The sequence below is a fragment of the Bos javanicus genome, chromosome 20, assembly GCF_032452875.1.
Source record: "Bos javanicus breed banteng chromosome 20, ARS-OSU_banteng_1.0, whole genome shotgun sequence".
Classification (NCBI taxonomy): Eukaryota; Metazoa; Chordata; class Mammalia; order Artiodactyla; family Bovidae; genus Bos; species Bos javanicus.
Genome location: NC_083887.1, coordinates 14877508 through 15454223, shown reverse-complemented (window position 1 = coordinate 15454223; position 576716 = coordinate 14877508). Strand labels below are relative to the sequence as shown.

The following is a 576716-nucleotide window of genomic DNA, read 5'->3' as shown; positions in this document are numbered from 1 at the left end:
CAGGAATCAATAAGAAATGTAATAGAAAATATTCATAGTAATAATAAATATATAATGTACTCATGAATAACTTTAACAAATGAGATGAGAAAGCAAGTTCAGAGTAGTATTATGGAAGAACATAAAAATGACCTAAATGAATGAAGATACAGATATTTACATGATGTTAGATGGAAAAGTCAGGATATTAAAGATATCAGTATTATTGAAGTTTTGGTCAGAATGGCCATGATTAAAGTCTACAAATAACAAATCCTGGAGAGGATGTGGAGAAAAGGGAACTCTCCTACCCTGCCAGTAGGAATGTAAATTGGTACAGACACCATGGAAAACAGTATAAAGGTTCCTTAAAAATCTAAAAATAGAGTTGCCATATGATCCAGAAATTCTCTTTCCAGGCATACATCCAAAGAAAACTCTAATTTGAAAATGTGCATGAACTTGAGTGTTTCATAGCAGCACTATTTACAATATATATGGAAGCAACCTAAATGTCCATTGATGAATGGATAAAGACGATGTGGTACATACACAATGGAATCCTGCTGCTGCTGCTGCTAAGTCACTTCAGTCGCGTCTGACTCTGTGCGACCCCATAGACGGCAGCCCACCAGGCTCCACCCTCCCTGGGATTCTCCTACTCAGCCATAAAAAAGAATGAAACAATGTTATTTGTAACAACATGGATGGACCTAGAGATGATCATTCTAAGTGAAGTAAGTCTGAAAGACAAATACCATATTATATCACTTATTTGTGGAATCTAAAATGACCAAATGAACTTATTTACAAAACAAAAACAGACCTACAGAAGTAGAAAACAAACTTATAGATACCAAAAGGGAAAGAGGATAGGGGAAGGATGAATTAGGAGTTTGGGAGTAGCAGATACAGATGACTATATACAAAATAGTTAAATAACAAAGTCCTTAACTATATTCAACACCCAGTAATAAACCATAATGGCAAAGAATATGAAAAAATATGTATATATGTATGTACAACTGAATCACATTTCTGAATCACCAGAAATTAATGCAACATTGTAAATCAACTATATATCAATTAAAAAAACATTAAGTTATAAATTCAATGTAAAACAATTTTAAAATTTCAGCAAACTTTAACATAAACTATTGGAATTTGCATAAAATATGTGACAAGAGTAAAAACTTTTTAACCTAATGAAAGTAATATATTTGGTATGAGATATATATATATATATATGTTGTTCAGTTGTTCAGTCATGTCCAACTCTTTGTGACCACATGGACTACAACACAACAGGTTTCTCTGTCCTTTACTATCTCCCGGAGTTTGCTCATATTCATGACCGTTGAGTCAATAATGCCATCCAACCATCTCATCCTCTTTATCCTCCTTCTTCTCCTGCCCTCAAGCTTTCCCAGCGTCAGGAATTTTTAATATTCTAAATGTGAAAGAAATCCAGTAAGTCAATCATAAAAAAAAAACCCCTTAACCCCCTGGAAAATAGACAAAAAATATAAATAGGCAATGCACAGGTTAGGAAATCTAACTGATTAATATATGGAACATGTTCAACTTCTTAAATGATCAAGGAAAGGCAAAATTAAAACAGTAGTGAGACCATGTCACATCCATCAGATTGGCAAAATGTAAAGTTTGACAACGCCAAATATTGGCAGGTTTCTAAGGAAACGGGGACTCATAAATCACAGATAAGATATATTTACATAGCTACTTTGAAGAGCAACAATATTTAGCAAACATGCCAAGTCTGCTTTTAGGCATACACTGCAGATAGATAAACATGTATTCCCACAGGCATGTATAAAATTGCTAATTACAGCATTAATTATAATAAAAAATAAAATGGGGTACACTATAATAATTTATGGGCTTCCCTTGTGGCTCAGCTGGTAAAAAGTCCGCCTGCAATGCGGGAGCTGGGTTCAATCCCTGGGTTGGGGAGATCCCCTGGAAAACAGAACTGCTACTTACTCCAGTATGCTGGCCTAGAGAATTCCATGGACTGTAGTCCATGGGGTCACAAAGAGTCAGACATGACTGAGTGACTTTCATTTTCACTTTCATAATACTCTATAGCAGTTAAAATGAAATAACCAGATTTAAATATGGCTACTAAACAGATCTCTAAACAATATTACTGAAAAATATAACTAACATGACAAAATTTATAGAATTTTGAATACCCACATACCAAAAACATACATTATTGATGGATAAATGTATGTGATAAACATGAGCTTGAAGAATACATACTAAATTCAGGATAGTACTTGTGGGAGAAGAGTGAGAAATAGGACTACAAAGGAATAAATGCAATCAATTCTAATATTGTTTCTTTTATTAAGAATATATCTGAAGGAAAAATGGAAGTTTAATATTAATTGCTTTGAATGGTAGAATCATGAAAACCTGTTAATTTAGCTTCTGTACTTTTCTATATCTTTAAAGCTTTCCAAAAATGTTTAAAAAATGCTAAATATCAATATTTTAAAGTGACAGTAATTAGAGTTTTAAGAAAAAAAATAAAAGCCCATAAAATGTCTACATTTTTTTACATTCATTTTCCACCTCCACAGATAAATGAATGAAGTAACTGTTTAAACAGTTTGGACTTAATCTCACCTTGAATCTAGAGGCTTATAAGCATATTTGCACCTATCATATATGCCTTGATTATTTCCAAGATCAATGAAAAAGAAAGTATCCCTAACAAAGTAAGCAAGCTGCCTGAGAACCATTTCTTTACAAACTATTACTTCCAAGAGCTGTTACCTCTGCTTTTGTTCAATTTACCATTGAGGTTGAGTTTTATGATGCAGTAGAAATGTACTTGTTAATTTAAAAAACTCCAGGACATCTGAGTTTTTGGAGGGAAAGCTTGTATTTAGCATATGGAAATTAAAATATATCAGTCTCTCAGAAAACCCTTCAAAGCATCTATGTCCAAAGAAACCCTTGCCCTTTGAACTTTTACTCCCAATTTCACTTTATCCAAGATTCTTTCCAGGAAAGGCAAGTCACTTAGATGGAATTTGAAGGTGCATTTTCTCTCTAAGAATAACAGTACTTTAAACTCGGTGGTATTTGCAGCCGGTCACATCCCAATAACCAGGGCAGAGCAAGTCCTTAGGATTCCCCCAGAAAAAATAAAATTTATGACCCAGCAAAGCATGCAAAAGCATACTCAAATTTTTCTAGTGGATACAGATGCCTCACTTAATCTGTATCCCTCTGGTAAATTTTTTTTTTTGGTAATTTTTAAACTTTGAATAATTTCAGACTTATAGAAAGTTGTAACAATAGGATAAAGAACCCCTGGATATATTACCACACACAGGCACACACTATTACAATTTTTCAGGGCCATTTGACAGTAAGTTGCAGATATGTTGCTGTTTAACCGTAAATATATCAGTGTGCATTTCCTAAGAAAAAGGACATTCATTTACATAATCACACTGAAATATCAGTATTAGGAAATTAGTGATGTTATAATACTATTTGATTTGTTAATATTTTGCCAGTTACTACAATAATGACCTACATAGCTATATATATATATAGAAAGAGAGAGAGAGAGGAAGAAGATAGCAGAGTTCAATTCAGGATCACACATTCCATTTAGTAATCAGGTCTCCTTGTGGTGGTTTAGTCACTCAGTTGTATCCAACTCTTTGTGACTTCGTGGACTGTAGCCCAGTAGGCTCCTCTTTCCATGGCATTTCCCAGGGAAGAATACTGGAATGGGTGGCCATTTCTTTCTCAGGGGATCTTCCCAACCCGGGGATTCAGCCCAGATCTCCTGCGTTGCAGGTGGATCCTTTACCACCAGTGCCACCTGGAAGCCCACAGTCTACCTTAATCTGAACAGTTCCTGTCTGTCTGCACTTTTCATTCCCCTGACATTTTTTGAAAAGTTTGAAAAATAAAGGGCAATTATTTCATAAAAAATCTTTCTCGGTTTGAATTTAATGTTTCCTTGTGATTACATTGAAGTCATGCATCTCCAGCAGGATATCAGCATTTTAACCCCTGCTTTTTCAGTTTCTTTTTTCCTGTTTGTGCTCATCCCTTTATTTTCAGCCTTTCTGAATCACTTTGGGTTAGATGCACCTCTTTTATTTATTTTTTAAAAAATCTTTATTGAAGTATAGTTGATTTATAATATTGTGTTAGTTTCAAGTACATAGCAAAGTGAGTCAGTTATACATATACATAGATTCACTTTTTAGTTTCTTTTCCTATAAGGTCAGTACCCAATACTGAGTAGAGTTCCCTGTACTAGACAGCAGGTTCTTATTAGTTACCTAGTTTATACATAGCAGTGTGTATGTGTCAATTCCAATCTCCCAGTTTATCCCTCCCCTCCTGAGCCCCTCCTAACCATAGTTTGTTTTCTGCCTCCATGACTCTACTTCTGTTCTGAATAAGTTCATTTCTGCCCTTCTTTTGATTCCACATATAAGCGGTATCATATGATTTTAGTGTTTCTGTGTCTGACTTGCTTCACTCAGCGTGACAGTCACTAGGTCAGTCCATGCTGCTGCAAATGGCTTTGCTTTGTTCTTTTTATGGACAGTATTCCACTGTTTATACAGCACATCTTCTTTATCCATTCCTCTGTTGATAGGAATTTAGGTTTCTTCCCTGGGCTGGCTTTTGCAAATAGTGGTGCAATGAGCATGGGGTGCATGTGCCTTTTCCAATTATAATTTTCTTCAGATATATGCCCAGAAGTGAGATTGCTGTATCATATGGCGGCTCTATTTTCAGTTTTTTAAAGAATCTCCATACTTTTCTCCAAAGTGGCTTTACCAATTTAAATTCTCACCAACAATGTAGGAGGTTCCCTTTTCTCCATATCCTCCCCAGCATTTATTGTTTGTAGACTTTTTGAGGATGGCCATTCTGACTAGTTTAAGGTGATACTCACTGTGGTCTTGATTTGCATTTCTCTAGTAATTAGTGAGGCTGAGAATCTTTTTATGTACTTTCTGGCCATCTGTCTTCTTCAGGGAAATGTCTATTTAAATCTTTCATCCATATTTTGATTATTTTTATATTAAATTTCATGAGGTGTTTGTATGTTTTAGAGATTAATCTCTTGTCAGCTGTTTCATTTGCAAATATTTTCTCCCATTCTAAAGGTTGCTTTTTTTTTTGTTCCCATAGTTTGCTTTGCTGTGCAGAAGCTTTTAAGTTTAATGAGATTCCATTTGTTTATTTTTATTTTCATTACTCTAGGAGGTAAATCAAAAAAGATTTTGCTGTGATTTATGTCAAAGAATGTTCTGCCTACGTATTCCTCTAATAGTTTTATAGTGTCTGGACTTGCATTTAGGTCTTTAATCCATTTTGAGTTTATAAATGTTCATGTTTTATAAAGTATATATATGAACTTCCCTTTGTGAGTCAAATTGTAAATAATTTTTCCTCCAATAAATGCATTTAGCTTCATTCATATTTATTGATATGGCTGATATATTTGATCTCAATTCTGTCCTTTTAATTTCATGTCATAAATTCTACATATACAGTGTTTGCTGTGTATTTTCTCAGCATTTTCTCAGAACCTCTTGAGTTCTTACAGGTTTAAAATGGAATTTTTCAGTCTTGATATTTGAAGGACATCTTGGCAGAATATAAAATCTTTGGATCATAATTCACTTCTTGAGTTTTTTGAAAATGCTCCTTCATCATTGTTTTTCTCGAAGTTTCTTGCTCTTAGAACTCACTAGATCGTTTTGACTGAAAACACTGGAAAGTATTTGGACTTTAAACCTCCAGGAGTCTTCACTGTGTATCCCTTAGATTCGATCATGCTATGTCCGTTTTCTTAGGTACCTAGTGGACCCTTTCAATGCATGGACGCAGGTTTTCTTTTGTTTCTGGAAAACTGCTGTAGATTATTGTTCTAAATACTACTTCTGTTCCCTTGTTTTGCTTTTCTCCTTTGAGGACTTCGATTATTCATGTATTGGATATTCTCTTTCTGTTTTCCATTCTAATTACTTTCTTCCTGGCCTTTTTCTTTCTTTCATTATATAATTTGTATTCTCTTGATTATTGTTCTCTTCTTCATTGACACTTATTAATTTTATTTAGTTTATTCATCATGGAGCAACTTGTAGTTTAGAACCTTTTCTTTGTATTTCTTTCCTGAATGCAAGAAATATGTACTCATTTGTTTATCCTCTCCTTGTTTCTATTTCTTAGAAAAGTGATTCAAAATAATTTTTTCATATTGCCAAATATTCATTTGAGGATGTTTATTTTATAGAATTATATGGCAGTTTATTTGCATTTGTGGTTGACTTTTAGAGACAACTGTTATCAGGTGAAATGTTTGATTTTAATTCTCTGTTTTCTTCTCAGCATAAATGGAGACTGCTTACATCTCCATATTCAGTAACTAGGGATGAAAAACTAGGAGATTTACAAGATCCCTAGTTTTACCTCACCCTCTTCTGTCAGTGTAGCAAAGCAAATGGTCTTTTAGTGTGGGTGCAAAGTGGAGGAAAATGTCTTATGATATTTTTTACTTGTATTTATCTTACAAAATCCTAAATTTTCTGATCTTGCTGCTTTTTACTCTTATTATACAACTTCCACAAAAGTTCTTTTCCCTTGCCCTATTCCCTCTTCTGCAAAGTTTTCAATACTTTTCTCGCTGGAAATCTTGGGGTGAGGAGTTGGCAAATAGCTTCACTAGAAATTGGTTGTTGTTTGTTCATTTGTTTATTGACTGAAAGATTCTTTAAATTCTATAGTGCTTTACAATTTTCAAAAGTTTCACACACATGATTTAATATAATCCCATAACAATCCTTTTTAATCCTTGACGTCTATATTGTGCCCCCTACCCACTATTTTTTTCTCTATATCTGTGGGTCTGCTTCGTTCCTGTTTTGTTCACTAGTTTGTTGTATTGCTTAGATTCCACATATAAATGATATCATACAGTATTTTTTTTTCTGTTGACTTATTTCACTTAACATAATTCCTTCCAAGTCCATCCATGTTGCTGCAAATGACAAAGTTTCTTTGTCTGAGTAGTAATCCACTGTATATACCACATCCTCTTTACCATTCATCTATTGATGGAAATTTAGATTGCTTTTGTGTCTTGGCAATTGTAAATTATGTCGCTATGAACATTGGGGTGAATATATCTTTTTCGAATTAGTGTTTTTGCTTTTTTTGGATATATACCCAGGAGTAGAATCACTGGGTCATAGACAAAATATATGTGTGTGTGTGTATACATATATACATATATATATACTGGAGGATGTGAAGAGAAGGGAACCTTTGAACACTGTTGTGGGAATGTGAATTGGTACAGCCACCATGAGAAACAGTATGGAGGTTTCTCTGAAAACTGAAAATGGAACCTGGTTTTCATTTTTCTACTTGCAGGTAAATTGGGCAGTATAGTTTACTCGTACTTATAGTCATTCTGAGGGTCTTCCCAGTTGTCTGAGTGGTAAAGAATCTGCCTGCCAATGCAGGAGATGTGGGTTTGATCCCTGAGTCGGGAAGAGCCCATGGAGTAGGAAACGGCAACTCACTTCAGTATTCTTGCCTGGAAAATCCACAGACAGAGGAACCTGGTGGGCTACAGTCCATGAGGTCACAAAGAGTCGAACACAACTGAACCCACATGAATGAGCACGCATAGTCATTCTGAAGAATGGGATTTCTGTAGGTTGACATTTTACTTTTGTTGATTTGCACAGCTTGTACAGAATGTATTGGAACATTCAGATTTATGTAGCCACCATTTCTTGACCTCTCTCTCTCCTAATTCTTGATTCCTTCAAATTCCCATATTGATAGCAAAAATAATGTTTTGAGATATTAACCATCCCAACTTATTTCTTTAAATATTAATCTGTATTCAATTTTACAGGCATTTAACATTTTATTGTTAATCTTTATTCAGGTATATATGATCTGATGTTACTAAAATACTCAGTAATGTTCACTTGTCACTGTCACTCTCTGTAAATATCCCTCTCTCTGCTCCCAACCACACCCCTTATGACCTTTCCCTACCCAGATATAAGATGTCTCTTAAACAAGAAACTTTGCATAATATTCTTGCCAAAAGTTTGCTATGAATGTTTGGGGAACATCCTCAAAAACTTCCATAGGAAGCCCACAGAATCTCAATCTCTAAAATAAGCTAGTTCTGTTCACTGAACACCATTAAGCACAGAGAATGGGGTGGTGGAGGATGAGATGGTTAGATAGCATCACTGACTCAATGAACATGAATTTGAGCAAACTCCAGGAGATAGTGGAGGACAGAGGAGCCTGGCGTGCTGCAATCCATGGGGTCATGAAGAGTCAGACATGACTTAGAGACTGAACAGCAGCAACAACATAAGCTGAGAGAAATACCAGAAGATTCAAAATGCATTTTACTGATCCATTTTAGCTTATCTGCCTCACCCCCCATTCCCACTACTGTTCATTTCCCATTTATAGCAGATAATTTTCATATACCTCCATATTCCCTCAACATTCATCATTCCAACACATGCTAATGGTTCTTACTGCAATTATTCACAATCATTTTATTTATAGCTTTCTATGGCCATAGGAACCATAGTTTATCTCTTTCCTAGGGCAGATCCAAAATGTCTACCCAGGAGAAACTCTCAATCAATGATGTATGGGAGCTAGCAGAAATATTCTAGTTTCCTGGACGCATAACAACTCCAAGGAATATTCTACACAGCATCTCAGAGTCCTGCATCAGGCATTGAGCCCCCATCTACAGTGATAATATATCCTTTCTTGGCTCACATCTCCTAGCCCAGGTAGTGCTTCATGTCTTACAGAAATCATTTTCACGCAAATCCTTTTCTCAGGACCTGCTTATGGTAGAGCCACCACAGTTTAGAAACCAGCCAGTGAAAATTAAAGTATAGCCTTAAACTGTGGTGGCTCATACAGAACTAAACTACTCTCTGGGACTTCCTTAGTGGTCCAGTGGTTAAGACTCCACAGTCTCAACGCAGGAGGCATTGGTTCAATCCCTGATCAGGGAACTCGACCCTAGTCAAAATCCAATATGCCATGTGGTACAGCCAAAAAAAAAAAAAAAGAAGAAGAAGAAAGAAACAGAAACAGAACTTAAAAATCAAAAGCAAAACAGAACAAAAAACTAAAACACTCTCTCCATCATTAAGCAGTAATTTTAGGTATTCTTTCCACTGAGCTATCCAGAACCATTTTGGTATTCAGTAATTTCTGAAAACATGAAGAGATTGCATAGATAAGCTATCCATTTTGATTAGCCTAAATTCATGGGCCAAATCTTCTCTAGTTACATAACAGATGCTGCATGGAGGAATGAGCTTGTCAGTGATAATTAAACTTCCTTTCTGAACTGAGAAACTGGGCTTTGAAACCAGTTTCTCTTGAGTCGAAAATATTGATTCAAGGGAGAATCTAACATAGAATGAAGAGAAAAGAATCAAAGTATGCTAGTGGAAAGAAAAGGAGTTAAATGTGTAAATATGGCAGAGTGTGGGCACGCTAGATCTTGAGAAGAAATAGAGGCAAACAAGAATAGCAAAGGCAGGAGAGTGGAACAGTTTGCATTCTTTTAACCATAAGAGTGAAAATAGCTAACAGCATAGCAGAAAGCAGACCAAATAAGAGATCAAACAGCACCATACTCTCTCCACTCACATTTGAAACCTCACCTTATGTGATAGGTTAAAAAGAAGAAAATTACATGGAACATAGCCAAGAGCAATTCTTAGTGAGCTCCTCCTGGAGGAAAGTCTGGAGAAGTTTGGGGAGGAGTTTGTAATGTAGAACAAGGAGGGTGCAGTGAGCGGGTGGACTACAACATTTGAAATCTCTCATTCAAAAAGAGAAAGGGACCTTCTATGACTTCTGCTGATCAAACTGGTGTTAGGTAATAGCAGCATCTTTGCTATCTACACTGTCTTAACTTGGTCTACTCATCTACTTGCTTCTTGGAAAGAAATATCAGAAATCAGGAACTCTGGGTAAGAAAAGACAAATGGCATTCTCCACATGGAAAGGCTCAGGGCAATCTTGGTCTACTGCCAAGGTCATTTTCTAAACTTGGCTTCATCCCAGAGGCTAGGCCAGGTGAGTTAATACAGTGAGTGAACAATTGAAAAGAATAAGCTAAGAATAAAATTTATTCATCTTTAGACTCAATAGGATAAGAAGCAGGTCTAAAAGGCAAAAGGTGAATTGATCTTGGTCAGATTGGAGTAGCTCTCCCAGTTTTCTGCGGCAGCTCATAATTCTCAGGGCTACTTGGCTACAGAGAACCACTTGAGCAGTCATGACTGGCCTGAGTGATGTATTCAATCCACCGAAGGGGCCTGCTGGTTGATTTGGCTGGTTATATGCAGAGACACTGCCAGCATCTGCACAAACAGAAAAGGAAAAATAAAACTGATAAAGGAAATCAGGATCTAGGTTGAAATCAGCTTTCCAATTTACCAGAAAATTTGTTCCATTTCATTTTACTTGTGCATATAAAGCCTGGCAGATGCAATCTTTGAACAAGTTGATAGCTGATGAGAGTCATCTTGGTGCAGTAGCTAAAGCATAGATTTGAAAAATCAAACAGATCTGCATTTAAAATTGAGTTCAGTCACTTACTAGCTATGTGATCACTGACAAGTTATTGAATTTCTCTGAGCCTTGACTTCATTTCCATATATAATGAGTAAAATAATTTTTCCCTTGAAGGGCTTGATAAGGGGATGAGCTTAAAGCATCTAGTGTACGAGTTCATTAAATGGCCCCAGTGGTGGTAGCAGGAATGACACTTATGAATGGATGTATAATGTTGGTAATTATTGTTTTTAGTTCTACTCTTTTAAAGATGTCATTTTTACATTTTTGTAATGAATGTATTACCTCTTTCATGGATTTAAAGACAATTCTGATATTTTTATTGATTTTCTTCCTGCCTCAGTGGAGTGGGAAAGAAAAGGATGATACCAAAAATCCAACATTTCCAGGATTCTCAGTAAATAGTTACCTTGTTATCTTACTTCGGATGTGGACACTTAAGCATTTGAGGCTGCAAATTTCCCCAGCCAAGTTCACACTCCATGCTAGTAGAATGAGAGATGATGAGAGAATATAGTGGTCTTTTACTATGGGTCCTGAAACAATCAAACAAAAAATACAATATAGTTTTATTGTGCTCCAAATTATAATAACTGTTGAGTACTTACAGAATAAGTTAAAATTTCATTTAATGACAGTATTAGCTTACACAGTTAAGTAAAGCTGGTGCCTTACCTCAGCCTAACAGTGAAATGCAGGGTGAGAAGCAGGAGTAAACAGAATACTGGCCTCAAAGTGGCTGACAAATAGGAAACAATCCACAAAAGGATGATGATAATTTAAGTTTCATTCCAGGAGGATAGAAAATCAAATAAAGTGGCCCTAAATGAAAAGACTGGGTCATGGAGCCCTCTTTGGCAAGAACAATGGGAACATCACTTGAGAGTTGGATGATCCAAGGGAATTTGTCTGTAAATAAGGAAAGAATTGATATTGAGCCTGATCGTTGGTTTACAAGACTGAATGTAATAAAACTGACAAGGCCTCATTGTGCTGGAGAGAATACAGTGATGGGCTGAAAACTCAGAGCCGGCAATGGAATGTGTTACTCTGTACCAGCAAGGACCGTGGGGGTATTGCCCAGAGAGTTGTAAAACCATAGAGACTTGCAGTCTCAGGGCAGGAGCAGAAAAACATGATGCACTAAGATGCCCAGTCTCTGATTCCAAAAAACAAAAAAGATGGCATGATGCACAGCTAGCTGAACACTCAACACAAACAGTTGAGATATGGCTAGGCCAGGGCAGAGATCCACATTGAGCTAAACATGACTCATTTGTGCATTCAGGTGCATCTTATACTTTTTCATTTTGATTGATCTATAATGGTGAGAAGAAGGAAATGCTTACTCTTTAACGATATCTAGAATCTAGAACATTAGGCTGGATAGTTTGTGTTGACTTATGAGTCTGTTTGGTTGCTATTTGGATAGTCATGATGGAAAAGAACATTTCAAACCCACAGCATCAACTCAATGTCTTCCAAATACACTAAAAAGAAAAATCATCACAGCCTCACTGGGGCATGCCCTTACCAGTGTTGAGCAACTGGAAAGCTATTTAAGGGCTCAAAATGGAAAGGAAATTTTCCTTGCCTTTGTAAAAAGGTATCACTCCAACTTCACTGCCATTCCAGAGAAATATTAAAAGGAGATACTAATTGTAAAAACTGAACTTTAATAAACATCAGAATTTTTATATCTAAATGAATGTCTGCTTCTCCAAAGCAGTTATTTTGGGAAACTCTATGTTAATTTCAGAGGTGTCAGTCACTTCCTCCCATTTACAACTCTTCTCAGAGAACCTGTATCATGAACAATCTGGGAAGATGCAGCCTTATTCGCTCAGTAACTTCACTCAGTTCCCTGGTTCTAGGGGTCTGGCTGGAGTTGAGATGTGGCAAGACAAAGCCACTCCATCTCGGAATTTACTTACTAGGGAATCCAAACTATGATATAGGAATTTAGAACAAACCTTTTGGACCTGGAGCTCATATTACTTTGGTTTGCAAGTTTTTATATCATAGAATCCCAATGGCAAAGTATAGTTCTATTGTAAGCAAAACAATCTATAGTCTTTTTGTTTTCTTTTAAAAAAAATACTTGAATTTTGTACTGTATTAACATATATTCAGTTGCTGTAATATTGCATGATACTTTCAATAATATCACTATTAGCTTTCTCCCCAAAATCTTGAAGTAAAATCAAAAGCATTCCCACTCCCAGGAAAACTTGTCCTGAGGTTCCTCAAACATTTTCTCTACTGTGTATTTCCCAGAAAAATTACTTGAAGATTTTTGGCAATACTGAAGGAGGAGGAGCAAGGAAAATGTAGAAAATGAGAGGAAGGTAGTGAAAGAAAGAAAGAAGGTAGTGCAGAAAGAAATCACAAATTGACCTTGTAAGACTGAACCACATGGTCATCATTTTCTGATATGTTCTCAAGTTAAGCTGAAATTACTTCAACTCAAAGCACAAGGGGATAGCATGTTCTTGCCTTTTGTTTCTTCTGTAGTCTCTGTGTGCTGTAGGTGGAAGGAAGGGAACACGATCTACATTGTCAATTTCAGGAAATCTCACTCTAACAATCAAAAAGCTCAAACCTCTCTGTTGGTATCAAGCCAAATCAATCAGCGTTACCTTATTCTTCTATTCATTCTAGGAAGGCTACCCTGGAAATGAAAGAAACCAAGATAAAATCTTTAGTGCAAAAAAAAAAATTCTAAAGGGAGGGCCAAGTCAAGATAAAAAAAGCAAAAAGTGGTAATGCTTCTGCATTTTAAATAACCTTAACACTTTATATCAGAGGATGATGTAGAAAAAGTGACAGCTCCTAGCTCCTAGAACTGTTCTTGAAAGTGCTTCATTTTAGAAACAGTCAATCAACTAAGTCTTAATTAATAAAATATTTGAATAATAACTTCTCTTTGGCTTTCTATTGTCCAGTGTCAATCACATTTGCAATGATTTTGAATATTAAGCCCTGAAGCAATGTTAGGTTTTCCAGAGTGTCTTTTGTAGCCCTTAAAATAATCATGAAGAAAAATTTCCAATTATAATCTACAGTTATGAGAAGACTGGAACAATGATAATATTCTTTAAAAGACTAAAAAAGATACTTCAGAGTAGATAGAAACAGGGGTACTATAAGCAATTATTAACAATTCACTTTATAGTATACATTCAGTTCAGTTCAGTTCAGTTCAGTAACTCAGCCGTGTCTGATTCTTTGCAACCCCGTGAATCGCAGCACGCCTGTCCATCACCAGCTCCCGGAGTTCATCCAAACTCATGTGCATCGAGTCGATAATGCCATCCAGCCATCTCATCGACTGTTGTCCCCTTCTCCTCCTGCCCCCAATTCCTCCCAACATCAGGGTCTTTTCCAATGAGGCAACTCTTCATATGTGGTGGCCAAAGTATTGGAGTTTCAGCCTCAGCAGCAGTCCTTCCAATGAACGCTCAGTACTGATTTCCTTTAGGATGGACTGGTTGGATCTCCTTGCAGTTCAAGGGACTCGCAAGAGTCTTCTCCAACACCACAGTTCAAAAGCATCAATTCTTCAGCACTCAGCTTTCTTCACAGTCCAACTCTCACATTCATACATGACCACTGGAAAAACCATAGCCTTGACTAGATGGACCTTTGTTGGCAAAGTAATGTCTCTACTTTTTAATGTGCTATCTAAGTTGGTCATAACTTTCCTTCCAAGGAGTAAGCGTCTTTTAATTTCATGGCTGCAATCACCATCTGCAGTGATTTTGGAGCCCCCAAAAATAAAGTCTGACATTGTTTCCCTGTTTCCCCATCTATTTCCCATGCAGTGATGGGACCAGATGCCATGATCTTAGTTTTCTGAATGTTGAACTTTAAGCAAAATTTTTCACTCTCCTCTTTCACTTTCATCAAGAGGCTTTTTAGTTCCTCTTCACTTTCTGCCATAAGGGTGGTGCCATCTGTATTTCTGAGGTTATTGATATTTCTCCCAGCAATCCTGATTCCAGCTTGTGCTTCTTCCAGCCCAGTGTTTCTCATGATGTACTTTGCATATAAGTTAAATAAGCAGGGTGACAGTATACAGCCTTGATGTACTCCTTTTCCTATTTTGAACCAGTCTGTTGTTCCATGTCCCGTTCTAACTGTTGCTTCCTGACCTGCATATAGGTTTCTCAAGAGGCAGGTCAGGTGGTCTGGTATTCCCATCTCTTTCAGAGTTTTCCACAGTTTATTGTGATGCACACAGTCAAAGGCTTTAGCATAGTCAATAAAGCAGAAATAGATGTTTTTCTGGAACTCTTGCTTTTTCCATGATCCAGTGGATGTTGGCAATGTGATCTCTGGTTCCTCTGCCTTTTCTAAAACCAGCTTGAACATCTGGAAGTTCACGGTTCGCGTATTGCTGAAGCCTGACTTGGAGAATTTTGAGCATTACTTTACTAGCATGTGAAATAAGTGCAATTGTGCAGTAGTTCAAGCATTCTTTGGCATTACCTTTCTTTGGGATTAGAATGAAAACTGACCTTTTCCAGTCCTGTGGCCGCTGCTGAGTTTTCCAAATCTGCTGGCATATTGAGTGCAACACTTTCACAGCATCATCTTTCAGGATTTGGAATAGCTCAACTGGAATTCCATCACCTCCACTAACTTTGTTCGTAGTGATGCTTTCAAGGCCCACTTGACCAGATTTCATGATGTCTGGCTCTAGGTGAGTGATCGCACCATTGTGATTATCTGGGTCATGAACATCTTTTTTGTAAGGTTCTTCTGTGTATTCTTGTCACCTCTTCTTAATATCTTCTGCTCCTGTTAGGTCCATCCCATTTCTGTCCTTTATCAAGCCCATCTTTGCATGAAATGTTCCCTTGGTATCTCTAATTTTCTCTAAGAGATCTCTAGTTTTTCCCATTCTGTTGTTTTCCTCTATTTCTTTGCATTGATCACTGAGGAAGGCTATCTTTTTTTTTTTTAATTTAAATTTTATTTCATTTTTACACTTTACAATATTGTATTAGTTTTGCCAAACATCGAAATGAATCCGCCACAGGTATACCTGTGCTCCCCATCCTGAACCCTCCTCCCTCCTCCCTCCCTGTACCCTCCCTCTGGGTCATCCCAGTGCACCAGCCCCAAGCATCCAGTATCGTGCATCAAACCTGCACTGGCGACTTGTTTCATACATGATATTATACATGTTTCAATGCCATTCTCCCAAATCTCCCCACCCTCTCCCTCTCCCACAGAGTCCATAAGACTGATCTATACATCAGTGTCTCTTTTGCTGTCTCGTACACAGGGTTATTGTTACCATCTTTCTAAATTCCATATATATGTGTTAGTATACTGTATTGGTGTTTTTCTTTCTGGCTTACTTCACTCTGTATAATAGGTTCCAGTTTCATCCACCTCATTAGAACTGATTCAAATGTGTTCTTTTTAATGGCTGAGTAATACTCCATTGTGTATATGTACCACAGCTTTCTTATCCATTCATTTGCTGATGGGCATCTAGGTTGCTTCCATGTCCTGGCTATTATAAACAGTGCTGCGATGAACATTGGGGTACACGTGTCTCTTTCCTTTCTGGTTTCCTCAGTGTGTATGCCCAGCAGTGGGATTGCTGGATCATAAGGCAGTTCTATTTCCAGTTTTAGGCAAAGCACTCTCCGACATACATCACAGCAGGATCTTCTATGACCCACCTCCCAGAATATTGGAAATAAAAGCAAAAATAAACAAATGGGACCTAATTAAACTTAAAAGCTTCTGCACAACAAAGGAAACTATTAGCAAGGTGAAAAGGCAGCCTTCAAAATGGGAGAAAATAATAGCAAATGAAGCAACTGACAAACAACTAATCTCAAAAATATACAAGCAACTCCTACAGCTCAACTCCAAAAAAATAAATGACCCAATCAAAAAATGGGCCAAAGAACTAAATAGACATTTCTCCAAAGAAGACATACAGATGGCTAACAAACACATGAAAAGATGCTCAACATCACTCATTATCAGAGAAATGCAAATCAAAACCACTATGAGGTACCATTTCACGCCAGTCAGAATGACTGCGATCCTAAAGTCTACAAGCAATAAATGCTGGAGAGGGTGTGGAGAAAAGGGAACTCTCTTACACTGTTGGTGGGAATGCAAACTAGTACAGCCACTATGGAGAACAGTGTGGAGATTCCTTAAAAAAATGAGGAAGGCTATCTTATCTCTCCTTGCAATTCTTTGGAACTCTGTATTCAAATGGGAATATCTTTCCTTTTCTCCTTTGCTTTTCACTTCTTTCCTTTCACAGCTATTTGTAAGGCCTCCTCAGACAGCCACTTTGCTTTTTTGCATTTAAAAAATACATTTGCATTTATCATTTTATAATTACAACTTTGCTGATCATACTAATTGAGAAGGAAATGGCAACCCACTTCAGTATTCTTGCCTGGATAATTCCATGGACCAGGGAGCCTAGTATGTTCCTACTACCCCTAGTAGCCCATGGGGCCTCAGAGAGTCAGACACAACTGAACAACAATCACTCACTCCTCACTGATCATACTAATGAGTTGTGGTTCTGTTCATCGGTCAGGCCATCATATTTGACTGAAAAAACTAGTTTATCTTAGAGGCTTATTTGGCAATTGTATAACCTTCAGTCAGTCAGTTCAGTCACTCAGTTGTGTCTGACTCTTTGAGACCCCATGGATCGCAGCACACCAGGCCTCCCTGTCCATCACCAACTCCTGAAGTTTACTCAAACTCATGACCATAGAGTTGGTGAAGCCATCCAGCCATCTCATCCTCTGTCATCCCCTTCTCCTCCTTGGGTGGGTACTAAATCCTAAGCAATTCTTGTTCTTAGCAAAATATACAGCTCTTAAGAGAGGATCAGCCCCTCTGATGGCAGAAATCTACTTACCCTTTTCTAACCTGGCACAGCTTGAATGCCTCACAAGGACTTATTAATTCAAAAACCTTCTCTCCAAAGGATTCTTGGGCCTTGAAGTTCTCACAATAATCAAATCCATCTAGAAGCATTACTAATTTTAAGAAAATTTACTGCACACTATTCTTGTTATAAATTTATAGAATTTATAAAGCATAATTTTAAGGGCCACACTTTTGAGTAAGTAGAGTAGCTTTCTACCTCCCTGGCTTTTAACAGGAAGGGAAGAGAAAAGATGTTCAGAATCACCCTATAAGTTTTTAAATGTGTTCATGCCAAGACAACCAAAGGCAATGAGTGATATATAATTGCATCAGAGCATAAAACAAACAAACAGGAAATAAATATGAAGACTATTTTAGGGACAAATAAGAAATTTGAATATGGGATGCATATTAGAAAGTGATTTAACAATGTCAAGTTCCTTAAGTGTGATAATTGTATTCTAGTAATGTGGGATAACATTCTTGGGTGATACAGGTTTAATTACTTTGGAGGGGAAGGTAAACTGTCGTGATATCTACAATTTACATTTCAGTGATTTTTTCTTATAATTTCATCAAGACAGTAAATACTCCCAAAGGCTCAGGCATTTTGATTCTTTAAAAGAAACTGAAATCTGATACCAAGAGCAATGTAACAGCAGTGGAGAAATTTGAGTGAAATAGTGAAAATAAAATACAAAGAAAAGAGTCGTGGCACTAACATTTTGAATTCATGGTAGAGGAAAAATAATGCAGAGAGAGAAGTCAGTCCAGGGGAAGTGGCAATAGAGTCTGCTTATGAGATGCTTCAAATATACCCTTGAGCTTTGATCCTGAAGAATGTAAATGACTCTTGGAAAGATTGGGGAAGAAGGGACAAAAATCAGTGATCATTACATTTCTGTTGAAAGGGAAAAAGGAGATTTAAAGGAGTCTCTGAGACCCTTTAAACAAGGACCAAGAAAGTGAACTTTAAGATCACTTAAGAAACAGAAAATTGTAGCACTTTTTTGCCAACTGTAAAATTGTTGATGTCTCCCCAAACGACCTAGTTCTCTTTCTGTTTCAGTTAACTGGCTCCAAATACTTGTATTTCATTGCCTCATGTTATATAAGAAAAAAAAAGTGTGTACCTACCAAGCTTTATCAACATAGACCAGGAAGACAGTCACTTTCGCCTGCCTAACTGTATGCCATGTTCTGCCCCAGATCCCATTTTCTGCCTGTTTCTTTCATTCATTTTGAGTAATAATACTATATTTACTGCAATTCCATTCTCTCAGTCACAGTGCTAGACACTGTATATATATCTTATGAATAATTATCCTATGAAATATCATTACTATCCCACTTATTATGCTGAAGGAAACAAAATTAGAGATGAAGCAATGCGCCTAGTTCAGCCTTAGAAATGCTAGGGCTAGGATTCTAAACTCAGCTGACATCTCTGCTCTGACTGCTTCCTGTGTGAACAAAGTCCCGTATGTTCCTGCCTTTCTGGTCTGCCTGTCTGGTAGCAGACATCAATCCTGCCTGGAACCCCCTACTTGCCCTGTGTCATGGCTGCACAGCATCACTGACAGACCCTAGAGAAACTCCCCCTTCTTAGAGACAGTACTCGGGATATAGAACAGACTTGCTCCTGTCCCTGGAGGACACAAGAGGTTGTGAAAATCAATGTCTTATTACTGGCTGCCCTTCTCCTGATCTGCTTGCCCATGTCTGGTTCTATTAATCTTTTCTACATAATCATATCCAATATGCTTTTCTGCTTTTTTCAATAAAGGAGTCTTAATCAATGATAATTATAATTCTCTAATTAGTTTCTTAATAACATTTTTTGTAGAAGAGTACAGAATTCTGGAAACACTTTTCAGCAGTTAGAAATATTTTTTGCAAAAAAAAAGAAAAAAAGCTCAAAGCATCTTACTTGCCGTTTTATATTCCTACAGTATATTTTTAGTATTAATTGAGTTGGCAGATCAAGTTTATCCACACTTTCCACGCTCTTTAAGTTTCGTTAATATCTTACCATCCTTTAGCATATATTTCTCTGCAACCTCTTGCACCTGATTAGGTTCAATCAGTTGTCTCTGAATATTTAATACTAGTCTGTTACTTTGTAGTGCTTAGTTCGCTTTTTAAAATATTATTGACCTATGCGTGCATGGCCAGTGAATTGACAAATTTTTACCCAAATTTTTAGAGTTAATTGTGTTAGACATGCTTGGGGGAATATGCTGAGTGTCTGCCTTTTTCTCTGAAAGTTATCTTTGTTTCCTCTGCTGAAGTGATGAGCTTGGGAAGTCGTGAACTGCCACAGGAGCCCTTGCTTTGAGCATTCCTGATTGGATCAGGAGTCGGACACGTCTTCTGGTGGGAACCAATCCATAGGCCAATCTATGGTAGACAAAAGTGATGAAGGGCAACACTAACAGGCTTGTGGAGAAAGCTAGTCCAGAAAAAACAAAAATGTTGCAGACATGGAGTGAAGGGGAAATGATGAACTGTGTGGTCACCCTAAGAGAAAAATATTATCTCATCACTTTTCTGGTTCTATGAGGCTTAGCTCTACTTCTAGTAGGTGGATGCTTTGTGAGTTTCTTTTGTCCTGTTTTTAGCCCTCCTTCATTCTTTCTTTACTGATAATCAGAATGATTATCATCAGTACTAGGGATACAATACAGCATCCCTGGACTGCCGGGGACCAGCCCCGGCTGATTCAGGGTATTCGAAGGGGAGACGGCGTTGGCGACTATTTATTTATTTATCAAAGATATAAAGAGTAATAGAATGAGGATAGCTCAGTAGGAAAATTCAGTGGAGAAAAGAAGCTGAGTAGCTTGGTTTACGCGGGAGACCAATAAAACTTCAAGACAAGAAGTTTGCACCACTTACATAGGCCGCAGGCGCCCTCTCGAATAGCGGAAGATGCCTCACCCTAGACACCTTCTCGAGTGGGTCTTAGAAGCCCAGGCATAATTAGTAAGCATGGTGGGTTCCACGCTCCAGATGGAGACTCAGCTGGAAGTTAAAAGAAAGAATGACATGGGGAGACCAAGTGTTGGTGAGCAAGGCCCGTAGCTTTATTTTTAACAGGGGCTTTTATACCCTAAGTTACACATAGAGGATAATAGGGGATGCAAAGTCAGCAGTCTTTGATTCTTATCAAAAACCAGGGTTTCTTTCCTGCAAATTTATCGTATACAAATGGTTTAGGTGATTTACATCATCTTCTGGCCAGAAGGCCTACTAACATTTTATGACTCTTGACAAGGACTTATCAACAAAGACTTACTTTCTCTAAGAGTAATTATTTTAAGGTTTTGCGCCATCTTCCGAAGATAAAATTGCATTCCTATAGGGCGGATGTGTAATGGGTTTACAACAAAGGAAAGAATTTATTACCTTAAGGGTCTAAAGTTACTAACACCAAGGCCACTACTTATTTTTTCTACATACCCACTATTAATTAATACATATTCAAGGATACAATTCAGGGGATGTGAAAACTTGGCAACAAACATTGACTCATCAATGAAATCCTTTACTAGTTTATTCTGACAGTTTCTAACTCTCTGAGAGGCTCTAAGCTATTTGAATATCTTAAGCTTCCCATGCCTCTCGAGGCTGGGAGACTGTAAACAATCGTATGCATAGCTGCAGGAGTCCGGGTAAACTTGTCAGGCGAGTTAGAGAGCCATCAGAGGGGTTTGGATTTAAACACTCCTAATTGCCCAGGAACTTTATTACTTGGAGCTGTAAGTTAACTCTTTGACAGAGAGAGTGAGATGGTGGTAGGGGACAGCCCCCAGTAAAGTCAGAGGTGAGAGCACAAAGCAATAAAGTAGGCAGACTCTGGTTTTTTGGGGGAAAATGCTCGAGAATATCCGGGCGGACTCCTGAGGCTCGATCCCGCCTTTGCGTATGCCGAGCCTCCTTCCTCATGACCTTTGTCATGAGCAGAATGCCTCACAGGCTCCCCGCACTGGACAGTAAGTAGAAGAGAACAAAAGTGGTTTCAAGAATCTAGATGTGGCCACAGCCAGGAAATCAATCACTCTCGGCATAGGAAATATATGTTTTTAATTTAAGAATGGGAAGTGAAGCAGAGACTGGGGTTCAAGGCATCAGCATGAATATAAAGAAAGAGTGTATAGAGAAGGTACTAGCATGAAGCCATGCCATGAAATATTGATTAAAATAGGTTAAGCCTCAAGCCAGAAGCTTAAGCAACACAAAAACATGAGGAAATTCTAACTACATGGCAGGCAGAGAGCATTGCATGAAAAGGGTCGCTTAAATAAGTTATTAAGGAGGTAGATGTCCCAGGAAGCTGAAATAGCCGTCAGAATCATCTTAAAACCAAGGCCTGTAAGAGAATACCACTAGAATTATAAACTAAGGACAGAAGTCACAGGTAGGGGTGAGTATTCATGCTTCCATACATTAGAGTCTGGAATAGGGATTCAGGCAGATCCTAAGATTTGAGGAGATATTTTGACTTTTCTATAAATATGAACATATAGCACACCTTGAGTGACTCAGGCTCCAGATATAATAGGTCATTTGGTCACTGTCACTGGAATCTGAGCCTGGAAAATGCAACTCAAGACAGAATGAAAGCTCAGTCCTTATTCTGAAAGTCAGTATCTCTCTCATGAACAATCAGTTGGGCAGGTGAGATATGGCAGGAAAATCTGACAGTGTCTGTGGTCAGGGGCCAGATATGGAGTAGCTGGCTTCTGTTTTGTGTGGCAGATCTTAGTTATTGAGGGGAGACACCTGGTCAAACCAAGACAGGATTCTATAGTACCAGTCACCTGTCTGGACAGGTGCAGAAAGGAGCTCCATCCAAGAAGTTGAAGTAGCACAATCAACCAAAATTAGTGTTGAGGGGACAATTCAGCCGGTGTCATGAACATGAACCAGGCACGGGAAAGAGGACGAAGAAAGGGAGTGATGGATCTCAGAGGCAATGTGGGAACCAAGCTGACTCTTTCTGAAGGAACATATGTGTTCTATGCTTCCAAACAACTGGCTCCCAGCCTCCATCCCCTGTTTCTTTCAGAAAAAGACAGACAAATGCAGGCAGGTCTCCTACATTCCACACCAGAGTCGAAGTAAGGGATTGTTGCTGTTGTTTAGTTGCTCAGTCGAGTCTGACTCTTTTGCCGCTTCATGGACTGTAGCCTGCCAGGCTCCTCTGTCTACGGGATTTCCTAGGCAAGAATACTGGAGTGGGTTGGCATTTCCTTCTCCAGGGGATCTTTCCAAGCCAGGAATTGAACCCACATCTTCTGCATTGGCAGGTGGATTCTTTACCATTGAGCCAGGGAAGCTCAGGAGGAGTAAGAGTTAGGGGCTGAAAATTGGAGAGCTGGTGAGACTTTTCCTGATGTGTATACTGTGAACAAGCAAAAAGAAGTTCACTGTACTGATTTTCTCTGGGGTAAGTGGTAAGGAGACCTGTTTTCTTCAAGGATCTTCATGCTTAAGGATATTCTATTTCCCAAAGTACAGAACACGTTGTAAGTTTCAATACTGACATTCAATTTCCCAGAGGCAGTTTTGACCACCTCTTAGAGTTTTAAATGCAAATTAATTCAGCTGGATAACAGACATGCAGTTATTTATGGTGTATTCACACCTACACAAATTGCCCCTCTCCTAGCCAGTAAAGGGCGTCAGTCCCTTAGGCTTTTCATACTTTGTCACCTTCAATTAACATCAAGTTCCTCCATGAAATGATGCCTCTGATCTCTGGCTCAAATTCTTCACCATGTTACAGACTATATTTTATTCAGCCTTTTAGACTATGCTGTGTAAGCCACAAAGGGGAGACCTCCTTACTTAATGTCTTACATTCTGACAAAAATCAAGAATGTGACTACTTAAACTTCTTCTCTCCAAACACCCACCCACACACACAAAATCGTCACCATTTTAGAAACATCTAGTGGGCTTATCTTCCCTGGTCTTGCTAAGACTGTGCATTGCTACCATATATGCGATTGAATAATGACTAATCTTGAAGGAGGTATTTTCTGATTACAGTAGTCCCCCTTATTCACTGTTATACTTTCCTTATTTTCAGCTACCTGCAGTCAATCTTGGGCCAAGAGTATTAAATAGAAAATTCTAGAAATAAGCAATTCTTTTTTATCATATAAATATTTTTAATCAAAATATAGTTGATTTACAATATTTTGTTAGTTTCAGGTGTATGGCAAAGCCATTCAGTTTTATATATACATATTGATTATTTTCCATTATAGGTTATTATAAGATTTTAAAAAGAGCTCTATCTCTGTGCTGTATGGTAAATTCGTGTCGCTTATCTGTCTTACATAAGGCAGTTTGCATCTGTTAATCCTACACTGCTCAAACCTCCCTTCTGTTTCCCGTTTGGAAACCGTAAGTTTATTTTCTATGTCTATGAGTCTGTATCATGTTGTTGTCATTGTTCAAGTCACTAAGTTGTGTCTGACTCTTTGTGACCCCATGGACTGCAGCATGGACAGTTACCCATCTATCACACTCTCCTGAAGTTTACTCAAATTCATGTCCATTGGTGATGTTATGCCAATTGGATGGCATATCCAATTGTTATGCCATAACAATTGCCATTGTTATGGCAGTCTCATCTTCTGCTGCTCCCTTCTCCTTTTGCATTCAATCTTACCCAGCATCAGGGTCTTTTCCAATGTTTCAGCTCTTTGCAACAGGTGGCCAAATAGTGGAGCATCAGCTTCATCATCAGTTCTTCCAATGAATATTCAGGGTTGATTTCCTTCAGGATTGACTGGTTTGATCACCTTGCAGTCCAACGGACTCTCAGGAGTCTTCTCCAGGACTGTAATTCAGAAGCATCAGTTCTTCAGCATTCAGCCTTCTTTATGGTCCAACATTAAATGGCAACTCACTCCAGTATTTTTGCCTGGAGAATCCCATAGACAGAGGAGCCTGGCGAGCTACAGTCCATAGGGCTGCAAAGAGTCAGACACAACTGAAGCAACTTAGCATGCATGCATGTTCACATCCATACATGACTACTGGAAAAACCATAGCTTTGAGGATTCAGACCTTTGTCGGGAAAGTGATGTCTTTCTTTTTTTAATATGCTGTCTAGGTTTGTCAAAGCTTTCCTTCAAAGGAGCAAACATCTTTTAATTTTATGGCTACAGTCCACAGTGACTTCAGAGCCCAAGAAAATAAAATCTGACACTACTTCCACTTTTTCCCCTTCTCTTTGCCATAAAGTGGTGGGACTGGATTCCATGATCTTAGTTTTTTTTGAGTGTTGAGTTTCAAACCGGCTTTTTCACTCTCCTCTTTCACCCTCATTGGGGGCGGCTTTACTTTGTCTTCATCTTCTGCCATTAGAGTGGTGTCATCTGCGTATCTGAAGTTGCTGGTATTCCTCCTGGCAGTCTTGATTCTAGTTTGTGATTTATCCAGCCCAGCCTTTCACATCATGTACTCTGCATATAGGTTAAATAAGCAGGGTGACAATATACAGTCTTGTCATATTCCTTTCCCAATTTTGAACCAGTCCATTGTTCCATATCTGATTCTAACTGTTGATTCTTGAGCGGCATACGGGTTTCTCAGGAGACAAGTAAGGTGGTCTGATTTTCCCATCTCTCTTTCTAAAATTTTCCACAGTTTGTTGTGATCCACACAATCAAAGGCTTTAGCATAGTCAATGAAACTGAAGTAGATGTTTTCCTGGAATTCCCTTGGTTTTTCTATGATCCAACAAATGTTGACAATTTGATCTCTGGTTCTTCTGGTTTTTCTAAATCCAGCTTGTATATCTGAAAGTTCTTGGTTCACATACTGCTGAAGCCTAGCTTGAAGAATTTTGAGCATAACCTTACTAGCATGTGAAATGAGTGCAACTGTATGGTAGTTTGAACATTCTTTGGCATTACCCTTCTTTGGTATTGGAATGAAAATTGATCTTTTCCAGTCCTGTGGCCACTGCTAAGTCTTCCAGATTTACTGACATATCAATCCTTATTGAGCAATAGGAAAGATGTGAGGAATGGAAGACAAGGAAATCTGTGCTTCTTACTGCTTCTAGTGAAAACAAAAATAGAATTTTAAAGCTCTATAATGATATAAATTTATGATAAAATTATAAAGGAATAGAGAAAGAAAACAAGACAACCAACACAGGGAAAAAAGAAACTATGCCATGTGATTATTTTTTCCAAAGTACAAAAGATTATCTGTCTAAAAAGTTATTTTCTATAAAAATTCCCTGTCTATAAAATTATGCTAAAGTCATATCATCTCTAGCAATAGGGGGAAAAATAATCAGAGAAAAATCATAAGCAACTCATGAGACTTATAGCAAGGCAGTGTGTTGATCAACAGCAAGGACATTATTACCATCTACAGGAAGGCACCCTCTGGAGTCCTGTAACAAGGTGGCCTAGCAAGAGACCAAATAAAAGAAATAGAGTAGGCTTCTCTGTCAACAAGCTTTCTGAATGACAATATTAAAAAAAGATAATATTAAGAATTATATCTACCAGTAGCAGATAATGTGTACCATTAATTCTTTTTTTTTAAATTTTATTTTTAAACTTTACATAATTGTATTAGTTTTGCCAAATATCAAAATGAATCTATAAGCAGTAAGTTCTTTTATAATTGTGCGACTTCTCCAAGGTTTATTTTCAGTGACTGGAAAACATTACCCATGTTAGGAAAACAACTATAAATAGAGAAGAGTAAAAATTGTGTCCTACTCTTTGCGACCACATAGATTGCAGCCCGCCAGGCCCCCTCTGTCCATGGAATTCTCCAGGCAAGCATACTGGAGTGGGTAACCATTGCTTTCTCCATGAGATATTTCTGACCCAGGTCTCCTGCACTGCAAGCAGATTCTTTACTGTCTGAGCCACCAGGGAAGCCCATAAGTAGAGAGAATGTAAATAAATCTCACAAGTCACAGGGAGGGCTACTAACTCCAAAACCAGATCCACAATCACTCCCAAACATTCAGGGATTTGGACTAAACCAATGGTCAAACCCAATGGAGCCATCTGTTGGGGTTGTTTCATTTTAGGTGGGAGCTCTGTGGCACCTGAACTCCCTAGGCAGTTTCAACCACTTAGATAATACTTCTCAAGTCTTCAGCAGCGCTCTCAGTTTATGGGATAGAGGATGGCTGTTACATTTCACAAATCTCATGGTAACTAAATGATCAGCTTAATTCAAATTACTTTAGACGTGAGCAAGATCCTAAATACCAAAGATAGCCTGCAGCACTGGGGAAAAACTTCTGAAATGGAAATACACTGAGTTACAAAGAGGATTCTAATGTGTAAATACTCAAATTCTATTTAACAACTTCACTGGAGAACCATAAGCAAGAATAAAAATTAAGGTTATAGAAATGCAGAGGAGAAGGTACATTTGAAGTCACTAAATTACAAAAAAAAAGTATTATGAGAGAATTTCCAGAAAGGAAATCTCCAGAAACAAGAAATAAAATTAGATTTGAAAAGGTATGGTATAAACGTGAGTTTAAGAGAAAGTAAATTTTTGATACAAAAGTCTTGAAACAGGTGTGCCTGAACAGTCCTAGCAAGAGAATCACAGATTAATTTGCAACATGATCATGGTACCCACACCCAGTGTTGTCTGGGTTGCTGAAGAGGAAGTGACCTGTTCTGTCCAGGAGAAGAGCCAGTTAAGTCATGAGGCTGTGATACTTCTACTCTGTCTGTCTGCACTTGTGGCTCCCTCCTCTTCTACCATGGCTGACAGAGAGGGTCACGTAAGACCAAGACCAGCCCTTCCAGTCCTGAGAGGAGATCAATGGCAGCTGAAATTGTGAACTTGGGATGCATGCAAACACAAGCGGATTCATCTCTTGTGCTTTCCTTGAAGCTGCTTCTGTGAATATGTTGCTTTTGCTTCTTTGGCTTGCTCTGCTGCATCAGGACTGCAATTAAAAAATACTTGAGATATGGTACTTTAATCCAAAGTAAGGCAATTTCAGTGGTAGAATTTCAGATGCTATGACAGATCGATGGGAGTAATATACTTGGGTGAAGGAGACTGGCATGCCTAGAAACTTGCCCAGAAATAATTGTCTTCCTTGCTATGCAGAAGCCTGCTGCCTAGATGCTAGGACAGAATAGTAAGCAATTGTCAAGTTGGAAAAATAAAGCTTTGTTCTCTTTGTCTTTCTATGTTACTTGTTCTACTTGGTTAGAACCTGTACATCATTAGTCTTGACTATATACTTCCCATGCAAAATTCGGTGCCTAAAATAATCCTTTTCCATACCCCTTGCCAAACTGCCATTTGTATCTCAGCAAGATTAGAAAAGGAAACTGGGAGGGAACAAGGATGAGAGATGCAAGATTTTGGAGCCTGTGACCCTGTCCTCCAAAGGGATGTCACTGGGAAACTTTGTACCCTCAGTGGGTATCACAAAGACCAGGTCTCCCAAGGAAGCCCCAAGAAGGGGATAGTTCTACCAGAAAAAGGAGTGGAGAAGGTGCTATCGGAAAGGTTGACCTTCTCTACAGCTGTGTGTTGAAGGGAGTTCACACCCTTGAGATCTCAGGTTCCCCTAGCTTCCTAAGAGCCAATCTTATCTTCTAGTTATTTTCAGTCATAGAAAATATATACTTCAGGACTTACTAGTTTAATCCTTGTCAAGTTCTACATGCCCAGTCTGCCTACCTGAGTTGGTAACTTCAACTGATAAATACTTTCATTTATGAAATGCAGCTGTGTTCTTTTAACTCCAAATAATGTAATTATCGTTTACAAAACAATTTTCCTGCAAATCCACACACTCTTTAGGGCCATATAGTTCTTTGATTGCTTTTGATTCATTTCAGTTTTCAAGCTCCTCCCCTCCTCTTCAAGGGTCAATACTTCCAAGGCCATTGTGATGAAATGAAGGCAATCCTACAGCTCGCTGGTGTCATTTGTTGAGGGGAGGGCAGGGGCCAGCCTATGAAGTTGCCAGAATAGAGGTACTCACAGATTCTCTGTCTTAGACATGGAACACTCTGTTCCATCCCTTATTTAGTGTTCCATTTTCCAAATCATCTGATTCTTACTTTTCTCTGGGTTGGCTGTACCTATCTATCCAGCTTCACTATCATCCCAGACCTACATCCCTATGATTGCCTGCATCCCTATCTTCTTATTAAGTCTTTCAACAGCCCTCCCAGTGACACACACTTTAGTTGGTTGTAGCCCCAAGATTGCTCATATTACCCACATCACAGTGACTCAAACGGCCCTGCTAAAGCCAGATGTGCTCCCTGATAGTGAGATAGTTATGCCATCCATGTGGAAGGTGAAAGTGGGCTCTGCTGGCAGGACACAGTCCACATGTGTGCACACAAACAGGCACACACACACACACAGAGTCTAAATGTAGTACACGTTCAGCACAAAATATATACCATGTCCTGGCCTTACAGCTATTTACAGCATTATGTATAATATGCATAGGTGTATGTTTATATAAGCAGGGTTACCAGACTAGGGAGGAAAATCAACTGTTTGTACCCTCACTTTGACTCTTCTATGTACTTCCATTTTCCTTTCTGGATGACTACTGTAATGAGGGACTTAATTTGAGTACCACGTCTGCCACTGCTGCTGCTGCTAAGTCGCTTCGGTCGTGTCCGACTCTTTGTGACCCCATAGATGGCAGCCTACCAGGCTCCTCCATCCATGGGATTTTCCAGGCAAGAGTACTGGAGTGGGGTGCCATTGCCTTCTCCAGGTACTACATCTAGCCCTTCCTATTTAGCCTGATGCTGCATGGTACGTTGGGAGAACTGGAAATGTACAAAACGTAATACCTAGCTTTCAGAAGGTTATTTTCTATTAGGAAAATACAGAAAATAAAGACTTCCTTGGGCTTCTGATTTAGAAAAAACTTCTGGGGCAAGCAAATTTGGGGGTTCTTATTTCAAGGAGAGGGTTAGAGGTGTCGAATAAATGTAAAAAGATTGGTAACTTGCAGGCTGTTAGAGAAAGGTCATCTTAAGGCAGGAGAAGAACTGAAATTGTTGCCTCAAAGAATAATAAATAATGCAGTTAGACTGCAGGTGGGACCAGGCTCCCAGGTTTCATTTGTATTGTCAGTTTTCACAGAAAAATATAGTTCTTCAGGGTTTTAGCTTTTAATAGTTTAATGTCGTTTCAAAACACAAACAACAGATTATTGCTAGTAAGGTAGAGAAAAGACAGACAATAAAACAATTACAGGGAAAACAGACAACAGCAATTATCATTTAAAGCAGCCAAACAGCCTTGTGAAACTGTTCTTGTTGACTGGGGCAGTATGAACTCAAGCATGGAAAAAGAACAAAGGAAAATACACCTGTTTCTTCAGTGATAGCATTACACTTTATTTGGCAGTGGTACACACAATTTCTCATCAAGTAACAGTCCTGTCAGAGATATCTGTGGCCCAAATGACTATGAAGTCCCTAATTTCTGTCATTTAGGGCCTTTTATCCTCTTTGCGGCCTCACTGTTAACAAAGTACATGCTCACCACAGGTTTTTGCTCAGTGGAAAATGGGTAGAAAACGGGTCAATAGTACCATCTCAGGTTTCTGACTGAATTTAGCAGTCTCAGAATCCTGAGATCAGCTCAATTTTCACTACCAGGGAAGAAACACAGATTTTGTAACTGGTCCAGAACAGACTGATCTCACTGAGGTCATGGTGTCTTTTATGTGTACAAGTCAATGGCTCTGTCTAAGGTGTGATGTGAAGAAACCTAAAAGCTAATTCTGCCTCCCCAGTCAATCCTCCACAGTAACTCAAATTCCCACCACGAGAGGGACTTATTTCAGTAAATACTATGCTTCTCCAACATATGACCCAAGAGAGGTGATATATTATACACATATCACACTCTTGAAAGTGAAAGTGTTAGTTGCTCAGTTGTGTGTAATTCTTTGCCACTCCATGAACTGTAGCCTGCCAGGATCCTCTGTCCATGGGACTCTCCAGGCAAGAATATTGGAGTGGGTTGCCATTCCCTTTTCCAGATGATCTTCTGAATTCAGGGATCGAACCTGGGTCTCCTGCATTGCCAGGAGATTCTTTACCATCTGAGCCATGAGGGAAGCCTTATTATACTCTTAGGTGAGCATTATTGAGTTTATAGGATGGAGAGTCAGTCACCCAGAAGAACCCCAGTGGTTCTGGGGTTACAGCTCTAGGGATACAGCTCTCTCATCTAAACTAAATTATCTACCATATCTGTGACTCAGTTTCCTTATCTAGAAAGAAGGGATCCCTATGTTTATTTATTTATTTTAATTTTATTGGAGTATAGTTGATTTACAATGTCATGTTAGTTTCAGATGTACAGCAGTTATTCAGTTATACATATATTCATTTTCAGATTCTTTCCCCATGTGAGTTATCACAAAATATTGAATAGAGTTCCCTGTGCTATAGAGTAGGTCCTTGTTGGTTATCTTATGTATAGTAGTGTGTGTTGTTAATCCCAAGCTCCTGATTTATCCCTCCCCCACACATTTCCCCTCTGATAACATGTTTTCTCTGATAATGGTAAGTCTGTTCCTGTTTTATAAATAAGTACATTTGTGTCTTTTAAAATTAGATTCCATGTATGAATGATATATATGATATTTGTCTTTCTCTGTCTGACTTACCTCACTTAATGTGATAATCTCTAGGTCCATTCTAGGTTGCTACAAATGGCATTATTTCAACCTTTTTTATGGATAAATAATAGTCCATTGTATATATGTACCATATTTTTTTTTATCTATTTCTCTGTTGATGGACATGTAAGTTGCTTCTATGTCTTAACTATTGTAAATAGTGCTGCAATGAACATTAGGGTGCATGCATATTTTTGAATTATAATAATCTCCAAATATATGCCCAGGAGTGGGATTGCTGGATCATATGGTAGTTCTACTTTTAGTTTTTAAGAAACCTGCATACTGTTCTCCATAGTGTTTGTACCAATTTACATTCCCACCAAAAGTGTGGGAGGGCTCCCTTCTCCCCACACCCTCTCCAGCATTTATTATTTTTAGACTTTTTGATGATGCCCATTCTGACTGGTGTGAGGTGATACATCATTGTAGTTTTGATTTGCATTTCTCTAATAGTGATGTTGAGCATCTTTTCACATGCTTTTTGGCCATCTATATATCTTCTTTGGAGAAATGTCTATTTAGATCTTTTACCCATACTTTTTTATTGTGTTGCTTGTTTTTTTTATATAGAGCTGCATGAGTCTTTTGTGTATTTTGGATTAATCTCTTGTTGGTCACTTCATTTGCAAATATTTTCTCCCATTCAATGGGTTGTCTTTTTGGTCTTTTCTATTGTTTCTATTGCTATGCAGAAGCTTTAAAGTTTAATTAGGTCTAATTTGTTTATTTTTTCATATTATTTTCTTTGGGGGGCTGATCAAAGACGATCTTGCCATGATTTATGCCACAGTAGTCCCCCTATGTTTTTCTTTAAAAGTATTATACTGTGCAGACTTACATTTAGGTGTTTGATCCATTTTGAGTTTCATTTTTGTATATGGTGTTAGGAAATACTCTTAATTTCATTCTTTTACATGCAGCTATCCAGTTGTGGCTCAGAGAGTAAAGCGTCTGCCTGCAATGCAGGAGACATGGGTTCAATTCCTGAGTCAGGAGGATCTCCTGGAGAAGGAAATGGCAACCCACTCCAGTACTCTTGCCTAGAAAATTCCATGGATGGAGGAGCCTGGTGGGCTACATCCATGGGGTCACAAAGAGTCAGACATAACTGAGCGACTTCACTTATAACTTCACTTTATCCAGTTTTCCCAGAACCTCTTATTGATGATACTGTCTTGTCTCTATTGTATAGTTTTTCTATTGTATATTCTTGCTTCCTTTGTCATACATTAATTTACACTAGGTGCAGGGGCTTATTTCTGAACTTTCTATCCTGTTCTAATGATCTTTATTTCTGTTTCTGTGCCAGTACCATACTGCTTTAATTACTGTAGCTTTGTAGTATAGTCTGAAGTCAGGGAGTCTAATTCCTCCCACTCTATTTTTCATTCCTAGGATTGCTGTGGCTATTTGGGGTCTTTTGTGTCTCCATGAAAATTTTTAAATTTTTTGTTCTAGTTCTGTGAAAAATACCATTGGGAATTTGATAGAGATTGCATAGAATCTGTAGATTGCCTAGTGTAGTATATTTTCTTGGACAATATTGATTCTTCAAATCCAAGAAAGAAGGGATCCTTTTAAAATGACAACTTTGGCAACCTTTTAAAACTTTAAAATCTAATTCTATTAAAAACAAATAAACTGTTGCTATTTTTCTTCTGTACTTTGGTTTTATCTTCTAATCCCAATACTCTGTCAGGTTCTTAAACTTTTGAGTGCAACAGAATCACCTGGAGGATTGTTAATATTTCTGGACCCCAACTCCAGAATTACTGATTTGGTAGATATGAGGAGGATCTACATTTCTAATAAGCTTCCAGGAGAAACTGATGCTGCTGGTCCAGGGACTAGACTTTGAGAACAATTGCTCTAAATGTTAAGAATGGATTTCCTGTGTCATACTTCACAGTGAAGCACTGAAAAAAAAAAAAGTCATATTCCCAATTATCCCAGACACTTACATCATAATTCTTACAAAATTACTCCATAAACATTTATATATTTTTTTGCTTTTGCTCAAAAAGCATTATTGTTTCCATTTGGTCCAAGGCTTGAGAAAGAGCTCCAAGGTGTTAAAAAGCTGCCTAGTGCTTGCAGAGAGGGGCTTCAGGCAGCCCTGATGTCATGGGGTTCCTCAATGGCCACTGGTCTTCAGAGGCTCCTAGTTGTGCTTAAGGGTGAGCCTTTGGAAAGATATTTGTCCAACCCAGCCTGGGGACCAGCCAGCCTGCAGAGGTTGGTCAGGTAGTCACCCATCTTCTTGATGAGTTTTACCTCCTCATCTAGGAAGTGGTTCTCCAGGAAGTCACAAATGTGGGGGTCTGCATGGGTAGAACCCAGGTCATGCACCCAGAAGAACCTGGCTCAGGTTCTTCTCTATGAGAAGGGTGGCTTCCATAGCATCCTGGGTTTTACCCACTCATCTTGAGATGGCTTCTGCATATCCAGGAAGAGGGCACAGCCACCATTCTGGCTTTGCATTTTCAAGAGACTCTGCACTCTTGTGTTTCTCCTTGGCCAATTCCCAAAAAAAAGTGGCCCACATACTCCAGAGCCACATTGTCATGCTCAAAAGAAGCCCAGAGAGAGCTAGGTATAGGAGGCCCCAGAGGCATGTTAACCAGGTGGCTGACAATGGCCTCCATCTTGGTGGAATAACTCTGACGAATCTGGGAGCTCATGGTTGATGATAATAAGGAATTAAGCTCAAAAAATGGTGGCTGCTTCTGGTGATTGTGGACAGCTGAGTGGCTGATTTTGAAGGTTGTGACTGGAGAAAATGTTGGAGGGTGGTCAGAGGCTATAGCAAGGGGTCTCCCTGCGTCTGTTCAATCCAACCACTATTGAAGTAAAAGACCTATCCAAGGGACTGCCAAGCACACTTTCACTCCATAAACTTTTTACATATCAGCAAAGCCCAGGGTAATTTATCAGCAGGAATGGTGCCCAGTCATAAATCTATCCCAGAGAGCCTGGGCCACAGAGCTGACTAGAGGTTATATACGTACTGATTTTTCACAATGATTATTGTGAAAGAGGCCCAAAGATTAATTTATAATGCTGTGAAATCTGCCATAGCTCAGGCATAAGGATTATATAATAAAAAATGCCACAAATGGGTTCATTATTCACTCATGCATTCCTTCCTCAAAACCTTTTTGAACACCTACTTTATGCCAAGTATTAAGATAGATGCTAGGGGAAACTGAAAATCTTTCAATCTAATTTGAGAGGAAAGTCAAATAATTACAAAACAAAGTTGGTACAATAATAAACATTTGTTTAAATATTAAAGTATATAAAGCATTTTCATATTTTATCTCTTGTGATTCTCTGTGGATATCTGGGAGGTAAGTAATATTCCTGACTTTTGCAAAATTAGGAACTCAAGGCTCTGAAACAGTAAGTGGCTTTTTCATTGTCACTTGACTGCTAAGGGAGAGTCAGTGTGCAACCAAGACCTCAAGATCCCAAAGAACATGGTCTTTGCCTGGCATTGCACTGAAGTTCAGATCCTACAAGATGCATCACAAGGGTGCTAAAGAACTAAGGATGAGAAGGCCTTCCTCCCAGGAATCTGACCTGTGGGAGAAATCAAAGTCAGTGATTATGGGAATTGATAGAAGAAAACCTCCATGGCCAGAAAAAAAATGGCTGAAACACTCCCTTTTACAGTTCCTTGAGCCATGTTTCTTGATCAAATATTACATTAAGTTTTTTCTTGCAAATTCCCTATGTTTTAGCTCATAAAATTCATTCAACTGTGTCACCAACATTTTTTGCCAGTTATATTATTTTCAGCATAATAAGCAGAGAGAATCAGAGATTAAATCCACTGCGTCATGTTACAGAGTCCAAACTCACTTTGCTCACCACATGACAGGCCAATAAATCCTAGAGACAAGGTACTGAGGCGGGGAATAAGATTCTATTTGGAAAGCCAGCAGACTGGGGAGATGGCAGACTAATGTCTCAAATTAACCATCTTATCAGGGTCTGAATGCCACCAGGTTCTTTTTCTAATCAGAGATGGAGGAGGTGAAGAAACAAAGTAAAAAGGCCATCGATCCTGCAAATATCTCCTAGAATGGCAAGCTTCAGGCAGGGCATGTGCTAAATTCTTTCTTCCTGCCATCTTCAGGTAGACAGGGTCCTGAACAAAGGAACTTTAGTTTAATAGTCAGGAAGAGGGTCAGGATTCTCTGAGGCAGGCCATTATGTATGATTACAATAACAAAAGCAAGTCAAGGAAATGGTTCCAATATGGAGTCAGAATTGGCTTTTCCCTGCAACAATCAGAGGATTCTGTATAGGAGCTGTACCTTCCTGAACAAAATAAAGAGCATTTAATAGTACATGCCACCTCTTTTTCTGGCCTTCTAGTCTTTTTCCTATGGAAAAATAAAATTGCACCTGTTTTCCCCTTGGATGGCATTATCTCATTCCTTCAAAGAGAAAACAAATGTTGCCTTAAATGACCCCATACTACTCTGCCTTTCATGGAAAGGCCACAACTCTATGGACTTCCTAAAAATAATGAAGCTGATTCTCTCCTATGCATGAAGCTGAACAAAAACAAGCATTCTTCTGATTGCCAAGGAGCATTCTTAGGTTAGTAAGAAGCCTGAGGAAAAAGGCCATTTAGCTGACTTTGATGCTGCTAGGATAACTTTCTGCAACCACCAGGCAGGAAGCCAAGAGTTCTCAAAGGATTACAACTCTGGAACCCAGGTCTTTTCAAACCTGTCTAGTAGAGTAGCCATTCCTCATCACTTGAAATCCTTTATTTAAATCCAAAGATTATAATACTATCAGATCAGATCAGTCGCTCAGTTGTGTCCGACTCTTTGCGACCCCATGAATCACAACACGCCAGGCCTCCCTGTCCGACACCAACTCCCGGAGTTCACTCAGATTCATGTCCATCGAGTCAGTGATGCCATCCAGCCATCTCATCCTCTGTCGTCCCCTTTTCCTCTTGCCCCCAATCCCTCCCATAATCAGAGTCTTTTCCAATGAGTCAACTCTTCGCATGAGGTGGCCAAAGCACTGGAGTTTCAGCTTTAGCATCATTCCTTCCAAAGAAATCCCAGGGCTGATCTCTTTCAGAATGAACTGGTTGGGTCTCCTTGCAGTCCAAGGGACTCACAAGAGTCTTCCCCAACACCACAGTTCAAAAGCATCAATTCTTTGGCACTCAGCCTTCTTCACAGTCCAACTCTCACATCCATACATGACCACAGGAAAAACCATAGCCTTGACTAGATGGACCTTTGTTGGCAAAGTAATGTCTCTGCTTTTGAATATGCTATCTAGGTTGGTCATAACTTTCCTTCCAAGGAGTAAGCGTCTTTGAATTTCATGGCTGCAGTCACCATCTGCAGTGATTTTGGAGCCCCGAAAAATAAAGTCTGACACTGTTTCCACTGTTTCCCCATCTATTTCCCATGAAGTGATGGGACTGGATGCCATGATCTTCGTTTTCTGAATGTTGAGCTATAAGCCAACTTTTTCACTCTCCACTTTCACTTTCATCAAGAGGCTTTTGAGTTCCTTTTCACTTTCTGCCATAAGGGTGGTGTCATCTGCATATCTGAGATTATTGATATTTCTCCGGGCAATCTTGATTCCAGCTTGTGTTTCTTCCAGTCCAGCGTTTCTCATGATGTACTCTGCATAGACGTTAAATAAACAGGGTGACAATATACAGCCTTGACGAACTCCTTTTCCTATTTGGAACCAGTCTGTTGTTCTATGTCCAGTTCTAACTGTTGCTTTCTGACCTGCATACAAATTTCTCAAGAGGCAGATCAGGTGGTCTGGTATTCCCATCTCTTTCAGAATTTTCCACAGTTTCTTGTGATCCACACAGTCAAAGGCTTTGGCATAGTCAATAAAGCAGAAATAGATGCTTTTCTGGAACTCTCTTGCTTTTTCCATGATCCAGCGGATGTTGGCAATTTGATCTCTGGTTCCTCTGCCTTTTCTAAAACCAGCTTGAACATCAGGAAGTTCACAGTTCACATATTGCTGAAGCCTGGCTTGGAGAATTTTGAGCATTACTTTACTAGTGTGTGAGATGAGTGCAATTGTGCGGTAGTTTGAGCATTCTTTGGCATTGCCTTTCTTTGGGATTGGAATGAAAACTGACCTTTTCCAGTCCTGTGGCCACTGCTGAGTTTTCCAAATTTGCTGGCATATTGAGTGCAGCACTTTCACAGCATCATCTTTCAGGATTTGGGATAGCTCAACTGGAATTCCATCACCTCCACTAGCTTTGTTTGTAGTGATGCTTTCTAAGGCCCACTTGACTTCACATTCCAGAATGTCTGGCTCTAGGTCAGTGATCACACCATCATGATTATCTGGGTCGTGAAGATGTTTTTTGTACAGTTCTTCTGTGTATTCTTGCCATCTCTTCTTAATATCTTCTGCTTCTGTTAGGTCCATGCCATTTCTGTCCTTTATTGAGCCCATCTTTGCATGAAATGTTCCTTTGGTATCTCTGATTTTCTTGAAGAGATCCCTAGTCTTACCCATTCTGTTGTTTCCCTCTATTTCTTTGCATTGATCGCTGAAGAAGGCTTTCTTATCTCTTCTTGCTATTCTTTGGAACTCTGCATTCAGATGTTTATATCTTTCCTTTTCTCCTTTGCTTTTCACTTCTCTTCTTTTCACAGTTATTTGTAAGGCCTCCCCAGACAGCCATTTTGCTTTTTTGCATTTCTTTTCCATGGGAATGATCTTGATCCCTGTCTCTTGTACAATGTCATGAACCTCATTCCATAGTTCATCAGGCACTCTATCTATCAGATCTAGGCCCTTAAATCTATTTCTCAATTCCACTGTATAATCATAAGGGATTTGATTTAGGTCATACCTGAATGGTCTAGTGGTTTTCCCTACTTTCTTCCATTTAAGTCTGAATTTGGCAATAAGGAGTTCATGGTCTGAGCCACAGTCAGCTTCTGGTCTTGTTTTTGCTGACTGTATAGAGCTTCTCCATCTTTGGCCGCAAAGAATATAATCAATCTGATTTCAGTGTTGACCATCTGGTGATGTCCATGTATAGAGTCTTCTCTTGTGTTGTTGGAAGAGGGTGTTTGTTATGACCAGTGCATTTTCTTGGCAAAACTCTATTAGTCTTTGCCCTGCTTCATTCCATATTCCAAGGCCAAATTTGCCTGTTACTCCAGGTATTTCTTGACTTCCTACTTTTGCATTCCAGTCCCCTATAATGAAAAGGACATCTTTTTTGGGTGTTAGTTCTAAAAGGTCTTGTAGGTCTTCATAGAACTGTTCAACTTCAGCTTCTTCAGGATGTTGCAATATCAGAGAGTTGATACAGAGATAGTGAATTATGTATTGACCCAGTAACAAATGTGCTCGTACTTAGTAGTCGTGCTTAATTGTTGAGTCATATCCGACTCTTTGTGACCCCATGACTGCAGCCCACCAGGCTCCTCTGTTCACAGGGTTTCCCAGGCAGGAATGCTGGAATGGATTACTATTTCCTTCTCCAGGGATCTTCCTGACCCTGGGATGAATCTGAGTCTACTGCACTGCAGGCTGTTTCTTTACCACTGAGTCACCAGGGAAGCCCTAGTACAAACTAATTAAGCAAACAAACTGGCTAACATTGTTATCCTCGCTTTACAGCTGAACAAAAATATCTAGGGAGATTAAGGTGCATGTTAAAATGATTTATTGAGGAGTTAAATGCAGACTAGAGATGTTTCCATTAAGGAGGAAGAAGAGGAAGACAAGTTGAGTGGTGAAACAACAGAACAAGGACTCTTGCAAAGCTCATTGGTGTCATATATGTTTCCAATTTTTTTCAATGTATTACCATGCTTAAGTGTGAGAATGAATTTGAAACAGGTAAAATTGCTTTTTTTTCTTAACACCTCTAATAAATTCATTTGAATTAACTTTGCATTGTTTATGCACTAAAATGAAGTAAAATTTCTCTGATTCAGCTTTCATTGTTTCTCTCAGACCCTAAGCCAGTTCAACCTGGGATGGATCTGGAGTTGTTTGGCAGATGCAGGCTCCAGAGAGTCAGAAACTGGAGCAAATAAAGAGCAAATGCCAGTGGGCTTTAGTTTTCTTATGTCATGCTAAAGGAGGAATTTGGACATGTTATTATCCAATAAACTGAGATCTTTACAGCAGTCTTTTTAGAACTATCAAAGATGGTTTCTCATTAAAAGAACATATATATTAGAAGTGAAATATATATTAGAAGTGAAAACATCACTCAAACCAGAGATAAATTTGTGTATAATAAAGTAGAAATGGATGGGTTCATAAGTTTTATATTTTCTAAGGAATTTCTTGTATTAAACACTGTTGGTTTCTCAGCTTTATAAAGCAAGACTAGCAACTGAAAAGATTTTTGAACACATCTCTTCTGCTGTGCATTAGTTAACCACTGCTGCCTAACCAATCACCACAAAATTTAGATTTATAAAGCAATGATATTAATTTCTGTGAGTCAGGAATTTTGGATCAGTTTAACCAAGTGTTTTTGGCTTGGTAACTCTAATGAAGTTACTGTCAGATGGTGGCTTGGACTAGGGTCCTCCAAGACTTCTTCATTTGGGTATCTGGGGCCTCAGTTCAGAAGGACTGGGCAGGGCCTGGAAGAAATAGGACTTCTTAGGTATCTCTGTCTCTTTGTGGTCCTTCCTCATGTTTTTTCTAGTGACTTTGCAGTAGCCAGGACTCTTCCATAGCCTCTCAGGGATACAAAGGAGTGTGTGACCTGGGTCATATCACATTCTATAAAAAAATCTCAGAAGTCACACAGGAAACCTTCCTCCACATTCTATTGATCAAGGAGAAGAAGGGAACTGATTAACTTGTCAGAAAAGTTGTAATATCACATTGGAAGGATAACCTGTGAAATTTTCCATCTTTATAAAGTATACACTGCATAAGGACTCTGGTAGATGCATTTTTGATGCATTTGTGGGGGGAGGTGATCTTCATGTCGTCTTACTCTACCATCTTAATCCCCCAGTGCCTGTGTATCTTAGTGTGCTAAGTTGCTCTGCATTGCTCATTATATTTATGGTAGTCCCCAGCATCTGATACAGAGCTTTATTCAGAGTGCTTGCTTGATAAGTGTCTATGGGCCTGGCGTGATGTGTTCCAGGGGAGAAAGAACAGTCACAGATGGGTTCTAATTTTTATCCAACACAAGTTATTGTGTGAACAGATTTTATCTCTCTGTGCTTTTACTAATTTGTAACATGAAGATCATGTTAACTTCCCTTTCTATGTCATATATTTTATGAGAATAATCCATGTATTTGCAATCCACACAAATTTAAGAATAAAATAGGAAACCTAAAATGGTAGCTTGTTCCTTGAAAGATGCTTGTTCCTTGGAAGAAAAGCCAGTACAAACCTAGATAGCATATTAAAAAGCAGAGACATCATTTTGCTGACAAATGTCCATATAGTCAAAGCTATGGTTTATCCGGTAGTCATGTAGGGATGTGAGAGTTGGACCATAAAGAAGGCTGAGTGCCAAAGAATTGATGCTTTTGAATTGTGGTATTGGAGAAGACTCTTGAGAGTCCCTTTTATAGCAGGGAGATCAAACAATTCTATCCTAAAGGAAATCAACCCTGAATATTCATTGGAAGGACCAATGCTGAAGCTTAAGCACCAATACTTTGGCCACCTGATGTGAAGAGCCAGTTTATTGGGAAAGATCCTGATGCTGGGAAAGATTGAGGGCAGGAGAAGAAGGGAATGACAGAGGATGAGATGGTTGGATGGCATCACTGACTCAGTGGACATGAATTTGAACAGACTCCAGGAGATAGTGAAGAACAGAGAAGCCTGGCATGCTGCAGTCCATAGAGTTGCAAAGATCAACCGTAACTTAGCGACTGAACAGAATGGTAGCAGAACCATATTTTCATAGAATTCAGAAACTCCATCCCTATTCAAATTACTCCTAGTTTGGAAAGTTCCAGAGGGATGATTGGCATACACTGTACTGTTTTCTTCTCTACAGTTTCCAAATGTGAAATATTAGGATTTCATTCTTATGCTCCAGTGGGAACACCATTAGCCATTTCTGTCAGCGCAGCTTACTCATAAAGAATGTTTCCTTATGCTTCTTAGGATTCAGCTATGGGGCTGTGGCAAAAATAAATAGGGCCTAGCAAATGCCACCCTGCTTTCAAAACCACTTTTTCGCTTCAACAATTCTTGTCCTGCAATCAAGTTGCTGTATATTAACCCCTCTTACTTTTGGAAGAGCTCCTTTCCAATAAGCTCTTTACTCCTCCATATAAGTAGAAACCAGCTGACCTGCCTCATGGGCACTCCAAGCATGGCTAGACTCTCTACATCTCCAGATTAGTTTAGGCTTTGCTGATTTCACCTGCTGCCAATTCCAGCTGGTTAGGCATAGTGAAATGCAATAACCTAGAGGAGAATATATGGTCAGGAGAAACAGTGCCTTGAACAATTAATATCATATGCCAAAGGCACAAGAGGAAGGAAATAATAGCAAGAAGCCTCAGTGTCCCTAAAGCTATGCATGATCCAAGGGAAACTGTGTAGGATTCTTACACTGCTAATTCAGACAACCGGAGATAATAAGGTGAGAGAGTCACCAAGACAGTCTGCATGGTATCTAGGATCATGATCTGGGGATGAGAAGATCAAAATAGAAAATACTATGTTATCCATGAAAATAATAAAATTATTTTCAAATAAGTTATTTTTCCTGATTACAAATTTATATGCTTAATATAAAAAACTAGAGGAAAAATATTTCTAAAATTATAATTTCATACAACTCTCCCATCCCATCCATTGTCGATATTTACATGCACTCCTTTCCAGTCTTTTTCTATGCATATGCCTAAAGTGTGTGTGTTAAACTGAAGTCACAACCTAAGGCATTGTTAACATTTGAAATAGTCAGGAGTCCACTCTCAGGACTGGAGCTATGAAAGAGTCTTCAGATATCAATATCTGAATCTTCACTAGAAGGTTCATATATTATTACAAAGAACTTTGGAAGTAAATTTTCACTGGTGAAATAGTATTGTTCAACATATGTCTTGGCTAGGAAAATTTTACAGGCACCTCTGTCCTTGTGTGGATGAAGTCTAAAATTCTGCTGAGCCCAGTAGGCTACCACTTTCAAAGTAACCCCCATGGTCTCAGACTCTATTTCATCCTGTGTCCATCCATTTAATGCTGATTCTGTTTCCTAATCCAACTGGGCTAGCTAACGCTGCTGACAGAATATTGTATTTTCACAAAATGAATGATTCATGTAAGGTCCTTGTCAGAGTTCCTAAAAGGACAAGAAGCAGAGTTTTCAGAGTGTTTGTAGGAAAAAGGTGTTTTGTGCCTGCTGACTAAAGTAATATACTATTTTGCTGGATAAACTGATTTTCATTCCAACAGTTTATGTAATTGCGGCACTGTACAGAAGTCATATGGTTCCCAGATCTCTTTAACTGTCAGACATCCACTTTACCAGAGTAACCTGACGATTGTAAATAGTCAGTTGGCCAAATCAATCTACAAGTCAAGTACAGCACAAGACTACTGATTAATAAAATGCAATATGGAATTTATCAGTTTCTCTATAAAACTGTTTATCAAGTGACAAATTTGGCTAAATAGGAATCTCATTTATAGTATTTAGAGACACTTACCTGTTTTGGTGCATCTACTTTCAGACATCTGCAATCTCTCTCAGATATTCTAGAGATTTACAATTCTGAAGTACCAGTACTTCTAAGATTTTAATCATTGTAATTAAAAATGTACACCACCACAAGAATGTCTTTTTTCCCTCTGTGTTTGGTGTGTGATTATAATAAAAATGGGACACCTTCCTAAGCCTCAATTTTCTCATGGTTGAAATGAAGAATTAAACTAATTTCTATGTTTCATACCATTTCTTGTCATTTATAAATGTATTCATTACAGAACCATTTATTGAAGACCTATCCACTTGAGTTAATACACTAGGCAAGAGGTAAATCAGGGTGGGAGAAATATAAGAGTAAAGACAGAGAGATCCTGAGTCCAAGAAGTCTATGATGTAGCATATGAAAAGTCATGAAACAGATGAAACCAACATTTGGAAAACTAGGAGGTAGATTGTATTACTGTCAATTTCTCCCTTTACTATTTGCTTTATGTATTTAGGTGTTTTTGTATTGGGGGCATATAGATTAACTATAAGTGTGATATCCTCTCCTTGTATTGATTCCGTTATCAATATATAATGCCCTTCTTTGTCTTTCATTATAGCCTTTGTTTTAAAGTCTATTTTGTCTGATATGAGTATTGATATCCCTGCTTTCTTGTCATTTCTGTTTGCATGGAACATCTTTTTCTACATCCTCACTTTCAGTCTCTGTGTGTCTTTAGCCCTGAAGTGACTCTATTGTAGGCAGTATATTGAAGGGTCTTGCTTTGTTTTGTTTTTATCCAGTCAGCTACCCTATGCCTTTTGGTCAGGGGATTTAGTCCACTGACATTTAAAGTAATAACTTTAGGCATGTACTTACTTCCATTTTACTACTGGTTTTCTGGTTGTTTTGGTAGTTTTTCTTTTTGTTTTTTTCTTTCCTTGTTTTTTGTTTGTTTCTTCCCTTGTGGTTTGATGACTTTATTTATTAGTAAGCTTTTGTTCCTTTCTTTTATGTGTCTGTGTGTACGTATTGTAGGCTTTTGATTTGCAGTTACCATGGGATTCATGCGTTAATCCATAATTATATATACTTGCTTTAGTAGATCAATTTATTCTAAAGGAGGCTTTCAAAGATTTTGAAAGGAATGGACAATTAGATTGAAAAATCTTCAAGGAAATATAGAATTTTAATAGATGCAAATGGAAACAGGAAAAAAAATGCTTATTAAGCACATGCAGCCCATATGTGAGTGCATATAGCAAAGAAACATATCTCCTTCCCATTCATCCCCCGGCCTTTTCTTGAAAATTCATGTTACTATTTTTATTTGTGAATGTGGTTACAGATTTATTCATGGAACCTTTGTAAAATTTTAAAGTCAACTATGAAAATCTTACTATTAAGAAAAAGAAAGAGCAGAGGTAATCATGGCCTTAGACATCAATATATCAGTTTATTATTGTATTGATTTTCCCTCCTGAGACAGTTTCAGATGAGATCCAGGACTGTCAGTATTTCTCAGCAGATAGTGACTCAAGAAAAAGGGAGGAAAGGAGGGAAAATGTTGCTAGCATTTTATATAAGGAAAAGCATATGCTACTCAAAAATGAAAAATCTAAAAAAAATACTTTTCTTTTTCTACTTTACAAGAATGACCCAGAATTCACTACATTATATTATGTGTAGAAAATATAGAGTGTCATGGGCCATCTCTGCATGTGTGATAGTGAAACCAAGCAGATTCATTTTAAATATATTACTTTTCTTAACTTTATTTATTTTAAATAAATAAATTAGAGTGATCCCTACACACACACACACACACACACACAGAGCTATATGTATATGTCCTATTTTAAGTGTTTAAAATGTACTATGTTCATCCTCCTACAACTTTATAAGGTAGTGATTATTATCAGCCCCTTTTATTGATGAGGAAATTAAAGCACAGTAAGATTAAATAATTTTTCTATGGTTATTATTAAAAAACCGGAGACCAAGGTTTCAACCCCATGGCTGTCTGGTTCTAGAATATGCTCTCAATGCCCCTACACATGACTGCTTCTTAATATTTCCCTAATTAACAGAAACAGATGCCAAGTTCTATACCTGTTCTATCACACATATAAAGACAGCATCAAGCAAACAGAAGGGTGAGATGTACACATAATAGTTTCTTCTCCTGAGATTCAGTAGCTCTGGTGCAAATAATCAGAAAATGTATTTAACATTCCAAGAGATTTCAATAAAAAGATGAGTGGCAAGCTGCAGATATAAATCAGGTAAAACTTGATTCTTATAGGAGCCATATAAGTATTTCTGAACCTGAAAATGTTAATGCTAGCAAAGAGATTGAGACAAACAAGATGGTAATTTTAAACATACTGCAGAGAGACTAAATTAAGAAAAGTAAAAGCTGGCATCTAGAAAATACACATAGTGTTAATTTTAAAAGTCTGAGACTATTAAATAAAATTTTCAAAAACTAAATCTTTGTTGAAAAAAAGGAAATAACAGGATTTTGGCACACAGAAAGTCATAAAAATAACAAAAGTGCTTGGAAAGTGTTATGGTTGTGAAATCTTCCAAGAATTCAATAGTTGAAATAAAACTGATAAAGACTTAGTATATAAGAAACTGTCAGAATGAATAAATTCTCTGCCTAGTATTATAAAATCAGAAGAGTTGATGAGGGTGTTTACAGATTCTTTCAGGTCATACATAAAAAAATACTGAAAGATTAACAATTTGATACTAAAATACTTAAGAAAAAAGACTGAAATTTTGTGGAAATATTAGACAATAAAAACATGAATTGTAGTTCTATGACTTTCCATGTAAAAAAAATATTTCCTGTGATAAATAAAAAGCAACACTAATACAAACAACATTCTCAAAGTTATGCTATTTCTATCAACTATTAGAAGCATCCTCATAATAGTTGGGAAAAGATGATTTTAAAAGCAATAATTATGCATATAATTATAACACAATGCTCCAGAAAGAAGTTGTATCAAGACTTCTGGACAGACGATTGAGTATATAATTATCATTTAATCTTAAATTTAAAAAATAACCTATAGAAGCTATGAAGACTATCATTGAAAAATATATATTAAGGTAGGAAAAAAATCATCTATATTACACATTAAAAAGGAAAGACATTAGTGTCCCTAAATATAATGGACACTGAGCACACTTTTAAGATAGAGTGAGACTGATTTTTAAACACATAGCTGATGAGATTGATGTTTTGCATGCCTAAAGCAAACCTCTACTATGTGTCCAGCTAGTGACTTAAAACTCTAAACCTCATTTTAATTGTCTGTAAAAAAGGAAATAATACCATGCAGAAAAAAAATTAAAGGACAATATCAAGGGCTTCCCATAATACTGGGGACATAGTAGTGTTAAATAAATACTAGTTCTCTTCCTCCCATTCTGTTCAAAGTTATCTCCTCTGGAAAATAAAATTAATAAAATTTTAGCTTTCAAGGAACTTGCGATGTTGTTAGAATGATGATTCTTAAACTCAGGAATCAGTTCAAAAATAGAAGCAACATATGTATAAAAATGAGAAGTATAAACACGTTTCAAAAAGGAAAGAAATCAAAGAAAGCATAAATTATTGTCACCCGTAAGGCTTCAAGGAAGAAATAGGACCTAAAGAAGATTCTGAAACACAGGTGAAGGTGAAATCGCTCAGTCGTGTCTGACTCTTTGAGACCCCATGGACTATAGCCCACCAGGCTCCTCCGTCCATGGGATTCTCCAGGCAAGAGTACTGGAGTGGGGTGCCATTTCCTTCTCCAGGGGATCTTCCCAGCCCAGGGATCGAACCCAGGTCTCCCACATTCCAGGCAGACGCTTTAACCGCTGAGCCACCAGGGAAGCCCCAATACACAGGTAGGATTAGATAAATGGATGGGCAAGAGGGACCATTTACAAACCAGTTGGAGCAACAAGATCTGGAAATTGGCCCTGGGTCTTCATGGGATAGGGAAATGACTTATCCAGGCAACACAAAGCTTAACCTGAGGGAGCAGCAGTACCAGACACCATCTGCTTGCCAGTTACTCAACTAGCACATCAGTGGAAATCAGACATATGAATAGATCTGGACAGTAGAGTATATGTAAGAGCTGCATTCAACAACATGTGGTTATAGGAGCTGAAGAAAATCTTAGGCCAGAACCATCTGTGTATGTCATTAATTGATCCATGAGCATCCCCAAATACTGAAAATTTATTCAGAATTTTTCTGCAGAATGTGACCTATAGGGCTGAAATTACCAAGTTTTTCTTTCCAAGTGAAAAAGGGATGTATTCAATCTGTTCACTTTCTGAAACAGGATTATACATGGCAACAGACATCTCAAAATTATGGCTTCAGTCACACAAAGATTAGTCTTATGCACAATGTGGAAATGTCAGTTGATTCTGGATCAGAGATTCAACAACAGCCACACATAGTTATTAGACGAGGAATGTCAAAATGCTGATCGTGACAGGTAAGTGTTTATGAAATGAGAGGTCCCTCCCTTTGCATGCAATTGTACACAGCAAGCAAAGGTGAAGAGCGATGTTATATATAGCTCAGGTTCACTAATATGCATACCAAGTGTCATGTTTCAATCCTAAAATGAATGCAAATTGCTCTGAGTACTTTTTAGACTAAAAATAGATGTAAAAATATGGTAATGAATGTCATTTCTTTCATTTGTAAACATATTACTGCTGACCCAGCATTAGGAGGGCACACACTTGAGGTCAGTCCACACAGTGTTGGGTAGTGATGGATTTGCAGGCTGTCTGTGACCAAATAGCACACGTTTTTGATGTGACTGGACAAGGAAACAGAGCAGAGCAAATCAACCTGAGCAGAAACGGCGAGTATGCCTTTGGCCTCATCAGAGCTTGTATTGGTACTTCAAGGTTATGGTGAGACTCTACCAACTACTTCATAACCCTGACCTCACCTCCAGCCCATCAAAACCCCCAATGCTTGGAAATAAGGGAAATAACATTGCCTTCTGAGTGTTCAGCTCTAATACTAACATTTATTAATGACAGCCTTGAGTCAGGAGATACCAAGTTACTTTTGAGGTAGAATGGCCTCTGGGTCTGTAGGGTTTAAGTGCTAGATTTTTCTGACTTAGGGATGTTCTCAGTCTTCCAAACAAGAGATTTTTAGTTTTCTAGCTCACCTTCCCCATTGCTTCCCACATGTATTCACTTCCTATGGGAGCAGACCAGTCCTAGGCTTTTAGTATTACAGGAAAGGGAGAATGGTAAGAGAGAACCAACCTGGAAAGCCAGGGAAGGATTTTCACTTGCAGGGTGAATACCAAGGTTCCTAGGCTCCCTTTCTTATGGGGAAACTGACAATGGGTCCAAATATTGGAAAACATTTTTTTTTTCAAGAAATAAGTACAGATCTGAGAATAGGGCAAAAAGTCAGATGGAAGAAAGGAGGTTTCTTTCGTGAGCCTCTGGATGAGTTTGGAAGAAAAGAGAGATTTAGAAGTGTTATATAACTTTTGGATTGGGTCCCAGTTAATGCTGTGTGGTTTTCCCAGGTGGCGCTAGTGGTAAAGAACCCATCTGCCTATGCAGGATACATAAGAGACACGGGTTCAGTCCCTGGGTGAGGAAGATCCATCCCCTGGAGGAGGAAATGAAATGGCAAGCCACTCCAGTATTCTTGCCTGGAGAATCCTCATGAACAGAGGAGCCAGGTGGGCTACAGTCCATGGGGTCGCAAAGAATCAGACATGACTGAAGTGACTTAGCACAGCACACACTGTTGTGTGAGAAATGAATAAAAGAAGGGAATTCATTTTTAAATCATTTCTAGTAACTGAAGATTTCATTAAAGATAACTGTACGTGCAGAATAAGCCACTTGAGGCCAAAGGCTGTTTCATTCTGAGCACATTTGAGGCTGTGCACTCCACTGTACATGTTCAGTAGAAGAGAACATACTTCTGTTCTAGCATTCCTAGAAGAAACCCAAAGATACACCCTAAGAAGACTGCTTAAATAAGAAAGTCACACACACACACACACACACACATATATACACAGCCTATATTGTGGATATGTGTGTGTGTACTTGTTTATTTATTGTAAGGAATTTGCTCATGTAGTTATGGAGGCTGGAAGCTGAGAAGTCCCAAGATCTTTAGTCAGCAATCTGGAGGTCCAGGAGAGCTAACTAGTATAGTCCCCAGTCTGAGTTCAAAGTCCTAAGAGCCAATGATATGTTTCAGTTCAATACAAGTTCAAATACACAAGAAGATACTCTGTCAGCTTGAAAAGTCACACAGTGAATTCTCTCTTACTCTGCCTTTTGTCTTTTTCCTCCATTTAAGCTTTGAAGGTATCATCTGAGGCCTTTCCTCACTGGGGACAGCAACCTGCTCTACTCAGTCTGTAGATTCCACCATCACTTGCCTGCAAGCTCAATTGCTAAGTGGTGTCTGACTGCAATCCCATGGACTGCAGCCTGCCAGACTCCTCTGTCCATGGGATTTCTTTGGCAAGAATACTGGAATGGGTTGCCATTTCCTTCTCCAGGTGATCTTCTTGACCCAGAGATAGAACCCATGTCTCCTGGGTCTCCTGCAGTCACACTGGCAGGCAGATTCTTTACCATTGTGTCACCTGGGAAGCCCATATTCCACTGTTAATTTCATTAAAAAAAAAAAAAAACACCCTCACAGACACACCAATAATAATGTGTAACCATATACTTGAGCACCCCATGGCCCAGTTAAGTTGACACAAAGAATTAACCCTCATAGTTGCTATGTTAGCAATTAAAATTTTTCAATAGTTATGAACAATTATATTTCTGGTAGAATTTTAAAACACTGGTTTTCTGCTTTATAAATGTTGTTCAGCTGCTAAGTCATTTCTGACTCTTTGCGACCCATGGACTGCAGCATGCCAGGCTTCCCTGTCCTTCAATATCTCCCAGGGTTTGTTTAATCTCATGTCCACTGAGTTGGTGATGCCATTCAACCATCTTATCCACTGTCACCCCTTTCTCCTCTTCAGTTCAGTTCAGTCACTCAGTCATGTCTGACTCTTCGTGACCCCCATGGACACAGCACTCCAGGGCCCCCTATCCATCACCAACTCCCAGAGTCTACTCAAACTCATCTCCATGGAGTCAGTGATGTCCAACCATCTCATCCTCTGTCATCCCCTTCTCCTCCAGCCCTCAGTTTTTCCCAGCATCAGGATCTTTTCAAATGAGTCAGCTTTTTGCATAAGTTGGCCAAAGTACTGGAGTTTCAGCTTAACATTACTCCTTCCAATGAACACTCAGTACTAATTTCCTTTAGGATGGACTGGTTGGATCTCCTTGCAGTCCAAAGAACTCTCAAGAGTCTTCTCCAACACCACAGTTAAAAAGCATCAATTCTTCCACACTCAGCTTTCTTTATAGTCAAACTCTCACATCCATACATGACCACTGGAAAAACCATAGCCTTGACTAGATGGACCTTTGTTGGCAAAGTAATGTCTCTGCTTTTGAATATGCTGTCTAAGTTGGTCATAACTTTCCTTCCAAGGAGTAAGCGTCTTTTAATTTCATGGCTGCAGTCACCATCTGCAGTGATTTTGGAGTCCCAAAAAATAAAGTCTTCCACTGTTTCCACCGTTTCTCCATCTATTTGCCATGAAGTGATGGGACCAGATGCTATGATTTCAGTTTTCTGAATGTTGAGCTTTAAGCCAAATTTTTCACTTTCACTCCTTTTCACTTTCATCAAGAGGCTCTTTAGTTCTTCTTCTCTTTCTGCCATAAGGGTGGTGTCATCTGCATATCTGAGGTTATTGATATTTCTCCTGGCAATTTTGATTCCAGCTTGTGTTTCATCCAGCCCAGCGTTTCTTATGATGTACTCTGCATATAAATAAAATAAGCAGGGTGACAATATACAGCCTTGACGGACTCCTTTTCCTATTTGGAACTAGTCTGTTGTTCCATGGCCAGTTCTAACTGTTGCTTCCCACCTGCATACAGATTTCTCAAGAGGCAGGTCAGGTGGTCTGGTATTCCCATCTCTTTCAGAATTTTCCACAGTTTCTTGTGATCCACACAGTCAAAGGCTTTGGTATAGTCAATGAAGCAGAAATAGATATTTTTCTGGAAATCTCTTGCTTTTTTAATGATCCAGCAGGTGTTGGCAATTTGATCTCTGGTTCCTCTGCCTTTTCTAAAACCAGCTTGAGCATCTGGAAGTTCACAGTTCATGTATTGCTGAAGCCTGGCTTGGAGAATTTTGAGCATTACTTTACTAGTGTGTGAGATGAGTGCAATTGTGTGGTAGTTTGAGCATTCTTTGGCATTGCCTTTCTTTGGGATTGGAATGAAAACTGACCTTTTCCAGTCCTGTTGCCACAGCAGAGTTTTCCAAATTTCCTGGCATATTGAGTGCAACACTTTCATAGCATCATCTTTCAGGATTTGAAATAGCTCAACTGGAATTCCATCACCTCCACTCAATCTTTCCCAGCATCAAGGTCTTTTCCAGTGATTCAGTTCTTCCTGTCAGGGGGGCAAAGTGAAACCATTTACCACAGATTGGGACTTGAGCCCATGTGCTAGGATTCAAACCCAGCCAATACCTAGTTTGGAACTTGAACCCACAGGGCCAGGACTCCAACCCAGCCAAAACCCCACTTGGAACTCAAACCCATATGACTGGGATTGGAATCAGGCCAAAATCCTGCTTGGGACTTGAATCCATGACCTTTTCATTAGAATCACTTATCTGGTGTCTGGATTTACTGAGGCTCAGATTCTGTTTCATCACAGAAAGAATTCAGTGAAAGGCAAAGTGATAGGTAAGAAGCAGATTTATTTCCAAGAAAAACACATGCCACAAAGTGTGGCTGTTGCAGAGAGCAAGTGAAGCCTCAAAATATGGTGTGGTTAGCTTTTATGGTCTGGGTAATTTCATAGGCTAATGAGTGGGTGGATTATTCTAACTATCTTGGGGAAGAGGTGGGGATTTCCAGGGGTTGGGCCAAGCCACCCTTTTATGTTGATTGACCTTGGAACTATCATGGCATCTCTGGGTATGTTATTTAGCTTGCTGATGTGTTACAATGAGCTTATAGTGAGGAGCAAGTTCTGTTCGAGTTGACTTGTCTGTCATCTTGGACCCATTTTGTTCTAATCAGTTTCTATTGTGCCTTCAAGCTATGTCATTCTTTCAGAAGTTTTGCTCCATCCCTTTCCCTCCTGTTTCAAAAGGATTGGAACTTCAACTTCATCATCAGTCCTTCCAATGAATATTCAGAGTTGATTTCCTTTAGGATTGACTGGTTTGATCTCCTTGCTGCCCAAGGGACTCTCAAGAGTCTTCTCTAGCACCACAGTTTGAAAGTATCAATTCTTCAGTGCTCAGCCTGCTTCATGGTCCAACTCTCACATCCATACATGACTACTGGAAAAACCATTGACAAGACGGACCTTTGCCACAAAGTGATATCTCTGCTTTTTAATACTCTATCTTTGTCATAGCTCCAATATGCATGCATCTTTTAATTTCATGACTGCAGTCACCATCTACAATGATTTTGGAGCCCAAGAAGATAAAATCTATCAGTGTTTCTACTTTTTTCCCATCTATTTGCCATGAAGTGATGGGACCTCATGCCATGATCTTAGTTTTTTGAATGTTGAGTTTTAAGCCAGCTTTTTACACTCTCCCCAAAAGGTTCTTTAGTTCCACTTCACTTTTTAGAGTGGTATCATCTGCATATCTGAGGTTGTTGATATTTCTCCCAACAGTCTTGATTTCAGCTTGTTATTCATCCAGTCTGGTATTTTGCATGATGTGCTCTGCATATAAGTTAAATAAGCAGCATGACAATATACAGCCTTGATGTACTCCTTCCCCAATTTGGAACCAATTTGTTGTCTCATGTGTGGTTCTAACTGCTGCTTCTTGTCCTGCATACAGGTTTCTCAGAGGACAGGTAAGGTGGTCTGGTATTCCCGTCTCTTGAAGAACTTTACATTTTGTTGTGATCCACACAGTCCAAAGCTTTAGCATAGTCAATAAAGCAAAAGTAGATGCTTTTTTTTTTCTGGAATTCCCTTGTTTTCTCTATGATCCGCAGATGTTGGCAATTTGATCTCTTATGCTGTGCGCTTAGTTGCTCAGCTGTGTCTGACTCTGCATGTGAAATGAATGCGATTTGTGGTAGTTTGAGCATTCTTTGGCATTGCCTTTCTTTGGGATTGGAATGAAAACTGACCTTTTCCAGTCCTGTGGCCACTGTTGAGTTTTCCAAATTTGCTGACATATTGAGTGAAACACTTTAACAGCATCATATTTTAGGGTTTGAAATAGCTCAGCTGGAATTCCATCACCTCCACTATCTTTGTTTGTAGTGATGCTTCCTAAGGCCTACTTTACTTCACACTGCAGGATGTCTGGCTCTGGGTGAGTGACCACACCATTATGGTTATCCAGGTCATCAGGACCTTTTCCTGTAAATTTCTTCTCTGCATGCTTGCCACCTCTTATTAACCTCTTCTGGTTCCATTAGGTCTTTGCTGTTTCTGTCATTTATTGAGGCCCATCTTTACACGAAATATTCCCCTGGTATTTCAAATTTTCTTGAAGAGATCTCTAGTGTTTTCCATCCTATTGTTTTCCTCTATTTCTATTTTATCCACTGTTTTAATTTATTAATTGAGGTATTATTGCTTTACAGAATTTTGTTGTTTTCTGTCAAACCTCAACATGAATCAGCCATAGGTACACATATATCCCCTCCCTTTCGAACTTCCCTCCCATCTCCCTCCCCATCCCACCCCTCTAGGTTGATACAGAGCATCTGTTTGAGTTTCCTGAGCCATATAGCAAATTCCCATTGGCTATCTCTTTTACATATGGTAATATGTTTCCATGTTACTCTTTCCGTATATCTCACCTTCTCCTCTCGTCTCCCCGTGTCTGTAAGTCTATTCTCTATGTCTGTTTCTCCACTGCTGCCCTGTAAATAAATTCTTCAGTACCATATTTCTAGATTCCATATATATATGTTAGGAAACAATATTTATCTTTCTCTTTCTGACTTACTTCACTCTGTATAATAGGTTTGAGGTTCATCCACTTCATTAGAACTGACTCAAATGCATTCATTTTTATGGCTGAGTAATATTGCCTTGTGTATATGTACTACTACTTTATCCATTCATGAGTGAGATTGCTGGGTCATATGGTGGTTTTATTCCTAGTTTTTTAAGGAATCTCCATACCATCTTCCATAGTGGCTGTATCAATTTACATTCCCACCATCAGTGCAAGAGTGATCCCTTTTCTCCACACCCTCTCCAGCATTTATTGTGTGTAGGCTTTTTAATGATGGCCATCTGACTGGTGTGACCTCATTGTAGTTTTGATTTGCCTTTCTCTGATAATTAGCAATGCTGAGCATCTTTTCATGTGTTTGTTAGCCATCTGTATGTCTTCTTCGGAGAAATGTCTGTTTAGGTCTTTTCCCCACTTTTTAATGGGTGGTTTGTTTCTTGGTATTAGGTTGTATGAGCTGCTTGTATATTTTGGAAATTAATCCTTTGTCAGTTGTTTCATTTGCTATTATTTTCTCCCATTCTGAGGGTTGTCTTTTCCCCTTGCTTATAGTTTCCTTTGCTGTGCAAAAGCTTTTAAGTTTAACCAGGTCCCACTTGTTTACTTTTGTTTTTATTTCCATTACTCTAGGAGGTGGGTCATAGAGGATCTTGCTTTGATTTATGTCATCGAGTGTTCTGGCTATGTTTTCCTCTAAGAGTTTTATAGTTTCTGGTATATTTCTTTTTACTGTTCACTTAAGATGACTTTCTTGTCTCTTCTTGCTATTCTCTAGAATTCTTCATTCAGGGCATATCTTTCCCTTTCTCCTTTGTCTTCTGCTCCTCAGCTATTTGTAAAGGCCTCCCCAGACAATCACATTTGCTTTCTTGCATTTATATATGTGAATTGCTGTTAATGTGATTAATGTAAAACAGTACCTGAAAAGTAAATTTGTTTTCAGTGTGCTGATGATTATAGAACCTGAGTCTCTAAGACTTGTGTTTAGCTATGAATGCATTCATGAAGATAAAGAAAGTTGCCTAGAAGATAACCAGCTGGCCTTTCTCTGAGGAGTGTAACTTCCCTGCTGTACATTGTCTTTATTAATATGCAGACTAGCTTAAAAGACAAATTCAAAATGAAGCAATGGATTAAGCAACTATCCAGTAAAATTTGAAGGAAATAGTCACTCAATATTTTAAGTGCTATACCCAAAAAACAGTTAACTCTTAGTGTAGAAAAAAAAAAGGAAATTAAATGTAACAGAAAGAATGCCACAAATATTTTAGATCTTGTAAACCAAATGGTTCATTGATATTATCCTTAAAGAACAGTTGTTGTTGTTATCCTTTATTTGCTAAGTTGTGTCCAACTCTTCTGTGACCCCATGGACTATAGCCTGGCAGGCTCCTCTGTCCATGAAATTTCCCAGGCAAGAATACTGGAGTGATTTGCCATTTCCTTCTCCAGGGGATCTTCCTGAACTAGGAATCGAACCCATGTCTCCTGCTTAGCAGGTGGATACTTTGTCACTGAGCCACCTGAATAGCCTAAGAAAATAATGTTTTTGTTCAGTCGCTCAGTCATGTCTGACTTTTTTGTGACCCCATGGACCATAGCATGCCAGCTTTCCTGTCCTTCATATTCTCCCAGAGTTTGCTCAAACTCATGTCCAACAACACATCCTATTAAAATTATATCATACTTCTGTCAGAGGGGGAAAAGTAGATAAATTATGAATTATTCAGAACCTTGAATAAAATTTTAATATTCTTTGGTGTTGAGCTTTGACACATACTTTTTCATCTTTAAGACAAAAGATCTTAAAATTTAATGGTCAAATATAAATTATTACATCTTGGATTCAGAATAATTAGAAGAGATACTGAACTTCAGTTCTCTCAGGATAAAAATACATGCGTACGACAACTGGCTCTTCATCTCCCTTTAGTTCCAATACTTGGAGTTAGGAAACTTCCTTTTATTTATTATAGATTGATATACTCATCAACCTATGCTAGAAACAGAACCACAGTGACTCTGTAAATACCCTTTTCCCTCATAAACTTGCTCTTCACTTAACGATTTCCATCCTCTCCATGTTGTCCTGACTGGTCTGTGACTTCATCTTTATTCCTTTGAGTGGCCTTGTTTATCTATGCTGAACTGCAGAAGCCTAGATTTCTCAATGAAGGGCGTTATTATAAGAGCTTGAGGTGTCTCTGGAGCCTGGGATTGTGTATGAACATAAAGGTTGATACCAGTTTATCACTTAGAGAACACAATGGCATAGAGGTTGACCAGTTTGGCCTCTCAGTGGAAAAACAGAGAGAGCATTGGTATGAAATCTTGAACCGTGATTATTATTTGCTATAGCAATAATGTGTGGTAGATACACACCATGGGATATTACTCTGCCACAAAAAACGAAATAATGCCATTTGCAGCAACATGGATGGACTAGAGATTGTCGTACTGAGTGAAGTCAGATAGAGAAGGACAAATATTGTGTTATATTGCTTACATGTGGAATCCAAAAAATGGTACCAATAAGCTTATTTTAAAAACATAAATAGAGTTACAGATGTAGAAAACAGTCTTATGTTTATCAGAGGTTGAGGGGGAGAGGGAAAAATTGGGAGATCAGGTTGACACATATACACTAGTATATAGAAAACAGATAACTAATAAGGACTTACTATATAGCACAGGTAACTCTACTCAATACTATGTAATGATCTATATGGGAAAATAATCTAAAAAAGAATGAAGTGAAGTGTTAGTCACTCAGTCGTGTCCAACTCTTTATGACCCCATGGACTGTAGTCCACCAGGCTCCTCTCTCCATGGAATTTTCCAGGCAAGAAGACTGTAGTGAGTTGCCATTTCCTTCTCCAGGGGACCTTCCTGACCCAGGAATTGAACCCAGGTCTCCCGCATTGCAGTCAGACTCTTTACCAACTGAGCCACCAGGGCATATTTACAACCGATTCACTGTGCTATACAGAAGAAAGTAACACAACACTACAAATCGACTGTGTGCTTGCTGCATGCTAAGTCACTTTAGTCATATCCGACTGTTTGTGACCCTATGGACTGGAGCCTGCCAGGTTCATCTGTCCATGAGATTCTCCAGGCAAGAATACTGGAATGGGTTGCCTACACTCCCCTTTAAAAAAAAAAAAAAAGAATGTATGAGTTTTCTGTGGCCCAGTTAGAGGCTATACAGAGTAGGTAGGCTCACGTTATTTTGAAATGATTCTGCCCAAGAGGGCAGCTAACCAGGCAAGAGAGCTTTAGAGTGAGAGGTAATAGAATTCATAACAAAGGAGAATCAGAGAGGGTTTAGCTGTAAGAGTTCCAAACTGCTTGTATCGAGGAACTATATAGCATGAGCATTTTTCAGAACAGCCAAAGAATTCATGTTTCTATCCAATTAAAGAGTCAGACTTTGGATGCCTGCCACACAGACAGATTATAACCACACTGGGGACAGAGACAGTTACTCTTGTCCCTCTAACGCCCTTTCCCCCTGCCCCGCCCTAAGGGAGCCAGAAAAAGCAGAGAAGGAATATGAGGAAGTGTAAAAAAACAAACCACACTTCCTTGGTATGAACTTAAAGTTTCCATTTAGAATGCACAGGCCCTCTCAATGCCTGAAAATGCAATGTAATTATGGAGACCATGTTCATAACGGAAAACATCAAAAAAAGCTAAGGTGTTTTTCCAACATATCACAAAGGGAATAGAAGGGAGATTCAACAGAATACATTTGAAGGCAGTAGCTGTTTAAAAATAGTCATTTTCTGTTTGAACCCCATCAATTTCAGATTATTCCATTAAAAATGATTCTATATGCACATACACACATAGAACATGGGCTAGATTCTTTTTTCAGTTAATACTATGTAATGAATATTTCTCATGACATTAAATGCTCTTCTATATCCTTTTCCTGGCTTTATAATATTCCTTTTAATAAACATACTATAATATATTTAATTGATTCGCTATTATTAGACATTTAGATTATTTCCTTCATTTTGATATTATAACCAATGCAGTAATTAATAACTTTATATATTAAGCTTTTCCCATAACTGTGATTAATTTGGGGGAGAAATCTCTAGAAGTAGAATTACTAGACCCATAATTATACACATGTTTAAAGCTTTGGATATATATTGCCAAATTTCAAAATGGATAATCTATTAATGAATGCATCTTTAATTAATATTCATATAAATAACTCCTCAAAATCTTACAGTGTTTATATGAATTTTATTTACCAAAACTGAAAATTAAAAATTAAACATCCTAGGTACCAAAAATTATGTTGTATATCACTTAGGTAGTAAAAGATATTCAGTACTAAATTAAACCTCTAAATTTTTATTAAATTGATTTTATTAAAATCAACATTTCAATGAATGTTTAAACAATTCAAATCAAACTACAGTCTACCATCACCTTCATAATAAAAATCCATCACATATTCATTTAATTTCTGGGCTGTCAGGTAATATTTTTTTTAATAACTACACTTGATATCTATTTGAAATGTCCTCCCCAAAAAACCTATAGAAAAGGGTCTTTCTTCTATGACTAGGGGCTTTTGGGGTATTAGTTAGATTTCATGAATACTTGGGTTAAAAATCAGAGCTCGATCCAAATAACAAAAATTATAAGACTTCAGTACCCTCATCCTGTGCTTTCTGGGAAAAGATAAAAACAAAGTTAACTGACACTTAACATGATTAAACTGGCTAACTACCAAATACGTAAAGCGTCATCATATCTTCTGAACTTAGAAGAGTTCAGTGGTCATAATTATTGGCCTGTGAGTGATAATAACAAATCTATTTGACTTAATGTTTATAAGGAGTGTATAAAGCCTTTGCACATGTCCCGTCTCATTTGAATCTCTTAACACCCATGCAAGATAGATTTTCTTATTTCATATGTGAGGACACTACAGCTCAAAATATTAGTTGGCTTACTCATCGGCATACAGATCTAGTACAAACATAGGTAGGAGTCACAACTGTACCTTAATTTTAAATCCAAAATTTTTCTACCATGCCACCCTGCCTCTTGGTTTGTTTGTTTATCAATACTTTGAACATCAATACATACCAGGAACCATTCTAAATACAGTAATAAAACTGGTGGAGATTGGTAAAATTCTACCCTCTCATATCTTGGGAGAGTTGGGGTGGTGGAGTGTGACAGGAAGGCAATAATTAAAAATTAATTTGTGATATCTCAGGGAAAGGTTGGAGAAGGCGATGGCACCCCACTCCAGTACTCTTGCCTGGAAAATCCCATGGATGGAGGAGCCTGGTAGGCTGCAGTCCATGGGATCTCGAAGAGTCGGACACGACTGAGCGACTTCACTTTCACTTTCCACTTTCATGCATTGGAGAAGGAAATGGCAACCCACTCCAGTGTTCTTGCCTGGAGAATCCCAGGGATGGGGAGCCTGGTGGGCTGCCGTCTATGGGGTCGCACAGAGTCGGACACGACTGAAGCGACTTAGCAGCAGCAGCAGGGAAAGGTAAGTGTTGTCAAAATGATTTAGGGTTAGGGGAGAGAGAATGATGAAATATACTACTTAAGATTATGTTCTCAAGGAAAGTTGCTGGAAAAAGTTTCACTGTTAAGTAGTTTGCATGCATGATAAGTTGCTTCAGTCGTGTCTGACTCTTTATGACCTTATGAACTGTAGCCTGCCAGGCGTCTCGGTCCATGGGATTCTCCAGGCAAGAATACTGGAGTGGATTAGCCATGCCCTCCTCCAGGGGATCTTCCTGACCCAGGGATTGAACCTGCATCTCCTATGTCTCCTGCATTGGCAGGCAGGTTCTTTACCACTAGAGCCACCTGGAAAGGTCCCTTCACTATTGAGTAGAGACTTGAGTTAAATGAAGGGTCCAGCTTTACAGACAACAAGGGTAGGAGAATTCCAAGAAAAACTTGGGAACCTAGGCCGTAGTTGCTATCCTCACAGAATAACTCACGTCAGCTTTGCATTCTATTAACAAGGTAATTCCAGTTGCAGGGAAAATTCATTTTCCTTAAATAAATAAGACCCCTATGAAGAGAGGCAAAGACCAAATAGCATAATCACAGCACAGAAGCAAGAAAATGACAGCTGCTCAGATTTCTACCTCTAACTGACCTGGCTTTTCAATATTCATAGCTTTCTTCACAGGACAGCACTGGGGATATAGCCTTTTGTTTCATTCTTTGAAAATAAAATCTTGAAAATTCGTCATAGAATCAGATCACATAAACTGCATTCACAAATTCGCAAATACTTTTTGACAACATTTACTAAGAGAAGGGAGTTCAAAATTTTATACTTGTGTTAATTTTTATTGACATACTAGAAAAGGATTTTAACCATTTTCCACCAGCTGTCTTTAAATCTTTAGCACCAATCAAGGGGGTATAATATTGCCCACTTGCCTCTTTAGTATGAGATACTAGAGATTTTAATCATCTAATTATTTAGAGAAATCAAATATGTTAAGGAAAAATTCTAATAACTTAGGAAAGGCCTCATAGAAATTCTTGTTTCAGATACTAAGTGAAAGAATCATCAAGAGATGCCAAAGCCTTAATTTTATTATATGTATGACCTTATGACATAGAGTGTGTAATTGCTAAAATCTACCACCCTGATGATTACTATCATTTCTCAGTCTCTTTCTGTGTGGCAGAGCACGTTCTAGGCACTTCACATGCACTGTGGTAAAACCATCTGAAGCATTTTTCCAAAGAAGACATACAGATGGCTAACAAACACATGAAAAGATGTTCAACATCACTCATTATCAGAGAAATGCAAATCAAAACCATTATGAGGTGCCATCTCACACTGGTCAGAATGGCTGCTATCAAAAAGTCTTCAAACAATAAATGCTGGAGGGGGTGCAGAGAAAAGGGAACCCTCTTACGCTGTTGGTGGGAATGCAAATTAGTACAGCCACTATGGAGAACAGTGTGGAGATTCCTTAAAAAACTGGAACTAGAACTGCCATACGACCCAGCAATCCCACTGCTGGGCATACACACCGAGGAAACCAGTATTGAAAGAGACACGTGTACCCCAATGTTCATCGCAGCACTGTTTATAATAGCCAGGACATGGAAGCAACCTAGATGTCCATCAGCAGACAAATGGATAGGAAAGCTGTGGTACATATACACAATGGAATATTACTCAGTCATTAAAAAGAACACATTTGAATCAGTTCTAATGAGGTGGATGAAATTGGAGCCTATTATACAGAATGAAGTAAGTCAGAAAGAAAAACACCAATACAGTGTATTAATGCATTTATATGGAATTTAGAAAGATGGTAACAATGACCCTATATGCAAGACAGCAAAAGAGACACAGATGTAAAGAACAGACTTTTGGACTCTGAGGGAGAAAGTGAGGGTGGGATGATTTGAGAGAATAGCATTGAAACATGTATATTACCATATGTGAAATAGATCCCCAGTCCGGGTTCAATGCATGAGACAGGGTGCTCAGGGCTGGTGCACTGGGACAACTCTGAGGGATGAGATGAGGAGGGAGGTGGGAAGGGGGTTCAGGATGGGGGACACATGTACACCCATGGCTGATTCATGTCAATGTAATGCAAAAACCACTACAATATTGTAAAGTAATTAGCCTCCAATTAAAGTAAATTAATTAATTAAAAAGCAAACAAATGAAAATCCATCTGAAGATCTTATGAAAATCTTCACTGTAATAATTTTACTGTGTAATAACTGTGTAATAATCTTAAGATCTTTACTGTAATGATTTTACTGTATAATGACTGAACAATAACTACGGTAATAATTTTCATTGTACTGGTAAGGAGGGGTTAAAGAAGTCTACCCAAGGTCTTTTAACTGGTAAATAGCACAGACAGGATTTGAACTCACTGTAAGAGCCAAGGCTCTTAGACACTCGCTAAAGTGACATCCTGCCAGATTCTAGATAGTACACCTGGTCTCTCTGCTGAGTTCCAACAACTTTGGATGCTGATTAAACACAGCATGAGATTTAATAGCCATGCATAATCCAGTCCCTTCGATTCCAAATTTAAGGGTATCTCAAGCAGTTCAGTGCATGAGAATTGGAAAAAGAGATATAGGATCAGCTCCCTTTGGAAGTGAGTGAGATGTGCTGAGCTCCTCTGAAGTAGGAGCTGCAAACTAGAGCAGATTTATAAAAGGCACAGCCCCTGCCCTTCTACTTGATGCTAAGCTGTGTCACTCTGACTGTGTCCTTCACCAAGTGCAACGTGATGCCTGGGGTACTCAATAGCCAGCCCTCATCGGCTGACAAGGAAAGGAAGGGACAGAGGACAGAAGCTCCTGTGGAGAAGACAAAGCCTACACAGAGAATAAGACTTCAGTTCTCTTGTGCAGGATGCCATCACCCAGTGCAAACTGGCACAGGCTATCTTTGCATCCTCAGGAGCTGGCCCGAACTCAGAGGCAGTCATTAGCGCCAGCAGGTAATCTCTGACTGCTGAGAGTCAACCCAGAGCAGGTCCGTTCTGGCACAGCTTTTCTAGCTCCCTGCTTCCCTATCAGTACAGGGCCTGCCAGCATCTCCTCCAGGGTCTGGGGAAGTGTTCTGACATGTTTTTATTGTCTATTAATTATTGTCTTCTCCCTGAAGAGAAATATTTTTTTGACAAGTTAAAAACCTCTCTCTGCAATAAAAATGCCTTCAGGCTTTCTGAGCAATCTCTGCATTTGAAGAATATCTCTGGGAAAGATGCTACAGTGGAATCTTCCAGTCGTTTGTCAGACCAGTATCTGTCCATCAACCAGGAGCAGCAGTTTTTACTTAAGGCTCAAAGTGGGATATAAGCGTAACCCTTGGCAACCGTGAAAGAGTCTCAGTTGCTCCTGTCCTGGGTTCCTGGGCTGACAGTACACAATTCTAGGAGAGAAATTTCAGGAGAGAGAAGGGTCTCACATGTAAGTTTGTGTGCTTGTGTCTTGTTGGTGTGTCTTCACCCCAAATTTTTCCTTCTACCCCAGGTATCCTGAGGACAGTGGCAGCTATGTTATAAAGCTTGTGTAGCCATTTTACCAAGTATTAAAACAGGTCCAGAGAGGTGTGAGTAATGAATAGGGATGAAGACTCTAAAGGGGCAATAGTGTCTGCAGAAAAGAAAAGGGTAGGAGTGGAGGGGCATAACATGGTCTGTTTTCTGAAGACAATGAACTTCAAAGAGGGTTAGTAAAAAATAAACATCATGCGAAACAAACATGGTGAGAAATAAACCAAAGGGACACAACAACTGAATGCAATGAGTAAAACCTAAGCAGATCCTGAAATTTAAAAAAAAAAATTAATATATTTGGGAGATTATTGGTGAAATTTAAAATTTTGAGAGTATTCCACCATAGTGCTAAATCAAAGAAAAAATTTGATTCAAAAATCCAATATAATTGCTTAAATAGAAAAAAGTAAAAATGTTGGAATGTTTCAGCATTAAATACTATTCTACTCTTTGTAAATCACTTCTCAGAGTAGCGCTAAACCTGTATTGTCCATCCCACTCCATGTGAATCATAGCTCATCATTGGAACTCAGCCTATTGGGGTTGGGAAGGGAAGAGCAGAACGGAGGTCAGTCAAAGCAAGAGTGAGGCACAAAGGCTAGAGAGAGGAAGATCTAAATGACCAGGTAAAAGTCAGTCAAGACAAGCCCAGAAGGAACAAACCAACTTCTGTTCCCAGCAGTGCACTGCAAGGAGCCATGGTCCCCTGAACCAGCCATGGGATGCATTGTTAGAGCTAGCTGAATCTACAAGTAGTGATTATAACATCATAAGTTAAAAACAATAAATCCATTGTTCATGATGATAACAGAGAAATGGAAGGGGTGGTTGTTTTAAAGGAAAAAAATAGTAATGATCTAGATGATAGATCTACATCTAATAATGATCTCCCTACCCCACCCAGCCCTGATTCTGGCCAGCCTGGCCCTAGCTGGGATTGAGTCTGCAGGTGCGAAGGAAACTGGGGGCACATTTGTCAGAAGAAGAAGAAAGTGACGACAGGGAATCTAGTAAGAACTGAAACATTGAAGAAGCATAAACTTCCTTCTCTGTCCTTCATCCTCTGATATTTTTACTCAAGGAACTAAATGCCCAGGATGATTTGTGAGCCATGATGGCCCATTCCCAAGTCTGTGCCCACAGGATGTAGGAAGGAGAGTTCCTGGAAAACAAAACATTGAACATAAGTAGATAGAAACTCCAGCAGCTTATTAGGGAGATCCTGTTACCTGCAAACTAAAAAGCAAAACATATGACTTCTATATATAGCACTAATTATGATGGTAAATGTTGCACACATAAACAGCATTAATATCAGCAGGAGGGAGGTTTCCTCATGAGCTAGTGGGGAGAGGAAAGCAGCAAATATTTCATTTACCACTGAGGTTGGTATTATAGGCAGACTTGGTCTGTGCCAGGAGATTTCTACCAAGAGTAACGAAGTATATGATGCATATGTAAGACCAAGGCTAAGACTTTACAGACAGCAAAGGGCCCAGATGTCTCTGTGATATCATAAGGCACAGTCTTGTAGAGTCTGCTGCTACTGCTACTGCTAAGTTGCTTCAGTTATGTCTGACTCTGTGAGACCCCATAGACAGCAGCCCACCAGGCTCCCCCGTTCCTGGATTCTCCAGGCAAGAACACTGGAGTGGGTTGCCGTTTCCTTCTCCAATGCATGAAAGTGAAAAGTGAAAGTGAAGTGTGTCTGACCCTCAGCGACCCCATGGACTGCAGCCTACCAGGCTCCTCCATCCATGGGATTTTCCAGGCAAGAGTACTGAAGTGGGGTGCCATTGCCTTCTCCGTGTAGAGTCTACTCAGTGACTATTATTTGGGCACCTCTATTTACCAATGGAGAAGGCAATGGCACCCCACTCCAGTACTCTTGCCTGGAAAATCCCATGGATGGAGGAACCTAGTAGGCTGCAGTCCATGGGGTCGCTAAGAGTCAGACACGACTGAGCGACTTTACTTTCACTTTTCACTTTCATGCACTGGAGAAGGAAATGGCAACCCACTCCAGTGTTCTTGCCTGGAGAATCCCAGGGACGGGAGAGCCTGGTGGGCTGCCGTCTGTGGGGTCGCACAGAGTCGGACACGACTGAAGTGACTTAGCAGCAGCAGTAACTTCTCCCCTGGAGAAGGAAATGACAACCCACTCCAATATCCTTACCTGGAGAATCCCATGGACGGAGGAGCCTGATAGGCTATAGTCCACGGGGTCGCAAAGAGTTGGACACGACTGAGTGACTTTTTACTTTTACTTTACTTTACTATTTACCAAACCCTGTGCTCATTGCTAGGATGATACTTTTTCTTCAGAAATTCATGGAATTTGTCCAAGTTCCTTATCACAAAGTCTCTTTACCATACTGAGTGTCTCCTGGCAAGAAAATAATATGAGCAAATGAACAGTTTGGGGGAACATGCATTAAGATTCAGTGGTCTTCCATATACACACAAACACACACACACATGCAGACACATATACACATTTTCTTTAACCAGAGGCACTCTTTTGTCAAACAAAACATACATGTAACTCAAAAATAACAAGCCCCCGCAATATCTTTGCAAGTTTTAAGTTTGGTTTGAGCTCCTTAACTTCCTACTTGTGGCAGGGCAAAGCCCTTGTGCAGACACCTGCGACCTCCTGGGGGCTAGGTCATGCACAGTCTGCTTTGCTTGAAGACTCTTCTGTTAAACAAGCTGCTCCTATTCTCTGTGATGTTGATGTGAAAACATTCCCATCAAGATTTTCACCACTAAGCACATTCACACAGATCATTTGGGGTTATTTTCTAGTTACTGGTGAAACATAATGATGCATATTTTTCTTACTGAAATACAGTCGCTTTACAATTTTGTGTTAATTTCAAGTGTATAGCAATCAAGTGTATAGATAATTTCAAGTGTTATACATAGAGATGTGTCTATTATTTTTTAATTTCTTTTATAGGTTATTGCAAAATATTGAGAATAGTTCCCTGTGGTATATAGTAGGCCCTTATTGATTGTCAATTTTATATATAGTAATGTGTATATGTTAATACCAAGCTCCTAATTTATGCCTCTCCCCCACTTACCCTCTGGCAATCATGAGTTTATTTTCTATGTCTGTCAGTCTATTTCTATTTTCTGAAAAAGTTCATTTGTAGAATTATTTTTATATTCCTTATACCACTTTTAAAAGTGATATATCATAGTTGTCTTTCTTACTTCACTTCGTATGATAATCCATTCTTGTTGCTGCAGATGGTATTATTTCATTCTTTTTTATGGCTGAGTAATATTCCATGCTGTGTGTATGTGAGTGTGTGTGTGTGTGTGCGTGTGTATATACACATGTCTTCATTGATACCTCTGTTGATAGACATTGTTTGCATCCATGTTTCAGCCATTATAAATAGTGCTGCAATGAACATTGGGGTGCGTGTACTTTTTCAGATTATAGTTTTCTCCATATATATGCCCAAAAGTGCACTTGCTGGATCATATGGCACTTTTATTTTTAGTTTCTCCATAGTGGCTGTACCAACTTCCATTCCTATCAACAGATGTAGTAGAATTCCCTTTTCTCCACACCCTCTCCAGCATTTAATTTTTCTAGATGTTTATGATGTTGGCCATCCTGACTGGTAGGAGATGATACCTCATTGTAGTTTTTATTTGCATTTCTCTCATAATTAGCAATGTTGAGTCTTTTTTTTTTTTTTTGTATTGAGCTGTATGAGCTGTTTGTATATTTGGAAAATTAATCCCTTGTCGGTAACATTGTTTGCAAATATTTTCTCCCATTCTGTAGGTTGCCTTTTAGTTTTGTTCATGGTTTCCTTTGCTGTGCAAAAGCTTTTAAGTTTAACTAGGACATGTTTACATGCTAAGTGGCTTCAGTTGTGTCTGACTCTGTGAGACACTGTGGACTGTAGCCTGCCAGGCTCCTCTGTCTATGAGATTCTCCAAATAAGAATACTGGAGTGAGTTGCCATGCCCTCCTCCAGAGGATCTTCCCAACCCAGGGATCAAACCCGTACCTCTTAAATCTCACACTGACAGGTGGGTTCTTTACCACTAGGACAGCCTGGGAAGCCCTCTTAATTAGGACACATTTGTTTATTTTTGTCTTTATTTCCATTACTCTAGGAGGTGAATCCAAAAAGATATTGCTACTATTTATGTCAAAGAGTGTTTTGCCTACATTTTCCTCTAAGAGTTTCATAGTGTCTGCCTTGCAATCAGGTCTTTAAACCATTTTGAGTTTATTTTCGTGTTGTATACGGTGTTAGGTAGTGCTCTAATTTCATTCTTGTACATGTAGCTGTCCCGGCACCACTTATTAAAGAGGTTGTCTTTTCTTCACTGTATAGATATGTATGCCTCTTTTGTCATAGATTAGGTGACCCTATGTGCATGAGTTTATCTCTGGCTTTTTATCCTTTTTATCCTGATGTAACAGGTCTAAATTTTAGTGCCAGTACCATACTGTCTTGATTATCCTAACTTTTATATGGTCTGAAAGAGAGTCTGATTCTTTCAGCTCCATTTTTCTCTCTCAAGATTGCTTTGGCTATTCACAGTCTTTGGTGCTTCTACACAAATTTTAAACATTTTTGTACTAGTTCTATGAAAAATGCCATTGGTAATTTGATAGGGATTGCACTGCATCTGTGGATTGCTTTGAGTAATCTAGTCATCTTGACAATATTGATTCTTCCAATCTAGTAACAAGGTATATCTTTCTGTATCATCATCAATTTCTTTCATTAGTATCTCATAGTTTTTGGAGTATAGCTTTTTTAATTTGTTGGGTATGTTTATTCCTAGTTTGTTTTTTTTTTTATGTGATGGTAAGTGAGACTGTTTCCTTCATTTCTCTTTCTGATCTTTCATTGTTAGGGTATAGAAATGCAACAGATTTTGGTGTATTTTTACCCTGCAAGTTTGCCTAATTAATTGGTGAGCTCCAGTAGTTTTCTGATAGAATCTTTAGGATTTTCTATATATAGTATCATGTCATCTACAAACAGTGAAAGTTTTAATTCATCTTTTCTAATTTAGATTCCTTTATTTCTTTTTTTCCCTGTTTGTTGTGGCTGACTTCCAAAACTATGTGAAATAAAAGTGTTGAGAGTGGGAATCCTTGTCCTCTTCCTGATCTTAGAGGAAATGCTTTCAGCTTTTCACCTTAGCATGTGATGTTAGCTATGAGTTTGTCATAAATGGCCCTTATTATGTCAGTTGTGTTCCCTCTGTGCCCACTTTCTAGAAAGTTTTCTATTGTAAATAGGAGTTGATATTTAAATCAAAAGCTTTTTAGGCATCTATTGAGATGATCATATGGTTTTTATGCTTTAACTTGATGAAGTTTTTTAAGCTTTTTGTTGTTCATTCACTGTCATGTCCAACTCTTTGTGACCACATGAACTGCAGCATGCCAGGCTTCCCTGTCCTTCACTATCTCCTGAAGTTTGCTCAAATTCATGTAATTTTTAATTTTTAAGCTTATTGTGGTCTATATTAGATCATGCCACTTGTATGTGATAGTCAAAGCCTTTTATTGAAATATAGTTGATGTACAATATTGTGTTAGTTTCAGGGACACAGCAAAGTAATTCAGTGTTACATGTACATATACATATATATACACATATATATAGAATAGGCATATATAGCAAAGCATTTTGGACTATAATGCAAGATGTATCAATGTGCAGTAGAAAAAAACAGTTGGCGAAATATTTGTGTAGCATTTACACTTTTTGTACTCTTATGATCAAAAATAATAAGGATAAAAATAGAATAAAATAATATCTTGAAAGAGACCAAATGGCCCTAGCTTCATTAGAAGAATTTTGGACTTTTTGTTTGTTTTAGTTTTTGCATTTTTCTTCTAACATTTGTCATAACCAAAGATACCGTAAACGCTCTTCCCCAGAGTCTCATTTGAATCTAATCTATAGACTGTATTACTATACTCACATAGATTACTCAAATCTTGACTTAAACATCCGGAGGCAGCCTAAAATAGCAGAGACAACATAGTGTATGGTCTAAGAGCATGGATTCTGAAACTAGACAGCCTGGGTTTGATTTCCGTTTCTACCACTTACCAGCTGTGTGACCTTAGACAAGTTACTTAATTTCTCTGTGCTTTTGTTTTCTCATGTTTAAAGATACTACTGACCTGGAGAGATTATTCTGATAATTAAATGAGTTCATACTTGTAAAGTGTTGAGATCAGTATTTGGCAAACAGTAATTGGTCAGTCAGTCAGTTCATACACTCAGTCGTGTCCAGCTCTTTGCAATCCCATGGACTGCAGCACACCAGGCTTCCCTGTCCATCACCAACACCCAGAGCTTGCTCAAACTCATATCCATCAAGTTGGTGATGCCACCCAAATATCTCGTCTTCTGTCGTCCCCTTCTCCTTCTGCCTTTAATCTTTCCCAACACCAGGGTCTTTTCCAATGAGTCAGCTCTTTGTATCAGATGGCCAAAGTATTGGAGTTTCAGCTTCAGCATCAGTCCTTCCAATGAATATTCAGGACTGATTTCCTTTAGGATTAACTTGTTTGATCTCCTTGCAGACCAAGGGACTCTCAAGAATCTTATCAAACTCAATTCAAAAGCATCAGTTCTTCAGTGCTCAGCTTTCTTTATAGTCCAACTCACATCCATACATGACTACTGGAAAAACCATAGCTTTGACTAGATGGACCTTTGTCAGCAAAGTAATGTCTCTGCTTTTTAATATGCTGTCTAGGTTGGTCAGAACTTTGCTTCCAAGGAGCAAGTGTCTTTTAGTTTCATGGCTGCAGTCCCCATCTGCAGTGATTTTGGAGCCCAAGAAAGTAAAGTCTGTCCCTGTTTCCATTGTTTCCCCATCTATTTGCCATGGCAAATTTGGAAAACTCAGAGGTGGCCACAGGACTGGAAAAGGTTAGTTTTCATTCCAATCCCAAAGAAAGGCAATACTCAAAACAAAGAATGCTCAAACTACCGCACAATTGCACTCATCTCACACACTAATAAAGTAATGCTCAAAATTCTCCAAGCCAGGAGAATTCTTCAGCAATACGTCAACCGTGAACTTCCTGATGTTCAAGCTGGTTTTAGATAAGGCAGAGGAACCAGAGATCAAATTGTCAACATCTGCTGGATCATCGAAAAAGCAAGAGAGTTCCAGAAAAGCATCTATTTCTGCTTTATTGACTATGCCAAAGCCTTTGACTGTGTGGATCACAAAAAACTGGAAAATTCTTCAAGAGATGGGAATACCAGACCACCTGACCTGCCTCTTGAGAAACTTGCATGCAGGTCAGGAAGCAACAGTTAGAACTGGACATGGAACAACAGACTGGTTCCAAATAGAAAAAGGAGTACGTCAAGACTGTATATTGTCACCCTGCTTATTTAACTTATATGCAGAGTACATCATGAGAAATGCTTGACTGGAAGAAACACAAGCTGGAATCATGATTGCCGGGAGAAATATCAATAACCTCAGATATGCAGATGACACCACCCTTATGGCAGAAAGTGATGAGGAACTCAAAAGCCTATTGATGAAAGTGAAAGTGGAGAGTGAAAAAGTTGGCTTAAAGCTCAACATTCAGAAAACGAAGATCATGGCATCCAGCCCCATCACTTCATGGGAAATAGATGGGGAAACAGTGGAAACAGTGAGAGACTTTATTTTTCTGGGCTCCAAAATCACTACAGATGGTGACTGCAGCCATGAAATTAAAAGACGCTTACTCCTTGGAAGGAAAGTTATGACCAACCTAGATAGCATATTCAAAAGCAGAGACATTACTTTGCCAACAAAGGTCCGTCTAGTCAAGGCTATGGTTTTTCCTGTGGTCGTGTATGGATGTGAGAGTTGGACTGTGAAGAAGGCTGAGGGCCAAAGAATTGATGCTTTTGAACTGTGGTGTTGGAGAAGACTCTTGAGAGTCCCTTGGACTGCAAGGAGATCCAACCAGTCCATTCTGAAGGAGATCAGCCCTGGGATTTCTTTGGAAGGAATGATGCTAAAGCTGAAACTCCAGTACTTTGGCCACCTCATGTGAAGAGTTGACTCATTGGAAAAGACTCTGATGCTGGGAGGGATTGGGGGCAGGAGGAGAAGGGAACGACAGAGGATGAGATGGCTGGATGGCATCACTGACTCGATGGACGTGAGTCTGAGTGAACTCCGGGAGTTGGTGATGGACAGGGAGGCCTGGCGTGCTGCGATTCACGGGGTCGCAAAGAGTTGGACACAACTGAGCGACTGAACTGAACTGAACATTAGTGTTCATGTGCAGGGCATTATGTTTGCTGTTGAAAAATGGTAGCTTTTTTCATGGAGCTAACATTTTAATGGTGTTTAGCAGTCTACAAATAACTAACTATAGGAAGAGCTCAGTTTCCCAGGATAATTGGGACCAGGCAAGGCCTTTTAATGCAGGGAACAGAAATTCATAGTAACTACAGTTTTAAAAAATGTGGCCTGGATTTAGTCTTTAAAAAATGAAACTCAGAACTCAAAGTCATGTAAAAAAAATCCATTCTAGTTTATGTTTAATAAAATATAGGATATAATTGCAACAAAGAATAACTCATGTGTTAGGTTTTAGTGTGTGACTTTTTTCTGCAAAACGTTTGTTCTACAACCTTCACTTCCGATTTGAATTTTTATAACACTATCTTAAAGAGAATCTCCTTTGTAAAAATATTAACCAGCTTCATCAATTTTCCTGATGTTTGGGTGTGAAAATTATTCTCCTTTGATGATTTTGTTATCATCCTTGTCAATTTTCTCTGCTTTTCAATCCAGTCAATAGTTTTGTGAGTGATTTAAGCATTTACCAGGACTTCCTCATTTCCAGTATTTTTTGTAGTTCTTGAAATTTCACAGCAATGTATTCACATTACATCTGAATTGTATTATGAGATATTTACAACATTAAGGAACCAGAGAAAGTGTAAAGATATTATGGTAATGAATAGATATCACTTACAATAAATGAAGAGAAGAGTTGGGATTCATATTATAAATTGTCAGCTAATTAGAGGCTATTTCTATGTTTCAAATTTGCTTTTTCATATAGACTCAAAACTTTAGAGATTAAGTTAATTAATAATAATACTTTCTGTATTAATATAAGTCAGAAAAAATAACTATAACAACCATAGTATACACCAGGTTCAATAGGAATAAGCAAGAAAGAACAGTCAGGAAATGGCGTGAGCTACAGAAGAAAATAACTCTGGTTTCAGTGTGAAGATTGAACTAGAAAGATTAAATATTGGAGGCAAGAAGTCATATTAGGAAGCTATTTTAAATCGCCTTATCATATCTGAACCAGGCTTACCTTAGAATTCTATGTATTCTTTCTTTGTTCTTGGCTCTGCTTCTCTCTTCCCCCATCTCTATTCCTTTATTTCTTCCCCACATCCATGCTACCCCTTACTTCTGTAAATAATTCTGAGCCTTTTAGCCCTAAATATCCAGTAGGTAAATAAGGCCCAGAGAACGGTAAGAAAATGCGGGGAAAGGCCACTAACGACCTCTGAGCCAGCATTTTAAGGAAAAGGGAAGCAATGATTTCAAGGTGCTTACACATACCAAACTCTAAGCTGGCACTTGACACATCTTATTTCACTGAATCTTAAAAGTCTCTGAGTTAGGAACCCTTGATTTCACTGTTTTAGGTGAATAAACTTTAACATAGTTGGAAATCAAAAATTCACATCCAGTTCCACTTGACACCAATCTGTGCTGTTTCTAACATATCCGTCCTAAGTAGTGAAGGAGGAATGGGCAAAATGAGACTCTGATATGAAAATAACAGTTGGGAAGAGAGATCCAAGCATTAAAAGATACATTAATATTCTAAGTCACAAAGTCCTTACTAGTTTTGTTGTTGTCACTACAGTTGACCTTTGCTTTTATCTTTTTCCCAAGACACATGGTAGGATATTAGTCTGGGTCAGGTATCTGAGTCAAGTCCCTACTGGAACTTTTTCAAGAAACTGCCTCCAAAGTCCTATGTTGAAGGCATTACCTCTTGCCCATTCCTTATTTATCCCAGGCTTACACTGTTTTAAAAGTTACCTAATTTCCTCAAGGGCTTCCCAGGTGGTGCTAGTAGTAAAGAACCTACCTGCCAATGCAGGTAGACATAGGTGATGAGGGTTCGATCCCTGGGATGGGAAGATCCCTTGGAGGAGAGCACAGAAACCCTCTCCAGGATTCTTGCCTAGAGAATCCCATGGACACAGGAGCCTGGTAGACTGCAGTCCATAGGGTGGCACAGAGGTGGACACAACTGAAGTGACTTAGCACGCACACATAATTTCCTCAAGAAGCAGACATCCTGGATTAAGTTCCCGGAGTGAAAATTTTGGAAGAAAGTCAGAAAAATGCAGAGGGAATATATTATATTTAATTTTGTTAATTAATTTATTCAAGGAATATTTTGAGAGCCTAAAATAGATCAGGCATGACATTAAGCTCAGGGGATAGAATGATGATAAGACAGTTGGAATTCCTTTATTTGTGGCATTTATGTTTTAGTAGAGGAGCCAGTAGAAGAGTCACATCTCTAGGAAATAAAGTAGCTTCTTCCCACTACCATCCCATTGCAGCCGAGGAGCACCAGCTGGAGAGACTCTAAGAAATATTAGTGAGGACACAGGAAGAGCAGCTGTCCCTCTCAAAGAAAGAATGTTAGCAGGCAGACTCTTCTTCCCCTGTCTCCTGCTTTTCATTTCAAGCACATCCTCCTCAAGCATTCATATATTATAGGAACTTCCTTTAAAAGTCACCGTCTATTTGGTCTTCAAGTTAAATGAAGGATTTGGTCAAGGAAAATCAGGCCATCCATACTCACGACTGAATAAATTCCTTTCAATATCATTTAATTTGAAAGCTCACTGTGCAAGTGACTTCAAACATGGAAATAAGATTAAGTTAGTCAAAGCCATAATCCTTAAATCTCAGGGAGTTATTTGACATTTCAATAGTATGTCCAAAGAGGTAACACAATGTTGGAATAGTAACAGCTTCTTGTATAGTAATTCTAAGAAGGTAGCAGGAAAGGGTTTCTGCTTTGTGGACATGAAACAAATAGCAGAGAAGCAAGTAAATTATAAAAGCTCAGGAATTAATCTCTATCAGAAATTTTTGACACAGCACCAAGCAAACTTTGGCGTATCCTGTGGTCAAGAAACTGAAAGTGTTAGTCGTTCAGTTGCGTCCAACTCTTTGCAATCCGTTGGACTGTAGCCCACCAGGTACCTCTGTCTATGGAATTTTCCAGGCAAGAATACTGGAGTGGATAGCCATTCCCTTCTCCAGGGGATCTTCCCAACCCAGGGATCAAACTTGGGTCTCCCACATTGCAGGCCGATTCTTTACTGTCTGAGCTACAGGGAAGCCCCTGTAATCTAAGAAGAAGAATATTTCTTAACTCCAGATACCCAGGAAATGTTTCTAGCATTTTTGAAAGTAGAAATTGAATTCTTTATTTCCCCCCTAGATAGTGTTTTTCTTGAATAGAAGAAAAGAGTCTCAGCTTTCACCTCTAAGGCCCAACATAAGGTTCCCTCAATCAACTGCCATCATTGCTTCACACTCTACTCTTATTCTCCTTGTTTCCTAAGCTCCAGCCCCTGGCTCATCTTCACTGTTACTCAAATACACCCGTTTGTGCTCCTGCCTCAGGCTTTCTTTCCACTTGCTGTTCCCTTGACCAGGTGTAACTCCCCTCTAGTTATCCACAAGACTTTCTCACTTCTGTCCGGTCTTTGTGCAAGTCTCAGTGAGGCCTTCCTGCCCCCATTATAGACTGCAGTCCCTTTTCCAACACTTCCTCCCTAACATTTGATCAGGATTTAACATGCTATTCAATATTTGCTTTGTTTATTGACTGAAAAAAATAGGCTCCAAAAAGGCAGGGATTTTTGCCTGTTTTGTTCACTGCTGCATCCTCAGAAGCCAGAATTGAGTTGGGCACATAGCATGCACTCAGTAACTATTTGCTGAGTGAATGAATAAATACCATGGTAAGCCATGGCTGGAGAAGCCATGATGGAAGCACTTCCACCTTCTGGAAATTATGGCTTCAAGAACCCTGGACACCTCCTTGAAAAACAACCACTGGCCTCCTCACCATTCTTCAAACACAGCAGAAGGTAAAATATTTTTGAAACCAGCCTAGGATGTCAATACATTTATATTCAGTTTGCACCTCTAAACAGTCTTTATTAGGAAGAATACCTATGTGAGAACATGAGTATTTGCCAATCCAGTTCAAAATAAAACTGTACTACACAGCCATCAAATTTTGACTGGCATGAAACACAAATCACCTAGTGAGTTCATAAGAGTCCAATGAGCTCCAGACATCAGGGTGGGTATTCTTTATGAGCAATCTCAATAGCATGTTTACAGGGAAACATTAAATTAGCCATAAAGTACAACTATAAACAAAGATGGCTACGGCACCTCTTGGTGAACTAAAACTATACAGTTATCATGAATACAGCTTTTCAGTGAAAATGACAACCATTCTCATAAACATTTTATTTACACTGTTAAGAGCAAACACATCAATGGAAAACATATATGACTTTAGAATTGACTTATATATCAAATAAAAAGGTGACGTTCAATATTCAATGCCCGTTGAGGGCTCTGGGCTCCCCTATGGCTAGTTTAAAAATCACAGCATGAGGTTAAAAGGCCCTTACACTTAAGAAAGTACAAATGCAATGATATTTCCAGATGTAAGTTGTCTTGACTTTGAATTAGTATAAGTAGGGCAGAATATAGTCAATCCACTAGGTTGTCCCCAAAATAACTGCTCCATTTATTAGGTTTCTAAAACCCTTATTGGGTATAAATGCCATTTACAGAGGCAGATTTTTCTCACACAGTTATGTATAAAGTTTCTCAGCAAATATTTTGAGAAGGGTAACTGCTGCTAAGTCACTTCAGTTGTGTCCAACTCTGTGCGACCCCATAGACGGCAGCCCATCAGGTTCCACCATCCATTTCCTTCTCCAATGCATGAAAGTGAAAAGTGAAAGTGAAGTCGCTCAGTCGTGTCCGACTCTTAGCGACCCCATGGACTGCAGCCTACCAGGCTCCTCCGTCCATGGGATTTTCCAGGCAAGAGTACTGGAGTGGGATGCCATTGCCTTCTCCGAGAAGGGTAACATGTTAACTTAAATTCACTAAAGTGATGTCTGGTCTCAAACCTTTTCCTTAGAACCTGTTTTGATAGTAAAGAGAATACAAGGTGTTCTTTCTCTCTTCTTTCTTTTACTCTCTTTTAATGTCTTGTTTTTGGTGGTGGTATTGTTAGAGAAATAAGAATACAGTTTGTTCTGTTGCCAAGAGAAGCTGAAAAATAAAATCAACCACTGAGAACATATCAGATGTGTAATCCTGGCTACTGGTGGAAGAGAATTAATAAAAGATAAGAAATAGGAGAAAAATCACACAAAATAATGAATGTCAGAATATTTTATAAAGTATAAATACAAATTTAATGGAATGTTATTTAAGAAGAGACTTGGAAAAGTAAACTTCATTAATTTCACTTATTCTTAAAATATAATTGTTCCTTTGTCTGAGGGCCTTAAAACTTCTTAGTTCCTGTATGGTGAGTAGATTGTATCTGGAGTGATAAATTGGCTTTTCAGACATACTTTCGGTTCTTAAGGTTGTTTTTTTTCCCCCCTCTTGAAAAATGTATAAACAACCTGGCCACACAGATAAACTACTCTGTCTTCAAAACACCTTCCGCAGAGTAAAGGACTGAGTCATCTGAGATGCTTGCTAAAATGGAAAGGAGCTCACATTTCTTCTCATCTGTCCTTTTTTCTCCTCCTCTACTGTCTAAGACCATCAGCTGTGTCTGTTCCTAAATGATTTCACTGCTCCAATGTGGCTGTTTAGGAAGAATAGTATGTGAGTCTGGGTCCCAGCCTCACCCCTGTGTAATGGTGCCACCAAGGTTATTTGTCCTTCCCCAGTCTCAATGTCTCATCCAAAAGGTAGAAGTTTTCCTTCCTACCACCTATCAGAAAGAAAAATTACCAACTGCTCTATAGCCACTGCTTGTTTGTAATAGGAAACTTTCAGCTGTACAGGAATGGGTCTGGGATTTTAAGAAATCATTTTTCAAAAACTCGTCTCATTTTCAGTTTTCCTAAGGCAACTCTAAGAAGCAAACCAATACAAGAAACCTATACATGTAGAACTGAGCCTGTCCCCATTTACATGGTTTAAATGATCTATTCCGAGAAGGAGAATATAAACTTCTAAGGGTTATCACTTTATTATTCTTTAAAAGGACACTGTGACCCACATTAAGAAAGTGACTGAGATAAAATAATACCTGGCCAAAAAAAATGTTATTAACTTTAAATCAGTGCTAATAAAATTCATAGGACATTGAATGTTTTAACTGGGGGCTGAGGAATGAGAGTGTTTAACTATGAGGCATTCAGGGAAGAGGGAGTATTTGATGCACATCTGACTGTCTTCCTCAAAAGGAAGGTTTTATATAACACAAAGACCAGAATAATTTCCCATAATCTTTAGAGTAGCCATGGGAAATAGTGAGAGAGATGGGGCAGCAGAAGAGAAAAGTGGTGAGGGGAAAAAAAAAAGGATTTTGTGGTTCCTTTGGATCATTCAGCTGGTAGGTGGCTGTGAGTCCTGACAAATGGGAGCTGTGTGTCTTTCTATAGATGCTTGTGTATTGCTCTGAGACGCTAAGCCCAGTGGATCTGAAGTACACCTATCCTGGTGGGTACAAGTGTTCTCTGGCTCAGGGTATAGAGATACGCACCCCTACCTGGGTCATAGATTGGCTGAGACACCCTGCTTTGGTAGGGAAGGTTCTTTTTCCATTGGGATTCACACAGTCAAAAACAAAACCAAAGCTGAGATCAAAGCAGCACAAGCTTTATTCAATGAGCAGAGACTAGAATAGAGAAAACATAGTTCCCAAGTCAACTTCTGGGTCTCATCATGGGAAGGATTTACTTTTAAGGAGTAAGGACAATGCAGGGAGGAGTAAGACTGGTGGTGGAGACGCATATGCCTGAGTTTTCTGGCAAAGAGACAGAGATTTCCTGGAAGTGGGGTGCAACACCTTTCCTACCCTTTTTTGGCCTATGACTTCTGGGCTTGGGTAAATGTGTCATTTCCTACAATAATGTAGTAAAATCAACATAGAAAGAGACTCAAGATCTGTTAGAGGCCGGATTCATTGCCATCTTGGTTTCATCTGGTTCTATCGCAATTTTTTTTTTTTTCTTCTCGTAAATTCCTTTGTGTCCAGACCCTGTGACTTAAAGATATAGATTAGTTCCGATTTAAGGGCGGGATTGGCAGGTTTTGAGCAAGGGTCTGGTGGCAATTCTGGTAACAGAAAGGACTGAAAGTTGCTTTTTTCCCACATAAACTCCTCACTCAAACATCATTTTCCTGTCTCTAGAAACCCTGCCAGCCTAAGCTACTTTCAGATAGGTAACAAAAGTTAAAACTTACTGAAGAAAACAAAATTAAGTGGAGGAAATCTATCAATGATCTGAATGTTTGTGACCCCCTCCAAAATTCATGTGTTGGATATTAACTCCCAGAAGTGATGGTATGAAGTGGTGGGACCTTTGAGAGGTGTGCGGGGTGCTTAGGTCATGTGGGTGAAACTTTCGTGAATGGAACAAATGCTCTTATGAAAGGGATTCCAAAGCGATTCCTAGCCCCTTCTACCATGTGAGGATGCAGTGAGAAGACACTGGCTATGAACCCAGAAGAGGGCCCTCACCAGAATGAGACCAGGCTGCTGCCTTGATCTCAAATTTCCAGCTTCCAGAACTCTGAGAAGCTTCTGCTGTTTATAGCATACCAAGTCTGTGGTGTTTTGTTACAGCAGCCTAAACAGGCTAAAGCTAAGACCAAGTTAAATATCTAGAGGAGATGAATCTCTCTGAGAAAGAACTGTTAGGAAAGACACTTGAGAACTTTCATTAGAAACAAAAAATAAATAAGAGTGCTCAAAAGATTAATTTAGAACACAAGATGATTTTCTACAAATTAAAATTATGATTTTTAAACTTTAAAAGTAAATAGAACAGTATTTACTTTTAGAAAGTAAAGCAGAAGAACATCTATTGGTAAGAACCAAATTTGTATCCAGGAAAACAAAGTGGGGGGAAAAAAAACCTTCCAATATATAATAAACACAAAAGTATTTAAATTATGCAGGAAGATACATGACACTGGAAAGTCAGATGAAATAGTGATGGAAGATCCAGATGGCGAAAACAGAGGAGATGGGAAAGTGATAATTAAGCCAAAAGGCACATAAAGAGTCCAAAGCCTGAGAGGACTCTGACAGAGGCTAGGCATCCCCTTCCATCGTGATGAAGGACTTCAATGTGGAGGTGCTATACCATGCTAGGGTGGAGTAAGCAAACCACCCTCTCCTTCCCAATGAATACAAGTAGAAATCTTTTGCCTAGAAAATCCCATGGACGGAGGAGCCTGGTAGGCTGCAGTCCAAGGGGTCACTAGAGTCGGACACGACTGAGCGACTTCACTTTCACTTTTCACTTTCATGCATTGGAGAAGGAAATGGCAACCCACTCCAGTGTTCTTGCCTGGAGAATCCCAGGGACTGGGAAGCCTGGTGGGCTGCCGTCTATGGGGTCGCACAGAGTCGGACACGACTGAAGCGACTTAGCAGCAGCAGCAGCAGAAATCCTGAACAGCAGGCAAAAAGCAACTCTGTGAGGATTCTGAAAAGTAAATAAGAACAAGCAGATAAGGGAGAAAAATCAAAATACAAAGAATACCAATGTGTGTGTGTGTGTGTGTGTGTGTGTGCCTTTGTAGCACAGATTTCTCTCTGCCTTTTTTGAACCCTCCTATGCCTCCAGGCATAGACTCTAGAGCAGCTAGAATTCTAGAACTACAGAGGGTGTAAATAGAAAAATCTGGAGAAAAATTTTCTGGCCTGAGGAGCTCAGGGAAGTAGGTTGAGCAGAGGGGTTACTGCAAGGAGACTCCAGGCACACCCCTGGGTTGCCCCCTGCATTTTTATTATCCAATCTTTCCCACAGGCAAGTCTCAGTTAGGAAGGTACTTGTAGCAGCAGCTCTGCCACAGAAATACCTAAATATCTAAGAGAAAATTCTGAGAACAAAGAAAAGGAGTCACTGCTATTCAGAGTATGGGGAGTAGGAAATGCTCATTATTTTTCTCACCCCCTTTCCTCTAGCAGCATCATGTGAAGGCAGGGCCGGTCAAAGGAAACCCCTGACAATCCATGTGGCTAAAACCCCAGCTTTTTAGCCAGAGGACCAGAAAAAGGGGTTGTTGAGTGTTAGGGGGTATCAAAGTGTGAAGAGAAGTAGGCAAGGAAGGGACCTAACATAAAGTCCTAAGCTCACTCCAGAGCTAACATTTGAAATGAAGAATAAAGCAGACAGTAATGGTGGCAAAACAAAAGGCTTGTTTCCAGACAATAATGACAACAATATTTTTATTATTATCTCAACCGCACACTAAGTGGATTAATGACTTACTTGTGAAAAGAAAAACTAACAATTTTAAAAGATTATTACCTCAGAGTTAAAAACAACACAAAAAATTTTTTAAAAAAGAAAAAGAATACTACAATAGCCACATTTAAACTACAACTTCTACAAAGCAAAAACCACCACAAATAAATGAAAAGACAAGTTGCTAACCAGCAGAAGGTATTTGCATCATACACAGTCAACAATGGCTTTCCAGGTGGCTTCCCAAGTGGCTCAGTGGTAAATCAACTGCCTGCCAATGCAGGAGATGCGAGTTAGCTCGTGGGTCGGGAAGATCCCCTGGAGTAGGAAATGGCAACCTACTCCAATATTCTTGTCTGGAGAATTCCATAGACAGAGGAGCCTGTTGGGATACAGTCCACGGGGTCTCAGAGTTGGACAGGAGTGAGCATGCACACAAGCATGCACAAAATCAACCAAAACTATTATGCAGAATTTTAAAAATAACTTCAAATCAATAACAAAAAGAGAAGGAACACAATAGAAAAAGTAAATAGGAATGGAAAATGCACAGAAGAGGAAGTCTAAACACAACCTCCAGAGGAGTCAGGATAATGCAATTTAAAACAGCTATTGGATGTTCTTTTTGACTGATAAAAATTAAAGGAGCTGAAATATCAGATATGGAGCAACAGGAACCCTCATATACTGCTGTGCTACTGGTGGAAATATATATTCTTAAATCAATTTCTATAGCAATTGAGAAATTTCCTGTAAAGTAGATGAGATACACCCTACAGCCTAGCAATTCTACTTTCCATAATACACCCTACAACTAGGCTCAAACTTATGGAAAAAAAGAAAGAGCATGAGCAATAATGTACTTTACCACATTATTTGTAATGGTGAAAAATAGGACACCACATAAACATCCATCAGGAGCACATTAGAAACCCTAACAATGATGTCATCAACATGGCAGATGACCATCTTTCTCCAAACAAACACCAATTTTGACAATCACCAATCGATAAGAGGCTTGTGGAAGCTTCCTGATGGGCAGGACTGGCTGTAGGGGAATCTGGGTCTTGCTCCGATGGGCCGGGCCATGCTCAGGAAATCTTTAATCCAGTTTTCTGTTGATGGGAAGTGGGGAGGAGGGGGTGTTCCCTCCCTGTGGTTTGGCCTGAGGCCAAACTATGGTAGGGGTAATGGAGGTAATGGCAACCTCCTTCAAAAGGACTTATGCCCAGACTGTTGTATTCAGTGCAGCCAACAACACAGCAGGCCACTGTTGACCCAAGCCTCCACCACAGACTCCTTAGACACTCACAGGCAAGTCTGGCTCAGTCTCTTGTGGGATCACCGCTCCTTTCTCCTGGGTCCTGGTATGCACAAGGTTTTGTTTGTGCCCTCCAAGAGTCTGTTTCCCCAGTTCCGTAGAAGTTCCATAATCAAATCCCACTGGCCTTCAAAGTAAAATTCCCTGGGGGTTCTCAGTCCCTTTACCAGATCCCTAGATTGGGAAATCTATTGTGGGCCCTAGAACTTTCCTAACTGTGAGAATGTCTTTGATATAATTGTTCTCCAGTTTGTGGGTCATCTGCTCAGTGGCTCTATGGTGGGGCTAATGGTGATGTCCTCCAAGAGGACTTATGCCACATGCCTCACCTCCCAGGTCTGCTGCAGCCAGAGCCCCTGTCCCCCTGGAAGGCCACTGCTGACCTGTGCATCTGCAGAAGACACTCAGACACTCAAAGGCAGGTATGGCTCAGACTCTGTGGGGTCTCTGAGTCCTGGTGTGCACAAGGTTTTGTTTGAGCCCTCTAAGCATCTCTGGTGGGTATGGGGTTTTATTCTAAACACAATTTTGCCCCTCCTACCATCTTGCTGGGGCTTATCCTTTGCCCTTGGACAAAGGGTATCTTTTCTGGTGGGATCCAACATTCTCCTCTTGATGGCTGTTCAGCAGCAAGTTGCAATACTGGAGTTCTCACAGGAGAAGATGAGCACATGTCCTTCTACTAAGATCGTGGCATCTGATCCCATCACTACATGGCAAATAGATGGGAAAACAATGGAAACAGTGATAGACTTTATTTTCTTGGGCTCCAAAATCACTGCAGATTGTGACTGCAGCCATGAAATTAAAAGATGCTCCTTCGAAGAAAAGGTATGACCAACCTAGATAGAATATTAAAGCAGAGACATTACTTTGCTGACAAAGGTCTGTCTAGTCAAAGCTATGGTTTTTCCAGTAGTCATATATGGATGTGAGATTTGGACTATAAAGAAAGCTGAGCACTGAAGAATTACAGCACATCTCCCTTCCCAGTGGACAGCATAGCCTAATGTCAGGAGAGACCTCTGCCCACTATTTCTCCCATAAGGAAAGTGAGAAAGTGTAAGGGCTCCTGACTTGATGCTCCCTATGAGGCCCATTTCTCTTTAGCCCCATCCAGCATACTTGGCCATGAACTGCATGGCCAGGGGACAGTAAGTGACTGGTAGACCAGTAGTCCGAACTGAGAACCCTATGCATCAAGTGGACAAAAATCATACAAGCTGTTCCATCATGGATCACTGGGGCCACCAGCCTGAGAATCCCTCCCTCCTCACCCATAGGCACCCTCACTGCCCTATGTTATTCACCCACACCCCAGATCCCCAGGCTCACCCTTAAGAATAGTGAGAACGAGCCTTTACAGACAGCCAGTGAGAACTGCAGAAGCCAGACCAGCTCTGCAGGACTGAGAGAATATACAACCCTATGTGTATGTATAGCCTCACTCTCAGGAAAGCAAATGCAGGGTTGTCAGCACCTGGCCGGGCTTTGCAGACATATGATCTTGAGAATTTCCTCCCAAGGAGAAGTAAGAAATATGGAACAAGCATATCCATAGAAAGGAACTGAGAAAACCACACAATCCCCAAAAAGGCTAACAATGTACATTTTCTTATCTCTTTCAGATAGGCGTTACCAAATGACTAAGATCTGATCAGTAAAATGTGTTTGGAAACTGTTGAGTGGGACTTTTATAGATTTCTTTAAGTGAAAACAGATAGCTGAGGGTGATGATCCCTTTTCTCCATACTCCTTTCTTTTGGGTATGAACCATTAGGAAGTCATGGAGCTAAGTTATTAGCTTTGGAGTATCTACTCTGGAATTCTTTTAGGTGAAAGAGCAGATCTCTAAGGGGAAGAAGAAACTCCAATCAAAACTAGAGGTCGTGGAAATGAAAATTAAAGAAATTAGATATATTTTTTTACCCTCCCTCTCCCTAGGATTAGCCCAAATTAAAGCCTGCAAAATCACTTGATGTTGTTGAGGCAATAGAGACTCTCAAAATTTCTGGTGGAGGCGAAATGCTACATTTCTTCTTTTTGAAATACAATCTTGAAAATTCCATTAAAATTTACTGCATATAAACTATTTGATCAAGCTTGCCCACTTCTAGGAAATTATATTATTTAAAACATCAGTATAAGGATATGTTTTTGAAGATAATACATACCAATGCAGTGTTAGTCATAGTGGCAAAAACTAGAAATAATGTGAATTTTAATATAGAAATAGTTAAATAAATTTCAAGACCTGCATAGTATATAATACCATGCAACAGCTAAATAGTGTATTAGATTAGGGGAAAAAGTGGTCAAGCTTCATAGTAAGATTTAAAGAGTATTCTTAGTGTGTGTGTGTGTTTTAAAAAAAAAAAAAGGAAGAAAAATTCCAGCCTCTAGAACTGTGAGAAATAAATGTATACTTTGTGGTAGCTTGTTATTGGCAGTCCTAAGAAACTAATACAATGGCTGAAACTTTCTTTCTGATTCATGCAATTAGCAGCATCTTTAAATGCATATAGGATGCTTTTTTTTTTCTTGTTTATATTCAAGAAAAATAAGTTGTTTTGGTGGCTTGCTTTGAAAGTTCTTATAAGAAACTCTATATGAGATATTTCTTTGTAAGCCTTCGTTTCTATGTCTATATAAGAAAAAGAAGAGATCATCAAGAAAATAAGTTCCAAAAGATGGATTCTAATGTTCAGCATCATAGAAAGTTATAGAAAGTTAAAAATTACCTTTTTGTTGTTGTTCAGTAACTGTCATCTGACTGTTTTCAACCCCATGGACTGCAGCACACCAGGCTTCCCTTCACTGTCTCCCATAGTTTGCTAGAACACATGTCCATTGAGTCAAGGATGCCATCCAACCATCTCATCCTCTGTCACCCCTCTTCTCCTCAAAATTACCTTAAAGATTATTTTCTGATTTAGTTCAGTTGGATACAGCTATTGAATGTGTGCCCCCTCTATGCCAGGCATTGTGCTTGGGAGTGGGGATATAAGAAGACTCAGTCCCTGCTCTTAAGGAGCTTACAGTCCAGTGGAGAACACAGTCAGTGCTATGACAGGGATAAAAATACAGAAAATTTCCCTTATCCCTGGCTTCACTTTTCATGGCTTCAGTTACCTGATGTTAACTTCAGTCTGAAAAATATTAAATGGAAAATTCCAGGAAAAAAAAAAAAGTTTAAAAGTATATGCCATTCTGAGGGGCATAATGAAATCTCAAGACATACACTCCATCCAGCCCTGGACATGAAACATCTCATTGTGCAGCATTTCCCACTGGTTTAGTCACCTAGCAGCCATCTTGGTTATCAGATCTATTATTAAGTCAAGAAACCCTTATTTAACTGCATGGTGGCCCTGAAACATTAGAGCAGTGATGCTGGCAATTCGGATATGCTGAAGAGAAGCAATAAATTCCTTCTCTTATGTGAAAAAGTGAAAGTTCTTGGTTTAATAGGGAAAGAAAAAAATCATATGCTGACGTTGCAAAGATCTATGGTAAGAAAGAATCTTTTATTTGTGAAATTGTGAAGAAGTAAAAAAGAAGTGTGTGCTAGTTTTGGTGCCACTACCCACACCACAGAGGTAATGACCACAATGCATGACTGCATGATAAGCTCTTAGTTAAGATGGAAAAATAAACCTGTACAATAAGCTATTTTGAGAGAGATCATATTCATATAACTTTGATCATGAACTCCTTATTGCCAAATTCAGAATTAAATTGAAGAAAGTAGGGAAAACCACTAGACCATTCAGGTATGACCTAAATCAAATCCCTTATGATTATACAGTGGAAGTGAGAAATAGATTTAAGGGACTAGATCTGATAGATAGAGTGCCTGATGAACTATGGAATGAGGTTCATGACATTGTACAGGAGACAGGGATCAAGATCATCCCCATGGAAAAGAAATGCAAAAAAACAAAATGGCTGTCTGGGGAGGCCTTACAAATAGCTGTGAAAAGAAGAGAAGCAAAAAGCATAGGAGAAAAGGAAAGATATAAGCATCTGAATGCAGAGTTCCAAAGAATAGCAAGAAGAAATAAGAAAGCCTTCCTCAGTGATCAATACAAGGAAATAGAGGAAAACAATAGAATGGGAAAGACTACAGATCTCTTCAAGAAAATTAGAGATACCAAGGGAACATTTCATGTAAAGATGGGCTCAATAAAGGACAGAAGTGGGATGGACCTAACAGAAGCAGAAGATATTAAGAAGAGATGGCAAAAATACACAGAAGAACTGTACAAAAAAGATCTTCATGACCCAGATAATCATGATGGTGTGATCACTGACCTAGAGCCAGTAATCCTGGAATGTAAAGTCAAGTGGGCCTTAGAAAGCATCACTACAAACGAAGCTAGTGGAGGTGATGGAATTCCAGTTGAGCTATTCCAAATCCTGAAAGATGATGCTGTGAAAGTGCTGCACTCAATATGCCAGCAAATTTGGAAAACTCAGCAGTGGCCACAGGACTGGAAAAGGTCAGTTTTCATTCCAATCCCAAAGAAAGGCAATGCTCAAAACAAAGAATGCTCAAACTACCGCACAATTGCACTCATCTCACACGCTAGTAAAGTAATGCTCAAAATTCTCCAAGCCAGGCTTCAGCAATATGTGAACCGTGAAATTCCTGATGTTCAAGCTGGTTTTAGAAAAGGCAGAGGAACCAGAGATCAAATTGCCAACATCCGCTGGATCAGGGAAAAAGTAAGAGAGTTCCAGAAAAACATCTATTTCTGCTTTCTTGACTATGCCAAAGCCTTTGACTGTGTGGATCACAAAAAACTGGAAAATTCTGAAAGAGATGGGAATACCAGACCACCTGACCTGCCTCTTGAGAAATTTTTATGCAGGTCAGAAAGCAACTGGACATGGAACAACAGACTGGTTCCAAATAGGAAAGGGAGTATGTCAAGGCTGTATATTGTCACCCTGCTTATTTAACTTATATGCAGAGTACATCATGAGAAATGCTGGACTGGAAGAAGCACAAGCTAGAATCAAGATTGCCGGGAGAAATATCAATAACCTCAGATATGCAGATGACACCACCCTTATGGCACAAAGTGAAGAGGAACTCAAAAGCCTCTTGATGAAAGTGAAAGTGGAGAGTGCAAAAGTTGGCTTAAAGCTCAACATTCAGAAAACGAAGATCATGGCATCCGGTCCCATCACTTCATGGAGAATAGATGGGGAAACAGTGGAAACAGTGTCAGACTTTATTTTTCTGGGCTCCAAAATCACGGCTGATGGTGACTGCAGCCATGAAATTAAAAGACGCTTACTCCTTGGAAGGAAAATTATGACCAACCTAGGTAGCATATTCAAAAGCAGAGACATTACTTTGCCAAGAAAGATTCGTCTAATCAAGGCTATGGTTTTTCCTGTGGTCATGTATGGGTGTGAGAGTTGGACTGTGAAGAAGGCTGAGTGCCAAAGAATTGATGCTTTTGAACTGTGGTGTTGGAGAAGACTCTTGAGAGTCCCTTGGACTGCAAGGAGATCCAACCAGTCCATTCTGAAGGAGATCAGCCCTAGGATTTCTTTGGAAGGACTGATGCTAAAGCTGAAACTCCAGTACTTTGGCCACCTCATGCGAAGAGTTGACTCATTGGAAAAGACTCTTATGCTGGGAGGGGTTGGGGGCAGGAGGAGAAGGGGATAACAGAGGATGAGATGGCTGGATGGCATCACTGACTCGTTGGACGTGAGTCTGGGTGAACTCCGGGAGTTGGTGATGGACAGGGAGGCCTGATGTGCTGCGATTCATGGGGTCGCAAAGAGTTGGACACGACTGAGTGACTGAACTGAACTGAACTGATGCACTATTTGTATAATTGTCCTATTTTATTATCTATTACTGGTAATCTCTTGCTGTGCCTAATTTATAAATTAAATTTTTATCTTGTTATTTTTCAGTCACCAGTCATGTCTGACTCTTTGTGACCCCATGGACTGCAGCACGCCAAGCCTCGCTGTCTCTCACCATCTCCAAGAGTTTGCCCAAGTTCATGTTCATTGCATCAGTGATGGGATCCAGCTATCTCATATTCTGACACCCCCTTCTCCTTCTGCCCTCGATCTTTCCCAGCATCAGGGATTTTTCCAATGAGTCATTTGTTCACATCAGATAACCAAAATACTGGAGCTTCAGCACCAGTCCTTCCAGTGAATATTCAGGGTTGATCTCCCTTAAGATTGACTGGTTTGATCTCCTTGCTGTCAAGGGACTTTCAGGAGTCTTCTCCAGCACCACAGTTTGAAGGCACCAATTCTATGGAGTTCTGCCTTCTTTATGGTTCAGCTCTCATAACCATATGTGACCTCTGGTAAGACCATAGCCTTGACTATGTGGACCTTTGTCAGCAGAGAAATGTCTTTGCTTTTCAACACACTGTCTAGATTTGTCATTGCTTTCATGCCAAGAAGCAGTCGTCTTCTGATTTCATGGCTGCAGTCACCATCCGCAGTGGTTTTGGAGCCCAAGAAGAGGATAACCATCACTACTTATACCTTTTCCCCTTCTATTTGCTATGCAGTAATGGGATCAGATGCCATAATCTTAGTTTTTTTGAATATTTGGTCTTAAGCCAACTCTTTCACTCTCATCCTTCACCCTCATCAAGAGGCTCTTGAGTTCCTCGTAGCTTTCTGCCATTAGAGTGGTATCATCTGCATATCTGAGGTTGTTGATATTTCTCCCACATGTCTTGATTCCAGCCTGGCATAACTAATCCAACCTGGCATTTCTCATGATGCGATCAGCATATAGGATAAATAAACAGAGTGACAGCAGACAGCCCTGAGCTACTCCTTTCTCAATCTTAAACCTATCAATTGTTCCATACAGGGTTCTAACTGTTTTGACTAGAATACCAGTTTCTCAGGAGACAGATAAGATGGTCTAGTATTCCCATTTCTTTAAGAGCTTTCCACAGTTTGTTATGATCCACATAGTCAAAGGCTTTAGCATATTTGATGAAACAGAGGTAGATGTCTTTCTGGAATTCCCTAGTTTTCTCTACAATCCAGCGAATGTTGGCAATTTGATCTCTGGTTCCTCTTCCTTTTGTAAACCAGCTTGGACATCTGGAAGTTCTTGGTTCACATAATGCTGAAGCCTAGCAGGCAAGATTTTAAGCATGACCTTTACTAGCATGGAAGATGAGTGCAACTGTCCAATGGTTAGCACATTCTTCAGTACCTCCTGATCCACTGGAGAAGGGAATGGCAAACCACCCCAGTGTATTTGCCATGAAAACCTCATGAACTGCATAAATGGCCAAAAGGATATGAAACTTTATTATAAGTGTGTGTGTGTGTGTGTGTGTATATGTGTATATATATATAGTGGTTGGCAGACTTATTTTTTGGGGCTCCAAAATCACTGCAGATGATGACTTCAGCCATGAAATTAAAAGATGCTTGCTGCTTGGAAGAAAAATTATGACCAACCTAGATAGCATATTAAAAAGCAGGGACATTACTTTGCCAACAAAGGTCCATCTAGTCAAGGCTATGGTTTTTCCAGTAGTCATATATGGATGTGAGAGTTGGACTATAAAGAAAGCTGAGCGCGGAAGGATTGATGCTTTTGAACTTAGTGTTGGAGGAGACTCTTGAGAGTCCCTTGGACTGCAAGGAGATCCAACCAGTCCATCCTAAAGGAAATCAGTCCTGAATATTCATTGGAAGGACTGATGCTGATGCTGAAAGTCCAATACTTTGGCCACCTGATGTGAAGAATTGACTCCTTTGAAAAGACCCTGATGCTGGGAAAGATTGAAGGCAGGCAGAGAAGGGGATGACAGAGGATGAGATGGTTGGATGGCATCACTGACTCAATGGACATGAGTTCGAGTAAACTCCAGGAGTTGGTGATGGATGGGGGGCCTGGTGTGCTGCAGTCCATGGGGTCACAAAGAGTCAGACACAACTGAGAGACTGAACTGAACTGAACTGAACTGTGGTTTCAGCATCCACTGGCAGTCTGAGGTCATCTCCTGCAGGTAAGGCAAATGACTGTAGTAAGAGGTGGGAGAAGAGCCATGGCAGGGAGAGGAGCTGGGGTTTTTAGGGAAGGTCTCCCCTGAAGGAAGTAATGTCAAGTTTGACCCTCAAAAATAAAGAGTTGATGAGCAAGTGAATGGAGACACATTGAGGGCAAAGGTATTCTGGAGGCAGGGTTGGCATGTGCAATTCCTAGATATTCCAGAGCATAACCTTTTCACAGTACGGTAGGAACACAGGATGTGCTGGAAGAATTGATGAGTTAAAGCTAGAGAGTAAGCAGAAATTTGCAAACTATGTTAAGGATTTTAGACTTTATTCTAAGGCAGCATAAAGCTTTAAATGGATCTTAAATGTGGTGGTGACATAGTCATATTTTGCCTATAGAAAATAACCCTCAATGGTGTTGAGATGGATTAGAAGAAACAATTCGATAAACAGCAATCTGGACAAAAAGAGGATGAAGCTGGAAAGAGGAAGATGGAGTGAGGACAAGAAAGATGGGATGGACTGGAGACTGAAAACAGAATTGATTTGGTAATTGGCTGAATGGGAGAGCATGCAAAATAGGGTCAAGTTTCTGACTTGGGCATCCGCATGCAGAGTGAAATCATTCGCTGAGATGAGGCATGCAGAAGAAAGTTTAGAAAAGAAATAATCTGTTCCATTTTGGGTGTGGTGAATTTGATTTCCCTTTGAGACAGATAAGTGAAAATGTCTGATACAACAATGTCTGATTCAAGGAAAGGAAAATGTGTATAACTCTCAAAGAAAACTGGGCTACAGATTCAGTTTAGAAATCATCGGTATACAAAAGCCTGGTAGGAAATGATGTTTCCCAGGAAAAATGCATAAAGTGCTGGGGTTGATGGATGGGGTCAGAAGGTACAGGAAATGACCCTCAGGAACACCTGGCCAGGAAGAGATTGGGAAGACATGAAGAAAGGAGGCCAGGGAGGCCAGAGGAAAACCAGGAGAGTACTGCACTGTGAAGAGACAAGTGTTCTCAGGAAGGAGGAAATAGACCACAGTACAGACTGGTTCCAGGAGGTCACCTTAAATGAGAGTTGAATAGTACTTATTGGATTTAGCAAGAAGGCATGCAGGGTTTCCCAGGTGGCTCAGATGGTAAAGTACCTGCCTGCTAATGCAGGAGATCAGGAGATGCAGGTTTGATCCCTGGGTTGGGAAGATCCACTGGAGAAGGAAATGGCAACCCACTCCAGTATTCTTGCCGGGAGAATCCCCTGGACAGAGGAGCCTAATGGGCTACAGTCCATGGGATCACAGAGAGTGATCAGACACAGCTGAATGACTAAGACTTTCATTTTCATTGCCTCGATGCCCTGACAAGAGCAGGTTTAGAGAAGAGCTAGGGACAGAAAGCAGATTGCTGTGTAATGAGCAGTGAAAGAGGGGAAACCAAGAGGCAGCAGGTTCAGCATTAACAAGGGCGAAGGGCAGCTTGGTGCTGATTGTAGAGGCCAGAGAAGTTTGTAGTTTTGCTGGTAGATCCAGTTGGCAGCTGCATTTATACATGAGAAAGCCAAGTCACAGTGAAGTGATGGGGAATATTCAACTCAAAAGAGGCATGTTAAGTATTGCATTGCATTAAAATATTAATGTTCCCTTTGTGTTGCTTAAAATACCATTTTTTGAACCAGTGAGTCAGTCAAGATTGTTAAGCACAAGAAAAAGTACATATTTTCTTTCAAGGAGCTTCAATTCAAGGGAAAGAGAGAAGGCAAAATTTTGAGAATTCAAAGATGACAGAAACAGGTCTACAAACTTTTAGAGGGAAGATGATATTAAACTATGCAGAAAATAAGAATGAGGATGATCAGATTTCAATAATGGTTGGTGTGTGTTACCTGGAATCAAGTAGACACAGTCTGCAAACAATTTATATTAATAATTGTGAAAATACAACATGGTGCTTCAGAGATTCTCAGGGGACAATATCCCAAAGGGCCCGCAGGTGGAGATAATATGACAAAAGATGTCTGTCAGACTAGTGGCTTGTCATGATCACCAACATATGTGAGTGACATAATAAAATATTAGCTGTATGGGAGTGTACCAATAAGTGTGTTTCTGAAAAAAGGTGACACCCTCACTTTCCAGCAGGTTTCTTTTTCTTTTCTTTTTTGAAATAAATGATACACTTGTTGTTTTGAACTGAATAATTATGAATGTTTGCTTTTTTAATTTATCCCAAATTTTTGAAATGTGGCTACACTGTTTTTCTAATTAACAATAAGTGTATACATTTTAAAAGGTGGAAACGCAATGAGGCATGTCCCCAACACACTCTATTTCTAGGGATTAATTCAGGATTAAAATGTGGTATTAAGATATGTTTATATTGAAACTGTAAAATTTCTAGAAGAAAGCACAGCTGATAAACACCTTGCCATTGGTCTTAGTGGTAGTTTTGAATTTGACTCCAAAAGAAGGGCAAAAAGAAACAAGTGGGACTACACTGAACTAAAAAGCTTCTGCACAGCAGAGGAAATCGTCAACAAAATGAAAAGGCAACCTACTGAATGGGAGAGAATATTTACAAATCATATATCCTATAAGGAACTAAAAATATATAAAGAATTCATGCAACTTAATAACAAAAACATAAGCATTTTGATTAAATGACGGACAAAGGCTCTGAATAGACATTTTTCAAAAAGAAGACAGAGGTGGCCAACAAGCACGTGACAAGATGCTCAGCTTCACTAGTCACTAGGAAATCCACAGCAAATCAAAACCACAGTCAGGTATCACCTCACACCTGCCAGAATGGTTACTATCAAGAAGAGAAGAAGGGACAGGAATTAACAAAGATGTGGAGAAAAGGGGACCCTTGTGCACTGTTGGTGGGAATGTAAATTAATCCAGGACCTATGGAAAAACACAGCAGTTCCTTAGAAAACTAAAGATAGAACTACTTTATGGCTCAGAAATGCTACTGCTGGGCATTTATCTGAAGAAAACAAAAACACTAATTTGAAAAGATATGCAATCACTTGTTCATTTACAGCATTATTCCCAATAGTCCAGATACAGAATCAAACTAAGTGTCCATCTGTGGATGAACGGATAAAGAATATGTAGTATATACACATGATGGAAAACTGCTCAGCCATAAAAATAATAATAATAATGAAGTGCTGCCATTTGCAAAAAGTGGATGGGCCTAGAGGGTATTATGCTAAATGAAATGTCAGACAAAGACAGATACCATATGATTTCACTTACATATGCAATCTAGACAAGAAAACAAACAAAGCAAACTCATAATACAGAGAATAGAATGACGGCTGCCAGAGGGGAGGGGTGTTGGAGGGGTGAGCAAAATCGGTGAAGGGGACCAGGGTACAAGCTTTTAGTCATAAAATAAGCCATGGGATTGTAATGTATAGCATGGTGACTATAGTCAGTAATATTGTATTGTATATTTGTAACTTTGTATGGTGATAGAGGGAAACTAGACTTATTGTGATGATCATTTTGCAGTGCATACAAATACCAAATCATTATACCATACATCTGAAATTAATATGTCAATTCTACCTCAATTAAAAGAAATGATATACTATGTCAAAAAAGATTTTTTTTATAAATGTATGTGCTCAGTAGTTCAGTGGGGTCTGACTCTTCACGACCGCACAGACTGCAGCCCACCAGGTTCCTCTGTCCATGGGCTTCTCTAGGCAAGAATACTGGAGTCGGTAACCATTTCCTCCTTCAGGGGATCTTCACAACCCAAGAATCAAACTCATGTCTCCTGCATTGGCAGGTGGATTCTTTGCTACTTAGCCACCTGGGAAGCCCTTATAAATGTATGTATGGCCTTTATAAATTTGTTAGATACTTAAATTATATTTGCCAAGCAATGAAAAATTTCTCTATTACAATTACTGGAACACACATACTCAAAGCAGTTTTGTGTTGAATTTTGCATAAAATTTAGTGAACTTTTAAAAAACTTTTTTTCTTTGATTTTTGGAAAAAAACAATAGAAACAAACTTCTTTAGGAGTATGTGTCCTGTGTGTCTCTGCCAATGAATAGTTACACTATAGTGCTGTTACCAGCTAGTAATGCCTGGGACACTTACCTAGATCCAAACTACCTGTGGCAAGGCCCCATAGATATTGCCTGCTCTGGAGCCAGTGTTGTGGCTGGACCAGTCTTACTGGTTCTTATTATAATTGCAAGGTGGACTTCAACATAAACCACCAGGGAACTATGAGAGGCGGCTTATTACTCACAGGTACTAGAAGATACCCAGCACAACTCAAGGCCATACAGTGAGATCAAGGGGAGAGAGAGAGGGAAGTTTGTGGACCTGGGGCTCTGCTTTTATTGGAGTACAAGGGTGGGATGCCTAGGGTTTTCATGATTTCATTCTTTATTGGTTAATTTAAAACCTAAGGGTGAGAATTAGGGAATGGGAAGGGAAAAGTGGAATCAATTAAGTGGTCAGTTATCCAAGTTACCCAGGGTTTTCTAGAAAGGCAACTTCTTGGGTGGAGGCAGCCTGGTTCCTTGTCTAGTTGTTTTACTAGTAGCTGTGACATATAGCTGGCAATGTTTATTCCAGACAGATGTCTTTGAAATGGATGCCTTGATAATCAACAGCTTCATGTCAGGGATTTACACTATAGGGTATTTGTTCAACAGGATTTTTTTTTTTTTTGGTCTATTTAGTTTTGTTTTGTTACTTGTTTCTTTCTTTATCTAAATAGTTTTCATACAATTTAGTATTAGGTAGGTATAACTGTGAATGGCCTTAAAAATGCGTGAAAAGTTGATGAATGTAAATGTACTTTTATCGGTTTGTTGGTTGGTTGGATGGATGGGTGTTTGGGGGCCGGTATGTTGATTTTGCCTGAAATTGGTTTTTAGGTTTGCAGGAATATCTTAAATGAGCCACTTGTATCAACCATTTGAAGAATTTCAAGAGCTATCCTAATTTAATGCTAAAAAGAGTCAGACAAATTAATGCCTGAATGATGTTATGAGTGAAAAAGTAACTTATCAACAAAAGCACTCCAAAAAGAGATAACATTATTTTAGGATAAAATAACTTTTATGGATTAAACTTCCAGTATCCCCTTTGTTTGGAGGAGCAATACACATCTCTTGTTTAATATTTCTAAATGTGGACTTCTTGAGAATCTTCTCATTAGAAGTTTTCCCATGAAAAGTAGATCCAGGGCAAGTTCTGGGAAAAGAGACAAAAGATTTCACTCAAACATTGGAATCTATTCGGGAAAATATATTTCTTTAATTAAATCTCTTCATTAAGAGTAATTCCAAGGACTAAAAGTTACAATTATAAAAAGTCTTCCTAACCATGCTGTTGTTATTCAGTCGCTCAGTCATGTCTGACTCTTTGGGCTTTCCTCTCCTTCACTGTCTCCCTGAGTTTGCTCAAACTCATGTCCATTGAGTCAGTGATGACATCCAACCATCTCATCTTCTGTTGCCCCCTTCTCCTCCTGCCTTCAATATTTCCAACATCTGTGTCTTTCCCAATGAGTCAGTTTTTCACATCAGCTTCAGCATCAGTCCTTCCAATGACTATTCAGGACTCATTTCATTTAGGATGAACTAGTTTGATCTTCTTGCTGTCCAAGGTACTCTCAAGACTCTTTTCCCGCATCACAGTTTGAAAGCACCAGTTCTTCAGTGCTCAGCCTTCTTTATGGTCCAACTGTCACTTCCATACATGACTACTGGAAAAACCATAGTTTTGATTATCCAGATCTTTATCAGCAAAGTGATGTCTCTGCTTCTTAATACACTATCTAGGTTTTTCATAGCTTTTCTTCCAAGGAGCAAGCATCTTTTAATTTCATGATTGCAATCACTGTCCACAGTGATTTTGGAGCCCCCCAAAATAAAATCTGTCACTATTTCCACTTTTTCCCCATCTATTTGCCTTGAAGTGATGGCTTCAGATGCCTTGATCTTAGTTTTCAGAATGTTGATTTTTAAGCCAGCTTTTTCACTCTCCTCTTTCACCTTCATCAAGAGGCTGTTCAGTTCCTCTTCATATTCTGCCATAACAGTAGTGTCATCTGCCTATCTGAGGTTGTTAATCTGCCAATCTTGATTTCAGCTTGTAGCTCATCCAGAACGAAATTTCACATGATGTACTCTGCATGTAAATTAAATAAGCAGGGTGACAATATACAACTTTGATGTACTCCTTTCCAAATTTGGAAATAATCCATTGTTTCATATCTGGTTTCATTGTTGCCTTTGTAACCTGCATACAGGTTTCTCAGGGGACAGGTAAGATGGTCTTTTATTCCCATCTCTTTCAGAATTTTCCACAGTTTGCTGTGATCCACATAGTCAAGGACTTTAGCATAGTCAATGAAGCAAAAATAGATTTTTCTTTTGAGTTCCCTTGTTTTTTCTATGATCCAACAGATGTTGGCAATTTGATCTCTGGTTCCCCTGCCTTGTGTAAGTCCAGCTACAGAAAAGGTCTTAATGACCCAGATAACCACGATGGTGAGAGCCAGACATCCTGGAGTGTGAAGTGGGCCTTAGGAAGCATTACCACAAACAAAGCTGGTGGAGGTGATGGAATTCCAGCTGAGCTGTTTCAAATCCTAAAAGATGATGCTATTAGCTGTGCTCGGTATGCCAGCAATTGGAAAACTCAGCAGTGGCCACAAGACTGGAAAAGGTCAGTTTTCATTCCAATCCCAAAGAAGGGCAATGCCACAGAATGTTCAAATTATGGTACAATTGCTGACCTTACTTCTTGACAAAGTCTTCCATATCATGCATGCGTGCATGTGCATGAGGTTGTGTCTGACTATTTGCAACCCCATGGACTGTATCCCACCAGTCTCCTCTTTATGTGGGATTTTCCAGGCAAAAATACTGGAGTAGGTTGCCATTTCCTACTCAGTTGCATATCTAACGTGGTGTCTAACTTCAAAAGCTCTTTGACTACTATGAAAAGAAAATAAAAGTGGCATTAATATTGTTAAGAAAGCTTTCTAAAATGGATCCAGGAGGCCCTTGATGAAGTGTGGCTTACACACATCTCAGGCCAGACAAAATCTGAAATTTGACCACTTATTTTCTTAACACTGGCATTTAGAACCTCTGCCCAATGTCCCAGAAACTCAAGATACTTATTGGACCTTTACCCTAAAATAACTCATAATGGCCTACCCACTGATTGGATTTTACCTTAAATAACTAATGATAGCCTATACCCTAAGGAAAAATATTTCTTTCCTGCATCAGAGTCAATCAGAATCTTTGCCAGACACCTTTAACAACCTTATGGCTTTTGTCATTATAAGCCCCTGACTCCTCTTTCCCAGAATACTCTTCTAGTTTTACCCATATATATATGTGTGTGTCTTTAGAATTGCCCTTCTTAACATCCCAAATATGTCTCTTTGTTCTTTGCAGCCTCACAAGATTGCAGTAACGGATTACTATTCAACACTGTAAATATAGTATGAAATGCCATGTTCTATGCAGTGGAAGGGAAAAAAGAAAATGTGTACCTTGTAAACTTTTTTTAGCTAAAATGGGAGCACAGACTAATATCTGGATCAGCTGTTAGTTCAGCTCTGCTTGATCAAACACAGTAATTATGTGGAATTGGGGTAATGAAGCTGCTGCTGCTAAGTCGCTTCAGTCCTGCCCAACTCTTAGCACCCCCATGGACTGTAGCCCACCAGGCTCCTCCATCCATGGGATTCTCCAGGCAAGAACACTGGAGTGGGTTGCCATTTCCTTCTCAGGTAATGAAGCTACTGCCAGCCAGCTGGTGGACATTATGTTACACCTAGTTGCTAAGGAAAGTGGAATTATTATACCAAACCACATTCAAGTTAGAGTGTGGCTTTGTTTTTCCTAATTTAATGAATTACTTTAGTCCTTAGTTTCCTGTGGTCTTTTTTTGTTAAGTGTCCTGTGATCTTAATTCTGAGCTACTGTCTTCCCTGTAAGAATGTCCTGGGACAGAATATTGTCATCTTTGAAATCACTACAAAAACAGATAAGACCCAAGAAATCGTGTTCAACTGACTCCCACTGTCAATGACAGGTTAGAACAGTTATCTTCAACCCTCTAATTTTACCATTTACATTTCAGTTGTCAGCATCTGTCAGTGGATATTTTCTTCTCAAGCCAGAGGGGTAAAAACCAAAATTCTTTTTAAGAATAAACTACCCCAGTATTCAGTATCATCGCCACCGTTAATGTTTGGTTTCTATTTGTCGCTTGAAGAAGGTAACTCTCCGTTATTTTCATCCTACTATTTAGCTGAAATATTGGCACCTCTACACTGTGTAGATGAAGCAATTCCCAAAAACATTCAGGCAAAAGAGTATTTTTGTTTTATCTCATTGGATGAATGCTTTGGGCTATGGATTTTGAGGATATTAACACAAAACCTGTTTCTAAACCACCCCATGTTTTGTTTAAATGTACTTTAAATGTTATATTCTGTGGAAGCTTAAGATCTCTTGAGGGAAGGCAACAATCAAAGCAGTCTAATTCTATACCATTTGATCAAGGGATTAATTACTTGCATTAAAATTCTCGATAATTGAATGGCAAGGAAAACTTGCAGCCATGTAGAAGTCAGCTGGCAGGGAAGCACAGATGGGGAATTTGCAGTGTCACGAGGTTTCAGGAGTAGAAACAGCTGCAATGCCTTTTTAATAGTGGAGCTGAATAATACCCGAAGAGTCTCATTCTATGAAATGTGAGGTATAATTCCAAAATTCTGAAATATAATCCATGCTTTGAACATTTGTGCAGAACCACTAATAGGACATTAGATGAATGGCACATTAGAACTAACAACATGAATTATAATAATAATTTCTAATGTTTATTTAGTACTGACAATTTTTAGGTGCTATTGTAAGGTTGTCCTCACTCTCTCCCCTCTCTTTCTCTTTCTCTTCTTCTCTCTCCCTCCCTCTCCCCCTCTTCTCCTCTACCTCTATATTTCAGATCAGATCAGATCAGTCGCTCAGTCCTGTCCGACTCTTTGCGACCCCATGAATCGCAGCACGCCAGGCCTCCCTGTCCATCACCAACTCCCAGAGTTCACCGAGACTCACGTCCATCAAGTCAGTGATGCCATCCAGCCATCTCATCCTCTGTCGTCCCCTTCTCCTCCTGCCCCCAATCCCTCCCAGCAACAGAGTCTTTTCCAATGAGTCAACTCTTCACATGAGGTGGCCAAAGTACTGGAGTTTCAGCTTTAGCATCATTCCTTCCAAAGAAATCCCAGGGCTGATCTCCTTCAGAATGGACTGGTTGGATCTCCTTGCAGTCCAAGGGACTCTCAAGAGTCTTCTCCAACACCACAGTTCAAAAGCATCAATTCTTTGGCCCTCAGCCTTCTTCACAGTCCAACTCTCATATCCATACATGACCTCTATATATACGTACTCCATTTCCACAACACCCTTATAAAGCAGTTACTAGTATTACATCTGTTTCTTTTCTTTTTCCATTTAAAGTATAACATGCATAAAGAAAAATTAGTTTATGGGACCTCCCTGGCAGTCTAATGGTTAAGACTTCGCTTTCCAATGCAGTTGGTGAGTGTTTGATCCCTGCTGGGGGTGCTAAGATCCCACATGCCTTGTGGCCAAAAAACCAAATGGTAAAACAGAAGCAACACTGTAACAAATTCAGTGAAGACTTTTAAAAAGGTCACATAAAAAAAACTTTAAATAAAAGCAAAATGAGTTTAGACAGATGTGTGCAAGATACAAAAGAGTCCATCATCCCAAAACTTTCCCTGATGCCCTCTTTGAAAAAGTCCTCTTTTCCTGAACCATCTCCAGAATCAGCCACTCTTCTGACTTCTATCACCATTCTTTAGTTAACCCTGTTCTAGAACTACTTATAAATGGAGTGATATGATATGTGTTCTTTTGTGTCTGGCTTCTTTTGCTCAGAGTAATGGTTTTGAGATTCATCCATTTAGTAACATACATAAACAGTGAATTGTCATGTGAATATACCACGATTTGTTTTCCAATTTTCTTATTGATAGACATTTGTGATATTTCCAGTTGTGAGTTACTGTGAACAAAACTGCTGTCAATAATCTTGTACAGATCTTTTCATGAACATATGATTTCAGTTCTCTTGCAATGAAATTAGAATTGTTGGGCCATAGGTTAGGTGTTTGTTTTACTTTATAGGAACTACCAAATATTTTCCCAAAGTGATTGTATCATTTAACATTCCCACCAATATTGTATTTTGCAGTTGTCACATAGCCTCATCAATATTTGGTTTTGTTACCCTTTAAAATGTAACCATGCTTATAGGTATGCAGTGATACCACATTTTGCTTTCAATTTTTATTTCCCTGATAAATAGTGATATGGAACATATTTTCATTTGCTTACTAGTCATTTGTCTTCTTCCACTGTGAAGTGCCTGTTCTTTGTCTGTTTATAATTGAGGTTGTTTGTATTATTATTATTGAATGGTGGGAATTACTTCATATCATAAATACAAGCCCTTGGCCAGTGGGATGTGTGTCAATAATTTCTTCCTGTGTGTGTTTAGCTATTCACTATGTTAATGAAGGGTTTTAATGAGTAAAAGTTTTGTGTTTTGAGGAGGCCTAACTAGTCTTTTAGGAGAAGGCAATGGCAACCCACTCCACTGTTCTTGCCTGGAGAATCCCAGGGACGGGGGAGCCTGGTGGGCTGCCGTCTATGGGGTCGAACAGAGTCGGATACGACTGAAGTGACTTAGCAGCAGCAGCAGTAGCAACTTGTCTTTTATCTTTCAGGGTGAATGCTTGTGGTATTCTGTATAAGACTTTTCTTACACCAAGGTAAGGAAGATATTCTCCTATTTTATTCTAGAAAGTTTATAGATTTAACTTTTATGTTTTGGTTTATGATTCATCTTGACTTATTTTTTTTTCTTTTTTAAGTATGTTGCAAGGCAGGTGTCAAAGTTTATCTAATTTTTTTATATAGAGATTCAGTGATTCAATTGTCATTTAGCAAAAAAAAAAAAAAAAAAACCTTCCCTTGCCTCAATTGCTTTCATGTCTTATTCCAAAACTAACAACGGAAACAATTTAGCTGTGGTATGGGTTCTATTACAAGATTTCCTATTCTGTTCCATTAATCTATCTGTCTATCCATGTTGATGGTTTTCTTTTAGGACTTTAACAATGTAGATGCAATGTCTTCTGGCTTGCATTATTTCTGATAAAAAGTACAGATTATTCTCATTGTTCATATATATATGTACACAATCTTCACAATCTCTTGTTCTAGTTTTTTTAAAAAGATTTTCCCCTTTATCTGTGAATTTTACCAAATTGACTATAATGAGCCTAGATATGGTTTTCTTTGTGTTTAACCTTAAATTCTTGGGATTTGTTAAATGTCTTCGCTGCGGGTTGATAATATTTTTTATCAAATTTGGGGAACTTTAATCATTATTTTTTCAAATTCTTTTTTAAGGAAAATTTTCATTTCAGATGTTATATTTTTTCTTTCAAAAATGTCTATTTGTTTTTTTTAATAGCTTTCATTTCTCTGTTGAGATTCCCTATATTAATATTATGACTATTTTCTTTTAAATCCTCAGATATATTTGAACAGCAGTTTTAAAGTGCTCATATACTAATTTCAACACATATCTCACCTCTGGATCTCTATTAATTAGTTTTTCTCCTGGTTATAAATTACATGTCCTTGATTTTTCTATGTGCCAAACATTTTGAATGATACAGTTTGGGGAGCTTGAATTTGTCTTACTTTACACACTGTCGAGATTTATTCTGTCAAGCAGTTAATATATGGATGCAACAACAAGATGCTTTTGAAACTTTTTGTTTTAGTCTTTGTAAGAGCATCTAGACTCTCCCTTACTATAAGACTAGATAAGCCCTACTCCTAAGTGTTTTTTCTGTGATATCAATGGAATCTCCAGGGTTTTCAGTGAAGTGTCTATACTAACTCCAATCCCAGTGTCTCCCAGAACAGGGTAATATATTCAGCTCACATAAAATCATATTTGGCTCACAGTTCCCTGATAGCTGCTCTTTTCTAGGTCTTGCTCTAATCTTATACATCTGAATATTCAGTCAAATATTCAAGGAGATCCATATGCATATTTATATATCTTATTGTGTGCATAACCCCTTCTAATCTTCTTCCTTACAAATTTCACTCACCTCAGCACTCTCAAATCTTTCCTTGTTTCTTTGGCACAGCTAAATGTGTCGGTCTCTGTTGAATTCCTCTTATGAGAACCACAGTTTGGAAAGTTTCTACCCCAAACAGAAAGCTATGTTTTCCTCCACTCAAGGACCACAGCTTCTCTTGTCTATTGTCCAGTACCCCTAAACAGATGCTTCATACATGTTTACAGTATTATAGTTGTTTCTTGCAAGAGAATTTGCCTAATACCATTTTAGATCATATTGGAAAGCAAAAGTTTTTTTACTTCATCTTTTAAAGTTGAATAAGCTGAGACAAAAAGAAGTTAAATAATTTGTCACATCTCCCACAGGTTAGCAGAACTGGATCTGATTCATTCTGGCTCCAGACTGTGGTCTAATAGAGAGCGTGGCAATAATGTTTGGGGATTTTTTTTCATGACCACAGTTTCCTGAAGTTAAAAATGAAAGAAAAAATAGTGTAATGTGGTAGGACATGAATAAGTATATTGAATGCCTGGTGACTAAGAAATAGAACATGATGCTATATAACCATGATGACAGCAAGTAATAATTTGAGTCTTTTCCCCAGCCAAAAAATAAAAAAGCTACAGTAGAGTTTCTTTGCTTTCCTGACCTTTGGATTGCTCAGTCTATGTATCCTTCTATGCATATTGAATGTCAGTTACTTCCATGAAAAACCAGACATGCAAGTAACTGCATCAACTCGATCATTTGTATCGTTAATATCATTTATCTCATTTACTGGTCCAGAAATAAACCACAGTGAAAGCAACTTCAGACAACCTGATGTTGTCAGTTTTGTCAGTCTTTTATCCTGGACCAGTCCTTCATGATTTTGTTTAATACACTTAGCCTCTAACTTGTATTATCAATCTTTTTGTAAGAAATTTCTCTATAAACTTCAAATTAATTAGAATTCTAGAACTTAAGCAACCTAAGAGATACTTTCCACAATGCTACCAGGCTCACAAACATTTCTAGTTGCACTGCTGACAAGAACATTTATGTTCTTCTTAATGAAATACCACAGATAACACAAGCTTTCCCTGCAATGGGAAATTAAGATTTTTGCTTCGGCATTATGTTTTTAGATTCTGTGAACTCAGATTTTTATTGCTAAGTTAAAAGTCCTTTCCTTGATTTACTAGTTATAGATCAATATGTATTTGAAGGAAATATTATGTGTCCTAGAAATTACCATCAGAAAGCAGAAAAATACATCCACTTAGTCATCAAGATAGCCCAAGACGACAGGCATTACATCAGTTCTTCCTTGTGCATGCATGCTAAGTCACTTCAGACATGTCCAACTCTTTGTGACCCTACGGACTATAGCCCACCAGGCTCCCCTGTCCATGGCATTCTCTAGGTGAGAGCACTGGAGTGGGTTACCATGCCACCCACCAGGGGATCTTCCCAACCCAGGGATCAAACCTTCATCTTCTGTGACTCTTGCTTTGGCAGATGGGTTCTTTACCACTAGCACCACCTGGGAAGGCCCAGTCCTTCCTCAAGGACTGCCCCCTCACCCCCAAACCCCACCTCCCACTCCTGGCCTTGTTGTGCTCAGTCATGTCCAACTCTTTGCAATGACATGGACTGTGGCCTGCCAGACTCCTCTGTCCATGGAATTTCCCAAGCAAGAGTACTGGAATGGGTTGCCATGTCCTTTTCCAGGGGATCTTCCTGACCCAGGGATTGCACTGAAGTCTCCTATGGCTCCTGCATTGCAGGCAGATTCTTTACCCACTGAGCCATCTGGGAAACAGTCTTTCTTCAAGGGAAATCAAATAAACAACCTTGGTATAACCCCAGCTATGAACAGATATTATTCCTAGCTTTATGGAAGTAACTGTAGAAAAATTACGATTATAAACTCACAAAGGACAAAATTTTGTTCAGTTCAGTCGCTCAGTCGTGTCCGACGCTTTGTGACCCCATGAATTGCAGCACACTAGGCTTCCCTGCCCATCACCATCCCCCGGAGTTTGCTCAAACTCATGTCCATCGAGTCAGTGATGCCATCCAGCCATCTCATCCTCTGTCGTCCCCTTTTCCTCCTGCCCCCAATCCCTCCCAGCATCAGTCTTTTCCAATGAGTCAACTCTTTGCATGAGGTGGCCAAAGTACTGGAGTTTCAGCTTTAGCATCATTCCTTCCAAAGAACACCCAGGGCTGATCTTTAGAATGGACTGGTTGGATCTCCTTGCAGTCCAAGGGACTCTCAAGAGTCTTCTCCAACACCACACTTCAAAAGCATCAATTCTTTGGTGCTCAGCTTTCTTCACAGTCCAAATCTCACATCCATACGTGACCACTGGAAAAACCATAGCCTTGACTAGACAGACCTTTGTTGGCAAAGTAATGTCTCTGCTTTTCAATATGCTATCTAGGTTGGTCATAACTTTCCCTCCAAGGAGTAAGTGTCTTTTAATTTCATGGCTGCAGTCACCATCTGCAGTGATTTTGTTACTTTCAACAATATTTGTGAAAAGTCTTTTCAATATATGAGATTGTACTCACTGTATTCATTTACTCTCATGAAAGGAGGCAATATGTAACGCTTTGAAGCTAAATAGTGATAAACCTTGGTCAAGGGCACAAACCTAACTGGACTCATCCTTCAGGTAAAGGAACGGAAGTGCTAGGTATGATTAAATATAAGAGATGTGTAGAGGCGTCTGCCTCCCTGTTGCCTTCTTCTCTGAGAGCTACCTGGTTCTAGTTGCAGACCACCACAGCTGAGTTCGTACCCTGTGACCTCAACACCACAGCTCATTGAACTAGGAGTGTGCTTTAAGTATCAGACTTTAAGTATCCAATCCTCTAACCAGCTAGTAATCAAACATATTCTCTATACTTATTTTACACTAAGAAGTGGTATGGGGAAATACAGTGATATGTGCAACCTCAATAGACATAGAGGCTGTCCTGAGGCAGTCATTTTTAGCTCTATGCTTGCTGACAATTAAGCAGAGAAAGGAGATCTGTAGTAGTGAGAAGCAAAAAGGAATGAGTAAGCACTTAGACACAAGCAGAAGCAAAAACCAAACTCCGTAATAGGTAGATGAAAAAGCCATGATTTCTTTCCAATTCCTGGTTTTACAAGCCTACAAGCATTTCAGATTTTAGACCCTTGAGGTTGCCTGTGCAATCTGTAAAATTAATCTCTTCAGTGGAACTAACTTGAATAGCTTCCTTGCAGTGAATATTCCCTGACTACGATGCTCAACCATATAGATCTGATTGTCTTTTTAAAAAAACTCAGAACAAAGTGGCCTATATTTTAAAACCTTCTTTGGAAATAATTATCCTCAAAAGCAAAGAGGTGGCCCATCCACCTATCTAAACAAGCTCTGTGGTCCCTTCTAAAATAAATGAGGCAACATAATTAACCATGTATAAGAAATAAACAGCTATTTTGCATTACTTTGGCAATTAAGAAATCGAGGCCAAGAGACTGACAATACAAGCACCTATTGGTGCTTGAGAATCAGCACAATAAAATCAGACTCGATAAAGTAAATGGAGATGGGATCTGCTATTTGGATTTTAGGAATCACACATTTTAGGAATCACATATTAACTTTTCATTCTGTCAGGCCAAGAGCTATATTAAAATATATATATTAAAATCAGGTTTATAACAGGTTTATAACAGGCTTTCTACCTGTTATGGAGTTTGGTCTTTTGCTTCTGCTTGTGTTTAAGTGCTTACTCATATATTAAAATAGCAATAGTTCAGTTCTTCTGTCTTCTATTCCTGTTGTGACATGTATATAATCTTCACTAACAGAGCTTTCTATGTTTACTCAAGTGACCTCATTAGGTTTAGATATTGTCAAGTGTTGATGTACCAAAACAGAGTTTTAAATAATTTATTTCCTTTACTTTATTGCATTTTCAAGCATTAGGAACAATCAGTGTAATTGCCTATTTGCAAGAACAAGACATCTTCTGATAGTATCACTTCAACTGGTTCTAAATCTAATAATACCTATTGTTTGCCCAGCATTTTAAAGTTTTCCAAGCACTACCCCATGTGATGTCTCCTTTTGTTCTCTGTAGGAAAGGAAGATGGAATTATTCCTACTTTGCAAAAAAGGTGATAAAGGCCAGCAAAGTCCAGTGTACTTGTTGTCTCTGAGCTATGTAACAAAGTACCACAACTTCCGTGGTGTAAACAATATAAATTTATTTTTCTATATTTCTGGGGGTCACAAGTCCAACACAGTCCCACCAGAATAAAATCAAGGTATTACCAGAGCTGCATTCCCTTGTGGAGAGTCAAAAAGCAAGCAGCTCTGTTTTAATTTCTGGGGTTGTGCCTACAACTCTCCTACTAGGACTTTTCTAGTGGCCTCCTTTTCGACCACAGGTACTTCTAATACGCTCATGCCTATGACCCCAGTGTCAGGGCTGCTTGTATTTCAGCCCCAGTCTGCGGCGGGCTTTTCCTGTCTTTGACCCCACTCAAAATTAGCAGACATTCACTTCACGCATACAATGGTCATAGCAGTATTCTCAAGTGCTACCCCAAACACCAAAGAGGATTACCAAACATTTTGCTTCTCTCTTAATGGTAGGAGGCACGGGGTACAACATCCTGGACCTTTACTTCTGAGAGGATGTCTTAGGATACTTCAGCTTCCATGCCATGTGCTCAGTCTCTTCAGTCGTGTCCAACTCTTTGCAGTCTTTGAGTGTGGTGCTAAATCTCTATAATCTTCCCTGGAATGAGTTGGGTTTTATTGGCATTTCGTTTGCTTGGTGATTTTTTGTTTGTTTGTTTGTTTTTTTAAATTTTTATCAGAGTATGGTTGCTTTACAATGTTTTGTTAGTGGAATAAATGGTGATTTGACTCACTGTGTTGGTAAAGGTAGGTTGGGGACACTTTTAGGGCTTCTACTTGGCCTTTCCTGGTACAATAAGTTGGATTTAATGGGACAAAGAACACACTTTGAGGGCTCCATTATGAATATACACTTAGAAACCAGAGACATGGCCACCAGGTATGTCCGTGGACCTAACAGACCCTCCTTGAGATAGATGTGGGCTAGAGCGCCATTTATTTCTGGGCCCTGATAGGTCTCTATTCTAACAGGAAGTCAATGATGGCACTTTGAGTACCCTTCCGTATGTTAATTCAGTCCCTGTATCAAGACCCATCAAAAGGTGTGGGTATTCTCTTTTCTCTGGTTTATTTTTACCCTGTAAATAAATGGTTGCTAGTGTCATTTGGTGGAGAAGGCAATGGCACCCCACTCTAGTACTCTTGCCTGGAAAATCCCAGGGACGGGGGAGCCTGGTGGGCTGCCGTCTATGGGGTCATGCAGAGTTGGACACGACAGAAGTGACTTAGCAGCAGCAGCAGTGTAATTTGGCAGAGGATTGGGAGAATCAAATGACTACATCACTGCACACTCCTGCCATAGTATTGTAAGGTCCTTCCTCATGGGGATGGAGCCTCTTCTTTAGCTGATGGATTCTGGGTGCAGGTGGGTTCAGACACTGAAACTGTCTAAAAAGTCATGACTCTCCATTGCACAGCTGTCCTGAGCCTTTTAATCATCAAGTCTTGACTTCTTCAGCATATATGTGGTCTCAAACAGAATCTAGCCTTGGCCTGACCCATGTACCTCTGAAGGCTCTAGACCAGTGTGACCCAATAGGAATATAATATTGGCCACATGTGCAAAAAGAAACAAGTGAAACTATCTTTAATATATTTTATTTACCCCAAAATATATGAAGGGGAGATAGGTGTGAAACTTCCTAGATGTCTCCGGGAGAAGTGGCTCTCACTAGTCAAAGGCAATTCTCTGAAGAAGGTAACGGCCATAAGTCGTTATCCACAGCATGCGTGCATGCATGTATACATGCTATGTCGCTTCAGTCTTGTCTGACTCTGTGCAAGCCCATGGACTGTAGTCTCCCAGGCTGCTCTACCCATGGGATTCTCTAGGCAAGAAGACTGGAATGGGTTGCCATGTCTTTCTCTAGGGGACCTTCCCAAACCAGGGATGGAACCTGCATCTTTTACCTATCCTGCATTAGTGGGTGTGTTATTTACCTCTAGATTATCCACAGCATTTGCAGCTATTACAGAACAAGTTCATTGCCTGGAAGAGGGAATCTGGCTGGAAGCCCCATGGTATCCACTACACTAAGTTAACTAAAATCCTTTCTATTACTTGTATCCAAAATCTTAACTTGCAACAGAATACCTGAAGTGTGACTCTTTATCTCATGCTCTTATTTTTAAGAAGTCTTCTTAATGTGAGCTACTCCCCAAAGCTGCAAGTGCTGGGCAGTTTAAAATGAAAAAGGGAACAGGGCAAACCTAATATATCCAACTGGGAAAGTCTGCCAAGTAAAAACAGAGCCTGAAGTTAAAGCAGGGCCTTTCAGAATTTGCTCCGAGCATCACCTGGGAATTCATCAGAAATGCAAATTCAGAAGCTCTTGGGTGGTGGTTGGTGCGGGGGGAGGGGCAAGAATCCCTGCCCCGCCTCCAACCCTGGGATAAGCAGCCCTCCCAGTGATCCTGATGTACACTCTAGACTGAGAACCATGGAGTTAAATGCCTGCTTCCTTTAGGAAGGCAACCTCAGCCCTAGCACAGCAAAGGGAGACTCATCAAATACCCATGTTCCTGACCCCATTAAGGAAAGCAGACCAGCTGTGTAGATGAACAACCCTAATGCTGTGTGTAAGCTCTATGAGAGACCTGGGAAGAGAGAAAGGCCTTCATACCTGATGCATTCATAATTAAGATAGTACAACTTCCTGCTTCTGTATGGTAGAGCGCTCTATTTTCAGAGTTTATAGCACAGGAATTCTGAATTTCTACCTGATGTATTTCTGTGGGAAAGTGCAGCCCAGTATGACACCTACTGGTATAACAGACCTAACGCAATGTGACAGAGATCCAGAGATGAAACCAGGTAGCCAGGCCTAAACCCTCTGCCAAGACGCCCTAGATTTGCTAAAATTCAGAGCCAGGAAAATCTGGGGAGCTCACAAACCGCTAATCAGTTTTCTGTCTAGGGAAGCAAGCCTCCCAGTCAAGTTACAGAGAACAAACTAGTGGTCAGGAGATAAAATAAGTTCAATCAGAGGCCAGACACAGAAAAGTCCTCAAAATAGAGCCAAGGGACAAAATACATTGAAGATTGTCCCTAACTTCAAATAAAGAACTTTTTTATTTAGTTGGTAGTTTTAGTCACTTAAAGATTAATCATCAGACCTTCCTTATAAAAATAGGACAAAACCATGCTAGCGTTTCAGCACGTTTAATTAGTATAATGCACATTCCTGTTCTCACAGCTACCATCCATGCTATTTCGTTTCCATTCTAACCAATTGTGAAACTCTGCAAAAGTTGTTGCAAATATTTGTAAATATTTCTACTCTAAATATTTACTAAAGTATTAATTAAGCACCGATATTAAAATACACTTCTCCATGTATAATAGGTCTGTAATCCATCATGATAAGCCTTTCAGTACAGTGCTTCACTGAGCATTGATACATAGAGATTGTCCCACACACTGTGGCTTGTTAAACAATTTTAATAGATTACCCTACTAAAATGTGTAACATTTAAAAGCCGAACTGAATAAGGCAGATGTGTATGTACGCGTATGTGTGAGAGAGCATTTCAGGTACCAGTATTACTAGATTATGACCATGGCCATTTTCTGTGATTGTACTGTGTATGTGTCTTTGTGCCTATTAGCAGAGATTACATTGGGATAGATTGGAATTCTTTTACCTCCTTTTGCCAGTTGCATGGCTTTGGGCAAGCTATCTAACTTCTTTATGCCTCAGTTTTCTGCTGCATGAAATAGTGGTAATAATCATACCTACTCATATACAATAAAACAATTTGAACAGTATCTCAGATAGGATAAGTACTCTATGTCCATGGAATTCTCCAGGCAAAAATACCGGAGTGAGTAGCTGTCCCCTTCTTCAGGAGATCTTTCTGAGCCGAGAATTGAACTAGTCTCCCACACTGCAGGCAGATACTTTACTGTCTGAGCCACCAGGAAAGCCCCATATGAATTTAGGTACAATTATTAATAAAATGCTAGAACATACAGTTCACTCTATATTTTTTCTATAGAGATGTATAGGCAAACCTGAAACCAATTATTTTATCTTAAGATATTCTTTTGGATAAGATGGAAAAATAAGACTAGATGGCAGTTCAATTAAGTGAAATCACTAAAAAACTTAATCATAAGCATTTTTGTTTAGTGAACCGATATTGGTGATCTGGGAAATCTCTAGTGAAATTTTCAGAATTCTCCATCTGCCCTTGGTGTGTCCAATATATTATCGATGATCTGAATAAAATGGAAGAGTATACTTATCAAATTTGCAAGTAAAATTGAAAGAATCTATAATACAGTGTCTATAACAGAATCAATAATAACAATAATAGTAGCAGTTACTCATATGGGTAATTTACATGTATTATCTGTAACCCATAGGACAATCCTAAATTAGGGATTATAGTTCCCATAGCAGGACATTTGTGATTACCTACCTTTCCCTTCTTAATAACAAATCCCTAAGGGAAACTACCTGCCCTATATGGGCCCCAGCCTCAACTTCTATCCCAGGGCTAAGGTTTTCCTAAGCCAGTAAGTGGTTCCTTAACTGTGGTCTCAACCAACAACATCAGTGTCATCTGAGAATTTGTTAGAAAAGGAAATTGTGTGGCCTTACATCAGACCTGGGCTTCCCTGGATTCTCCACTTGCCAATGCAAGAGACATGGGTTTGATCCCCGGGTTGGGAAGATCCCCTGGAGAAGGAAATGGCAACCCACTCCAGTATTCTTGCCTAGGAAATCCCATAGACAGAGGAGCATGGCAGACTACAGTCCATGGCATCACAAAGAGTCAGACAAAACTTAGTGACTAAACAACAGCATCCGACCTACTGAATCAGAAACTGTAGGGTTAGAATCAATAAATCTGTGTTTTAACAAGTCCTACAAGTGATTCTGATACATAACTAGTTTGAGAGCACTGGTCTTAACCAATCTGATTACCCCTTGTCAGGGACTGACTTAAATAACATCATGATAGACTCCTGGAAAATGAAATGTGAGAGGAAATCTGAGGGCCTTCTAGAAAATGTTTACTTTTTTTTTTTTGAAAGAACCTTTTGAGAAGGAGTCCCTCTTTTGCCGGTGGACATTTTCATGTCTATCTGTGATGCCTGGAGCAGTGTCAGCCATCCTGAAGCCATGAAGATTGGAATTAGCCAGAGGAGAACACACTGCATGTAGCAAGATGGAAGGATAGAAGGAGCATGGATCTTGATGACAGCACTTAGCCACCAAATTTACCAAAACTAAAATTGTATTACCTTCAGACTTATTATTTTAATATATCCTCATTAATTAGCCATTTTGATTGGGAGTTTCTAATATCTATAATAAAAAGTGTCCTAAGCAATACCACAGTTTTGCAGTAAAGAACACCAAAGCTCTGAGAGAATGAGTTACTTTCTCAAGCTCAAAATTCAAAACTCTTTCATGATGACCTGGAGGGATGGGATGGGAGGGAGAGGAGGGAGGCTAGGGAGGGAGGGAATATAGACGTAATCAAGGCTGATTCACATTGTTGTATGGCTGAAACGATTACAACACTGTAAAAATTATAAATAAGCACATTGGGAATAAAAAGATTCTACTAGGATCCTCGGTTTGAGGCTCCCTATTGGAAAAAATTTCAAAACTTTCAATAGACCAGATAAGTCTGTGTGCTTAGGAAAGGACTAGAAGTAAAGGTAGAGAGGTGAAGAGGTGAGGCATAGCCTCATAAGTTCATTTTAGAAAGCCCTAAGAAATTCAGATGTTGCATAAACCAGTAGGATGGCAAAGTACAAAAAGGGAGGAAAGAGGTTTAAAGCAATGTAGGGTTCAGTCAGTGAAAATTGACCAGGGGAGAATAAACAAGGAAGGGAAAGGTTACACCACATTGCACACTAGTACATTGTAATCTCATCTGAAGTACTATGCTCAGTTCTAGGTACCTCAACTGTTTCCATGGAAACAGTTGAGAACAAATAGATCATAATATGACTAGGAGAGGAAAAGGTCAGAGAATCAAGCTGTAGATTTTTAGCTAAGAAAAGGTAAGACTTACAAAACTGTAACTGCATTATTTAAGTCTCTTTGGGAACAACTAAGGGAAACTCAACTCAGACTGACTTACATACAATCTTTTGGCTCGTGTATCTAAAACTTCAGGAAGTACAGCATAAGGTGTGGGCTGAGTCCACGTGCTCTGACAAGGTATGTGGTAGGGCTTTGTTTTATTTTCAAGGCACTGTTTTCTTGGGTTACCTTCATCCTCAGACAGGATCTCTCCCCATGTCCCAACCTCATATTCCAGTATTTTAGCAATTCTGTAAGATGGAGAGCTTCTCTTCTCCAGTATTTTTCATAGAAGTCCCAGTATAGCATCCTACTGAATCCATTTGGATGACTAGCCTGAAAGTGAAAGTCGCCCAGTTGTGTCCGACTCTTTGTGACTCCATGGACTATACAGTCCATGGAATTCTCCCAGGCCAGAATACTGGAGTGGATATCCTTTCCCTTCTCCAGGGGATCTTCCTAACCCAGGGATTGAACCTAGGTCTCCTGCATTGCAGGCAGATTCTTTACCAATGGAGCTATCAGGAACTAGGACTAGTTGATTAGCCTAGGACGGAAATAATCACTGTGGCCAGGGAAATTGAATATGCTAAATGAGAAGATCTCCATTATGTGCACATCCTAAAGGGTAGGGATAAGAAAGCGTTCATTCCTTGGTAAATTCCATCAGTGGAAAATAGGATGGAGATAAATTTACCATTGGAAAATTGATTATTCTGAGAAGAAAGGAAAATGGATCCTGGAAAGGCTAAAATAGAGATGACCACTTCAATAACACCTGTCTTTAAATATTTGAATGTCTGATAAATGAATAGATTCAGCTTATTTTATCAAGTTTTACTTGATATAATAAGAACTAATACATAGAAGTTACTGGGAAGCACATTTCTAATCTACACAGGAAAGAATGTTATCTTTACATCTCTCAACAGTGAACAGGCTGCACCAGAAACAAGGATGTCTATCATGAGAAGTTTGCCGGCCAAGGCCAGATGACCATCCTAGAATGATGTAAGTTCAGTTCAGTTCACTTCGGTTTAGTTGCTCAGTTGTGTCCAGCTCTTTGTGGCTCCATAGACTGCAGCATGCCAGGCTTCCCTGTCCTTCACCAAATCCCAGAGTTTGCCCAAACTCATGTCCATCGAGTTGGTGATGCCATCCAATTATCTCATCCTCTCTCATCTTCTTCTCCTCCTGCCTTCAATATTTCCCAACCTCAGGGTTCTTTCTAAGGAGTTGGCTCTTCCCATCAGGTCACCAAAGAATTGCAGTGTCAGCTTCAGCATCAATCCTTCCAATGAATATTCAGGACTGGTTTCCTTTAGGGTTGACTGGTTTGATTTCCTTGCAGTCCGAGGAACTCTCAAGAGTCTTCTCCAACACTACACTTCAAAAGCATCAATTCTTCAGTGCTCAAATTTCTTTATGTTTCAACACTCACATTCATACATGACTACTGGAAAAACCATAGCTTTGACTAGACAGACCTTTGTCAGCAAAGTAATGCCTCTGCTTTTTAATCCACTATCTAGGTTGTTCATAGCTTTTCTTCCGAAGAGCAAGCGTCCTAATTTCATGTTTGCAGTCACCATCTGCAGTGATTTTGGAGCCCAAGAAAATAAAGTCTGTCACTGTTTCCATTGTCTCCCCATCTATTTGCGATGAAGTGATGGGACCAGATGCCATGATCTTCGTTTTTTGAATGTTGAGCTTTAAGTTAGATTTCTCACTCTCCTCTTTCCCTTTCATCAAGAGGCTTTTTAGTTTCTCTTCACTTTCTGCTATAAGGGTGGTGTCATGTATTTCCTGAATTGTTATAAAGGAGGAGTAGATGAAATCTAAGGTCCTTTCCATTTCTAAGTCTATATAATATACTCACTCTATAAGCAATCTGGCTAAAGATCATCTATTGCTCTTGTTTTTCCCATAAATGACTCTTCTAAACTGTACTGGTATTTCTGGAATACCTCTGTCTGATACAAACAGACTGAATGATGAATTTTTGACCAACTCTTATATTGTTATGCTAACTAAAGAAAGGGGCATAGCAAAAAGGGCTGGCTGGTGATCCTAATCTTAAATAGTAATGGCTGCAAATGATGAGGGGACTCATAGTATGTAATAACAATACTAAAAAGTGTGGTCAGCTCATCACTTGAAGAGTAAGAATCAAGATGGGATATCTAATCACAATGATATATTGTGATTATATAGAATGACATATATAGAATGACAGAAATATCAAACATGCATGCTAACCTAAACATAAGAAAGAAAGATTAAAGAATAATGAATAGATCCTGGTGCAAGATGTGGTTCGGGGTCATAAAAGGGACTTGATTTGAATCAGTAACTTAATGATTCATAAATGGTATATATTTCCAACTAACTGAATTGGAATCAAGATTGCCAGGAGAAATATCAATAACTTCAGATATGCAGCTAACACCACCCTAAGCCTCTTGATGAAGATTAAAGAGGAGAGTGCAAAAGCTGGCTTTTTTTTTTTATTTTATTTTTAAACTTTACATAATTATATTAGTTTTGCCAAATATCAAAATGAATCCATCACAGGTAAACATGTGCTCCCCATCCTGAACCGTCCTCCCTCCTCCCTCCCCATACCATCCCTCTGGGTCGTCCCAGTGCACTAGCCCCAAGCATCCAGTATCGTGCATTGAACCTGGACTGGCATCTCGTTTCATACATGATATTTTACATGTTTCAATGCCATTCTTCCAAATCTTCCCACCCTCTCCCTCTCCCACAGAGTCCATAAGACTGTTCCATACGTCAGTGTCTCTTTTGCTGTCTCGTATACAGGGTTATTGTTATCATCTTTCTAAATTCCATATATATGCGTTAGTATACTGTATTGGTGTTTTTCCTTCTGGCTTACTTCACTCTGTATAATAGGCTCCAGTTTCATCCACCTCATTAGAAGTGGCTTAAAACTCAGCATTCGAAAAACTAAGATCATGGCATCCAGTTCCATCACTTCATGGCAAATATATGGGGGGGGGGAAATGAAAACAGTGACAGACTTTATTTTCTTGGGCTCCCAAATCACTGCAGACGGTGATTGCAGCCATGAAATTAAAAGACGCTTGCTCCTTGGAAGAAAAGCTATGACAAACCTAGACAGCATATTAAAAAGCAAAGATATTACTTGACTGATATAGGTGCATACACTCAAAGCTGTGGGTTTTCCAGTAGTCATATATGGATGTGAGAGTTGGATCATAAAGAAAGCTGAGCACTGAAGAATTGATGCTTTTGAAGTGTAATGGTGGAAAAGAGTCTTGAGAGTCCTTTGGACTGCAAGGAGATCAAACCAGTCAATCATAAAGGAAATCAATCCTGAATATTCATTGGAAGGATTGATGCTGAAGCTCCAATACTTTGGCCACCTGATGTGAAGAGCCAACTCATTAGAAAAGACCCTGATGCTGGGAAAGAGTGAAGGCAGGAGGAGAAGGGGATGACAGAGCACAAGATGGTTGGATGGCATCACCAACTCAATGGACATGAGTTTGAGCAAGCTCCAGGAGATGGTGAAGGACAGGGAACCCTGGTGTGCTGTAGTCCATGAGGTCACAAAGAGTCGGACGTGACTGAGTGACTGAGCAACAACAACAACTGAATATTTTAGTGAATTAAATGTAACATCAGGAATGATTTGAAACACAAGTGTGATGCTACTTGAACAGAGTTGAGCCCCTCCCACGTGTACAGTCTTGGGATTGAGCAGTGGGGAGGGTACTCAGTCTGCCTAAGTCAAACAAACATATTGACCAAGACAAAATACAGTGAGCTCTAATCAGTTGTCTAAACGGCTCAAAATTTATCTGGATGAGAGAAAAGATTAATTTTTAACTTCGTGAAAACTGAAATTAAACTCACTTTAGCATAATTGTTTATAAACTCTCCTTTGAATGAACCTTTTTCCACATGCTTAACTGTTTTCTGAACACAAAATAATTGCACTAGATTTGAAACTCTTTCATGACTGAGTAGAGGGATCTCTGAACTTTCTAAAATTGTATATGAAATTGATGTCTATTCACTTTGTTCAGAGATGTTCCATAGCTCCTATCAGATTTTTAAAGGAACCGTCACCCATCACAAACCCTAATTGAATCCCTCTGACACAAAATTAGCTTCAGAAATGTATTCCCTGAATTTTTTGAGAACTCCAATATTTCTGTAACACATATAAGAAAAGGGAAAAGTAATTAAAGCAAATTGCTACAGTGAGCTAAGGAGTAGTGCACGGATTATAACACGTTTTCACAGAGTTCCAGCTGGCATAGACAAATTAGAGCAGCCTTCCCTCTTAGACTTAGCACACAGAGAAGACTTGAATCGCTACTGGACCAACACTCAGCGTTAGGGGACACTCCAAGCGTCTTGAAGTTTGAAAACATATTTCTGAACTAACTCAAAAAGGCATAGAGCTAAGTAAAGGCATTTTCATTACACAAATTACTAAAAATAATGTAGGATATACCTCTGAGTTAGAAGTTTTCTGCAGATTTATTCAGCCTACAGGATTTCAGAAGAGTAGATAGATGCATTGTAATTAGAGGTAGGATTACATACAATAATGGAAATAAGAAGCCATTAAAAAATTATAGATTCTGAAATTTTAGGCTTCTTGCTAAGCTCTCTGAAGCTGCAGCTGTCTTTTTTAAAAATTACATCAATGCTTCTGTTTAGGAAAATGGCTGGGAATGAAAATAAATCTTTGTGTCACTAAGTAAGATATTAAAAAATCACAGAAAAAATGGTTGTTCCTGATGCATATAGTTACTGAGCACATGTGATTTGAAAATAAGATATTCATTTCTGCATGGCTCAGCAACACAAATGCGATTTCAAAAGAGTAACCTGTGAACAGAAATTTCTGGTATGTCATCTGACTGCCTTCACCAAAATATTTTCCAGTGAATTATAAAATGTAAATTACCCTTATGCCTTCAGCCGTGCATGAACTGAATCTTATTCTAGATGTGTGTCTATTGCTGAAATCCTAAGCTCTATTGCTCCATTAGTTCTATTGCTCCAAAACTTGTTTTCTTTTTCTCTGTGGCCATTTTTGTACTCCTCTTGCTCCCTAAGTCATAAAGTCCTGACATTCTGCAGCTGTCTGGAGCCTCTTGCTTCCCCACAATACACCAATGACTGCCATTGCTACCTTTAGTCCCAAAGCAGGTGCGCTTTCTCTCACTTTCCATTCTAAGACCATTATACCTCTTCCCAGGTCACTATACTTCTGTCTCCACTCCAGATGCCCTCTGTAGTGACTCCATCACTGTTTAACATTGCATTCTCTGGATGAACAGTTCCAACTACTTTCATTTTTACTATTCTTTCTTTCTACTTTTAGGACTTCCCTGATAGCTCAGTTGGTAAAGAATCCGTCTGCGATGCCAGAGACCCTGGTTCTATTCCTAGGTCAGAAAGATCTGTTGGAGAAGGGACAGGCTACCCACTGCAGTATTCTTGGGCTTCCCTTGTGGCTTAACTGGTAGAGAGTCCGCCTGCAATGCAGGAGGCCTGGGTTCGATCCCTGGGTGGGGAAGATCTCCCAGAGAAGGGAAGGGCTACCAACTCTAGTATCCTGGACTGGAGAATTCCATGAACTGTATCGTCCATGGGGTCACAAAGAGTCAGACACGACTGAGCAACTTTCACTTCACTTTCTACTTTTACCAAAATATCCATCTGCAAATGCTAACCATTAACATTTGCTCTGCCTGATCAGTAAAACCATTATGGTAAGGTGTGTTTTCAGGCTTCAGTGGTAGCTCAGCTGGTAAAGAATCCATCTGCAATGCAGGAGACCCCCGTTCGATTCCTGAGTCAGGAAGATACCCTGGAGCAGGGATAGGCTACCCACTCCAGTATTCTCAGGATTTCCTGGAGATTCAGATGACAAAGAATCCACAGGAGGCCTGGGTTCGATTCCTGGGTTGGGAAGATCCCCTGGAGGAAGGCATGGCAACCCATTCCAGTATTCTTGCCTGGAGAATCCCCAGGGACAGAGGAGCCTGGTCTACAGTCCATAAGGTCGCAAAGAGTTGGACACAACTGAGCGACTAAGCACACAGCACACACAAGGTGTGTTTTCAGGTCCTTCAATCTATACCATTGCTGATACACGTGGTTTCTAAATGAAACACTAAAATATTTAGAATCATCCAAGGCCGTTGGCCTTTTTACAATATTATTAGTCCCAACAATTAGTTTTCATCTTGTATCTAATTATTCCTTTTGTTTTGTTCTTAAATTTAAAATCTTGGTTTGTCCTTGAGGAATATTTTTTAAGTTAACCTTTTCATTTAGCTACAAACATTTTTTGGAGGATGGAGGAAAAGAAAATAATGCCTTTTTTGCCATGTATCCTCTCCTATCTCTATTTGCATCTCTATATTTTCTTCCTTTTTCTATTCCCATTTAATAGCAGTTGTTGATTTGAGTACAAGGATAGTGAAACTACTGGTATGAGAATATCATATAACTTTTTGAAATATTTTTCTATACTTGGCCATAGACCATTTTCAGTGGTGATTATAAGACCCTGCTGGTTTATTTGAACAAGACGAATTTTGTTTAGATGTAATGTTTGTTCACAGACTTCTGATATGAACTGGTCTCTATCTACTCCAGTGATGTTTCATACCTCTTCTCAGATTTACACTGGAGGGAAGGATGATGTGCACCCCTCCAGAGGAGCTCTCAGCTTCTTGCTTGCGGGCTTTCCCTTAGTTCACCTCTGCTTTCCTGAAGCAGCATCACTGCCTACCCTCACTGCCCCAGCTTGGGTTACTCTGAACATCAACCTCAAACTCAGCCTCTCCTGCCTCACCTGTCGCCCAAAGCATTTTACTTAGTAATACACTGCCCAAGGGCGATGCACCCCTACCAGTATTTAACCACTTCCCCTTCACATGAATTGGCCAGTCACTTTCGGCTGGAAATATTCTTGATAGGAATAGTAATTTGGTAGAAAGAAATGGTATTTGAAGGTGGCAGGTGGGACAAGGTGGCATGCAATTCAGTGTCTTTGGGTTAGGGAGACAGCTGATTGATTCAGATCCTGGGGCTCTGGGTTTGGGAAAACAAGAGCAATGGTTGGAAGTAAGAAGGGTCTTATTACTTTTTTTTCTTGGTGTACTGTAGTTTATGAGTCAGAGCCTTTATAGGCCATGAGAAGAACTCCTAATACTGTACCCCCTCATTGGTCTCAGTTCTTGGAGGTGATGGGAGTTTACCCATTTTCTTGTCTCTTTCTTTTAGTGGAAAGTTAGAAAAAAATGGAGAGTGGCTGTAACTGAAGTGCTAGATAAAACGCTGTATTAAATGAGGAGGCTTTCCTTAGGAGCTTATCTTCTCAAAGTGCCTTTGAATTTTAATCCTTTTTACTCAGGCACAAATAATTTTTTCGGAATTTGGCGTTATTCACGAACCTGATTACTATGCATAGCAGATCATATTTTCCAAAGATGGCCACAAAAATATCTTGGCATCTCCCAAGCTCTCTTGCAACATGACCTTGACATTCCCTCATCAAGAAGGAGAGTTGATTTCTCCACCCGCTTGAATCTGGGTAAGACTTGTCCTTCTTGATGGATAATAGCAGAATAACACTGTTAAGGTATAGCCTTTCCTGACCTGTCACTTTTCTCTTCTTGTTTTTTGAAAACTTTCTCTAGGAATGTTCACACTGAGCCTAGCTGCTACTCTATGAGAAACCCAAGCTACAAGGAAAAACTACATGTGGTTGTCCCAGAGCGCCAGGGAGCGAGTTAGGATCAGCTGTCACCATGAGAATGAGTCATCTGAAATATCCAGTCCAGTGGAACTTTCAGATCATGATGCCCTGGCAGCCATGTGATTTCAATTAATATGAGAGTCCCAAAGTAAGACCCACCCAACTGAGCTCAGTCAATTCACAGAACTATGAGAGAAAATAATTTTATTCTAAGCTGCTAAGGTTTGGCATGATTTCTTAAGCAGTAAGAAGTAACCAGAATACTATATTAAATGGAACCAGATCCTGTGAAGCATCATCTGTTACAGTCAGCTTAAACTTACCTACAGTTATTTCAATGGTAATTTTTGGGAAAACATCCTGCAGGTTCAACGTAACTTTAAGATTAAGGGAGATTGAACTAACAATATTAATACTACATGCATGTATACACGTGTGCTCAATTGTGACCGACTCCTTGTGACCCCATGGACTGCAGCCCGCCAGGCTCCTCTGTCTATGGGATTTTCCAGGCAAGAGTACTAGAATGGGTTGACATTTCCTCCTATAAAGGATCTTCTCGATCCAAATAGTGTTTAAAAGTGTATGTGGGCTGCCATAACAAATTCCCACAAACCTGGTGGCTTAAAACAACAGAAATATATCCTCTCATGGTTCTAGAGTTTGTAAGTCTGCAATCAAAGTGTGTCAACAGGAACATAATTCCTCTAAAGCTCCTAGGGGAGAACTCTTCCTTGCCTCTTCCAGCTTCTAATGGCTCCTGGCATTCCTTGGCCTCCTTGACTTAGGCTGTGTCACTGTAATCTCTGCGTCTGTCAGACTGCCTTCTCTGTGTGTGTGTCTTTCCTGTCTCTCTCTAATCAGATAATACAGGATTATCTCCTCATTTCAAGATTTTAACCTAAACATATCTGCAAAGACCCTTTTCCTCAAATAAGATAACATTCTTAGTTTCCAAGGATTTGATGTGGATATTTTAGGGGAGCCATTTTTTGGTCTATTGTGATTGGTATGGGAACAGGAGCAGTAGAAATAAGTCCCTATCACCCTAATGTTACAGGGTACGTAAATAAAGCTCATAATTCTCAAGCAAGTGAGTCAGTTCTTTGCACAGTTTCTAAAACAGATGGTAGTTTATGCTGTGGTGTGAATTCCTTCCATAAGATTAATGACCAAGCTCAGGTTACTCTCTGTATTTGTCTTCTGTTCAGTTATTGTGGTCACTAATTACATATATTAGTATGAAAGAAATGTAGCAAAAAATATTTGTAAATGTATTCAGATCAAGCTCAGTTAAGGATAATATGGATACTAAGAAGGTTAACTTTGTCTAACAATGAAGGATGACTTTTTGTTAAACTACTTTGGAATTTCCCTGGCAACCTGCTTACACTGACCACATAGTAGTTGGTGTTAGCCATTCCCCAACTTTTAATCATCTCCTTAATTACCACAAATATATTGCATATTTCCTTCAATTGAATTCTGATTTTTTCTTTCCTCTGCATCATTCCAGCAGTATCCTGGTACTAGAAATAATCTAAGCTTCTTACTCAGTTTATAGTCTCTAAAGGAGAATGTTTCATAGGAAAAACTCAGTTGATATTCTCACACTAGGTATAAGGACTAGTTAAGTGATATACCAACCAACCTGCCAATTGGCAGGTAGTATGATGTCTGCTGGAAAATAACACTGAAATACTCAGGTCAGTTAACATTGGCAGTTATGTTGCTGTCATGTTATAACTCTTAAATTTAATCACCATTAATTGAAATCATTCAATATCTGAGTTAAGAATAAAAATATAATTAACTCCATCTGTGGAGCCATCTATATAATCCATTAAATACTTTCACTGGTCAAAAAAGTTGATTTTAAAATATAGATATTCTAATACGTAAACTCTCTTCTCTCTCACACACACACACACACATGCGCACACACAGTGGAAGAGAGAGTAGGCTATTACGTATACCTCTTTGTATGTCTATGAGTGACAAACAGATGATCAGAGAGATAGATGTTAATAGCCATGATGTCTACTGGAAAATGCACTGAAACATCTGTTCATTTAGTATGAAAATCTCCAGGTCCATCCGTGTTGCTGCAAAGGGCATTACTCATTAGTCTTTATGGCTGAATACTATTCCACTGTATAGATGCATAGGTATACCACATCGTTATCCATTCCTCTTTAGATGGACATTTAGGTTCCTTCCATGTCTTGGCTATTATAAATAGTGCTACTATAACCATAGGGGTTCATGTATCTTGTCTAATTATACTTTTCTCCAGATATATGCCCAAGAGTAGAATTGCAGGATCATATGGCAACTCTATTTTTAGTTTTTTAAGAAATATCCCTACTGTTCTCCCATAGTGACTACACCAATTTACATTGCCCACCAACAGTGTGGGAAGGTGCCTTTTTCTCTACACCCTCTCCAGAATTTCTTTGCAAACATTTTTGAGATGGCCATTTTGACTGGTATGATAACTACAATAACTCATTGTAGTTCTGATTTGCATTTCTGTAGTAATCAGCAATATTAAGAATTTTTTCATGTGCTTTTTGTCCATCTCTTCTTCGGAGAAATGTCTGTTTAGATCTTCTGCCCATTTTTTTATTGGATTTTTTTTTTATATTGAGCTGTATAAGCTGTTTGTGTATTTTGAAAATTAATCTTTTGTCAGTTGCATGGTTTGCAAATATTTTCTTTCATTCTGTAGATTGTCTTTTCAGTTTACTTATGGTTTCCTTCACTGTACAAAAGTTTTTAAGTTTAATTAGGTCCTATAAGTTTATTTTTGTTTTTATTCTCATTTCTCTAGGAGATGGATCCAAAAAGATATTGCTGTAGTTTATGTCAAAGAGTGTTCTGCCTATGTTTTCCTCTAGGAGTTTTATAGTAGCTGATCTTACATTTTGGTCTTTAATCAACTTTGAGTTTATTTTTTTGTATGGTTAGAGAATGTCCTAATTTCATTCTTTCACACATAGCTGTTCAGCTTTCCCAGCACCACTTTTTAAAGAGATTGTATTTTCTCCATTGTATATTTTTGCCTCCTTTGTTGTAGATTAATTGGTCATATGTGCCTGAGCTTATTTCTGGGATTTATATCCTGTTCCATTGATGTATGAGTCTGTTTTTGTGCCAGTATCTTACTGTTTTGCTTATTACATCTTTGTGCTTAGCTACTCAGTCATGTCCGACTCTTTGCATCCCCATGGACTTCAGCCCACCAGGTTCCTCTGTCCATGGAATTCTCCAGGCAAGAGTACTGGAGTGGGTTGCCATGCCCTCCTCTAGTGGATCTTTCCAACCCAGGTATCAAACCCAGGTCTCCCACATCGCAGGTGGATTCTTTAATGACTGAGCCACCAGAGAAGCCTTTCCCTCAAATAGTTGAAATAATCCTTCCATTCATTAGCCTATGAAATTACCCAGCCCATAAACACTTACAACTGCGTATCCGGGGCTGCTCTTGAGATGGGAATCAGAGTTCTGGTCTGTGGAGGCAAAGAATGGAATCCATAAACACAGGTACTCACGGTAGAAAGTGAATAGGATTTATTAAAGAGGAGGAAAGTACAAAGCTCTCAGCATATACACTTGAGAGGGGGTAAAGAGTGCCATCATAGCTTTGTAGTATAGTCTGAAGTCAGGGAGCTGATTCCTCCAGCTCCAGTTTTCTTTCTCAAGACTGTTTTGGCTATTTGAGGTCTTTTGTTTTCCCACACAAATTAAAAGAATATTTTGTTCTATTGTGAAAAATTCCATTGGTAATTTGATAGGGGTTGCACAGACACACGGAGAAGGCAATGGCACACCACTCCAGTACTCTTGCCTGGAAAATCCCATAGACGGAGAAGCGTGGTAGGCTGCAGTCCATGGGGTCGCTAAGAGTCGGACACGACTGAGCGACTTCACTTTCACTTTTCACTTTCACGCATTGGAGAAGGAAATGGCAACCCACTCCAGTATTCTTGGTGGAGAATCCCAGGGACAGAGGAGCCTGATGGGCTGCCATCTATGGGGTCTCACAGAGTTGGACACGACTGAAGCAACTTAGCAGCAGCAGCAGCACAGACACAACTTGGTGGCTGAACAACAACAAGCATTGAATCTGTAGATTGCCTGGGGTAGTATAGTCATTTGGACCATATTGATTCTTCCAATCCAAGAACGGAAACATGGTTTGTATATCTTGAAAATTAATTCTTTGTCAGTTGCCTGGTTTGCAAATATTTTCTCCCATTCTGTAGATTGTCTTTTCAGTTTGTTTATGGTTTCCTTTGCTGTGCAAAACTTTTAAGTTGAGGAAAGCAGTTAAGGCCATAACACCCTCCTTTCCCTTATTTTTAGTGAGCAAAGAAGAAATTCCACATCAGCCCTCATCATTTGATAGGGTGGAGATGTTAGTCTCAGCTCCAGTTTGGTAGATTCATAGATGAAGCCTGGTAGCTCCTTTGCACTTAGCACCCTGACCTTGGAACCAAGACAGAACTAAACTGTACCCAAATGACCAAGAATTAAACAGGGGACCAGTGATCTCCCAACTGAAAATAGAAAATGGGTACTCAGGAATTAAAATAACACCTGCCAACTACATCTACATTTAAGAAACTACAGAGTAAGACATTAATACATAAACAGCTATTAATGTTATGTCTATCTGTCTCTCTCTCTGTCCCTCTGTTTCTCAGTATCTATCTATGGGTTGGCCAAAACTTTGAGATTTTCTGTAACACCTTTTAGAAAAACCCAAATGAACGTTTTGGCTAACCCAGTATCATTCTATCTATCTATGTACCTACGTACGTAGCAGCTTACAAATCTATCTATCTACAAATAGACACACAACACAAACACAAATAGTGGTGTGACGGTCAATGTTTAACTGGATCTATAGGGAAATTTTTAAAAGCTTTTATTTATAGTATTTTCCAATTTCAATAATGCAAGTGCTCCACCACAGCTGAAGTCTGACTACCAACATGATGTCACTGAGTGTGGAATTGGTGTGAGGTGCATGCTCACAGTCAGCTCTTATCAGCCAGTATGAACTGTCTCCAGCATACCACTGTTATAGTTAGAGAAAAACAGGGAGAAGTCACTTCCATTTGAGGTAATCAGAGGAGGCATAATGTAGAAGGTGGTATATGATCTGACCTTTATAAGATGAGTAGGAAAAACAAAAAGATGAGTAGGATATTTGCAAGTTTATTGAACATGTGACAGAATAAAAAAGTAAATAAAGGTTTACTTTGATCTTAAAGGGGCTTCCCTAGTGGCTTAGATGGTAAAGACTCTTCCTGCAATGCAGGAGACCTGGATTCAACCCCCAGGTCAAGAGGATCCCCTGGAGAAGGGAATGGCAACTCACTCCAGTTTTCTTGCCTGGAGAATCCCATGGACAGAGGAGCCTGGTGGGCTACAGTCATGGGCTGACAAAGTCAGACACAACTGAGCAACATTTCCTCTTCCTCCTCCTTGATCTCAAAGAATTAGAGTTGGAAAAGTGAGACATTTCAGGAAACTAACATGAGTGTGTTTTTAAATGTTTAGATTATATCAGCTCGAGCCTCATATCAAGGTAACCTTGACATATTTCACAAGGGAGGAGTGGTTGTAGTGGGGAAGAAGACTTCTTTATCCTCAGGGTCCCATCAGTAGAATTTAGAATTCATGCTAATGCTCTATCTTCTAAAGTCATCTTGTTTGAGTATTTCAACTCCTCTAATGTCAGACCTGATTTATGTACAAATGTGAACATAACTACAGTCACTTCAATTAAAAAACACATAGTCGTGTTGCCTAGAGAAATGTACTAGGAAAAATAACATGAAATTAAATAAATTTGCATAAAGAAGACTTTCAGTTTCAGCTCTGACATACAAAGAATTTGGAAATCATCACTCCCATCCTTACAACAAGAAACAGCTGAATAAATTGAAAATCAATGACTTTTCTTGGACCCTCCCTATCAGAAAACAGAGGTTACAGGGCAAACTAACACCCCACAATTTGGAGAGAAAAATGAGTCCAGAAAGCCGCAGTCACTATGTGATTACCTGGACAAATGCCACTAGATCCATAAGCTGGTCGAAACACTGTGATCATTTTGATGTCTTGTTGGAGGCTCAATATGGACAAGCATGAGTAAGAGAAACTTCTTGAGGTCACCATTGTGGAGATCACCCATACATACATGAGTTTACCTCCAGGAATTCCACTGTAAATTCTCACAGTAAAGATCTGAGAAAGATTAATCAATATGAGTTGGGTCCAAAGCATTCTCACAAGAAGAGCCTACTCAGTAAGGAAAAGACTTTACAGAGCTTGAACCCAGCTGAGAAGGATATTCCCCACCTTCTGCCTACTCTATTGTCTCATCTAAGGAGGAGGATAAAGGCTATACCATGGGAAAATAATTGTGAAGATCACAGACCTAAGACACAAGTCCTCTGATCATATTATATTAATAGAATGCTTCACCTCTCTTACATTTTACCACCATACTGAGAGAGTTCCAATGTAACTATTGTGGATTATAGCTCAAACAACTGAAAAACGCTGACTCTCTCTGAGGAGGATTGCTTTTTGCGGTGCTTAGTCATTCCGTCATGGTCCACTCTTCATGACCCCACGGACTGTAGCCAACCAGGCTCCTCTGTCTGTGGGGATTCTCCAGGCAAGAATACCGGAGTGGGTTGCCATGTCCTCCTCCAGAGAAACTTCCTGACCCAGGAATTGAACCTGGGTCTTCTGCACTACAGGCAAATTCTTTAACAGTTCAGCTACCCAGGAATACCGAGGAGGAATGCTGAGGGAAGCCTAACATCAAGAGAAGACAAAACAAGGACATTCGAGGAAATTCAGGACACTGCACCTGCAGCTGTAACAAACATTAAACATAGTTCAGTTCCTAGCCAGCTCATCATTAATCTTCACATTAAAGGCCTATTTACCTCATTTTCTATTTCCTATACAAATGACTCTGACCTTCAACAAAAAAGTTACATAGCATGACAAAATACAAGGAAAAAACTCAAACTGAAGAAACAGTGATCACAAAAATCCAACTCTAATATGACAAAGATGTTAAAATTATCAAAAAGAGAATTTAAAATAAGTATGATTAATATGCTAAGAACTCTAATGGAAAGAGTAGACAATATGCAAGAACAGAAGGGTAATATAAGCAGAGAGGTGGAAACCCTAAGACAAAATCAAAAGGGAATTCTAGAAGTTAAAAACACAAATGAATACTTCAGAACAAAAATGATGACTGCCTTTGCCTTTGATACAATCACTAGTAGACAACATGGCCAAAGAAAGAATTTGTGAACATGAAGATAGGTCAAGAAGTAATACACTCAGAGTGAGGTTTAAGCAATGGATAGTTCAACTTTTATTGAGAACTCAAGAAGACATCCCTTAAACCCAGTACTTTCAAGAACCAATTCTAATGAAAAGTGATAGTGGACTGGAATAAGCAGAGTTGAATTTGACTTTTTTCCTACCCCTACTGTACTCCACCAGGATCTTCAAACTCCCTCCCCTTCCAATCATTATTTAGCATGATCTCTGAGTCTTAAGGGCTTCCCTGATAGCTCAGTTGGTGAAGAATCTGCCTACAATGCAGGAGACCCCAGTTCGATTCCTAGGTCTGGAAGATCCACTGGAGAAGGGATAGGCTACCCACTCCAGTGTTCTTGGGTTTCCTTGGTGGCTCAGCTGGTACCGAATCTGCCTGCAATCCAAGAGACCTGGGTTCAATCCCTAGGTTGGGACGATCCCCTGAGAAGGGAAAGGCTACCCACTCCAGTATTCTGGCCTGGAGAATTCCATGGACTGATAGTCCATGGAGTCACAAAGAGTTGGACATGATTGAGTGACTTTCACTTCACTGAGTCTTATATTAGGTTTTTATAATTTTATGTGAATAAACTTAATTTATGTTCTTATCTCTCTTGAAATATATTTCAATAAAAATTTTATATAACTGTGCATCTAAGGCCTTGCCTCCTAAAAGAGCAGACTCCAGAGAGTAAATAGGCAATAGAGGAGCTTCTTGTAAACCCTGGAATCAAATTTCTGTCCCTACTCACAAGGGGGCCCTTGCTGGAGATTGTTATGTGCACTGCTCTCCAGACACAGGTGAGCATAGAGATCTGAGAGTAACAGGATTAGGAGGGTGAGCAGTGGGAAGCTGCAGGATAATGGGCAGGTGCAGCCTGGGGACTGAAGAGCCAGAGCTCCTATAGTATCAGGACAACCTCACTGATTTATTACATCCAAGGGCAGGAGGAGTCTGAAAACAACTTCAGAGAGATCATGGAGGTGAGAAAATCAAGCCCTATGTGAAAAGGTTACATAAACTTGGATTGATCAGCTGAGAAAAGAGACAGCAGTAAAGACTTTTAACACAATAAAAAAAGAAAATGATAATCAGCCTTTTTCAGAGACCAGAACTAAGAAGCAGGCTTTAGAGCATAGTGGGGTAGATTCAGAGCATATATTGTTACATGTTGAAATGGGCTACCTAAAGGATTATGGAAACAATCAATTCTTATAAACTGTGGAAGGTTTTGACCTTTTTTGAAGGCCAGAGGAGAGAAACCAGATTCCAGACATTGATTAGAAGATGTGTACTGGTGTACATTGTGCTAACAATCTACTTTCATTTCATCAAGAAATTTTGGCAACTAATTTTTTCATCTGTCAAATGCAAATAGAATGAAATCTCTTTCCAGAACCATTCATTACTGAGTAATTTTCCTAAAGAAGTCAGTCTGTCTTATACCCCATTCAAAGAGTGTTTACTTACTGTCTAGTCAATAGAATCACATTGTAAGAGATTCTTATCTATAAAGCAACCAATGGTACACAGGGCTTCCCAGGTGGCTCAATGGAAAAGAATCCACCTGCCAAGCAGGAGATGTGGGTTTGATCCCTGGGTCAGGAAAATCCCCTGGAGAAGGAAATGGCAATCCACTCCAGTATTCTTGACTGGGAAATTTCATGGACAGAAGAGCCTGACAGGCTACAGTCCATAGGGTCACAAAGAGATGGACACAACTTAGCAACTAAACAACAGCAACAATGGTACACAACTCAGGGATGATACTAGTGTTCTTCCACTGGAAACATCTTACTGTTGCAAATAGAATCACTACTAGGAAGTGCTGCCAAGATCTTCAAAAGGGAAAATGATTCTTACCAGATAACCAGACCCTATTTCACAGCTTTCATCTGTGAAAGCTTCAAACGTAATACCGCCTTAATGTATTCAGGGGACCTTCAAGCATTTATCCAGTAACCCTTGAGGATAATTCTGTTTCTTACATCATTTATTTAAAAAAAAGAATGTAATAGCTTTCTAGGTTTCAGTCAATGGCTTGGTTTCATGGGACATTGTTCATCTTGTTTCATCACCCTTCTAAAATTGTTGAAATTGGAAGACCCATTTTAGTCAACTATTTCATGCAGAAGCATGAAAGAACTTTTCAAACTTAAAGGTGTTTTTTTTTAATATTGTCCCCAAACAAAAATGTTATTTACCTCAAATCCAAATCTATTTCATAAATATGTATCTCTCAAGACTCCTAGCCAGATTTTTAATCAAAAATTCTGATGAAAAAAGAAAACGATAAGTTTTAGAAATCTTAGACTTGGTTCAAAAAAATCTCTTCAACCCTCACCTTCTGTCCTAATGAGAATAATATATCAAATGGACAGTATAGAAGAAAGAAGATCATTAAACCTTAACATGAAGCAAAAGGTATGAAGTATGAACTATTCTTAATCACAACAAAGAGCATTGACTGATGGGAACAAAAGATGAGTGATATCTGAAACAAATGTTGCAGAAATAATCCAAGATAATTAACTGAATGATGGCTACCCATTGCCATTGGTGGATGTTTTATTTATCATCTCCTTAAAGATAGGCTCAAAGAGATGCCAGAACATTCGCTGTCCATAATAGATTGGCCATGCTTTAAGAATACATAGGACAGAGATTTGTGTTATATTTGTTCAAAGTTTCTGAATAGGAGTTTTCTCTTATTTGATAGAAGAAATGTGGTAGATGTAACCAATATAAGCAATATTACCAGACACTAGATTAGGACTTAAAATCTACATCTACCTGGAATAAAAGAAAACAAGCATGTTTATTCAAAGTTGCCTTAAATTCTGTTTTGAAAATAGATGTAATATAAAAACAAATTAAAAACTAGCAAAACATAACAGAAAGTAATCACATAAACTAGTTCTTCCAAAGTCTGCACTGAGCAACATGAAGCAGTGGGGCGAGCGCAGTGGACAGGGCACATAGTGCTCGTCTCACAGTGCCGCTCTGGACCTTAGTTCATGCCCATTATCAGGAAGTTGTTCTAAAGCTCTGAACTTCTGCGACCGTGGACACTGCTATACTAAAGTACTACATTTGTGCAGAGTTTTATCATTTACTCTGACTCTTTACAACAACCCTGTGAGAAAAAAAGGTATCCTCTCTAATGTAAGTACTAATGAAGAAATGAAATTGAGTAAAATAACTTGAGGACGATGACCAGATATTCTTCAGAGCAGAGATGAAGAAACTTGAACTCAAGCCAACTAATGTCAAATCCCATGTTCTTCTCCACTGCATCATTCTGCATACCAGGCATCTCTTAATAACATAGGGTGCTACTTTGAAGCCCCAAAGTGATCCCTACATGCAAACAAACAGAAAGAGGGTTTCTAGGACCTTCAGAGTTAGCATATTTATTGAGCCTTCAGCTTTACTAAAAGAGTATAAAATTTTGAACATTTTGCTTACCAAACTTACAAATTTACCTTGGGTGATAATAGTAATAGAGGAGCTGTCTCAACCTTTTAAGTTCATTCCTACTGTAAAGCTTTGGGCTCCTTCACTTCTTGCTCTCTGGAGAAATTTACAATCGACTATCACTTCTCCTCTTTATATATTCATCCTCTCTTTCTCAACAGTCTTTCTCATCAGTTTTTAGACACAATAACATCCCTAATACATGTAAAACCCTAATTTGTCTACACTCCCCATTTCAGAAAGCCCCCTAACATTCTCTTTTCTTTCACATTCTCATTTTTCAAGATGTTTGACAAAACTTCCCAGTTCCACTTGCTCACTTTCCACTTGTTAGTCCATTACAATCTGGCTTCCATCTCCACTAATCCAATAAGACTTGTCTCATAAAAATCACCTTTGAGCAGATGATACAGATTTTTATATTCTTGCCTGACCTCTCTCTGACTGACTACTAACCTTGACATTGCCTCAACTTTCTGATCTCCATAACCTTTCTCCCCAAACCTGGTCTTCTTTCTATATACCCCAAATAAATGACTGAACACATTGCTTATGTTAACCAAAAGCCTTGGAGTCATCTTTGACCTCTCCTTCTTACCCCTCCTAATCAATAATCTCCAAATCCTAAAAATCTCCTCATGAACCTGTCCTTTTCTTTCCATTTCTACTGCCAACAACATGAGAAGTCCCAGCTAGGGTCTTCTCTTTCTTGCATCACTGCAATGGTTACCTGAGTGGTTACCTAACATCTGCTCTTGCAAGCCTCAGCCACTTGTTAAATTGAATCTATTAATATGCAAATCTTACTCTGTTTATTGTTTTCCCAAAATGTAACCATATTTTCCTAGGTCTTAGGATAAAGAAAAACCTCCCTATTGTTTCCCATAATGCTGCAGGTTTGGTCCCTACCTGTATCTCCAGCCTCACTTGGTACCGCTCTGCTCCCTCTCCTTCTCTCCACTCCAGCTACACTGGCCTTCTTCAGCCCCTCGTTTGTACCACATTCCCTCTCAGCACGGGACCTTTGCCTAAGTGGTTTTCTCACTGTTTCTCTTTTGTCCACCTTCAACTAGGTAATGCCTGTATGTTTCAATCTCTCAGTGATGCCATGTGTACACAATTACATGAAAACAATAAAGTAGACATAGACTCTATCCTGGAAAGGAGTCAAAGAAGCCTTCCTAAAAATCTCAGACCTCTAGTCTAGTTCATAAAGAAGCCAAGTCAGCTGAAGAGGGAAGAAAGAGCATTCCTTGTAGAGAAACAACAGAGGCAATGGAACAGAGATTGACACCAATGGAGGAAACACGGAGGAAGCAGTGGAAAGTAGTAGAAGTAGAGGGGATCTGTTTACACAGGTCTGGGAGGTTTAAACTGTGTTCTGCCGTCTATAGGGGAGCAGTAGAGAGTGTTAGGAAACAAAAAAGAATAATAGACTTGCTTTAAGTGAGCTGCCAATAGTAACAAGTTAGTTACAGAATCTTAACTAAGACCTCAGTTTCCTGACACTCAGACCAAATGTCATTCTACAAGCCTACCACATCAGAATAACCTGAAGGCTTATTGAAACACAGACTGCCAGACCCCACCAACAGAGTCTCACCAGATTTGGGGTGGGCTTGTGAATTAGCGATTCTATTAAGTTTCCAGGTGCTACTGATGCTGCTATCCAGCGACTACTCTTTGAGAATCACTGAACTATACCATATTTCTCAGTAAATTAAAAAGAGAACCATTCAAAAAGATTAAGCTCTAAAAAGTATAAGAAAGAAAACTGGAGGCACAAGAACACCAAAAAGATGGAATCATTTGTATTTAGTTTGGGAGCATTTTTTTCTCTTAGCAGCAAATATAATCTTGAGTCACAAATTAATTAATTTCCTTGTGTCTTATTTCCTCGCCTGTAAAATAAAGTCATTGAACCAGAATAACTCTAATGTGTCCTCCTGTTCTAAACTTTTACATCCTTACAATTTATCTTCTTAATTATATTTTGTTAAGGTTCTTGTTAAATTACTTTTTACTCCATAAATATACATTTGGATACAAATTAGGAGAGGAGAACAGTCTAAGAGATCCTTAGGAAATGGGTAAGAGTTAAGACAGAAGTCTTACTGATAGCCAACAAAAAGAGGTTGGACTATCACAGTGAACACACATACCTATAAAAGATGGTCATCAATAAAATCAAGAAAAAAGTGTATACTTTGTTAACATTTCTAAACTGAAATGTTTAATAACTCAAATGTTTGCGGCATCCTTCTAAATGTTTGTCTTTATTTGAAAGATAATTCAAATGTTATTGTTCTTTATCAAACATCCTGAACAAGATTTCGTTACCAGAAATGCTATCTTATTAGCTGATTCCCATGGTGAGACAAATTTTAAAGTATCACACAAATAATAAACAATGTCCAGAGCCTATGTAATATTTATGAATGGGTCATTTTCCTTCCAAAGCAACATCAAAATACTTTAATATGATTTTATATAATTTCAATTTTCTTACTTTCTTTTGCTTTAGACTATTTTTAAATTGCTTGTTTAAGATCACCAGATTATTTCTTTGTTATATTTTTATTTCTTATTGATTAGGTATTGAGAATTAAATAATATTCAATATTTTCACTGTGGGTATTGATTTTCTGTCACATTAATACCCTATACATAATCATGTGTTAATTCACATTAAATATTACAGCTGGATTTTAAACAGATGATATTAACTTTGTCACAGACCTAAAATTGTACATAATTAATAATGATCTGGGGGCAAGTTTGGAGGGTGGCAAAAGATGGATAGCAGTGACTCAGGAAATACAGCACATTCAGTTCAGTTCAGTCGCTCAGTCGTGTCCGACTCTTTGTGACCCCATGGACTGCAGCACACCAGGCCTCCCTGTCCATCACCAACTCCTGGAATTTACTCAAACTCATGTCCCTTGAGTCGGTGATGCCATCCAACCATCTCATCCTCTGTTGTCCCCTTCTCCTCCCGCTTTCAGTCTTTCCCAGCATCAGAGTCTTTTCAAATGAGTCAAATACAGCACATTATTGAGAATAAAACTCATAACTTCAGGAGGAATTTATTTTTCCATCAGTGAAATAGATTTATTGATTAATATCTTCTGTCTGTTATGTGTACCCATCTTAGACTCCTTTATAACAAGAATGAATTCTTTGTTCTTTTTAAATGCTTTTCCCCAGTGTACTCCCCTCCTTCCCCTTTGGCCCTGAATGACTTTCTTTTTCAAAATTACACCCTCTAAAGGGTCTCTGATGCTGAGGGTAAAATTCAAATATGTGGAGGTTATTACAGATGAAAAATGATAGAAGCCTAGTTTGAACCAAGTTATGCAAAATAATTTATTGAAAGGCTATCAGGATAACTTCCAGAAATGAAGGAAGAACTGTAGGACTAAGGAAACCCAGATTAATTTTTTGGCTAGACCAGAGTCCTAAGTAATACCACTTCTCTCTTCCCTCTCCTCTCTGGGTTCTTCTTTGCACAGTTTTGTAGCTCAGCTGGTAAAGAATCTGCCTGCAATGCAGGAGACCCCAGTTCGATTCCTGGGTTGGGAAGATCCCCTGGAGAAGGGTTAGGCTAACCACTCCAATATTCTTGGGCTTCCCTGGTGACTCAGTTGGTAAAGAATCCACCTGCAATGCAGGAGACCTGGGTTTGATCTCTGAGTTGGAAAGATCTCATGGAGGAGACTGTGACAACCCACTCGAGTATTCTTACCTGGAGAATCCCTATGGACAGAGGTACCTGGTGGGGCTACCAGGGCCTCCAGATGGCCACTCTGAGGAACCGCAGCTCCTGTTGATATTTCTGACTCTCTGCTCTCCAAGGACTGTTTCCCGTTCCCTCCACAGTTGTATAGCTCAGTTTTTTCTGTGAAAACTCCAGAGGGAGTTCACCATAGAACTGTGCTGTGCTGGCAGTAACAAAGCTCCATAATTCTTCCAAGGAACTTCCCTGAAGTGCCCAATAATTGCATTAGGAAAGACAGCCCTTGAAAGGCATTAACACCTGGTGCTGTAACTTCACTGTCTCCTTGGCAGCCTTTTACACCCCCTTCAGGGGAACACAGATTCAGGACCCTGGGCTCAGGGAGCAGCTTCATAATCCCTAAATGCACCCCAAAGGCTGGGGCATGGAAAGTTCTGCTGCAGCAGAAAGAATGTTTTCTGCATCCAAGTTTGTAGAAGACTCTTCAAGAGCCAAATTTAGGCTTCATTTGTCTCCACACAGGAAAGCAAATTATATTTTCCCAACCCCAGATTAGCATTTGATATATTTCTGAAAGAGTATGTTAGAAATTTATGCCATTCTAAAAATTCCAGAATAGTTTTAAACACACTATATTCCTCAATATGTAAACACTTTAATAAAGTGTAGCAACATAAGTGCAGATCTACTGCCTCAATTTATAGCCAAAGTTTTTTATTTTTAAGTCAAAACTGCAAAAGCTATTTGCTGCTGTTAATAAAAACAATAACAAAGAAAAACAAAGAGGAGAACATTGAGGGAATTGATGACTATGTTAGGAGGTGTTGACAGACTATGCTTAACCCAAGGACAGTGAAGGCCGCTGTACATTCATTTCTTTGACATGTTCAACAATGAGGTCAGATAGTCAATTATTAACAGTAGTACTGACACCAAAGGCTGTAAAATACCTTTATGGTTACTTTTATTTGGTGTTCTTCTCTCTCAAAGTGCTTTTGTGTTATTAGCTTGTGATCTCCCTATTCCTTCCCTATTACTCCCTATTACTATCCCTATTACCTATTACTCCCTATTGCTTCCCTTGTAGCTCACACAGTAAAGAATCTGCCTGCAATGCATGAGATCCAGGTTCAGTCCCTGGGTGAGGAAGATCCCCTGGAGAATGGAATGGTAATCCACTCCAGAATGCTTGCCTGGAGAATCCCATGGATGGAAGAGCCTGACAGGCTACAGTCCACAGCGTCGCAAAGAGTCAGACACGACTGATCGACTAACACTTTCACTTTTCCCTATTACTGTTCTGGGTATGCTAAACATCCACACATTTCCAAAGAATTATTTCTTGATCAACAGAATTACAGAAAATTTATTCAAGTGCCTCTGTAAACATAATTTTCTTTCTAGTTTATGTAATTGATATTAACAGATCACCCTATAAAAATATAAATCATTCCAATCTACCTTTTAATGATCCAAAATGAAGAACTGCCTGTTAGTCTGCTAAAGACTTGCTCTCATTTCCCCAGCATTTTGATAGCAATCAGATTATGTCATTAATACTCTATCATATTAAAACAGTTAAAATAGCCTATCTTAATCTTCATTCTTTAGCATGCATTTAGTATACTCCATACCTCAATAAAGTCTCAAGCAGTGATCTGATTTTTACACTTACTGTCATTTGGTGCTATTTCATTAGGACGGAACACAATATTGGAACAGTGGAAAGTACATTGGCCCTGGTAGCAAATGATTCTCTTTCAAGTCTTACCTTGCTCACATGCTATATGCCCTAAGAAAAAGCAGATTAGTGCCAAATCAGTGACTTCTAAACTTTGCTGTACATTACAATCACCTGGAGAGGTTTTTAAAATTCCAACCACTAGATCATGGCCATATCAATTCCGTCAGACTGTCTGGGAGTGGAGTCAGAGTGTACCAATGTTTGGGAAACTTGGGACCACCTTACTAGAATTCTGTGTCTCTACAGCTTATCATATGAGTCTGAATATTTAGTAAAAAGAAGATTTAACAAGGAGAAAGAAGGGAATTAATGCCTTCCTCACTAAGTTTAATCATTCTAGCTTTTGATTTAAAGTGAGAGACATGTGACTCTTGCTTTCTACGTGAATACTTAGTGGCTATTGTAAGGCTATTAATTGGCCTAATTTCAATATTGTTGTGTCTCAGGGTTTAGGGAGGCTCAAGCGGAGGAAGATATCAGGGAACAGCCAATAGGTGAAGCAGTCACAACACAACTTTCATCGACTAAATTCACTATCTTACATGGTTGCAGTTTGTGGCACCCAAAAATAATTACAATAGTAACATCAAATACCATTGATAATAGAACACCATAACAAATATAATCTTAGTGAAACTGTCTGAAACGTTGCAACTACCAAAATACAGCACAGAGACAGGAAGTGAGCAAATATCGTTAGAAACAAGGCACTGAGAAACTCGGTCAGTACAGGGTTACCATGAAACTTCAATTTGTAAAACATGCAGTATCTGTAAGATGCAATCAAGTAAGGCATAATAAAACAAGAGTATGCCTATATAGTTCCTTTTGTCCAAGTCTTCTAAAATTCCTCTCAGCAATGATATATAAAGTTCAGTGTACAGGTCATTGATATGTTTTATCAGAGTTGTATTTCACATATTTTGAAACTGTTATAAATGGTACCGATCTTTTAAACTTCATTGAACTAATTTACAACAGTGAAGTGTTAGTCCCTCAGTGGTGTCTGACTCTTTGTGACCCCAGGGACTGTAGCTCACCAAGCTCCTCTGTCCAGGGAATTTTCCAGGCAAGAATATTGGAATCGGTTGCCATTTCCTTCTCCAGGATCTTTCTGACCCAGGGACTGAACCTGGGTCTCCTGCATTGCAGGCAGATTCTTTACCACTGAGTAAACAGGAAAATCCACACAGTGTAGTTTTTATATCACAAAACTGTTGCCACCCCTTAGGCCTGAAGGGGCAAGGTAGTGGTCATTGTTACCAGACGTGGCAAGAGCTGGACCCACAGATGTGCTATCTGACGGGAGCTGTGGCTGTAGAGGAATATAGGACCATCCTGCTGGTTAAAGAGTGAGAGAGGGGATTAAACATCTAAACCTATTTTTCACCCTACCCTCTGATGGCCTGCCAATGCTTTCACAGACTGACCAGAAGCCATAAGATTGGGAGCACAGATAACAATCTGATAATGATATACTATGAAGCAAAGGGGTATATTTGTTTATTTCTTATTATCTATCTTCTATCTACTAGAAAGCGTGGGCTAAGACAGCAAGGAACTTTATTGTATTCACTACTGTGTCTCTACCATGCAAAATAATTCCTGGCATATGGGAAGCATTCAATAGGTATTTGTTTAAAGATTGTTTGCCTGGGTACAAGTTTGAATGGCTGCTGTTTTCCATATAAACTTCTTGTAATAAAGAGGCTTTAAAGCACGTTCCTAAATTTAAACAATTATTTAACAGCTGCATAGAGACTTGAAAAATAATGGGAACAGAACTCAAACTGGATTAAAACAAACACATAGAGGCCCCAAACTTCTGAGCCAGTGATTGTCTCGGAATACGTGTGGGGTGAAACAAGGAAAACAACAGCAATAATTCATGGTGAAAGATTTAGCCAACATCAGGGAACCACACAGTTAATCTCCCGAATGTATCCTTTTCCCAAACTAGTACAAGGAACCAGAAAGCCTCAACATGAATAAACTTCCAACAGTCCTTTGATGTGAGGCTTGCAAAAGAGCAGCAGTGAACGATGAAGTCTGACAGCTTTTCAGGCAAAATCTACTTTGGCCAACATAATTAATGTCAAACAAAATAAAAAGCCAGGCAACTACTCCCACAGCTCAGAGAGGAATAAAGAACTCTTTTTCCTCCTTTATTTAAAGACACCTACATATAAAATAGCTTTTAAAATGATATGATTTTTTTTTGGGGGGTGGGGAGCCATTCCATGAGGCTTGTGGAATCTTATTTCCCCAACCAGGGATTGAACTTGGGCCCTCAGCAGTGAAAGCACTAAGTCCCAAGTGCTGGACCACAAGGGAATTCCCTGAACATATAAGGTTGTAATTTATTCGATGTAAAAGTGACTGAAATAAAAGGCCCATCATTTTATTTCATGTAAATTATATTATTTACTCATTTAATATTTACTGAGCACTCACAATAACTGTCACCAAGCACACAGAGGTGAGTAAATACAGTCCCTGCCATGTAGGGCATGAAGATCATACGATAGAAAGAATATGAAAGCTGATGATCAGCTACATGACAAGGGCTATATGCGAGGTAAACAGGGGCATCATGAAAACACAGAAAAGGGAGTACTTGGCATTACCCAGAGACATCAAGAAGGGCTTTTAGGGAGGAGGGGAAACATAAACTGAATCTTAAAGGCTATATACAAATTTTCTAGCTGAATAGGAGGTGGTGGCTCAGAAGGTAAAGATTCTGCCTTCAGTGAAGAAGACCCAGATTTGATCCCTGGGTGGAGAAGATCCCCTGGAGAAGGAAATGGCTACCCACTCCAGTATCCTTGCCTGGCGAATTCCATGGACAGAGGAGCCTGGAGAGCTACCGTCCACTGGTTACAAAGAGTCAGACACGACTGAGCAACTAACAGCACACAGGGATGGGGAAGGCGTGGCAGGCACTCTGTAACACCTATTACTACTAGCAGATATGTACATCATGAGAAACGCCGGGCTGGAAGAAGCACAAACTGGAATCAAGATTGCCGGGAGAAATATCAATAACCTCAGATATGCAGATGACACCACCCTTATGGCAGAAAGTGAAGAGGAACTCAAAAGCCTCTTAATGAAAGTGAAAGAAGAGAGTGAAAAAGATGGCTTAAAGCTCAACATTCAGAAAATGAAGATCATGGCATCTGGTCCCATCACTTCATGGGAAATAGATGGGGAAACAGTGGAAACAGTGTCAGATTTTATTTTTTTAGGCTTCAAAATCACTGCAGATGGTGATTTCAGCCATGAAATTAAAAGACGCTTACTCCTTGGAAGGAAAGTTATGACCAACCTAGATAGCATATTCAAAAGCAGAGACATTTCTTTGCCAACAAAGGTTCGTCTAGTCAAGGCTATGGTTTTTGCAGTGGTCATGTATGGATGTGAGAGTTGAACTGTGAAGAAAGCTGAGCACCGAAGAATTGATGCTTTTGAACTGTGGTGTTGGAGAAGACTCTTGAGAGTCCCTTGGACTGCAAGGAGATCCAACCAGTCCATTCTAAAGGAGATCAGCTCTGGGTGTTCTTTGGAAGGAATGATGCTAAAGCTGAAACTCCAGTACTTTGGCCACCTCATGCGAAGAGTTGACTCATTGGAAAAGACTCTTATGCTGGGAGGGGTTGGGGGCAGGAGGAGAAGGGGACGACAGAGGATGAGATGGCTGGATGGCATCACCGACTCGATGGACATGAGTTTGAGTGAACTCCGGGAGTTGGTGATGGACAGGGAGGCCTGGCGTGCTGCGATTCATGGGGTGGCAGAGTTGGACCTGACTGAGCGACTGATCTGAAGGAGAAAAAGTCAAAAACGGAATGAACTGAAAAGGATACAGTCATGCCACTTGAAGACCAGATCATTACAGAGGGAGCTATATGAACGACACTTTCACAGTAGTTCAAATAGAGAAAGTATTAGGGATTCCCAGGGGGCTCAGTGGTAAAGAACGCACCTGCCAATACAGGAGATGAGAGAGTTTAATGCCTGGGTTGGGATGATCCCCTGCAGAAGGAAATGGGAACCCACTGCAGTATTGTTGCCTGGGAAATCCCATGGACAGAGGAGCCTGGAGACTAGAGTCCAGGGGGTCAGAAAAAAGTCAGACATGACTTAGAAACTAAACAACAACAAATAAGAGAATAAAGTAATCATATTTACATTACATGGCAAATGGGCACTTAAATATCAAAGCTGCAACAAAGTCAGAAGCTATAGAATATCACTATAAGTGATATTCAGTTTTAGCAACAACTGCTGCCACATTGAATTAATGTTCTTAATTTGATCTCATCTTGTGTTGTAGCTCTAAATATCACCTATAGAGTATATCTCTAAAGATTTTATCACTATCCTAGATTTCTCCTCTGATCTCCAGTTTGGTATATGCTCAGTAGGCATCTCAAATATTTCCAAATAACAACTCAATCTCCTCCCTACCTTTATTTTTCCAACCTGCTCTTCCCCCAGACTTCTCCATTTCAATAACTGCCCATCCTGTTTGTTCAGCCATCCAGTCACCCTAAAGCCCTCTGTTCTCATCCCTCGTTCAAACCATCGGCAAATTCTCTACTTTCAAAATATACCTAGAACCTGACCATATCTGACTACCTCTGTCTGCCATGCTGGTCCAAGTGGTTGTCACTCCTTGCTGCCTAACAAGTGTCCCCTCTTGTCTCTTGCAACACCTCCTGTCTATTCATCATATAATCTTCAGAGTGATCTATTTAAATATATCATCAGATTTCCCCTTTATTCAAAACTCTATTAGCTCCCAAGCTGTTTCAGATATGTGTGTGTGTGTGTGTGTGTATAATTGCCTACAGTTCAGTCGCTCAGTCGTATCTGACCCTTTGTGACCTCATGGACTGCAACACACCATGCTTTCCTGTCCATCACCAACTCCTGGAGCTTGCTCAAACTCAAGTCCATTGACTACAAGGCCTTGTGTAATCTGCTTCCACCTGCCCTTCCACACTTAGCTCTCTAACCTGCGCCATACTTCTCCCCCCATAGTCACTCTGCTCCAGTGCTTCAGCCACACTGGCCTCTTGATGTACTTCAAACATACCAGGCAACCTCTGGCTTCAGTGTTTATTGGTCTTTCTCTGTTCCACAAGGCCGCATATTTATGCCTGTTTCATTCACTGCTATATCTCCAGTGCCCAATGTCTCTAGAACACAGAAACTGCTCAATAAACAGTAGTTAATTGTTTGAAAATGATGCTTTTTTATTACACACTGCTTTTGACAAAAAATGCAATTATGTTTTCTGAATTCGTTAACAAGTAGTATTTTGTTCAAACCAGAAGGGGGCAGCAAAGCTTCACTAGCTCAGCAAATGGACAGCGATGCAGAGGGAACAGCTAACCAGATAAAAAGGATCAAGCTGGCCCCAGAAGCGTGAGCTGAAGAGGATGAGTCATTGAGCTGGTTAGGACCCTGTCCTCACCAAGAAGCAGGGAAAGAGGCAGGAAGAGAAGGAGACAAGGCTTGTCCAGAAGAATGTGCCCCACACTGGGGGCCCATGGAGTGAACACATGGGTTGTTAGGGAACCTAATCAAAGAATTAGGCAAATTATCCCCAAGTCAGGAAACCTCTTGATAGTACCACAGCAGGGGGGGGCACTTCTCTCAAATGACAAGGTTTTTAATCTTTGTAGCCAGAACTAGGAATCCAAATATACCTATCTCTAAGAAGACTGTCCTTTATTGTGCCCACCTTTGCATGAAAAGTTCCCTTGGTATCTCTAATTTTCTTGAAGAGATCTCTAGTCTTTCCCATTCTACTGTTTTCCTCTATTTCTTTGCATTGATCACTGAGGAAGGCTTTCTTACTTCCCCTTGTTATTCTTTGGAATTCTGTATTCAAATGGGTATATCTTTCCTTTTCTCCTTTACCTTTCACTTCTCTTCTTTTCATAGCTGTTTGTAAAGCCTCCTCAGACAACCATTTTGCCTTTTTGCATTTCTTTTTCTTGGGGATGGTCTTGATCACTGCCTCCTGTACAATGTCAAGGACCTCCATCCATAGTTCTTCAGGCACTCTGCCTATTAGATCTAATCCCTTTAATCTATTTGTCACTTCCACTATATAATCATAAGGGATTTGATTTAGGTCATACCCAAATGGTCTAGTGGTTTTCTGTACTTTCTACAATTTAAGTTTGAATTTGGCAATAAGGAGTTCATGATCTGAGCCACAGTCAGCTCTTGGTCCTGTTTTTGCCGACTGTATAGAGCTTCTCCATCTTTGGCTGCAAAGAATATAATCAATCTGATTTCAGTGTTGACCATCTGGTGATGTCCATGTGTAGAGTCTTCTCTTGTGTTGTTGGAAGAGGCTGTTTACTATGACCAGTGCATTCTCTTGACAAAACTCTGTTAGCCTTTGCCCTGCTTCATTCTGTACTCCAAGGCTAAATTTGCCTGTTACTCCAGGTATTTCTTGACTTCCTATTTTTGCATTGCAGTCCCCTATAATGAAAAGGACATCTTTTTTGGATGTTAGTTCTAGAAGGTCTTTTAGGTCTTCATAGAACTGTTCAACTTCAGCTTCTTCAGCTAATAACCTAGACAGGTTATTAAAAAGCAGAGACGTTACTTTGCCAACAAAGGTCCATCTAGTCAAAGCTATGGTTTTTCCAGTAGTCGTGTATGGATGTGAGAGTTGGACTATAAGGAAAGCTGAACACCAAAGAATTTATGCTTTTGAACTGTGGTGTTGGAGAAGACTCTTGAGAGTCCCTTGGACACAGGAGTCCCTTGTTGCAAGGAGCAACCAGTCCATCCTAAAGGAAATCAGTCCTGAATATTCATTGGAAGGACTGATACTGAAGCTGAAACTCCAGTACTTTGGCCACCTGATGCAAAGAGCTGACTCATTGGAAAAGACCCTGATGCTGGGAAAGATTGAAGGCAGGAGAAGAGGATGACAGATGAGATGGGTGGATGGCATTACCGACTCGATGGACATGAATTTGAGCAAGCTCCGGGAGTTGGAGATGGACAGGCAGGCCTGGCGTGCTGCAGTCCATGGGGCTGCAAAGAGTTGGGCACAACTGAGGGACTGAGCTGAACTGGCTACATGTGGTGTTTTAGCACTGAAATGTGATGAATGTAATTGACAAACTGATTTTACAAATTCATTCAGTTTTAATTAGTTTACATTTAAAAGCTCCTACTTCACTTTGGGGGAAAGTTTAAGTATGTCTAGAATAAAATTGAGTGCACAAATCTACTTTCTACTGTAAATTTTATAAAATACACATATGTGTGTATTTCTGATGAAAAGTTCAGTTCAGTCGCTCAGTTTGTGTCCAACTCTTTGCGACTCCATGAATCATAGCATCTGAATTAAGATATTCCTCAAGTATAAAATATACACTGGATTTTGAAGACAGTACAAAAATACGTAAAATATCTAATTTACAATTCTTATATAGATTGTACATTGAAGTGACAGCATTTTGGATATAATGGTCAGCTGAACTATATTATAAAATTAACTTTATTCATTTCTTACTTTAATGTGGCTGCTAGCTAGAAAAAATTTAAATCACACAATTGTCTTTATGTTTCTCTTGCACACTGTAGTCTAAAGGCTTGCTATTCAAATTTTAGTCTGTGCATCAACAGGCAGGATGTCACTTGGGAACTTCTTGGAAATACAGAATCAGAATCTGCATTTTGAAAAACCCCTGAGCAACTTGTTTGACCATTAAAGCTTGAGATGCGGTAATCTACACCGTGACCATCATCATCATCCACCCACTTTTTTCTCTGTATCTCTCATATACAGAAGTTGCTCAATCAACAGCATTTAATTTGAAAACGATTTTGCAGCTTATTACACATTTGCCATTCCCCTCAACTGGCTGCTGTGCTAGACCCTGGCCAAGCTATCTGCTGAACAGCACTGGTCTAGGGAGCTTGCTGTTCCCATCTTCCCTGGTCTTCCCTGCCCTTTAATTCCCCATAAACAAATCCTAGCTCTACATTTACATATTATAATCAAAGACTTATAGAATGCAGACAATGGTTATCACAGGATTCTTGTCCTGGACGCAGAGCCTGAGACAGGGTTTTCTATTCAAGTGAGTTTTCAGGGAGAGATCTCAGAAAAGATGAGTGAAGGAAGTAGAATGGGTATGGAGAAAGCACAAAGCAAGGACGGAATCCCCACTTTACCCTGATTCTGCAGAGATGGTCTGGAGCCCAAGTTGTGCTACAGTGTTGTTCTCGCCTTGAGGCAAGAGTGGTCCTTTTGGTACTTTCAGGCTAGTCAGTCAGTGGCTAACATCGGAGGATCAATGCATGACCTCCATGCTAAGCGGCTCCCTTTAAACTAAATTGTTATGGAAGTGGACAGTTGTCAGTTGTTACCAGCTAACTACTTCCCGGGTGGCTCAGACAGTTCCCTGCCAATGCAGGAAACTCAGGATTGATTCCTGGGTCAGAAAGATCCCAGGGAGAAGGAAATGGCAACACACTCCAATATTCTTGTCTGAGAAATCCCATGGACAGAGGAGCCTGGCAGGCTACAGTCCATGGGGTCTGAAAGAGTTGGACACAACTTAGACACACACACACACACACACACACCAGCTAACTCTCAGTGGCTGGGCAGAGGGTGCATCAGCCTTTAAAGGGAATTGGATTAAGCACTGATAATCAACTATAGTCAACTCCGATTGCACAGGTCCAATTCACTAGCTGTTCACATTAACTTTACTCCTTCTAAGCACAGCTTCTCCAGGATTCTGGCGGGACACAATTTCTGAGCAATCATACAAAAAGAGGATTCTAAAGTGAAATATAGTCCCAACTGTTATTGGGTCTTGAAGCCAAAACTCATACCTCCTTTCAAGACCATTCTAGAATCCCCTTCTGAGCTTCCCTGGTGACCCAGTGGTTAAGACTCCGTGCTTCTACTGCAAGGAGCATAGTTTCAATCCCTGGCTGGGGAACTAAGAGCCCACATACCGTGAGGCTAAAAATAAACAAAAATTAAAAAGTACTTAGAATCCTCTTCTTCTGCCCCAACGGACTTGCCTAGATGCTTGGCCCAGAGCCTCGCTGCTGAGGGGGCTGGGCTCCTGGTTTTCATGCAGTTGTCAGGCTGTGATTTCTGTGTTGCTTATGTATAAGTACAACTGGGCACAAGTATAGCAAAAGAAGCCCCATTAAGCCGCCAAAACACCAAATATTCTCCATCCTATTCCCATTAGGTAGCAGCATCTCTACCTCCTCAAGATGGTTGGGATCAATTACCCTTATGATGTAGGGAGTACTTTCTTCATTTCCTGTCTACTGTCAAGGGAATCCCAATGTGACAGAACCATAAATTTAGTTTGGTGGGATGTTTACTGTGAGCCCTATGAACTAGGACCACTAAAACCCCACAAGTCCAAAGTTAATACCCCAAGTGAGTGGCTTGGAGTGACTTCTACCTTAACACTTTGATTTCTGGATGCATACACTCTACCTGTTGGAGACGCCTTTGATGGAATATATAAACTGCCTTCTGAGGACTGTGCATCATCCTGCATGGCATCATTCCCAAGCTGGAACCTCAGCAGTGCCTTCAAGAAATCATTTCTTTGCTTTATCCTGAATCAGAAATGAGAGACCCTAAAAATGTCATGGTTCTGGGAGGCCCGAATCTCTGTATAGTTTATCTCCCACCCTCAGGAGCACATATATTAAGATACACGCTCTCCACTTGCCTCATGTTTACCAGGTCCAATGAACACATCAGCGTTGTGCACTAATTTGAAATTCAGCGGGATGATCAGAAGAATAAGATCCCTGCAACCTGTATTACGACAGAGAGCAGAAGGATTAACATAGCCTTGAGACAAGACCATGCATGTGCACTGTGGCCCATCCGCTGTGAACACAAACTGCTTCTGATCCTGTTTCTGACATGTGCCCTCCCAAAGGACATGGTCTGTTGTTGGCTTTTCCATCTTTAAAAAATATTAGAACCAGACAAGCATTCCCACGTCTGCAAGCCTTTTGTTTCCTTCCTCAACAATTTGCCACAGCAGGTCTGGCATCTCAGCATCACTTAATGTAGGCCGTCACCCTTTCCAAATGTCTGAGAGTCATTCCAGAAATGTTCTAGAATCACTCAGTACTATTGCCAGGGGTTTAAATTGTGTATCACAGGTGCTCCCTTATCATCAAGCTGTCCCATATCCAGCCCTCTGTTCCTCCCCTCTTGATTCAGCATCCTCGGGATTCTCAGTCAGACGCTCCTGGTTTCTACTGGTATGTGTGGGCCAGGAGCTACAGCAACTGTGGCACAAACCCCTCTCCTCTCTTTACCTTACTCAGCATCTCCCCAGTCAGGATTTGCTGAGATCTGATTTTCTGCCGGTCAGTATAAGAGCTAGGGAAGATTCAGAGGAGAGTGGAGGTTATTATGTTAGGCATCGACTTTATTTGAAACTTCTGCATAGGCTTTAAGCAAATAGACAGGGATCTCCCAACAAGGAGAGTAGGCCAATTCTGCAGGTGTTGAGCATTGAAGGGAATGCAGGAGTTCAAATTTCTCAAAGGGTCTCATGTGAGTTACCCACACGGCCCCCTCCCAAGTCTCAAGGTCCCACTCTTATCAGGGGACTGACTTTAAGACCCTTGCCAGGGTTGAAATTCATTCTTCTCTGAGATTCTGCTCTTCTTGCAATTAGGTCCTGAGCCTCACCTCCAGTGTATGTCCTCTGTCTGAAGAAAATACGGGTTTCTTTAAACGTTGCCAAAGAGTGCCTCACCCTCACTCTTCTCACTCTTTGCTTTCTATTGCTGATAGGTCATCTCTCAAACAGATTAATGGCACATAGCAAGAGCCACTCAGCATGAGCCCTTATAGTTATTTCCCTGCATTGCTCAATCCCACTGGACGTTACACCAGCTAGTAGATTCCTTCTCATCTATATCCCATCTCAGTTCTGTGAGTGACTGTTCGACTGCAGCATGCCAGGGACTATTAAATTCCACTTATCATCAGTGAGAGCATCCTCACTGTTAGCCACTTTCAGAATAATCCGGGATGAATGAACTAACCACAGTAAGACATCCTTAGAGTCTGCAGAAGATGAGAATTCAAAGATGCCTCTCTTAATCCATTTCCCTGGAAACAGAACCTGAGGCAAGAATTCCTGTTCAAGTGATTATAGGTGAGGGCTATGAGAAGAAGAGGGAAATGAGATAAACTTGGGAGCCGGGGAAGGGGAGAAAGGGAGCTATTAGAGATTCACTTCTGATCCCACAGGGAACTTCTAGAGCTCAGATTGCACCCCAAAATTGATTCCAGCTTGAGGTAAGGAGCTGGCTGGCCTTTGTACCACATGCCAATTAGTCATTGGTTGACCCTGTCTTGCATTGGGGATTTGGGTTGGTGATGTGCTTGGTCTCTCAGACATGGTGGCTATGATTTCCCTGAAGGATTTCATTTAGAGAAGAGGGCATCTGAGAGTTCTATTCATGAACACTGACAGCAGCTGAGAGATGAGTGAACTGACCAGTAAAGGGAATCTGACACAGTTAATCTAAGGCCTTAAAAATTAGCTAACCCAGTGATTTAATTTTTTTCCCCTTTTGTATCACACTTCTTTGAGAAGTCATTGAAACTCATGAATTTGCTCCACAAAAAAAATACACACACATAAAGATAAATGTTTATGCTAAGAAAAGGTTGACAGATGAGATTATGAAGCTTCAAATAATTTATATGACTTGCTCAAAGTTATGCTGTAAGTTAAAGCAGAATGAGATGGCTAAACAACCAGTTCTAAACACCAAAATATTTTGATGGAAAAAAATTTTATAATTTTATAATCACAACACACATACTTGAGGTATTGAACCAATGTGAGGTATTGAACCACTTGAGGTATTAAACCAACAACCAGTTCTAAACACCAAAATATTTTGATGGAAAAAAATTTTATAATTTTATAATCACAATACACATACTTGAAGTATTGAACCAACTAGGTATCTGAAACATTTCCCATCACATAAATTCACAGATATGTTAAAGTCATACATGTGATTGTCAAAATATTCTTTGTATTTAAATATTGCTGCTTGAAACTTTAAAGCAATCATTAATTTCTACTTAGAGAGGGTGTTTTATGCTACTGGGAGTAGAGGAAAGGATAAACAGTCAAATATAACCAGGGCCCAGAAATGTCTTGTTCTTAACAAAAGTGCAAACCTTGATGTTTTTTGCTTTAATTTTATTAAGAATGTCTAAAGAATGAACTAAAGTTTGCAAGTTCCAAATATTTTTAAGAATGTAAGTTTTAAATTATGTCTTCTCATTAGTGATATTCTCTATAATACAGGTACTGTTATAAGACAAGGAGGCTTTGGTTTTTAAAAATACTTTAAATAGATATTTATCTATGTTATATTTTTATAATGAATAATTATTGACTATTCCTTTTTAAATGGCATTTGAATGTTAACTTGCAACTTTGGAAGTCATGAGGGGAAAATAGAGAAAAATACAATTTTTTTTAAACAAATAACTAATTTCACTGACAATTTGAGCCCTTTGGGATCTTAACCATTTTTGTTTGACATTTGACCTCAAAGTAAAATAATTGTCTGTTTTTCATAGATAGTATGGATCTGTGAATGGAAGTGGGGGTTGTGGTTTCACAGTAATTTGAGACCCAGGAAAAATGGCTCTAGTTCCAGAATTTGAAATGATAAACTTTATCTAAAGATGATATGCATGCTTTCATGCATATCATGTATACAACACTCAACTCATTTTCCGTAGCCTTCTGTACCTCAGCACACCTAATGAAAAGTGCTTGTGTTTCACACATGTGGCAGGGTGAGTTTTCACACTGTTAGCTTCCCTGGTAAAGATTCTAGTACCCACTTCTGACGTGAGGATAGGCGGTTTTCCCACATGACTAGGCAATTATCAGATACCAACTGGCCATCTTACAATTCAACTCAATACTGGCGCTACCTACCCAGAGGTAGCATCAGATTCCATGGGTTAAGGACTCAGTCCCACTGTCCTCCGCTTCAGGTGCCAAGAGAAAGCTGAGTCTGTTACCTGTGCTTCTTACAAACAGGCTCTAGATTAAAGGTTCCCATGTGTCCTCCTTGGGTATAATTTGTCCAATTATAATTAGTATTAATTTGTACCACTAGCATCATCCACAGCTAAAATCTCCGTGGGAAACAGCTGCTCCATCTGGAGGGGCTCTGTGTTCGCTTACTTTCTTCTATATCCTTTTCTACATAAAAACACATGCATCCTCTAAATGTGCCCATTTTCTCTTTCCACCATTCATAGCACTATCCACTATGAAGACCTTGTGTGTGTAATAATCAAGTCATACTTCCTAAAAATTGAGTGGAGGAGTAAGGAGTTGAAAAATAAGGTATTATTTGTTAAAAGGGCCTAGCACATGGTGGGGAAGGCAATGGCACCCCACTCCAGTACTCTTGCCTGGAAAATCCCATGGACGGAGGAGCCTGGTGGGCTGCAGTCCATGGGGTCGCTAAGAGTCGGACACAACTGAGCAACTTCACTTTCACGCACTGGAGAAGGAAATGGCAACCCACTCCAGTGTTCTTGCCTGGAGAATCCCAGGGACGGGGGAGCCTGGTGGGCTGCCGTCTCTGGGGTCGCACAGAGTCGCACATGACAGAAGTGACTTAGCAACAGCAGCAGCAGCACATGGTAATACTTAATAAATATGTGTTATTTTACCTTCTATCAGAGAAAGCATTTTTTTTTTCATTCTTTTCCTATACTGGAAAACATTTGAAATCACTTGATTTACATTTTCAAAATTATGATTTTATTACACTTAGACCAAGAGAAGAACTTTGCACTAGGGATTAATTCATTTCAGCATTCTGACCTTGATCATGTCTTTTGTCTCCAGTTCCTATCATATTTGATTTCTTTGGGAAATATATTCTATTTCATCTCTTTTATTTCTACTTCTTTGTTCTTAACTCCTCCTTGGGCTCTTTCTCAATTGCAATAAAAATCCAGAAATACAAGACTACTGTCCTAGAAACACACACAGCATTTACAAGCAAATTTTTCTCCTTGTATCCCTTGCCTTAAGCTATAATACCTGTAAAAAATTAATGTGAAACCAAAAAACATATATTTTGCCATAAAAGGCTCAGTCCAAATTCTGATTTCATTTAAAATTAAAGCTCAATAGAATTATTTATAATTGCCTTATTTGTTAAAAAGCCTTCAAATGAGTGAATAGTATCAATAAGCAAATAATGTAATAAGAATTTTTATTGCTGAAAATTATTCTAGTTTAACATAAAACTACTGTTCACTAAATGTAATTATATGTTTTGAGAGTTGGTTTATAATTCTGGATTTAATAACTGACCACTGAAAGATGTTGATTATAAATATTGTAACCTAAATGTTGAGAACAGTCCTAAGGCAATTTGATCATTCCTAATTATTAGGTGGGGCTTCCCAGGACACTCACTGGTAAAGAATCTACCTGCTAATTAATGCAGGACATGTGGGTTCAATCTCTGAGTTGGGAAGATCCTCTGGAGAAGGAAATGGCAACCCACTCCAGTATTGTTGCCTGGGAAATCTCATGGACAGGGCAGCCTGGTGGGCTACAGTCCATGCAGTCACAAAAGACTTGGACATGACTTGGCAACTAAACAACAATTATTAGGTACTTTTGGTAAAATACAATAACCTGGTTCAAAAAGATACGTAAGGATACCAGGTGTCCTCCACCAAAGCCTTACAATGGACTATTACAGTGAAAGCAAGTCTCAGAGCAAAATTCGCCACAGCTACAAATACTGGAAAATGAGTAGACAAAAAAAGAAAACAAGACAGAGAGAGAGAAAGAGATAGAAACAAGTGACAAGACTATGCAGTCTTTAAAAGGAAGGAAATTCTGATACATGATTGAACTTGAAGGAAACTTGAGGACATTATGCTAACTGAAATAAGGCAGTCACAAAAAGACCAGTACTGTATGATTCCACTTACATGAGGTACTTAGAGTATATAAAATCCTAGAGACAGAAAATAGAATGTTGATGGTAAGCGGCTGAGAGGAGGGAATAACTATTGTTTAGGGGTAGAGAGTTTCAGTTTATAACACAAAAGAGTTCTGGAGATACGTGATGGTGGTGGTAGCACATTATGAATATATTTGGTATCACTGAACTATACATTGAAAAATGGTTTACATGGTAAATTTTATGTTATGTGTATTTTACCACAACACAAAAAAATAGGAAAGAAACAAAGGTAATTAACCTATTCTGTAAATTCAGTGCCATCCCGGACCTCTGTTCTTTCAAGCACTTTTCAAGAAAGATTCACTCACAGCAGATGCAATAATATTCTGCACTCAATATGCCAGAAAATTTGGAAAACTCAGCAGTGGCCACAGAGCTGGAAAAGGTCAGTTTTCATTCCAATCCCAAAGAAGGGCAATGTTAAAGAATGTTCAAACTACTGCACAATTGCATTCATTTCACATGCTAGCAAGGTAATGATCTAAATCCTTCAAGTTAGGCTTCAACAGTAGTGAACCAACAACTTCCAGAGGTACAAGTTGAATTTAGAAAAGGCAGAGGAACCAGAGATCGAATTGCCAGCATCAGTTGGATAATAGGAAAAGCAAGAGAATTCCAGAAAAACACCTACTTCTGCTTCATTGACTACACTGAAGCCTTTGACTATGTGTATCACAACAAACTGGAAAATTCTTAAAGAGATGGGAATACCAGATACCTCACCTGTCTCCTGAGAAACCTGTATGCAGGCCAAGAAGCAACAGTTAAAACCAGACATAGAAGAAGGAACGGGTTCAAAATTGGGAAAGGAGTATGTTAAGGCTATACATTTTCACTCTGCCTATTTAACTTATATGCAGAGTACCACATGGGAAAATGCTGGGCTAGATGAAGCTCAAGCTGGAAACAAGATTGCTGGGAAAAGTATCAATAACTTCATATATGCAGATGACATCACTGCAATGGCAGAAAGTGAAGAAGATCTAAAGAATCTCTTGATGAAGGTGAAAGAGGAGAGTAGAAAAGCTGGCTTAAAACTCAACCTTCAAAACCCTAAGAACATAGCATCCGATCCCATCACTTCATGGCAAATAGAGGGGGGGAAATGGAAACAGTGACAGACTTTATTTTCTTGGGCTCCAAAATCACTGTAGACAGTGGCTGCAGCCATAAAATTAAAAGACACTTGCTCCTTGGAAGTAAAGTTATGACAAACCTAGACAGTGTATTAAAAAGCAGACACATTACTTTGCCGACAAAGGTCCATCTAGTCAAAGCTATGGTTTTTCCAGTTGTCATGTATGGATGTGAGAGTTTGGCCATAAAGAAGGCTGAGTGCCAAAAATTGATGCTTTCAAATTGTAGTGCTAGAGAAGACTCTTGAGAGTCCCTTGGACTGCAAAGAGATCAAACCAGTCAATCCTAAAGGAAATCAACCCTGAATAATCGTTGCAAGGACTGATGCTGAAGCTCCAATACTTTTGCCACCTGATGCAAAGAACTGACTCATTGGAAAAGACCTTGATCCCTGATCCTGGGAGATTGAGGGCAGGAGAGGAAGGGGGCGACAGAGGATGAGATGGTTGGATGGCATCATCGACTCAACAGACATAAATCTGAGCAAACTCTGGGAGATAGTGAAGGACAGGGAAGTGCTGAAATCCATGAGATCACAAAGAGTCGGATATGACTGAGCACCTAAACAACAAAAAGGATTCTGCCAACCTCCTGGTAAGATCAGATGATGGATGCCTCCAAAAATGTCCAGACATTTGACTCAGTGAGTCTTTAGGCATGGAGTCAAGTTGTTCTCAACAGCACACCCTCTTGGCATTGCTAGAATCTTGTTTCCTATTCATGCAAATGTAGAGGTAACTGTGAAGTTCTTTTTGCCGATCTGTATACTTTGAATACTAATGACCACATGAATGAAGAATCATTTCTACCATCCATATACTAATTATCAAATCTTTTCGTGTGGATCAACAATAATGCTGGTCATTCTGGTTAGTCTTTCAAACACTACCTAAACACCTCTGGGATATGTATTCTTTATTATTTCAATTATTAACTCTGGAGTATCGACTAAAACTAATATGCATATCACACTATTTCTCTACCCACAGACCAATAGCCCTTATTAATTTCTGGATTGTTGTTGCTTAGTTGCTAAGTCATATCCTACTCTTTGCAACCCTGTGGACTGTAGCCCACCAGGCTCCTCTGTCCATGGGATTTTCCAGGCAAGAATACTGGAGTGCATTGCCATTTCCTTCTCTAGGGGATCTTCCCAACCCAGGAATCAAACCCATGTCTCCTGCACTGGGGGACAGATTCTTTACCACTGAGGCATGAGGGAAGCCCAGTTAGTTACTGGATTACCCTTCATTAACTGTTTTCAAATAACATATAGGTTATTATGTAAGCATTTTAGGGGCAGAAAATGTCTATCTTTGTTACAAACTCTCCAACTAATTCATCTCCTCCACTCCTCTTATTTTTTCAACTTTCTTCATTTCCCCCTTCAACCTGATCTTTCAGTATTTCAGGGATCATATACATATTAAGCCCAATTTTATACCATTCTCTTCTTTGCAGTGGCACTGAGACACTGAGAAAATAGGCTGATTTTCCATCTATGTGTAAGGAATAAGAGAATGTTGCAAATATTTTACAATAAAAATATTCATTATGGGGACTTCCCTTATGGTCTAGGGGTTAAGACTCCAGGCTTCCAATGCAAGGAGTTCAGCTTCAGTTCCTGGGGAACTAAGATCCCACATGCCCTGCTTCACAGTATGTATATATATACTCATTATGTATTTCATTTCAAATTCATCATAAATTTATAATCTCTCACTGCCCTACAAGAACAGTCGCTGATAACCTGGAGGATCCTTTGTTGGTGAGCTCTGTGAGGTATGAAAATTCAGCAATACAAATTAGAAAAAAGTAAGTTGCTCTGTAGAAGGAAAAGAGGGAGGGCAGAGGGAGGGAGATGGAGAGAGAGAGAGAGAGAGGAGATTGAAATACCTAAGGAAAGAAGGGCTAGGAGAACGGCAATCATGGGGAGGTGAGTTGAGACCTGTGAGTGGTAGGCGCAGAAAGAGGAATCCAGTGATTGTGAAGCTGGAGGCAAAGACTCAGGAAGGGACAGCCAAGTGAGATTTTAAAAGTGATATGCCGTGTGAGGTGCAACGTGATCCCTCTGGGATCCACAAAACTACAAAGACTGCAGTGTACTTGGTTTGGTTGAATTTCTTGTGGAAACAGAGATAAGAGCTGACTGAGAGGAAGAGGGACAGTTGAACTGTAGGTTATATAAAGATTAATAAGATGCCTTAGAACCCAGCTCTGAGTATGAGTGACTGTGTTTGGAACATTGTATAGGACAATGGAGGAGATGCAGCCACGTTCTGCATACACCAGGGATATAGCAGCTGACGGTTCTGGTGTCTTTATACTGGGTACCAGAGAAGACGTACTGTAAAGCAGTAACAGGACTTTCCTAGATTTACCAAAGAGCAATAATCATGTAGCATTGGCGCACAGCATTCTCTGCTTAGTGCTTTTGCAAGTAAACATTTAGAGCATTTGGTACCTTAAAAATCTGTTATTTCTTCACTTTTATCTACTTTTTCAGCTGCCCAATTCTATCTTCTAGGTCTATCCCACCAAAAGCACACAGCAGAAATAGTAAAGACACATATACCAAGAATAAAGAAAATAGGAAGGCATAATAAGGGCAACCAAAAATATAAAATATATGCTAAGAGTTCAGAGAACAGTCACAGCTTGGAACATGCTGTGCCAAATTACAATCAGTATCCATTTATTATTTGAGGTTTCCAAACTGAGCACCTGATTAGGATTTAGCACCATCTAGTTTAATGGTCACCAGTTTGCATGAATACACAGAAAGCACATCACCAAGTTTCAGAGAGCTCAGAAGTAAAAACAGTTACTGTAACTCCAAATGATAGCATCAGTGTTTTTGATACAGTGGTAGATTTGTATCATTAAACAAAACCAATATGATAGTTATCAGCCATATGGGTTGCCAGTTACATAGAGTTGTGTCTTTCTGAGCTGCAGGCTTATGTTTCCATCTACCTTGTTGACCTCTTTTCTTGGAATATCTTATGCAGATCTTAAGTTTTATATATTCAGAACCAAATTCTTGCTCTTCCTCTCTAACGTATGTTTCTCTTCCAATGTTGTCTATGTTATTTGAGTGTTACTTGCATCCAGTTAATGATGCAAATAAGAAATATAGTGCAGTCATCACAGATACCAACTTCCCTTTTCTGCCCATTTCACCTCAAGATCTCTCAACTATGAAGGTTACTCTAGTTCTACCTATAATTCCAACATTTCTCAGTAGCTTCCTAATTGGTCTTCTTGGGTTGATTCTTAACTTCTTCTAATTCATTCTCCACACCATGGCTAGATTGATATTTCCAAAACACAAATCTGACCAATTCACCCAGTTATTTGAGCTCTTCAATGGATTCTCACTGATTTGGGAACAAAGTATAAAATAGTTATCATATCCAGTGAATCTCTGTGTGATATAACGCTTTTTTATCTTGCTAGCCCAATTTTATATAACACCTTTGCTCTCTGTGTACTAGTCCCAACAGTTTCTTTCTGAACTGACAATTCACAGAGCTTTTCACAGACTTATTTGTGTGATTATTTAGTTGTCTCCTATATGAGGCTGAACCTTCCAGAAGGGTAGAAACCATTTTTGTTTGATTTACTATTAGACTCCCAGTAAGTAGCACAATATTTGACACATAGTAGATACCTATAACAGAGAAGGCAATGGCACCCCACTCCAGTACTCTAGCCTGGAAAATCCCATGGACGGAGGAGCCTGGTGGGCTGCAGTCCATGGGGTCGCTGAGGGTCGGACACGACTGAGCGACTTCAGTTTCACTTTTCACTTTCATGCATTGGAGAAGGAAATGGCAACCCACTCCAGTGTTCTTGCCTGGAGAATCCCAGGGACAGGATACCTATAAAGTATTTGTTTATGGCAAAAAAAAAAAAGATAAAAGTTAAAGGAAATACATGTTAAGTTTCTGTATTTTGCTGCAACATTAATGAGTTAGAAGAATTTGACTTTATGACAAGCTCAGTTTAAACAAAGTGTTACTGCCACTAGAAAGCTACTGCAATCTTTGACTACACTAATGGACATATGTATAATGTGGTGGTCAAGGAAGATCCCCTGGAGAAGGAAATGGCAACCCACTCCAGTATTCTTGCCTGGAGATTTCTATGGATAGAGGAGACTAACGGACTACAGTCCATGGGATTGCAAAGAGTTGGACACGACTGAGTGGCTAACAAAACAAGGGAGATGAAAGCTCCTCTGTGCTCTACACGACCAGACTGTGTCTACAGCAATATGTCTGCACTTGCTGCTCTTGCAATACTCATGTTTTCATGAGTATTACCCTTATCCTTATCCACATCATTTACCCTTATCTCTTTCAAATATCACTGCATTTCTCAGTGTTCCAACAGGAAACAGCATACTTTAAATAGAATAATGTCAAAGAAGACTCATGAACAAAGGGACTGTTTTCAAAAGTGTGGACATAAAGGAACGACAAAGGACAGTCCAATAACCTAGAGCCCACCATGCCTAGGCCTAAAGGGACAAGAAAGGGAGTGGTTACCGGAGACAGAAGAAGAGAGAATCTTGCAAAGCCAACATCCTTGAGAGGAATCAAACTTCCAGGAGAGGGACACAGTTAACCAGAAAGTCCTCGCTAAGTGATGGCCAAGGAATAAACATCTTGACCTCACTGTCCTCCTTCCCTCTGATATCTCACTAGGATTCACAACAGTGAGTCCAAACAGGGAGCCAAGAGGCAGGGAGACTGCTGATTGATTGCATATATCAGCCTCCTGAGATGGAGACTAGGTGGGATAAGAGAAGAGAGCAGAACTAGGGGGTCACCAGAAGATGAGGGGCAGTCACCTTCACAGTGACTCCCTGATCACTATTTTACATTGTAAACCCCCCAACCTCACCCTCAGAGTGTTCTATATCCCTTCACTGCTCTGCTTTTTTTTTTTTTTTCCTATAGCATGTATTACTTTCTAATATACTGTACATTTTACTTTTTTATTTGTTGTCTTTCCCAATAAGAATATAAGTTCCACAGGGCAAGGACTTATATCTGTTTTGTTCACTGCTATATCTTACGCTTAGAGACAGGTCATGTGTTCAATGAAAAACATCTTGAGTGAATGAAAATACTAAGTCCTGGGTTCTCATTTTAAAGTCTCCTACATCTTTAAGGGGAACATCAAGTATTAGAAAAGAACACTAGGATAGTGAGAGGTGTGGTCTGAATGTGCCATAAATGGTTGAAGAGCCTGATCACACTTGGCCTAGAAAAGACATGGCAAAGGGTTGACTTCAAATCTGTAGAGTGCTAGACTTCAAAGGTTGTGCTATTAATATGTTACATCAGAGAACAGAATTTAGGGCACTGGATGAAATTTTATTAGGCAAGAAGATTTCAGGTCAACATAATAAAACATATTTGGTTAATTAGAGCTTTTTACTAACAAGGACTTCCCTGGTGACTCAGATGGTAAAGAATCTGCCTGCAGTGCAGGAGACCTGAGTTCTGTCCCTGGGTTGGGAAGATACCCTGGAGAAGGGAATGGCTACCCATCCACTATTCTAGCCTGGAGAATTCCATGGACAGAGGAGCCTGGTGAGCTACAGTCCATGGGTTTGTATCACAGCTACTAAAGTGCTCATGTGGGCACTACAGGGCACGTTTGCGATACTAAATGCTGACCTGCATTTGAAGTTGTTTGAGAGGCAAGCTCTGTTTTGGCTGGTTTTGCCAATACTGGATACTACAGTTATATTATTAATCTTTCCTTCATTTCTAATAGTCAACAGCCAAAGTTATACCCTCTAACTTGCCCAACTTATTCCCTGTTAACTCTGAAAGATTCTATTATTGGAGATGAATGCAATTTCAATGATATACTTAAACACTAAAGCCTCATGCCCTGACTGAGCAAAACACTCTCATACAGACTTAATTTACTTGCCCTTACTTTTTTTTTCTTTCTTTCATGTTCTCATTCATTCACACAGTCACTTGAGAGAATTCTTTTCCTTAAACTGTGGATCTATTAACATATCAAAATAATATTTATTAACCGATTTTCAAAATAAACCGAGATGTCTCTATATTATCAGAAATGACACTCTAGTCAGTACTTGACATTTTGGGCCTCCAAAGACTGAGGCCAAAGTTAAAGATGGATTCTGCCTCAAGACTGATTGCATAAGACTGTGCTGAACTTTCAGGCATCTCTGATTTTTAGGGTGCCTTCCAGTCCTAAAATTCTATTATTCTGTTACTTTTCAGATAAGGAAACTGAAGTTAAGGCAGGTTAAGTCGTTTGACCAGAAATAGCACATAGCTAACGAGAGAGCCAGGCTTGGGTCTTTCATTAAAGTAACGTTTATTTGCACCATTATACATATTACAAAGAATAAAGCTATTAAATATATAGTTAAGATATCTAATATAACGGATGCAATGTGTCTAGAACTTTGTTGTATAACTGTCAAGGCAAGTCTTAAATCAAAAATTTTTTTTTTGAATTATAGATATGGGCTTCTTTACTTACAGAGTACTGACAGAAAAGTTAGCAAATGAAGCTAATGGACTGCAGATGGTGATCCTTTCAGTAAAAGACAGAAGTGACAGCCACTCTGATCATGACAAAATAGGCACAGAGAAATATATAAAATAATATTCACGAGTATGAATGATGTTATTTTGGTAAATTGGAGAATTCCATGCCCACAATGCCCAAGGCCATAAACTTAAATATTAAAGTGCACTGCAGGTTTGACCTTTTGCAGGCAAGTAATAAGCTGTCTGACAGATTGAGACCTTGCTGCTGCCAAAGAGTAAGCTGAAGTGAGAAGTGTCACAATATTAAAAGGTTCTATTTGCTTGGATTCCTTTGGGAAGACAGTACATATAAATCACAAATTTTTTCTCTCTTCTTTCTTTTTATTCAGTTTAGTTCAGTCACTCAGTCATGTCTGACTCTTTGTAACCCCATGGACTGCAGCATGCCAGGCCTCCCTATCACAAACTCCCAGAGTTTACTCAAACCCATGTCCATTGAGTCGGTGATGCCATCCAAGCATCTCATCCTCCATCGTCCCCTTCTCCTCTCTCAACCTTTGCTGGCATCAGGGTCTTTTCAAATAAATCAGTTCTTCGAATTAGGTGGTCAAAGTATTGGAGTTTCAGCTTCAGCATCACTCCTTCCAATGAATATTCAGGACTGATTTCCTTTAGGATTGACTGGTTGGATCTCCTTTCTGTCCAAGGGACTCTCAAGAGTCTCCTCCAACACCACAGTTCAAAAGCATCAGTTCTTTGGCATTCAGCGTTCTGTACAGTCCAATTCTCACATCCATACCTGACTATTGGAGAAACCATAGTTTTGACTAGATGGACATTTGTTGGCAAAGTAAAGTCTCTGGTTTTTAATATGCTGTCTAGGTTGGTTATAACTTTTCTTGCAATGAGCAAACGTCTTTTAATTTCATGGCTGCAATCACCATCTGTAGTGATTTTGGAGCCCAAAAAAATAAAGTCTGTCACTGTTTCCACTGTTTCCCCATCTATTTGCCATGAAGTGATGGGACTGGATGCCATGATCTTAGTTTTCTGAATGTTGAGTTTTAAGCCAACTTTTTCACTCTCCTCTTTCACTTTCATCAAGAGGCTCTTTAATTTTTCTTCGCTTTCTGCCATAAGGGTGGTGTCATCTGCATATCTGAGGTTACTGATTTTCTCCTGGTACACTTGATTCCAGTTTGTGCTTCATCCAGCCCAGTGTTTCTAATAATGTACTCTGTATATACGTTGAATAAGCAGAGTGACAATATACACCCTTGACGTACTCCTTTCCCTATTTGGAACCAATCTGTTGTTCCATGTCCAGTTCTAACTGTTTCTTCTTGACCTGCATACAGATTTCTCAAGAGGCAGGTCAGGAGGTCTGGTATTCCCCTCTCTTTCAGAATTTTCCACAGTTTGTTGTGATTCACATAATCAAAGGTTTTGGCATAGTCAATAAAGCAGAAATAAATGTTTTTCTGGAACTCTTTTGATTTTTTGAATATCCAACGGATGTTGGCAACTTGATCTCTGGTTCCTTTCCCTTTGCTAAAACCAGCTTGAACATCTGGAAGTCCATGGTTTACCTACGGTTGAAGCCTGGCTTGGAGAATTTTGAGCGTTACTTTCCTAGAGTGTGAGATGAGTGCAATTGTGTGGTAGTTTGAGAATTCTTTGGCATTGCCTTTCTTAGGGATTGGAATGAAAACTGACCTTTTCCAGTCCTGTGGCCACTGCTGAGTTTTCCAAATTTGCTGGCATATTGAGTGTAGCCCTTTCACAGCATTATCTTTTAGGATTGGAAATATCTCAACTGGAATTTCATCACCTCCACTAGCTTTGTTTGTAGTGATGCTTTCTAAGGCCCACTTGACTTCACATTCCAGGATGTCTGGCTCTAGGTGAGTGATCACACCATCATGGTTATCTGTGACATGAAGATTTTTTTTTGTATAGTTCTTCTGTGTATATTTGCCACCTATTCTTAATATCTTCTGCTTCTGTTAGGTCCATACCATTTCTGTTCTTCATTGTGCCCATCATTGCATGAAATGTTCCTTTGGTATCTCTAATATTCTTGAAGATATCTCTAGTCTTTCCCATTCTACTGTCTTCCTCTATTTCTTTGCATTGATCACTGAGGAAGGCTTTCTTATCTCTCCTTGTTATTCTTTGGAATTCTGCATTCAGATGGATATATCTTTCCTTTTCTGCTTTGCCTTTTGCTTCTCTTCTTTTCACAGCTACTTGTACTTCTTTTGATTACTCCCTGCTGCTGCTGCTAAGTCGCTTCAGTCATGTCTGACTCTGTGCAATCCCATAGATGGCAGCCCACCAGGCTCCTCCATCCATGGGATTTTCCAGGCAAGAGTACTAGAGTGGGCTGCCATTGCCTTCTCCTTATTACTCCCTAAAAAATAACAGTTGTCTTCACAGCCAATTTCATTGAAATGATTAATCCAAACAACTAACATTTGGAATGAGTCCCATAACAACATTTGTAAATGGAATGTGTATGTAACCTCTTTGACTAGTAATATTCTCAATGTTAGATTAATTAACTGATTGTACAAAATTTCTTTGAATCATTAACTTAGAAAAGATAACTCTAACGGAAGGGACAGCCAACTCAAATTCATTGGGAAATTACTTCAATAATCTGAAAGGAACTACTTAAATGAAGAGCTAGTGTTAAAATATGTGTGAGTGTGCTTAGTCACTTAGTCATATTCAACTCTTTGTGACTGCATGGACTGCACCCACCCGGTTCCTCTGTCCATGGAATTTTCCATGTAAGAATACTGGAGTGGGTAGCCATTTCCTTCTCCAGGAGATCTTCCTGACCCATGGATCAAACCTGTGCCTCCTGCATTGTGGGCAGCTTCTTTACCATCTTGAGTCACCAGAAAAGTTAAAATGTGTATTTTAGCTTCAGCATAAGAAGCATCAGAAGAAAAGAGAAAGACAAAAGAGAAAGGGAAATATATAGCCAACTGAATGCAGAGTTCCAGAGAACAACAAGGAGAGATAAGAAAGCCTTCTTAAGTGAACAATGCAAAGAAATAGAGGAAAACAATAGAATGGGAAAGATTAGAGATTTCTTCAAGAAAATTAGATACCAAGGGAACATTTCATACAAAAATGAGCACAATGAAGGATTGAAACAGCAAGGACCTAACAGAAGCAGAAGAAATTAAGAAGAGGTGGTGAGAATACACAGAAGAACTATCCAAAAAAAGCTCTTAATGACCAGCATGACCATGATGTTGTGGTCATTCATCTAGAGCCAGGCATTTGGCTTTAGAAACTATTACTACAAACAAAGCTAGTGGAAGTAATAGAATTCCAAGTGAGCTATTTAAAATACTAAAAGATGATGCTGTTTAAGTGTTGCATCAATATATCATCAAATTTGGAGAACTCGGCCATGGCCACTGGATTGGAAAAGGTCAGTTTTCATTGCAATCCCACAGAAAGACAGTGCCAAAGAATGTTCAAACTACTATACAAGTGTGCTCATCTTCACATGTTAGGAAGGTAACACTCAAAGTCCTTCAAACTGGGCTTCAGCAGTATGTGAACCAAGAACTTCCAGATTTTATTATTTCTCTTGATAATCATAACAACTGACTAAGACATATCATTTAAGATAAACCACTTGTGTAGTTGGTCACCACTTTTATGACTCTGCGTTAAAGTCATATCTTGCCCAAGATCATGCAGTTGAAAAATCATGAATCTCAAATCTTCTGTAATATTTTCATAACATCATGATTTTCTTTGAACAGTCTTTCCTCTTAGGTGTTTTATAAATTGGAAAATTATCATAACTGGTAGAATATATTCTGCCTTGATTTTTATTAATACTAACATTAATCATTTCATTAGGTATTTTATTATGACATATATTTATATAACTTATTATATAGCCATATTACATATACTTATAACTAATAATAATAATAAATCAGTAAACTCCTGAACTGGTGCAGTGAAAGTGCTGCACTCAATATGCCAGCAGATTTGGAAAACTCAGCAGTGGCCACAGGACTGGAAGAGGTCAGTTTTCATTCCAATCCCTAAGAAAGGCAATGCCAAAGAATGCTCAAACTACTACACAATTGCACTCATCTCACACGCTAGCAAAGTAATGTTCAAAATTCTCCAAGCCAGGCTACAACAATATGTGAACTGCGAACTTCCAGATGTTCAAGCTGGATTTAGAAAAGGCAGAGGAACCAGAGATCAAATTGCCAACATCCATTGGATATTCAAAAAAGCAAGAGAGTTCCAGAAAAACATCTATTTCTGCTTTACTGACTATGCCAAAGCCTTTGACTGTGTGGATCACAATAAACTGTGGAAAATTCTTCAAGAGATGGGAATACCAGACCTCCTGACCTGTCTCTTGAGAAATGCAGGTCAGGAAGCAACGGTTAGAACTGGCATGGAACAACAAACTGGTTCCAAATAGGAAAAGGAGTACATCAAGGCTGTATATTGTCACTCTGCTTATTTAACTTATATGCAGAGTACATCATGAGAAATGCTGGGCTGGATGAAGCACAAGCTGGAATCAAAATTGCTGGGAGAAATATTAATAACCTCAGATATGCAGATGATACCACCCTTATGGCAGAAAGTGAAGAGGAACTAAAAAGCCTCTTGATGAAAGTGAAAGAGGAGAGTGAAAAAGTTGGCTTAAAATCAACATTCAGAAAACGAAGATCATGGCATCCGGTCCCATCACTTCATGGCAAATAGATGGGGAAACAATGGAAACAGTGGCTGACTTTATTTTTGGGGCTCCAAAATCACTGCAGATGGTGACTGCAGCCATGAAATAAAAAGATGCTCACTCCTTGGAAGAAAAGTTATGGCCAACCTAGATAGCATATTAAAAAGCAGAGATATTACTTTACCAACAAAGGTCCATCTCATCAAGGCTATGGTTTTTTCCAATAGTCATGTATGGCTGTGAGAGTTGGACTGTGAAGAAAGCTGAGCACTGAAGAATTGATGCTTTTGAACTGTGGTGTTGGGGAAGACTCTTGAGAGTACCTTGGACTGCAAGGAGATAAAATCAGTCCCTCCTAAAGGAAATCAGTCCTGAATATTCATTGGAAGGAGTGACGATGAAGCTGAAACTCTAACACTTTGGCCACCTGATACGAAGAGCTGACTCATTTGAAAAGACCCTGATGCTGGGAAAGATTGAGGGCAGGAGAAGGGGATGACAGAAGATGAGATGGTTGGATGGCATCACCGACTCAATGGACATGAGTTTGCGTAAACTGGAGTTGGTGATGGACAGGGAGGCCTGGCATGCTGCAGTCCTTGAGGTCACAAAGAGTCAGACATGACTGAGTGACTGAACTGAACTGAATATTTGTATAATTTATTATATAGCCATATTACATATACTTATAACTAATAATAATAAACCAGTAAACTCCTGCACTTCACTGCTCTTACTTACTAATCTCTAGAAACACTGCCCTTCTCAATGACTCTAGCACTAATCTCATAACTTGACTAGTGCAGGAACATTCACAGACATACTTTACTTTTCTGGTCTTATTGCATCTCTGCCCAATCTGGCCCCAAGAATTGACATTTCTACCATTCTTTTATGATTCTTTCTTTCCTTTAATCCTTCTCCTTTAGTCATGTTCATTTTCCCAAACCAGAACCTCACATAAATTACATTATTGCACATCATTTGTTCTTCTTCCTGGGGTGCTAAACATCCCACAGAAACTACATACAGATTTCTACCATCATTCAAGGCTCAGCTGGGGTTTCTCTGAGGTTCAGTTATCTTTCACTCTGTGTTTGATTAACTACACTCATCACTTATAATGTACATCTTTTATTTTTGTCTGCCCAAATATCCATTTCTGTGTTCTGATAACAGCACATGACATTCCTTTGAGGAACTATGCCTTTCCCACTTTCAGTCTATGTGGTCTGAGTAAGAAAATTGATTCCCCCCAACAACACATCCCAACACACACACACAGAGTTTTATGGGTGAACAAATAGTAATCAATTGGCCAATCTGCTTGTTATCTCCTTCTAGCCACAGTAATTAATGGGGATGGGCATGCAATCCAGGTCTTTATGTGCTAAGTCACTTCAGTTGTGTCCGACTCTTTTTGACCCTATGGACTTTGGCCTGCTAGTCTCCTCTGTCTATAGGATTCTCCAGGCAAGAATACTGGAGTGGGTTGTCATGCCCTCCTCCAATCCAGGTCTATATACTAAGACTCAGTTCCAGAATCTTGCTGCAACTCTTGGGAAAGAAGTGTTCCTTTTCCACCATGTTTGCTAACTTTGTAACTGCTAACAGTTACAGTTGAATTTAATCCTAGCATCCCTGGTGGCCAATCTTGTTATGATATAGACTGTTCTTGCCTAAAAATAAAGCCAACACAGAACCAAAAATAGAGGCCAAAGATGGAGATATTCTGCCCATAGAATCATTTGATCAGTTAGATCCAAACGTGTGTGCTCAGTTGTTCATTCGTGTCTGACTCTTTGTGACCCCATATATGCAGTAGCCTGCAGGCTCCTCTGTCCATGGGATTCTCCAGGCAAGAATACTGGAATGGATTGCCATTTCCTCCTCCAGAGGATATTCTCCAACTAGGGATTGAATGTGAATCTCTTGCGTCTACTGCAGGCAAATTCTCTACCACTGAGCCCCATGGGAATCCCAGAGGTACATAAAACTATAATAGACTTATTCTTATGAAATAGTGAATATTTCCCCAGGGCCAACTAGAGTTGGATTTCTGTCATGTCACTGAAATGAGTCCTAACTAATTATTACTCTACAGAAACTATTTTCTTAAATGTTGTCAAATAATAATAACTGTTATTTATTATTAACTATGTGCCAGATATTTTAAGCACTTTAATGGGCAAAAGCAGAAAAATCTCCTACTTCTATAATCTTATTATCTTCTACTTAGAGATAAAGAAACTAAGACACAGAAAGAAAGAAAATTTTCCTAAGGTTTTATGATTATAAGCAATAGAGTTGGGAATCAAGCCAGGGCACTATGACTCCTGAGCCCCACATCTGAGCTATTATATTATGTTGCCTAATGGGTCAGCTAACCCAGTCAAACTCCTTAGACTCTGCTACATTTGGCACTATCTGTTTTCTTCACGCTCTCATGGAAAGCAAAGGCTTTTAGACTAGGTTAGGTCTACCAGGATAATCCAGGATAGCCTCCATATTTGCGGTCATAACTCTGTATCAGCAAAGTCTCTTTTACTGTGAAATGCAAGGCTTCAGGGATAGGATGTGGATTTTTTCTGGTGGCCATTCCAACCAAGTTGTCTTGGGTGTAACCTTCATCTGTCTCCTCTAACAGACCACTTACCTCACCTCTTTGTAGTGGAGGGGCAAGTTTTTCAATTGTTTTCTGAGAAAGAATGCATGAAAAGAATGCTTAAAACTTTGCATACTGAAAATGTCTTTTTTTTATAACCTTAATTAACTTCTGGATTGGAAATAACTTTCTCTCAGAATTTCTCTTTACTTATGCTTCTTCAAAAATTCCAATGCCATTCTGATTTCTGAATCTCTGTAAATGATCTCTTTTTTCCTCCCTCAGTTCAGTTCAGTTCAGTTCAGTCGCTCAGTCGTGTCTGACTGTTTGCGACCCCATGAATCGCAGCACGCCAGGCCTCCCTGTCCATCACCAACTCTTGGAGTTCACTCAGACTCACGTCCATCAAGTCAGTGATGCCATCCAGCCATTTCATCCTCTGTCATCCCCTTCTCCTCTTGCCCCCAATCCCCCCAGCATCAGAGTCTTTTCCAATGAGTCAACTCTTCGCATGAGGTGGCCAAAGTACTGGAGTTTCAGCTTTAGCATCATTCCTTCCAAAGAAATCCCAGGGCTGATCTCCTTCAGAATGGACTGGTTGGATCTCCTTGCAGTCCAAGGGACTCTCAAGAGTCTCCTCCAACACCACAGTTCAAAAGCATCGATTCTTCGGCACTCAGCCTTCTTCACAGTCCAACTCTCACATCCATACATGACCACTGGAAAAACCATAGCCTTGACTAGACAGGCCTTTGTTGGCAAAGTAACGTCTCTGCTTTTCAATGTGCTATCTAGGTTGGTCATAACTTTCCTTCCAAGGAGTAAGCGTCTTTTAATTTCATGGCTGCAGTCACCACCTGTAGTGATTTTGGAGCCCAGAAAAATAAAGTCTGACACTATTTCCACTGTTTCCCCATCTATTTCCCATGAAGTGGTGGGACTGGATGCCATGATCTTCGTTTTCTGAATGATGAGCCTTAAGCCAACTTTTTCACTTTCCTCTTTCACTTTCATCAAGAGGCTTTTTAGTTCCTCTTCACTTTCTGCCATAAGGGTGGTGTCATCTGCATATCTGAAGTTATTGATATTTCTCCCGGCAATCTTGATTCCAGCTTGTGTTTCTTCCAGTCCAGTGTTTCTCATGATGTACTCTGCATATAAGTTAAATAAGCAGGGTGACAATATACAGCCTTGACGTACTCCTTTTCCTATTTGGAACCAGTCTGTTGTTCCATGTCCAGTTCTAACTGTTGCTTCCTGACCTGCACACAGATTTCTCATGAGGCAGGTCAGATGGTCTGGTATTCCCATCTCTTTCAGAATTTTCCACAGTTTATTGTGATCCACACAGTCAAAGGCTTTGGCATAGTCAATAAAGCAGAAATAGATGTTTTTCTGGAACTCTCTTGCTTTTTCCATGATCCAGCGGATGTTGGCAATTTGATCTCTGGTTCCTCTGCCTTTTCTAAATCCAGCTTGAACATCAGGAAGTTCACGGTTCACATATTGCTGAAGCCTGGCTTGGAGAATTTTGAGCATTACTTTACTAGAATGTGAGATGAGTGCAATTGTGCAGTAGTTTGAGCATTCTTTGGCATTGCCTTTCTTTGGGATTGGAATGAAAACTGACCTTTTCCAGCCCTGTGGCACTGTGGAGTTTTCCAAATTTGCTGGCAGATTGAGTGCAGCACTTTCACAGCATCATCTTTCAGGATTTGAAGTAGCTCTACTGGATTTCCATCCCCTTCACTAGCTTTGTTCATAATGATGCTTTCTAAGGTCCACTTGACTTCACATTCCAGGATGTCTGGCTCTAGATGAGTGATCACACCACCATGATTATCTGGGTCGTGAAGATCTTTCTTGTACAGTTCTGTGTATTCTTGCCACCTCTTCTTAATATCTTCTGCTTCTGTTAGGTCCATACCATTTCTATCCTTTATCGAGCCCATCTTTGCATGAAATGTTCCCTTGGTATCTCTTTTCCTCCCTGGAACCTATTAAAATCTTTTCCCAGAACCATGTCCTTTGAAATTTCATAATAGTACACTTTGACATAGGTAATTTTTATTTATTAATCTGAGAACTTTTGTCCTATTGCCTCTCAGTGCTAAAAACTATTGTCCTGATTTTCTTCAAAAATTATTTCTTTTGTTTGCTTTATTTCTATAAGATATCTGACCTTTCCTTGCTTACTTGCTCTGCTCAGAACCTGTAGTACAATGTCCAATAAAAGTAGCAAGAGTGGATATATTTTTTCCTATCCTTGATCTTATGTGAAATTATTCATTCTTTTACCAGTGATTATGATGTTAGCTTCCTTTTTTTTTTTTTTTAATTTTAAAAATCAGATTGTGGATGTCCTTTATCAGATTGAGGATGTTCTCCTCCTACCTAGTTGAGTGTTTTTAGTCATGAAAAAGAGCTACGTTTTGTCAAGTGCTTTTTCTTCAACTATTGAGATGATCCTGTGGTTTTTGTCCCTTTTTTTTAAAAAAAGAAAGTGTATTACATCCATAATTCATTTTATGCTAAACCACCCTTGCACTTACTAGCCAAATCCCTCTTGTTCATGTTGTAAAATGCTTTTTCTACATTGCTGGATTTGGTTTGCTAGGTTTTTTGTTGTAGATTACTGTATTAATATTCAAAAGGTCTGTAGTTTACTTTTCCTATCATGTGTTTGTGTGGTTTTGTTGTTGATTATTGGAGAAGGCAAATGGCACCCCACTCCAGCACTCTTGCCTGGAAAATCCCATGGATGGAGGAACCTGATGCGCTGCAGTCCATGGGGTCGCTAAGGGTCATTTCATTTCATCAGAGTTTCACTTGGGAAATCACTGCATATTGTGTAAGTCAGTAGAGTGCTTGCCTACTAAGAAGTAGGAGATGCGGGTTCCATCCCTGAGTTGGGAAAATCCCCTGGAGAACAAAATGGCAACCCACCCACTCCAGTATTCTTGCCTGAAATTGTAGCCTGGCAGGCTACAGTCCAAGGGGTCGCAAAGAGATGAATGGGATTGAGCATGCACGAAATTCTTAGAACAAGACTCTAAAGAAACCACATGGGCAAATGGCGATTTCTGTATCTAGCAGAGAAAGCTGTGTAGTCTTTTGAGGTCCTCCCACTCAGCTTCCTTCCCCTCCCTGAAGCAACCTAATAAAACTTACTTTTTTTATATTCCAAACCTTACTCACAGTCTTTTGATCACCTATTTTCATTGCTCTGAATCCAGAGTTCACAACCTGCTGACAAGTCCACCTTTACCAAGCGAGTCCTCCAACTCCCTGACTAAGCACTTTTGATTTACCTCCTGTCATCAACTCACCTACCAGCTGTAATTCATCAAGAAAGGAATCAAAAACCCTTTGGTAGTTAATCCCAGGTGTACTCGGACGGAACCTTCGGCATAAGGTAAGCAACTAGGACAGTGACATCAGAAGGGAAAAGTAAACTCAGAGTGGCGGTGCCTTAGAGTCTAGGTGTGGAGAAGCATCTGGGGATATGAGTGGATCTCAGCTGGTAATGAGCCCAGCAGGTGGGCTCAGAGCTCCGAACTGTGGATGAGGCCGCGGCAGAAGCAGGCACGGCAACTTCTGATGCTCTGGTAAAGGGATGACCAGAAAGCCCAACTTTCCCACGGTGCCGCCGGACGGGCGCAGCTGGCGCTGCTCGCCAGGCTGCGCGGGGTCAGGACGGGGCGCCGCCCACGCGCCGCTCGGGCCGGAACCCGCCGAGGTGGGTGCGCCGAGCCGGAGGCAGCGGGGAGCGCTGGGGCGCCGATACCGAGGCCGCGGGCTCCGGGCCGCCGGCGCAGCTCGAGCGCTTTCCGCGGGGTTTGGCTCCTGTCGCTTCCCGTCTCGCCGAACCGGCATCGCCGCCGCGGGAGCCGCCGCCGAGAGTCCTCAGAACCGGGCTGCGGGCGGCCGGGCGCCCCGGGAAGCGGACGCAGGTGAGGGTCGGCGGTTGGGAGCCCGGCGGGGCGCGGCCGCCCGAGGGGCCGGCGTCGGCCCGACCGGGCGCGGCCCTGCCCTGCCTTGCCCGGCCGCGGCGGCTCGGGCCCCGGGCTCGCGCCGGGCGGACGCGCCGCGGGCTGGACTGCGCTGGCCCGGCCGCCTCCCGCCCCGGCCTCAGGTGATGCGGCGGCGGTTTAACTTTCGCACCTGAGGCTCCCGGGGCGGCGGCGGCGGCCTCGGGGCGCGGGCCGGCGGGAGGGCGGAATTACACGGGGTCTGGAAGCGCGAGGCGGGCGGCGCCGGGGGCGTGCGGGGAGGGCCGCGGGGCCGGCGCGGGCCGCCCTCCAGGTGGGAGTTGGGGAACCGCGTGCGGTTTCCTCTGAGCTCGTGGGGAGAGTCGCACACACCCCCCTTCCACGGCCCGTTCCCTTCGCCCAGATCCACTTTCTTTTGTCTGGTCCATTTCGGTATCGGCGTCTCAGCTGCTTTTGTTGCAGCCGCGGGTCCGGAGGGTTCAGACTTGTTGTCAGAGGTCGTGGGTAAGCTCTGAAATGCAGCGGGGCGCAGGTGGGGGGAGAGGGTCCCTAGGATGGAGAAGATTTGTCATTAGTGTCCTAATTAGCACTAACATGTCACCGCGTTCTTTTCGAGATAGGACGTACTCAGTATTTTTGTAGCATCGAATAGTTTTAAGTGTACACGGGAGAGCATTCATTAGTAATTTCAAAGGAGCATTGTGTGGGCAGGTTACTATTAAATTACCCATTTTATAGACCAGACAGCTGAGGCACCCACGAGGAAAAGAGATTACATCAAAAACAAGCCGTCAGCCCTTGTGGGAACTGGGGTTAGAACTTGTCTGAGAGTTGTTCTCAGTACACTCAACCTCAAACAAAATTTAGCGCTGAGAGTCCCTCTAATTCGCATATTTTTATTTATTCATTAATTACCAAAACCTTTCTTAAAAATAGACTTGAGTTCTTTCATATTTCTAAAGTAGTACCCCTAAAAGTGATACTTAAATGACCAGAGTCATTCCATTTTTTGAATAGGATCACTGGAATCGTAGTAAGGATGAATTTTTTTTTTTTTTTTGGTCTTTCCTCTGTCAAATTATTAATTTCCTATGTGAATCCACTGGGAGCTCAGTTGTACCTAGTGATTAACATAGCAGAGACTCGAAATGTTTATTTAATGGATAAGTGGAATGGTAGTATGCCTGAGCAGTAAGTTTTCTTTTCTCCTACAAAAGAATTAAACATTTAGAAGAATAATTATTTTAATAATTTCAATGAAAATTAACTTGTAATCAGGTGCATATTATGTTGTCCTTTCTCTCCAGTGCTGTCAACAATGCACCCCTTTCCCTGCTTTTAACTGATTTTGCCAACAGATCTTTTATTGCCCCATTTTTTTCCTCTGTTACATTTATATGTTTGGTTTTTCAAAGTGAAGATTTTTTTTCTTTTAAAATTCAAAGAAAGTAGTCTAAAAAAAAAAAAAAAAGCTTTTTTCTCTTTAATGAAATAGACTTAACTAGGCTTTTATGGGTATATCTGAGGATAGACACCTGCTTCTTTAATTAGTAATTCCTGTATGTCAAGCAGGAGTTCCTCTAGGCAAGTATCCAACGAATTAATAATAATATATCCCTGTAATATTTTATGAGGCATCTACCTCGTATAATGCCTTTTTATCAACAGAATAAAGCTAAACAAATTCAGTTAAATTTTGCTAACTACATAGCACATTTTAGGGCACAGTTCGCCCAGCCTTAATTAGTGACTCATGGAATAAACACTAACAATTCTCTTTCCCTTACACCATCTTCGCTCAGCAACTGGAAAGAAAAAGAACTGTAATCTATCTTTTCTCTCAGAAGGGATATTTAGAGAATTAATGAAGTAATGTCTGGAGAATATTGTAATCTCCTTGGAAGAAAGCTGCTTTGTGACTTCAGAGTGTGACTATAGGGTCATGAAACACTGCCACTGCCCCTCAAATGCTGTCATTTATGTTTTTAGAGTGGTCATTCCAGGTAGTTACTTTAGGAGGCTAGATGTTTATTTAAAAAGTGCTGCTGCTATTTAGTTATTTTAAATATTTGAAAAATTTAGTCAATTTTACAAGCAACATAAAAGTATGATTTTAGAATCTTTTATAAATACTTGTTTTTTGTTTGTATTTTTGTAATCCAAAACTATGTATCTCAGTGTGAACATCTTTTATTTGCTAAACTTGGCAGAATGATTTCTGCATGGTTGCAAAACAGCCCTGCCTTCAAGATTTTACTGCTCTTAAGGATATTTAAACAGTTATCATGAAGGCTATGAAGACAACTGTGAAAGGTGTCTTAAAAATCGTTTTAATTAATGGCAGCATTATTAGAAAGTGTTTGTAACCTTCTCAGAGTGACTACTCTGTAATGGACACTGCTTGCTTGTAGGCTTGTATACATTTGTAATGCGATGGTGGTGTAGCCACTAAGCCGCATCCCGGGGAGCGGACAAGGATATCTGTTTCATGTTTAACATGAATTTTTTTTTCTCACTTTGGAAGGTTCATATTTCATTTTTAAGGTCTCATCAAAATTCCCTGCATCAGAACAGCTCAAATAAGTAGGCAGTCCCCAGTAAAATGTTGACATAAAAATGCCCATATTAAAAACATCTTCTTTTGGCCCTAGTATGCAATAAGGTGTACAAAAATGTTATATTAACCAAATAATATTATATTAATCAAACTAAGTGTCTGGTACAGTAAACGTTAACCATGTAATTAACAAGGTGTTTTATTGTTTTCCTTGATTTAAGAAAATGAGGAAATTAAAGATGGTAAGTCTTTTAAAATACTTACCAATAGACTTACCAATCTTACCAGCTTAGAAAATTAGAGATATTGCATTTTTTTCTTAGTAAATTTCTCTGTAGCAAGCAGAAATATTAGAAATTATTCTGTTAATGATGGAACTACCTTTAAGTTCTGTAATCTCTTTCCCTGATTAGTTCACTGATAGTCTGACAGGTGGAAACCTTGGAAACAAGCAATAGGTCATTAGCCGAGATTTTAACAGCAACTTCAAAACATCGTTCATAAAATAGCTGAGATAAGAATGAGGCTTATTCTGATTGACAATTTCCTGGCCTATTCAGAAAACTGTTAAATTTTTTTTCCCCCTAAGGGGCCAGAGTTGAAATACAAACACCAATTTAGACAGCATGAAATGAATAGTATATATATAAGTGGGCTCTTCTGTGATCCCATGGACTGTAGCCCACCTAGCTCTGTCCATGGGATTTTCCAGGCAGGAATACTGGAGTGGGTTAGCATTTCCTTCTCCAGTGGATCTTCCCAACTCAGGGATCAAACCCGAATCTCCTGCATTGGCAGGCAGACTCTTTACCCTGAGTCACCTAGGAAGCCCATTAGTCTCCTGAAAGATATATAAATTATAGAATTAGTATTTTTGTGTAGCTTCACTTGTCTGACTTAGAACTAGCTAAGGCTGTAGAGTCCTAAATAAAGCTTGCTATATGCTCTAGTCTGGTATTACACTTTTTGCTCACCCAACAACCATAACGTTTCCCATTTAGTGTTTTGGTTTATATTATTTTCCTTACTCAAGATGCCCATTCCTCTCCACTCTACTTGCTAATGCTATCTAAATTCTCCCTGTGCTTTAGGACCCAGCTGGAATACTTTTTTTCCAGAAACCCTTCCCTGACTCCCTAGTTCTTATTTTTTAGTTCACCATGTCTGTTTGTTAATTACTCCTTGTTTTTTTGTTATTTCTTTTATTTTGGCCTTGAATTTGTTTTTCTTTAATTTTTATTATAGTTGCTTTACAATGTTGTGTTAGTTTCTGTTGTACAGCAAAGTGAATCAGTTCTACATATATCTCCTCTCTTTTAGATTCTTTCCATCACCAGGAAAGAATCTTTCCAGGTCATTACAGAGTATGGAGAGTTCCCAATACAGTAGGTTCCTATTATCTATTTTATGTACAGTAGAGTGTATATGTCAATCCCAGTCTTTCAATTTATCCCCCCCACCAGTTTTTCCCCTTGGTAACTAGAAGTTTGTTTTCCACATCTGTGACTCTTTTTCTGTTTCATAAATAAATTTGTTTGTACCTTTTTTTTTTTTTAAAGATTCCACATATAAGTGATAGCACATGATACTTGTCTTTGTCTTTGACTTCCCTCAGTATGACAATCTCTGGGTCCGTCCATGTCACTGCAAATGGCATTATTTCATTCTGGGTTTTTTTTTTTTTTTTTTTTTGAGTGTATCAAAGTTTTACTCATTGAAACCAAAAAAGGTTTTTTGTTCATTTTTATTGGAGTGTAGTTACTTTACAATGTTGTGTTAGCTTCTGCTGTGCAGCAAACTGAATCAGTTATACATATATCCCCTCTGTTTTTTAGGTTTCCTTCCCATTTAGGTCGCCACAGAGCATTGAGTAGAGTTCCCTGTGCTACATAGTAGGTTCTCATTAGTTTTCTGTTTTCTGCATTGTAGTGTGTATATGTCAGTCCCAATCTCCCAATTCATCCCACCCCCATTTCCTCCTTTGGTATTCATAATTTGTTCTCTGCATCTGTGTCTCTATTTCTGTTTTGCAGATAAGTGCATCTGTACCGTTTTGGTAGAGTCCACATATGTGTGTTAACATACTATGTTTGTTTTTCTCTTTCTGACTTCTCTCGTATGACAGTCTCTGCTGCTGCTGCTGCTGAGTCGCTTCAGTCGTGTCCGACTCTGTGCGACCCCATAGACGGCAGCCCACCAGGCTCCCCGTCCCTGGGATTCTCCAGGCAAGAACACTGGAGTGGGTTGCCATATCCTTCTCCAATGCATGAAAGTGAAAAGTGAAAGTGAAGTAGCTCAGTTGTGTCCGACTCTTCGCAACCCAGTGGACTGCAGCCTACCAGGCTCCTCCGTCCATGGGATTTGCCAGGCAAGAGTACTGGAGTGGGGTGCCATCGCCTTCTCCGCCATGTCTCTGTAAATGGCACTATTTTGTTCATTTTTATGTCTGAGTGGTATTCCATTGTATATAGGTACCACAGCTTCTTTATGCATTCACCCTTTGATGGACATCTAGGTTGCTTCCATGTCCTGGCTGTAGTAAATAGTGCTACAATGTATATTAGGGTACATGTATTTTTTCAGGTTATCGTTTTCTCCAGATATATGCCCAGGAGTGGGATTGAATTTGTTTTCCACCTAGGTTTTTTTTTTTTTTCCTTTCCCCTCAAAGGTACAAGTGTGTGTTAGTCGCTCAGTTGTGTCTGACTCTTCGCAATCCCATCGACTGTATGGCTTGCCAGGCTTCTCTGTCCATGGGATTCTCCAGGCAAGAATACTAAGAATACTGGAGTGGGTTGCCATTTCCTTCTCCAGGGGATCTTCCTGATCCAGGGATCGAACCCTGGTCTATCACACTGCAGGCAGATTCTTTACTATCTGAGCTACCAGGGAACAGATCATATATTCAGTGTATATTTTCCTCAATCATGTACAGCACCTGTAATGCTGTATACTAGCTGGAAATATTAAGCTTGTAAGGTTATATCTACAAAAAAGCATTCTGCTTAAAGACAGGGTAAAATATCTTCATGCTTTATAATTGTGTCAGTCAGTGTTCCGGTAGAAAATATGTAGCAAACTCAAAATGGAGTGATTTTAAAAGTGTGCCTGGGGTAAAATAAACCAACAATGGATGGTGAAGCATCTCAGGACTAACAGTAATGAGAACTATTATCATCCCTAGGCCTAAAGGAGTGAGAGAATAGGATCATGACTAAAACCCAGAGAGGGTAGCTATATGGGGGAGGCTGCCTGGCTAGACCTCTGGCCTTTCTGAGATTGAGAGGCGTGGAGGAGTAAATACCCCTCTTCACTCCTTTCTAGCCCTCTGATTTCCAGGTGATGCTTCCCACTGGCAAATTTAGCTGGAATGCAGAAGGTGGGAGGGGGAGAGGGAGTATTCTTGCAGGTCAAAAGTCGGCCTCCTGGGAATTAGAGCACAGTAGACTAGGTGAAAAATACCTCTGGAGTGTGGATGAGAGAGGACAAAGGATATCCAGAGCTGGAATCACATTATCTGGAGTGGGTGTTTTCATTACAGTTACATAAGCCTTTTTGTGCTTTCTCTATTTCATAAAAGACAAGCATGTTTGTTTCTAGCCTAATTCAGTTTTATGATTGATGTATGATTTATGACACTTTTATGATGGATGTATTTCATAAGAACTGCTGTCCCTCTTTTATGGTTTAGCTAATATATTGTTATGCATGTTTTCTCATGAGAGAAAATATTTCTCATCTGTGAGAAATGAAACAATGAAAATCCGTTTCATTTTTTCTTATTTTGTGTTTTGCTTGTAAGGTAGCCAGGTGGGAGACATAGAGCTGTCTACGTAGCCACTGGGAAAACTGCCCTTTCATGATGCTAATCACGTGATTGGTCTGAATTGGTGGTGGTTGCTCATTTTCTTTTGTGCCATTTTCGTAGATCAGTGGTTGTCAGTCTTGGTGTATGTGATTCTCACTGCAGATACTCTGATTCAAGCAGGTTTAAGATAAATCTTGAACATGTGTTCTTTTAAAAAGGCTTCATATATTTCAGATGCACAGATGTGAGAATCACTCGCACAGGTAGTCATTTTGGTCATAGATTCCCCCACACTTTAATGTATATGTAGCACTCTTTAGTATAATAATTAAGCCTCCAATAGAAAGCCATTTTTAGTTTATGTACTCTTCAAAACAAATGTTTTTGATTTTTTCACATTGAGAAGTTTTCATGATATAAGATGCAAAACGTGACTTCCATAGTATTAAAGCAAATAAGTTTAAATTTTTTAAAGATATAAAAACATTTAAATATTAACATACAGTATAGAAAATAGTATAATAAACACCCATGTTCCCACCATGTAACCTTATAAAGTGTTAACATTTTATTTTTTTCAGATTTTTTAAAGAAAAAAATACAGGTAAAATTTAAGCCCCCTTAGATACCTTTCTGGAGAAGGCGATGGCACCCCACTCCAGTATTCTTGCCTGGAAAATCCCATGGGCAGAGGAGCCTGGTAGGCTGCAGTCCATGGGGTCACACAGAGTCGGACACGACTGAAGTGCCTTAGCAGTAGCAGCAGCAGATACCTTTCTAGAGGTTGCTGCTGCTGCTGCTAAGTCGCTTCAGTCGTGTCCGACTCTGTGCGACCCCATAGACGGCAGCCCACCAGGCTCCCCGTCCCTGGGATTCTCCAGGCAAGAACACTGGAGTGGGTTGCCATTTCCTTCTCCAGTGCATGAAACTGAAAAGTGAAAGTGAAGTAGCTCAGTCCTGTCCAACTCTTTGCGACCCCATGGACTGCAGCCTACCAGGCTCCTCTGCCCATGGGATTTTCCAGGCAAGAGTACTGGAGTGGGGTGCCATTGCCTTCTTTACCATTATCCTAAACTTGGTATTTATCATTCCTTTACTGATACATGTGTATGTAGCTTTTATACTTTTGCTACATATTAATGTATCAGTAAAGAAACTATAACATGGTTGCACATGCTTTTTTGTTTTGTTTTGTAGCTGTTCCGAATATAGGATAAATAAGTGCATCAGATTTCTGGAAACATTTAAAGAAGGCAAGCTAAACCATGCATGCATACTTTAGGAGATTCTAAGGACATCACTGAATGGGAAGACAGAAGAAAACTAGTGTAGCATGGCTGTTTCAGGATTATAAACCAAATCTTCATCTTAGTACAGCATCTAAGTATCATTGAATTCTGGGGAGATCCATGCTGAAGGACAGCTTAGAACAGCTATCTGCAGATACATTTGCTGCCAGACAGTGGTAAATTTGTAGGACAAGAGAATAAATGATAGCAAATTGGGTACATTGGGTACATGATCTAGATCCCGTAATTACAAAAAGCAGGGAGTAAGCAAAGGCAAATCAAACGTAAAAGTAAAATACACTAAAATTCATGTGGTTGGATAGAAGTGTATGTAGTTTTTTGAGGACTCTGTTAATTTATTTGGCCCTGATTTATTTTTAGAATGACTCAAGAAGAGTATTTCTGATGTCACCCAAAAGCTGATCAAGACAATGTAGATCCTGAAACTTAGAGCTTCCATACCCTACCCCCTGCTTTTCTTAACTGTAGTCAGCTCAGATACTAGCAGATAGGTGAGGGCAGCCAATGATTTCATTGACTCCTCTGTTCTGGTAAATGACTTTCTAGAGAGCAGTTACCCCCATCCCGACTTTGAACTCTCTGTAAGGGCTTCAGTCTTCCTCATTCCTCTTGTCCTTCAAGATGTCAAGAGTCTAGAAAATAGGAACTTCCTCTTCATAAAATGATAGACATACTTTGGGAAGTTAGTTTACTCTCTAGGCCTTCGTTTCCTCATTTATGAAACAATTAACAATCCCTATATCATAGGAATGTCCTGATGGTTAAAGGAGCTAGCGCTATTTAATAATCACTGTATTCAAGAGTAGTAGTTAGTATTTAAAATAATTCCAACCCCTTGAATTTGTGTTTTATATGTAGAGATTTTAGTTTAAAAAATAGAGAGAGTATGCCACTTTCTGTCCCATTGCTGATTGAAAAGAGAAAAGTACTATTTTCTGATAGATACCTTCATAAAGAAAATTATGAATAATCTGAATATCTCCAATGAGATACAAGATATGTCATCAAACCACATAAGGTGTCATGAAGCTCAGATCGTATTCTAAAATGAAGCTTCTAAAAAGTCAACCTCTGTGACAGCTTTATGAGGCGGAGACCAGCTTCCTCCAATGGTGTTTGCTAAATTTACCCTGGTGATGCCAGTAAGTTGTGCCCTGACTTCAAGCAGAGTTAGGAAAGAATGACTTTTTTTTGTCTGCCTATCCTTGCTTACTTATTCACTCATTCATTCAACTGATCAGTGCTTAGCACTGTTATAAACTGCTAAGGATTTTGCATCTCAGCAAGGAAGACAAACATGGAATGAGTAGTTAAAAGCATGATGAATGTTCTAAAGGAGAATTAGAAAGCTTGTTGGGGGAAAATGGGGTCATGATGAGTTGGACACGACTTAGTAACTAACACTAACACACTGGGTGAAAATAATAGATCAAGGATGACCCACTCTCCTTTCTCCTCTAGAAAGTGGCATTTTAGCTGAGACTTGAAGGATATGGTTCTATTCCCTAGAGACTAGAGGCAAGCTTCCCAGAGATCCAGAGTTAGGAGCAGGAGGAGTGAACCAGTTAAGTGGAGGAGTGGAAGGAAACCTGGACTGCTGGGATGTAGAGTAGATGGGCTGAGCACTGGCAGCAGCCTGACGAGCCACTCATTTCAGTTCAGTTGCTCAGCCGTGTCTGACTCTTTATGACCCCATAGACTGCAGCATGCCAGGCTTCCCTGTCCTTCACCATCTCCTGGAGCTTGCTCAAACTCATGTCCATTGAGTCGGTGTTGTCATCCAACCATCTCGTCCTCTGTTGTCCCCTTCTCCTCCCACCTTCAATCTTCCCCAGCATCAGGGTCTTTTCAAATGAGCCAGTTCTTCACACCAGGTTGCCAAAGTACTGGAGTTTCAGCTTCAGCATCAGTCCTTCCAGTGAATATTCAGGACTGATTTCCTTTATGATTGACAGGTTTGATCTTGCAATCCAAGGGACTCTCAAGAGTCTTCTCCAATACCACAGTTCAAAACCATCAATTCTTGGGCTCTCAGCTTTCTTTATAATCCGACTTTTACATCCATACATGACTACTGGAAAAACCATAGCTTTGATGAGATGGACCTCTGTTGGCAATACCCCACTCCAGTACTCTTGCCTGGAAAATCCCATGGATGGAGGAGCCTGGTAGGCTGCAGTCCACGGGGTCTCGAAGAGTTGGACATGACTGAGCAACTTCCCTTTCACTTTTCCCTTTCATGCATTGGAGAAGGAAATGGCAACCCATTCCAGTGTTCTTGCCTGGAGAATCCCAGGGACAGGGGAGCCTGGTGGGCTGCCGTTTATGGGGTCACACAGAGTCGGACACAACTGAAGTGACTTAGCAGCAGCAGCAGCAGCTTTTTAATATGCTGTCTGTTCTATATTCTCCAATCACGCCACAAAACACTCTCTCATTCCACATGCTTTTTTTTTTTTTTTTCGATTAAAGGATAATTGCTTTACATAATTGGGGTTTCTGATAAACATCATGCCTGGAAAATCCCATGGATGGAGGAGCCTGGAAGGCTGCAGTCCATGGGGTCGCTGAGGGTCGAACACGACTGAGCAACTTCACTTTCACTTTGCACTTCATGCATTGGAGAAGGAAATGGCAACCCACTCCAGTGTTCTTGCCTGGAGAATCCCAGGGACAGGGGAGCCTGATGGGCTGCCGTCTACGGGGTCGCACAGAGTCGGACACAACTGAAGTGACTTAGCAGCAGCAGCAGCCAAACATCAACATGAATCAGCCATAGGTCCGCATGCTCATCTTACAGCATGATACAGATTCTTGTCCCATCTTGTTCTTTCCCTTGATTATGGGTAAAACTTTGGGACTGCTTCAACCAATAGAATATGGCAGAAGCAACTCTGTGTGACTTCTGAATCTAGATTATAAAAAAGCCATGCAATTCTGCCTCACTCATAGAGCATCCAGCTCTATGAACTCATCTGTCACTGTATAAGGAAGCACAAACTAGCTCATGTGACAAGACCACAGGGAAAGGTTATATGTAGGTGTCCTAGTCAACAGACAGGTCTGTGAATGAAGACCACACAGGGGAGTCTAGCTGTTGGCCATTGAGTCATTTCCACCCTTTGAGTCTTCCCAGCTGAAATCCCAGACATCATAGGATTGAGAAAGCATTTTCTTCTGGCCATTCTGAAATTCTGACCCAAAGAATCTGTAAACGTAATAAAATGGTTGTCTTATGCCCCCCCAAAAAATAATAATAATATGCTATCTGTTTTGGTCATAGCTTTTCTTCCAAGGAGTAAGTGTCTTTTAATTTCATGGCTGCAGTCACCATCTGCAGTGATTTAGGAGCCCAAAATAATAAAGTCTGTCACTGTTTCCATTGTTTCCCCATCTATTTGCCATGAAGTGATGGGAAGAAATGCCATGATCTTTGTTTTTTGAATATTGAGTTTTAAGCCAGCTTTTTCACTTTCATCAAGAGGCTCTTTAGTTCCTCTTCCCTTTCTGCCATAAGGGTGGTGGTCATCTGCATATCTGAGGTTATTGATACTTCTCCCAGCAATCTTGATTGCAGCTTGTGCTTCATCCAGTCTGGCGTTTGACATGATGTACTCTGCATATAAGTTAAATAAGCAGGGTGACAATATACAGCCTTGACGTACTCCTTTCCCAATTTGGAACCAGTTCATTTGTCCATGTCTGGTTATAACTGTTGCTTTTTGAACTGCATACTGATTTCTCAGGAGGCAGGTCAGGTGGTCTGGTATTCTCATCTCTTGAAGAATTTTCCACAGTTTATTGTGATCCACACAGTCAAAGGCTTTGGTGTAGTCAATAAAGCAGAAGTAGATGTTCTTCTGGAACTTTCTTGCTTTTTCTGTAATCCAGTGGATGTTGGCAATTTGATCTCTGGTTCCTCTGCCTTTTCTAAATCCAGTTTGAACACCTCAGAGTTTTTGGTTGAGGTACTGTTGCAGCCTGGCTTGGAGAATTTTGAACATTACTTTGCTAGCATGTTGTGTGGTAATTTGAGCATTCTTTGGCATTGCCTTTCATTGGGACTGGAGTGAAAACTGACCCTTTCCAGTCCTGTGGCCACTGCTGAGTTTTCCAAATTTGCTGGCATATCGAGTGCAGCACTTTCACAGCGTCATCTTTCAGGATTTGAAATAGCTCAACTGGAATTCCATCACTTCCACTAGCTTTGTTTGTAGTGATGCTTCCCAAGGCCCACTTGACTTCACACTCCAGGATATCTGATTCGAGGTGAGTGATCACACCATCATAGTTATCTGGGTCATTAAGATCTTTTTTGTATAGTTCTATATGTTCTTGCCACCTCGTTTTAGTATATTCTGCTTCTGTTAGGTCCATAGAAGAAGATTAATGATTTGTTTTGTTTTTTTTCTACAAGGATGCCTTTAAGGTGGAGAATAAAATGCTTCAGATTTTCAAAAAGTAAAACCTTGGTGACCAGAACCACAATTTTTGGCCTAGAATTTTTTAGGTGACACATTTGCTTATTGTTTATAGACTGTATGGGACAAAATATCTTCCTCTTCCTGTATCTCTTTCTTGGTCTCTTAGATTCTATCCCATTCCACCTTTTTGAAAGAGCTGGCAAAATATCTTTAGTCCTGGACCCATTTTAATCTTCCTTTCTCACTTTGCCCTTTCCCTTCTGGATTCTGATGTTTTCAGAACAAATCCTAAGGAACATGATTATTTTTGTTTTGTTGTTTGCTCAGTGATGTCCAACTCTTTGCAACCCCATGGACTGTAGCCCACAGGCTTCTCTGTCCATGGGATTTTCCATGCAAGAATACTAGAGTGGGTTGCTATTTCCTCCTCCAGGGGATCTTCCTGACCCAGGGATCACCCTTTCCACCTTTCTGAAAGACCTGGCAAGGATTCTTTTCTCCTCAAAACATTTTCATCCTTCTTTCTCCCTTTGTTCTTTTCCTTCAGGGTTCTGTATGTTTTCAGAACAAATCACAAGGAACATGACCAGAACTCTGAGTGACAATGCCAAATAACTAGAATTAGAAATTTTTCTTACAGTGCTTAACAGAGAGGAAGCACCTGGTTATGATAATCTGAAGAGCTATGCTGCAAATATTAGAACTTATCTAGAAATATTTGATTATGTACTACATAAATGCATAGATGAGCTTGTAACAAGGTATTTAAAAGAGAGCTGAGAGCTAAAAAGAAGAAAGGTGGAGAGAGCTTGGCAAGTAGAAACATGACATAAAATCTACCCTTAGTGTTAGAACGAGCTTGTGAGGCTTACTGATACAGTGGCTTGGGTTTTGATATTCATAGTTAAAGAGGAGACCAAGGCCTTGGGTACAGATGAAGCAGGGAGTTGGGAATTGAGACCCCTGAGTAAAGTCAGGACTTGGAAAGGGCAGCATTGTCAATAGAATAGTAGATTAATAATAATTTTTAAAAAATGGTCCAGTGATACAGATAATGAGGAAGTCTATATTGGCATAGCCTCTGAGTAGATGGTAGTGCATAGTCTCATCTGAAAATTCTATTTATTCAGTTTTTAAAAAAATATTTTTATGAAAAATTTCGAGCATACACAAAAGTAGAGGACTGGTATAATGAATCATTATGTATCCATCAGCCAGCTTTAATAGTTACTCTTCCATTTTTGTTTCATTTTTCTGCGTTACATATGATTTGTTTCTGCATTATATAATTTTTCTTGTAAATAGTCAAAATTAGAATATTTATCTCTAGCCTGCTGCTGCTGCTGCTGCTAAGTCACTTCAGTCATGTCTGACTCTGGTCTAAGGACCTTTAAAAAACAGAACAGTTTTCTATATTATGTCCAATGAAGTTAACAGTTCTTTAGTATCATCTAATACCTAATTCATGTATAATTTTCCCTGGTTGTCTCAAAAATATTTTTCTTAAGACTTGATTTATTTGAATTAAGAGTCAAACAAGGTCTATGCATTGCATTTGATGGATGTCTTAAATCTCTTAAGTTTCTCCTCTCTCTTTTAAAATTAATTTGCTGATAAAGCCAAGTTGTAGAATTAACCACATCCTGTACTGGACTAGTTTTAAAGCCTCATAATGTCATTTCAACTACTGCACAATTTCACTCATCTCACACGCTAGCAAAGTAATGCTCAAAATTCTCCAAGCCAGACTTCAACTGTAAGTTAACCGTGAACTTCCAGATGTTCAAGCTGGATTCAGAGGAACCAGAGATCAAATTGCCAACATCTGTTGGATCATTGAAAAACCAAGAGAGTTCCAGAAAAACATCTGCTTTATTGACTACACCAAAGCCTTTGACTGTGTGGATGTAGCAAACTAGAAAATTCTTCAAGAGATAGGAATACCAGACCACCTTACCTGCCTCCTGAGAAATCTGTATTCAGGTCAAGAAGCAACTGTTAGAACCGGACATGGAACTGGACTGGTTCCAAATTGGGAAAAGAGTATGTCAAGGCTGTATATTGACACCCTGCTTATTTACCTTATATGAAAAGTGCATCATGAGAAACGCTGGGCTGGATGAAGCACAAACTGAAATCAGGTCTGCTGGGAGAAATATCAATAACCTCAGATATGCAGATGACACCACCCTTATGGCAGAAAGCAAAGAAGAACTAAAGAGCCTCTTGATGAAAGTGAGAGAGGAGAGTGAAAAAGTTGGCTTAAAGCTTAGCATTCAGAAAACTATGATCATGTCATCCAGTCCCATCACTTCATGGCAAATAGATGGGGAAACAACAGAAACAGGGAGAGACTTCATTATTTTGGGCTCCAAAATCACTGCAGATGGTGACTGCAGCCGTAGAAAAGCTATGACCAACCTAGACAGCATATTAAAAAACAGAGACATTACTTTGCCAACAAAGGTCCATCTAGTCAATGCTGTGGTTTTTCCAGTAGTTATTTATGGATATAAGAGTTGGACTATAAAGAAAGCTGAGCACCAAAGAATTGATGCTTTTGAACTGTGGTGTTGAAGAAGACTCTTGAGAGTCCTTTGGACTGCAGTGAGATCCAACCAGTCAATCCTAAAGGAAATCAGTCCTGAATATTCATTGCAAGTGTTACAGGAAGGAGGACCCCTTCCAGGGCCCAAAACTGGACTCTTGTCTAACACTTAGAAATGAATTGTCCAAGGAGACACATGTGCTGACAGAGCAAGAGACTTTATTGGGAAAGGGCACCTGGGGGGAGAGCAGTAGGGTAAGGGAACCAAGGAGAATTGCTCTGCCGTGTGGCTCACAATGTCAGGTTTTATGGTGATGGAATTAATTTCCAGGCGGTCTTTGACCAATCATTCTAATTCAGAGTCTTTCCTTGTGGCGCATGCATCACTCAGCCAAGATAAATGCTAGGGAGAGGGATTCTGGGAAGTGGACGGACATGCAATGTCTCCTTTAGACCTTTCCCGAACTCTTCCGGTTGGTGGTGGCTTATTAGTTCCATATTCCTTATCAGGATCTCCTGTCATAAAACAACTCATGCAAATGGTTACTATAGTACCCGGCCAGGGTGGGCGGTTTCAATCAGTGTGCTTCCCCTAACAGAAGGACTGATGCTGAAACTCCAATTCTTTGTCTGCCTGTTACGAAGAACTGACTAATTGGAGAAGACCCTGAGTCTAGGCAAGATTGAAGGTGGGAGGAGAAGGGGACGACAGAGGATGAGATAGTTGGATGGCATCACCGACTCAATGGACAAGAGTTTGAGCAAGCTTCAGGAGTTGGTGATGGACAGGGAAGCCTGGTGTGCTGCAGTCCATGAGGTACAAAGACTCGGACATGACTGAGTGTCATTAAACACATTCATCTATTCATATAGTAAATAAAGTGGTTCTTAGATTTAATTGTTTGATTCAGTTCAGGCCATTATGGTTATTATTTTAAGAATACTTTAGAAATGGTGCTAAATACTTCCAATTACATTTTATCAGGAGGCACAAGATGTTTGGTGGTTGGTATAATGTGAATTGTATCCCCTCCAACTTCATATATTGAAGAGTTAATTCCCAGTAAGTCCCTCAGGGTGTGACTGTATTTGGATATAAGGCCTTTAAAGTGTGAATAAGTTGGAATGAGGCTGTTTGGCTAGACTCAATCCTATCTGACTGCTGTCCTTGTTTTGTTGTTCAGTCACTCAGTAGTGTCTGACTCGGACCCCATGGACTGCAGCACGCCAGTCATCCCTGTCCTTCACTATCTCCTGGAGTTTGCTCAGACTCATGTCCATTGAGTGTCCTCATAAGTAGAGGAAATTTGGGCTTGCAAAAAGACCCCAGGATACGTGCCTGCAGAAGAAAGGTCTTGGGGGGATGCATGAGAAGGCAGCCATCTAAAACCCAAAGACAGAGCCTTCAGAGAAACCAACCCTGATGGCCCCTTGATCTTAGACTTCTAGTTCCAGAACTGTGAAGGAAAAAAAAAAATCTGTTGTTAAAGACACCCAGTCGGCAGTATGTTGTTATGTTAACCCTAGCTAACCAGTATGCTAATGCTAAGTCACTTCAGTCGTGTCCGACTCTGTGCGACCCCGTAGACGGCAGCCCACTAGGCTCCTCTGTCCCTGGGACTCTCCAGGCAAGAATACTGGGGTGGGGTGCCATTTCCTTCTCCAATGCATGAAAGTGAAAAGTGAAAGGGAAGTCGCTCAGTCGTTCCTGACACTTAGCGACCCCATGGACTGCAGCCCACCAGGCCCCTCCATCCATGGGATTTTCCAGGCAAGAGTACCGGAGTGGGTTGCCATTGCCTTCTCCAGCTAACCAGTATAGTTGTTCTATTTTCAGTGATGTTAAGATTGATCTTTGAGTTCAGGTGGCAACAGCCCTGAGTCACTCAGTCATGTCTGACTCTTTGCAACCCCAAAGACTGTAGCCCGCCAGGCTCCTCTCTCCACCAGCTTCTCCGGGCAAGAATACTGGAGTGGGTTGCCATTCCCTACTGCAGGGATCTTCCTGCAGAAGATCTCAGGTCTCCTGCATAGCAGGCAGATTCTTTACCATCTGAGCCAACAGGGAAGCCCAGCCTTAAACATACATTATGAAATGCTCATCCCTTTTCCCTAATTTTTTTAGAAGTAGCCATTGATTTCTTCCCCTAAATCCATCATTTCATTAGGAGTTGAAAATGGTGATTATATTAATCATCCTACATTTATTAGCATGATCTGTAAAGGATTTTTCCTAGTTGATTATCCAGAAATGGTCTATAGATTCTTTTCCTGTATTTATTCATTTTTAATTCTGACATCCTTCAAATCACCTGAGAATCCTTAACTTCACATTTTAGTTCTTGGATTTATACTAATAGGGTGAGCCAAGGAGCTCCAAACTGAGAAACTTACCTAAAAAACTATTCCTGTTTTGGTGATGTCCCTTACGCACCTGGCAAATACAGTGTGAAACTGTTCTTTCTGGAGGGGCAAGTCCTCAACAAAGTCCCATGTTTGTCTCATGGTAAAGATAAATTCATATTCTAAGATTACAAAACTCAGGAGGAAGTAAATGAGACATGACTGAATGGAAATTTAGATCCCCAGAAAATTTATGTGAGCCCACGGCTAAGGATTCTATTCTCTTCTCTATCAGTACTTAGAACCTTATAGACCTCATCCTTTTTCATGACTTAGAGAACATCTGTGTTTAAAGCTCCTGCTCAGATACTCGTCAAAACTCCAGATTCTTGAATCCAACTTATACTCAACACATCTATGTGAAAGTTGAATAGAGGTCTCAATACATCCAAAACTCGTCATGTGCCCCTTCTGTTCTACCTGTGTCTGTCCCCATATCTGTTGATGGCAGTTCTGTCCTTACAGTTGCTTTCATTGGAACCATTCTTGATTTCTGTTTCTCTTAGAACCCATATTCAATCTGTTTGGAAGTCCTGTCTGTTCTGCCTTCAATATATATCCATAATTTGACCATTATTTACCATTACCACTGCTTTCACCCCAATTAGAGCTTTATGTTTTGACTGGATTACTGTAGGAACGTTTTTCCATTATAATGGAGTTTATTTAGTAGAAGAGTTAAATTGGTAGTTTTATAACAACAGTTCTGCCTTGTACTCAGAGAATCTTATTTAAAACTAAACCTAGTCATTTAAAAAGTACTACTTTAATCTATGTATAAAATAAATAAACAGCAAGGTTCAACAGTATACTACTGCTGCTGCTAAGTCACATCAGTCGTGTCTGACTCTGTGCGACTCCAGAGATGGCGGCCCACCAGGCTCCCCCGTCCCTGGGATTCTCCAGGCAAGAACACTGGAGTGGGTTGCCATTTCTTCTCCAGTGCATGAAACTGAAAAATGAAAGTGAAGTCTCTCAGTCATGTCCAACTCTTAGCGACCCCATGGACTGCAGCCCACCAGGCCCCTCTGTCCATGGGATTTTCCAGGCAAGAGTACTGGAGTGGGGTGCCATTGCCTTCTTCCAACAGTATACTACGGTGACTATATTCAGTATCCTGTAATAAACCATAAAGCAAATGAAAAAAAATAACGTAAGTATCTTTTTAAAAAGTACAACTTTATCCAATTTTTCTTTTCTAATCTTAAGTAACTATGAGTAAGAAAGAGCTTAGTAGGGTCGGGGCAGAATCTTTTGGAAGCATCTTGTATATTAGGACAAACTATGGACTCAACCAGAATAATATGAAAATGTTAATTATATTTTAGCCTCTGAATTGAACTGTTTCCCCATATAATGCAGTAATGTAATTAGTCATAGATTTGACTCATAGGCGAATTTAAATGAAATGAAGAATATGGTTTATAGATGATCTTTTAGAATTTCCTTTCTAACAGAAAGGAACAGTGCCCAAAGTGAGAAAATCCATTGCCTCTAATTCAAACCAACAATGTTCTATTCATGTAAAAATCATCGTAAACTATTATAAAGGTTTATATGGTTTATCCACTACTCACGTAGGGATGTGAGAGTTGACCCGTAAAGAAGGCTGAGTGCCGAAGAATTGATGCTTTCGAATTGTGGTGCTGGGGAGTCCTTTGGACTGCAAGGAGATTAAACTAGTCTATTCTTAAGGAAATCAACCCTGAATATTCATTGGAAGGGCTGATTCTGAAGCTCCAGTATGGTGGCCACCAGATGCAAAGAGCTGACTATTGGAAAAGACCCTGATGCTAGGGAACATTGAAGACAAGAGGAGAAGAGGGCAGCAGAGGAAGAGATGATTAGATAGCATCACCTACTCAATGAACATGAATTTGAGCACTTCAGGAGATAGTGAAGGACAGGGAAGCCTGGCATGCTACAGTTCATGGCGTCACAAAGAGTCGGACCTGACTTAGTGACTGAACAACAGCAATGTAATTTCAAACTTTTTCTGTATTGTCTCCATAAGAAAGTAGTGTGTGAAAAATAAGTGAATATATGGGTACTACATACTATTACTTCCATCCATCTTAAGAATGCATTCCTTCTTCTACCGGAGTCAGATCAGGTCAGTCGCTCAGTCGTGTCCGACTCTTTGAGACCCCATGAATCACAGCACACCAGGCCTCCCTGTCCATCAACAACTCCTGGAGTTCACTCAGACTCACGTCCATCGAGTCAGCGATGCCATCCAGCCATCTCATCCTCGGTCGTCCCCTTTTCCTCCTGCCCCCAATCCCTCCCCGCATCAGAGTCTTTTCCAATGAGTCAACTCTTCGCATGAGGTGGCCAAAGTACTGGAGTTTCAGCTTTAGCATCATTCCTTCCAAAGAAATCCCGGGGCTGATCTCCTTCAGAATGGACTGGTTGGATCTCCTTGCAGTCCAAGGGACTCTCAAGAGTCTTCTCCAACACCACAGTTCAAAAGCATCAATTCTTCGGCGCTCAGCCTTCTTCACAGTCCAACTCTCACATCCATACATGACCACAGGAAAACCCATAGCCTTGACTAGACGAACCTTTGTTGGCAAAGTAATGTCTCTGCTTTTCAATATGCTATCCAGGTTGGTCATAACTTTCCTTCCAAGGAGTAAGCATCTTTTAATTTCATGGCTGCAGTCACCATCTGCAGTGATTTTGGAGCCCAGAAAAATAAAGTCTGACACTGTTTCCACTGTTTCCCCATCTATTTCCCATGAAGTGGTGGGACCGGATGCCATGATATTCATTTTCTGAATGTTGAGCTTTAAGCCAACTTTTTCACTCTCCACTTTCACTTTCATCAAGAGGCTTTTGAGTTCCTCTTCACTTTCTGCCATAAGGGTGGTGTCATCTGCATATCTGAGGTTATTGATATTTCTCCCGGCAATCTTGATTCCAGTTTGTGTTTCTTTCAGTCCAGCGTTTCTCATGATGTACTCTGCATATAAGTTAAATAAACAGGGTGACAATATACAGCCTTGACGAACTCCTTTTCCTATTTGGAACCAGTCTGTTGTTCCATGTCCAGTTCTAACTGTTGCTTCCTGACCTGCATACAAATTTCTCAAGAGGCAGATCAGGTGGTCTGGTATTCCCATCTCTTTCAGAATTTTCCACAGTTTATTGTGATCCACACAGTCAAAGGCTTTGGCATAGTCAATAAAGCAGAAATAGATGTTTTTCTGGAACTCTCTTGCTTTTTCCATGATCCAACAGATGTTGGCAATTTGATCTCTGGTTCCTCTGCCTTTTCTAAAACCAGCTTGAACATCAGGAAGTTCACCATTCACATATTGCTGAAGTCTGGCTTGGAGAATTTTGAGCATTACTTTACTAGAATGTGAGATGAGTGCAATTGTGCACTCCGGAGTGGTGGCAGTTAAAATGGGCAAAATTAATCAAAATACATAAGTTATGAAGTATCTACATTTCTTCAATGATTTTTAAAAAATAATTCTTAAAGGAGTCACTTGGATTCAAAGACTGCAATGAGCATTCAAGACTGACTATCTGTGAAGAAAAGGAGACACTTCAAAGAATAGAAAGTTGGTATTCAAGTGAAGTGTGTGGTTTTAGAAGCTGTGTTGAGAGTGTAGAAGAACTTGGTAGCCACTCTAGCATCAATTTTAATTACCTTGTCTCTTTAAGGTGAGATATGCATTATGTTATGTCTAAGAATTCAGCAAGCCCAGGGGAGGTGGAAGAGAAGAACAGGGAGGGTGGGTGAGAGGTGACTAGCTGGCAATAAGATCATTTGAACTATTGAGTAATTTTTTTTATCAATGAAAGTTGGGTGCTTTTCATGAAAAATATTTCTGGATGTGAATACTAAAGTGTATACAGAATCATTAACAGTTAGAGTTGTTGGAAGTTGACTTTATCATGTTCAAACCCCAAAGTATGTAACACCGACAGTTACTGAAGAAAATTGAGATGCCTGCCTGTAATTCATGATTTAGACAGATGTAGAGTTAATAAATTGGAACCTTCAATTGTCATTTTAATCACTGAAGTTACCAAGGTTAGAATTACAGAAGTGACAGTTAGAAATCACAATGGAGTATTACTCAGCCATTAAAAAGAATACATTTGAATCAGTTCTAATGAGGTGGATGAAACTAGAGCCTATTATACAGAGTGAAGTAAGCCAGAAGGAAAAATACCAATACAGTATATTAACGCATATATATGGAATTTAGAAAGATGGTAACAATAACCCTGTGTACGAGACAGCAAAAGAGACATTGATGTATAGAACAGTCTTATGGACTCTGTTGGAGAGGGAGAGGGTGGGAAGATTTGGGAGAATGGCATTGAAACATGTAAAATATCATGTATGAAACGAGATGCCAGTCCAGGTTTGATGCACGATACTGGATGCTTGGGGCTAGTGCACTGGGACGACCCAGAGGGATGGTATGGGGAGGGAGGAGGGAGGAGGGTTCAGGATGGGGAACACATGTATACCTGTGGCGGATTCATTTTGATATTTGGCAAAACTAATACAATTATGTAAAGTTTAAAAATAAAAAAAATAAAAAAGAAATATATAAATAAAAGTTAAAAAAAAAAAAGAAATCACCTGATCCAGTCTCCTATTTGTACCTGTAAAGTATCTGATACCCTTGTCAAAGATTGAAAGCTAATATGAGAGGGATCCTGAATTATAAGCCAGCTTGCACTAAATAATATATGTTCTAAAAATAGCTATTGAACTACATAAGGCATATAAATTCTACAGGAATCTAATTATATTTATAAAACCCTGTTTTAATTTCTGCCTAATGTAAGATTAATTTTGGAGTCCTGATGTGTTTTTAACCAGTTTACAAACAAGTGTAGTGACTGCTGCTTCGAAAACTCAGTCATTTGTGTGTTTGTAATTTTTTACAGACCATTGACTGCAGTCTTAATGCTTCTTTTCTGTAGATTTCTTGGAGTTGAACACATTTTATTCCAGTTCCTCTGTGTTCACAACACACTTGAATTGAGAAGATTCAGCATCAGCAGGGGGAGGTGACATGGTACCAGTTTTACAAAATAATATCTGTGCAGCTTATTCCCAACAGAGTTAGTACATATGATATTTGTGAGCAGTCACTGGTTTCAAAGCCCACTTCTGCAAAATAGTTATGGATTACATCTGATGTTACTGTGTCCCACATAAAAATGAGATTTCTTTTACACTGAGAACATTTCTTTGTCTTACAAAAGAAATACTGCTTCTTATTTCATGGAGATATAATCTCACAAGCACTTCCAGTATACAGCCTTCAGGTAGACTGTGCCTCAGTCTAATGGCTACAAATGCAACAGGGTGCTTTTAAGCAGAGAAAAGTACATACTCATTTTTAATAATACAAGCCCCCTGGGGGGTGGGTGGGCAGCATTTCTTAATCAGTAATAGAATATTCTTTTTCTGTAGGTAATTTTCTCTCTGATTTTAGTAGTCGTACCCTCCAAAATTCTGCGACAGTACATTTTTATATATATAGGAAAGTATGTATATAAAAGAAATAGATTTCCTCAAACAGTTCTGACTTTTTACTACTGTCATCATTGCAACAGACTAAGGCTGACAGACTGTATTTTTCTCCATGGCATCATTCCTTTATAAGTGCTTGCGTCTATAGTTTGGTTGCACATTAAAGAGGAATCCCATCAGCAGTAAACGTGCTCTCATTGGCGTATGTATCCATAGACCTCCTATTTTCAAACCAACCTTGAGCAGACATTCAATACAGGTGCTTTATCATTTAGGTAGTGACTGCTGCTTATTGAGAGTCAAGGTTGACAGTAGCCTTTATCTGTAGTGCATTTTAGCTAGCTTTTCCTTAAAAAAAATAAATAAAAACAAAAGACCCCTAAATTAGAAATATTATTTGTCTTGAAATGGTCTGAATCAACATTCAGTTTACTGTTCTACTTTATTTCTAATTTGATATGCATTGCTCCTTCCACGCTTTTATCAGTTTGACCTCCATTGGCTTTTTGTCTTTACCTTGTTCCAGTTCTTAAGAAATATATGGATAGTGTGTTAGTTGCTCCGTCATGTCTGACTCTGTGGCTCTATGGAGTGTGTAGCCCACCAGGCTCCTCTGTGAAATTCTCCAGGCAAGAATACTGGAGTGAGTTGCCATTCCCTTTTCCAAGGGATCTTTCCAATCCAGGGATTGAACCCAGGTCTCCTGTATTGCAGGCAGATTCTCTACCATCTGAGCCACCAGGGAAGCCCCAATTGATAATTGATAAGAGAACTCCAAATTCTTTGGTCATTTCACCTTTGATTTTTCTTTCTTGTTCACTTGCATGACTTTTACATTTTGAGAAATTTTAAGCTCAGTATTTTTCTCTTTTAATCCAGGACTTTTTTTTGTTCTATGAATTCAGTAAAAGGAAATACATACAATAAAACATGGGCTTTCTCATATGTTAAAACTGAGAAGACTACCTTGTCTTTCATAGGTACTGTTATGGACTGAGTTAGCTGCAGATATGTTTTATCCTTAAGAAAGGGGAAAAATGACCCTGAAAGTAATTCAGAGATCAGCAGGACCGCCATTGCCTCCACAGGCACAGAGCACACAGCTCCAGAGGGTAAAGTTGTCCCCTCCTGAGATTCAGAGTGGAGTCACCTCCTCAGTTGCAGTGCACCTTGTCCCTGCACATGGCCTCAGGGACAAGGCTGCCTCCCATGGCCAAGGGTATGAGGCCACCCATGCCAGTGGGCAGAAGACAAAGCCGCCACCTTAGTGGGCCCCAGCAGGCAAAGCTCTGAACCAGAGAGAATCATTGTTGAACCCTAAGTGTAATGTATTAGGTTGCTGCAAATATAATTGTGGTTTCGGACCATAAATTTGAAATCACTATAACTTGGCTCAGACATATCTTTATTAATCAAAATAGGAGCCATTACAATCAACACATTTTTGCCAACAAGAAATAAGTTCGTTTTTCACTGTAGTGTTAAAAATCTGTGCTTCAGGATTCGATGAGCTCTTAGAAAGCATTTTCTGCCTCCTGCTGGGTGTGGAAGCATTTTCCCTGCAGAAAGTTGTCGAGATGCTTGAAGAAGTGGTAGTCGGTTGGCGAGAGATCAGGTGAATGTGGTGGATGGGGCAGAACTTCATAGCTCAACTCATTCAACTTTTGAAGCATTGGTTGTGTGACATGTGGTCAGACGTTGTGGAGTATTGGGCCCTTTGTTTTGACCAATGCCAGCTGTAGGTATTGCAGTTTTAGGTGCATCTCACTAATTTGCTGAGTAGATTCTGGAATGGGTTAAGACTTTGGAGATGGTTAGGATAGTTTGAATATATTTTTCAATTGAGGACATGCATTTTGGGAACCAGAAGGAGGAATGTTCTACAGTGAACTGTCCCTCCCAAATCCATATATTAAAGGCGTTAGCCCCAATATAACGGTATTTGGAGATAGGCTTGTAATGAGGTAATTAAGGTTAAATGAGCTCATAAGTTGTGCTTTAGTCACTAAGTTGTGTCTGTGTTTGTGATCTCAGGAACTGTAACCCACCAGGTTTCTCTGTCCATGGAAATTTCCCAGGCAAGAACACTGGAGTGGGTTGCATTTCCTTCTCCAGGGGATCTTCCCAACCTAGGGATTGAACTCACGTCTCCTGCATTGACAGGCAGGTTCTTTACTGCTAAGCCACCAGGGAAGCCTGAGCTCCTAAGGTGACCTAGTATAATTGGGGCCTTAATCTAATAGGACTGTTATCCTTGTAAGAAGAGAAAGCAACACCAGAACTGCACATGCTCAGAGGAAAGGCCACGATAAAATAAGTTTCTGTTGTTAAAGCCACCCAGTCTGTGGTATTCTGTTATGGCAGCCCAAGTAATCTAATAGAGGTATCATACTGAAAACAGAAATTTTCTTACATTTAGAAAACCAATGATGATGTCAAATTTCAAAGGAAAAACAATTTTTAATTATTTAAATAACCAAGACAAAAGTATTTTTTGTTAATGAATAACTTTGAGTAGATAATGCTATTATATGTCAAAATAATATTTTTTTAATTAACAGACTTTTTTAGAGCAGTTTTATCTTTACAAAAATATTGTACAGAAAGTATACAAAGCTCTCATATACTCTCTCTCTCTCTCTGTACAGTTTTTCCTATCGTTAACCACTTGTGTTAGTGTGATACTGCTGCTGATGCTGCTAAGTCACTTCAGTCGTGTCCGACTCTGTGCGACCCCATAGACGGTAGCCCACCAGGCTCCCCGTCCCTGGGATTCTCCAGGCAAGAATACTGGAGTGGGTTGCCATTTCCTTCTCCAATGCATGAAAGTGAAAAGTGAAAGTGAAGTTGCTCAGTCGTGTCCGACTCTTAGCGACCCCATGGACTGCAGCCTACCAGGCTCCTCCGTCCATGGGATTTTCCAGGCAAGAGTACTGGAGTGGGGTGCCATTGCCTTCTCCAACACTTGTGTTAGTGTGATACACTTTTTACAATTGATGATTCAATATTGATGTATAAGTCTATAGTTTACATTAGGATTCACTCTGGATAGTTCTATAGATTTAAAAAAATATATAATATCTGTACCCACCACTACATTATAAACTATAGTTCCACTCCCTTAAATTTCTACTATGTTTTATCTATTTATTCTCCCCTCTCTCTGCCCAAATAATTAGACATTAATAAACTGATCTTTGACATAAATCACTTTTATAATGAGAGTAGCAGGGACACATTCCTACATCTTCCCCATTCACCAGTTTTTCCTTGGTGGTAGATAAGTAATCCCCACTGTAGGCAGAGGTAGGAAAATACATCTGTGATTCCTTCTCTCAGTGAAATTCCTTGACTTCCATGTATCATAAAAACTGACAGTGTAACTAGGACCAGATGATGAAAGTTGTTACTGTAGACATTACTGCATATTCAGAATTCTTTACCCACTGTTCTCAAACAGAGGGAAGTGTGGAGTTGTATTGATGAAATAACATACATACAGAAGGATAAACAGATCACAAGTGTACAGCTTGATGAATTTTCACAAGTTTTCACAAGTGCCCAGACTGAGAAGCTGATAGTACTACTATAGAAATGAGCAATATAGTTCTAAGAAGATGGAAATGTCTGCAGCGCCTCCCCCTAAATGGTGTCACAGGCACTTAATTTCTTTTTTATTTATTAAATCTTCCAAATCCTTATACCTCTAATTTACTTTTCCTCTATTGTGTTCTAAAACTGAATAATATGCATAAATAGTGAGCATCAATGTCACTTTGTTTTCTTCATAACCTTCATGGAATGTTTATTAAAGTCAGGTGTTATAACTGCTAAACTGTGGAAAATTCTGAAAGAGATGGGAATACCAGACCACCTGACCTGCCTCTTGAGAAACCTATATCCAGGTCAGGAAGCAACAGTTAGACCTGGACATGGAACAATAGACTGGTTCCAAATAGGAAAAAGAGTACGTCAAGGCTGTATATTGTCACCCTGCTTATTTAACTTATATGCAGAGGACATCATGAGAAACACTGGGCTGGAAGAAGCACAAGCTGGAATTAAGATTGCTGGGAGAAATAACAATAACTTCAGATATGCAGATGACACCCTCCTTATGGCAGAAAGTGAAGAGGAACTCAAAAGCCTCTTGATGAAAGTGAAAGTGGAGAGTGAAAAAGTTGGCTTAAAGCTCAACATTCAGAAAACGAAGATCATGGCATCTGGTCCCAGCACTTCATGGGAAATAGTTGGGGAAACAGTGGAAACAGTGTCAGACTTTATTTTGGGGGGCTCCAAAGTCACTGCAGATGGTGATTGCAGCCATGAAATTAAAAGATGCTTACTCCTTGAAAGGAAAGTCATGACCAACCTAGATAGCACATTCAAAAGCAAAGATTACTTTGCCAACAAAGGTCCGTCTAGTCAAGGCTATGGTTTTTCCTGTGGTCATGTATGGATGTGAGAGTTGGACTGTGAAGAAAGCTTGAGTGCCATAGAATTGATGCTTTTGAACTGTGGTGTTGGAGAAGACTCTTGTGAATTCCTTGGACTGCAAGGAGATCCAACCAGTCCGTTCTAAAGGAGATCAGTCCTGGGTGTTCATTGGAAGGACTGATGCCAAAGCTGAAACTCCAATACTTTGGCCACCTCATGCGAAGAGTTGACTCATTGGAAAATACCCTGATGCTGGGAGGGATTGGAGGCAGGAGGAGAAGGGGATGACAGAGGATGAGATGGCTGGATGGCATCACCGACTCGATGGACATGAGTTTGAGTGAACTCTGGGAATTGGTGATGCACAGGGAGGCCTGGTGTGCTGTGATTCACAGGGTGGCAAAGAGTTGGACACGACTGAGTGACTGAACTGAACTGAACTGATAATTGCTAAGGTTTTCAGTAAGCCTCCTTTTTAGCTGGTTAATGAAATTTCCTTCTATTTATGGAGTGCTAAGTATTTGTGTCTTTTTATCGTATCTAAATGTTGAACTTTATTGAAGGTTTTATTTTCTGTCTTTCAAGATAATTATGTGTTTTTTCTTTTAATCTTACAGTTTGTAAAATATATTGAGTAGGTTTTGGTTTTTTTAAAAATTATCCTTGAATTCCTGAAAATAATCTCATTTGGCCAAAATGTATTGTTCTTTTAAATCATTAATGGATTCTATGACTAACAATTTGTTTAAGATTTTATTATATATTCATAGATTGATATTTAATTTTCTTATATTTTCTTTATCTAGTTTCATATCTCCTTGTCTAGTTAACATGTCAAAGTTATGTTTCATTTGCAGAGGTCAGCTTCCTTTTATGTTTTCTGGACCCCACAATTATATGTTACAAAGAGTATCCATTTCTTAAAGAGCTACTTTACAACTTGTTATTCCCTCAGTCATGTCCGATTCTTTGAGACCCCTGCCAGACTCCACTGTCCATGGAATTCTCCAGATAAGAATACAAAGTGGCTAGCCATTCCTTTCTCCGGGGAATCTTTCCAACCCAGAGATTGAACCTGGGTCTCCTCCACCCAGGTGGAGGAAAACTCTGCCCAGGTGGAGGAAAACTGAACCACCAACGAAGCCCAAAATTTTGTTGATTTATTCTTATTTTCTAATTTTAGATAAATTTTAATAATTTAGAGTTTTGTCCACTTCATCTCAATTTTAAATCCATGAATAAGGAGAAGAAGGTGAGCAAACTTTAGGGACCCAGAAGTGTAGAATTTGATCTGTGCCACTGGCTGATGTTTTACCATAAATAAGTGGTAATAGCCAGATGAAGGAATGAAATGCACTTGTGTAGGTTATAATTCCAGTAGTTGACTTTATAGAAAATTTCCACCAAATTTATTGTAAACATTTTTCTCCAGGGTGACTGAACTATCCTTCTTAGATATTTTAAAAGATATTGATGGAAAATAAGATTTACATTGGCAACATTTTGAGAACAGCTGTTTTGCATGAAGCACTAGTTCTCAAAATGTGGTCCGCACTCCCTGGTGGAGCACAGAGAGTCAGGCAAAGTATTCTTGGTAATACTAAGATGTTATTTACCTTTTTAAATTCTGTTAACATTTTCATTAATCATGAGAAAGCAACAATGAGTAAAACTTCTTCTCCTTTAGCAGAATCAAGGCAGTGGTGACAAACAGTATTAATAGCCACTTAATCTTCACTGCCATATACATGTAGTGTGGTTTTTTTTTAAACTGTTTATTGAAGCAATAACTAGTATTGACATTATTAAACCTTCATTTTTCAATATCGACTTCCCTGGTAGCTCAGCTGGTAAAGAATCCGCCTGCAATGTGGGAGATCCTGGTTCAATTCCTGGTCAGGAAGATCTGCTAGAAAAGGGATAGGCTACCCACTGCAGTTTTCCTGGGCTTCCCTGGTGGCTCAAATCGTAATGAATCTGCCTGTAATGTGGGAGACCTAGGTTTGATCCCTGGGATGGGAAGATCACCTGGAGAAGGGAAAGGCTACCCAATCCAGTATTCTGGGCTGGAGAATTCCATGGACTTTATAGTCCACGGGGTTGCAAAGAGTCAGACACGACTGAGTGACTTTCAAGGCAATGATGACAAACAGTATTAATAGCCATTTTATTCTTCACTGCCATACACGTGTAGTTAAAAATCTGCCTATTGAAGCAGTAACTAGTACTGATGTTATTAAATCTTTATTTTTCAATACATATATTTCTAATAGTTCATGTGAAAAAAGTGGGAAGAATGCATAAAGCACATCTGTAGTACACTGAATGCTGATGGTGGGCAGTGTTGAAGAAAAGCCAGTGTTCAGTAGTTTCATTTGAGAGCTGAACTCTCCACCGTTCCATGGCATACCATTTTTACTCATATGATTGACAAACTATGGTTTTTCAGACCTGGATATTTGGCAGTATTTGTTGCAAGTGATAAAATTTGACTTTTAACCAAAAATTAGCACTTTGAAAAATTTTTATCCACTGTGATGAGCTTAATTACTGTCCAGTAATTAAAGAACTTTGCTCATGTTGGCAGTGGTCATTGTGAGACATTCATATGTGTTCAGCAGTTAAGTTCATTTTCATGTTATGTTTCCCAAGGTCACTTCTCTGTTTGCTTTGATAGTTCTCTAGTTGCTGCCCCCAGGCCCTCAAAGTGTTAAAGCCATGTGATATATGCTGCTCAAAATTGCTTAGACCCCAACAGAAAATGGGGGCTTCCCAGGTGGCTCAGTGGTAATGAGTCCGCATGCCACTGCAGGAGATGTGGAAGACTCAGGTTTGATCCCTGGGTTGGAAAGATCCCTTGGAGGAGAAAATGGCAACCCACTCCAGTGTTCTTGCCTGGGAAACTCTATGGACAGAGGAGTCTGGAAGGCTGCTGTCCATAGCGTCGCAGAGAGTCAGGCACGACTGAGCACACGCACTCACAGACAGAAAACAGTTTTCAGTTCTTTACTTATACAGGTCCCTCTTTTCTAGAACACATACCAGTGTCTAGAGAGCTAGACAGGGATGGATTTGAGCTAGCAGTCAACAACCACGCTGTATTCAAATTAGCTCAAAGACTAGGATTTTGTTAATAGGTTCATTAACCATGTTTGACCTCTTCTTTCAGCATAAATTCTCTGAAAGAAATCACCTCAGCTGTCCTATAAATATATCACCATTGGGTAGCCTCCAGTTCTTCTTTCAAGTTTAGATCTATATAAACACAGCTTTATTTCTTCCCTTGGTCTCCTAACATCTCTTGCTAAAGGACTTCTGTTTGGGTTGCCATATTAGTTATCCATTCATACTTAATACTTGGTATTAAAAAAAGAATTTTTATAAGCTGATGGCGCTCATGCACTGTCGCAGCCGTGAAGAGAGACTCCACGTCCAAGGTAGGAGAAACCCAAGTAAGACAGTAGGCACTGAGAGAGGGGATCGGAGGGCAGACAGACTGAAACTACAATCACAGACAACTAGCCAATTGACACTAAGCCATGACATGTGGGGCCACCCAAGATTGCCAGGTCATGGTGGAGAGGTTTGACAGAATGTGGTCCACTGGAGAAGGGAATGGCAAACCACTTCAGTATTCTTGCTTTGAGAACCCCATGAACAGTATGAAAAGGCAAAAAGAAGGACACTGAAAGATGAACTCCCCATGTCGGTAGGTGCCCAATATGCTACTGGAGATCAGTGGAGAAATAACTCCAGAAAGAATGAAGGGATGGAGGCAAAGCAAAAACAACACCCAGTTGTGAATGGGACTAGTCATGGAAGAAGGGTTCGATGCTGTAAAGAGCAATATTGCATAGGAACCTGGAATGTTAGGTCCACGAATCAAGGCAAATTGGAAGTGGTCAAACAGGAGATGATAAGAGTGAACATCGACATTCTAGGAATCAGTGAACTAAGATGGACTGAAATGGGTGAATTTAACTCAGATGACCATTATATCTACTACTGTAGGCAAGAATCCCTTAGAAAAATGGAGTAGCCATCATAGTCAACAAAGGATTCTGAAATGCAGTACTTGGATGCAATCTCCAGAATGATCTCTGTTCATTTCCAAGGCAAACCATTCAACATCACAGTAATCCAAGTCTATGCCCCGACCGGTAACACTGAAGAAGCTGAAGTTGAACAGTTCTATAAAGACCTACAAGACCTTCTAGAACTAACACCCAAAAAAGATGTCCTTTTCATTAGAGGGGACTGGAATGCAAAAATAGGATGTCAAGAAACACCTGGAGTAACAGGCAAATTTGGCCTTGGAGTACAGAATGAAGCAGGGCAAAGGTTAATAGAGTTCTGCCAAGAGAACGCACTGGTCATAACAAACACCCTCTTCCAACAACACAAGAGAAGACTCTACACGTGGACATCACCAGATGGTCGACACCAAAATCAGATTGATTATATTCTTTGCAGCCAAAGATGGACGAGCTCTATACAGTCAGAAAAAACAAGACTGGGAGCTGACTGTGGCTCAGATCATGAACTCCTTATTGCCAAATTCAGACTGAAATTGAAGAAAGTGGAGAAAACCACTAGACCATTCAGGTATGACCTAAATCAGATCCCTTATGACTATACAGTGGAAGTGAGAAATAGATTTAAGGGACTAGATCTGATAGACAGAGTGCCTGATGAACTATGGGTGGAAGTTTGTGACATTGTATAGGAGACAGGAATCAAGACCATCCCAAAGAAAAAGAAATGCAATAAAGCAAAATGGCTGTCTGGGGAGGCCTTACAAATAGCTGTGAAAAGAAGGGACACAAAAGAGAAAAGGAAAGATATACCCATTTGAATGCAGAGTTCCAAAGAATAGCAAGGAGAGATAAGAAAGCCTTCCTCAGTGATCAATGCAAAGAAATAGAGGAAAACAATAGAATGGGAAAGACTATGGAGATCTCTTCAAGAAAATTAGAGATACCAAGGGAACATTTCTTGCAAAGATGGGCTCAATAAAGGACAGAAATGGTATGGACCTAACAGAAGCAGAAGATATTAAGAAGAGATGGCAAGAATACATAGAAGAACTGTACAAAAAAGATCTTCACAACCCAGATAATCACGATGGTGTGATCACTCACCTAGAGCCAGACATCCTGGAATGTGAAGTCAAGTGGGCCTTAGGAAGCATCACTGTGAACAAAGCTAGTGGAGGTAATGGAATACCAGTTGAGCTATTTCAAATCCTGAAAGATGATGCTGTGAAAGTGCTGCACTCAATATGCCAGCAAATTTGGAAAACTCAGCAGTGGCCACAGGACTGGAAAAGGTCAGTTTTCATTCCAATCCCAAAGAAAGGCAATGCCAAAGAGTGCTCACACTACTGTACAATTGTACTCATCTCACACGCTAGTAAAGTAATGCTCAAAATTCTCCAAGCCAGACTTCAGCAATACCTGAATCATGAACTTCCAGATGTTCCAGCTGGTTTTAGAAAAGGCAGAGGAACCAGAGATCAAATTGCCAACATTTGCTGGATCATTGAAAAAGCAAGAGAGTTCCAGAAGAACATCTACTTCTGCTTTATTGACTACCCCAAAGCATTTGACTGTGTGGATCACAATAAACTGTGGAAAATTCTGAAAGAGATGGGAATACCAGACCACCTGACCTGCCTCTTGAGAAACCTGTATGCAGGTCGGAAAGCAACAGTTAGAACTGGACATAGAACAACAAACTGGTTCCAAATAGGAAAAGGAGTACATCAAGGCTGTATATTGTCACCCTGTTTATTTAACTTATATTCAGAGTACATCATGAGAGACTCTGGGCTGGAGGAAGCACAGCTGGAATCAGGATTGCCGGGAGAAATATCAATAACCTCAGATATGCAGATGACACCACCCTTATGGCAGAAACCAAAGAAGAACTAAAGAGCCTGTTTTGAAAGTGAAAGAGGAGAGTGAAAAAGTTGGCTTAAAACTCAACATTCAGAAAACTAAGATCATGGCATCTGGTCCCGTCACTTCATGGGAAATAGATATGGAAACAGTGGCTGGCTTTATTTTTCTTGGCTCCAAAATCACTGCAGATGGTGACTGCAGCCATGAAATTAAAAGATGCTTACTCCTTGGAAGGAATGTTATGACCAACCTAGACAGCATATTCAGAAGCAGAGACCTTACTTTGCCAACAAAGGTCCATCTAGTCAAGGCTATGGTTTTTCCAGTGGTCACGTATGGATGTGAGAGTTGGACTATAAAGAAAGCTGAGCGCCAAAGAATTGATGTTTTTGAACTGTCGTGTTGGAGAAGACCCTTGAAAGTACCTTGGACTGCAAGGAGATCCAACCAGTCCATCCTAAAGGACATCAGTCCTGGGTGTTCATTGGAAGGACTGATGCTGAACCTGAAACTCCAATATTTTGGCCACCTGATACAAAGAGCTGACTCATTTGGAAAGACCCTGATGCTGGGAAATATTGAGGGCAGGAGGAGAAGGGGACGATAGAGAATGAGATGGTTGGATGGCATGACCGACTCAATGGACATGGGTTTGGGTGAACTCTGGGAGTTGGTGATGGACAGGGAGGCCTGGTGTGCTGTGATTCATGGGGTCTCAAAGAGTTGGACACTACTGAGTGACTGAACTGAGGTGCCAAGACTTGTTGATTTGATTTCAGTGAACACTTGTGACTGTGATTTTTGGTGCCAGGTACAGTATTTGATTGTAAAATGCAGGTTTGAATAGAATATGGTGCTTTTTAGGATATCACCATTAATTAATAAGACACATACACACATAAGTGTACTAGAACTTGACTAGTATTGCTGTTGAGGCACATGCAGCATTGCATGGAAACACAGAAGAGGGAAGAATTGTTTTCTGGGGAGTGTCTGTAAAAAAAGATTTTGAGCTCAGCCTTAAATGATAGAAAGTATTTCTTAAAGTCAGAGGAAAAAGAAGTGATTTACAAGAAGAGAGAATAGCAAATTTGGAAGTGGGAAAGCAGAAAAAGGTATTTTTAGAAACTGCACAAAAATCTGCATAGTGTTTATATGGAGTGTTCATGGAGGGGACACCAAGACTTGAGAGCTAGTTTGGAGTTGGGTTTTAAAGGATTTAAAGGGACTTTTTGTTTTTTAAAGAGGAAAGACTAAATGATCTTTTTATTCTTTTTAGAAAATATTGCAAAATTGTGGTATGAAGAGGCAATTAAAAATTATGCAGCTAAAAATATAGGGGAAAGATACAGAAGATTATACACATATGTCAGGACAGTTAAATTGGTAAAAAATGTAATGAGTTTTTAAAATTTTGAGGTTTTAATGTCCATGGTAAAAGTTTATTTTTAACTCTTTGAAATATGTGTAGGTTCAGTTGTGAATTATGAATTACAGATTCACAGAGAAATCCTGTATACCCTTCAAACAGTCTACTTTATTCAGATTTTAACAGTTGCACACACTTGTGTTTGTGTATATTTAGTTCTATGCAGTCTTTTCACATGTGTGGATTCATATGAGCAAACCACAATCAGATACATAACAGTTCTGTCACAGGAATCCTTTGTGCTACCTAATGAACCTTTTTTGACATCTTAAGAAGCTTAGACTGTTTGTTTTTAATTAAAGTGTAGTTGCTTTTGGCTGGTCAGGTGGCAGTAGTGGTAAAGAACCTTCCTGCCAGTGCAGGAGGCTAAGAGACGTGGGTTCCATCTCTTGTGTTGAGAAGATCCCCTAGAGGGAGGGCGTGGCAACCTACTCCAGTATTCTTGCCAAGAGAATCCCATGAACAGAGGAACCTGGCAGGCTACAGTCCACAGGGTCACAAAGAATTGGACTTAATGTTTGTTTCATGTGTACAACATAGCGATTCAGTATTTTTACAGATTATATTTATTTAAAGTTATAACCATATAATGGCTGTTTTTCTGTGCTGTACAATGTATCCTTGTTGCTTATATATGTTATGCATAGTGGTACCTCTTACTCCCATAGTCCTGTCTTTCCCCCTTTCCTTCTCCCCACTGGTAACTACTGAATTTGTTCTCTATATCTGTGAATATGGTTTTCTTTTGTTATATACATTGATTTGTTTTATTTTTTAGATTCTACAGGTAAGTGATAGCATAGGGTATTTGCCTTTCTCTGTCAAATACTTATTCCACTAAGGTTAATACTCTGAAGGTTTGTTCATGTTGTTGCAAATAGAGCTTAGACTGTATTGTGTCCCCCCGAGTGTGATCTTCAGATCACCTGTAATAGAATCACCTAGTATGCTTGTTAAATACACAGAGTCCTACCTTAGAAACATTGAATTAGATTTTCTGGAACTGTGACCTACATTTAAATAAACTCCCTAGGTGCTTCTAAAGTGCTTCTTAAACTGTACTTATGAGGATATGACTTTGAGGTGATATTCAAAAAGTAAAAAGAAACATGAAATATTTTTACAGTATATTTTTAACAGCATATTAAAATTTTGATTTCAACATGAAATAAATATGAACACTATTAAGATATTTAACATTCCTATTTTTCTATATGGTATTCAAAATCCCGTGTATGTTTTACACCTACTGTGCATGTCAGTTTAGATTAGCCACATTTCGAATGCTTAATAACACGTCTAACAAGTGGCTACCATACAGGGTAGACAGAGCAAACAGCCAGTACAAAGGCCCTAAGGAAGATTCATGTAGAGATAGCATTTGACATTCAGAAGTTGAAATTATTGGTCTAGAGCTTTGGGAAAAAAAATCAAACTAGATATATAGATTTAAAAATCATTGCCATAAAAGAGTTGTCACACAGTATAATTCTCAGATTTTCAGTGAAAACTTATTAGAATCACCAGTAGGGCTTTTTCTAATTGCATGATCCCACTGCAAGAGGGTGTGGAACCGCCTGGAGGAAGGGGAGAAATGGGGAGGTGTGGATGGATCTCAGGGAGAGGGAGAGCATAGGCAGGTATGGAGTTTCTCCTTTGTTGATTCTGATAGCCCCTCCCTACAAGCCCCACTCCTGGTTGGGAACTACTGGTGGTTTAAAGGGAGTTGAGTAGAGATGCCAATAAGACAATTGAGAGATGGATGGAGTGCGAGTGAAGCTAAGTAAAGGAGGAGGAGGAAGAGGTCAGGGTATTTGCAAATTCAGATGTTATTGATGATCATTGAGGACGGACTTTAAATGGAGTGTTCATCTGGGCCAAGATGGGTTCTGAAGATGCCAGTGAAGACTGAACTGCTGCCTAGCACTTGAAGGTCAGAGCTAGATTGGCTTCAAGAGTGGCATGCTGTGCCCTTCCAGGCAGAGTTCCTCAAATCCTTCCTTTAAATTTGGCTAAAGTCCATCTATATTCCCTCTCTTGTCCTTTCAGCTGTTATTAGTACATTTTAGTTAATTGTTTGTGTATTAACACAGCCTGTCCTCATCCTGGCCACATTAGAGGATCACCTGGGGAACTTTTTAATAAAATGTACCTGTTCCTAACTCCCTCTCCATCTCAGAAAAAGTCAAAATTGCTATGAGTGGAACTTGGCCTGGACATCATTATTTTTTAAAACTTAAGTGATTCTAATGAGCCAGGGTTGAAAGCTGTTGATGTAGAAAGCATAGTGAAGTCTGTGACAGAAAATAAGTTTTGCTCATCATTGTGCCTCCAGAGTTTGACTCATTGTGTGGCATATGGTTGGTTAGCTCTCAGTAAATGTTTGTTAAATAAATGAAATACTAAAGAGCTAGCAAATGAGGAACTGTGGCCAAGGAACTAGGCAGGCCCTAGTGTACAGCTTAATAAATTAACAGTTCCTTTTTTAATGATGATTAGTTACCAGGCAGATTCTTAAATACACTGCAATTTGGAATCCTTATTAGTGTGAAACTTTCCTCAAACTCATCTAAATCTCAGTACTAACATAAAATCTCAGGTATAAAAATAGGCTAAAAAATGTTAGGGTTATTATCTAAGTCTTTTTGTTTGATTGCACATACCACAAGATGTAATATTGTTCTACTGAATACAGTATACAAGAAAAATTATTGCATTTAGGATACAGGATTTTTCCCATTAATTTGAAGCAATTACTTCCAGTTTTCACAGAAATAACTATAACTCAGTAAATCCTATTATATTTAAAATTTAATAAACATCCTATTTATAAGAATAAAATTATTTGTTATGACCCTTTTAACCACAGTAACTTTAATTAACTCTTTGGCAGTTGCCTTTTACAACTTCTAGTGAAGACAGATGGAAAGAAATAAAATGTTTTGCAAAAGTAAGCTGGTAGTCACTAATATACTGCATGATTATCATGGGTATAGTTTATAGAGCACCCATAGCCTAATAGTAGTAGGTACCTCAATAAATGATAATTCTTTCTGGTACACATGTAGCTGATGCTGTTCAAAAGGTTTAGAAAATCAGGTTTAATCTGACATGGTTTAACATTCTAAAAATGCATTAATTTTTCCACAGATGAAGAGAAGCAAAGAATTGGTAACTAAAAATCATAATCAAGAAGACATAAGTATTCTTCGTTGTTGGAAATGTAGAAAATGTATAGCAAGTTCTGGTTGTTTCATGGAATATCTTGAGAATCAAGTGACTAAGGTGAGTACTGCTAACTGTACCATGTTCAAATGATTTCCTAGTATAGGAATGCTGGGGACACGTCTACACATGGACCCATATTCCTTCCATACCTGACGGCTTTTACCTTATTTTACCTTATCCACGGAAAACAATTCAGAGTGGATTTCAAAAGGCATCCAACCTTCCACAGTTACCATCATTTTACCTCCAGCTACTAACAATAATGTGACCTTAAAGTTTTTTTTCAATATAAATTTATTTATTTTAATTGGAGGTTAATTACTTTACAATATTGTATTGGTTTTGCCATACATCAACATGAATCCGCCACAGGTATACACGTGTTCCCCATCCCGATCTGCCCTCCCTCACCCTCCCTGTACCATCCCTTTGGGTCGTCCCAGTGCACCAGCCCCAAGCAACCAGTATCATGCATCGAACTTGGACTGGCTATTCGTTTCATATATGATGTTATACATGTTTCAATGCCATTCTCCCAAATCATTCCACCCTCTCCCTCTCCCACAGAGTCCAAAAGACTGTTCTATACATCTGTGTCTCTTTTGCTGTCTCGCATACAGGGTTATCATTACCATCTTTCTCAATTCCATATATATGAGTTAGTATACTGTATTGGTGTTTTTCTTTCTGGCTTACTTCATTCTGTATAATAGGCTCCAATTTCATCCACCTCATTAGAAGTGATTCAAATGTATTCTTTTTAATGGCTGAGTAATACTCCATTGTGTATATGTACCACAGCTTTCTTATCCATTCATCTGCTGATGGACATCTAGGTTGCTTCCATGTCCTGGCTATTATAAACAGTGCTGCAGTGAATATTGGGGTACACGTGTCTCTTTCCCTTCTGGTTTCCTCAGTGTGTATGCCCAGCAGTGGGATTGCTGGATCATAAGGCAGTTCTATTTCCAGTTTTTTAAGGAATCTCCACATTGTTCTCCATAGTGGCTGTACTAGTTTGCATTCCCACCAACAGTGTAAGAGGCTTCCCTTTTCTCCACACCCTCTCCAGCATTTATTGCTTGTAGACTTTGGATCTCAGCCATTCTGACTTGTGTGAAATGGTACCTCATTGTGGTTTTGATTTGCATTTCTCTGATAATGAGTGATGTTGAGCATCTTTTCATGTGTTTGTTAGCCACGTGTGTGTCTTCTTTGGAGAAATGTCTATTTAGTTCTTTGGCCCATTTTTTGATTGGGTCATTTATTTTTCTGGAATTGAGCTATAGGAGTTGCTTGTATATTTTTGAGATTAGTTGTTTGTCAGTTGCTTCATTTGCTAGTATTTTCTCCCATTCTGAAGGCTGTCTTTTCATCTTGCTTATAGTTTTCTTTGTTGTGCAGAAGCTTTTAAGTTTAATTGGGTCCCATTTGTTTATTTTTGCTTTTATTTCCAATATTCTGGGAGGTGGGTCATAGAGGATCCTGCTGTGATGTATGTCAGAGAGTGTTTTACCTATGTTCTCCTCTAGGAGTTTTATAGTTTCTGGTCTTACATTTAGATCTTTAATCCATTTTGAGTTTATTTTTGTGTATGATGTTATAAAGTGTTCTAGTTTCATTCTTTTACAAGTGGTTGACCAGATTTCCCAGCACCACTTGTTAAAGAGATTGTCTTTAATCCATTGTATATTCTTGCCTCCTTTGTCAAAGATAAGGTGTCCATAGGTGCATGGATTTATCTCTGGGCTTTCTATTTTGTTCCATTTATCAATATTTCTGTATTTGTGCCACTACCATACTGTCTTGATGACTGTGGCTTTGTAGTAGAGCCTGAAGTCAGGCAGATTGATTCCTCCAGTTCCATTCTTCTTTCTCAAGATTGCTTTGGCTATTCAAGGTTTTTTGTATTTCCATAGAAATTGTGAAGTTATTGGTTCTAGCTCTGTGAAAAATACCATTGGTAGCTTAATAGGGATTACATTGAATCTATAGATTGCTTTGGGTAGTATACTCATTTTCACTATATTGATTCTTCCAATCCATGAACATGGTATATTTCTCCATCTATTAGTGTCCTCTTTGATTTCTTTCACCAGTATTTTATAGTTTTCTATATATAGGTCTTTAGTTTCTTTAGGTAGATATATTCCGAAGTATTTTATTCTTTTCGTTGCAATGGTGAATGGGATTGTTTCCTTAATTTCTCTTTCTATTTTCTCATTATCAGTGTATAGGAATGCAAGGGATTTCTGTGTGTTGATTTTATATCTTGCAACTTTACTATATTCACTGATTAGTTCTAGTAATTTTCTGGTGAAATCTTTAGGGTTTTCTATGTAGAAGATCATGTCATCTGCAAACAGTGAGAGTTTTACTTCTTCTTTTCCAATTTGGATTCCTTTTATTTCTTTTTCTTCTCTGATTGCAGTGGCCAAAACTTCCAAAACTATGTTGAATAGTAGTGGTGAAAGTGGGCACCCTTGTCTTGTTCCTGACTTTAGGGGAAATGCTTTCAATTTTTCACCATTTAGGATAATGTTTGCTGTGGGTTTGTCATATATAGCTTTTATTATGTTGAGGTATGTTCCTGACCTTAAAGTTTTAAGTGCAGTATCACAGACCTAAGTTGAAGATAATAGTCCATGGTTTTTTTTTTTTTTTTTAATCCCTACTGTGAGTGAACCTTAGTCATCACCACACAATTAAATTTAAAAAAAAGTATAAAATGTTTTTATATGTATATTATATATATATATATATATATATATATTAAACATATATTGTTGTTGATTTTGTTGTTATTTAGTCACTCAGTCATGTCTGACTCTTTTGCATCCCCTTGGACTGTAGCCTGCCTGGCTCTTTTGTCCATGGGATTTCCCAGTCAAGAATACTGAAGTGGGTTACCATTTCCTTCTCCAGGGAATCTTTTCCACCCAGGGATGGAAGTTGTGTCTCTGTGTCTCCTGCTTTGGCAAGTGGATTCTTTACCACTGCGCCACCTGTGAAGCCCCAATATATATTAGACATATATTGTATGTACACCTGTATGTTTATATAGGTGTATATATTATACAGTCAAAGGAGAAGACTCTTGAGAGTCCCTTGGACTGCAAGGAGATCCAACCAGTCAATTGTAAAGGAAATCAGTCCTGAATATTCATTGGAAGGACTGATGCTGAAGCTGAAACTCTAATACTTTGGCCACCTGATGTGAAGAACTTACTCATCGGAAAAGATCCTGATGCTGGGCAAGATTGAAGGCAGGAAGAAACGGGGACAACAGAGGATGACATGATTGGATATCATCACCAACTAGATGGACATGAGTTTGAGCAAGCTCTGGGAGTTGGTGATGGACAGGAAAGCCTGGAGTGCTGCAGTCCATGGGGTTGCAAAGAGTCAGAGAGGACTGAGCAACTGAACTGAACTGATCACATGTGAATACATATGAATATACTGAGAGCAATATGCAAGAGGAAATATCAAAGAAGTCCATACTAGATAGTTATCCGTGGACTTTACAGGGAAGTCTCAGTTTAGCAGAGAGTGGTTATAATTACCTGTCATTGTTTTCCCCTTCTTTGAGTGACTGTTTTGTTTTCTTTTTTGCCTCATTTGATCATGATTATTTCCTATCCACTCTCACAGATTAGCCAACTTGAACTGGTAATAGTGAAAGACTTTGGTGGCATGCTTACTGCATGTCAGATACTTTTAAAAAACTGAAAACATTTTAATTGGAATAAAAGTTTTCATGGTGAGTATTTATTGGGTATAGTATAGCTTGATAAATTTTTTCAGCCCTGCTATTAATCAGATCAAGATGTATGATGTTTTCATCACCCCAGAAATCTATCTTGTCTGTTTTCAGGCAATGTTCACCCCCTCACATGGAAACCACTGTATTAATGTCTATCACTGCCGACTGCTTTTGCCTGTTCCTGACCTTCATTCAGAAGAAATCACATACTCTTTTGTACCTGACTTATTTTGCTCAGCATAATGTTTTAGAGGTTCATTTATGTTTTATATGTAGTGGTTTGCTTCCTTTTTCCTGAGTAGTATGCCATTAATGAATATACCACAGTTTATCAGTTTTTTATGCTGATAGATATAGTTTTCATTTTGGGGTTATGAATTAAACTGCTATCAGTATTCTTATAAAAAGACTCTGTGTTTGTGTTTTGTTACTTCTTTTTGATATATATATATATAGGAATGATGAGGGAATTATACAGTAGGTGTATTTTAAAGTTTTTAGAAACTGCTTGTAGTTTTCCAAAGAAAATGTTCATTTCCAACAGAAATGATGAGAATTCTAGTTGCTCAATATCTTTCTCTACATGTGGTATTTTCAGACTTTGTAATTTTGGACATTGTGGTAGATATAGTGGTATATCATTATGTGTTTAATTTGATTTTCCCTAGTGAAAATGATGTCCAATACATTTTTTGATGCTTATTGTTGGTTCAGTTCAGTTCAGTTGCTCAGTCATGTCCAACTCTTTACGACCCCATGGACTGCAGCATACCAGGTTTCCCTGTCCACCACCAACTCCCAGAGCTTCCTCAAACTCATGTCCATCTAGTTGGTGATACCATCCAACTATCTCATCTTCTGTGGTTCCCTTCTCCTCTTGCCTTCAATCTTTCCCAGCATCATGGTCTTTTCCAATGAGTCAGTTCTTCGCATCATGTGGCCAAGGTACTGGAGTTTCAGCTTCAGCATCAGTCCTTCCAGTGAATATTCAGGACTGATTTCCTTTACAATTGACTGGTTGGATCTCCTTGCACTCCAAGGGATTCTCAAGAGTCTTCTCCAACACCACAGTTCAAAACCATCAGTTATTTGGTGCTCAGCTTTCTTTATAGTCCAGCTGTCACATCCATACATGACTACTGGAAAACCCATAGCTTTGACTAGATGGACCTTTGTCAGCTAAGTAATGTCTCTGCTTTTTACTATGCTGTCTAGGTTGGTCATAGCTTTTCTTCTAAGGAGCAAATGTCTTTTAATTTCATGGCTGCAGTCATCATCTGCAGTGATTCTTGAGCCCAAAAAAATAAAGTCTCTCTCACTGTTTCCACTGTTTCTCTGTCTATTTGCCATGAAGTGATGGGACCAGATGCCATGATCTTAGTTTTCTGAATGTTGAGTTTTAAGCCAACTTTTTCACTCTCCTCTTTCACTTCATCGAGAGGCTCTTTAGTTCTTCTCCACTTTCTGCCATCAGTTCAGTTCAGTTCAGTTCAGTCGCTCAGTCGTGTCCGACTCTTTGTGACCCCATGAATCACAGCACGCCAGGCCTCCCTGTCCATCACCAACTCCCGGAGTTCACCCAGACTCACGTCCATAGAGTCAGTGATGCCATCCAGCCATCTCATCCTCTGTCGTCCCCTTCTCCTCCTGCCCCCAATCCCTCCCAGCATCAGAGTCTTTTCCAATGAGTCAACTCTTCACATGAGGTGGCCAAAGTACTGGAGTTTCAGCTTTAGCATCATTCCTTCCAAAGAAATCCCAGGACTGATCTTCCGAATGGACTGGTTGGATCTCCTTGCAGTCCAAGGGACTCTCAAGAGTCTTCTCCAACACCACAGTTCAAAAGCATCAATTCTTCGGCGCTCAGCCTTCTTCACAGTCCAACTCTCACATCCATACATGACCACAGGAGAAACCATAGCCTTGACTAGACGAACCTTTGTTGGCAAAGTAATGTCTCTGCTTTTGAATATGCTATCTAGGTTGGTCATAACTTTCCTTCCAAGGAGTAAGCGTCTTTTAATTTCATGGCTGCAGTCACCATCTGCAGTGATTTTGGAGCCCAGAAAAATAAAGTCTGACACTGTTTCCACTGTTTCCCCATCTATTTCCCATGAAGTGATGGGGCTGGATGCCATGATCTTCATTTTCTGAATGTTGAGCTTTAAGCCAACTTTTTCACTCTCCACTTTCACTTTCATCAAGAGGCTTTTTAGTTCCTCTTCACTTTCTGCCATAAGGGTGGTGTCATCTGCATATCTGAGATATGCAGTTATTGATATTTCTCCTGGCAAACTTGATTCCAGCTTGTGCTTCATCCAGCCTGGCATTTCACATGATGTACTCTGAATCATGTGAAATAAGCAGATGACAATATATAGCCTTGACGTACTCTTTTCCCAATTTGGAACCAGTCCATTTTTGCATGTCTGGTTCTAACTGTTGCTTCCTGACCTGCATGCAGATTTCTCAGAAGGCAGGTAAGATGGTCTGGTATTCGCATCTCTTGAATAAAAAATTTTTTCCACAGGTTGCTTTGATCCACGCAGTCAAAGGCTTTGATGTAGTCAATAAAGCAGAAGTAAATGTTTTTGTGGAACTCTCTTGCTTTTTTGATGATCCAATGGCTGTTGGCAATTTGATCTCTGATTCCTCTGCCTTTTCTAAATCCAGCTTGAACATCTGGAAATTCATGGTTCATGTTCTTTTGAAGCCTGGCTTGGAGAATTTTGAGCATTACTTTGCTAGTGTGTGAGATGAGTGCAATTGTGTGGTAGTTTGAACATTCTTTGGCATTGCCTTTCTTTGGGATTGGAATGAAAACTGACCCTTTCCATTCCTGTGGCCACTGCTGAGTTTTCCAAATGCTGGCATATTGAGTGCAGCACTTTCACAGCATCATCTTTTAGGATTTAAAATAGCTCAACTGGAATTCCATCACCTCCACTAGCTTTGTTTGTAGTGATGGTTCCTAAAACCCATTTGAATTTGCATTCCAGGATGTCTGGCTCTAGGTGAGTGATCACACCATTGTGGTTATCTGGGTCATGAGGATCTTTTTTGTATAGTTCTCCTGTGTATTCCTGCCACCTCTTCTTAATCTTCTGCTTATTGGTTAAACATTGTTTTAAGTGTTTTATATTATTCATTCCTGATAATATAAAGATAGAAAGATTGTCTTGAAGGAAATAAGCTATCGTCTCCTTTTTATAGATAAGGAAACTGAGCCACAGAAGATTAAATATATTGAATCTGATTGTACTGTTACTAAGCAGTGCAGTTAAAATTAAATCTGACTGTGAGAGTTCTGACCCCCACACTCTTTTTCGTGCCTTTGCTCCTCCCTCAGGGTATCATGAGCAAGAGAAATTCAAACACTGCACTAGGGTATAGAGGGATAGGTTGTGGAAGAGAGTGATACAGAATTGAAAAATCTTTCTGGTTCTCTAGGAGGTTTTATATTATATGCACATAAAACATACATATTTTAAACCTATTAAAAGGCTGTCTCAGGAATAATTCAATATCACTGTTAACTCCAGGGAGAAGGAGGAATGTGTAAATAGAGGGGGATCCTGAGAGGGTTTTTAAAGTAGTGGTAATGTACTCATTAAACTGGGTAGTGGGTGTATGTATTGGTGTTTGTGTCTCTTTAAAGATTTCTTTAAACTATACAAACATCTTTTGCATTAGGACACATATATTTGGTGTAAATATTAAAGAGGAACATAGAAGGATCTGTTTTAATTAAAGGAAACAATAAAATAAAATATTGGAGTCTAAAAGTAATTTATAAGATGCTGGGCTGAAAGAGGGGCTTCCCTGGTGGCTCACATGTTAAAGAATCTGCCAGTAGTGGGGGAGACCTGGGTTGGATCCCTGGGTCAGGAAGATCCCCTGGAGAAGGGAATGGCTACCCACGCCAGGATTCTTGCCTGGAGAATTCCATGGACAGTGGAGCCTGGCGGGCTATGGTCCATGGGATCACAAAGAGTCAGACATGACTGAGCACTCATATTTTTACTTCATGCTGAAGGAATGCTAAATTTATCACCTATCCAATTACCTTAATTTATTACCTATTAACAGTATAATTTAAAATATATCTATGTATAAAATAAGTGTTTTACTTGTTTCTGAAAGTGTTTTTTTTTTTTTTTTTTTTTTGGTCTACTTTCTGTAGATGAAATCACAATGTAGGTAGGCATTCTGCTGGAAATTGCTGCTTTTAGTAATATCAGCCTGTAGTATAGCTCATTTTTCCCTTCTATATAGTATTCTAGTGTATTAATATATCACAATTTGTAATGCGTTCTGCCACTGAGTTCTATCTAGCTGTTGTGCTCTGACAAGCTGTGCTGCTATGAGTCTTCTTGTCCGTATCTTGGTAAACATGGGCAGGGGTCTGCACTGGAAGTGGAGCATGCATCACAGGACATGTGCATCTTCACCTTTACTGGGCGATGCTAAGTTGTTTTCAAGTGTCAGTCTGTGAGTAGTGGTTAAACATTGCTGTGATTCCACATCTTTTCCAACATTTAACATCTTCTCATTGTTTAAGTCTCTATGTGTTTCCTGTGAAATGTCTTTTTTTTTTCCCCCTTTTCTGTTTTTCTGTTGTGCAGTTTTGATTTTGGGGAGCTCTTTACATATTCTGAATACTAATTTTTGTTATTGTACTGCAGACATCTTTTACTAGTTTATGTAACTTTTATTTCACTCTTTGTAGTATCTTTTGATGAACAGAATTTTTGATATAAGGTAGATGGATTTATTAGTCATCTCCTTTATGTTCTATATTTTTTTTCTTAAAAAATTCTTCAGTACCCCTGAGGGAAAGTTTTTCTTTTTTTCCCCTTTCCTCCTACTGAATAACAAAATTGAGACAGACAAGCTTTTTCTTTTGTTTTTCTGAACAACAGGTTTATTTCTCATTCACCCTTATGCTGATGTTATAACCCTGCTTTTTGTAGGAGTTCCCCCTTAGAGTCTCCCAACGCTGAGCAAAGCCTGGACTTTGTCTCCTTTCTTCATCATCCCACGCAGGTATGAAATGGCCCTCAGAAGGACATAGAGGATCAGGACACTGAGGAAATAGCATTCACTGAGGAACTGTTGGTTCTAGGACCACAGTTGTTTAGCCCTGACCAGTGCCAGAAAATGAAAGCCTCACACTTGGCTCTCAGTGCCCACAGAACTAGGAATGAACTGCAGACCAACCAAATACCTTCAGAGTTAACCTTGTTAAAAGAAATAGCAGAAATATTCTCATGACTTCTTTTTTCATAATATTGATCCATGTATCAGATTGGTGGAAGCTGGGTCATACGTGGAACTTGAACTGTAAGAGAATCTGGGACATTTGAGCTTTAGTTTTCCAGCCACTGGCATGTAATAAGGCATGTGACTGGGAATTTAGAATGGAATTCTGAGACAGTCTACAATGTTCACAGGTACAAAAATGAGCTTCTTCTCTACCTTCAGGCTTGAGATACCTGCAATGTGGGCAAGAACCAAAACAGAAAGCAAAATAACAATGAAAACCCTAAAAGCAGAACATAACAAAGTTGACCTCCGTTTGTGAAGTCTGATGGGGTGGGGTTTCCGGGTAGAGATGGTGTCCTCAGTTTTAATTTCTTAGCTTTGACACAGTTTTGGACAAGTTTCTGTGGCCTAAAAGACATTTAAATAGAGAGATCTAGGAGGCTGCTGGTTCTATGGATATGGGATTCAGAACAGACATCTGAACTAAAAATGTGGTTTTGGGAGTCATCAGCATTTAAATGGTGAGTGAAAGTAGATGAGATCACTATGCAGAGTGTGCATGGAAAGAGAAAGGAAGGAGCCTAGGAACATTTAAGGGATAGACAGAAAAAAAAAATTACAAAATAGGAAAAAAAGAATAGTGAGAAATACAGGAGTGAAAATCAAGATACAGTGTTAATGGAAGTCAAGCAATGAATGTCTTCCAGAAGGAAGTATTGGTTAGTAGTATTGAATGCTATAGGGAGATGTAGAAGACCAGATACTGCTTAATGTGCAAGTTGTATACTACATAATTCTAGAAGGTGCTAGTCTGTGAAAGGTGCCCCCAGATTTGTACAAAAATGTACAAACTGTATGGCCAAATGTAGAGATTCTGAATGAGAATTTAAAGCGTGCTTTGGTTTTAGCAAAGAGGAGATCATTGGTCAGTATTCTTTGTAGTTGTGAGTTCTAAACCCTAAAGTGACTGTATCTGGAGACGGGTCTTTAGGAGGTTATTAAGGTTACATGAGGTCATAAGGATGGGGCCTTAATCCAGTAAGACTGTGGCTTATAAGAGAAAGAGATTTCTCTCTTTCTCTTTCCATGTGATGACACAGAAAGAAGGCAGCTATCTACAAACTAAAAGGAGAGTTCCTACCAGTACCAAAGCATGCTGGAGCTTTGATCTTCAGCTTCTAGCCTCCAGGATTGTGAGGAATACATGTCTGTTGTCTAAGCCACCCAGTCTGTGGTATTTTGTTATGCCAGTTCAAACCAACTAAGACATGACGGGCCCTGTAACAGGCTCAGGAAATACAACAAAGAGCAGAAGAGAAATGTTCTTTCCTTTTGAAGCTTTCAGGATAGTGTTCAATCATAAATATTAAATTATTAGCTGCATAAGTGGGAAAAAAGGAATCATATACGGGGCCATGAAGGTAGGACGTGCACAGGGGATTGTTGTAAGGCAAAGGCTTTCCTGAGGAAGTGACTTTTGTGGAGATATGGTAGATGAGTAACCCAGGTAGTGCCAGACAGAGGACATTCCGAGCTTTGGGACCAGCATATTCAAAGGCCCTGTGGTAGAAAGAATGTGATATATCTCCATGAAACTAGAAGATTTCTATGATTGAAGTGCAGGGATCAAGAGGGAATTTGACCAGATTTGAGGCTAGAAAGATGGGTGTTGATTAGATCATTTCTGTTTTTTTAAGACAAATCAAGGACTGATCATTTTCCTGAAAAAGCTGGAAAGTCAATGAAAAGGAGTGACATGACCCTTGAATTCTTAAAAATCATTTTGGCAATTATGAAAGAGTGAAATTAGAAAGTTAGCAAGAATATATGTAGAGGATGGTCTGCCTTTAAGGCTTTTGATTTCTTCTTATTCATTCAGACCTTTTGAGTAAAAAAAATCACTCTTGAAGTACTTTCTCAAAGTGCAAATAGGAAAACCAGGCAGTCCAGCTTTTTATTATCTGACCTTTTTACTATAATGTTTATAGCTGCAGTATTTAAATAATATAGTTGGCTCACTTTTAATGTATTGGCTAGGGGAATGTTATTACTAATGTTGCAAATGTGTTAAAGTGTTAAACATCTTTCAAAATAGCATGTAATAATATTACATTAATTTAACTGCCAAGAAATTATTCATCAGCAATCAGAAACACAATGATAGAAGAGGATACAGACATACCCAAATCAGTCAAAAGGATTTCAAAAAATATTCAAATGTAAATTGATGATGCAGTATATTGTTAAAGTATGCTGAAAGATTTGTCTGCTCTGGGAGATACAGGAGATTCAGAGTCTGATTAATTCTTGATTTTGATAGAAAAATCGACATCAGTAGGATACTACTAAATGTGTAAATAAAAATATTTCTTTTCAAATTAGCATAATAACACTGCATATTAGTTCTCCCCTCTGCTTTGGCCCTAAAAAGTTTCAGAGCCAAAATTGTGTTATAGCTCTAGAAAGTATATGAGACCTTGAAACATGGTTTTTGTAAACTACCATCATTCCTGTTTCTATTTTACTTTTTCTGTCCTTTTTCCTTAATTTGGATCCAAATTAAAAAATTGAAACAAAATAGCATACAATAATAAATTATGCCAACTTTATACATTTAACCTGTTCTGCTCAATTAAAACTTTTAACAATCATTAAATGATAAGGTAATGCATACAATTTGTAATTTTAAAATTAAGTTCTTTGTACATAGCCACTGAAAACATATCTACACTTAAAGAAAAAATGAAATAACAATGCATTAGCTCCCCCTGCTGCTTGAACAAAAGATTTTATTTACAAAATATTTTGTCAACATTTTTTTCTGACAGCATTAAGTGAAATTTGCTGTTAGTTACTTCTCTTCCTTCACTTCCTCCTTTGTCCACATGATAAACTTGAGACATAAAAAAACTGTCTAGTGAGGTTTGTAAAATCCTAATTTTACCATGTTCCTAATTTTCAGGCTATATTTTCCCTAAGGAGATAACCTGACATGCAGCTATTTTAAGCCTTTAAATTCCTTAAATGAAATTGCTTCATGTTTAACAATTCATCCTGAAATACATTAATTAAAACTTGTTTTATCACATGTATTTGTGTTTTTTTTTCAAAATTAAGTGATTATAGATTTTATAAACTTAATAGATTGTCTTATTTTACCTGTAAAATTAAATTGAAAGTAAATATCATGAATATCATATATTTCTAAGACTGTGTAATTACAGTTGAAATAGTTGTCAGTCTCATTTATAATTGAGGCTTCTGTGTTAATCCTAGCTTTCTTTGTTTGCCATATCTAATTTTCAGAAAAGGAAACAATACTATATATTCTTTACCCAGCCTTTTATGCTCCTCCCACCGTTATCAACTGCTGTAACTGATCTTTGTCTTTTTTGTTGGTGCGAGTATATACTTTAACTTTTAAATATTTAAAGAAAAATATGTGCTTGCTTTATGTTGTGTGAGTGCATGCTAAGTCACCTCAGTCATGTCCGACTCTTTGCGAGGCTATGAACTGTAGCCCCCCAGACTCCTCTGTTGATGGGATTCTCCAGGCAAGAATATTAGAGTGGGTTGCCATCCCCTTCAGGGGATCTTGCTGATCCATCCAGGGATCGAACCCGAGTCTCCTGTGGCTCCTGTGTTGCAGGTAGATAGATTCTTTACCGCTGAGCCACCTGGGAAGCCTTGCTTTATGTTAATAGTTCTCAAATCTAAGAGATTGGTTTGGGGGGGTCACATATCAGAATCAACTGGAATTTTTTTCTAAACCTTGCTTTTTTCTACATGTTAGTGTATTATTTTTGTTTAATTTAAAAGTAAGTTATATTTCCAATTTTTTTTGTTTTGTTTTGCTTTTCTGGTAACCCTTTGGAAGACTAGTAATATTGTGCTTTAAACCATACTTAGGCTAACATGTAAGGGAGATGAAAGTGTGAAAGTATTAGTTGCTTAGTTGTGTCTGACTCTCTGTGACTCCATGGACTGTAGCCCGCCAGGCTCCTCTGTCTGTGGGATTCACCAGGCAAGAATACTGGAGTGGGTAGCCATTCCCATCTCCAGGGGATCTTCCCAAGCTAGGGTTCAAACCTGGTCATCTGCATTTCAGGCAGCTTCTTTACCCTCTGAGCCACCAAAGAAGCCAATTGTCCTATAAAAATAGTATTGATTTGGTATAGGAAGTAACGGTGGAAGCTCAGTGAGTTGAGTTCTGAAACCAGACTGCCTGGATGGAAATCCTTGCTTTGGTGCTTCCTATGTGACCTTGGACAGGTTACATAAAAGTTAGTTTCTCTTGTTTCAGTTTCCTTATTTGCAAAAAAAACAAAACCCTTGAAACAGTACCTGGGCATAATAAGCACAGTACAAATGCTTGTTACCTGGTAAAAATAAGATGTACATTGTAAAACTTCCTTCACCTACCTAGATCTATGACTCCAGTGTTTATTCTCAATAGGATTGCATGAAAAACATCTTTGGAATTTATAACAGACGGTTTCCTAGTATTGTAATCAAAATATGTGATTAAATATGATCATTTTATCTGATTAAATGAAATAACAGAATATGAACAATGAAATAGAAATATGAGATAATAAGTGTAAGGTAAAATGCAGTCCCTGCCATATAAATGAGTTTCTTTACTCCTTTTGTATTGTCAACATTGCGTCTAGTCATGACTTAATGATTACTCATAGGTTCATTGCCATTATTTTACTTTGATGTAATTTTCTATTCTTTATACCAATGTAGAAATTCCCTGGTGGCTCAGCAGTAAAGAATCCACCTACCAGTGTAGGAGATCTGGGTTTAATCCTTGGGTCAGGAAGATCCCCTGGAGAAGGAAATGGCAACCCACTCCAGCATTCTTGCCTGGGAAATCCCATGGACAGAGGAGCCTAGTGGACTGCAGTCCATGGGATTGCAGAGTCGTACACGACTGAGCAACCAAACAGTAACAACAACAAAAGAAATATTTACTTACCTCAGAGATAGAACCTTGAAAAGTCAGGAAAAGTTTCAGATCTAATAATGAAGTAAAGACAGCTATATTTGTCAATTTCAATTTGTGTTCACTATGGACATGAGTCTGAGTGAACTCCGGGAGTTGGTGATGGACAGGGAGGCCTGGTGTGCTGCGATTCATGGGGTCGCAAAGAGTCGGACATGACTGAGCGACTGATCTGATCTGATCTGATCTGATGAGAACCTTTTAAAGAATTCATTAGTTATGCTAATCTGTGTACCTGTCAGTGCCTCAGCTCTTAATGAAAGGGGTTAATGTATATAGGTATTGATGTTTACAAAATTAATTCTGTTCTTCAGAAGTTAAATTTAGGTAAAGTAGGAGAAGTTACACTGCTTATAATTTTATGAGTCACTTCCTGTCATTTTCCCAAGGTTCCTTAAAAAATAAGTTTATATGGTTCATTTAAATTTGTTATAATGGACCTTGGCTAATATGAGTCAATTGTTAAAAATTCAGTTTTTTAAATGAATTTTCTCTAAGAATATAGAGAGTAAGAATGAGCAGACTATTATCAGTGCACATTTTTGGCAGTCTTCAGGCGTTTGAAGGAAATACTTAAAAAATAACGGGCTAGAAATTGTAACTGATAATGAGTATATTGAAAAATCGATAAAATCTGACATAGAATAGGCATTCTTTCACTCAAAAAGGATTCATTAAGTCCCTGTTATATTTTAGGTATTGTGCTGTGATCTGAGCATACAAAGAGGACGAAGATAGTACATACTCAAGGAACTTAGCAACTAAAAATTTGAGGATTCCCACATTTTTAAAACATTTTTATTGGGGTATGATTTACAATGTTGTGTTAGTTTCAGGTGTACAGCAAAGTGAATCAGTTATATGTATACATATATCCGCCACTCGTAGTCATTCAAAAGAGTTTTGAGTAGAGTTCCTAGTGTCATACAGTAGGCCCTTACTAGTTATCTCTTCTATAATTGGTAGTGTTCAGGTGTCAGTCCCAGTCTTCCAATTCATGTCTCTCCCTTGCAGATGTTTCTTGATTGCTTTTCTTTAAGGATATTTTTCTTTACTATTTTTTAAAATCAGTTTTATTAGGATATAATTTGCATATAATGAAATGCAGATTTCAATGAACTTTGACAAATGTGTACGTACTCCTGTACCTGCCACCATTGTTAAGATGTACATTTGGTCTTTTCTAGAGGCTCCTATATAAGTTATCATATATATTCTTTTATATCTAGCTTTTTATGTTCAGCATAATGTTTTTGAGATTGATTCATATTGTTGCATATGTCAGTAGTTCATTCCTTTTTATTCCTGAGTATTACTTAATTGTACAGATTTCACAGTTGTTTATTGTCTGGATGCCCTAGTTGATGGAAATTTTAGGTCTTTGCAGTTTTGAGCTTTAATAAAGTTGCTATGAAAATTAGTACACAAATCATTATGTGAACATACATTTTTATTTCTCTTGGTTAATACTAGGGGTTGCTTTGGTTTTATGGTGAGTGTAGGGATAGCTGTTTTAAGAAACTGATGAACTGTTGTCACAAGTGGCAGGATTTCATTCTTTTTTATGGCTGAGAGACACTAGTGTGTGTGTACACCACATCTTCTTTCTTTATCTGTTGATGTTTTATTGTTTCTGTATTTTGACTGTTTTAAGTAATGCTGCTGTGAACTTTGGGATGCATGTATCTTTTTGAAGTATTGTTTTTATTTTCTTCATTTAAATGCCCAGAAGTGGAATTGCTGGATCCTTTGGGAGCACTCTCTTTTTCTTCTTCTTCTTCTTCTTTTTTTTTTTTTTTAGGAATCTGCATGCTGTTTTCAGTAGTGGCTGTACCAATTTACATTCCCACCAGCAGTGCATGAGGGGTTCCTTTTCTTCTAATCCTTATCAACACTTAACTATCCCATCTTTGTGATGATAGTCATGCTGACAAGTGTGAAGTGATACCTCATTATGGTTTTGATCTGCATTTCCCCAATGACTAGGGATGTTGAACATTTTTCATGTGCCTATTATCTGTCTCTATGTCTTTGGAAAAATGCCTGCTTAGGTCCTCTGCTCATTTTTTGAATTGCGTTGTTTGTTCTTTCTGATATTTAGTTGTATGAGTTCTTAATCTATTTTAGATATTAACCCTTTATGAGTTATATCATTTGCAGGTATCTTCTCCCATTCATTTGGTTGCCTTTCCATTTTGTTGATGGGTTCCTTCACTGTGCAAAAACTTTTACAGTTTGATTAGATCCAGTTTGTCTGTTTTCACATTTGTATTCCATGCCTGAGGAGACAAATCCAAAGAAAATATTGCTGAGGCCAGTGTCAAAGAGCATACTGCCTGTATTTTCTTCTACGAGTTATATGGTTTCAGGAATTTATATTTTGGTCTTTAGTACATTTTGAACCTATTTTTTTATATGGTGTGAAAAAAAGTTCTAACTTCCTTCTTTTACGTGTAGCTGTCGAACCTCCCAACATTGTTTATTGAAGACACTGTCTTTTTCCTATTGAATACTCTTGCTTCTTTTGTTGTAGGTTAAGTGGCTATATGGATATGCGTTCATGTCTGTTACACCGCTCTCTGTGTCCGTTTCTGTACCAGCACAGTACTTTGGTAACTGTAGCTTTGTAGTGTGGTCTAAAGTCAGGAGGCAGGATACTTTCACCTTTGTTTTTTCCTCAGAGTGCTTTGACTATTTGGGTTCTTTTGGGGTCTTTAGCTATTTGGGGTCCATACAGATTTTAGAATCGTTTGTTCTAATTTTGTGAAAAATGTGGTAGGTGTTTTGGTAGAGATTTCATTAAATCTGTATAATTCTTTGGGTAGTATGGGCATTTTAATCGTGGTAACTCTTCTACTCGTGAACACAGGATATCATTCCATTTATTTATATCATCTTTCTTTCTTTAGTGTCATATAGTTCTTAAACTACAAGTCATTCACCTCCTTGGTTAAATTTATTTCTAGGTCTTTGCTTCTTTTTGATATGATTGTTAATGAAATTTAACATTTTGATTTCTCTTTCTGATCATTTATTATTAGTCTCTAGAAATGCAACAGATTTCTATATATTTTTCTTACATCCTGCAACTTTATGAATTAATTTATCAGTGCTAATAGTTTTTTGGTAAAGTGTATAGGGTTTTCTGTATAGTGTCATATCATTTGAAAATAGTGACAATTTTACTTCTTTCCTTCCAATTTGGATTCTTTTTCTAGTCTTATTGCTATTGCTAGGACTTCCAGTACTGTGTTGAAAGAGTTTACATACTTGTTTCTTTTTTAAAAAATTATTGAAATATAGTTGATTTACATTGAAGTGCCTGTCCTGTTTCTAATCTCAGAGGAAAATCTTTGAACTTTTCACTGTTGAGTAGAATGCTTGCTGTATTTGTCATAAATGATGTTTAATATGTTGAAGTGCTCAGTTGCTCAGTTGTGTCCAACTCTTTGCAACCCCATGGACTGTAGCCCACCAAACTCTTCTGTCCATGGAATTTTCCAGGCAAGAATACTGGAGTGGGTTGCCATTTCCTTCTCCAGAGAATCTTCCAACCCAGGGGTCTAACCTGCGGCTCCTCAGCCTCCTGCATTGGCAGGTAGATTCTACCACTGAGGCACCCCGGAAGCCCCAGTATGTTGATGTATGTTCCCTCTATATCCACTTTGTCAAGGTTTTGGGTTTTTTTTTTTTTTTTTTTTATCATGGATGGATGTTGGATTTTGTCCAGTATTTTTTCTGCATCTATTGAGGTAATCTTGTAATTTTATTGTTTTGTTAAGGAGATGTGTTACACTGGTTTGTTGATGTTGAATCATCTTTGTGTTGCTGTTGTTCAGTTGCATACTCATGTCTGACTCTTTGTGACTCCATGGACTTCAGCACACCAGGCCTCCTTGTCCCTCGCTATCTCCCAAAGTTTGCCCAAATTCATGTCCAATGCATCAGTGATGCCTTCCAGCCATCTCATCTTCTGACGCCTTCTTCTCCTTGTGCCCTTGATTTTTCCCAGCATCAGGGACTTTTCCAGTAAGTTGACTGTTCATATCAAATGACCAAAATACTGGAGCTTCAGCTTCAGCATCAGCCCTTCCAACGAGTATTCAGGCTTGAGTTTCCTTAAGATTGACTGGTTTGATCTCCTTGTTGTCCAGGGGATTTTCAGGAGTCTTCTTTAGCACCACAGTTCAAAGGCATTAATTCTCTGGTGTTCTACCTTTTTTATGGCCCAGTACTTACAACTGGGAAGACCTTAGCCTTGACTTTATGGACCTTTGTCGGCAGAGTAATGTCTCTGCTTATCAATACACTGTCTAGCTTTGTCTTTGCTTTCCTGCCAAGAAACGTCTTCTGATTTCATGGCTGCAGTCATCATCCACAGTGATTTTAGAGCCCAAGAAGAAAAAATCCATCACTACTTCCACTTTTTCCCCTTCTGTTTGTCATGCAGTAATGGGACTGGATGCCATGATCTTAGCTTTTTAAATATTTAGTCTTAAGCCAGCTCTTTCACTCTCCTCCTTCACCCTTATCCAGACACTCTTTAGTTCCTCTTTACATTCTGCCATTAGACTGATATCATATGCATATCTGAAGTTGTTGATATTTCTCCCGCCTATCTTGATTCCAGCTTGTAACTCATCCAGCCTGGCATTTCTCATGATGTGCTCAACATATAGATTAAACAAACAGGGTGACAGCAGACAGCCCTGTCATACTCCTTTCTCAATCTTGAACCAGTCAGTTATTCCATACAGGGTTCTAACTGTTGCTTTTTGACCCACCTACAGGTTTCTTAGGAGACAGGTACGATGGTCTGGTATTCCCATTTCTTTAAGAGCTTTCCGCAGTTTGTTATGATCCACACAGTCAAAGGCTATGATCCAGCAGATGTTGGCAATTTGATCTCTAGTTCCTCTTTCTTTTCTAAACCCAGCTTGTACATCTGGAAGTTCTTGGTTCGCATAATGCTGAAGCCTAGCAGGCAAGATTTTAAGTATGATCTTACTAGCATGGGAGATGAGTGTAGGTGTCCGATGGTTAACACATTATTTAGTATTACCGTTCTTGGGAATTGGGATGAGGATTGACCTTTTCCAGTCCTGTGGCCACTGCTGAGTCTTCCAGATTTGCTGACATATTGAATGCAACACCTTAATGGCATCATCATTTTGGGTTTTGAATAGTTCTACTGGAATGCCATTGCACCCACTAGCTTTATTAATAGCAGTTCTTCCTAAGGCCCACTTAACTTAGATCTCCAGAATGTGTGGCTCTGGGTGACTGACCACACCATCGTTGTGATTGGGTTCATTATACATTATCACATACTACTTTTTTGTACAGTTCTTCCATGTATTCTGTACTTCTCCTCTTGATCTCTTCAGGCTCTACTATATCTCTACTGTTTCTGTTCTTTTAGTGCCCATTTTGGGCAAAATGTTTCCTTGATATCTCCAATTTTCCTGAAGAGATCTCTAGTCTTTTCCCTTCTGTTGTTTCCTTCTAGTTTTATGCACTCTTCATTGAAAAAGGCCTTCTTGTCTCTACGTGCTGCTCTTTGGAACTCTGCATTTAATTGGATATACCTTTCCCTTTCTCCCTTGCTTCTCACTTCTCTCTTCAGTTATTCGTAAAGCCACCTCAGATAACCACTTTGCCTTCTTGCTTTTCTTTTTGTTTGTGAAGGTTTTGTTCGCTGCCTCCTGTACAATATTACAGACCTCCATCCGTAGTTCTTCAGACACAATATTAACTAGATCTAACCCCTTGAATCTGTTCGTTACCTCCAGTACATATTCATAGGGGATTTGATGTAAGTCATACCTGTCTGGCCTAGTGGTTTTCTTTGCTTTCTTTAGTTTAAGCCTGGATTTTGCCATAAGAAGCTGATGATCTGAGCCACAGTCAGCTCCAGGTCTTGATTTTGCTGACTGTATACAGCTTCTCCATCTTCGGCTACAAAGAACATCTTCAGTTTGATTTTGGTATTGGCCATTTGCTGATGTCCATATGTAAAGTTGTCTCTTGTCTTGTTGAAAAAGGGTATTTGCTATGACCAGTGCATTCACTTGGCAGAACTCAGCCTTTGTCCGACTTCATTTTGTTCTCCAAGGCCAAACTTGCCTGTTACTCCAGGTATCTCTTGACTTCCTACTTTTGCATTCCAATCCCCAGTGATGAATAGAACATCTTTTTTTTGGTGTTAGTTCTAGGAGGTCTTCTAGGTCTTCCTAGAGCTAATCAACCTCAGCTTCTTTGGCATCAGTGATAGGGGCATAGACTTGAATCACTGTGATGTTTTGAATGGCTTGCCAGGGAAATGAACTGAGATCATTCTGTCATTTTTGAGGTTATGCCCAAGTACTGCATTTCAGACTCCTTTGTTGATTATGAGGGCTACTCCATTTCTTCTATGGGATTCTTGCCCACAGGAGTAGATATAATGGTCATCTGAATTAAATTTCACCCATTCCTATTCATTTAGTTCACTGATTCCTAAGATGTCACGTCCAATTTACCTTGATTCATGGACCTAACATTCGAGATTCCTATGCATTACTGTTCTTTGCTGCATCAGACTTTATTTTCATCACCAGACACAGTCACTACTGAGTGTTGTCATGGATAAACCGTCTCTGTATCCTTGGAATAAATCCCACTTGATCATGGTGTACCATTTTATATCTTGTTGAATTTGGTTTGCTGATATTTCCTTGATTATTTTTGCATCTGTGTTTGTCAGAGATCTTCAGGGATTTTTTTTTTTCTTTTTTTTTTTTTTTTTGGTGTCTTTGGTTTTGATATCAGGGTTATTCTGGCCTCATAGAGTGAATTTGAAAGTGTTCCCTCCTGTTCAGTATTTTGGAATAGTTTGAGAAGGATAGGTATTAAGTCTCCCTTAAACTTTTTGGTAGAATTCCCCTGTAAAGCTATTATGTCCTGGACTTTGGGTTTGGGGGAGTTTCTTGATTACTGATTCAATTTTAATATTTGTAATTCGTCTGTTATATCTTGTATTTCAATCTTAGTTGATCGTACATTTCTGAAAATTTATCCATTCTACATTGTCCAGTTTGTTAGAATATACTTGTTCATAGTATTATCTTATGATTGTATTTTTCTGATACTGGTTGTAATTTCCCCTTTTTAATCTCTAGTTTTGTGTGCTTAGGCCCCCTTTCTCTTTTTTTTTTCCCTGCTGAGTATGGCTAAACATTTGTCAATTTTATCTTTGAAAACCAGCCCTTAGTTTAATTAATCTTTTCTTTCTTGGCCTCTATTTTCTTTATTTTCACTCTAACATGTATTATTTTATTATGAGTTTGTCCATTTCCTTTTTAAGTTCTGTCTGAATGGCTTGCCTTGGAAATGAACTGAGATCATTCTGTCATTTTTGAGGTTGTGCCCAAGTACTGCATTCAGGTATTTTGAAGTTCTTCTATTAGGTATGTACGTATTTACATTTGTTATATCTTCCTGATGAACTGACTCCTTTCTAATTATGAAAAGTTTATTTTTTATCCTTGATAATTTCATTGTCCTGAAATCTACTTTGATACTAGTATATTAACTCTAGCTTTCCTTTGATTTACTTTTTCATGATAAAATTTTTTATCCTTTAAATTTCAAACCTATGTGTGCATTTGTGTTAAAATGAATTTCTTGTATATGATGTATTGTTTGGTCTCTGTTGGTCTTCCCTGGTGGCTCAGTCGGTAAAATTATGTCTGCATTGCGGGAGACCTGGGTTCATTTCCTGGGTCGGGAAGATCCCCTGGAGAAGGAAATGGCAACCCACTGCAGTATTCTTGCCTGGAGGATCCCATAGACAGAAGAGCCTGGTGTGCTACAGTCCATGGTGTCACAAAGAGTTGGACATGACTGTGACTAACATTTGGTCTTTGTCATCCAGTCTAATATCCTTTGATTTGTAATTGGAGTATTTAGACCAATAGATTTAATGTGAGTATTAATATGTTTGAGCTTAAATGTAATATGTTACTTATTCTTTGCCTCATGTTCTATCTTCTGTTATACTTTTACTGACTTTTTAGCTTAATTATTTACAGGATTTCTTTATGTCTTCTGTTGATTTTTGTGTGAAGCGTGAAAGTCGCTCAGTCATATCTGACTCTTTGTGACGCCATGGCCTGTCCATGGAATTCTCCAAGCCAGAATACTGGAGTGGGTAGCCTTTCCCTTCTCCACGGGATCTTCCCAACCCAGGGATTGAACCCAGGTCTCCTGCATTGCAGGCAGGTTCTTTACCAGCTGAGCCACCAGGGAAGCCCAAGAACAGTGGAGTAGGCAGCCTATCCCTTCTCCAGGGGATCTTCCCGAACCAGGAATCCAACCAGGCTCTCCCGCATTGCAGGCAAATTCTTTACCAACTGAGCTACTGTTTAGGGTACTTTTATTCCTTAGTGGTTGATCTTTTGGTTTACAACATATATCCTTAGTTTATCACCATCTTCCTTTAAATTGTATTATGCCACATTATATATAGAGTGAGAGTCTTGGTATACTTTCTTCCCTCATGTCCTAGTCTTTGTATTGTTTTCATACATTTAATTTTTGCATTTAAAACTCCACAGGATATTTTAATGATATGCTTTAAAAAGTAAGTTTTCTTTACGGAAAACTAAAAAAAACAAATTTACATTTGTCAACATATTTGCCATTTGAGGATCACTACTCAGTTGTGTTGATCCAGATTTTGTTTGATGAAATTTTTCTTGTACTTCAAGAACATGTTGTTTATCACAAGTTGGTGATAAATTTCTTTTTGGATTTGGGCTTCTCTAGTGGCTCAAATGGTAAAGAGTCTGCCTGCAATGTAGGAGACCCGGGTTTGATACCTGGGTCAAGAAGATCCCCTGGAGAAGGAAATGGCAACCTACTCCAGTATTCTTGCCTGGAAAATCCCATGGACAGAGGACACTGACGGGTTATAGTCCATGGGGTTGCAAAGAGTCGGACATGACTGAGCAACTAACATAACACTTCACTTCACTTGCCTTATGAAAAAGTCTTCATTTCACCTTCATTTAAAACATGTTATATACAGTAAAATTACTCTTTGGGATAGAGTTGCCAAGATTTTGACAAATGAATAGGGTTGAATATTCATAATTTCACTTAAGATACAGAGCAATTACATTATTCCCTAAATTCTCTCACACTCCCCCTTCATGTTGTTCATTCAGTCCCTCAGTCATGTCCAACTCTTTGTGACCTCATGGACTAAAACATGCCAGGCTTCCCTGTCCTTCACCATCTCCTGGAGTTTGTTCAAACCCACGTCCATCGAGTTGGTGATGCCATCCAACCATCTCATCCTCTATCATCCCCTTGTCCTCCTGCCTTCAATCTTTCCCAGCATCAGGGATTTTCTAATGAGTCAGCTCTTTGCATCAGGTGGCCAAAGTATTGGAGCTTCAGCATCAGTTCTTCCAAAGAATATTCAGGACTGATTTCCTTTAGGATACTGGTTTGATCTCCTTGCAGTCCAAAGAACTCTCAAGAGCCTTCTCCAACACCACAGTTCAAAACCATCAATTCTTCAGCACTCAGCCTTCTTAATGGTCAAACTCTCACATCCATAGATGCCTACTGGAAAAAACATAGCTTTTACTATGTGGACCTTTGTTGGCAAAGTAACGTCTCTGCTTTTTAATATGCTGTTTAGGTTGGTCATAGTTTTTCTTCTAAAGAACAAGCTTCTTTTAATTTCATGGCTGTAGTCACCATCTGCAGTGATTTTGGAGCCCAAGGAAATAAACTCTGTCACTATTTCCATTGTTTCCCCATCTATTTGCCATGAAGTGATAGGACTGGATGCCATGATCTTCATTTTTTGAATGTTGAGTTTTAAGCCAGCTTTTTCACTCTCCTCTTTCACTGCATCAAGAGGCTCTTCAGTTCCTCTTCACTTTCTGCCATAAGGGTGATGTCATCTGCATATCTGAGGTTATTGATGTTTCTCCCGGCAATCTTGATTCCAGCTTGTGCTTCATCCAGCCTGGCATTTCGCATGATGTACTCTGCATATGAATTAAATAAGCAGAGTGACAATATACAGCATTGATGTACTCCTTTCCCAATTTGGAACCAGTTCATTGTTCCATGTCCAGTTCTAACTGTTGCTTCTTGACCTCCTTACAGGTTTCTCAGGAGGCAGGTAAGGTGGTCTGGTATTCCCTTCTCTTGAAGAATTTTCCACAGTTTGTTGTGATCCACACAGTCAAAGGCTTTGGTGTAGTTAGGAAGCAGAAGTAGATGTTTTTGTGGAACTCTTGCATTTTCTGTGATCCAATGGATGTTGGGAATTTGACCTCTGGGTCCTCTGCCTTTTCTAAATTGAGCTTGAACATCTGAAAATTTTCATTTCACTTGCTGTTGAAGCCTGGCTTGGAAAATTTTGAGCATTACTTTGTGTGCAGTTGTGCAGTAGTTTGAACATTCTTTGGCATTGCCTTTCTTTGGGACTGGGATAAAAACTGACCTTTTCCAGTCCTGTGGCCACTGCTGAGTTTTCCAATTTGTTGGCATATTGAGTGCAGCACTTTCACAGCATCATCTTTTAGGATTTGAAATAGGTCAGCTGGAATTCCATCACCTCCACCAACTCTGTTCATAGTGGTGCTTTCTAAGGCCCATTTGACTTCTCACTCCAGGATATCTGGCTCTAGGTGAGTGATCATACCATTGTGGTTATCTGGGTCATTAAGATCTTTTTTGTATAGTTCTTCTATGTATTCTGGGGTCCAGCCCCGGTGGATCCAGGGAATTCGAAGTGGGGATGGCGTTGGCGAGATCAGAAAACAACTGCTTAATTAAACGTTTATTAAGGATATAAAGAGTGGTGAAATAAGGATAGCTCAGCGAAGAAATTCAGTGAAGACAAGAGGCTGAATAAAATTCCAAAGCAGGGAATTTACATCACCTACGAAGGCCGCAGGCATCCTCCCATTCTCCCGAAGGAGAGGAGACACTAAGGCCTCCCTGGTCAGATCTTAGAAGCCCAGGCAAAATTAGTAGGCTTGATGAGCTTCCCTGCCTCAGAGGAAAAGTTCAGCTAGAAGGTGAAAGAAAGAACGACATGGGGAGACCAAATTTCCGTGAACAAAAAGAACGTACTTTATTTTCCAAAGTAGTTTTATACCTTAAGTTGTGCATAGAGGATAATGGGGGAAGGGGTAGAGTCATGCAAGGACAGCAGTTCCTAATCCTTATCGAAGCCAGGCTTTCAAACTTATCATATACAAAAGTTTAGGTGATTTACATCATCTTCTGGCCAGGAGGCCTGTTAACATTTTAAGAAACTTATTTTTCTCTGAAGGTGATTATTCTAAAGTCAGGCACCAGCCTCCAAAAAGCATTGGATAAAGTTGCATTCCTATAGGGCAAAGGTGAGGTGGGCTCAATCAAGAAAAGAATTAACTCAAGGGTCCAAGGTTACAAACATTGAGGCTACTACTTACATTTCTATACACCCATTATATCAATCAATACACTGCCAAGGACACAGTAGGTAAGGGATATGGAGACTTAGCAGCAAACATTGGCCCAACAAGTGAAAAACCCTTCACCAATACAATTTCTAATCAATCTTTTAACTACTCAAAGGAATCTGTGTTTAGACAGTTTAGAACATCTCCTGCCTCTCACAGTTGGGAGGCTCTGAACAATCACATGTTGCCGGAAAAAACCTTTTCAGGCAGGCTAGAGGACTTCCAAAGGAGTTTGTAGGTTGAAACATTGTCACACCCAGGAATTATTAACTGGAGCTGTAAGCTAACTCTTTTTCAGAGAGAGGTAGTGGGGGACAGCCCCCATAAAGTCAGAGGTGTAGGTGAAAGCACAAAGCAGAAAGTAGGCAGACTCTGGTTTTGGGGGTAGATGCTCGAGAATTTCCAGGGAGACTCCTAAGGCTTGATCCCGCCTTTGCGTATGCCGAGCCTCCTTCCTCATGACCTTTGCCAGGGGCGGAGCTCGCTCCCCGCATCTGCCATCTCTTCTTCATATCTTCTGCTTCTGTTAGGTCCATACTGTTTCTGTCCTTTATTGTACACATCTTTGCATGAAATGTTAGTACCTTAGTATCTCTAATTTTCTTGAAGAGATCTCTAGTTTTTCCCATTCTATTGTTTTCATCTATTTCCTTGCATTGAGTATTTAGGAAGGCTTTCTTATCTCTCCTTGCTTTCTTTGGAACTCTGCTTTCAGAAGGATATATCTTTCCCTTTCTTCTTTGCCTTTTGCTTCTCTTTTTTTTTCAGCTATTTGTAAGGCCTCCTCTGACAACCATTTGCCTTTTTGCATTTCTTTTTCTTGCAGATGGTTTTGTTCACCGCCTCTTGTACAATGTTCGGAACTTCTGTGTGTAGTTCTTCGGGCACTCTATCAGATCTAATCCCTTGAATCTATTTGTCACTTCCACTGTATAATCATAAGCGATTTGATTTGGGTCACATGTGATTGTGGTTTCCCCCTTCATATTCAGTCTTTTCATCCCCACCCCAAACCTGACAATTGCTGATCTCTTCTCTATCCCCATAGTTTATTATGCTGGTTCACCTTGAAGAGGGAGAACAACTTCAATAAGCCTGTAACTTCTCTACCTTCCCCTGGATTCTCATTTGGCCTCCACCTCCTGGGTCAGATAAGTGTATTAACATATTTGTTTCTGTGGTGAAGGGTTCTAGTTTCTCTGTTATCTACCCAGACTCTCAAGATCAGAGACAAACTGATGTGTGTTTCAATTCATCCTTACCGGTACCATCTTTTCCTTGCTCTTCCCTAATTTACATCCACCTTGCTTGCCTGACAGCCTCTGTCTTAGCAGGCACTGTGTCCCTGGGTCATAGGGGTTTGCCCATCTAGGTGCTCCTGTCCCTTTCAGTTATAGTTCTGGGTCCAGCATTGTATTCCTGCCACTCTCTCAGGAGTAGAGGATTTTGTTTTTCATCAGTGCTCCAAAGGTCATAATGTGTATTGTCCTTTCCCTAGTAATTTAAGGCTTTTCTTTGGTTGGAGAGACAAGGAGAAGAGATCTGGATAGAGCTTTATGCCTGACACACACATAGTGGCTGCTATTCCTCTCCACCCAGGCCTGCACCATGTTGGATTTTTAATTGGATACCAAAGATTATAAATTTCATTTTGTAGAGTATTATATTTTGTTTTATTCTTTTAAAGGATTTTATGTTTCATTCTGCCTAATAGTTGTAGATAAGTTTGATAATTTAGAAACTTATTTTTAGGTTTTTTAGGGTGGGTTGAGAGTAGTCCTTATTCTAAGGCTTAATTTGCCCCACTTTTAGGGAATGACCCTTTGGGTCACTACTGAATGCCTCATTATTGAATGAGTCCTTTTCCATCAGACCGGTTGGAACATAATGATTCCTGGCCCTGTGTGAGCTCTTGAAAGTGTTTGGCTTATAGCCTCTGTAATTGTTCTTTCCCCTGTAGGTGTTCTTAGCACAGTCTCCTGGAGTTTTACTCTAAGCATGACCAGATTAGAATTTGATCAAAGACTCAAGGGGAAACCATATACAAGTTTCTGAGGTTTTTTTCTTCTTATTTCTCTTGGATACTGTGCCCTACAAATTTTAGTTTGCCTTTACCTCTAAAAAATCTGATTCCTGTTTCCTCAACTCAGAAAGCTGACCAGACTCTGTTGGGGTTCCTTCAATTGTCTCCAGAATAAAAGTCTATATGACTGTAAGCTCCGTTAATTTATTTCTCTCAGAAGTCACTATTTCGCTGTCTGTTGTCCCACTGACTGAGAATAGTTGTTTGTTACATTTTGTTCGGTTTCCTAGTTGTTTGTTGCAGGAAGCTAATTCTAAACTCCTATTCCTTTATGGTGCTAAGTGGAATTCCAAAAATCATTGTTTTCTTCTTTCTCCTGTTTGTAGGATACTTATTTTCTCTTGATGCTTACTTTTGTCACTGAATTTCAGCAATTTTATTAAGAGCCGTAGTTTCCCTTGTGTTTACGCTGTTTAAGAATCCTTGAGTTGCTTTGATCTATACTGCTACTGCTAAGTCACTTCAGTCGTGTCCGACTCTGTGCAATCCCATGTCCGGCAGCCCACCAGGTTCCCCTGTCCCTGGGATTCTCCAGGCAAGAACACTGGAGTGGGTTTCCATTTCCTTCTCCAATGCAGGAAAGTGAAAAGTGAAAGTGAAGTCGCTCAGTCGTGTGGCCTTTGGAAAATTTGGCCATGATTTATCCTACTGTCCTGTCTTTTCTCCGCTTACACATGTTGCTGTTGTTTGTCAGTTGCTAAGTTGAGCCTAACTCTTTGCAACTCTGTGGATCACAGCAGGCCAGGTTCCTCTGTTCTCCACTCAAATTCATGTCCATTGAGTCAGTGATGCTGTCTAAACATCTCATCCTCTGCCACCCTCTTCTCCTTTTGTCTTCAGTCTTTCCAAGCATCAGAGTCTTTTCCAGTGATTCAGCTTTTTGCATCAGGCGGCCAGAGTATTGAAGCTTCAGCTTCAGCATCAGTCCTTCCAATGAATAGTCAGGATTGACTTCCTTTAGGACTGACTGGTTTGACCTTGCAGTCCAGGGGACTCTCAAGAGTCTTTTCGAGCACCATAATTTGAAAGCCTAAGTTCTTTCTCACTCAGCCTTTTTGGTCCAAGTGTCACATCCGTACATAACTACCAGAAAAACCATAGCTTTGACTATATTATTTTTGTCAGCAAAGTGATGTCTCTGCCTTTTTTTTTTTTTTTAATGTCTCTGCTTTTTAATACACTGTTTAGGTTTGTCATAGCTTTCCTCCCAAGGGGCAAGTGTCTTTTTTTTTTCCGTTTGTTATTTTTTTTGCCAGGCCCAGGGCCCCTGACCTCTGGACAAAGTCCATGGTAGGCTGTGGTGGGGGGAGGTGGGGCAGTGGGGGAAGGGATGTACAGGTTGTCATCCTTACTTTTGTCTCAAACCACAGGCCAGCAGAAGTGTTTCAGGGTTCACACTTCAGTTCATTACAATGCTGACAAGTTTCTACTTTTATAATTGCTTGAGAAAAAAACTCTCCAAAGTGCTGACGTGTGCCTGGGTCCACCCCCGCATTCCTGGCCCCTCGCCACAGATGCTTACTTGCCAGGCACACAGCCGGCATGGGCACCCCAGGCCCCTGCCCCCACCAGGACAGGGCTGCTCTGCCACGGGACTTTGGAAAGCAGGGCAGTGGTGGGCGCAGGACAGGGGTCCACCCTGACCTCATGGCCAACCCCGGGCCTGTCTCCTCTTGTGAACAGTGGGCTGGCAACACTTAGGGCTGCCCTGAGGATCCCCAGGCTAGGCTGGGAGGCAGGGTGCTCCAGGGGTCCTGTCAGCCACCCTATCATCATGGTCAGGTCAGGAAGGGAGAGGAGCAACCATCTTTTAATTTCATGGCTGCAGTCACCGTCCACAGTTGATTTTAGAGCCCATGAAAATAAAATTTGTCTCTGCTTCCATTTGCCCCTTTCTATTTGCCATGAAGTGATGGGACCAGATGCCATGCTTTTAGTTTTTTTTAATGTTGAGTTTCAAGCCAGCTTTTTCAGTCTCTTTCACCTTCATCAAGAGGCTCTTTGGTTCCTCTTTGCTTTCTGCCATTAGAGTGATATCATCTGCATATCTGAGGTTTGATATTTCTCCCAGCAATCCCTCCACTCTTCCCCAGGAGCATATTGGACACCTTCTGACCTGGGGAGCTCATCTTGTAGCAGAGGTGTTTCAGGGTTCACACTTCAGTTCATCATGACGCTGACAAGTTTCTACTTTTATAATTGCTTGAGAAAAAAACTCTCCAAAGTGCTGACGTGTGCCTGGGTCCACCCCCGCATTCCTGGCCCCTCGCCACACATGCTTATTTGCCAGGCACACAGCCAGCATGGGCACCCCAGGCTCATCTTGCATCTTATCATATCTTTCTGCCTTTTTATACTGTTCATGGGGTTCTCGAGGCAAGAATACTGGACTGGGTGGACCATGTTTTGTCAGAACTCTTTGCTATGACCCATTAGCCTTGGGTGGCCCTGCACAGCATGGCTCATTGAGTTACTGAAGTCCCTTTGCCACAAGGCTGTGATCCATGAAGAGGCATTTACATTTATGTTACACTATTTGATGTTTCCCATAAATCACTTCAATTTTGCTCATTTTTTTCCTCTTTTTTCTTCCTATGCTAGATTTTTTCCCATCATTTTTACTTCTATATGTTCATGTTCGCTGATATTTTCTTCTACAGTATCAATTTGCTAATAAGTGAAACTTTTAATTTCAGAAGTTTTTTCTCTAGGTATACCATTCATTTAGTATTAAGGAATTTATCTTCTCATTATACTCATGAAAATATGTGTCATAGCTGATTTAAAGTCTGCCTGTTTATTCAATCTTCTCCACTTTGGGGGAGATTTTTTTTTTAATTTATTTTTTAATTGAAGGATAAATGCTTTAGAGAATTGTGTTGGTTTCTGCCAAACATCAGCATGATTTTTCTACCAAACGTCAACATGATGGAACGTGGGGGATATTTCCATTGAACAATTTTTCTCCTGGTTGTGGGTCACATTTTTTTTTTTTTTTGCTACATAATCTAGTAATTTCTCTTGTAGGTACAACATTTTGATTTAACATTACTGAGCGTCTGGATATTATTCTTCCTTTAAAGAATGTTTTAGCAGACATAGGGGTTATTTGTGATTGAATTTCATTCTTTGGAGGGTTATATTCAATTTTATTAGGGTTGCTTTTTAGTAGCCTTTACTCTTGGGCTAATTTAGCCCTACTTTTAAGACAGAACTCTTCTGGAATCGCTCCTAAATATTCCATATATTCCTTGAGATCCTTCTGCTCTGGCTGCTTGGAACTTGAACATCTTCCCAGCTTTACTGTGAGCCCTGTGTGAATAGTTATGCTTCATTGGAAGATGTCTTTTCCAGGGTAAATTTTCTTTATCAGATTGTCTGATATCTCACCCTACATACCTCCATAATAGTATTCAACCAAAAATTTAGAGGAATTACTATACAGATTTCTGGAACTTTTTTCTAATTACAGGCCTCTCCTTGCTGGTACAACAGTCCTGTAAATTCTAGCTGTTTAGCCTTTATAGCCTCTGATCTTAGTCTTAAATCAGCAAGGCTGCCATACACTAATTGAGTTCCTCCTCCCTACACCAAGCTTCTGAAAGTTCCCTGAAGCAGATATCCAGGGTTATTTTTAGGCTAACCTCATTTATTTGACTTCTCTGAGAGATCACAGCCCTGTGCTTTTTTTCTTCTTCTTTGGTCTAATGTCTTAAAACAATAGTATATTTTGCCTAGTTTTATCAGTTGTAATGGTGAGAGCATGTCTAATACCACTTACTTTAGTATTGTCAGGACCAGAAGCAATCAATGTATTTTATTTACATCAATTTTAAATAAAATTTTAATTATGTAAGTATAACTTATTTTCCCATTAAAACAATTTTCCATGAAAGTTAGTTTCCTTTTAGTAACTTTCCTAATCTTGAACTTCTTTCTTTCTTCAAACCATGTGATATCAATTTGGTACACAGCCTGTAAGGTACCTTTTCTATTTATATACATATATTTCCATAGGAAAGTTATAATATTGATTTTTTTAGGTTGTATATGCTTATAATATCATAATTCAGAGTATATTTACTTCTTTAGCACTTGCTTTAAAAAAACAGTGTGTATTAGAGATGTACCTTATTATTAAATTTATTTCACATTATGTGTTGAGGTAGTTAACATGTTAAATAATGTGATATTTTCATATGATAGTATTTTCAGCCAGAATATAGATTGGTCCTCAGTAGCTCATCTCCTGGACTTATTGCAAATGCTTTCCATTTTTTTCCAGGCCTTTCCAGCCATATTTAGAAATGTTGCCCTATTTCTCTCTGTCCCAAGTACTGCTCTTGCCTGGGGACAGACAGGCTTCAAATCCACCCCAAATAGTTCCCCAGGGCCCTTTTTGTTTCCGTTTGTCACAACTTTGGCATAGGTCATTCTTTGTGTTGTTCCCATCTGCTATGTACTTGCCCTGTTCTTGTCACTCAGCCCTTTCTGTCATCTCATAGAATGAAATTCTGTAGACCTGGAAGGGACCTGAGCCAGTTATCTAGTGGAATTTAACGGGAAAAGAAACAGAGACTCAAAGAAGTAAAGCAACTGTCCTAAGGTCACAGAGGACACAGAGGTACTAAAGACCCAACTGGGAAGTCATAGTGTCTCAACTATGCTGCTGCTACTGCTAAGTCGCTTCAGTCGTGTCCGACTTTGTGCGACCCCAGAGACGGCAGCCCACCCGTCCCTGTGACTCTCCAGGCAAGAACACTGGAGTGGGTTGCCATTTCCTTCTCCAATGCATGACAGTGAAAAGTGAACATGAAGTCACACAGTCGTGTCCGACTCTTAGCGACCCCATGGACTGCAGCCCACCAGGCTCCTCCGTCCATGGGATTTTCCAGGCAGGAGTACTGGAGTGAGGTGCCATTGCCTTCTCCAGTCTCAACTATAGATCACATTTATTTCTGCAAATCTACTTCAAAAGGCCAAAATTGTCCCTGAAATTTTTGCCATACTTACACAGCTGAAATTTAGGGCCTTTTTAGTTCCCTGCACAATTATTCCTCTCCCCCAATCCTCTAAAGCTTTTTTCTTCTCTTTTTTCTTTTGCTGTGCCACATCAGGATCTTAGTTCCCCAAACAGGTATCAAACCCAGGCCCTCAGCAGTGAAAGCGTGGAGTCCTAACCATTAGTGAAAGTGTGGAGTTCCCCTTTTAAACTTTTCTTGAGCATCTTGATGGCGAATATAGTAACTCCTTTATTCTGTTATTAGAATCCGAGATTGAAGGCTGGGGAAAGTTGTCATGAATAGTTTTTCTCACACACAGAATAAAATAGGGTGCCAGATTTGTCCATTCAGTGACTTTGTGCTCGTGTTTTAATTTGATGGTCTCAATGAAGTAGAGGGATTTTTTTGTTTGTTTTTTTGTTAATTTAAATGTGGCTATTCCGTGAAAAAAACAAAACAAAACTTTATAGATTTGTCTTGGCAATGGGAATAAGGAGAGAAGGACAGTATGTATTTCCTTCCTACCTAAAAGTGAATTTATATTTTTGTGTTTTACTTAAATATGAATTTTGTGAAATAAAATCTGAACTAGTCATGACTAATATCATACATTTTGATATAACAGAATACAAATGATTCAGCTGATGATGAAAATATTTGTCATGTGTGGCACATGAATATAGAAGCTCTTCCAGAATGGATACACTGCCTGATACAAAAAGTAAGTTCCTTAGTTTCTGAGTAAATTTAGGAATATACTACTTTCAGAATGTTTTTGTCCTCATATTAGAGCTATTTTTCTTGAATGCATTGTTCCAGGAAACATGAAAGGGTATGTAACCCTTGATTACACTTACTGCTTTCATTATTACTGGAGTGCTCTGAGTACTTCTATAACTCAGACTTTGCACTTTAAAATTCCCCTTCTTTGAATTCTCTTTCCACCACTACCTACTTGTTCCATCAATTTCTTAGGTCTTTATTCTTAATTGAGGCATCGCCTAGCCAATCTATCAACTGCCTCTCCCAACTATTATCACCAAACACTTCCTTTCTCCCTTCTCTGCTTTATATATCTATCTATGTTTTACACACACATTTTACAAGATATGTAGAACCTGTAAATATGCTTAAGTATGTATAACATACATAAATTATTATGCACATCCATACATATATGCACATACATATACATACACATCCACATACATGAATGACTTACTGATCATGTTAATCACCTCGATGCTCTACTAGGATATAAACTCCATGAAGTCAAAAGTTTTTGTTTTGTTCATTATGTATTATATCCCCCAGTACCTAGAACAGTCCCTGTGAAGTGAATGAAATATCCTGTGGGTATCACTCATGTATGCACACACATGTAAAATAAACTTGAAAATTAATGACTCTTACTGGCACAATCAGAATGAAAAAAACCACACTTTTAAGAATCCTTAATGAAATAGTATAAGAGCAGGAACTTGTTCAATGTGGCCTCATTATTTCTCCCAGTTCAAAACACCTAAGTACTAGAAAAGTATAGAAAATCATATCAAATATGATTTGGGGGAAATATAGTTGCTTTTCTCCACTGACTAGCTTACTTTTTTGGTTAAAAAATACCATTAGCTAGATATCTCTTGCATTCATTCTCACATTGTAGTGATTTCCTGGGAGAATGCCAGGGTACTGCTTATGTGTCCTGAACTTTGTAAAATGTATTAGCACATTTCAGATATTCCACTATTTCTGTTAAAAGATATTTTTAAGCTATTTCACTATTTATTTGTAATCTGAGTAGAGAAAATGAACTAACTGATACATGCAACCAATATCTTCCAGTTGTATGTAAAAAGGCAGGAAGAGCTTTATTCTGCTGTTTGGGTAAAGTTCCCTCCCACAGTGCTTGGTATGCAAGAAGTGTATCAAAACAGACACTTTTCTCTGAGATTTTACTTGCAAATTAAGCTCTGTAGACCGATTTGCTTCCTGGTTCCATAGTGTATTTTTCTTTTCATTAGTTCACACTGTATCCATATTCAGTCTATTGTCTAAAAGACTCTTTAGAATCTTGGGAGTATTGTGTAGACCGGTGTGATGTGCACTATGTTATCATTCTAGACCTTTGGAGCTTCTTATCTCTGTTTATTGGAAGGTTTGTTTCCATTTACCGTTCTGTCTACTAATCAGAAAACAGAAAGCTGGCCTTTTCTGTGGCATAGAAAACTTTCATGTGGTCGGCTTAAAAAAAAAACAACAAAAACTCACATTCTCTTTGGTTACTTTACAATGAAAGCATTGTTTTTATTTTCCTTTATTACCTGTAGGCCCAGTGGACAGTTGGAAAACTGAATTGCCCTTTCTGTGGGGCCCGTTTAGGGGGCTTTAATTTTGTCAGCACTCCAAAATGTTCCTGTGGCCAGCTTGCAGCTGTACATCTCTCCAAGAGCCGTACCGATTATCAGCCAACACGGTCAGGCCGACTAATGAGACCATCGCTGAAATACTTGTCACATCCTAGAGTTCAGTCAGGTTGTGACAAGGAAACTCTGCTGACAGGTGGCGCCTCCAGAAACAGAAATCACAGGTTTTTAAACATGGGCCCAAATAATAATGGTCCTGGAAGATTAACTGAAGCACTCTGCCTGGAGGTACGGTCAACATATTTCAAGATGAAGAACGAAAAACTGCTCTTCAAAGCGTCAGATCCAAAATACCAGCTTTTTGTTCCACAGCTAGTGACCACCAGATGCGCTCCGAGAGCTTTTCATAGAAAATCACATAGTTTGGATCTGAGCATCAGTGAGAAACTGACTTTATTACCCACTTTATATGAAATCCATAGTAAGACTACTGTGTATCCTGGGCTCAATGAGACACAGACTGTTGACCTTCCGAGCTTGCCTTTAGAATCGAATAAAAATAACTGTTCCTTTCAGATTTCATCCAGTTTTGATCCTAATATGCTGCTGCAAAGATTTTCAGTGGCTCCCCGTGAGACCCAGACACAAAGAGGAGGAGAATTTCAGCGTGGTCTAGAAGCTTCTGCCGTGTATTCTGGCCATGGTAGTCCTAACAGCCTGACTTTCCTGATGGACCTGCCCGCAGCTGGCAGGAGCACACTGGAGGCCGAGGACCAGGAAGAGCACCTCTCTCCTCTGAACTTCCTGCACTCGGGCAGTTTTTCACTGGGTGCAATTAATCAGAGGCTCAGTAAGAGAGAGAAGAGCAAGCTGAAGAATCTGAGACGGAAACAACGAAGGCATGAGAGGTGGCTGCAGAAGCAGGTAATTTTTAATAGAGTTTCCTAAAAACCCTATATTATAAATGTCAGATGTTGGGGAGAGGAGCAAACTTTGAATACCTTTATTATAAAAACTTAGGTCTGAGTGATTTCTGAAATGACATTTCACCAAGTGAACTTAATAATCATACAGCTCTGTTATAACTGGCAGGTATAATCATGTCTCTGTGCTTACACGTATTTAGAAAATGCCCTTTTGTGAGGTTTTCCCCAATTTTGCAAATACTTCAAAGGAACATTCCTTTCATGATATTGAGGCTAGGTTGTCATACACATTTGAAATATATTCAAGTTAGGATTGTTTTGCAGTATTGAATTTTCAGGTTAAATTGAAATAAAGTCTCCCTGAGTAAATGCAGTATAGTAAGAAATTCATTCATTTTCATTACATTTAGTTTAAATGGATATTTTCAATGAGCCTGGTTTAATTATGTGCCCAAATGAGCCAGATATGGTTAACTGGGCTAAACTGTGAAAATTATCTACAGGATAATTGACCATGTAATTTTATGGGAGAGGGTGCTTCTCTGTGGTTTGAACTCCTGTACCCATAATGACACATTCAGGGGTGGGGTGTGTGAAGGAAACCAATGTTAAGTCCTTCAATTAAAGACAGTGGATGAGGTGCTCATGAAAATTTGGAAGTTTGAGGACTGGCTTATTTCTATATAAACTGTTTTTGCAAATTGGCTTTATTATTTACTTGGTCATAGATTGCAGTCCTTATTAATTAGCATATTAAATATTAACAGTGTTCTCAGAGCTAAAATATAGAAAGCTACAACTTTATGTAAATAGTTCATTCTTAGTTAAGCAAACTCATTAGTGTTTATGAGCTTAGTTATGGGCCAAATAAAAGTACTGCATTAAGTGCTTCAATCAGGTTAAATGTTTTCACCTTTTGGTTAGATTGTTTACTATATTTTTGGCTGGTTTCTGACAAAAGCAGTTTAGTTTGGTTTCTTTGCAAGTAATATGTGATATCAAAGCATATATTGTAGTATATAAAAAGTGAATATATTTTATCACCATTATAATATACTTTATAGTTTAATTTATCAGAGCTGTAAAGTTCAAAATTTATTGAAACTTTGACTGAAACCTAGATAAATTAGAGATGATCACATTAGCTATGTTAACAGAAATAATACCTTAAAAACAGTGTGGAGAGCTCTAAAATAATTCTCTTAACAAACAGAAACTTCAAAGAAGTATGGGAATTATCCTTGTTCTGTATTGTAAATACATACAAATAGCATCTTTACAGTTTTCAATATGTGTTTAATTCTTAGGCTAGGTTCATCTAAAAACCTCAGTTACATTTTTAATCATTTTCTAGTGTAGGAACACACTTTTTTCACACAGTTTAAAGCAAAGACCAAAACTAATGGTCTTTTTGTTTTTTAATGAAGTTGCATTTATTCATTCACACACATGTGACTTAACCAATCTGCTTAGATGATTGAAATGAATGAGTCTTAGTCAGACCTGTGACAAGTCTGTACAGGAATGGTATAGTGGGACCCCATTTGGTTGCTTGCACAGGAGCTGCAGGCAAACAGATGCCCAGTGTGTCCTTAGCAAAGACAATCTGAAAGCGTGTGGCTGCATAGAAATGACACACACCCACAATGTGAGTACACACTGTGGTTTGAATCAGAAGGAAGAACAGTATTTAGTAATCAGTTTTACTAACTCAAGGAAAAGGATCAATCCTAGAAAGAGTTAATATTCAAGATGAATTAATGGCTCAAATATTCGGTTCATTTAGTGTTTAATGAAGATTAGTTGATTTTGTAAACATTCATCAAATATCTGTTTTGTGTATCATGCCTTAGGGTAATGACTCAAAAACAGATCCTGCTCCCTTTTTAATGAGAAAGATATGCATACAAGATATAAAGAAAAAGTTACCTATTATTAATGATAATCTTTAAAGGTTAAAATAATTGGTTGGAATAATAGATTTCTGACTTTCATTTGATATTTTAAATTATTTTTTTGTGTAAACTAGAAATCTTTCGGTGGCAGATACCATGATAGAAAATGTTAATGATGCTACAAAAAGTTATTTACATGTTTGAAGCTTAGGGATATAAATAAGATTAATGTTAAAGCAGAAACTGCAGCCAATTTTCAGTGTTTTTGTTCAGCAGATGTTAACTGAGCATCTACTTTGGGAAAATCCTTTTTTTTTTTTTATTCAATGTAATCTTTTGGGTGTATTTTTTAACACATGCAATAAACTTGATTTATTCTTGGCATACAACTCTATGATCTAAATATATCTATAAAATTCATTTAACAACCACCAAAATGAATGTTCAGAACAGTTCCATCTCCCCTCAAATTTCCCTTGTGCCTTTATAATTATACTATGATTAAATCTTGCAATCATACCCTTGTCCCATCCCTTACTCGCAAAAACCACTGATGTATTCTGCATTACTTCAGTTTGTCTTTTTGGTAATTTTATAAAATAATAATGTGATGTTCATAAAATTAGAATATATAGTATGTAATGTTTTGAGACTTCCCTGTGAGATCCATCCATGTTGTTGTATATGTCTATACACATCTATAGTTTGTTGTATACATATACATATCTATAGTTTGTTGTTTTTTTGCTTAATAGTATTCCATTGTATGAATGAACCACAGTTTATCCGTTTACTTGTGGAGGACAGGTAGGTTATTCCAGGTTTTGGCAGTTAGGAATAGAGCTGTTACGAACATTCACGTACAGGTTTTTGTGTGAACCTAAGCTTTCATTTCTCTAGGGTAAATGTCCGGGAGTGGGGTTGCCGGATTGTATGGTAAGTGTATATTTAAACTTTACAAATAACCGTCAAATTGTTTTTCTGAGTCCATTTTTCAGTCCAAGCAGCTGAGTCTAAGAGTTCCTTTTGCTGTGCGTTCTCATAAACACCTGATATACTCTATTTTTAAAATTTTGTCCTTAATAAATATGTGGTAGTATCACATTGTGATTTTAGTTTGCGTCTCCCGAACGACGTTGAACATTTTTCAGGTGCTTATTTTGCCATTTGTATATACTGTTCAGTGAAGTATCTTTTCAAATCTTTTAGTCATTTTCTTAATTGACTTGTGTTCTTCCTGCTGGATTTTGAAAATTCTTTATACACTTTGAATGTAAGTTCTTTGCTGATTTATGATTTGTAAAGATTTTCTCCCAGTCTGTAGCTTGTCCTTTTATTTTCTTAGAAAAAAACCTTTTATTTTTTTTCTGTAAAGGAAACTATATTTAATTTTGATGAAGTTACTATTTCTCAAATTTATTTTTAATGAATTATGCTTTTGGTGTCCTATCTAAGAACTCTGCCTAGCTCTAGTTTATGAAGATTTCCTATGACTTCTTCTGAAAGTTATATAATTTTAAATTTTATATTGAGGATTATGATGCATTTTGAGTTTTTTTTTTTTTTTAAATAAGGTGTGGGATTTAGGTTGAGGTCCCTTGTTTTTCATAGAGATACTTGAATGTTCCAGAACCATTTGTTGAAAACACTGTTCTTTCTCCATTGAAATGCTTCTGCAGCTTTGTCAGAAATCAGTTGGCTGCATATATGTGGGTCTATTTCTGGACTCTATTCTGTTCAGTTTATTTTTGTGTCTCTCCCATTGCCAATAGCCCTTTTTCTTGTTTCTTGTAGCTTTATACCAAGTCATTAGAATAGGGTACTGTAATCCCTTCAACTTTATTTTTCTTTTTCAGAATTGTTTGTTATTCTAGCTCCTTTACCTTTCCATATAATATTTAGAATCAACCATTTTTTTCTTTAGAAAAAATAGACCAAGTTGGGGAGAAAGGAAATCTTATTTTTTCCCGTCTATGAACACAATATGTCTCTCCTTTTACTTAGGTCTTTGATTTCTTTCATCAATTAATATTTTGCAATTTTCAGCATTCAGAACTTGCACATACTTTGTTAGATTTATACCTAACTATTTACTTTTTGTGTTATTGTTACTTTAAAAGATTGTTTTATTATTGCCTATCACTAGTTTGGCTTAGACGGTAAAGCGTCTGCCTACAACTCGGGAGACCCGGGTTCAATCCCTGGGTTGGGAAGTTCCCCTGGAGAAGGAAATGGCAACCCACTCCAGTGTTCTTGCCTAGAGTTTCCCACGGATGGAGGAGCCTGGTGGGCTACAGTCCATGGGGTAGCAAAGAGTTGGACACAACTGAGCAACTTCACTCACTCACTCATCACTAGTTTACAGAAACATAATTGACTTTTATTTTGACTTTATATCTTGTGATGTTAACAGTATATGTCTTTGACACCTCTTGTCAGATTTATCTCTAAGAATTCATATTTTTATATTGTTGTTAAATAGTATTACTTTATTAAACTTTAATTTCAATTGTTTCATTAATAATATATAGAAATAAAATTGAGTTTTGTATGTTAACCTTATATCTTGTTGCTCAGTTGTGTCTGACTCTTTGCAACCCCATGGACTGCAATACACCTCGCCTTCCTGTCCCTCACCATCTCCCCAAAGTTTGCCCAAGTTCTTGTCCATTGCATTGGTACAGTCTTACATCTTACAACCTTTCTAATCTCGCCTGTCAAGAATAGCAGAGTTTCTGTATATTTCTCTAAGTTTTCTACTTAGATCTTATCTGCAAAAAAAAAAGCATTTTTTCCTTTCCAATTTGGTTTTTTCTTTCTTGTGTTATTGAGTGAGCTAGAACATCGAGTACAGTGTTGAGTAGAAGTGAGGAGAGGAGATATCCTTGTCTTTTTCCTGATGTTAGGAGGAAAGCATTCAGTCTTTCATCAATAAGTATTATCTTAGATATGGGTTTTGGGGTAGATGCTGTTTATCAGGTTGAGGATGTATTTTTCTATCCCTAGCTTGCTGCAGGTTTTATCATGAATGGATGTTGAATTTTTTCAGATGCTTTTTCTGTATCAATTGATATGATTATGTGTTTTTAATGTGAATTTTAAGTGATTATCAAATATTGAGCCAGTTTTCATTCCCACAGTAAATACTTTGTTATGTTGTACTTTTCTTTCTGTATATTGCTGGATACTCTTTGCCAATATTTTTTGAGGGGGTCTTTCAGTTTGTTTATTTTCTTACTTCTGTACATGAAGAATATTATCCTGTAGTTTACTCTGTTTTTGTACAGTCTTTGTCTGTTTTTTTGATAGTTCTGGCTTTAGAAAATGAGTTTATAAATTATTCTTTTCTCTTTTGTAGAAGATACTGTGGAGAATTAATATTACTCTTTTGTAAATATTTGATAATGAAACTATCTGGGCCTAGATGTTTTGCAGGGTAAGGGAGGTGAATTTAACTATGAATTCAATTTCCTTAATCTCTGTAGGACAGTTCAGGTTATCTATTTCTTATTGGGTAATTTTGGTAGTTAGTTGTTTTCAATGAATTATCAGTATTATGAATTAATGAATTATTCAGTATTCTTGCCTTGAGAACCCCATGAACAGTATGAAAAGGCAAAAAAATAAGGCACTGAAAGATGAACTGCCCAGGTCAGTAGGTGCCCAATATGCTCCTGGAGATCAGTGGAGAAATAATTCCAGAAAGAGACAGAACCAAAGCAAAAACAACACCCAGTTGTGGATGTGACTTGTGATGGAGGCAAAGTCCTATGCTGTAAAGAGCAATATTGTATAGGAACCTGGATTGTTAGGTCCATGAATCAAGGAAAATTGGAAGTGGTCAAACAGGAGATGGCAAGAGTGAACATTGACATTTTAGGAATCAGCAAACTAAAATGGACTGGAATGGGTGAATTCAACTCAGATGACCTACTACTGTGGGCAAGATGATCTACTACTATGGGCAAGAATCCCTTAGAAGAAATGGAGTAGCCATCATAGTCAACAAAAGAGTCCGAAATGCAGTACTTGGATGCAATCTCAAAAACGACAGAATGATTTCTGTTCATTTCCAAGGCAAACCATTCAATATCATGGTAAACCAAGTCTATGCCCTGACCAGTAATGCTGAAGAAGCTGAAATTGAATGGTTCTATGGAGACCTACAAGACCTTTTAGAACTAACACCCAAAAAAGATGTCCTTTTCATCATAGAGGATTTGAATCCAAAATAGGAAGTCAAGAAATACCTGGAGTAACAGTCAAATTTGACCTTGGAGTACAAAATGAAGGAGGGCAAAGGCTAATAGAGTTTTGCCAAGAGAATGTACAGGTCATAGCAAACACCCTCTTCCAACAACACAAGAGAAGACTCTATACATGGACATCACCAGATGATCAACACTGAAATCAGATTGATTATATTCTTTGCAGCCAAAGATGGAGAAGCTGTATACTGTCCATAAAAACAAGACTGGGAGCTGACTGTGGCTCAGATCATGAACTCCTTATTGCCAAATTCAGACTGAAATTGAAGAAAGTAGGGAAAACGACTAGACCATTCAGGTATAACCTAAATCAAAACCCTTATGATTATACAGTAGAAGTGAGAAATAGATTTAAGGGACTAGATCTGATAGACAGAATGCCTGTAGAACTATGGACGGAGGTTTGTGACATTGTACAGGAAACAGGGATCAAGACCATCCCTAAGAAAGAGAAATGCAAAAAAGCAAAATGGCTGTCTGAGGAGGCCTTACAAATAGCTGTGAAAAGAAGAGAAGCAAAAAGCAAAGGAGAAAAGGACATATATACCCATTTCTATGCAGAGTTCCAAAGAATAGCAAGGAGAAATAAGAAAGCCTTCCCCAGTGATCAGTGCAGAGAAATAGAGGAAAACATTAGAATAGGAAAGAAAGACTAGAGATCTCTTCAAGAAAATTAGAGATACCAAGGGAACATTTCATGCAAAGATGGGCTCAATAAAGGACAGAAATGGTATATACCTAACAGAAGCGAAGATACTAAAAAGAGGTGGCAAAAATACACAGAAGAACTGTACAAAAAGATCTTCACGACCCAGATAATCAGGATGTTGTGATCACTCACCTAGAGCCAGACATCCTGGAATGTGAAGTGGGCTTTAGGAATGTGAAGTCAAGTGGGCCTTAGGAAGCATCAACAAACAAAGCTAGTAGAGTGATGGAATTCCAGTTGAGTTATTTCTAATCCTAAAAGTTGATGCTGTGAAAGTGGTGCACTCAATATGTCAACAAAGTTAGAAAATGCTGCAGTGGCTACAGGACTGGAAAAGATCAGTTTTCATACCAATCCCTAAGAAAGGCAATGCCAAAGAATGCTCAGACTGCTGAACTATTGCACTCATCTCACACACTAGTAAACTAATGCTCAAAATTCTCTAAGCCAGGCTTCAATAGAATGTGAACCGTGAACTTCTAGACGCTCAAGCTCATTTTACGAAAGGCAGAGGAAACAGAGATCAAATTGCCAACATCCACTGGATCATCAAAAAAGCAAGAGAGTTCCAGAAAAACATCTATTTCTGCTTTACTGACTGACTATGCCAAAGCCTTTGACTGTGTGGATCACAACAAACTGGAAAATTCTGAAAGAGATGGGAATTCCAGGCCACCTGATCTGCCTCTTGAGAAATCTGTATGTAGGTCAGGAAACAACAGTTAGAACCAAAATGGAACAACAGACTGGTTCCAAATAGGAAAAAAAGTATGTCAAGGCTATATATTGTCACCCTACTTATTTAACTTATATGCAGAGTACATCATGAGAAATGCTGGGCTGGATGAAGCACAAGCTGGAATCAAGATTGCCAGGAGAAATATCAATAACCTCAGATATGCAGATGATTCCACCTTTATGGCAGAAAGCGAAGAAGAACTAAAGAGCCTCTTGATGAAAGTGAAAGAGGAGAATGAAAATGTTGGTTTAAAGCTCAACATTCATACAGTATACTAACGCATATATATGGAATTTAGAAAGATGGTAACAATAACCCTGTATACGAGACAGCAAAAGAGACACTGATGTATAGAACAGCCTTATGGACTCTATGGGAGAGGGAGAGGGTGGGATGATTTGGGAGAATGACATTGAAACATGTATAATATCATGTATGAAACGAGTCGCCGTCCAGGTTCGATGCACGATACTCGATGCTTGGGGCTGGTGCACTGGGATGACCCAGAGGGATGGTATGGGGAGGGAGGAGGGAGGGGGGTTCAGGATGGGGAACGCGTGTATACCTGTGGTGGATTCATTTCAATATTTGGCAAAACCAATACAATATTGTAAAGTTTAAAAATAAAATAAAATTTAAAAAAAAAAAAAAAAGCTCAACATTCAGAAAACGAAGATCATGGCATCCGGTCCCATCACTTCATGGGAAATAGATGGGGAAATTGGAAACAGTGACAGACTATTTTTTTGGGCTCCAAAATCACTGCAGATGGTGACTGCAGTCATGAAATTAAAAGATGCTTATTCCTTGGAAGGAAAGTTATGACCAACCTAGACAGCATATCAAAAAGCAGAGACATTACTTTCCCAACAAAGATCCGTCTAGTCAAGGCTATGGTTTTTCCAGTGGTCATGTGTGAATGTGAGATTGGGACTATAAAGAAAGCTGAGTGCTGAAGAATTGATGCTTTTGAACTGTGGTGTTAGAGAAGACTCTTGAGAGTCACTTTGACTGCATGGAGATCCACCCAGTCCATCCTAAAGGAAATCAGTCCTGAATATTCATTGGAAGGACTTGTATTGAAGCTGAAGCTCCAGTACTTTGGCCACCTGGTGCGAAGAGCTGACTCACTGGAAAAGACCCTGATGCTGGAAAGATTGAAAGTGGGAGGAGAAGGAGAGGACAGAGGATGAGATAATTGGATGGCATCATTGACTTATTGGAGATATGTTTGAGTAAACTCCGGGAGTTGGTGATGAACCAGGAGGCCTGGCGTGCTACAGTACATGGGGTTGCAAAGAGTCGGACACAACTGAGTAACTGAACTGAATTAATTATATAAATTGTTGAAAATATATGCATAGCATGTTCATCAGATCAGATCAGATCAGTCGCTCAGTCATTTCCGCCTCCTTGCGACCCCATGAATCGCAGCACGCTAGGCCTCCCTGTCCATCACCAACTCCCAGAGTTCACTGAGACTCACGTCCATTGAGTCAGTGATGCCATCCAGCCATCTCATCCTCTGTCGTCCCCTTCTCCTCCTGCCCCCAATCCCTCCCCGCATCAGAGTCTTTTCCAATGAGTCAACTCTTCACATGAGGTGGCCAAAGTACTGGAGCTTCAGCTTTAGCATCATTTCTTCCAAAGAAATCCCAGGGCTGATCTCCTTCAGAATGGACTGGTTGGATCTCCTTGCAGTCCAAGGGACTCTCAGGAGTATTCTCCAACAGCACATTTCAAAGGCATCAATTCTTCGGTGCTCAGCCTTCTTCACAGTCCGACTCTCACATCCATACATGACCACAGGAAAAACCATAGCCTTGACTAGACGAACCTTTGTTGGCAAAGTAATGTCTCTGCTTTTGAATATGCTATCTAGGTTGGTCATAACTTTCCTTCCAAGGAGTAAGTGTCTTTTAATTTCATGGCTGCAGTCACCATCTGTAGTGATTTTGGAGCCCAGAAAAATAAAGTCTGACACTGTTTCCACTGTTTCCCCATCTATTTCCCATGAAGTGGTGGGACCGGATACCATGATCTTCGTTTTCTGAATGTTGAGCTTTAAGCCAACTTTTTCACTCTCCACTTTCACTTTCATCAAGAGGCTTTTGAGTTCCTCTCATAGTATTCCTTTATTATCCTTTTAGTTTCTGTTGGTTCTGTAATGATATTCCCCTTTCAATCCTGATAATGGCAATTTGTGTCTCTTCTCTCTTCTCTTTCTTTTAGTTTTGCTAAAGTTTTATCGATTTTATTGCTCTTTTGAACCAGCTTTTGATTTCCATTATTTTCCTCTTTTATTTGCTGTTTTCAAAGTCATTTATTTTTGGTCTTATTTTTACCTTCATTTTGCTTGCTTTGAATTTATTTTCCCTTCTTTTATAAGATATTTTTTTATGGGAGAAACTTAAGTTATTGATTGGAAATCCTTTTTTTCCCTCATCTATGCTTTTATTGTTATAAATTTCCCCTTAGTTTCTGCATTAGCTACATCCCATGACTTTTATGTTGTATTTTTTCATCAGTTCAAACTGTTGTCTAATTTCCTTTGAGATTCCATTGGGCAACCTAGTTTAAGTGGCTAGTATAATCACGAAGAGACTGAAATATTAGCATTTTGAGGAAATTTTAAAACTTCATCATGTGGAAAAGTTATTTCTTCCTCTGGATTGAAAAATGTAAAGCTGTCACTAGTATAGCTGTGTAATATTTTTAAATAATTCTATTTAAACATTTTGTTCTACTGTGTTGACATCTTAACTTTGGGTTTATTTAATATAAATAAAAGAAAGCTATTGTGAATGAGTTTACTTTACATTTATATGGAATGTTGTGTATGAGAATATAAAATATTTGACCAGTATTATGCTTTTTAATAAATCACTGAATGATTATATTACATTGTTCTGAGTGAGCTAAGAGAGTTAAGACTACTTATATTATTACAAAAGTGTCATTTAGGCACTGGAGTGAACAACGGCTAATAAATTATATTAAGACCTACTTATTTAGATTTGCATAAAGAAGATATTAATTTTCTACAAAGGCATTAAGTTTCATTTTCTTGAATTTGCACATAGGGATATTTTTACACAGATTTTGAAGGAGTCCACTTAATGTTTTATAACTTGATTCGTGTTCAAATCACACACGTATCATATTATAACTATATTTTTGGTTATCTTTTTAAAAGAAAAAATTCTGTGCTTCTGAGTTATAATAACAATTTACATATTGAACAGTTATTTATTAATTTTCAAAAAGAAAATTAATGGTTTATTGAAATAAAAATCTTCAGTTGTGAAACTTCAGAAATGAAAATACTCCAGTTTAATTAGATGGCACAGATTTTACTGTAATATCCCATTTAGTGTGTGTGTATAGACACACGCATACCACAATTCTTTATCTGTTCACTTCTTGATGGACACTTGATAGTCAAGATACATAAGTAAGCTGATGAACACTTAGGTTACTTCCATATCTTGGCTATAGTAAATATGCTGCTGTGAAGTTGGGGTGCCTGTATCTTTTTGAATTAGTGTTCTTGCATCCAGGACTGGAATTGCTGGATCGTATAGTAGTTTTATTTTCAGGTTTTTGAGAAACCTCCACACTTTTTCCTGCAGTAACTGCATTAGTATACATGTTTAGCAGCTTTGCTCTGAGGGGTCCCTTTAATCTACATCTTTGCTAACTTGTATTATTTATGAACTTTTTGATGATAGCCATTCTGACAGCTGAGAAGTAGAACTTTATTGTGGTTTTGATTTGCATTTGTCTGATGATTAGCAATATTGAGCATCTTTTCATGTGTCTGTTGGCCATCTGTGTATCTTCTCTGGAAAAACATCTATTGAGGTCTGTGAGAGTTGGACCATAAAGAAGGCTGCATGCTGAAGAACTGCTGCTCTCAAATTGTGGTGATGGAGATCTTGAGAGTCCCTTGTACTGCAAGGAGATTAAAGCAGTCAATCCTAAAGGAAACCGACCCTGAATATTCATTGGAAGGACTGATGCTAAAGCTGAAGCTCCAATACTTTGGCCACCTGATGCAAAGAACTGACTCATTGGAAAAGACCCTGATGCTGGGAAAGATCGAAGGCAGGAGAAGAAGGGAACAAGAGAGGATGAGATGGTTGAATGGCATCACTGATGCAATCGACATGAACTTGGGCAGACTCAAGGATATAGTGAAGGACAAAGTAGTCTGGTGTGCTGTAGTCCATGCGATTGCAGAGTCAGACATGACCTAGTGACTGATCAGCAACAGTGTTGTGTAAGGAAGGGAGAAAGTATTATCATCAGTAAACTAGTCCCAAAGTGACATAGAAAACTGTAGTGCATCACATATGACTGAGCTTCCTCTAGCTGTGTTTGTTGAGTAGCACCAGTCCCTGCAATTCAGCCCTTTGGGCCTAGTGTGCACTGGGATGACTGCATGGTTGATATTCTAAACCTTCACATTTCATTTATTACGTCAACCAAGATTTTCACTGCCCACCTGTTGTTCCCCCTCATTGCTCCATTTCTGCCCTCACATATTATAAAAATCATAGTCATTTGCTGGCAATGAATGCTTGCTTGTCTTGTTCAAACTTCCTTAAAACAGATGCTGAGATGTCTCACCTATTTTTCTAAGACAGGGGAACCTCACAATATCAACTTCCATGTGCCCAGAAATGGGGCAATAGCTGGAATACTCTTTCTGGCTCTGCACAACTAATTGTGATTGCCGTCACTTGAACTTTCTTTTACAAAGTAATATTTTGGAGTTAATTTTGAAGTTAAGTCTTTGAATGTGATCAAGGACTATGAGGGAACTCCAGCTCTGTTTTTCTTCTTAAGCTGGGTGGTATTATCACAGATGTTTTATTCTATCTTATATGCTTTAATATTTTATAATACATTGAAAAATCAATTATAAATTATACTTCCTTAATAATGCCATACCCTTTTTTTATACCCTTTTAATTCACTATTTCTGTTGCAAAATCTTAGCTTATTTACCTTTGTTCTCCTTGTAAAGCTAGAGACTTCAGCATATAACATAGGAAAGTGTATTTTTACCTAAGAAGTTCATTTGTTGATAATGCTTTTATAATTTATAATGCTCCATTAGAATAAAGTTGAATATTTAATAATCCATGAGAAAAATTTTCCACTAAAAAATAATTATATATCTGTGCTGCACTAGGGTATGCTGTTCAGCTTTAAAATTCTATGCTTTTAAAATGACCCTCACTAGAGTTTGTAGCACTGTGGCACCCCACTCCAGTACTCTTGCCTGGAAAATCCCATGGACAGAGGAGTCTGGTAGGCTGCAGTTCTTGGTGTCGCTAAGAGTCGGGGATGACTGAGAGACTTCATTTTCACTTTTCACTTTCATGCATTGGAGAAGGAAATGGTAACCCACTCCAGTATTCTTGCCTGGAGAATCCCAGGGACAGAGGAGCTTAGTGGGCTGCCGTCTATGGGGTCGCACAGAATCGGACATGACTGAAGTGACTTAGCAGCAGCAGCAGAGTTTGTAAAGGTGACTTTGGTCATATTTTTCAACACAAGAGGGCGCCAAATTTCCTCTTGCAACAAACTGTCAAAATTATCTTTCCATCAAAGAATTTCATATACTGGTGGAATGGTAAATCTTTAATTTTTTGACATATTAAAACTAAGAGAATGTGTGCTTTGTGAGAAAGGGTTTATAGATCATGGTAAGGCTTTCTCTTGTCATCAGGCAGGAATCTGTTAGTGCTTTAACACAGCTGCTTTTCAGAAGTATTGTATATTTGTTAGAGGAAATAAAGCAGCTACTCTGGGGTAATGCTTGGGATAAATTATTTTGAAGGAGCTATAGATAATCCACCTGTTCTGTCTGTGAGTTTCAGGTGGCATGTGCAGTTTTCTGGAAATGGGTATGACCCCTTAAATCAGGATAAAATCAATGGCAAATGTTGTGCTTCCCTGGTTGCTCAGATGGTAAAGAGTCTGTCTGCAATTCCGGAGACCCAGATTCGATCCCTGGGTCAGGAAGATCCCCTGGAGAAGAAAATGGCAACCCACTCCAGTATTCTTGCCTGGAAAATCTCATGGACAGAGGAGCCTGGTGGGCTATAGTCCAGGGGTCACAGAGTCGTACACGACTGAAGTGACTTAGCACGTATGGAGTAGGGTACTGGCAGAAGGGCGTTATATGATGCAAGCCAGTAAATCACAGTGAACGAATCACACTTCGATGTTTAATAGTTTTGTTACCTTGGTTCGGTAAGCCATCTGCTCCCATGCTTGAATAAGAGAGTACTGGGAACAAAGCCACACAAGCCAGTGCTTCTTTTTACTAATTGTACTCTTTTTGTCCAGTTTAACTTATAAAGATATTTTTACAGTGTGTGTGTATGTTAAATTATTTCTAGTCATTAGACCTCCCCCCCTTTTTTTCTCCAGTCATAAGAATTGATTATCTATTTTGATTTTCTGCTGCTGGTAAGTCACTTCAGTCGTGTCCAACTCTGTGTGACCCCATAGACGGCAGCCCACCAGGCTCCCCGTCCCTGGGATTCTCCAGGCAAGAACACTGGAGTGGGTTGCCATTTCCTTCTCCAATGCATGAAAGAGAAAAGTGAAAGTGAAGTCACTCAGTCGTGTCTCTTAGCGACCCCATGGGTTGCAGTCCACCAGGCTCCTCCGTCCATGGGATTTTCCAGGCAAGAGTACTGGAGTGGGGTGCCATTGCCTGCTCTGATTTTGATTTTCTAATCAGAAACAAATACAAATGAACAACTTTTATAAAGCAGCAACATAATCCTGTACGGAAAATACCAAGCAGGTATTTTAAGGAAATTAAGATGCTAGTTCCCTCTGTGTACTTTGCTGAAATTACCATATATTTAGTTGCTTACTACAATGCAAATATATTATAGTTCTGGAGATCAGAAATTTGAAATGGGTCTCCTGGGCTAAAATCAAGGTTTGTCAGGGATGTATTCCATTCCAGAGGTCTTGGGGACAGTTCACATTCTTGCCTTTTATAGCTTCTAGACTGGCAGCCCACTCCAGTACTCTTGCCTGGACAATCCCATGGACGGAGGGGCCTGGCGGGCTGCAGTCCATGGGGTTGCTAGGAGTCGGACATGACTGAGTGACTTCACTTTCACTTTTCACTTTCATACATTGGAGAAGGAAATGGCAACCCACTCCAGTGTTCTTGCCTGGAGAATCCCAGGGACGGGGAGCCTGGTGGGCTGCCGTCTGTGGGGTCGCACAGAGTCGGACACAACTGAAGCGACTTAGCAGCAGCAGCAGCAGCAGCAGCAGACTCTGTCTGCTTTAGTTGGTTCACGGCCACCTTCCAACTACAACACCAGTGATGGCTAGTCAAGTCTTTCTTATATGTTCTCTCTCTGGTTCTGACTCTTGTGTCTTTCTTCTTCCTATTTAACAACCCTTGTGTTTACATTGGGCCCAGCCCACTTAATCCAGTATAATCTCCTTATTTTAAGGTCAGCTAATTAGCAATTCCATCTGTAGCCTTCCCATTGCCATTTAAATGTAACACATTCACGGTTTCCAGGGATTAAGATGTGGGCACTTTTGGAGGAGGAGGGATTGTTTTGCCTATCAGAGGTGGTTTAACTGGAACCTATGGGTCAGGCCAACCTTGAGAGAACCTTTTCCTTGGAATTTCTACATTACTTGCTGCTGCTGCTGTTTCTATGTTACTTACTTCTATAGTTTTTCTTGGAGTTCTGAAAATGAATATTCGTTCTGAAGACATAATAATTCTGTATGTATTAGACATTAGCATAATAATTTGACAGAAGTGATTAGATAAGTCGACCAGGGTCTTGCCTAAATACAACTCTTTCGTGTCCAACTCTTTGTACCCCATGGACTGTCACCCACCAGGCTCCTCTGTCCATGGGGATTTTCCAGGCAAGAATACTAGAGGGGATTGCCATTTCCTTCTCAGGGAATCTTCTTGACCCAGGATCGAACTCATGACTCCTGCATTGGCAGGCAGATTCTTTACCTGCTGAGCCACCTGGGAAGCCCCTTCCTAAGTACAATAAAGGGCAGTTAGACTTCCCAGGTGGCCCTCGTGGTAAAGAATCTGCCTACCAATTTAGTAGATGCAAGAGATGACACAGATTTGATCCCTGGGTCAGGAAGATCCTCTAGAGGAGGCAGCAACAACCAACTCCAGTATTATTGCCTGGACAATTCCATGGACAGAGGAAACTGGCAGACTACAGTCCATAGGGTTGCAAAGAGTTGGACATGACTGAACATTATTTGAAAAGTCCTGGGTAGGGAGCGTGATCAGAAAAGGTAAGAGGTAGAAGGCATTGTTTGAAAGGGTTAGTGAGCTCAGGACAGAGAAAACAACTTGAGGGCAAAGGGCCGCTTGGGTAGAAAGTGTTACACTGAAGATGATATTGACCCCCTAACAACATTGCCTGGAGCTAGGACTCTGAGTAAAGGAACATTAAACAATAAACCACATCTTCTTGGTGCATAAATCACTTCCAAGTAGCACAAGGCTATACCAAGATCTATTAGGGCTCATTTCATTTTATAGAAATAACAGTCACAGACCACAAGCGTATTAATGTTAAAAATGACAGCTTTCATTTATAGTGCCCATGTCAGTTTTTGTGCCTAATAATGAACTGTGTACCCTAAAAGCCCAGTTTTCTTAATGTTTCTTTTTTTATTTATTTTGAGTCAACTAAGTTCTTTATGTGAAGAAGGAAATGGCAACCCACTCCAGTATTTTTGCCTAGAGAATCCCATGGACAGAGGAGTCTGGTGGGCTGCTGTCCATGGGGTTGCACAGAGTTGGACACGACTGAGGTGCCTTAGCATGCATGTATGCATTGGAGAAAGAAATGGCAACCCACTCCAGTATTCTTGCTTGGAGAATCCCAGGGACAGAGGAGCCTGGTGGGCTGCCATCTATGGGGTCTCACAGAGTCAGACACGACTAAGCGACTTAGCAGCAGCAGCAACAAGTGCTATCTGAGGGCTTCCCTGATGGCTCAGACTGTGAAGAATCCACCTGCAATGCAGGAGACCTGGGGCGATTCCTGGGTTGGGAAGATCCCCTGGAGGAGAAAATGGCAACTCACTCTGGTATTCTTTCCTGGAGAATCCCATGGACAAAAGAGCCTGGTGGGCTTACAGTCCATGGGGTCGCAAAAAGTTGGATGTGACTGAGCAACTAACACTTTCTTTAAGTACTGTATGAAAGAAAGACACTCTTAATTTTTTTTCTCATGTAAATTAAATGATAAATAGATTCCATAATAGATTCTAGGAAATAAACTCTGAATATTGATTGAATATTGAATATCAGTCATTGGAAGGACTGATGCTGAAGCTGAAGCTCCAGTACTTTGGCCACCTGATGTGAAGAGCTGACTCATTGGAAAAGACCTTGATGCTGGGAAAGATTGAGGGCAGGAGGAGAAGGGGGTGAAGAGGATGAGATGGTTGAATGGCATCAACGGACATGAGTTTGAGCAAACTCTCTGGGAGATGGTGAAGGACAGGAAAACCTGGCGTGGTGCAGCCCATGGGGTCCCAGAATCACACGCCACTGAGCAACTGAACAACTCCAATAAAAAGATACCTACTGAGTTTGACAAGGAAGAGTAAGTTCTTTTTCAGTGAACTCATTAGTTACATAGATCCCTAATCATTATGCTAACTATTGGAGCAACACCTGTGAGTTAGCTTAAAGAAAGAAGTTAGCTTAAACTTAGTTTAAAGAAACTCTTCAACTGTTTGGAAAATAGTGTATGTTATGATATGATAAAGAGTTTCTGTCTCCTCAGAAGTGAATTACTGAATTCTGCTCTTCCAGCAGGCTCAGGAACTTATTTAGGGAAGAAATGGAGATTTTAATCTCTCTGGGTTGGTTTTCTCTGCACCTTAAAGAATTATGTAGTGCTGTGGTTCTCAAGTGCTCATTTGTGTGCCACATGCTTCAGAACCACAAGGGAAGCTTTGTACAATTCCACTAGAGATTCTAGTGCCATAAGTCTGGGACAGGCCCCAGATAATTTTTGAAAGTTCCCTAGTTAATTCCAATATTTGGTAACTCTTAGTTGCATATGCCAAAGTGAACTGGAGTTAAAGCTTAGATCATTCTCATTCTCTCCTTGATGTTACTATAATACATCTTTTGAAAGTCAAAAGATCAATATTGATGAAAGAATACTAGTAAATGGTATGTCACATTTGAAGGACTGACTTTAAGGTAGTAGTCGTTGTTTAGTCGGTGTATCTGACCCTTCATGGACTGCAGCACGCCAGGCTTCCCTGTCCTTCACTAGCTCCTGCAGTTTGTTCAAATTCATATTCATTGATTCAGTGATGCCATCCAACCATCTCATTCTCCTTTGCCCTCTTCTCCCCTTGCCCTCAATCTTTCCCAGCATCAAGGTCTTTTCCAAAGAGTTGGCTCTTTGCATCAGGTGACCAAAGTATTGGAGCTTCAGGTTCAGCATCAGTTCTTTCAGTGAACATTCAGGGTTGATTTCCTTTAGGATTAACTGCTTTGATCTTTTTGCTGTTCAAGGGACTCTCAAGAGTCTTCTCCAGAACCACAGTTGGAAAGCATCAATTCTTTGGCACTCAACCTTCTTTATGGTCCAACTCTCACATCCTTACCTGACTGGAAAAACCATAGGTTTCACTATATGGACCTTTATTCGGCAAAGTGTGTCTGCTTTTTAATACACTATCTAGGTTTGTCACAGCTTTTCTTCCAAGGAGCAAGTGTCTTCTAATTTCATGGCTGTAGTCGCTGTCTGCAGTGATTTTGTATTCCAAGAAAATAAAATCCACCACTGTTTCAATTTTCCCCATCTATTTGCCATGAAGTGCTGGGACCAGATGCTATGATCTTAGTTTTCTGAATGTTGAGTTTTAAGCCAGGTTTTTCACTCTCCTCTTTCACTTTCATCAAGAGGCTCTTTAGTTCCTCTTCACTTTCTGCCATTAGAGTGGTATCATCTGCACATCTGAGGTTGTTAATATTTCTCCCAGCAATCTTGATTCCAGCTTATGCTTCATCCAGCCCAGCATGTTGCATGATGTACTCTGCATATAAGCTAAACAAACAGGGTGACAATATACAACCTTGATGTTCTCCTTTCCCAGTTTTGAACTAGTCTGTTGTTCCGTGTCCACTGGTTCTAACTGTTGCTTCTTGACCTGCATACAGGTTTCTCAGGAGGCATGTAAGGTAGTCTGATATTCCTATCTTTTAGAATTTTCCACAGTTTCTTGTGATCCACACAGTCAAATGCTTTAGTATAATCAAGCAGAAGTAGATGTTTTTCTGGAATTGAAATTCCCATGCTTTCTCTATGATCCAGCAGATGTTGGCAATATGATCTCTGGTTCCTCCGCTTTTTCTAAATCCAGCTTGAACATCTGGAATTTCTCCATTCATATACTGTTGAAGCCTGGCTTGAGGATTTTGAGCATTACTTTGCTAGCATGTGAAATGAGTGCAATTGTACGGTAGTTTGAACATTCTTTGGCTTTGCCTTTCTTTGGAATTGGAATGAAAACCAACCTTTTTCAGTCCTGTGGCTACTGCTGAGTTTTCCAAATTTGCTAGCATATTGAGTGCAGCACTCTAACAGTACCATCTTTAAGACTTGAAATGGCTCAGCTGGAATTGCATCACATCCACTTGCTTTGTTCATAGTAATGTAGTCTTACTTTCGAGTCAAAGAATGATATTAATGATAATAATAAACAACAGCAACAACACAATAAACACTTCCGTAGCACTAGCTATGTGCCAAGTCCTGCTCCAGGCCCTTAGAGTATACTGTACTAATCACTTAATTTTCATGGCAACTGTTGAGGTAGTTACCTTATTATTGCTGTTTTATAAATGAATGGTACATACCTTGTCCAAGATCACTCAGTTAGTAGGTGTAGGAGCTGGGATACAAAACCAAGCCTTGAGCCTTAAGAAGCTATGTTCTGTCTACTATATTTCATTTTTTTTCATGATTCCATTCTGCTATGGAATGCATATATGTGACAGGAATTAGAAGAGTAAGTTGTTTAAAACCATGGACTTACAAGCAGTCTCTGTATGGTACTGGCTGAATTAGGTGAAATACTTACCTTCTTTGGGCCATGGTTTCCTCATCTAAAATAATAATAATAATAGTAAACGGATTTGAAAATATATCCCTAGGACTTCCCTAGTGGTACAGTGGTTGAGTCTTCCAATGCAAGGGGTACAAGTTTCATTCCTGATCAGAGAACTAAAATCCTGCATGCTGTGTGGTTCAGTCAAAAAGAAAAAAATAAAAGCATGTAAATAAATAAATTCCTTGTAACATGTTGCAAGATTAACAAATGTTTGCAAAATGTTGGGCATATGCATTTTACATAATAAACACCCAGTAATTAGATGTTATTATCATTATATCATTGTATTGTAAGTTTTGAGGCATTAAACGGTCAAGAAGCTTAAAAAATGAAAAAAATATGGCAAACGTGACTGTCTAGAATATATTGGCAGGTTAGATTTTAGCAAATATAGGGTTACATGGATAATTCAGCAAAGATTCTCAAGTGAGACAAAAGTCCTAGTGATATGCAGAGATAATCTTGATGGGCCAATTTAAAGCCTCAGTAATTTTTAATATTCTTGTGGTTTGGATAGTCTTGCTAGATGGTGTGTCATGAAGTCTAAGACCGCAGATTCAAGCATCGAGGGCACTGGTGGTCCATCCTAGGGACTCTTTGTGGGAGAGCACCAACAGGCCCTGGAAGAATTCAACAAGGTTGCACTACCCCAAGAAGATTTGGTGACAAACGGTGAGAACACACAAGGAGGAGAGGACATGCTGAGGACTGTATAGCCTTTGAGTGGTTCTTAGTGATAAGTTGAGTGAGTCTTGTTGATCCTGAGCAGTAAGGAGGAAGAAAAGCCACCAGGGCTTGACATCTTACTTACAAGTAGTTGTTTTTTCTATAGCTAAGGAGTTGTGCAGAGCAGCATCACTCCAGTAGTTTCCTTCGCTTCCACCCATGTACCTTCATAATTCTACTTCTTGCTCTTGTTACTCCCAGGGTTGTTTATTAAAGCAGTATATAATATACCTCTCGTTTGGACTTGGCAGTAGCCTTCCAGCTATCCTTTCTTAGTTTTCAGTATGTATTACTATGTCTGCAGCTCCATTTGTTTCTTTTACTATTATGTTCCCAAACCTCTTTGACTATAATTGCCTACTGAATAATTAATATCTAGGTTGCCAATCCATTCCTTTGCTTGTATCCCGAAGTTTCTGTACATGTATACTATGTTTCAGTCAAGTTGGACTGTTTATTATACCCCTAACACTTTTCACTCTTAGCTGTATCTTGTGGTTTTACTCCTGAACCTAAGGCATTCTTTTAAAATGATGATCATCTCTTAAGGTACAGTTAAGAGAACAGTTGTTTTCTTGGAGTCTTCCATACTTTTTCAGGAAGAAATTATTACTCCTTTGCACTGTGCTTAGTTACTCAGCTGTGTCCAACTCTTTGTGACCCTATGGACTGCAGCCTATAAGGCTCCTCTGTCCATGGGGATTCTCCAGGCAAGAACACTGGAGTGGGTTGCCATGCCCCACCTCCAGGGGATCTTCCCAACCCAGGTCTTACACATTATGAGCAGATTCTTTACCGACTGAGCCACCAGGGAAGCCCAAGAATACTGGAATGGGTAGCCTATCCCTTCTCCAGGGGATCTTCCTGATCTAGGAATCAAACCAGGGTCTCCTGCATTTCAGGCAGTTTCTTTACCAGCTAAGCTACAAGGGAACTCTCCAAATTTGTCTCACCTCCTCTGCTCTATTACATCTTCCTAAAAGTAGGTGAAAAAGGATTGAAGCAGACATCTTTGAATCTTCTTGGATAACATTGACATAGTGCTTTATATATAGGCACTCAATAAATAATAAATGAATAGATTAATGGAAGAGACATTTAGTAAACTTTTGTGAAAAAGCAGTGTATACTGAAACTTTACATCATTTTGAATAATTTCATGAATTCATCCAAAAAGTACATAGTTTGTGTTAGAGCGACTTTTTAAAGTTTTGAGACTTATGAGCTTTTTCCTATAGGAAGTGGGAAATCCTCACATTTTTAAATATAGAATGTTCATGAAATTATGATATCAATCATCTTTACAGTAGCTTATCGTATAATATAAAAGATCTTTTCTTACAGTTTGATCCTCTATTCCAAGTTCTAAACTAAATATATGTTACTGAATTATTATCAGAGAAAACAGAAAAACTCTGTCTGCTAAATTATACTTATGGCTGTTTTTCTTGTCTTTTAAAAATACATGGACAAGTATTTCAAGCACGTAAATATTATTTTAGGTAAACTAGGGAAGAATTTACTTTGTCTTTAATGTTTATGTCTTTAATATATTTAAATGTTAAATATTAAATAATCATTAAGACTATTGGATTAGTTATCTTTCACTATAATGCTGCCTAAGATTTTGCTATAATCTTTCACTATAAAACTTACTGGCTTACTATGGAGAACAGTGTGGAGATTCCTTAAAAAACTGGAAATAGAACTGCCTTATGATCCAGCAATCCCACTGCTGGGCATACACACTGAGGAAACCAGAAGGGAAAGAGACACGTGTACCCCAGTGTTCATCGCAGCACTGTTTATAATAGCCAGGACATGGAAGCAACCTAGATGTCCATCAGCAGATGAATGGATAAGAAAGCTGTGGTACATATACACAATGGAGTATTACTCAGCCATTAAAAAGAAAACATTTGAATCAGTTCTAATGAGGTGGATGAAACTGGAGCCTATTATACAGAGTGAAGTAAGCCAGAAGGAAAAACTCCAATACAGTATAATAATACATATATATGGAATTTAGAAAGATGGTAACAATAACCCTGTGTAGGAGACAGCAAAAGAGACACTGATGTATAGAACAGTCTTATGGACTCTGTGGGAGAGGGAGAGGGTGGGAAGATTTGGGAGAATGACATTGAAACATGTAAAATATCATGTATGAAACGAGATGCCAGTCCAGGTTCGACGCACGATACTGGATGCTTGGGGCTAGTGCACTGGGACGACCCAGAGGGATGATATGGGGAGGGAGGAGGGAGGAGGGTTCAGGATGGGGAACACATGTATACCTGTGGCGGATTCATTTTGATATTTGGCAAAACTAATACAATTATGTAAAGTTTAAAAATAAAATAAAATTTAAAAAATAAAATATAAACATGCAAAAAAATAAAAATAAAAAAAATAAAACTTACTGGCTTAAAAAAAAATCTATTTTATTTGTTCTCCATCCTGTTGGTCAGCATGTTGAGCTGGGACCAGCTGGTCAGTTCTACTGGGTTTTCCTGCATCATCAGGCACTCACATGGGCCTGGAAGGTCCAAGATGTCCACACACACACGTGAGGAGGTTGATGCTGGTCTCGGTTTGTTCTCTTTCTCCATGTAGTGTTTTATCATTAAGGATCTTCTTGTGGCAGCACTGTCTTCTAAGATAGCTAGTGTGGAAGCTGAAGACTGCTTGAAGCCTAGGCTTTGAAGTCAAAAGACATCATTTCTACTACATACTGTTGCTCAGAGCAGAATATAAGTTTAGAGCAGATTTATGGGTGGGGAAATGGATTTTTCCTTTTGATGAGAGGAACAGTGAAGTCACATTGAGAAAGCACATGCACACAGACGTGGGAGGATTTGTTAGGCCCATCTTTGCAGACAATGTATATTACAAGTTTTATGAACTTCAGAGTGCTGTGGGTTAATCCTCAGTTGTCTTTTGTTTTCTCTGAAAAAGTCCATGGAAAACTGGTTGTTTCCAAAGTTTTTTGCTCTGTGATGACTATACTGCCTTTGGCTTAAATAGATTTTGTTGGGGAGATTTAAAAATAAGACCTCTGTTCTACCTACACCCATCCCCTGATGCCCTGCAAAGAATCTTGTTCAATTCATCTGGAGTGGGCCTAGTCATTAGCATTTTTAAAAAGCTTTATGTATTGTTCTAATAATGTGCAGCCAGGGTTTTTAACCATTATACCAGACAGTGTTCTCTTTGTACTGATGATTATCTGAATTTTAAAAAAGTAGGCAGTGCCTATCTTATATCAGAAATTACGTGATGGACAGAGCAGTTTGTTGCCTTATTGATTTTCAAATTATCCCTCTTATTTAAAACAAAATGAAATACTAAAAATAAGAATTAAAACAGCCAGTGCAAATAATTTTTAAAGGGAACCGTAAATAAAAGACATTCAAAAATTAAAATAATGAGAAAGTAGTAATAATTACTATTGAGAAGAATAATAGTTATAAGTGACACAGTGGGCCAGATTTTGCCTATGGGCTCTTGTACACATCCTCCACTAATAATTGATAAGGGAATCATGTTCACACCTCTGAGAAGAGACTTTAGACCAATGGGTATAGGGTGATATGGACCAAAACTCTGTGAAGGAAAATGGGTTGTGGTGGTGGCTAAAAAAAATGAGTACAGCAATTGTGCTGAAGAGTGCGGAGTCACAGAATGTTAGAACCAAAAGGCCCACGGAAATGATCTAGTTTGCCACTCTGTCTGGTTTTTTTTTCACCACCGTTAGAATTGAGACTCACTGTCCTAAATAATCGCCTTGCATTCTGAATGAATGCTGTGAACCATTTCAGAAAACCTGTTTTTCTGCTTGGCCTGTAGTTGAGGGGAGGTAGCATAGCACACTGGACAGAGAACCAGAAGCCCCAACAGGCCGAAATTTGAATCCTGGCTCTGCTGACAGTGTAGCTCTGTAGCCTTGGCTGCTTACTTCACCTGATCCTTGGTTTCCTCTACGTGTTTAGTGCCTCATCCACAAAAAGTAAGATTTATGTGGATATATGTAACTGACATCTCTTCCTCTCCATTTGCCATTCAGTTAGTAAAGAATTTTTTCCTTTTAATGAAAGATTAATAGCTTGGTCACTGGCTTTCAAAGTCATGGTCTTAACTGGCTGGGCTTTCCGGATAACAGTTACCCTTTCTTATTTTACCTTAATTCTGAGAATATGTTTGTTTAAGATAATTTTAAATGCTGTCTCATAATGTTAAATGAAAAACAGAACAGGCTATACATGTATGTTTACAGATAATTTAATTGCCACCATGAAAATAAATGAAAGAAAACATACCAAAATTTTACAGAGATTTCCTTTTTCTTCCAAATACCTAAAATAAATGTGATTTCTTTTCATAGTGATGTTGAATCCACCTGCAATTCTAAAGTTTTCTAAGCCAACCAACCCCAGTGTTGACTTCTTACTCCTTTTCCTGAATTTTCTATCTCAATTTATAGTGCAAGCATGCTAAGTCACTTCAGTCATGCCCAACTCTTTGCGACCCCATGGATTACAGCCCACCATGCTCCTCTGTCTCTGGAATTCTCCAGGGAAGAATACTGGAGTGCATTGCCATGCCCTCCTCAAGGGGATCTTCCCAGCCCAGGGATGGAACTCACATCTCTTACATCTCCTGCTTTGGCAGATGGGTTCTTTACCACCAGTGTCACCTGGGAAGTCACCAAATGTATCGTATCTTATAAGCAGTTGTCAGAGAAACATGGACGTCTGTTTTCTCTATTACCCATGTTATTATACTTTTACACACTTGGTTATTAAATTTGATTTTTTCTACTTTTAAACTGTATCTTTTCTTCTACTCCCACTGTTCAAGGCTCTTGTTCAAACCCTTATTATCTTATTCATTGTTGTTGTTTTGTCACTAAGTCACGTCTGACTCATTTGCAACCCCATGAACTATAGTCATCCTCTTCCATGGGATTTCCCAGGCAAGAATACTGACGTGAGTCACCATTTCCTTCTCCAATCTTATTCTTGATTTACATCTAAAACATACCTGGTCACCATAGTCTTTTACTTAAAAATCTGTGACTCTCCACTTATGAAGGACAGTTTCTAAACCCTAGTAGAACACTTGTTGTTGTTCAGTCACTCAGTCATGTCCAACTCTTTGCAACCCCATGGACTGCAACACATCAGGCTTCCCTGTCCTTCACCATCTCCCGGAGCTTGCTCAAACCCATGTCCATTGAGTTGCTGATGCCATCCAGTCATCTCATCCTCTGTCATCCCCTTCTCCTCCTGCCTTCAGTCTTTCCTAGCATCAGGGTCTTCTGCGAAGAGTCATCTCTTCACATCAGGTGGCCAAAGTATTGGAGCTTCATCCTCAGTCCTTCTAATGAATATTCAGGACTGATTTCCTTTAGGATTGACTGGTTTGATCTCCTTGCAATCCAAGGGATTCTCAAGAGTCTTGTCCAACACCACAGTTCAAAAGCATCAACTTGCTCCTGTCCAAAACATCTATTGAGACTTTCAGTTCATGATTCATTAAATAATACAAACGCTTAACTTCATCAAAAGGTCCTTGAAACTAGTCCTGACCAAAATGTCCATGGAGACATTTGGTCCATGATATCTTAAATAATATAAACACTTAACTTCATTAAAATTGTATTTATGAAAAACAAATTGTATTTATGTTATTTTTATTGTGCTTCATGATGAATTTTCGATTTTATATTTATTCTTGTTCTTCTCCATCATGAAGTTTGGCAAAATTGCTCTTAAGTTGTTGAACAGTTACTCTCAAGTATACTGTGCAAGACAGCAAAAGAAACACAGATGTATAGAACAGTCTTTTGGACTCTGTGGGAGAGGGCGAGGATAGGATGATTTGGGAGAATGGCGTTGAAACATGTATATTATCATATGTGAAACGAATCGCCAGTCCAGGTTCGATGCATGATACAGGATGCTCGGGGCTGGTGCACTGGGATGACCCAGAGGGATGGGATGGGGAGGGAAGAGGGTGGGGGTTCAGGATGGGGAACACGTGTACACCCATGGCTGATTCATGTCAATGTATGGCAAAACCACTACAGTATTATAAAGTAATTAGCTTCCAATTAAAATTAAATAAATTTATATTAAAAAAATTCAACAGTGAAAAAAATTAAAAAATAATGTATTTTATTGACATAAAAAACAGTATACTGTATATCAACTTGATTATTGGCTTTATATTCATTAAATCTCTTAACAATTTCATTGTTACAAATTTGAATTTGTCAGTATTATCATGAAGTTGCTAGCTATAGTTGAATGTGACCAGCAAGAACCTGAGTGATTGTTTATTACTTCACTGTTGTCTATTAATACTTCAGTAAATCTCCAAGTTCAAGAATGATGTTCTGCCATCAGCTTGTGAAAGTTGCTTTGCCAACCTTTCACTGCATGTTCATCCTGTGATTGCTGTTGGGTACAAATATGTAAAGATTCCAAGTTTCTGATGGAAATCATAGAGCTTATGGTTTTGTCTGCCCCTGCCAAATCTTCCTTGGCTATACACTTTCTCAACATAATCCACTAAGTCATCTAAATTTTCCTCTGTTTTCTCCATAATATACTCAAAAACTTCATTTATGTCTTGTACAAATGGGAGCCCAAACAACATGGATTCATACTTACAGGTATAACTTTCCATTGTCGTATACTCAGCTTCTTAGACCCAAAGAAACTATTTGATTACAGTGATTGTGAAAAGTGAAGCAAACATTCTTTTGCTTGTGTGTTGGATAGAAGTAGTTGAATTACATTCATATTTATAATCTCAGAATTCCATCATGCATAATGAACGATTAACGTTGAGATTTCTTTTCCACACAGATGCACATACTTTGTCACATAGACGGATAGATAGACCAGGCAGTCTGTGTCTTCTCACGTTCGTATTGTTAGCATATAAATCACTGATGTAAGATAATACAGGACTGCAGTGTGCATAGTAAATAGCTCAAGTGAACTGTGTTAGTGCCCTCTTGAGGTGCTGTCACTGACTGAGGTTTCAGCTCTATGAATCATTTTTTCAAGAAGTTTGGGGCTTCCCTGGTGGCTCAGATGGTAAAGAATCTGCCTGCAGTGTATGAAACCCAGGTTTGATCCCTGGTTGGGAAGATCCCCTGGAGAAGGAAATGGCAACCCACTCTAGTATTCTTGCCTGGAGAATTCCATGGACTGAGGAGCCTAGCAGGCCATAGTCCATGGGATTGCAAAGAGTCAAGACACGACTGAGTGACTAACCCTTGGGAAGAAGAAAAAGTAGCATCTAATGTGCCAGGGAACTTGGTCAGATAGCAGTGTGAGGGGAACAGATCATGGCCCTGGTTACGATTTTACTTAGCTCAACAGGCTAAGAGCTCAGCCTGTTGATTTAAGGGGTTTGTTTGTTTGTTCACTACAATCATGAATCAGTATTTCTCTGATTTAGGGTGTGAAGGTATTCTTACATTCTGCATGTATGAGAGTAGCAAAAAAGGAAGAGTTCATTTATGCCTTGAGAATACATGGTTACAGTCAGAATTTTTTTCAGAGCTCTCTAAACTCTTTGACCCAAATGATGGATTTCTTGACTAAATTGATATAAATTGATTTCTTGACTCACTAATGGGTTGGAATCTGCTGTTTGAAAAACACTGCTTTGAAGTTGTTTGATAAATTGTGATTGTGGCTTCTCCTTTTGGATCCTACATCTTATACCTCTTTTCAAAATGAGCCAGGCTAGTCAGTTTATGAGTATTAAAAGTCATTTGATTTTGCTGCCTCTGTTGCTGCTCAAAATTGTACAGCAGTACTTCTCAGTAGACTTATTGCAAAAAAAAATAAGTTCAAGTGAGGAATTCAGTTCAATTCAGTAGATTTGTTGAGCAAGCTCCTGCCATGTGCTAGGCCCTATACTGGGCACTGAAGATGTGGGCATGAATTAAGCATGATGTTTTTCTTCTGGGGAACCTAGGTTACTGAAGAGGAAAAGATGGAAATAAGTGTAATGATGGGTCTGTTATGAGGTGCACAAGGAGTACAAAGGAGGTAGTCAGTTTTCCTTGAGAAAGACTGAAAATGTTTCACAGGGAACATGCTTGAGCTGAGTCTGGAAAATGAATAGATAGTAAGTTATCTTTAAAGATGCAAGGTTTTTGCTGACTAAACAGGGTGGCAAAGAGCAGCCCAGGCAGTGAGAGTAAAGTCTTCACAAACGCAGAGGCACGAGTTAGCCTGGTGCTTTCTTGGTCCTCACTCTTGTTCACTGTGAGAAGACAAAGACTGGTAGCTGGTGGGGACGAGCTCAGTGACGAACTTAACAGGCTTTGCTGACGGGACCAACAGGTTTAAATTTTAGGACGATTATTCTTTTGGACACATGTGGAGATTGAGACAGATTGTTTGGAATCCAGAATATCAAAAAGGAGACTGTCAAATAATCTGAGGAGGGCTTTAAATAAGGCAGTATTTGAAAGGATGGAGAGAAACAATGGTAGAGGACCTAAACCAAGGTCAAATTTGAGAAATAAAGAAACATCAATGTTTCAAACTTGAGTTAGCCAAACATATATTAATTGAATATTCTAGAAACTGAAAATTGATCATCCTTAGCAGTCCATTGAAGCACCATATTACCAAGAAAATTGTCTCAGCCACAGATTATTATAATTTTGACTGAGTCTGATATTATTAACTAATAATATGTTTATATCTTCTGATTTGTTCCTAGAAAGATCTGAGAAATACAAATACATATCAGAATATATTTTTTAGTAAGGAAATATGTGGAAGGATAAGCAAGGATAGCTGAAATAAGATGAAGCTATGGGAAAGGTTGGTACACAAACTGTAAGTAGCCATTACAAAGAGAAATGACTTACATACACAACTCACAGTACCCATGAAATGAAAGCCAATTGCTTAGGAAATGCATATTTTTGGTACTGCCGAGAAGTCATCTCTCTTAAGTCCGTCATTTAAAAAGAGGATATTTGAAGTGGTTAACCATGTCATTAGTAGCGTTCTTTGTAGTAAGTAGAAAAATAAATTTTGGAGAGCTGTTTTCATAGTGAGCGTTAAGGTAAGTCCAAATCTACAAGGAACCAAAAGTGTCATCAAAGTATATAACTCTTGTCCATTTATCCAGGAGTGTTCAAGTAACCACGTGATGTCAGGTTGTGTTGTGTGCTAAACACTGAGAATACAACAGAGAGCAACACAGGCAGGTGTCTATTGCCCTCAACAGAGCATGGGCTCTATTAGCAGAAATATTGTATTTTTAGAGAACATTAATTTTGTATTGTATAGTGTAGGGAACAGTATTACATGGGCAGTATGGGGAGTACTTACAGCCATGGGGTTTAGGGGGTCTCAGATTTAGTCCCTGAGGAAGTGTTGCTGTGGTAAAAGCTGTTTTTTTCACCAGTGCAAAAATAGTGCTCCAAGTAGAGAGTGGCAGGGACTTCAGGGTTATACTCTCTTGCTAATATTCTAGTAACCAGTTACGGACAAGTCTTTGGGTTTTAACTGTGAACCAAACTGGAGATAGGGTCCCAGGATAATAATTAGTTTGCTGCTGCTGCTGCTGCTGAATCACTTCAGTCGTGTCCGACTCTGTGCGACCCCATAGATGGCAGCCCACCAGGCTCCCCCATCCCTGGGATTCTCCAGGCAAGAACACTGGGGTGGGTTGCCATTTCCTTCTCCAATGCAGGAAAGTGAAAAGTGAAAGTGAAGTCGCTCAGTGTCCCGACTCTTCGCGACCCCATGTACTACAGCCTACCAGGCTCCTCCACCCATTTAGATAAATTTAAAATATGAAGAATAATATTGGCAACATTTGATTGCATCATCTCATTTTTAAGGTACTTTTAAATGTCTTAATTTGTTCTCTGAAAACAGTCTGTATATGTCCTTAATCCTGATGTAAGAATGATGCACTCTTGTTAAACAGCATATAGGCAGTCATGTCTAGAACAGTAAATGAGGACAGGCAACAGGAGGCATCACAAATGGTTAGTTATTAATATATAATGCCTACCTTGCCTCACTTTCTGTGTTGGTTTACTGTTCTGCTTTTCTCCTTAATGACACTTTCTTCTTCTTTTCTCCCTTTTCTTATAGCAGTTTATATCTCCCGTCAGTATGCCTTAAGAATCTATGCATATTTTTTCTCTCTTGGACTATCTTTCTCTGTATTTATATAATTATTCACTTGTCTATTTCTCTATAATTTAAGTAAACAGTCAACTGTTTAGTCTTTATTATATTATAGAAAAAATGAAACCTTATTGTAAAAAGAACACAGAAAGCAAAAGGACAAATGAAATCAACTGTGATCCCACCAGTAATAACTGCTATTAACAAAATTTCCTGTCATTCTATATTTTGTACATTTTCTGTTGCTCCTTTTTACAAAATGAAGTCAAATTGTATGTATTATTTTAAAACTGCTCTTATGTCAGTAATTATATTATGATCTCTTTCCATGTTAGTATATATGCTTCTGTGATGTTTTAAGTAGCCAGATGGTATTAAAACGAATTAAAGTATATTGGGCAATTGTTGAATGTATTTAAATGACATACTTATACCTAAAGTTATTGTGTGTATCTAGGATTATTTCCATAGAATAAATTCTGTCTAGACATAAAATGATTCATCAAGTGATATGCAGAATTTGAAGGCTGTTGATACTCATTGCTAAATTGCCGTGGAAAGATTGCCATATGCGGTCTAACTGCATGAAGTATCTTTATATTACTATGGATTATGAAAACATTTTAAGTCTTCCCACATGGTGAAGCAATGTCATTATGAGATAATATTAGAAAGTAAAGCTAATAGGGTTAAAGGATCAAAAATCATTAAAATGGCATTGCAGAAATCAGTAGTGGCCTTGGCAGTGTAAACAATGTGTGCTGCTGCTGCTGCTAAGTCGCTTCAGTCGTGTCCGACTCTGTGCGACCCCATGGACGGCAGCCCACCAGGCTCCCCCGTCCCTGGGATTCTCCAGGCAAGAACACTGGAGTGGGTTGCCATTTCCTTCTCCAGTGCATGAAAGTGGAAAGTGAAAGTGAAGTCACTCAGTCGTGTCCGACTCTTTGCAACCCCATGGACTCCAGCCTACCAGGCTCCTCCATCCATGTGACATAAGCTTATTTATAAAGTTTCTATTCTATAAATAGAAAAAATGATATTTCTGATTTTATAGTATTCTGCATTTACCCCCCATTTACATATGAAAGAACTGATATACGAAGAGGTAAAAACATGTCCAGTGTTCTACTGTTGATACATGGCAAAGCTGTGGTTCCAGACCACATCAGTCCAATTTCAAGGCCTGTGTCTCTTCCTGAGAAAAGTTCAGGATGACTGCCTTGCCATGCTGTTGAGGTGATTAAATGATACATGCCTTGTGTAGTAAAGGCCTTCAATAGTTACTGCTACTATTGAAAGGAAAGTAAAAATAAGAAATTTAGTAAAACCTCGAGAGTTGAGAGGCATATAGAATACTGGAAATTGAGATTTAAAGGTAAGAGATTATCAGTTCTCTTTTGTTTTTCTTCTTACACGTTCCATCTCCAAGTAACACCAGACAGCATAAACTGCTATTCCAGCCTTTGTATCTGGACAGATTGATTCTGAATTTTATCATTTTCAGTGATTTAGAAGACTGACAGATCTTCTGACAAGACACATTGGATCTGATTTGCTAGACCTAAAGAGGAAAATTCACAGATCTCTTTCAGTTGATTTGCACAAAAATACCACTAGCTCAGCTGGTAAAGAATTTGCCTGCAATGCAAGATACCCTAGTTTGATTCCAGAGTTGGGAAGATCCCCTAGAGAATGGATAGGCTACCCACTCCAGAATTATGGGAATTCCCTGGTGGCTTAGATGGTGAAGAATCCACCTGCCATGTGGTAGATCTGTGTTCGATCCCTGGGTTGGGAAGATACCCTAGAGGAGGGCATGTATTCTTCAATTTTTGTATACATGTTTTCTCCAGTATTCTTGCCTGGAGAATCCCCATGGACAGAGGAACCTGGTGGGCTACAGTCCATGGGGTTGCAAAGAGTCGGACACAATTGAGTCACTAAGCACAGCACACACATCACTAAAAGTATATGGAAGAATCCCTAAATAAGCAAAAGCAGTCCTTGTGCAATTGGTGTTAGGTGCTTTATGCACCATAATATTAGTAATATATTTAAATGGCAATGATGGTGATGATAGCTGTTAACACCTACTGAGCACTTCAATGACAGGTGCTGCTCTGAGGTTTTATAGATACAAAATATTTAAAGGAGTGATAAAGAATCTGCCTGCCACTGCAGGAGACCCAGGTTGGATCCCAGGGACGGGAAGATACCCCGTAGGAGGAAATGGCAACCTGCTCCAGTATTCTTGCCTGAAAAATTCCATGGACAGAGGAACATAGTGGGCTACAGTCCATGGGGTCTCAAAGAGTTGGACACGACTGAGCACACAAGCACTAGGGCCTTTGGATCAGTCAATCAGTTCAGTCACTCAGTCATGTCCAACTCTGGGACCCCATGGACTGCAGCACGCCAGGCTTTCCTGTCCATCACCAACTCCTGGAGCTGATCAAACTCATATCCATTGACTCAGTGATGCTATCCAACCGTCTCATCCTCTGTCGTCTCCTTCTCCTCCTGCCTTCAATTTTTCCTAGCCTCAGGGTCTTTTCCAATGGGTCAGTTCTTCATATCAGGTGGCCAAAGTATTGGAGCTTCAGTATCAGTCCTTCCAATGAATATTCAGGATTGATTTCTTTTAGGATGGACTGGCTTGATCTCCTTTCAGTTCAAGGGACTCTCAAGAGTCTTCTCCAACACCACAGCTCAAAAGCATCAATTCTTCAGTGCTCAGCTTTCTTTATGGTTCAACTCTCACATTCATACATGACTACTGGAAAAACCATGGCTTTGACTGTATGGACCTTTGTCAGCTAAGTAATGTCTCTCCTTTTTAATATGCTGTCTAGGTTGGTCATAGCTTTTCTTCCAAGGAGCAAGTGTCCTTTAATTTCATGGCTGCAGTCACCATCTGCAGTGATTTTGGAGCCCAAGAAAAGAAAGTCTGTGACTGTTTCCATTTTTTCCCCATCTATTTGTCATGAAGTGATGGGATCAGATGCCATGCATGATCTTAGTTTTCTGAATGTTGAGCTTTAAGCCAACTTTTTCACTCTCCTCTTTCACCTTCATCAAGAGGCTCTTTAGTTCTTCACTTTCTGCCATAAGGGTGGTGTCATCTGCATATCTGAGGCTATTGATATTTCTCCCGGCAATCTTGATCCCAGCTTGTGCTTCATCCAGCCCAGCATTTCTCATGATGTACTCTGCATATAAGTTAAATAAGCAGAGTGACAATATACAGCTTTGACGTGCTCCTTTACCAATTTGGAACCAGTCCATTATTCCATGTCCAGTTCTATCTGTTGCTTCTTGACCTGCATACAGATTTCTCAGGAGGCAGGTAAAGTGGTATGATATGCCCATCTCTTTAAGAGTTTTCCACAGTTTGTTGTGATCCACACAGTCAACAGCTTTGGTGTAGTCAATAAAGCAGAAGTACATGTTTTTCTGGAACGCTCTTGCTTTTCTGTTGATCCAACAGATGTTGGCAGTTTGATCTCTGGTTCCTCTGCCTTTTCTCAATCCAGCTTGAACATCTGGAAGTTCTTAGTTCACGTACTGTTGAAGCCTGGCTTGGAGAATTTTGAGCTTTGTTAGCATGTGAGATGAGTGCAATTGTGCAGTAGTTTGAACATTCTTTGGCATAGCCTTTCTTTGGGATTGCTCATATAGTATTGGTAATAGACACTGAAAAGTACAATGGATCAGGGTTGCTTATTCATAAAATTCAGTGTTTGGCCCTCAGAAAAGGACTTGATAATTCCCTCTAGTTCATTCTCAACAGATTGGAGCTATACATTTTTCAATATATTCTAATTTTTTTCCTAACAATTCATTTATTCATCAGCTATCTAGTAATTTACGTAAATATTCTAAGTTTACATTTTTAGCTCTTTATGGTTCCACATGCTTTATACCCTCTAAGCACATTAATCTTTTCAGGCCTGCATTTATGTTTTTCAGATTTTGAAGCATGACCTTTGCTTCTAGTTTTTAGGAGTCAGGATAAAATAATAGTGTTAAGCATCGGCTCTGGACACAGATTGTGGGTTTTATTCCTGCCTATCTTCCATTATTTAATTAACTTTAAATACATATAAAATCTCTGTGCCTTAATTTCTTTGCTAAAATGGGGCTAATACTACCTACCATTTATGGTGGCTTATGAGGATTTCATGAGCTAATAAATATAAAGTGCAAAAAAACAAGTTAGCCACAGTAACAGTAAGCAACCAATATAATAAATATAATAATAGAAAACTAATACTGATTCTTAATGAAAAGTATCTTGGAATATTTGTATCTTTAAGACTTTTTAGTTTTCAAGTAAATAGTAGCTTTAATTGTCTGAGAGAAAGCATTAATAAGGAGTCTACCCTTAAGCCATGTCTTTAGCTTGATGTACATCTGAGGGATTCTAACCAGTACAGAGACTGTTAAGGGAAGATATGCCTCCTCTTCCTCGGTATGAAAAAAATAAAATTATTTGGGGGAGTTATTTATTAAAATAATAAAGCCTCCTATTCAAATTTAAATTTTCAACCTATGTGTATTTGCTCTATATTATGTTTTGAAGTTTAAATGTAGAATATAAGCTTAATTTTTGTCATTGTATAATATATGTAAAAAGTTTTGTTTTTTTTTTATCAAAGCAAACTGAAGTATCACTTAGCTTTTTTCCCTTGTCCACATGTGAACTCCTGGTCTGAGCCACTGTAGGAAGACGTCATTTGTTATTTGGTGGCATCTTTTACTGGAACTCCTAGAAGGCAGCAATTCTTCAGTTGTATTTTTACCTAAACCCTATTAGGAGCTAAATAAATATCTTTTAAGTAGATCTGTTGAAGGGAAAAATACTTGAAAGATATTAAAGGGTCACTTTTGGGGAAAAGTCAAGTATATTATTACTTTCAAGGCTTAAAATATATAGTACAGAGTACAACATGCATTACTGCTGAAGAAATCTTAACAATTTGATTTGCAGATGTATTTTTATAGTTGTTGCATGTATCCTGAAGGAGCTATCTGAATAAAGACCCAAATAAATAAATTCACCTTAATTTATATCTTTTTCTGGGGTAAAAGCTGTATCTCCTTAAAACCCAATATACAGGAATAACTGATAGGGAATTTTCTTTTAAACATTAAATCTTTGTTTTTCTTTTAGAATATTGACTTCCTGTAACCCTCCTAATGCGTCTTATATTCAAAACCTTTAGAAGAACAGTTAGTTCCTATTCAATCTCTAGGTATACCTTCAACTTTTTAAAATTTGATGTTCTAGAGTGTTTTCTGTGTCATTAAACATTTCCCTTTATAATTAAACATCATATGAGAATATGTTAAATACGATTTCATCCATACCCCACTATTGAAAACTTAGATTATCTTCAAGTTTTGGTTATTATAAGTTGGCATCCTTAAATTTAAATCTTTGTGTTCTGAGTATCTTGTCCACTTTGCTTAAGGTAAATTCCTAGGTTCAGGATTGTTAGGATGCTAGTTTAGTACATATTACCAAATTATATCCTAGAATGATTAAACCAGTTTATTCTCTTATGAGTAGTCATTGTACTGCATGTTTAAAAATACTGAGTAACTGTGTATAGAGTTCTGCCTTAACTGCCGTTTGACCACTTCAGGGTGTTTTTGTTCTGATTTAGAGCCTTCCATGTGCCCACTATCTCCAAAGGTCCTGAAGCTAATATGCAGACCCAAGAGTCAAAGCAGAAATCTGGTGATAACTTATCATCTTCTTAGACATGGCATCAGCAAGAGATCAGTTAAATCATTCAAAAAAGAAAAAAACAGCCAACTCTACTATCAGTCAGGTTCTGTTTTAAGCATTTTACACATATTAGCACATATTAGTTCTTATAGCTGCCCTGTAAAGTTTGTGCTGTTATTATGCCTTCTTTTTCGATGAGAAAAGTGATTCATATGTAAAGGGACTGAGTAGCTTACTTAAGATCTGAATTTGGGAAATATAAATCTAAAACCAATGTATTTGTGTTCTGGAAAAATGTGTTTATTCATTTGCTTTTATTAAATTAATTTTATTTAAGGCCAAATAAAACATTCAGATAAGGGGACAAAACAAATTATTTTCTAATGTTTGCATATATTTAAGTAGAATAATTTTGCCCATACTATTCTCTAGCCTTTTTTCTTATCAACAGTATTTTGTAAACATTCTCCCATGTCATTAGCTGTAAAGCTATATATATCAATATTTTATTCACTACCTAGTATTTTACTTTATAGATGAAATAAAATAAAATAGTATATTTTATGGACATACCATAATTTATTTAGCCAGTCCCCAACTTTGGTCACTTTGATAACAAGCACAGACTTTTTGGCTGACATAACTTAATTGTATACATATACCTTCAATCTTGTCACTTCCTCAGACGCACGTGTTGTTTAACTTCCATCCTTGCTCCTGTCCAGTTGTTACACTATATTTATCCTCTGAAAGATTGTCAAGTCTTTTAGGTGGACATCTCCAGTTTACATCTCCGGCTAGGGAGATTGGATCTCCTCAGTAAGAGACTTCAAAGTTCTTAATATTCAAATTTGTCTTTTTTTCCCCAATCTCAAATATAAGTTGAAATTTTTATAATTTTGAAGGTTAACTTTATAATGGTGATTGATACTTTGTGGGTATTTTGTTTGCTTTTAGTTTTGGAAAATTTACCATTGCTTTTCCTACCAGTTAAATATAACAGTATTTTTTAAAGAAACAACTAGGGTATTATCTTAACTCATGTAATATAGGCATCCCAGATGCCTTTGCAAATAGTGTATTTTAGGACTGCTTACCCAAAGCCAGATCCTTGGACAAGTACCATCAGCATCATCTGAGGATCCTGGGCCTCTCTCTACTTACTGAATCAGAATCTGCATTTTGGTAAGCTCCCCAGGTAATTCATGTGTTTTTTAATGTTTCAGAATCATTACTTTAGGTTGTTTTTTCCCCAGCTCCCATCTGTTGTTTATAGATAGCTCACTTTGCTCATGGATGTAAGCAAAAGATGTACAGCTTTTGCTGTACGCTGCATTTTCCTGTACGCGGCATTTTCCTGTCTGCTAGTAAATACTGCCCCCTTTTTGGAAGAACTTGACTTTTTTTTATATGTCTGATTCCAAACAAGAGAGAACTGTTTTATGAGGTAATTGTCTTTTAAAGTATTGTTCCCCAGTTGAGTTAGAAGCTGTTGTATTGATTGTGGCATTTGAGAGCAAGCTGAATTATTAATTTGGCTTCATTTGGCAGGTAAAAACATTTTAAAATCAGAGATCTTATGAAACATGGTGCCCTCTGTCACGGAGCTGTTCTCTTTCTCTTGAAGATATGCTAGTGCTAATAAATATTTTATAATGTCTCTGCCTGGATATAAGTAAGTAACCATCATTGTAGAACAACCATTATATTCATGCTTACTTTGAAATGCTTACTTGGAAAATGCTTACTTTGAAAATTCATTGTTTCAAAGCAAACAAATGGGCATTTTTAATGAGAAATATGATAAAAGTTCTATTTGAGATTACAGTTATTTACTGAATATAACAAAGTATATTTGAGGGTGTTACCTTTTCAAATCTTAGATGAAACTGCTAAAGCACTGCTCATCCATCAAAATACACAGTTATCCTCCCCCCGTCCCCCGCTTTAAATCAGAAACTAAGTAAATTTGAACACAGGTTTGATGATAGTTTCTCTGTGGGTTCTTATTCCTCACTGTCTGAACTCAGGAACCAGATACATTCAAATAGCAAGTGGTACTTATATCCTTCTTCCTCATTAACCATCAGCGTAATAAATACACATGGGACTGTAATATATAGCAGCATTTCACAGTTAACCTTCCACAAAAATATTAGCCTGTATTTTCATATGTACTGTGCTAAGTCACTTCGGTAGTAGTATATCAAATATGAAAATATTCTGTAAACTATATCTTTTTTGACACTCAAAACACAGATCAGTATAGTTAAGACTCTGAATTAATCATCTGTGAAATAAAGCTGTTCAATTGTGTTTTAATCAAGCATTCTAACACAACTGTAAAATAAGGGCCAGCAGGTCATATGCCAAAATGAAGTGGACCTATTTTGTCTATAATAGAGACTATGAGAGCCTTAGGGACTTCTGTGGTAGCTCAGCTGGTAAAGAATCTGCTTGCAATGCGGGAGACCCCAGTTCAATTCCTCCGTCGGGAAGATCCCCTATAGAAGGGATAGGCTACCCACTCCAGTATTCTTAGGCTTCCCTGGTGGCTCAGATGTTAAAGAATCCACCTGCAATGAGGGAAACCTCGGTTGGGAAGATTCCCTGGAGGACGGCATGGCAACCCACTCTAGTATTCTTGCCTGGAGGGTCCCCATGGACAGAGGAGCCTGGCGAGCTATCGTCCAGGGGGTCTCAAAGAGTCAGACATAACTGAGCAACTAAGCACACACAGCATGAGATCCTTAACCAGGATGAGCCTCAGATACCTCATTCATAAACTAGATTTTAGAGTTAAATATGCTGATATGTGTCAGAATGCCTGATACACACAGGCACTGGTTTTACCTTCCCATTGGAAACTTGGTGACGGCTGCGTTAGAACTTTAACTGGTGATTATTCACTTAAAGTGGGATTTACTGTACAATCATCCCTGATTTCTCTCTGATGGAATCACTGGTCACTTGTCTCCTCATCCTCTCTGCTACAGCAATGCTGGTCCCCTCAGTGTCTTTCGCACACACCAAGCATTTATTGTTCCTTCTACCCAGAAGGATCCGCCCTGGAATATCCATGAGTGTCCTGCTTCATTCACGTCTCTACTCAAAAGGCACTTACTTAGAGAGACCTTATCTGATGACCCTAAGTAACCCTTCACATACGTTCTCTATTTTCTTACAGTTTATTTTTATTTATGGTGCTTATTACCACCAAGTACATATTTGTTTTATTTTTTGTCTATCCCCACTAGAGTATAAGCTCTACAGGAAAAAAAGATCTTTTGGGGTTGTATTCACTGCTGTGCATATAGGAATTCAGTATGAATAAATGAATGAGCAACAAACATTTTATTAAAAATATAGAAATTAGATTTCTTTTGAGGCTTCTCCTAGTTGTATTTTTAGCATCTAATACATAATTTTGGAGCTGTATCAAATGCAATCATGACAGACCTATTTAGTACACTAATTTAGTACCTCTTTCCAGCCTCCTCCTCCCTTGCCTGCCTTTACTTTGGAGGACCCCTCCACCCCAAAAAATAGAACAAAGCACATCCTGAAAACAAACTTTTCCAATCTCCCTTGTAGCTCATTGACTATGGGACATAATACAGGTCAATGAGAAATAGGCAGAAATCTCCCAGGACCTTCCTGAAAAGCTTTTTCTTGTGTGCAAAAGAGACAGATGTGGCTGGTCTGGATGCTTCCCCTTCTTCCCGCCTTAAACATCACAATGTCTAAAGCTAGGACAGCCATCTTGTAGCCTGCAATTTCAGATTTCTTAATGGATGAGAAAATAAACCCCTATCTGTTTAAGCTACATGTAATCAGTTTTTCTGTTTGTTGTATTTGAAAGCTTTCTTAACCATACAGAAATCTGGGAGACGAGGATAAGCTCAGCACGTGGCACACAGGAGATAGACTTTTAATTACAGCAGCTATTATTATACCGGTTTATGCTTTTGAGTGTTAAGGAATGAAAAATGGTCACATTCTAAATAGTTTTAACCACCAAAGCAACCTAATGAATTTGCTGTCCTTAATTTTTAGTGTTATACTAATGTTCTAAATTAAGGATATAAAAAAATTAACTTTCCTGGACGTGAAGTTTATCAGTTATATAACAACTTCAGAAATCTCATTGCAGTGGGTGGTCTTACAAGGGGACGGATGTTCCCCTTGTATGTGTCCCTTCTTGATTTTTTTTTCCTCCACCACTTAACTAGATATTTCTACACATGCATTGTCCACAAGTAAAGGGCATAAACAATTTAGAAAAAATACATTAATGTAGTGGAACTTTGGGGGTCTTTGCTTGCTTGCTTGTTTTGTTGACGATGATAATGATGCTGATGATGTTTTTAATTCTCTGTGAAACAGTAGTCTTGAAAGCAAATGACTTGGGTTTGTAAGAACTGGGCTCTTTGACAGAAAAGATTTTTGAGAATCTAAAGATAAAGTCCTGAAGGAGTTAAATGTGAACTCTGGCATAAACAATTCATCGAAAAGGAAAGAATGATTGATACAGAAGCTCATTTTTCTTGCACTTGGAAAGTGCATAAAAACCTTTCTTATACTATGAAAAGGAGACCAGCCCTCCCCCACCCAAAGTCTGAATTGGCAAAGGACACCCATAGACCATTTGCCCTGCTCTCTACTATCTCAGATGCCCTGATTCAGGTAAGCTCTGTGCCTCCCTAAGTCCTCTCAGGGATCAAGGATGGGAGAAAAGGAGGAGAAAATCCTGTTTAGCAAAGAGAAACTAAGCTTTGAACTGGAAGCAGATTCTTTGCCCTGAAAATTGTTGTCCTAGTTTACAGAAAGAAAATGAGAGCTAACTCTGCTAGTTAGATTCACTTGCTGTGAAACTGTCGTGTTTTGCACATCTGAGTTTGGTGACTGAAATTCATACTTGGTAGACTATAAACACTTAGGAGGCTAAAGACTTTCATTCTACAAGTTGTTCTTAATGTCATAGTTTAAGGTATGTCAGTAGAATTTATGTCTCATGTAAAATGTTTTATGTGAAACTTGTCAGTTGAGCTTTCAATTTCTTTTTTGCCTCATTTCCAACCCTCTCGTCATTTAACCATCACAACGGAAATAGTGTTCTCTAAATTAGTGGAAAACTAACATTCCTTTTTCTTCAAAGACAAAAATAAAAACTTGAAAATTTCGCAGGAACCTCTTACAGTTTTGAAGAAATAAATATGTTAAAATTTGATCCTCTGAGGTTTAACGTTTTGTTCAGATCAGATCAGATCAGATCAGTTGCTCAGTCGTATCCGACTCTTTGCGACCCCATGAATCGCAGCACGCCAGGCCTCCCTGTCCATCACCACCTCCCGGAGTTCAGTGAGACTCATGTCCATCGAGTCAGCGATGCCATCCAGCCATCTCATCCTCTGTCGTCCCCTTCTCCTCCTGCCCCCAACCCCTCCTAGCATTAGGGTCTTTTCCAATGAATCAACTCTTTGCATGCGGTGGCCAAAGTACTGGAGTTTCAGCTTTAGCATCAGTCCTTCCAAAGAAATCCCAGGGCTGATCTCCTTCAGAATGGACTGGTTGGATCTCCTTGCAGTCCAAGGGACTCTCAATAGTCTTCTCCAACACCACAGTTCCAAAGCATCAATTCTTCGGCGCTCAGCCTTCTTCACAGTCCAACTCTCACATCCATACATGACCACAGGAAAAACCATAGCCTTGACTAGACGAACCTTTGTTGACAAAATAATGTCTCCACTTTTGAATATGCTATCTAGGTTGGTCATAACTTTCCTTCCAAGGACTAAGTGTCTTTTAATTTCATGGCTGCAGTCACCATCTGCAGTGATTTTGGAGCCCAGAAAAATAAAGTCTGACACAAAATATTATGCAGGTAAAAGTAGACTCTGATGTGTTTTATTTATTCCATGAACCCGGTAAATTCCGTGGAGTCCTAGGAGTTTTATGGGCAGGGAAAACTGAATATCTGTAACAAATTAGAGTAAAAGGTGTAATTGGTAGTGGAGTAGCTTTCACTTTTCTCTTGAATCTTTATCCTAGAAGTGCTCTTATAAGTGAACGTCCCTCATTATAACTCTCATGTCACCTATAAAAGTAGGAAAAACCCTGAATAAAATAATGCAGACATATTCTACTTTTATACTGAAGTATAGTTGATTTACAATGTTGTGCCATTCTCTGCTGTACAGCAAAGTGACTTAGTTATATACATATATACAGTTTTTTATATTCTTTTCTATCATGGTTTATCACAAGATACCAAATATAATTCCCTCTGCTATACATTAGAATCTTGTCATTTATGCATTCTAAATGTAATTTACCAACCCCAAACTCGCAGTCCATCTTTCCCTAGACAACCATGAGTCTGTTCTTTAAGACATATTCTACTTTTTTTTAAATTATTTATTTATTCATTTATTTTTAATTTTATTTTTAAACTTTACAATATTGTATTGGTTTTGCCAAATATCGAAATGAATCCGCCACATGTATACATGTGTTCCCCATCCTGAACCCTCTTCCCTCCTCCCTCCCCATACCATCCCTCTGGGTCATCCCAGTGCACCAGCCCCAAGCATCCAGTATCATGTATCAAACCTGGACTGGTGACTCGTTTCATATATGATATTATACATATTTCAATGCCATTCTCCCAAATCATCCCACCCTCTCCCTCTCCCAGAGTCCAAAAGACTGTTCTATACATCAGTGTCCCTTTTGCTGTCTCGTATACAGGGTTATTGTTACCATCTTTCTAAATTCCATATATATGCATTAGTATACTGTATTGGTGTTTTTCTTTCTGGTTTACTTCACTCTGTAACAAACTTGATGTGTCAAAGTCTGAATTTATATTATAGCTGATTTATCCTTAGATAAATTATTTCTTTTGCTAAAGTATTTGCATTAGATTTCCTTGAAATAACAGTCTTGTAATCTAATGAAAATAGACATTTTCTGTCAACCAAGTATAGTTGATTATATCTTCAAAATGTGTCCTGAATCCATTTGTTTTTCTTCATCTTCCTGTAGTAGTCAAATCACCATTTTCACTTGCTTAGACCACTGCACCAGCTGCATATATCTTACTGCTACTGTTCTTTCCGCGACAGTCTACTCCTCCCTACCCCAGAGCAGTCAGGTAAATCAGAGCATGTTATTTGAAACAGAGCATGTATCAAAATGTCCTATGGCTTCCCACTGCCATATAGTGAATTTGCCAAAGTATAAAATGTTAATGCATTATCAGTTCCTCAGAATGCTAATGATCCGACCCCAGAAGAACAGAGCAGCCCATGTTCTTGACCATTCCTCCACCGTTCTCCTTACTCACGTCACTTTGACTACACTACTGCTTTTGCGGTTTTCTCCCTATATTCAAGTATAGTCTCGCCCTCAGGTCTTGGCCTCTGCTCTTCTCCCAGTCTGCATGGCTGGCTGTTCTTGTTTTTGGTCAAATGCTGTCTTCTCAGAGAGGCCTTTTCTGACTACTTGTAGCTGTTCTTCTTTCTTTTTTTTTTCTTGGTAGCACTTATCTTTATTTGCAATCATCTTATTTTTTTCATTTGTTTACTTGTATATTATCCCTCACTTTCATTAGAGGATAAGCTCCATTGGAGTGTTTTGTTTTTATTATTCCTGTAACCCTAGCACTTAGAACTGTGCCTGGCACATTATAGTGCCTGGCTTAATAAATATTACTTGAACAACTAAGTTGTAGGTATGTGGCCGAAAAGCAAAAATCATGTAAATCATAATACTTGTAAGTCAAATCATTTTAAAAGCATTAAGCAAAAAAAAAAGCTACTTATCTGCTTGACTCAATTTTTTTACATTGCCCAGCACATTACTGAGCATGGATGATCACCTGGGAAATTTCTCGATCTGTCAGTCTTTTCTCTGTACTATGGCCAGAGTGGTCTTTGTTACATAACATAGACATACACTCCCTTCTTAGAAACCTTCCATGGATTCTCTGCTCTTATGTAAATTCTGACATGGACTGAGGATCCCAGCCTGGTCAGTCCCTGTCTGCCTCTCTAGCCTTAAGCTGCTGGACTCTCCCACTAGCTCTCTGTCCCTCCTCGGGGGCTTTGTAACCTTTGCCCGTTTTATTGCCTTTTTAATCCGGCTCATCCTTCATATGTCGGCTGGAGGATTCCTTCCTTGAAGGCTTCCTGCACCCATAAGATGAGATCAGATTCTTTTGTCATTTATTTCAATGAACTTTCTTTCTTTCAGAGCATTTATCTCAATATGTAATTAATCCTTCATCAGTAGAATTACTTAGTTAACATCTTCTTCCCCTCTAGGCTGTAAGCTACAGGACAGAAGTGGCTATGTCTGGTTTTGCTAACAGTCCTATCTCCAGCATCTGTCCCGTGGCTGTCATATTTTAGGGGTTCAATAAGTATCTGCTGGATGATTGGATGAATGAATATTTAGAGCCTAAATGTGTTGTGCTATATATTCAGTCCTGGGAATACAAACATCAAGACTGGATCTCTACCCTCAAAGAGTTTATATTGAAGGCAGACATAAACGTTTGTTACAGGCTATGAATATGGGGATTTGTTTTTTAATTGGGATATAATTGACATATAACACTATTAGTTTCAAATGTACAACATGAATTATTTGCCATTTTAAAAAGCATTTATCTATTTCCTGGGCTGCTTCGAGTCTTGGTTGACGTGTGCAAGGTCTTTGTTGTGCCATGTGGGGTCTTTAGTTGAGGCATGTAGGATCTAATTCCCTGACCAGGGATCGAACCCAGGTACTGCGCATTGGGAATGTCAAGTCTTAACCATTGGACCACCAGAGCAGTTCCGGTATATATTGTGAAATGACCGTCACAATAAGCCTAGTTAACATCAATTATCGTATATAGTTACAGCATTTTTTTTTGTAATGAGAAGTTTTAAGATCTACTCTGTTAGCACCTTTCAAACATGCAATACAGTATTATTAACTGCAGTCACATGCTGTACGGATGGTCAAAAGGTACAAGTTACCAGTTATAAAATAAGTCCATCCATAGGACTCATGGATGGACATCCTGTGGATGAACTTACTTATTTTGTAACTGGAAACTTGTACGTTTTGACCATCTTCACCCATTTTTTTTTTTTTTTAATCAGATATCAGATGGTTAGGAATCAAAGAGGCTAAAAACCTTAGCATGCTTGCCAGCCAAGAATTTGAGGTCTGGCTCTTCCTTTTAGTTACTCTTTGTCAGGTACCTCAGTGTCTCTGGGATTCAGTATCCCTGTTGGTAAATTGGAGATAATACTGCCTGTATCCTAATGTTATTGTAGGGATTAAATGAGGTAATATATTTTAATTTTACTACAAGACCTTGTATATAGTAAGTATTTGACAAATACAAGGTGTTAAAGTTAAAATTATTTTTATATGTAATTTGCTTTTACCACTAAGAGGAGATCCTCTCTTCCTGAATCTTCACATATTCTTAATACACTAATGTAATCTTAAAAAGTAAAAAAGTAACATTTGAGTATTCTGAATCTGAAAACTAGACCCAGAGCTCATGACTTCACCTTTAATACATGGAAGATACTTTAAAATTCTATTTAGTTATGTAAAAGGTTAAAAAATAAAAAAATAAGGAAGAGTAGTCACTTTTGAGCTTAAAGAGGGCCAACATCTTAGACAACTAATACCTTTAGAGAAATAAAACTATTTAAAATTCACCATTAGCTATTTTGCTAGACTCAAGATTGCTGAGAGAAATATCAATAACCTCAAATATGCAGATTACACCACCCATATGGCAGAAAGGGAAGAAGAACTAAAGAACTTCTTGGTGAAAGTGAAAGAGGAGAGTGAAAAAACTGGCATAAACTCAACATTCAAAAAACTAAAATCATGGCATCTGGTCCCATCACTTTATGGCAGATGGGGAAACAATGGAAACAGTGACAGACTTTCTTTTCTTGGGCTCCCAAATCACTGCACATGGTGACTGCAGCCATGAAATCAATAGACACTTGCTCCTTAGAAGAAAGGCTATGACACACCTAGACAGCATATTAAAAGCAGAGACACTGTGCCAACTAAGGTCCATCTAGTCAAAGCTATGGTTTTTTCAGTAGTCATGTATGGATGTGTGAGTTGGACTATAAAGAAAGCTGCTGCTGCTGCTGCTAAGTCACTTCAGTCGTGTCCGACTCTGTGCGACCCCATAGACTGCAGCCTACCAGGCTCCTCCATCCTTGGGATTCTCCAGGCAAGAAGGCTGGAGTAGGTTGCCATTTCCTTCTCCAATGCATGAAAGTGAAAGTGAAGTTGCTCAGTCATGTCTGACTCTTGGCGACCCCATGGACTGCAGCCTGCCAGGCTCCTCCATCCATGGGAGTTTCCAACTCTACTGGAGTGGGTTGCCTTCTCTGAAAGAAAGCTGAGTGCTGAAGAATTGCTGCTTTTCAACTGTGGTGTTGGAGAAGATTCTTGAGAGTCCCTGGGACTGCAAGAAGATCCAACCAATCCATCCTAAAGGAAATCAATCCTGAGTATTTATTGGAAGGACTGATGTTGAAGCTGAAGCTCCAATACTTTGGCCACCTGATACGAAGCACTGACTCATTGGAAAAGACCCTGATGCTGGGCAAGATTGAAGGCGGGAGGAGAAGAGGACGACAAAGGATAAGATAGTTGGATGGCATCACCAACTGGATGGACATGAGTTTAAACAAATTCCGGAAGTTGGTGATGGACAGGGAAGCCTAGTGTGCTATAGTCCATGGGGTTGCATGGAGTCAAATATGACTGAATGACTGAACTTTACTGAACTGAACTGAACTTTAGCTATTTTATAGGAAGTTGTCATTTTAGGAGCAATACCAAAATGATGGTGATAAATGGGGCTCGGCCACCAGATAAAAATGAAAATTGTGGAGGTTGTGTTTCATCTAATGATTCCTTCTGCTTAGGGACTGATGGAAACATAAGTGATGCATTATAGTTCATGGCTCTTCAATAGGAATTGTTTGCTTTATTTCTTTTATTTAAATAACAATAAAGTATTTTTTGCCTTGGAGACATCAGAAAACCACTAGCATTTTGTTTGTGTTATGTTACAAAAATCATTTAGGAGGGCTTGAGCTGGAGGAAAATGAGTTTATAAATGGGCTTATCAAATAAAGCTGGCTTTTGTAGTGATTCGGTTGTAAAGCAAGTCATTGTAAAAATATGGAATAGTCTCTTAAGACTATCCCATGTTTTTATTAATATGTAATCTTTTTGTTTGGATATTGTATACCATAATAAATTTAGCTAATTATGGCAAGCTTTAAGCAAAATGCATAAAATAAGTCTTAGAAAATGTATAGAGCAATAAGAAAGAAAACTTTAATTCTCATGCTTTATATATCCTATCCTGGTTTCACAGGTTAAGGGATCTTAGAAAATCACTTGGTAAATACAGCTGAGCCATCTGATATGACATCTCAGGGAAAGAGAACCCAGTCTCATAAGACAGCATCTGTTATTCCTTACTACATTTTTGTCCATAAATAAATCATGCTTTCCATATTTCTAAAGAGAGATTACATTGTTTTGGACTAAATTTTTTTGAAAACATTTCTCAAAAAAATAATCAGCCATTAGGTGAACTTTGGGTCCTTATTTTTTTTTTTAATCCTTAAACCTTTCATCTAAAAAGTAAAAAATGTTGACAATGAATAAAACTTCCAAATTCCTAATATATTTCATTTATTGAGCATTTACTGAGTATTTTCCCTCTACAAGCTCAGAGTCTAATCACTGAGATGGTTGGAAGGCAGTAATGATGTTAAAATTATGGCAGGTACCATAAAAGAAGTATGCACAGGATATTGGAGTAATAGCCAACTCTGCAGGAAAGGTGAAGGATCAGAAGGCATTTCCTCCTGAGAATCCTCATGTGAAGTCTGTGGGACAGTCAGTCAAGAGCTTACTAGGAGAATAGGCAGAGAATTAAAGGAGAGGACATGGCCTCTTCTTAAGCATAAGAAAATGGTAGCATTGGGAGGATGAATAAAGAGATGTTTGTGACTGAGGGTCAAGATGGGAAGGTACATAGAGGCCAGAACCAAAAAACAATTTTATGCCTTGCTAGGAAATTTAAAACAAGATTAAGAGTGACCTGATAAAGTTGTGTTTTTGAAGTATAGCCAGAGTGTAGCGGGTAAATAGGAGAATGAATGGAAAAGACTTAGAGAGGCATCTAAACCTGGTTAGATTATTTTGGAAATTATGACAAGAGAGGTTAAAATGACATTGGAGATCAACAAATTTGAGAGAGACTGAATCCCAACAGCACTTAGGAACTAATAGATGTGACGGTGAAAGAGGAAGAGAGAGAATCACTGGGTTTTGGTTAATGAATTGAGGATGCCATTTCCCTGGGCCATACATAAATACAAGTTGAGCAAGACTGGGAAGGGAATAAGATAAGGAATGGGTAGACATGTTGAGACTAACATGTTTTGGAGATATATAGGCAGATACATTCAACAGTTGGTTATAAATATGTTCACTTATTTATTTATTCATATGTTTATAGATGTTAAGACTTCCCCTGCTGGCTCAGAGGGTAAAGCGTCTGCCTACAATGTGGGAGACCAGAGTTCAATCCCTGGGTCAGGAAGATCCCCTGGAGAAGGAAATGGCAACCAACCCCAGTACTCTTGCCTGGAAAATCCCATGGACAGAGGAGCCTAGTAGGCTACAGTCCATGGGGTCGCAAAGAGTTGGACACGACTGAGCGACGTTACTTTCACTTTTATAGATGTTAAAGTTTAGAGTATATCCTGGACTAATGTACAGTATTCGTTGCTGTTGTTGTTCAATTGCCCAGTGGTGTCCAACTCTGCAGTCATGTGGACTGCAGCATGCCAGGCTTCCCTGTCCCTCACTGTCTCCCAGAGTTTTCTCAAACTCCTATCATTGAGTTGGTGATGTCATCCAACCATCTCATCCTCTGTCACCCCCTTCTCCTCCTGCCCTCAGTCTTTCCCAGCATCAGGGTCTCTGACAGTGACTCAGCTCTTCGCATCAGGTAGCCAAAGTATTGGAGCCTCAGTTTCAGCATCAGTCCTTCCAATGAATATTCAGTGTTAATTTCCTTTAGGATCAACTGGTTTGATCTCCTTGCACTCCAAGGGACTCTCAAGAGTCTTCTCTAGCACCACAATTCAAAAACATCAATTCTTTAGCACTCAGCCTTTTTTATGGTCCAACTCTCACATCCATACATGACTATTGGAAAAACCATAGCTTACCTTAGTCAGCAAAGTGATGTCTCTGCTTTTTAATATGCTGTCTAGGTTTATCACAGATTTTCTTCCAAGGAGTAAGCATCTTTTGATTTCATGGCTGCAGTCAGCATCCATAGTGATTTTGGAGTCCAGGAAAATAAAATCTGTCACTGTTTTCATTGTTTCCCCATCTATTTGCCATGAAGTGATGGGACCAGATGCCATGACCTTTGTTTTTTGAATGTTGAGCTGAAGCCAGCTTTTTCGATCTCCTCTTTCCTCTTTATCAAGAGACTCTTTAGTCCCTTTTCACTTTTTCTGCCAAAAGGGTGCTGTCATCTATATATCTGACTTTGTCGATATTTCTCCTGGCAGTTTTGATTCCAGCTTGTGATCCAGTCCAGCATTTCGCATGATATACTCTGCATATAAGTTAAATAAGCAGGGTGACAATATACAGCCTTGATGTATTCCTTTCCCAATTTGGAAACAGTCCTTGTTTCATGTCCAGTTGTAACTGTTGCTTCTTGACCTGCATACAAGTTTCTCAGGAGGCAGGTAAGGTGGTGATCTGGTATTCCCATCTCTTTAAGAATTTTCCACAGTTTGTTGTGATTCACACAGTCAAAGGCTTTCCGGAGTCAATGAAGCAGATCAGTTTCTTTAACACAGACATAATTTGTTTTTTCAAAATTAAGTTAGCTCTCTGTTTTGTTTTGAATATTAGATATTATTAATACATGCCCTTATAAAAATTCAAACACTATGAAAAGAATCAAAACCTCCGATAATCCTATTTCTGGCTTCCTTACCTTTAATAGACATTTCACATATACAGTTTTGTAACACAGAACATAAATAAGTGTAAGAACATGTTGAATAGTGTATGTCTATATGCATATTATATGATACACAGATTTATTCATATAGACATTATATAGACATTTTGCCAGAAAGGCATAACTGTGCATAGTCTTATAAACTGCTTTTATCTCCACTTAAGATAACCTCATAGCAGTTTTTTAATCAAGTCTGTGGCTTACATCATCATTTTCAGTGACTGAAAAAATATTCTATTGTATATCTTGTAATTTTTCTAATCATTCCCATATTATTGAATATTTTATTTTTTCCAATGTTATAACTAATTTCAAAGAGTTATTCATAAAAGAATAGTCTTTCATTTGAAATGAATAATGTCAAATTAAAGTAAGAAATAAATTAATTTATATAATGTTTGGTTAAATCTTGGGTTCCACTACTAATGTTATCTGAGTAGGTCACACTACTTCCCTGGCTTCTGTTTCCTCATTTGTATAATTATCTATTCATTTAAAATAATCAGTCCCTCAGTTCCTCTCAGTGTTGATTATTATGTGATTTGTTTTGCTCTGATGATAACTACTTCTAAAGAGGTAGTTATAAATATTAGTATGGAGCAATGACTTTGGAATGAGATCAATTCAGTATCGACCCCTGGTTGCACAACTGACTAGCTAGGTGACTGCATGTGTGCTAAGTCACTTCAGTCGTGTCTGACTCTTTGTGACCCTATGAACCGTAGCCTTCCCGGCTCCTCTGTCTATGGGATTTTCCAGGCAGGAACAGTGGAATGGGTTGCCATGCCCTCCTCCAGGGGATCTTCCAACTCAGGGGTCACACCCGCATCTCTCAAGTCTCCTGCATTGACAGGTGGGTTCTTTACCACTAGCACCACCTGGGAAGCCCCTAGTTAGGTGACTAGATCAGGTTTATTTAACATCTCATCTTTGAGCCTCAGTTTCCTCATATGTAAAGTGGGAATGGTAGTTCCTATCTTAAAAGGAAAATTATATCCAATTTTCCTAGCACAGTGCCTTCCACATAACAAGTGCTATTGTTTGTGTTATTGTGTGTTTCTTCCTTCCCTTGTTAGCAAATTATCCAGAGTATTGGTTCAGCCTCCTCTTTTCTTTCTTATGGGTCAGATTTAATCCAGCAGTCGTATTCATTCTGAATGCATACTGAATGCAAAGAAGCATTTCAAAGCCCCAAATAGGAAAGAAAATAAAGAAGATATATTTCATTGATGTCATACAGATTTATTTCAGTACATGCAGAAATAGAAGATTTAACAATTTTAGCTTTCTAGTGGTTCCGTTTTAAGCTGAAAACTCATTTCACTAATCGTTCAACATATCATGCTTCTGCCCACAACAGCAACCTTGGGTAGAAGTGACTTCATCTGTCAATTGTGTCCTTTTATATACCTCTAATACAAATGCTGTTTATTCATTGCTTCTCAGAATATTATAAAGATTTTCTGTGATATAGCAAAATACTTTTCCTTTTATCTGAAAAAAAAATGACTCTTAGATGCAGTAAACTCATTGGCTCCCCTTTTCTCTAGTTTCATTTCTTTCTGAGAATGCCATTACTTGATTAAATGCTGTAAATACATATCTTAAATAGCAGTTGGTGGGCAGGGGCTCTCTTGTATGTGAATACCATGTGAAAGTAAATGAAAATCACCCAAATCAGAATATGCAATGGCTGTTTATTCCAGACTTGCTAGATAGCAAGGGAGTCAGCCACCATCACTTACATTTGGCAGACTCCAAAGGCAGGCAGATGAATGAAGAATCTTTACAGTTAAAAAACAGGATGGCTTCAGGTATATCCTGGGAGGCTGTTGGCATGGAGGAGCTGTAGAGGGACTGACTAGAAGCAGAGCATCCTATGCAGTTGGTAAGGGGTACATAGTTGGCTTTCTTCATTTCCTAAATTTCCTAAATTACAAATGGGAGCAAAAATTAGAGAACCTGTCTATTATTAATCAAACCCTAGCCATTTAGGGCTGACTGTTTCAGGGGTCATTTCTTGACTAGTTGCTGAAATAGTGGGCTGACTTCCTGGACTGATTACGTTAGGTAATGGGCTGATTTCCTGGGCTAGGAGCTGCAAATTATGGATCAGAGTTTTGTTTTGTATGTACACCTGTGTGAATTATTCAGCCTGTCAACGACCTTTTTAGACAGGGAAGTACTATATAGACTTATCCCACAGCAGTGTACTTTAGGAAAAATCTTCTCAAGTCATTTATTATAGTTAATAATTTCTTGCTACTTTATACTATAAATAGTACTTTTAGAAATATTTTAATATCACTTAATATAGTAGAATATAAATTAGCAAAATATGTATTTGTTAATTATTAATGATAGTGTTATATTAACTATATGTTAATAAGTAAATAATTATATTAAAGCAACTTTTCATATTTTAGAAAAGATTGGTGGCTGGGTATATATAGTGAATAATAAAAAATTTAAGCACATTTTGAACAAACCTTATGATTAACATTTAAATATTGTAATATGCTAAAGAAGTAATAATAAGAACACATGTAACTTTTACTAACTTCTAGGCATTACCAGTTAAGCACTATTTGAATATTAGCTAATTCAATCTCTCATCAATCCTATGAGGAAGATACTTTTATTTTTCTTCTTTAGTAAATGAGAAAACACAAGCATAGAGAAGTTAAGTCGTTGTCCAAGGTTATTCAGCTGGTAGTGATAGAACCAAAATTTGAACCCTGAAAACTTGGCTCTTTTTATCTTCGTGTATTCATACAGCTTGACAACTAGATTATCCTACTTAATTGGCACAGTTTGATCAGAAAACAAAGCTATGTTGTAATTGACCTCATGGCCAATTTTACCCCTGTTCTCAAGAAGTCCTTTTGAATTGCCATTTTTATACTTACCCCCAGTTTTTCCACACGTACATTACCCTTCACAACTTGTATACCTCAGGTAGTATTCTCGCATGATCTTTCTGTACTTACAATAGTAACTTACTGAAAGGATGCGTACTATTTTAATATAGTAAACAGGAAGTTGAAAAGGAAAAGTAATATATGCATTTCAAAGCTAATGTAAGGCTGTTGCATTATCCATTTTTAAAAATCAGCTCCCTCCCTTTGCTTAATACATAATTAAAAGCAGTCTGGGGGAATCAGGAGAATGGCAATACCATCATTTACCTTATGTCACCTATGTTCTGGGCACCTAGATGCTTTAATGTACCAGCTTATTTGTATATTGCTTTTTTCATGTGTCAGAATTGAAGGGTAGAATCAGTGCCCACAGCTTGCTAAGGGGTTTGCAGATATTGATGACTCATTCATATCACCATGGCACACAATCCAAACAACTAATGAATGTGAGTTTTAAATATGCAGCTTACTAGTAACATGTTGTTTCATCATGAAGGGTCTCAGTAGTTGCTTCAGTTTTCTGAAAAATGAAAATATTTAGATAGCATTAATTTTCAGAAACACAATGGCATTGATGAATGGGAAACATTCACTCATTAAGAGACCTTTCCAAGAGGAGCAGGGCATTTTTATTGCATAGTTGTCATGCTGAAACTTCATTTTAACCTTGAGTGATTTATTTTGAGCATTAAAGCCTACAAAATGTGTCCTTCAACATTTTTGTGAGCGCAAGTACTTTTTATTTTCCCTCCAACCTAGAGAAGCCTGGAGGGAAAAGAATGTTTGTGATACATTGGCAGTGATATCTCTGCCCAACCACGAACTCCCACTGCAAGATAAGTGCTTCTGTAAAGGCTGCTAACTCAAATAAGCTGTGCTATGGCAATCGCAACAAGATATAAAACTAGGAAATAAATGTGGCAATAAGAATGACTTTGATTAGTAGTATTTTAGATAAGTCCTGGCTCTAAAACTGGCTCTCTCTGTGATTTTGAGTAAGCCACCTGTCTGAGAATCAGTTTCCTGAGAGGGAGCATGAGAGGGACGTTCTGAGTGTTAGTAAAGTTCTATTTCTTCAGCCAGATAGTGGTTAGACAAGTGTTTTCAGTTTGTTAGAGTTCATTGTGCATTTGTAAATTATTTTCTATGTGAGTTACACTTGAGCAAAATCAGTGCTGTGCTGATAAGTATTTCTCCAGGGGAGAAGAAACCCTGCCTTGTAGCACTTGCCGATATCCATGACATACATGGTTTAAATCACCATGGCTGATTTCAAGCAACCAGTATGAAATCATCACTGAATGAAGAACTGGGAAGAGGTGTACAAATTTGGCTCTTTAAGCTGGCTCTATCACATTGTTAAATAAAATGTACTTGAAAGTTGACTAAAGAGACTTTTAAGTACTAATATTTCTTAATTTATCCTTTCTTATACTGTGATTCAGAGAAGGCAATGGCAGCCCACTCTATTACTCTTGCCTGGGAAATCAATCCCATGGACAGAGAAGCCTGGTAAGCTGCAGTCCAAGGGGTCTCTAAGAGTCGGACACAACTGAGAGACATCACTTTCACTTTTCACTTTCATGAACTGGAGAAGGAAATAGCAACCCACTCCAGTGTTCTTGCCTGGAGAATCCCAGGGACGGGGGAGCCTGGTGGGCTGCCGTCTATGGGGTTGCACAGAATGGGACACAACTGAAGCCACTTAGCAGCAGCAGCAGCATACTGTGGTTAGCAGCTATGAAGTGAAAAATCACTTGTCACAATGGCTTCATCAAGACCTATTAACTTTTTTTAAAATGTATAACATTTCTTGTTTCCTTAGTTGCCCAACATTGAATTTTTCTTTATCCATGCAGTTCAGTTCAATCATTCAGTTGTGTCCGACTCTTTGTGACCCCATGAATCACAGCACTCCAGGCCTCCCTGTCCATCACCAACTCCCAGAGTTCACTCAAGCTCATGTCCATCGAGTCGGTGATGCCATCCAGCCATCTCATCCTCTGTTGTCCCCTTCTCCTCCTGCCCCCAGTCCCTCCCAGTCCATGACAAAACATATTTAATTTCTGCACATTTACTTATTATATTTCATTTTACTCATTTGGGGAGTTTTGTTGTTTTTAATAATGTTTTAATGAATCCTCATGAAACTGCTGCTCAGCCCAGGAACTAGAATATCCTCAGTGAAGCATTCTTCTTGCCTTGTGTTAGTTTCATATCTCACACATATGTGTAATCAATATTAGTTTTATTTAGTTTTGAATTTTTTATGTATTGTTTAATTGGAGGATAATTGCTTTACAATGTGGTGGTTTCTGCCATACAACAATGCAAGTGAGTCATAATTATATATACCTCCTCTCTTTTAAGCCCCGCCCCATCCCACTTGTCCAGGTCATCACAAGATGCCAGGTCAAGTTCTCTGTGTTATATAGCAACTTCCCGCTAGTTACCTATTTTATGCACGATCGAGTATGTATGTCAACGCTACTTTCTCAATTTGTCCTGCCCTCTCCTTTCCCCACTGTGTCCACATGTCCTTTATCTACATCTGTGTCTCCTTTCCTTCCCTGCAAATAGATTCATCAGTACCATTTTTGTAGAGTCCATATATATGCATTAATATATTTGTTTTTCTCTTACTGACTTACTTCACTCTGTATAATAGACTCTAGATTCATCCACCACATTAGAACTGACTCAAGTGCGTTCCTTTTATAGCTAAATAATGTTCCATTGTGTATGTGTACAGTATCTTCTTTAGCCTTTCATCTGTTGGTGGACATCTGGGTTGCTTCCATGTCCTAGGTACTGTAAATAGTGCTGTAATGAACATTGGGGTACTTCTAAGTAGATTCTTCTGTATGTTTCTTTAAATATAGTTTGTTCATTTTTGTGGTTAATTCTACAGACCTTTAACCCAGTGCTTTCATTGTTTGGTTTATGTCAATCTTGTATAAAGTTAAAAGTTAAATTGCTTGCTCAGTCGTATCCAGCTCGTTGCGACTCCACAGACTGTAGCCCACCAGACTCCTCCATCCATGGGATTCTCCAGGCAAGAATACTGGAGTGGGTTGCCAGCAGAGTGGATATATTGTGGTTTGTTTATTTTATATGCCTTTTTTTAAAGCAGTTTGATTTATTATAAAATGTGTATCTTCCACTTTCTCTTCTTGCTTTTCTTTCCATTATCTGTTTTCTTTAGTAAATGAATGTATTTCCCCCCAAATGGGTCATAAGTCGTTGAAATATCTTAATGTGTATCACTGCCACACACACACACACACACACACACACACACAAAATGTGCTGAAGGAATCTATGATGATTACCAAAAAAATTCTATTAATAGCTAAACTGAGAATGAGCCCAGAATATTATGGGTGATTAGCAACCAGAAACATTAGAGTCCTCATTACAAGGAATGTAGCCCACTCAGAATGATTACCAGCTATCAAAATTTCATCACCAAATTTTCCTAAATTATAAGAAAAGACTTAAAATGACCTTCTGCTATAACCAAACTTTTAAGAAAATCTTGCTACTGATGAAATTTAAATGATGCTAAGTAAAAAAAGTTATGTTCAGAATTATGTGGGGAAAGTAGATAAAAATAGGGAAAATGACAGAACTGATGAATATTTATTCATCTATACAAAAATAGGACAGCAGCTCCTATCACAATTCTGAAATTCAAAAGCCATTGAAAGCCAAAATTTTTGTTTTCATAACTCATTTGATTGCCAGACTTGTCCTGATCTGAATTACCTGAACTGAAGTAAAGGGAAACTAAGTGTTGTTTTTGTTTCATTTGTTGTATATTTTCATGTTCTACTGGAAAAAAATATGTAGTGTTCAATTCCAGAAAACTGCCCTAGACTCTGCGGAGACAGAGCTTCTCTATCTGAAATTTTAAATATTCTGATTTATGAAAAATATATGGCCCTAACAGATTGTGAACTGTAGTAAACTAATTGCATTTATTTTACACTCAGACCATAAATTCTTAACCTTGTTTGTCCCATAGACCTCTTCTGCAAACTTAAAAAAATATTTTAAATGAATAAAAGAAAGTGCATGAATAAGTTCAGTTCAGTCGCTCAGTCATATCCGACTCTTTGTGACCCAATGAATCGTAGCATGCCAAGCTTCCCTGTCCATTACCAACTCCCAGAGTTCACTCAAACTCACATCCATTGAGTCGGTGATGCCATCCAGCCATCTCATCCTCTGTCGTCCCCTCCTCCTCCTGCCCTGAATCCCTCCCAGCATCAGAGTCTTTTCCAATGAGTCAACTCTTCGCAAAGGTGGCCAAAGTACTGGAGTTTCAGCTTTAGCATCAGTCCTTCCAAAGAACAACCAGGGCTGATCGCCTTTAGAATGGACTGGTTGGATCTCCTTGCAGTCCAAGGGACTCTCAAGAGTCTTCTCCAACACCACAGTTCAAAAACATCAATTCTTTGGCACTCAGCTTTCTTCACAGTCCAACTCTCACATCCATACATGACCACTGGAAAAACCATAGCCTTGACTAGACGGACCTTTGTTGGCAAAGTAATTTCTTTGCTTTTCAATATGCTATCTAGGTTGGTCATAATTTTTCTTCCAAGGAGTAGGTGTCTTTTAATTTCACGGAAGAAATCACCATCTGCAGTGATTTTGGAGCCCAAAGAAATAAAGTCTGACACTGTTTCCACTGTTTCCCCATCTATTTCCCATGAAGTGATGGTACCAGATGCCATGATCTTAGTTTTCTGAATGTTGAGCTTTAAGCCAACTTTTTCACTCTCCTCTTTCACTTTCATCAAGAGGCTCTTTAACTCCTGTTCACTTTCTGCCATAAGGGTGGTGTTATCTGCATATCTGAGGTTATTGATATTTCTCCCAGCAATCTTGATTCCAGCTTGTGCATCTTCCAGCCCAGCATTTCTCATAATGTACTCTGCATATAAGTTAAATAAGCAGGGTGACAGTATATAGCCTTGACATACTCCTTTTCCTATTTGGAACTAGTCTGTTGTTCCATGTCCACTTCTAACTGTTGCTTCCTGACCTGCATACAGGTTTCTCAAGAGGCAGGTCAGGTGGTCTGGTATTCCCATCTCTTTCAGAATTTTCCACAGTTTATTGTGATCCACACAGTCAAAGGCTTTGACATAGTCAATAAAGCAGAAATAGATGTTTTTCTGGAAGTCTCTTCCTTTTTCTATGATCCAGCGGATGTTGGCAATTTGATCTCTGGTTCCTCTGCCTTTTCTAAAACCAGCTTGAACATCCGGAAGTTTGCGGTTCACGTACTGCTGAAGCCTGACTTGGAGAATTTTGAGCATTACTTTATTAGCGTGTGAGATGAGTGCAATTGTGCGGTAGTTTGAGCATTCTTTGGCATTGCCTTTCTTTGGGGTTGGAATGAAAACTCACCTTTTCCAGTCCTGTAGCCACTGCTGAGTTTTCCAAACTTGCTGGCATATTGAGTGCAGCACTTTCACAGCATCATCTTTCAGGATTTAGAATAGCTCAACTGGAATTCCATTACCTCCACTAGCTTTGTTTGTAGTGATGCTTTCTAAGGCCCACTTAACTTCACATTCCAGGATGTCTGGCTCTAGGTCAGTGATCACACCATCGTGATTATCTGGGTCACGAAGATCTTTTTTGTACTGCTCTTCTGTGTACTCTTGCCACCTCTTCTTAATATCTTCTGCTTCTGTTAAGTGCATACCATTTCTGTCCTTATCGAGCCCATCTTTGCATGAAATATTCTCTTGGCATCTCTAATTTTCTTGAAGAGATCTCTAGTCTTTCCCATTCTGTTGTTTTCCTCTATTTCTTTCCATTGATCGCTGAAGAAGGCTTTCTTATCTCTCCTTGCTATTCTTTGGAACTCTGCATTCAGATGTTTACCTCTTTCCTTTTCTCCTTTACTTTTCACTTCTCTTCTTTTCACATCTGTTTGTAAGGCCTCCCCAGACGCCATTTTGCTTTTTTGCATTTCTTTTCCATGGCGATGGTCTTGATCCCTGTCTCCTGTACAATGTCACGAACGTCCATCCATAGTTCATCAGGCACTCTATCTATCAGATCTAGTCCCTTAAATCTATTTCTCACTTCCCCTGTATAATCATAAGGGATTTGATTTAGGTCATACCTGAACAGTCTATGGTTTCCCCCACTTTCTTCAATTTACGTCTGAATTTGGCAATAAGGAGTTCATGATCTGAGCCACAGTCAGCTCCCAGTCTTGTTTTTGCTGACTGTATACAGCTTCTCCATCTTTGGCTGAAAGAATATAATCAATCTGATTTCAGTGTTGACCACCTGGTGATGTCCATGTGTAGAGTCTTCTCTTGTGTTGTTGGAAGAGGGTATGTGCTATGACCTGTGCATTCTCTTAGCAAAACTCTATTAGCCTTTGCCCTGCTTCATTCCGTACTCCAAGGCCAAATTTGCCTGTTACTCCAGGTGTTTCTTGACTTCTACTTTTGCATTCCAGTCCCCCATAATGAAAAGGACATCTTTTTTGAGTGTTAGTTCTAAAAGGTCTTGTAGGTCTTCATAGAACCGTTCAACTTCAGCTTCTTCAGTATTACTGGTTGGGGTGTAGGCTTGGATTATTATTGATATTGAATGGATTGCCTTGGAAATGAACAGAGATCATTCTGTCATTTTTGAGATTGTATCCAAGTACTGCATTTCGGACTCTTTTGTTGACCATGATGGCTACTCCATTTCTTCTAAGGCATTCCTGCCCACAGTAGTAGATAACTATATTGAAAACATTATCAAAATAATAAAAATTTGAAATGTAGTTAATATATGTGCTTCTTTATTAAAGCTTTATGTAAAAGGACCCAGTAGTTGGTCTAATTATTGTAGTAAAGTCATCAAAGTGATGAGTGTAAATGATATTTAGGAATATCTGCACTGTTTCATCATGTGAAAGTCTTTAATATTCTCTTGGTCACAAAATCACAGTTACTTCTAATACATGGAACTCATCTCCTACATTCCAACTTGAAGGAAATGATTAACTTCAAATAGAGGTTAGAAAAAATTGATATGTAATTCATTTTCCCATCCTAGTTCATAGAACCCCAGCCACATTCTATCCATGGATCATCGTATAAGAAACTTTGGTTCAGATACTGTTAATCATAAATTTATCTGTTTTCCTTACTGGTTTCCAATGTTGGTTCATTTAAGTTCACAAGATGAGGAAGCTGGAGTTCAAGTCATGCCTTTACTCTCAGCTCACGTTATTTCAAACAATTTCCTATCTTATTTTGAGTTTTATTACATAATAGACAAAGCATCTGAATGTGTTATTTATAGGTTGAATTCTAGCTGTAGTACTTTAGAATTTATCCTATTCTAGCCGTGTTATAAATTAGGAATGTAATATTTATATGCAAGTCTTTGTTCCTTTTTTTAGTATAGATGATGTTCCACTTATTTTTCCATTTCTGTTACAAATTTCTGAATATCTTAGGTAGAGAAAATTTGTGTGGAGGGGACAGAAACATCTGTATATCCTCTGCTGGCATCTGTATATCCAAAAACATCTTTATATCCAACTGCTGTCCACCTGCAGTTATTTATTATTACTACTACTAATAAATAACTCTAATGTTTTCTGCACACCTACATCCAAATAGCTAATCCCCACAACTGTAGCCTTGCTCACACCATTCCTAGCTCTCATGTGCCCTTTCTCTCCTTTCTTTAATAGTTGATATTTCACTTTTGTTTTTTAAGGGATGTTTTCAGACAACTCCTGTCTGAATCTGCCTGCAATGCAGGAGACTTGGGTTTGATCCCTGGGTTGGGAAGATCCCCTGGAGAAGAGAACAGCCACCCACTCCAGTATTCTGGCCTGGAGAATTCCATGGACCGTATTGTCCATGGGGTCACGAAGGGTCAGACACGACTGAGTGACTCTCACTTTCACTTTTCAGACAACTCATTCAGTTACATATGGTGAAATTAACTATAACCTGGTCTAGTCACTTTTTGGACATGGCTTTACTGTTTTTATGTTGTATGCCCCGATACATTCTCCCCATAAAAAATTATCACCTCTCTGTTATAATTTTTAAGAAGAAATGAAGGATGATTTTGTTTTCCTTAATGCTTCCCTTGTGCTGGGTTGTCATTGCCAGCTACAGCCCACGTGCAGCAAACTTGAGGTGCCTCTTTTGTGTTTCCTTGTGCCTCAGGAAGCACTGCAGCCTCTTTGTGTTCCTTCATGTTCAGGTAAAAGCTTGAACATTATTTGTTTGTTCCTTTCTCAGCAGAAGTAAAGATGATTTTCAAAAAACCTCCTGAAGGCCCTGAGGTATTTGTCTGAGAAAAATTGCTCTTCTAATAAGCCACTGTTCAGCTGAACTGTGGGATAGCAGAGTATATCACATGTGCCCTTGGAAATTGTGTTCAGTGCCACAGTTGTCCACCTCTGACTTTATTTTCTAACTTCAAAGTTTATTTTTGAAATAAAGCTGACTTTCCAGTGGAGCAGCAATAGTTTTGGCATATGCAAAGTGTGTGTGTGTTAGTCGCTCAGTCGTGTCCAACTCTTTGTGACCCCATGAATTGTACAGCCCACCAAGCTCTTCTGTCCATGGGATTTTCCAGGCAAGGATACTGGAGTGTGTTGCAATTTCCTTCTCCAGAGGATCTTCCCGACCCAGGGATCAAACCTGGGTCTCCTGCCTTGCAATTGGATACTTTAGTGTCTGAGCTACTAGGGAATAACCTACTATTAAAACTTTAGCTTAGAACTTAGAGGTACCCATCAGTTTTCAGTTATTGCAGGCATTCATTGCCTGACTGAAATTCATGGGCTGGATATGTGATACAGGACCAGCATAGTGGCATGCTCCTTCCTAACTACTGTTGTTTAGTCACGAAGTCACGTCCAACTCTTTCACAACTGCATGGATGTAGCCTGCCAGGCTTCTCTGTCCTTGGGATTTCCCAGGCAAGAACACTGGAGTGGATTACCATTTCCTTCTTCAGGGGATGTTCCCAACCCAGGGATTGAATCCACATCTCCTGCTTGGCAGGTGAATTCTTTACCACTGAGCCACCTGGGAAGCCCTCCCAATACTGCCACAAAAACAAACAAACAAAAACATTTCTTTAATATATTTTTTATGGAACTAGTATATTTCACAAAAAGACATAATGACGTCTTTGGAATAAATGGGTGTACCACTGAACTGTATTTGTTTTGTTTGTTTTTATTGTATTTTAGAGGGAAGTATTATTATCAATAACTAGGAGAAGGCGATGGCACCCCACTCCAGTACTCTTGCCTGGAAAACCCCATGGACAGAGGAGCCTGGTGGGCTGCAGTCCATGGGGTCTCAAAGAGTCGGACACGACTGAGTGACTTCACTTTCACTTTTCACTTTCATGCATTGGAGAAGGAAATGGCAACCCACTCCAGTGTTCTTGCCTGGAGATTCCCAGGAACGGGGGAGCCTGGTGGGCTGCCGTCTATGGGGTCGCACAGGGTCGGACACGACTGAAGCAACTTAGCAGCAGCAGCTTTGCCCAACTGAAGAGAAATTAAATGGTGGGCTTCAGCATTGCCGCATTCACACCATCAAAGCAATGTTAGTCTGTATCCTCTTTTCAATTTGGTGGTAATAGCTGGGGAAGGAATAGGGAGGTTAACTAAATGTACCATTCATTTCCCCATACACCCATCTAACCTGTAAACTAATTGCAGCAAAGTATTCTTATCTGTCTTTCCTAGGTATTTGAGGTTAGATTCTGAATTGTATTTGCAGAGTATGCCATGGCCTTAAGTGTTATTTCTTTAATGTGCTTTATATTAGGGTTTTTGGGCTTCCCTGGTGGCTCAGAGGGCTTACCCTGGCTCAGTGGTAAAGGATTTGCCTGCCAATGCAGTAGACATGGGTTCAATCCCTGGGTCAAAAAGATCCCCTGAAGAAGGAAATGGCAATCCACTCTAGTATTCTTGCCTGGGAAATCCCATGGATAGAGGAGCCTAGTGGGCTACAGTCCATGGGGTTGCAAGAGAGTCATATACAACTTAGCAACTAAACAACAACATCAGGGTCTTTATTTGGGGGGCACTTTATATATAAGATCTCGTTTAATTCTTACAACATATCTATGAGGAGAATGGTATTAGTCCCAACATGCATTTGAATAAATTGAGACTCAGAGAGGTTAAATAATTTGTCTAAGTTCACAAGATACATTAAGTGCCAAAATAGGAAATTCAGTTTATGCCTTTCTGAAGCATAAATTTTTAAGGATTTAAAAAAGTATTTTTGTTTTAACTATAATCAGATTTTTACTTATTTGTTTATTTGCTTCTTCCAATTAGATTTTGAGCTATTGAGGAAAGGATTAATTTAGAAATCTTGCTCATACTAAACATCTTTCTGAAGGTAAATGTATATGTTTTGATAAAAATAAGGAATTTTTTGATGTCCATGAAACTGGAATAAAGCATATGCCTAGTATTTTCTTTTTATGTAACCATCAAGTACAAGAAACATAATATCCCCTAAACTTGAAGCACTATTTTGGAGAACTGGATTGTTCTACTTTCTGCCTGTTATAGTTACTTATCAAGAAAACTTGCTTATTCCCAGAGGGAAGGTTAAAACTAGGACACCACGAAGTGGATACAACAGAGTGAATAAAATGTGACTTCTCTTAGTCACATGTTGCTGACTAAAGAGGCATAATGTGTCTCATGATTATTTCTCTTCTTGTAAGAACTTTGTTTTGTGCTTTGTTTTTTTTTAATAATAAGCTATTAGCTGACAATCTAGAGCAACAATTCTCGGGTGTCTCTTTTCTTTTCTCCTTTTAGTGTGACACAAATGAACAATTTTGCCCAGATTCTTAGGAATATCTCCAGGTTTACTAATAGTTCCCAACTCTTCAGCTATAACCCTTCCCCTTTCGCCCAAATCAAGAAAGAAAATGAGAATGCAAATAGATTTAGAGTATAGGGAGAATAAAATAGAATACATTAGAATAAGGAATTTAAAAGATAAATATTTTAAACATTGGTAATTCATCAAATATGTATTATTATATCTCATTCATTCAACATAAGTTAATTGAATGGCTACTACATTCAATCAGCTACTACCAGGCACTGTATTACGGACAGAGTTTAAAGTCCAGTAGGAGTGGGACACATCAATCAAGCTCTCATACACAAATATGTAAAGTTAAAACTCTGATAAATTCTGTGAAGGAGAAATACATGTTACTATGAGAGCATATTGAGTGGGTGACCTATTTTAGATTAAAGAGACAGAAAAGTCTGTCCTAAAAACATGTCTTTTTTAGCCAAGATCTAATAAATGGGCTTCCCTGGTGGTTCAGATGGTAAAGAATCCACCTGCAATGCAGGAGACCTGGGTTTGATTCCTGGATTGGGAAGAACCCCTGGAGGACATGGCAACCCACTCCAATATTCTTGCCTGGAGAATTCCCATGGACAGAGGAGCTTGGTGGTCTACAGTCCACAGGGTCACTAAGAGTCGGACACGACTGAAAAATAAGCACAATAAATGAGTAGGAGTTAAATAAAAGAGGTATGATCACCTAACATGCCAGATAAACAGATTGACATGTACCAAGATCTGTATCCTGAAGGACGGTGGTACATTTCAGAAAGCAAAAAAATGACAGGGTAGAGCTCAGAGGGCAAGAGCATAGGTGGTAAGGGATGAAGTTGGTGAGGCTGGAGGTGGCATAGGAGGGCCTGTGGTCTAGATGTTGGCTCTTTAACTGAGGCCCTGGAGGTTTTTAAACCATAGGCTAGCATGATAAGAATAACAGTTGAAAAAAAATTTTGGCAAAGTGTACAAAATCGTTAGATACAAAAAAGGATGTAAGGACCAGTTAGTTGTCTATTGAAGTATATAGTCCAAGTGAAGAAAGAATGGTAGTTGTAATACAGAAAGGCAGAAATGGATTTGATAAAAATTCAAGGACTAGGATAAATAGGATTTACTGATGAATTAGCAAGAAATAGGGTAACACCTGGACTACTCACCTATAGATCTGGTTGGATTCAGTTGATTAAAGAAAATTAGAAGTGATTCATTTATGGAGCAGAGACAGTGAATTCAGTTTGAAGCATACTGAATTGAGGTGTCTTTAAGACATCACAACTGAAATATCAAACAGACACTTAAGTATATCTTAAGTATATAGTTTTAGAGCCGAAATGGGAGTCTCAGGCTGGACTTATAAATCTGAAAGTCATCTCTGCAAAAGCTATAGGTTCGTTGCCCAGGGAAATGTATAGATTGAGAAGAAAAATCAAGACAGCAGTTTAGAACTAAGCATCAGAGAACTCTAGTTTTATGGGAGGGAAGAGGAAGATTCATTTGAGGAATGAACAGGAGAAAAATGTGTCATAAAAATCAAGATAAGTGACAAATATTTCAAGATATTTAAAATTTTTGAGGAAGAGAATAATAGTGTCAAATACAAGCCTAGAGATCAAGAAGAGTGAAAAATAGAGACAGTTATTCTGAAAAGTTTAGCTGTCACAGGAAGGAGAGAGAGGGAAGATAGTAGCTAAAACAAAATGCAAGACTAAGGGAATTTGGTAGTTTTTTGGTTTGAAGTTTTTTTCTTTTCTCTGTTTGTAATGTGAGAAGCCATTAGAGAAAAAGAACTTGTAGATCCAGGAAGAATTTGAAAACAATGGCAAATGGCAAAGGTTATAGAATAAGTCATATCAGAGAGTCGGTCAGTGACTTAATAAATTATCCAGAATTAAGACAGAATTGTTCCCACAAATTCGATGCTAGAGTGAACTGCCAATCTAGAAGAGTATGTGTGTGGTCAGTTGCTCAGTCTTATCCAACTCTTTACGACCCCCTAGACTATAGCCCACCGGGATCCTCTGTGCATGGAATTCTCCAGGCAAGAATACTGGAGAGGGTCACCATGCCCTCCTCTGGGGATCCTCCTGACCTGGGTATTGCATCTCTTGTGTCTCCTGCATTGGCAGGTGAATTCTTTACCACTAGTGCTACCTGGAAAACCCCAGAAGAGTATAATGCAGTTTAATTATTAGAGAAATATGTAGAATTATTTATTTATTTATTTTATTTGAAAGACTTTTACAGAGACTTTGATTTTAGTGATGAATTAGATGATTTTCTAAAATTCCTTATAGCCCTACTCTTATATAACATATAACAATATTAATTAAATTTTCATGCTTTATATTACATCTCTAGTCTTTATTTATAACTGTAATTTTGTATTAATACTTTTTGATTGCTTTCATCCAATTCCCCCTCCTCCAACTGCCTCTGGTAACCATAAGTATCATCTCTTTTTCTGTGAGTTTATTTTTAGAAGGAAGTCTTTATCTTGCAACTCTAAAATAAGCTGAGAATCTTACAGATTATTTATTCCATATGTTACCTTTAGCAGTTTTTTCTAATTTCTTCTTTCTGTCTTCTTTAACCTTATTTTTTTTCATGTTTACAATCTCCATTTGCATTCTTACTCAAATTTGCTTTTTGTTTTCATTTCATATATTTTTAATTGTGGTTGACTTACAGTATTAATCAGTTTCAGATGTGCAAGTGATTCAATATTTTTATACATTGTACACTGTAGTTATTATATTTTTATAATATATTCATATTATCTTATTATATTTTTATTTTATCCTGGTCTCTAATTAACCATAAAGAAAGAAAAGTCGCTCAGTCTTGTCTGACTCTTTGTGGCGCTATGGACTGTAGCCCACAAGGCTTCTATGTCCATGGGATTCTCCAGGCAAGAATACTGGCGTGGGTTGCCATTTCCTTCTTCAAATTAACCATATTCTTCTTTTAAAATCTCCTAACACAATTATTTTTAAGTTTCTTACATATTTCTCCGTTATATGTAGTTTTTTAAAAAGTGAGTTCTTTCCTTTCATACATCTACCCAGTACTTTTTCATTGACAGTTTGTTTTCTGACATAATTTGTAACTTTTGACTGTGAGCTTATCCTCAGTGGGAGTTGTTTGTGTGTGAATCTCAGATGCTCTGAATTGCGGAAGAAACCCCTTAAGACAAGTTTTGTGTGTGACTTTGCTGTGGTTTTATGGCTTTGACTAGTATGCATTTATTTTAATTTTACTTTCTCTATTGAGGGTTTCCAAGCTCTTAGGATGTGCTAGTTCATACCTCACACCTACAAACAGCACAGGTTTAGAGTACTGGTGTCCTGCCAACTCTTAGTCTAGATTAGCTGGCTCTGTTCCATATTGCTCAGACCAATCTGCCTTTCTAGCTCACTGCTATCCATAGAGCTTAGAATCTTCACTCCTAAGTTACATCATCAACATATGTATTAGGTTTTTGAACATTTAATCTAATATTTTTGTTTAAATAGAGCTGAAGGGAGACACTGCATTTGCTTGTTTCCCTATATTGACTAAAAGTCTTTTTTTGTGTGATATAAAAAAGTTTCCCAGTTTTTTCTTAAAATATATTTTTGATGACTGTTATGGAAGCTAGCATATGTTAGAAGTCCAAAACCATTCAATTTGGAATATGTATTTATGCAAATTTGAAGTCATATTCTGAGTAGAAATACAGATTCTTATGCACAACAATGACATTTATAAAAACTTACATTTTTTTAAGAATCAGAAATGAAAAGAATGCTGTACCATGTATATCTGTATATTTAAAGTAACTCCCATATGTTGTTTCTTAATCATTTCTATTTTCTGATAACTTTGACATCTGAACTTTTACCATAACATAGCATGGACTTTGTGTCAGCTCTAAAGTAAATGCAATAGACAAGATTTAGAGAAAACTAGGTGTACTTCAAATTTATGTGAAGAAATTAAATGATATAAGGAAAATATGGGAAAGGGAAGATTATACTCTAGGAATGACTTATAATCCATAAACTCATATATTCAGGGAATGTAACTTTACTTTTAGTTAAAGGTGTTTGTACATATAAGTTACACACTGATTATTTGTTGAATGAATTAGTGAGTTTGATTTCTATTTTGAGCACTCTTTCTATTGGAGGCTGGAAAATAAAGCTCAATCAGCCAAGGATTTACCCTCTTTGTACCTCTAGGTCTGTATTCTAAGTTTCATGGACCTTCCATGCTGAAGGTGGTATGAAATTTGGCCTTGCTGATACCTGCTGAGTTAATACTCAGAAGTACTGAGAAAGAAAGGTATTTATTTTCTTTCTTGTATTGACTGAAAGGCCTTGCTGCTTGTATTGACTGAAAGGTCTTTGCTGCCTACTTGGTGCCAGATCAGTGCCATTCTACCTTACCGTGCGGTCCTTTACCATGCTAAGCATGAGAGAATTCTGAGACCTTGCATCCTCCTTGGACTGTATGCTGGAGATTGGAAGCTATGGGCTTCCTGCTATCCAAACTCCAAATGTGATGGAATTTTCTGTCGTGTCCATCCTCCTCCTCCAGGTTTTAAGCTAAAGTGAACGTGTCGCAGAGTACCTTTTTGGAGGTCCACTAGACTCTTATTCCAATCCCATAGAAATGTTTAGCCAGTATGTGTTCAGTAGAAAGGGATAGGGATAGGAGGAGTAGGAAAAAGATCTTCTCAATCTATTGTTTATACTCAGAATCCTAGGCTTTTGAAAATCAAATGCCAAATATTTAAGGATTTAACTCCTTTTTTATCTACATACTACTGTGCCATCCATTCTTTAAACATCTGCTTCTGCCTACATTAAAAAGAAGGGTTATGGATAAGGAAAATTTGGAACAAAAAGCACATTAATTAATATACAATATAAATGTTTTTCTGTGGCAAAGAAAATAAAGCAGAATGGCATAAGGCAAGAAAGTGCTTAAGAGTGAAGAGAGAAGTGTGAAAAAGACCACTTTGCTCTCCAAACTAATGTGTGACCTACGTGGCTTAGGAGTAACTGAATTTATTGTATCTGAAACTGATGGACAGGTGTAAAGATTGTTGCTGGAGGCTTAAAAATGGCTTTTGATATAGACTTGTGTTCTTTCTGTTGTGGCCCAGTGGGACTTCTCACCTACCTGGAATTCAGAAACTAAGATCCTTGACTTATTTTTAAAGTCTTCAAAAGAAAGGAGAATGCAAATCAAAATAAAATTGTGAGTTCAGAGATTTTAAGACTTATGAAGAAAAACTAAAAGTTATTTAGTATGAAACCAGTGTATCCTCTTCCACCCAAATGAGAATTAGCTTCTGCTGATCTTAGTTTCAAAATGCCTTAAATTCTCAATACAGCCTCTTTGATTCAGTACCTTGGTACCCTGTGTCTTGCTTTTTGCCTCTTTCTGACACTTAGCACTCACGTTCTTGAAACTATCTTCTCTTCACATTCTTTTTCGTTTTCTTTTTTTTTTCTTTTTTTGGCATCTCGGCCCCCAGACCTGAACTGGACTCCCCCACCTTATGCCCGGGGCCAAGACCCCGCGAACGTACCCCTCCCCTAGACCCTTCCCCTCTTCCTTTTTCGCCCTCTCAACCCAGCTTTTCCCGACTCCGGGAAGAACCGGGAAGAGAAGGCCTCTTTTTCGTTTTTAAAGAATTAATTTATAGGACTTGCTTGTTACGTTCACCACAACATCCCCAGTGCCTTGATATGTTCACTGCAATATTCCTAGTGCCCCAAAATTCATTCCTTGGAGCTCTAATCCCACTGTGACTATATTTGAAGATAAGATTTTTAGGAGGTGATTGTTAAGGTTAAGTGAGGTCATAAGAGTGGTGTCCTAATCTGATAGGATTGGCAGCCTTATAAGAAAATGAAGAGAGATCTCTTTCCATATCCACAGAGGAAGCCATGTGCTTACAGTGAGAAGTTTGGTGTTTGCAAGTCAAGACATTTTTCACCATAACCCAACCATGCTGCCACCCTGATCTTGGATTCTCAGCCTGTAGAACTGTGAGAAATAAATGACTGTTGCTAAAGCTGCCCAGTCTATGGTACTTTGTTATCACAGCCCAAGCAAACTCAGAAAACCACAAGGCCTAAAATAATTCTTTGCTCACTCAATAAATATTTGATTGATAAATAAATCACAAGTGTTTATTGTGGTGGAAATGAGCAGTGCTGTGTTACATTCAGAAACATAATGAGACATCTCAGGCTGGCAAGCAGTGGTGTGTACCATCAACTTTACTGACTATACAGTCTCTATCACAGCTACGTAGTTCCACTATGGTGGCACAAAGCCATGCACAGCATAGAGACCAGTGAGCTATGTTCCGTTGAAATTTGATTTACAAAAAATATAGACAGCAGGTGGTATTAGGCATATAGGCTACATGCTTGACCTATAGCAAATGACCCACATTGGGTCTCAAGAAAGATTTCATACTCCTTATTGGAAAAGCTGTCATCCTGTCAGATTGACAACTGCTTCACCCACAAACTCCATGATTTCCCCAAGTTGTCTCCTTGTCTTTAATTATATCTCCACTTGTCTCTTTGATTCTTATTTCTGTTCTTCCCTCTAAGTTCAGGAATTAAGGAAACAGAAATAAAACATAATCCATTCCAAATGTAATAAAGGGGGACATATGTAGACAATCCATATAGGTATAACAGAAGGTGTAAAAAGAAGAGTACAGCCATAAAGGTGGAAGAGGTAGAACATTTACAGAGGTAGAGTAGTAAAAGGTGGTGATTAGGCTTCATAGAAAAAATGATGAGGTGCAAGATGGAACACTATAGGAAATGAGACAGGGGAGACTGGGAGGAAGAGCAAATCTACAGAGAGCAGGGAGGAGGAAGGCCAGAAAAAAGAAGAGAGAGAAAAATTGAAATACAAAAAGCAGGTAAGAGCTCATCCTACTTATGTAAAATATGTGTGTCCATAGATTAGAAAAAAGAGTAAGAATCAATATCTAATGTCTTACAGAGACATCCATGATACGTTGGTTAGTGAGAAAAGTGACAGCAGAGTATTTATGTACTCTTGTGCTTTTATATTTTGCATGAACCAAGAGAAGTTAATGAAAGGATTTATCAGTGTTGACTCAGGGATGGTTGCATGTGGAAGTAGGAAGTGGAAAGAGTAGAGATGGTTATTGTGATTTTAGCTGTAAGAGAAACTTGACTGACAGGAGCTTGACAGGTCAGTGTTTATTTTTCTTATACAAGTCTAGAGCTTGTCAGTTTGTGCAATCAAGAGTGCAGACTCTAACTCTGTCTCTGCTTTCTTTTATTCTCATGCATGTTGCCTCATGTTGCTAGATGGCTGTAACAGAGATAATAAAGGATCATCATGTTCAAGGAAAGTGAAGGGGGTAGTGTTAGTTCTTCCTGCCCTTTTCATTGAGAATGCCAGACACTCTTAGCATAATTTCCTTATGTCTCATTGGCCATAGCTGGGACAACTTTACCTGTGAGATTAGATCAGATCAGATCAGTCACTCAGTCGTGTCCGACTCTTTGCGACTTCATGAATCGCAGCACGCCAGGCCTTCCTGTCCATCACCAACTCCCAGAGTTCACTCAGAGAAAGTCTAGATAAACAACTATTTAGGCTTTCTGGGCTCAGTAAGGGAAAGCATTTCTTATAAAGACCAACAGAGTTGGAGAAAGTGTTAGGTTATCCAACCAATAGTGTCTGCCACACTTTGCTTTGCTAATAAGTTGTTATATTGTTTCATTTGTTGCCATAAATATCAGATCAGATCAGATTAGTCACTCAGTCGTGTCCGACTCTTTGGGACTCCATGAATCGCAGCATGCCAGGCTTCCCTGTCCATCACCAACTCCTGCAGTTCACTCAGACTCACATCCATCAAGTCAGTGATGCCATCCAGCCAGCTCATCCTTTGTCGTCCCCTTCTCCTCCTGCCCCCAATCCCTCCCAGCATCAGGGTCTTTTCCAATGAATCAACTCTTCGTGTGAGGTGGCCAAAGTACTGGAGTTTCAGCCTTAGCATCATTCCTTCCAAAGAAATCCCAGGGCTGATCTCCTTCAGAATGGACCGGTTGGATCTCCTTGCAGTCTAAGGGACTCTAAAGAGTCTTCTCCATCACCACAGTTCAAAAGCATCAATTCTTCGGCGCTCAGCCTTCTTCACAGTCCAACTCTCATATCCATACATGACCACAGGAAAAACCATAGCCTTGACTAGATGGACCTTTGTTGGCAAAGTAATGTCTCTGCTTTATGTTCCTTTTAAAATTAGAAAATAAAGCTCCAGATTCAAACTTGCCACCAGCCTACTAGCTGGCCTCTAATCTAAAAGTATCATATTTCTGATTATCATAATGTGAAAAAAGAGAAGAAGATGGTGGCAGGCTTGCATTTTTAACATATGACCTCACTCGGTAGTTAGTGGCTTGGTCAATTATCTGTAAACTGATTTACCTGATTTGTAAAACCTTTGCCTAAGGCTTGGTAGAATTTTACCTGGATGAAAAAAGTGAAAATTTCCCTTTCTTCTAAGAGACACAGACAGCTATGTATTCCAGATTCCATATATTTTTATTAATTTTTGTTGGAGTATAGTTGATTCATAATGTGTTAGTTTCTGCTGTACAGCAAAGTGAATCAGTTATACATATATCCACTCTTTAAAATTTCCTTCTCATTTAGGTCACCAAGAGCACTGACTAGAGTTCTCGGTGCTATATAGTAGGTTTTCATTAGTTATCTATTTTGTACATCAGTTCAATTCAGTCAGTTAGTCATGCCCGACTCTTTGTGACCCCATGAACTGTAGCACACCAGGCTTCCCTGTCCATACAATCTCCTGGAGCTTCCTCAAACTCATATCCATTGAGCTGGTGATGCCATCAAACCAACTCAACCTGTCATCCCCTTCTCCTCCTGCCTTCAGTCTTTCCCAGCAACAGGGTCTTTTCAAATGAGTCGGTTCTTCACGTCAGTATTGGCCAAAGTATTGGAGCTTCAGCATCAGTCCTTCCAATGAATATTCAGGATTGATTTGTCACGCGAGTATAAATTTCACGTGAGTGTAGATGTCACACGAGTGTATGCTCCTAGGTTTTTGTCTCGTCACAACAAAGATTTGGAGTGACGAACATTAAAGACACCTTGGCTTATCACAGCTCTCAGGTCTTGGACAGACCGTGTTATAGCTCTCAGGTCTCGAATGGACTGTGTTATACCTCTTGGACAAATCAGTGTTACAGGTCTATTTAGAAGATAGCAGGAAAATCCATCTTCGAGGCATGAGGGCACCTCAATCCAAAGACGTGAAGAGAAGAGCACCCCAACACGTGGGGGAGAGGGAGAGGGAGAGAGAGAGAAAGAGCACACGCACGGGGTGGGGCGGGGGAGCGCCCTTTAGCTCCTCTTTTTATGTTTTTTTCTTCCCCCTGGGCCTGCCCTATGCAAATTGGTTTTAGTCAGGAGTGCTGTTCTACCTGAAGTCCTCACTCCGGTCGGTCCTCGGACCTTCCTTTGACCTTCCTCTGTTCTATTTTCGCGGGCTTTTCCCTTAGCCACCGCCATTTTGGACTCATTTTCCCTATTCTAACTACCGAACAGATTTCCTTTGGGATGGACTGGTTGGATCTCCTTGCAGTCCAAGGGACTCTCAAGAGTCTTCTCCAACACCACAGTTCAAAAGCGTCAGTTCTTCGGTGCTCACCTTTCTTTATGGCCCAACTCTTACATCCATACATGACTACTGGAAAAACCATAGCTTTGGCTAGACGGACCTAAGAGGATAACAGGCAGGAACGCCAGAGGTCCCCAAGCTTCAGGAGGAAATAAACTGCAAGTGGCAGACCTTTTCTTTTCCTTCTCCACACAGAATTAAGAGACTTCTTTTAATTCTGTGTTGATGACACCTGGTTCTGCCTTGAGCTAACCAATGGGTTTTTCTTATGGAAATATGTCTCTTAAGCTTTGTTAATGAAACTTTGTATTTCCTTTGGAATTTGCCTTTCTTCAAAATGGTTCCACCTAAAAATAACTTTCTTTTCTCAAACCTTGGGCTTGATAATGGCTCAACCAAATCAGTATTCCTGTCTGCTGTTTTATGGCGAGGGGGTGGGTTGGGGGGGGATGACACACCTTCTGCCATTCTATCTCAGAAATGCATATTGTGGGGGAGGGGCCTGGTAAAACTCCTTCAGCCTTGACGTGTCTCTCTTTTCTGATTAATAGCTTTCTAACAGACATAAAACACCTTGCTAAAAACTAGCAAAGGGCACTCTTTATGTCCTCTTCTGATCTCTAAGTCAGAAGCTTTCCCTATCTCTATTGTACTCTAATAAAACTTTTCTACAGAAAATCTCCAAGTAATCAAGCCTGCTTTGAACCCAGATCGAAATCCTCTCCTCCAGAGTTCATGAATGCTGGTGTAAGACAAGGCTCCCAGCAGCAACATTTCACACCTTTCTCGGTAAAGTAATGTCTCTGCTTTTTAATAGGCTGTCTAGGTTTGTCATAGCTTTTCTTCCAAGGAGCAAGCTTCTTTTAATTTCATGGCTACAGTCACCATCTGCAGTGATTTTGGAGCCCAAGAAAAGAAAGTCTGTCTCTGTTTCCATTGTTTCCCCATCTATTTGCCGTGAAGTGATGGGAACAGATGGCATGATCTTAGTTTTTTGAATGTGGAGTTTTAAGCCAGCTCTTTCACTCTCCTCTTTCACTTTCATCAAGAGGCTAAGTTCCTCTTTGCTTTCTACCGTAAGAGTGTTGTCATCTGTGTATCTGAGGTTATTGATGTTTCTCCCTGCAATCTTGATTCCAGCTTTTACTTCATCCAGCCTGGCATTTCACATGATGTACTCTGCATATACGTTAAATAAGCAGGGTAACAATATACAATATTAATGTACTCCTTTCCCAATTTGGAACCAGTCTGTTGTTCCATGTCCGGTTTTAACTGTTGCTTCTTGACCTGCATACAGGCTTCTCAGGAGGCAGGTAAGGTGGTCTGGTATTCCCATGTCTTGAAGAATTTTCCACAGTTTGTCGTGATCTACACAGTCAAAGGCTTTAGTATAGTCAGTGAAGCAGAAATAGATGTTTTTCTGGAATTCTCTTGCTTTTTCTATGATCCAATGGATGTTGGCAATTTGATCTCTGGTTCCTCTGCGTTTTCTAAGTCCAGCTTGTATATCTGGAAGTTCTTGGTTCACATACTGTTGAAACCTCACTAGGAGAATTTGGAGCATTACTTTGCTAGCGTGTTGAGTACAATTGCATGGTAGTTTGAGCATTCTTTGGCATTGCCTTTCTTTGGGATTGGAATGAAAACTGACCTTTTTCAGTCCTGTGACCACTGCTGAGTTTTCCAAATTGTTGGCATATTGAGTGCACCACTTTCACAGCATCATCTTTTAGGATTTGAGAGAGGTCAACTGGAATTCCATCGCCTCCACTAACTTTGTGATGCTTCCTAAGGTCCACTTGACTTCACGCTCCAGGATGTCTGACTCTAGGTGAGTGATCACACCATCGTGGTTATCTGAGTCATGAAGATCTTTTTGGTATAGTTCTTCTGTGTTTTCTTGCCATCTCTTCTTAATATATCGTCTGCTTCTGTTAAGTTCATACTGTTTCTGTCCTTTATTGTGACCATCTTTGAATGGAATGTTCCCTTGGTATCTCTGATTTTCTTGATGAGATCTCTAGTCTTTGCCATTCTACTGTTTTCCTCTATTTCTTTGCATTGATCACTGAGGAAGGCTTTCTTAACTCTCTTTGCTATTCTCTGGAACTCTGCATTCAGATTTTGTAAATAGTAGTGCATATACATCAGTCCTAATCTCTCTATTTGTCCCACCTCCCTTCCCCCGATGGTAACTGTAAGTTTGTTCTCAGCATCTGAGATTCCATTTAGAAAGATCTGTCTGGCAGATTTATGTGGCATTACTATAGAGCATGAACTATGTGGATGGTGAAAAAGAAGGAAACTCTAAGCCCACACAATAGTTGAACTGAAGCAGTAACAATGGGAAGGGAGAAGAGCAGTAAAATACATGCTTGTTAAACAAGTGGAATTTATATGAACAGATTACTGGAAAGTTGTAGAACATGAAAATAAAGGAAAAGTATGAAAGAAATGGTAACTTTCTATTTTGGATGAGTAACAATTGGATCATGGTCACTATGACATTGGATGAAGCTCAGGTTTAAGGGAAATTTTAACTTACCTTTGAACATGTTATATTTTCCTATGCCTGGGTGGAAAATCCATAGAGATGAAAAGTGAAAGTGAAGTCGCTCAGTCCTGTCCAACTCTTTGCGACCCTGTGGACTATAGCCCACCAGGCTCCTCTGTCATGGGATTCTCTGGGTAAGAATACTGGAGTGGGTTGCCAAATCTACTAAATTAATAGATATCCATTATTGAATGGATTTGTGGTTTAGAAGAGTGATATGGGCTAAAGGTAGAGATTATTAAGTCATCAGCATATCAGGTAGTAGCTAAAACTATAGAAAGTAAAGATGAGATTGCTCAAGGAGAACATGTAAAGGTCCATGGCTAGGCAATACACAATACCAACATTTAGTGTGTGGCCAAATGAAAAAAAGCCAGAAATGGAAACAGGGTTAGAAATTAAAATGAGATTCCATGTAAGTGGCATTCTTAAAAAGGATAATTTTAAGAGAAGAAATTAGCCAACAATGTTAAATGCTGCAGAATTTTCAAGTACAATGAGGACTAAAAATAGACTATTGAATTTGGCAGTTGGATCATAAATACACAACTTTTGGCTAGAGCAGTTTTAAATGAGTTGTAGGAAAGAATAGGGAGAAATTCTATTCTTTCCTCTGCAGGAACTTGATTCTAAAGGGAAAGGAGGAAGTGTTTGTAGCTAGATGGAAACGTAGCATCCAAAGGGGGTTTTTTTTGTTTGTTGGTTTTTAATAGAAGAGATCTGTACACATGTATCTCCTTTAGGAAAGAATATATCAAAAGAGAGGATAATCTTCATTTTGATTTTTTTTCATTTTGGAGGAATTTTTTAGTTGATGTATAAATGACATAACATTATATTCATTTCACATGTATTAATATAATGATCCTATATTTATGTGTATTGTGAAATGATTAGCTCAATAAATCTAGTTGACATCTGTTATAATACATAGTTTTGTTTTAATGAACATGTGTCAGTAATTTTATTTAACTAATTAAAGAGGAAGCCAGCAAGGTGTTACAATGAGAATTAATAGTACCATACATATAGTCAGTAAGCAATGCTGAAATGAATATACAAAGTTATGCCAAACAGGTAAATCCACAGTGTAATAATAAAATGTATTCCACATTACACAAATCATGCTTTTATATATTCAAGAATTATTTGCATTAAACCAGTTTTCCACCACTTCCAGAGTTGTAAAATAGCTCAAAGACAATAAACAGCACAACAGAATCAGACCTATAGGGTGTGCTAGACAATCCCAAGTCTGCAGTAGAATACAGCCAATATTTTTTTGTTCCATTAAAAAAATCTGTCATTTATTTGGAAATTGTTGTGAATACATACATAGGACTTAAAAGGTTTTTTCCTTATGATAAAGATTTTATGATCTAGTTTCTTAGCAACTTTCCATCGTACAAATACAGTATTATTAACAATAGTCATCATGCTGTACATTGCATCCTCATGACTTAGTTATTTTCCCTTCAGCCATTTCTCCCACCCTTCCCACCTCTGACAGCCACCAGTCTGTTCTCTGTATCCATGACCTTGATTTCTTCTTGTTGTTTAAATTTCACATAAAGTGGGATAATTTGGCATTTGTCTTTCTCTGACTTATTTCACTTAGCATAATACCGTAGAAGTCCATTCATGTTGTCACAAAGGGTAAGATTTCATTCTTTTTTATGTCTGAATAGTATTCCAGTGTGTGTCTGTGTGTATTTATAAATAACCCAATTTCTTTGTCCATTCATCCATCTTTGAACACTCAGGTTTTTTTCATACCTTGGATATTGAAAATAATGCTGCAGTGAACATGGGGTGCACATATCTTTTTGAATTCGCTTTTGTTTTCTTTAGATAAACACCCAGAGGTGAATCAATGGGTCACACTGTAGTTCTATTTTTAATTTTTTAAGGAACCACCATTCACATTTCCATAAGGGCTTCAACAGTTTACATTCCTACCAACAGTGCACAAGAGGTTCCCTTTAATCCACATCCTCACCAACACTTGTAATTTCTTGCCTTTTGGATAAAGTCATTCTGACAGATTTAAGGTGATATCTCATTGTGGTTTTGATTCATGATGTACCTGTTAATTAGTGACATACCTGTTTTCCATTTGCATGTCTTCTTTGGAAAATGTCTCTTCAAATCCTCTATCCATTTCTTAGCTGGATTGTTTGTGGGTTTTTTGGTTTTTTTTTTTGCTATTTGAGTTGTATGAATTCTTTATATATTTTGTATATTATCCCCTTATCAGTTATATGATTTGCAAATATATTCTACCATCCAGTGGATTGCCTTTTCATTTTGTTTATAATTTTCTTTGCAGTGCAGATTTTTAATTTGATATATTAATTTTGTTTTCTAAAAATTTTTAAAGGTGTTTCAATACATAGGAAAAAACACTAGGAAGATAAATATGTATATAGTATTATCTAGCTAATAGTGGCTTTAATTTTTACTTTGTATTTTTCTGTATCTTTTAATTTTCCACAATAAATAAATATTGAGTCTCTAAACATAATTGAGACTGTTTTAAGTTACCTGTAATTTCTACTTGTCCCAGTTTTACCCAGCTCAGCCTCACATTGCATCTGAACCAATCCTTCCTAAGCTTGTTAAATTATGAGGTGCCAGAGTATAGGTCAAAAGCTGCCTTGCTACCAAATATAGTCTGTGCCTTCTGTTGAGCTGCCCACCTGTAGACTTCCTGATTTCCACTCATGTTTGAGCTTAGACTGGAGCTCTGATTTACATAAATCATGCCTTACTAACTTTGTATCTGTCTTTCATCTCTTTCTTTTGAGTGCCAGACCCTTTCATCTCGCTCCTACCATGTCTGGAGGTTTACGTCAAACACAGAATCCCTGACATGCCATGACTGTAATCACTGCCGTGGAACATTTACCACCCTATTTTTCATATCTAGTCCTTTGAATACTGATACCAGGTTAGATTAAAGGCATTATAACCCTGGGTACTGTGATTTGGATAACTAGCCACCCTCATTTGGGGCTGTTTAGCAATTGAGATCCTGTCCCACTTGCTGTCTCCAGCTGAATGAAAGATTATACCCCACCTCCCAGTCAGCCTCCAGGTGAGAAAATAAAATTTAAGCATTGTTTTTATGAATAATATCCACTATCTTTGTTTCAAGCATTTTATTTTTTAAATAATTTAATTTGAACAGCATAGAAAGAGAAAGCCAGCCTATGAAACAAGTGGATAGTTTCATCCACAGTCCACTTTTATTGAGTTTGTAAAATAAGTTCACTGTTTGTAAAAAACAGTATTATCATCATGATAATGATAGGTGGAGAGCTATTTTAATTTTATTTAATATCTTTTTTCTTTAGACATTTGAAAATTTAGATTAAAGGTACATATTACATGCCATGCTCAGTTGCTCAGTCATGCCGACTCTTTGTGATCCCATGAACTGTAGCCCACCAGGCTCCTCTGTCTGTGGGATTCTCCAGGCAAAAATACTGGAGTGGGTTGCCATTCCCTTCTCCAGGGGATCTTCCTGACCCAGGGATTGAACCTGTGTCTCTGGCATTGGCAGGGAGATTCTTTACTACTGAGCCCCCTGAAAAGCCAAATTATAGGAATGTTCTAGACGTAATAATCTATGTATGTAATTTGTAGTTTCCACAAAATAAGATACATGTCCTCTATTGAAAAGGCCATATGTTTAAAAAAGTTATGAGATTTTCCTTACATTGCAGTGATTCAAATAAAGTCTTTCCAATACTACTTTCTACTAAAATGATATAACTTCTTTCTACTGTTAAATTACTGCTATCTACTATTAAAATGATATAAGTTTTTTCTACTTTCTACTAAAATGGTATAACTTCTTTTCACCTGTATATGTTTAGTAGAGATGTAAATAATGAGAGTAGTAACTGCATTCTGTATGCACTCATTAGAGAAATGCTTTAATAGAATGATTGATGTTTCTAGATAAGAAGGAGTCTGGTACGAACATCATAAGTGCACAAGCAGAAACCAAGATGGAGACCCCCAAGAAAAGTTATCACTAGATTTATACAATCTTAAAAAATATTAAAATATATGTAAAAATGCTGTTTGCTAACCATATGTCTTTAAAATGTTGAACTGGCTATATAAAATAAGAATCAGAAAGACTAATAGACAAATGTTAAATTATCAGAACTCAAATGTTGCTTAAATGTCATTTTGTTCTTATCCCACATTTCTCAAATGAGGAAAATTGGAGAGGTAGCTTAACACTGGGTCACAGTTGTTAGTGGAAAAGTTACAAGGAAATTTTCTAATCTAGAAAAAATTTCTAAGATGACACACTTGACTCAAAAATTTAATGATATAGCATAATTTACATTCAGTTCAGTTCAGTCACTCAGTTGTGTCCAATTCTTTGCAATCCCATGAATCACAGCATGACAGGCCTCCCTGTCCATCACCAACTCCCGGAATTCACCCAAACTCATGTGTATCGAGTCGGTGATGCCATCCAGCCATCTCAACCTCTGTTGTCCACTTCTCTTCCTGACCCCAATCCCTCCCAGTATCAGGGTCTTTTCCAATGAGGCAACTCTTCGCATGAGGTGGCCAAAGTATTGGAGTTTCAGCCTCAGCATCAGTCCTTCCAATGAAAACCCAGGACTGGTCTCCTGTAGGATGGACTGGTTGGATCTCCTTGCAGTCCAAGGGACTCTCAAGAGTTCTTCAACACCACAGTTCAAAAGCATCAATTCTTCGGTGCTCAGCTTTCTTCACAGTCCAACTCTCACATCCATACATGACCACAGGAAAAACCATAGCCTTGACTAGACGGACCTTTGTTGGCAAAGTAATGTCTCTGCTTTTGAATATGCTGTCTAGGTTGGTCATAACTTTCCTTCTAAGGAGTAAGCGTCTTTAAATTTCATGGCTGCAATCACGATCTACAGTGATTTTGGAGCCCAAAAAAAGAAAGTCTGACACTGTTTCCACTGTTTCCCCATCTATTTTCCATGAAGTGATGGAACTGAATGCCATGATCTTCGTTTTCTGAATGTTGATCTTTAAGCCAACTTTTTCACTTTCCTCTTTCACCTTCATCAAGAGGCTTTTTACATTAGCAAGTAAATATTTTGGAAACATTTATTTTTTTGGCATGCTTCCCTTGTGGCTCAGCTGGTAAAGAATCCACTCGCAGTGCAGGAGACCGGCGTTCAATCCCTGGGTTGGGAAGATCCCCTGGAGAAGGGAAAGGCTACCCACTCCAGTATTCTTGCCTAGAGAATTCCATGGACTTTATAGTCCATGGGGTCGCAAAGAGTCACACACAACTGAGCAACTTTCGCTTTTTTTGACATACTAACAATCAGTACTATGGAGAAACTCGAAGTCTCCGGGTTGATGCCATAGAGTTGCTGGCCTGTGACATGACCTACACAAAGAAATGAGTTACAAAACAAACAAACCCCCAAAAAACATGGTAATCAGTAGACTTGAAACTAAATCTCTATGATTGATGAACTAGCAGGCTATAAAAATTTAATAAATTCTTAATTCCAATACGCTAATCACTCATACAGAAAAAAGGCAGTATAATCATTATATAAGAGAAAGATAAAAGGAAATGACATAAAATGGTATAAAGATGAGAAATCAGAAAACGTATAAGAACTGGGAAATTCAGGATTGAATCACTTCTAAATTATTGAGTTCACTCTACTGGTCACTTTTTTCAGGCACATTAAATCTTTTAAAAAATCAGAGTTTTGATAATCTGCATCTTTTTTATTTAGGCTGTATTTACCTCATTCATTCAGTGAACACCCACCTCCTACTATTGTAGAGCACTCTATTTTAAAAGCTTATAATGACACAGTGTTAAGAAAGGCATGGTTGCCTCTCAGCTTACAACCTAATAGAAGGGCTAGCTTATATGCAGAGTACATCATGAGAAACGCTGGACTGGAAGAAACACATGCTGGAATTAAGATTGCTGGGAGAAATATCAATAACCTCAGATATGCAGATGACACCACCCTTATGGCAGAAAGTGAAGAGGAACTAAAAAGCCTCTTGATGAAAGTGAAAGTGGAGAGTGAAAAAGTTGGCTTAAAGCTCAACATTCAGAAAATGAAGATTATGGCATCCGGTCCCATCATTCATGGGAAATAGATGGGGAAACAGTGGAAACAGTGTCAGACTTTATTTTTCTGGGCTCCAAAATCACTACAGATGGTGACTGCAGGCATGAGATTAAAAGACACTTACTCCTTGGAAGGAAAGTTATGACCAACCTAGATAGCATATTCAAAAGCAGAGACGTTACTTTGCCAACAAAGGTTCATCTAGTCAAGGCTATGGTTTTTCCTCTGGTCATGTATGGATGTGAGAGTTGGACTGTGAAGAAGACTGAGCGCTGAAGAATTGATGCTTTTGAACTGTGGTGATGGAGAAGACTCTTGAGAGTCCCTTGGACTGCAAGGAGATCCAACCAGTCCATTCTGAAGGAGATCAGCCCTGGGATTTCTTTGGAAGGAATGATGCTAAAGCTGAAACTCCAGTACTTTGGCCACCTCATGTGAAGAGTTGACTCATTGGAAAAGACTCTGATGCTGGGAGGGATTGGGGGCAGGAGGAGAAGGGGACGACAGAGGATGAGATGGCTGGATGGCATCACTGACTTGATGGTCATGAGTCTGAGTGAACTCCAGGAGTTGGTGATGGACAGGGAGGCCTGGCGTGCTGTGATTCATGGGGTCACAAAGAGTTGGACACGACTGAGCGACTGAACTGAACTGAACTATCAATATGTATATGAGAAACTGAATAGGAAATCTACAGGAGGCACAACAAAGAGCTGTTACAAGCAAAGAAGTTTACAGAGGCTTGAAAACAGTACCTATTCCTTGCAAAGCAAATCACCTGTAGGAAAATAGTAAAGGAGGCAACCAAAAAGGTAGATTCATTGAAAAAGATAGAAAGCCCTAAATGGTAACCTAAAAAATGTCCAGATTTATTTTTGTATTGATACAAGTCTGCTGCTGCTGCTGCTGCTAAGTTGCTTCAGTCGTGTCCAATTCTGTGCGACCCCATAGATGGCAGCCCACCAGGCTCCTCGTCCATGGGATTCTCCAGGCAAGAACACTGGAGTGGGTTGCCATTTCCTCCTCCAATGCATGAAAGTGAAAAGTCAAAGTGAAGTCACTCAGTCGTGTCCGACTCCTAGCGACCCCATGGACTGCAGCCTACCAGGCTCCTCCGTCAAAAATCAGGTTACTAGGGGCCAATGAAGTCAGGAAAACCCAATGTAAATATAAGGTAGCTAGTATTAATGGTTTACTAAATTCCTCTACCATTACTGAGTAATCCTCAGAATGGACTCATTTCTAGTCAGTTTCCAGAACATCAGTTGACCCACCATTTCAGGTGGAGAATTCTCTACACTTTCTGGGATATGCAAGAGTACATCTGGAAAGTGTGCCTGTTTCTTATATCTGCAATTAATTGTGTCTGAGATAACAGAGAAATTCATATCTTGTAAAATAGAGATCTTAATTTCAGGATAATGTGTATTAAACTTCCTGGGAAAATGTGAGGGTCTCATAGTGTCAGAGTACTTCAGGAGTGCTACTCGGCATACAGGTAGGTGTCTGGAGCTCTTTCTTACCCTCCTCTTCATTCCAGGTAAAACATGATTCTGTGTCCTGTTCACATATTCTGAGATTGATCCCTATTATTTTGTTTGTTTGCTTTAGTTTTAAGTCATGACTTAAACATCAGTTAATATCATAGTGATCTACCAGATAAAGAAGTGTACCAGTGGAAATCAAAAGTTATCAGTGACACTAAAGAAAAGTGAAAGTATCACATTTACTTTTACTGGATATATTTCCTCTGGGAGTTGGGGTTGGGGGAGGGGGCATTAATTTGTAATTAGAGAGAACAAACTCTCCAGTATGAAAGAAAGTGCTATATGTGGAACATTAATGAATGCAATAAGATGAAGAAAATAAAGTATAAGGTAAAGAAGAGAGAGTTGTTGTGTAAAGAAACTGTTTGTAGGCTTTAACAGACAGTAAAAACTTCTTGGGGGAGTGTTAGTGTTTTTTTTCTCCTGTGAACAAACATCATGTATATATTTACTTAGGCCTTCAAACCTTTAAAGACATTTCTGTTAGTTTGAAATGGCAGGAAAGGATATAACTGAAGCTCATTTAAAAATCTATTAAAACACAGCTCCTGCTTTTTCCTTAATTCTCATGAGAACATTATTTTGAGTTAACCGTTTTTATTACCCATGGTAAGTCTGGAACCTTATCAGTAAGCAAATCAGGAAGTAAGTATATTTAAGTTTTATAGCACTTTTTAGAAACCATATGAAAGTTGTTTTATGTATTACATTACAATTTAGTGAGCTATGATATTTACACAAAAAAGCCAATTACCAGCCAAACTATTGAGACCATAAAATATTTTTATATTGTAATACAAAGGCTTTTTTTGTTGTTGTTGGTATAGACTTTCCATGGAGATAAAGCCTGTACCAAGTTGCGGGTCTTCTATCTTCTTATCTCTAATCATATTATCCTTTACTAGGATCTCAAGGCTGTTTTGATAGCTGGAGGCAGGAATTTACTCAGAGAAGCTAAAGTAATAAGGAACAAACAAACCTGTGTTAGAGATTGTTGTGGTCTGGGCATGGGTTGGAAAAGAATTTCCAGACATGAGACAGAATGAGAGGGATATAAAGTTTATTAGAATGGGAGACGCTGTTAGAACAGCAGGCCAGCTCAAGGGAGAACCAACTTTGAACAGGGGGTCCTTAGTCTACTTTTATACTCAGGGTACAAGGAGTGGGAGGGGTCTTGGGAGTCATTTGATGATTGGATGAGGCATGTATACTGGTTGGGAGAAGAGTAAGACAAATACCTTCTCCCTGTGTGGGGTAGGAGGGGAGAAGAGTTATACTGCTCTGGAGAACCTGAAATCTGTTAATAGTTACAACACTGGGGAGGGAAGGATGATAAGAATCTGGTTTTTCCATTCCTGTGTTCCAAGACCCTTCTTGGTTTTATCTGCTCTTTAGTCCTTGGGTCACCACAGAGACGTTCTTGTCCTTGGCACTGCTGGACAAAAATGCTGTGTGTGTGTGTGTGTGTGTGTGTGTGTGTGTGTGTTACAGCTATCATAAAAAAGTCATAATAACATGCTATACTGATAAAACTATTTTAGATTACCAAACCTTTTCAAATATCATGTTATTAAAGCCATGAGTATAAGTAAATTAGTTTAAAGAAAAACCAAATTACTTGTTTATGTACAGGAAAGATGAAGCCTAAATTGATGAAGTGATAAAGAGTTAAATTTTGTGTGTGTGGTTGTGGGGAGGGATGAGAAGGTGCTGTTTTCATTTAGACAGAATCTTCTGGGAAAGACTCCTAGGTAACATTTGAACTGAGACCTAAATGAATGAGAAAAGATTCCTTTTGTTTCTTTTTCTTTGATTGCCATGGCTAGGGCTTCCAAAACTATGCTGAATAATAGTGGTGAGAGTGGGTACCTTTGTCTTGTTTCTGATCTCAGAGGAAGTGCTTGCAATTTTTCTCCTTTGAGAATGATGGTGGTTGTGGGTTTGTCTTATATGGCCTTTATTATGTTGAAGTAGGTTCTCTGAGGATCCCCTGGAGGAGGCCAGGGCAACCCACTCCAGTATTCTTACATGGAGAATCCCCACGAACAAAGGAGCCTGGTGGGCTATGATCCATAGGGTCTCAAAGAGTCCAGAAGCAATTGAAGTGAATTAGCACAGCACAGGTTCTCTCTATGCCCACTTTCTGGAGAGTCTTTATCATAAATGAGTACTGAATTTTGTCAAAAGCTTTTTCTGCATCTATTAGATTATTATATGATTTTTATCCCTCAATTTGTTAATATGGTGTATCACATTGATTGATTTGCACATTTGAAGGATTCTTGCATCCCTGGGATAAATCAGACTTGATCATGGTGTGTGATCTTTTTAATATGTTGTTGGATTCTATTTGTTAATATTTTGTTAAGGACTTTTACGTCTATGTTCATCAGTGATATTGACCTGTAATTTTCTTTTTTGTGTGATACCTTTGTCTGGTTTTGGTGGCTTTGTAGAATGAATTTGGGAGTATTCCTCCCTCTGCAATTTTAGAGTTTGAAATGGATAGGTGTTATCTCTAAATGTTTGATAGAACTGGCCTGGGGCTTTTGTTTGTCAGATTTTTAATCATAATTTCAAAGAATTGTCACAGTGACCAAGCACTTGAGGCAGAGAAAAGTTATGTGAAATAATTAGAAAGAGAAAAGACTACTCTAGCTAATAATTGATGTTTATTTAAGCAAACCATAGTACATCTAGAATTACAGTATGATACAGGCTTTAAATTTACTGTTTATTCAGAGATTTAATCTTATGAGAAAATTCTTAATCTATCATAATAAATGAAAATGTAAAGAGTCAATAATTTCAACTGTATAACTATATCTAGTACTTAAAATAAAAATATAAAAGAAAGCATATAAAATATTAACAGTGTTTTTATTTGGGAATTGGGGTCATAGGTGATTTATTAGTCATCTATCATTATTTTCCACATTTTCTGTAATTTATTTCTCAAATTCATTTCAAAGAAAGTATTCAAACATCTTTTGCCAAGAAGCAGCTTTATTCTGAATCCTGAAATTCAGTTAAATATGGTGTGCATTACATGTTTTTTTCTGAAAAGTAAATAAATATATTAGAAAGTTAAAATATAGCTACTAAAGACTCATCAGTACACCCTTTTAAAAAACTTTAAATATTATACATAATCATTTTATAACAAACATATTTTAAAAATAAGATTATAGTTATGTATGCATGACTATGCACCTACATACTTCAGAAATACCTGCAGGTATTAAGTAGAAAGAGTTTCAAAGATTGTAGACCTTTCTTCTAAATACCCTCCAACACTTTTGGGAACTTTTTGTTTGTTTTTAACCAGTGACATTTTTAAATTCTCTGTTGCAGAAGAAGTAAAAATAGTTTGGGATACAAACTGCCATATACTAACTGAATTTGAATCTATTTACACTTTAATGTAACTTAAAATTTTTCTATAGAAAAAAATTTATTTTTTCCTGTTTTCAAATGATTAATATAAATACTGTACTGATGCATTTTTCTATGTTTTTAAAGGATTTTTTTCTTTAAAAATTATAACATTATTTTAAAACTTTAAAAATGCTAAAGACCTTTTAAACAGCAATTCTAATCTAGGTTTTTTTTTTTTTTCTACTAACCACAGAAGTAGTCAACATTAAAAGATTATTATATATACCTTATAGCCTTTTAAGAAAAATAAATTACATATGCATATACATAATAAATACATATACAGAGAGAGAGAAAAGGGCTTCTCTGATGGCTCAGTTGGTAAAGAATCCACCTGCAATGCAGGAGACCTGGGTTTGATCCCTGTGTTGGGAAGATCCCCTGGAGAAGGAAAAGGCTACTCACTCCAGTATTCTGGCCTGGAGAATTCCATGGACTTTATAGTCCATGAGGGTCACAAAGAGTCAGACATGACTGAGAGACTCACTTTCATAGAGAGAGAAATATATATACCCATAGAAAATATATAGCATTGTTCTGTGTTATTTTTGTAAAAAATATGCCACCATAGTTTATTCCTGTTGTCTCATATTCAGTTGCATTAATATGCCAGATTTTTGTTTGTATTTTTGTTTTGATGTGAATTTTACACACAACAAAAAGCACAGATCTTAGATGTTCATTCCTTACTCCCCTTCCCAGCTGATTTCAGTCCCATCCCCAGAGGGAACCACTCTTATGATTCTTTTTAACTATAGACTAAACCCACTTGTTCTAGAATTTTACAGAAATAGAATTATGTTATGTACTTTTTTACTTAAGATTTCTTTTAATTAAGCATTGTTTTTGAGATTCATCCATGTTGTTTGGTATATAAGTTTATATATATATACACATATATTTTTTGTTTGTTTGTTTTAACAAGTATAGTTGATTTACAGTGTTTCAAGTGTATAGCAAGGTGATTCAGTTATATATATATATATATATCTATATATATATCTATATATATATATATCTGTGTGTCTGCTCAGTCACTCAGTTGTAGCCAACTCCTTATGATTCCATGGACTGTAGCCCACCAGGTTCCTCTTTCCACGAAATTTTCCAGGCAAGAATACGGGAGTAGGTTGCCATTTCCTACTCCAGGGGATCTTCCCTACCCAGGGATCAAAGTCATGTCTCTTGCATTTCCTGCATATATTTTTTTTCAATTTAGTTTCCATTATAGGTTGTTACAAGATATTGAGTATAGTTCCCTGAGCTTTACAGTATGTCCTTGCTGTTTATCTATTTTATAACTAGTATCTTGTATCTATTAATCCCAAATTTCCAATTTATCCCTCCCCCTATTTCTTTTTCTGAACTCATTTGCCTGTATTGGCTTTGAAATAAACCTTTGGACGAAAGTAAGAAAATCTTCTTCTTAAAAGATATAATTGCTGTTCTCAGTTCAGTTCATTCGCTCAGTCATGTCCAACTCTTTGCGACCCCATGGACTACAGCACGCCAGGCCTCCCTGTCCATCGCCAACTCCTGGAGTTTACTCAAACTCAGGTCCATTGAGTCGGTGATATCATCCAACCATCTCATCCACTGTCATCCCTCCTCCTACCCTCAATCCTTCCCAGCATCGGGGTCTTTTCAAATGAGTCAGTTCTTCGCATCAGGTGGCCAAAGTATTAGAGTTTCAGCTTCAGCATCAGTCCTTCCAGTGAATATTCAGGATTGATTTCCTTTAGGATGGACTGGTTGGATCTCCTTGCAGTCCAAGGGACTCTCAAGAGTCTTCTCCAACAACACAGTTCAAAAGTATCAATTCTTTGGAAGCTGGAAAAACCATAGCTTTGTAATTTATTTATTTATTTTATAAATAAGTTCATTTGTATCATTTTATCCTGGTGGCTCAGACAGGAGAGAATCTGCCTGCCATGCCAGAGACCCAGGTTCAATCCCTGGGTTGGGAATATCCCCTGGAGATGGGAATGGCAACCCAGTCCACTATTCTTGCCTGGAGAATTCCATTGACAGAGGCGCCTGGAGGGCTATAGTCCATGGGGTTGCAAAGAGTTGGACATGACTAAGTGACTGACACTTTCACTTTCATGTTCAGTAAGTGATAATATGATGTTTGTCTTTCTCTGTCTTACTTTAGTAGTATGATAATTTCTAGGTCTGTCCATTCTGCTGCAAGTGACATGTGTCATTCTTTCTTATGTCCGAGTAATATTCCTGTGTGTGTGTACACCATATCTCCTTTAGATAGTGTTGCTGTGAACATTGGGGTACATGTAATTCTTTGAATTAGAGTTTTTCTCTTTTCCTGAAAAGTGCCCAGGAGTGGTATTGCTGGATCATATGGTAATTCTATTCTTAGTGATGTAAGGAACCTTCTTACTGTACTCCGTAGCATCTGCACCAATTTACATTCCCACGAACAGTGTAGGAGGATTCCATTTTCTCTAAACTCTCTCCAGCATTTATTATTGTAGACTTTTTGATGATGGCCATTCTAACCAGTGTAAGGTGGTACCTCACTGTAGTTTTATTTGCATTTCTCTAATAATTAGTGATATTGAACAGGGCCCAAAACAATAAAATCAGAAATGAAAAAGAAAAACTTATAGCACCACAAAAATATAAAGGATCATAAAAAACTACTGTGAGCAACTAAAGAAAGGAAAGTGAAGTTGCTCAGTCGTGTCTAACTCTTTGCGACCCCATGGACTGTAGCCCACCAGGTTCCTCCATCCGTGGAATTTTCTAGGCAAGAGTACTGGAGTGGGTTGCCATTTCCTTCTCCAGGGGATCTTTCCAACCCAGGGATCGAACTCAGGTCTCCAGCATTGCACATAGAGGCTTTACCATCTAAGCCACCAGGGAATCATGTAAGCAACTATGTACCAATAAAATGTGCAACCTAGAAGAAATGGGCAAATTCTTAGAAAGGAGCAATTTCCCAAGACTGAACCAGGAGGAAATAGAAAATATGGACAGACCAGTTACCAGTACTGAAACTGAATCAGTAATGTAAAAACTCCCAACAAACAAAAGTTTAGGACCAGATGTCTCCACAAGTGAATTCTACCCAACATTTAGAAAAGAGTTAACACCTATCCTTCTGAAACGGTTCCAAAAAATTGCAGAGGAAGAAACACTTTCAAATTCATCTTGTGAGGCCACCATCACTCTGATACCAAAACAAGACAAATATATTACCAAAAAAAAAACAAAAAGAAAATTATAGGTCAGTATCACTAACGAACATAGGCACAAAAATCCTTAACAAAATACTACCCAACCAATAAGGCATTAAAAGGATAATATACCATGATAAAGGTGGGTTTATCCCAGGGATGTGAGGACTTTTCAGTATCCACAAATCATTAAGTGTGATATACCACATTAACAAATTAAAGAATAGAAACATATGATCATCTCAATAGATACAGAAAAAGCTTTTGATCAAATTCAGCATCCATTTTTGATAAAAAAATAACTTCTTCAGAAAGTAGGCAAAGAGGGAACATACCTCTATATAATAAAGGCTGTATACGAGTAATTTATATTCTTTATTGCTGAGTAGTATTTCATTATATGAATGTACTAAAGTATATTTATTTGTGCCTCAGAAATCCTCTTAGCCTCTCACTTATCTCTAGGCCTTTGGTCACTTTTCTGGCCTAGCTACCATCTCAGAGGACAATTCAGCTGGCACTTCCCAGCAGTACACCAACAAGCAGATTAACAGTCATTCCATCTTGGGGCTTCTTAACCACCGGTGAAGCATGAGGTGCAGTGAGACTCACCTGGTTCTCATGTGTGTGTAACTTGGGTGTGGGGAGGTGTTAATACTCCCTGGGGCAAACATTGGATGAGTAGGAGATGGGCACCAGAAAATAAATTCTTTTGTCTTTATTCCTAAACAGACTATACTACATACAGTTGGGACATCGACCCTTTCTGAAGATTGTATTTGATACCAATTAAATGTCTACTGAGAAATTTATCTCCTCATGTTTGTTCTCCCTTTTCCCGCATCTGACTTTTTTTCTCACCTCTTCATTCCCTAATAAAATAGTGGTATATAAACATTTGCCTCAGGCTCTGCATCCTGGAGAGCTCCAGCTGATGAATCCAAATTTAGACATTTATGTTGTTTTTATTTGACTTTCTTGTGTCTACCTGAAGTGTTTCTCTAGAGTCCTACCCATATGACAGGTATATTCTTCTCCTTTAACAATATTAATATTCTCTAAGTTTACTTATATTTTCTGAGCATCTTCTATGTGCCATGCACTCTCCGAAGTAATGATATAATGGTTAAACATAATACTTCTGATTCCTGTTTGATGGGTAAAAGTTATATAGAAATGGTAAGTGTGAGGTATTGGGCTTTTAGCCACTTCCATTTACTTCTCTTACCTCACTCCCATTGCTTTATTCTGCCGATAGCAGAAATATAAATATTTTCAGAAACTTGAATATTGGTACATTTATAATATACTTAGATTCCAATACCTTTTTTCCTAATGTGACTACAAGCTCTATCAGACTACAGTGAGAGGAACCTGAAAATGGACAGTACACATAGAGAAGATCTGTAGAGCACCTAATTTCACACAAAGTAAAATTTCTCAAGTAAGGCTTGAGAAACACTACTGACATATCAGGATTGACAGCCTGATATTTATCCCATATTGTTTCCTTTCTGGTTTTGTTCGTTAATTTAAAAATGGGGGTTGAAAAAAAGGTATAGTTCAGAATGGTGTCGTTGAATATGGCTGACATGGATGTATTCTTATCAATTCAGTTGCTCAGTCTTGTCTGACTCTTTGCGACTGCACGCCAGGCCTCCCTGTCCATCACCAACTGCTGGAGTTTACTCAAACTCAGGTCCATTGAATCAGTGATGCCATCCAACCATCTCATCCTCTATTGTCCCCTTCTCCTCCCACCTTCAATCTTTCCTAGCATCAGGGTCTTTTCAAATGAGTCAGGTCTTTCTATCAGGTGGCCAAAGTATTGGAGTTTCAGCTTCAACATCAGTCCTTCCCATGAATATTCAGGATTGATTGCCTTTAGGATGGACTAGTTGGATCTCCTTGCAGTCCAAAGGACTCTTAAGAGACTTCTCCAATACCACAATTCAAAAACATCAGTTCTTTGGCGCTCAGCTTTCTTTACAGTCCAACTCTCACATCCATACATGACTACTGGAAAAACAATAGCTTTGACCAGATGGACCTATGTTGGCAAACTACTGTTATTTAATATGCTATTTAATATATTAAAAATCTGCTATTTAATATGCTGCCTAATTGTCATAACTTTTCTTCCAAGGAGCAAGCGTCTTTTAATTTCATGGCTGCAGTCACCATCTGCAGTGATTTTGGAGCCCCCCCAAAAAAGTCTATCACTGTTTCCACTGTTTGCATCTATTTGCCAAGAAGTGATGGGACCAGACGCCATGATCTTAGTTTTCTGAATGCTGAGCTTTAAGCCAACTTTTTCATCTCCTCTTCCACTTTCATCAAGAGGCTCTTAGTTCTTCACTTTCTGCCATAAGGATGATGTCATCTGCATATCTGAGGTTATGGATATTTTTCCAGGCAATGTTGATTCCAGCTTGTGCTTCATCCACTCTAGCATTTCTCATGATGTACTCTGCATATAAGTTAAATAGACAGGGTGACAATATAGCCTGGAAGTATTTCTTTACTGATACGCAGTATTTCTTTACTGATACTGAAGCAACAGTTCTAACTGTTGCTTCCTGACCTGAATGCAGTTTTCTCAGGAGGCAGGTCAGATGGTCTGGTATTCCCATCCCATCTCTTGAAGAATTTTCCACAGTTTATGGTGATCCACACAGTCAAAGGCTTTGGCGTAGTCAATAAAGCAGAAGTAGATGTTATTCTGGAATTCTCTTGCTTTTTCCATGATCCAACAGATAAGATCAGATCAGTCTCTCAGTCGTGTCCGACTCTTTGAGACCCCATGAATCGCAGCACACCAGGCCTCCCTGTCCATCACCAACTCCCGCAGTTCACTCAGACTCATCCATTGAGTCAGTGATGCAATCCAGCCATCTCATCCTCTGTCATCCCCTTCTCCTCCTGCCCCCAATCCCTCCCAGCATCAGAGTCTTTTCCAGTGAGTCAACTCTTCGCATAAGGTGGCCAAAGTACTGGAGTTTCAGCTTTAGCATCATTTCTTCCAAAGAAATCCCGGGGCTGATCTCCTTCAGAATGGACTGGTTGGATCTCCTTGCAGTCCAAGGGACTCTCAAGAGTCTTCTCCAACACCACAGTTCAAAAGCATCAATTCTTCAGCGCTCAGCCTTCTTCACAGTCCAACTCTCACATCCATACATGACCACAGGAAAAACCATAGCCTTGATTAGACAGACCTTTTTTGGCAAAGTAATGTCTCTGCTTTTGAATATGCTATCCAGATTAGTCATAACTTTCCTTCCAAGGAGTAAGCGTCTTTTAATTTCATGGCTGCAGTCACCATCTGTAGTGATTTTGGAGCCCAGAAAAATAAAGTCTGACACTGTTTCCACTGTTTCCCCATCTATTTCCAATGAAGTGATGGGACTGGATGCCATGATCTTCGTTTTTCCGTGATCCAGCAGATGTTGGCAATTGGATCTCTGGTTCCTCTGCCTTTTCTGAAACGAGCTTGAACATCTGGAAGTACACGGTTCAAATACCATTGAAGCCTGCTTGGAGAATTTTGAGCATTATCTACTAGTGTGTGAGATGAGTGCAATTGTGGGGTAGTTTGCCCATTCTTTGGCAATGCCTTTCTTAGGCGTTGGAATGAAAACTAACTTTTCTAGTCCTGTGGCCACTGCTGAATTTTCCAAAATTGTTGGCATATTGAGCACACCACTTTCACAGCATCATCTTTTTGGATTTAAAATAGCTCAACTGGAATTCCATCACCTCCACTAGCTTTGTTCATAGTGATGCTTCCTAATGCCCACTTAACTTCACATTCTAGGATGTCTGGCTTTAGGTGAGTGATCACACCATCATCATTATCTGGGTCATGAAGATCTTTTTGAATAGTTCTTCTGTGTATTCTTGCCACCTGTTCTTAATATCGTCTGCTTCTGTTAGGTCCATACTGTTTCTGTCCTTTATTGAGCCCATCTTTGCATGAAATGTTCTCTTGGCATCTCTGATTTTCTTGAAGAGATATCTAGTCTTTCCCATTCTATTGTTTTCCTCTATTTCTTTGCACTGATCACTGAGGAAGGCTTTCTTATCTCTCCGTGGTATTCTTTGGAACTCTGCATTCAAATGGGTATATCTTCCCTTTTTTCCTTTTATTTTCTCTTCTCTTCTTTTCATAGCTATTTGTAAGGCATCCTCAGACAGCCATTTTGCCTTTTTGCATTTCTTTTTCTGGAAATGGTCTTGATCACTGCCTCCTGTACAGTGTCCTGAACCTCCATCCATAGTTCTTCAGGCACTCTGTCTATGAGATCTAATCCCATGAATCTATTTGTCTTTTCCACTATATTCTTATAGATGCTTGGTTTAACATTAGTAGCTTTAGATAGTTGAGTATAACAAATTTTGTTCACTTGGGACTAAAATTCTATCTGTCAAATTTTAGGATTAAAATTCTTTCTGCCAAAGATGGAGAAGCTCTATACTGTCAGCAAAAACAAGACAAGGTGCTGACTGTGGCTCAGATCATGAACTCCTTATTGCCAAATTCAGATTTAAAGTGAAGAAAGTAGGGAAAACCATTAGACCATTCAGGTATGACCTAAATCAAATCCCTTATGATTATACAGTGGAAGTGAGAAACAGATCTAAGGGACTAGATCTGATAGACAGAGTGCCTGATGAACTATGGACAGAGATTCATGACATTGTACAGGAGACAGGGATCAAGACCATCTCCAAGAAAAAGAAATACAAACAAGTAAAATGGCTGTCTGAGAAGCCTTACAAATAGCTGTGAAAAGAAGAGAAGCAAAAAGCAAATGAGAAAAGGAAAGATAAACCCATTTGAATACAGAGTTCTAAAGAATAGCATGGAGAGATAAGAAAGCTTTGCTAAGTGTCAATGCAAAAAAACAGAGGAAAACAATAGAATGGGAAACACTAGAGATCTCTTCAAGAAAATTAGAGATACCGAGAGAACATTTCATGCAACGATGAGCTCAATAAAGGACAGAAACTGTATGGATCTAACAGAAGCAGAATATATTAAAAAGTGGTGGCAGGAATACACAGAAGAACTATTCAGAAAGTTCTTCACAACCCAGATAATCACGATGGTGTGATCACTCACCTAGAGCCAGACATCCTGGAATGTGAAGTCAAGTGGGCCTTCGGAAGTATCACTAAGAACAAAGCTAGTGGAGGTGATGGAATTCCAGTTGAGCTATTTCAAATCCTAAAAGATGATGCTGTGGAAGTTGTGTGCTCAATATGCCAACAAATTTGGAAAACTCAGCAGCGGCCACAGGACTGGAAAAGGTCAGTTTTCATTCCAATCCCAAAGAAAGGCAATATCAAAGAATGCTCAAACTACCACACAATTGCACTCATCTTACACACTAATAAAGTAATGCTCAAAATTCTCCAAGCCAGACTTCAACAATACGTGAACCGTGAACTTCCAGATGTTCAAGCTCACTTTAGAAAAGGCAAAGGAGCCAGAGATCCAATTGCCAACATCCAATGGATCATCAAAAAAACAGGAGAGTTCCAGAAGAACATCTAGTTCTTTTTTATTGACTATGCCAAATCCTTTACTGTGTGGATCACAGTAAACTGTGGGAAATTCTGAAAGAGATGGGAATACCAGCCCACCGGACCTGCCTCCTGAGAAATCTGTATGCAGGTCAGGAGGCAACAGTTAGAACTGGACATGGAACAACAGACTTGTCCAAATAGGAAAAGGAGTACGTCAAGGCTATATATTGTCACCCTGCTTATTTAACTTATATGCTGAGTACATAATGAGGAATGCTAGAGTGGATGAAGCGCAAGCTGGAATCAAGATTGCCTGGAGAAATATCAATAACCTCAGATATGCAGATGACACCACCCTTATGGCAGAAAGTGAAGAGAAACTAAAGAGCCTCTTGATGAAAGTGAAAGAGGAGACTGCAAATGTTGGCTTAAAGCTCAACATTTAGAAAACTAAGATCATAGCCTCCAGTCCCATCACTTCGTGGCAAATAGATGGGGAAACAGTGGCAGACTCCAAAATCACTGCAGATGATGACTGCAGCCATGAAATTAAAAGATGCTTGCTCCTTGGAAGGAAAGTTATGACCAAACTAGACAGCATATTTAAAAGCAGAAATGTTATTTTGCCAACAAAGTTCCCTCTAGTCAAGGCTATTGTTTTTCCAGTAGTCATGTATGGATGTGAGTGTTGGACTATAAAGAAAGCTGAATGCCAAAGAATTGATGCTTTTGAACTGTGGTGCTGGAGAAGGCTCTTGAGAGTCCCTTGTACTGCAGGGAGATCCAACCAGTCCATCCTAAAGGAAATCAGTCCTGAATATTCATTGGAAGGACTGATGCTGAAGCTGAAACTCCAATACTTTGGTCACCTGATGCAAAGAATGGACTCATTTGTTAAGACCCTGATGCTGGGAAGGATTGAGGGTGGGAAAAGAAGGTGACAACAGAGGATGAGATGGTTGGTTGGCATCACTGATTCAATGGACCTGAGTTTGAGTAAACTCCTGTAGTTAGTGATAGACAGGGAGGTCTGGCATGCTGTAGTCCATGGGGTCCCAAAGAGTTGGACCCGAGTGAGAAACTGAACTGAACTGAAAATTCTATCTGTGTGGTAAAAGAAGTTTTTAATTGATGTTCCAGCTTTTTAAGGTGTGTGAATCCCTTTGATATCACTGTGAATCCCTGTGATATTTATGAAAAATAGCATATATAGAATGCATTTCAATTTGGAGTGTTGGGGGATTGGGGAGAGCCATAGCTTTCAGAATAGCTGGAAGCAGGATAATAAAAACAAATAAAAACAAGGAAAAGAATTAATAATCAATGTTAAACATGCTATTGCGTATGTAATATCAGTGTTTTTGCAACCTGTGTGCTCTTGTCCGAGACTTTTGGAGAAATATATAACTAGAGCTGCTGCCACCCTCCCCGCAAGATCTGTACTGTCTCCTTGGCCATAGAAGGTAGTATCTTCTGTACTTCTCTTGAAATGGAGGTTTTACTATGAATGGGAAAGTTTCTCCTATTTATGAAGTTCTCACATTCTGCCTGTTTGATTTTCCAGTAGAAAAAGAGTGACTTTTCTAGCTATACCTTGTTACTTATACAGAGATAAGCTATCTTTATTGTGTGTGTTAGTTACTCAGTCATGTCTGACTCTCTGCAACCCCATGAACTGTAGTCCACCAGACTTCTCTCTCCATGGAATTCTCCAGACAAGAATACTGGAGTAGGTTGTCGTTTTTCAGGATGGCAAAATGTTGCCAGATGTTATAAAGATAATAATATAAAAATACATTGGATATACATTTCAGTCAGTATCAACTTTAATGAAATAATAGTTCAAAAATAACTAGAAATAATAGTTCAGGACTGAAACAATTAAAAATAAAATATGAATATAAATTTTTGTGTTTATTACTCTTATCAAGTGGTTCAGGCCCAAATATATTATTCTTTTAATATTTTGTACATTGGTTGAAATGGCTTAGTTTCTCTCCATAGTTTTTTGTTTTGCTTTGTATAGAAATATTTTGGAAAATTTCTCACAGAAGAACTTGTTATTTTTTATTATTATGTATTTCAGTGCATTATAGAAAATTCCAAGGTTTATGTGTCCCGTGGTCTCTCTGTAGACTACTAAATTACTTTGTACTTGACTGTGTTCACTTTTATTTCCAATTTTCTTAAATCCTTCCATATTTGGGTGGAATATCTGTTTCTTGGAAAAGTTTCTTAAAACTGGAAAAAAAAAAAAATCAGTTTTGGTCCATAGCAGGGAAAAATAGTCTTAACTTCAGAAGTGAGTTTCTTATTCAGTCTTTAAGGGTCTTTGGGAGTAAGTTTACAAACTTGATTTCTTGAAATGAGAAGAAAATAAGAAAGTTAAAAAGTTGTTAAAAAAAAAAAAAGTGTGTATCAGTTTATGGTAATGAAATATGTATTTAGGCTGTGTTGAAAGTTTAATTATATAAAAGAGTATTTTCTTATAACTAAGCCCAAGCCCTACAATTTTGAAACAGTTAAATATTTTTATTGAGGAAGCACAAGCTGGAATCAAGATTGCCGGAAGAAATATCAATATTTCTCAGATATGCAGATGACACCACCCTTATGGCAGAAAGTGAAGAGGAACTAAAAAGCCTCTTGATGAAAGTGAAAGAGGAGAGTGAAAAAGTTGGCTTAAAGCTCAACATTCAGAAGATGAAGATCATGGCATCCAGTCCCATCACTTCATGTGAAATAGATGGGGAAACAGTGGAAACAGTGTCAGACTTTATTTTTGGGGGCTCCAAAATCACTGCAGATGGTGACTGCAGCCATGAAATTAAAAGACGCTTACTCCTTGGAAAGAAAGTTATGACCAATCTAGATAGCATATTCAAAAGCAGAGACATTACTTTGCCAACAAAGGTCTGTCTAGTCAAGGCTATGGTTTTTCCACTGGTCATGTATGGATGTGAGAGTTGGACTGCGAAGAAAGCTGAGTGCTGAAGAATTGATGCTTTTGAACTGTGGTGTTGGAGAAGACTCTTCAGAGTCCCTTGGACTGCAAGGAGATCCAACCAGTCCATTCTGAAGGAGATCAGCCCTGAGATTTCTTTGGAAGGAATGATGCTAAGGCTGAAACTCCAGTACTTTGGCCACCTCATGGGAAGAGTTGACTCACTGGAAAAGACTCTGATGCTGGGAGGGATTGAGGGCAAGAGGAGAAGGGGACGACAGAGGATGAGATGGCTAGATGGCATCACTGACTCAATGGATGTGAGTCTGAGTGAACTGCGGGAGTTGGTGATGGACAGGGAGGCCTGGCGTGCTGCGATTCATGGGGTCGCAAAGAGTCAGACACAACTGAGCAAATGAACTGAACTGAACTGAACTGAATAATTCCAAAAATAAAATATATATAATGCCTTCATCTCACTAGCATACATTAATTTTTCCTGGTATCTCAGAGTCATGATTTATCAGAATACTCATCATCCTATGACCTCAGTAATTACTGGGTTATTATTATACACATACACAAATACACAAATTAAAGCATTAATCTAGTTGTCTTTCTTTAACCCTTATTATTTAATTATAGAAAATGTTTTAAAACAGCTTTTTGATTTTAAAATGCCAAAAATTCTTATTTTTTGTTTGATATGCTATTATAAAAATTTTTTAATTTACCTATAACTAGCCTCCAAGGCTGATGATTCTTAAACAGAGGTGTGTGTTAGGATCATCTTTTAAAAGTATGTTTTTCCAGACCTTAGCCCAGAAGATTTTGATTCAGTCTTTCTGTTTTGGAACTTGGACATCATTTCTTTTAAGCCCAAAAGCAAATGTTCATGAGTACTCATCTTTGAGGAATCACTGATCTAAGGAAATGCATTGTTCAGATATCCGCAGATTAAACCTCTAGGGCCCAGATCTCTAGCATTTAAATACTAGTGATGGTGGCACAATCGCTGGATTCCCCCATTAATTCCTATCCTCCCCCTCCTTGTACACATAGAGAAGAGATGCTTTAATGCTTCAGTTGCACTATGTAGAGGGTCATTTTATTCTCTAGAAAATTTTCTCTATATACTTTACTAGCTCTTTTCCTTACTGTATCCCTTATTCACTGACCTGTTTGTTTTTTGGGTTTTTTTGATCACAGTTTTTATTCAGGATATTTTAAAATTATTTTATCTTTTTTATTAAAAAAAAAAATTCTGGTGCTTGTCAGGATTCACAGAAAGATTCGTCCTTTTATTTTTTAAATTATTTATTTTAATTGGAGGCTAATTACTTCACAGTATTGTAGTGGTTTTTGCCATACATTGACATGAATCAGCCATACATGTGTTCCCCATCCTGAGCCCCCTCCCGCCTCCCTTCCTGTCCCATCCCTCTGGGTCATCCCAGTGCACCAGCCCTGAGCACCCTGTCTCTTGCATCGAACCTGGACTGGCAATCTGTTTCACATATGATAATGTACATGTTTCAATGCTATTCTCTCAAATCATCCCACCCTCGCCTTCTCCCACAGAGTCCAAAAGACTGTTCTGTACATCTGTGTCTATTTTGCTGTCTCGCATATAGGGTTATCATTACCATCTTTCTAAATTCCATATATATGTGTTAGTATACTGTACTGGTGTTTTTCTTTCTGGCTTACTTCACTCTGTATAATAGGCTCCAGTTTCACCACCTCATTAGAACTAATTCAAATGTATTCTTTTTAATGGCTGAGTAATATATTGTGTATATGAGGTTCATCCTTTTAGAGGCAGTAACGACCAACCAGAGTATGACTTTACATTATATTAAAACCTGACTCTTCTTGGATGATTTTGTTAAATCCTGTGGTTAATAATGAAGTAAGACATTAAATATATATGGCCCAAGTAAATATTTTTAAATGCATGGGTAAAAGCTTTGAAACTCAAGAATAAAAGGACAGAAACACAATTATAATAAAAACTATTAATTTACTTTTATTACTCCATGGTAAATTTTATACATAAAAACAAAATTAAATAACAGTATGGTAAACCTCAATTCTCATTGTTCTCAAGCATTATCAGTAATTTTCTGAAAATTACTGATTCATTCTCAGAAACACTGCCAAACCCTGAAAGTTCCAGAAAGCTAAATTCCAGGTTGCTTAGGGTCTTCCTGTTTGTTCACATGTTTCTTACAAAAACATCCTTCTCTCAGAGTGCTGTATGTGTATTGTAAAAGCAGTAAAGATTCAGTGGTGAATGGGAAAAAAAATACAATTCCCGAAAATACTGTTTCACCTAGCCCTTCCTACCGAAGAACAGGAAGAACAACAAAAATGAACAGTCAAACCCAGTTTATTTAAATGTATTCAGTACGCTATAAATACAGTTAGAATCGCAAATTCATGGCAGTTGTTGAATCCTGATAAGCATTATGAACCTTGTGTGTATTTGTTAGTCGATTAGTGGTATCTACTCTTTGCAACCCCATAGACTGTAGCCCTCCAGGCTCCTCTGTCGATGAAGTTCTCTAGGCAGGAATACTGGAGTGGGTATCCATTCTCATCTCCAGGGGAATTTTCTCAATCCAGGAATCAAACCCAGGTCTCCCGTATTACAGGTATATTCTTTAGCTCTGAGCCAACAGGGACATGATCTTTTATGAACCTTAGTCTCTACAAATTTGACCTGCAACAATCAGAATTTCAAGTTTGAATTTAGTTTACTGAGTCTTGTAATATTTTACTTTCAGTGACTTTATATTTAGTTTCTGGAAACTAACCAAATAACTAAAGAGATGATTTTTAAAATTTTAGAATTTGCAGATGGCTTCTGATTAACTATTTTATTTTTTATTCCATATTTGTTAAAGTACAGTTAGATCTGAAAAATACATTGAAAAAAGTATTTCTGTTAAAGGACTTTCTGACAATTTCTTCCTTTAGTTTAATGTTCAGACATATGGCTTCATATTCAGCAGGGACACTTTTTAAATAAATCAATTGGAAATTAGAACTGTGTTTGCTTTTAAAAAAATTTTAGTTAACTATTTGCTATATAATATGTATGTCATATCATAAAAAAGTATATTACAATTTTCAAATTATTTTTTTCTTGATACCTTAAATGGTTTTTATCAGATTATTCTGGGAAATACAATTTTCTTGGCAGAGGAGAGTCATGGAAGAACCAAAGGCTGACTCATAAAGTTTCTACTCAGGAGTTCCACACAGTACTTCCACTTACTTTCTATTGGCCAAAACATGTCAAATGGCCAACCCTGAAGTTATTGGAACAGAAAACTAACATTTTTTTTTTTTCTTTTTGTGGAGAGTGAGAACAAATAATTGAGAGCAATAAAACAACTTACCACAAATACTACCTATTATATCTGTGACCCACTTTGTCAGAAATATTTGCTTTTCCTTCTTACACATGCAAAATACCCACTCTCCTCATGGATACTCCTAATTCCTACCCCAGACCCAAATGTAGGATTTGATAATAGTTTTTATATTTAGTCTGGATTTCTTACCCTTCTTGATCCAGTGGGCTACAAACTAAAGTGACAAATTATCTGCCCAACACATATCCAGTGAACAGTGCTGGAATGGGGATAGGATAATCAAAATAATTCCAATTCAGAAAGGAAAAAATGAGAAGCATGTAAGAATCACTGGTGACTTGCAGTTTTGAAATCACACTGAACATATATTGCAAAGGTTTCCTACACTGGAATAGGAAATACTGTTTTTTTTTTTTTGTTTTTTAGTTCTGATTCTGTTCTCTGGCATTAGCTCCCTAGTTCACTGCCTCTGTGGTTTCTGACTCTGACTTTTGGGTAGCCCATCATTTCTTAGTATCTTCCTGGGCCATATCAGAGGAAAATATTTCAAGTGTATGTCTGAGCTGAGCAGACTTTGTCTGCCTGCTTAATTTCCAAAGCATATTGAGGCCAAATGTCATTTTAAGTCTCAGAAAGTTCTAGTCTTTCCTAGTCAGTGCTAAATAAAATCTTGTCAGTGTGATGTCTAGAACTTGGCGTTTTATCAATTTTCTTCAGTGTCTACATGTGTCAATACGCACACCCGTAGTTATTTTGAAGACATGCTCAGCTCTCTTTAGACTTGATTACTAACACGCTTGGTTTATCAGACTTTCATGAGGAAACATACATAGTCTCTTTTCTCTGATCCACTTTGTGCAAGGATTTATAAGGGCCATGTTTATTCTAAAAGTATTACTGGGTGCCACTTTTAAATTATTGAGTATAACAAGCCTGTAGGGATCTGGTAGTTATGTACTTGGTTTGGTTTTTAACCTTAAGTCAGCCTTTGGTTCTGAGAGCATTTGTTAACCTTATCTTTCACTGGATGAGTATAAGAAAAAATTGTTCATTTCAACCTCCAAGTCAGAATTTCTGAATTCTCTCCTTGTCCCTCCGTTGATGCTTGAAGCCAGATCAGTTCTTTCTGAACTAACTCATCTCTTGCTTGTTGTACCACGGTAAATGAAGCCAATAGCAACCAAGATATTATTACTGTCCCTATGCTTGTTTTGTTCAACATATGCCTTCCAGTTTACCACAAAGGACAGTTTTACTAAATGCATCACAACTGCACGACATGAGCTGCCATTTTTCCAGCCACTAACAGTTATCTCACTATGTTACACCAGTCTGTATTACAGAAATATGTAAATTCCTGATACCAATTTTGGTATTAATTACTATGTTAGTGAAATGACAGACTACTCCTAAATCTCAGTGTCTTATAAGCAACAGAGATTTATTTCTTTTTTGTTACATGTTGGCTGTTGCTCTACTTTAGTGACTTTTTAACCCTAAGTACTAGAATGATGGAGCAGACACTATCTTTTACATGATATTATTAGGACCCAGTAAAAGTCATGGCCTTCTGATGCAATGACTTAAAAAAATCTGATTAGACAAGATTTTCATCACTTCCATTCATACTCTGTTCACTAAAATGAATCTTATAGCTAAGCTTGATGTTGAATCCTCTCACAGGGATTAGAAGTAGATAATTGGGTATAAAGAAATCTAATCTAATTGAGTGTGGAGAAGTAGCTACACTTTATTTCCATAGTTTTTAATGAAGTAACTTGTAGTTATTGGATTTGAAAACAGCTAAGCTAAATCCTCAGATACATTTTTTGAGGCCTTCTTGAATTAGAATTATCATCTGTTTTCTGTAAGGTTGTTTTATTTATTTACAAAATAGTAACACTTTTTATTATTCAGTTTGAGAATATAAGAACAATATTTGAAAGAATTTTGTACTGATAATATCACAGTGGGAAGGCAGGTTGAGTAGAGAAAATTATGAATGTTGGAAAAATTTAGATTCTAATTTTTTAAATAAAATAAAAAAATACTATTGAAGCCATAAAAAGAAGCAACAGAGAGGAAAAATACAGAGTCTAGCAAGCATAGCAGTAAAAATGTTTTGGAAAGGGAAGTAAGTTGAAATTAATTGGGGTAAAAGAAAAACAGAAAATGTCATGGGGCCTATATGTAGGAAGAAAACACATATTTCCCAGTTTCCAAAAAAATGTGAGTGATCTTCAAATGGATAAAGTAATAAAAAAATCTCTAAATCTTCCTAAAAAGCAGAACAGTGGGTCAAAAGATAGCAAATACCTCACATGCTTCCTATCATTTCTTCTTCTTTACCTTTTGCAAGAATTATGCTTTTCCCATATAGCATAGGGCAAGTGCAGACCTTTAACATAACACTCCAAATGCTTCAGGAAATCATCATTTGTCTTAAGATATGTAACTTATCTACTATTTCTGACACAGCCTCATTTAATGAGACTTGGTTAAACTGCATTTGAAAATCAGAGTGTTAATAGTTTGACATCTTTGATTCCAAATGTATATTTGACAAAGAGGAAATAAAGACTAATTAAAAGACACAGTCTAAGCCTTTACTATCTGAATGGAAAAAATATAATTTTAAAGCATCCAGAGAACATACACAAAGCAACTGTGTTAATCGGTATAAATCTGACTTATACAGATACAGCCACTGAAACAATATGCTGAATTACAAGAAGCAATAGGTTGAGGCAGGTAAATGTTTCTCAACAAAATGAATTTTTCATTGGGCTCTGAAGGAAAAATATTAATTAATGGAAGGGGAGTAGAAAGGGCATCCCTAGGGGAATCTAAGAGTATGAATCAAATACAAACTTGGCCTCATGAACAAGATACAAATTAAGTATAAGAAGGAACCCAGGGCATTCATATTGCAGTGCAGTTATGCATAGGAAGAATGAAAGGTGAAGTTGGAAGATGAAGAAAGCCTATCTTATAGAAGACATTGAATAACTGATTCACTAGATCCATATTACTCATGGATTCCATATTTATGAACATAATAACACACTGAAATGTATTTATATCCCTGAAATCAGTAATCACAGTGCTTTCACGGTCATTCATGCACTCACAGAGAATGACAAAAATAATTGAATTGCCTGATGTGCATGTTCCCAGCTGAGACTAAATAAGGCAATGTTCTGCCTTCTTATTTCAGTTCTCATACTATACATGAGTGTCCTGTTCATGGTCTATTTTTACCCCCTTTTTGTTTAATCAAGGTGACTTTAAACAGAAACACACATTCAGCATGGTTATGTATTGATGTGTTGATGAGATGTTGTGACAAGAGGCTCAAAGGAACCTGATTCTGTATTTCTTCTGGAAGTATTGATTCAGTATTTGCTAATTTGATGTTCATAATGACTTTATAGAATGTAAATACCACAGATAATGATATTCAACTGTATATATCGACTTATAGAAAGGCCTCTTCTTCATAAATTTACGTTGTAGTATATCCATGTCTTCAGAGCCTCCAGTGTTGTTACTTCCTTTAATACGTGAACAAATTGGTGAGCCCTCGTGGCTATAATGTGAGAAGGCTGAGATTCACTATAATATTTCTGACAGTTTCTGGAGAGTGTGTGCTTGGGGGAGAATGTATGTTTCCTATCATCTCATTTCTTAATACTATAGATGACTTTCTTCTTTCACTCCAACCTTGCACAGAATAAGAACATAGAAGAGGATGTTTCTATGTTACTCAGTTACCAATACCTCAAGACTGGAATATGAAGCAATCTTTTACTAAGGAATTAGGGATAACTGTTGAGTATTTATCAACAGAACTAGAAACTTTATAAAGTTGAATATTAAATATCATTATTCTTTTTTTCTTCAGCCAGCCTCTGTTCTAATTGGTTTAAGCCCACCCTTCCATTCTGCTTCCGTATCTCTGTCTCTTATCTCTTTTCCTCTGAGATCTCAATGTCCAGTTTCAACTCTGAAATTCCTATGTTTTTTGTAATAAAGGGAATTTAGTCCTCTTTTTCTTATTCCCTCCCATTCTGAAATCCTTTTTCTAGACTAATCTTGATACCTATCTCCACATAACCAGAAGGTCTATTAAAGTATTTCCTCAAACAAAAAGGCATTTGTATACCTTCAATGTTAAGGAATCGAGCTTCAATCTAGCACTTTTGAAAATAAGAAAAGGTTTTTCCATTCACTATATTATTATAATCTTATGATTTTATTTAATTGTCAAGAAGACATTTCTAGAATCCAGAAGAAGACTTACATATCCAGGCTGCATCATGAAAATTGTTGTCATCCCATAAACTTATTAGGAATGGATTTAGACTTATTTTTTGTATATAAAAAAGCCAAAACGATATTTCCTTTTGTATTTAAAAAAATGTATTGAAATATAGCTGATTTATAATGAGTTACTTTCAGGTGTACTGCAAAGCGGTTCGGTTACATGTACATATATATCTTTTTTCAGATTCTTTTCCCTTATGGGTTATTACAAAACATTGTGTAAAGTTCCCTGTGCTATACAGTAGGTCCTTATCGGTTATCTATATGTTAGTGTATATATTGTAATTCCAAACTCCTAGTTTTCCCACCCCCTTTACATTCCCCTTTGGTAACTGTAAGTTTGTTTTCTGTATCTATAGGTCGATTTCTGTTTTATATGTAAGTTCATTTGTATCATTTTTTTTTAGATTCCACACATGTGCAGTAAGTAAGTGTTAGTCGCTCAGTCATGCCCGACTCTTTGCGACACCATGCACTGCAGCCCACCAGTCTCCTCTGTCCATGAGATTTTCCAGGCAAGGATACTGGAGTGAGTCACCATTTCCTTCTCCAGGGGATCTTCCCAACCCAGGGATCGAACCCAGGTCTCCTGCACTGCAGGCAGATTCTTTACCAACTGAGCTACGAGGGAAGCCCATATATACAATATCATTTGATTTTTGTCTTTGGCTTACTTCACTCCAAAGAATGATAATGTCTAGGTTCATCCAAGTATTGCAAATGGCATTATTTAATTCTTTTTATGAATTAATGATATTTCACTGTGTTAATCTTCTTTATCTATCCCTCTGTAGCTGGACATTTAGGTTGCTTCTTTGTCTAGGCTATTGTAAATCATGCTGCTGTGAACATTGGCATGCATGTATCTTTTTGAATTGTGTTTTGTTTTTTTTTTTCCAGATTTATGACCAGGAGTGGGATTTTAGAATCATATGCTAGCTCTAATTTTAGTTTTTTAAGGAGCATCTATACAGTTCTCCATAGTGACTGTACCAGTTTATATTCCCATCAACAGTGTAGAAGGATTGCTTTTTCCCCACTGGCTCTCCAGCATTTATTGTTTGTACATGTTTTGATGATGGCCGGTGATGATGACAGGTGTGAAGTGATAACCTCATTATAGTTTGATCTGCATTTCTCTAATGATTCATGATGTTGAACACCTTTTCAATGTGCCTTTTGGCCATCTGGATGTGTTTGTTGGAGAAATGTCTATTTAGATACTCTGCCCATTTTCTACTTGGGTTGCTTTCTTTTGATATTGAGTCACATAAGCTGCTTGTATATTTTGGAGATTAGTCACTTGTCAATTGCTTCATTTGCAAATATTTTCTCCCATTCTGTAAGTTGTCTTTTCATTTGTTTATATATTTCTTTGCTTTCCAAAAGTTTTTAAGATGAATTCAGTTCCACTTGTTTATTTTTGTTTTAATACAAAACTTTCAATCAGAGTTTATTTATCAATAAATAATTAATACAAAAATTTCTTTTTCTTCTCTGATTGCTATGGTTAGGACCTCCAAAACTATGTTGAATAAAAGTGACAGGAGTAGACACCCCTGTATTGTTCCTGATTTTTGGAGAAAAGCATTTAACTTTTCACCATTGAGTATGATTTTAGCTGTGGATTTTTCACATATGGCCTTTGTTATTTTGAGGTATGTCCTCTCTATGCACACTTTCTGGAGAGTTTTTATCATAAATGGATGTTGAAATTTATCAAAAGCTTTTTCTGTATCTACTAAGATTATTCAATTTGTTAATGTGGTATATCACATTGATTAACTTGTGGCTATTAAAAAGTCCTTATGCCCCTGGGATAAACCTCACTTTATCATGTTTTATGACCCTTTTCATGTATTACTGGATTGCTTTCTAGTATTTTGTTGAGAATTTTTATGTCTATGTTCATCAGTGAAATTGGCCTGTACTCTTTTTTTTTTATAATATCTTTGTCTAATTTTGGTATCAGAGTGATGGTAACCTTACAGAATAAGTTTGAAAGTGTTCCTTCCTCTACAATTTTTTGGAATAGTCTTGGAAGGATAGGTTTAACTCTCCTCTAAATGGTTGGTAGAATTGACCTGTGAAGCCATCTGATGTTGAACTTTTGTTTTAAATCATAGATTCAATTTTAGTATTTGTAATCAATCTGTTTATATCTTCTATTTCTTCCTAGTTCAGTCTTGGGAGAGTATACCTTTCTAAGAATTTGTCCATTTTTTCTGGTTGTCCATTTTCCATTTTATTGGCATATAGTAGCCTTGTAGTATTCTCTTATGGTCTTTTGTATTTCCATGGTTCTGTTGTAACTTGTTCATTCCTAATTTTATTGATTTAGGCCCACCTCTTTTTTTGATGAATCTACCTAAAGCTTTATCAATTTTGTTTATCTTTGCAAATAACTAGCTTTTAGTTTCATTTTTCTTATCTGTTGTTTTCTTAGTTTCATTTATTTCTGTTCTGAATTTTATGATTTCTTTCATGGGTTTTGTTTGTTCATATTACTTTAGGCATAAAATTTGGTTGTTTATCTGAATTTATTCTTGGTTCCTGAGGTAAGCTTGTATCACTATAAATTTCACTCTTAGAACTGCTTTTGGTGCATCCCACAGGGTTTAGAATGTCATGTCACACACAAATATGATATCTAAATCTGTACTCATGGGGGAGGAGCAGACAAATGTAGGGTATTTGAAACTCATTTGAATGAGATCAGCAACTTCAAACTTATATAGACTGCTATTTCAAAATCTCATGGTAACCACAAAATGAAGATTCACAATAGATACACAAAAAAGAAAAAGGAATCCAAGTACAACACCAGAGTTAGTCATCCATTCACTAGAGAAGAGGACAAAAGAGGAAGGGAAAAAAGAAGGAAAAATGAAGACCTACAAGAACAAATCAAAAACAATTAACAAAATAGCAGTAAGAGCATACATATCAATAATTACCTTAATGTAACCTGATTAAGCAGAGAAGGCAATGGCACCCCACTCCAGCACCCTTGCCTGGAAAATCCCATGGACGGAGGAGCCTGGTGGGCCGCAGTCCACGGGGTCGCTAAGAGTCAGACAGGACTGAGCGACTTCACTTTCAATTTTCACTTGCAACCCACTCCAGTGTTCTTGCCTGGAGAATCCCAGGGACGGGGGAGCCTCATGGGCTGCCATCTATGGGATCGCACAGAGTCAGACATGACTGAAGCAACTTAGCAGCAGCAGCAACCTGATTAAGTGCTCCAACTAAAAGCCATAGACCAGCTCAGTGGATATAAAAACAAGACATATGTGTGTGTGTGTGTCTGTGTGTGAGTGAGTGTGTGTGTGAGTGTGTGTGTGTGTGTGTGTGTGTGTATGTCATATATATATGATCTCCAGAAGAGACCCACTCCACATCTAGAGACATATAGAAACTGGGGATAGAAAAAAGTATTCCATGCAAATGGAAATCAAAAGAAAGCTGGAGTAGCAACACTCATATCAGACAAAATAGACTTTAAAATAAAGACTGTTACAGGAAACAAAGGACACTACATAACAATCAAAGATCAATCCATTGTAAATATATATGCACCCAACATAGTAACACCTGAATGTATAAGGCAAATGTTAACAGATATACAAGGAGAAATTGACAGTATAATAATCATGGGGAACTTTAACTCCTCACTTACATCAGTGGACAGATCATCCAGAGAGAAAATCAATAAGGAAACACAGAGTTTAAATGATACATTAGACACATGACTTAATTGGTATTTATAGAGCATTCCATTGAAAAGTAGCAGAATACATATTCTTTTCAAGTACATGTGGAACATTCTCCAGGATAGATCACATGCTGGGCCACAAAACAAGCCATGGTAGTTTTTGACAAAATTGAAATAATATCATGCATCTTTTTTTCTTTTTTTTTAAATTATGAAAGTATGATAACACAATTACAGGAGACTTGGAAAATACAGAACAAAGTTACATATAGTTCCTTCCACTGTCAGTTCAGTTCAATCACTCAGTCGTGTCCGATCTTTGCAACCACATGGCCTGCGGCATGCCAGGCCTCCCTGTTCACACCAACTCCTGAGGTTTACTCAGACCATGTCCATTGAGTCAGTAATGCCATCCAATCATCTTATCCTCTGTCATCCCCTTCTTCTCCTGCCCTCAATCCTTCCCAGCATCAGGATCTTTTCCAGTGAGTCAGTTCTTTACATCAGGTTGCCAAAGTATTGGAGTTTCAGCTTCAGCATCAGTCCTTCCAATGAATATTCAGGACTGATTTCCTTTAGGATGGACTGGTTGGATCTCCTTGCTGTCCAAGGGACTCTCAAGAGTCTTCTCCAACACCACAGTTCAAAAGCATCAATTCTTCGGTGCTCAGCTTTCTTCACAGTCCAACTCTCACATCCATACATGACTACTGGAAAAACCATAGCGTTGGCTAGATGCTGTCTAGGTTGGACATAGCTTTTCTTCCAAGAAGCAAATGTCTTTTAATTTCATGGCTGCAGTCACCATCAGTGTGATTTTGGAGTCCCCAAAAATAAAGTCTCTCACTGTTTCCAGTGTTTCCCCTGAAATGATGGGACGGATGCCTTGATTTTAGTTTTCCAAATGTTGAATTTTAAGCCAACTTTTTCACTCTCCTCTTTCACCTAGATCAAGAGGCTCTTTAGTTCTTCTTCACTTTCTGCCATAAGGGTGATGTCATCTGCATATGTGAGGTTATTGATATTTCTGCCGGCAGTCTTGATTCCAGCCTGCGCTTCATCCAGCCCCGCATTTTGCATGATGTACTCTGCATATGAGTTAAATGAGCAGAGTGAGTATATACAGCCTTTAATCAATTCAAAATCTTATTTGATACTTTTCTGAGTTAAATTACCTTTCTAGGGTAATCTATTCAGTTTGACATTTAAGTGTCTAACAACACTTCTTAGATCTATCAAATAAGTGAAGTCACAGAGCAAACAACTGTCCAAAAATTGGTAAGAAAAGCAAGCAAATACAGAGAATCAATCACAACTTATAGGAGCAGAAACCCACAAGCAGAAACCTGTGTGCGATAGGAAAACCTGAAGTAAGGTTAATGAATTGCTGGAGGCTCAATATGGACAAGTCTGAGAGCTAAAAACTCTAAAGGAATGCAGTCGTAGGGAAATCCACCATTCTTCTGTGAGCTTTACTTCCAGGATCTCTACCAGGTTCTCACATTGAATTTCAGAGAAAAATCTCCTTGCACTTCTGGCACATGGATAGCGGAAAATACCAGAGGGAAAAATATCTTACATCTGTAGGAGCAAATATAAAAGTTACATCTGACTCCTCAGAAACCATGCAAGCAAGACAAAGTGGAATAAAACATTTTAGTGTTTAAAGGAAAAAGCACCAACCTTGAATTCCCTATTCTGAAACATGATCCCTCAGAAATGAAAAAGAAATAAAAACATTGTTAGAAAAAAAAATAAAATCGAGGCAATTGGTTACTAGTAGAATTGCCTTGCTAAAAGTGTTAAAAAATTCTTCAAAGAGAAATAAAATAATTTAGGTAAGAAACTCATTTCTGCAAAAGGAAAGATGAGCATTGGAGAAGGAATAAGTGAAGGTAAAATAAAAACTCATTTTTATTACTCCCCTTATCTAACACATAACAATTTGTTACTAATAGTAAATATATATATATATAGCAAAACATATATATGAATCAAAAATATGTACTTGGCTGTATTATTTAAGTATACATGTATATTGTTACTGAAGCTAAAGCTCCAATTCTTTGGCCACCAGATGCAAAGAGCTGACTCATTGGAAAAGACCCTGATGCTGGGAAAGACTGAAGGCAAGAGATGGGCGTAGCAAAGGATAAGATGGTTAGATAGCATCACCAACTCAATGAACATAAATTTGAGCAAAGTCTGGGAGGTGGTGGAGGACAAAGGAGCCTGGTGTGCTGCATTCCATGGAATTGCAAAGAGTGGGACATGACTTAGTGACTGAACAACAAAATAACCTATGCAGAACAGATAGTCTTTTTAAAATAACTCTTAGCACATCTTTGGTTTTCAAAGTTAAGAAAAGATATTTTGAATTGGTGACAGTCAATACAAAATAGTGCAAATGTTTTATTTCAAATGCCAGGAATGGGGGTGATAGGCAATATATTTTATATAAAGCAAAAGTCATATGTTTTTCCATAGAAAGTAGTATAGTTTAGAGTCACATATATGTTCTGCTGCTGCTGCTGCTGAGTCGCTTCAGTCGTGTCCTGAAGGGAAACCAAATGGCAGAAACATATTCTTTCATATTTGCTAGAGAAGAAGGAAGGTTTCTGTTCTAACTAATTGGTTTTAGTCTCCAAACAGAGTAATTTGCAGGACTTTATAAATCCTAACCTGAGCATTTGCAATCATTTTTTGTGACTGGGAGTCACAAATGAGTTCTTTGAATGTAAAGTCTATTTCTTAATGTTTCTGTTTATTTAGCTTGGTTATATCATAAGTAAAAGGATTATTATTTTAACATTCATATTTATTAAGAGGGCAGATAGATGTATTGACTGTGTCATGCCCCAGAGCAACTTTTAATGGAATAGAAGTCTTCAAATTGCAATTATAGGTATATCTTTCTTTAGAACTTTCTGTTTCACATATATGTCTCAATAGGGGGCAGTTTTATCACTACATAGAGTGATAATCAAGCAGCATAAAGAATAAATGGCCTCTGAATAACTCTGTCCTATGGCCTGGACAATAATGTTGAGAATTGTGTTAACCTGCAAACACCCAGAGAAGTGTGATGGTGACTGGGGAAAAGAATACTGTAAACCAGCACTGGTGAACCACTCAGAGGCATGTAAAGGCTTCAGTTAGTCCTTTCCTTCTCTTGGGTATATGGTAAATACAGGAATTAATATTGAGAAATTCCCAATCAAGCTTTTGTATTGCGCAGCTCTTTTTTTAATCATAGTCTGCATGGACTTAGTCTGTTTCTTCTTTTGTAACTACTAACTATGAACACACATTCTAGATTGTGGGATTTTATTTTGGTTTTGTTTTTTAATTAGAATGAGCACTTAGATTCTTTTGACATAGATTCCTAGACCTAACTCTGATCTAAAGCTGTATTTCTGTCTTACAAAATGATGATGTAAAAAAAATTCTGAAACAGTAATTTACAGTCTATCTAGAATGGCCTATTAATGAGATATTCTGATTAGTTGAATATTTATATTAAGCAACCCATATGAATCACCAATTTTCAAATAATGTAAAAATATAACTAAAATTGCACTGAAGATTATTTCATCTTTCCTTGATACTATAGAGGTAGTATAATGGTAACACTTTTCATTTTAAATGACTTACTATCTAATAGAACTATAAAATTAATCAAATTTATAAAATATCTGTTGAAACATATATCTAGGTATGGCTTTTTGAAATAAGTACTATATATTTTTCATCCCCTGTCCTCTTCTCTAAAAACTACATATGCTAGCATTTTTTTATCCTATGTCTTTGAACTTTTATTTCTCTGGATCCTATATAGATGAGAACTTACCATAATTTACAACCCATATTGCATTTTCTACCTAAATTATATTGTTTAGTATTATCACTGATAAGCTTATTCACAAAAGTGCCAATTCAATAAATTCCTACATACATTCAATATCTAATATATGCCTAGGAGCCCAGTCACCTTTGCTTGCTATTTCCCAATATATCTGCCTCACATTTTTTAAGCTCTAGATCCCTTTAAAATCTTAAAAATTATTGAGAACTCCAAAAGCTTTTGTTTATATGGATTATGAAAATTTTCTATATTCAGTTGCTGAGTGATGTCTGACTCTTTGTGATTATGTGGACTGCGGCACAAGAGGCTTCCCTGTCCATCACCAACTCCCAGAGCTTGCTCAAACTCATGTCCATCAAGTTGGTGATGCCATCCAACCATCTCATCCTCTGTCATCCCCTTCTCCTCCTGCCTTTAATCTTTCTCAGAATCAGGGTCTTTCCCAGTGAGTCAGTTCTTCGCATCAGGTGGCCAAAGTATTGGAGTTTCAGCTTCAGCATCAACCCTTCCTATGAATATTCAGGATTGATTTCCTTTAGGATTGGCTGGTTTGATCTTACACTCCAAGGGACTCTTAAGAGTCTTCTCCAACACCATAGTTCAAAAGCATCAATTCTTCAGTGTTCAGCTTTCTTTATAGTTCAACTCTCACATCCATACATGACTCCTGAAAAAACCATAGCTCTAATGAGATGGACCTTTGTTGGCAAAGTAATGTCTCTGCTTTTTAATATGCTAAGTTGATCATAGCTTTTCTTCTGAGGAGCAAGTGTCTTTTACTTTCATGGCTGCAGTCACCATGTACAGTGATTTTCAAGCCCAAGAAATGAAGGTCTGTCACTGTATCTGTTTCCCCATCTATTTGCCATGAAGTGATGGGATCGGACGCCATGATCTTAGTTTTTTGAATGTTGAGTTTTAAGTCAGCTTTTTCACTCTCCTCTTTCACTTTCATCAAGAGGCTCTTTAGTTCCTCTTCACTTTCTACCATAAGGGTGGTGTCATCTGAGTATCTGAGGTTATTGATATTTCCCCAGCAGTCTTGATGCCAGCTTGTGCTTCAACCAGCCCAGCATTTCACATGATGTACTCTGCATATAAGTTAAATAAGCAGGGTGACAATGTACAGCCTTGACGTACTCCTTTCCCAATTTGGAACCAGTTCGTTGTTCCATGCCTGGTTTTAACTATTGCTTCTTGACCTGCATACAGGTTTCTCAGGCGACATGTAAGGTGGTGTGGTATTCCCATTTCTTGAAGAATTTTCCAGTTTGTTGTGATCTACACAGTCAAAGGCTTTGGTGTAATCAAGATAGCAGAAGTAGATGTTTTTCTGGAATTCTCTTACTTTTTCGATGATCCAGCGGATGTTGGCAATTTGATTTCTGGTTCCTCTGCCTTTTCTAAATCCAGCTTGAACATGTGGAAGTTCACAGTTCATGTACTGTTGAAGCCTGGCTTGAAGAATTTTGAGCATTATTTTACTAGCATGTGACATGAAAGCAATTGTGCGTTAGTTTGAGCATTCTTTGGCATTGCCTTTCTTTGAGATTGGAATGAAACCTGACCTTTTCCAGTCCTGTGGGCACTGCTGTGTTTTCCAAATTTGCTGGCATATTCAGTGCAGCACTTTCACAGCATCATCTTTTAGGATTTGAAATTGTTCAGCTGGAATTGCATCACCTCCACTAGCTTTGTTCGTAGTGATGCTTCCTAAGGCCCTCTAGGTGAGTGATCACACCATCGTGATTATCTGGGTTGTGAAGATCCTTTTTGTACAGTTCTTCTCTGTATTCTTGCCACTTCTTCTTAATATCTTCTGCTTCTGTTAGGTCCATACTGTTTCTGTCCTTTATTTTGCCTATCTTTGCATGAAATATTCCCTTAGTATTTTTAATTTTCTTGAAGATATCTCTAGTCTTTCCCATTCTGTTGTTTTCCTCCATTTCTTTGCATTGATACTTAGGAAAGCTTTCTTATCTCTCCTTGCTATTCTTTGGAACTCTGTATTGAAATGGGTATATCTTTCCTTTTCTCCTTTTCCTTTAACTTCTCTTCTTTTCTCAGCTATTTGTAAGGCCTCCTCAGACAACCATTTTGCCTTTTTTGCCTTTCTTTTTCTTGGGGATGGTTTTGATCCCTGCCTCCTGTACAATGTCACGAACCTCTGTTCATAGTTCTTCAGGTACTCTGACTATCAGATCTAATCCCTTGAATCTATGTCTCACTTTCACTGAATAATCATAAGGGATTTGATTTAGGTCATACCTGAATAGTCTAGTGGTTTTCCCTACTTTCTTTAAGTCTGAATTTTGCAATGAGGAGTTCATGAACTTAGCCACAGTCAGCTCCCAGTCTTGTTTTTGCTGACCTGTATAGAACTTCTCCAGCTTTGGCTGCAAAGAAGATAATCAGTCTGATTTCAGTATTGACCATCTGGTGATGTCCATGTGTAGAGTCTTCTCTTGTGTTGTTGGAAGAGGGTGTTTGCTATGACCAGTGCATTCTCTTGGCAAAACTCTGTAAGCCTTTGCCCTGCTTCATTTTGTACTCCAAGTTGAAGTTTGCCTGTTACTCCAGGTATCTCTTGACTTCCTACTGTTGCATTCCAGTCCCCTGTGATGAAAAGGACATATTTTTTTGGTATAACTGAGAAAATTTTTAAATATTTTTTTATTAATTCACATGAAGATAATAAACCATTACTTGTTAAAATAATATTTTATGAAAAATAATCCTATTATAGAACAAAAATTTTGAGAATGACATCATATTACACTTTTGCAAGTCTCTTTAACATTTGGCTTAGTAGAAGACAGATGTATCCACATATCTGCTTTTGCATCCCAACTGTTGCGTGTATTAATATTTTTTGGTTGACTAATATTAAGAAAACCCAGCTAGATAGGTAGTTAGAAAATGGAATATTATTATAGTAGCTTTTCAAGATAATTTTGGATGGTTGTCTTTGATACTACACCAGAACTTGACAAGTGTAAATTATTAAAGGCTAGATTAATGTGGAATCTAACTATTGATGTGAACTTCAAGTACTCTTACAGTAAAATCTGTTGGTCTGTCATGCACTTTGGTTCATTTACTTATGGATGATTTTATATTATCATGCATTGAACATCTCACAACTAATGGTTAGCTGAATTATGCAACTTTCCTAAACACTGATGTATTTCATTATGCAATATAAAAAAATTGTTAATATCACCATTAGTCTCTTCAAGAAAGGCTTCAAGTATTTAGAAACTATAAGCAAATACAGGTTTTCCAAAATTCTGATTTTTACTTGAACCTCAAATTTCATCATTTTGATTGCCAACAAATACTGTCAGTTGTTTTTCTTGAAGTGACAGATTTACTTTGTTCATTTTTGTGAAAATGTCTGCCAAGTAACCAAATCTGAATAATTACTTTGACAGTTGTTCTTTTACATAAAAATGGTATTTTGTGGTAAAAGCAGCTAGTTCAGTTCACAACGCAAACAATTACAAAGGAACTTTTTCTCAAAATAACCATTATGCTTTTGGTATGCAGCAGAAATGTTTTGTATGTACTTCCTATTTTTGTCACATGTAATATTAAAAGATACATTTTCAGTGGTGGATATTTAATAAAAATTTGTGTTTTTCTTGCTTCGTAGAGGTCATTCTTAACAGAAATTGGCTTTGTCTCCCGATTGGGGGAAGATACACACATACATGGAGAAGGCAATGGCAACCCACTCCAGTACTCTTGCCTGGAGAATCCCATGGACACAGGAGCCTGGTGGGCTGCAGTCCATGGGGTCACTAAAAGTCGGACATGACTGAGCAACTTCACTTTCACTTTTTCATGCATTGGAGAAGGAAATGGAAACCCACTCAAGTGTTCTTGCTTGGAGAATCCCAGGGATGGCGGAGCCTGGTGGGCTGCCGTCTGTAGGGTCGCACAGAGTCGGACACGACTGAAGCGACTTAGCAGCAGCAGCAACACACATACATATACATATATACAATAAAATGAGGTATAACTTTTAACTTATTTTAATTGTATTTACCACTTACAATTTTTAGTAAAAGAAAAATGTATTAATTTCAACTGATACTATTAAATAAAGCAGAATTATAGAAAAGGTTTATTTTTAAAGAATACAGATATATAACAATGCTAGAAAATAAGAGAGCATTCCATCATTAAACCAAAATCTTTTCAGAATTTCTAAAAGGTAGAAAGCAATTGGGTTTGTATTTCTTTAGAAAATGAAACAAATCAGTGGTTTATTTTTTAAGCCCAAGCAAGGAAAATCATATAGAATTAAGAACAGTTCTCATTAGAGACCTGGCATAATTTCAAGATCAAAACTCAATTATGAGGCGCTTTGAATGCATATTGTAAAGTGAAAGAAGCCAGTCTGAAAAGAAGGCTACATCCTGTAAAATTCCTGCCCCATGACACTTTGGAAAAGAAAACAACACACAGATCAGTGATTGACAGGGCTTGTGGGAGAGGGAGAGAGGAATGAATAGAGCCAGTGAGTTTAGGGCAGTGGAACTGTTCTGTACGATACTGTAATTGTGGGTATAAGACGTTATGCGTTAATCAGAACCCAAAGAATGCAAAACCAGGAATGAACCCTAAGGTAAACTGTGAACTTCAGTTAATGGTAATATATCAATATGAGTTCTTTTGTAAAACTGTACCACAATAATGCATGTGTGTGTATGTGTGTAGTAGGAGGGGATATATGGAAATTCTCTATTTCCTATATAATTTTTATGTAAACCTAAAACTACTCTGTCTCTGCTATGAAGATGTACTGTCTTGACTTTTAAGAAACACAAATAATATGAAAGATAAACATAAAAACTGATCCCAGAGGAGATAGATTTATCCAGAAAACAAAAAAAAAATATTACATTTTGTTTATAATATTTTATAAACAAAATATAAAATTTTATTAATAGTTATTATTTTATGATAGCAAAGAAGATATATCTTGAGAGAAACAATAGCCTACTATTAAGCAAATGAACACTAAGAGGATAAGAAATGATTCATGAAAATTGAAATGTGACTTCTAAAATAAAAAAAATAGCATGAAAGCTGTATAACAGAATGACATAAAACATAAGCCTTGAAAGCAAGTGTCCTGAAGAGATGTATCTTATATTATGTTCACTGATTTATAACCAGCACCTGGAACGGTGTGCAGTCCTCAGCAGGCACTCAGTAAACATTTGTTAAGTCAAAAATTGAACGATTTTGTATCTTGAAAAATACTGCTGAGGAACTTTCCTGAACATAGCATAACATAAAGAGATAAGAATGGAGTATAACTCAGCCATTAAAAAGAATACATTTGAATCAGTTCTAATGAGATGGATGAAACTGGAACCTATTATACAGAGTGAAGTAAGCCAGAAAAAAACACCAATACAGTATACTAACGCATATATATGGAATTTAGAAAGATGGTAACAATAACCCTGTATACGAGACAGCAAAAGAGACACTGATGTATAGATCAGTCTTATGGACTCTGTGGGAGAGGGAGAGGGTGGGGAGATTTGGGAGAATAGCATTGAAACATGTATAATATCATGTACGAAACGAGTCACCAGTCCAGGTTCGATGCACGATACTCGATGCTTGGGGCTGGTGCACTGGGACGACCCAGAGGGAGGGTATGGGGAGGGAGAAGGGAGGAGGGTTCAGGATGGGGAACACAGGTATACCTGTGGCGGATTCATTTTGATATTTGGCAAAACTAATACAATATTTTAAAGTTCAAAAATAAAATAAAATTTAAAAAAAAAGAAGAAAAGAAATGGAACACAAAATTGAGCATGGAAAATAGATCCAAGGGGTCTAATTTGTGTGTATTGAGAAGTAAAAAAGTAGGAACAGAGAAAATAGTGGTGATTGATTAGGGAAAAATGAAATTTCTGCTGGACTGCAGAAAGACATAGTCCTTCAGATTGAAAAAGACTACTGAGTACTGAATAGAAGTGACTATAAGGATACATAACTAGTAAAATTTTTCAAATCTAAGGATGAAAAGGTTGTAAGACTTCCAGCAATAAGATAGACATGTTTTTCATATTCAGTGATAGATGGTATGAAACAGTGGATCAATCTTCCTTTTTTGAATTTTAAGTCCTCTTTACTTTTGAAAGATATTAAATATGCTCACCAGATACAGGTAGATGTTCAGGTAGATAGTTGTGTTTTTTTAACCCAGTACTTTAAAGATTTTGAGGCATGTCTTTTTTTTCCCCTTCCATTTTTGTTTAAATATAATTGATATACAGTACTGTAAAAGATTAAGTATACAACAGTATTATTTGACTCACAAACATCATAAAATGATTACCACAAGGAGTTTTATGAATATCAATGATACTATCTAGATATAAAATGAAAGAAAAGAATATATTTTGTGATGAGACTTCTTAAGATTAACTCTCTTAACAACTTTCATATGTAACATACATCAGTGTTAAGTATATTAATGATGTTGTCCATTATCTCTTTGGTACTTAACGTATCTTATAAGTTTGTACCTTTTGACCACGTTTATATAGTGATTAGATATTTCTATACAGAACAAAATGATCACAAGTGTAAATCTAGTAACCACCTGTCACCATACAAAGATGTTACATTATTATTGACTGTTTTCCCCATACTTTACTTTTCATTCCCATGACTTGTTTACTCTGTGACTGGAATTTTTTACCTCTTCGTTTTCCCTCACCTTATTTCACTCTTCCCCACCCCTTGCCCCACTGATAAACCATTTGTTTGTACTCTGTATCGGTGACTCAGTTTCTGTTTTATTTGTTCATTTGGTTTTTTGTTTTGTTTTGTTTTTTACACTTCACATATAAGTGAATTCATACAATATTTATCTTTCTCTATCTGACTTATTTCACTCAGCAAAATACTCTTTAGGTTCATTCATGTTGTCACAGATGGAAAGATTTCATTTTTTTATGGCTGATTAATACTTAATTTGGTATATATGTACCACATTTATATTCATCTATTGATGGGCACTTAGGTTGCTTCCATATCTTGGCTATTACGAATAATGCTGCAGTGAATACAGGGGTGCATATATCTTTTCCTCAAAGTGTGTTAGTGTTTCCTAAAGTACTTTTGTGTTTCCTGAAAACACTACAAACTTAATGTTTTGGTTTCCTTTGGAAAGCTACCCAGAAGTAGAATTGCTGGATCATAGCTTTATTTTTAATTTTTTGAGGAACCTTTGTTCTCTCTTCCATAGCATCTGCACCAGTTACAATCCCACCAACAGTGCACGAGACTTCCCTTTTTTCCATATCCTCACCAACACTTGTTATAATCTTTTTGATAATAATTATTCTGACAAGTGTGAGGTGATCTCATTAAATTTTGATTTGTATTTCACTGATGATTATGTGTCTGTCATCCATCTGTGTGTCTTCTTTGGAATGTGGGTATCCTTGTCTTGTTCCCAATCTTAAAAGAAATACTTTCAGCTTTTCATCATTGAGTATGATGTTAGCAATAGGCATATCATATATGACCTTTATTATATTGAGATATATTTCCTCTGTATCCAATTCTGAAGAGCTTTCATTATAAATAGATGTTGGGATTTTGCCACAATCTTTTTCTGCATCTGTTGAGATTGTCATATGGTTTTTATTCTTTAGTTTATTAGGTGGTATATCACACTGATGTGTGGATATTATGCTGTCCTTGTTTCCCTGGGATAAATTCCACTTGATCATGGTATTGTTGTTCAGTTGCTAAGTCATGTCCGACTCTCTGTGACTCCATGAACTGCAGCATGCCAGGCTTCCCTGTTCTTCACTATCTCCTGGAGTTTGCTCAAACTCATGTCCATTGAGTCAGTGATGGCATCCAACCATCTTATCCTCTGTCACCCTTTTCTCCTCTTTGCCCTCAATCTTTGATGATTCTTTTAATATGTTGTTGAATTTGAAGTGCTTATGTTCTGTTGAGGATGTTTTGCATCTCTGTTCATCAGTGATAGTGGCCTGCAATTTTCTCTGTTTTTGGTGTCTTTGTCTGGTTTTGATACAGATTGATGATTTCATAAATGTTTCTTCCTCTTCAATTTTTGGGAATAATTGGAGAAAGATTGGCGTTAACCATTCTTTAAATGTTTGAACTTAACTGTGAAGTCGTCTGGTCCTGAACTTTTGTTTGGGGGAGTTTTTTAATTATCATCACTGATTTAAGTTCATTATTGAAAAGGGCCTGTTCATATTTTGTATATTTCTACAAATTTATCTATTTCTTCTAGGTTGCTCATTCTATTGGCATGTAATTTTTTGTGTAGTCTCTTATAATCTTTTGTATTTCTATGGTATTGATCATAATTTTCCCTTTTCATTTGTGATTTTATTTGGGTCTTTCCTCTTTTTTTCAAGATGAGTCTGACTAAAGGTTTATCAATTATTGTTATCTTTCCAAAGAACCTGCTCTCAGCTTCATGGATCTTTCCTTTTTATTTTTCTGGCCTCTGTTTCATTTATGTCTACTCTGACCTTCCACATTTCCTTCTTCTCCCTTTGTGTTTTGTTTTTCTTTTTCTAGAGCCTCTAAGCATATGGTTAGTCTTCTTTTTCTTCTTTTTCTTTTCTGAGGTAGATTTGTATTGCTATAAATGCCTCTTTTAGGACTGGTTGGCTATATCTCATGAATCTTGGCTACTTACGTATTTGTTTTCATTTGTCTCCAGGTATTTTTTTTCCTTTTATCTTTAATTTTGTTAGTGACCCACTGGTTGTTTAGTAGCACATTGTTTAACATCCATGTGCTTGTGTTTTTACAATTTTTGTTTTATGGTTAGTTTCTAGACTTATACTTTTGTGTTAAAAAAAAATGCCTGATATAATTTCAGTCTTCTAAAATTTACTGTGACTTGTTTGTGGCCTAGCATGTGATCTATCCCAGAGAATGTGCACTTGAAAAGAGTGTATATTTTGCTGCTTTTGAATGGAATGCTCTGTATATGGCTATTAAATCTATCTGATTAATATGTCATTTAAGCTCAGTGTTTCCTCTTTGATTCTAATTGGATAATCTATTGATGTAATTGGGATATGAAAGTCCTCTACTATTACTGTATTAATGTCACTTTCTCTATTTGTGGTTGGTAATATTTGCTGTATTAAGTACTCTTAGGTTGGGTGTTTATGTGTTTACAATTGTTATATGTTTTTGTTGAATTGATTCCTTTATCATTATATAGTGTGTCTTTGTATAATATTTTAAATATATTATGCTACTTCCTTCTGGCCTGCAGAGTTACTCTGAAGTCAGCTGGTAGCCTTATGGGAGTTCCAGTAAAAGTAACTTATTGCTTTTCCCTTGCCATTTTTTCATATTCTCTTTTTATCCTTAATTTTTGCCATTTTAATTACAATGTGTCTTGGTGTGGTCCTCTTTCAGTTGATCTTGTTTGAGACTCTCTGTGCTTCCTAGACCTGAATGTCTGTTTCCTTTCCCAGGTTAGGGTTTGGTTGTTTGTTTGTTTTTAACTATTGTATCTCATATATGTTCTCTACTCCTTTCTCCTTCCCTTATTCTTCTAGGATCTCTATAATATGAATGTTAGTATGCTTGATGTCTTTCCAGAGGTCTCTTAAAATGTCATTTCTTTTTTATTCTTTATTCTTTTTGGCTTCAGTGGTTTCCACCAATCTTCCAGCTCACTGATCTGTTCTTCTGCTTCATCTAATCTACTGTCAGTTACTTCTAGTGTATTGTCTAATGCTTTGTTAAACTTCTGTGTTCATCCAGTCTTCAACAAGTTAGTTGAGCATTTTTATGATCATTACTTTGAACTTTTATTGGGTAGACTACTTATCTCCATTTCATTTTTTTCTTCACCTAGAGTTTTCATTCCTTCATTTAACCCTTTTTTAACCTCATTTTGTCTCAGTCTTGCATTTATTTGTAGGTATTAGGTAGGTTGGTTACATTTCCTGATCTTAGAGTAATGGCCTTTTGTAGGAGATTTCTTATGGGGCCCAGCATCTCACTTCCCTCTGGTCACCAGAGCTGGTTACCAGGGTAAGGCCCTAGCATGACTGGTTATAGGTCCCAGGAATCCCAGGGCTGATTATGGCCTATTTGTGAGCAGGGCCAAAGAGTTGGGTTGAAGGACAGCTAGCTGCAGGTGCCAAAGGTCTAGGTGCTTGTGCCAATCTGCTAATGGGTGGGGCCAGGCCCTGCTGCAATTGACTTCAGGCCTGGGGGTTCTGGGGCTGGCCTTGGCCTACTTTTGGGCAGTGTTAGGTCCCAAGGAAGCTTGCTGAGGGTTGTGGGGGATCCTGGGGCTGGTGGACAGGGCTAGATCCCCTCTTGACTGGCTCTCTGCCTGGGGTTTGCCAGAACTGATACCAACTGGAAGGTTAGAAGGGCTGGTTCCCAGGGCCAGTGGCTAGAGGGAGGACTCCAAAATGTTACTTGCCAGCATGATGGAGCTCCCCAAATGGTTGCTGTCAGTGTCTGTGTTCCCAGGGAGGGTCTTAGATGCCTCCACCTCTTTGAGAGGCTCTCCAAGATCAGCAAATGTGTCTGATCTGGTCTGCTTTCAAATTACTTACTCTGTACAGGGTCTCAGAGCCAGTGAGAATTTGTGTGCACCCTTTAAGAGCATAATCTCTGTTTCTTACTACCCTATAGCTCTCCTATATATAAATCCCACTGGCTTTCAAAGCCAGACATTCTGGAGGCTCCTTTCCCCATGCAGGACCCAGGACTGGGGAGCTCTAGGTGAGGCTGGGATCCCTTGAACCTTGGGAAGAACCTCTGCAATTATTCTTCCCTCTATGGGTCACCTACCCCAGGGTGTGGGTCATGATTATATTGCATTTCTGTCTCTCCTACCCATCTCATTGTGATTCCTTTTTTTAACCCTTAAAAAATATTTTCTGTTGGTCTTCAGGTCATCCTTATCAATAGTTGTTCTACAAATAATTGTAATTTTGGTGGTGTGCCCCTGGAGAAGTAGAGCATGAGGTCTCCCTACTCTGCTTTTGGTCTCCTCTCTCTATCTCCAAAGTTTTGAGTGAAAATATGTTGTTATCTAGGACTATACTTAGATAAAATTCAAAAGTGAATACAGAGGAAACTTCAAACTTTCCAGAACATACAGTTTACCATTCACATACATTTCCTGAAAAAAAAAAAAATTATCAAGGACAGATTACAATAAAACAAAAAATGTAATTCAAGAGAGAGGACAATAAGGGATACAAGAATGCAGTGTTAAATAAGCTGAAGAATAAAAATAAGCAGACAGTAAAGCATAGTTAAATATAGATTAATTGATTTAAAGAATGTACTGACAAAGTAGAGGCATAATATGTTTAAGCAATTAACATTTTAGACATAAAATTCAGATAATCTCAATAACATATGAGCTATATTTGTGTTTTTGAGTGGGGACTAAAATGCATTCAATTCATAGGTCTCATTCGGAAAAGGGAGATTATTAACGTTAAACTTCAACTGTTTGTGTTAAAAGTTAAGATTAATTATTAGAAAAAAGGAGACAGGATTTAATAGCAGCAAATACTTGGATAGCACTTTTTATATTCCAGGTACTGTTCTGAATGCTTTGTATATATTAATTCTCTTAATGCTTTTAACAGCTCTATGAGCTACTGCAGTTCACTCGTTCAGTCATGTCTGACTCTTTGCGACCCCATGAATCGCAGCACACCAGGCCTCCCTGTCCATCACCAACTCCCGGAGTTCACCCCGACTCACATCCATCGAGTCAGTGATGCTATCCAGCCATCTCATCCTCTGTCGTCCCCTTCTCCTCCTGCCCCCAATCCCTCCCAGCATCAGAGTCTTTTCCAGTGAGTCAACTCTTCGCGTAAGGTGGCCAAAGTACTGGAGTTTCAGCTTCAGCATCATTCCTTCCAAAGAAATCCCAGGGCTGATCTCCTTCAGAATGGACTAGTTGGATCTCCTTGCAGTCCAAGGGACTCTCAAGAGACTTCTCCAACACCACAGTTCAAAAGCATCAATTCTTCGGCGCTCAGCCTTCTTCACAGTCCGACTCTCACATGCATACATGACCACAAGAAAAACCATAGCCTTGACTAGCTGGACCTTTGTCGGCAAAGAAATGTCTCTGCTTTTGAATATGCTATCTAGGTTGGTCATAACTTTCCTTCCAAGGAGTAAGCGTCTTTTAATTTCATGGCTGCAATCACCATCTGCAGTGATTTTGGAGCCCAAAAAAGAAAGTCTGACACTGTTTCCACTGTTTCCCCATCTATTTCCCATGAAGTGATGGGACTGGATGCCATGATCTTCATTTTCTGAATGTTGAGCTTTAAGCCAACTTTTTCACTCTCCTCTTTCACTTTCATCAAGAGGCTTTTTTAGCTCCTCTTCACTTTCTACCATAAGGGTGATGTCATCTGCATATCTGAGGTTATTGATATTTCTCCCAGCAATCTTGATTCCAGCTTGTGCTTCTTCCAGCCCAGCGCTTCTCATGATGTACTCTGCATATAAGTTAAATAAGCAGGGTGACAATATACAGCCTTAACGTACTCCTTTTCCTCCATGTCCAGTTCTAACTGTTGCTTCCTGACCTGCATACAGGTTTCTCAAGAGGCAGGTCAGGTGGTCTGGTATTCCCATCTCTTTTAGAATTTTCCACAGTTTATTGTGATCCACACAGTCAAAGGCTTTGGCATAGTCAAGAAAGCAGAAATAGATGTTTTTTTTCTGGAACTCTCTTGCTTTTTCCATGATCCAGCGGATGTTGGCAATTTGATCTCTGGTTCCTCTGCCTTTTGTAAAACCAGCTTGAACATCAGGAAGTTCACGGTTCACATATTGCTGAAGCCTGGCTTGGAGAATTTTGAGCATTACTTTACTAGCATGTGAGATGAGTGCAATTGTGCGGTTACTTTTTGGAAAAAAAAAAAAGGCAAGAAATAAAACCAAATATAACAGTAATCACAATAATTGTAAATAAACTAAATGTCACTGCTGCTTTGTCTTTATTATTAACAAAAATTTTTGACCTAATTTTTTGAATACTTCTTAAAGGTTGTTTGTATTATTTATCTATTTATTATCTCATTATCTTTGACTTGAAGCCCCTGAAGAGGAACATGAGAGACTGAATATATTTGGTTGACTTTGTAGGATAATTTCTATGGGGCCAAAAGCAGTTGCACAGTTGAACACCTGTTATATTCATTTGTTGATTATGATGATGATGTCTTGATATTTCTAACTTCCCTATAAATCCAATCTAAATTTCATTTCCTCTTTACATATATTATCATCATCAGTTAACTTTTATTATTTGCTGGGACTATTCAAAGTATAGTAACTCACTTAAGAATGTGGTGATAGAGTGTTGCTTCAAATCCATATTGGCTGGGTTGAAATTCCACTCATAGTTTCAATAAGTGAGCTGTCTATATTTCACTTTCCTTTGATATGGAAAATGATGATAACAATAGTATCTACTTTGTAAGGGTTTAGTGCTGAAGAGGTTAGTTAATACGTACAACTTTGGTCACCGTATTTCTAAGTCCCAAACAATTTGGTAGGAAACATCAGGTAAATGTTTAGCTCTGTGGCAAACATACTATTTAAGATTAAACACTTTATGCTGGTGTTATATCACTTTGGTTGATGAATAGATATTTCTTTTATTTTCTGCTTTAGTCAGCGTTTTCATACCTTTCATTCCTTTTTGGATCTAATCATAGGAACTACACAGAGAAAAATTATGATCTCTCTTTCACAAATACTTGAATATCTGGTCTCCTGTTAATATTTTTCTGAGTGAATATCCTCAGTCTTTTAAAAGCACATTGTATGAGAAAGTTTCAGAAATCATGCTGCCCTGGCCTTCAGGGTATTTCTGTGGATAACTATAGTTTGTCTGGGGCCCTCAAAGTAGCTGCAGTTATGGTGTGATCATATAAAGTGGTCGGAACATCAACCCACTTTTTAAGTAGCTGCATCATATGTTGAGCTTCCAGTCAGTTAAAATCTCTGTCTCTTTACATGAACTGCTCTCAGCTAAGTATCATCCATCTTCTATGTGTGCAGTCCGTTTGGATTCTTAATGAGGGATTTATATTTCTCAGCTGGTAAAGAATCTTCCTGCAGCGCAGGAGACCCTGGTTTGATTCCTGACTTGGAAAACTCCCTTAGAGAAGGGATAGATTACCCATTCCAGTATTCTCAGGCTTCCCTGGTGGCTCAGATGGTAAAGAATCTGTCCACAATGCAAGAGACCTCAGTTTGATCACTAGGTTGGGAAGATTTTAAATTTTAAAATAAATTTTAATAGAAATTTATTTTTAATTTAAAATTACTTTTTAATTTAAAAAGTAAATTTTAATGAAAAATAGGCAAATAAAAATTATGAGGAAGCAGCTAAGTGGTAGTGACAGAGAACAACTTTAGATAGAATAACAGTGAAATCCTTTGGAGAAGTTGATATTTAAAATTTTTTAAATTAGGTAAATTGAGCCATGTATAGACAAGAATGTGTCAACTAATTTTTGTTATGTAACAAAACAAATTTAGTTGTTTAAAACAACAACCTATATTCACTCACAATTTTCTGAGTTGGCAGTTGGGGCTGGCGTTCAGCTATAATGGTTTGTCTCTAATCCACATGATATCATCTGGGCTCACCAGTACATTTGCAATTAGGTGACAATTATTGGCTGTACCCACACATGTCCGATGGTTGGCTTGTTGTCAGCAGACACAATGGAAGCAGCTGGACCATATGTCACTTACTATTCAGCAGGCTAGCCTCGGCTTGTTCACATCTTGGGACTTGTGAGTTCCCAAGATCAGCAGGAGAGGACTATTCCAGTATACAAGCTTTTTTTAAGCCTTTATTTGCATCAGATTTGCTTACATTCCATTGACCAAAGCAAGTCACATGGCAGAGCCCAAATTCAGAGTGTAGAAAACTGATCTCTGCATCTCGATGAAATGCATATAGGTGTATATGGAGAGATAGGAGAATTTTATCTTATTTTGTAATCATCCAAATGGAGTAAGCACTTTTTAAGAGAAACAAAGCATCATGTCTTAAGGCCTTATGGTGAGAAAGTGTTCAATGTGTTTGTTGTGCCAGAAGATCAGTGAATTGGAACGTGGCTCAATATGGAGGATAAAAATGAAGGCTGGAACTGGATCCTGCAGAGTTCTATAGAGCATTGTAATCCAAATTACATCCAAATGTAAGAAGGCAGCATCAAGTAGGTGGCAAAAAAGAGGTCCTGGTCTACTTATGAAATGCTGCTGAAAGAGTAATGAAGGTAAGTTAGGAAAGCATCCTAGGTTTGGCAGAAAGGACTTTAAGATGAAAGGATTTCCTTTACCAGATATTGAGGCTTATTATAAGGCCACAATAAGTGAAAGTCATTCAGTCATGTCCGACTCTCTGCGACCCCATGAATCACAGCACGCCAGGCCTCCCTGTCCATCACCAACTCCCAGAGTTCACTCAGACTCACGTCCATCGAGTCAGTGATGCCATCCAGCCATCTCATCCTCTGTCGTCCCCTTTTCCTCCTGCCCCCAATCCCTCCCAGCATCAGAGTCTTTTCCAATGAGTCAACTCTTCACATGAGGTGGCCAATACCACCTCATGTACTGGAGTTTCAGCTTTAGCATCATTCCTTCCAGAGAACACCCAGGACCGATCTCCTTTAGAATGGACTGATTGAATCTCCTTGCAGTCCAAGGGACTCTCAAGAGTCTTCTCCATCACCACAATTCAAAAGCATCAATTCCTTGGCGCTCAGCTTTCTTCACAGTCCAACTCTCACATCCATACGTGACCACTGGAAAAATCATAGCCTTGACTAGACGGACCTTTGTTGGCAAAGTAATGTCTCTGCTTTTGAATATGCTATCTAGGTTGGTCATAACTTTCCTTCCAAGGAGTAAGTGTCTAGGAATAGACAATAACATAATGGAACAAAATAGAAGTCAACATATTTGGCCTCTTAATAACAATGCGGCACTTTAGAACAGTGGAGGGAGAGTAAGGTCATCGAAATAAATGGGTTACACCAATTAATAAATACATAGAAATTATAATGAAATTTACCCCTAATATACACCATACTGAAAATCAACTTTAGGTAGATGATTAAATATTATTAAATGCAAAATAATACTCTGTTAATGACCTTGGTAAAAGGTAAGTGTTCTTATATAAGACACAAAAATTACTAACCATAAAGGAAAAATATTCTTTAAAATTAAGAACTTCATTTCATCAAAAGACACCAAGAGAAGTGTGAAAAGGCAAACCAGAAGAAAGGAAAAAAATTTGCAACACATTTAACCAATAACAACAAGTAACCAGATTAAGTAAAAATGCTTACAAGTATATAAGAAAAATCAGAAAGCCAATTAAAAAAATGAGCTAACAACTTGAATATGTCCTTCGTAAAGAGAGAAATTACCTACAGGGGGCAGAAGGAGGCTGACAGGAAGTAAGGCCATCTGGATAAATCAAGTAACAGTTTATCCAGTTGAAAGGCTTTTCTGTATCTTCAAGGCTCTGTTTGCCTCTTTTCTGTAACTTTTACATTTCATGTAACCTAAAAATATTTAGAAAGCCCAAAGGCTACTCAAATATTAATCGTTGATCTCCATTTTTCACTTTCATCAAAGTGAGGAGAAAAGCATCTACACCATTTGCCTCAGTGGACTGAGGCCAGGCCTTGTTTAAGGAATATTTCCCAAGGCTCTAACCAAAACTATTGGGCCTGTGAGAAAGGTAGGAGGGAAGGATGGCTGTGAATAATATTTATTGAATATTTGTCATATGCCAGGCTGTGCTGTGCTCAATGCTTTATGTGGATTACCTCATTTAATTCTCACATAGCACCTTCACAGATAAGGACATTGTGATGTTAAGTAACAGGAATTGTGCCACCAGACTCTGTGCTGCTAACCTGAGTGCCTCTTTCCTAGCTACTGTTAATAGCCTCTTTCTTAACTATTCCATTTGGGAGAGAGGAGCAGGCTAGTATTTTCCAGCTGCAAGGCTGATCCCAGAATTACTACAAGTTTCTTTGCAATATCTCTTTCCTGACATACCTTGGGCTTTCGCCTTTTATTGTCTCTGAGGTCCAGGAAGGTGCAAAATGTGGAATAAAGAATGCTACCTGCGTAGTGTGAAGCTGAAGTTTGACTTCCTCTTGCCCTCAGGTCTCAGTTCAGTTCAGTCACTCAGTCTGTCCGGCTCTTTGCGACCCCATGGACTGCAGCACGCCAGGCTTCCTTGTCCATCACCAGCTCCCGGAGCTTACTCAAACTCATGTTGAGTCAGTGATGCCATCCAACCATCTCATCCTCTGTCGTCCCCCTTTCCTCCTTCCTTCAATCTTTCCCAGCATCAGGGTCTTTTCAGATGAGTCAGTTCTTCACATCAAGTGGCCAAAGTGTTGGAGTTTCAGCTTCAGACAAAGGAGAAAAGGAAAGATACACCCATTTGAATGCAGAGTTTCAAAGAATAGCAAGGAGAGATAAGAAAGCCTTCCTCAGTGATCAATGCAAAGAAATAGAAGAAAACAATAGAATGGGAAAGACTAGAGATCTCTTCAAGAAAATTAGAGATACCAAGGGAACATTTCATGCAATGATGGGCACAATAAGAAGAGGAGACACAAGAAGGGCACAATAAGAAATGGTATGGACCTAACAGAAGCCCTCAGGTCTATTCATGTGCAAATGCCCATATAAGGCTGGTGATCTTGTGATAGTAGCTTGTTTGCTGTGGTGGGAGTGGGATAGATGGGGAATCTGTCATCCTGGGACCTAACACTTAATTAACTAGTTCTGGTTAAATAGAGATAAAGGTTTACTTAATGTTTTTTGGTACTATAACATTTAACATTATATAAAAATGCTAAAATGAATAATTAAGACTTCTGGGTTTTTCATGTACGTTTCTAGTTTCTTCTCACTTTGCAAGGTAGCATTTCTGTCACTGATTATGCACAAAAACAGATAAACCTGCTTCTCATAAATATTTTCATTCACTTTAACAAAGTATGAAATCAGTTTCTCAAGGAAATCAATCTCATACTGAACTAAGAGAAATTGTTTTTGCTTATATTTTGCAGACTTTGGATAATGAGATGAGTACAGATGATGACAATGAATATGCAGAAGAAAAGGAGAGCTACATCTGTGCAGTGTGTCTGGATGTTTATTTCAACCCCTACATGTGTTACCCTTGCCACCACATCTTCTGTGAGCCCTGCTTACGGACGCTTGCCAAAGACAATCCTGCCAGCACTCCCTGCCCGTTGTGTCGGACAATTATTTCCAGAGTCTTTTTTCAGACAGGTAATTGTTGTCTTTCATTAACATGATTGCCTAATTATTTTGACTACTTCTTTGTTCCAGTTCTAAAGGTACTTTATGAATTATTATGAGAAAGTTATTGAAAATCATATATAGCATAATTCGTTACTCTCCAGTTCATAGATGAGTGTTTGCCAACTCGTTAGAACTTTGTTAAAATCATAGAATCAGAGATGAAACCAGTTCCTCATCTCTACTCCTCTATTTAATTCTGAGATCTTTTCTAAAGTATCCTAACTAGTTTTTCAGTCATTACTTGGACATCTCCAGTGTCAAGGACATTCCATTAAAATTTGGAGCAGCCCTATTGATTATTTATTCCTCAAGTCTAACTTCTGTTTCTTCTCATCCTTCGCCCTTTGTTTTTCCCTCTGGAGTCTCAAAGAATAAATCTATAGATGTCTGAGGATGACTACTATGTCTTCCCCTCAAACTCCAGATCTTCTAAACCTTCTTGTGGTTTTAAGGTCTTTATTCTTGAAGACAGTAAAATTGGAACAAGGATTTGTTTACATAATTACCGTGCAAAGATGGGATATAATACAGTATTTTGATACAAATAGAAACAGGGAAAACTAATGAATGTGGAACATGGAAACCTGCTAAGGAGAAAGGGAAAAATGATAGAAGTAAGCAGAGCTGTTGGACTGTAAAGAAAGCTGAGTGCCAGAGAATTGATGCTTTTGAACTGTGGTGTTGGAGAAGACTCTTGAGAGTCCCTTGGACTGCAAGGAGATCCAACCAGTCCATTTAAAGGAGATCAGTCCTGGGTGTTCATTGGAAGGACTGATGTTGAAGCTGAAACTCCACAACTTTGGCCACCTGATGCGAAGAGCTGACTCATTTGAAAAGACCCTGTTGCTGGGAAAGATTGAGGGCAGGAGGAGAAGGGGTCAACAGAGGAGGAGATGGTTGGATGGCATCACCAACTCAATGGACATGAGTTTAGGTGAACTCCGGGAGATGGTGGTGGACAGGGAGGCCTGGTGTGCTGCAGTCCATGGGGTTGCAAGGAGTCGGACATGACTGAGTGACTGAACTGAACTGAAAGCAGAGCTGATATTTATTGAGTGCACCACTGTGTGCTAAACCTTCGAGAAGGAAATTTCTGTATCCACATTCTCACCTCAACCATAGGCCAACTAAGATCAAACTATGTACTTTATTCATAGTAAAGCTGAAGAAAACACATAGCACATTTTTCTTCCCCTAAAGAAAATCCAAGAACCCATCTGCAAAGAAGAGTGAGTTTATAAAAATAAGTTTTGTATACCCAATCAACTGCATGAATGCTTGCAATCCTGCCATACCAGCTCAGTAATCAAACAATGAGATACCACTTCACACTCACTAGGAGGGCTATAGTTAAGAAGATAGAGAATAATAAGTGTTGACAAGGATATGGAAAAATTGAAACTCATATATTACTGATAGGAGTATAAAATGGTAAAGTCAGTTTGGAAAATAGCAGAATCAGCTTTGCACATAGAAGATTCTAAGCCTGCTTGTGAGATGGGGAAAAAATTCTTGTGTCCCAAATTAACTAAGAGTTCTTTTGTCTATGAAGATGGAAAAGACTCCGGGATGGGCAGGGCCAAGGAAGAAGACCTTTGGCTAGGGGGAAACCTTTCCATTTCTTGACTGACAGCCTCATTCTTCCAGACAAGGAGCTCCCACATCAGCACCCCAATAGCAGATCTGTTCAGGGATGTCAAACATGCTGCATGACAGGATCTGCCAGCCACCTTCATCAGGAGGCCAAGGAAGGGGAAAGGCTATGGCTTACAAATGTTAAATGGAGTGAGGGTCATCCAAGAGAGTAGGAAAGAATCCCTTAGCCAATGAGATCATGGTTTTGTTTTCAGGGAAGGCATCATATTTTCTTGAATCGATTGTATGACTGAAGCCTTCAAACCAAGCATGGCATTGCCCCTACTGCAGACTGACTCTGGGGGACCCCTGTATGAGCCCTACTATAGACTTCAGGAATCCCAGCCCATGGTCATATGGAAGATGTAGATGTCTCAAGTATTACATAAAGAGCCACAGGGTCAGTGCAACTGAACTCTCAACTGTGAAGTCACTTGCTGCTCTCACCCCATTCAGATGCACCCGAACCTCAACAAGGAGAACTTCTACCCTCCTTCCATTATTTTCCTCCATTCAACCTCTGTCTCCTTTTAGACCACTGACCCCATGCCACCACTCCTCTGCCTTCACATGGTGGAACTAGGTGCTGATAAGCAGTGGTGCTGGTGAACTCCGCTGGAAACGGGAAAATAAAATGGCTGAGTCTTCACCTTGTGTATGAAAGAAAGAAAGTGAAAGTGAAGTCACTCAGTCGTATCTGACTCTTTGCGACCCCATGGACTGTAGCCTACCAGGCTTCTCCGTCCATGGGATTTTCCAGACAAAAGTACTAGAGTGGGGTGCCCTTTCCTTCTCCAGGGGAATCTTCCCGACCCAGGGATCAAACCCAGGTCTCCTGCCATGCAGGCAGACGCTTTACCCTCTGAGCCACCAGGGAAGAAGTCCCTAAGTAAATAAATGAAATTTAAACTAATCTAGAATTTTAAGTATGAAGCAGGCTTATGATTTTTTCACCAGGAATATTCTGGCTGCCACAATAATAGGAGGATGCTACACGTATCTACTCAACAGGGCAGGGATAACAGGTACCCTGCAGTGTTTGGGCCAGTCCCACACAGTGAAAAATTGTCCTGGATTCAGTCTGAATTTTAGATGTCCTGCTGGGCTTTATTGAGGACATATAGCTCATCCAAAGATCACACTTCCTCTTTTTATCTGCCGTAATAGCCTGTAATTGGTCTTGGTCTGTTGTCTCTGTTCCCATTAAGGGTATTTCATACTTTCTCTTATTCTGTACCAAACAGTCTGGACTGTTAATTCATATGCTAATAGTGATTTTACTCTTGCATTTACCATGCTCAACTTTTTCATTTTTACGTTCATCCTGTACAATATAGTCATTGCCTCTGAAGTCAAAACTCATTCTTTATTGAAATATAAAAAGAAGATTTACAACGTTGTGCTGATCTCTGCTGTACAGCAAAGTGACTCATTATATACATATAGACAGTCTTTATTTTTATATTCTTTTCCATTATGGTTTACCACAGGATATGGAATATAGTTCCCTATGCTGTACAGTACGACCTTGTTGTTTATCCATCCTATAAAATATAATAGTTGATATCTGCTAATCCTAAACTCCCAGTCCTCCCCTCCCATGTGCTCTCTCCTTTGGCAACTTCAAGTCTGTTCTCGATGTTTGTGAGTCTGTTTCTGTTTGCAGATAGGTTTATTTGTACCATAGTTTAGATGGCACATGTGGGTGGTATTATATAGTATCTGTCTTTCTCTTTCTGACTTCACTTAGTATGATAATCTCTAGTTGCATCCATGTTGCTACAAATGGCATTATTTCATTCTTTTTTATGGCTGAGTAATAATATCCCATTGTATATGTGTACAAATTCATTCTTTACTAGTAGGCATATCTATTTCATAATGCCTGTTAGTGTAGTCACTCTTGAGCTTTAATATATGGAAATAAATATTTTATTATAAAAAAGAAATAGAAAATTAAGCATAATGATTAGAGCATTGTTTCTCAGGTTTCTGACATTTTCCTACCACCTTTTCAATTTTTACTATATCCACATACCACCTGAATTATTTTTTTACTTAAGGGTTTTCTTCATATCAACATAGTTTTAAAATATACTTATTTCAGCCTTATCTTTAACAATGTATTTGTGAATATGTATATTTGATGTTCTTGTTTATTATATACATTAAAATAATAACTATGAAAGTTTTTATTCAACTTCACCCTAAATCCTTTAACATATGGCTCACGGTTCAATTCAGTCCAGCTGCTCAGTTGTGTCTGACTCTTTGTGACCCCATGAATCACAGCATGCCAGGCCTCCCTGTCCATCACCTACTCCTGGAGTTCACCCAGACTCATGTCCTGCCGAGGTCCAGCCCCGGTGGATCCAGGGAATTCGAAGTGGGGACGGCGTCGGCGAGGATCAGGAAACAATTGCTTAATTAAACGTTAATTAAGGATATAAAGAGTGGTTAAATAAGGATAGCTCAGTGAGGAAATTCAGTGGAGAAAAGAGGCTGAATAATTCAGCCAGAAGGTAAGAGAAAGACCGACATGGGGAGACCAAGTTTCGGTGAACAAGGCCCGCACTTTATTTTCCAAAGTAGTTTTTATACCTTAAGTTATGCATAGAGGATAATGGGGGAAGGGGTAGAGTCATGCAGTAAGCCAGGCTTTCTTCCTGCAAACTTATCATATGCAAAAGTTTAGGTGATTTGCATCATCTTCTGGCCCGGAGGCCTGTTAACATTTTAAGACCCTTTCTTCAGAAAACTTATTTTTCTTTAAAGGTGATTAGTCAGGTGCCACCCTCCAAAAGCATTAGATAAAGTTGCATAAAGGACAAAGGCAAAGGTGTGGTGGGCTACAACAAGAAAAAGAATTAACTCAAGGGTCCAAGGTTACAAACATTAAAGCTACTACTTACACCAATTATATTAATCAATACACCGCCAGGGACACAGTAGGTAAGGGATATGGAGACTTAGCAGCAAACATTGGCCCAACAAGTGAAAAACCCTTCACCAATACAATTTCTAATCAATCTTTTGACTGCTCAAAGGAATCTGTATTTAGACAGTTTAGAACATCTTATGCCTCTCACAGTTGGGAGGCTCTGAACAATCACATGTGGCCGGAAAAACCTATTCAGGCAGGCTAGAGGACTTCCAAAGGAGTTTGTAGGTTGAAACACTATCACACCCAGGAACTTTATTAACTGGAGCTGTAAGTTAACTCTTGTTTTCAGAGAGAGGTAGTGGGGGACAGCCCCCCGTAAAGTCAGAGGTGTAGGTGAGAGCACAAAGCAGAAAGTAGGCAGACTCTGGTTTTGGGGGTAGATGCTCGAGAATTTCCAGGGGGACTCCTGAGGCTCGATCCCACCTTTGCGTATGCCGAGGCTCCTTCCTCATGACCTTTGCCATGGGCGGAGCTCCTGCTCCCAGCAATGCCCATTGAGTCGGTGATGCCATCCAGCCATCTCATCCTCTGTCGTCCCCTTCTCCCCCTGCCCGCAATCCCTCCCAGCATCAGGGTCTTTTCTAATGAGTCAAGTCTTCGCATGAGGTGGCCAAAGTATTGGAGTTTCAGCTTCAGCATCAGTTCTTCCAATGAACACCCAGGACTGGTCTCCTTTAGTATGGACTGGTTGGGTCTCCTTGCAGTCCAAGGGACTCTCAAGAGCCTTCTCCAACACCACAGTTCAAAAGCATCAATTCTTCAGTGCTCAGCTTTCTTCACAGTCCAACTCTCATGGCCATACATGACCACTGGAAAAACCATAGCCTTGACTAGATGGACATTTGTTGGCAAAGTAATATCTCTGCTTTTCAATATGCTATCTAGGTTGGTCTTAACTTTCCTTCCAAGGAGTAAGCATCTTTGAATTTCATGGCTGCAGTCACCATCTGCAGTGATTTTGGAGCCCCAAAAAAGAAAGTCTGACACTGTTTCCACTGTTTCCCCATCTATTTCCCATGAAGTGATGGGACCAGATGCCGTGATCTTAGTTTTTTGAGTGTTGAGCTTTAAGCCAACTTTTTTACTCTCCTCTTTCACTTTCATCAAGAGGCTTTTTAGTTCCTCTTCACTTTCTGCCATAAAGGTGGTGTCATCTGCATATCTGAGGTTACTGATATTTCTCCCGCCAGTCCTGATTCCAGCTTGTGCTTCTTCCAGCCCAGCGTTTCTCATGATGTACTCTGAATAGAAGTTAAATAGCAGGGTGACAATATACAGCCTTGACGTACTCCTTTTCCTATTTGGAACCAGTCTGTTGTTCCATGTCCAGTTCTAACTGTTGCTTCCTGACCTGCATACAGGTTTCTCAAGAGGCAGGTCTGGTATTCCCATCTCTTTCAGAATTTTCCACAGTTAGTGCCTTGTAAACCAAATCTTGAAAAACACTGACTTGCACTTATGGATGTTAACACCAGGAAAGAAAAAAAAAACAGCAAACGGGAATATTTAAAACAGTCCCTCAAAGTTGTGAGTGGAGCTGGAGATAGAAGGAGTGGAACAGATCTTCATTGGTGTTTTGTTTTTGGTTTTTTTTTTAATGCTCTTTTACATCATTGGATTTCTTAAACCATGGGAATGTGTTAATTTGACAGCTTTTAAAAATAAATAAGTAAATCAAGATATACAGCATTAAATATGATGTTGGGGCAGGGAGGATGAAGTCCTGTTTCTTCTCATACAGAAGACAGACAATCATGAATTCTTCGAAGCTGAGGATGTATGCTATGATAACCTTTTGAGGATCCACTAGTATCTTTAAATGCAAAATAATAATAGGATACATCTCAACACTAAAAGTACTTAGCACTTTGTCTTTATCATACCGTGTCTATGCCTGTGTGCTTAGTCACTCAGTTGTGTCAAACTCTTTGCGACCCCATGGACTATAGCCCTGATCACTGAGAAAGGCTTTCTTATCTCACCTTGCTATTCTTTGGAACTCTGCATTCAGATGGGTATATATTTCCTTTGCTTTTCGCTTCTCTTCTTTTCACAACTATTTGTAAGGCTGCCTCAGACAGCCATTTTGCTTTTTGCATTTCTTTTTCTTGGAGGTGGTCTTGATCCCTGTCTCCTGTACAATGTCATGAACCTCCATCCACAGTTCATCAGGTACTCTGTCTATCAGATCTAGTCCCTTAAATCTATTTCTCACTTCCACTGTATAATTGTAAGGGATTTAGGTCATACCTGAATGGTCTAGTGGTTTTCTCCACTTTCTTCAATTTCAGTCTGAATTTGGCAATAAGGAGTTCATGATCTGAGCCACAGTCAGTTACTGGTCTTGTTTTTCTGACTGTATAGAGCTTCTCCATCTTTGGCTGCAAAGAATATAATCAATCTGATTTCGGTGTTGACCATCTGGTGATGTCCATGTATAGAGTCTTCTCTTGTGTTGTTGGAAGAGGGTGTTTGCTATGACCAGTGCATTTTCTTGGCAAAACTCTATTAGCCTTTGCCCTGCTTCATTCTGTACTCCAAGGCCAAATTTGCCTGTTACTCCAGGTGTTTCTTGACTTCCTACTTTTGCATTCCAGTCCCCTCTAATGAAAAGGACATCTTTTTGGGGTGTTAGAATACTGAAGTGGTTTGCCATTCCCTTCTCCAGTGGACCGCATTCTGTCAGAACTCTCCACCGTGACCCTACATGACATGGCTCATAGTTTCTTTGAGTTAGACAAGGCTGTGGTCCATGTGATTAGATTGGTTAGTTTTCTGTGATTGTGGTTTCAGTCTGCTGCCCTCTGATGCCCTCTCTCAGCACCCACCGTCTTACTGAGGTTTCTCCGACCCTGGACGTGGGATATCTCCTTTCAGCAGCTCCGGCTCCAGGCCGCCGCCCCTCGCCACTGCAGTGCTGCACAGCCACCACTCACTGCTCCGGAACCTTCATTCCTTTGCACAAATCCAGCTTTCCATCTCGGATCATTTTCCTTCAGCCTGGAGTAACACTTCTTTTACAGGTTTGGGGAATTCCCTGGCGGTTCAGTGATTAGGACTCAGTGCTTTCACTGCCGGGCCCCAGGTTTGATCAGCAAGTCGCTTCCAATCACTATAGTGTCTACCACCGATCCTCGCACATGTAGAAGCTCAGTGTTGTTAAAACGAAACAAGATGTCTGCCACTAAGTCAGAGGAAGTCCCGCCGCTGCAAGGAGGTCTCAGGCGCTCTAGCTCCATCTCTTGGAAATTAGAGATACCAAGGGAACATTTCATGCAAAGATGGGCTCAATAAAGGACAGAAATGGTATGGACCTAACAGAAGCAGAAGATATTGAGAAGAGGTGTCAAGAATACACAGAAGAACTGTACAAAAAAGACCTTCACGACCCACATAATCATGATGGTGTGATCACTCACCTAGAGCCAGACATCCTGGAATATGAAGTTAAAGTGGGCTTTAGGAAGCATCACTATGAACAAAGCTAGTGGAGGGGGTGGGATTCCAGTTGAACTGTTTCAAATCCTAAAAGATGATGCTGTGAAAGTGCTGCACTCAATATGGCAGCAAATTTGAAAAACTCATCAGTGGCCACAGGACTGGAAAAGGTCAGTTTTCATTCCAATCTCAAAGAAAGGCAATCCCAAAGAATGCTCAAACCTACTGCACAATTGCACTCATCTCACATGTTAGTAATGCCCAAAATTCTCCAAGCCAGGCTTCAGCAATACACGAACCATGAACTTCCAGACGTTCAAGCTCGTTTTAGAAAAGCCTACATAATTAGTTGGAGAATGGGGCTTCTTAAACTAGATTTTAACTCTAAACAGTTCAATAGGAAGGGTATTAAATCAGGTTAAATTTTATATTCAGAGGATACATAGATAAGTATTCATCAGTACTGAATGACATATTCCTGGTTGGCTTCTCTTTCCCAACACTCAGAGTTCCTCTGACCACGAATCACATAGGACATTCAGTTACTAGGAGACCATGCAACCTCCCTAGGGTGAGAACCTGCCAGGTCTGAAAAGTTGAATCTGAGACTTATTGGTATTTCTTGAGTCCAAGTAGTCAGATTCTGTTAAATGCAAGCTGTAGTAGCAAACTCAAGTTTTCTCTAACTGGCATTGTTCCCCTTATAGACAATCATTTCTGGGTGCTCACGTGGGTACAAAACGTGTTTCACTAGGAGAGCTGGGGTCCCTTGCAAGTGAGACTTTTTGCCCCTCTTGCAGAAGTGTAAATCAAGCACTGCCATTGAAACTCTGAAGACAATTTTAAGATAGTTTATAGATTTTCACTGATACAGAGTAAAGTGAAGTCAAATATCAAGCTTTCATAATAGATGTAATTTTAAGTAGGGAAACAAGGACTTTAGTCATCTAAATGAGATAGCTGGACACATATATCCTATCCTTTTAATACCTATCCTTTTAAAACATAATACCACTGGGTGCCTCTAAATAACTGTGCCCTGTATTTATAATTTGTCATTGTTGTTCAGTCACTAAGTCATGTCTGACTCTTTGCGACCCCATGGAATGCAGCATGCCAGGCTTCCCTGTCCTTCACTGTCTCCCTGAGTGTGCTCAAGCTCACGTCCGTTGTCAGTGATGCCATCCAACCATTTCATCCTCTGTTGTCCCCTTCTCTTGCCCTCAGTCTTTCTCAGCATCTTTTCCAGGGTCTTTTCCAGTGAGCTGGCTCTTCGCATCAGGTGGCCAAAGTTTTGGAGCTTCAGCTTCAGCATCAATCCTTCCAGTGAATATTCAGGATTGATTTCCTTTATGATTCACTGGTTTGATTTCCTTACAGTCCAAGGGACTCTCAAGAGTTTTCTCCAACACCGTAGTTCAAAACTATTAGTTCTGCACTCAGCCTTCTTTATGGTCCACCTCTCATATCCGTACTTGACTACTGGAAAACCATAGCTTCAATTATATGGATATTTGTTAGCAAAATGATTTCTTTGCTTTTTAATATGCTATTTAGGTTTGTCATAGCTTTTTTGCATTTATAATAATAATCTTATTATAGTCCCTCCTTAACAGGACCCAAAGGCCTGAATTAACCTGCCAGACCCCTCAGACCATGGAACTTTCCAAGCAAGAATACTAGAGTGGGTTGCCATTTCCTTCTCTAGGGGATCTTCCAGACCCAGGGATCAAACCCACATCTTCTGCATTGGCAGGCAGACTCTTTACCACTGAGCCATTACCTCACAACTTAGGGTTACCTATTTACTCAGTTCAGTTCAGTTCAGTTGCTCAGTCGTGTCCGACTCTTTGCAACCCCATGAATCGCAGCACACCAGGCCTCCCTGTCCATCACCAACTCCCGGAGTTCACCCAAAGTCATGTCCATTGAGTCGGTGATGCCATCCAGCCATCTCGTCCTCTGTCGTCACCTTCTCCTCCTGCCCCCAGTCCCTCCCAGAATCAGGATCTTTTCCAATGAGTCAACTCTTCACATGAGGTGGCCAAAGTACTGGATTTTCAGCTTCAACATTAGTCCTTCCAGTGAACACCCAGGACTGATCTCCTTTAGGATGGACTGGTTGGATCTCCTTGCAGTCCAAGGGACTCTCAAGAGTCTTCTCCAACACAACACTTCAAAAGCATCAATTCTTTGGCACTCAGCATTCTTCAAAGACAGCTCTCACATCCCTGCATGTACTATGTCTATTTCACAATTTGCTTTTGTAAATCAAAAATTTTATTGAAAAATTATTTAAAATTTTTATTTAAAATGAGATTTTCACATTAAAAACTTCTGATATTATGATGCAGCATTGTTCTCAGCACTGTTAGTTTTGTGCACTGTTTGAAGAAAATGTTTTCTAAATATTTTTTAATAGACTTTATTTTTTAGAGCAGTTTCGTATTCACAGCAAAATTAAGTAGAAGATAGAGGGATTTCTTATACACCTCCTGCCCCCTCACACACATCCCCCATTACCCATACTCTCTACTCTCTACTCTCTACCCATGTTCTACAGTGGAACATGTGTTAAATTCTGTCAGCCTGTATTGATACATGATTATCATCTAAAGTCCATAGTTTACATTAGGGTTCACTCTTGATGTTGTACATTCCATGAATTTGGACAAATGTATAGTGACACATATCCATCATTAGAGTATCAAAGAGAATATTTTCACTGCCCCAAGAATCCTCTGCTCCTCATTCATTCATCCCTATTCATCCTTCACCCCCAACCCCAGATCTTTTCACTGTCTCCATAGTTTTGCCTTTTCCAGAACATCATGTAGTTGGAATCATACAGTATGTAGCCTTTTCAGATTGGCTTCTTTAACTTACTAATATGCATTTAATATTCCCCCATGTCCTCCTGGGGCTTGATAGCTTATTTCTTTTGGGGGACTTCCCTGGTGGCTCCGATGGTAAAGAACCTGCCTGCAATGCAAGAGACCCAGGTTTGTTCCCTGGTTGGGAAGATCCCTCGGAGAAGGAAATGGCTACCAACTCCAGTATTGTTACCTAGAAAATTCCACAGACAGAGGAGTCTGGTGGGCTACAGCCCATGGGACCACTTTAGCACTAAATAATATTCCATTGTCTAAAGGTACCAGTTTATCTATTCACCTGCTGAAGGACATGGTTGTTGCTTCCAACTTGGAAATTATGAATAAAGCTGTTAAAAACATCTATTTGCAAGTCTTTATGTGGACCTAAGTTTTCAGCTTCTTTGGCTAAATACCAAGGAGCATGACTGCTAAATTGTATGTAGTAAGAGTATTTTTAGTTTTTTAAGAAGCCACCAAACCATCTTCCAGAGTGGCTGTACCATTTTGTATACCTGCCAGCAGTGACTGAGAGTGCCTGTTGTCCACATCCTTGCCAGAAATTGTGTTATCTGTGCTCTGGATTTTGACCATTCTAATAGGTGGGCAGTGGTATCTCATTAATATTTTAATTTGCATTTCCCTAATGACATATGATGTATAGCATCTTTTCACATGTTTATTTGCTGTCTGCATATCTTCTTTGGTGAGATGACTGTTAAGGTCTTTGGCCCATTTTTTTATTTTTTATTTTTTTTAATTTTTTTTTTAATAATTTTTAACATTTTTAAATTTCAGGTATACACATGCTCCCCATCCTGAACCCTCCTCCCTCCCCCCTCCCCATACCATGCCTCTGGGCCGTCCCAGCACACCAGCCCCAAGCATCCAGCATTGTGCACTGAACCTGGACTGGCATCTCGTTTCATACATGACATTTCACATGTTTCAATGCCATTCTCCCAAATCTTCCCACCCTCTCCCTCTCCCACAGAGTCCATAAGACTGTTCTATACATCAGTGTCTCTTTTGCTGTCTCGTATACAGGGTTATCATTACCATCTTTCTAAATTCCATATATATGCGTTAGTATACTGTATTTATGTTTTTCCTTCTGGCTTACTTCACTCTGTATAATAGACTCCAGTTTCACCCACCTCATTAGAACTGATTCAAATGTATTCTTTTTAATGGCTGAGTAATACTCCATTGTGTATATGTACCACAGCTTTGCTTCCATGTCCTGGCTATTATAAACAGTGCTGCGATGAACATTGGGGTACACGTGTCTCTTTCCCTTCTGGTTTCCTCAGTGTGTATGCCCAGCAGTGGGATTGCTGGATCATAAGGCAGTTCTATTTCCAGTTTTTTAAGGAATCTCCACACTGTTCTCCATAGTGGCTGTACTAGTTTGCATTCCCACCAACAGTGTAAGAGGGTTCCCTTTTCTCCACACCCTCTCCAGCATTTATTATTTGTAGACTTTTGGATCGCAGCCATTCTGACTGGTGTGAAATGGTACCTCATAGTGGTTTTGATTTGCATTTCTCTGATAATGAGTGATGTTGAGCATCTTTTCAAGTGTTTGTTAGCCATCTGTATGTCTTCTTTGGAGAAATGTCTATTTAGATCTTTGGCCCATTTTTTGATTGGGTCATTTATTTTTCTGGAGTTGAGCTGTAGGAGTTGCTTGTATATTTTTGAGATTAGTTGTTTGTCGGTTGCTTCATTTGCTATTATTTTCTCCCATTCTGAAGGCTGTCTTTTCACCTTGCTAATAGTTTCCTTTGATGTGCAGAAGCTTTTAAGTTTAATTAGGTCCCATTTGTTTATTTTTGCTTTTATTTCCAATATTCTGGGAGGTGGGTCATAGAGGATCCTGCTGTGATGTATGTCAGAGAGTGTTTTGCCGATGTTCTCCTCTAGGAGTTTTATAGTTTCTGGTCTTACGTTGAGATCTTTAATCCATTTTGAGTTTATTTTTGTATATGGTGTTAGAAAGTGTTCTAGTTTCATTCTTTTACAAGTGGTTGACCAGATTTCCCAGCACCACTTGTTAAAGAGATTGTCTTTAATCCACTGTATATTCTTGCCTCCTTTGTCAAAGATAAGGTGTCCATATGTGCGTGGATTTATCTCTGGGCTTTCTATTTTGTTCCATTGATCTATATTTCCAAACTCATTCTATGAGGCCACCATCACCCTAATACCAAAACCTGACAAAGATGCCACAAAAAAAGAAAACTACAGGCCAATATCACTGATGAACATAGATGCAAAAATCCTAAACAAAATTCTAGCAATCAGAATCCAACAATACATTAAAAAGATCATACACCATGACCAAGTGGGCTTTATCCCAGGGATGCAAGGATTCTTCAATATCCACAAATCAATCAATGTAATACACCACATTAACAAATTGAAAAACAAAAACCATATGATTATCTCAATAGATGCAGAGAAAGCCTTTGACAAAATTCAACACCCATTTATGATAAAAACTCTCCAGAAAGCAGGAATAGAAGGAACATACCTCAACATAATAAAAGCTATATATGACAAACCCACAGCAAACATTATCCTCAATGGTGAAAAATTGAAAGCATTTCCTCTAAAGTCAGGAACAAGACAAGGGTGCCCACTTTCACCATTACTATTCAACATAGTTTTGGAAGTTTTGGCCACAGCAATCAGAGCAGAAAAAGAAATAAAAGGAATCCAAATTGGAAAAGAAGAAGTAAAACTCTCACTATTTGCAGATGACATGATCCTCTACATAGAAAACCCTAAAGACTCCACCAGAAAATTACTAGAACTAATCAATGATTATAGTAAAGTTGCAGGATATAAAATCAACACACAGAAATCCCTTGCATTCCTATACACTAATAATGAGAAAACAGAAAGAGAAATTAAGGAAACAATTCCATTCACCATTGCAACGAAAAGAATAAAATACTTAGGAATATATCTACCTAAAGAAACTAAAGACCTATATATAGAAAACTATAAAACACTGGTGAAAGAAATCAAAGAGGACACTAACAGATGGAGAAATATACCATGTTCATGGATTGGAAGAATCAATATAGTGAAAATGAGTATACTACCCAAAGCAATTTATAGATTCAATGCAATCCCTATCAAGCTACCAACAGTATTCTTCACAGAGCTAGAACAAATAATTTCACAATTTGTATGGAAATACAAAAAACCTCGAATAGCCAAAGCGATCTTGAGAAAGAAAAATGGAACTGGAGGAATCAACCTACCTGACTTCAGGCTCTACTACAAAGCCACAGTTATCAAGACAGTATGGTACTGGCACAAAGACAGAAATATAGATCAATGGAACAAAATAGAAAGCCCAGAGATAAATCCATTTTTTTAAAATTGAGTTATTTTCTTGCTATTTAGTTTTAAGACTTTTTTGGGTATTTTTGGATAACAGTCCTTTATCGGATATGCCTTTTGCAAATATTTTCTCCCAGCCTGTGTGAGTCAACTGTTCATTCACTTGACAGTGTCTTTTGTGGAGCAGAAAAGAATGTTTCACAGTTTTAACTCTTATACTTAGCAGAATGCTTAAAATATTACTAACAAATATTTGCTTAATAATTATAAATTATAATATAACTTAATTATAACCAGCTTTGAAATATAAAATTGCCCATATTTAAGCATAAGTGAAATGAAGTGAAAGTTGTTCAGTCGTGTCCAGCTTTTTGTGACCCCATGGGCTGTAGCCCACCAGGTTCCTCTGTCCATGGAATTCTCCAGGCAAGAATACTGGAGTGCATTGCCATTTCCTTCTCCAGTTTAAGCATAAAGCAGACATCAAAGTTATACCACCCTGTTGGTACTGCTTGTAGTTCAAAATTGTGCTTTGTTTGTGGTTGTCCTTATTTTATTATTTATGGTACAATACAGTGAAACTCATGGTAATACACCCTGTAATAAAGTGAATTATGTTTTTATGTATTTGGTAATTGACTCTTGCACTCAGCCAAGTCAAGAAGACTATAACTTTTAACACTTACTTATTATTTCTATGGTAGTGTCACACAAAGATGCTGCTGTTTTCCACTGGTACTGCCACCACATTTAAATGTACCATCTGAATAGACTTTAGACTCTTTCTAGGATATTCAGGGATTTGTCCTTCTCCATCATATTGAATGATATGAAATATTAATTCATTCAATACATTATAATATATTGTAGTAAGAAGCCTCTGCTCCCTAATAGGTAGAGTTGACAAAGGAGGAGAGAAAGGTAGTTTTTATCACCTTTTACTCTGAGCCCTGCATCTTGGTCTGCCTTCAGATTTTTCTTAGTGCTTCTTCTAAATAATTCAGAGAAAGTTAGTATTGAATAGTTATCTGTTGCAAAATCCTGCAGTACCAAGTTCAAATACCACTAGAATGAAGCAATGTCGTTCTGTAGAAAGAACAGCATCCTTGGGTAAGGTTTGTACAGTTTATAGCAGATAAACTGTAAGAGATAAGGTTTAACTTATTTAAATAAATTCAGGTGCTTTTAGAATAGAAAAGGATTTAAGGTCATTTCATCTAGTGGTTGACTGTGCATTAAAATTATCCAAGGTGCCTATAGAAAGTACAGACTGCTAGGTCACATCCACAGCAATTCTGCTTCAGTAATATCTGGGCAAAGTCCTAGAAATTGTCTTTTTAACAAATCCCCTCAGCAACTCTGATGCGTAGCCAGGCTCCAGACGGGTATTTTGGAATCACTGATCTAGTACAGTTCCCAGCAGACAGAAATTAGATTTAATTAATTTCTGTATTTCTAGCTAGACCAGCAAAGTGCCAGGCACATAGCTATTGCAGGATAAGTGTTTGCCAGAGATGAGGCAGAAAGCAAGTACAAAGAGAAGTTCAACAGCTTATGAAAGGTGCCACCGTTAGGAAGCATTAGAACCCAGTTCTTATTTGGCCCAGCAGATGGAGGGACAAGGGCTTTTGGATCCACTCTTCTCCAAAGGTCTTTCAGATCAAGTGTAGAATCTTCCAACATTTCATAAGACTACGTTATGGACACATGTATTTATGTTCAACAGAACATTGTAGGTACATCTCCCATCCCATTTTGTACATTTAATAAAGTAATTCCTCTGATCATAATTTTGTTAGGTATTATAAATAATTTTTGAAACCTTTCCTTCTTTGGTTTCCATTTGGGTTTGTTATATGTTAGAAGTGCATCATGTATTAAGTTCTTGAAGCTAGAAGAAAAAATCACAGTTATCATTATTACTTTTATCTCCGTCATCTACCCACTAAGACAAATCTGATTTGTGACCAGCTCTCAAAACTGCACTTCTGGATGACTCTTACAAGAATGTCTTTTTGATCTGGTTTATTGAATGCAATTACACTTCCAAGTAAGTTTTCATTTTAAGAGAGGCCAGTGCAGTGATATCCTCTGGTTTTTGCATCAGCATTTTAGAGCAAGGGTACAAGCTCTCCAGAGGAAGGAGGAGGTGGAGGGAGAGGAGGAAAAGAAAGGAAAGGAACAAAAATTTGGGGGTTGCAAACTCTTCTCCTTGGTTTATATTATCTCCCACAAGAATAATTTACCCACCACACTGGTCTTACTTTTAAAGGCATTTAGGAAGTTGTGAGTCCAACAGTTAATTGTTAACACAATCCTGGTTATTTCATAGGATTTTTAATTTCTCAGAAAATACCGTGATTTATAGTTATCACTGCTTAAGCTCTACAAGAAGACAATTGTTATGTAAGTAAATGTGTTGTAGTCATTGGATAACTTCTTCCATTCTCTTCATCACTATGAATGACACTGATGAGCCATTTTAACCAAGTAGTAGTGCCATGACCACCTTTTACTAAGGGGCTGTTCACAGGCAGTGGGCAAAGTGGACTTTGACAAAATACATGTGCACTGCTGCAGAAAACACTGAGAATATCCAATCTGAAATGATTTAACTATTAAACGTGTGAAAGTTAAAACATTCACTGGCCATAACAACCTCCAACATACACAATGAGTACATAGACTATGAAAATACTTTTTCTCTATCGTGTGTGCTTGAATTACTGGCCCTTGGGTGTAGACTGGGGAAGGGAGTTAAAGAGAGTTGCAGGTTTATTACCTAGCCTTCCTTATTTGGCCTTATTTCTTTTGTTGTTAAATGTAAACTTCCAAAATGTTTTCCCTGTCCATTGCTTGCTGCTGCTGCTAAGTCGCTTCAGTCGTATCCGACTCTGTGCGACCCCATACACGGAAGCCCACCAGGCTCTCCGTCCCTGGGATTCTCCAGGCAAGAACACTGGAGTGGGTTGCTATTTCCTTCTCCAATGCATGAAAGTGAAAAGTGAAAGTGAAGTCGTTCAGTCATGTCCAACTCCTAGCGACCCCATGAACTGTGCCCATTGCTTAGATAAGAATAAATCCAAGAGAGTAGTTAGAAAAAATAGAGAAAATTTGATGTAACTGGTTAGAGAAGAAGCTCAAAGCCTTTGTAAGGATGGAAGCTGAGAAGACAGTACAGGAATAATTGTGGGATGAAAGTAAGAGGGCACCATTGACGGAAAGACTTGTGTACTTCTCAGCCAGTAGTAACTAGCTCTACACTGGCCTCCCTGGGAAGAACTTCTCCATCAAATAGTTCAATTCAGATTATGCCTTGCTTTCCTTGGCTCATGTTCTAGAGACTCTTTTTTAAAGTGAATATCATCATATTTGTTTTTTGATTGGTATTTGTTTACTTCAAATGAATATTTTCCTTTTCTCTTTAACTCGTGCACAAGTTTCTGAAGGGTTGAGAATTTATTTCTACATTTTTTTGACTTCTTCATATCAGCAGCATTAGACTCTACACAGTCAGTCCATCACATATGGAAAGAAATAAAACTATAAAGTAAAAGCTTCTAGTGATTTTTCCTTTTCATTATCACTCCTGAGCCATGATTGCACTCTAGTTACTCTGTTGCTGCACCCATAACATATTTTCCCCCTTTTATAGTGTACCTGTTTATTACCATCTTTTAGACTGCAGTCTTCTTGAGGGCAAGGACTATATCTCAGTCATCACTGTTTCTTTCATTTCTGGTGTTTTATCTGACATAGGAGCTGCTCAGTAGGTGTATGTGTAGGCATATCAAAGTTGCATCAAATTCAGAGAAATTTTGTTTGCTTGGGTTAAAAACAAAGTTGACTCTACTTTTGTCTTCACTGTCTTAAAAGAGATCTGAATTTATTATCAGAATACTGCAACAATAATTTTTTGGGTTCTTGCCATTTTACTCAAATTAATGTTTTAAAATGCTATTTTCATTTGCTTTGCTCTAGAACTGAACAATGCCACAAAAACATTCTTTACTAAAGAATATTTGAAAAGAAAACAAAGCTTTCAGAAATCCAGCTCTGCAAAGTGGCCCCTACCAAACTGCAGAAAAGCATTCCACCTTTTTGGAGGTAAGGAAACTAATGTAAAAAATGAAACAGAGAAGGAAAGAAAAAAAGTCTGGTAACATGGTCTAGCATTGTTTTTTAAACCCATTTTCTTTCTGCCTTAGATATGTTAGTAGAAAAATATTTCTGCACTGGTCAATTTTAAGCAAGGATTTGCTAGTGTCTTCTTACTGAAAGCTACAGGTGTATGTATGAAAACCTTGGAGACTATACCTTAAGAGCAAAATCTGACAGAAACTCATGATCAAATTTATCTTGCCTTGCCATCAATAATGTTTAATATGTGGATAATGAACTTCATTTCAAAAGTAACAGATTTAACAGAAGCACTAGTATTCTTTATAAGTATTTTTAATAACTCATCATAATTTAAGTTTGTTTTATAGATTATAATCTCATTTTTATTTTTATTATTTTTTAATTGAAGTATAGCTGATTTAGAACATCATGTTAGTTTCAGGTGTACAGCAACAGCAATTCAATACACACACACACACACACACACACACACACACACACACACATATATATGTATGTATTATTTTTCAGATTCTTGTCCCTGATAGTTTATTATAAGACATTGAATCTAGTTCCCTGTACTATACAGTAGGCCCTTGTTGGTTATCTATTTTATGTATAGCAGTGTGTATATGTTAATCCCAAACTCTTAATTTATCCCTTCCCCCACCTTTCCCCTTTGGGGAACCGTAAGCTTGGTTTCTATATTGTGGGTCTGTTTCTGTTTCATAAATAAGTTCATTTGTTACCTTTTTGAGATCCCATGAATCAGTGGAATATGATATATTTGACATATGATATTTGTCTTTGGCTTACTTCACTTATTATGATAATCTCTAGGTCCATCCATGTTGCCACAGATGGCATTATGTCATTGTTTTTTATGGTTGAGTAATATTACACACATATACACACACACATATATACACACACACATGCACATATAATATACATATATGCATACATACATCACATCTTTATTCATTAATCTGTCAATGGACATTAGGTTGTTTCCATGTCTTGGCTATTGTAAATATGCTATGAACATAGGGGTGTGTGTGTATATCTTTTTTAATTAGAATTTGCTCTGGATATATGCCCAAGAATGGGATTACAGGATCATATGGTAACTCTATGTTTACTTTTTTAAGGAACATACATGTCGTTCTGTATAGTGGCTATACCAATTTACATTCCCAACAACATTGTAGGAGGGTTCTATTTTTTCCTGCACCCTCTCCTGCATTTATTATTTGTAGACGTTTTGATGTGAGATGATGCTTCACTATAGTTTTGATTGGCATTTCTCTAGCAGTTAGCCATGTTGAACATTTTTTTATGTGCCTATTTGCCATCTTTATGTTTTTTGTAGAAATTCCTATTTAGGTCTTCTGCATATTTTGTGCTATTTTTTTTTCTAATACTGAGCTGTTTGTATATTTTGGAAGTTAATCCCTTGTCAGATTTGTCATTTGTAAATATTTTCTCCCATTCTGTAGGTTGCCTTTTTGTTTTGTTTATGGTCTTTTTGCTGTGCAAAACTTTCGTGCTTAATTTAGTCCCATTTTTAAATTTTTGCTCTTATTTCCATTGCTCTAGGAGATAGGTCCAAAAAAAAAAAAAAACTACTGCTGTGATTTAAGTCGAAGAGTGTTCTGCTTATGTTTTCTCTAGGACTTTTATAGTATTTGGTCTTATGCTTAGGTCTTTAATGCATGTTGAGTTTATTTTTGTATATGATATTAGCAGATGTTCTAATTTCATTCTTTTACATGTAGCTATCCAGTTTTCCCAGCACCACTTAATCAAGAGAATGTCTTTTCTCCATTGTATATTCTTGCCCCCTTTGGTGGATGGGTTTATTTCTGGACTTTCTATGCCCTTTTATCGATCTATATTTCTATTTTTGTGCAAGTACCTTACTGTTTTGACTACTGTAGCTTTGTAGTGTATGCTAAATTCAGGGAGTCTGATTCTTTCATTCTATTTGTCTTTCTCAGGATTGCTTTGCATCTTAATGTATTGTTGGAATCAGTTTGCTGGCATTTTGCTGAGGATTTTTGCATCTATGTTCTTCAGTGATATTGGCCTGTAATTTTCTTTTTTTGTGGTATCTTTGTCTGGTTTTGGTATCAGGGGGATGGTAGCCTCATAGAATGAGTTTGAAAGTGTTTCACTTTCATAATATTTTATTTTAATATTTTACAGCTGTCTTGCAAGTTTAGGACAAGGAGAAAGTGTCAGTACTTTAATGTAGAGTGTCTCATCCACGTATAACGGACAAGGAATATCAGTTTCTGGGTTCACATCTAACTAAATGCATGACCTCAGGGATGTCATAGAAACACCTACTTTTGTTTCTGTTTCTGACCTGTAAGATGGTAATAGTTATATAACCTAATTAATGTAGTTGTAAGGATCAAATGAGCTGATGTGAAAGTGCATTCTAAATTGTAACTGTACTATAGATAAAAGGAATTATCAAATTAGGGCAAGGCAATCTCTAGTACCTTTTTCACCTTTGAGAATTTGTTATGTGTAATGATCATACAATGTAAACATAAAATATAGTTTTGTCTTTGATAAAACCATGGTCTATCAGAGCATGGACAACTGTATAGTTTTAGTACAGATGAGGGGTCTGGTTGGAGCAGCTCAGATGTGGGGAGCTCTCATCTTCAGGGAACAAGAGGGCCTTCCATATAAGAAGACTGATAATATCAATACAGCAATGATGTCAAGCAAAAGGAGGTAAAAACAGAGCCTATATGGTTGAGGCAGAAGATAAATTGAATTACAAAATCCTCATAGTTTGAAGAAAGTAGTTTATGGACAGATATAACTGTATATAATAGTTTGAATAAAGAAACTTAGTTTAAAGACATTTTATCAGCACTATAAAACATACTATTTTCTGTACTATTTACTATAGAATATTAATAAATAGTACTCCTATTTATAAGAACTATAAAATAGTACACTCATTATAACGCTGTTTTGTAAAGTCATAAACAACTGAAGAAACCCACCATCCATTGTTGTTCAGTCACTAAGTTGTGTCCAAGTTTTTGCGACCTCATGGACTGCAGCACGGCAGGCTTCCCTGCTCTTCACTGTCTCCCAGCGTTTGCTCAATCTCACGTCCATTGAGTCAGTGATGCCATCCAACCATCTCATCCTCTGTTTCTCCTTTCTCCTCTTGCCCTCAATCTTTCCCAACATCAGAGTCTTTTCCATTGAGTTGGCTCTTTGAATCAGGTGGCCGAAGTACTGGAGCTTCAGCATCAATCCTTCCAGTGAATATTCAGGGTTGATTTCCTTTAGGATTGACTGGTTTGATCTCCTGGCTGTCCAAGGGACTCTCAAGAGTCTTTTCTAGCACCATAGTTCCAAAGCATCAGTTCTTCAGTGCTCAGCCTTCTTTATGGTCCAACTCTCATATCCATACATGACTACTGAAAAAAACATAGCTTTGACTGTATGGACCCTTATTGGCAAAGTGATGTCTCTGCTTTTTTAATACACTAGCTCTAGATTTGTCAGAGCTTTACTTCCAAGGAGCTAGCAGCTTTTCATTTCATGGCTGCAGTCACTGGCTACAGTGATTTTGGAGCCCAGGAAAATAAAGTCTGTCACTATTTCCATTGTTTTCCCCATCTATTTGCCATGAAGTGATGGGACCAGATGCTATGATCTTCTGTTTTTGAATAATAAGTTTTAACCCAGCTTTTTCACTCTCCTTTCAACCGCATCAAGAGACTCTCTAGTTACTCTTCACTTTCTGCCATTAAAGTGGTATCATATATATATGTGAGGCTATTGATACTTCTCCTGGCAGTCTTGATTCCAGTTTATGATTCATCCAGCCTGGTATTTCACATGATGTAGTCTTCATAAAGTTAAATAAGCAGGGTGACAATATACAGCCTTGACATGCTCCTTCCCTAATTTTCCATGTCTGATTCTAACTGTTGCTTCTTGACGTGCATACAGGTTTCTCAGGAGACAGGTGAGGTGGTCTGGTATATCATCTCTTAAAGAATTTGTAATATATAGCTCAGTTGGTAAATAATCTGCCTGCAATGCAGGAGACCCCAGTTCAATTCCTGGGTCAGGAAGATGCCCTGGAGAAGGGACAGGCTACCTACTCCAGTATTCTTGGGCTTCCCTTGTGGCTCAGCTGGTAAAGAATCCACCTGCAATGCAGGAGCCCTGGGTTTGATCCCTGGGTTAGGAAGATCCCCTGGAGAAGGGAAAGCCTACCCACTCCAGCATTCTGACCTGGAGAATTCCATGGACTGTATAGTCCATAAGGTCACAAAAAGACAGATATTACTGAGCAGCTTTCATTCACTAAAATGTATTACATTTAGACCAAAATATGATATAAAATTAATAATAAAGACAGTGTTATTCACAGGATTTCATGTGAAAGAAGAGAAAATTTAATGTACAGATTATGTGCTTTAAAAGATTCCTTTGAATCCTACCTTCTACCCTATATGCAGATTTTTTTAAAAAATGAATCATCATTCTGATAACCCCTTAATTTCCTTTTGTCTTTTTATATTCTGGGGTGCTAAAGCTATAAATTAAATATTTGTTTCTTTGTGATTTCATGTTATTTCTCCTCATAGAACTTCCACAGAACTCAAGTTTCTATAATTTTTTATGGAGGAGGTTCAAAGTAACTTTATTACTCAACCTAACTTGGAGAATTTTAAGCATTACTTTACTAGCATGTGAGATGGTGCAATTGTGCAGTAGTTTGAGCATTCTTTGGCATTGCCTTTCTTTGGGATTGGAATGAAAACTGACCTTTTCCAGTCCTGTGGCCACTGCTGAGTTTTCCAAATTTGCTGGCATATTGAGTGCAGCACTTTCACAGCATCATCTTTCAGGATTTGAAATAGCTCAACTGGTATTCCATCACCTCCACCAGCTTTGTTCACAGTGATGCTTCCTACAGCCCACTTGACTTCACATTCCAGGATGTTTGGCTCTAGGTGAGTGATCACACCATTGTGATTATCTGGGTCGAGAAGATCTTTTTTGTACAGTTCTTCTGTGTATTCTTGACACCTCTTCTTAATATCTTCTGCTTCTGTTAGGTCCATACCATTTCTGTCCTTTATTGTGCCCATCTTTGCTCCTCAGACTACCACTTTGTCTTCTTGCATGTCTTTTTCTTTGGGATGGTTGAAGTCACTGTCTGATGTACAATATTATGAACTTCCATTCATAGTTCTTCAGGCACTCTGTCTACCAGATTTAATCCACTGAATTATTCTTCACTTCCAGTGTATAATCATAAGGGACTTGATTTAGGTCCTACCTGACTGGCCTAGTGGTTTTCCCTACGTTCTTCAATTTAAGTCTGAATTTGACAGTAAAGATGCTCATGATCTGAGCCACAGTCAGTGCCAGGTCTTGTTTTTGCTGACTTTAGAGTTTCTCCATCTTTGGCTACAAAGAACATAATCAATCTAATTTTGGTGTTGACCATCTGGTGATGGCCATGTGTAGAGTCATCTCTTGTGTTGTTGGAAAAGTGTATTGCTATGACTAGTATATTCTCTTGATAAAACTCTGTTAGCCTTTCCCCTGCTTCATTTCATACTCCAAGACCAAACTTACCTGTTATTCAGCATATTTCTTGACTTCCTACTTTTGCATTCCAATCCCCTGTGAAGAAAAGGACATCTTTGTGTGTAGTGTGTGTTATTTCTGGAAGATGTAATCTTCATAGAACCAGTCAATTTTGGCATCAGTGATTGAGGCATAGATTTGGACTATGTGAATATGGTACCATTTATTCTCTGTTGATGAGCAAATGAGTTATACAGTTTCTGTTATTATAACACCATTGTTATAAATGTTTTCATGTCTCTTGGAGCATGAGAGTTCCTCTAGAATAAGTGCCAGTAAAAAACAGCTGGGTCATAAGAAAAACATATTTTTAATTTGATTGCCTAAACCAAACCATTTTCCTAAATGACTGCTGATCTGTCACCAACTTTGTTTACCACATTTAGTGTTTTCAGTGGGTATAAAATGATATCTCCTTGGGGATTTAATTTCAATCTATCTTATTACTAACAGGGATTGAAAATAGCTTTGTATATGTATCAGTTATTGAATTTCTTCATTTGTGAAATCCCTTTTCAGATTTTGTCCATTTTCCTATCAATTGTATTTTTCTTGTTGATTTTTGAGTTTTAAAATATTCTGCTGTTTCCTTTTCTTGTTAATTATATGAATGGCAGCTGTCTTCTCTCACTTGTTTTTCTTTTCACTTTATCATGTCTTTAATGAATTGTAGTTTTTCGTTTTTTAGCATCTTTCTGGTATGTATCATCTGATTTGAGAAATTCTCTATCCTCGGTGTCATAAAGATATTTTCCTTCGTATTTTTCAAATATTTTGAAGGTCTTTGGAAGTAATTTGTGTTGTTGATACTTTCTGGATTTTGTGGTGGTGAGGGGAATGGGTGTTATGTTATAGGGTAGGGATCCAATTACTTTGGGATTTTTTTCCTATTTTTTCCAACCACGATTTAATAATTCATTATTTCCCCACTGATCCACAGTGCTAATCTGTCATGGTTTAAATTTCCATTTCTGTGAGTCTTTTTCTGAAGTCTTTATTTGGTTCCTTTGGTCTGTATGTCAAGTTCTACTTCCATACTATAGTATCTCAGTTACTGAAGCCTTATAAGAAGTCTTGATATCTTTCTTCAGACTTGTTTTGCTGCATGAGTCTCTTGACCATTTTTTGTTTGTTTGTTTGTTTATCTCTTTGAATCTTAGAATCATCTTGTAAAGTTCCACGAAAACTTTACAAAGGTGGGACGAATTTAGAGAGTGCATTTAAATATATACATTACCTTGTATAAAACATAGCTAATGGGAAGTTTCTGTATAGCACAGGGAGCTCAGCCTGGTGCTCTGTGACAACCTAGAGGGGTGGGATGGAGTGGGAGGTGGGAGGGAGGTTCTAGAGGGAGAGGACATATGTATATATATGGTTGATTCATGCTGATATATGGCAGAAACCAACACAACATTGTAAAGCAATTATTTTTCAATTAAAAAGAAAAAAGAAAACCATTTTGAATTAAGGGAAGAAGTTCCTATTCAATGCATGAGTCCGTGTGGGGAGAATTAACACCTTAATAACCTTCTCTATCCACTAAATGGTTTTTCTTTTATCTAGATCTTCTAACTCTTTCATGTCTTATAATAAAATTTGATAATTTCCTTCACTGATGTTTTATACACATTTTAGTTAGATTTATTCACATATATTTGCTGTTGTTACCCTCTTTTCTCCTCCTCTGAACCTTGGGTGAGGCTAGTTACTCCAGTTCTACTTCTTAATTAACTGCTACTGTCATCATCAGTCCACACACTCATTTGTTTCCTTTTATCCTCATGTCCTACTTTCTATTATGTTGAATTTATTTAATCTGTATCTTTTCATTTTATTTTTAAATCATATTTTTTGTTTTCTCTGCATATATTTTAATTTATGGGAATGGTGTCGTTATATTATTGCACTGTTTCTTATCTTTTTCGTCTAGCACTAGACTTTTAGATAAATCTTGGTGCCTATGTGTACTTCTAAATCCTGTTCTCTGAAGGTATGCATGTACCGCATTTTATCCAGCTGTTCACTGACTGGAGCAGAGAATGCCTCCAGCTCCCTGCCACTACATGTAATACTAATGAATATCGTAATGTGGGCCTTGTGAGGATTTATTTGGCATATAGACTCAGGAGCAGAATGTCTGGGTCATATATTTGACTAAATAATGCCAACAGTTCCCCCAAATGCCAGTGTAGATACCTGTAACAATGCATGAGGCTTGGGGGAATTGGAACTATGGAAAATGACAAAGAATGGAAGTTAGGAACTCTCATTATTAATTTAATTTGCTTTTATCTGATCTCTAGTAGTTTAAGATCCTTCAAATACTTATCAGTCTTTCAGATTCCTTTTCTGTAACCGCTCTCCTCATTTTCCTAAGGCGGTTTCTGCCTTTTATCAGTTTTACAGAATTTCTTGTGTATTCAGGATACTAATTCTCTGTCTGCTTTAGATATTATAAATGTTTTATCCCATTTTATAATCTGTATATTAAGTTTATCCATGATGTCCTTCACTGAAAGAAATTCAACTTTGACATAATTAAATCCACCTTAATTTTGTGTTCTCATTGTATTTTAAAGTTTTATTTAAGAAGTTCTTCCCCATTCCCAGGTTACAAAAGTTTTTGCTTAGGTAAAACTATAAAGTTAATATTAAAAATTACTTCTCACTTAGGTCTTTATCTAGAATCTACCTCTTATTGTGTGTTACAGAGGATTCATGTCTCCCTTCAAACAAAATAGCCTACTTTTCTGAATATTAAATAATGATTCTGGGTTTTTTAAGTTATTCCTTAACTGCATTGTATAGAAATGGCCGTGTGGGATTTTGATCCCATATTCAGCAGCCTTACTAAATTACCTTCAGTTTCATTATTTATAGTGTTTGAGGGGCTTTGAATGAAGACCATCATATCTGCCTTACCTGTAAATAAAGACAGTTTTATATGTTTCAAACTAATATGTATGCTTTTTCCTTCTCTTTTTTTTCTTGCCATACTTTCTGAACAAGGACTTCTGTTTGATTTTGAATAGAAAAGTGATAGCAGCATCTCTGATATTAAAAGAAATATTTTAATATTCCTGATGCTGATATCCATATTATATCATAGTACTCAACATACCATGCCATCTGTGCCATGTTAATTGTTTTCTCAAAACAGTTTCTTTTCAGCTAAATGTTCAGAGGTTGGAAGTCAGGTGGGAAAAGAGGATATTATGGAAAAGAATGGACATTCATGTAGACACCTTGGGCTTCATACAATTACTATTCTTTCCACAAAAACAAAACAAAAGTTGCTTGGTGGTGCCACTCTGCCTGCTGGGGGTACACGCAGCTTTGGGTTGGCTCCATGCAAAACAAACATTGAAGCCAAAATCCATTTCAGATTTATTTCAGTTAGTAAAAAGAGATGCTAGTTCATACTTTTCATACAAGCAAAGTGGCATAAAGCGGGAAATTCTGCTTTTGTCTGAAGTTCTTTTATTTAACATCTATATTTATGAGTAAGATTGCCCCATGTTTCCGTTTTCAAAATATCTTTGTTCTCAGTTTATTTTTAAGTCAATTTATATGATATATCTCTTCCAGGGATTAATTTTTTCTGTTTTAATATTTGTTGACAGAAAGCTGTTTATATTGTTTAATCTCTCCTGTGTCTATAGCTCTCTTCTCTGTATATTATCAATATTGTTTACTTATGCCCTGCTTTTTTCCTGATCTTGCCAGATATTTGTAAATTTTATTATTCTTTTTAAATAATGAATTTGTGAAATTGACTCTATTGTATCTTTATTTTAGTTTCATTAATTTCTGCTTTGTTAAATCCTTACTGCTATTCTTTTTTATTTATTCTGTCCTTTTTATACCATAGGAAGGTGCCTTTCTAGTACCTTAATTTTTATCCTTTTAATTTTTAAAAAATTATTATTTAAGGTCATCAGTTTCCCTCTCAGTAATCTCAGTAATACATTACTTGCAGTATTTTTATTAGTCTTCATTTCTGATTATTTTTCATAGGTATAAAGCACACTTAATTTGATACTGATTGAATTATCTTGATTTACAGTAATAAAATTGTACAAAAATTAGGATAGTTGAAAATTGAATATGGATATAATATCTGTATTATATACAGATACATAATAGTATCCATATTATACCACAGTATTCAACATCATGCCATCTGTGCCACATTAATTGTTTTCTCAAAACAGTTTCTTTTCAGCTTAATTTTCAAAGGTTGGCAGAAGGAGGTAAGGTGGGAAAAGAAGATATTATGGAAAAGAATAGACATTCATGTAGACTCCTTTAGCTCCATACAATTAATATTCTCTCCACAAAACCAGAGCAAAAACATTTTAACATAGTTTTAGATTTCCTAATCAATGAAGTTCATGTAAACTTTTTAAAATTCGTTCATCCGTAAAGCTCACTCACACTTACTTATCCCTTTCTCCTTGTCAAGTAGTGTCTTAAAAGATATTAATGAATAAGCAGACATGTTTTAAATTTATTTCTTACAAATACATGTTATATGCTTATACATAAAATGAGTTATGTGAAAAGAAATGGAAACATTCTAGATATATGAGAGCTAGCACTTTACATCTCTTATCAGGTGCCAAAACATGTTAACCCTCGCTCTTAGTTTTTTCCTCTGAAGTATCTATTATTTCCAAGCATGGCATCCTCAGTTTATCAGTATCTAATTGACTTGATTTTCAGGCTTGCCATGTTTTAGTTGGTTTCCTAAGAAACCAATTTTGTATATATTAACAAGCTAAGAGGTTTTACTAACATGTTTTGCCAAAATAAAGTTCCATGTTATTGAATTTTTTTCTAAATATACTCAAATCAAAGAAAAGAAAAAAAAAGCGCCATGATTTAAATCTGATGTCCTAATTTTTTCTGGTAATAACAAGAACATGCAGCTAAAATGAAGGTATCTGAGACATATTTATGACCAATCCATTTGTTTTATTGTAAAGCCTAGGGAATTGTTCTATTTGGTCATTAGCTCATCTGAAGGTGTTAGATTGATTCTGCAAGTTTAAACATGCTCAATATAAATGAAGGAATATCCACATGTAAAAGAATGCTTGTCTCTAATAGAGAACAAAACAATATATGATCAAATAGCAGGAGTTTTAATATCACCCAGAAATTTGCTTTCTCAGAAAGTTGGAGGTAAAATCAGAGAGATTTTACAATGTGCTATAGCCTTGGTGCTGTCTTACTAGAAAGTTCATTAACCTTTTCACAATGTAATTTTTCAAAAGGGCCTAAGAATTTTAGTTTCTTTTTCTATTTTTTTCCTAATGGCAGAATCAGGCCCTGTTTTTGCTGTACAGTTTAATAATAAGTTTAAAATTTATTTTGGAAGCCAAATCAGCCCTACAATATAAGAAATTGCTTTAGAAATACGTAGTTACATGCAATCACACTAAAATGTAAAATCATAGATTCTGAAGAGTTAGAAAATATACATAATGTAACTTCTCCGACCAATACAAGAACAGCCTCAACAATCATGCTCAGAGATAGACATCTAGATTCTGCGTATCACATGCTTATCACTTACTACCTGAATAAGTACATTTGTTCATTTTAACAACTCATTCACATAAATTTCTGTGTAAATGAAACCTGGCTTCTCATAATTTCCTTTTATTGGTTCAAGTCTGTTTTAATCTTCCTCCATGTGACTGTTCTTCAAACATGCAAAGACACATTTGATGTTCTAGACAGGTCTTTATTCCACACAGACACTATATACATTCCTTCAGCTGTTCCTCATGGATCCTGGTTTCTAGTTCCTCGTTGCCTGTTTCAGAGATACTAGTGGGACTAGAAACCACATCAGCTGGATACTGATACACTAAGATGCAATGCCTGGAAATGGTAGATACTTCAGAGGAAGAAACTAAGATTGACAGAATCATCAGTGCAACTAACACTTGGTAAGAGGTCTAAGAGCTAGCTCACTTTTACATAAAATATTTCCTTTCCTCTTCACATGACCTAGTGTTATTCTGGTGTTGGGTCATGAATTCATGGTCTCTGTTGAAGGCTAAATAGCTCAGTTGGGCAGTGGAATAAAAACTGAAACACTGTTTTCTTCTGGAAAAACCACAGCTTTAACTATATGGATTTTTGTTTGCAAAGTAATGTCTCTGTGTCTAGGTTTGTCATAGCTTTTCTTCCAAGGAGCAAGCGTCTTTTAATTTCATGGCTGCAGTCACTGTCCAGTGATTTTGGAGCCCAAGAAAATAAAGTCTGTCACTGTTTCCATTGTTTCCCCATCTATTTGCCATGAAGTAATGGGACTGGATGCCATGATCTTAGTTTTTTGAATGTTGAGCTTTAAGCCTGCTTTTTCACTCTCCTCTTTCACCTTCATCAAGAAGCTCTTTAGTTTCTCTTCACTTTCTGCCATGAAAGTAATATCATCTGCATATCTGAGGTTGTTGATATTTCTCCTAGCAGTCTTGATTCCAGCGTGTGATACATCCAGCACAGCATATAACATGATGTACTCTGCATATAAGTTAAATAAGCAGGGTGACAATATACAGCCTTGACGTACTCCTTTCCCAATTTTGAACCCTTCCCTTGCTTCACGTCCGGTTCTAACTGTGGCTTGTTGACCTGCATACAGGCTTCTCAGAAGGAAGGTAAGGTGGTCTGGTGTTCCCATCTCTTTGAGAATTTTCCATAGTTTGTTGTGATCCACACACTCAAAGGCTTTTGGTAGTCAATGAAGCAGAAATAAATGTTTTTCTGGAATTCCCTTTGTTTTCCTGTGATCAAATGGGTATTGGCAATTTGATCTCTGGTTCCTCTGCCTTTTCTAAATCCAGCTTGTACTTCTGGAAGTTCTCAGTTCACGCACTGTTGAAGCCTAGCTTGACAGATTTTGAGCTTTACCTTGCTAGCATGTGAAATAAGTGCAATTGTATGGTAGCTTGAACATTCTTTGGCATGCCTTTCTTGGGATTGGAATGAAAACTGACCTTTTCCAGTCCTGTGGCCATTGTTGAATTTTCTAAATTTGCTGACATATTGAGTGCAGCACTTTAACAGTATCATCTTTAGGATTTGAAATAGCACAGCTGGAATTCCATCACCTCCACTAGCTTTGTTCGTAGTAATGCTTCCTCAGCGCCACTTGACTTCACACTCCATGATGTCTGGTTTTAGGTGAGTAACCATACCATCGTAGTTATCTGGGTTATTAACAGTTATTAGCTGTTATAAAGTACAGTTATTCTGTGTATTCTTGCCACCTCTTCTTAATCTCTTCTTCTGTTAGGTCCTTACTGTTTCTCTTCTTTATTGTGCCCATCTTTGCATGAAATATTCCCTTGTTATCCCAGAATTGATTGCACAGACTTAAAATGTTGAAACAGGTAATAAGATGACTTTGGTACTTGACACTGAAATTTTTCAGCCTTTGATCAAGAGAAACCAAGAAGGAAGTTAAGGAATTCAGCACAGCCAAATTCAAATTTGACTGTTACTATCTAATAAATGGTGCTATTTAATTTCTTTATTTTTTTATTTTTTAATATAAATTTATTTATTTTAATTGGAGGCTAATTACTTTACAATATTGTATTAGTTTTGCCATCCATCAACATGAATCCACCACGGGTATACACGTGTTCCCCATCCTGAACCTCCCTCCCACCTCCCTCCCCGTACCGTCCCTCTGGGTCATCCCAGTGCACCAGCCCCACGCATCCTGCATCATCCATCGAACCTGGACTGGCGATTCATTTCATATATGATATTATACATGTTTCAATGTCATTCTCCCAAATCATCCCACCTTCGTCTTCTCCCACAGAGTCCAAAAGACTGTTCTATACATCTGTGTCTCTTCTGCTGTCTCTCATACAGGGTTATCATTACCATCTTTCTAAACTCCATATATATGTGTTAGTATACTGTGTTGGTGTTTTTCTTTCTGATTTACTTCACTCTGTATAATAGGCTCCAGTTTCATCCACCTCATTAGAACTGATTCAAATGTATTCTTTTTAATGGCTGAGTAATACTCCATTGTGTATATGTACCACAGCTTTCTTATCCATTCATCTGCCGCTGGACATCTAGGTTGCTTCCATGTCCTGACTATTATAAACAGTGCTGCGATGAACATTGGGGTACATGTGTTCAGAAATGTGCAAATGCTTTAAGCTTTGACCACTGTATGACATTGTTAGGGCAATGGGCAATATGTGTATTCACTGTGAATTATCCTAGAAAATTGTGGTCAATCTTGGAATAAACAATGAAGATTGAGGAGCTTGGAATTAAGAGAGGTAATGGAAAACTTACTCTGTCTCTGAGAGACGCTGTAGTCACCTTATCCTATTCTATAATCATGGTGAGTGGCGTACCCTTATGGGTGATGATCGATATGCACCCTAGCATACAGAGGTTGGCAAGGTGTATAAAGGTACTCTGAGGACGATTCTGGGTTTGTGCAGTGGCTGCAGGTTATACTTTGTGTTTATTACACCTTTTATCCCAGACAGTCTGAATATTACTTGAAAAATCATATGCTCTGGACCTGTTCTGTATGTGAGATACAGCACTACTACCTTAGCTCAGCACTGGAAGAGTAGCAGTCTTGTTTGATCATCAGCAACAGAGTTAGAATTAACAGATGAGGAATATCGGGATATTCCCCCAGTATAGAGGGATGCTATAGGACTTGGTTTTGAGCACACAAAAAATGAGAAAATAGCCACAGAACTCTGAGAAATGCAAGAATAAACACAGGTCAAGCTTATTATTTCTGACAATAACAGCAGTGGTGATTTCTTTTTCTAGAATATATAAGATATAATAAGATATATTAGCATATAAGTTGTAGCATCATCATTCTCAATGGGAATAAAATGATAATTACAAAAGCTCTATTTATAAATAAATAAAAGAGCTCTGGAATTAAAGAAGTCTTGATGAAGAAAATTCCAGTAGCGGGAGAGTCCCCAGTGAAGCTAATACTGCCAACTACTTGCTTCTCTGGAAGTATTTTGAGTCTGAGAGTTATCTGAGGATCATCTTGCCATAGGCAGAGGACTCTATTAGGGGAAGAGAAATCAGCTGAGGTTTTTCACAACCATATATGTATGGACTGACATGTCAGGTTGGACAAAGAGTCTGAACATATGGCCATTTTCCCCATGAGACATTTGCTGAGAGCTGTGGCAGTACAAGAGGCTACATAGTTGGCTAGTTGGCCCAAACAAGCAAAATGAAACCTCTGGCAATCTCACAGAGGTCAGGAATCATCCACAGAATACAGAAGCCTACAACAAACACATAGGAAGAGTCCTCCCAAAGATATTTGCCACATTTTAAATCTGTGTAGGATGGAAGATGAAAGAGTTACTTTCACAACCTCTGAAAAGCAGAACTTTCAGATTAGAGGAGATAGAGACCTGTTAAACTATTAACCAAAAAACCCAAAGGACCACGCTCAAGGAGGGGTCAAGACCCGAAAGCAGAGTTCAAATCCGCAGTCCCATAGTGAACTCCATAGGGTTTAGGAGATCACGTCACAGAAAAGGAGCATGCAGTAAACACAGAATGGGCCGTGCCTATAAGTATGGATGTGAGAGTTGGACTGTGAAGAAGGCTGAGCACCGAAGAATTGATGCTTTTGAAGTGTGGTGTTGGAGAGGACTCTTGAGAGTCCCTTGGACTGCAAGGAGATCCAACCAGTCCATTCTCAAGGAGATCAGCCCTGGGATTTCTTTGGAAGGAATGATGCTAAAGCTGAAACTCCAGTACTTTGGCCACCTCATGCAAAGAGTTGATTCATTGGAAAAGACTCTGATGCTGGGAGGGATTGGGGACAGGAGGAGAAGGGGACGACAGAGGATGAGATGACTGGATGGCATCACTGACTCAATGGACATGAATCTCAGTGAACTCCGGGAGTTGGTGATGGACAGGGAGGCCTGGCGTGCTGCGATTCATGGGGTCACAAAGAGTCGGACACAACTGAGTGACTGATCTGATTTGATAAGTCACTTGAAATCAGAGGTTGAGTGAATCTAATAAACACTGCAATGTAAGGTCAACCTCAACCCAGCTTATTAATTATTGAGTTGAGACAATGAGCTTCTCACGTTACCTGCCTGACAAAAGGACCAGTCCTCTGTGGAGAGAAATAATATCTACTTCAGTAATTCATACAATAAAAAATGGGACATAATTAAGAAAGGAAGGTTAAGAAATTGTGACTAATAATTAACTAAAATGTTGACCTAAAATGATAGAAACAATCATTTATTTTACTAGCAAAACACTTTATTCAGAAAGAACAAAAGATTACAATTCAGGACTTGCACTTTATGGCAAACCACAGGCAAGTCCAGAAAATAAGGGGGAGAACTGTCCTTTTGAAGAGGAGAAGGGGCTGTTAGAGAGTCCACTGGAGGAGACTGAGTTCAAAGTGTATTGGCTTTTCATTGGCTAAATTGTGACAGCCTCTTATTGCCTGCTGTTGCTGGATTAGGAAAAGTTCTTCCTCTTGATGGGTAAGAAAGTAGCAGCCTTCTTTCTGTTAGAAATGCAAAGGTACATCTCTTCCTGTTGGGTCTGTAATTGACATGGAGTGGTGAGGCATAAGAACTCCCCTTTCTGACCTCCTGACTGTTTTAAGTGAGGTTTCTCTGTACTAGTTTTCACATATGAGTGGTAACAGAAAACAGATGCAGATCCCTAGATGATCTAGATGTTGGATTAGCTGACTAGGATTTAAACTGTTAGGAAAAAATGTCAATGAAAATAGAGAAAAAGATGAGCAAAGTAGGTAAGAGGGTGGACAATGTCAATAGAAAAAGGAAACTATAGAAAATAAAAAAGTGGACACTGCAGCTTGACAGTCAGTGAGCCATACGTCGTTAGCAGTTTAGGTCATGGTGTTCAGAATCACTGCCACGGAGGGACATGCCCTGTTTCCACTTCTGCCTCCTCTACTCAAGCACAGTTGATGCCCTCAAACCCCTTCTCTCAGAGCCCAAACATGGTTGGTTGGTTGGTTGTTTTGCCAATCCACTGTTCTCATTCTCTCCTGCCTTTTGCAGGTTGAACGATACAAATCTGCCATACTTCTCCATGTTCTACTTTCATGCAGCTGAGCTATTTGAGTAAGTGGATGGAGAGTTCAGTCTGTAAGCCGAGTCCTACCTCTTACTTGTATATAGAATCCCAAGAGAGAAGGGATCAAGAAGCACCTTATTTTTTAAGCCAGTTTACTTTAAGTCTTTGATTTTCTAAATTACCAGTAATAGACTGTATTAATGAAGCAGTGATCCATTTGCCAGAATATAGATGATATAATTTGCAAGGTATAACCACATAATCCTCAGCTTGTAGCCCCTTAGACGACTTTTAACCTACCTCATCATGGAGAATCATCCGCCTGGGTTTACCTCCTAGATGCTTCCAAGTTAGGAGAGCAGTGGAGAGCTTTGAAATCAGGGATGTCACACTGCACAACCCCAGGAAGCATCTTTCCATATAGTCATCTCTGTGAAGGGTCCTCTCTGGAGTTCTGCAGTGCATAGCATAAGTAAGCCAATATGATAATTCTGCATCTTTTCTCATTTCCTTATTCAGGTGCATATACTTAGTGGCTGCTTGATCCTAAGGACAGTCTCTCCATCAGGAAAGATAATATCCACAAAAGTATTTCATGCCTCTTGCATAGGATGCCTCCATGCATAACATTATCAGAAAGCACCATGATACCCCAATATTTATACAAAAGAAAAATAAACAGGGAAGTGCTCATTATATAAGATAAATTTAAAAGGTTAATTATTGATGGATTGAAAAGATGCAGTCTATAGTCTCATCAGTGTCTTAATGAAAATTTCCTCAGTGTTCAGATAAAAATGATTTTAAAACTAGAGTAAAGTCAAGGTCACTTCCAACCAAGAACACTTGTAACACCTGTCATGACAAATGCAAATAGGAACAGACTATAAACAATTTTTCTATATATAAGTTAAAGATTGTATAATCATCCTACATTATTCATATTACTGACTAAAAGCCCTCCATTGTGGATAGCCATTATTTTATTTGTGTGTGTGTGTGTGTAATAAAGTTTTATTAAAGTATAAAGGAGATAGAGAAAGCTTCTGACATAGGCATCAGAAGGGGGCAGAAAGAGTGCCCGCTTGCTAGTGTTAACAATGAAGTTATATAATCCAAAGAATATCTGGAGGTTGTAAAGACCTCATGAGGTATAGTTGATCTACATTGTGCCAATTTCTACTGTACAGAAAAGTGACCCAGTTATAATTATATATATAATTATTTTTATATTCTTTTCCATACTCTTTTCTGTTACCACAGGGTATTGAGTATAGTTCGCTGTGCTCTCCACTAGGGTCTTGTTGTTTATCCATGATAAATGCATTAAATTGCATCTACCAACCCCACTCCCAGTGCATCCCTTTCCACATCCTCCTGCCCTTCGGCAACCACAGGTCTGCTCTCTGTGTCTGTGAGTCTGTTCTGTTTTGTAGATAGGTTCATTCATGCCATACGTTAGATACCACAGATACTTAGTTTCATATCGTATTTGTCTTTATTGTAAATGTGTGATTTTAAATATTATAAATTTATTTTAGACTCAAAAAATCCTGAAGTTATGGAAGGAATTTTGGGGTTTTCTTTTTTTATTTGCTGAGTATGCTTATATTTGTGAAGTTAAAGTATTTCTCAGAATGACATAAACTAAATAACTTCTAGAGAAATGACAGATTGCATCACATATTCCTTTGAGAAAGTAAAATGTAAACTACTTAGTCTCATTTTGACCAATCAATAAAGAATTTAGGCTGACGATACTAATGAAGGCATAAAGAACTTCCAAGAGAGAAAACCTCAGCACTCATAATTTTAATCCAGAATTTCAGAAATAGGGTGCCCTAAAATAGATTTACTACAAAATAAGACCATTATGATGAAACAGAACTTTTGTCTTATCTTGGAAAATCGTCAGTTAATGTAAACAGATGAAAAAAAATTTTTTTTTTACATAAGGGAGAAGTGATAAGTTTTTGTGTTCTTTAGTTTCTTTCTTTTTTAAAGCAGAACAGTTCTGGATATAGGTTTCTGTTATTATACACTATGACCTTAAATTAATCCTAATCCCCTGGTGATATCTCAGACCATTAAATCAGAGTTTCTGGAGCTGATCTCCAAAATCAGTAGTATATAAAGATCCCCAGGACAGTCCAAAATGCAGCCAAAGTACTAAGGTTGATATACATTACTCTAGAAGCTGCTAGGACTTGCGACTATATAGCAGAACAGAATGTGGACTCAGAATGGAAAGGTACTGTGAAAGATTATTTTATTTATTCTCTGACTTCCAGGCAGTATCATATCCAAGCTTTTATGAAGAATGAATTAACCAGACAGAATGCAATGTTATAAATAAAGGAGAAGACTGGTGTTTTCCTTACATTGAAATGAAGTTAACTGTGGCATAATGCAAAGATAGTTTAATAGTGCATGGCAGTTGTCCATTTGTTTTGGATAGTAAACATAAATTTAATTCTTTTTTTTTTGTTTGTTTGTTTTTTTCAGAAAACGTATTGTTTTATTTCTTTTTTTTTTTTCATGTATGAATTGGTGTTTTTAATTGAATTTTTTTTTAATTTTATTTTATTTTTAAACTTTACATAATTGTATTAGTTTTGCCAAATATCATAATGAATCCGCCACAGGCATACATGTGTTCCCCATCCTGAACCCTCCTCCCTCCTCCCTCCCCACACCATCCCTCTGGGTCATCCCAGTGCACCAGCCCCAAGCGTCCAGTATCGCACATCGAACCTGGACTGGCAACTCGTTTCTTACATGATATTCTACATGTTTCAATGTCACTCTCCCAAATCTTTCCACCCTTTCCCTCTCCCACAGAGTCCATAAGACTGTTCTATACATCAGTGTCTCTTTTGCTGTCTCGTACACCAGGTTATTGTTACCATCTTTCTAAATTCCATATATATGCGTTAGTATACTGTATTTATGTTTTTCCTTCTGGCTTACTTCACTCTGTATAATAGGCTCCAGTTTCATCCACCTCATTAGAACTGATTCAAATGTATTCTTTTTAATGGCTGAGTAATACTCCATTGTGTATATGTACCACAGCTTTCTTACCCATTCATCTGCTGATGGACATCTAGGTTGCTTCCATGTCCTGGCTATTATAAACAGTGCTGCGATGAACATTGGGGTACACGTGTCTCTTTCCCTTCTGGTTTCCTCAGTGTGTATGCCCAGCAGTGGGATTGCTGGATCATAAGGCAGTTCTATTTCCAGTTTTTTAAGGAATCTCCACACTGTTCTCCATAGTGGCTGTACTAGTTTGCATTCCCACCAACAGTGTAAGAGGGTTCCCTTTTCTCCACACCCTCTCCAGCATTTATTATTTGTAGACTTTTGGAAATTTAATTCTTGCCTGGAGAATTCTATGTATAGAGGAGCCTGGAGTCCGCTGAGTCGGACGCGACTTAGCAACTAAACACCAAAACCAATTTGAAACTACAGTGCAAATTTATGAAATCTGCAAGTAATGGCACAAATTAGAGTTTAGCCAATATGTACCTATCTGGGGTAAATGCAGTGGGATTTAGGAGACAACAGAGTGTTTATTATTTCCATATTGTATCCAAGGCAGAGGAACCAGAGATCAAATTGCCAACATCTGCTGGATCATGGAAAAAGCAAGAGAGTTCCAGAAAAACATCTATTTCTGCTTTATTGACTATGCCAAAGCCTTTGACTGTGTGGATCACAATAAACTGTGGAAAATTCTGAAAGAGATAGGAATACCAGACCACCTGACCTGCCTCTTGAGAAATGTGTATGCAGGTCAGGAAGCAACAGTTAGAACTGGACATGGAACAACAGACTGGTTCCAAATAGGAAAAGGAGTATGTCAAGGTTGTATATTGTCACCCTGTTTATTTAACTTATATGTAGAGTACATCATGAGAAACTCTGGACTGGAAGAAACACAAGCTGGAATCAAGATTGCCAGGAGAAATCTCAATAACCTCAGATATGCAGATGACACCACCCTTATGGCAGAAAGTGAAGAGGAACTAAAAAGCCTCTTGATGAAGGTGAAAGTGGAGAGTGAAAAAGTTGGCTTAAAGCTCAACATTCAGAAAACGAAGATCATGGCATCCGGTCCCATCACTTCATGGGAAATAGATGGGGAAACAGTGGAAACAGTGTCAGACTTTATTTTTCTGGGCTCCAAAATCACTGCAGATGGTGACTGCAGCCATGAAATTAAAAGACGCTTACTCCTTGGAAGGAAAGTTATGACCAACCTAGATAGCTTTTTCAAAAGCAGAGACATTACTTTGCCAACAAAGGTTCATCTAGTCAAGGCTATGGGTTTTCCTGTGGTCATGTATGGATGTGAGAGTCAGACTGTGAAGAAGGCTGAGCGCCGAAGAATTGATGCTTTTGAACTGTGGTGTTGGAGAAGACTCTTGAGAGTCCCTTGGACTGCAAGGAGATCCAACCAGTCCATTCTGAAGGAGATCAGCCCTGGGATTTCTTTGGAAGGAATGATGCTAAAGCTGAAACTCCAGTACTTTGGCCACCTCATGCGAAGAGTTGACTCATTGGAAAAGACTCTGATGCTGGGAGGGATTGGGGGCAAGAGGAGAAGGGGACGACAGAAGATGAGATGGCTGGATGGCATCACTGATTTGTTGGACATGAGTCTGAGTGAACTCCAGGAGTTGGTGATGGACAGCGAGGCCTGGCCTGGCGTGCTGCAATTCATGGGGTCGCAAAGAGTCGGACACGACTGAGCGACTGATCTGATCTGATCTGATCCAAGGCACCAAATCTATTTGCCTATTTTTTCATCTATTAAGAAAATACATTTAAAAAATCTGTTAAAAAAGGAATGTGGGCTGAAATGATTATCTTAAGAGAGGAAAAGAAGTTGCACCAAAAAAAAAAAAAAAATGACAAGTATGTAGAGAAAGGGGTAGGGACAGTTCCACCTTCTTTCCTTTGGGGACATTAAGGAGTTCACTAATGATCTGAAGATATACTTGAATGTTCCAGGCCTTTTTTTATCAACGGTGGAACTACTGCCATTTGTGATTCACAATATCATAATTACAGCTGCATGTTATGTTTTTACAGTGAACATGAAGTGGAAAGTCTTATTTATTATGGCTTTAAAAAGATGAATATTAAATGAGATGTAAAGTCACAAATTTCCGCAGCTATTCGAATATTAGTTCATTAAAATTAATAAGATAATGAAACCATTTTAATGTTTCTAGACTTATAATTTGCTACTAAAACTTGCAAACAACTTAACAGATGTAAACCTCAAATCTTTACCTTCACTAGTATCAGGCTTGTGCTATATTAACATATTTAAAACAGAAACTTCATAACTATGCAGACAATGAAGTATCTTTTATTAGCAAAGTTCTATCCTGTATATACGCATTTTAACTTTTTTAGAAAGTTGAGAAATTTTAGGTACTACGCATTGGTGAACAGTTCTATTATTTTGGTAATACAGTAGAGGCTCTAGTGTCTTCCACTGTCACTTAAAATACATGTTCTACTGCATTTCTGATGGGCTGAAATATTATGTTGATGTAAAGCAAGATTATATAAAAATTATATATTTTGTAGTAAATTTGAAAATATAACCTATCTTGGAAACAGTTTCTAACCTGTTAATTTTACCTTCATTACTATATTTAAATATCCTTTCTCCTAAAATATTAAAGCAAGAAAAATAATAATATATGGCATAGGAACTGCTCTTTCAGTTGTTACTTCTTCTGGTCTGAGAAAATGAAAGGCTATTAGGATAGTTTCTAAAAATATTCCAAGAAAATAATTGTCTTTCTAGAAACATTCAGTCACTCTGAAATATGTATTATGCTTTCAGTTTATTTAACTCTACATTGCTTATGTGGTATTTCCTAAGATTTCACACAGAACAAAAAAGAATAAGGTCATGAGTTTATTTTCAACAGAGCCTGTACAAACAACTAGTGGCCAAGTATAAGGCTTCCCAGTTGATTTGAAAACATGACTTCCTGGCAGATGGGTGCTGATTCCTCAGGAATAGTGGCAGAGCTTTGAAAAGATAAAATGAATCTGAATTAATCGTGCCTTTAATCTCAAAGGGAAAATAACCTCTCAAGCAGATAAAGTGCTTTTTTCTTAAATTGAGTTGTCATTAAATTAATGGAGTCTGACTTTTCTGAAAAATATTTCCTATCAGGTTGATCTTCAAAATATTTAACAGCTAGTAACATAGTATTCCTACATACGTGAATCAAAAATTAGAAAATATATTCCTTTTCATTCACTTAAGTGACTATAAATATAAAATTGATAATCACTTCAGTTCAGTTCAGTCGCTCAGTCATGTCCGACTCTTTGTGACCCCATGAATCACAGCACACCAGGCCTCCCTGTCCATCACCAACTCCCGGAGTTCACTCAGACTCATGTCCATCGAGTCAGTGATGCCATCCAGCCATCTCATCCTCTGACATCCCCTTCTCCTCCTGCCCCCAATCCCTCCCAGCATCAGAGTCTTTTCCAATGAGTCAACTCTTCACATGAGGTGGCCAAAGTACTGGAGTTTCAGCTTTAGCATCATTCCTTCCAAAGAAATCCCGGGGCTGATCTCCTTCAGAATGGACTGGTTGGATCTCCTTGCAGTCCAAGGGACTCTCAGGAGTCTTCTCCAACACCACAGTTCAAAAGCATCAATTCTTTGGCGCTCAGCCTTCTTCACAGTCCACTTTCACCTCCATACATAAGCTGATGTAATTCATAGCATAAATTATTAACCAAATCATTCCAATAATTTCTGTTTGTAGACTTAGTGTTAAAAATAATTTTTTGTTTGATATAGATATGGCTACTTAAATGATGCACTTTCTGAGCTACACACATCAACATTTTAGGAATCAGTAAACTAAAATGGTCTGGAATGGGTAAATTTAATTCAGACCATTATATCTACTACTGTGGGCAAGGTTCCTTTCAAAGAAATGGAGTAGCCCTCATAGTCAACAAAAGAATACAAAATGTAGTACTTGGATGCAATCTCAAAAACAACAGAATGATCTCTGTTCGTTTCCAAGGCAAACCATTCAATATCACAGTAATCCAAGTCTATGCCCCAACCAGTAATTCTGAAGAAGCTGAATGGTTTTATGAAGACCTACAAGACCTTCTAGAACTAACACCCCAAAAAGATGTCCTTTTCATCATAGGGGACTGGAATGGAAAAGTAGGAAGTCAAGAGATACCTGGAGTAACAGGCAAATTTGGCCTTGGAATACAAAATGAAGCAGGGCAAAGGCTAACAGGGTTTTGCCAGAGGACACACTGGTCATAGCAAACAACCTCTTCCAGCAACACAAGAGAAGACTCTACACGTGGACATCACCAGATGGTCAATACCGAAATCAGATTGATTATATTGTTTGCAGCCAAAGATGGAGAAGTTCTATACAGTCAGCAAAAACAAGACTGGGAGCTGACTGTGGCTCAGATCATGAAGTACTTATTGCCAAAGGACAAATTATTGCCAAATTCAGACTTAAATTGAAGAAAGTAGGGAAAATCACTAGACCATTCAGATATGACCTAAATCAAATCCCTTATGATTATACAGTGGAAGTGACAAATAGATTCAAGGGATTAGATGTGATAGAGTGCCTGAAGAAATATGGATGGAGGTTCATGACATTATATAGGAGACAGTGATCAAGACCACCCCCAAGAAAAAGAAATGCAAAAAGGCGAAACAGTTGTCTGAGGAGGCTTACAAATAGCTGAGTAAAGAAGAGAAGTTAAAGACAAAGGAGAAAAGGAAAGATATAATGATCTGAATGTAGATTTCCAAAGAATAGCAAGGAGAGAGAAGAAACCCTTCCACAGTGATCAGGTCAAAGAAATAGAGGAAAACAATAGAATGGGAAAGACTAGAGATCTCTGCAAGAAAATTAGATACCAAGGAAACATTTCATACAAAGATGAGCTCAATAAAGGACAGAAATGGTATGGATCTAACAGAAGCAGAAGATATTAAGAAAAGGTGGCAAGAATACACAGAAGAACTGTACAAAAAAGATCTTCACGACCCAGATAATCACGATGGTGTGATCACTCACCTAGAGCCAGACATCCTGGAATGTGATGTCAAGTGGGCCTTAGGAAGCATCACTATCAACAAAACTAGTGGAGGTAATGGAATTCCAGTTGAACTATTTCAAATTCTAAAAGTTGATGCTGTGAAAGTGGTGCACTCAATATGCCAGCAAATTTGGAAAACTCAGCAGTGGCCACAGGACTGGAAAAGGTCAGTTTTCATTCCAGTCTGAAAGAAGGACAATGCCAAAGAATGTTCAAACTATTGCACAATTGCACTCATCTCACATGCTAGCAAAGTAATGCTCAAATTTCTCCAAGCCAGGCTTCAGCAGTACATGAACCATGAACTTGCAGATGTTTAAGCTGGATTTAGAAAAGGCAGAGGAACCAGAGATCAAATTGCCAACATCCATTGGCTCACAGAAAAAGCAAAAGAATTCCAGAAAAACATCTATTTCTGCTTTATTGACTATTCCAAAGCCTTTGACTGTGTGGATCACAATATACTGTGGAAAATTCTTAAAGAGATGGGAATACCAGACCACCTGACCTGCCTCCTGAGAAATCTGTATGCAAGTCAGGAAGCAACAGTTAGAACCAGACGTGGAACAATGGACTGGTACCAAATTGGGAAAGGAGTACATCAAGACTGTATAGTGTCACCCTGCTTATTTAACTTGTATGCAGTGTACATCATGAGAAATGCTAGGCTGGATGAAGTACAAGCTGGAATCAAGTTTGCTGAGAGAAATATCAATAACCTAAGATACGCAGATGATACCACCCTAGGGCAGAAAGTGAAGAAGAACTAAAGAGCCTCTTGATGAAATTGAAATAGGAGAGTGGAAAAGCTGACTTAAAACTCAACATTCAAAATACAAAGATCACGGCATCTGGTCCCATCACTTCATGGCAAATAGAGGAAAAACAATGGAAACAATGACAGACTTTATTTTCTTGGGCTCAAAAATCACAGCAGATGGTGACTGTAGCCATGAAATTAAAAGACGCTTGCTCTTTAGGAGAAAACCTATGACCAACCTAGACAGCATATTAAAAAAACAGAGACATTACTTAGCCAACAAAGGTCCATCTAGTCAAAGCTATGGTTTTTCCAGTAGTCATGTATGCATGTGAGTGTTGGACTGTAAAGAAAGCTGAGCACCAAAGAATTGATGCTTTTTAACTGTGGGGGTGGAGAAGACTCTTGAGACTCCCTTGGACTGCAAGGAGATCCAACCAGTCAATCCTAAGGAAATAAATCCTTAATATTCATTGGAAGGACTGATACTGAAGCTCCAATACTTTGGCCACCTGATGCCAAGAACTGACTCACTGGAAAAGACCCTGGTGCTGGGAAAGATTGAAGGCTGGGAGAAAAGGTGACAACAGAGGTCGAGATGGTTGGATGGCATCACCAACTCGATGAACATGAGTTTGAGCAAGCTCAGGGAGTTGATGATGGACAGGGAAGCCTGGCGTGCTGCAGTCCATGGGGCTGCAAAGAGTTGGACACGACTGAGCGACTGAACTTAACTGAGTGTGATCTGACAAAGTAGATGTATCTGATAACAAGTTTTAGTTTTGAGTTTAACTACCCCTGAGTTATTTTCTTAATTTCTTATTTAGTTTCAAATAAGAGACCCCTACTGTGTTTCTTAAAAGGATTCCTGTTGTTTTTTTGGTCAGGACAGTTCTTCATTGTATGAGACTTACCCAACATTGTTGAACAATTGAGCACACCAGACCACAAGTAGACCCTCCTTTTATTGTAATTAGCAGTATTCCCCCATATATTTGCAAATATGTCCCAACATCAACCCCATGGAGGTTACACACAGATTTAAACACTAATAAAAGTTGCCCATTCTTTTTTTCTTTTGGCTTTTTTGGCAGTTTCAATGATGCCACCCCCAAAAAATTAATTTTAAAATGTACAGTGTGATAATTTGATACATGTATGCACTGTGAAAGATTCCCTCCACAGCTAGTCAGTTAACAGAACTGCCATCTCACATGGCTTTTTTTTTTTTTAAGTTTGTTTTTATTTTCGGTGTGTGTTTTTGGTGAGAATATTTAAGTTCTACTTTCTTAACAGATTTCACTTATATAGTACAGTGTTATCAATTATAATCACATTAGTTCCTCAGACTTTATTCATCTTATAACTGAAAGACTGTACCCTTTTACCAGCCTCTCCCTATTTCCCCCACTCCTCAGCTCCAAGCAACCATTTATTTACTCTGTTTTCATAAGGTTTTTCTGGTTTGGCTTTTTAGGTGTTTTGTTTTGTTTTTTTCTGTTTTTAGATTCCATAGATAACTTATAACATGCAGTATTTCTTTCTTTGTCTTGCTTATTTCACATAAGACAATGCTCTCCATATTTATCTATGTCAAAATCACAGATTAGGATTTCCTTCTTTTATAAGGCTAAATATTACTCCAGAGGGCTTCCCTGGTGGCTCAGAGCATAGTGAATCCACCTGCAATGCAGGAGACCCAGATTTGATCCCTGGGTCAGGAAGATCCCCAGAGAATGGAATGGCTACCCACTCCAATATTCTTGCCTGAACAATTCCATGGACAGAGGAGCATGACAGGCTACAGTCCATGGGTCACAAAGAGTCAGACACAACTGAGTGACTGACACTTTGACTTTCATTCAGTTCAGTTCAGTTCAGTCGCTCAGTCGTGTCCGACTCTTTGCAACCCCATGAATTGCAGCACACCAGGCCTCCCTGTCCATCACCAACTCCCGGAGTTCACCCAGACTCACGTCCATCGAGTCAGTGATGCCATCCAGCCATCTCATCCTCTGTCGTCCCCTTCTCCTCCTGCCCCCAATCCCTCCCAGCATCAGAGTCTTTTCCAATGAGTCAACTCTTCGCATGAGGTGCCCAAAGTACTGGAGTTTCAGCTTTAGCATCGTTCCTTCCAAAGAAATCCCAGGGCTGATCTCCTTCAGAATGGACTGGTTGGATCTCCTTGCAGTCCAAGGGACTCTCAAGAGTCTTCCCCAACACCACAGTTCAAAAGCATCAATTCTTTGGCACTCAGCTTTCTTCACAGTCCAACTCTCACATCCATACATGATCACTGGAAAAACGAAAGCCTTGACTAGACAGACCTTTGTTGTTTCATGCAAAGATGGGCTCGATAAAGGACAGAAATGGTATGGACCTAACAGAAGCAGAAGATATTAAGAAGTGGTGGCAGGAATACACAGAAGAACTGTACAAAAAAGATCTTCACGACCAAGTGGAGGTGATGGAATTCCAGTTGAGCTCTTTCAAATCCTGAAAGATGATACTGTGAAAGTACTGCACTCAATATGCCAGCAAATTTGGAAAACTCAGCAGTGGCCACAGGACTGGAAAAGGTCAGTTTTCATTCCAATCCCAAAGAAAGGCAATGCCAAAGAATGCTCAAACTACCGTACAATTGCACTCATCTCACATGCTAGCAAAGTAATGCTCAAAATTCTCCAAGCCAGGCTGCAGCAATACGTGAACGTGAACTTCCAGATGTTCAAGCTGGTTTTAGAAAAGACAGAGGAACCAGAGATCAAATTGCCAACATCCGCTGGATCATGGAAAAAGCAAGAGAGTTCCAGAAAAACATCTATTTCTGCTTTATTGACTATGCCAAAGCCTTTGACTTTGTGGATCACAGGAAACTGTGGAAAATTCTTCAAGAGATGGGAATACCAGACCACCTGACCTCCCTCTTGAGAAACCTATATGCAGGTCAGGAAACAGTTAGAACTGGACATGGAACAACAGACTGGTTCTAAATAGGAAAAGGAGTACATCAAGGCTGTATATTGTCATCCTGCTTATTTAACTTATATGCAGAGTACATCATGAGAAATGTGGGCTAGAAGAAGCACAAGCTGAAATCAAGATTGCCAGGAGTAATATCAATAACCTCAGATATGCAGACGACACCACCCTTATGGCAGAAAGTGAAGAGGAACTCAAAAGTCTCTTGATGAAAGTGAAAGTAGAGAGTGAAAAAGTTGGCTTAAAGCTCAACATTCAGAAAACGAAGATCATGGCATCTGGTCCCATCACTTCATGGGAAATAGATGGGGAAATAGTGGAAACAGTGTCAGACTTTATTTTTGGGGGCTCCAAAATCACTGCAGATGGTGACTGCAGCCATGAAATTAAAAGACGCTTACTCCTTGGAAGAAAAGTTATGACCAACCTAGGTAGTATATTCAAAAGCAGAGACATTACTTTGCCAACAAAGGTCCATCTAGTCAAGGCTATGACTTTCATTACTCCATTATATATAACACCTTGTCTTTATCCATTTAGCCATCAATGGACATTTAGGTAGTTTACATACCTTGGTGTATATCTCTTCCAGATAGTGATTTTGTTTACTTTATATATGTACCCAGAATTAGGATTACTGAATCTCTGGTAGTTCTATTGTTATATCTTTGAGGAACCTCCATATTGTTTTCCATAGGGCTATAATAGTTTTTTCCTCACATCTTATCCAGTTACCCCTTGCATTTTCAATAATAATCATGCTGACAGGTGTCAGTTGATATCTCGTTGTGGTTTTGTTTTGCATCTCCCTGATAATTAGTGAAGTGGCTCAATGGTAATGAAATGGTATTACCATCAGTGGTAATGCCTACTCCAGTATTCTTGCCTGGAAAATCCCATGGACAGAGGAGCCTGGTTGGCTACAGTCCATGGGGTCACAGAGTCAGACATGACTGAGCAACTGAGTATGATAATTAGTGAGTGATGTTAAAAGCACCTTTTTATGTACCTGTTGTCCATTTGAATGTCATAAAGTTATCGTAAATTTTGTCAGATGATTTTTCTGCATCTATCAAGGTGATTATCTGATTCTTATCTTTCATTTTGTTAATGTGGTATATCATATTGGTTCACAAATTTTGCACTGTTCTTTCATCCCTGGAATAAATCTTATTTGATCATGTTACCTGATCTTTTTAACATTCTGTTGCATTTATTTTGTTTACATTTTGTTGAGGATTTTTGCATCTATTTGTATCAGGAATATTGAACTATAATTTTCTTTTCTTGTAGTATCCTTGTCTAGCTCTCATATCAGAGTAAAGCTGGACTAGTAAAATGAATTTGGGAGTGTTCCCTCTTCTTCAGTTTTTTGAAGGAGCTTATAAAGGATTAGTTTTTCCTTAGGGTTTTGGTAGAATTCATCAGTGAAGCCATCTGGTCATGGATTTTTATTTGAATTGAAGTTTTTGATTACTGATTCAGTCATCTTACTAGTATTTGAGCTATTCATATTTTCTGCTTCTTCATGAATCAGTCTTGGTAGGCTGTATGTTTCTACAAATCTAAATTTTATCTAGGTTGTCCAATTTGGGGGCATATAATTATTCAGTCTCTTTACTCCTTGTATTTGCATATTATCAGTTGTAAGATCTTTTTCACTTATAATTTTATTTTTTGTCTTTTTTTTGGTAACCCAATCTAAGGGTTTATATCTACTTTATCTTTTAAAAAACAACTTTTAGGTTCAGTGATCTTTTCTATTGTCTTTTTAGTTTATATTTCCTTTAATTTATATTTCAGTTTTACTTCATTTAATTCTGCTCAGATCTTTTTTATTTCCTTCCTTCTACTCACTTTGGGTATAGTTTCTTTCTCTAGTCCTAAAAATGTAAAATTAGATTGTTTATTTGAGACCTTTTATCTTAATGTAGACATTTATTACTATAAACTCCCCTCTTAGCCCTGCTTTTCCCGTGTCCCATAAGTTTTTATATGTTGTGATTTTATTTTCATGCATCTCAAGGCAATTTCTGATTTCTCATTTTGCCACTAGCTGACATCCCCTAACAAAATGACATAATTCAATGAAAGCAGTCAGCAGTCCATGTCTGTAGATGTGAAACCTGTAGATACAGAGGGCCAAAGGCATCCTCTTGTTGAACTGGCCCCTTTATTATAATGACCTTCTTTGTCTCTTGTTATAGTCTTTGACTTAGCTTATTTTGTCCAATCAAAGTATGACTACCCCTGCTTTTTAAAAGTTTGCATGAAGCATCTTTTTCCATCCCTTTAAGACTTTGTGTGTCTTTAAAGCTAAAGTCTTTGTAGGCAACATATATACACTATGTTTTTGAAGAATTTAATCCATTCACATTTAAAGTGTTGATAGGTATTGACTTATTATTGCCATTTTGTTATTATTTTCTGTTTGTTTCATTTTTCTGTTGTTCCTTTATTTCTGTCTTATTCTCTCCCCTTGTAATTTGAGGGATTACCATTTTCCTTTGTAATGATTTTCTGTAATGGTATGTTTTGCTTGCTTTGTCTTTATTTTTTGTATATCTACCAGAGATTGTGTGTGTGTGCTTGATCTTACAGCATAAGCATATATTTTATTATCTTAAAAATATTTTATGTTTATTAATTTCTTTCCTTAGAGTATTATTGTGATATAATGGACATGAAGCACTATATGAAGTTCAAGGCATGCAGCATAATGATTTGACTTACATACCTTATGAAATGATTACCACAGTAAGTTTAGTGAACCTCTATCATAAAATAGAAAATAAAAGAAAATTTTTTTTCTTTTTGGTAAAGCTCTTGGGATTTACTCTAACAACTTCCATATATAACATAGAGCATTGATTATATAAATCATGTTATACATTACATCTCTAGTACTACTTATCTCAAAAGGATGTTTGTACCTTTTGATGACCTTCATCCAATTCCCCCTCCCCTCACCCACTACCCCTCCACAACTCTGCTCTCTTTTTCCCTATGAGTTAGTTTATTTGGTCTCTTTTGAAGTATGATGGACCTGCAACATTATTTTAGCGACTGGTGTACAACATGTTGATTAGATATTTCTATACAGTACAAAATAATCACAGTATAAGTCTAGTAACTGTCTGTCACCATACAAAGATATGACATTATTATTGACTATTTCCCCCATTATATAATTTCTTTTTCATGACTCATTTATTTTGTAACCGGAAGTTTGTAACTCTTCACTTTCCCTCAATTTATTTCTCTCTTCCTCCATCCCCTCCCCATCTGGCAATAATTTGTTTGTTCTCAGTATCAATGACTCTGTTTCTGTTTTGTTTTGTTCACTGGTTGTTTTTCTCTTTTTTACATTCCGCCAAGGAAGTCCAAAAATAATTTTTCTGTCCTTGTGTATGCTAAGTCACTTCAGTCATGTCCAACTCTTTGTGACACCAGGCTCCTCTGTCCATGGGATTCTCCAGGCAAGAATACTGGAGTGGGCTCTCATGAGCTTCTCCAGGGGATCTTCCCAACCCAGGGATCGAACCTGTGTCTTAGGTCTCTTGCATTGACAGGCAGATTCTTTGCCACTAGCACCACATATAAGTAAAATCATATGGTATTTTACTTTCTCCATCTGACTTACTCCACTTAGCAAAATACCCTCCAGGTTCATCCATGTTATCACAGATGGTGAGATTACATTTTATATGGATAAGTAATAGCCATTATATATATATTTATATTTATATATATATGTATATGTATGTCTGCATCTTTTTTATCTATTTGTCTGCTGATGGGCATGTAGGTTGCTTGAATATATTGGCTATTGTGATTATGTCACAAATAATATAGGGATGCATCAGTTCAGTTCAGTTGCTAGTCATGTCCGACTCTTTGCCACCTCATGGACTGCACCACACCAGGCCTCCCTGTCCATCACCAACTCCTGGAGTTTACCGAAGCTCATCTCCATTGAGTCCCTGATGCCATCCAACCATCTCATCCTCTGTCGTCCCTTCTCCTCCCGCCTTCAATCTTCCCCAGCATCAGGGTCTTTTCAGATGAGTCAGTTCTTCGCATCAGGTGGCCAAAGTCTTGGAGTTTCAGCTTCAACATCAGTCCTTCCAATGAATATTCAGGACTGATTTCCTTTAGGATGGACTGATTGGATCTCCTTGCAGTCCAAGGGACTCTTAAGAGTGTTCTCCAACACCACAGTTCAAAAGCATCAGTTCTTCAGCACTCAGCTTTCTTTATAGTCCAACTTTCACATCCATACATAACTACTGGAAAAGCCATAGCTTGACTAGATGGACCTTTCTTGGCAAAGTAATGTCTCTGCTTTGTAATATGCTGTCTAGTTTTGTCATAACTTTTCCTCCAAGGAGCAAGCATCATCTAATTTCATACTTAGATGAAATGGTCCATCTGCAGTGATTTTCGAGCCCCTCAAAATAAAGTCTGTCACTGTTTCCACTGTTTACCCATCTATTTGCCATGAAGTGATAGGACCAGATGCCATGCTCTTAGTTTTCTTAATGTTGAGCTTTAAGCCAACTTTTTCACTCTCCTCTTTCACTTTCATCAAGAGGCTCTTTAGTTCTTCTTCACTTTCTGCGACAAGGGTGCTGTCATCTGCATATCTGAGGTTATGGATATTTCTCCCGGCAATCTTGATTCCAGCTTGTGCTTCTTCTAGCCCAGCGTTTCTCATGATGTACTCTGCATATAAGTTAAATAAGTAGGGTGACAATATACAGCCTTGAAGTACTCCTTTTCCTATTTGGAACCAGTCTGTTGTTCTATGTCCAGTTCTAACTGTTGCTTCCTGACCTGCATACATTTTTTTCAAGAGGCAGGTCAGGTGTTCTGGTATTCCTGAATCTTTAAGAATTTTCCAGTTTATTGTGATCCACACAGTCAGAGGCTTTGGCATAGTCAATAAAGCAGAAATAGATGTTTTTCTGAAATTCATTTCTTGTTCTATGAGCCAATGGATGTTGGCAATTTGATCTCTGGTTCCTCTGCCTTTTCTAAATCCAGCATGAACATCTGGAAGTTCACAGTTCATGTACTGTTGAAGCCTGGCTTGGAGAATTTTGAGCATTACTTTGCTAGCATGTGAGATGAGTGCAATTGTGCAGTAGTTTGAGCATTCTTTGGCATTGCCTTTCTTTGGGATTGGAATGAAACCTGACCTTTTCCAGTCCTGTGGCCACTGCTGAGTTTTCCAAATTTGCTGGCATATTGAGTGCACCACTTTCACAGCATCATCTCACTAGCTTTGTTCACAGTGATGCTTCCTAAGGCCCATTTGACTTCACATTCCAGGATATCTGGCTCTAGGTGAGGGATCACACCATCGTGATTATCTGGGTCATGAAGATCTTTTTTGTATAGTTCTGTGTATTCTTGCCACCTCTTCTTAATATCTTCTGCTTCTGTTAGGTCCATACCATTTCTGTCCTTTATCAAGCCCATCTTTGCATGAAATGTTCCCTTGGTATCTCTAATTTTCTTGAAGAGATCTCTAGTCTTTCCCGTTCTATTGTTTTCGTCTATTTGTTTACACTGATCACTGAAGAAGGCTTTCTTAATCTCTCCTTGCTTCTTTGGAACTCTGCATTTAAATGGATATATCTTTCCTTTTCTCCTTTGCCTTTAGCTTCTCTTCTTTTCTCAGCTATTTGTAAGGCCTCCTCAGACAGCCATTTTGCCTTTTTGCATTTCTTTTTCTTGGGGATGGTCTTGATTACTGCCTCCCGTACAATGGCACAGACATCCATCCATAGTTCTTCAGGCACTCTGTCTCTCAGATCTAATCCCTTGAATCTGTTTGTCACTTCCACTGTATAATCAGAAGGGATTTGATTTAGGTCATACATGAGTGGTCTAGTGGTTTTCCCTACTGTCTTCAATATAAGTCTGAATTTGGCAATAAGGAGTTCATGATCTGAGCCACAGTCAGCTCTTAGTCTTTTTTTTTTTTTTTTTGCTGACTGTATAGAGCTTCTCCATCTTTGGATGCAAAGAACATAATCAATCTGATTTCAGTGTTGACCATCTGGTGATGTCCATGTGTAGAGTCTTCTCTTGTGTTGTTGGAAGAGGGTGTTTGCTATGGCCAGTGCGTTCTCTTGACAGAAGTCTATTAGCCTTTGCCCTCCTTCTTTCTATACTCCAAGGCCAAATTAGCCTGTTACTCCAGGTGTTCCTTGACTTCCTACTTTCTCATTCCAGTCCCCTATAATGAAAAGGGCATCTTTTTTGGATGTAAATTCTAGGTCTTGTAGTTCTTCATAGAACCATTCAACTTCAGCTTCTTCAGCATTACGGGTCAGGCCATAGACTTGGATTACTGTATATTGAATGGTTTGCCTTAATGAACAGAGATCATTCTGTCATTTTTGAGACTGCATTCAAATACTGCATTTCAGACTCTTTTTTTTTTACTATGAGGGCTAATCCATTACTTCTAAGGGATCCTTGTCCACAGTAGTAGATGTAATGGTCATCTGAATTAAATTCACCCATTCTAATCCATTTTAGTTCACTGATTTCTAAAATGTTAATGTTCACTCTGGCCATCTCCTGTTTGACCATTTCCACTTTGCCTTGATTCATGGACTTAACATTCCAGGTTCCTATGCAATATGGCTCTTTAAAGTATTGGACTTTACTTCCATCACCTGTCACATCCACAAGTGGGTTTGGTTTTGCTTTGGCTCTGTCTCTTCATTCTTTGTGGAATTATTTCTCCACTGTTCTCCAGTAGCATATTGGGCACCTACTGACCTGGGCAGTTCATCTTTCAGTGTCCTACCTTTTTGCCTTTTCATTCATACTGTTCATGGGGTTCTCAAGGCAATAATACTGAAGTGGTTTGCCATTGCCTTCTCCATGTCTGTAGGGATGCATACATCTTTTCAAATTGTGTTTTCATTTCTTTGGAAAAATACTCAGAACTGGAATTGCTGGACCATATGACAAGTTCTATTTTTAATTTTTGCAGAAACTCCATACTGTTTTCCATAGTGGTCACACCAATTTACATTTGTACCAACAGTGTATGAGGGTTTCCATCATTCTAATCCTTGCCAACACTTGTTGATATCTTTTTAATAATAGCTATTCTGATGGGGATAATGTGACAATGTAATGTTGAAGTATGTTTCCTATATACTTACTTTGGGAGTTTTTTCAATAAATGGATATTAAAATTTTTTGGATATTTATCAGAAGCTTTTCAACATCTATTAAAATGATCATGTGGTATATCACAACAACTAATTTGAGGATACTGAGCCATTCTTATATTGCTGAGGTAAATTGTAAATGATCGTGTTCTCTGATCCTCTTAATGTTTTACTGGATTTGATTTCCCAACATTTTGTTGAGGGTTTTTTCATCTGTATTCATCAGGGATATTGACCCATAATTTTCCTTTCTTGCAGTGTCTTTGTCTGACTTTTGAATCAGGGAAATTCTGGCCTAGAAAAATGAGTTTGGAAGAGTTTGAAAAAGATAGGCTTAATTCCTTTTTAACGTTTGATATAATTCACTTATGAAGCCTTCTAATTCTGGACTTTTGTTTGCTGGAGTTTTTAAATTACTGATTCAGTTTCACGACTGAGTTTGGTGAGTTCATATTTTGTGTTTCATTCTGATTTGGTCTTGGAAGACTAAGTTTCTAGGAATTCATCCATTTCTTCTAGGTTTTTCATTTTATCGGCATATAATTGTCAAATTAATCCCTTTTGATGCTTTGTATTTCTGTGGTGCTGGTTTTAACTTCCCTCTCATTTTTTTTTATTTTATTGGGTTGGCCAAAAAGTTCTTTTGGATTTTTTGATAAACCCCTTTCAGAGAAAGACAGGCTATTTTGTCTGCTCCATCTGCAACTGAGCCCTGGTGGGATAGCCAGTTAAGAATTGCTACTTTGTTTGCTGTCATCCTGTAGGACTTGTGAATGGAAGCCCTTTAAATATTTATCAGGTTCAGTTGAACAGATCAGATCAGTTCAGTTCAGTCACTCAGTGTGTCCAACTCTTTGCGACCCCATGAATCGCAGCACCCCAGGCCTCCCTGTCCATCACCAACTCCCAGAGTTCACTCAGACTCACATCCATCGAGTCAGTGATGCCATCCAGCCATCTCATCCTCTGTCATCCCCTTCTCCTCCTGCCCCCAATCCCTCCCAGCATCAGAGTCTTTTCTAATGAGTCAACTCTTGGCATGAGGTGGCCAAAGTACTGGAGTTTCAGTTTTAGCATCATTCCTTCCAAAGAAATCCCAGGGCTGATCTCCTTCAGAATGGTATGGGGACCCATACCTTGTTTGGCAGACATAAAATCTGGTGTGCAGATGTGTGTACCTGCTCAGGTCAGTACTAGTGACTTGAATCAGGCTGGACAGAGAAGGCAGGAGAGGTGTATCCGCTGATGCTCTCTAATTAGAAGCCTGGCCCTAGGCAGCAACGTGTAAAGTATGCAGATAAAGTTCTATTCAGGGAAAGACTGGCATATGAATGATCCTGCCTAATCCTTCTGCACTGAGCCCTTGGGAGATAGCCATGGCAATGCTAGTATGCCTATTAAGAATTGCTTCTTTGTTATTATACCCTGGATCTCATATACATAAGCCCAGTTAGATTTCTGAGGTGGGTGTTTTGAAACTCCCTTTTATTGAAAGTCTCAAATGTATTGGAGTACTAGATGTAGAGTCCAAACCCTTTGTTCCTCAGGGATGAGCTTGGGGGTCATTCCCAATTATACAGTACTGTGTGAGGAAGGGGTTTATGGCAAGAGTGTGCCTTGGCCTTTCAAACCCACTTCAGTGTGGCTATTTTTTCATTCATCTGATGTGTAGCATCAGAGGGAATTTCTCCATGTGTATATCTACATTCATTTTGGGATCAGGAGAGCTCAGGAAACTCCTGCATTGCCCTTTTGGTTGACTCCTACCTCAGTGTCTTCTAACTAATCAGGTTACTCAGTATTTTAGTGTCAGAGAAAAGATTTTTAAAGTAAGGTAGGATATATCTAAATATGCAGCAAAATGGATTACTTAAAATAATTATTTTCCCAAAAGGCAGTTTCAAATAGTTTCAACATAAAATGTCAAGCTAATGAGAGAATTTTGCATTATCTTACATTTTGAAATATCTGGAATTTAATGTAGTATCACAGATATAGTAACAAAAACTAGCTTTATGATCCAGCCTCATCACTTCCAGTATGATCCTTGGCAAACCAATAAACTGTCAAAGCCTCAAGCTCTTTTTGTATTTTTAAGAACATATCTATTTTAAAGGACTTACTGACAATTATCATGATTCAATACACTGTTTCACAACCTAAATGATTTTCTTTGTAATATTTTCTGGCAAGAGACAACTTTTGTAATATGTTGGATATTAGGTTAAGATCTCCAGACTAAATTTACTGTAAAAATTTACCACTGAACCTCAATTTTTAGCATTACAGATGTGTAACTAGACTCACTGATAAAATCTAGTTATTCTGAATTCCATGTTATTATAAATCAAGGAAAATAAGATTTTATTTTAAATAAGAAAACCATTAAATCTTGTTACATGGAAAATATTCTCAATTTTTAGCATAAGTCATTAAATTATATCTAATTGAACATACATTTTATATAATACTTTTTGTTTAAAATAGACAAAAATTAGGGATTGTCTAAATTTTAGACAACCACTCACTCAAAACTAATACCACTAAATGATTTTGTAGTGGTTATTCACTTTTTAATAGGTGGTTTTCTGGTGTTTATTATATATTTATCCTGGAATCATAAATAAAATATATCACATCTAGCTCAATTATGGCCGGTTAGAAATAGAATAATATAAACCCATGGTGGTGGTGGTTTAGTCACTAAGTCATGTCCAACTCTTGTGACCCCATGGACTGTAGCCTGCCAGGCTCCTCCGTCCATGAGATTTTCCAGGCAAGAGTACTGGAGTGGGGTGCCATTGCCTTCTCCATTTAAAAGGGAAGAACTAAACATTTTTCCAGAGAGGACATAAGAATAGCCAACAGGCATATGAAAAGATGTTTAACATCACTAATCATCATGGAAATGCAAATCAAAAACATGATATCACTTCACACCTGTTGCTGCTGCTGCTAAGTCACGTCAGTCATGTCCGACTCTGTGCGACCTCATAGACGGCAGCCCACCAGGCTCCTCCATCCCTGGGATTCTCCAGGCAAGAACACTGGAGTGGGTTGCCATTTCCTTCTCCAATGCATGAAAGTGAAAAGTGAAAGTGAAGTTGCTTAATTATGTCTGACTCTTCGTGGCCCAGTGGACTGCAGCCTACCAGGCTCCTCCATCCATGGGATTCTCCAGGCAAGAGTCCTGGAATGGGGTGCCATCACACCCGTTAGGATGACTATAATTCAGAAAATAGAGGCAACAGATGGTTGTGAAGACATGATGAAAAGAGAACCTTTATATACTGTTGGTGGGAATTTAAATTGGTCTAACCACTATGGAAAATATCATAGAGGTTTTAAAACATTAAAAATTTATCATCTAGCAATTCCACATCTGGGTATATACCTAAAGGAAATGAAAACAGGATTTTGAAGATATATATGTATACCCATCTTCACTTCAGCATTATTCACAATAGCCAGGATATGGAAACTTAAATGCCCATCAATAGATGAATGGATAAGAAATATATAATGTATATATACAATGGAATTATATTCAGCTATGAGAAAGGAAGACGTCCTGTGATTTGTGACAACATGGATGGACTATTCAACATGGACCTTAAGTAAATTATACCAACTGAGATAAGTCAGAAAAACAAATACTGTATAAATTGACTTGTGTGGCCTCTAAAAAAGTAAAAATCATAAAAAAAAGAGTAAAATGATGGTTAGCGTGGATAGTGGGAATGTGGAAGAATAAGATAGAAGTTGTTTAAGGGTCCAACCTTGTAACAAGTAATGAATAAGCCAAAGAGATCTAGTGCATAGCCTAATGAATACTGTACTACAGTCGAACTTGTATTGCACTACAATCAAACTAAACATTATCCCTCACACTGAACAAAAGAGATAACTATGCAGTGTGATAGAGGTGCTAAGTATTACTGCAGTGGCAATCATATTACAATGTATAAGTGTATTAAACTGATACCTTAAATTTATAGAATGTTATATGTCAAATATGAAGTGAAAGAGTTATTGCTCAGTCATATCCAACTCTTTGCAAGCCCATGGACTGAGCCCACCAGGCTCTTCTGTCCATGGAATTCTCTGGGCAAGAGTACTGGAGTGGGATCTTCCTGACCCAGGGATTGAACCCTGGTCTCCTGCATTGCAGGGGAATTCTTTACTATCTGAGCCACGGAAAGCCCATATGTCAAATATATTCAAAATTTAAAAACTGGAGAAAAAAATATTTCAAGATGAATGAAAATATAAAACATAACAAAACTTATGAGATGCAGCAAAACAGTGCTCAGAGGAAATTGTATAGCTATAAAACACCTACATTAAAAGAGACAAAAATCTCAAATCAATAACATAATTTCATAGCTTGCAGAACTAGTAAAAGAAGAGCAATCCAAACCCAAAACTAGCAGAAGTAAAGAACTAAAAAAGATTAGAATGGAGGTAAATGAAATACAGAATAGAAAAACAATGGAGAAAATCAACAAAACCAAAAGTTGATCTTTTAAAAGATCAAGAGTTGGCAACCCTTTAGCTAGATTGAAAAGGAAAAAGAAGATGCAAATAACTAGAATCAGAAATAAAGTAGAGGCATCACTACCAACCTTACAGAAAAGAAAAATAGTATAAGAGAATACTATGAGCAGTTATATGACAACAAATTAGATAACCTAGATGAAATGAACAAATTTCTAGAAACACAAAGTAGCTAAACTTCTTAAGAATAGAAAACCTCAACACACTTACAACATGTAAAGAACTTGAGTCAGTAATCAAAAATGCCAGCACCGCCCCCCCACAAAAATCAGGGAACAAATGACATCACTGGTGAATTTTACCAAAATTTAAAGAGGTAACACCATTCTTTCTTAAACTCTTACAAAAAATTGAAGAGAAGAGAATAGTTCCTATCTCATTCTAGGAGATCAGTATTGCCCCAATTTGAAAACTGTATAAAACATCTCAAAAAAAGATTACAGACCAATATCCCTTATAAATATAGATGAAAAATCCCCCAAAATTACTAGCGAACTGATTGTACAATATGACTAAATAGTATTTATCCCAGGTATGCCCAGGGTGGTCTAACATAAGAAAACCAATGTAATATACCATAAAATGCATAAGGGCATTTGACGAAATCACCTTTTCTTTTTTTTAACAAAAAATTCAGAACACTAGGAATAAAAAGGAACTTCCTCAACATAACAAAGGGCATTTATTAAAAAAAAAAATACAGCTAACATCAAATTCAGTGTGAAAGACTGAAAGCTTTCCTCCTAAGATTCAAAACAAGACAAGGATGCCTGCTTTCACCACTGCTATTCAACACTGTGTTAACAATTCTAGCCATAACAGATAGATAAGAACAAGAATTTAAAGGAATTCAAATTGGAAAGGTAGAAATAAACATATCAAAAAAATCTCAGGGAATCTAAAAGAAAACTACTAGAGCTAGTAAAATATTCAGCAAAGTGTCAGGTTACAGCATCAACACACAGAATTAGTTGTGTTCACCAATAGAGAACAACCTGAAAAGGATATTAAGAAAGTAGTTTCACTTATACTAGCATCTAAAATAAATAACTAGGAAAAAATTTAACCAAGGATGTGAAAGACATATAATGAGAAGTATAAAACATAGCTAAAAGAAATTAAAGAAGACCTAAATAAAAGGAAAGATATCCTGTATTCATGGATTAGAAGACTTAATATTGTTAAGATATCAGTACTAGCTATAGCTATCTATAGATTCAGTGCAATGTCTATCAAAATTACAAGACCCCTTTTTGTAGAAATGGAAAACTTGGTCCTTAATATCAAAGGGCCCTGAGTACACAAACAAACAAAAACCTAGAAAACAAACCACACTGTTGTAGGCTCACATTTTCATTTTCAAAACTTACTATAGGAATCAAAACAGAATGATACTAGCAAAAGAATATGAAATAGAAATGGAATTGTAATTATAGAAATAAACCTGTATGTCTATGGCCACTTGATTTTTGGAAAGGGTGCTAAGGCCATTCATTGGAGAGAGTCTCTTCAACAAATAATGCTAGGACAAGTGGATTTCCACATGGAAAAGAATAAAATTGGACCATTTAACCTCATATTAAATAAAAACTAACTCAAAATAGATCAGTGGCCTAAATATAAAACATAAAACTCTTAAAAGAAAATATAATGGTAAATATTCATGGCCAGTAGATTCTTAGATATGACACCAAAACATAAGCAAATAAATTGAACTTCATCAAAGTTAAAATTTTGTGCATCAGAAGGACATTTTCAAAAAGGTGAAAAGATAGCCCATACAATAGGAGAAAATGTTTGCAAATCATATCTGATAATGGTTTAATACCTGCAATATATAAAGAACTCAAGAAGACAAATAACTCAATTAAAAAATGGGCAATGGACTTCAATAGACATCCTTCTAAAGAATATACACAAATAGCCAATAAGCACATGAAAGATTATATAACATCATTAGTCACTAGGGGGATTAATGTAAATCAAAATGACAGTGAGAATCATACCTATTACTATGATTATAATTTTTTAGAAAAAGAAAATAACAAGTGTTGGCAAGGATGTGCAGAAATTGGAACCCTTGGGTATTGCTAACAGGGATGCAAAATGATATATTTTGCTGAAAAAAAAGTTTGGAGTTTCCTCAAAACGCTAAACATAGAATTACCATGTGACATAGCAGTTCTACTCTTGGGTATTTAACCATAGGAATTAAAAAGAGGGACTCAAAACAGATACTTGTTTGCCAGTGTTCGTTGCAGCATTATTCACTATAGCCAACAGATGGAAACAACCCAAGTACATAAGAACAATTAATGGATAAACAAAATGTGGTATATACATACAGTGAAATATTATCAGCCATAAAAAGGATGAGGTTTTGATATATTATGTAGTATCAGTGAACCTTTAAAATGTTAAGTGAAATAAGCCAGCATAAAGGATGAATATTGTATGATCCCACTTCTATGAAATATCTTGTTGTTGTTTAGTCACTCCATCATGTCTGACTCTCTGCAACCCCACAGACTGTAGCCCACCAGGCTCCACAGTCCATGGGATTTTCCGGGCAAGAATACTGGAGTGGGTAGCCCTTTCCTTCTCCAGGGGATCTTCCTGACTCAGGGATCAAACCCATGTCTCCTGTATTGGCAGACATATTCTTTATCAATGAGCCACCTGGGAAGCCCATGAAATATCTTCGAATAGGCAAATTCATAGAGACAGAAAAGTAGATTAGAGATGCCAGGAGCAGAGGAGAGTAGGCAGTTGGGGAATTACTGCATAATGGCTACAGAGTTTCTCTTTGTGGTAATGGGAAAGTTTTTTAGAAAAAAATAGTGGCAATAATTGTATAACTTTGTGAATGTAATTAATGCCACTGAATTGTATATTAGAAAAGTCAAATTTCATATTATTTGTGTTTTATTACAGTTAAAAATACTCTTTTTTAAAAAAGACATGATTCTCACTTCATACCTGGTTACAGAAATAAAACTTTTAAGAATTATATAATACAGCCTGATAACTTTATAAATATATTCAAAGTAAATCATGTGTTATAGAATATGTTGCAATCTGCAATATATATTAATCTATATAAAAAGTTAATTTGGCAGGATTAATAAATGATTCTGGGATCCTAAAGATATAGAAAATAAAAAGAAATTTAAAATTCATTTTGCATTAACTTTTCATGTCTATTAACAGAGTAACTGTATACCTGCTTATGACTAAAAATATCCACCACTGCTAAGGCTTGCTTATATCAATCAAATTTTGACACATCAAAACTATTACATAATATGCAGAACAATAAAACACCAAGCTTTAATATTTCATCTGTCCCATCACAGATAAAGGGTAGGATATACCTCCTTTTTTTCAGCAGTATGTGAACCAAGAACTTCCAGATGTACAAGCTGGTTTCAAGAGACAGGGGAACCAGAGATCACATTGCTAACACTCTTTGGATCATAGACAAAGCAAAGGAGTTCCAGAAAAACATCTATTACTGCTTCATTGACTACACCAAAGCCTTTGACTGTGTGGATCACAACAAACTATGGAAAATGCTTATAAGAGATGGAAAAACAAAACCATCTTACCTGTCTCCTAGAAACCTGTATGCAGGCCAAGAAACAACAGTTAGAAGCAGAAAGGGAACAATAAACTGGTTCAAAATTTGGAAAGGAGTAAGACAGACTGTATATTATCATCTTGCTTTATTTAACTTACATTCAGAGTACAGCATGAGAAATGCTGGGCTGGATGAATCACAAGCTGGAATCAGAATTGCCAGGAGAAATATCAAGAACTTCAGACATGCAAATGATACCACTCTAATGGCAGAAAATGAAAAGGAACTAAAGACCCTCTTGATGAGGGTAAAAGAAAAGAGTGAAAAAGCTAGCTTAAAACTCAAAATTCAGAAAACTAAGATCCATGGCATCTGGTCCCATCACTTCATGGCAAATAGATGCGGAAGCAGTGGAAACAGTGACAGATTTTATTTTCTTGGGCTCCAAAATTATTGTAGATGTTGACTGCAGCCATGATATTAAAAGACCCTTGCTCCTTGAAAGGAAAGATATGACATAACTAGCCAGCATATTAAAAAGCAGAGGCATCACTTTGCCAACAAAAATCTGTATAGTCAAAGCTATGGTTTTTCCAGTAGTCATGTACGGATGTGACAGTTGGACTGTAAAGAAAGCTGAGTGCCGAAGAATTGACACTTTTGAACTGCGGTGTTGGAGAAGACTCTTGAGAGTCCCTTGGACTGCAAGGAGATCCAACCAGTCCATCCTAAAGGAAATCAGTCCTGAATATTCATTGGAAGGACTGGTGCTGAAGATAAAACTCCAGTTCTTTGGCCACCTGATGTGAAGAACTGACTCATTTGAAAAGACCCTGATGCTGGGAAAGATTGAAGGCAGGAGGAGAAGGGGATGACAGGATGAGACGGCTGGATGGCATCACTGACTCAATGGACATGAGTTTGAGTAAACTCCAGGAGTTGGTGATGGACAGGGAGGCCTGGCGTGCTGCAGTCCATGGGGTCACAAAGAGTCAGACACAACTGAGTGACTGAACTGAATTAACCTCTAAAGAATTTTTTTCATAAGAACTACAAAATGTATTTCAAAATATATTCATAATAATATTCAGTACATGCTGAAAATATAGTTGAGAAGCTTGATTTGGGACATTCTCAAAATATGCTAATGATTCATTCTGTTCTCTGAAGTCTATCCTTATATACAGGCATTCACCCATCCACTCAACGAACATTCTGCAAACAAACATTCCATCCTCAAAGCACTGTGCAGGTTACTAAAATTACAAAAATGAAATAGATAATTGTTGACAGGCTTTCTGTCTCTGAATCTTCAAAATATAGTACTTTATGGTCTTCGATGGCAAATATAAATTTGTACTGTATTTTGTGGAGAAAAAGTCATGCTTTGTTTTTTAGAACACAAGAGAAATCCTTCTGAGGTAAAATGGTTTTGGCAAAAATAGAATTTATGAAGAGGCAGAAGTACCTGTATGAGATTCTGGAATGCTGGTTCTTTTTTATATTTTTTCTAAATCTGATGGTGACTTGGAGATTTTCTCCACAGTTCTTTATTACTGTTTGATTTCATGCAATGAGTTTGTCCAAGAGCTTTATCTTTTTCACCCCCAGTGAGAAAACAAATCCGTTTCAACTTTGTGATTATCATCTTTTCCTTTAATAGTTCTAAAATCACTTCATTATTTCCAGTCAGAGTTAATTTCTCTCTTAACCCCTGGGTGCTCTGCTTCACATCATCCTAAGCTTTAGGACAGAGAAGCCTCTGCCTGATACATTACAGGTTGTTGTGGAAGAGGGGGAGAAACTGCTGCAGCATCTCAAACTGATGAATATGCTACCCAGAAACAATGCACACAATATTTTCTTTGGACATTCATTTTCATTTGTCAAGTCTCGTGCCATGCCTAAATCATAAGGGGCAGAGAAGTACAAATAAGCCAGGCATTCAGGAGACCAGAACACTTGTGAAAAGCTCCAAATGTACCACAGTCAGGGAAATTTTAGTCTAATTCACTTAAAAACTTGAATAAAATGGATACTGCTATATAAAAATTACCAAACATACTCAAGAATAACTAGAAAACATTAGTATACCAACAACTATTCACGAAATTGATATTTAAAAATCTATACCACACCTGAAAAGACTACAGGCTTTATAGGTTAGATTTATCAAACCACCAAGAATTCTAATTTTATGCAGACCATTTTTGAGAGTAAAAAGAGAACACAGGATTGCCACTGTCAGAACAGAGACAGCCAGTGCCTCTTGCTTGCAAGATATGCAGACACACAGATCCACAGAGAACTGTCACCTAACTGCCAGCATGTTTTATGAAGACAATAAAATCATGAGATACAATCCAGGCAAATATTGCATAAAACAGAAAATTATAGACCAATCTTCCTTATAAACATAGGCATAAAAATGCCACGTAAAATATATGAAGTTGAATTCATCAATGTGTAAAAACCAGTATCACGAACACATGGAATTTATCCTGGATTTAAAGGAATGATGAAACATGGAAAATCTATCACCTTAATTCATCACTGTAACAGATCTTTTTAAAATTATTCAACATTTTTTAAAAATCTACTTTTGAATTCATCACATTAACAGATTAAAGAAGAAAATCATATGAATATATTTATCTCAATACAGAGGAACTGTTTTGATGTGATCAAAAATTGAGTATGTTCAGTATTGGCACAAAAATCCAAATTTTCTGATTCCTTGAAGAGTATGATTTCCACTGTAGTGGAAAAGTGTCCTTTACCTTGAAATACCATAGTTAAAATGTGCTAATAATACTGGCTATTCTTTAAACCATGTCTTAATAACAAATTCACTTTATCAAGTTATCACTAAATAGTAAGTTGTGCTTAAGTCTGAGGATTTCCTGGTGCAGAAACTTCTGTCCATTAATTCCAATTCAAATCCAATTTTGGAATGAAGTGGTTATATGTAATATATACATTGACTGTTATATGCTTTTCAGTGTGCTGTCTCCTAGGCCAGGCACTTCTAATGGGGGCAAAAACTGGTTCTTGGGGCACCAAAAAAATCTTAGCTGTAACAGTAGTTTTTGGCCCTCACGAGCTCAACCCTACCTGAAAAAAATTTATTCCTTATTTTAAATTTCTCTCAGTAGAGGGAAATTGGATTTAAGCTAATTTGATTTACTGATTAGAATATTTCAGATAAATTTTAATTCAACTATTTTTTTCCTCCTTACATGGGTGATAATGCAATAAACAAAAAAAAGATTGATAAACTGTTGTAGAGTATGAGTTTCTTTAGACAGGAACCATGTCTAAAAATATCTTTAAATCCTCAGCCTCTAAGTGATAGTACATATAATCTTCATAAATTTTAATATTCCATAGTTTCACTATCTGATACTCTGACAGTTTAAAGTTAACAACTGCCTTAGAGAAATCAACTCATATTTGAAGGAAACAGTTTCTCACCATTTGTCTGAACAAACAATATATTGATTTATTCACAAAAGACAGACATAATATGAAGAACAAGAACTGAGAAAAGCAGCTGCTTTTCATATTGAAAGTAACAGTTACAATATTAAATTAAAAATAATTTATTGAAACTTTAGTATTGGCCAGGAATGTGCTTAGCATGTATTAATTTATATTTACTGATTTACTGATTAAAAGAATTTTTACTGATTACAAGAATATAGGGGTAGGGGAGGAAGAGGTACAAACTACAAGTGAGAGGTATAAAATAAGAGATAAGGATATATTGTACAACGTGGAAAAAATATGGCCAATATTTTATAATAACTGTATATGGAATGTAACCTTTAAAAATTGTAAATCACTTTATTGTATACCTATAACATATTACTATATAACTGACAACTATACTTCAATAAAAAATGAAATTTAAAAATTATTAAGATGCCTGTACTACTCAAAGCAAAAACAGACTCAGTACAATCCCTATCAAAATACCAATGGCATTTTTCAAAGAAACAGAAAAATAACAGTTGTAAAATTGGTATAGACTCACACTGTTGTTCAGTAGCCAAGCTGTATTCAACACTTTGCAACTTTATGGGCTGCAGCACACCAGGCTTCTCTGTCCCTCCCATCTCTTGGAGTTTGCCCAAATTCATGTTCATTGAATCAGTGATGCCATCTCATCCTCTGTCACCCTCTTCTCCTTCTATCTTCAGTCTTTCCCAGCATCAAGGTCTTTTTCAGTGAGTCAGCTGTTCGCATCAGGTGGCCAAAGTACTGGAGCTTCAACTTCAGCATCAATCCTTCCAAAGAGTACTCAGGATTGATTTCCTTTGAGACTGGCTGGTTTGATCTTGCTTTCCAAGGGACTCTCAAGAGTCTTCACCAGCATCACAGATTGAAAGCATCAATTTTTTGGCATTCTGCCTTCTTTAATGTCCAGCTCTCACACCCATACATGACAACTGGAAAGACTATAGCCTTGACTATTCAGACCTTTGTCAGCAAAGTCATCTCTTTGCTTTTTAACATGTTGTGTAGGTTTGTCATAGCTTTCCTGCCAAGAAGCAATTGTCTTCTAATTTCATGGCTACAGTCACCATCTGCAGTGATTTTAGAGCCCAAGAAGAGGAAATCTGTCATTTCTTCCACCTTTTTCCGTTCTGTTTGCCATGAGGTGATGGGACCAGATCATAAGATCTTAGTTTTTTTAATATCCACTTTTAAGCCAGCTTTTTCACTTTCCTCCTTTGCCCTCATCAAGAGGCCTCTTAAGTTTCTCTTCACTTTCTGTCCTTAGGGTGGTATCATCTGCGTATCTGAGGTTGTTAATATTTGTCCTGTCAATCTTGATTCCAGGATGTAACTCATCCAGCCTGGCATTTCACATGATATGCTCTGTGTATAAGTTAAATAAACAGGGTGATAATAAACAGCCTTATCGTACTCCTTTCTCTATCCTGAATCAGTCAGTTGTTTCATACAGGGTTTTAACTGTTGCTTCTCCAGTTTGTTATGATCCACACAGTCAAAGGCTTTAGTGTAGTCAATGAAACAGAGTTAGATGTTTTCCTGGAATTCCCTTGCTTTCTCTGTGATCCAGAGAATGTTGGCAATTTGATCTCTAGTTCCTCTGCCTTTTCTAAACCCATCTGCCTGAACATCTGGAGTTTTCAGTTCATGTAAGGCTGAAGCCTAGCCTAGAGGATTTTGAGCATAACCTTCCTAGCATGGGAGATGAATGCAATTGTCTGATGGTTTGAACCTTCTTTAATATTGCCCTTCTTGGGAACTGGAATGAGGACTGACCTTTTCCAGTCCTGTGCCCACTGCTGGGTTTTCCAAATTTGCTGACAGATTGAGTGCAGCACTTTAGTAGCATCATCTTTTAGGATTTTAAATAGCTCTGCTGGAATTCCATCACCACAAGCTTTATTGGCAGCAGTGCATATATGGAACCACAAAAGATCCCAAATAAAAGAACCTTGAGAAAGAACAGAGTAGAAGGTATCACATGATGATTTCAAGTTATATTACAAGGCTATACTAATCAGAACAGTATGGCATTGGTATAAAAATAGACTCATAAACCAATGGAACACAGTGGAAACCTCAGAAGTAAATCCTGGTATACATAATCAACTAATTCTTAGTCAGGGAATCAGGAATATATTCACAATGGGGAAAGGAAGGATACTCTTTTCAATAAATAGTATTGGGAAAACTGGATTGCCACACACAAAAGAGTGAAACTGAACCCATGTGTTACACCAGACACAAAAATCTATTCAAAAATATATTAAAGAGTTAAATGTAAGATCTGCAACCATAAAAATCTATAAGAAACCATGTAGGATAAGCTCCTTGACATGGGCCTTTCCAGTCATTATTTTTGGATATGACCACAAAAGGTCAGGCAACAACAGCAAAAATAAACAAGCAGGACTATATCAAACTAAAAAGCTTCTTCCGCATGGCAAGGGAAACAAGCAAAATGAAACATAGTCCATGGTTTTGGAAAAAAAAAAAATATACGAACCATATATCTCAGCAAAGATAGTGGATATTTGCTAAGAAAGTAGACAGAAGGTACTCTCAAAACCACAAAAAAGGAGATGGATATGTCAGTTAGCTTGATTATAATAATCATCTCACTAAATATTATATATCAAATCATCCTACTTTACACCTTAAAATATACACAATTTCTGTTATACAGTGTAAAACATATGTGAACAATAATTTAAGATTGTTCTTGATCAAAGAAACTTGACTTTAAGTAACCATAATGATAACTCAGGTAGATGCAACCTTTCTATGAGAATAAGAAACCTGATGTGGAGCAGAATATTCAACATTACTTTTGTTTTTATTAAATGAGTTATTAAAAAGAATGAATCAGAATCTACTTCAAGCTTGAGCCTTACAGAAACTTTATCACCAGAGTAACTAGCATATGCCAGAATATATCTTTTCTGCTCAGTTTATTATATTTTCCCCACCCACTCAAACTAATAACCACATTAGTAGACAGTAGATAAGTACAAAGCAAAGGCTAATATTAATATTCAGTTCAGTTCAGTCGCTCAGTCATGTCCGACTCTGCAACCCCATGGACCGCAGCACTCCAGGCCTCCCTGTCCATCACCAACTCTCGGAGTTTACTCAAACCCATATCCATTGAGTCGGTGATGCCATTCAACCATCTCATCCTCTGTCGTCCCCTTCTCCTACAGCCTTCAATCTTTCCCAGCATCAGGGTCTTTTCAAATGAGTCAGTTCTTCACATTAGGTGACCAAAGTATTGGAGTTTCAGCCTCAACATCAGTCCTTCCAATGAACACTCAGGACTGATCTCCTTTAGGATGGACTGGTTGGATCTCCTTGCAGTCCAAGGGACTCTCAAGAGTCTTCTCCAACACCATAGTTCAAAAGCATCAATTCTTCAGTGCTCAGCTTTATTTATAGTCCAACTCTCACATCCATACATGATTACTGGAAAAACCATAGCCTTGATGAGACAGACCTTTGTTGGCAAAGTAATGTCTCTGCTTTTTAACATGCTGTCTAGGTTGGTCATAACTTCCCTTCCAAGGAGTATCTGCATTTTGTGGCTGCATTCACCATCTGCAGTGATTCTGGACCCCAGAAAAATAAATCAGCCACTGTTTCCACTGCTTCCCCATCTATTTGCCATGAAGTGATGGGACCAGATGCCATGATCTTAGTTTTCTGAATGTTGAGCTTTAAGCCAACTTTTTCACTCTCCTCTTTCACCTTCATCAAGAGGCTCTTTAGTTCTTCTTCACTTTCTGCCATAAGGGTGCTGTCATCTGCATATCCAGAGAAGGCAATGGCATCCCCCTGTAGTACTCTTGCCTGGAAAAATCCCATGGATGGAGGAGCCTGGTAGGCTGCGCTCAATGAAGTCATTAAAGTCAGACACGACTGAGCGACTTCACTTTCACTTTTTACTTTCATGCATTGGAGAAGGAAATGGCAACCCACTCCAGTGTTCTTGACTGGAGAATCCCAGGGACAGGGGAGCCTGGTGGGCTGCTATCTATGAGGTCTCACAGAGTCAGACATGACTGAAGTGACTTAGCAGCAGCAGCATCTGCATATCTGAGGTTATTGATATTTCCCCCAGAAATCTTGATTCCAGCTTGTGCTTCATCCAGCCCAGCGTTTCTCATGATGTACTCTGAATAGAAGTTAAATAAGCACGGAGATAATATACAGCCTTGACGTACTCCTTTTCCTATTTGGAACGACTCTGTTGTTCCATGTCCAATTCTAACTGTTGTTTCCTGACCTGCAAACAGATTTCTCAAGAGGCAGGTCAGGTGGTCTAGTAGTCCCATCTGTTTCACAATTTTCCACAGTTTATTGTGATCCACACAGTCAAAGCCTTTGGCATATCATATTATTCATCTTTAAAAAGCCTTTAACGTCTAAAAAGACCTAACTTTTTTAGGTCTCTAAAAAATAAACTTCACTATTTGTCAGCTAAACCCTGGTTGTCATTGGGCAAATAATTAGCATGTAAATAGGAAGCATTAATATAAACATGGCTAGTGAAGGTGATGAAATTCCAGCTGAGCTATTTAAAATCCTAACAGATGATGCTCTTAAGTGCTGCACTCAACATGTCAGAAAAAGTGGAAAACTGAGCAGTGACCAAAGGACTGGAAAAGGTCAGTTTTAATTCCAATCCCAAAGAAGGGCAGTGCCAAAGAATGTACAAACTACCATACAATTGCCCTTATTTTGCATGCTAGTAAGGTTATGCTCAAAATCCTTCAAGCTAGACTTCAGCAGTAGGTGAACTGAGAACTTCCAGATATACAAGCTGGGTTTAGAAGACAGAGGAACCAGATATCAAATTGCCAACATTTGTTGGATCACAGAGAAAGATAATATTTTAAAAAATCTACTCCTGCTTCATTGACTACACAAAAGCCTTTGATTCTGTGGATCACAGCAAACTGGAAAATTCTGAGAGATGGGAGTACCAGACCACAATGGATGGTGACTGCAGCCATGAAATTAAAAGATGCTTTCTCCTTGGAAGAAAAACTACAACAAACCTAGACAATGTATTAAAAAGCAGAGACATTACTTTACTGACAAAGATCTGTAGAGTCAAAGCTACGGTTTTTCCAGTAGTCATGTATGGATGTAAGAGTTGGACCATAGAGAAATCTGAGAACCGAACAATTGATGCTTTTGAACTGTGGTGTTAGAGAAGACTCTTGAGAGTCCCTTGGACTATAAGGAGATCAAACTAGTCAATCCTAAAGGAAATCAGTCCTGAATATTCATTGGAAGGACTGATGCTGAAGTTGAAGTTCCAGTACTTTGGTCACCTGATGTGAACAGTTGACTCATTGGAAAGGACCATGATGCTAGGAAAGATTGAAAGCAGGAGATGGGGATGACAAAGAATGAGATGGTTGGATGGCATCACCAACTCAATGGACATGCATTTGAGCACGCTCCAGGAGTTGGTGATGGATGAGGAAGCCTGGCGTGCTGCAGTCCATGGGGTCACAAAGAGTCAGACATGACTGAGCAACTGAACTGAACTGAACTGATCCATGTTGCTGCAAATGGCATTGTTTCATTGTTTTTGATGGCTGAGTAATAGTCTATTGTGTATATATAACACATCTTCTATATTCATCTGTAGATGGACACTTAGGTTGCTTCCATATCTTGGCTATTGTAGACAGCACTGCATTGAACACTGGGGTGCATGTATCTTTTTGAACCATGTTTTTCTTCAGATACATGCCCCAGAGTGGGATTGCTGGATCATATGGTAGCTCTGTTTTTAGTTCCTTAAGGAACGTCCATACTGTTCTCCATAGGGGGTGTTCCAATTTACATTCCCACCAACAATGTAGATATGTGTGTTAGTCGCTCAGTTGTATCCAACTCTTTACAACCCCATGGACTGTAACCTACCAAGCTCTTCTGTCCATGGAATTCTCCAGGTAAGAATACTGGAGTGGTAGCCATTCCCTTCTCCAGGGGATCTTCCCGATCCAGGGATAGATCCCAGGTCTCTTGCATTGCAGGCAGATTCTTAACTTTCTGAGCCACTAGGGAAGCCCCAACAATGTAAAAAGGGATCCTTTTTCTCCACATGTCCCACATTTGTTATTTGTAGGCTTTTTCATGATGGCCATTCTAACTGGTATGAGGTGATATCTCACTTTAGTTTTGATTTGAATTTATCTAATACTGACGTTGAGCATCTTTTCATATGCCTCTTGGTCAACTCTAAGTCTTCTTTGGAGAAACATCTATTTAGGTCTTTTGCCCATTTTTTCATGGGTTGTTCTTAAAATATGTATGGAGACACAAAAGACCCCAAAGAGCCAAAACAATCTTGAGAATGAAAGACAGACTTGGAGGATTAGGTTCCTTGACTTTAAATTATACTGCAAAGCTACAGTCATTAAAGCAGTATGGTGCTGACACAAAACCAGACATAAAGATCAGTGGAACAGGGTAGAGAGCCCATGTAGCACCTATGATCAATTAATCTATGACAAAGAAAGCAAGACTGTACAATGGAGAAAAGATAGTCTCTTTTAATAAATGATGCTGAGAAAACTGGACAGCTACATATGAAAAATGAAATTAGAACATTCTTTAGCACCATACACAAAAATAAACTCAAAATGAATTAACAGCCTAAATGTAAGACCAGATACTATAACTTCTTAGAGGAAAATGTAGGCAGAACACTCTTTAACATAAATCACCACAATATCTTTTTCAATCTTCTCCTAGAGTAATGAAAATGAAAACAAAAGTAAACAAATGGGACCTATTTAAACTGAAAAGTTTTCATAGCACAAGAAACCATAAACGAAATGAAAAGACAACCCATAGAATGTGAGGAAATGTTGCAAACAATGCAGCCAATAAGGAATTAATCTCTAAATCTTATAAACGGCTCATGCAACTCAATATCCAAAAAATGAACCTCACAAAATTTTAATTAAAAAATCAGATGATATAGGTGAGAAATCTGAAATCAAAGAGATCAATAAACTTGCCCCAAGTAAATGACAGAACAAAATTAGTCTCTTAAAATTTCTGCCAGTTATATGACCAATAAGGAGTTCATATCCAAAATATATAAAGAGCTCATACAACTCATTATCAAAAAAATCAATTAAAAAATACACAAGACCTGAACAGACATTTCTCCAGAGAAGACATACAGATGACCAATAGGAAAAGATGCTCAACATTACTAATCATCAAAGAAATGTAAATGAGGTATTATCTCACACCTGTAGAATGGCTACCATCATAAAGACCACAAATAACATTGATGAGAATTTAGAGAAAAGGATACCCTACTACATTGTTTGTAGGAATGTAAATTGGTATAGCCACAATGTAAATTAGTATAAAGTTTCCTCAATAAACTAAAAATAGAACTACCAATTGGTCCTCCATTTCCATTCTTGGATATATTACTGAGGTTAAAAAAAAAAACAGTAATTTGAAAAGGTATATTCATGAGACAGGGATCAAGACCATCCCCAAGAAAAAGAAATGCAAAAAGGCAAAATGGCTATCTGAGGAGGCCTTACAAATAGCTGTGAAAAGAAGAGAAGCCAAAAGCAAAGGAGAAAAGGAAAGATATTCCCATTTGAATGCAGAGTTCCAAAGAATATCAAGGAGAGATAAGAAAACCTTCCTCAGTGATCAATGCAAAGAAAGAGAGGAAACAATATAATGGGAAAGACTAGAGATCTCTTTAAGAAAATTAGAGATACCAAGGGAACATTTCATGCAAAGATGGGCACAATAAAGGACAGAAATGGTATGGACCTAACAGAAGCAGATGATATTAAGAAGAGGTGGCAAGAATACACAGACAAACTGTACAAAAAAGATCTTCATGACCCAGATAATCACGATGGTGTGATCACTCACCTAGAGCCAGACATCCTGGAATGTGAAGTCAAGTGGGCCTTAGAAAGCATCACTATGAACAAAGCTAGTGGAGGTGATGGAACTCCATTTGACCTCTTACAAATCCTAAAAGATGATGCTATGAAAGTGATGCACTCAATATGCCAGCAAATTTGGAAAACTCAGCTGAGGGAACAGGACTGGAAAAGGTCAGTTTTCATTCCAATCCCTAAGAAAGGCAATGCCAAAGGATGCTCAAACTACCACACAATTGCACTCATGTCACATGCTAGTAAAGTAATGCTCAAAATTCTCCAAGCCAGGCTTCAACAATACATGAACCGTGAACTTCCGGCTGGTTTTAGAAAAGGCAGAGGAATCAGAGATCAAATTGCCAACCTCTACTGGATAATCTAAAAAGTAAGAGAGTTCCAGAAAAACACCTACTTCTGTTTTATTGACTATGCCAACGCCTTTGACTGTGTGGATCACAATAAACTGTGAAAAATTCTGAAAGAGATGGGAATACCAGAACACCTGACCTGCCTCTTGAGAAATCTGTGTGCAGGTCACGAAGCAACAGTTAGAACTGGACGTGGAACAACAGACTGGTTCCAAGCAGGAAAAGGAGTATGTCAGGCTGTATATTGTCACTGTGCTGATTTAACTTCTATGCAGAGTACATCATGAGAAACGCTGGGCTGGAAGAAGCACAAGCTGCAATCAAGATTTCTAGGAGAAATATCAATAACCTCAGATACGCAGAAGACAGCACCCTTATGGCAGAAAGTGAAGAAGAACTAAAGAGCCTCTTGATGAAAGTGAAAGAGGAGAGTGAAAAAGTTGGCTTAAAGCTCAACATTCAGAAAACGAAGATCATGGCATCCGGTCCCATCACTTCATGGCAAATAGATAGGGAAACAGTGGCTGATTTATTTTTGGGGGTTCCAGAATCACTGCAGATGGTGACTGCAGATGATATTAAAAGATGCTTGCTCCTTGGAAGAAAAGCTATGAGCAACCTAGATAGTATATTAAAAAGCAGAGACATTACTTTGCCAACAAAGGTCCATCTAGTCAAAGCTATGTATGGTTTTTCTAGGAGTCATGTATGGATATGAGAGTTGGATTATAAATAAAGCTGAGCACCTAAGAATTGATGCTTTTGAACTATGGTGTTGGAGAAGATTCTTGAGAGTCCCTTGGACTGCAAGGAGATCCAACCAGTCCATCCTAAAGGAGATCAGTCCTGAGTGTTCATTGGAAGGACTGATGTTGAGGCTGAAACTCCAATACTTTGGCCACCTAATGTGAAGAACTGACTCATTTGAAAAGACCCTGATGCTGGGAATGATTCAAGGCCAGAAGAGAAGGGGACAACAGAGGATGAGATGGTTGGATGACATCACCAACTCGATGGAGATGAGTTTGGGTAAACTCCAGGAGTTGGTGATGGACAGGGAGGCCTGGCCTGCTACAGTCCATGGGGTCACAAAGAGCTGGACACGACTGAGCGTCTGAACTGAACTGATGTACCCCAGTGTTCATAGCAGCATTATATACAATAGCCTATGTAAGGGTCCATCAACAGATGAACAGATAAAGATGGGATATACATACACACAATGCAATATTCCTCAGTCATTGAAAAAAGAATGAAGTTTTGACACTTGCAACAATATGGATAGGCCTGGAGGACACTATGCTTAGTGAAATAAGTCAGAAAAATACAAATACTGTATGTTATCACTTATATATGGAATCTAAACACTAAAATGAGTAAATATGACACAATAGAAACAGACTCATACAGAGAACAGACTAGTTGTTATCAGTGGGGATAGGCAAGGAAGGAAGACAGGAGGAGGTAGGAGATTCAGAAGTATACACTACTGTGTATTAAAATAAGCTACAGGATATATTGTGTACACAGGAAATATAGCCAATATTTTATTATAACTTTAAATGTAGCATAATCTATAAAAATATTAAATCGTATGCTATATACTTGACACTAATATTGTAGATCAACTATACTTCAGTTTTTAAAAAAGAATAGTCTCTTGACTCCATATTCCATGCTTTTCGCTAATTTTACTGTCCCCCTTAGAAGCTTTAACTGAAAAAGACTTCTGATAGTTGCTTATCATTAAAAAGAAAAACTGTATGAATACAATATATGCCCCTCAGTGAAATCAGGATAATGTTCTGGTCATGATACTCATGTTCATAATGCAGCTTCCTTTCTGAGCACTTATCTGAGTTTAATGGGCTTTCAATTGCATGTTCATGTATCTTCTAGGTTTCCACAGACGTGCAGCTCCAGTTACAAGAAGGCAGTTCCCACACGGTGCACACAGGATGGATTACCTGCACTTCGAGGATGACAGCCGTGGATGGTGGTTTGACATGGATATGGTGATCATCTATATTTATTCAGTGAACTGGGTCATTGGATTCATTGTTTTCTGCTTTCTTTGCTATTTTTTCTTTCCATTTTAGGAATTTTCATACCTTAATACTGTTGCACAATTACAAGTGATGTAGATAACAATACTTAAACATTTTTAAAATGTGCTTTGAAGTTTTTATAATGTATTATATAAATTGTTGGTGTTTATAGAAAATATGAGAATGGATTTATTTATGAATGTTTCATGTAACAAACTGAACTTGACTTAAGATCTAATCTATTAGCACTTAGCAACAATGCACTATTAATTTTACAGTTCTCCTTGATTTGGGATTTGTGGTTCTAATTTTACAATGTCACTTTTACACATATTGTAAAGACTGAGGTTTTCCATCCACTTAAAAATACAAAATGAAATGATAATATGAGTAGATATTATCTTTAATTATAAACTATCTAGTAATCGTCACCTATTCTCAGGCAAGTTATTATACATTAAAGGTAAACCATCTTCTCTGGGAACTAATCTAGCAGGGTATATTCAGTTTTGCTTTCCAGTGATCTCTATTTATGTCCTTAGTTTCCTTTCTATTACCAACATAGCTGACTATACTTTGTTTTTAACAGACCTAATAATATCATTAGTGCAATGTTTTAAACTATTACAAGAATAGAATAGAATAGTAAACACAAACAAAATAAAAAGGAAAAATAAAACTAATTCACACCAACAAAGACTTAGAAAATTACATTAACATTTTTCCAATTGCAGGATTACTCACCTGAAGAAATTAAAAAGTTACTTTCAGAGCAATGCATGTCTAAGCTGTAATTAATTTAGTGATTCTTTTAACTTGGAGGTTGTCAAATATATTGTAAATGTACAATAAAGAGTGGCTTTTAAATTTTTTCATTGTTATTAACTAATTTTATGTCTGAAATAAGAATTGTTGAAAACAGGCTTAAGGGTTTATAGAACAAAAACTTGGCTTATTATTATTATTACTACAGTATTCCTTGGAATTAGTTTTCCCATATTAATTTTTTTTAATTTTATTTTATTTAACTTTACAATATTGTATTGGTTTTGCCATATATCAAAATGAATCTGCCACAGGTATACACGTGTTCCCCATCCTGAACCCTCCTCCCTCCCCATACCATCCCTCTGGGTCGTCCCAAGCATCCAGTATCGTGCATCGAACCTGGACTGGCAACTCATTTCATACATGATTTTATACATGTTTCAATGCCATTCTCCCAAATCATCCCACCCTCTCCCTCTCCCACAGAGTCCAAAAGACTGTTCTATATATCAGTGTCTCTTTTGCTGTCTCGTATACAGGGTTATTGTTACCATCTTTCTAAATTCCATATATATGCATTAGTATACTGTATTGGTGTTTTTCTTTCTGGCTTACTTCACTCTGTATAATAGGCTCCAGTTTCATCCACCTCATTAGAACTGATTCAAATGTATTCTTTTTAATGGCTGAGTAATACTTCATTGTGTATATGTAAATATTCTTTAAAAAGGAGATCTGAATTATCCCAGTACAAAAGAAAATTCGGGTAGGTAGTCCAGTATTAAAAGTGAAAAAACTAAAGCACAGAGAAGTAAGCTTGTTTATTTCTATCATTTAGGTGGTCTTTGTGTAACCTAGAATCAAAGTTTTTATTATGAACTACTAATTCAACATTTCTACACTATGATACCATATACTTGGTAAGGCAGTAGGCATATTTTAACATAAGGTAAGTGACCCTCTCATGGCACTAAAACTACTACCGCCATTCAAACAAATTGAGATTGATCAGTCTACAGAAAGTCCAATTGTGTCCCAATTGCTGACTATATTTGAATAAAAGCATTTAACTGACAGTATGTGATGTTCTAAGAAAATATGGAAGAGTGATAAAAATTTTATTCTAACATTGCTTACTGTGTTTTAAATTATATCTGTGAAAGAAAATAGTGTAAATCAGATACCATCAAATCCAGAAATCAGAAGACTAAATACATTTTAGAAACAGTCTCATATACTATAGTTAAATATATGTATGTATATATAATGCTTGCAGTCTAGTGACTAAACTATATCCTGGTGAAACTGCACTGTTGGCAAACTTCAGTATTAGTTTACAAAAATAAAAATGGGTATTTATAATCACTGATTTCTACCAAAGTAAAGATGATATTGTTAAGGCAAAATATTGCCTTCTTAAAATATATGTCAGGAGAAATTAACAAGACACACGTGGGAAGCAATGTTTTAAGAACTTTGAAATAAATTGTAGCCATTTCCCAAGCAACTCCTGGCTTATAAGCTCTAGCAAATATGGCTTCATTCATTTCTAATTTACTTAAAAATTTATTGTAATTATACATGAAGTAACAGTCAAAAAACTAAGATCATGGCATCCAGTCCCATCACTTCATGGCAAATAGATGGGGAAACAATGGAAACAGTGACAGACTTAATTTTCTTGGGCTCCAAAATCACTGCAGATGGTGACTGCACCCATGAAATTAAAAGACACTTGCTCTGTGGAAGAAGAGCTATGACAAACCTGGACAACATATTAAAAAGCAGAGACATTACTTTGCCGACAAAGGTCCATATAGTCAAAGCTATGGATCTTTTGATGTATGGATGTTAGAGTTGGACCAAAAAGAAGGCTAAGCATCAGAGAATTGATCTTTTGAAATGTAGTGTTGGAGAAGACTCTTGAGAGTCCCTTGGACTTCCAGGAGATCAAACCAGTCAGTCTTAAAGGAAATCAGTCCTGAATATTCATTGGAAGGCCTGATGCTGAAGCTGAAGCTCCAGTACTTTGGCCAGCTGATGCCAACTCATTAGAAAAGGCCCAACTCATTAGAAAAGTCCCTAATGCTGGGAAAGATTGAAGGCTGAAGGAGAAGGGGATGACAGAGGATGAGATGGTTGGATGGCATCACTGACTCAATGGACATAAGTTGGAGCAAACTCCAGGAGTTGGTGATGGACAGGGGAGCTTGGCATGCTGCACTCCATGGGGTCGCAAAGAGTCAAACACGACTGAACAACAAAAGTAAAATAAATTTTATTATAGGTAAAGATTTCTCAGAGATTTTAATAAAGTTGATTCCCAAAATATATTTATTAGGTCAGTGGTACATATCAGTTTATGAAGTGAAGTGAAGTCACTCAGTTTTGTCCAGCTCTTTGCAACCCAATGGACTGTAGCCTACCAGGCTCCTCTGTCCATGTTATTTCCCAGGCAAGAGTACTGGAGTGGGTTGCCATTTCCTTCTCCAGGGGATCTTCCCAACCCAGAAATCGAACCCAGGTCTCCAGCATTGCAGGCAGATGCTTTACCCTCTGAGCCATAGCTCTGTATATACAAGCTAAATCCAAATATATATATATATATATATATATCCAACCTAGATAGCATGTTCAAAAGCAGAGACATTACTTTGCCAACAAAGGTCCGTCTAGTCAAGGCTATGGTTTTTCCAGTGATCATGTATGAATGTGAGAGTTGGACTGTGAAGAAGGCTGAGCGCCGAAGAATTGATGCTTTTGAACTGTGGTGTTGGAGAAGACTCTTGAGAGTCCCTTGGACTGCAAAGAGATCCAACCAGTCCATTCTGAAGGAGATCAGCCCTGGGATTTCTTTGGAAGGAATGATGCTAAAGCTGAAACTCCAGTACTTTGGCCACCTCATACAAAGAGTTGACTCATTGGAAAAGACTCTGATGCTGGGAAGGATTGGGGGCAGGAGGAGAAGGGGACGACAAAGGATGAGATGGCTGGATGGCATCACTGACTTGATGGACGTCAGTCTGAGTGAATTCCGGGAGTTGGTGTTGGACAGGGAGGCCTGGCATGCTGCGATTCATGGGGTTGCAAAGAGTCGGACATGACTGAGCAACTGAACATCCTTACTTGATGCTGGGCAAGACTGAAGGCAACAGGAGAAGAGAGCAGCAGAGGATGAGATGCTGAGATAACATCTCTGACTCCATGGACATGAATTTGAGCAAACTCCAGGAGATAGTGAAGGACAGGGAAGGCTGGCATGCTGCAGTCCATAGGGTTGCAAAGAGTTGGACACGACTTATTGACTACAACCCTTGCATAAACAGAATCCCCTTTTCAAAAGGAGTCATAGTCTGGAGGAGCATTCTCAAGTCACATCCGGTCATTGATACAGAGCTTGAGCTAGGAATTTAAATCCCTGTGTTCATCTTTTTTATTGGCCAGTAAGAGATGTCTGTGTACCCATGATTTTATATATATATATATATATATAAAATCTATATATATATGTATGTGTATTCTGAAAGAGATGGGGATACCAGACCACCTGACTTGCCACTTGAGAAACTTGTATGCAGGTCAGGAAGCAAGAGTTAGAACTGGACATGGAACAACAGACTGGTTCCAAATAGGAGAAGGAGTATGTCAAGGCTGTATATTGTCACCCTGCTTATTTAACTTACATGCAGAGTACATCATGAGAAACGCTGGGCTGGAAGAAGCACAAGCTGGAATCAAGATTGCTGGGAGAAATATCAATAACCTCAGATATGCAGATGAGGTTATGCCACCCTTATGGCAGAAAGTGAAGAGGAACTCAAAAGCCTCTTGATGAAAGTGAAAGTAGAGAATGAAAAAGTTGGCTTAAAGCTCAACATTCAGAAAACTAAGATCATGGCAACTGGTCCCATCACTTCATGGGAAATAGATGGGGAAACAGTGGAAACAGTGGCAGACTTTATTTTGGGGGGGCTCCAAAATCACTGCAGATGGTGACTGCAGCCATGAAATTAAAAGACGCTTACTCCTTGGAAGAAAAGTTATGACCAACCTAGATAGCATATTCAAAAGCAGAGATATTACTTTGCCAACAAAGGTCCATCTAGTCAAGGCTATGGTTTTTCCTGTGGTCATGTATGGATGTGAGAGTTGGACTGTGAAGAAGGCTGAGCGCCGAAGAATTGATGCTTTTGCACTGTGGTGTTGGAGAAGACTATTGAGAGTCCCTAGGACTGCAAGGAGATCCAACCAGTCCATTCTAAAGGAGATCAGTCCTGGCTGTTCTTTGGAAGGACTGATGCTAAAGCTGAAACTCCAGTACTTTGGCCACCTCATGCGAAGAGTTGACTCACTGGAAAAGACTGTGATGCTAGGAGGGATTGGAGGCAGGAGGAGAAGGGGATGACAGAGGATGAGATGGCTGGATGGCATCACCTACTCGATGGACATGATTTGAGTGAACTCCGGGAGTTGGTGATGGACACGGAGGCCTGGCGTGCTGCAATTAATGGGGTCGCCATCAGACATGACTGAGCAACTGAACTGAACTGATATATGTATATGTATTATATATAATATACATGTATACATGCAGGTACATATACATGTATACATATATACATGCATACATATACATGTGTATATATACACATGTATATACATATATATAATATATATGTGTCTGTTTGTGTAGTATATACACATACACAAAACAAGGAAATGAAATGATTACATGGTTTTGAGAATCAGTTTACACAAATCCAGAGTCCATAGGGAAGGCAGTAAGAAATGTAAGAACACAAAAGTCTAGGATTCAAAAGACCATGGCCAAAGCTGTTGTCCATAGGTAGAGTTTCCTTCTCCAGGGAATGTCTAAACCTTCTTTTAAGACCTTCCAATTGATTATCAGGCCCACCAGGCTAATGGCTGATGAGGGACTTTATATCTGAAAAAAATTCTTTTCACAGGAGAAGCTTCACTGACGTTTTATTAAGTAATTAAGAGAAGGTGTATATCTGCTAGACTAGCTCATGCTTTCCTTCCTTCTTTCCAACTCTTATGAAAGCATAATTCTTATAGCCTACTTATTGATAAATACATTGCAAAGGAAATTCTAAGGACTGTAATTTAGCCTCGCCAAGTTGACATACCACAAAGCCATCGCACATGTGATGTCCTCATGTCTGAGGTAGATCTCATCTCTGAGCTATAAATACAAAAGGATTAATCTTAAAATCAGTATAAACTCAAATTAAAAGTTTATAGCATCAGTTCAGTTCAGTCGCTCAGTTGTGTCTGACTCTTTGCGACCCCATGAATTGCAGCACACCAGGCCTCCCTGTCCATCACCAACTCCTGGAGTTCACTCAGACTCATGTCCATCAAGTCGGTGATGCCATCCAGTCATCTCATCCTCTGTTGTTCCCTTCTCCTCCTGCCCCCAATCCCTCCCAGCATCAGAATCTTTTCCAATGAGTCAACTCTTCGCATGAGGTGGCCAAAGTACTGGAGTTTCAGCTTTAGCATCAGTCCTTCCAATGAACACCCAGGACTGATCTCCTTTAGGATGGACTGGTTGGATCTCCTTGCAGTCCAAGAGACTCTGAAGAGTCTTCTCCAACAACACAGTTCAAAAGCATCAATTCTTCGGCTCTCAGCTTTCTTCACAGTCCAGTTCTCACATCCATACGTGACCACTGGAAAAACCATAGCCTTGACTAGACGGACCTTTGTTGGCAAAGTAATGTCTCTGCTTTTTAATATGCTGTCTAGGTTGGTCACGGAGAAAGCAATGGCAACCCACTCCAGTACTCTTGCCTGGAAAACCCCATGGACAGAGAAGCCTGGTAGGCTGCAGTCTATGGGGTCACTAAGAGTCAGGCACAATTGAGTGACTTCACTTTCACTTTTCACCTTCATGCATTGGAGAAGGAAATGGCAACCCAATCCAGTATTCTTGCCTGGAAAATCCCAGGGACGGAGGAGCCTAGTGGGCTGCCATCTATGGGGTCACACAGAGTCGGACACGACTGAAGCAACTTAGCAGCAGTAGCAGCAGCAGGTTGGTCATAACTTTCCTTCCAAGGAGTAAGCGTCTTTTAATTAGCATAACCTTTAATAATTCTTCTCTGATACCATAGAAGTTTTAAAATGTTCTACATAGGTGGTCTGGTTAGCTATTGCTGAATAACAAACTACCCTAAATTTAATGGTGTAAGAAAACAATCATTTTACTCTATCTCATATTTTTGTGGATCAGGGGCTCAGACAGCACTCAGCGGGACGATTCTGTGTTCCCTGTAGCTTCAACAGAGGTCACTTGGTGATATTCAGCAGGCAGCAGACTGGTCTGGAGGGTTCAAGATGGCTCCACTCATATGGCTGGTTTCCCTGGGAGAGGTGGCTTAAAATCTAGGCTCAGCTGAAGTGATCAAATGGAGCACCTCCATGTGGTCTGACAAGGCAGTCTCACAGTGATCAGACCTCTTGCATGGTAGCTCAGGACTCCCAGAGGGAATGTTCATGAAACCCAGGCAGAAAAAGCAGAGTTGCAGATCACCAACCTCAGCAGTCCAGCTGCTTCCTACTGATCAAGAATGTCGCTAAGACCAGTTTAGATGCAAGAAAAGGGGAATCTGATTCTAAGAGACCAAGTAATAATCTATCACTCTAGGAAATCTTTGTGGTGGTGGTTTAGTTCCTAAGTCATGTCTGACTCTCGTAACCCCATTGACTGTAGCCCACCAGGCTCTTCTGTCCGTGAGGTTCTCCAGGCAAGAATACTGGAGTGGGTTGGCATTTCCTTCTCCAGGGGATCTTCCTGACCCAGGAATCAAACCCTGGTCTCCTGCATTGCAGGCAGATTCCCTACCAACTGAGCTACAGGGGAAGCCTAGGAAACCTTTGTAGGGGTTAATAAATCTAAAAATGTAACCCTTGGTAAAAGGATTTAAAACTGAAAAATGTATCAACTGTGTAGCCAATCTTGATTACCTCAGCCAGGAAAGTATCAAGGAGCTTAATACTTAATAAATAATATTATCCTCAACATGCTACATATGTATCAACATATATGATTTGTATCAGTGCTTCTCATGCTTTAATATCCATGTTAATTACCTAGGGAAAGTGAAAGTCCAAGTCACTCAGTCGTGTCCAACTCTTTGCGACCCCATGGACTATACATTGAATTCTCTGGGCCAGAATACTGGAGTGGGTAGCCTTTCCCTTTTCCAGGGGATCTTCCTAGAGATTTTGTTAAAAATGTGGATCTAGGATAGGGCCTGGAATTCTGCATTTCTAATAAGACCTCATGTGATACCAATGCTTCTAGTCAGATGAACAAAGTAATGGATTTCATGGGTCAAGAGACTTTCTGCAAAGGGCTATAAATATTTTGTGGCTTTCAAAGAGTATTTGTCACATATTTTAAAAAATCTGACCACAGATACATATGCAAATTTGGCTGCATAATAGAATCATTTGGGAAATTCTTAAAAGTACTGATGCCTAAGTCCTACCCCAGGTACTCTAACTGGTACAGGGATAGGGATCCTTAAAGTTTCTCTAGGTTAAATCCAGGGCTTCCTAGATTAAATCTTCTCTAGGTTAAATCTGTTGGCTCAGTGGTAAAGAATCCACCTACCAATACAGGAAGACACGGTTCAATCCTTAAGAAGATCCCCTGGAAAAGAAAATGACAACCCACTCCAATATTCTTGCCTGGGAAATCCCATGGTCAGAGGAACCTGCTGAGTTACTATTCATGGGCTAGCAAAAGAGTCAGACACAACTTAGCAACTAGACAACAACAGGTTAAATCTACTATGTGGTAAAGTGTGAAAACTAATGATCTAGATCACTTCCTATTTCTACCTACTTGTATCTTTTGGGCCATTAAATCTTCTTCAGTACATCTGAATGAGTGAATTAATACAGATCTCTCTTCACTTGAATAGGAAACTGACAATCTAATTAAAAAAGAACAACCCAAAATCGATGCTGTCATCAGCACACCCCTGCTCCCACTAGGAAGACTATCCCCAATGGACTTCATGTTATTAATAGTAAAATAAAATGAAGTTGGATGCCAAATTTAGAAATGATAGAAAGTGATGAATAAATAGGTTGCTGGGGCAAAAAAAAGTGAAACACAGAAAACTTCAAGTAAGTAGAGTGGTAAATTGCCAGGCTAGTAAAAGTAGAAATTACCATAAACCTCATCAGGATAATTAAGAAAAAACTGTAAGAGGTTTCACCTAGACTAGCATTTTGCTTAAAAACTAAAGAGTTATGAACTTGTCAATCTCTAAGTGCATGAGAAGTTTACTTAAAATGTTCTCTTAAATATTTTTAACTCTCATGCTTTTATACTATGTATCTCTGCATTATACAGGGTTTCCAAAGAAAGCTATGAATTCTTACTCATTTCTGTCTGAATTAATATGCTTTTTAAATAGGCAGATACTTAAAAAGCAAATAACTTTAACTGTGAAATTCCTATTTTAGTAATGCAACTTGGAAAGTCACTTTACATTTGCCATCTTTCCTAAGCAAAATTTTGTCTATAACATTATAATGTATTTGTTATGTCAATAAATTATTAAAGAAAATAGTAAGTTATTCTGTACCCAAGTAATATTCCACTTTTCACTACATGCTATCTTTTCTCTTTAACCTTCCTGAAGTTTTTGTTTCAGCTCTTCCCTGTGAATTAGCTCCCTTAGGTTTAACCTTCTGGACTGCATTTCTCTCCGCTTCTAAATCTTCCATATAACATAATACATCTTCATACAGTAAAATGCAACTGTAAGACGTAGTTAATACGATCTCCTCATTCATTCGTGCATTCAACAAACAAAAATAGTCACTAGTTTTAAAGACAGGCTTGAGTAGAAATGCCCACTGCTACTTACTAATGGTGTGGTCTTAGACAAGTTTCCCAACTTTCAGTTTTCTCATCTGTCAAACGAAGATGATGTCACCTACTTTACATGATTATTAGGAGGAGAAACTGAATGTATGTAATTATGCAAAAACAACTTTGTACAATCTTGGCATAAAACTCAATGAACTGTACTTATTATTATTAGTTACTAGTATTTTTAAAAAGCACATTAGTACAATGAGAGATTGAGCAGTTTGGTCAACATCAGTAAAGATCCCAAATGCAGAGAATACCAGCTTCCCCTCTCACTCATTTGAGAGCCACAAAAAAGGTATCTGGTCACCCCACGGTAAGCAAAGATACAAAGTCCTGCTTAGGCCAGCTGGAAAACTCACTGCTTCTAGTGCCACATTTCTAAAAGGAATTAGGAAGAAAAAGGAAAACAGGTGATGAGAGAAGACAGTGAGTATATTCCATTTTCTTCACCAACTCGAGCAATGCCTGACATTAAAGTCCGCTTCAGATTCTCATCTTTTCCCTTCTGATCTATCTCCAGCAACATTATAACCGCAGTGCTAGAATGGCACCTAAAGCGTCTGCCTGCAATGCAGGAGACCTGGGTTCAGTCCTTGGGTGGGAAGATCCCCTGGAGAAGGAAATGGCAACCCACTCCAGTACTCTTGCCTAGAGAATCCCATGGACGGAGGAGCCTGGTGGGCTACAGTCCACGGGGTCACAAAGAGTCCGACATGACTGAGTGACTTCACTTTCACTTACATAAGCAGTACTGGATTCTCTTGTATTTTCAGCAGGAACCCAAAGTTCCCAAAGTCCTCTGTTCATACCTACCTGTTTCAAAGAACATTTCAGGTTTTTGTTCTTCCAAGCTCCCAAGGCTGAATTTTGAATAGGTGATTTATACTGAATTCAATTATCTTTAGTCATATAAGCTGGCAAATGTGCTCTCATACTCTGTTGTCACCAGAATACTGTATCTCTGGTAGAAACACACCTCACACTGGCATGGGGGAGGAGAACAAAAGGAAAATAAATCTCACCCTTTTCCTCTTCACTTTCCTGACCTCCTTGTTTTTATTTTCACTTTATTATATCTACTTCCAAAATCTAAATTTTTCTTGGTAAGTGTCTGAAGTAATGTCCCTCATGTTCAACTTACCATTAAACATTCCATATATTTTTGCATATCTCCTTAGAGAGATTTCATTTCTTATCTTTTGTTTCTTTCCCATCTAGACCCTACCTTTGTAGATAGACTATAGAAACAGACCAGATAGATAGACCACATAGACAGACAATCAGGTAAATTATTCTGGCTTCCTTTTTTCAGAAGACAAGACAAAGCTCTGTGTGGTGACAACAATGTAAGAAATAAATAAATCACTCTTTACTTTCTTGATGTGTTGTTTTTATCTTCTTGCATCACATTAAAATACAATAACTGCAGTATCTTTTAAAAAATGAGCCACTCTATCAAAAATCTTTTCACTATCTCTTAGTTGACTGCTCTGCCTTAACTGCCACTCATTCCCAATAAATTAAACAATGATCACTTGGTGTTTAGTTCATTTAAAAACTTCAGATACTATTGATGCTCAAGGGAATTTAAAACGCAGCAAAACTTAGTCATGACTTTTTCCAAGCCAGTTTTGTATAGTCACTGAGGGCTTTCCACAGGTGAGAACTTACCAAATAACCTTTGTTTTCAAGAAATTTTTAAATAAATTATTCTTATTTTCCTCTACCCAATGAGAACTTTAAGAATTTCTGTTTCTCCTACTACTGAGACTTCTATTATCTCAGTTTCCATTTTCAGTGCTAATACAGTGGTAGTACTACTTATACATGTGTGTTTAGGGATGTATGTGTACATGTGTGTGTGTGTGTGTATATGTATTTTGTTAAGTTTTTTCTGTTAAAAATTTTAGCTATCTATGTAGTGAAAGTGTTAGTCTCTCAATCATGTCTAACTCTTTGCTACCCCATGAACTGTAGCCCATGAGGCTCTTCTGTCCATGGAATTCTCCAGGCAAGAATACTGGAGTGGGTAGCCATTTCCTTCTCCAGGGGATCTTCCCAAACCAGGGATTAAATCTGGGTCTTCTACATAACAGGCAGATTCTTTACCATCTGAGCCACCAGGGAAGCCCAGTTATCTATGTAATCCCTAAGAAAAGTAAATAATTATAGCTTCTGGTTAGTTATTATATCAACATGAACAAATGACTAGAAGTATTTTTACCAAATACATAGACTGCTAGTTGGGAAGATCTGACTTAAAATAATGCTATTATAGCAAATACAAATTTCACTTGGGCAGTTTCCAGGGGAGAACCATAAAAGAGATGGGCAGAAATTCTCCAGAGTACTGAAACCAAGGTATCAGTTCAGTCACTCAGTCGTGTCTGACTCTTTGCGACCCCATGAATCACAACATTCCAGGCCTCCCTGTCCATCACCAACTCCTGGAGTTCACTCAGATTCATGTCCATCCAGTCAGTGATGCCATCCAGCCATCTCATCCTCTGTTGTCCCCTTCTCCTCCTGCCCCCAATCCCTCCCAGCATCAGAATCTTTTCCAATGAGTCAGCTCTTCGCATGAGGTGGCCAAAGTACTGGAGTTTCAGCTTTAGCATCATTCCTTCCAAAGAAATCCCAGGGCTGATCTCCTTCAGAATGGACTGGTTGGATCTCCTTGCAGTCCAAGGGACTCTCAAGAGTCTTCTCCAACACCACAGTTCAAAAGCATCAATTCTTCGGCACTCAGCTTTCTTCACAGTCCAACTCTCACATCTATACATGACCACAGGAAAAACCATAGCCTTGACTAGATGGACCTTTGTTGGCAAAGTAATATCTCTGCTTTTGAATATGCTATCTAGGTTGGTCATAACTTTCCTTCCAAGGAGTAAGCGTCTTTTAATTTCATGGCTGCAGTCACCATCTATATTGATTTTGGAGCCCAAAAAAAGAAAGTCTGCCACTGTTTCCACTGTTTCCCCATCTATTTCCCATGAAGTGATGAGCCCAGATGCCATGATCTTCGTTTTCTGAATGGTGAGCTTTAAGCCAACTTTTCCACTCTCCTCTTTCACTTTCATCAAGAGGCTCTTTAGTTCTTCTTCACTTTCTGCCATAAGGATGGTGTCATCTGCATATCTGAGGTTATTGATATTTCTCCTGGCAATCTTGATTCCAGCTTGTGCTTCTTCCAGCCCAGCGTTTCTCATGATGTACTCTGCATGTAAGTTAAATAAGCAGGGTGACAATATACAGCCTTGACGTATTCCTTTTCCTATTTGGAACCAGTCTGTTGTTCCATGTCCGGTTCTAACTGTTGCTTGCTGACCTGCATATAGGTTTCTCAAGAGGCAGGTCAGGTGGTCTGGTATTCCCATCTCTTTCAGAGTTTTCCACAGTTTATTGTGATCCATACATCCACACAGTTTATTGTGATCCATACAGTCTGGTAGGCTGCAGTCCATGATGTCGCTAAGAGTCTGACATGACTGAGCGACTTCACTTTCACTTTTCACTTTCATGCATTGGAGAAGGAAATGGCAACCCACTCCAGTGTTCTTGCCTGGAGAATCCCAGGGACGGGGGAGCCTGGTGAGCTGCCATCTATGGAGTCACACAGAGTCGGACATGACTGAAGCGACTTAGCAGCAGCAGCAGCAGCATAGGACACATTAAGTAAGGGGGAAGTGATCACACAGTGTAATCAAAATTACTACAACTGTGAGCCCATGGAGTTACAAGAGCATAGAAGAGCAGTACCAAATCCAGGCCTGGAGGAAATAAGGTTAGACCCAATCTTTCATTTTTCTCCAATAATCACTTCTGATTATAGATATTTCCTGTATTGCCTTAAGCCTTTTGGTAATTATAAGGTAAAACTGGAGATAGGGAAATGAGATTTATTCTCTCGCAGAGGCCACCTTCTGAATTCCTAACCTCAGTCTTGTGCAACCTTCTTGGTGGATTGGTTGAGCCCAAGTTGGTTGCACAGCTTGGGCTCTAATTTCCTCCCCTATTGCACCTTCCCTTCCCATTCATTTTCAGAGTAAAAGGAACCAGCCTATTTTGTACCTAGATTTTCAGCTGGTACTAGTCAATCATAATTAATTCATTCATAAATGTAATATAAAGAATAATGAGTAAAAATAATACTCAATTTTATCTTGCTAGAAGGTGAAAGAGGAGAGTGAAAAACCTGTCTTGAATCTCAACATTAAAAAAGCTAATATCAAGGCATTGAGTCCCATCACTTCAGAGCAAATAGAAAGAGGAAAAGTGGAAACAGTGACAGATTTTATTATCTGGGCTCCAAAATCAAGGTGGACAGTGACTACAGCCATGAAATTAAAAGATCCTTACTCCTTGGAAGGAAAGCTATGAGAAGCCTAGATGGTATATTAAAAAGCAAAACATCACTTTGCTGAAAAAGGTCCATCTAGTCAAAGCTATGGTTTTTCCAGTAGTCATGTATGGATGTGAGAGCTGGACTATAAAGAAGGCTGTGCGCCAAAGAACTAATGCTTTCAAATTGTGGTGCTAGAGAAGACTCTTGAGAGTCCTGAAGCTCCAATACTTAAGCCACCTGATGAGAAGGGCTGACTCATTGGAAAAGACCCTTATGTGGGGAAAGACTAAAAGTAAAAGGAGAAAGAGGTGGCAGAGGATAAGATGGTTAAATAGCATCACCAACTCAACGGACATGAATTTGAGCAAATTCCAGGAGACAGAGAAGGACAGGGGAGCCTAGCGTGCTGCCGTCCATGGGGTCACAAAGAGTCGGACTCAGTTTAGCAACTGAACAACAGCAAGAACTAGATCCATGATGAGATCCAGGCCTTCTAACTAATAAAATTCTCCTTGTAAGTTTTGATGCAGTGAAAAGTGCTAAATCCAGCATCAAGATTAAGCTGTTAGCTAACATAAGGGAGATAAAATAGCACTGATTATTTTAATCTTAAAAACAACAAAAATAAATTTATACAAATAGATAGATATTTGTATATTTATACAAATAGATATTTATACAAATAGATAGATCAGGCTTCTAATCTATCTCCAGATCACTAATACAGGACTCACTTCCTGCCACACCACACACACATATACAAACACAAATGGGTGGGATCAAAGAGAAACAAATCAACACAGACAATAAAAAAAATATTTCACTTGATATTCTCTGTAATTAGTATACTAATAGTAAGAACTGGCATACATGTAATAATTTACACAAAAGCAGATAAGCCTTAGACAAATAGTTTCAGAATGTACAAAGAAGAGGAAAAATGAGAAGCAAATAGGGTTGATCATGAGCAAATCTACTGGCAGTGAAAACACAGCCATCAGCAATGGTGACAGAGGTGGCAAGAAGCAGGCTCAGCCAATGGGAAGATGCCAGCAATAAAAAGAAAACAGGAGTTCTGCAATAGGGCAGAAGAAAGCAACAAAGCCATGCAAACTTTTCTATTTTCCCTCCACCAGTGTATGTAATGAGACACCAGAAGCAACCAGTAACTCAAGAAAGAAAGGGAAGAAGTGAAAGAAGAAGAAATAAGGGAAAGAAAGGAATTAAGAAAAGGAAAAACAGACCATAATTGTATAAAATAATTTAGGTTGATCAAGGATGGTCACACAATCATTATCCTCAAGGTACCAATGGCATACAAACTAGTACTTTTTTGCAATCCAAGGAGGAAGATTAAATGGAAGAACGCTCTCTTAAATATAAGTATACTTCAGTTTCCCTGGCTTCCCTGGTGGCTCAAACAGTAAAGAATCCACTTGCAATGCAAGAGACCTGGGCAATCCCTGGGTCGGGAAGATCTCCCAGAGAAGGGAATGACAATCCACTCTAGTATTCTTGCCTGAATAATTCCCCAGACTCAGGAGCCTTGAGGGCTATAGTCCATAGGGTCCCAAAGAGTTGGACACGACTGAGAGACTAACACACATGCTACACTTCAATTTATCCCACTAAATGCAATGAAAAAGCAATAAAATCCAGACAGATTAGATAGAATATATATTTGAAAACTCTGAAAAGTTAATTGGTCCAGATAGATTCTGGGAGAAGAATAGTATTTAAAATACTGACATGCTGGTTTATAATTTTTTTCTTCACCTATCACCTAAACTCAATATGCTTAGAGTAGACACCAGGATGCAGACAGAGAGAGCTCCAGGAGAAGCACTCTTAAATTTTTCTTGAAGAACAGAAAGGGAGATACTAATGCTCCGAAAGAGTGCTTTGTTCCCTCACACCTGGACCCCAATTAATCCTGCGGTTGTGGCAACAGGCAGAGGCAATGGGAGCGTGTGAAAACCAAGCTAGAGAGCAGAGGTTTCTCTGTTTCGAGGACCTGTGGTTAAAGTAGTATGAGGCAAACAGCCATTGTTGTTTCCCTCCCTCGGTCCCCCTGCCAACTGCCTCTTGGCCCTAGACGCAAAGGTACTTACAGAAGTACACAGCCATGTATGGCAACTAAAGTCCTAGTTTTCTGGGTAGACAATTTTTAAAAGAGGAACACAAAGACACTGGAAAGTTTGAGGGTAATTTGGGGCTGTGAAAGCTCAGGAAAGGAAACCCATAAAGTCATTTATGAACTCCTAAGCTCACCTCTGACCTGCATCCAAATTCATTCTGAGGCCAGCATCACTCCAATAACAAACGAAAGATAATACAACACAAAAAAATTATAGGCCAATATTGCTGATGAACACAGGTACAAAAATCCTCAACAAAATATTAACAAACTGAATCTAACAATACACTAAAAGAATCATACAAAATGATCAAGTGGGATTTATCCCAGGGATACAAGAAATTTTCAAATCTGCAAATCAATATGATACACTACATTAACAAATTTAAGAATAAAAACTATGATTATCTCAAAAGATATAGAAAGAGTTTTTGACAAATTTTAACACCAATTTATGATTTAAAAAAAAACCTGCCCAGAAAGTGGGCATAGAGGGAACTTACCTCAACATAATAAAGGCCATATATGACAAACCCACAGTTAAAATCATATTTAACAGTCAAAAGCTGGAATTATTTCTCTAAGATCAGGAACAAGACAAGGAGGCCCATTCTCACTACTTTTATTCAACATAGTATTGGAAATCCTAGCAACAACCATGAGACAAGAGAAAGAAAGAAAAGGAGTCCAAATTAGATCCAAATTGAAATAAGTAAAACTGTCACTGTTTGCATTAACATGATACTCAGAGAGAATCTCAAAGATGTCATCAGAAAGCTCTAGAGCTCATCAGCAAAGTCAGTAAAGTTGCAGATATAAGATTAATACACAGAAGTCTGTTTCATTTCTATACACTTAACAACCACCAGAAACAAAAATTAAGGCAACAATCCCATTTACTATTACATCACAAAGAATAAATATCTAAGAATAAATCAACTTCAGTCAGTTCAGTCGCTTAGTCGTGTCTGACTCTTTGCGGCCCCAACTTAAGTAGGTAAAAAAAAAAAACTGTACTCTGAAAATTATGAGATGTTGATAAAGGAAATTAAAGGATGACATAAAAAGATGAAAATATATACTGTGTTTTTGCACTGGAAGAACTAAGATTGCTAAAATGACCATAATACTCTAGGTAATCTACAGATTCAATACAATATCTATCAAAATACCAAAGGAATTTTTCACAGAACTGGAATAAAATTTGTTTTATAATTTGTGTGGAAGCACAAAAGATCCCAAGTAGCCAATATAATCTTGAGAAAGAAGAACAGAGCTGAAGGAATCAGGCTTCTTGACTTCAGACTATATTACAACATTAGAGTAATCAAAACAGTACATCACTGGCACAAAAATGAACTCAGAGATCAATGGAACAGAAGAGAAAGCCCAGAAATAAACCCACACACGTACAGCCAATTAATATGTAATAAAAAAGGCAAGAATATACAATGTGGAAAAGACAGTCTATTATAACCCACTCCAGTATTCTTGCCTGGAAAATCCCATGGACGGAGGAGCCTGGTAGGCTACAGTCCATGCGGTTGCAAAGAGTTGGAAATGACTGAGTGACTTCACTTCACTTTATAAGTATAAAATATAAATACTTTATATTTTATAAATGGTGCTTGGAAAACTAAACAGCTACATTTAATAGAATGAAATGGAAACATTCCCTAGTACCATATACAAAAATAAACTAAAAATGGATTGAAAACCTAAATACCAGAAACCGTAAAACTCCTAGAGAAAAACATAGACAGAACACTTTTTAATGTAAATCATAGCAATCCTTTATCAGCTGTGTCACCTAAAGCAAAGGAATTAAAAACAAACAAATGGGACCTAATCAAACTTAAAAGTTTTTGCACAGCAAAGGAAACCATTGATAAAATGAAAAGAAATTCTACTGAATGGGAAAGTATTTGCAAATGATATGACCAATAAGAGGTTTATATATAAATAGCTCTCACAACTCAATATCAAAAAAATAAATAAACAATCTGATTAAATAACAAGCAGAACACTTGAATAGACATTTTTCAAAAGAGAGCATGCAGGTGGACAGGAGGGTACATGAAAAGATGCTCAGCACTGCTAATCATTAGGGAAATATAAAGCAAAACCAAAATGAGGTATCACCACACACAACGGCTACCATCCAAAAGAACACAAATAAATATTGCTGAAAATTCGGAGAAAAGAAAACTCTTGTGTACTCCTAGGAGTACAAGAATGTCAATTTTTCACAGTGGTGCAGCCATTGTGGAAAACAGTATGAAGTTTTCTCAAAAAATTAAAAATAGATCAAAAAAACACTAATTTGAAACAAACATATATAACATTGCACCTCAGTGTTCATAACATTAATTACAACTGCCAAGATGTAGGAGCATCCTAACTGTCCATTAATAGATGGGTTGATAAAAATAGATATGATATAGATATACACAATGGAATACTCCTAAGCCATAAAAAGAATTACTTTTTTTAAAAAGAATTTTACCATTGCAACAATATGGATGGACTAGGAGGATATTATGCTAAGTGACATAAGCCAAATAGAGAAAAACAAATACTGTACGATATCACTTATATGGAATCTGAAAATACAACAAACTAGTGAACAATAAAATAAGCAGAGTCACAGAGAACAAACTAGAGGTTACCAGTGGAGAGCATGAATGAGGGGGCAATTTAGGGATAGACGATTAAGATATAAAAACTATTATGTAGAAAAATAAGCTATAAGAATATGTTGCGCAACACAGGGAACATAGCCAACATTCTATAGTAACTATAAATGAAGTATAACCTGTAACAAATGTGAATCACGGACTATCCTGGTGGCTCAGTGGTAAAGAATCCTCCTGCCAACGCAGGAGACATGGGTTCAATCCCTGATCTGGGAAGATCCCACATGATGCAGAGCAACTGAGCCCATGCAGCACAACTGTTGAGCCTGTGCTCTAGAGCCTGGGAACCGCAACTACAGAGCCCACATGCCGCAACTCCTGAAGCCCACATGCCCCAGAGCCCATGCTCCACAACGAGAGAAGTCACGGCAGTGAGAAGCCTGCCCACCAAAACTAGAGAGTGGCCCCTGCTCTCCCCAACCAGAGAAAGGCATGCACAGCAACAAAGACCCAGAATAGCCAAAAATAAATCAATAGAAAGAAAGTAAAATCACTTTGTGTTTAAAAAAGAATTGTGAATCACTATAGTGTATACTTGTAACTTATATAATATTATGCATCAACTATATTTCAATTAAAAATTCAAAAACTGAACTTCTAATCACAGCTCAGGTCAAGATTGATCACTAGATGGCACACGCATGAGAAAGCAACATAGTGCTACAAAGATTGTGAAAAATGCAGCTGACATTGGAACATAAGTCTATATGTGAGTGGGAAGCGGTTCCCTGAACATAACCAGATTGACTGCTTGTTGAAACAAAACTATTAACAGTATCCACAGAAATGAAATTATATCATAGTCTTATAATAATCAAAATGTCCAGAATATAATCCAAAATTACTCATCATTAAAATAACCAGCAAAATTTCAAAGTGACTGGGAAAAAATAAAGGATGCCAATGCTGAGATGACAAAGATGTTGGAATTATCAAAGATTCTAAAGTAGTCGCTATAAAAATACTCCATGAATCAAAAACACTCTTGAAACCAATGGAAAAATAGAAAATTTCATCACTTACACAGATAATATAAAAAAGAAACCAAATAAATATTTTGAACTGAAAACAAAAATTCACTGGATAACCTCAATAGCAGAACAAAGATAACAACAACAACAAAACAAAGATAACAACAACAAAAAGGAATCGGTGAACTAGAAAATATACTGTTAGGTAGTTAGGATAGGAAAAAGGAGTCCAGAATGGCAGTGTGGCTAAAAGACAAGGAAGGGAAAAGCCCACGAACATAGAACAAAGGAAGGTCCAAGGACCAGAGTGAGGACCTCAGGCAGAACAAACAGCACTCCTGGCTAGCCCAGTTTACACACGGCAGGCCCAGGGGGAGGAGAAAGAAACATAAAAAGAGGAGCCAAAGGGCTGGGGGTCTCTGTCTCTTTTTTCTCTTCAAGTCTTTTGGGTCAGCATGCCTTCATGCCTTGAGGATGTATTTTTCTTTATTTTCTAAATAAAACTGACCTGCAACATGGAACTGTATCACTGATCTGTCCGAGAGCTGTGACATGGTCTGTCCAAGGGCTGTGACGCTGGTCCATTGCTTCAAATTTCTGTTGTGACGAAACAGAACCGAAGAAATTACACACTCCTCTGACATATACCAATAGAAATTATTCAGCCTGAAAAACAAAGAGGAAAAAAAAGTGTGTTTTTTTTAAATGAACAAAACCCTAGGGACTTAAGCAACTATAACAAATGAGCTACTGTTTGTGTCATCTGTATCCAAGAAAGAAAGGATAAAGTGTGGTGCTAAAAGAACAAAAGGTACTTAAAGAAATAATGAGTGAAAACTCCACAAATTTCATGAAATAAATTAATAGAGTCAAAAAGCTCAGAAAAACCCAAACAAGAAAAACCCAAAGAAATTATTCCCAGGCATATCATAAACTGCTAAAAATAAAATACAAAGGAAAGCAACTAGATATATTAACAACACTTTACATTTAAAGAAAAAATAACTTGAAAGACTTAAATTTTTCATCAGAAACACTGGACTCCAAGAGAGTGGAGCACCATATTTAAGGAAGTAAAAGAAAAGAACTGTCAACTTAAAATTCTATATCTATCAAAACTTTCAAGAATGAAGAATAATAAGAGCCTTTTCAGATAAATAAAAATTAAGAGAATTCATTGTCAGAAGATATGCTTTCAAAGAAATGTTGAAAGAAATTCATACAAAAGGAAATAAATTTACCAGAAAATGAATTTGAAATATCAAAAATTAAGAAAAAGAAGTAAAAATGAAAAAAATCTAGGTAAACTGGGAGACTAGTCTTTTCTTCTTGGTGCTTTAAAATATGTTTACCAGTTGAAAGCAAAATATAACAATGCGTGATGGGATTTACAATTTAACTAGATGTATATGGCAACCCACTCCAGTGTTCATGCTTGGAGAATCCCAGGGACGGGGGAGTCTGGTGGGCTGCCGTCTATGGAGTCGCACAGAGTCAGACACGACTGAAGCAACTTAGCAGCAGCAGCAGCAGCATAAGGCAATGACATGAAGAAAAAGTACATAGTATTATATGACTGTAAGGTCTTTACCTTTCTCATTAAGTGCAAAATACTGATTCTAAAAAGGTAGTGAAGAGTTAAAAATGCATATTGTAAGCCCCAGAACAACTACTAAGAATATAAAGAGATACAATAAAAACACTATACATTAAAATTGAACACTAAAAAATATGAAACTAACCCAAAACAGGCAGGAAAAGAAAAATAAAGAACCAAGAAACATATAGATGAACTATAAATACTGAGATACTAAAATTTTAGACATAGCCCAAATATATAACTATATTATATACAGATGCTCAAAATAAAAAATGAAGAGAGAGATCATGATTTTTTTAGTTTTTAAAAGACTTTTCCTAACTATCCTTCCCCCTCTGGCAACCATAAGTTTGATTTCTAAGTCTGTGACTCTCTTTCTGCTTTGTAAGTTCACTTGTATCATTTCTTTTTAGATCCCACATATGAAGAATATCACACAGTATTCCTCCTCTGACACTTCTCTCAGTATGACACTCTCTAGGTCCATCCATGTTGCTGCAAAAGGCATTCTTTCTTTCAAGTAATATTCCATTGTACATATGTTCCACATCTTCTTTATCCACATCTCTGTGGATGGACATTTACATTGCCCATATAATGGCTATGTAAACAGTGCTGCAGTGAACACGGGTTCATATATCTTTTAGGATCATGTTTTTTCTCCAGATATATGCCCGGGAGTGGGAGGTCAGTGTCATATGGTAGCTCTATTTCCAGTTTTTTTAAGGAACCTCCACACTGTTCTCCATAGTGGCCGTACCAATTTACATTCCCATCAACAGTGTAGGTGGGTTCCCTTCTCTCCACACCCTCTCCAGCATTTGTTGTTTGTGGACTGGGAAGGTCATGTACACACTGCTATATTTAAAATAGATAACAAACAAGGACCTATTGTATAGCACGTGGAACTTTGCTCAATGTGATGTGCCAGCCTGGATGGGAGTGGGGTTTATGAGAGAATGGAGACATGCATATGTATGGCTGAATCCCTTCACTGTTCACTACCACAACATTGTTAATCAGCTATACCCCAATACAAAATAAAGTTTAAAGTTTGGAAAAATAAAATTGCATTACAAAAAAAAAAAAAACATTGCCACACTAAAAAAGAATTTTCCTTCAATAATAAGGGAGAAATTAAGATATTCCTTTGCCACTAGACCTGCTTGCCTTCCAAGAAATGCTCAAGGTTGTCCTGAGGGTGAAATGAAAGAACATTAAATGATAACTCAAAGCTGTATGAAGAAATAAACATCTTAGTAAAGATATGGGCAATTATAAAAGCTAGTATTGTTGTAAAACTGGTTTGTAACTCCATCTTTTATTTTACACATGCTTTAAGAGACAAACATATATTTTTCAAATTATTAGTCTAGAAGCTAGTGATATGCTTCCCTGGTGGCTCAGATGGTAAAGAATCCATCTGCAATGCAGGAGACCCGGGTTCAATCCCTAAGTTGGGAAGATCCCCTAACTTTAGTTTATAATTCTATGTATCTATATAATTTAAAAGATTAAGCATTTGAAATAATTATTAGTTTATATTTGGGGGTAACACACTGTATAAAGATGTAATTTTGTGTCATCTACACCAAAAAGGGTGGAGATGGGCCTGTAAAAGAGTAGAGTTTTGTATGTTACTGAAGTTAAGCTGGTGTGAATTCAAATTAGAGTGTTATAAATTTAGGATGTTAAATGTAATCCCCATGGTAACCACAAAGAAAATAGCTGTAGAATGTACACAAGAGAAAATGAGAAAAGAATTTAGACACATCCTACCAAAAACTCAACTAAGCACTAAAGAAAGCAGTAATGCAGGAAATGAGAGACAAAAGAGCTATTAAGCATACAGAAAACAAAGAGCAAAATGATGAAAGAAGTCCCTCATCAGCAATTACTTTAAATACAAAGGATTAAACTTGCCAGCCAAAGCACAGAGATTGGCAGAATGGATAAAAACACATGAGCTAACTCCGTGATATCTATAAGATATTCATTTTAGCTTCAAAGATGCAAATATATTGAAAGTGAAAATACAGAACAAGATATTCCATGCAAATAGTCACCAAAAATGAGCAGGGTGGCTATACTAACATCAGTCAAAATAAACTTTAATGGAAAGAGTTCACAAGAGACAAAGACATTATATATCAAAAAAGGATTCAATACATCAAGAATATATAACAATTATAAACATTTAAGAACCAGTAATAGACAAGAAAATGTATGAAGCAAAAGCTGACAGAATTGAAGGAAGAAATAGTTCTTCGAAGTAGTTGAGGACTTTAATATCCCACACTCAATAATGGATAGAACTAGACAGAGGTTAATTAAGGAAAAGAAAACTTAAACAACACAGTAAACCAATCAGATCTAATAGACATAAACAGAACACTATTCCCAACAAGCTCCTTGGAAGAAAAACTATGACCAACTTAGCATATTAAAAAGCAGAGACATTACTTTACCAACAAAGATCTGTCTGGGCAAAGCTATGGTTTTTCCAGTAGTCATGTATGGATGTGAGAGTTGGACTATAAAGAAAGCTGAGCACAGAAGAATTGATGCTTTTGAACTGCAGTATTGAAGACTCTTGAGAGTCCCTTGGACTGCAAGGAAATCCAAGCAGTCAATCCTAAAGGAAATCAGTCCTGAATATTCATTGGAAGGACTGGTGTTGAAGCTGAAACTCCAGTACTTTGGCCACCTGATGTGAAGAACTGACTCAATGAGACCCTGATGCTGGGAAAGACTGATGGCAGGTGGAGAAGGGGACAACAGAGGATGAGATGGTTGGATGGCATCACCAACTCTATGGACATGAGTTTGAGTAAGCTCCGGGAGTTGGTGATGGACAGGGAAGTCTGGTATGCTGCAGTCCATGGGGTTGCAGAGTCAGACTGGACTGAATAACTGAACTGAGCTAATTCCCAACAATAGCAAAGACATATTTTTCTTAAATGCCTATGGGAAATTTTCCAGGGTAGAATATCAATCAGTTCAGTTCAGTTGCTCAGTCGTGCCTGACTCTGTCCATCACCAACTCCCAGACATTGCTGAAACTCATGTCCACCCAGTCTGTGATGCCATCCAAGTATCTCATCTGTTATCCTCTTCTCCCCCGTCTTCAATCTTTCCCAGCATCAGGGTCTTTTCCAGTGAGTCAGATCTTTGCATCAGGTGGCAAAATCTTAAAGTTTCAGCATCATTCCTTCCAATGAATATTCAGGACTGATTTCCTTTAGGATTGACTCATCTGATCTCCTTTCTGTCTGAGACTCTCAAGAATCTTCTCCAACACCACAGTTCAAAAGCATCAATTCTTCAGTGCTCCGCTTCCTTTATGATTCAACTCTCATATCCATATGTGACAACTGGAAAAACTATCACTTTGACTTTATGGACCTTTTGTTGGCAAAGTAATGTCTCTGCTTTTTAATGTGCTCTCTAGGTTAGTCATAGCTTTTCTTCCAAGGAGCAAACATTTTTTAATTTCATGGCTGCAGTTACCATCTGCAGTGATTTTGGAGTTCAAGAAAAGAAAGTCTGCCATTGTTTCCACTGTTTCCCTATCTATTTGCCATGAAGTGATGGGACTGGATGCCATGATCTTAGTTTATTGAATGTTAAATTTTAAGCCAGCTTTTTCACTCTCCTCTTTCACTTTCATCAAGAGGTTCTTTAGTTCTTTTTTGCTTTCTGCCATAAGGGTGGTTTCATCTGCGTATCTGAGGTTATTGATATTCCTTCTGGCAATCTTGATTCCAGCTTATGCTTCATCCAGCCTGACATTTCTCATGATGTACTCTGCATGTAAGTTAAATAAGCAGAGGGAAAATATACAGCCTTGACATGCTCCTTTCCCAATTTGGAACCAGTCCATTGTTCCATGTCTGGTTCCAACTGTTGCTTCTTGACCTGCATACAGGTTTCTCAAGAGGCAGGTCAGGTGGTCTGTTATTCCCAGCCAAAGACTTTAACATAGTCAATGAAGCAGAAGTAGATGTTTTTTCGGAATTCTCTTGCTTTTTCTATGATCCGATGGATGTTGGCAATTGACTCTCTTTTGCCACACAGTCTGTGTTGGGCCACAAATTAAGTCTCAGTAGATTTTAAAAGATAGATATCATACAAAGTATATTTACCAATCACAAGATATCATATAAAGTATCTTCACCAACTATAGTGTAATGAGCTTAGAAAGTTAGTAACAGAAATAAAATTAAAAATCTAAAAACTTTCAGAAATTAAATAACATACTTTCAAGTGATCAATGAATTGAAGAAATCACAAGGAAAATTAGAAAATACTTAAATGAATGAAAATGAAAATGCAACATACCAAAACACTGGGTTATAGCAAAAGCAGGGTTGGGGGGGAAATTTATAGCTATTGGTACTTACATTAAAAAACAAGAATTATCTCAAAACAATAATCTAGCTTTACAACTTAAGGAACTATAGGAAAAAATAAACAAAGCCCAAAACTAGCAGAAGGAGCATAGCAGAGGTAAACAAAATAGAGAACAGAAAAATGATAGAGAAAATCAATGAATCCAAAAATTGGTTCTTTGAAAAAGTCAACAAACTTTCAGCTAGATGGATTAAGAAAAAAAAGACTCAAATTGATATAACCAGAAGTGCAAGTGGGAACTTGACCAAGATCATGGAGAGGAAGACCTGAGATCACCTTCTCTCACAGGCGCACCAAACTTAAAATTATTTATGAAGCAGCCATTGATAAAAAAGACCAGAACTTACCAGAAAAGATCTTCTACAATGAAAGCTATAAAGATAAAACCACAATAAGGTGAGTATGAGGGCTGGAATCCTGGTATAGTAGTCAAGACCCATACCCTCTGGAGAGTGACCTAAAGATAAGAGAATAATTGCAATTGGAGAGGTTCTCACTACAGAGCAATGGGTCTGCGCCCCACACTGGGCTCCCCATTCCGGAGCCCTGCACTGGGAAAATGAGCCACCAGAATGTCTGGCTCTGAAGGCCAATGGAGCCTACTTTTGTGAGGTGCAAAGTGTGGTGGGAAATAGAGCTCCACTCTTAAAGGGCACATACAAAATTTTACATGCTCCAACCCCAGGGAAGAATTGGTAATTTGAATGGAGCATGGTTTCAGACCCACCCACTGATCTTGGAGAGTTTCCCAGAGAGGCAACTTGAGCTCATTGTGGGGACATAGACTTTGGTAGCACCCACTATGCTCATTCTATCATATGGACACTTGTGCTGGCAAGTGCCAATTTGGAATACTCCCTGTAGCTTATTAGCACCAGGACCAGGCCTCACCCATCAGCCTTTTGGCATCAGCACTAGGACATCTCAGGCCAGGCAACTAGACAGGTGGGGACAGAACTGTGTCCATCAGCAGGCAGGCTGCCTTAAGACCTCCTAAAAGAGCCTACAGCTTATCTGGGACATGACCCGACCCACCAGAGGGCACAGTACCTGGCCACACATACCAGTGTACAGGGACTAGCCCCAGTACCCCCAAGTCCTTCAGATAAAGACCCCAGACCCCAGCTTTACCCATCAGTGGGCAGGCACAAGCTCTAAGAGCCCCTGGGCCCCAAGCCCTGACCATGAGCAGGCTCAAACAACAACCCACAGATCCCCAGAGTCCTGTAGCAACAGACCTTATAATCAAGCTCCACCCATCAGAGGGATAGCACAAGCTTCAGGACACTCCAGCTATATCAAGAGCCAGCACCTCCCAGCAGTGGGGCAGCACCAGCTCTAGGATCCCCAAGGCTCTTCAGCCAGAGATACCAAGTCCTGGCACTGCCCACCCATGAGGAAGCATTATTGCTAGAACTCCCTGGTCCCCAACTTGCCCACTGACAGACTCCAGCCCCAGGATCACGACAGCTCCCACAGCCTCCTTTGTCAAGACTCAACCCAACACACAAGCAGGCCAGCACCAGCTCCAAGATATCTTAGACTTCTCACCCACCAACCCCAGGATCCAGCCCCACTTACTGACCCTACCAATCAGCTGCTGGCAGCCTCCACACCATCCAGGGACCAGCAACCAACTGGACCAGGGCCCAGCCATGACTACCAGGAAAATATTAATGAAACTAAGAACTGGTTCTTTGAAAAGAGAAATAAAATGAATAAATCTTTAGCCAGATTCATCAAGAGAGAAAGAGAGGCTCATATCAATAAAATTCTAAATAAAAAAGGAGAAATTATAACCTATACCATGCAAATACAAAGGATAGTAAGAAACAACCACAAGAAAACTATATGTCAATAAAATCGACAACCTACAAGAAATGGAAAAATTCCTAGAAATATCTTGAAAATGGAAACACAACACATCGAAACATATGGGATGCAGCAAAAACAGTTCTAAGAGGGAGGTTTAGTGATAACAAGAAAGATCTCCAATAAACAACCTAACTTTAAACCTCAAAGAACTATAAAAAGAGGAACATGCTAAGCACAAAGTCAGATGAAGAAAGGAAATAATAAACATTAAAACAAAAATTAGAGAATAGGAAAGCAATAGAGAAGATTAAGATTTTTAAAAAGATAAAACTAAGAATTGGTCTTTGAAAAGATAAACAAAATTAACAAACTTTCAGCTAGATTCACCAAGGAAAAGAGAGAGGACCCTAATCAGTAAAATTGTATTTGAAAGAATAGAAGAATATTTGTACATTAATACTACAGAAATACAAAGGATAATAACAAACCACTGTGAGCAACTATATGCCAACAAACTTGACAGCCTAGAAGAAATAAGTTACCTGAATCATACAATCGACCAAGAATGAATGAGGAAGAAAAAAATCTAAACAGACCAATAAGAAGAAGAATGAATCAGTACCAAAAATCTCCCAGGAAAGAAATGTACAGGATCAGATAGCTTCACTGGCAAATTTTCCCAGATGTTTAAAGAAAAATTAATGCCATCCTCTCAAACTCTCAAAATAATCAAATGGTAAGGACCACTACAAAGCTAATTCCATGAGTTGATTACCAGATATTAAAGACAGATAAGGACACTATAAGAAAAGTACAAGGCATCTTAGTTCCCTGACCAGGGATCTAACGCATACCGATACCTATAGCTGATGCATGTTGATATTTGGCAGAAACCAACACAATACTGTAAAGCAATTATCTTCCAATTATAAATAAATTTAAATAAAAATTTTTAAAATAAAAGCTATTTTCCTTAAAAAAAATTCTTAATGGAATTTGCAAAGATTAGAGAACAATCCTAAAATTCATATGGAACCACAAAAGACCCCAAATATCCAAAGCAATCTTGGGAAAGAAGAAAAATGGAGACACCACACTGCCTTATTTCAAACATTTTAAAGCTATCATAGTCAAAGCAGTATGGTACTAACATAAAAATTGATATGTAGGCCAACTTAACAGACTCAAGAGCCCAGAAATAAACCTAGCTATATACAAGTGCATCAAGAACACACAATGGGCAAAGGACATTATCTTTAATAATGGTTCTGTGAAAACTGACTCTCCATATGCAGAAAAATGAAACTGAACCCCTATCTTACAGCACTCACAAAAATTAACTCAAAATGGATTAAATACTTGAATGTAAGAACTGAAACCATAAAACTCTTTGAGGAAAACACAAGTATGATACAAATAGTTCAGGCAACAAAAGCAAAAATTAACAAGTAGAACTACAACAAACTAAAAAGCTTCTACGCAGCCAAGGAAATAATCATCAAAATGAAAAGGCAGCCTATGAATTAGGAGAAAATACTTGCAAATCATCTACATCTTAAGGGGTTAATATCTAAAATTTATAAGGAACTCAAAATGGCAAAAACACAATCCAATTAAAAATGGGCAAAGGACCTGACTAGACGTTTTTCCAAAGACAACAAACAAATGGCCAACAGGTATGTGAAATTATGCTCTACATCATTAATCATCAGGAGAGTGCAACTCAAAGCCACAATAAGTTACCACTTCACACCTGTCAGAATGACTATTATCAAAAAGACAAGAGATAACAAATGTTGACAAGGATGTGGAGAAAAGGAAATCCTCATACACTGTTGGTGGGAATATAAACTGGCACAGCAATCATGGGAAAGCATGGTGATTTCTCAAACAATTAAAAAGGAAACAACCATATTACCTAGCAGTCCCACTTTGGGCTATATATCCAAAGAAATGGAAAAGCAGCAAACTACTGACATATGTAACAACTTGGATAGAGCTCAAGGGCATCAGGCTGAGGGAAAAACGCCAATCTCCAACAGTCACATTACTGATGATTCCATTTTTAGAATGAGAATATCTTCGAAATGAAAACCAATTATAAGTTAGAGTACAGAGCAGCGGTTGCCAGGACTTAGGTATAGCAAGGGGACAGGTGTGACGATACAGGGTACGCAACATGGGCAGATTTTGTGGCAATGGACTAGATCTGTATCACCAGTTTGGTGGTGCTTGTACCAATTCACACACACAGTGAAAGGGCACAAAACTGTACACACCTATTACACAGTATCAAGTTTCTGGGTTTTATCATGTACTATAATTATAGAAGATGTAACATTGGGATGAACTAAGGAAAAGGTATAAAGGACCTCTCTCTACTATTTTTACAATTTCCTGTGAATCTATAATTACCTGTAAAATGTTTACAAAGAGAAAAATCTAGAAAAAATGACCATTTTTCATGAGATCTTACACACAGATTCTTATTTTATCCTTTAACACTTTGCCTGTATTTAAAAACCAAAAAAAGACATTTTCAAAGATAAAACTTTTAAAAGCTGGTGGCTTAGACAGTAAACGATCTGCCTGCAATGCAGGAGACCCAGATTCAATCCCTGGGTCAGGAAGATCCCCTGGAGAAGGAAATGGCAACCCACTCCACTATTCTTGCCTGGAGAATTCCATAGACAGAGGAGCCTGGTGGGCTACAGTCCATGGGGACAGAAAGAGTCAGACACGACTGAGTGACTAACACACATATGAAATGCATGCTTAAATCAAATTAATCATTTACTATTCTTTATAAATCGTTCTCAACGAGGGAGCCTGAGAGTACCCATATTAGTTTGCTCGGCTGCCATAACAAAACACCACAAGCCGAGTGGCTTAAGCAACGGTACAGGCATAGCTCGGTTTGCTGTGCTTCACTTTACTGTAGTTTTTACAAATCGAAGGCTTTTGGCCACCTTGGGTCCAGCAAGTCTAGTGGCATCATTTTTCATTCCCACATTTGCTCACTTCACGTCTGTGTTACATTTTGGTAATTCTCACACTTCAAACTTCTGTATCATTATATTTGTTACAGTGATTTGTGATCAGTGATTTTTGATGTTACCAATAATCAACTCACTGAAAGCTCAGATGATATTTAGCATTTTTCAGCAAGCGTTTTTAACTTAAAGTGTATACATTGTTTTTGGGCTTCCCTGGTGGCTCAGTTGGTAAAGAATCTGCCTGCATTGTGGGAGACCTGGGTTCAATCCCTGGGTTGGGAAGATCCCCTGGAGAAGGGAACAGCTACCGACTCCACTATTCTGGCCTGAAGAATTCCATGGACGGTATAGTCCATGGGGTTGGAGAGTCGGACACAACAGAGCCATTTTCACCTCAGATTGTTTTTAAGACAATGCTACAGCATACTTAGTAGACTACAGTACAATATAACATAAATTTTAGATGCAGTAAGAAGCCAACAAATTTATGTGACTCTCTTAATTGTGACATTTGCTTTATTGTGCTGGTCTGGAACTATACCTGCAGTATCTCCAAAGTATGTCTGTAATTTACTGTCTCAGTTCTGGAGGCTAGAAGGCCATGGTTGTCAGCAGTATTGAGTCCTACTGAGGGAAGTGATGGAGAATCTGTTCCATGCCTCTCTCCTAGCTTCTGGTGACTTTCTGGCAAACATTGGCATGGCATTCATTGGCATGTAAGTCTCTGCCGCCATCTGCACACAATGCTCTCCTCATGTACATGTCTGTGTTCCAAATTTCCCTTTTTATAAGGACACCAGTCGTATTGGATTACTGGCCCTCCCTACCTCAGTATCTTAACCCTACTCCAGGAGATCTTCCCAACCCAGGGATCAAATCTAAGTCTCATGCATTGCAGGCAGATTCTTTACCATCTGAGCCACCAGGGAAGCCCAGTATCTTAACAGCTCTATTTCTAAACAAACTCACTTTCTGAAGTACTGGGCATCAAGATTTTAACATACGAATGGGGAGCAGTTCAGCCTAAACCAGTGTCTGACCTTTAGTCCAAATACAGTTGAAAAATTAGGTGGGGGGAATGTGTATGCAAATTCAGCTTATTTAGGTCTCATGTTACTTTCTAAATTTTGGGCTTTGATATTTTAAGGGAAATGGACCATTAAAAGTAGAGACCTTTACAGTTGATGAAATCTTATCAGTAAGTGCAATGGCATTATGGAAGAATTTATGCCTTTTCCCCTTGATTCTTCCCTCCCTTCTTTCTTTCATTCTCCGCTGCTTCTTTCCTTCCACAAAAATTTTAGAGTACCTAATGCATATCAGGTATTACTCTAGCAACTGGAAATACAAAATAAATAAAAATCTATGCCTTCGCAGCATTCCGCAATAATGGCATACATAAAGTTTTATGTTGGATAGTCATAAATGCAGAGGAGGACAAAGTGAGTATGTAATGTTACAGTTGCATTTGATGGAAGGTGACCAGATAACATAACTGACAAGGTATTTTTGAGTAAACACTTGTATCAAGTGAGGGAACAAGCTATGCAGCTATCTGAAGAAAAGCATTCCAAGTAGAAACACAAGTGCAAACGCCCTGAAGCAAAAGGAATTCCTTTTTCAAGAAATCACACTGACAAAAAGGCCAGTGTGATTGGAGCAAAAGAATCAGGAGAGGAGGAGAAGATGAAATCAGAAAAGTAACAGAGAACAGAGTATGGAGGACCTTGTGTGTAAAGACTTGCTTTTACTCTAAATAAGGCGGGAACAAACACTAGTGGGTTTGGGTCAGAGAAGTTATATGAGCCCCAACTTATGTTGTAAGAACAGCTCAACACAGACTATCCCCTCAACAGCTTTAAAATTATGATGAAAAATATATCTATTTTCTTGATACTTTACAACTTCTAGTCTGGCAAGTGCCACTAAATCATGTCCTTGGCAAGCTTAAAACAGCTTCACAATTTTCCCTGGGCTAGACTATAGAGTCCTATAAAAGTTTAGAACATTTCACCACATAGGATTCTAGAGATACACGATTGCCTTATTTTTTCTCTTAACCCTGTTCTTTCAGTGTTTTTGGCCTCGATTATATGCAATATGATGTACCCAGACATAAAGATATTTGTCTTCAATTCAGCTATCCCTCTTACAACAGACATGACACAGACCTGTCCAGATATGTGCAAATGCAGTTATCAAATAATCATTTTTAGTCTACTTATAAATAAAATTGGAGATAAGAAAACAGTTTTGAGGAAATAAACAGATGGGCAAAGAAACAACAGATTATCAGATACAGAAAATGCGGTGAATGTTAAGAGAGAAAAGGATAAAATAAGTTCAAGACTGTTAACATATTTTGTTGATTAATAAAATTCATAACTAGGAGACCCAATTTACTTGCCCCCCAAATACCTATATTTCTTGTCTCAAAGCAATATTAAATATATCTGACAATGTCTCCAAATCCAAATCTAATCTAATTTCTGACCACACCTCTACATACAAATATAATTAAACTGTACTTGGTGCTGATTATATCTTAGAAACATCACTTACATATATCCTCCATGGCCTTTCTATAGGCTATTCTCTACCTTGTCACTGCCACCAGTTGTTTTTCTAAAATACACATCAGATCACTGCTTAAAATCAAATGACAATTCCCCTTAACCCATAGTAAAGGCCTCAAATATTTAGGAGATATATTCCCACATTGGCCCTATCTTGCCTTTTCAAACTCATACCACATTCTCATATGCATTACATATTTCTGCTATTCCATTTTTGATAACACTTCATTATAACTCCTACCAGATTTATATACATACCTATATATGTATATATGTGTACATAGACATATATATGTATGCATATGTATACATGGGCTTCCATGATGGCTCAGATGGTAAAGACTCTGCCTGCCAGTGCAGGAGACCCGGGTTCAATCCCTGGGTTGAGAAGATCCCCTGGAGAAAAGAATGGCTACCCACTCCAATATTCTTGCCTGTAAAATTCCATGGACAGAGGAGCCTGCTGGGTTATAGCCCATGGGGTCACAAAGGGTTAGACATGACTGAGCAACTTGAACTTTCACTTTCATGTATGTATACATATATATGTATACATACCTTATACGATGCTGTAAACGCTACACAGACACAAAACATGCCCTATTCATTTTCAGACTCCAATTATAGGGTCTAGTACCCAGCAGGCACTCAATAAACATTTGATCAATAAAATGTTGTGATAACCTAGTGATATTATCATTTTGTTATCTTTTATAATCACTAATTTATCTTTTTAGAATCATAGGCTTACCAAAGAATATCAAAGCTATTAATTTACAACAGAATTCTAGAATTTACTCCAAGGTATTGTTGGTGACTAGGAATATTTTTTTTTACCATTTTTCTACTCCGCTAATCTATGGAAAATGGTGTTATTCAAAGTATAAAGACACTTGATGAGAATTGATCCATCTATGAAACACCTAGAACTTTTGATCTTATGGTATAGAGATGATATTTTGAAATGATGTTGACAAGTGGGAAAAGCCCACAACAGTTGTGGGTCCCTGTTCCTCTCCTGGTCTCCCTCTGGCTGCCGCTCACCTCTGTCCTCGGCACTCACACCTCTGCCCCCCCTTGTGGGGAGGGCTGCCCCTGCCTTAGTCCTGGGGCCACCTAGACAGACGGCAGGCTTCTCACCTGCTGCAGTGTCAGAGCAATAAATGTGATGCTTGGGGTCCCCCCAGGGAGCTGCCAATGGCTTTATTTATGAATCTGGTTTTTGGGTAGTCAGGGAAGGAGACAACTCCACTTTAGTGCAAATCCCCATCTTCCAGGAGCCATGACTCAAAAGAAAAGGGTGCTTGGACTTTTGTTATACACATTTGCTTTGTGTAAATAAATGTTTACAATTTTATATTAAAGATGGAATAAGCGTTAGAGCTTCTGACTGTATATTTTTTACTTTTATAGATTTAAAAACTATGATCCTTTATATATGTGTTTTGGGGGGCTATAAGTTTTACGACAAACAGTTGGTATTGTTAACTTTTTACTGTCATCAAAGTACATAAAAATTCTATTAATTCCCTTATTCTTTTACTTCCTTAACTCTGGTATACACCAAAAAGAAGTCTTTACTTTCCTGTTTATCACTATAAAATAATAAAAGTATTTTGCTAGTATGGAAAAAATAAATAAATAAAATAAAATAAAAAGATGATAAAATTCTGCAGGAAAAGCTACTTATGAAAAGCTTTAGTTTTCATCTACTAATTTTACAGAAGAGCAGACATGCTATACTGCCTACGATATCTTATGATTGTTAAGAGTCTCATTCCACCTTTGTGAGAAAAAAGCAAAAAACCAAAAGTAAGAGTATTTAATCCCAATGGAAATACATACCCAAGAGATACATACACCCAAAAAATTAAAACATAGGTACACAAAAAAACTTGCGTATAAATGATTATACATTATTTAAAAATAGAAAAAGCAGAACAGAAATAATCAAATATTCATCAAATGGTAGATAAATGTGTACATGTATACTCACATACGCACAAAATGAAGTATTCATCATCAACAAAAGGAATGAAATACTGATGCATGCCACAACATAAATGAATCTTGAAAATATTTGCTGAGTCAAAGAAGCCAATCTTTAATGTCACATTATACTGATTCCATTTATATGACACGTTCAGAATATCTTAATCTACAGGAAAACAAAGTAGACTGGGGTTTGGGGAAAACTAGACCCTGTAATTGGAACCTGAAAACGTGTAGGGCATGTTTTATGTCCAATGTGGAGTTTACAGCATAGTATGTGTATGTATATATATGTATACATACGTGGAAGTGAATGTATTAGTCACATCAAGGGAGAGACTGCTAATGGCTATGGGGTTTCTTCTTGGGATAGTGAAACTATTCTAAAATTTACTATGCTGAAGATCATACAATTCTGAAATACTAAAAAAACTTTCAATTATGTGAATTAAATGGGTGAATTATATGTTTTATGAATTGCTGCTGCTACTGCTGCTAAGTCGCTTCAGTAGTGTCCAACTCTGTGCAACCCCATAGATGGCAGCCCACCAGGCTCCCCAGTCCCTGGGATTCTCAAGGCAAGAACACTGGAGTGGGTTGCCATTTCCTTCTCCAATGCATGAGAGTGAAAAATGAAAGTGAAATCGCTCAGTCGTGTCAGACTCTTAGCAACCCCATGGACTGTAGCCCACCAGGCTCCTCCATCCATGGGATTTTCCAGGCAAAAGTACTGGAGTGGGGTGCCATTGCCTTCTCCGGTTTTATGAATTATGTGCCAATAAAGTTTTTAACAACACACTTTTTCCAAATTGGGAAAGGAGTATGTCAAGGCTGTATATTGTCACCCTGCTTATTTAACTTATATGCAGAGTAAATCATGAGAAATGCTGGGCTGAAGGAAGCACAAGCTGGAATCAAGATTGCCGGGAGAAATATCAATAACCTCAGATATGCAGATGACAGCACCCTTATGGCAGAAAGTGAAGAAGAACTAAAGAGCCTCTTAATGAAAGTGAAAGAAGAGAGTGAAAAAGTTGACTTAAAACTCACCATTCAGAAAACCAAGATCATGGAAACTGGTCCCATCACTTCATGGCAAATAGATGGGGAAACAGTGGAATCAGTGACTTTATTTGGGGGGGGGGCTCCAAAATCACTGCAGATGGTGACTACAGCCATGAAATTAAAAGACACTTGCTCCTTGGAAGAAAAGTTATGACCAACCTAGATAGCATATTAAATAGCAGAGACATTACTTAGCAAACAAAGGTCTGTCTGGTCAAAGCTATGGTTTTTTCCAGTAGGCATATATGGATGTGAGAGTTGGTCTATAAAGAAAGCTGAGCACCAAAGAATTGATGTTTTTAAACTGTGGTGTTAGAGAAGACTCTTGACAGTCCCTTGGACTGCAGGGAGATCCAACCAGTCCATCCTAAAGGAAATCAGTCTTGGGTGTTCATTGGAAGGACTGATGCTGAAGCTGAAACTCCAATACTTTGGCCACCTGATGCAAAGAATTGACTCTTTTCAAAAAAAGACCTTGATGCTGGGAAAGATTGAAGGCAGGAGGAGAAGGGGATGACAGAGAATGAGATGGTTGGATGGCATCACCGACTCAATGGACATGAGTTTGAGTAAACTCTGGGGGTTGGTGATGGACAGGGAGACCTGGCGTGCTGCAGTCCATGAGGTCGCAAAGAGTTGAACACGACTGAGCTCCTGAACTGAAGTGAAAGCTTTTAAATTTTTTAAAAAATTGTTATGGGAGTTTTTTCAAGAAAAATCAATCCAAGTAGGTATGCTTTTCAACTCAAGTGAATTCTTAACATGAGGGCTTACACTCTGATACTTGCATTTCCACATGATACCTTCAAGGTTAAGTGGTGCTGGTGGTAAAAAGAATGGGATTTTGAGATGGATTTTGTTGAATCTGTAGACAATTTGGGGGGGTACTGACATTTTAATATTAAGTCTTTAACCTATCAACACAGTTGTTGTTCAGTCACTAAGTTGTATCCAGCTCTTTGTGACGCCATGGACTGCAGCATGCCAGGTGTCCCTGTCCTGTACACCCAGAGTTTGATCAAATTCATGTCCATTGAGTCGGTGATGCCATCCAACGATCTCATCCTCTGTCGTCCCCTTCTCCTCCTGCCCTCAATCTTACCCAGCATCGGGGCCTTTTCCTGATGAGTTGGCTTTCCCCATCAGGTAGCCATAGTACTGGAGCTTCAGCTTCAGCATCAGTCCATCCAATGAATATCTGGGGCTGATCTCCTTTAGGACTGACTGGTTGGATCTCCTTGCCGTCCAAGGGACTCTCAAGAGTCTTCTCCAACACCACAGTTCAAAAGCATCAATTCTTTGGCTCTCAGCCTTCTTTGTGGTCCAACTTTCACATCCATACAAGACTACTGGAAAAACCATAGGCTTGACTATACAGACCTTTGTCAGCAAAGTGATGTCTCTGCTTTTTAAAACACTGTCTAGATTTGTCATAGCTTTTCTTCCAAGGAGCAAGCACCTTTTAATTTCATGGCTGCAGTCACCATCAACAATGACTTTGGAGACCACAAAATAAAGTCTGTCACTGTTTCCATTTTTTCCCCATCTATTAGCCATGAAGTAATGGGACTGGGTGCCATGATCTTAGGATCTAAGGTACTATAAAATAATTTTTAAACTATTTTTAGTTTTGACTCCAAAAATCATCCAGTTCCTACTATGCTTCCAACTCTTTTATCATGAACTGTATACAAAGAAAGCCAATTATACTACTATAAGTTTCTCTTTCAGTACATTCTCCACACATTAGCATCAGGTTGGTTTGCTAGTAAGACACATATTACTCAATATACAAAAAACCAATTGTATTTCTTTACACTCTGAATGAACAGTGTAAAAATGAAATTAAGAAAATCAATTTTCTTAATCCAAAAGAAATTTGGGAACAAATGTAACAAAAGAACTGTAAGATTTATAATCTGAAACCATAAAACCCTACTTGAAGAACTAAATAAATGGTAAGACAAATTGTCTTGATGTGAAATCAGTGCAATTGTTTGGTATTTGAACATTCAACAGTACGTGAACCAAGAACTTCCAGATGTGCAATCTGGATTTAGAAAAGGCAGAGGAATCAGAGATCGAATTGCCAACATTCGTTGGATCATAGAAAAAGCAGGGAATTCCAGAAAAACATCTATTTCTGCTTTATTAATTATGATAAAGCCTTTGACTATGTGGATCACAGCAAACTGTAGAAAATTCTAAGAGATGGGAACACCAGATCACCTTACCTACCTCCTGAGAAACTTGTATGCAGGTCAAGAAGCAACAGTTAGAACTGAACATGGAACAATAAACTGGTTTCAAGTTGGGAAAGGAGTAAGTCAAGGCTGTATATTGTCACCCAGATAATTTAACTTATATCCAGAGAACATAATGAGAAATGCTGGACTGGATGAGTCACAAGCTGGGATCAAGACTTCTGGGAGAAATATCAATAACCTCAGATATGCAGATGATACCACTCTAATGGCAGAAGGTAAAGAGAAACTAAGATCATGGAATCAGGTCCCATGACTTCATTGCAAATAGATGGGGAAAAAGTGGTAACAGTGACACATTTTATTTTCTTGGGCTCCAAAATCACTGGAGATTGTGACTGCAGCCATGAAATTAAAAGATGCTTGCTCCTTGGAAGAAAAGCTATGACGAATCTAGACAGCAGAGACGATTAAAAGGCAAAGACATTACTTTGCTAACATGGTTTCTCCAGTAGTCATGTAGAGGTGTGAGTTCAGTTCAGTTCAGTTCAGTCACTCACTCATGTCTGACTCTTTGTGACCCCATGAATTGCAGCACGCCAGGCTTCCCTGTCCATCACCAACTCCTGGAGTTCACTAAGACTCATGTCCATCGAGTCAGTGATGCCATCCAGCCATCTCATCCTCTGTTGTCCCCTTCTCCTCCTGCCCCCAATCCCTGCCAGCATCAGAGTCTTTTCCAATGAGTCAACTCTTCGCATGAGGTGGCCAAAGTACTGGAGTTTCAGCTTCAGCATCATTCCCTCCAAAGAAATCCCAGGGCTGATCTCCTTCAGAATGGACTGGTTGGATCTCCTTGCAGTCCAAGGGACTCTCAAGAGTCTTCTCCAACACCACACTTCAAAAGCATCAATTCTTCAGCGCTCAGTTTTCTTCACAGTCCAACTCTCACATCCATACATGACCCAGGAAAAACCATAGCCTTGACTAGACGGGCCTTTGTTGGCAAAGTAATGTCTCTGCTTTTGAATATGCTATCTAGGTTGGTCATAACTTTCCTTCCAAGGAGTAAGCGTCTTTTAATTTCATGGCTGCAGTCACCATCTGCAGTGATTTTGGAGCCCAGAAAAATAAAGTCTGACACTGTTTCCACTGTTTCCCCATCTATTTCCCATGAAGTGATGGGACCAGATGCCATGATCTTTGTTTTCTGAATGTTGAGCGAAGCCAATGTTTTCACTCTCCTCTTTCACTTTCATCAAGAGGCTTTTTAGTTCCTCTTCACTTTCTGCCATAAGGGTGGTGTCATCTGAGTATCTGAGGTTATTGATATTTCTCCCGGCAATCTTGATTCCAGCTTGTGCTTCTTCCAGTCCAGCGTTTCTCATGATGTACTCTGCATATAAGTTAAATGAGCAGGGTGATAATATACAGCCTTGACGTACTCCTTTTCCTATTTGGAACCAGTCTGTTGTTCCATGTCCAGTTCTAACTGTTGCTTCCTGACCTGCATACAGATTTCTCAAGAGGCAGGTCAGGTGGTCTGGTATTCCCATCTCTTTCTAATTTTCCACAGTTTATTGTGACCCACACAGTCAAAGGCTTTGGCATAGTCAATAAAGCAGAAATAGATATTTTTCTGGAACTCTCTTTCTTTTTCCATGATCCAGCAGATGTTGGCAATTTGATCTCTGGTTCCTCTGCCTTTTCTAAAACCAGCTTGAACAACTGGAAGTTCACAGTTGGACCATAAAAAAGACTGAGCACAAAAGAATAGATGCTTTTAAACTGGTAATAGAGAAGCCTCTTGAGAGTCCCCTGGACAGCAAGGAGATCAAACCAGTCAATCCTAAAGGACATAAACCCTGAACACTGAATATTCATTGGAAGGCCTGATGCTGAAGCTCCAATACTTTGGCCACCTGATGCAAAGAGCCAACTCATTGGAAAAGATCCTGATGCTGGTAAACACTGAGGGCAGGAGAAGCAGGCAACAGAGGATGAGACGAGAGGATGAGAGGATGGATGGCATCACTGACTCAATGGACACTAGTTTTTGAGGACTCCAGGAGACAGTGCAGAACAGGGAAGCCTGGTGTGCTGCAGTATGGGGTTGCAGAGTCAGACGTGACTTAGCGGCTGAACAACTGTGTTGATAGATAAAAAACTTAATATTAAGTTTTAAGTTTAAAATATTAAGTTTATCAGTATTCCCCAAATTGTCCTAGATTCAACAAAATCCATCTCAAAATCCCAGTTCCCCTTTTCCCCCAGAAATTGGCGAGATGACTTTGAAATTCATATGGAAATTAAAGGGGTCCAGAATAGCCAAAAGACACTTGAAAAGAGCAAAGCTGGAAGACTCTCATTTCCTGATTTCAAAACTTACTACAAAGCTAAGGCATTCAAGACAAAGTGATTTTGCCAATAATAACAGACATGTAGAGCAATGGAACAAGATTCAGAATCCAGAAATAAACCCTTACATTTATGGTTAATTGATTTTAGACAAGGGTGTCAAGACATTTAAATGGGGGGAAATTATTTCATCTATTTTTTCTGGAACAACTGGACTTCCGCAAAAAGAAGACTAAGGTGGGACTGCTTCATTATACCACACACAAAAATTCACTCAATATAGATCAAATGTTCAAAAGTAAGAGCTAAAACTACTTTTAAATTCTTGGAATAAGCATAGACATAACTGTTTGTGATTGAGAGTTAGGTCATGGTTTCTTAGATATGACAACAACAAAAAAGCCACAAAATAGAAACATTGGACTCCTTAAAAATTAAAAACTTTTGTGCTTCAAAGAATACCACTAGGAGAGTAAAAAGAAAATATAAAATGTGAGAAAATGTTTGCAAATTCTTTATCTGACATGAGACTTCTATCAAAAAGCGACAAAGAACTCCTGAAACTGAATAATAAAAAGACAACACAATTTTTATAAGGGCAAAGGATATAAGTAGAAATTTCTCCAAAGGAGATATGCTAATTGCCAATAAGTACATGACAAGATGCTCTACATGAATAGCCATCAAGGAAATGCAAATGAAAACCACAATGAGCTACCATTTCACATCTACAGATGTGAATAAAGATGGCATTATCAAAAATGCCTAAGGGTAACAAGAAGAAGAGTAATATTCTGTAGGTGGGGAAATAAATTATAAACCAAATAGTCTGGCAGTTTCTCAAAAGGTTAAAGTAGAATCACCATATGACTCAGCAATTCTGTTAAGAATAGAATTTTCTCTTACACTCAAGAGAAAACATATGTTCACACAAATACTTATACATGCGTTTTCATAGCACCATTATTTATAATAGCCCCAAAGCAGAAACAACCCAGATTTCCGTTAACTGATGAATGAATAACACATGGTATTATTATCCATATAATGGAATATTATTCCGCAGTATAAAGGAATGAAGCACTGAAACACACTGCACTTAGGTGAAACTCGAAAGTGCGAAGTCCAGGGAGCCAGGGATAAGGCCACACATTACATGATTACACTTATATGAAGTGTACAGAACTGGAAAATCCATAGAGACAAAGTAGCTTCGTGGTTGCCTAAGGCTGGAAGGTTGAGAAGAAAATGGAGACTGACTCACAATGATCACAAAGTTCCTCTTTTGAGGGTGATAAAAATGTTCTAAAATTGATCATGGTAATAGTTACACAACTCTGAACATACTAAAAGCACTGAATTGTACACTTTAACTGAATGAATTATATGGTATGTAAATGATATCTTATCAAAGCTTTTAAAACAAAACAACGTTTTGTTACACTTTATAAAAGCAAACGATTTTTCTAGAGCCTCTCTCAAGATGGTTGGTCTCACTTTGTTTCAGCTTCTTAACTCCTGTCACTATGATATCCTCTATTCTGTACCATATAATTATTACAATATTGAGCTGCTGCCTTGTCACATATTTTTGGTTTAAGGGTTAGAGGAATGAAGAAAAACACCCCAATCCTTTAAGCCAACTATTTCATTCTCATTTACCTAAGAATTCTGCACTGAGATTTGGTATAAACCCAGCCCAGAAAGTATTATTTCTTGAATAAGGAAAGGAAGAAAACAATTACAGGCTTAAATATTGAACTTAAGAACCCACTCAAATAATTTCTCCAAAGAAGACATACAGATGGCTAACAAACACATGAAAAGATGCTCAACATCACTCATTATCAGAGAAATGCAAATCAAAACCACTATGAGGTACCATTTCATACCAGTCAGAATGGCTGCGATCCAAAAGTCTACAAATAATAAATGCTGGAGAGGGTGTGGAGAAAAGGGAACCCTCTTACACTGTTGGTGGGAATGCAAACTAGTACAGCCACTATGGAGAACAGTGTGGAGATTCCTTAAAAAACTGGAAATAGAACTGCCTTATGATCCAGCAATCCCACTGCTGGGCATACACACTGAGGAAACCAGAAAGGAAAGAGACACATGTACCCCAATGTTCATCACAGCACTGTTTATAATAGCCAGGACATGGAAGCAACCTAGATGTCCAGCGGCAGATGAATGGATAAGAAAGCAGTGGTACATATACACAATGGAGTATTACTCAGCCATTAAAAAGAATACATTTGAATCAGTTCTAATGAGGTGGATGAAACTGGAGCCTATTATACAGAGTGAAGTAAGCCAGAAGAGAAAACATCAATACAGTATACTAATGCATATATATGGAATTTAGAAAGATGGTAACAATAACCTGGTGTACGAGACAGCAAAAGAGACACTGATGTATAGAACAGTCTTATGGACTCTGTGGGAGAGGGAGAGGGTGGGAAGATTTGGGAGAATGGCATTGAAACATGTAAAATATCATGTAAGAAACGAGTTGCCAGTCCAGGTTCGATGCACGATACTGGATGCTTGGGGCTAGTGCACTAGGATGACCCAGAGGGATGGTATGGGGAGGGAGAAGGGAGGAGGGTTCAGGATGGGGAACACATGTATACCTGTGGCGAACTCATTTTGATATTTGGCAAAACTAATACAATTATGTAAAGTTTAAAAATAAAATAAAATTAAAAAAAAAAAAGAATGCCACTATAAAAAAAAATAAAATAAAATACATACCACATTCCCTATTAAAAAAAAAAACCCATATACAACTAAAAACAACCCTAATTTTAATAGGGAGTATAATTTTTATAGACCAGTACTTTGCCAACCGCAAAATATTTATTAAAAAAGATAATTTGACTAGTTCTAGATACCACTCATAGACATTTTAAATATTTATATATTTACATGTTTCAAATGTTGAAACATAATTTGGAGTTTTCTTTCAGTTTTGTTACATACACAAAAAAGGTAGTGCATGCTTATTAGAAATGTATACAGTATATACCTCCATCTAGAGTTAGGTATTTATAAATTCCATTTTTAAGAGCTTCAAGCAGTTGTGAACCTATTACTCTGATAACTTAAACCCGGTCCACTCTGGGAAGGACAGCCAAAAGACCCTGCAAAGTGAAACTGCCTCCCTCCCCCAGATGCATTCCTTCAGATCAGAGAGTGCTTATAGGAATTGAAGAGGGAAGAGAACGGTACCATGTTGATTTAACTTTTTCCATATAATGCCACATTTTTGACAGCATTGAGTTCAAAGCTTCAGAGTTAGGTACCACATTGCCAGAATTTCCATCTCCCATGTTTTTTCTATTCCCTAATCAAAGTTTCTAGTCCCTCCCTCACATTTGCATGAGTGCTCAGTCACTCAGTTGTGTCTGATCCTTTGCAACCCCATTTACCGTAGCCCACCAGGCTCCTCTGTCCATGGGCTTTCCCAGGCAAGAATTCTGGAGTAGGTTGCTATTCCCTTCCCCAGGGGATCTTCCCCACCCAGGGATTGAACCTGCCTCTCAGTCATTGGCAGGCAGATTCTTTCCCACTGAGCCACTTGGGAAGCCCCTTCCTAAGAACTACTTCCATTTTAATCAAGCAGTTATATCTTTGGAAGATTTATTTGCATGTTAGCCACTATTTCCTGTTTAATTACAGACACAGAACTGCAAAGTGACTAGCACTCTCCTTGCCTTCTGACAGATCAGGTGACCCTAAGCAAAGATCTTTTTTTTTTTTTTTTTTTTGGCAGTTCAATAACTTTATCGGACCATTAGCAGTTAGTTCTCATCCATATTGACTGTTCACAGATTTTTGAAGGTGGTGACAGGCACGTACATAACCAAAGTGTAGAGCTTGTTTGGCAAGTCTTCATCTTCCATTTCTGAAGCTTGGTAGCTCAGACAGTAAAGAATCCACCTGCAAAGTGGCAGACCTGGGTTCGAACCGTGGGTTGGGAAGATCCCCTGGAAGAGGGCATGGCAACCCACTCCAGTAGTGTTGCCTGGAGAATCCCCCTGGACAGAGGAGCCCAGCAGGCTATAGTCCATGGGGTCACAAAGAGTCAGACAAAACTGAGTGACTAAGCACAGCACAGCATCAACTCCGAAGACTTCCTAAGGAAATCATTCCATGATCTAACAAATCTCACTCTTAGGAACTGTTTTCACAAACTAACCTAAATTATTCATGTGGAAAATTAAGATCACTTATATTTTCAGTGAAAACATCATTATAAGAGGTTTTTGGTTAGGATATTAAATGATGTCACATTTTCAACTTTTCAGATAATTAGTAGAAGACATGTAGTAAGTGTAACTAGACACAGTTACAGTGTCTAAAGTTTTGGATAATGGCATATAAACCAAGGTTGGTCTTAAAGAAGGGTTAATCTCCTATTACCTAGGGAGATTTTTAGTATTTTATAACCTGCAATAAAAATAATTAGGTTATAGAGCAGATTCCCCATTTGCCCTATAAAATTTCATTGCCACTTCCTCCCATTGCACAGGTAAGGGAAAAAGCAAGAACTTTTATGAAAAGTTTCAATTCACAGCTTTTCACACAATCAAGGCTTGAACGCACACCAAGTTTAAAACAGATAAATGACAAGGCCACTTATTCAAAATCTCATCAAAAACAAAGTCAAATTTTTTAAAACTTGATGTTTACAATTTTCAAATAAACAACTTTCTAATTCTGAATGCTGTATCTGAGCATAACAGAAAATAATACCTGATCCCATTAGTGAATGGACGGGATTTCTAAGTAGGATTTGCATATAATAAAAACAGTCTACTGTCACTACTAATTTTGAAAAGCTACTTATAGTTATTTCTTAATGTGTATTTGTTCATTTTTTTATTTATTTTATTTTTTAACTTTACAATATTGTATTGGTTTTGCCATATATCAACATGAATCCGCCACAGGTATACACGTGTTCCCCATCCTGAACCCTTCTTCCTCTTCCCTCCTCCCTCCCCCTACCATCAAATACAGTACTTGCCCTACATAGGAACAAGTTTCATTCTAAGAGTGCATTTGTAAGCCCAGTTTGTGCATAAGTCCAAAAAGTTAGCCTAGGCACCCAATTAACACAATCGGCTATATACTACTGCTTTTATGTTTGCTTCTGGACACCTGGGCTTGAAATAAAGAAACTGTCCTCTATACAGTACTGTAAAGTACACAAAACCACAGTCACTTGTAGAGAATGCACACACATGACAATGTACCCCACATACATGAACTAATTTAAATGACTGGACGTGAGAACACACATTCTCATCTTTGAAAGTTCACAACTTGAAGGCTAACATGGAAGGGACTTACTGTGATGAAATCACCTGAATTAAGTAGTGCTTCATCAGCATGAGTGGTTTCCTACATTGCATTAGTTAACCAAATTTCCAAGATGGCACTCAGATCTATAGTAATATCATAGCCTTCTAATTTCATGTCAGCTGGGCAGAGAACTTTTTCTAATATGTACTAAAAGAAAACATAACCTATCTAAAAGCCAATGCTTCTCCTATTATTAATTTTTCTTCTCTCGACTCTTTCTTCTTTACCTCCAGCTCAAAATCAGATAACTTAATGACTCTTCTCCAAATATCAAAGTACTAAAAATATATCAAATACTTCCTATTTCAGCAATCACTTACTTTTCAGAGCTATTTAGGAGGCTAAGTTATCGTAAATTTTACGACCCTACTTCTATACTAAGAGAATGAGAATACAAGCCACAGACTGGAAGAAAATTTTTGCAAAAGACGAAGTTGATAAAATAGTTATACAAAATATACAAAGAATTTAACAAACAACAGTAAGAAAAAAACCTGATTTTAAAGTCAGTGAAAAAAAAAATTAAAAATAAAATTTAAAAAAAAAATAAAATAAAATAAATAAATAAAGTCGGTGAAAGTCTTTAACAGATACTTCACCAGAGAAGATATACAGACAGGAAATAAGCAGATAAAAAGGTATCCACATGTCATCAGGGAAATGCAAATTAAATAATGAGATACAATTATTACAAATCTAATGTGCTGTGCTTAGCTGCTCAGAGTCATGTCTGACTCTTTGTGACCACATGGACTGCAGCTTGCCAGTCTCCTCTGTCCATGGGGATTCTCCAGGCAAGAATACTGGAGTGGGTTGCCATGCCCTCTTCCAGGGGATCTTCCCAACCCAGGGACTGAATCCATATCTCTCGCACTGCAGGTGGGTTCTTTACTGTCTGAGCCACCAGGGAAGCACTGACAAATCTATTAGAAAGGTCAAAATTCACATCATATGCTAAGCAAGGGTACAGAGCGACAGGGACTCTCATTCATTGCTGGTGGGAAGTCAAAATGGCATAGCCACTTGGAAAGACAGTGGATGGTTTCTTACAAAACTAAACATACTCTTAAATTGGATCTGGCAATTGTACATTGGTACTTACCCAGATGAACTGAAAACATGTCCACACAAAAACCTGAGTGTGGATATTTAAAGCGGTTTTACTCACAATTGTCGAAACGTAGAAGTAACCAAAATGTTTTTCAGTATATGAATAGAAAAATAAACCGTGGTACATCCTGACAATGAACGATTATGCAACACTGAAAAAGAAATGAGCTGTCAAGCCACAGAAGGACATGGAGGAAACAAATTCATATTACTAAGTGAAGAAAGCTAATCAAAAAGTCTACATATTATTCGAACTATATGACATTCTGGAAAAAGTAAAACTATGGAGACAGTAAAAAGATCAGTGGTTACCAGGGGTTGTGAGGAGGGAGGCATCAGCAGGTGGAGCACAAAAGATTTTAGGACAAAGAAGGTACTCTATATACTGTAACGGTGTACATTTGTTATTATACATTTGTTCAAACTATAGAACGTACAATGCCAAGAGTGAATCCCAGTGTAAACCATGGACTCTGGCTGATGATGTCGCATCTATGCAGGTCCATTAGTTGTAACAAATGCTCCACTCTGGTGGGACATGTGCATGTGGGGGTAAGGAGTACATGAGAAATCTCTGCACCTTCCTCTCAATTTTGCTGTGAACCTAGAACTACTCTAAAAAATAAAGTCTATTAAAAAACAAAACAAAAAATGTTATGATAATAAAGGTATGTTAAAAGTCTGGTAGTTGGTCATAAACAACACAATTCCACTGGTTGTAAATTTGAGTAATCTAACTTGGAAAAGAGTGACATGCCATTTCCCTCTCTATTATTACTGCATAAAATGGGCTTTCATGGTGGCTCAGTGATAAAGAATCTGCCTGCAATGTGTGAGACGGCTTATAATGCAAGAGACACGGGTTCAATCCCTGGGTCGGGAAGATCCAATGGAGAAAGAAATGGCGACCCACGTCAATATTCTTGGGGAAATCCCATGGACAAAAGAGTACGGTGGGCTACAGTCCATGGAGTCACAAGAGTCAGACACGACTTAGTGACTAAAATCACCACCATCACCTTACAGCATAATTATTGAAACTGCAATATTAACAGTCCATGACTTATTAAACAACTTACGAGACCTTAAGAACAATGAATACCATGCAAATGAATACCTTAATTCATATGCTCAATAGATACCATTGAGAAAAACCTCAGTGCCAGGCCCTACACTTAGTCCTAGACATATAGCAGGTACAACTCAGACAAAAATGTCTACCCTCATGGAATGATAGGCGACAGATAACAAACAAATTAGGTAAAATATATCCTCTATTATAAGCTAATAAATGCTATGAAAAAGTAAAACAAGAAACACAGATAGAATGTCAAGATAGAGGATATAATTTAAAAGAGGATCCTCAAAGGAGGCCACTCTGAGAGCCATTCATGTGAGTTTCTGGGAGAAAGACATCCCTGGCAAGAGGAAATATCAAAAGCAGAGACCTCCTGTGGAGAATATACCTGGTGTTATTGAAGAATAGATAAAAAGGTTATTGAATAGTTTGGACAGAGTGAGTGACAAGGCCGTAGTAGATAGAACCAAGGATGTAACAGAGCTAGATAAGATGGGGTCTGATGGTCACAGAAGACTTTGACTTTTACTCTAAATAAGTTCAGGAAACACAGCCCATATTGGATAGAAAAATGACATTGTCTGACATTTTCAAAGATTTCTCTGGTGAAAACGGACTTCAGGAGGACAAGAGCAGAAGGAAAACCATTAAGAGAGTATTGTAATAATCCAGAAAAGACACGAAGGTGCTTGGAGATGCCAGGTGGTAGAGGGGAGGTGCCAGAGAGAGGACAGTTTCTGGATATTTTGGAAGTGAAGTGAAGTAACTCAGTCGTGTCCGACTCTTTGCGACCCCATGGACTGTAGCCCACCAGGCTCCTTGGTCCATGGGATTTTCCAGGCATGGATACTGGAGTGGCTTGCCATTTCCTTCTCCAGAGGATCTTCCTGAACCAGGGATCGAACCCAGGTCTCCCACATTGTAGGCAGACGCTTTACCGTCTGAGCTGAAGGCACAGCCAATATGCATTTGATGACAGACTGATTTGAAGATATAAGAGAAAGAAATCAATAATGATTCCTAAAGTTTTTGACGAGCAACTGGAAGGATGCAGATGGAATTATATTAGCTAAGAAGGGTACAAGTACAGAGAAGAATGTTTTGTTGGGGAATCGGGATTTAATTTTGGACTTATTTAACATTGACGCGCTTAGTCATTCAGTCATGTCTGACTCTTCGGGACCCTTTGGACTGTGGCCCTCCAAGCTCTTCTGTCCATGGGATTTTTCAGGCAATACTGGAGTGGGCTGCCGTTCCCTGAAGATCAAACGTCAGTTAAGCTGTTAATCAGATCTAGTTTTGGAGGGAGAGTCTAGGTTGAATATATGATTTTTGAATCACCAAACAAACAGGATTTGAAGCCAGAAATTCGGATAAGATCACTGAGGGAATAAAGAGAAGAACACGAACTGACTCTTAGAATGATCCAATAAGAAGAGGTTGGAGAGATGAGGAGCAACCAGCAAAAGAGACAGAGACTATTCAGGTTCCAATTCCAGTCACTGTGATTGGAAGTAAACCAGGAAAATGTGGTATTATGAAAACTAAGCGAAGAAAGGCTTAAGGGAGAAAGGAGTGGTCATTTGTATCAAATGGGGCTGAGAAATCAAAAAGGATTGATTGAATAATAGCCACTGGCCTTGAAAAGCACATGTGGGGTGTAAATGTCAGTTTTCTCCTTGATCTTACAACTCAGGATCCATATAGCAAGTAAGGTGTCCACAGCTAAACGAAGAGAAATTTCAGGTAGGCAGAAGGAGAGCAAAAGGACATGTGGCTGTCTTCTGGGCCAATATTCACTGAGTTGTTCTCTGCGAAATCTGGGTTCTTCAGGGTGTTGATAGGTCCTACAAAATTTTGCAATCAAGATTGGGAAAAAATAAGCCAAATTTAAAGTGCTTTTTGGCTTGTCAACTTCTCTTATCTTTCAGATCAGATCAGATCAGTCGCTCAGTCTTGTCCGACTCTTCTCGACCCCATGAATTGCAGCATGCCAGGCCTCCCTGTCCATCACCAACTCCCGGAGTTCACCCAGACTCACGTCATTCGAGTCAGTGATGACATCCAGCCATCTCATCCTCTGTCGTCCCCTTCTCCTCTTGCCCCCAATCCCTCCCAGCATCAGAGTCTTTTCCAGTGAGTCAACTCTTCGCATGAGGTGGCCAAAGTACTGGAGTTTCAGCTTCAGCATCATTCCCTCCAAAGAAATCCCAGGGCTGATTTCCTTTAGAATGGACTGGTTGGATCTCCTTGCAGTCCAAGGGACTCTCAAGAGTCTTCTCCAACACCACACTTCAAAAGCATCAATTCTTCGGCGCTCAGCCTTCTTCACAGTCCAACTCTCACATCCATACATGACCACAGGAAAAACCATAGTCTTGACTAGACGAACATTTGTTGGCAAAGTAATGTCTCTGCTTTTGAATATGCTATCTAGGTTGGTCATAATTTTCCTTCCAAGGAGTAAGCGTCTTTTAATTTCATGGCTGCAGTCACCATCTATATTGATTTTGGAGCCCAGAAAAATAAAGTCTGACACTGTTTCCACTGTTTCCCCATCTATTTCCCATGAAGTGATGGGACCGGATGCCATGATCTTCGTTTTCTGAATGTTGAGCTTTAAGCCAACTTTTTCACTCTCCACTTTCACTTTCATCAAGGCTGTTTAGTTCCTCTTCACTTTCTGCCATAAGGGTGGTATCATCTGCATATCTGAGGTTATTGATATTTCTCCTGGCAATCTTGATTCCAGCTTGTGTTTCTTCCAGCCCAGCGTTTCTCATGATGTACTCTGCATATAAGTTAAATAAGCAGGGTGACAATATACAGCCTTGACATACTCCTTTTCCTATTTGGAACCAGTCTATTGTTCCCTGTCCAGTTCTAACTGTTGCTTCCTGACCTGCATACAAATTTCTCAAGAGGCAGATCAGGTGGTCTGGTATTCCCATCTCTTTCAGAATTTTCCACAGTTTATTGTGACCTACACAGTCAAAGGCTTTGGCATAGTCAATAAACCAGAAATAGATGCTTTTCTGGAACTCTCTTGCTTTTTCCATGATCCAGCAGATGTTGGCAATTTGATCTCTGGTTCCTCTGCCTTTTCTAAAACCAGCTTGAACATCAGGAAGTTCACGGTTCACATATTACTGAAGCCTGGCTTGGAGAATTTTGAGCATTACTTTACTAGCGTGTGAGATGAGTGCAATTGTGTGGTAGTTTGAGCATTCTTTGGCATTGCCTTTCTTTGGGATTGGAATGAAAACTGACCTTTCCAGTCCTCTTATCTTTAACATACTATAATATACAGCTCAAATCTCCAAACAAGGAGTATAGTAACAGTGTTTTGCAAGATCATTTGAAAACATAAATTTTTATGCAGAACACCTTGTGGTTTTATAAAAAAATATTTTGGCAACTGTTAATTCTATTCCTTGCACAAAAGTAAAAAGAAAGTAAAAATTCTATTAATATTTAAGTGACTCTATATTTAATTTCAAATAAATTAAATTTTGAGTTCTTTCAATACTAAAATTTACCATACCTCAAAAAGTACCAGTTTCTTTAAATACAATCCTCTTTCAAAATCCTCATTCTCCTTAAAAAATGTTTTGTAATAAGATTTATGTTTTATTTGTATATTAGCCTTTTTTCTAAAAGTAGCTAAAGACTACAGATATGAAATTAATTATTGCAAATTTAAATTCAGATGTTAATACTATTTAAAATTTAAGGATATGACTTAGTTATATATTTTTGTATACATTTTTATTGAAGAATACTTGATATAAAAATATTTCAAATATACAGTAAAGTGATTCAGTTATACATATATATGTGTAAAAACTGTGGAAAATTCTTAAAAAGATGGGAATTCTTCAAGAAATGGGAATACCACACCACCTTAACTGTCTCCTGAGAAAGCTATATGCAGATTAAGAAGCAACAGTTAGAACCGGACATGGAAAAACAGACTGGTTCCAAATTGGGAAAGGAATATGTTAAGGCTGTATATTGTCACCCTGCTTATATAACTTACATGCGGAGTACATCATGCAAAATGCTGAGCTGTGGGAATCACTAGCTAGAATCAAAATTGCCAGGAAAAATATCAACAACCTCAGATATGTAGATGATACCACTCTGATGGCAGAAAGTGAAGGGGAACTAAAGAGCCTCTTGATGAAGGTGAAAGAGGTGAATGAAAAAGCTGGCTTAAAACTCAACATTCCAAAAACTAAGCCCATGGTATCCGGTCCCATCACTTCATGGCAAAGGGAAGTAAAAAGTGAAAGCAGTGACAGATTCTATTTTCCTGGGCTCCAAATTCACTGAGGACAGTGACTGCAGCCATGAAATTAAAAGACTCTTGCTCCTTGGAAGAAAAGCCATGACAAACCTAGACAGCGTATTAAAAAGCAGAGACATCACTTTGCTGGCAAAGATACGTATAGTCAAAGCTATGGTTTTTCCAGTAGTCATGTACAGATGTGGGAGTTGGATGATGAAGGCTAAGTGCCAAAGAAATGATACATTCAAATTCTGGTGCTGGAGAAGACTCTTGAAAGTTCCTTGGACTGGATCCAAGGAGATCAAATCAGTCAGTCCTAAGGGATATCAACCCTGAATATTCATTGGAAGGACTGATGCTGAAGCTGAAGCTCTAATACTTTGGCCACATGATGGGAAGAGTTGATTCGCTGCAAAAGACCTTGCTGCTGAGAAAGATTGAAAGCAAAAGGAGAAGAGGGCAGCAGAGAATGAGATGGTTAGATAGCATCACCTACTCAGTTGCCATTCCCTTCTCCAGGGGATCTTCCCAACCCAGGGATTGAACCCCAGTCTTTTGCACTTCGGGCAGATTCTTTACTGTCTGAGCTACCAGGGAAGCGCACACTATACCACAGGACCTTGCTTATCCATTTTATATATAGTAGTGTGTATTTGTTAATCCTGAATTCACAATTTATCCCTCCCTGACCTCTCCCATTTGGTAACCATAAGTTTGCTTTCTTTTGTAAGTCTATTTCTGTTTTGTAAATAAGTTTGACTTGTATAATTTTTTAGATTCCACATAAGTGATATCATATGATATTTGTCTTTCCCTGTTTTTGTCTTTTCTGGATATATGCCCAGGAGTGGGATTGCTGGATCATATGGTAACTCTATTTTAAGTTATTTTTAAGGAAACTCTATGCTGTACTCCATAGTGGCTGTACCAATTTAATTCTTACAAACAGTTTAGAAGGCTCCTTTTCCTCCAGATCCTTTCTAACATTTATTCTTTGTAGACTTTTTGATGATGGCCATTTTGACCAATATGTGGTGGAACTTCACTGAAGTTTTGACTTACATTTCTCTAATAATTAGTGATGTGCCTAATGGCCATCTGCATATCTTCTTTGGAGAAATGTCTGTTTAGGTCTTTTGCATTTTTTTTTATCTTGGGTTTCTTTTTTTATATTGAGCTATATGAACTGTTTATATATTTTGGAAATTAAGCTCTTGTCTATCATGTCATTTACAAATATTTTCTCCCAGTCTGTAGGTTGTCTTTTCATTTTGTTTATGGTTTTGTTTGCTGCAGAAAAACTTTTAAGTTTAATTAGGTACCATTTGCTTTTGTTTCCATTACTCTGGGAGACAAATCCAAAAATGTTGTGCTATGATTTACATCAAAGAGTGTGTTGCCTATGTTTTCCTCTAGGAGTTTTATTGTATCTGGCTATCCATTTGGGTTTTTAATTCATTTTTTAGAAACATTTTATTGGAGTATTAGTTTGTTGTTAGTGTATAGAAATGCATCAGATTTTTATATATTGACCTTGTATCCAGGTCAGTATCACTGATGAACAGAGATGCAAATATCCTCAACAAAATACTAGCAATCTGAATTCAACAATACACTGAAAGGATCATACACCACGATCAAGTGCGATTTATTCCACTGATGGCAAGGATTCAATATATGTAAATTAGTCAATGTGATATACCACATTAACAAATTGAAGAATAAAAACCATAGGATAATGTCAACAGATGCAGAAAAAGCTTTTGATAAACCTCAACATCCACTTATGATAAAAAAAAATTCTCCAGGAAGTGGGCATAGAGGGAACATACCTCAACATAATAAAAGGCCATATATGACAAACCCACAGCTAACATCATTCTCAATGGTGAAAAACTGAAAGCATTTCCTCTAAGATCAGAAGCAAAACAAGGATGCCCACTCTCCAAATTTCTATTCAGCTTGGTTTTGGAAGTTCTAGCCATGATAATCAAAGAAGAAAAAGAAATCAAAGGAATCCAAATTGGAAAGGAAGAAGAAAAACCGCCACTGCTTACAGACGACATGACACTATATGCAGAAAATCCTAAAGATGCCACCAGACAGCTACCAGTTTATCAATGCATTTAGCTATATATTTTTAAAAGATGACTAATTCACTGTTGTTTGGTTAACCAGACTAGGCAATCACTTTTAACATACCTGGGCAGCTCATCATTTAATGACTAGTCACTTTCATGAAAAGCCAGAACTATACCTGCTGCTGCTACTGCTGCTAAGTCACTTCAGTCGTGTCTGACTCTGTGTGACCCCATGGATGGCAGCCCACCAGGCTCCACCGTCCCTGGGATTCTCCAGGCAAGAACACTGGAGAGGGTTGTCATTTCCTTCTCCAATGCATGAAAGTGAAAAGTGAAAGTGAAGTCGCTCAGTCGTGTCCAACTCTTAGTGACTCCACGGACTGCAGCCTACCAGGCTCCTCCGTCCATGGGATTTGCCAGGCAGGAGTACTGGAGTGGGGTGCCATTGCCCTCTCTGAGAACTATACCTACCTGGACTAAAAAAGGCAGAGACCAATGATCAACTCTTTGGAAAAACATGATACAAAAGAAGATGGAACGCACTGTGTCATTTCACCTATGGGTACTTGCTAACAGATTTTACTCCCCCCAAAGAATGGGAAATTCAGTCCCTTGGGAACCCACAGGCCATGGGAACAACCCCAACTATAATTCCCCATCATCAGCTTCCACTGAATCCTAACCAGCACAACAGTGGTAAAAAGAAAAGCAGCAAAATTTACTAAACAACAGTAGTCAGAAGAATCATCCTACAGAGGAGATTAAAATTTTGACAAACATTCCACCAAGAATTAAAAAATAAAAGGCAGTATGGAAGTCCACAAAGTAGGAATATTAAAAATGTAGCAAACAGATGGCAAGTAAACAAGCGGAAGTGGAAACAGTATGTATAACATATTCCCTTTGTGAGAAAAATAAGCATTTATTCATATTGATTTACATAAAAAGAAACTCTGGGAAGAAACCTAAGAAACTAAGAAGAAAGGTTACCTAAGAGAACTGTGCAGAAGGGGCCAAGGGTAGGAGATTTTTTACTCTATAATTAAATGTTTTGGTTATTGAATATATGAATATATTACCTATATGAAAAAGTTAACCAATAAAATTAGTAATATCTTATGAAAACACTAATTGAGATTCCCAAAGAGACAGTTTGCTTCAAAAATATGGATTGTCATTATTTAGTCTCAGGTCATTCTTGGAACTAGTCATTACCAAAAATAAAAGGATCTACAGCTGAGTCTCATCTCTATACACATACCAGTGATTGATCAGAATAATCACCCACTGAAACTTTAAATTCTGAAATACCCACTACAAAAGTAATATTTATCCACTAATTTTGAATGTGTGTTAGATTCTGGAACTGAACAGATGTCTATATTTTAATGTCTATGATAAAAACTCAAAGCAGATAATAAGTTGTAGGGGCATAGCTCAAACCACTGGAGAACTCAAAGGATTTTAAGTGTGCTAGTGAATTCTTCTTGAGGTCAGAAGTTATAATGTAGTTCATACCATGTCAAACAGACATTCAATTCTTGTTTATACAGGTAAGCTAAAAGGCCCCAGGAGACCTTCTAAATCTACTTCTTATCAAAACTTAACCAACTGCTATATGTGTACTTTTAATGAATGAAATTACATTTTAAAATGCTATGCCATTTTAAAATGTAATAATCATTATCTTAGGATCAAGTTCATTAAAATGAATATGCTATCAATTAATCTCAGGATTAAAGCAATAAATAGAAACAAATAAAAGAAATGTAACTCAACAAAACCAAAGTTGTGTGTCTCCCTTTCAGTTTATAGTAAGAAAAAAGCCACTCTTAAATAAAATGTTCTTTTCAGTGTGGGGATAAAATTGGCAGTATCAAAATTCTACCAATTCTTTAAGATCTGAAGTACACTTTAGAAAACTCTTATAAGTGAATGTCTTGATGGTTCATACTGAAAACTGAGTTTGATTTATCTTTCTATATATTTTAAAGGAAACTATCTACTCTAATTCCCATAATCATGTTACACTGTAATTTGTCCCAACATGGCCAGGCTCCTCTGTCCATGGAATTCTCCAGGTAAGAATACTGCCATGGGAAGCCATTCCCTTCTTCCCAACCCAGGTCTCCTACATTGCAGGCAGATTCTTTACCATTTGAGCCACCAGGGAAGCCCAATAAAACTTTAACATGAAGTGAAACATATAGTCCTTGAGAACCGTATTTGCAAAGTATTTTAAGTAGGTGGTATGCCGAATATCTTCAATTGACTCCTCCAGATTCACTCTGCTTTTCTAGCCTGCTGTGGCCTCAGGAAGGTCAGCCTCTATGGACTGTACCAGCTACTTCCCACACCTACTGACTTTCTGTTGGTTTAAACAAACAGGAAATTGAGAGGAATAGGTAGGGGAAAAGAACGGAGTCAAAGAATTTATTCCCCCAACTTCACTCTTTCTAAGCTGTAGATTGTTTACAAGCCCCTAATGAAGGTTGTGATTTCTATCAGCTGATCTTTCCATAGAATCTTCCATGGCCCTTTCAAGCTTTGAGATGTCTCTTTATACTACACTCCATATAAAAATTGTTCTAATAGAAATAAATCTATATATACCGATTACACGGCACTAAGCGCAGGCGGCTGCGACCGGCACACTAAGCCCGGGCGAGAGGAGCTACCCCACGTCCGAGGTCAGGGGCAGAAGCCGGGAGGACCCCATGCCCGAAGGGCAGCAGACAAAAGGAGTTACCCTACGTCGGAGGTCAGGAGCAGCGGCCGAGAGTGCCAGACTGCGACGGCGCAGGAACGGCCGAGAGAAGATACCCCGCGACCGAGGTCAGGGGCAGCGACTAGAGGAGTTACCCCACGCCGGAGGCCAGGGGCAGCGCCCAGGAGGAGCAACCCCACTCCCAAGGAGCCGTGGCTGCGCGGGCGCAGGAGAGCCTAGAGGAGCTATCCCACGTTGAAGGTCAGGAAGGGCGGCGGTGAGGAGATACCCCTCCCTCCAAGGTAAGCAGCAGCGGCTGCGCTTTGCTGGAGCAGCCGTGAAGAGATACCCCACACCCAAGATAAGAGAAACCCAAGTAAGACAGTAGATATTGCATTGAGAGAGGGCATCAAAGGGCAGACACACTGAAACCATAATCACAGAAAACTAGCCAATCTGATCACATGGACCATAGCCTTATCTGACTCAATGAAACTAAGCCATGCCCATGGGGCAACCCAAGATGGGCGGGTCATGGTGGAAAGATCTGACAGAATGTGGTCTACTGGAGAAGGGAATGGCAAACCACTTCAGTATTCTTGCCTTGAGAACCCCATGAACAGTATGAAAAGGCAAAATGATAGGATACTGAAAGAGGAACTCCCCAGGTCAGTAGGTGCCCAATATGCTACTGGAGATCAGTGGAGAAATAACTCCAGAAAGAATGAAGGGATGGAGCCAAAGCAAAAAGAATAGACAGCTGTGGATGTGACTGGTGATAGAAGCAAGGTCCGATGCTGTAAAGAGCAATACTGCATAGGAACCTGGAATGTCAGGTCCATGAATCAAGGCAAATTGGAAGTGGTCAAACAAGAGATGGCAAGAGTGAATGTCGACATTCTAGGAATCAGTGAACTGAAATGGACTGGAATGGGTGAATTTAACTCAGATGACCATTATATCTACTACTGCGGGCAGGAATCCCTCAGAAGAAATGGAGTAGCCATGATGGTCAACAAAAGAGTCCGAAATGCAGTACTTGGATGCAATCTCAGAAATGACAGAATGATCTCTGTTCGTTTCCAAGGCAAACCATTCAATATCACAGTAATCCAAGTCTATGCCCCAACCAGTAACGCTGAAGAAGCTGAAGTTGAACGGTTCTATGAAGACCTACAAGACCTTTCAGAACTAACACCCAAAAAAGATGGCCTTTTCATTATAGGGGACTGGAATGCAAAAGTAGGAAGTCAAGAAACAACTGGAGTAACAGGCAAATTTGGTCTTGATATACGGAATGAAGCAGGGCAAAGACTAATCGAGTTTTGCCAAGAAAATGCACTGGTCATAACAAACACCCTCTTCCAACAACACAAAAGAAGACTCTACACATGGACATCACCAGATAGTCAACACCAAAATCAGATTGATTATATTCTTTGCAGCCAAAGATGGAGAAGCTCTATACAGTCAGCAAAAACAAGACCAGGAGCTGACTGTGGCTCAGATCATGAACTCCTTATTGCCAAATTCAGACTTAAATTGAAGAAAGTAGGGAAAACCACTAGACCATTCAGGTATGACCTAAATCAAATCCCTTATGATTATACAGTGGAAGTGAGAAATAGATTTAAGGCACTAGATCTGATAGATAGAGTGCCTGATGAACTATGGAATGAGGTTCGTGACATTGTACAGGAGACAGGGATCAAGACCATCCCCATGGAAAAGAAATGCAAAAAAGCAAAACGGCTGTTTGGGGAGGCCTTACAAATAGCTGTGAAAAGAAGAGAAGCAAAAAGCAAAGGAGAAAAGGAAAGATATAAGCATCTGAATGCAGAGTTCCAAAGAATAGCAGGAAGAGACAAGAAAGCCTTCCTCAGCGATCAATGCAAAGAAATAGAGGAAAGCAACAGAATGGGAAAGACTAGAGATCTCACCAAGAAAATTAGAGATACCAAGGGAACATTTCATGCAAAGATGGGCTTGATAAAGGACAGAAATGGTATGGACCTAACAGAAGCAGAAGATATTAAGAAGAGATGGCAAAAATACACAGAAGAACTGTACAAAAAAGATCTTCACGACCAAGATAATCACGATGGTGTGATCACTGACCTAGAGCCAGACATCCTGGAATGTGAAGTCAAGTGGGCCTTAGAAAGCATCACTACAAACAAAGCTAGTGGAGGTGATGGAATTCCAGTTGAGCTAATTCAAATCCTGAAGGATGACGCTGTGAAAGTGCTGCACTCAATATGCCAGCAAAGTTGGAAAACTCAGCAGTGGCCACAGGACTGGAAAAGGTCAGTTTTCATTCCAGTCCTAAAGAAAGGCAATGCCAAAGAATGCTCAAACTACCACACAATTGCACTCATCTCACATGCTAGTAAACTAATGCTCAAAATTCTCCAAGCCAGGCTTCAGCAATATGTGAACCATGAACCTCCTGATGTTCAAGCTGGTTTTAGAAAAGGCAGAGGAACCAGAGATCAAATTGCCAACATCTGCTGGATCATCGAAAAAGCAAGAGAGTTCCAGAAAAACATCTATTTCTGGTTTATTGACTATGCCAAAGCCTTTGACTGTGTGGATCACAATAAACTGTGGAAAATTCTGAAAGAGATGGGAATACCAGACCACCTGACCTGCCTCTTGAGAAATCTGTATGCAGGTCAGCAAGCAACAGTTAGAACTGGACATGGAACAACAGACTGGTTCCAAATAGGAAAAGGAGTACGTCAAGGCTGTATATTGTCACCCTGCTTATTTAACTTATATGCAGAGTACATCATGAGAAACGCTGGGCTAGAAGAAGCACAAGCTGGAATCAAGATTGCCGGGAGAAATATCAATAACCTCAGATATGCAGATGACACCACCCTTATGGCAGAAAGTGAAGAGAAACTAAAAAGCCTCTTGATGAAAGTGAAAGAGGAGAGTGAAAAAGTTGGCTTAAAGCTCAACATTCAGAAAACAAAGATCATGGCATCCGGTCCCATCACTTCATGGGAAATAGAAGGGCAAACAGTGGAAACAGTGTCTGACTTTATTTTTGGGGGGCTCCAAAATCACTGCAGATGGTGACTACAGCCATGAAATTAAAAGATGCTTACTCCTTGGAAGGAAAGTTATGACCAACCTAGATAGCATATTCAAAAGCAGAGATATTACTTTGCCAACAAAGGTTCGTCTAGTCAAGGCTATGGTTTTTCCTGTGGTCATGTATGGATGTGAGAGTTGGACTGTGAAGAAGGCTGAGCGCCGAAGTATTGATACTTTTGAACTGTGGTGTTGGAGAAGACTCTTGAGAGTCCCTTGGACTGCAAGGAGATCCAACCAGTCCATTCTGAAGGAGATCAGCCCTGGGATTTCTTTGGAGGCAATGATGCTGAATTTGAAACTCCAGTACTTTGGCCACCTCATGTGAAGAGTTGACTCATTGGAAAAGACTCTGATGCTGGGTGGGATTGGTGGCAGGAGGAGAAGGGGATGACAGAGGATGAGATGGCTGGATGGCATCACTAACTCTATGGATGTTAGTCTGAGTGAACTCTGGGAGTTGGTGATGGACACGGAGGCCTGGTGTGCTGTGATTCATGGGGTCGCAAAGAGTCGGACACGACTGAGTGACTGAACTGAACTGATTACATGATAATTTTAATTAAGGCTTAATAAATTGCATTTATTTGACACAGTATATCCAAAACATCATTTCAACATAAAATCAATATAAAAATTATGTATAAAAGTAATTCACACTCTATTTTCCTATTAGAAATCCAGTGTGTATATTAAACTCAGAGCACACCTGAATTTGGACTAGCCACAATTGCAGGTTTTTAAAATTTTGTTGTTAGCCAATTTTGGACATTAGCCATTTTTTTAAATAAAAATTATTCTTATTGTTATTTTTATTTCAGGGGCTTACAGCAAGTGGGATATTAGTTCCCCCTTCAGCAATCCAATGCAGGTGAAACATTGGAAACATAGAGTCTTAACCAGTGGACCACGAGGGAAGTCTGAAGTAGCCACATTTTAAATGCTCAATACTATTGGGATGGCCAAGAAGTTCATTAGGGTTTTCCATAAGATGTTACAGAAAAACCTGAACGACATTTTTGGCAACCCAAAACACTGTCCCTTCCTTACAGTTTCCTTGCTTCTTCCTGTACCTTTTTATTTAGTCTTTTTATTAAACTCTCTTCAGATTTTACCCATGCGGGTGTGTCATTCATTTTCTGACAGGATGAAACTGATACGCATGGAGAAATGCTCACTATAATGTTCAAGAAAAAGTTATAGGAAATAATACCAAAAAAGTGTATCCTCAACGACATGAAAAATGCACATAAAAGAGATTTCAAGGAAATATCACATAAATTTACCTAAAATGATGTAATTTGGGGGGGGGGGGTACTTTTCTATAATTGCACTAAACTCACTAAAAATATTTTGAAATGTCAAGAAAAAATCCTATATAGGACCTCCCTGGTGGTCCAGTGGTTAAGAATCTTCTGCCAATGAAGGGGACACGGGTTTGATCCCTGGTCTAGGAGGATCCCACAAGCCGCAGGACAATGAAGCCCATGAACCTCAACTACTGAGCCCACTCTCTAGAGCCCAGGAGCCACAGCTACTGAGCCCATGTGTCACAACTACTGAAGCCTGAGCGCCCTAGAGCCAGTGCTCCACAAGAGAAGCCATCACAGTGAGAAGCCTGCTCACTGCAACAAAGCCCCAGCCCAGCCAAAACTAAACATTTTGAAAAAATCATATATAATAACTAAATTGATCAGCAGAATACAATCAATAGGGATTTACTGTCTGTTGATGACAGAGGACACGATGGTTGGATGGCGTCACTAACTCGATGGACATGAGTTTGAGCAAGCTCTGTGAGTTGGTGGTGGACAGGGAAGCCTGGCATGCTGCAGTCCACGGGGTTGCAAAGAGTCAGACACGAGTGAGCAACTGAACAACTTATTTTCTCATAGTAAAACCTACCCTGAAAAAACCTATATGAAAATTAAAATCGAACATAGATTTATGTTATAAACAGAATGTCAAACAAACTGAAAATAACATCACTTACAGCAAATAAGATCACTTACAACAAATCAACACATCTCAGAAAGAGAAGTCAAACACCGCAGAGCTCAGATTATGCGACAGTACAGAGTTTAACACTGACAGTTCTCTTCCTTTACAATATAGGTAAGTAGAACAAAGCTGGCACATATGGTCCCATTCAAAGTTTGCACTAAAATTAGTAACCAAATATATGCTACATTTAAATGTGGAGCGTTTATAAATTCTAACTTCTAAATCTACATGGTAATGAGTTCAGAAATATTCCTTAGTCTGTGGCAGACGAAACAGAGAACAAGTAAAACGGGGCAATTAAATCTTAGGACTGATTTCTGCCTCTTTTTCTTACTCAATATCTTTGTCACCCAAAGAAAAAAAGTCCATTTGGAGCTGGGAAGGAAGGAACAAATGATGCAAAGATATATCACTTCCTTCTGTGACTATTTGGCCCTGCCATCCTTCCTGCTTTTACAACTGTTATTGCTGTTTAGTGACTAAGTCATGTCTGGCTCTTTGTGATCCCATGGACTGTCACCAGGTACCTCTGCCCATGGGATTCCCCAGGTAAGAATACCAGAGTAGGTTGCCACTTCCTTCTGTAGGGGCTCTTCCCAGCCCAAGGATCAAACCCACATCTCCTGCACTGGTGGGCAGGTTTTTTATCACTGAGGCAGCAGGGAACCCTGCTCTTAAAACAGCTATCCCAAAATATCTAAAACACTCAACATTCTTTTGATTCCCTATATCAGCCTCTCCAAATCTCTTTTAATGTCTAGTTTCATTGTAATAACAAAAATGAGAAGCTTAAATATTTACTAGATTAAATAAAATATCATCCATTGAATGGAATATCAGGCAACCATTAAAAGTAATGTTACAAAACAGGCATCCCCAACCTCCAGGAACTAATGTCTAATGGTCTGAGGTGGAGCTGATGTGATAATAAAAGAAATAAAGTGCACAATTAAGGTACTGTGCTTGAATCTCTTGAAACCATTCCCCAACCCTGGTCTGTGGAAAAGTTGTTTTCCAGAAAACTGGTCCCTGGTGCCAAAAAGGTTGGGGACTGCTATTATAAAGGATTATTTCATGCATTACAATGTGAATGTACTTCAAGCCTCTGAAACTTAAACACAGTTAAAATGATAAATTATATCTTATGTATATGTTACAATAAAAATGACTGCATAACATGAGGAAATATTCAAAATGTTTTACGTTGTTTTTTTTTTTTTAAGTGAAACTATAGCATGTTGGACTATAAACAAAGCTGAGTGCCAAAGAATTGATGCTTTTGAACTGTGGTGTTGGAGAAGACTCTTGAGAGTCCCTTGGACTGCAAGGAGATCCAACCAGTCCATCCTAAAGGAAATCAGTCCTGTATATTCATTGGAAGGACTGATGCTGAAGCAGACACTCCAATACTTTGGCTACCTGATGCGAAGAACTGACTCACTAGAAAAGACCTTGATGTTGGAGAAGATTGAAGGCCAGAGGAGAAGGGGATGACAGAGGATGAGATGGTTGGATGATATCACTGACTTGATGGACATGAGTTTGAGTGAGCTCCGGGAGCTGGTGATGGACAGGGAAGCCTAGTGTGCTGCAGTCCATGGGGTCGCAAAGAGTTGGACGTTAACGAGCAACTGAACTGATAGTTCAGTTCAGTCGCTCAGTCGTGTCCAACTCTTTGCAACCCCATGAATCGCAGCACGCCAGGCTTCCCTGTCAGGAACCAATAGCAACCAATCAATACACAACAGAAATCAATAAGCCCAGTGGTCCATTATATAAAATTTAGAAAAGCTCACAGAAAAAAAAAAAAATCTCCTGTACTAATCAGCTATAACCATTATGAACCATTATATATCCCTAAAATGGGATGGATGGAGAGAGACTATTAATGTCGCCCTGCATCTAAATTCCCTAATAATCTCTTCAATATAGAGAAATAGTGCCAGACCATTATCATCTCATCAAAATCCCACACATTCACCAATAATTCATATATCTCTTTTTTCCTTACCTTTTTTCTATTAACCAATAAAAACAGCTAAAATGAAACTGAGCACTTAATGATTTTACCTTTCACTTTGTATCTATTACCTTAATTAATTTATACAAATACCCTGTGAAGGATGTACTACTATTTTCCTTATTTTAAATCTGATAAAACTGAGTTGTTCAAATAGATTATTTAACTCCTCTTACATCAAATAGTCTAAAAGTATATTTGGCTTCCCTGGTGGCTCAGTCGGTAAAGAGTTTGCCTGTAATGCAGGAGACAGGGATTCAATCCCTGGGTCAGGAAGATCCCCTGAAGAAGGAAATGGGAACCCACTCCAGTATTCCTGCCTGGAGAATGCCATGGACAGAGAAGCCTGGTGGGCTACAGTCCATGGGATCAGAAAGAGTTGGACATGACTGAGTGACTAACACTTTCACAGTGTATACATTACTTTGTAAATTTCAAATAAGAGTAAAAAGAATAGCTCACACATACCACAAAATGTACACCAAATTCATTTGAAATAAGAATCATATGCTTTCTTTTCATTAATGTACTTAAAATTGAAGGATTTAAGCAGTCACCACTAAGGATCAAAAGCAGATACAGAACACTAAACCTTTTATCAGGCGTTGCAAATCTTAGAAAAAATTGTATGTGCAGTAATTTAATGCTTTCATCAGAAACATAGAAATTTTTAGATAGTAGCATGAGGTTTTTTCTTAAATTTAGAATAGAAATGAAAGTATAAGAACATACATAAAAATTTTAAATAAGATAATTTCCCATAATGAACATACTTCACCTTTTAGTATATTTGCATTCTGAAAGAATAAACTAAAAAACAATTTCTTAAATCCATCATATTCTCCACTTAAATGTGAAATGTTTACCATGGAAGATATTCTCAAATTATAATTTGAAAGCCCTTTAAAGAAAGCCCTTTAAAATATAGGAAAACTCAAACTAGGTTACAATAAACAAGTGCTTAAATATAAATTATGCCCCCTGGGAGCATTATGCAAGGTATTCAGTCCGTGTCTTACTGAAAGTGAAAGTGAAGTCGTTCAGTCGTGTCCGACTCTTTGAGACTCCATGGACTGTAGCCCACCAAGCTCCTCAGTCCATGGAATTTTCGAGGGAAGAGTACTGAAGTGGGTTGCCATTCTAGGTCCTTTAAATTAATTATTAATACATTGTTTGATGTAAAATAATGGCTCTACAGCCTTCTACGGCTTCCCTTGTGGCTCAGCTGGTAAAGAATCTGTCTGCATTGCTGGAGACCTGGGTTCGATCCCTGGGTTGGGAAGATCCCCTGGAGAAGGGAAAGGCTACCCACTCCAGTATTCTGGCCTGGAGAATTCTATGGACTCTATAGTCCGTGGGGTTGCAAAAAGTCGGGCAAGACTGAGCGACTTTCACTTTCACAGGCTTGTAATTTAATGTTCCAACCTCATTACTGAACACCCCTTCACCCCACTGCCTCTCCATGCTTTTCATTAAAATCTGAACTTCTGAGGAAGCCATTTACTATGCTCACCCCCTTGAGAGCCCACTAACCATTCTCTGATCTCCAATAATGAACAGAACAAGAAATGAGAGTTGTAGGGAGAAGAGAGACAGGTATTCTACAATACCAATCTCAGACTGGAGGAAAAAAACTCTCTTCCTTTTTAGGCTTCAGAAATCTGAATCCACCACTCTCCATGCCAGTGAGTTCTATTAAACCCCACATCAGCCCTATCTTTGGGGACAGACTTGTAGAGTTAGAAAAAAATCTACACAGGTGATTCTGATCAGCCACTTTCCCAGTGAAAACCACCATTCACTCCCCCATTCACCTGGCCTACATCTTTCCTTTTACTCCATATCCTGCCATCATCTTGGTGACTTTAACACCCATGAAGAAGCTTTTGATGGCTCCTGAACTTAGGTGACCATCTCCAGGCCCCTTCAGCAACTCACTGTTGTGACCACATTTGCCATCACCTAGAATTATTCCACTCCTGAAGTTCATCTTTAATTCTAATTTCTCGTTCTGTGACTAAAACCTCCATTAGTCTTAGCTTTATCCTTCCCTGACTGCTTCTACATAAGCCTTTAGATATCACTGACATTCCAGTTCCTTGTTTCTCACATTCTCACAATTATCAGTTGCCCCTTTAATTTCACTTCCATCTCAGGTGTGTGTGTGTGCTTACTTGTTCAGTTGTGTCTGACTCTTTGCAACCCTAGTTACCAGAACCCATTTCTTCAATTACTTTTTTTTTAATCAGTACACTTTTCCCCTCATACTCATGTCTCTCTCACATATATCCTCAGACCACCATTCTTGAGCCAATTTAAACATGACACCACTGTTCCTAGCACTCTGTCCTTAATTCTTACTTGCCACAGTAGCAATGTCAAATGTTCTTGAATCCCACAACCTGCTCCCCAGCCTCCTCTGGACTCTGCTCTATCATTAAATTCCTCTTTCCTAAGAATTTTCAGTCTCCCTGAGCGCATGTGTGACGATACTCCAGTATCTCTCCTCTTACCCTTCCTTAATGCAAACACTCCCCAGATCAGTGCCACTCAAAGAATGGGCCATGGACTGTCTGTTACTGGTTCTTGAGGAGATTAACTTTCTCCAGATCGTAAGACATCCCTATCAACCAAAATCTTTTTAGTCCAACTGATACTATCTCCTTACTGTAATTGCTCTAACCCCTCCTGTCATGTCATGCTTAGAATCCTTCTCAAAGTTATGATGTTTCATCTCTCCAACTTTTATAAGGGCCATTGACTAAGAATGCCATTTTCTTCCTTAATTCCTACTATTAAGACTTAGTAAACTCCGGGAGTTGATGGACAGGGAGGCCTGGCATGCTGTGATTCATGGGGTCGCAAAGAGTCGGACATGACTGAGCGACTGAACTGACTGAAAGCTTCATTTTTCTCAATGCAATCACTCCAGCACCACTCCAAGCTAGATTTGATGTCTCCCGCATGCTTGCATAGATCAAAGATATATCTCTATTCTAGCACTTTCCATATTTATTATAATTATCTGTTCAGATTAAATAACTTCTCTCTTATCCCCTATTGTGAATCCGCTGAAGTGACTTTCTTACTCATTTTTCTATCTCAGCTTTTAGTACAGTATCTGGCTATTGATAAATGTTTTAAGGGAGGGGGGTTCAGGATGCAGAACACATGTACACCCATGGAAGATTCATGTCAATGTATGACAAAACCAATACAATATTGTAAAGTTAAAAAAAATTTTTTTTAAAAGAAAGGAAAAAATAAAATTAGAAAAAAAAAGAATGAATGCATTTACTATTTTCTCTAAACCCCATGATCTTTACTTTTTTCATTCCCAGATTGTGTAAATATCTGTGTAAAAAAATGAAAATGAAGTAGAATTTCCCAGGTTTATATCCACTCTTTGCTTGAGCAATCATCTATCTACTATTAATTTCTTTGACCATGATTTTGGTACCATTCCCTTCTGTCACCTTTGAGATTTTGCTCCATCAGTTAGCACTCCCTCATTCCATCATTCCTCTTTCTATTTTCTCCTTGACTTTGCTATGTAAATATATTTAAAGCATTCTAACATCTAAATTAACTATCCACCCACCCATATCCCTTCCCTAGAAACTGCTCTTTCTCATTGACTTTATAAACAAAATTTTTTATGTAGTCTACTTTCAAATATATCCAGTGGAATCTGGAATCCATATTAACAAATCCAATTAAATTGCTCAGGAAAATATCACTAACTTCTCTCCTACCCTTCGCACCAAATTTGTCACCAAATCAAGTCAATTCTATGTCTTAAGAACACTTTCAAAGCCATGAAATTCTTCCAAATCCAGCTCAGGTCCCCATCTTTGATATGACATCTTGCACTAACCCAATAACTCTATTATAGCATCTTGTCTATGTACCTGTCTTTTCTCCATCCCCTAAGACTACTCAGATTTTTAAATTTTTTATTTATTTTTAATTGAAGGATAATTGCTTTACAGTATTGTGTTGGTTTCTGCCAAACATCAACATGAATCAGCCACAGGTGTATCTACGACTACTAAGCTATTGACGATAGATATTTTTGTTTAGTTACCTTCAGTTCCTAGTGCTTTGCAGAATGACTGCCACTCATTATGTATACAACAAACACGATGCAACCTGAATAAACATTCCGGTTACAAAGCAAATCTACTTACATGTTCTCAACTATAGTCTGTATTTTTATATAATTCCCAAATCAAAATCTTAATCAACAAATATTTAGTGATACCAGTCACTGTGTCATAGAAAGTATAAGGATGACTACCTAAACTTGAGCTTAAATTATCCAGTTGGGGACTAAATGGGACTTTGGCTCTCAGGTAGAATATAATAAGTTATGTTGGACCATGTTTCCCCAACAGCAAAGGAAAAAATATATTAAGACAGAGAATCAAGGAATAAAATGAATTAAAATTCCATCTTATCTATATGACAAAGAAAAAGAGAAACCATTTTTCAAAAAGAAAACATCATTTAGAGTTTCTACAGTTCCTTTTTTATATAGTGACTAGCATGCAACAAAACTTACTAGACATGTGAAAAGGGAGAACATTATATCAAATAATCAACTTTAAAAAAACATTTCCACATTTGAGCCAGATAATGGAGTTTTTTAAAAAGGACTTTAAAATAATTTAAATTTAAAAGTTAAAGAAACGAGAAGCAAAAGGAACAGAAAGAAGAGATGGAAATCTCAACAGAAAATCAAATGGAAATGATAAAACTTCAAAATACAACATAAGAAAACTTGAAGAAATACCGTAGAAATACTCAAACTGAAGCCCAGAGGAGAAAATGGGGGAAAATATGTCAGTGTGTAAAAGACATGTGGGGAAAATGTTTTAGATGAAAAAGTCATAAAACTAAAAGTTGCTTCTTTGAAAAGATAAACAAAATTGATAAAAATTTCAGCAAATTTATTAAGAAAAAAGTGAAGGGCTCAAATTAATAAAATTAGAAATGATAAAGTAGTTACAACTGATACTATAGAAATCCAAAGACCATACGAGACTACCACAAGCAGTTTCTAGGCCAGAACACTGGAGTGGATAGCCTTTCCCTTCTCCAAGGGGTCTTCCCAACCCAGGGACTGAACCCAGGTCTTCTGCATTGCAAGCAGATTCTTTACCAGCTGAGCCATAGGGAAGCCCAAGGATGCTGGAGTGGGTAGCTTATCCCTTCTCCAGCGGATCTTCCCAACCCAGGAATTGAACTGGGGTCTCCTGCATTGCAGGCAGATTCTTTACCAACTGATCTATCAGGGAAGCCACTACAAGCAACACTATGCCAATAAAATGGAAAACCTAGAAGAAATGTACAAAGTCTTAGGAAGTTACAAACTTCCAAGGCTGAACCAAGAAGAAATAGAAAATTTGAACAAACCAATCACAGTTCTAAAATTGAAACCATGACTTAAAAATTCTCAACAAACAAAAGTCCAGGACCAGGTGGTTTCACAGGCAAATTTTATCAAACATTTAGAGAAGAGTTAACATTTACCCTTTTGAAACTATTCCCAAAAATTGCAGAGGAAGTAACACTCCCAAGCTCATTCTATGAGGCCCACCATCACCCTGATACCAAAACCAAAGATATGACAAAAAGGAAAATTACAGACCAAAATCAATGATGAACATAGACACAAAAAATCCTCAAAAAAAAAAAAAAAAAACCCAGAAAATTGAATTTAACAATATTCAATCATACACCATGATCAAGTTGGATTTATCTCAAGGATGCAAGGATTCTTCAATATATGTGAATCAATCAGTTTCATACACCACATTAACAAATTGAATAAAAACCATATGATCACCTCAATACACGCATAATAAAGCTTTTGACAAAAAACAAAACCCATTATGATCAAATCTCTCTAGAAAGTAGGCATAGAGGAAGCATGCTGCTGCTGCTGCTGCTAAGTCGCTTCACTCGTGTCCGACCCTGTGCAACCCCATAGACAGCAGCCCACCAGGCTCCCCCATCCCTGGGATTCTCCAGGCAAGAACACTGGAGTGGGTTGCCATTTCCTTCTCCAATGCATGAAAGTGAAAAGTGAAAGTGAAGTCGCTCAGTCGTGTCCGACTCTTAGCGACCCCATGGACTGCAGCCTACCAGGCTCCTCCGTCCCTACCTCCACATAATTAAGGCTTTATACGACAAACTCACAACTTTTTCTCAATGGTGAAAAACTGAAAGCATTTTCTCTAAGATCAGAACAAGAAAAGGAAATCCAGACTTGTCGCTTTTGTTCAATATAGTTTTGGAAGTCTCAGCCATGGCACCCAAAGAAATGGAAATAAAAGGAAGCCAAATTAAAAAAAAAAAAACAACGCTATCACTATTTGTAGATGACATGATACTATACATAGAAAATCCTAAAGATGTTACCAGAAAACTACTAGAATTTACCAATGAATCTGGTAAACTTGCAGGATACAAAATTAATACAGAGAAATCTCTTGCATTTCTATAACTAAAAACATAAAATCAGAAAGAAAAATTCAAGAAATGATCCCATTTACCATAGCATTAAAAAGCAGGGAATACCTAGGAATAAACCTAAAAAGGCAAAAGACCTGCACATAGAAAACTATAAGATGCTGATGAAAGAAATCAAAGATATATCATGTTCTTGATTTGGAAGAAAAGTTAGACAAAGATAAATCTCATATTAAAAGATCCCCTGGAGAAGGAAATGGCAACCTACTCCAGTACTATTGCCTGGAAAATTCCATGGACAGAGGAGCCTTGTAGGCTACAGTCCATGGGGTCACAAGGAGTCAGACACAACTGAGCGACTTCATTTCACTTCACTTCACTTCAGTATTCTTGCCTCGAGAATCCCATGAATAGTATGAATATATGACCAATAATTTTTAATTGATTGTTTAAAAAAAATGCTGATAATGTCAAGCACAATCTATAACATATGTACATGTCAAATATGATAATAATAATGCAAAGAACAGAAGAGAATTACTTTAAATACTATAAGATTCTTATACTGTTCATGAGATAATAGACATTAATTTGAGATAGGCTATAATAAAGAGTATATACATTACATGTAAATGGACCAAACATTTACATGGACCAAATAAGAGAGATCTTCAGAGTTAATTTAAAAACTGAAAAACTGTACTATACTCTGCTTACAACAAACAAAACTTGAAAAGGTAAAGGACATACTATACAAACATTAAGCAAAAGAAAGCCAATATGGTTGTATTAATATTAAAAAAGGGTAGACTTAAAGAAAAAAGACTAGAATTATTACAGGTAAAGAAGTATATTTTTAATGATTAAAGAACATATTGATTCAATAGAAAGATAAAAGATCATATTTGTCTGTATGCTCCCTCAAGAAGTACAAAATAAGAATCTGACAGAGATAAAAGGAAATAAAGAAGTCTATGGTAATAGTTGTCAAATTAAAAAGACCTCTCAGGATGAAAGACCTGTATGCACACTGAAAAACATGAGATAGATGAAAGAAATGGAAGATACAAATAAATGGAAAGATTTTTCATGCTCATGAATTGGAGGAATTTATATTTGTATAATGCTCATACTACCCAAAGCAATGTACAGAACAATATAATCCCTATCAAAAACCCAATGGCATTTTTCACAGAAATAGAAAATTTCTAAAATTTGTATGAAATCATACAAGATTTCAAAGAGTTAATGTAATCTTGAGAAAGAAAACCAAAGCTGGAGACTTCACAATCCCTTATTTCAAATCTAGAAAAATGGTACAGATGAATGTATTTCCAAGGCAGAAACAGAGATGCAGAGATACAGAATGGACATGTGGACACCGTGGTGGAAGGCAAGGGTTGGATGACTCAGGAGATTAGGATCGACATATACAGACTACCACATGTGGGGAAGGCAATGGCACCCCACTCCACTACTCTTGCCTGGACAATCCCATGGACGGAGGAGCCTGGTAGGCTGCAGTCCATGGGGTCGCTAAGAGTCGGACACAACTGAGCGACTTCACTTTCACTTTTTTCTTTTATGCATTGGAGAAGGAAATGGCAATCCACTCCAGTATTCTTGCCTGGAGAATCCCAGGGACGGCGGAGCCTGGTGAGCTGCCATCTCTGGGGTCCCACAGAGTCGGACACGACTGAAGCGACTTAGCATTAGCATTACTATCATATGTAAATCAGATAGCAAGTAGGAAGCTGTCATACTGCACAGTAAGCTCAGCTCAGTGATCTGTAAGGATCTAGAGAAATGAGATGGGGGTGGATGGGAAGGAGGTCCTGGAGGGAGAGTATTTATGTATGCATACACATGGACCTCACCAGATGGTCAAAACCGAAATCAGATTGATTATATTATTTGCAGCCAAAGATGGAGAAGCTCTATACAGTGAACAAAAACAAGACCAGGAATTGACTGTGGCTCAGATCATGAACTCCTTATTGCCAAATTCAGACTGAAATTGAAGAAAGTAAGGAAAACCACTAGACCATTCAGGTATGACCTAAATCAAATCCCTTATGATTATACAGTGGAAGTGAGAAATAGATTTAAGGGACTAGATCTGATACATAGAGTGCCTGACGAACTATAGACGGAGGTTCGTGATATTGTACAGGAGACAGGGATCAAGACCATCCCCATGGAAAAGAAATGCAAAAAAGCAAATGGCTGTCTGGGGAGGCCTTACAAATAGCTGTGAAAAGAAGAGAAGCAAAAAGCAAAGGAGAAAAGGAAAGATATAAGCATCTGAATGCAGAGTTCCAAAGAATAGCGAGAAGAGATAAGAAAGCCTTCCTCAGCAATCAATGCAAAGAAATAGAGGAAAACAACAGAATGGGAAAGACTAGAGATCTCTTCAAGAAAATTAGAGATACCAAGGGAACATTTCATGCAAAGATGGGCTTGATAAAGGACAGAAATGGTATGGACCTAACAGAAGCAGAAGATATTAAGAAGAGATGGCAAGAATACACAGAACTGTACAAAAAAGATCTTCACGACCAAGATAATCACGATGGTGTGATCACTGACCTAGAGCCAGACATCCTGGAATGTGAAGTCAAGTGGGCCTTAGAAAGCATCACTACAAACAAAGCTAGTGGAGGTGATGGAATTCCAGTTGAGCTATTCCAAATCCTGAAAGATGATGCTGTGAAAGTGCTGCACTCAATATGCCAGCAAATTTGGAAAACTGAGCAGTGGCCACAGGACTGGAAAAGATCAGTTTTCATTCCAATCCCAAAGAAAGGCAATGCCAAAGAATGCTCAAACTACTGCACAATTGTACTCATCTCACATGCTAGTAAAGTAATGCTCTAAATTCTCCAAGCCAGGCTTCAGCAATACGTGAACTGTGTACTTCCAGATGTTCAAGCTGGTTTAGAAAGGGCAGAGGAACCAGAGATCAAATTGCCAACATCTGCTGGATCATCGAAAAAGCAAGAGAGTTCCAGAAAAACATCTATTTCTGCTTTATTGACTATGCCAAAGCCTTTAAGTGTGTGGATCACAATAAACTGTGGAAAATTCTGAAAGAGATGGGAATACCAGACCACCTGACCTGACTCTTGAGAAACGTATATGCAGGTAAGGAAGCAACAGTTAGAACTGGACATGGAACAACAGACTGGTTCCAAATAGGAAAAGGAGTACTTCAAGGCTGTATATTGTCACCCTGCTTATTTAACTTATATGCAGAGTACATCATGAGAAACGCTGGGCTAGAAGAAGCACAAGCTGGAATCAAGATTGCCGGGAGAAATATCAATAACCTCAGATATGCAGATGACACCACCCTTATGGCAGAAAGTGAAGAGGAACTAAAAAGCCTCTTGATGAGAGTGAAAGAGGAGAGTGAAAAGTTGGCTTAAAGCTCAACATTCAGAAAATGAAGATCATGGCATCTGGTCCCATCACTTCATGGGAAATAGATGGGGAAACAGTGGAAACAGTGTCAGACTTTATTTTGGGGGGCTCCAAAATCACTGCAGATGGTGACTGCAGCCATGAAATTAAAAGACGCTTACTCCTTGGAAGGAAAGTTATGACCAACCTAGATAGCATATTCAAAAGCAGAGACATTACTTTGCCAACAAAGGTCCATCTAGTCAAGGCTATGGTTTTTCCTGTGGTCATGTATGGATGTGAGAGTTGAACTGTGAAGAAAGCTGAGTGCCAAAGAATTGATGCTTTTGAACTGTGGTGTTGGAGAAGACTTTTGAGCGTCCCTTGGACTGCAAGGAGATCCAACCAGTCCATTCTGAAGGAGATCAGCCCTGGGATTTCTTTGGAGGGAATGATGCTGAAGCTGAAACTCCAGTACTTTGGCCACCTCATGCGAAGAGTTGACTCATTGGAAAATACCCTGATGCTGGGAGGGATTGGGGGCAGGAGGAGAAGGGGACGACAGAGGATGAGATGGCTGGATGGCATCACTGACTCAATGGGCGTGAGTCTGAGTGAACTCCAGGAGTTGGTGATGGACAGGGAGGCCTGGTGTGCTGCAATTCATGGGGTAGCAAAGAGTCGGACACGACTGAGTGACTGAACTGACCTGAACTGATGGATGATTTACTTCATTGTATAGAATAAACTAATGTAACATTGTAAAGCAACTGTATTGCATTAAAAATAAATCACAAAGCTACAATCATCACATCTATAGTATTGGCACAAAAATAGATACATAGATCAATGGAACCAAATAAAGAGCCCATAAATAAACCCACACATCTATGCAGTCAATAAACTTACAATAAAGCAAACAAGAATATGCAATCGGGAAAGGACAGTCTCTTCAATAAAATGGAGTTGGGAAAACTGGATTGCCACATGCAAAAGAAGGAAACGGGACCACTACCTTACTGTATACTCAAACATCAACTCAAAATTAACAAAAGTTTTGAATGTAAAACCTGAAATCATAAAACTGGAGGGAAAAAAGCAACAGATTCCTTGATAATGATTTTGGCAATTATATTTTTTGACACCAAAATCAAAGGCATAAGTGCAAAAAATAAATAAGTGGGATGACATCAAACTTAAAAGCTTCTGACCAACCTACTCAATGGGAGAAAATATTTGTAAGTCATGTACCTGTTAAGAGGTTAATATTCAATAGATGAAGAACCCGTTCAACTCAATAGCAATAACAATAACGATTCAATTAAAAATGAGCAGATGATCTGAGTAGACATTTTTTCCAAAGAAAACATACAGATGACCAACAGGTATGAGTAGAAAGATGTGCAACATCACTTATCATAAGGAAAATGCAAATCAAAACCACAATGAGATATCATGTCACATTTGTTAGAATGACTTATCGAAAAGACAAGTGTTGGCAAGGACATGGAAAAAGGGAATGATGTGGTACTGTTGGTGGGCGTGTAAACTGGTGCAGCCACTATGGAGGACAGCATGAAGATGTCTCAAAAAAGTAAAAACAGAACTGCCATTTTATCCATCAATTCCACTTCTGGATATCTATCCAATGAAAAGAGAAACACTAATGAGACAAGATATATACACCTTCCACAGCCACATTAGCAGTATTTACAATAGTCAAAATATTAATAGAAAATATGTATAGGTTTTGATTAGGCAAAGTTCTCTTAGGATTCAGCCGCATGGCTTTTACAGAAAAAAAAAAAAATTGACAAGTTGGTTTTATTCAAAGTTAAGACAATCTGCAAACTTAAGACATCCTATAGACTGGGAAAAAGTATTGGCAAGTCACATATAAGACAAGGGACTTTACATATAATATATAAATATTCTCAAAATTCAAGTAAGAGAAGATGCAATCATTTTTTCCCAAAGAAAATGGTCAAAAATCTTTGAATAGACATAAAAAATAGATATATGAATAGCAAATGAGCATGAAAAAGATACTCAGCACGATGAATTACTAGGGAAATGCTAGTTAAAACCAAAATGAGATATCACTACAAACCGTTTAGAATGTCCAAAATGAAGAAGGATGAAGATATGAAGTATTGGTAAGAGGTAGACCAAATGGAACTTTTTATGCACTGCTGGCGGGAATGTAAAATGGTATAGCCAGTTTGTAAAACAGTTTGAAAAAAAAAAAAAAAGATATGGAAGCAACCTAAGTGTCCAACAATGGATGAAAAGATAAAGAAAATTTAATGTGAGATTTATATCATATTTATATATAAATATATGAAAGCATTATACATTTGAATCTATTATTTTATGTATAGATTTATATATTATGTTTAATATGTATTTTTATTAGGCATAAAAAGATGAAATACTATCATTTACCACAATGTGAAACTTGGAAATGTCATGCTAAGTCAAATAAGCCAGACAGAGATAGTGTGATCTCACTTAGGTGTGGATCCTAAAAACAAACACACACAGAACAAATTGCTGGTGGCTAAACATGGGGATGGGGAGTGGGCTACATGGATGAAGAGGTCTAAAAATACAAGCTATAAAGTCAGTCATGCAGACACTGCCATGGGGACAATAGCTAATAATGCATGCTGAGTTGCTCAGTCATGTCCAACTCTCTGCCAAGGACTGCAGCCCTCCAGGCTCCTCTGTCCATGGGATTCTCCAGGAAAAGAATACTCGAGTGGGTTGCCATTCCCTTCTCCATGCAATCTTCCTGACCCAGGGATCGAACCTGGATCTCCTGCATTGTGGGCAGATTGTCTATCATCTGAGACTGGGGAGAAATTTTCTCATTTCTGGTAAAGCCTTAATCAGTATTAGTCACTTGAAGAGATTAGGACTTAAAATAGCAACCAGCAGCAAACCTGAAGGACTGAGCCGAGGCTGTTGCTTTGTTTTGTGTCTCTGGGGAGTGGAACTAGGCCTGGGGGGGACATATGTCTGTCCCTCACTGGACCACAAGCAATCATGACTCACTGAGGGCTGGCTGGTATGTCCCCACACCAAGCTAATTACACTGTATTGTATATTTGAAAGTTGCTAAGATGAGTAAATTTTAAAAGTTTTCATCACAAGAATAAAATGCGTTAATTACGTATGGTGATGAATGTTAGCTAGACCAACTTTGATGATTATTTTGCAACATATATAAGTATCAAATCATGTTGTATCCCTGAAACTAATATAATGTCATATGTCAATTACATCTAAATTTTTTTTTTAATGTTAAGACCTCTATCAGTATCTGATAGAATAAGCAAACAAAAAATCAATGAAGATATAAAACATTTGAAGAACATGACTAAGCAACTTAACAAAACTGACATTTAGAATACTGCACTCAATGACAATATATTTCTGCTTGAGGGGATAATCAATCATTTAACAAAATAGTCTATATACTGGATCATAAAACAAGTATTAAACATTTCACAATACTGTAACATACAAAGTATGCTCTCTGATAAACGAAATTTAAGAAGCACTCAAAAAAAAAGAACTAGAAAAGTTCTAAAAGTTTAGAAATTAGGCAACACAAATCTGATTTCATTTAAGCGAATAGCAATGAAAAACCAATATGTTAGAGCTCATAAAATGTAGCTAAAGTACTGCTTTAGATGGCGATTTATAACTGAAGATGCATAAAATGAAAAAATATAAATATTGAAAAATACATAATGTTTCCAATTCAAAAAAACTAAAGAAAAATGACAAAGTAAGCTACAAGAAAAAACTATATATAAGAGAAAAATAAACAAAAGAAAAAGAAAATGTACAACTAAAAAAACCCTAGAATTTACTCATTAAAATTTTAATTTTTTAATTAATAAAAACCCTAGAAAGACTGATTAAGAAAAAACAGGGGAGAAAAGCCACAAATTATGAATAACAGAAATTTAAAAGAGGGCATCCCTATAGATCCTACAGACATTAAAAAGATAAAATATAAATACTTCTATCAATAAACTTAAAAGTTTACATAAAAAACTTTTGAAATATACAACCTATCAAAAATGACACAAAAATATACAAATTCTGAATATTCCTGTACCTATTGAAGAAATTGAAACAATAACTTAAAACTTCTCAAGAACTATAACAATAAAAAGTCTAGTCCAAGATTTCTACTCTTAAGTTCTTCAAAACATTTTTAAAGAAAACATTACTACGTTTACACACACTCTTCCAGAGAAAAAGAGTAACAATTTCCAAATCAGTTTACAAGGTCAGCATTATATTCATACCCAAACCTGAAATACATTTAAAAAAAGAAAGAAAGAAAGAAAAGTTACATGCCAGTGGTAAAGGACACACCTACCAGTGGAGGAGACATAAGAGATGCAGGTTCAATCCCTGGGTCGGGAAGATGCCCTGGAGAAGGGAATGAGAACCCACTCCAGTATTCTTGCCTGGAGAATTCCATGGACAGAGGAACCTGGCAGGCTATCATCCACAGGATTGCGAAAAGTCGGACATGACTGTAGCAACTTAGCACACACAGAGCACATCCCTCTTGAGTATGGGCACAAGAAACTTAGACAAATATTAGCAGATTGAATGCAAATAAATTGGTTATAAATAAGAATAGGCTATAATAACCAAGTAGGGTTTACACCAGGAAGGAGAGGATGGCTTAATATTCAGGAACAAATCAATATGACTTCACCATATTAACCAGATAAAGGATAAAACCCGAGACTTCTAACACCTATCTAAAAAGGTATGGGAAAAAAACATGTAATATATTCCAATAGCCATTCATCACTAAAAAAAAAAATCAGCAAACTAGGAATGAACGGGTTTGGGGGTAGAAACACTTATGGGTAAAAACTGCCCATAAAATTTCTATATAAAATTTACATGGATATACAAAAGTCCTAAATTGGCCAAGAAAATATAGAAGAACAGGAAAACCGAAGGCTTTACACTACTGGGCATGAATATGTATTATAAAGCTAAGGTAATTAAGAGACTATAGAATTGCCTTCATGGAGGAGAACAGAGTACAGAAATAGGCACGCCCACACACACACTCGATGCACATGCAGAGTCACTTGATTTATTACCAAGATACGAACTGCAATTTAGAGTGGAAAAAGACACGCTTTTAAATAAAGGTACTGGAGCATGCAACTAAAGAATCATTTATAAATATGAATATAATTATAAATACATATGAATGATATAAGGAGAAACGGTGACCTCGACCTCAACCATTTACAAGTTAATGGAAGGTGGATCATAGATCCAGTGTACAAACCAAAACAATAAATCTTCTAGAAGAAACCATAGAAAAAATATCTCCATAACCTTGGAGTAAAAACTTCTTAAGCAGAGCATAAAAAAATACTAACGATAAAAAATACACTGATAAATTGTTATTCATTTAAATTAAAAACATCTTTTGATCAAAGTACAACATTAAAAGAGTGAAAAGGCAAGATGAGATAACTTTAAAGCCTACGTTCAAGGATAGAATCATATCCAAACATATTAACAACTACCCTCATAAATCAATGAGAAAAAAGAAAAACAACCCTATTTTTTAACGGGTAAAAATAAAAAACAAAAACATCTTAAAGAACAAATGCAATTGGCCAGTAAACATAAGGAAAAATGTTCAATATGGTAAAAATTTTTACCCACAATGCTAAAATTAAATAGATAATACTAAATGGCAAGAATGTGGAACAATTAAAACTCTGATACATTACTGATGGAAACAGCTGGTAAAACTATTTTGGGAAAATATTTGGCAGCATCAAGTGAAGATATACATATGCCTATATGTGACACAAAAATTGCACTCCTGGGCATACACCCAACAGAAATGAGTATTTCGGTCCACTAAAAAAAATTATATAAGAATGTTGATGACAGTAATTTTATGATAGCAAATACTAGAAACAACCCATATCTGACATTCAATGTAGAACAGATAAATTAATTACATACAGTATGTTCATATATTGAAATAAAACTCAGCAATAAAAAAAGAACAAATTACAAATACATGCAATAACATGGCGGAATCTCAAAAAAACAATGTTGAACAAAAGAGGTCAAACAGAAAGAGTACATACTGTATGATCTATAGTGATAAAAAGAACAGTGGTATATGACTGAAGGGAATGAGTCAGTGGTACATGTCTGAAGGGAGTTAGTAGAACATTTCTGAAATATTTTATAGTTTTATTTAGGTGTTGATTACATTAGAAAAAATCATTGCACTCCACACTTAAGATTTATGTACTTTAATATATTTAATACCTCACGTTTTTTAAAAAAGGAAAAGACAACTGAAAATCATATATATGTACGATGTTGTTATTTAGTCACTGAGGCATGTCCGACACTTTTGTGACACCACAGACTGTAACCTGCCAAGCGCCTCTGTGCGGGGGTTTCCCAGGCAAGAACACTGGAGTGGGTTGCCACTGCGTTCTCCAGGGGATCTTCCTGACCCAGGGATCGAAGCCACATCTCCTGGCAGGCAGATTCTTTACAACTGAGCCACCTGGGAAGCCCCTATATGTACTATGCAAGGCAGTAAAAAAAAAAAAAAATGTAAATACAAAAACTGAGAAGTAAAGTACAGGAGTTCAGAGGACTCTCGAAGAGTTATATCTAAAATAGTAAAAGCCAAAAGATTTGGACTGAGTCTTGAATAGATAGGAACTGCATAAGCACAGAGTAAGTATATGAGCAAACTATATATACAGTAAGGAAACACAGGGCATATGCGACGATTGGTGAGTACTCCAGCTAAAATGATATATATCAACAGTTCCTAAAGTATGCCCTCAGGTCATCAGTATCAGTTGCTCAAAATTTGAATTCTCAGGTCCCATCCCAGGCCTACAGAATCAGAAACACAAAATCAGTTTCAACAAACCCTCCAGGTGATTCTGATGTACAAAAAATTTGTGAACCCCTCATAAAAGAAGCTGGTACAAGAAAAATCTATAACAGCACGCAATATCTACAGTTCTACTCTTTGGAAAAGCCATAAAAAATATTTGGGATAAAAATCAATATATTAGTGGCTTCCCTGGTGACTCAGATGGTAAACAATTCAACTGCAATGTGGTAGACCTGGATTTGATCCCAAGGTCGGAAAGATCCCCTGGAGATGTGAATGGCTACCCACTCCAGTATTCTTGCCTGGAGAATTCCATGGACAGAGGAGCCTGGCGGGCTACAGTCCAAGGGGTCAAAAAGAGTTGGACACAAATGAGTGACTAACACTAACTTTCAATATATTATAAGAAAGCAAAAAGAGGAAGAGATATTCTGGTGATGAGTTTGATCTGACATATAAAATATACTATTCTAAGAGACATCAAAGTGGAATGGTTTAGCAGGAAGATCAGAATACAGGACTAAAAAAGAGGTTAAGGATAGGTTATAGATACAAAAATAGAATATATGAGATAAATAATTTCAAAAGAATTTATAAAGTGTTACATACTGCTAGTTCCTGGAGACACAAAGATGAATAAAAATAGACCCTGCCATTTCTGCTGACAGTTTATAATCTAGATCAGAGGGCCTTAAACTTTTTAGTATCAAGACTCCTTTACACAAAAACTATTGAGGACCCCCAAAACCTTTTTTTGCATGGATTATACCTACAATTACCACATTGGAAAGTAAAACTGAGAAGTTTATATATACACACACACACACACACACATACACACACACAAAAGTTCATTTAACAAACACATTGCATGTATTTTTATGAAGAATATATTTGCAAAAACAAACAAAAAAACCGCAAGAGGAGTAAATTTCTGAAAATCATCTTAATGTCTAGCTTAACAGGGACAGCTGAAGTTTCATATCTACTGCTGCATTCAATGTATTGGAGTAGATCACTTTGGTTCAAGTATGTAAAGAAAATCTGGCCTCAAACTGTCAGGTAACTGGAAAGTTATTTCAATAAATTTTCCAGATAATTGTGGATATTTTCTTCGATACCACATCAGAACATAACCAGGGATACTTTCCTAACAGTTGCAATATGATATCTGGGACCATATCAATGAAATTTTCATACTCCATACACTTGGAGAAAATTAGAGTGAAGAAAGCAAATAACATGTATTAAGACTTATGAAAATAGTTTTGGCTTTGAAAATCTCCCAAAGGAGCTCAAAGAGCCATTCAAAGATCCATGAACTATGCTTTCAGTTCAGTCGCTCAGTCGTGTCCGACTCTTTGTGACCCCGTGAATCGCAGCATGCCAGGCCTCCTTGTCCATCACCAACTCCCAGAGACCACCCAAACCCATGTCCATAGAGTCAATGATGCCATCCAACCATCTCATCCTCTGTCGTCATGTCGGTGTTTTTCTTTCTGGCTTACTTCACTCTGTATAATAGGCTCCAGTTTAAAAGAGAAATTATTTTAAAAGAACCTAACAGAGCTGAAGACTACAATAACTGAAGTAAAAAAAAAATACACTAGAAGGAAATAACAGATTACATGTTACAAAAGAATGGATTAGCAAACAGAAGACAAGAGTAATAGAAATCATTCAAGTTGAACAACAAAAAAAAGGAAAAAAAATGTTAAATAAGGATAGTTTAAGAGACTTTTGAGACAACATCAAGCATACTGTGTGCATATATGCATGCTGAGCTGCTTCAGGCATGTCTGACTCTTTGTGACCCTATGGACGGTAGCCTGGTAGGCTTCCCTGTCCATGGGATTCTCCAGGAAAGAACGCTGGAGTGGGTTGCCAAGCCTTCCTCCAGGGGATCTTCCCGACCCAGGAATCTAATCCATGTCTCCTGTGGCTCCCGCAATTGCAGATGGATTCTATGCTGCTGAGCCGCCAGGGAAGGCCATCAAGCGTACCAACATTCACATTGTAGGGATACCAGAAGAAGAAAAAGGGTCAAAGAGATTAACTGAAGTAGTAATGGTTGAAAATTTCCCTTACATGGGAAGAAGACATCCAGGACCAGGAAAAAGAGAGTCTCAAACAAGATGAACCCAAAGAAGTTCAAGACACATTATAATTAAAATAGCAAAAATTAAAAGACAGTTTTAAAAGCAGCAAGATAAATGAAACTAGTTATGTACAAGGGAACTCCCATAAGACTCTCAGCTGACTTTTCAGCACAAAGTTTACAGACCATAAAGGAGTGGCACAATATATTCAAAGTGAGGAACTGGAAAATCCTACAACCATGAATACAAGGCAAGGTTATCATTCAGATTTGAAGGATAGAGTTTTAAAGACAAGCAAAAGTTAAATGAATTTAACACCACAAAATCAGCTTTAAAAGAAAGTTAAAGGGACTTTCTAAGTAGGGAGAAAAGTCCACAACGAGGAATATAAAGTTATAAAAGGGAAAAAAAATCTCACTGGTAAAGGCAAATAGACAAAAAGAAAGTGAAAGAAAGAAAGTGAAGTCACTTAGTCATGCCTGACTCTTTGCAACCCCATGGAATGTAGCCTGCCAGGCTTCCCATTCATGGGGTTCTCCAGGCAAGTATATTGGAGTGAGTTGCCATTTCCTTCTCCAGAGGATCTTCCCAACCCAGGGATCAAATCCAGGTCTCCTGCATTGCAGGTGTATTCTTTACTATCTGAGCCACCAGGGAAGCCCAATATACAAAAGGCAGTATATTAATCACTTATAAATCTAATAAAAATTAAAATAAAAAAGTAATAAAATCATCTATATCCTTGATACGTAGTTAAGGGATACACAAAGCAAAGAGATATGAAATATGTTGTCAAAAAGATTAAATATGGTAGTGGGAGGAATAAAAATGCAGAGTTGTTAGAATTCATCAACTTATATATGTCGATATAAACCTCATGGTAACCAAAAATCTACAATAGATAAACACAAAAGGGAAAAGGAATCCATAAAAGAAAAGGAACCCAAATATAACAGAAAAACTAGTCATACCACAAGGAAAGAGAAGAAAAAGAAGAAGCAAAAACAAACTACAAAAGCAATCATTAAACAATGAAAAAAATGGTAATTAGTACATACCAATAACCACTCAAACTATAAATGGACTGAATTATCCAATCAAAAGTCATAGAGTGGCTGACTGGTTTTAAAACAACAAGAACCATATATATGCTGCCTACAAGAGACTCACTTCAGATCTAAAGACACACGTGAACTGAAAATGAGGGGATGGAAAAAGCTATTCCATGCAAATAGAAAAGAAGTGGGGGTAGCAATACCCAGATCAGACAAAATATATTTTAAATCAAAGACTAACAAGAGACAAAGAAGAACAGTACATAATGATAGAGGGATAAATTCAACAAGGAGATCTAGCAACTGCAAATACATTTATATATATATATATCCTCAATGTAAGAATATCTAAATACATAAAGCAAATATTACAAAATTTATGACAAAGGATGAAGTAAAGTACAATAGGGAAAAGATATCCTCTTCAATAAATAGTGTTGGAGAAACTGGGCAAGCACAAGTGAGAGAGTGAAACTGGACTACCTTCTCACACCATACAGAAAAATAAACTCAAAATGGACTAACTATGTAGACATAAGGCCTGAAATCACAAAACTGCCAGGAGACAACATAGGCAGAAGGCTCTCTGACATCTTTTGGCAATGTTTTTGGGATTTATCTCTTCAAGCAAGGGAAACAAAAATAAGCAAATGGACCACATCAAACTAAAAACCTTTTGCAGAACGAAGGAAACTATCAACAAAATATAAATCAGCCTAAAGAATGGGGAAAGTTATTTGCAAACTGTATATAAGAGGTTAATATACAAAACATATAAATTATTCAGACAAATTAACATCCAAAAAAACAACCTGATTTTAGAAATGGGCAGAGGACTTGACGTTTTTTCAAAGGACACATACCGATGACCAACAGATACATGAAAACATACTCAACATCACTAATCATCATGGAAATGCAAATCAAAACCACAATGAAGAATGAAATTAGAATGTTCTCTAACACCATACAAAAAAATAAACTTAAATGGGATTAAAGACCTAAATGTTAAGACCAGACGCTATTAAACTCTTACAGAAAAACATAGATTAAAACACTCTGACATAAATCACAGCAATATCTTTTTGAATACACCTCCTAGAGTAATGAGAATAAAACGAAAAATTAAAAAATGTGACCTAATTAAACTTAAAAATTTTTGCATGGGGAGCTATAAACAAAATAAAAAGACAACCCACAGAATGGGAGAAAATATATGCAAATGAAGCAACCAACAAGGGATTAGTCTCCAAAATACGCAAACATCTCATTCAAATCAATATCAAAAAACCCAATCAAAAAATGTGCAGAAGATCTAAATAGACACTTCTCCAAAGAAGACATACAGATGTACATCATACATACATACATACATTGTACATCATAACATTTTTTTGAAGACATACAGATGGCCAAAAAGCACATGAAAATATGCTCAGCATCACTAATTATTAGAGAAATGCAAATCAAAACTACAATGAAGTATCACCTAACACTGAGCAGAATGGCCATCATCAAAAAAATCTACAAACTATAAACACTGGAGAGGGTGTAAAGAAAAGGGAATCTTCCTACACTGTTGGTAGGAACGTAAATTGGTGTCACCACTATGCAAAATAACATGAAGCTTCCTCAAAATCTAAAAACTGAACTGCCATACAATCCATAAACTCCACTTCTGCGTATTTATCTGAAAAAATAAAAATACTAATTCAAAAAGACATATGCACTCTAAGGTTCATTACAACATATTTACAATAGCCAAGATATTGAAGCAAGCTAAGTATCAATAGACAAATGGATAAAGATGATGTTATATATATATGCACAAAAAGTATTACTCAGCCATGAAAAAAAAATGAAGTCTTGCTATTCTCTGAAATACTTAGCAGCAACACGGATGGACCTGGAGATAATCATGCTGAATGAAAGCCAGCAAGAGAAAGACAAGTATCATATGATATAATTTATATACAGAATCTAAAAAGATCATAAAAATGAACTTATTTACAAAACAGAAACACTCAAAGATTTAGAGAACAAACTTATGGTTACCAGAGGGAAAGGGTAGGGGAAGACCGATCAGGAGTTTGGATTCAACAGTTATATACTTCTATTATTATATTTAAAACAGATAACTAACAAGGACCTACTGTATAGCACAGGGAACTCTACACAATATTCTGTGATAACTGGAAAAAGAATTTGTAAAGAATGCATACTTTTATGGGTATAATTGAATCCTTTTGCTGTATGTTGTACACCTTAACAAACACTCCATTGTTAGTCAACTATACTCCAATATAAACTTTTTAAAAAATCTTGCCATTCTTGACAACATGGGTCTAGAAAGTATTATGCTAAGTGAACTTCAAGTCAGAGAAAGACAAATACCATATGATCTCACTTATTTGTGAAATTGTAAAAGCAAAACAAACCCAAATAAAAACAGAAGCAGACATACAGAAAACAAACAGGTGGTTGCCAGTGCGGGAAGTAAAGGGGATTAAGAGGTGAAACTTCCAGCTATATAGTAAGTCATGGAGATATAACATATACCATAAGGAACAAGGTCAGTAATACTGTAATAACTGTATGGGGACTTGTATAATGCATGCAAACATCCAATCGTTATGCAGTATATCTGAAACTCATTTTGTACATCAACTATATGTCAACAAAAAATTAAAAATTAGAAGCCAAATAAAGCTGAAGTCAGATTGGATCATTTCTCTACTTAAACCTTCCAGTGGCTTCCCACCTCATTCCAAGTAAAATACAAAATTGTCAACACAGCCTTCACAGCTTTATATAGTCTGATCTCACCCACCTCTCTGATCTTACTTACATCCTCATCCCATTGCTCACTCTGCTGTAGCCACAGTCAACTCCTAAGAGTCTGGGAACACTCTCAGTAAACTCCTACTTCAGAACCTTTACTCCTGTGATTCCTCCACTTAAGATAATTTCTCATGAACAGCCACATGTCTTACACTACCTCATTTCACTCAGATCTGTGAGGGTGAACTTACATGGAAATAGCGTTACAAACCAGGTTCATTGTATCGGATACACAACAAGCCAATATGCTGAGACACCAAGTTTCGCAGAGAAGAGAGAGTTTACTTACCAGACAGCCAAGTTCGGAGACAGAAAACACATCTCAAATCAGCCTCCAGGAAGTAAGGAGCTGGAGGTGGGGGGGCGGGGGTGGGGCGGGAAGTATTTATAGGATACTAAATAAAGCAGTGAGACGGTCTGAGGTGTGGGGAAAGGCATTCGGAAAAGGTGCAGTTATTGTCCTGCACAAGTGCAACACGGCTAGGGGCCTCTGCACCCTCTCAGGGCAGAGGGCAAGAGCCAGAGATTCACGCATGCCCAGTGGAAGGGTTGGTGGTTCTAACCAGTCTCAACCAGCTCAGCTTCAACTACACACAGCTGATTCAGCTCAGCTGAACTAGGCAAAGTTCCTGGAAAATAATTCAAGCAATCCTAAAGAATCCACCTGCAATGCAGGAGATAACAGGAGACATGGGTTTGATCCCTTGGTCAGGAAGATTCCCCTGGAGGAGGGAATGGCAACCCACTCCAGTATTCTTGCCTGGAAAATCCCAAGGACAGATGAGCCTTGCAGGCTACATTCCATAGAGTCACAAAGAGTTGGACATGACTGAGCACACAAATATGCTGTTTAGGTTGCATGCAACTTGGTGGGCAAAAGTCTTAAAACAACCATTAGTGAAGGCAGGTGAAATGGATTCGAGCCACAGGTTTTTGTTTTTTTTTTTAATGCAGATATAATTAACTTAAGATGAGATCATTAGTGTAGGCCCTGATGCAATGACTGGGGTTCCCCAAAGGCAAGGGAAATTTGGGCATAGAGACAAAGGTTACAATGCCTTGTGAAGACAGAGCCAGAGATTGGGATGATACACGTACAACCAAAGGATACCAGGGATTTCCAGCCAACATCAGAAGCTAGAAGAGAGGCGTGGAGCAGACTCTTCCTCGGAGCCCACGGAGGGAACCAATCCCAGCACATTGATTTCAGATTTCTAGTCTCCAGAACTGTGAAAGAACACATTTCTATGATTTTAAGCCATTCAGTTTATGGTACATTGTTGCAGCAATTCTAGGAAACAAATGTAATACTAACTGTTCAAATAAAGAAGACCCAAATCTCCCATGCAGAAGTACTCCAGATAACTTATGTAGGTGCATCACGCTCAAAGTCCAGTATAACCAGTACCCCCCACCAGCTCATTAAGTGTGAGCTGCATGTAGTGACTACTTTCCAAAGAGTGTAGTTTGGGGTATGGGAGGTGGAATAACTTTACAGAAGAGAAACTTGACAAAAGTCAGTATCAACAGTGATAAGTCACACACTCATGATGTGATGTGATAAAAATGGCAGTTTACCTCTATGGTCTTCTTTCCAAAATCTCATGCATGCATGCTAATCCGCTTCAGTCATGTCTGACTCTTTGTGACCCTATGGACTGTAGCCCGCCAGGCTCCTCTGCCCGTGGGATTCTCCAGGCAAGAATACTGGAGTGGGTTGCCATGCCCTCCTCCAGAGACTCTTTCTGACCCAGGGATTGAATCTGCATCTTCTGTCTCCTGCATTGGCAGGTGGATTCTGTACCACTATTCCCACCTGAGAAGCCCTTCACCCCAAATTTATAAACCCAGTCTAATCATGAGGAAAACAGAAAAACCCCAAGAAATATTTTACAGAATACCTGATGAGAACATCTGAAAACTGTTAAGGTTACAAAAAGCAAGGAAAATCTACAGAAAAAGAGTAAAATTTAAAGTTTATTGTTACAAATGAAATAAAGCAATGGCTGATATTAAATAGAAAGTACTTTTATTCAGTATTACTTCCTCCCAGGTACTGTTGTATTATAGGAGCTAAGAATAAAATGATAGAGAAACAAAATCCCTGCTCTGAGTAGGTTACATTCTGATGTGAAAACACTGTAGTTCTTAAAGACAAAGAAAATCATAAATTCTTACCTGATCGTCAACATACAATTTCAAGTATACAGCCCAGAGAGTCCAGGGCTAGACTGTCTTCACTGAAAACACGTAAGCAGATTAGCCTGCTCTTAGAAAGGGGGAGGTAGGGGCCTCTAACAGAGACGGCAATGGCACCCCACTCCAGTGCTCTTGCCTGGAAAACCGCATGGGCGGAGGAGCCTGGTGGGCTGCAGTCCATGAGGTCGCGAAGAGTTGGACACGACTGAGCAACTTCACTTTCACTTTTCACTTTCAACCATTGGAGAAGGAAATGGCAACCCACTCCAGTGTTCTTGCCTGGAGAATCCCAGGGATGGGGGAGCCTGGTGGACTGCTGTCTATGAGGTCACACAGAGTCGGACACGACTGAAGCCACTCAGCAGCAGCAGCAGCAGCAGGAGCAGCAGGGGCCTCTAAAATGACCAGTATGACAACATACGGTAAGTTTTCATATAGAAACCATAGAATTTAAAGAGTAGGCTTTTCTTCTCAAGGAGTTACTGGATTGTAACAGTTTTGGCAAAGGAGGAAGAAAAGATGTGCTACAGGAAAAAAGTTTCCTGCTAATAGTTATAGATGTCTCACTGGCCGCTGGTAATTTTATAATACAGAAGAGGGAAAACTTTCTAACTGGCAATTATTAAATGCTTAAACAAACTAGGCACAGGGATAAATGCTTTGCATAACTTACCTTTTTCAGTCCTGATGGGGAAAAAGAGTCATTCTCTTTTTACAAACAATAAAATCTGGCACATGAAATGTAAGCCCTTGTCTAAGATCACATAAAAACAATAGAAAAGTGCTGGCGTGATCGCTCTCTCAGTCACTCCCACAGCCTTCAGTTTACCCAAAAACAGCACAATTAAATGCCCCCAGGTGGTGCAGTGGTTAAAAAAAACAAACAAACAAAAAAAAACCTGCTTGCCAGTGCAGGAGATGCTAGAGACTCCAGTTGGATCTGTGGGTTGGGAAGATCCCCTGGAGAAGGAAATAGCAACCTACTCCAGTGTTCTTGCCTGGAGAATCCCATGGACAGAGGAGCCTGGTGGGCTACACTGTATGGGGTCGCAAAGAGTCGGCAGAAGAACCAGAGATCAAATTGCCAACATCTGCTGGATAATGAAAAAAGCAAGAGAGTTCCAGAAAAACATCTATTTCTGCTTTATTGACTATGCCAAAGCCTTTGACTGTGTGGGTCACAATATACTGTGGAAAATTCTGAATGAGATGGGAATACCAGACCACCTGACCTGCCTCTTGAGAAACATATATGCAGGTCAGGAAGCAACCGTTAGAACTGGACATGGAACAACAGACTGGTTCCAAATAGGAAAAGGGGTACGTCAAGGCTGTATATTGTCACCCTGCTTATTTAACTTATATGCAGAATACATCATGAGAAATGCTGGGCTGGAAGAAGCACAAGCTGGAATCAAGATTGCCAGGAGAAATATCAATAACCTCAGATATGCAGATGACACCACCCTTATGGCAGAAAGTGAAGAGGAACTAAAAAGTAAAAGAAGAGAGTGAAAAAGTTGGCTTAAAGCTCAACATTCAGAAAATGAAGATCATGGCATCCGGTCCCATCACTTCCTGGCAAATAGATGGGGAAACAGTGGAAACAGTGTCAGACTTTATTTTTCTGGGCTCCAAAATCACTGCAGATTGTGACTGCAGCCATGAAATTAAAAGACGCTTACTCCTTGGAAGGAAAGTTATGACCAATCTAAATAGCATATTGAAAAGCAGAGACATTACTTTGCCAACAAAGGTCCATCTAGTCAAGGCTATGGTTTTTCCTGTGGTCATGTATGGATGTGAGAGTTGGACTGTGAAGAAAGCTGAGCGCCAAAGAATTGATGCTTTTGAACTGTGGTGTTGGAGAAGACTCTTGGGAGTCCCTTGGACTTCAAGGAGATCAAACCAGTCCATTCTGAAGGAGATCAGCCCTGGATGTTCTTTGGAAGGAATGATGCTAAAGCTGAAACTCCAGTACTTTGGCCATCTCGTGCGAAGAGTTGATTCATTGGAATAGACTCTGATGCTGGGAGGGATTGGGGGCAGGAGGAGAAGGGGATGACAGAGGATGAGATGGCTGGACCGCATCACTGACTTGATGGACCTGAGTTTGAGTGAATTCTGGAAGTTGGTGATGGACAGGGAGGCCTGGCGTGCTGCAATTCATGGGGTCGCAAAGAGTCAGACACGACTGAGTGACTGAACTGAACTGAACTGAAAGAGTCAGACACGTCTCTCTCTCTAGGCACCTGTGAGTGGACCTGGGACTAAACTGAATAAACACAGGGGGCTTCCCTGGTGGCTCAGACGGTAAAGCGTCTGCCTGCAATGCGGGAGACCCGGGTTCGAGCCCTGGGTCAGAAAAATCCCCTGGAGAAGGAAATGACAACCCACTCCAGAAGGAAATGACAACCCACTCCAGTACTCTTGCCTGGAAAATTCCATGGACAGAGGAGCCTTGTAGGCTGCAGTCCATGGGGTCACAAAGAGTCGGACACAACTGAGCGGCTTCACTTCTTCACTTCTGCCCTCAGGGAAACTTCACCAACGCTTTCATTTCCCCCTGCTCTTATTCTGGTCCTTCCTTCAAGCCCTTTTCTGCGTTTACCACAGTCTGAATGTGCTTTTCCTTTCTTTGCATTTACTTAGAATTGAGTCACTTTACAATTTCTAACTTACCTCTTGATTCTTTAGTTATACTTCTCTATCATATCTAGTGTTACAACACTGAAATGCTGTATTCCATCCTGGCCGACTCTGACATTCCCTTTGAGGGTGGAGGAAGAGAGAAACTAATGCTTATACTGAATTACATTTTACAACAGTTATTATAAATGACAGTTATTCAGTAAAATACCCCTCCCTTGGTGCCGCAACCTCTTGGAATATTGCCAGTTGGTCATTTGCTCAGTTGAACCTGGATTAAATGGATATATCTAGAAGAATACAAAGTGATAAATTTGATAAAATAAAAATAAAAATTGAACAAAGTAAGCGAACATTAAAGAAATTGAAATGGTGGCCAAAGAAATAAAGATATAGGCCAAGAATATTTAACAGCTGAGTTACACAAAGGTGCTCAGCTAATTGCCTGAAGCTACTGTAATCACGATGCCAAAACCAGGTAACAGTAGACAAAGAAAAACTTGTATATTATTCATATTACTTGTGAATGTGGGTCTAAAATTACTTTCAGAAATAACTAACTCCAAAACTACATTTCAAAAAGACATCATTTTGATTTTGTCCTAAGAATGTAAGGATGGTTTAGCATCAGCAAAATCTATTAGTGTAATTCACCACATTAATACATTGAAATATAAAACTGACATGTTCATGGCAAATGATACAAAAGTATTTGATAAAGTTAAATCATATTTATTGTTAAAAGTTTAAGCAATAAAGGGACCTATCTCTGCTTGGTGAACCAACAGCAAAATTTATGTGGTAAGCCAACTTTAAAAGTTTCCTGTAAGGTCATAAATAAGATAAAGCTGACTCTTATCACCACCACTAATTAACAGATCATTAAAGTTCCCAGAAAACACTATAAGAAAAATAAAAGGAGAAAGGAGCAAGAGAAGAAAGAGTGCAATGGAGAAAATAATGAATGTATTGTAATACGGTAGATTAGATGAATGAATGACAAAATTCACATGATCACCCCAGTAGACACAGAAAAACCATTTTACAAAGTCCATTATCCATTCTCAACAAATGAGAAATAGAAAAAAAAAAACTTCCTTAACTTGATAAAGGGAAACACTATAAAGCTTACAGTTATTATTGTATTTCATGGTAAAAGTATAAATCTTTCCCTGTAAGATTAGGAAAAGGCAAGATTATCTACTTTCATCATTTCTATCCATCATTAAATTGAATGTTTTAGCCAGTACAAGCAAGTACAAAAAAAAAAAAAAAGACATCCAGATTGTAAGGAAAGAAATAAAACTCTCTTTACTGCAAATGATACGATCCTGTATATAGAAAATTTTCAAGCATCCACATACCAAAAAAAATCATTTGAACTATTAAAGGCATTCTGCAAAACCATAGGTTCCAAGATCAATTTACAAAAATCAATCTTACATACTACCAATAATCAGTCTGAAATGAAATAAATACAGCTCCACATGTAATAATATCAAAAAGAACAAAACATCTAGGAATAAATTTAACAGAAGGAGTGGGAGACTTGTACAGTAAAAATTACAAAACATTTTTGAGAAAAATTAAAGATCTTAATATAGGCATCTCCCAGTGTTTTCAGGGGATTGGTTCTAGGGCCTGGTTTCAGATACCAAAACTGGGTGTACTCAAATCCCATATATAGAATGGTATAGTATTTGCATGTTCACATCTCCATGGGATCTTCCCTACCCAGGAATCGAACCTGGGTCTCCTACACTGCAAGTGGATTCATTAACAGCTGAGCCACCAGGGAAGCTCATAACCTACACACATCATCCCACATTCTTTAAATCATCTCTAGATTATTAATAACACCTAAATCTCACACGCTAGTAAAGTAATGCTCAAAATTCTCCAAGCCAGGCTTCAGCAATATGTGAACCGTGAACTTCCTGATGTTCAAGCTGGTTTTACAAAAGGCAGAGGAACCAGAGATCAAATTGCCAACATCCACTGGATCATGGAAAAAGCAAGAGTTCCAGAAAAGCATCTATTTCTGCTTTATTGACTATGCCAAAGCCTTTGACTGTGTGGGTCACAATAAACTGTGGAAAATTCTGAAAGAGATGGGAATACCAGACCACAATATTTGCCTCTTGAAAAAACTGTATTCAGGTCAGGAAGCAACAGTTAGAACTGGACATGGAACAACAGACTGGTTCCAAATAGGAAAAGGAGTACGTCAAGGCTGTATATTGTCACTCTGTTTATTTAACTTATATACAGAGTACATCATGAGAAACGCTGGATTGGAAGAAGCACAAGCTGGAATCAAGATTGCCAGGAGAAATATCAATAACCTCAGATATGCAGATGACACCACCCTTATGGCAGAAAGTGAAGAGGAACTCAAGAGCCTCTTGATGAAAGTGAAAGAGGAGAGTGAAAAAGTTGGCTTAAAGCTCAATATTCAGAAAACGAAGATCATGGCATCCGGTCCCATCACTTCATGGGAAATAGATGGGGAAACAGTGTCAGACTTTATTTTTCTGGGCTCCAAAATCACTGCAGATTGTGACTGCAGCCATGAAATTAAAAGACAATTACTCCTTGGAAGGAAAGTTATGACCAACCTAGATAGCATATTGAAAAGCAGAGACATTACTTTGCCAACAAAGGTTCCTCTAGTCAAGGCTATGATTTTTCCAGTGGTCATGTATGGATGTGAGAGTTGGACTGTGAAGAAGGCTGAGCGCTGAAGAATTGATGCTTTGGGGGTTTTTTTGTTTGTTTTTTTGTTTTTTGGGGGAGGGTTATTTTATTTATTTATTTTTTTAATTTAATTTTATTTTTAAACTTTACATAATTGTATTAGTTTTGCCAAATATCAAAATGAATCCGCCACAGGTATACATGTGTTCCCCATCCTGAACCCTCCTCCCTCCTCCCTCCCCATACCATCCCTCTGGGTCGTCCCAGTGCAGTAGCCCCAAGCATCCAGTATCGTGCATCGAACCTGGACTGGTGACTCGTTTCTTACATGGTATTTTACATGTTTCGATGCCATTCTCCCAAATCTTCCCACCCTCTCCCTCTCCCACAGAGTCCATAAGACTGTTCTATACATCAGTGTCTCTTTTGCTGTCTCGTACACAGGGTTATTGTTACCATCTTTCTAAATTCCATATATATGCATTAGTATACTGTATTGGTGTTTTTCCTTCTGGCTTACTTCACTCTGTATAATAGGCTCCAGTTTCATCCACCTCATTAGAACTGATTCAAATGTATTCTTTTTAATAGCTGAGTAATACTCCATTGTGTATATGTACCATAGCTTTCTTATCCATTCATCTGCTGATGGACATCTAGGTTGCTTCCATGTCCTGGCTATTATAAACAGTGCTGCGATGAACATTGGGGTACACGTGTCTCTCTCCCTTCTGGTTTCCTCAGTGTGTATGCCCAGCAGTGGGATTGCTGGATCATAAGGCAGTTCTATTTCCAGTTTTTTAAGGAATCTCCACACTGTTCTCCATAGTGGCTGTACTAGTTTGCATTCCCACCAACAGTGTAAGAGGGTTCCCTTTTCTCCACACCCTCTCCAGCATTTATTATTTGATGCTTTTGAACTGTGGTGTTGAAGAAGACTCTTGAGAGTCCCTTGGACTGCAAGGAGATCCAACCAGTCCATTCTAAAGGAGATCAGCCCTGGGATTTCTTTGGAAGGAATGATGCTAAAGCTGAAACTCCAGTACTTTGGCCACCTCATGTGAAGAGTTGACTCATTGGAAAAGACCCTGATGCTGGGAGGGATTGGGGGCAGGAGGAGAAGGGGACGAGAGAGGATGAGATGGCTGGATGGCATCACTGACTTGAAGGACGTGAGTCTGAGTGATCTCTAGGAGTTGGTGATGGACAGGGAGGCTTGGCGTGCTGTTATTCATGGGGTCGCAAAGAGTTGGACACGACTGAGTGACTGATCTGATCTGATCTGATCTGAAATGCAATATAAAGCCTTTGTAAATAGTTGTAACACAATTTAAAGACAATGTGAACAGTTGCCAGTTCCTGACAAATTCAGGTCTTGATTTTTAGAACTTTCTGAATTTTCTTTCACATATTTTCAAACCCCAGTTGGTTGAATTCATAGGTGCAGAACTCAAGGATTAAGAAGCACTAGTGTGAATGGAACGGGACATCCCATGTTCATAGATTTGAAGACTCAAAATTGATATCAAATTGATCTACAGTTTCTGTATAATCCCTATCAAAAAACCTACAAGCTCTTTTGCAGAAATTGACAAACTAATTCTAAAATTTACATGGAAACTGAAAGGATCAAAACTGCCAAACAAAAATGACCAAGAACATTTATTTTTATCTCACTGGACATATTTTCATTTCATTCTGTGAATATATTTATAGTAGTTGCTTTGAAGTCTTGGTCTGTTAGGCCAACATCTGGACCCACTTGGAGTTGCTTTTTTATTGACTCCTACTTTTTCTGAGTATGGGTCACACTTTCCTGCTTCTTTGCACGTCTAATAATATTTGGTTGGAAACTAGACCCTATATAATCTATATAATAATATGTAGTGACTTAGAATTTTGTTGTGTTCATCTGCCTGTATCATTTCAGTTCATTCAAGGATTTGGATAGATATTAACCTTATATTTGAGGACTGACTCTAAAGGTTTCTTGTTTCCAGGAAACTCACACCCCCATTTCAAAATAATCTACAGTTTTCAGACTCTGTTCTCTAACATTTGAAATCCTAAATTTTCAGCTTTATCTTGCCCAAACTACACACAGTTGGGAAATGCATTTGACTTAAAAAAAAAAAAGGAAAAAAAAAGACAGAAATTCACAACTCTTTTACCCTGTTAAACTCTATTTTTTCAAGTTTCCCTATTTTTTTTTTTCGCTGTGTCCCCTGAACACCATCCCCTGAACACCATACATAGGTTTAACTGTCACCCAGGAATTTAGGGCTTCCCAGGTGGCATTAGCAGTAAAGAACTCACATGCCGATGCAGGAGACGTGAGACCCATGTAAGAGACCCACATAAGAGACCCACATAAGAGATGCAGATTCAGTCTCCAGGTTGGGAAGATCCCTTAGAGGAGGGCATGGCAACACACTCCAGTATTCTTTCTTGGAGAATACCATGGACAGAGGAGCCTAGTGGGCTACAGTCTGTAGGATCAGAGGGTTGGACATAACTGAAGCTACTTAGCACACACATAGGAACTTAGATTTTGGGTTTTACTCTTTATTATTGTCCCACTCAGACTATCTCCTTATATTTCCGGCTGCTTTTTCAACTCTGAAGTCTGATCTGGCACTTCAACTAGTGAGGCTGTGGTTTGCATCTGTGATTTCCCAGCTCTATTGCTTTGGGGTTTAGGAAGAACCTTCAGGCCAAGTCCTTCTCAGGTCAAGTCATAACCTTGCAATTACCCCATCCAGTTGCAGTTTTTGCAAGAGAAAACATTTGTCTGGCTTCTGTTTCCAATGCTTTCCAGTACTATTAATTCATGACATTTTAAAGTATTTTATCCAGATATTATAATTATTATCTTTTGAGTGGTTCACATAATAAGGTCACTTCATAGCCACTTACTAGAAGTTTCCCCTCTTCCTCAATACTTTAAATTTCCAATATTATGGAAATTTTCAATTCTGTTAGTAGTCACCTTTAAATGCATTTTTAAACTTATATTGCTTTCTGTTAAAGTTGATATTGAATAATATACTTATTATAAATTCTCCCTGTTTAGGAACATTGGGCATAGGAGGAGAGGGTAGTCAGTGAGAGCAATGTGAATGGGCTTCTTAACTACTTGAGTCAGTTCAGTTCAGTTCAGTCGCTCAGTCATGTCCGAATCTCTGCCACCCCATGAATCGCAGTACGCCAGGCCTCCCTGTCCATCACCATCTCCCAGAGTTCACTCAGACTCACGTCCATTGAGTCAGTGATGCCATCCAGCCATCTCATCCTCTGTTGTCCCCTTCTCCTCCTGCCCCCAATCCCTCCCAGCATCAGAGTCTTTTCCAATGAGTCAGCTCTTCGCATGAGGTGGCCAAAGTACTGGAGTTTCAGCCTTAGCATCATTCCTTCCAAAGAAATCCCAGGGCTGATCTCCTTCAGAATGGACTGGTTGGATCTCCTTGCAGTCCAAGGGACTCTCAAGAGTCTTCTCCAACACCACAGTTCAAAAGCATCAATTCTTCGGCGCTCAGCTTTCTTCACAGTCCAACTCTCACATCCATACATGACCACTGGAAAAATCATAGCCTTGACTAGACGGACCTTTGTTGGCAAAGTAATGTCTCTGCTTTTGAATATGCTATCTAGATTGGTCATAACTTTTCTTCCAAGGAGTAAGCTACTTAGATGAATTTAAATTGTGGATTTTTCCAAGAAAATAGAGTTATTACCATAGATACCTTTAATCTGCTGCTGCTGCTGCTAAGTCACTTCAGTCGTGTCTGACTCTGTGCGACCCCATAGACGGCAGCCCACCAGGCTCCCCGTCCCTGGGATTCTCCAGGCAAGAACACTGGAGTGGGCTGCCATTTCCTTCTCCAATGCATGAAAGTGAAAAGTAAAAGTGAAGTCACTCAGTCGTGTCCGACTCTTCACCACCCCATGGACTGCAGCCCACCAGGCTCCTCCGTCCATGGGATTTTCCAGGCAAGTGTGCTGGAGTGGGGTGCCATTGCCTTCTCCACCTGTAATCTAGAGCTTCCCAAATGGCTCAGTGACTAAGAATCCACCTGCCAATGAAGGAGACTCGGGTTCAATCCCTGGATCAGGAAGATCCCCTAGAGAAGCAAATGGCAACACACTCCAGTATTCAATCCCATAGACAGAGGAGCCTAGTGGGTTATAGTCCATGGGGGCACAAAAGAGCCGGACATGACTTAGTGACTAAACAACAACAAAACCTGAACCACTGTGGCTTTTTGCAGCTCTAAAGCTACCTTCTTTTCTTTCTTCTATGTCCTGCATTTTAGGTAATTTGTATTATATGATATTCAAATGTTTCTCAGTTCCTCTGAAACAAAGTAATAATTTTCACTAAAAACATGGAATGCCCATTAAAATATAATAGTAATCAATTTTTTACTGTACATCTTATGAAAGAAAATAAAAATTATTATTTGTGAATAGAAAGCTATAAATCAAACTGGAGAAATGACAATATTGGTTAATCTGAATTTTTCAAATCACAAAAATACTTGAACTACCATAGATAAATGGGGAAAGAAGATAGAAAATACATGGATAAGTATTAGTGGATCAGAAACATGAAAAACATTCAACCTCACTAGTAACCAATAAAATTCTGAATAAAATAGGATATAAACTCCTATTATTTATGTTCATCAGTGTAACAAATGTATGCCTCTGGTGGAGGATATCAATAATGGGGGAAGCTATGAATGTGTAGGGACAGAAAACATATGAGAAATTTCTGAACCTTTTTCTCACTTTAGCTCTGAATCGAAAACTAGTCTACAAAATAAATTTTATTTTAAAAACTTGCAAAGATAAATGATATTCAAATTTAATTCAAATGATAATATCAAATTATTCTCAGGTTTCATAAATTGAAAACATGTCACCTGAGAGTTGCAGTGTAATTCATATCAGTTTGGAGAACAATTCGGTAATATTTATTAAGGGTCCTTAGGACAGTTGTGATCTTTAAAGACCATACAGAACCAATGTCTTTAGGACGTTAGAGTCTTAAAGATAGGCCTCATTTTAAGGATACATCACAAGGATGTACCGTGACACAGACAAAGCTCTTTACCACAGGTTATTTACAATAGAAACTTTTGGAAAACTCCATAAACATTTAGAAAATTAATAAGTAATTATTATCATCCATACAAGAGAATGTTATATCAGCAAGCTAATTTTTAAAATAATTTTTAAAAATAAGCAAGGCTAAAATGAAAAGCAAGTCTACAGAAATGCATACGTAGTCCATGGAATTGTCCAGGCCAGAATACTAGAGTAGGTAGCCATTTGCTTCTCCAGAAGATTTTCCCAACCCAGGAATCGTACCCAGGTCTCCCGCTTTGCAGGCAGATTCATTACCAGCTGAGCCACCAGGGAAGCCCAATACAATGTTAGGTATGTAAAAAAAATTTGAGAAATGTAATGTAAAAAAAAATTGAGAAAATACACAGAGAAAAAATTACCAGAAAGTACCAACGTGTTACATCTGATCTTTTCTGGGTGTTAAGATAATATGTAAGTATTTTATTTTTCTTTTATGTCATCTGTTTTCTTACCTATTAAAAAATAGTATGTTTTACTTCTTTCAATTATGACAATTTATTTGTAGATTATATTTTAGGTTTTCTTCATATATAGAACAATTCCTTTTCCAACCCTTGTATCCTTGATTTCTTCTTACATTACCTTGCTGGCTGGGGTCTCTAATCCAATGTTGAACACATGTAGTGATGGCTGGCACTTTGCAGATTTTCTAATCTTAAAGGGACTGTTTTCAGGGTTTCCATAATTTTCCATTTCTTAGATTTCTTGAGGACTGTTTATGTTGAATGTGAAATTTTATCAAATAGTTTTATTTGTTAAAATCATGAATAAAATTTTTCTCCTTTAAGCTAATAATATGAAAAATTACATTTAGTGGTTTTCTTTTATTAAATCAACCTTTCATAGAAGGAATAAACCCAAGTTGGTAATAATAAACTAACATTTTCATCCATAGATTATGATAGCTACTATTTTGTTTAGGGTTGTCCATATACATTAATGAGTGAGACTGACCTGTAACTTTCCTTTCTTGTTCGATCCTTGTCAAAATTGTGGTAGTATCATATTATCAGGGATGTTCTCTCTATCTATAGTCTAGAATAATTTCCTTAAGACTGGGATTATTTTTTGCTTAAATTTTTGATAAAATTTGCCTATAAAGCCATCTGGGACTTGTATTTTTTCCTTTATGAAGAGAATTTTATCTTAATTTCTTAACACAAGTTTTTCTAAGAATTTTTCAATGTCATCTAATTTTGGAGTATGTTGGCATAAAGTTGTTCCTAAGAGCCTCTTACTGTTTTCTTCATGTCTGAAATATCTGTAGTAATAAACCCTTTTTAAAATTACTGATATTGTTTATATCTGCTTCCTCTTTTATTCAAGTTTGCCAGAGGTTTGTGAAATATGTTCCTCTTTCAAAAAAACAACTTTTGTCTTGATCCTTTCTATTGTCAATTTATTTACCATTTTGTTAATTACTATTTTTACCATTATTGTTTCCTTCCTAATATTTTCTGTGAGCTTCTTCTCTACTATTCTTTTTTTTTTTTTAACACCTTGACTGGAATACTTAAGTCCCTCTTCTCTTCTAATATAAGCAATTAAGGCCCTAAATCACCCTCTTGATACTACGTTAGATGAATCAAACAGTTTTAATATATAAGACTTTCATCACCCAATGTCAACATTATTTTAAATTTCCATTATGATTTACTAGACACATTAGTTATTATAAATATTCTTTTACCAAGTTTCAAACATATGGCATTTTCTAGTTATCTCTTGTTTGTGATTGCAAACCTAACTGCAGTGTAATCAAAGAATAAAGTCTTTCAGTCTTTAAAAATAGTTGAAACTTGCTTTATGGCCCAGTAGGGAGCTGATTTTCCTAAATGCATATATTCTGTAGTGGTAGAACCCTAGGAACATGTCACTTTATTGTCCTAAGGATCTATATTACTACTGAATTTTTATCAGTTTGATCTATGAATTACTGAGAAAATATCTTAAAATCCCCAATTATAGACTGTGGATTTGGTTAAGTCAAGCTTGGCTTTACATATGTTGAGATTATGTTATCAGATAATTTCCTAATAAATTACAGTTTTTCCACCATAGAGTCACTCTCATTATCTCACATTCAGTTCAGTTCAGTTCAGTCGCTCAGTCGTGTCCGACTCTTTTCGACCCCATGAATCGCAGCACGCCAGGCCTCCCTGTCCATCACCAACTCCCAGAGTTCACTCAGACTCATGTCCATCGAGTCAGTGATGCCATCCAGCCATCTCATCCTCTGTCATCCCCTTCTCCTGCCCCTAATCCCTCCCAGCATCAGAGTCTTTTCCAATGAGTCAACTCTTCGCATGAGGTGGCCGAAGTACTGGAGTTTCAGCTTTAGCATCAGTCCTTCCAAAGAAATCCCAGGGCTGATCTCCTTCAGAATGGACTGGTTGGATCTCCTTGCAGTCCAAGGGACTCTCAAGAGTCTTCTCCAACACCGCAGTTCAAAAGCATCAATTCTTTGGCGCTCAGCCTTCTTCATAGTCCAATTCTCACATCCATACATGACCATAGGAAAAACCATAGCCTTGACTAGACAGACCTTTGTCGGCAAAGTAATGTCTCTGCTTTTGAAAATGCTATCTAGGTTGGTCATAACTTTCCTTCCAAGGAGTAAGCGTCTTTTAATTTCATGGCTGCAATCACCATCTGCAGTGATTTTGGAGTGCCCCAAAATAAAGTCTGACACTGTTTCCCCATCTATTTCCCGTGAAGTGATGGCACCAGATGCCATGATCTTAGTTTTCTGAATGTTGAGCTTTAAGCCAACTTTTTCACTCTCCATTTTCACTTTCATCAAGAGGCTTTTTAGTTCCTCTTCACTTTCTGCCATAAGGGTGGGTGTCATCTGCATATCTGAGGTTATTGATATTTCTCCTGGCAATCTTGATTCCAGCTTGTGCTTCCAGTCCAGCGTTTCTCATGATGTACTCTGCATATAAGTTAAATAAGCAGGGTGACAATATACAGCTTTGATGTACTCTTTTTCCTATTTGGCACCAGTCTGTTGTTGCATGTCCAGTTCTAACTGTTGCTTCCTGACCTGCATACAGATTTCTCAAGAGGCAGGTCAGGTGGTCTGGTATTCCCATCTCTTTCAGAATTTTCCACAGTTTCTTGTGATCCACACAGTCAAAGGCTTTGTCATAGTCAATAAAGCAGAAATAGATGTTTTTCTGGAACTCTTTTGCTTTTTCCATGATCCAACGGATGTTGGCAATTTGATCTCTGGTTCCTCTGCCTTTTCTAAAACCAACTTGAACATCAGGAAGTTCATGGTTCATGTATTGTGGAAGCCTGGCTTGGAGAATTTTGAGCATTACTTTACTAGCATGTGAGATGAGTCTTATTTTAAAATCTACTTATTTCTGACAGTAACATATCCGTTAACTTAATTTTTGTTATTATTTGCATGGAATATATTTTCTCAGCTTTTAACTTTTAGACTTTTCACTTTTCTATATCTTTATATTTAAATGTCTCCCATAAGCAGCAATTTTTAAAGATTTTTACTTTGAAATTATTATAGATTTACAAAAAGTTTAAAAGATATAGGCGGAATTGTGGATTTACAGAAAGTTGAAAAGCTTCCTTTCGCTCAGTCTCCCACAGTTTGTTTACATTTTAAATAACCATAGCACAGTATCAGAACCAGGAGACTGACATTGGCATAATGAGTGTGTATGGAGCCGTCATTTTATCACATGAGTAACTTTGTGTAACTACCACTGCAATCAAAACACAGAACTATTCCTTCATTACAAAGATGGAAACAACCAAAAGTGACTCAGCCAGTTAGTGTTAGGCAGCCCTTGTCAGTGCTCTCCCACTCAACACACCTCCACAATGTGATTAGGCCAGTTCAGTTCAGCCACTCAGCTGTGTCCATCTCTTTGTGACCCCATGGACTGTAGCACGCCAGGCTTCCCAGTCCATCACTAACTCCTGGAGCCTACTCAAACTCATGTCCATCGTGTCAGTGATGCCATCCAATCATCTTATCCTCTTTTGTCCCCTTCTCCTCCTGCCTTCAATCTTTCCTAGCATCAGGGTCTTTTCCAATGAGTTGGCTCCTTGCATCAGGTGGCCAAAGAATTGGAGTTTCTGCTTCAGCATCAGTATTCCAACATTGAATATTCCAATGAATATTCAGGACTGATTTCCTTTAGGATTGACTGCTTGGATTTCCTTGTGGTCCAAGGGACTCTCAAGAGTCTACTCCAGCACCACAGTTCAAAAGCATCAATTCTTCAGCACTCAGCTTTCCTTATAGTCCAGCTCTCACATACACAAGTGACTACTAGAAAAACCATAGCTTTGACTAGACAGACCTCTTGGTAAAGCAATGGCTCTGCTTTTTCATATGCTGCCTCGGTTGGTCACAGCTTTTCTTCCAAGGAGCAAGCGTCTTTTAATTTCATGGCTGCAATTACCATCTGCAGTGTTTTTGGAGCTCAAAAAAATAAAGTCTCTCACTGTTTCCATTGTTTCTCCACCTATTTGCCATTAAGTGGTCGGACCGGATGCCATGATCTTCGTTTTCTGAATGTTGAGTTTTAAGCTAACTTTTTCACTCTCCTCTTTCACTTTCATCAAGAGGCTTTTTAGTTCCTCTTCAATTTCTGCCATAAGGGTGGTGTCATCTGCATACCTGAGGTTATTGATATTTCTCCTGGCAATCTTGATTCCAGCTTGGGCTTCATCCAGCCCAGCATTTCGCATGATGTACTCTGCATATAAGTTAAATAAGCAGGGTGACAACATACAGCCGTGACGTACTCTCCTTTCCTTATTTGGAACCAGTCTGTGGTTCCATGTCCAGTTCTAACTTGTGCTTCTTGACCTGCACACAGATTTCTCAGGAGGCAAGTAGGTGGTCTGATATTGCCATCTCTTGAAGAATTTTCCACAGTTTGCTGTGATCCACACAGTCAAAGGCTTTGGCGTAGTCAATAAAGCAGAAATAGATGTTTTTCTGGAACTCTCTTGCTTTTTCGATGATCCAGTTGATGTCGGCAATTTGATTTCTGGATCCTCTGCCTTTTCTAAATCCAGCTTGAACATCAGAAAGTTCACGGTTCATGTACTGTTGAAGCCTGGCTTAGAGAATTTTGAGCATTACTTTGCTAGCATATGAGATGAGTGCAATTGTGTGGTAGTTTGAACACTCTTTGGCATTGCCATTCTTTGGGATTGGAATGAAAACTGACCTTTTCCAGTTCTGTGGCCACTGCTCAGTTTTCCAAATTTGCTGGCATATTGAATACAACACTTTCACAGCATCATCTGTTAGGATTTGAAATAGCTCAACTGGAATTTAATCACTTCCACCAGCTTTGTTCATAGTGATATTTCCTAAGGCCCACTTGACTTCACATTCTAGGACATCTGGCCCTAGGTGAGTGATCACACCATTGTGATTATCTGGGTCGTGACGATATTTTTTGTATGGTTCTTCTGTGTATTCTTGCCACCTCTTCTTAATATCTTCTGCTTCTATTAGGTCCATACCATTTCTGTCCTTTATCAAGCCCATCTTTGCATGAAATGTTCCCTTGGTATTTCTAATTTTCTTGAAGAGATCTCTAGTCTTTCCCATTCTATTGTTTTCCTTTATTTCTTTGCATTGATCACTGAGGGAGACTTTCTTATCTCCTTGCTATTCTTTGGAACTCTGCATTCAAATGGGAATATCTTTCCTTTTCTCCCTTGCCTTTAGTTTCTCTTCTTTTCACAGCTATTTGTAAGGCCTTCTCAGACAACCATTTTGCCTTTTTGCATTTTTTCTTGGGGATGGTCTTGATCCCTGCCTCCTGTACAATGTCATGAACCTCTGTTCATAGTTCTTCAGGTACTCTGTCTATCAGATCTAATCCCTTAAATCTATTTCTCACTTCCACTGTATAACCATAAGGGATTTGTTCAGTCATACCTGAATGGTCTAGTGGTTTTTCCCTACTTTCTTCAATTTAAGTCTGAATTTGGCAATAAGGAGTTCATGATCTGAGCCACAGTCATCTCCTAGTCTTGTTTTTGCTGACTGTACAGAGCTTCTCCATTCTGGCTGCAAAGGAAATAATCAATCTGATATCGGTATAGACCATCTAGTGATGTCCATGTATAGAGTCTTGTGTTGTTGGAAGAGGGTGTTTGCTATGACCAGTGCGTTCTCTTGCAAAACTCTGTTAGCCTTTGCCCTGCTTCATTTTGTACTCCAAGGCCAAATTTGCCTGTTACTCCAGGTATCTGTTGACTTCCTACTTTTGCTTTCCAGTTCCCTATAATGAGAAGGACATCTTTTTGGGGTGTTAGTTCTAGGAGGTCTTGTAGGTCTTCATAGAACCATTCAACTTCAGTTTCTTCAGCATTATTGGTCAGAGCACAGACTTGGATTACTGTGCCCAGTGTGATATGATGGCATATAAATGAAGTGGTCATGTTAGCAGATATGTGGTAGGACCACATGCAAGAACTCCTTGTTCTAGGGATTCAAATGATGTCATTGGGACCATCTCTGCTTCCCTATGAGGTGGCTTCATTGTCAGGCAGGCTTTCTTTACGTGGTGGAAGAGCGGAACATAGGAAGCTTCTGGTTCTCATCATCCACAATTAGTGGTTACAGAGAAAGGGTTGGGCCCACTTTACCTTGGGCTACCTTCAGAGAACATGAAATACTGCAAATATTGGTTATCATACTTGGCCATTTTTTGGCAGAGTTGTTAGTACTTTTTGAGGATGTTTAAAAGAAAATCTGGGAGAAGGCAATGGCACCCCACTCCAGTACTCTCGCCTGGAAAATCCCATGGACAGAGGAGCCTGGTAGGATGCAGTCCATGGGGTTGATAAGAGTTGCACATGGCTGCGTAACTTCACTTTCACTTTTCACTTTCATGCATCGGAGAAGGAAATGGCAACCCACTCCAGTGTTCTTGCCTGGAGAATCCCAGGGATGGGGGAGCCTGGTGGGCTGCCGTCTATGGGGTCGCGTAGAGTCGGACACGACTGAAGCGACTTAGCAGCAACAAGCTAAGTGCTAAGAGGGCCCTGGGTCACGTGCCTACCTTTGGACCAGTCACTGTAATTAGAAGCTAGATGCTCTGATTGTATTGGGTTGCAGGCTCTCCTTTATGATGGAGAAGAGAAGATCCCGTAATTGTCGCCTTCCCCTGCGCACAAACAGAATCACAGGGAGAGAAGCAGAGACAGCTCCTAAAAGGAACAGAGGTCTTCTGTTAGCAGAAGAGGGGGCAGGCAGAAACAACTGCTCCACTGCACCAGTGATTAGAATACATGGCCTGGGTGGAGAATCAGAGTTCTGCACATTTTCCTGGAGAATCATTTCTTCTCCAGGCTTAAACCTTCACTTCTATTAGGAGGATTCTCAGACATACAATTTAAACCATAATTTCTTTACTGAGTTTCAGGCCTGGCATTTATAATGACCTGTATTATTATCACCTCAGTTTAACACATCTAAATCTAAGATAATTATTTTCCCTTGAAACCAGCTTCTCCTCTGGAGTTTGAGATTTCAGGCATGGTTTCATCATTATTCATCCTCCTGACTATAAAATTGTGGAGGCATTCTTAGTACCTCCTATAAAGTCTTCCTTTGTAATGCCTCTTACAGCTCCTCATTCCTTTCCACCACTTCTACGGAATCCCAGGTTCCACTATCTTAATGGCAACACTCTTTCTCATTCTAACCTCTACCTTACCCATTCCATACACTGATACCAGATTAACCTTCTCAGAATATTACTAGACTTCCACTCCAAACTGAAAAATAAAAGCAATTTTCTCTATTGTTTATAGGATGCAGTCCAAAATACTTAGCATGGTATTTCAGGGTCTTTTACAATCTGGCTCCGACCCACTTTTCCAATCTACTTGATTATTATTTGCTTATACAAACCCTCTGATCCAGCCAAGCTGATGTACTTATCATTCCCATACATACTGTGTGCATTTGAACCCCTTCTTGTGCTTTTGTTTATACCAATTCCCCTGCCTCGAATGTTTTCCCCATTTCTTCTCCCTATTTAAGCCCCATCCTTTGTCTTCAAGACTGCAAGATCTTAAATTTCATTTATTCCCCCAGATTTTCTTTACAAATTCAGCAGTCTGCGGCTCCTTCCTCTGTGGACAATTGGTCCCACTATTCTTTTAGTAATACATTTGAGCACCCTTCTTCCCCAGCTGTAGTCAAATTACGTGTGTCACGAACCAGCTCAGCTCTACTGCCAGCTTCCAAGACACTCCTCTCTAAGACAGGTAGTACACAAGAAGTCTCCAGATCTAAAACAGTCTTGGCCTGTACTCACTGTTATATTTAAAACAAATAACCAACAAGGCCCTACTATATAGCACAGGGAACTCAATATTACATGGCAGCCTGGATGGGAGGGGAGTTTAGGGGGAAATGGATACATGTATATGTATGGCTGAGTCCCTTTGCTCTTCACTTGAAACTATTCCACAACATTGTTAATTGGCTATCCTGCAATATAAAATAAAAAGGTTAAAGAAATAAAAAATAAAATCAGTCTTGGGACTTCCCTCATGGTCCAGTGGTAAAGAATTTGTCTTCCAATGCAGGGGACTGTGTTCGACCTTTGTCTGGGAACTAAGATCCCACATGCCACGGGGTAACTAGGCCCATGCGCTGCAACTACTGAGCCCCCTGCCACGGCTAGAGAGACCACGCAATATAAACTAGAGAAGATTTCGTGCCACAACAAAGAGCCTGAGCCCTGCAATAAAGACCCATCACAGCCAAAAATTAAAAAATAATAAAAAAATAAAACCAGTCTCATTGGCCAAGGCCAGATACCTGGTGTCATCTGGGGGTGGAGAGGAAATATATATATATATACACACCCACACACACACACATGACCTAAAAGTTGAGAGTTATGTTTTACTCAGCAGACAAAACTGAAGACTTAAGCCCAGGACACCGCATCTCCTATCACTCCGAGAGACTGTTCCAAAGAGAAAGGGGGAGGAGAGCCAGGGTACATGGGGGTCTTTCCAACGAAGACCAAATACTTGTAAAATTAAAAGATTACTGTTAATTAAAAAAAGAAACATATATCTCAAGGAATTTATCGCTTTTCTATATACGAAAGATGGAAGAGTCTGGAATCACTGAAATCCTTCCTTTGATATGCCTCTCAGCTATCCAGGGCCAGGATCATGTCCTTTCTCACCCTGGGTTTTCTCAGGGTGCTCTGTTAGGAGCGGCTGTAGCAGTTGACTGCCAGGTGGCAGGCATCCTACAGGGACGACTGTAATGTGATGACTTGATGGCTGCAACATCCTTTGTTTACTGATGCAGCAGGCAATATTTTTCACTCACCCTGGTGTGGATACATTCATATACTAATGTGTTCATTGAATTACAGCCTTTGTCTGTGTCCAAGACTGTTGGCATCACCCATATCACTGATCTTCTGCTTCAAATTTTTCTTCAGCTCTCCAGTTCCTTCTAGAAAATGGAATCCAGCTCTATATTTCAGTCCACTTCTGTATGATCTCCCAGGTTTTTGAGCTCTTGTCAGCCTCCTTCCATGTTCCCTGTCTGTTGGGAGGCTCACTAACAACAGACTTCTTTTACAGATGGTTCTGCCACCCTGTATATTGTCATTTCCACTTCTGATGTTATAAATTTCTCTTTGGCAGGGATTTGCCTTATTTGTCTTTGCATCCCCAGCAACTAGTAGGTACCTCAGTCATATTTTTTAACATGATGCCCTAAAACCTCCACTAAGTTAGACCTCCATGAACGCTTGGGCTAATACTAATTATACCAACTTTGTCCTGCCTCTTTGGACACAATGTAATTAACAGATAGTTCCCCACCAAAGATCAGTTCTCCTGTTTCCAATTCCTATCTAGACTTTCTTCTTCCTCTTCTCTGTCAGCCAATACTACCAGATTCCGGGAATCCCTCACTGCCAGGCATGAGATTTGACGTTTAGCACTTGCCATCTTAAATATATGTTTGGATGTCTCTGAGCGTCTAAAAACACCAGACATCCAGTAAGGTTTTGTTGATGATGCTTTCAGCATATTGTACAAAGCTGAACGTCTCTGTTGTCTTTTAGTCTTATAATGAAGGATCACCTATCAATCATTCTCTACCAGTTTCTTCTTCCTCACAATACCCTTGACTATGTAGATTCAGACATTTCCTCCAGATGTGGAGTCCTTCTCAGTCTATTTATCTAAGAACTTTTTAGTAATTTTCATTGCAATGATAATTACAGATTAACAAGGAAAATGTGATTTATAAAAGGGAGGGAATCATTAGCTCCTTTTAATGCACACACAAAAAAACAGTCAAGCACTAAAACAAAGGTCTTTCCTTTTAAGATTTCTGGTTAACAACCTTTATTTCTGTCTTATCTATTTAATGCCTTTTTTTGGCCTGATTTAAAAGTCTATTGCTACAAATTTTCTCTTACTAATATCATCATATAAGGTGAGAATCATTTCCTGTCATTTGGATCACATAGATTATTAAAGCAGTTATTTAATTTTAAAAGCAGTAGTTAGAGCCTCAGCGTATTAGCTATAATACGAAGGTATAAGAAATGGCTTTTACTTTAAGCACACTATTATTAGAGGCCTTATTATAGAAATTAGTTTCAATTATTTTGAAGTTTAAAAAATGTTTGTATACATCTTTGAGGGAAAGATGCGGGAACTGAATTATTTTTGCCTGGAAGGAAAAAACCTGATAGGTGGCCTGATATGACTCTTTAAGAAGGTAAGGGTTCCTGTAAAGAGGATGGCAGCCTCGTCTTCCCCCAGTTGGGCAGCGAGTCAGTAGAACCAGTGATGGAGTCTGCACTGGCAGTTTTGAATGAGCCAGAGGTACTGCGGCTGCATTTGCTGCCAGACTGGAAGTCAAACACTCTCTCCTCCTGCCAGACAATCAGAAGAGAGACATCAGATTCGTCCTTCCAACTTCCACAGGAAGGGACCGAGGGCAGACCAAGCCAGGTGGGAGGGGCTGAAATCTATCCTAGTCTGATGTAGAAATCTCCATCTTACCTTCCCTGGAAGCACCCTCTTATTCCCCAATTCCTTCAGGGAGGAAAAACCCAAGACCTTCTATGCCTTGGAGTTAAGGGATGCTCTCTCAACCTAATTCTCTCCCCATTTCTGTCAGAGTCTAAAAGATTTAGCTACATCATATTTTGGAAAAGGAGTTTTTATTTTAACTCATCCATCTTACTTCCAGTCTGGCACCAAATGCTCTGTATTTCCTATATTCACTAAGGAAATGAAATTAAATTGCTCCAGGAAAAAATTTAGAATATGCAGAAAGAACAATGCCCTGACTGCAAAGTTTGTTGGTTGCTGCTACTGCTAATTCGCTTCAGTCGTGTCCGACTCTGTGTGACCCCATAGGCGGCAGCCCACCAGGCTCCCCCGTCCCTGGGATTCTCCAGGCAAGACACTGGAGTGGGTTGCCATTTCCTTCTCCAATGCATGAAAGTGAAAAGTGAAAGGGAAGTTGCTCAGTCGTGTCCGACCCTCAGTGACCCCGTGGACTCCAGCCTTCCTGGCTCCTCCATCCATGGGATTTTCCAGGCAAGAGTACTGGAGTGGGGTGCCATTGCCTTCAGAACAGGTAATTGTAAGGAATTCTAGTATCTTCTTCCAGAACCAACCTTGGAGAAAAAAATACAAGTGAGATTTTGAGCTGGCCTTCCTAGTGGGAGACTCTGAATGTCCTTTACCACCCACCGATACATCAGAATTTCAGTAATTAGATTGAAAACGCAAGAGTTCAAATGCCTCAATACTCAGAGCCATCTAATGGTGTTATTTTGTAGCCTTTATTTATTCAAGAGATTATTTTATTAACCTATCCTAAGGACCTAAATACTTTAAACATGGATTTTATTTTCAGTGTTAAACTGAGATCAGCAACACTGGAATTCCTATTAAAGACTCTAGGAAAGATTATCCACACTGTTTTCATTTGCAGAAAAATCGGTAGCTTTCCATTCCTTTGCATGGTAGACTATATTCTTCTCTCCTCTGATATCTTTTTCTGTAATTATGTCTTTCTGTTAATGCAACTTTTATCTTTGCTTACCCACTGGTTTTACCTTTTTCTTCCAAAGTTAAAGTTGTGTCTGACTTTTTGCGACCTCATGGGCTATACAGTAGATGGAATTCCCCAGGCCAGAATACTGGAGTGGGTAGCCTATCCCTTCTCCTGCAGATCTTCCTGACCCAGGAATCGAATTGGGGTCTCCTGCTTGCAGGCAAATTCTTTAACAACTGAACTACCAGGGAAGCCTTTCCAAACACATCCTTTAAAAGGTAAGCACATACTTATCAGAATCTGCCATACTGTAACAACTGTCCTATCTCTGTCCTTCCCATCATACATGGTCCCTGCCTGCTTCTTCCACGTCTCACCCTCATTGCTCATTTACAATTTAGGTTTTGCTCCTTTTGTTCCTTAGATTTACACAACTTTCCACAATGACCTCTTCATGCCAAAAAGTCTTTTTCTAAGTCCCTCTGGGACAACAGGCAGCTCACACCTTGACTCTGCCCGTCATGCTGTGACACTGCATCCAGCCGTTTCTCGCTGTCTCCTGGCAGTCCCTTCTCCATCCCTCTGCTGCCTCTTTCCTGTATCCTGTCTCTTATCTGATGACATGTCTTGAGATTTAATCATCCCTCTCCCTTTTTCATTTTCTATACTTACTACTTCCTGGACACACATTATTCTCAAGACTTCCCTGACCTTTCTTTGCTTCTGATTTCTAAATTTTCATCTCTAGCCCTCATATCTTTAATTATTCAATTTTATCAGGAAAAGCTCCAGTTTACAGTTTCTCAGACTAGGAAATGTGAATTCACCCTTTACTCTTTTCTCTCATCCCTGACCTGCCTATTTTCCCTAACAGTAAGAAATTTGGAAGCCCACCCTTCAGAGATAGACTGACCCACTCGGGGCTACTTATGTGAGCAGGAGTCCTAGGACCACGATGGGTAGAAGGGTGTATATGAATGTGTGGAGGGAATCATAACCAGGCTATAGAGTGTCTGTCTACAGAGATTCTTTTCTAAGAGGGACTAAATCAGTGAAATCCTGGGAAGAGAGACTGGAAGGTGGAGAGGTAAGAATATAGCATCAAGAGAGAAAGTCAAATTTACACAAATTTAAAAGTTTAATGATATCAAACTGATCAGTTTGTGGGAAAGCAGGTACTTTCATAAATAGATAGCATACCATATAACTTGATATGGCCACTTTGAAAAGACATTTCAGAATGTCTCTTACAAATATAAATATATATATTCTATGACCCAGCAATTCTCTTCTTCATATAACTAATGAAATATTTATTCACACATGAAGAAGAAGGCTTGCTTACAATTTTATTGCAGCATTGTTGACAATATTAAAATATTAGAAATAATCTAAATGTTCCAACTAGGGAATGATTTAGTAAACTGTGATATTTCTATTATTCAGAACACCATGCAGAAGTTCAAGATTGAAGGAGAGGTGCACAAATACAGGAGCCTCTACAAAGACATAATGTTGAATAGGAAAAAGAAAGGCATGTTGCAGAATGAGGCATACAACATATAATTTCTATAAAACACACACATATATATAAACAACACTAAGATACTACTTTTTTTTCAGGCACATGTAAATATACTGTTGTGTGATAGAAGATCTGCACAGCTAAATTATTAGGAGGATTATTTCTGGGGAGGAAGGAGAGAACTGAGGCTGGGATGGTAGACAAAGAGGACTTTATCCCTATCTGGATATGCATTATGTTTAGAAGAAAAAGTCACGGTTATGTTAGTTGTGTGATTATTAGAGACAGGGAGAGACGGGAAGAGAGAATGAAAGAGAGAATGAGAGAGCAAAGAAGAAGCAGAGAAGGAAGCAAAGAAGGAAACGGAATGGCCAGAAGTGACCTGGGTCGAAGGTCAGTTAAGGAACTGGCTCTGCAGACACGGCCTGTCCACTGCAGTGTTTCTCCAGTGCGTGTTTCAGCGCACTTGGCTGGCCCAGAAGTGTCCTTAAAAGAACCAAGTTGTGTTGGAAGGAATGGCCACTGCAGACAAGGTTGGAGGGACCAGAAAAGCAGTGACTGATTTAGCGTCTAGCTTTGGTAAGGTGCAGATAAGAAACAAGCCAGAGCCACGGAAAGAGGTCTAGTCAATGGGAAGGAGGTCCCAATAGAATCCATGGACAAAGAGTCTGGCCAGTGAGTACATGTCCTCTGTGCATGCAAAGCAGAAACAGCTCATAGAGTCAGAGTTAGATACACATTTCAGAGATGACTGTCAGTGGGTTTTGTTATTTCCATGAGATATTGAAATTCCTGTTTCTTTTTACATTGAACAGTTTCTATTATTTTCTAGTCAGTCCTTTTTTGAGAACTTACCTGAAAACAGTTTAAAGTTTCTTCCTGATTGTTACTGGCACACTCAGGCACCTTGTCCTCTTGTATTATGGTAATAGCCTAATAAATGGCTTCACTACCTCTTCATTCCAATGCATCTTACCGATCACTGCCAAATTAATTTTCTTAAAGCATTACTTGCCTCATATTATAATTCACATAATCAAGAAATGGCAGTGGTCCTCTTTTGTCCAAGATCTTATCCAACCAAACATTAAAGATGAAACTCCTCTTCTTTGCTCTAAAAGGTCTAAGTAATGTGAACCATTCCCTATTTAGCTAACACTAACTCCCACTCTGCCCATAATTTGCATCATCAATTCCTCAGAACACTGGAGTTAACTTTTAAAGTCGATTCCTTTAAAAGTATAGGAAGGCAGTGGTAGGCATCAGATTTGTCCTTTGGTGTATCTGCTTCCCAACCGGGCCTCAAATCATGTACATTACTGTCATCCAAAGAAAACTGTTTGCTCTGCTTCTCACCTACCATCGTCCTTCTTTTCCTGAACCGAGTCATTTATTCTATTTCTGTGACCTCACCCACAGCACTTTTCATGTTAGTCTCTCCTTCTTCTTTTACATCCAGGTCAGGCTCTTCATGTACTTCCCTCCTCTCTTGTGCCTTTCCTCTGCTACTAGCCAACCCTTGAAGAGCTCTCCCTGCTTCTTCATCTATCCAGATTCTACATATCCCTAACTCAAGAAGCATCCCTATCATGTATAAAGGCCCTTGTGGCTCAGATAGTAAAGAATCTGCCCACAATGCAGGAGATCCAGGTTCAATCCCAGGGTTGGGAGGATCTCCTGGAGAAGGGAATGGCTACCCGTTAGAGTATATGACAGAGATGCATCCTGATGCATTACTATCAGGATGCATCTCCAACATACAGCCTTTTCTAATAACTCCAGCCTATAGAGAGGTCGATCCCATCTCTTGATCCCATCCCTTGAGGTATTTATATGCATCAGAAAATAACACCAGGCCTCTCTTGCCTTCTAAGATGGCCCATATTCTGTGGATTGTGTTTCTCTCTAAATAAATCAATTTCTTACCCATCACTTTGTCTCTCACTGAATTCTTTCTGTGCTGAGACACAAAGAACCTGAGCCTCAGTGAGTCCAGACAGTAGTCCCTTGTTACCAAACCAAACCTGGATAGGCTCACCAATCTACTGATACTGAGTTGTAGTGAAGTAAGTTGACTGATTGTCAATAGCTAGAAAGCGAGGATTGGCTTCCCTTTCCAAAGGCAAATAACACTGAAACCCACAGTGAGTGGGAGAAGTTAAGTATGCTTCCCCCAAGCACATAGAACCCAGACTGGCTGGAACCAGAATTTGATGATGCTGACTCCCACTTACCTTGCCATTAAGCAATCAAAAGAATCCATGAGTTGATCATGCCCTCTTTGAACTTTACTATAAAATTCCTCACTACCCTCTCCAGGTTGGGATACAGTTTTTAGGGCATTATCCCACTATGGCCCCCATCTCCTGGCAAAGCCATAAAGCTATTCTTTTCTATCTCACTCCCTCCTAAAAAGAAAACACTAATTTGTGTCTTATTCTTCATGATTTCATGCGTTTGTGTTTAAGTACCATAGAAGGAATCATATCTTTTATTGTATTCTCTCTAGTCTTTAACATACCATCTTGCTCATAGTGAACACTAAGTATCAGATAATGAATTGATTTGATATATTTTCCACTTGTGCAAAATTATTCTTTATGTATCATATTAAGCAGGACTGTTTTGGTTGCAAATGGCAGTAACTCAAACTAACTAAATTTAAAAGGGATTTGATTCACCTAACTGAAATTGTAAGTATACTTTGACTTAAGGAAAAATTGGATCCATGTGCTGAAATAATATTGTTAAGGATCAATCTCTCTGAAATTGCATCAAAATAAAAATAAATATAAATTATCTAGCAACAAATTTAACCAAGGACCCGAAAGACCCATTTACACTGAAAACTGTAAAACATTGATGAAAAAAATGGAAGAAGACACAAATACATGGAAAGATATTTTGTACTCATAGATTGGAAGAATTTATATTGCTAAAGTTTTCTATTATCCAAAGCAATCTACAGATTCAATGCAATTGCTGTCAATATTCCAATGGCGTTTTTCACAGAAATAGAACAAATAATCCTAAAATTTGTATAAAACCATAAAAGACCTTGAATAACCAAAGAAACCTTGAGAAAGAAACAAAGCTGGAGGCATCATGTTCCCTGATTTCAAACTACATTGCAAAGCTGTAGTAATAAAAAAATATGGTATTGGCATAAAAACAGATGCAAAGATCAATAGAACAGAATAAAGAGCCCTACAATAAATCTGCTGCTGCTGTCACTTCAGTCGTGTCCGACTCTGTGCAACCCCATAGACAGAAGCCCACCAGGTTCCCCCGTCCCTGGGATTCTCCAGGTAAAAACACTGGAGTGGGTTGCCATTTCCTTCTCCAATGCATGAAAGTGAAAAGTGAAAGTGAAGTCACTCAGTTGTTTCCGACTCTTAGCGACCCCATAGATTGCAGCCTACCAGGCTCCTCCATCCATGGGATTTTCCAGGCAAGAGTACTGGAGTGGGGTGCCATTGCCTTCTCCATTACAATAAATCTACACATATATAATAAATTAATTTATAACAAAGCAGTCAAAAATACACTATGGGACCAGGACAGTCTCCCTAAATTAAATGTTGTTGAGAACACTGGACAGCAACATCCAAAAGAATGAAATTGGACCACTATTTTATACCATATCTAAAAATTAATTCAAAATTGATCAAAGATTTGAACTTAAGGCCTGAAACCATAAAACCCGTAGAAGAAAACAAAGGCATCAATTCCTTGTTATCTGTCTTGGCAATTATTTTTCAGGTTTGACAGCAAAAGTAAATAAATAAATAGATGCGATGATATCAGACTGAAAATCTTCTGCATGACAGTGGAAACCATCAATGAAATGAAAAAAAGCAAACTACTGGATGGAAGAAAATATTTGTAAATATTATATCTAATAAGAGGTTAATATCCAAAATATATTAAGTCATACAACTTCTTAGCAAAAGGAAATTAATTGATTTTTAAAATCCAATTAACAGTGTGAAGGAGACCTGAATAGACATTTTTCCAAAGAAGATATACAGATGGCCAATGGTACATGAAAAGTTTTTTTGCATCATTAATCATCAGAGAAATCTAAAATGAGATAAAACCACAATGAGATGTCGCTTCATGCCTATCAGAATGGCTGTTATGAAAAAGACAAGAAATAACAAGAGATGGTGAGGATGTGGAGAAAATGGAACTTTTGTGCATTCTTGGTGAGAAAGTAAACTGGTGCAGGCACTGTGGAAAACAGTATGGACGTTCCTCAAAAAATTCAAAATAGAACTACCATATGATCCAGCAATTCCACTTTCGGATATGTATCTGAAGAAAACAAAAACATTAACTAGAAAAGACATATGCATCCCCATGTACATTGCAGCATCGCTTAAGATAGTTGAGACATGGAACCTATGTATGTTCATCAATAGATGAATGGTTAAAGAAATTGTGGTATACACACACACAGACACTCACAAAGCAATACTATTCAGCCATAAAAAGGATGAAATCTTGCCATTTGCAACAACATGGATGGACCTTGAGAGACAGTGAAATAAATCAGACAGATAAAGACAAATGCTATATAATCTCACTTATATGTGAAATCTTAAAGAAAAGAAAAGAAAGAAAAGAAAAAGCCCAGCTCATAGATATAGAGAACAGATAGGTGGTTACCAGAATTGGCAGGGGGAGGGGAGTAGTGAGCGAAATGGGTAAAGGAAGTCAAAAGGTCCAAATTTCCAGTAGTAAGTAGGTCAAGGGGATATAATGTACAGCATGGTAGCCATACCTAATAATACTGTTTTGCATATTTTAAAGTCATTAAGAGAATAAATCTTAAAAGTTTTCATCACAAGAAAAATTAATGGGTAACTATGTATGTTGATGGATGTTAACTATAGCTGGTCCTGACTTAAGATGGTTTGAAGGACAACTTTTTTTTTTTACTTTTTCTAGGCTAGCTGATATGCAGTATGATACTCACTTATGATGCCAGGCACCAGTAGCTCCTGGTTAGCCACACTACCACAAGAATAAAGAACCAATATACTCACAACCACCCTGTACACACACAACCATTCTGTTTTTCACTTTCAGTGCAGTATGTGATAAATTACATGAGATAGTCAACAGTTTATTGTAAAATAGGCTATGTGTTAGAGGATTTTGCCCAACTGTAGGCTAATACAAGTGTTCTGAGCACATTTAAGGTAGGTAGGCTAAGCTGTGATTTTCGGTAGGTTAAGCATATTAAATGCATTTTCACATGATATTTTCAAGTTTCAATGGGTTTATTGGGAAGTAACCCCATTGCAGTAAGCTGAGGAAGATCTATAGACTTGTTTAGGTGATCATTTTGCAGTATATATATAAATATTGAAACAGTATTTTGTATACCTGAAACCACTATAATGTTGGATGTCAATTATCCTCGCCCACTCCCCCAGAAATCTGTCTTTCTCCATCTCTGCATTCTGATGTTCTCTGGGTTGGCTCTCAGGGAGTCTGTCCATCATAAGCAGCAAAAGCAGTCCCCAGAAGCTACAGCCTTTCATCCCATCACCCCAACAGCCCCAGGGAAACTCTTAATATTATGTTGAAATATATAAAGTTGTCATTTATGAAGGTCAAAAATGGTTGAGTAATGGCAATTTCATGTTTCAACATAATAGTTCTAGAAAAAGTCCCAAGATCTACAGTTCACTACTTCAGCTTAGATTTCATACCCATTGATAAACCAATTATTTGTGGACTAGAATGTAGTACTCTTCTTGATCAGGTTGGAGTCATATGCCTACCCAAGAGCCATGTGACAAAAAGTGAGAGAAGATGGGTTTTCTCAAAGGAAATTTAAGATGCTATTAGCAGAAAAAGGAAAATAAAATCAGATGAGGCAAAACACCAGATGCCCACTGTGCATATGAGAAACAAATGTGGCGATTTACTATAAAGGGGTGTGTGTGCTCAGTTGCTAAGTCATGTATATCTCTCTGTGACCCCATGCACTGTAGCCCTTCAGGCTTCACTGTCCATGGGATTTTCTAGGCAAGAATACTAGAGTATTGCCATTTCCTCCACCAGGGGATCTTCCCAACCCAGAGATCGAACCCAAGTCTCCAATGTCTCCTGCATTGGTGACAGATTCTTTACAACTGAGCCACCTGGGAAGCCCCTACCATGAAGGCAACAAAGCCTAATTTCAGGGAATCTCAAATTGCACAGGGTCCTCCCAAGACCATATATCTAATTTTTATTTTAATTTTTTGAATTCTTTTTCTCAAAGAAGGCCCCCCAATTATATAAGCTTTAGGATCAATAAAACCTGGGTCTCCATTAAAACACTCAAAAAATTTTGTGAAATTAGTAAATAAGTATTCCAAATATATTGCACTTTCTCCTGATTTTAGTGGAAATAAACCATTTATTAAATAGTTTATTCACTGAATTCTTCATAATAACATGATCTCTTTTGACCCTAATAGAAAATAGCTTGATCATTTCCTTCAGATCTTTTCAATTTCTCAGGGTTCAGTATTCAATATATTTTTCTTCACCTCTGTCACAGATCCACACCGAAAAGGTCCTTTTTCATCTTTGACCAGCCCAAGTTGAATGCGCATCTTTGGGTCTCAATGTGGTTTCTTATAGCATCCATTTGAAGAAACTTACCAGTTGTTCAGATGGTAAAGAATCCACCTGCAATACAGGAAACATAGGTTTGATCCCTGGGTTGGGAGGATCCCTTGGAGAAGAGAAATAATAGAATGGGAAAGGCTATGCTCCAGTATTCTGGCCAGGAGAATTCCCTGGACTGTATAGTCCATGGGGTCGCAAAGAGTCAGACACAACTAAGCGACTTGCACACACATACCAGTTGTTCATATTCACACTAATACTCATTTTTTTTTTTAATTCTCTATTCTAAAGCAAAACAAATTCTGTAAAATTACCATAGAGAGAACATGAAACATAAGATGGACCTTACATTGGAATGAATCTAGGATGTGAGTTAGATCAAAGCTAGACAGCTACTGAGCACCCATTATCAGGATTGTGCCGGAATTGGGTCTAGATAACTAGAAAATGTTCCCTTGTTTGTGGGATTTCCAACTACACTCTACCCTTCTATCTGGCAGTCAAACAGCCCCAGGAATGTAAATTCATGCTGGTTTGAATGTGGGGGAAGGTGAGGGAACTAAGCCTGCCTGCTGCTATTCTGATTACAGCATTTGTCCCCGGGAGAGACAGCTCTGGGATTGATGCTATTTTTCTTCCCTCTCAGGAAAGTGACTTGGGCTATGTATCTGAGAGGGCCAAGGAGCACCTACACAGGACAATTTCTGCTTAATCCCCCAGCAGGTTTTTGAATCTGTAGTCCTTCTGGTGTGCCATAGACTTTGACCCATTCATCCCCTCCCCCACCTCCAGCAAGAAATACAGCATAGAAACAGGGCAGTGCAATTGTGTTGCCTTTTTTCTTTTAATTTGTTGAAATGGTCTCTAGGCAGAAGCAGCGGGGGGAATAGAAACCAGATGGTTGTATCTGGAGTAGAAACCCAATACTGAGGAGCTTGAGATGCTCAAATCTGGTGGCAGTACTTTCCTGTAAGGACAGGGGATGAAATAGCAGAGTGGTGGCAAAAGATTTATAGAAGACTCACCTCCAGTTTGCTCTATCCTCTATCCAAGGTCCACACACCTTAAAATGCAGTCCCTTTTCCTTTAATTCTTAAAATCACCACAAACCTTGGATTAGAATAGACTTCTTTAAGTTTGGTAGTGAGCAGAGAGGTAGGTAGTGGTAACACAAAGAGGAGAAAAGGAAAGATATATCCATCTGAATACAGAGTTCCAAAGAAAAGCAAGGAGAGATAAGAAAACCTTCCTCAGTGATCAATGCAAAGAAATAGAGGAAAACAACAGAATGGGGAAGACTAGAGATCTCTTCAAAAACATTCTGAGCAAAGAAGGGCACAATAAAGGACAGAAACCATATGGGCCTAACAGAAGCAGAAGATATTAAGAAGAGGTGGCAAGGATACATAGAACTATATAGAAAAGATCTTAATGACCCAATTAACCATGATGGCATGATCACTCGCCTAGAGCCAGACATCCTGGAATGTGAAGTCTAGTGGGCCTTAGGAAGCATCACTGCAAACAAAGCTAGTGGAGGTGATGGAATTCCAGTTGAGCTATTCCAAATCCTAAAAGATGTTGCTGTGAAAGTGCTGCACTCAATATGCCAGCAAAGTTGGAAAACTCAGCAGTGGCCACAGGACTGGAAAAGGTCAGTTTTCATTCCAATCCCAAAGAAAGGCAATGCCAAAGAATGCTCAAACTATTGCACAATTGCACTCATCTCACACTAGCAAAGTAATACTCAAAATTCTCCAAGCGAGGCTTCAATAGTATGTGAACCGAGAACTTGCAGATGTTCAAGTTGGATTTAGAAAAGGCAGAGGAGCCAGAGATCAAATTGCCAATAGCCGTTAGATCAAAGAAAATCAAGAGAGTTCCAGAAAAATATCTACTTCTGCTTTGTTGACTACGCCAAAGCCTTTGACTGTGTTCTTTAGTGGGTAAGTCATGTCTGACTCCAGCAACCTCATGGACTATTTCCTGCCAGGCTCCTCTGTCCATGAGATTCTCCAGGCAAGAATACTGGAGTGGGTTGCCATTTCCTTCTCCAGGTTAGACTGTGTGGATCACAACAAACTGGAAAATTCTTCAAGAGATGGGAATACCAGGCCACCTGACCTGCCTTTTGAGAAATCTGTATGCAGGTCAAGAAGCAACAGTTAGAACTGAACATGGAACAATGGACTGGTTCCAAATTGGAAAATGAGTATGTCAAGGCTGTATATTGTCACTCTGCTTATTTAACTTATATGCAGAGTACATCATGCGAAATGCCAGGCTGGATGAAGCTCAAGCTGGAACAAGATTGCTGGGAGAAATATCAATAACCTCAGATATGCAGATGACACCACCCTTAAGGAACTAAAGAACCTCTTGATGAAAGTGAAAGAGAAGAGCAAAAACTCTGGCTTAAAACTCAACATTCTAAAAACAAATATCATGGCATCTGGTCCCATTACTTCATGACAAATAGATGAAGAAACAATGGCTACAGTAAGAGACTCGTTTCCTGGGCTCCAAAAACACTGCAGATGGTAACTGTAGCCATGAAATTAAAAGACACTTGCTCCTCGGAAGAAAAGCCATGACCAACCTAGACAGCATATTAAAAAGCAGAGACATCATTTTGCTGACAAATGTCCCTCTAGTCAAAGCTATGGTTTTTCTAGTAGTCACGTATGGATATGAGAGTTGGACCAGAAAGAAAGCTGAGAACTTAAGAATTGATATTTTTGAACT

General features: G+C 38.5%; 1 protein-coding gene and 1 long non-coding RNA gene across 5 annotated transcripts; one reads left to right on the top strand and one right to left on the bottom strand.

The window, feature by feature from the left end:
* Positions 1-10162: 10162 nt before the first annotated feature.
* On the bottom strand, positions 10163-28774 carry LOC133233529 (uncharacterized). The gene is made up of 3 exons (XR_009731742.1): positions 28291-28774; positions 11060-11186; positions 10163-10436 (listed from the first exon to the last, which is right to left on the bottom strand). It is a non-coding gene; the product is annotated as an uncharacterized LOC133233529 (long non-coding RNA).
* Positions 28775-170605: 141831 nt separating this feature from the next.
* Positions 170606-454473, top strand: RNF180 (ring finger protein 180). Of its 4 annotated transcripts, XM_061393439.1 has the most exons (9): positions 170606-170688; positions 208209-208343; positions 241556-241651; positions 243258-244217; positions 247015-247050; positions 377104-377329; positions 395588-395713; positions 427046-427142; positions 453454-453543. In XM_061393439.1, exons 2-8 carry the CDS (start codon positions 208209-208211, stop codon positions 427111-427113), a joined length of 1647 nt encoding a protein of 548 aa, XP_061249423.1. In that variant the 5' UTR covers positions 170606-170688; the 3' UTR covers positions 427114-427142; positions 453454-453543. The 4 variants fall into 4 exon arrangements, with proteins under 4 accessions (XP_061249423.1, XP_061249420.1, XP_061249422.1 ...); XM_061393436.1 differs by lacking the exon at positions 427046-427142 and having other exon boundaries at positions 453454-454473; XM_061393437.1 differs by lacking the exons at positions 170606-170688; positions 427046-427142 and adding an exon at positions 171134-171231 and having other exon boundaries at positions 453454-454473.
* Positions 454474-576716: the final 122243 nt, after the last annotated feature.

Bases quoted from the DNA above. Each gene is read 5' to 3' on its own strand.
- RNF180 (XM_061393436.1), top strand. From the start codon at position 208,209: ATGAAGAGAAGCAAAGAATTGGTAACTAAAAATCATAATCAAGAAGAC. The intron at 241,652-243,257 runs GTAAGTTCCTTA...TATTACCTGTAG, and splicing joins TACACTGCCTGATACAAAAA to GCCCAGTGGACAGTTGGAAA. The intron at 377,330-395,587 runs GTAATTGTTGTC...GCTTTGCTCTAG, and splicing joins CAGAGTCTTTTTTCAGACAG to AACTGAACAATGCCACAAAA.